The 480,024-nt window shown below is 38.3% G+C and overlaps 15 protein-coding genes across 20 annotated transcripts; 8 read left to right on the top strand and 7 right to left on the bottom strand.

Annotated features, from left to right (window-relative positions):
- The first annotated feature begins 15,164 nt into the window (after positions 1–15,164).
- PPRC1 (PPARG related coactivator 1) lies at positions 15,165–35,863 on the top strand. Its single transcript, XM_070946280.1, has 14 exons — positions 15,165–15,272; positions 19,586–19,726; positions 20,594–20,746; positions 21,663–21,764; positions 22,171–25,006; positions 25,388–25,441; positions 25,970–26,024; positions 27,830–27,897; positions 29,348–30,203; positions 32,578–32,721; positions 34,276–34,342; positions 34,741–34,862; positions 35,056–35,207; positions 35,474–35,863. The coding sequence occupies exons 1-14, from the start codon at positions 15,165–15,167 to the stop codon at positions 35,575–35,577; spliced, it is 4,962 nt and encodes a 1,653-aa protein (XP_070802381.1). The 3' UTR covers positions 35,578–35,863.
- Positions 35,864–44,734: 8,871 nt separating this feature from the next.
- Positions 44,735–117,314, top strand: LCOR (ligand dependent nuclear receptor corepressor). The gene is made up of 9 exons (XM_070946279.1): positions 44,735–44,833; positions 69,442–69,507; positions 69,915–69,994; positions 72,359–72,491; positions 79,561–79,848; positions 84,850–84,943; positions 88,344–89,287; positions 90,089–90,161; positions 110,195–117,314. Exons 1-9 carry the CDS (start codon positions 44,737–44,739, stop codon positions 114,873–114,875), a joined length of 6,456 nt encoding a protein of 2,151 aa, XP_070802380.1. The 5' UTR covers positions 44,735–44,736; the 3' UTR covers positions 114,876–117,314.
- Positions 117,315–128,473: 11,159 nt separating this feature from the next.
- On the bottom strand, positions 128,474–273,277 carry SLIT1 (slit guidance ligand 1). Its single transcript, XM_070946262.1, has 37 exons — positions 273,093–273,277; positions 241,892–241,963; positions 241,558–241,629; positions 239,570–239,641; positions 174,322–174,393; positions 171,803–171,874; positions 170,013–170,084; positions 168,657–168,820; positions 166,716–166,863; positions 164,995–165,066; positions 164,371–164,442; positions 163,599–163,670; positions 162,506–162,649; positions 161,682–161,845; positions 161,140–161,163; positions 159,569–159,713; positions 158,166–158,240; positions 157,449–157,592; positions 157,186–157,329; positions 155,753–155,919; positions 153,439–153,571; positions 152,088–152,156; positions 150,997–151,068; positions 149,784–149,855; positions 142,634–142,705; positions 141,414–141,577; positions 140,652–140,776; positions 139,436–139,533; positions 134,631–134,767; positions 133,671–133,764; positions 133,332–133,469; positions 132,426–132,663; positions 132,183–132,313; positions 131,741–131,895; positions 130,899–131,187; positions 129,328–129,539; positions 128,474–128,712 (listed from the first exon to the last, which is right to left on the bottom strand). Exons 1-37 carry the CDS (start codon positions 273,275–273,277, stop codon positions 128,474–128,476), a joined length of 4,590 nt encoding a protein of 1,529 aa, XP_070802363.1.
- Positions 273,278–290,985: 17,708 nt separating this feature from the next.
- ARHGAP19 (Rho GTPase activating protein 19) lies at positions 290,986–310,913 on the bottom strand. The gene is made up of 12 exons (XM_070945679.1): positions 310,837–310,913; positions 305,364–305,629; positions 299,338–299,418; positions 298,317–298,526; positions 297,335–297,561; positions 297,084–297,170; positions 294,983–295,048; positions 293,803–293,994; positions 293,140–293,235; positions 292,379–292,489; positions 291,290–291,358; positions 290,986–291,006 (listed from the first exon to the last, which is right to left on the bottom strand). Exons 1-12 carry the CDS (start codon positions 310,911–310,913, stop codon positions 290,986–290,988), a joined length of 1,503 nt encoding a protein of 500 aa, XP_070801780.1.
- A 6,356-nt stretch (positions 310,914–317,269) lies between these two features.
- Positions 317,270–341,327, bottom strand: RRP12 (ribosomal RNA processing 12 homolog). 3 transcript variants are annotated; one of them, XM_070945042.1, is made up of 34 exons: positions 341,156–341,327; positions 339,488–339,714; positions 337,080–337,163; positions 336,547–336,623; positions 335,819–335,924; positions 335,341–335,457; positions 335,062–335,200; positions 334,323–334,450; positions 333,894–333,992; positions 333,719–333,810; positions 333,518–333,629; positions 333,214–333,314; positions 332,985–333,099; positions 332,261–332,403; positions 330,181–330,302; positions 329,523–329,587; positions 329,221–329,383; positions 328,857–329,011; positions 328,613–328,680; positions 328,066–328,159; positions 326,550–326,708; positions 326,346–326,426; positions 325,054–325,159; positions 323,331–323,438; positions 322,774–322,931; positions 322,348–322,439; positions 321,022–321,177; positions 320,697–320,869; positions 320,458–320,559; positions 319,559–319,608; positions 319,005–319,083; positions 318,430–318,497; positions 317,775–317,857; positions 317,270–317,549 (listed from the first exon to the last, which is right to left on the bottom strand). In XM_070945042.1, the coding sequence occupies exons 1-34, from the start codon at positions 341,292–341,294 to the stop codon at positions 317,447–317,449; spliced, it is 3,864 nt and encodes a 1,287-aa protein (XP_070801143.1). In that variant the 5' UTR covers positions 341,295–341,327; the 3' UTR covers positions 317,270–317,446. The 3 variants fall into 3 exon arrangements, with proteins under 3 accessions (XP_070801143.1, XP_070801144.1, XP_070801146.1); XM_070945043.1 differs by having other exon boundaries at positions 329,523–329,581; XM_070945045.1 differs by lacking the exons at positions 317,270–317,549; positions 317,775–317,857; positions 318,430–318,497; positions 319,005–319,083 and adding an exon at positions 319,095–319,165.
- Positions 341,328–346,253: 4,926 nt separating this feature from the next.
- PGAM1 (phosphoglycerate mutase 1) lies at positions 346,254–350,806 on the top strand. Its single transcript, XM_070944838.1, has 4 exons — positions 346,254–346,486; positions 348,399–348,673; positions 349,618–349,798; positions 349,959–350,806. Exons 1-4 carry the CDS (start codon positions 346,345–346,347, stop codon positions 350,126–350,128), a joined length of 768 nt encoding a protein of 255 aa, XP_070800939.1. The 5' UTR covers positions 346,254–346,344; the 3' UTR covers positions 350,129–350,806.
- A 502-nt stretch (positions 350,807–351,308) lies between these two features.
- On the bottom strand, positions 351,309–357,380 carry EXOSC1 (exosome component 1). Of its 2 annotated transcripts, XM_070945460.1 has the most exons (8): positions 357,128–357,380; positions 355,519–355,634; positions 354,847–354,921; positions 354,221–354,309; positions 353,716–353,749; positions 352,886–352,936; positions 352,716–352,800; positions 351,309–352,013 (listed from the first exon to the last, which is right to left on the bottom strand). In XM_070945460.1, exons 1-8 carry the CDS (start codon positions 357,378–357,380, stop codon positions 351,907–351,909), a joined length of 810 nt encoding a protein of 269 aa, XP_070801561.1. In that variant the 3' UTR covers positions 351,309–351,906. The 2 variants fall into 2 exon arrangements, with proteins under 2 accessions (XP_070801561.1, XP_070801562.1); XM_070945461.1 differs by lacking the exon at positions 354,847–354,921 and having other exon boundaries at positions 357,128–357,235.
- Positions 357,381–357,449: 69 nt separating this feature from the next.
- On the top strand, positions 357,450–366,508 carry ZDHHC16 (zinc finger DHHC-type palmitoyltransferase 16). 2 transcript variants are annotated; one of them, XM_070946397.1, is made up of 11 exons: positions 357,450–357,520; positions 360,109–360,361; positions 360,688–360,882; positions 361,406–361,497; positions 363,278–363,306; positions 363,611–363,744; positions 363,880–363,927; positions 364,403–364,488; positions 364,657–364,780; positions 365,413–365,483; positions 366,056–366,508. In XM_070946397.1, the coding sequence occupies exons 2-11, from the start codon at positions 360,125–360,127 to the stop codon at positions 366,168–366,170; spliced, it is 1,131 nt and encodes a 376-aa protein (XP_070802498.1). In that variant the 5' UTR covers positions 357,450–357,520; positions 360,109–360,124; the 3' UTR covers positions 366,171–366,508. The 2 variants fall into 2 exon arrangements, with proteins under 2 accessions (XP_070802498.1, XP_070802499.1); XM_070946398.1 differs by lacking the exon at positions 363,880–363,927.
- A 593-nt stretch (positions 366,509–367,101) lies between these two features.
- Positions 367,102–397,744, bottom strand: MMS19 (MMS19 homolog, cytosolic iron-sulfur assembly component). Of its 2 annotated transcripts, XM_070946395.1 has the most exons (31): positions 397,651–397,744; positions 394,231–394,279; positions 390,623–390,723; positions 387,962–388,047; positions 387,507–387,581; positions 386,231–386,300; positions 386,018–386,146; positions 385,283–385,344; positions 385,012–385,098; positions 384,020–384,094; positions 383,790–383,867; positions 383,376–383,514; positions 382,920–383,074; positions 382,627–382,705; positions 381,791–381,916; positions 380,062–380,143; positions 379,153–379,250; positions 378,831–378,956; positions 377,966–378,121; positions 377,532–377,631; positions 377,258–377,360; positions 376,880–376,957; positions 376,499–376,625; positions 370,594–370,694; positions 370,455–370,511; positions 370,179–370,365; positions 369,758–369,840; positions 369,477–369,641; positions 369,322–369,381; positions 369,107–369,207; positions 367,102–368,630 (listed from the first exon to the last, which is right to left on the bottom strand). In XM_070946395.1, exons 1-31 carry the CDS (start codon positions 397,742–397,744, stop codon positions 368,603–368,605), a joined length of 3,057 nt encoding a protein of 1,018 aa, XP_070802496.1. In that variant the 3' UTR covers positions 367,102–368,602. The 2 variants fall into 2 exon arrangements, with proteins under 2 accessions (XP_070802496.1, XP_070802497.1); XM_070946396.1 differs by lacking the exons at positions 385,012–385,098; positions 385,283–385,344; positions 386,018–386,146; ... (4 more) ...; positions 394,231–394,279; positions 397,651–397,744 and adding an exon at positions 384,536–384,543.
- Positions 397,745–400,012: 2,268 nt separating this feature from the next.
- Positions 400,013–423,755, top strand: UBTD1 (ubiquitin domain containing 1). Its single transcript, XM_070945535.1, has 3 exons — positions 400,013–400,359; positions 420,054–420,281; positions 422,675–423,755. Exons 1-3 carry the CDS (start codon positions 400,290–400,292, stop codon positions 423,058–423,060), a joined length of 684 nt encoding a protein of 227 aa, XP_070801636.1. The 5' UTR covers positions 400,013–400,289; the 3' UTR covers positions 423,061–423,755.
- A 1,721-nt stretch (positions 423,756–425,476) lies between these two features.
- ANKRD2 (ankyrin repeat domain 2) lies at positions 425,477–433,295 on the top strand. The gene is made up of 9 exons (XM_070945536.1): positions 425,477–425,554; positions 426,191–426,298; positions 428,187–428,324; positions 428,752–428,859; positions 430,032–430,130; positions 430,406–430,504; positions 431,838–431,936; positions 432,774–432,872; positions 433,091–433,295. The coding sequence occupies exons 1-9, from the start codon at positions 425,477–425,479 to the stop codon at positions 433,187–433,189; spliced, it is 927 nt and encodes a 308-aa protein (XP_070801637.1). The 3' UTR covers positions 433,190–433,295.
- A 2,522-nt stretch (positions 433,296–435,817) lies between these two features.
- Positions 435,818–443,721, top strand: HOGA1 (4-hydroxy-2-oxoglutarate aldolase 1). Its single transcript, XM_070945765.1, has 7 exons — positions 435,818–436,064; positions 437,951–438,079; positions 438,229–438,356; positions 439,696–439,830; positions 441,572–441,668; positions 441,907–442,040; positions 443,095–443,721. Exons 1-7 carry the CDS (start codon positions 435,818–435,820, stop codon positions 443,242–443,244), a joined length of 1,020 nt encoding a protein of 339 aa, XP_070801866.1. The 3' UTR covers positions 443,245–443,721.
- A 4,446-nt stretch (positions 443,722–448,167) lies between these two features.
- Positions 448,168–452,161, bottom strand: MORN4 (MORN repeat containing 4). Its single transcript, XM_070945984.1, has 4 exons — positions 452,095–452,161; positions 449,052–449,166; positions 448,536–448,645; positions 448,168–448,316 (listed from the first exon to the last, which is right to left on the bottom strand). Exons 1-4 carry the CDS (start codon positions 452,159–452,161, stop codon positions 448,168–448,170), a joined length of 441 nt encoding a protein of 146 aa, XP_070802085.1.
- Positions 452,162–462,222: 10,061 nt separating this feature from the next.
- On the top strand, positions 462,223–473,253 carry PI4K2A (phosphatidylinositol 4-kinase type 2 alpha). The gene is made up of 9 exons (XM_070945764.1): positions 462,223–462,723; positions 468,005–468,205; positions 469,115–469,246; positions 469,332–469,485; positions 469,854–469,915; positions 470,725–470,824; positions 471,040–471,173; positions 471,275–471,334; positions 471,441–473,253. The coding sequence occupies exons 1-9, from the start codon at positions 462,223–462,225 to the stop codon at positions 471,600–471,602; spliced, it is 1,506 nt and encodes a 501-aa protein (XP_070801865.1). The 3' UTR covers positions 471,603–473,253.
- Positions 473,254–475,065: 1,812 nt separating this feature from the next.
- AVPI1 (arginine vasopressin induced 1) lies at positions 475,066–478,749 on the bottom strand. The gene is made up of 3 exons (XM_070945562.1): positions 478,586–478,749; positions 476,585–476,945; positions 475,066–475,466 (listed from the first exon to the last, which is right to left on the bottom strand). Exons 2-3 carry the CDS (start codon positions 476,905–476,907, stop codon positions 475,235–475,237), a joined length of 555 nt encoding a protein of 184 aa, XP_070801663.1. The 5' UTR covers positions 476,908–476,945; positions 478,586–478,749; the 3' UTR covers positions 475,066–475,234.
- Between the last annotated feature and the right edge of the window lie 1,275 nt (positions 478,750–480,024).

Genomic DNA, 480,024 nt, shown 5'->3' with positions numbered 1-480,024 from the left:
TAATGAAGGAGAAACGTACATTTTATATTGTAATTAAAGAATAAATGTTTTCTATTATTATTCACCAAAGTTTTGCCAATACACCTCTTTTCAGATTAATAACTCCCTGGATTATGGAAATCATGAGAAGGAATATGTATCATATTTCAAGAAAAGGATTGGTCAATATAAAAAACTCATTTGTTTTAAAAAAATATACCCAACTCTTTAGGCTTTTGTATAAGAGGGGAAAAAATGAGTGCTTTGATATAATATGCCTATTTGACCAATCTTTTACCTTTACTTTTTTAAAAAAAAATCCGGAGACTTGATAAACTAGAATTGAAGTTAGAATTACATTATTCTTTTAAGAATTAGACTGCAGTATAGGATAATTTTATTTATTTTTTCTTTCTTTTAGAGTATTTTGTCTACTGTATGCCTCTTTTGTCTTGGATATGCTATTCGTTATCAAATGTATTTTTAAATGGCTGACCAGAGCAGATTCTTACATGGATACAATACAGTAATTCCAGAGCTAGTCAAGCACCTCCTCCATCCCCTTAAGAATGAATGACCTAATAGGCTAATATATTGTGGGAATAATGGCTAAAGTAAAGCATACTTAAGATAACCTGGAAATTTCTTTCATAGTCTTGAAGCTTATCTCTAACCTGGAAACTGTCTTCTGCATCTCAGTTAGAAAAACCATTCTACATGGTTGTAACCCTATAGAAAATGCACAGAGGCAAAGATGATGTCATTAGCTAAGGTCTCATAGTGCCTACCTCTGGTGAAGAAACCAGTTGGGAATTTTCCAGCAGTTTTAGCAAAGGACAAAGAAATCACAGAGGAGATGTCATGGGAGGAGTTGCTGTAATAAAAACATAAAAAGGAGGCCCTATAGGGAACACAAGGTTCCTGCTGACTGGAGCCAGATCCTTCAGCAGGAATTGGTGGTATGAAAGAGATTTCCAAGCATGAGCTCATTTTGGCAAACCAGATAGAAAGTACTGCTTTACTGTTAAAATCTAGTTTTAAGTTAACAGAATGAAAAAGGGAAAGCTAGAAAATACTCTTAACTTCTCAGAAGAAATTGCACATAACTTCAAAATTGCTTTAGTATATTATTGTTCGGCCAAGTAATAAACATTGACGCCATTCTCCTTTACAAGATACAATGCTATTTATATTCATTATATACATTAATAGTGGAAAAATTACCCTCATTATATGGTGCATTTCTATAATGAATTTACCCAGCAGAAAGTACTTAGAGAATATGTAAGTTGAATTGGAAATACAAGAAAAAATGCTACCTCAAGAATACTTTAAAACAAAATATATTCTTTATATATAAAATTGTATTATTAAAAGCAGGGCTGCTCAGATATAAAAGGAGAGGAAAAATAGGAAAACAATGGAAATTAATTCTCTTTCATACACACAGTTCCCAATGAAATAATGTCCAAATTATCTGCTTGTGTAGACTCCTGCTTCAGACTATACACAATATTTATAAAGATGAAGGAAGAATGACACTTGCGTTTTGATTAGATGTTAAGAAGCCTCACACTGAGAGCAAAGTCACATGTTTTATACAAATTCAAGATTATAAAAACCAACTTCTTAGCAGAATTAAGTCAACATAGCTATAAAAAAAATGATACAAGATAAAATAGTTTACAAAAGACACACTGGAGAAAGTAAAACAGTGTTTCCAAAGATACAACTTATTTAAGCTATAGGGAAAGAAGCTACCTTTAAGTGAGCTACATTTCACTGGCTAATCTGATCCAGCTGATTGACTGATTATGTGTTGTTGTCAACTCTGACTGATCACAAAAGATATTCTCCAGGACAATCTGTCCATAATTTGGAGAATGCAAACAGCATGGCTGGGACAACAGGAAAAAATGTGGTTATCATCAAGCTGCTTGCATATAGTCATTCAAATAGACAACAAAATAGGAAAAGAATGGAAATTAATAATGGGATTATTGCCTGTTTTTGGATGGCAGATTTTCAAGAATAGGATAATTGTAATTGGTAGACTTCAGATGATGAAATGCATCATTTGGTTTAAAGGGGAGAGGATTGAACAGAAAATTTTAGTTTTAGCTCCATTCTGAATTCAAATCAGAGCAGAATATACAGTCTGGGATTTTTGAGCATGGATTTTCCTGTGAAAATGTAATGTTTTAGATTTTTCTTTATAGTCTAATAAGAACATGGTCTACTGAAAAACTATTTTGATGAATTTCCTGGGTATCTCCAGCTTGTAGGAAATTAGCACCCACCCCTTTCCTGGAAGAGTGAAATATTTTAGGAAATATGAAAAAGGCAGAATATTATATTTCCCTGGATAAGAAATGGAGAAGCATATTTTACAGACAAAGCAGCTCCCACCTTCCTGCCCCCACCCTTTGTCAATGGACCAGTAAGGCTTGGGCCAGTCTATTCTACATAACAAAGATCTACCTCTTTCAGGCAGAGCCATAGTAGGAATTGCCAAAGATCCAACAAAGATAGGATTAGCCCTCTACACAATAGCAGCAGAAACTCACCACATGTGACCTGGGAAGCACATGTGCCCATCAGCCAGCAAGGCTAGCTAAAACCCCCACCCCCTGGGAGTCTGACAACCAATCAGAGTACTCTTTCTGGGCCCCAGGAAGTTCAAAGCCAGAGAGAGGATAAAAACCCATGGACTCACTGTATCCCTCCCCTTTTTTCTGTTCAGGAACTCAAGCCATGTGATCCTGTCCACCATTAAACCATCTTTCCAAGCAGTCTCTATGTCTCCAGTGTCTTTTTCCCCACTTGGAGCAGAACCTAGAAGGATGTTTCTTCCAACAAGCTCATAGGTGATACTATAGCAAACTGTAGAATAACACATGTCTTTGTTCTCTTTGCATTCCTACAAGGAGGAATAAGTGGAAAGCAATGCTGCTGATCTACATCAAAAAGGTCTGGGTGTGTCATAGATCTTGGCAGCCTTGATTAGATTTGAAGTAATCAGGAGGTCAGCACAAGTCTATCAACATACACTCATAGCTTAGCCTCTGATGCATTGCACAACACACAGTTGTTTAGCTCTTGGAAGAGCTTTCTGCTAAATTATTTTCCCCTTTTCAGATACATTTTTCAAAGGCTTCTTTAAACCAAGAAAAAGAGCTTTGAAAAACTGGCATCTGGAAAGAAAGGATAGGGAAATCTACAGTTGCTGAGTTCTCAATTCTAATATACTTTAAAAACAATTCATACCTGAAATGTGCTAGTTTCAGTTTTCTAAAGTGACGCTTTGTTCAGTATTGATGGCTGTAAAGAGCCATAGGTTCAAGTTTGAAGATAGGTTATATTGGCAGTCAATTTAGAATTTAATCCAGAGACATTCTTCATTTCCCTTATATTTATTTAATATTAAATGTATATTCCATCTTTCTGTTGTATAAACACTCAACAGCTTAGAACAATTTAAAATACATAATATAAAACATAGTAAAACAGTACATACAGTTAAAATCATTAAAATAATGTGGATCCGTATCTGTGCTTAGCCTATTTCAACGCAGGGATCTAAGAATACTTCTTATTTTTTATGAGAGCATTATTATACTAGAGTTTGTATTGACTTCTCCCAATACATTTCTCAGATAGAGGATTTATTTATCCAAAGACATGTGCAGGATTTATTCATCCAGAGATGACAGGGATTTCTGTTCCTTTCAAAGGCTTGTCAGTTTCTTTACAGATGTTTTTTTTTTTTTTTTTTTTAAAAGCTGTTGTCCTTTAGTTAAACATGCTAAAATTCAGCTGTTTGCCCAATCTTGGAAATTGTAGGCTCTAGTCTGGGCTGAAGAAATCCGGATAACCACTAGATGGCAGCAAAAAGATGCTCTAATTTGTAACTATCCCCAGAGTGACCACATTTTTAGAACTCAGATCTGACTGTTCTTACCAGGAGTTCTGCAGATGCTGGATAAGCAGCTAACTTCTGTGTTGAGAGCTGTCTGGACTTTTGACTTCTGTGGCATGGAATTCCACAGGAGTTCTGATAATAGCTGTAATATCAAGAGGAGGGAAGCTAAGCGTTAAAATGTTTGCAAACATTCCATTGAATGCATGCCACCCGACTTTGAAGTAAAAATAATTTAAAATAAACAAATTAATAAATAGAAAATGATGTACCCACATAAACATTACTTGGTCTTTCTGCTAACTAGGTTTGGGTAATGCGGATGCTTGTCTATACCTCATACAGATTCAGAAGGCAAAATAAAAGGAATTGTTTGAACTCTGAGAGTTGTAGTTTCATGCTTTGGAGGGATGTTAGACATGTAAGATTGGGGAAGAGATTAAAAACCCCACTGAGAGGACCATAAACTGGCTGCAGTTTTGTAATCATCCAGACGACTGAATGATTCCAATAAAAGAATGAAAGAAATTGGTGTATCCCAAAAGAGTGACAACTCTAATTTTTTCTTGTAAACGGAGTTTGTATTTTCCAGGTTGGTTAATGTGCTAGAGAACAGATAACTATATTTCTCTATAAAATAATGCTCTTTTATTTTTCATGTACAGTAGTAGAAAAACTAGTAATTTACTCACAAAAATGACCACTGTAATAATCCTTCAGTTATTTATATTAGGGTTAAATTATGCTGACTTTACTTTTCTTTTTCCACACAATGTCTAAATTAAAATTACATGAAAAGGAGTAGGCAATGGAAACAATGGTGACATTCCTCAATTCTGAAGCTATTGTCCAGCTTCTCTCATCAGGCTAACCTGGAACCAATTAAATGGTGAACAAGAATCCAGAAATTTCCAATAATAGGCTTTATGGTAGAAAAGTTGTCAGGCCCAAAACCAAGAATAACACATGTTGACTCTTCCAAGCTGTTTTCTTTTTTGTTTCATACCTGTAACAAAATCTTTCCAGACTGACTACGAACTGTACCTACAATATACTGTGAACTATAAATAGTTCTCGACTTACGAGTATAACCGAGCTCAAAATTTCTGTTGCTAAATGAGATAGTCATTACATGAATTTTGCCCCATTTTATCACCTTTCTTGCCACAGTTGTTAAGTGAATTGCTGCAGTTGTTAAGTTAATAGCACACCTGTTAAGTGAATCTAGCTTCCTCATTGACTTTACTTGTCACAAGATTGCAAAAAGTGATCCCATGACCCTGGGACACTGCAACCGTCATAAATATGAGTCAGTTGCCAAGAGTCTGATCATGTGACCATGGCGATGGTACAACAGTCAAGTGAAAACTGGTCATAAGTCAATTTTTTTCAGTACTGTTGTAACTTTGAATGGTCACTAAATGAACTATTGTTAAGTCGAGGACTTCTTGTATTAGGGAAGAGCAGACTTTACTCTCTTTCTTTTACACATAGTATCTGGACCAAGTTGCCTCTCTGGAATGCACCATGTCCCTCCTGGGAATCTGCCTTCTGACTACATTCCATCACCTATGCCAATATAAAAAGTTTCAATAATTTAATGTGTACCAACTGTAAGTTCTACTGTTGAAATTCTTCCACTATTTTTTTTCTCTTTAAAATAATTTTATTGAACACTACAATCAAAAGGATAAATGCTAATAGAAACTAAACAGAAAAAATGTAAAAGCAAAAACTAAATGTAGAAAAGCAAAAATAGTATAGAGAAAAATAGAAAAGAAAAATATAGTAAAAAAAGGGAAGAAATATATAAAGAAATAATTTTCCCCTTTGTACAGTTAACAATTTTAATAACTTATCACCTTCTCTTAAAATACATCAAATGATCTGTTCTTCCCATATTTCATCTCTTATCTATAAACAAAAGAAAGCCTCATCATTCTATCCTGGTCAGCAAAAGTCCTTTAAGAGTTACCAGACATAGCAAACTATATATTTTAATTTTGATCAAGTAAACCAATTTTATATTCCTTAACTTTACTTTTAATAAACTTGGTCTTTAATCTTTGAATTCTTTTTATTTTTTCTTTGTCTCTTCTTGCAAAATCCTTTAAAAGTTTAACAGATCTCTTTCGTAAATCCAGCAGAGGAATGTTAACTTATTTGATTTTATCCCACCTTTATTACTTTATAAGTAACTCAAGGGAATGAATATACAGTACATGGTACTCCTTCCTCCTATTTTCTCCACAGTAACAGCCCATTGAGGTACGTTGAGCTGAGAGAGAATGACTGGCCTATAGTCACCCAGTCAGCTTTCAAGGCTAAGGCAGGAGTAGAAAACTCAGTCTCCTGTTTTCTACTTCTAGGACAACACCTTAACCTTTCTAGGAGAACACCTGTTCTGACCTAGGCTTCCTGAGTCATTAAAACACAATAGTCCCAAAAACCTCTTTTATTGCAACAGCTGTGAATTCTGATCATTCACAGATGAGTCCCAATTAGTTGTAAAGAGTCCTTCGGGAGAAGTCCTTCAGGATAATCACCCACCTTTATCTCCCTTGACACACTGCCAAAGACCTAATTGGCAAAGCCACATGGAGTCCAGAATCAAAAAGAGCTTCAAGCTTTAAACTGAACAGAATGAACAAATGTTGCTTCCTGCAAAGGCCCACCTGCCTTTGCTTCTCTTTTAAGTCTTATGGGAGGGGCCAATCATCTCCAAACCCTACTCCCAAGTCGTCCCTTTTGTTTTAACTGTTCTTGCCTTCTGGTAGCTCTGCGCATGCACGCACTGGGAACAGGCTCCCCCTGTTCCTCTGCCTTGCTGAGGTCCAACTGGAGGCTCCGGAGGCAGCCGTACCTCCCAGATGGCCCTTTCTCTGCCTCTGATGCAGAGCCCTCGTCTGAGCCTTCCCCAGACTCCAGGACTAGCCCATGTTCCTCCCCAGCCTCCTCACTGTCTGACTGCTGTCAGCTCCGCAGGCTGCTAGCGGTCACAACAATTACAACAAACTGGCCTTCTACTATAAGAAACTAATCCAAGTCATTCTTCTGGTTAGTTATTTGCATGTGCCTTTTAATTATTAAAACATCAATCAAACAAGAGCCCCCTCTGCTTCTGGGAGTTTTATCATCTTTGGCCCTGGATAGAATTGCACTTCCCCACAAAGACCTGGTGCATAATCTGGGGTTCTTCCTGGACTCATAACTCCTGCTCAAAGAGCAAGTGGCAACTGTGGCTAGGAAGGACTTTGCTGAACTTCGTAATGTGGGCCAATTATGCTTTTTCCTAGATAGGGAAATTCTTCTCATGCTTAATCACACCCTGGTCATCTCCTGTCTGGACTATTGTAATCTGCTCTACATGGAATTTACCCTTGAAGAGTATCTGGAAGCTTCAGCTGATACAGAACATGACTGCACAAGCAATTATGGGCACCCCAAGGGCAGTACATGTTAACACCTCTGCTTTGCAATCTGCTTTGGATGCCAGTTTTCTTCTAAATCCAATTCAAAGTGTTGGTTATGATCTTGGCATGGGGCCAGTTTACCTGCAGAACCACCACCTCATTATATCAGGCCATCCCAGCCAATCAGGCGGGAAGGGTATGTTACAAACCTTGCCAGTTAAAGAATTTCAACTGATGGGGTCAAGGAAGTCTTTTCTGCCATCACCTCTGCCCTTTGGAATATTTTACCCCAAGAGATGAGATGAAGCATCTGAAGACCTGGCTCTGCCAACTTGCTTGGAACTCGCAGCCTTGGAGCTGATTAGCACCTTGAAATCACTCCCCATATTTTCAACTTTAATTACTTTATTCCTGTTTTAATTACCTCCTACTGGAATATAATATTTATATGTTTTTTTACGTTTTCATTGTGCATTGTCCAGCATTGCTCCCTTGAGGGAAATGGGTGATCTCCAAATTTGATATATAAATAAATAAAATAAAACCACCTGGTTTCATTTATATATCCAGTATATCTTTTTCCAAGAGTTTATACCCATCCAACTTGATCTGATAGACATATTGCAGATCCCATCAGCCAGAGCAGGGGTTGCCAACCTTTCGGACCTCAGGGACCACTAAATTCATAATTTTAAATCCCACGGACCACTAATATGAATTTTTTAAAAAGATAAATAGTATTTAGTGCAATATAAAAAAGGCAAATAATTTTTCTGTGGACCACATTGGTGACCGCTGAGCCAGAGTATCAACTGGTGGGACTAGAAGACAGAATTTTTCTGCTGTAGCCTCTGCCTTATGGAATATTCTCCCTTGGGGATCAGAATGGCTACAACTCCGTTGGCCATTCGCAAAGCTTTAAAAACTTGGCATTTATATAGAACTGGGGCTCAGAATGTGCTGAGGAACTTGTTATTTGCCTTTGCTATTAATTGATTAATCATCACTGCTGTTATTTGTGCTTATTTATTTGTGGGTGTTCTTTTAATGTTTTAAATTTTTTTTCAATTTTAGAACTATAAGCTGTCCAGTTACTTGGTTGAGTTGTGCAGCTATAGAAACTGAATAAATATATTTTCCATATTGTTTTTGTAGCCTGTTATTTTTAAATCCACATTCAAATCAATTTCAGTCCTGGCTGATATAACTTGCTCCTATTGCTTCTCATCATTTATGCACAGTCTCTAATGGGAAGTATTCTTAAAATTAATTTCTGATTCAATTTTTCAAAAATATCCTTCAATACCTCCAATATTAAGGTATTTTTCTCCACTCTTATGTTAGCAAGTCGAATTTAAGTGTTCTTCTCCCTTAATTGTAATCTGTAGTTCTTTGTAGTTCCATCTAGTGTCCAGTCTTCGAGTCCCATCTTATGTTTTTTTATTAAGAATTCAAAACATCAGTAATTTCCCATAGGAAGGATTCTTATAATTATTTTCAATAACTTATTTCCAATCCATCTGGACACTTCACCCATTTATAACTTTCCAAAATCAATATTCTAATCACCCTTTTGCTGTTTATTCGTCCATAAATAGAATTTTTCTAAATCCTTATTTTTGTACTTAAAACTTCCTTCATTAAGAATTGAAGGAAACTCTTAATGAATACCATAAAACTTGCAATTCCAAAGGTTCTTAATATTTGAAAGCAGTAAAAAAGTAATTCCAAAAGTGATTAAGAAAAGACTCAAGCAAATTTTGTGTCCATATAGGTTGCATTATAACTCTGAGTTTAACCGCTTGACTCACAAAAAATCCAGAAGACCAAAACCAGACCATGGGTTTGGTGAATAAAAATCTATGACAACTGTTGATTACAAATTAAGATTAAAGGTGCTATTCCCTAACCACAATATAACCCATGATCTGGGTTCAAAAATTATAGCCTAACTACAAAGTAATTGTGCAGGTTGGTGTTGACCAACCTTGGTGCTCAATAATATGCTTTTATTAATGACTCAGATGCAGAGGTGGTATTCAGCAAAACTGGTATTCTGACCAGTTCTGGAGAACTGGTAGCGGAAATTTTGAGTAGTTCGGAGAACCGGTAAAAACCACCCGCCCCCATCTATTCTCTGCCTCCCGAGTCCCAGCTGATCAGGAGGAAGTGAGGATTTTGCAATAACCTTCCCCTGGAGTGGGGTGGGAATGGAGATTTTACAGTATCCTTCCCCTGCCATGCCCACCGAGCCATGCCACGCCTACCAAGCCACACCCACAGAACTGGTAGTAAAAAAATTTGAATCCCACCATTGCTCAAATACCTAGATTAATTTTTATTAATTACTCAGGTAGAAGAAAATTTACGTGGGAGGTACAGAGAGCAGTTCCCTTGCCACTCCACCCCCATATATGTACACATTAAGTCCCTATGGATAACTTAGTAATTATTCAAGGTAAATTTCCAGTACAGGTAGGCCTCAATTTACAACCATTTGTTTAGTGACCTTTCAAAGTTACATCAGCACTGAAAAAAAGTGACTCATGACCATTTTTCACACTTACAACTGTTCCAGCAGCTCTCCATGGCCACATGGTCAAAATTCATACGTTTGGCAACTGGCGTGTATTTATGAAGGATGCATTAATTTCTGTAGTAAAACTTTTTTAAAACAGGAAAAATGTATGTGGTTAAATAATCCACATTACATGCTCCAGAATGAATGGAGCTTGTCAAAAATCCACAAAAGCTTTGGATGTATCATCAACAATAGCAATTAGCCAGGGAATAAATAGACTACCAAACACTACTGGACTACCGTAGTGAGGTTTTAATTTCTGGTTTACTTTGGAATAGGTTTTTCTTAATATTTCAGTCATACCATTTTGCTATAGGGTACTCCAATCCTTACGGGGGCTTTGGCATATTCAAAATATCCCTACTATAGTCAGCAGCTAACAGGGCAGGAAGCACAGAAGTGCCCCCTAGAGAACGATCCAGGAAAATATGCATAGCATAGTTTCTCACTTTCTTAAATCTCCTGTTATGGGCATGATGTAATCTAATGAAAGGTCATTATTTTAATTTGTTTTATTTATTCCTCACCTTTATTATTTTGTAGTTAATAACTCAAGATGGCTAACATATCTAATGCTTGTTTCTCCTTTTTTTCCCCATAACAGCAACCGTGTTGCTATTGGGCTGACCCAAAATCACATAGCTGGCTTTCAGGCTTATGGTGGGACTAAAAATCTTTCAACATGTGAAAGAAAACTATTGGTCCACTAATGGGAAAAGATGGCAGGGAGGTGACAGCATGGATAAAGTGGAACTGCTTAATTCATTCTTTGCACCTGTCTTTATGCAAAAGGAAAAAACGGTCCAACCTGTTGGAAGAAATGTCCATCTGGGTTCAGTTCCAAGTGGGAAAGGAGGACACTGGAAACATAGAGACTGCTTGGTTTAATGGTGCACAGGACCACATGGTTTGAGGTCCTGAGCAAAAAGAGTGAGAGAGGGAGCGAGATTTATACCCTGTTGGGGTTTGAACTTGCTTCCTATTCCTGTGGCAAGAAATGTATCCTGATTGGTTGTCAGACTCCCATGGGGCCATGCAAGGGTAACTTTGTAGGTTGTCTTGAGTCCCAGGCTTGGTTGAATCTTGCTGGGTGATATAATCTTCCCAGGTGTCATGTGGTGAGATGGATAGAGGGCTAATCCTATTATGTCCTGAGAGTGAAGGTCTTTTGTGTTTTAGATAAGCTGGCCCTTTCTGTGGCTATTAGCAAAGGTGGGGGGTGCTTTCCAAGAGCATGTTTCTCCTTTTCTCATCCAGGGAGGTATAATATTCTTCCTTTTTAATATTTCCTAGAATATTTCATTCTTTTAGGAGATGGGTGGGTGCTAACTTCTTACAAACCTATAAAAGGTTAAGTGAATCACTAAAGTTAAGTGAATCATGCAGTTCTTAAGCGAATCTGGCTTCTCCCATTGACTTTGCTTGTAGAAAGCCAGCTGGGAAGGTTACAAATGGTGATTACATGATTCCAGGACAGTGCAATTGTCATAAATACAAGCCAGTTGCCGAGTGCTCAAGTTTTGATCACGTGACTATGGAGATGCTGCAATGGTTGTAAGTGAAAAATGGTCAAAAGTGACTTTTTCCAGTGCCATTGTAACTTAGAATGGTCACTAAATAAATGGTTGTTAAGTTGGACACTATCTGCAATATGCTTTCCATTCACGGTCTCTTCAAATTTTTAAATTTCAAATTTTCAATTTGAAACTTCATAAGAGATTCATGTTAAAACTTCAGACTTTGATGCCTTTACTAATCAATTTTATGATGGAAATGAACAGCCCATAATCATCATGCTGTTCTACTAGTTTCATCCTTGGAATGTGATTCCTAGAAAGACAAATTTTGTTCTGTCTGACAGAATCAAAGTACTGCAACATTTTACACCATTTCTCCTTCTCCTTTTCTGATTGCATATGCTTTTGAAGAAGTGGCTTATTTTTCATGGACATTTGCAAGTTCTTTTTACTGTCAAGAATTTGAAAATGACCTTATCCAAGGCCTGGACTGCTTTTGCCTCACTCCCCCAAGTCTCCTCTTACCTCTTATCACAACTCAGTCTGGCAACATTCCCAGTTACCAAGCCCGTCTTGGTTTACTCACCTCCAATATTCTCCAGTCTAGGACATACAAAATTAGAAGTTCTGGAAATGAGTTTTGAAGGGAGAGATGGAGGCTTCTTGCTGAGGGCCAAGTGCAGGTTGCCCCTGTGCTCAACCTGGGAAGTGCTGCTAATCTGTTGCTACAAAAACTTCAGAGATTACATTCACACAACATGGTAAACCAAACTATAATTTGTCTGCACAGGGATCCCCAATACTTCTGAATCACTGAGCAAAAGTGGAATTTTGAGAACATTCCTTACTTATTCATGGAACATGCTACAAAGAGCTTTTTGTTGTTGTTGTTCAGTTGTGTCTAATTCTTGGAGACTGCCTGGACAAGTTCCTGCACCTTTCTTGGCAAGATTGGCAAAGGAACCTGGTTTAGCTCAACAGACAGAAGCACTGTAATTTAACACCAGCTGTCTGCAATTAAAGTAAGATCGAATCTCGCCAGGCTCAAGGTTGACTCAGCCTTCCATCCTTTCTAAGGTAGGTAAATTGAGGACTCAGTTTGTGGGGGCAATAAGCTGACTTTGTATAAATATACAAAAGTATGAAGGCTATTGCTTAACGCACTGTAAGCCGCCCTGAGTCTCCGGAGAAGGGCGGCATATAAATCAAATTAAAAAAAAAAAAAAGATTTCAGAAATGCCTTGCCATTGCCTCCTTTCTAGGCCTGAGAGTGAATGGTTCAAGGCCACCCAGCTGACTTTGTGCCTAAAGCAGGATTAGAATTCTCAAGATTCCAGGTTTGTAGCCCCACACCTTAACTGCTGCCCTAAACTGGCTCTCTTACCACAAAAAACGTAGGCTGTTACAAAAGCTTCATTACCAGAGGGCAAACTTGGAAGCTTATCCCTTTGACCACTGCAGTTCTACCAGCTCAGCTTATCATGGTCTTTGGGTGAGGAAGAAGAGTATTTCATTTATTATTTATTTATTTATTTATTTATTTATTTATTTATTTATTTGCTATACCGCCTTTCTCCCGTAGGACTCAAGGCGGTGTACAGCCAAGAAAAATATAGACAAACAAACATCATAAAATTGCTAATTAAAATTACTTAGTTTGGCCAATTAAATAAAACCCAGAATTAGATAACATTTTAAAAAATCATTCACATGTTGGAACATCAGGGTCTTGAGGGCACGGCAGAAAGCACGGAGATCAGGGATATCTGTATCTCCGGGGGCAGTTCATTCCAAAGGGTTGGAGCCCTCATAGAGAAGGCCCTCCCCCTGGGAGTCGCCAGTCGGCATAATTTGACTGACGGTACCGAGTAGTCCCTCCCTGTGAGAATGAACTGGTCGGTGGGAGGCTATTGATGGCAAAAGACGGTCTCGTAGGTACCCAGGTCCTAAGCCATGGAGCGCTTTAAAGGTGATGACTAACACCTTGAATCGCACCTGGAAGACCACCGGGAGCCAGTGCAGCTCGCGCAGGAGAGGTGTTACATGGGCACAACGAGCTGCGCCTATAATATGACTCCTGACTATATTTTCTCAGCATTACTAATGTTTAGATGTCTCCGATATCTGTGTGGGATTTCTGGAAATAAGAGACTTCACTTATAATTGCAGTCTTTGCCTTGCAGCATGCTTATTTTATTTTTTATTGCTATTAAAAGAAACAAAAAAAATATAACGGAGGAATAGAACTTAATACATGCCAGTGGAGACACTTAAAAGCATATCGTACTCCTTTTTCATCATGATCAGGAGACAGGTGGTTTAGTATGTTGTGCAAATGACGTTCACTATGGTTTTGTCAGCAAACTGTGATTAAGCAGAACATGATTTAGCATGGATCTTGTAGCATTTGTTGCTGTTTGAAATCCGAGGCATAACAAACCAGAGTAGCACAAACTGCTGCCTAATGTAATCCTGGCATTGAAACAAGCAAGCGGTTGGTGGCAGGGTGAACTCAAAATGCGCAATGCTAAACAAAGCACCTTGATGTCTGGTGTTCCGCCGACCTACCGCTGCATCCTTCCTGGCAAAGTTACAAGGAAGCTGCAATCACCACCACGCTGTCGCCGCGCAGAAGCTGCCCTCATGGAAGCCAAGCGCCCACGAAACGAAGCGGGAGGGTGTTAACTTCCGGCTGCTAACCGCGGGAAAATCGGGCTACAAAGAGGTGGCGACGATGTTGTCAGCTACTCTTTGAATTGGATGGTGGGATGTCCACGGCTGAGACGAAGCTGAAACATCAGACGGTGCAAAATGGCTTCCATTTTAAGCAAAGCTGAACTACAATCGCTTTGCGGTCTTCGTTTTATTACTAGAGGCCGCCTGCAGCGTTTTGAGCAAAAGGCGATAAGATTTTAAAGCACGGTAGATACGTTACAGAATGTAGCTAGGAACCTATTAAAGGCGAGATGATTTTAAAGTACGGTAGATAAGTTACGGAATGCAGCTGCAAACCTATTAACAGCTACATCTGTGTCAAAATCAGGAACAAACCAATGAGCTGTGCCCCATCAAATTTAAATGAACGAGTGGGTAATTTAACGTGTTAAGTAATATGCTACGCACGTTACTCGGAACTGTCTCTTATAGGATCGCTGCTGACTCCTGCAAAGGCTGCATCCTTCATTCTTAAATTTGTACCCGTTACTGATAACTTAGGTTAAGAGAATTGCAGAAAAATGTGTGTCCGTTCTGCTGGCATTCAAAGATCCTCATCTCTCCTAATCAAAGGGTAGTTTTAATCCAGCAAATTGAGTATATTTAGTAAACTATAGCCCGCAATTATTTTCCGGAAAAGTTGTGTGCCAACTAGAGGAATATTAAATATCAAATCTAAATTATAATCTACCATTTACGTTTCTTCAAATGTCGCCCTTTTTTTTCTCTCTTTTTATGCATCACTACACCAAATAGGTCAAACTCTACCAATATTAAAAAGTGTTGCTTTTGTATTGCTTTTGTACTGTATTTCATTCACTTGAAATGAATTTACCGTTTAGCACAGTCTAGACTCGAGATTGAACAAGAAAAAAATGCCCACGACATTTAGGAGAATATTTCCCAGCATGCTTTGTTCCACAAAAAAAAAAAAAAAAAAAAACCCTCGCCCGCTCTGCTTTCAGTTGCGTTGCTTCCTGGGAAATATAGTTCTACAGTGCCGGCCGGGCTTCTGAAGCTGTTTGTGAGGAGGTGCCAAGATGGCGGCCCTGTGGGGCGGCGGTGCGGGACATGCTGGGGCTGGGGGAACCCTCCCCATGCGAGGCGCCTCGGAGCCTTTGGTGGGCAATAGCTTTTCTTCTACGCAGGTACCGGCCGGTCTGGCTCCTCGGAACTGAGCTGGAGAGTTTCATTTAGCCGCGTCGCCTAACGCTAGATGGACACGTGGAAGCGGTGTGTCTGGCATAGGGAGGTGGCACTGGCAGCGGCAGCGGGAACGCGGGCTGCGGGGGCTTTGGAATGGAGGCAGGCACCGGGAAGAATGTGCGGTAGAAAAGCCTCTCAGGGAGAGGAGCTTGTGAGAAACTCAAAGCGATGCTTTGGCTGCACGATCCTAGTTGGTGGCCATTTCGCTTGAGCTTCCATACAGTTGGTAATGGTGGACTGGCGGGCTGGAATGGGCGGACGATGTGCGGCAAAATTAGCGTAGTGGAGCAAATGCCCAGGATGAAGTAGCTGCAGTTCAGGAATTTGGGGGCTTTCTGAAGACCATCTCCCCCCCCCACCCCCGTGATGCAGGAACAATGAAAGTCGAGAGTTTTTAAGGCAAAGGCAAATCCTGGAATCGCTAGGTGTGGCAAGGCGTCCTGACCCCGTGAATTTTTGGCGTAGACTCACACTTACTTTATTTGAGTTGTGGAGCATTTTGGCCTTGGTCGGGATCCTTTGGAAAATGTGCAAATAGAAAAGCTGTTTGTAAGATTAGAGTGCTTCTTAATCGAGTCGTGCGTTTCCCCTCATTGTTTTGAATTACTTATCAAAATGGTACTCTTTGCGGCTTTAATTTTTCCATCGACTTTTAAAACTTTCGTTTGCTTTGTCCCCTTCCCCCAACGTGCCAAAAAAAAAAAAAAAAAACCTTAAAAGAATTTAAGGAAGTGGGGGAGACCAGGGTATACCTAATAGGCTGATGGGGGAGCACCAACTAGAAAGTATTCTCTTATGTAAAAATGAATTCCAGTGCTTTCCCCTGCTCTGTTCTCCCTTCTGGGTGTGTTCATATCCTCCCACTTGCTGATCCTGTTCAGCCCCATTTGATGATGCTCTCTCTCAGCAGTTCTTTTTTAATTCTTGTGTGTAAAAATCATTTTGTGTGTGTCTACTTTTACCTATTCTTGCTTCTCCTGTTCTCTGAGTCTGATTTTAGCATAATCCTGAATGCCTTGTCCCCTTTAAATAAAAATAATAATTTGCAGCAAATCATTTCACTTTAGAAAGCAGTTTTAAGAGAAGCCATTTATGGGAACTTACTATACTATTGTACTAGAATGACAAATAGAAATAATGAGCTGTTCACTTGAAAAGTCTGCTGAAACGCCTACTCTTTCATGCTTTTTCCTGCTACACATTATCTTCCACTGAGTGCAATAGGAGATTGTGCCACAGCCATAAGAGAAAAAAAAACATTTTGTGTTGCTGTGCTAAATAATAGTTAAATTTAAATGCTAAGTCTTTTGTAGTTAAAGTAAGATGTAACTCATTCCCTTACTATACAAAATATTGAGGCTGTTTGATTCACATTCTTAATAAGATTGGAGCTATATTTTAGTTTTGCTTTGAATCAACTTTTTTTGCTCAAGACTTTATCTTTGGAAGTTAAAATTTTCTATGCAAGTCTTAATATGTTTTGCACAATGGTAAGGACACTTAAAAAAATTCTAGCCAAGCACAATCATCTGTTTTCTGCCTGACATCTTCCCAATTCTGTAGGGTCTAATCAGGAGACAAGAGAAAGTGGAGAGGAGGGCAGAGAATTAATTACAATAAAAAAGACTTGGAAGTGGGAAAAGAAACCCAGAAAAATGTGTGCTTTAAAACAAAGCATATATATTGTGTTATGCAGCATGAAGATGGGCGATTTAAAGCTTTAAACAAGCTCTTCACGAGTTTTATTTGAATATGTTTAAAACTGTATTTTCCCTCATCACATAATTTAAACATTCTTTTCCTAAACACATTGTAAACCATATTATCACTATATAAATTTGTTTAATAAAAACATTTAGTAATATGTAATATATAGAGTGTTATATAGAAACTTAAAATTGTCTCTTTGGACCTTTTTGGGCTTGTTGATTGTGGCATGATGAGTAACATAGTAAAGTGCCCACAAGTATTGCTTCTCCTATTTGTTTGCTTGGGGCAGCCGTCCCCTAACATAGTGCCTTTTAGAGATATTGGTCTTCCTTTATTGGGTCACAGACTAATAACTAATCAAGCATGAGCTTTGGAAGTTAGAGAACTGGAAACTTTGGGTACACCCACAAATCTGGATGCCAAAGATGTGAAATGATAACCCTTTAATTTTTGTGTCTAAGATTACATTGGTAATCAGCTGAGAAAGCAAACTGAATGACTTGTCTCGTGGTAGTTTTATTTATAATTTCTGAAATTTCACTTCAGTCATCATTAGAGAGTGCTTTAACTAATTTCATTAGTTTGTGGCAAAGAATCTGAAGTGTCACCTTGTAAGAGTTGAAAGAAATTATTTTGAGTAATTTCACATTCAGTTGACAGAATTAAAAGGAATATTAAACTTTTGTACTAGTGGATATTTTCAGAGAAAGATATGTAGTGAGCATATTAATTCCAACTTTAGGTAAATTCATTGATAAACAGTATCAAGGCTTCTTCAGTTTCTCTATTTTCCACACTGCATTATTTTCATGCCAGAAGTGTAACTACAGTACTTTTTTTACTTCATAACAAAATAGTGATGTTCAGATAGTGTTCTTTAAGAACACATCTCTTATTCTAGAGATGACCACTGTCTTTGAGGGATGAAGGAAGAGTGGGAAATTGTTTTTAGTTCTATCAGCATGGATGTTCAATATGCAGCTCCAATAAAGGAGAATATTTGTAGCTCAGAGATGAAATGAGGGGTCCTTGGTGCTCTCTGAGCTTGGTTGTTTTCTTGCAGATGTTTCATTACGTAAATTAGGTAACATTAGTATAATAGCAATGCGATAGCATTGGTGATATTACATAGTTTGGGTAATGAAATATCTGCAAAAAAACAACCAAGCTCAGACAGCATCAAAGACCCCTCAAAGTGCATCTCTACAAATGTGGCTGAGCATACTCAGTAATGAAAAACATTGGGGGATGTACAGTGATGTTTAAAAGTTTGTGAATCCCTTTGAATTTTCAACATTTCTGCATAAATATAACCGAAAACAAGTCCTAAAATTAGATAGAGGGAACTCAATTAAATGGCCAAAACATTGTTTATTTGTTTATTTATGGAAAAGAATGATCTAAGGCCACATATGTATTTGTGGCAAATATCTGGAACCCCCCCCCCCCCAGGTAGCAATGACTGCAATAAAACATTTCCAGTAGCTGTTGATCCTTGATTTAAGGCAAGATCCTTGCAGGGTCTTTCTGTGCAACCTTGATGTTTCCTCTCACGATTTTAGCCCTCTGAAGCCAGTCAAAACTCAATGTGAACATGTTTTCTCTGTTATGGTTTTTAAAAAGTGATTTATTATTACATTTGCCTTCTGCTGCACCTGACTTCCTAGTGTCAGCATGCCAGTATTTAACTGTAAATTCATCTTCAGAATTACAGGAGTAGATGTTGACAACTGCATTAAAATTGATGCTGTTTAAACATTTGTATGTATATTTTTCAAAGCTTGGTTCTTGTTTGGAAACCTTCATGCTAATTGGGATAACTGGGAGCTGTTCTATCTCATCTAGAATGCAGCAGGATGAGAGAGACTATTACAGGTTAATCAACAGAAGAGTATGGGAAGAGACGCAATCATGTCTTGGTCCTCCCAACTTTCTGCAATTAAAACATCCTGCTTATCTGATTAAAAACTTCAATGAGCTTCTTCAGTGAGTAGTTTGTTTCGCATTGTGCTTGATTACATAGATGCAGGATTGTAGATAGTCTTGGTTGAAAAGATTTGCAGTAATTACACATATGGGTCTGATAAACTAGGAGAAAACCATATTTGCAGAATAGTAGATTTGGGTCTCAGAAATATAAGTTTTTATTTTAAATGCCCAGCCTCTAAATCTAAGCTTTTGGGCAGCTTGAAAACAAAACAATACTGTAGTCCAAAACATCAAGTATTTTGGTAATAATGAAAATCAAAGCATTAAGCTAAGAAAACATGGCAGCTAATGATGGATGAAACTTGTAAAGTTCTCAAATTCTAGAAATTGAGACATGTACACTACAAGAACATATTTGGCAGTTGCAAGAAATTGTTTGCCTTTTCTCTATTGCTGTTAAGCATTATTAGCATTCAGTTCCTCATTTAACCTGGGTACTAGAGGGAATTATTCTGTGCCCTAGAAGATAATACTTAATTCACATTCAGCTACTTTCATTCTTCTCATCTGATTTATTTTTACTGTCCCTCCCTTCCCCTGTATTTTCTCCTTCCAGTGTTTACTGGCAGAGGATTTGCACTTGGCATCTTTGGAAGCAGAAACCATCCTTGAAGCTGGGGAATTCCTGGAAACAATGCAGGACTACTTAGACTCTTCTGTCATTTCCATCATTGAAGATTTCAGCAGTTTGACTGAGGTGTGTGTGCTTAGAGATGACTGGCTTCTGCATTGCTTTGTGCATGGTAACATGAACTAAGGTGGACTGCTTAGCCCTAAATGAAGAAAACAAACATTGTAGCTTTTCTTCTTGCCTTAAATATAGTGAAAGTGCAATTCTCTGCTTTCATTACATTGTATGCTTTTGTGGACAATAAATGGAGTGGGGGGTTTCTGTGATGAAGTAGATGATCTACTTCAGCCTAATAAGTGGTTTTATCTTGAACAGATAATAGTTTTATATTGAATTCCTCATATTTATGAGAGGGCATGGTTTTAAAAATGAAAAAAGCTCAGAAGTTGGACTCTTGACACTTTTCTTGTGCCAGAATCCTGAGATTAAGATGCTGAATGCTCAGAATTCAGCTCACATTTTCCTGGAATGAAAGTCAAAGTTGCTATTTTTCTGATGCTCTCAATTTGCTCTTAGTAAATTATTAATATAAAACGGGGGGCCTGAAGAAGCAGAATAATAGTTTTAAAAGTGTTAGTTTTTGATATCACACTTCAATTTTTGTATTTGTGGAACAGGTTAGAATAGATGTAGGTACATTTCAGGCTTTTATGTTCCAGTCATTGATTGTGTGGTGTGAAAAAGTCTTGGAATTTGACTTCAGAGTCCACGTATCTGATTTCTTTACTATGTAAATTTTAATCAGCTTTACCTATCAGATGTAGTAGACAGCAAGGATTATCAATCTTCCATCCTCCTGGTTCAATCAGATGGGTACAGTCAACACATATGAAGAGGACTAGGTCAGGGCAGGGTGATTTATTGGAAGCGCTCATATTATTGGAGTTGAACAGTGGATAACATTTCTACTGTGGTTTGTTCTTCTAATAACAGGTAAAAAGCCACATGGATGCAGAGAATGAACTTTCCCTGTTGACTGCAATAACAGATATTCTTGATAGCACGGATGATGAGACACTGTCTCCCTTTGATCCTATTCCTGAATCTGAATTGCTAACATCACCCAGAGAGATTGAAAATTCTTCGGTATGATGATATTTAATTAAATGTTATGCCATCCTAACAGTTATTTTATTTCATCTCTGGACGGTTAATTAAAAATAGTTATTTTTCTTAATATATCCTATAGTTCTTCAATTAAGATTGTATAAGTCTATAATATTTAAAAGCAATTCAAACCAAATAAAAACAAGTTTGATCTAATCTAATATAGCATTAACTTTGCCCTTGTAAATATTTGGAATTATTGCTTTACCTATTCTACTCACCTCTTGCTATAGGCTGCTCAGAGCCTCCTTGAACCACAAGATAGGCAGCAAATAAATTTGATAATACCTGATTCATATTGAATTAATTTGCATGTTTTTTCTCTGAGTGGAGTATAAATGATCCTCATGTTCTTTCTTTGGCCTGAAATATGTCCTGCGTCATTTTTTTTTTGTTTGGATTCAACTTTATGGTTTACTAACTCAGTGCTTTCATCCAGTTAGTAATGCGTGAGGAATTGCTTTCTATTCTCAATTAGCAGCTTTTGGCAAAATCTCAACTGCAGGGTAATACTTCCCAACATTGTTTAAAATTATAGAGGCATCTCCATTTGTCAGAGATGTCTGCAGTTTAATTTTTTCTTTAAATTGGCATCCAGATTCATCAAATTTAACATACTGTACTGAGAACTCTGCAGGGTAAGAGTGCCCTCTATTGCTCAAATGTATCTATTTAATATTGTTATGGTGTTTACAAAATACACAGGAGATGTTAAAGGACTACCTTGCAGATTATTAAAGATAAGGAAAATGTTTAATGTGCCTTTGAGTTATTATTTTTGATATTTCCTAGTGTTAGCATCACAGACAAGCATGATGTTTCTTGTATTTTGATGTAATGAAGATGGGTCATTACTGTAATTTGTGTTATTTCCAAACTGTTTTTTTCCCATCAGTTTCAGAAATTTCTTAGTTTTTCTGTGACACCCGATGAGCAAGATTTACACAATATTGAGGATTTCCAGGAGCCTGGACTGTGCACCATTATGTCAAAGAAGGTGATATATTTTGTGAAAACTAAGACATAGGTGGCTCTAATTGCTTCTGCCACCTTTAATTTCTGCCCAGAAAAAAAGCCCTGATTATGATTTGTTGTATGCTCTCTTTTGCATGTATCCTGATGGATTAAAAGCTATACTAATACTTCCAGTTTGGGTAGAAAAGGGTTGCCCAAGTGTAATCTTTATGCTACATATCCCCATGTTTTAACTGGCATGCAAACTAGTAGAATGATAGGAGTGAGTATACTCTGTTTCAGGCTTTGTGGGCTGTTTCATAGATATAGTTTAAGCACCCTTAAAATTGCAGGGTTGTCAGAAATACCTTCTTCTCAACAGTATTTTGGTTACTTTCAGTTGTTTTTACTTTGTTGCATAATCTCTGATTTGATTCATCTTTCCCTAGGTTGAAGCCAGTACTACCGGCATTCCCTTCTCATTATCTTCAACTTGTGCCAAACTTTCGGCTTTTTCAAACAACGCGAGTAACAAAGCATTCTGGGGGGAACAGAAGCTCTTCAAGACTAAAGAACAAGAATCACCTGTACTACAGAGCAGTGATGGAGAGGAAGAAGAAGTTACACGAGGGTGCAAGGAGAGTCTCATGGCAGCTGTGAAGGAGATGGAACCTGAGAGAGACCTTGATGAATGCAATGATCCCTATATCATTGCCGCAGAAAATATTTCCCTTGATGAGCTGGTGAGATCAGTGCACTCTTACTGCCAGCCCATCCTCACTGTATGCCTGAGTTCTGATAATCAGTCCCTTGCTGAAAAGAATCTCACAGGCCCACTTGTCTTAGAAATAATGCCTGATGCTGGAGAGCTCCTGGAGACCAAGCTCTCACCTACAATGGATAGCAATTGCACAACTGGCCTTATGAATACTGAAGCAGAACTTTTGTCCCCTGCCCTGGGAAAAGAATTGCCTGAATACATGATGAGTTACGCAAGTGTGGACCGAGAGATTGACTCATGCGAACAAGATGGGAAGGTAGCTAATGCTGCCCTTCCAAACTTAAAAGATGATCATCCACAGATAGAGAAGGACACTCAGAAATCAACAGGTAATCAAAAGAATACATCTAAGCCTGCCTCAGTGCCTCCAAAAAATGCCAAGCTCTTTGCCTCAAAGAAGGGTCAGGTATCTACAAATATTAAGAAAAAGAAGAGAAAGAAATCCAGAGAGGAAATGAAGTATCACAAAACCATAAACTGCCAACAAATATCTGCCTGTCCTCGAATGCAGACCAGGATTGATGCAAGGAAATCTGTTTCAGATTCTAGTTTTCGAAAAAAAGAACCAGAGAAAACTAGAGGGAAAGAATTGATCCTAAATCAAGTATCTCAGACAAAGGAAACATTTGAACCTCAAGTAGAAAGGTCAAAGTGTGCGAGAGAGAAAGGGTCCAAAAATCTGCTTCTGTCAAGCTTAGTAAGTGCCACGGATTTGCCCTATGCAGAGGAGCCTACACAAAATCTAGGGAATTCAGACCTTGTGCCTGTTGTCCAGAAGGATGTCCCAGGAGAACCCCACGAAAAAAGCCAGTTCCTCCTACCAATGATTGGGATATCTAGCTCAGAAACTTCCCAAATGCTCCCTGGTTGCACTACAGAACTTACAGAGCAGCTGACCAAGGATACACCTTGCTCTGAAAATAAAGAAGTCATCTGTCCTCCAAGGGAAGCTAAACCTCGGCCTCTCAGCTTGAGTGAATACAGGAAACGCCGGCAGCAGCGCCAATGTAATAATGACAGTATCCAAAACACCAGAGAGAACCGGAGTGCCAGCAAGTGGCCCAGCGTTCCCAAGCTCCCTACAAAGTTGGCTGACCTTCCTTGCCTGCAAGCTCCTCTGCTATCCACCAAAGCCGCAGCACCTAAACCTGCAAAGGAGCCTGAAAAACCTGCTGACTCCACTACTCTTGCCCCCGATGACAAAGCAAGTGCCATGACCCTTTCCATGCCTTCTTCCTCTACAACTCTGAAACAAAGAGATCCTCCATCTTCACAGCTTCCTTCACCTACCCCTATTCCTGTTGTGCCTACTAGTAAAGTATGTGCTTTTTCTCACGTTGGGCCACACGTGCCTCCACCATTGCCCATACCTCATGTGCCACCAGCCCCAGAGGCTTTCCTACCAGCTCCTCCTAATCACTACAATTTGGGCTCATCCCAACCAGTAGGATCTTCATGGTCTCACTTTGCTCTTCTACCAGCTAATTACCAAAGCTTGCCACCACCACCACCTGCTACTGAAGCTTGTTCTCCTCTCTTCCATACAGTTCCCCCCTTACTCCCTCCAACGTGGCCTCCCCCACCTGTTCCTTTGCCTTTTGTTCCAGCCCTGCCTTATGGCTCTGTTGAGTGGGCTCCACTGCCACAGTCTTCCTACTGGTCTGGAATACCTGTGCCACCTCCAATGTTGCCCGTCCCATATGGAGATCAAGGAGGTCTCAGGCAAAGTCCTCAGGTTGGCACTTTACATGTCTCATCTCTTTCTGATGGATTTCCTAGCCAGCAAAGTACGGCTTTAACACCAGAGTCCTGTATTGGATTTCAAAATGTGGTCAGTGAAAGTCAAGGCCCAACTGTCCAGACATACCAAGTAGAAGCTCCTTCAGCAGAAAAGTTAGGTCCCAGAAAAATATCTGACCCAAGGAGACAAACACAGCTCTCTACGTTTCAATCCCAAACTGAAGGAACTTCAAGCAGTTCTCAGTCATTGGAGAAACTGCCTTTGTTGACATCAACTGATAAGCCTTCAAAAGAAACAGCATTGACTCAGCACGGATGCAAAAGTTCTGCCCTGCAGTCCTTAGAGTTGCCTCTTCCTGTGCCTCCTTCCCATCAAATACTGGGAGAACCTGCTGATAAACTGAAGTTTTCAAAAGAAGACTTTCAGCTTGTAGAGAAGAACCCTGAACTCTCTGACTCTGGAGAAGCTACCAATGTTCCTGTGGCTCAGAACAACACGAAGCCCCCAGCAGAAGAACATTCTTCCCTTTCAGTTTCCTTGGCACCTGGAAAACAAAAGGAGCCAGCTGAAATCCTGTCAGATATCATAGAACATGTCCTAGTTGCTCCCAGTCCTTCAACATTATCAGGGCTCCAGAAAGTACAGAAAAATGGCAATCTTTCCAAGAAAACATCATCACCTATGTGGAAAAACCAGCCTTTCATCAGCTCTGCACAGCATAAACACGATAAAGATCTTGTTCACTCATTTATAAATGAGATTGGTGAGTATTTGTTATTGAAGATGACTTTACTGAACATGGCTAAGGATAGTTGGCAATAATACATGGGGTTAAAACTTAAGTCACAAATCATTCCATTTGAACACTTTGATACGTTATGCTTTCTTTCAAATGTGAAAGCAATATTCTTCTATTCCCTCTTTGTCCAGGATTTGGTAATATTTTTTTTTAAACTGCTGCTTATATAAAGTTCAGTATTGTGTTTCGATACCCATGTACACATACTGACCCATTTCTGACCTGATTGGGAAAGAGGGACAGTGAGCAGAATCTGTGTATGACTTGAGCCAATGAAACTTCTTGTATGCGAAATTACAGAGTACCAACAAGTGTGTAAAATTAATATTTTTTCCCCTCCCTTAGGAATTGAGGCCTCTGACCTATCTAGCCTGCTAGAGCAATTTGAAAAGACTGAAGGTGAGGATTAAACAGGACAAGTTGACCAAGACTAAGTTTGGTGCCATTAAAATGTTTTGCCTAAAGTTATCCAAAGGACAAGGAATACCTTCCAACTTCAAAGGATTTTTCATTAATTTGTGGCTGAGTTTCAGAATAGTACTGAGGTTTGATTTATTTAACCCTAGATTATTAAGTGAGAGTTGCTTGGGTTTGTACCACATGCTAAGCAAGCCATAAACTGATTTACAAACCACAATATGTTGACACATTGTTCAGGATGCAGAATTATACTTTTTTCTGCTTTCCTCTTCAGACACCTCCCTGGTTTTCTTGTTCCAACAATATTTTTGTTTTATCTTTTCAAAGTGTTTTGTCTCATGATGAATTTGAAGCATTTTTAAATAATTAAAGCTTAGATGTATAACAGATCTGTTCCTACATTATTAGACTACCATCGTCTTGACTAAGCACCGTGTTTTAGAATCAGATTTTGCCTTAATGGCTATTGCTATAATATATTTGACATTTGTTGACACTGTTTTTCAGCCAAAACGGAAGTATCTCCTGTGTTAAAGAAAAATAAATCTACAGGGAATAATGGGTAAGCATAAGCCTGATCCTGAGCCTGGTCTTCATCCTGTTTCTTAGTACTGGTAGTCCTCAACTTAAACCACAATTGGGATCAGAATTCTGTTGTTAAGCAAGGTGGTTGTTAAATGAGTCATAGCCAGTATTACAATAAAAGTAGTCCTCGACTTAACAGTTCATTTAGTGACTGTTCAAAGTTACAATGGCACTGAAAAAAGTGATTTATGACAATTTTTCACAGTTATGACCATTGCAGCATCCCCATGGTCACATGATTTATATTTGTATGCTTGACAACTGACTCATATTTATGACAGTTGCAGTGTCCTGTGATCATGCAATCTCCTTTTTGAATTTAACAAGCGGAGTAATGGGGAAACCAGATTCACTTAACAACCATGTTACTAATTTAACAACTGCAGTGATTCGCTTAACAAATGTGGCAAGAAAAGTCATAAAATGAAAAGGGCAATACTCACTTAACAAATTTCTCACTTAGCAACATAAATTTTGGACTCAATGATGGTCCTAAGTCAAGGACTACTTGTATTTTTGCCACAGTTTTGTGGCAAAAGAGTTTTCATCATGTCTTGAAGGGCCAACTAAAGCCAATTGAAGCCCTTCAAAACATCCTAAGTAAACCAAAAGATCCAGCAGCCCTAAAAGAAAAAACAAGTCATCTACAAGATACAGTGTAATGACTGCAACAGCCACTATTTAGGACAAACAGGCAGAAGACTGGCAGAATGCATCCATGGACACAATTTAGCAGTCATAAGACATGATGAAAACTTTTTAATGTCACAACATATGGACAAACTTCACTATAGTTTCCACTAGACCAAGCCAAGTCCAAAAATGCTAGGGAATTTCTAGAAATCTGGCACTCAGACAAACTAACCATCAATAACACATAAGCAATATCTACATAGTATGCTAGAGATATAGAGTATAAAGAGATAATCAACAAGTCAAAACGGGAACAAAAAAGCAAAATACCTCCCCACCAGCAATCAGCACCCAGATGAGCATAGATTAACATCAGAGCAACGATCAAGTAAACAATACCTCAATCAAGGACCTGCCAAACAAGTCAACAATAAACAGACCAACCAAAGAACCTCTAAGACCACGCCCACCAACATGGACAGGGCAAGCCACTAGATCCGTGATGGCGAACTAATGGCATGTGTGCCACAAGTGGCACGCAGCGCCCTTTTCTGGCCGTCACCCCACATGCATGCGCCTCCCGCTAGCCAGCTGGTCTTCAGGTCTCTGCCGGGCAGGGCACATGTGCAGGGGCCACATGTGCATTGCATTTTGTGCATGCTTTGGACACTCGGTTTGGGAAAGGTTAGCCATCACTGCACTAGAACATAAACTTAGAGCAAACCCCACTCCTTACTAGTGGGGTTACCTAGTTTGGGTAATGAAATGTCTGTAAGTATACAACCAAGGTAAAACACCAAAGACCCCTCATTTCAACCCTGAACTATTATTCTTTATTGTCTGTCAATATATGTTGCTTGCTAAGCACCCAAATTTTGATCACGTGACTATGGGGATGCTATGGTGGTGTAGCTTTTTGTAACTTCAAATAGTCACTAAATGAATGGTTGTAATTCATGGACTACCTGTAATATTTTGTTAGGAAACAGACAAAACATATTAGTCAAAGCAAGAGCATCTTGACTTAAATGTCCTCTTATGCCATTAAGAAGCACTAGCACCCTTTGGTTTGGTGCTTTATATGCTAGGTAGGAAACTATGGAGAATATTGTTGAGAGGTCTGTAGTGGAACCTTTTTTTCTCTTTCAGGTCTGAGATACAATGGGAAAAGAAAATGGTGGACCGGCTTCATGCACCAGAGCTCATTAATGTTGCAGGTACAATTTCTCTGTGGAATTCAGAATATTTCTGAAATGGAAAAGCCAAGAAATCTCTTTCCCAGGATTTAGTCTTTTTGTCAGTAAGAGAATGTTAAAGATTTGTGATGTTTGACATTTTCTTTGGCATAACAAACTTCCTTTAGCACCTGCGTATAGTTGTAAGCCCGCTGAGCAGTTGCTGAAGTACACGGGTGGGACTTACTTTGAAGAGTTTATCCAAAGAAAGCCTGTTCTGTTGTGACTGTGGAGGGAGATAAGATAAAGATATAAAATGTAGGTATTCAGATGGGTTTTGAGAATACTACACAGGTGTAGAAATTACCATATTTTTCAGACTATAAGACACACTTCCTCCGCACACACATTAATCTTATACAACGAATGTTGCCAAAGCCCTGCCTACCAGCTGTCCCCCACCCTTTGGCCATTTTCAGCCTCAGCACATCACATTTTCGACATCCACATGCTCCATTTAGACCCATTCCAGGCTGCGGGGATCGTCATAGCATATCGCCACCGATCACCGCCTCCGCGCATCGTGTTTCTGCCTCCGCACGGCCCATTTTAGACTGTTCCAGGCTGTGGGGATCACCACAGCACATCGCCGCCTCTGCGCATTGCGTTTTTGGCCTCTGTGTGTCACATTTTCAACCTCAGCACGTCCTGTTTTAGAACCATTCCAGACAGCGGGAATCGCCACAGCACATTGCTGCTGATCGCTGTCTCTGACCGTCACGTTTTCAGCCTCCGCACATCGTGTTTTCGGCCTCCGTATGCCCCATTTTTGGCCTCAGCATGTTGCATTTTCGGCCGGTTCCAGGCGGTTCCCCACCACCAATCCTTGCTGCCTAGAACTGGCTGAAAATGTGACACGTGGAGGCCAGAAATGGGGTGTGCAGAGGCTGAAAATGTGATGCATGGAGGTGTTGATTGGCATTGATGTGCTGCAGCGATCCCGGCAGCCTGAAACGGGTCTAAAATGGCGTTTGCGGAGGCAAAAAAATGGGACGCGCGGTGGCGGTGATGGGCTGTGGTGATCCCCACAGCCTGGAACAGCTGATTGTTGATATTCCGGGAGGCCAATCCAACTGCCAATCAGCTGCTCATGCTGAATTAGGCTGCAATAATGTGCTGAAGCTGACCAGGCTGTTTGCTGTTTGCTGTAAGGATGCTAGCCAGATGGATGCTGGTAGGCAGAGGCAGATTTTTTTCCCCTTGTTTTCCTCCCCCAAAACAAATGTGCATCTTATACTCCAGAGCGTCTTAAACTCTGAAAAATGCACTATAAATACTTTTATACTGCTTTCCATAGTAGAGGAGGGTGGCTTGCTGGGGATGGCATGAGTCTTTACTAAGCAGTTCTAGTGGAAATAATCACTAAATCTGCTCAGCTCGTGGTTTTATGTTTTAACTGATGCTCTATTTCCTTCTTTCCATTTTTATGCAGGTTTGACTCCACCAGCCACTCCACCCCATCAGCTGTGGAAACCTTTGGTACCTGTCTCATTGCTGGGACAGGATGGGTCTCCAAAAGATACCAAGATTTTGAAGTCCCTAAACAAATCACACTGGAAAGCTGTAACCCCTGTCCATGTAGGTTCTGGTGAGCATGACTACTGTCAATTAACTGTTGCACAGCCAAAGGGAGGTGCCAGGTGGAATGTCAAACAAAACTTGGATATCACCATAAAACCTATTAAGACCTTAACAAGACAAGTACTAGGTCAGACCTCTGCTGATATAAAGAGGCCCCCTGCTACTGTTAGACTGAAGCCTGTAGTTCTTACTTGCCAGAATCCTAGAGAAATTACCAACCATATTAATTCCAACAAGGGCCAAACCAAAGATTCCAGGACTGTTACGGCTGACTTGAAACCCACTACCTTAAATTCAACATTGTTGGAAACCAGTCTTATACATCCATGCAAAGAAGCATTGGACCACCGGACTACTATTCCAAGGTCCATGACTAAGAGCAATGATGATCCATGCTCTGTACTGCTGTCACCAGCTGCATCCCCTTGCCAAGATTCAGGAGAATCAACATTACAGCAACTTCAGGAGATACAGCAGAAACCGCTTGCTTCGAAACGCTCCTTAAGATGCTACCGGAGCAGACAGAGGTCAGTTAGTCCGAAAAGCCAAAGGGGGAGAAGCCGACGAAACCATGCTAGCCGGTCCTTCAGTTCAAGCTCTGATGGTGACAGTGATACTTCATCATCATCTTCATCGTCGTCTTCGTCATCATCATCTTCTTCGTCACAATCACGTTCTCGGTCTCCACCATCCAAACACTGGCGAAGGTGAGTAATACTTTCTTTTCCGCCTTACATAGATTCAGTATTTCAAGAATTAGGTGTAATTTTTGCCGAAATAATTGCTTTATATCATGAAATGCCATGCTCAAGAAGGGATTCTATTTGAACAAAATAAATGTAAAAAAATGTTGGTTGTGAATGGTTGGCACAAATACAATCTCTGACAGATGTCTATGAAGATTCTCAATCATCCAGGTCATAATTGTCCCAAAGGTGCTTTTCAAAAGTGTAGCTGCTTTTTGAAAAGCACCTTTGGGGGAATTTCTGATAGACTCCGCTTATGACATTTAAAGGATGTCATAAATTCTTTACAGCTTTTGATAACTGGTTGCTGTTTTAGGAATGGCTATATGTAGTATGTATATTTTAGGAATGACTGTATGTATGTATATGTTCTCCTATTGAATAACTACTCATGGTGATTTTTCTCTCAGCAATTTAACTTAATTCCTCCTCCTGGAGATAATGCGTAAACTGTTCAGTTTGTTTCTAGCTTTCTTTTGTCCTTATTTTAATTGTCTAAATTTTGTTTTCTCCTGAAAACCACAATTACGTTTGATATTCTCTTTCATTGCCTTTATTTATTTATTTATTTATTTGTTTGTTTGTTTGTTTGTTTGTTTGTTTGTTTGTTTGTCTGAAGGGTTTCCTACTTTACTAAATAATATGCTGAACCATATACTGTTATTTGCAAACATCAACAACTGGTTCAGCGCAGTATGTTAAGTTACAAACTAAGTGAATTATATTGTGATGAGTTAATATGTGATCCCTCTATTATAGCATGAGAAAATAGTGGGAAAATGTTCCAGTATGGGCAGCTTGTAGATCAATCTTATCAGACTTGCTAATTTTTTTTAAAAATTTGATTTATATGCCGCCCTTCTCCGGAGACTCAGGGCGGCTTACAATGCGTTAAGCAATAGCCTTCATACTTTTGTATATTTATACAAAGTCAGCCTATTGCCCCCACAAACTGGGTCCTCATTTTACCTACCTTAGAAAGGATGGAAGGCTGAGTCAACCTTGAGCCTGGTGAGATTCGAACTTACAGTAATTGCAGACAGCTGGTGTTAATCACAATGCTTTTAGTCTGCTGAGACACCAGGCCCTTCTGAATTATCACTTTTTTCCTATAAGTGGAATATAATTTATTAATAATAAATGCAAAGGTCTTGACTTACCCAATATATATCAAGCAAATAAATTCATCCTTTCTACTTAAAAAGCTTGATTTCCCAATTTGCAATAGAATATAGTGCCTGACCATATGCGGCACTTAACAGTATTTCATCTACTTTAAGAATAAAATAGTTTAAAGCTGCTGCACATATGTTTGAAGTGCTGTTAGCAATGTGTTTATTTCTTGCAACATAATCTGTTTTTGTACAGAGTCACACTATTTGTTCATTTAGCTCTGTAGTGTTTAAACTAACTAGTGATTGAGGTCTTTAGCATCATCTACTACAGGGCTGTCAAACTCCTGGCCTGTGGGCCGGATAGGTCACATTCTGGCCACACCCATGCCTAGTTAAGCGAAGGGGGGAAAAGTTACGATATGTCACATGACACCGCCGTGACGAGGTGAGTGTGACACCCCTGACCTGCTATTAATCTTTTTAACTGTAGATTCCTGGAATGGAACTCGGGATCTTCTAAATACAAACCAGAGGCCTAACTCCTGAGCTATGATTACTTTTTAGAACTTGATTAAAAGATTTAAATATTTGGACAGACAATCATTCTCAGCAAATACTGGCATATATCTTAATCTGTCCTATAGCAAATGTTCTTCCTAACCTAATAATTTTTTGGGTTTTTTTGAAAAAGATTGAATGCTCACACAAACATACAAGTTACAATCAACCCCAAAAAACCAACGGTAGTTAGATACTAGATACTGATCTCATACATGATCATGTTCGGGTCACAAATCAAACCAAACCTTTATTGTCAATGCACAACATGTACAATGAGATTGAATGAGCCTCCCTTGGTGCAGCTCCCCCTGAAACACAGAATATATCTCAATAACTCAATAAATAAAAGAAAAAGAAATCCCTAAATCCAAATAAGTAACAACTAGCACACATTCCCATATACATATATGTATATAAAATTATATTATACTGGTATGAACATGCAGCATGTTGCGCTGGCCCTGCAAGTCTATCATATTAAACCTAATTGTGGTGTTTTCTTGTGTTCAGAAGTCTAGATGACGGCCCACGGATAAAAGCTATTTTTCAGCCTGTTGTTTGGCTGGCTATGCTTCTATATCTCCTGCCCGATGGTAGGAGAATAAAGAAGTGCTGACCAGGGTGTGAATCATCCCTGAGGATTTTCCTTCTTCTCCTAGATGTCGCTCACGGAATTCCAGCTCTTCTTCCACTAAATGGAGCCATTCAAGGGGCAGGTCCCACTCTCCCTCCAATTCCTCTTACAGATCAAGATCATCTTCCAGGTCCCTTTCTCCACACAGAAGGAGTAGTTGCAGGAAAAGGTGAGAAAATGGAATTGTTCTTTCTCTCCTTGATTCCTAGGTTTTTGAGGTATTGAAATGTCTTAGCAAAGTTTCTGTTTTTGGAACATCCTTGATATTTTATAGCTCTTTACCTCCAAATCCAAACCCAAATTAGCATTTGGGGATGAAATGATATTCAGTGAGTCAAACAGAGTGGTCTAGAATCTATAGTACATTATAATTACAAGCTGAAGTAGTGTCTAAAAAATCAGGTCACATTACACACAATTTCTCGGTTGGATTACTGCAATGCCCTCTACATGGGGCTGCCCTTGGGGTGCACCCAGAGGCTCCAGCTGGTCCAGAATGCGGCCGCGCGGGTTGTTATGGGAGCTTCCTGCTACTTCCGTGTAACACCTCTCCTGCGCGAGCTGCACTGGCTGCCGGTGGCCCTCCGGATTCGCTTCAAGGTGCTAGTACTTACCTATAAAGCCCTTCATGGCATGGGCCCGGGGTACTTGCAGGACCATCTCCTACCGGCCTCCCACTGCCCAGTGCGCTCACATAGGACTGCCTTCTCCGGGTGCCATCGGCCAGACAATGTCGATTGGCGGCCCCCAGGGTGAGGGCGTTCTCTGCGGCCGCACCAACCCTCTGGAATGGGTTACCCACTGGGGTCCGGACAGCCCCTGACCTCCGCACTTTCCGCGCCGAGCTGAAGACATGGCTTTTTCAGCAAATTCCCTGATCTGTCACGAGGTTTTTTTAATTGTCTGGGGTTTTTAATTGACTAATTTTAGCACTTGGATTGTTGTGTTGTTTTTATTTTGTGAGCCGCCCCAAGTCCTACGGGAGAAGGGCAGCATATAAATTTGAAAAATAAAATAAGTAAATAAAATAAATAAATTTGGATTTTCTTCTCTTTTGGGACTTTTTGAGGGTATTTTCCCCCATTGATTTATAAGGTTTCAAAGCATGCCTGGAGAAAATTTGGCTTTTCATATGAAGTTGAACTGCAATTCTTAGCGTTTGTTAGCATTTGCCATGCTAATTAATTCTGATTGTCCAGCAATGTCTGGAAACATAAATTTCTCACTTCTGCTTGAAATATTTGGCAAAATATAACCCCATGAACATTATATAAAGATTATATCTAATGCAAAGTAATAAGTTGTTTTTAAACACTGAGATTTTTTGCTATGATATTTCTTCCCATAAATACTTTTTTTCATACTAAATTGTTTTTTTTCCTCAAAGAACCCAGAATACTGTGTTTAACCTCAAATCTTGCAATAGGAAAATCTGATTTCTTTTCTCTATGAGCAGTCCTTGTAGTATCAATTTTTTCATCTTAGATACCTAGAATCATTGCTCAGACTCTTTCTTGCAAGTTACCTGGGGCCTGTGTTTGTCTTATTTGTGTTCAAAGACCAAATGGAGATATTCTACCTTGATCGCATTTCCTAAGCAAAGAATCAAGATGTTCTTTTCTGTTTACCACCATTTTATTTTTCCATAGGATAGGAAGGGTTATTAATGAACACTGAACAAAACCGTAATTTTGTATTTTTGGTACTCTTTTTTTTTTTTTAGCTACAATTCCAGCAGTTCCTATGAACGTTACCAAAGGCAGAAAAACAAATATAAAGAACGTGCAATCGTGAGTATATGTATTGTACAATAATATTGTGGGAAGAATACAACCTCCATGTAAGGCTGTTTTTTAGAGTTACTTTTTTTTTTTAAAGTCAGTTATATAAAAAAAATTTCCATAGAAAAGAATTGCAGGATAGAAAGCTTTACAGAAACATTTCTATATATCAGACATGGATTGAGAAGAATCCATATTGCTTGCTAAATCCAATAGTATTATCCAACTACAATTCACTTTTAATAATTGAGATTCAGTCATAACTTCTGTTCCATTGTGATCCGCACCCTAGGAAGGTTTAGTTCAGATCATGGTTTACTAAGAAAGTGGGTTGAATTGGCTGGCAAGAGAAAAGTGTCCAAATAATAGAGCTGTGAGTGAATATTGGCCCTGAATTGTGTGCATAGGAGGAACGCCGCGTTGTCTTCATTGGTAAGATCCACAACAGGATGACCCGATCAGAGTTGCGACATCGTTTCTCAGTTTTTGGGGACATTGAAGACTGCACACTGCACTTCCGGGAGCATGGGTAAGGGGTAGCTCTGACTTTCCTTTGCGCAAGTGTCAACCTACTGGGTAATATTGAGCTAATGGAAAAAGGGAGAGAAAGGAATGGGGTATTCAGAAAAAGCAGCAATTCTTCTCTTTTCTTCCCTGCTTATCCTGCATTATGTATATCATGACTGCCGTGTCTTTTAATACATAACTGTCCTGCTTGGTAGGGATAACTTTGGCTTTGTGACTTATCGATACTCTGAAGATGCCTTTGCTGCTATAGAAGGTGGACATGCACTGCTTCGTCCTGATGAACAGCCCTTTGATCTGGGCTTTGGAGGACGTCGACAGTTCTGTAAAAGAAGTTACACTGACTTAGGTGAGTCCGTGATGGAGGCTAATTAGTTGAAACGTTGGGCATTCAAATGATACATTTTAGTGCAGAAGATTGGAACAAAAATCTGAAATACACCAGGAAAGTGCTCCCAATTGAAAACATAGAAAGTTTGGCCTTAAGTGTTGGAGTTAACATGATGTGCAAACCCAATCATTATGAACGAAAGTCTCTGTGGAGCAAGGAACTAACATTTCTAATGTGCATATCTGGTTGTTAATTCTGATGAATTATTGTTCTTGTGGTTTCAGATTCCAGCCAAGATGACTTTCAACCTGCCCATCTGAAGAATAAATATGATTCTCTTGACTTTGACACCTTATTGAAGCAGGCTCAGCGAAGTCTGCGGAGGTAGCGGTAGTTCTCTTGGGCTCAGTTGCCCAGTAGGCATCTGCCTACACCAGCCTTACCTCAGATTAGTTGCAGGGGCAAACAGCCCCCTTCTAGGCCAACTCCATGTCTAGCATGATTTTTTTAATGAAATATAAAACATAAAAAATTTTATTCTGGGTTTTTCCTAACAGCTATTTAAGGGAAGGACCTTTGTTTAACAAGTGGGATAGGAATGGAAATATATTGACAATTTCTAGTCCACTTAATTGCTATGCAGATAATAAAATTACAATTATAGACTTAACAAATCTATGGCTATTTCTCACTCTATCACTACAAGAGTTAATTTTAATAATTGTTTCTCAGTTTATCAGAACCCCCACTCCAAAAGACAGCAGACAATGGGTGCCAATGGCCAATACACAGGAGGTGGGATGCGGGGGAGATGGCGGGCAACAATGGAGGAATTACAAACTGCCTTCATTATTTAAAGGATTGTAGGCTTTACATGGGAATAAAACGCTGCAGAGAACATTTTGTATTTATTGGATAGCTTAGTTGCTTTGTTCTCTTACTACGAATCCCTGCTTTCTTACCTTTCAGTTTATTCTGTCTTTCATCTCTATGAATCTCTATTCATAGATCCAGCCCACGGGGTGCTTAGATCTGGGCCGCCCTGGAAACAGCGAAGGACTGACCATGGTGCCTCTGCCAGTGAAAATGGCAGGCCACCACAGGCGCCCCCTGATATGAGTGACGTCAAGCTAGCCATGCCCACCCAGCCCCCCAAGGTCAAAAACAATCCTGAGGTGGCCCTCAATTAAATTGAGGATACTCCTGCTCTATAGCAAACAATGAAATTTTTCCTTTTACCTTGATTAACAAATTCTACAAACAAATTACGGTTAAAGATGTGGATAAAGATGTGAACTCAACGTTATTCCCATTTTATGCAAAAAATAATTGAATATTCTAGTTTTCCTAGTGATTTGCAAAAACAAGGAATTATTCATGCCACTGAACTCTTATCCTGAGCATCTTAACCTGGTTGACTGTGCTGTCTGAAACCTCATTTGGTTTTGCTGGCTGAAAGTTCCAATGAAACTATGCCATAAGAAATAAAGATTTGCTAGTTTCGCTTAATTCTGACACATAAAGTAGATTCTATCCAGTAAAACATTGTTCCATGGTTCAAAGTTAGGATGGCTGGAAATAGTTATTTACAATCTGTCCTCACAATTACAACCATTGTACCACCCCCACAGTCATGCAATTGCAATTTCGGTGCTTGGCAACTGGTTCACTTTTACAATTGGTTGCAGCATCCTGTGGTCACATGATCCCAATTTGATAACATTCCCAGCCAGTTTCTTGGGGGGGATATCAACTGGGGAGGCTAGATACACTTAGTGACCCTATGAGTCAATTATCATTATTAAATGATTGTAAAATTGGGTCTATTCATGTGATGACTACTTGCAACAGAAATTCTAATCTCATGGTCCAAAAATTGAGGACTATTTATATGAAGCAGTGCTTGCCTATGACCCTTATTCCATCCACTAGAACTCAAACCAGGGCTCAACATGTCTGGGCACTGATTTCCATTAATGGGCGTGTACTATCCTATGCATTCCATCCTAAAATCATCTACAAAACAGATTTGAAAACGTTAAAGAAAATGTGTTGTCTGCTAGAAGTAATAATTGAACATTAGGATTTGTGCAGGGTGGGGGATAACAGCAAAGGACAGAACAGCAACTCACAACCTGATAATTTACTCAGAACCTGTTTTGCCTTAGCTATTTGTACAGTAAAAGCTCGGGCAAAGTGATGATAGTTCTACTTGGATACTCACAGCAGGTTTTCAGAGATGCTGTTTCTATGGGAGATATTCTACCTTGATGCATGAGAACAAATAGCAGTGTTGCTGTTTGCCACTTGATGGCATTAGGCATAAATCAAAAAACACTGAAGCAAGAAAAAATGATTTATTATTTACTATTACTACTACTACTACTCCCACCACTACCATGGAAAGACAATATTCTCAACTAATGAAAGTCTACCTACCTCTTCTTTGGCTATGTATATGGAATTGCCCACCGCTTTGTTTTGAAGTGACTGCTTGCAAGGCTTGGATTTTATAGTATGAATAGAATATGGTTTCATATTATAATATTTATACCACAATATTTTATTGCATTTTTCCAGTAAGAGAAATACAGAATTGAAGCATGTTATACCTAGCATAATTTCAGGATTATAGTGGAGCAGCATAGACGTACAATCCCAAACATAGACATAAAGCTACAGTATGCAACTACATCTCTAATGACTTCAACAGCAGATGTTTATAGGAGTACTATTTAATTGATCGAAACAGATGATAAGCCAAAAGTTCAATCATGGCATGTCAGTTCAGAGCAATTCGGATCCTGGATTGCTTTGAGAAACTTTCTTGTGATAATTGCCTTTGTTACCTAGAAAATATATAAATGTCTAGAAATTCATGATGCCATTTAGTACCTGAATGTAGAAATAAAAAATCCTCAGTCTTCAGCAAATGCATTCCTGTTCGGTACATCCACTCCCAAGTTAGTCATTATTCAATATTTCATTATTCTTCACACCATTTTCTATGTTGTCATTCTTTTGACCAGGTGCCAGGGTTTGGGGCCTATAAATCGACTCCTTCATCTCCCCTCTTTGCCAAGTTTTCCATGTCCCCTCGTGGCACTTGTCAGTCCACTCTGATAGTGTCAGTGTGAGGCTGCTGCTTTTTTACTACATTTCACTGTGTGCTTCGAGAATGCAGCTCACTGCATGTGTGGGTTGATGACAGGATTTCACTGTGATGCATGCTTTTCCTATATAACTAAATTACATGAATAATAGAAAAGAATTGGACACTTTAATGTATGCGAAGCAGTTCTTTTAGCCAGTTCCATAAATGAAATCAACAGCTAATGAAGCTCTTTGCATAATCCATCTCCTTCGGTTGCTGGATAACTGGAACTTTTGTACTAGATTTTAATGTGTTACTGCTGAGACCCAGATATGGACAGGCTTGAGATAAATGAACAAAGGAGTAAATAGGAATATCTTATACAACCCATCAGATCAACATTGCCTTCAAATAGTCTAGAATCATGGGTATCAAACTTGATCACATCACGTGATGTATCATCATGTTTTTTGCCTTTGCGGAAACAGGGTGGGTATGGCCTGCACATCCGGCCTGCAGGCTGCCAGTTTGACAGGCCTGGGATGGAAGTGCAACTTGGCCCTATAGAAGAGGCCATTTCTTAGACTTTCTCTAATACCATGACATTCTTTTTATTTATACATTTTTACCCATTGCAGCATAGTTTTATAAAATACTGGTTCTTTTTGGCTATATTATTCTGGTAGTTCAACCCTGAGCTCTGAGAATCTTCTCCACAGAAACAGTTTCTTTTGAACACGCAAGAAGCCACAAGTAGTGGCCATTACTAAAATTAAAATCTGCAGTACTACAATATGCAGCATACTTTTTAGTTTGCCTTTCCTGTAGCCTAAAATTCTCTTCATCCACTAGCTTCTCATTATGTTTTAATGTTGGGTTCTTACCAAATCTGAGTCTGGAAGCTAAGCAGCAGAGCTCCAAATTTCTTTTCCAATTGGTAGGGAAAGCTGAGTAACAAAGTTGAGCAAAGATGGGTGGAGACTGGGAGAAAAGAAGTTTACATATTTTAAAATTTTTAATTTGGACTAAATTAAGTGGTTCATATTAGTGTTTCTATTCACAGAATGAGATGAAATAGATAAGTGAATGGCATTCAAGTCCATATCAATCTTTTGAGTTTTGTTTCACTTTCTTGATGTGCGGCCATAACAATCCTAAGAAAATAAGGCTGTATTAAGTGCTTAAAGTTTCTGTAATCTTCCTCAATCTAATCCATTTAGCTTTGAGTTCTTTTTTGCTGTTATCTACTTATATATTTGCCACACCAAACTTTCTTTGTATAGAAGGCACAGATAGGCAAGGAATAGAATTTCCTGTTTAAAAATTAAAAATAAACTCTTGCCACAGAACTCAAATTTCTTGGTTACCAATTGTGGCGTTTTCACAAGGGGATTTAGAATTGCTAATGAGTTTATGCCAACTTTCGTTCTCTTTTCAGGATAATAGTTGGTGTGAACTTTGTCACTTCCAAAGGTCCAAGGAGTTGCTTAAAAATTCTAGTATGTATGAAGGGAGTGACAAACAGCAGTTAATGAGTAATATAGCTACGGCTGGAAAGGTTCAAGTAGCCCTGTACAGAATTTGCAAGTGGAGATAGAAACAAATGGATTGTGTTGAGGTTTATACTTTGTTCAGTTCAAAGCTATATGACAGACATGAATAGAAACATTTTAAGCATACAGTGGCGCTTGGAAGTTTGGAACACTTTTGAATTGTCAATATTTTTGTTTAATATAACTTAAAACAATGTTTTCCACAGAACTTCATATAATTAGATATGAGTACAGATGTTATGCTTGTTTATATATTGAGGGAAAAGATCCAAATAGTATTTCTGGTCTATATTTCACGTGTGTACAGAATTCTTAGAGTCAAGAAGTTATTTTCTGGGGTGGGGGGAAGGGTCTTCAATGTTGAAGTAACATGAACTGCTAGGGTCAGTTCTTCACTGCCAAAAGGTTATGCTTTGGATGGATCCTTTGAGTAACAAAACTTCAGTTACTTTTCTATATATGTTGAGGCATATGGTAGAGGTTTTAATTTGAAATCAGTAAAGATATATGTAAGGGATTATCTTTCACTAGCATGCAGGTATCTAAAACATTCAAAGATGAAGATAGACTTTGTTCAACCACTGTCAACTGAAATAATCTAATCTGAAATTTCAGTTTTTTCATCAGACAGAAAATCATTAGATGCAAATGCTGAGCTGTTTTGGCTAGTAGTTACATTTGAATGCTACTATAAAATGGCTGGTTTGGGAGTATGCTTTGTCACAAGATTTGTGTATTATGAAATACATAACAGTGGTGGGTTGCTCCCGGTTCTGTCTGGTTCTATAGAAACCAGTAGTAAAACCGTCAGGAGGCTCTGCCAGCTGCCACGACGTCATGGGTGATCTGCGCATGCGCAGAAGCTTCTACACATGCGCACACGCTCCCACTGCGAACTGGTAGTAAAGGTAAGTAGAACCCACCCCTGATACATAATTCAAGTATTATGAAAAACAATCTACTGAAATTATGTGACAGGTGACTTCATATTCTATCTAGAAGATATTCCAGAGATTTCAAATAGGTATAAGTGATGTCTAATCATCAATATGACATGGCACCCCTACTGACCCATAGTTATTTTTACAATTATCCACATTTCTAGGAAACTAGATCCAATATTCAAAAGGTAGCCATGCAGTGTCCTGAGGTTACATGATCACCTTTTGCAACCTTCTGACAAGCAAAGTTGATGGGAAAGCCACATTCACTGAACAACTCCATTACTAACGTAACTCCTACAGTGATTCATTTAGCAACTGTGGCAAGAAAAGTTGTAAATTGGAGCAAAACTCACTTAACAAATTTCTCATTTAAAGACATAAATTTTGGGCTTAATTGTGGTCTTAAGGTGAGGACTACCTGTAGCTTGTTCTTAGTTTTGATGCTCATTGGAATGATGTGATTTGATTGCTAATTTAACTACTTAAAAAAAACCCAGAATTCTTTTGGGTATTATTCAACAGCCCATTCATATTTTGTGAGAATTTCTCTTTTTCTTTCATTCCATTTGTTTCTTATTGCTTCAATAAAGTTCATAATGAATAACAAAGAGAAAATTAAAGGAGGCATACACCAAATGAAAACTTTGAAAGAAAATGTCCAGTTTTTCTACTACATTTCTGAAGATAATATGTGAGTTCTTCATGGCCTTTGTACTTCATATGGATTATGCACCAGTCTGAGTTCTGCTCAAAATTCAGTATTTTCAGCCAAAGTCCCCTAATGTGCAGTGTCGTGTTCCCTACCCAATCATAAACAATTTTCTGTATATCCATGAGTGAAATTAATGATTTCATTCAACTTATGATCAAGCAATTGTTACATAAAAAATTTCACATCTCACCCTTATGGGTGGCCTGTATCTTCAATGCTTGGGTCCTCTATCAGAATTTGCACGAGGACAGAAATGTGTTTATTATTAGGCTGAGGAAAGGATAAATATTTCTACATTTTATGCATATATCTAACTAAAGGAAGATATACACACAACCACAAAGTACCAGTGAATGGCCTGAAAGCACAAATAAATTCTGGTACCAATTCTGGTTTTAAGTTGACTACCTATTAAACAAAAGTTATCAATTTTGGGGCAATGATAAAATATAATTTTGGCAAGCTACTTGACCAGCTTAGCATCCTCATTATAATTATCCAATATAATTTTCCTAGCCTTGGGCAGGATCTTAAATGGAAACAATGTTTCTTTTCAGAAATGTATGTATTTATTAAATTTGTATACTGCCAGAAGCACAAGACTTGGTGGCTCATGAGACAAAGAAATACAATAAAAAATACAAAATAGCCAATTTGAACTAGTGATTTTTTTTTTTAATTTGATTTATATGCCGCCCTTCTCCGGAGACTCAGGGCGGCTTACAATACGCTAAGCAATAGCCTTCATACTTTTGTATATTTATACAAAGTCAGCTTATTGCCCCCACAAACTGGGTCCTCATTTAACCTCCCTTAGAAAGGATGGAAGGCTGAGTCAACCTTGAGCCTGGTAAGATTCGAACCTGCAGAAATTGCAGGCAGCTGTGTTAATAACAGTGCATTAAACCACTGTTCTACCAAGGCTCTTTAAGGTACCAGAAACCAGGCTATAAATTCTAGTCTCATTTTAGGTATGAAAGTCAGCTAGATGACTGAGCCAGTCATTCTCTCTTAGCCCAACTTACCCGACAGAATTGTAATGGGAAAAATAGGAGGAGGAAGGAGCATTAGTATCTTTGCTACTTTGAGTTATTCATACAAATACTAAAAACGGGAAAAATATTTAAAAATAATAAAGCAACTTAGAAATAAGGCAAACAAAGCCCAGCACAATACAGGGTGAGCTCCGGCAATCTTCTGGAAACAGTGTATAGTCTTCAACTTTTTCTGGAAAACAGACAAGCTGGGGACAAATGAACCTCCAACGAAGTCATTCCAGAGGACAGGCCCATTACCAAAAAATAGTGCCCCTCATGATCTGGAATTGGGGACAATTCCAGCAGGATCTAAACCATCAGGCCAATTCTAATGGTGAGATTCAGGAAGCCAAGTGCTAAGCCATAAAGAGTTTTATAGTTTAAGACCAGCTTTTAAAACTGCATTCAGGAGCTAATAAGCAGCCATTGCAGGGCTAGAGAACAGGTATATGTGCCCAACAGTCCATATCCAAGAATACCCTGTTTCATTGCATTGTGCACCAACTGAAGTTTCCTTTAAAGGCAGCCTCATACAGCGAGTTGCAATAATCTAACTGGTTACAGATAAGGGCATGAACCACTGTAGTCCGGTCCTCTTGTCCGAAAATAAATCTGTCAAGATTTATTGAAGAAGCTTATACAGAAATTGCTGCATCATACTACATGGTTTCAGAATTATGTAGTGACAGATGAGACAGGCTCTTTTCATGACACTGTGCCAAATATGACCAATATCTGTGAGATCTGTTAGGAGACAAAGTATTAATTGTGCTGAAAGTATATGGCAGAAGATGTTACTCATCAGTTTGTTCCTTCATATGATAAGTGGGTGAAATAATACATCTGTTGTCTTTGGCCAGGGTAAAGTTAGCAGTCTATAAATGTTCAATGTGACAGAGGAGTTTAGATTACCTAGAAAATAAATGATAAGAAATGAACTAAAGCAACATTCGTGAAGGAATATGGTTGTTCGCCAATTAAAGATGAATAAACCCTTGCCTAATGTAACCTACAGTAAAAGGACACAGTAATTTTTTTTTACAAAAGCTGAAAGATTTTAGAATATTTCTAATATTTTCATTGTAATGATATAGTTGGTGGTTCAATTTTCTTTTGTTACAATGAATCCAGGGAGTTTCTTAATAGCTGTAAACCTCCATATTATTTTGAACTAATTATCTTTTAGTATTTGAGGCAGAGCACATTTAATGGGAGAAAGATGCAGCAGAAAATGTAGCTTTGAGTTGGAATCGAGTTGCTGCCTTACTTGCCTTCTGGCAGATTTTTCCTGTGTAATCATTTTTTCTTCTTCGGCCAGTTTTTTAGTATATAAATATTGTACTATTATAGAAATAATGTACATTTCCAATTGTTTTTCATTCAAAATGCCATGAAATATGGCAATGCAGTGAAATATCTGTTTTCTGGATAGGAGAAGAACAGATTTTGGGATACCTTACAAATATATAGAAGTTGTGGTGGAATATTCAAAATGTGGTTTCTTCAACATAGATTTTCTGAAGAAGCATTCTTCATAATATAATTATATCAAGTTTGAATACAGAACATTCAGGTTCAGGAAGTCATTCTATATATCCTTAATACTTGTGGGAAGAAATGTGAAGAAATGAAAGGCAATGTTGCAGAGCCTCATGAAATTGTACCAACCATACCTAAAGATGATCGCATAGGGTTTAAATATTTTTAACGTATATTAGAAATACGTTTTGTTATTTAAAAGATTGAAAAAGAATGCCTCTTATTTTCATGTCAAATTTAACTCTTTTCTCTTGCAGTTGAACTTAATTTTGTTTATTTGGAAGGACTTCCGCGTCCAATGGCCTGCAGGCTAGTTGGTGGCACCCCTTGGATTTAGAAAGTCGCATTTGTGTAGATTTTACATCCATTTATCGCACGAGTTCGCTCCTAATTTAAACTCTCCTATTAGTGGGCCGAGCCTGGCCGGAACGCATCTCTGGCCGAATTCGGCGGACCTCCCAAGCGGGAGACGCGACGGGAGGAGGGAAGAGATTCCCCACCTGCCAACAACAGAGGCTTTTATCCCAGCTATGATTGCCATGTAACCAAAGCCCGCCCCGGTCGTAGGCAGTTGCGCCCCGCCCCCGCGCGGCTCGTGCGCGTTGACGCGCGCCTGACGCAGATGGCAGAGGCGTGCCGGCGGTGACTTGGGGCCCCTCCCCCAGAAGATGGCGAGTCCGTGCGGGCGGCAGAAGTGCTCCATCGAGAGGCGCGGCTTCCGCCACCAGCTCGACTCGTGGCGACACCGGCTGCTGCGCTGTGTGGGTGAGGGACCGAGGGGGGAGCGAGGAGACTCTCTGGGAGGAGGGGAAGCTGACCGCTGTTTGACCCCCCCTCCCCCTTTCCCTTCCCTTGCAGCGAGGGGACAGCGCGCCGCACCCTCCCCCCCCCACTCACTCCCACCTGCTCAACCGCTCGCCGGCTGGCCCTGCACGCGCCCGCCCGCACGCGCGGATCGGTCGCTTCTCGCGCGCTCTCTACCCCTCCCCCATTTGCGCCTCACGGAGCAACCGCGGCCTAGGCTCCGCCCCGCCCACTCCGGCCTGGCCTCCCGCCCCTTTGGGGGAGAGGAAGAGGGCCCTTTGTTTGGGGGAAGGGGTTAGGCCGGTCTGTATCCGCCGGAACGGGTGAAGGAAGGAAGTGTTTAGATTAGCCCTCGCCGAGCGAGGCACATCCATGATGAGAAGCTGAGCGACTTGGAGAAAGTTGCCCTTGGTGGGGGATGATCGTGGAGACGAATCGTTCCGGGTGACCACGCCCCTCTCATATTCCCCAGATTTTAACGAGCAGATCGCCATGGCCACCCCTTTTTTCCTCATCCCGCTTTGCTCCTGGCTTTCCCCTGTTGACAGCCGAATTATAATCCGTAACTAAGGAGTAGCCTTTTCTTAGCACTAGTTTAGACACAAGCGCCAACTTATTTTGGGGTGGTAGGGTCGAAAGATAATGGTCCTTAACTCATATTTTGAATATCTAAATTATATTTTGGTCAAAAATATATCCTGCGGCTTAAACTATTTTTAAAGGAAATACTGATTTGAATGTTGGTACTGTACATGGTTTTTTCTTCTTGAAAAGGTAGCTGTTATTGCAATCATAATTAGCTGCTAGAGATAAAACAAAGATGAAGGTGAAGGATGCACTAATTTAGGAAACAAGGCTTACTATCTGATTGAATTTCAAAATGCATCAACGATATAGGCACCTTTCAGTAATTAACAATGCATCCAATCCTGTACAAGTCTGTTCAGCACTAAGCCAGGCTGAGTTCAGTGAGTCTTTTTCCAAGGTAAATTAGTACAGGATTATATCCTAAACATCTTTTTAAATTCATGCTGCATATATTCTCTTGATTTTCTTGAAGAGTAAGGTATTTTTCTTCAGGTTAAGACAATATAGTACTTCAGGTTAAGACAATATAGTATTGTTATTAACTCAGTACTTAACTTGGAAGTTCTAAGTTTACAATGTAATCTTTTGCATGCTTATTGGAAGTACACTCACTGTTTTAGAGACATTATTGCCAAGTAAGTGTATCTTAGAATTCAAGCATACCGGTATAATTGTTTAATGTGCAGGAGTAGTAGAAACTAAGATCTTGTTTCTTAAATAGCAAAGGAAACATGCGGGAATATGTTTACTGTGATCCTAAAAATATTTACTGCTGTTTTACTTTAGCACAAGCATAATTCAGTTTAATAATCATGATCTTTATTATGATTCAGTTGTGATGTGCTTATTTATTCTGAACCGTGTACTTACTTTTTTTTTTTTTACAACATATTGATATTTGAATTCAAAACATGAAATAATTTCTTTTTGTTCCACTAGTATATTGCTCAGTAAACTATTTTGGTTAATTGTAACAAAAATAGCCCATGATTTATAAGAATATATTATCAGTTTTAAGCATCTGACTATGGTTATGTCATAAAAGTAATTTAGAGTTAATATTTTTTAAAAATGTAAATATATATTATATATATTATATATATTAGTGCTGTTTTTAAAAAAACCTGAAGAATGTAATGTATTAAACACATTTCTTTTAAGGAGACTCTTGTGCATAGAGTTTATACAGATTAGTCTCTGACTACTAGGATCTTACTAGGAGATTAATCATTTTGCTGCTATATCACTTGATTTAACACTCATATATTCTCTCATTACATCTGTTTTCACAAATTCTTTAGTGTTCCTCATTGTGATGTTCTCCAGATGTACTGAATATAGATCTTATCTTCAGCCTATATTGCCCTTGTTTTGTAATCCAACATATTTGTAGGGCAAATAGTTGAAAGGTTTCTTGGGTTGAATTGTACTTTCAGTTTTAGAGGGCTTGGGGCTTAAACTGATTTTCTGGATGTATTGATAATGGTCTCTTGTTCAAATAGAACTATTAAAGTTAGTTGTAGGCTCAAAGGAAGGACAGCTATAAAGCAGTTTGGGTAATTTTACCAGTCAATTTCTGAGCAGATGGTAACATCTAGCTGACCTTATTTAGGCTCAGAAGCTGACCACCAGGGATTTCCAGACTGTAGGCTAGACTTGGAAATCAAAACACTATCCCAGAAGGCATTGGCAGCTCCATATTGCTGCCACGAAAATTACATGGATGGTATCCATGAAGTCTCCAGAAGCTGAACTTGACTTGGAGATTATTTTTTATTTTAGCAACCTAATGTATTCTGGGGAAAAATATTATCTATGCTAAATGCTTCACTCCTTTTCCTCTTGCCTTCTTTGCAGCCCCAGTTTCCATTTGGGTGTACTTTCCCCCTCTTGTGTAAACAAAAGATATGAAGGAAATGACTAAACTGTGAAGGTTAATCACCTAGTCATCCAGATTATTTTTGGAGGTAAAGTACAAAAACATTTTAGACAGTCCAAAGTATAATTATGTTAGTGATATTTTATCTTGATAGTATTGTACCTAATAGTTTGAACTTCACATTGATCCATTTTATGAGGTGTTGTTTACTTCATGTACCAACTCTCATAAAATTACTAGAATATATTAAGGTATTTTCTGATCCTTATTTCATAGAAGTGAAACAATTGTGTATATAATTTCATTTTCATTTATGAGAAAGGAAAGCCTGATAGTATAGAATATTATCTGTTCTGTTTGCATAGTTGATCTTAGGTAGCAGAACTGAAAAAGAAATCTTGTTATTTCAGAGGCTAGGTTCCATACAATTTGTCTACATGTTGTACAAGTCAGGTAATCTAGCCTTTTTAAGGTAACAAGTAGGGAAAATAGAAGGAAGATGGCATCTTTAAATTGGAGTGATATAAAATCATTAAAATAAGATGATGAATCTTGTGTTCTTAAGCATTCTGAAATATATAAAGGCATACCTACATATTTTAAACATTACTTGTATGCTTTGATTTGGGATACAGAAATAGCTCTTAAATATGATATTACTTGCTTAGAAATGAGTTATTCTACTTGTATCAAGATACATTTGGAGTAAAAGCTATTTGCTGTTTAGAAACTAGAAATAAGTATTATGATTTCCTTAATATTTGCCTGTATGTCAGGACTACAAATAGAAATGAGGATTTGCAAATAAAAAACAAGGTATCAGAATCTATCTTTTATAATATAATAAAAGGAATATGATTGGTACCAAACATATGATTGTATGTTACTGTTTTTGATTTGCATGTTGCATACTAACTGACTTCACCTGATCAGGTGAAATAACTATTGCAATGGAATAACTCTTTCAGTTTTTTTCCTTAATTTTAAAATGTTGGCATGGATATTATAGCAAATGAGAAAATAATGATTTAGTTTCAGATAAAATATGCCATTTATACATATTGGAATGCAGGGAATAAATTTACTTAAAGTTTTTTATGAATTTTCATAACTTTTTCATGGAAAAAAATTCCATTATAGTTAATATACTAACTAGCTATTCTACCAGGAGAATTGTAGAATTTATTTGAGATACTTTCTAGGGTAAAGATTATATTTAGAAATATTTTCTAAATATTTCTAATGGATATTTTCACTCAGTCATTTGGCACTTAGTGGCCATCTCTTTCTGAATCCTTAATAAATACCCATTATTGTACATTTAATACTTAATTTTTCTGATTATCCTGTTTGCAGATATTGGAGCTCATCTTGAGCTTTTTTTCATCTCTTGCAGCTCTACTGTTTGAACATGTAGTCATTTTGTGTCAGGTGAAGAAAAAATGCCTGATATTGTATATATTTTTTTAATGTACATATAGCAGCTTACCAGATTTGAGTTTCAGACTTTGAAACCACAAGCTAAAAATCTATAATTGTGATAATGTATCTTGTTATATAGATTAAATTTATAATCTCAGAAACATAATTGAATTTGTAACTGAATATTTTAGTCTTTTGCTTATAAGTATAATTTTATCATATTTATAGGTAATGTAGCAGAAGTTGAAAGAGCTGGCACTATCTGATTTGGAAAAGAATACTGATGAAACAAATCCTGTCTTCAGAGAAAAGTATTCAGTTATACAGGACAGATGAAGTTCAGGAAAGGCCTCTGGCAAAAGAGTGACAATGAGATTAATGTTAAGCGCCCTATGTTCCTTTGCCAGGCATCTGGTAGTACTGTGTTGGTGAACGCACAACTAGGAAGGTACATAAAAATGTCAAAGTTATTGTTGTGAATTGTTTAGCTAGCAAATCTCTGAAAGTCATAAAAATTGAATAAAGGAAACAGTGCAGCAAAATCTCAAATTGAGCATAAATTTATGTTTACATTAGACTTCCTCAAGATTGTATACATTGATAAAAGTATTTGCCAAAAGAGTATTATCCAAGGTTGTATCTCCATGATTATTTATCAAAAGTGAGACGTTAGTTCTTAGTCAAATAATTAGATTAGGAAAATTGTAATTTTTGCAGAAATTGTTCCAGCTATCTAAGAATGAAAGTCATTTCCTCCTTTACGTCTGGTAAGCAATTTTATAAACCTTGTGGTAAAACTATTAAAGATTTGATTATAAAAGACTGTGTTGTGCTGATCTACTTCGTAATTTAAAAAATTCTATTGTAGCCTGTTCTAATGGGAGACGTGTCTTAGTGAAAAAAAGTATAAGAAGTCTTTTTTACTGGGAATAATTTATAGAAAAACACTATATGGTAAATCTAAGACCTCAGGAGAGACATTCCAGAGAGTTAACTGTGGACTTTAGAAACCTTAAATGTGTCTTATAACTGAGAAGTGAATGACTTAACTAAAAAAAGCTATATTCTGAGATTTTTTAATACTAAAGAAATAGCTTACAGGAAGCTAAAAAGTAAAAGTGGTATTGCTGTTGATGCATATTTATTAACCAAGAATTTCTCAGTATGTAAGATATGTGACAGCTGATAACCTATTCTTTCTCAAATGTAAAACAATTATGTTTACATAATTGTTATCTTCAGTAACGGTTATTTTCATGAACTCCTATTTGCAGAGTTCCCTTATTTCTTAACATCAAACTTGCAAGTATATTCATGGTTTTATAAAGCAGTGAATAATGTTAAAGCAATTTAAAGTTTATAAAATGTGCAGTTGTATGTTTTAAGCACCCAGGGACATTTACTGTAGTTAAGGAAACAACATATATATAAAAATAAATTGCCATTTCATCAAATGTAAAGTGACCAATGTATTTAAAAGTGTCTTTGTCTTTAGTATACGCAAACATGGTAATTGGGAAAAGGGTTGGGTTCCATCATGCATGTATTTCAAAGGAAAAAGCTACAGCGTGTACATGAATGTGCCTTTTATAAGTCATGCACACATTCTGCTAAACATAATAAAGTATATCATAAAGTTACTCTTAGATTAAAGATGGTTCTGAATAAATAGCTTGCTTGAATATTTTAATGTCATGCAGGATTTTCTATAGATAATGAAAGAAAATCCTGTCTTACAAATCCCTCTACTAAAAATAGACAATATTGCCTTTCTTCCCCCCCCCCCTTTGTATGGTTAGATGTTTCTTTGTTTAAACAAATATTCTGTCAGATGGTATGCAGTAATACAATATCTTTTAAGCCTTGAAGTTGGCCCATGTTATATCAAGTAGTTTTAGCATTTCTATCTATGTGGTCAGTATGAATCAATTCCTTCTTGATGGCATATAATCAATATGTTGTCAGAACTCAGTATTTATATTCTAAAATTTTACCTTGCGGTATATTGTTACTTATGTGGATTTTATCAGTTTTTTCTGAGGAAATTTGTGTGTGTTTGTGTATATATATATATATGATCATAACATTCTTAACATATCATTAAGATAAATCAGGAAAACCCCGAACACAGATAAGAAAATTTAATGCTGAAGGTTTGAATTCCAATCCTTCTAAATTGTATAATATAAGGTTATTTGTGAGGGGAAGGGGCCATGTGTGGTATAAGCAAACTGTAAAGATCCCAGACAAAATTGCAAACTAATAATTCTCAATAGATTCTGAATAAAAATGGATTTACAAAATGATAGAGAATAAGTATCAGAAGTAATTGGTCTGTTGATCAAGAAACATTTATTTTTGAGACTGAGTACAGGTGTTGAAGCTTGCTATCTGTTGCACATTATTTTCCCAGTTTGTTTTTAATAGTGTGCAGAAAACCATATGAAGAGAAATACATAAAGCCATCTATGCTATAGTGCTGAATTGTCTTTTGTGATGAGATGAACCATATGTGTTAACTAGAATAATATCTAAAACTCTGCCATTGATTCAAATCCATATAATTGCATTGTACTGTTTGTTTGAAACCAAGGTAGCCAGAGGGTATTTTCTGCCAAAACAGGCAAAGAGGAATTTTTCATAATTTTTCAGTTAGATTTTGTTAGAAAATCAAGTGAACCGCCAGTCTTATTTTGGAAGTATTTATGGTTGATGTTCCCATTAAAACAGTTGTTTAGTCTGACAAAAAAGGCTAAAATATGTTATTCTTTTGTAAATTCTGGGCCTAACTTTTTACACTTGATGGAAATAAAATCAGTGTAGAAAAAAATTGTCTTTACCATATAGTTGGAAATCTAGGTAGAAAACTAAATACCTTAATAGGAATGTGCATCTTTTGCTTCCTAAGCACGCTTATTGCATGCTTTCCTTTCTGAGAGGAAATGCAGTTTCCCCCCTTTAAAGGTTCAGTAACTATGGTACAAGGACCATGTGTATGAAAGTGAATGAAGGTTTCTATAGAAAGTGTCCATAGTTAATTTTACTCAGTGTAGCGAGGCGAGAGTGATTTTATTGTGGCTCAGAAATGAAACATTTCTAGTCCTTACGTTTTCTTATCTCTCACTGCTCTTCTGTATTGGGATTTTTTGGGAGCATTTTCACTGTCTGTTGAACTCTGCATATCAGTGTCATGTTTGTGAAATATGCATTTTCCTTCACGTCTTCCAAAATCCATTTGTAATTTTGTTCTTGCTAATGTTTGTAGCCATACCCAAGGAGTGCCATCTGTGAATTTAACTAACATGCTGTTTACCCTTTTTTCCAGATCCAGTTTCTGATCCTACTTCCACATTTGGGAGTATGCAAGGGACAAAAACACCTCTTTGCGTAGCTTGACTGGATGCCCCAAGACTAGGATGTTAGTATGTTTAAACTATTTTTGTTTCTATATTGTCTTGCCAATGTATGCACATTGGTTGTTTGGCTAGAATAGCGTTGTGAATGCAAAAGAAAGTTAGCTTCTGTAAATTTGGCCAACATGTCCAAATTGTCTGGCAAAAGCTGGGCTCCTAATTAATCTATAGATGATAGGTTTTTGGAAGCATAAATTAAGGTCTATTCTCTTTGTCAGGAAAGCTAAGAAAATTTGTTTTAAATAATTTAAAATGGACCTGGAAATCTCATTTTAAACAGGTTTCAAAAAAATGTGTACTACTAATAATATATAATGTGGCTTGCACTAGATTATCTTTAACTAGTTTCAGATAAATTGGTAAATTGAACTAGTATTGTCCTTCAGTTACTGATCAAATAGTTATCAAAATAATGAGATTGTATTTTCCATTTTGATTTTATTTTAAAATGAGATACCATGTTGAGTAGGTAGATTGCTTGAAAAATTTCTTATATTATATATTGTTATATATCCATATACAGGTAGTCCTCCACTTATGACCAGAATTGAGCCCAAAATTTATCTTGCTAAGTGAGACATTTGTTAAGTGAGTTGTGCCTCATTTAATGACTTTTCTTGCCATAGTTGTTAAGAGAATCATTGTAGCTGTTAAGTTAGTAACCAGGCTGTTAAGTGAATCTGGCTTCCACATTGACTTTGCTTGTTAGAAGGTTGCAAAAGGGGATCACATGACCCCAAAACACTGCAACTGTCATAAATACGAACCGGTTGCCAAATATCTGAATTTTGATCATATGACTACGGGGATGCTGCAATGGTTATAAGTGTGAAAAACAAAAATCAATTTTTTACTAGTTGATAATACTAAAAACAAAAGAAAATAGTGGGAAAGTAAGGGAGGGAGAAGGGAAGGGAAAAGTGTAAGGCAGAGGGAAAAAGAAAGAAAAGCCATTGACTTTCAACTTCCTTTGATGCAATAGAATAAGATAATAGTATTAAACCTCAACTTTTTACTTTTACAAAGTAATATAAATTGCCCATTTATATAATAGCAAACCTATTTAATCAAAACCCAAAATCAAAGTTTCTTTCTTTTTCTTTCTTTCTTTCTTTTTTTTGCACCTCAAGCAAAAAGTCCAGAAGCGGTTTCCAAGTAGAAACAAAAGTAATTATGTTTTTTTCTTTAATCAAAGCAGTCAGTTTAGTCATCTCTGCTACCTCCGTCAACTTTTGGTCATAAGTCATTTTTTTCAGTGTGGTTGTAACTTTGAACGGTCACTAAACGAACTGTTGTATGTAGACAACTATCTGTATATTCTGTAATAAGGATTGATTGAGAAACCTAACAATTGGATAGGCATTTTAAATCAGTCCAATGTTTGATAGCAAATCTTTTTTCATATTTTAAATATTTGGCATCTACTTAATTGCTAAGCAATTTGGAAAAAAAAATAGATTCTTCAATGCTTTCATAGAGAATTTCATCTTAACTACAGATAGTCCTTGACATAAAACAGTTCATTTAGTGACTGTTCAAAGTTACAACCACACTGAAAAAAGTGAGTTATGACCATTTTTCACACTTATGACCATTGCAGAATCTGCATGGTCACGTGATCAAAATCCGGATGCTTGGCAACTGATTCACATTTATGACAGTTATAGTGTCCTAGGCTCATGTGATCACCTTTTGCAACCTTCTGACAAACAAAGTCAATGGGGAAGCCAAATTCATTTAACAAATGTGGCAAGGAAAGTTGTAAAATGGGGCAAAACTCATTTAACAAAATTGTCACTTAGCAACATACATTTTGGGCTCAATGGTGGTCGTAAATCGAGGAAGGTGTAAAGTGAAAATTACTCTATAGAAAAGCTGCAGTAATTTGGATGGCACTAAATAGAAACAGAAGAAGGTAGGAATTACAAGGAGGGCAAAAACTATTCTCTATTGCATTTTGCCCCGGATGAACTAGCTTAAACTTTGAGATGTGACTGATGCAGTTTTCACAACTTTGACATATCTCGTGTCTTAGCCAACATTGGTACTTTTTTTTTCTGAAGATGCCACAGATTACTACAGGACTTCGTTGAATTTGTTTTTGATGGCAGGTGGGGACTACTTTTTGTTTCTGTTCCTTGATGTGGTTATTCAAATATACAGGCTGAAGCTTTTTAAAAGTGTTTTCAAATGTTCAGCATTAAAGATCCTTTGTATTTTGTAAGTGTCCTGTAGGTTAGAGCAAATATATAATTATACTGTAAAAATGGCAAATGAATAAAGAGATAAATTCAAGATAAAAATGAAAATATGGGGGAAAATAGAGAACAAAACGGGTTCCCAATCCCCAGTCCGAGGACCAGTACTGGTCTGCAGCCTGTTAGGAACCAGGTTGCGCCAGTGAGCAAAGCTTCATCTGCACATGTGCGGGATCTAGGTAGTGCACAAAAAATATACAACTCCCCGCTCCCCCGCCTCCGGTTCGTGGAATTTTTTTTCCCATGGAACAGTTGCTGCTGCCCAAAATGTTGGGGGCCGCTGTTCTAGAAGACTTGAAAATAAACTCTTCCATGTGTTGCTCTATTAGTATGTAATGGTAAGCTTCTCAGTAGGAAGAGTTAAATGAGCCCCTGAAAATTTCTTTCATAATTTGTTTATCATGATACGTAAACTTACTTCCCTTTTCTTTTCTCTTCTTAAGAAGTCAGGAATCAAAAGCCGAGAACAAATGATTCCAACTCATTCTTATTGGCAGTGCATCAACCCAGAGATCCTGGTTTGTGTATCATACCATTGAAGAGTTTTTGAGGCTTAGATGCTTCTGCTGGCGTTTAATGCCAAGCACGAGCAATCAAGCACTATGAATTAGTGCAATATTTATTGCTAGAAAGCCAACATTTCTAGAATTCTGAATTATGGTAAATAAATTATGGTAATAAATGCACTGTGATAAGCATGCCTTCTGATTTCTGAGTGCCAAATACAGTTTTTAAACTTTAGAAACCTCTTTCTTTGATATAAATCCCAATGTGTAACTTGTAATGAATATGAGTTTTTTGAGGTATTATATTTGCTGACATAGTGTATTCTGTCCCTGATACTCTGCATATCTGTTTTAACAAAGAAGAGCTAACATGCCTAAGTAAGATCATAAAAGAAGAGCCAATTACTTCATAAAATTTGATTGAGGCATGAAGCAAGGTAAGATCTGTAGTTGTCAGCCCTAAAGAGCAGATCAGACTAATGTCATATAAGTCTAAAATTATTTTTATTGAAATGGTATTGTTACAGAATATTGCAGATAGTAATATCTTTCCCCCTTCTCACGTTATCTTTGTGAAAATTAAAGAGGGGCCTGTCTGAGACATTTTCTCGTTAGCTTTTGGAATAGATTTAAGTGATGCTTCTGTGACCGTTGTCTTGGTAACTGATCTTTCCATTGTCCTTCAAGGACATTTATGCCCTCTCTAGTAGCAGTGTTTGGACATAAGACTTTTGAAAAATTAAACCACCTGTAATATTCAGATGTCCCAAATGATCACAAAGTTATCACAAAAAAGGGGATCAACCTATTCTCCAAAGCACCTGAAGGCAGGACAAGAAATAATGGATGGAAACTTATTAAGGAGAGATCCAACCTAGAATTAAGGAGAAATTTCTTGAGAATGAAAACAATTAGTGGAACAAATGCTTGTCTTCAGAAATTGTGGGTGCTCCATCACTAGAGATTGACCATCATTTGTCTGAATGGTATAGGATGACCTGCTTGAGTAGGGGGTTGGAATAGAAGACCTTCGAGGTACCTTCTAACTTTGTTATTCTGATATTCTTTTATCAGTGTCACAGTTTGTCCCAAATGGAGAAGAATGAACCCAAGATTTTTATATACCAATGTCAAGATGATTTATCATGCTTTTAAATACATACAGGCACATACACAGAGATGATTATTTTGCTTTTGGGTTGTAGAACCAAATCAGACAGCTATAGAGGTGCAGATGACAAACCCAATAATTCCTCTGTAGAACTGTATCAGCAGCTCCTTGGGCAGTTTGAGCTTTCTGAGTTGGCGCAGAACCTAGAAATTTCTACTTTGATACTGTGTTGTCTAGTATTGTGAGAGGTGGAAGTATGGAAGGGTTTCTCCTAAAGTCCACCATTTCTACGGTTTTGAGTGTGTTCGGTTCCAGATTGTTCCGCTCGCACCATGAGGCTAGTTGTTCAACCTCCCGTCTGTATGCGGATTTGTCATTGTCTCAAATGAGACCGATCACTGTTGTGTCATCTGCAAACTTCAGTAGTTTAACAGATGGATCGTTAGAGATGCAGTCATTGGTATACAGAGAGAAGAGAAGTGGGGAGAGCACACAGCCTTGGGAGGCCCCTGTGCTAATTGTACAGGTATCTGATGTGACTCTGCTTAGCTTCACCTGCTGCTTCCTGTTTGTTAGGAAGCTTATGATCCACTTATGATTACAAGTGTGTTCAGGTACCTGTAGCTGGTTTAGCTTAGTTAGAAGAGTGTCTGAAATGATGGTATTGAATGCTGAACTAAAGTCTACAAAGAGGACCCTTACGTAGGTCTTTAGAGATTCAAGATGTTGTAGGATGTAGTGCAGAGCCATATTAACAGCATTATCTGTTGATCTATTTGCTTGGTATGCAAATTGTAAGGGGTCTAACAGCGGATCCGTGATGGTTTTCAAGTGGGACAGCACTAGCCTTTCAAAGGTTTCATGACTACAGATGTTAGAGCAACTGGTCTGTAGTCATTCAGTTCCTTGATGGTGGGCTTCTTCGGCACTGGGATGATAGTAGAGCGTTTGAAGCAAGAAGGAACATAGCACATCTCTAGCGATTTATTGAAGATACGGATGAAGTAAAAATAAGGGAGAAAAAAAATATTTACTGCATCTCCCTATCCCAGGATTGCAAGCAATTATGAATACGTATGTGAATACATATAACAAATATACATATACCAAATTCCCCACATTGTTTTAAAATTGCTTGAACTCTAAACAGTATATGATCACATAGGGCACAGATGTCAAACTTGTGGCGTCACATTGCCATGACATTTCACGATGTTTTTTTCCTTTGTGGAGCTGAGGAATTTGTGGCCTGTGCATAATGCATCTGGCCTGCGGACTACCAATTTGACACCCCTGACACAAAGCATACAGTAAAGTTCCTTTATCCTGTGGAGAAACTTCCACAACTGCAAATAATTCTAAAACTAGTAGAAGCTGAAAGCTGTGTATAATACACTATCAGAAAACGTTGGAAATACAGCAGTGTAAAGTCAAGATTACTAACGCAAATGAAACAACAATTTAGGGAGAAGAATTAAACAGTTGACTTTCATTTATACATCTTTAGAAAAAGTAATTACAAAAGTAGCTTGATGTATGTTTTCTGAAGCCACTTCTAATTTCCTGAGAGAATCCTGTGAAATATTTTTTTTAGACTTTGAGGAATTATACAATATAAGTTAGAAACTGGAGGATATGGTGGTAATTTTTTTTTATTTGAAAAACAGAAACTTAAATTGACCTGAATTCTTGACCATGGATAGATCTATATCTGAATATTTTTATTTCTGCTCCTGGAAATGAGAAGTGTGACTAATGCACGCAATCATATCCAGAGGGTGTGACTGGCTAGTTAAGCTATTTTGCAAATACTATTAGAGGAACTATTTTGCATCATGCTCCACATTGGATTTTTGGAAACCGGTAATATATTTCTCAATAGGAAACATGTACCTCCAGGGAGTCATATTAGATCCTGGGTTATTAGATCATGCTACCACTTTTCTTTAATTGGAATTGTAGCATGACTTAGAGCAGGGGTCGGCAACCTTAAACACTCAAAGAGCCATTTGGACTCGTTTCCCAGAGGAAAAAAAAAACACCGGAGCCACATAACCTGTGTGGGCATGGCCAACTTGATGTCACTCACTCTCACCCAGTCACATGACCCCCCCCCAGCCACGCCTACCCAGCCACAAAACCATTGTCTCTCCCTCTCCCTATCTCCCCCTCTCTCCCCCCATGTCTCTCTTCCTCTGTATCTCTCTCTCTCTCTCTCCCCCTCTCTCTGTATTTGTGTGTATCTCTCTCCCCCACCTCCCTTCGGGCAACTGTCCTCCCCCCCCCTCCTCTTGTGATGCCCAAAGCGGCTGCTCACTTAGGAGGGTCTTAACAGGACACAGCTTCTTTACTGCACTAATGCTCCAGCCATCGCCTTGCCATTTCATCCCCCGCCCCCAGCAGCTCTTCAGCGGAGTGCGAACTTCAGCCCGAAGCAGCAGGAAGCGAAGGCTGCCTTACATGCAAATGTGGTATGAAGGCACGTACAGAGAAGCTTCGCTCCTGCACTCTCCTCCTCCTCCCACTCTCATGACGTCCTGGCCGGCTGTGGCTGAGCCGGGAGCATGTGCACACGTGGGGAGATCCTCCTTACGCGAGCTGCTGCCTGCCCCACAGGCACCTTTACTGAGCTTCGGGGCTTGCTTGAGGAGGATCTCCCCGCTCGTGCGCACGCTCCTGGCTCAGCCACAGCCAGGGCATCACGAGAGTGGGAGGAGGAGATCTGACGATGGCCTAATCATTAGTGCAGGAGAGAAGCTGCATCCTGCTAAGACCCTCCTAAGCGAATGGCCGCCCACCCCACATGCACCTTTGTTGCGCTTTGGTGCTTGCTTGAGGAGGGTCTCCCTGCACGTGTGCACGCTCCGGCTCAGGGGGAGGAGAGTGTAGGAGCAAAGCTATCCTGTACCTGCCTTTCTGCCACATTTGCACATAAGGCAGCCTTCGCTTCCTGCTGCTTTGGGATGGAGTCCAAAAAAGAAATAAGAGGGGCGAAGGACGGGGCCAATCAGCGATGGGACAGGGAGCCGCAACAAAGTGTCCAAAGAGCCGCATGCAGCTCCAGAGCCACGGGTTGCCGACCCCTGACTTAGAGGAATATTAGGAAAATCAGAGGTTCAGTTAATGATGTAGCTTACAGTACAGAAACCAGACTTCAAACTTAAAAGGTCAACTGAAATTAGTATTTCTATATGTGGAATAAGTAACAAATTATCAATAAAATAATATTTTGGCTTGGATATAGATTTTGACTCTCAGAAGTATCAAATTATCTTGTAAAGGTACTTTAACAAAAATTATTCAAAAGAACATTTGTTAAGATCAGATTTACTTAAGAATTATTTCTTCTAGCTATACTAGCTGTTTGGCTCTCAGTATTTTAACCATTTTGGATTACTCTGCTTTTTTTCTTTAGCTGAAATTGCTAACCATCTTTTACTGAAAATATATTTGAGTAAAGACTCTGAGCTTCACTTTGTCACATCCTTCCATGCAAAACTCCTAATTTCCTTTCTTCCAGTTGTCAGCTAGAGATCATTGGATTTATTTATTTATTAAACTTGCATACCACCCTTCTCCCCAGTGTTGACTGTAGGCAGCTTACAAATATACAATTAAAAATAACGCTGTAAAATATTGAAACAATGAAGTTCTTAAATTTAAAATATGGTTAAAATAAAAATGGAGAGGGAGGGAACCAAACGTGCACAGGGAGAACAGGGGATGTTATCTACTCCATTGGCTCCCTCCAAAATGTCACATCCCCATTGGGGCCTAGACTAGTTGGCACAGCCACAAGTGGGGTGGCTAGTCCCATTAAGGTAAACCGGTTCGGTCCCATGCCATGAAGGGCTTTAAATGTGATAATAACTAACACCTTGAATTGGACTTGGAAGGAAACTACTGTACTAGCCAGTGCAACTCACAGTACAGTAGTGTAATATAGGCCGCCCTAGAGGCCCTAAGACTGCCTGAACAGCTGTATTCTACACCAGCTGAAGCTTCAGATACTCTTCAAGAGTAGCCCCATGTAGAGCACATTGCAGTAGTCCAGGCATGAGATGACTAGGGCTTGAGTGATTGAGGGCAGAGTTCTCAGCTCTTTCTTTCTTTACACCTTTCCTTCAGGAATCAAGGTGAGAGGAGGTCCTCAATTTAAATCATTTTGAGTGATGGATTCCATTTACTACTAACTTTTAGAGCAAAGGTTGTATTAAATGTGTTTATTTTCACTAGTTTTCCAATTTTTTTGTTTGCTGAATAGACAGAGAAGAGTTTATTCCATACCTTTGGGAATGATGGGATAAATGGCCAAGGAGACAGTGGGGGTTATAATGCATGACATTTTTCTCAGATGTCCTTATTTTGCCTGCAGGATGGGTCACACAATAGTTTTGATTTTTTTGAACCTTGTTCAGGTCAGTGGTTTTTTTTTGTGTGTGTGTTAAGTTTTCCTATTCAGGAAATGCAACCCAAGTTTTTTCAGTCCAGGGGTTCCCAACCCTCAGGCCACGGATTGGTACTGGATTGGTACTGGTCTGTGGCTTGTTAGGAAAAGGACCGCACAGGTAAAGGTGAGTGGCAGGTGAGTAAGTGAAACCAAAACCAACCCACCCACCACAATCCGTGGAAAAATTGTCTTCCTTGAAACTGGTCCTTGGTGCCAAAAAGGTTGGGGACCCCTGTTTTAGTTCATGAGCCGCTTCACAAACAATATTGTGTTTGTATGATTTCTTTGTACCTGCTAAAGTTATTCTATGTTTTTGGTTTTTAATTTGCACATATCTTTTCTATCCATGTGAATGTCAGCAAAATAGTTATAAATGACAAATTGGGAGCAGACACTATGGAAGTATGGAAAAAGGAAAAAAATTGCTGTAGTATTGTCAAGAAGTTAAAGAATTTTTTTTATGTATGTAATATTTCTGTGGAAAATTGGTAAATCTATTTCTGGGATCATGGTCTGAGGCTTTTTTTGCATGTTGAATAAAACAATTTGCTGACCAGAAGCATGTGCTATTTAAAGCATGTTCTGTGAGGGAAAAGCATTTACACTTAGTTGGCTAATCAGTTAAAGTGAAAAGGTGTGTTGCTTTTCCTGTCCAAATCATCTAGAAGATGAAGACATAGTCTGTCAGGGCAATTAACACCTCACTTGAAGGTGAAGGCACTGATTATCTGGGATGCAAATTTGTTTCATCCATATCAATTAAATTCTGTGAATAGGAAGAATGGTTTTAGAAAGCTGCATTTTTTCAGCCTTGGACCCTAATCCCAAAATTGTAGAATTGTATTCTCAGTGCTGTTCGTAAAGGTAAAGGTAAAGGTTCCCCTCGCACATATGTGCTAGTTGTTCCCGACTCTAGGGGGAGGTGCTCATCTTTGTTTCAAAGCCGAAGAGCCAGCGCTGTCCGAAGACATCTCCATGGTCCTGTGGATGGCATGACTAAACCACAAAGGCACACGGAACGCTGTTACCTTCCCACCAAAGGTGGTCCCTATTTTTTTACTTGCATTTTTTTACGTGCTTTCGAACTGCTAGGTTAGCAGAAGCTGGGACAAGTAACAGGATCTCACCCCATTACGCCGCACTAGGGATTCGAACCACTGAACTGTCAACCTTTCGATCGACAAGCTCAACATCTTAGCCACTGAGCCACCATGTCCCTTCATAAGTTTTACCAAAAAATATGCTTGGTCTCTTTTTGAGCACTTCTCTATGGAATATTAGAAGTTTCAGAGATTAATGTTTTTAAATCCTCCTGGAAGATACCCCAGAGAAAAGTAAAATCAAGCATACTCTTTCCTCCCCATTTAATTTTCTCTCTTCCACCATAAGGAGATGGTGGAAGGGATAAATAGACTTAACTATATGTACTATGTTCCCAAATAATATTCAAACAAAAAATGAGGCAACAGTAAAAACTAGTTACAAAAATTTTTGTAACTACAGAAAATTGAGCAAACATTTCATTATTATTCTTTACAAACACCATTCTTTAAGGGTTTTTTTGCATTCTTTTTATTTATTTTTTAATAATAAAAAAAGTTAAAGTTGTGTGTCCTATTTACCACTCAAGTTTTCTGGCTTCTCTAATTTATTAGAAATCTTCAAATTTCCAAATCTATTTTAGCAACAATAAATGTTGGGAGTATTTTTTAATTTTATTTGTAACTTTGTTTGTACAATTTGTAATTGTAATTGTACTTGTTCAATATAAAATAAATGTGTAATTGAACTGTGTACACTTGGAACATGTGGGCATGAACTTCCCTGTCTAGATAAAATACATAACGATGCACGTTCATAATATATGGTCCTGATGCTGACTGCAGATACTTAGATATTAGAGGTTTTGATTGTAACTCTTTGCAGGAGCTTTGATTTGAGATTTTATACCATTTTACAGTCATATTACACTGCTTAATTGCATTTACAAATACTGTACAAGAAGTGAAAGCCAGTTTGGTGTAGTGCTTAAGACATCAGACCAGAAACTGAGAGACTGTGTGTTCTAGTTCCGCCTAGGCATGAACCCAGCTAGGTGACCTTGGGCTAGTCACTTTTTCTCAGCCTTAGGAAGGAGGCAGTGGCAAACCACCTTTGAAAAATCTTCCCTAGAAAACTGCAGGGACTCTCTCAGGCAATCTCTTAGAATGGAATGGGACACAATTGAATGAAAGAATAAAATTGGACAAGAAATAATGCTTAAGTACATTATAGCACAAATGCTAAAGTTGGAAATGCAATCAGGCACCTACTACCATAAGTGGTGGACATGCGGTAAAGCAAGAAAATAATGGGAGAAAATATATAACTGGTTGGAAATTGTAACTGAGCAAAATATTGAATTTAAACCAGAAACATGTCTTTTAGGTATACTATCGGAAAGTTATGATAAAGCAGCTATATATTTAGTGTTGCATATATTGACGGCAGCAAGAATTATATATGCTAAATATTGGAAAAACGTGAACACCCCATCAGATGAGGATATAATTAGGAAAATTTGGGATTGTGCTGAAATGGATAAACTAACTTTAAAAATTAAAGATAAAGAAGACTCAATATTATCGGACATGGAATAAATTTTATGAATGGATAGAGACGAGGTAGAAATGAGAGAAAGTAAGAGTATGAATGTTAATAATTGTTAGTATGGAATATAAAGATGTATAAAACTAACTATAGTAAGGAATAAAAATGTAAATAAGCTAATGTAAGAAGAAATTTAGTTTTAAGTTTTTTTTGGTTATACTATCATTACTGGTATCTTATCATTAATTTGTGTGTTAAGATTTACTATTAATTTTTCTTTGTTTTCACACTATTTGTAAATGTCCTGACAAGGCACTGTTTTTCAAAAAAAAAAAAAAAAAAAGTACATTATAGCACAACCCTATATCAGCCTGCAAAAGCCTGCATTTTAATTATAATACTTCGTCTACTAATAAGTAACTAATTTTCGGTGTTTCAAAGCATTATTAGTATGTCAGGTAAAGTATAAGGATTGAAGATTCTATTTGTACAAAGCTTCCTTGCCTTGAGACAGATTTTTTTCCTCAACTCACCCTCTTTTCTTACCTTTGTATTGTATTGCTAGAGTACAAAATGTTATTTTAAGCAAATTAATAAAATAGTCACTTGTGACAAATAAGAAACATAGGAGGGAGATTTTTTTTAATCAATTAAGATTTGTTTGTTTTCCTTATCGTGATGCTTATGCCAGTACTACTTGTGAATAGTCGTCATTAAGCAATTAACTGATGTTTCAGATTTAATTCTGACCATAGTGCTTTCAATCTATTACCATCCTGCTTTTTGTATCAATGTAATTCATCTGGTTTTATAAAACTTCAAAAAAAAAATTATGCCATCCAAATCACAGAGTTTAGATAGTTTACAATATAAAACAACACAACTGTCCAGATTTAATGATTGTGGTGATAGAAAATCAACCAGAAAATCAACATATAATTATTCAAAATTATTATAGTCCAATGTAATGTTTTTAAACTTATTATTTGTGTGCATGTACGTGTGCGTATAATGCAGATGCTAACAACATCTGAAAGGTGTTTTAAGGGAAATGGGTTGAACGAAGGAACGTTGTCTTTTCCTCCTCCTCCATTTAAACAGAAACAATTTAAACATTCTTAAAATGAATGAAGGGGACAGGTATAGATAGATCTATCGGGCATAATTTGTAACAGCATCTCCTCCAATCAACTTAGTTCCATGAATTTGATGAAAAGAATAGTCTTTATCTCTTTCCAAAACAAAAAACAAGAGACAGAGAGAGAACTATTTTGATTTTAGGGAAGTGTATATTTTGTATACACCTATATATTCTGTATAAGTTACGAAGAGTCGGACATGACTAAATGGTTAAAAACAACAACATACTCTGTAGTATTGTGGTACCTATAGGAAAACCTATTTCAGAGTATTTCCCTTGGGAATTGACATAGTTACAAGCAGTGTCTCCAGAAAGGACATATTAGATGCAGAAACTCTGATTGGAGAAAAGACCTGAACCATAAAGGCCTTTATATACTGGAGCTAATAGTAATAATTTTGGATCTTGCCTATTGGTAACTAGTTGAATTCTGGATAATAAGAGTTATTCTGCTGAACTGGCTATGACTTGTAGCTGAATTTTGAACTAGAAGTACTTTGCAGGATGTTGCCCATTATCTCCAGTTTCTGTCTATCATGCTTCCAACTCTGTTTGTATTGTATGCTGAGATAATCTAAGAATGCAAACCTTTCTTGATTACTCACGGCAAGTAAAAAATGGAGTTAAAAAAATCCCTTAGATTTTCAAGTTAAAGAAAAGAGCAGCAGTTACCATATTTTTCGGATTATAAATTGCACCGGTGTATAAGACGCACCAAGATTTTGAAGAGATAAGCAAGAAAAAAGTTTTTGCCCTCCCCGGCCCCCAGGAGCACTCTGCAGGCCTCCCAAAGCCCCTGCATGCCCTGTTTTTACGAAAAACGGGACATGCGGGGCGGGGCTTCGGGAGGCCAAAAATGGCTGTATTTGGTGTATAAGACCCACCAACATTTCCACCCTCTTTTAGGCGGGGGGGGGAAGTGTATCTTATACTCCAAAAAGTATGGTAATCGTAATACCCATAATATTCTTGTGGACTGTAACTGGAATTTGAAAGATTGTTTTAACTAAAAGTGGCAATATATCTAGATAATCTGTTGTAAAGTTTCTGATATATTTCAACCAGTGGTGGGATTCAGCCAGTTCACACCATTTGGGAGAACCGGTTGTTTCTGAGCAGTTTGGCACACTGGTTGTTGGAAGAAATCATTAGGGCAGAGAACCGGTTATTAAATTACCTGAATCCCACCACTGATTTCAACTGTAAAATTAATCTGATCTTAAATTAAATCCATTAGAGATACATAGGGATTTCCAATATTCTGAGAAATCACCATTGTCATTATATCCTTGTTTCAATGAGCTCAGGACCACAAACATTATTATAAGAATTCTCTAGGACATCTGCCTCCAACCTTTTGGGCACCAGGAAATGGTTCCATGGAGAGAGTTTTTCTGTGGACTGGTGGGGGCGTGGTTTCATGTGCTGCCTGCATCCTGCGGATGGGACTTCACTTGTTTATATGGCCCAGTTTCTGGTATGTCACGGAACAGTGCAGGTCCACAGACCAGCAGTTGGGGACCCCTGCTCTAGGAAGTATTGTAAAATAATTCTTTATTGTTGCCTAATTCAGTTTGAATGAGCTCTCTCCTTCATTGTTCTGCAGTATAAGTGAAGAATTTAAAAAGTCTTATCCTTTATGCAATTTTATACAATTGTAGAGATCCTATGGATGAGGAGTTACTTTGCTTTGTTTCTGCTTCCTATCTTGAGAGATCAGTGAGCAAATCATTTGAAGCCTGTCCTCCCAGAAATTAAGTTTTCTTAATGCATTGTTTTTTTTTTCTTCCTCCCCAATTGTTCATCTTCCTGTTTTTATCAGGTATATCAGGTTATTGAGAAGGGCAATGGATGATACATTCACTGAAAATAATGAGATTAATCCAAATTTCTTTCCCTGGTTGGTATCCAGTTTTGAATGTGTTCTAAGCTTTTCTAGTTTCAGTGGTTTGTATCTTCAAACAAAAAAATAATTTCCACACAAAAGATAAGGAAACTGAGGCAAACAGGAAGAAAGAATAATTAGAGAATGTGTTATACAAAGACTGTGATATTTATCCCTGGTTGGTCTGAACAACTGAATCTTCTCTGTAATTTAAATTAACATGATAGTGGCAAGATATTTTGGCCAGTCAGCAACTGATGCTACCAAGGCTTCCTGAAAGCATAGGATAGGTTCATCTCAGAAAGCTACTCTAACCTTACATTCACTGACTTTCTCTCAGTTCAGGGAATAGCCAGCCATTATGGTATAGCTATAGAAAGAGTCTTCATACTGGCTTTGCCTGAACTGGGCCATTTGCGCTTCACCATATGAAATTCCAAAGAGAATAAATTCAAGGTAATAAAGCATTAAGAGAAGTAAAAACATGTAAATATATACATATTACAATAAGATTTTCATATTTAATTTAAGATAACCCAATTTAAAAAAGGTTTGTTGGAAGTGCTCTCAGAAATAATAACCAAAATAATACATGCTAACTTTTTAAGTATGAATCTAAGTACATGAGTGTCTTAAGAATACAGTTTTGTTTTGCAATGATCTCTTATACTGGTTTATGATTGTAATAAATACTTGATTTGATTTGATTGGCATTAATCCTTGAATTTTTAAAAATATCTCAGTGAGTCTTCTGCAGTAAATTATCTTTCTCTTGCAGTGGAACTTTTTTACTGAAAAGGTCAAGTATTGTTATTTGTGGTAGGTTTTTTTTTTTAATAGAAGGATTACATAACTGTATTTCCTTGAAATCACCACCACCACCAAGTACAGAAAATCCAAATTCATTGTGAAGTGGAAATAATAAAATGAAAATTTCTGGAGACTTTGAATACTGTTCTATTCAGAAGTGGAAATGATCGAACATTCATGGGAATGAATAAAAGAGTCAAACAAAGGCAGCCATATTGTTTCCTCTTGAAATCAATAGGAATATATTACATCTCAATGCAAATGAGTAAACTATTATCAGTGGATAAAATCGTATTTCCTTTAGTTCCTAAAACAGTGATAGAGAAGTCTTAGTAAATATTAGCAATTTCTCATTATCTAAACTCCTTCCAGTTTAATTGTTCCATGCACCCTTGTTTACTTTGACTCTTTCTATATTAAACATAGCAAAACATATTATTTGATAAATTTGTTGCTATTTCTGATGTATTGGATTGGGCTGTATAATTAAATCTAATAAATTATAATAGTGCTAGGTGTTTAAAATATTTTTAAAATATGTTCAATCCTTGCTTGTTTGGCATTTTCTGTGACAAGTATTACATATAAGCTTTTCTGCTGTTGCTATGCAACTGTTAAATCTAATATTTAATATTAATATACACCAAGCGTCATTACCATTGGTAGAACAGTGAACAAAGCAAGCAAGATTGTATACTTTATATAATCCATTTCATAGACACTGTGAATGCTTATTTAGTTGCATAAAAATTCTGTCTGATAGGAATTAATGACCATTATTTAAAAGATTTCTTTTTTAGAGACCATCCTGTATAAGTTAAAATGTGCAAGTTTTTAACATTTCACATTTTAGTTGCATTTACCTGCATATTTTAATAGGAAATCTTTAAAGTGTTGTAAGATTTCTTAAATTTTATTTCTTTCTCAGTAGTCTAAATTTTGTCAGCGTTTAGCTTTCTAAAAACATTTTTTTAAAATGTACTTATTTATACTAATATGTAATATACAAAGCATCCATGTTTCTGGACTATTTCTATTGTGAATTAGAAATGTGTCAATTTTACTTAAAAGATAGAGCTCTTTTAAAATTAATTAAAGCAAGGCTAAGACACCATCTGCATCCAAAAATTTGGGTTTATTATCTGTGTATGTGTAAGTGTTCTTTTCAATTCCTTATTTTTCTATTGTTTAATTTGTGCTTTATTTCCCCTATACTTTTGCCATTTCTTTGTAATTTTGTCATTACATTATAGATTAAAATGTGATTATGTTGTCAAGTTTATTCCAGCACAGTTCTTTGACTATTTTAGTAAATACTTTTAAGATGTTATGATGCTGTCCATTCAATCATGCTTGATTCTTGAAGATTTTATGGACTAGCTGTCTCCAATATTTTAGTTATTTTATAATTGATATTTTATGCGCTGGCTGGTGTTGGCTTTAATGGTGTCTAGGCACCATGTTTTCTGAGTGGCCTCCTTTTACTGCTGACAATTCCAAGCATAACTGCCTTTTCCAGTGGGTTTGATTGCTTGATATAGCTAAAATAAGTAAGGTGGAATTTTGTGGTTTTGCCTTCCAACTATACACGTGGAGTTATGTGCTCTTGTACTTTCGGGATCTACTTAATTATTATGCCTCAAAAATTGCACTATGACTCTTGATAATATTTATTAAATGAGCATTGGACTTCTTCTGCATACCAGAAGTAATTTTCTCTTCCAGAGTGAAATAGTCCATCACTCACTATGTAATATGGATAAAGAAATAATTTATTCCTTGAATTATTTTATATTGAAAATGTGAAATCTCTACTGTTCAGTTCAGATATTGTACAGCAAAAGTCTTTATGTGCAATATCTTTGCATATAAATAGTAAATAGATTACCTCAGTAGAATTTGTGCTTGTTACAATGCAGTATATTTTCTAAAGCCCTTATATTCTGAGAAGCTGATAAATAGGTATGCTGTTTCTTTAGCTGCAAGCCAAAAGTACACTGTAATTATATTCACAAATATGGCACTAATTTGGGGGGAGGGGGAGGTGTAATATTTGAAATAGGAACTCTGGGCATTGTAAAAAAAACATAAATACCTTAGTAATAATTAAGCATCTACAGAGTAAACACATTCCATATTTGGCTTCATATTAACCTCAGTGGCTTTCCTTTTCAAATAATTTATAAATCTTAAAAGTAGACTATGGGAGATACATTTTTGAATTCATAATCTGAAGTGAGTACTTATTTTTAATGTTGGAATCATTTAATTGAATTATATTTAAATAGAACATTTTCAATTTTTAAACTGTTTTGGTTCATTTTCACTATGCGGCATTTATATAATTATATCTGCGTGCATGTTTTAACTGATTTTGATAGGATTGACCAAGAAATATAGACTACATAATAAAAGCACATTCAGATTATTCTAATAACAGATAAATGTAGAATTGTCAATATTCTGGCATTGAGATATATAATTTGAGGAAATTAAACGTTCTTTCTTTAATTTTAGGATTTGAAAGTATTCTAGAAGGGCTGTTTGGAGCTGAATTATTAAAAGATCTGAATTTGTTTAAAGGTATTATATATGGAGTATATTTATATATATATATATTGCCTTGATCTGCATCTTTAATGACAAACTCAACCTCTGCTCTGTCTCTAGAAAATGTATGTTACCTTGGTGATTTGTGCTTTTTTTCCCTCCCCCAGGCAGTGCTCACAGTTAGTTTCATATTGGCTAAAATTACTAATGAGCATAACTGGCAGTGGTTTTGGTGTTGCTTAGGAAAATTAGCTTTGTGTGTAGGCGAAAATTATACTTTTGTAACATTGTGGAAATGAAAAGCATGTTAGCATTCAAACTAGCATTGCTCATATAGCATCAAGCGTCTTATAAAACGGGTAGGGAATTAGGAATGAATTTTAACCATTCAAAAGTTGCATCTTTATAGATGTGAAATAACTTTTTCTTCTTATTCACAGACTTTGAACCTGAAGGTGTCTCTGATTGGTCTTTTGATGAAAATTGTCTTTTCTGCTGTTTGAGAAGAGAAAAAGTGAAGGTAACAATGCAATAAAGATAAACTTTGGCAAAGACTAGGGATTTCATTTAGCTTTGTTTTTGGCAAAACATAATCAGAAGGTGGTTCTGCTGGTCCTTATTCACCTCTTCAAAGCAGGAGAATATTGAACAAAGTAAGCAATATTGACTGGGTGAAGTGTTTTCTCAAAGTGGTTTTTTTTTTCTATTTGCTTTCATTTTTAAAATTATCTGTAGTGATACAAGACAACTGTATTCTTACTGTGCCTGAGAACGCAGATGACACTAAATGTTTTGTGGCTACTAGCTGTGAGGTGCAATATGTAAAGTACGGATGAAGCATGCAGCTCTCACTGCAATTGTTATACAAAGAGTTCTACCTGTGCTTGCACTCTGTGGAGATTCTTTTTCCATGGTGGTACCTTTTAACCGTATATGCCATGCAGTTATTTCATGGCTTAAAGAGAAGGCTGCATCTATTGGTCTCCCCCAATAGATGCACCCTTTTTGTTTTCTGTCCTACAATATTAAAATTCTCTGTTCTAGTATTTCCTTAGATAAGAAAATAGTAACCACTAGTAGCTACTTAAAGCCAGACTGCCTAATACATATAAAATTATAATTCTGCTCTTTGTTTTCTTGATGTATTGTTCGGTGTACTATCTTTTCATTTTATTCTCATTATCTTTATATATTATACTCTTATAAGTAAGCTATGAGATACTACATTTATTGGAGTGATTGTTGCATTTCTGGTATATTTCATTCATACAATGTAAATGCCTTTATTGTTTTTTTTAAATCATAATTACAGTAGGGAGTAGAGCTATAAAGGTCAACAAGAATTTCATGGGAAATGATGCAAGAAATGTCAGTAAAACTGATTTTAAGTGTAAGAATTGGTTAGATTTTGACACTATTATTCTGTTATTTGTATTTTTTATGTATTTTAAATTTGTTGCTTCAGAGTAATTGATACTGAATATGGGAGATACTTAGCACATCTGCAGATTTGAACCAGCATTGTCTTCTTATTTTTGATGTGGCTACATCACTACAATATCTAGTATCCCTTTCCATTGAATAAGATTGCTAGAACATATTTCAATAATATGTCAAGGACTATTAGTATTGATCTTACTGAAATCACTGAGATTTGTTCATTTGATCACTAGATATATATATTATCTTAGCTCCAAAATTAGGATATGTTTTGTATTTTTTTAATTTATGCTAAATAGCATAATGTATATGACCCACTTCAATATATAATTCCACAGTCTTTTTTTGTGATTTTTTTAAACTTTGTTAAAAATATTTGCAGCCATAACATGTTGCACTGGGATAAGAGCTAATAAGTAGATTTTTCAAAAATACACTATATAGGAGGAATAGGGGCTGTATTAATAGAAAAGCAGCTAATTTTGTTTGAATCTATGTGAAACAGTAAAAAAAACCCTAATAGGGAATATAGTTACATGCAAAATTTTTGTCCATCCCAGATCAAATGAATGTTTCAGTGAATTCTGAGTAAAAAGAAGCTGATAGAATCTTTATATGGCTAAAAACTGAAACTACATCTTTTTGTAAATCTGAATGCACATTTGCTATTCATGTCCATCTGTTTACAGATTCAGAATAAGAATATAGCAAAAGTGGATTAGGGTTAGGATCCCTAGACTTGAATATTATTGAAAATGTATGCAGAGATGTGAGATGAGCAATATATTCAGGAAGATGTAATTATTGTTGAGCTAGATGAGTTCTATAAGGAAATATGGAGAAAAATAAGAGGAAGAATAGATTGACTTAGCTGGCTACAGAAATCCTTGTAAAGATCTGCCAAAGCAAAATACGGACTGAAAGGTTTTCCAAATTTTGGTATCAATCTTATTCACTGCTTCATTACTTCATCATCTACACTATGTAGGATAGGATAGGATAGGATAGGATAGGATAGGATAGGATAGGATAGGATAGGATAGGATAGGATAGGATAGGGAATAGCATAGCATAGCATAGCATAGCATAGCATAGCATAGCATAGCATAGCATAGCATAGCATAGCATAGCATAGCATAGCATAGCTTAGCTTAGCTTAGCTTAGCTTAGCATAGATGATGTTATGATCTGGTCTGCATTCTGCCTTAGTGTCACAGGTTGTCCATCCTAAATTTTAGAGATAGTTTTAGAACACCTTCATCTAGAAATGATTTTAGTAAGTTGATAGAAGTTGTGTAGTAACACAGCAACTCACACAGTGAAACTGGTATGTATACTTGCATAATAAATACTTGATTATGTGAATAGTATTGCAGTTGTTTTATTAAATTTAACAATGAGAAGCAGTATTTTGTTTTTATTCTTTTGTTAAATGTTTTCACAGGAACATTTCGTCAGTCTGGATGATCCAGCATTGGAAGTTGGGCATCACGCTCTGCTTAAACAAGAGCAAACAAAGATCACTTGGTTTGAGAGGCAAGCGGAAGAATTCCTCCATGAAGTCTTTTATCGAAAAGGTTGGACTTAATAAAAAAAAATATTTAATGTATTGGTTCAATATATTAATTTTTAATATTTATTTTGCAATAGTAAAATATTTGCCTCCTCTCCTCTGCTTATCAATTGCCAATGCTTTCCCAATAGTCTCCCTGGTCCCCAATTTTTTCATTCTCTTTCTTTCCTTTCCGCATCTTTCTTTCCTCACCTTCCTGCACTAATGATCCAGTGTAGCATATTTCATTGGCCTGCACATTCCCCGATCTTCCAAGTGCCTTCCTTTTCCTCTGCTCTCTCATCTATCTCTTAATGTTAGTGTGGTGACATATCCCTGTCCCTCATCTTCCCATTGACTTCCTTTTTATCTGTCCTCTCAGCTTCTGTGATGTCCTAGTATGGCGCATTCCATCAATTCTTTTGGATAAAATTTTGATCACAGAGATTTAATCTCTGAATACATTGGTAGTTCCCAATCATGTTTCGGTCTGTCTCAATCTTCAATGCTGCCCTTCATCTTATCCTTCACAATGTCTTAGGGGAACACATAATTTTTTGAACCAAAGTACTGCAGTAGTTTTGCTTTTTTTTTTTTGTCCTTCAAATTACTTCCTTTCTGTTTTATTTATGAGAAAGCATACATAGATAACCCACAGAATATTGGCAACACTTGAATATATTTATTGAACTTCTGTTCATTTTTCCACATTGCCCAGTTCGTTAATTAAAAGCAAGGGATAAGCAGCCATTTGGGAGCAGGAAGAAAGAAATGGATAAAGTTTCTGTTTTCTGTTTGAATGTCGAATTAGTGTGTGGAGGAGATATGAAAATGTGCATATATTTTTATGGTCTCTTGAATATGTGTGAGTTGCCGAAATTTCCCAATCTACCCTATCTAGAATGAAGAGAAAGTTGAGTATTGTTTATGTCTATCTTCCACTATCACTGACCTAAGTTATTTCCATCACTGACATTCTTTTCTTATTTATGACCCTTATTTATTATGGCATGCTTTCCTCCCTCATCCATCCAAAATGCCTTGTATTGTTTTTATTGATAGTGTTATGTGAGGTTTTAGCATTCAGATTCACAAATTAATACCATGTTTCCCTGAAACTAAGACCTCTCCAGATAATAAGCCCGATCGGGCTTTTCAGCACATGAGTTAAAATAAACCCCCAAATAAGCCCCCCACCAACTACTTATACACATGCGCAGCTGGTCCCACCGCTGCCCTGACGTGTCCTGCCGCTGCCTTGTGGAGCAGGACACTGCAAGGCTTGTGCCATTGCATGCATGAACAGCAGCACCTCCGTAAGCTTCATCATACCTTGGGAGTGCAGGCAGGACCGCCGCAAGCTTCATAACGGCACAGCTGGCGTCCTGCCGCTCGCAACTACGCCAGTATGTCAGACCTTGCAGCAGTCCTGCCGCTGCCTTGTGGAGCAGGACTCTGCAAGGCTTGTGCCATTGCATGCACGAACAGCAGCACCGCCGTGAGCTTCATCATACATTGGGAGTGCAGGCAGCACCGCCGCAAGTTTCATAACGGCACAGCTGGCGTCCTGCTGCTCGCAACTACGCCAGTATGTCAAACCTTGCGGCAGTGATGACGTTCGTGCGTGCAGTGGCACAAGCCTTGCAGAATCCTGTTCCACGAGGCAGTGCCGGCTGCGCAATAAGTCTCACAAAGACTCAATTCTGACAGGTGGGGTGGGGGAGAAGCGAGACCCATGGAGTGAGACGTGGTTCCCCTTACCGTATCTCTCTCCCCCCCCCTTGCCAGGCATGGCAGGGCTCCTGCCCCTTGCTTAGCCACCCGCCCCTTTAGGGATGCAATTTCGGGGTGGCAAGTGGGGCGGGCGAGAAGTGGGATGCACGTCTTACCTTTCAAGCTCAGTCGCGTTCCTCGCCGTTGTGTCCAGGGAAACGTAAAAAAAAAAACTTCTCGCAAGTTCAATAAAGCTTTTTTTTACAATCTTTCTAGCTCCGTGGCATTCCTCGCCATTGTGTCCAGGAAAACACATTATAAAATTATACTCAGGAGTTCAAGAAGTTTGATTTAAATTGCGAGGGTTTTTTTTACGTGTTTCACTGGACACAATGGCAAGGAACACAACGGAGCTTGAAAGGTAAGATGCGCATCCCGCTTCTTGCCTGCCCCACTTGCTACCCCCAAATTGCATTCCTAAAGGGGGCGGATGGCTAAGCAAGGGGATGGAGCCCTGCCATGCCCGACGAGGGGGGGGAAAGAAGAGATGGCAAGGGGAGCCATGTCTTGCTCCATGCATCTCGCTTCTCCCCTGCCCCACCTGTCAGAAATGAGTCTTTGTAAGACTCATTGCGCCGCCGCCGCCGCTGCCTCATGGAGCAGGACTCTAAGGCTTCTGTTGCACGCATGAATGGCAGCATTGCTGCGAGGTTCGACATACCAGCGCAGCCGCAAGCGGCAGAACGCCAGCTATGCCGTTATGAAGCTTGCGGCGGTGCTGCCTGCACTCCCAAAATAATAAGAACACCCCCATCCCCCGATAATAAGGCCAAGCCCTTATTTCAGGGTTCAAAAGAAAATAAGACCCTGTGTTATTTTTGGCGAAACACGGTAAATATTGCACAAACTTATTTTGCTTCACTCATCCAAACACTCCATAGAATTCCTGGTGCAATTTTTTTAACAAAATAGAAATACACTATAAACAGAATATTTGTTTAGGTCTATTTGTGGTGTTACATAGAGCGAGTTTAGTTTAGTAGTTAAGGCACCAGACTAGAATGCAGCAGAGTGCAACTTCTTATTCATGAAAGCCAGCTGGGTAACTTTGGGTCAGTCTCTCTTTCTCGATCCATGGCACCAGGCTTAGACAATTCCATCTCAACCAATGGATCAAGATTCAGTTCTGAAAAAATGTATGCATTTTTCCTACACTTCAGGAAAAAATACTAGGGGAAAAAAGTGATATTTCCTATTTTGCATACCGAAATGCTTAACCTGCTTTGTTTTCTGAAAAAGAAGTAAAGTAATTCTTGGTTAATATCCACTCATGCAGTGACCAATCAGTGTTACAACAGCACTGAACGAAGAGGAGTTATGGGTCCTCATAGTTACAGCTGTTGCAGCATTCCCATGGTCACATGATTGCGATTCAGGTGTTCAGTAAACGGTTTGTAAGTACAACATTACAGCATCCCACTTTCACGTGATTGCCATTTGCAACCTTTACCTCTGTTTTCAACAAGCATAGTCAATGGGGAAACTGTCAGGAGGTTCCAAATGGCAATGTTGTGACTGCGGGATGCTGTGACTGCCTCATTAGAATTGCCTAATGACAGCAACTGGAACTGCTGCAGCTACCATCATAAATTGGCACAGTCACATGACATTGCACCTTATGACTGTGTTGCTTAGTGAGACAGTTTCCGTTCACAATTGCCAAGCAAGGATTACTTGTATTTCCAAGTTCTACTTATTATAATGTGAGAGGTTGAAATATATACTGTATTTAAGACCCACCTTACTTGTTTTCTGATAGACTCCTAGAAGTATTTTCAAGCCTTTAGCAGGATACAGTGAAACCTATTTTTGTTGCAGGTATTGTTGCTGTGTTTTTATCATGTATATATTTTCGTGTTTGTTTATTTAACTGTAATTTTGCTGTACAGAGTTGAAATTCATAAATGTATATAAAAAACAGTAAATAATGAAATACTGAAAATAATGGGATTGTTAAATAATCGATTTGGCAAAGTTGTGACGTAAACTTGTATATCAGGTAGCAGTATTAATGAACGATGCTCTCAAATGTTAATAAGAAAGAAAAATAATTTGTAGGATTGCAAGTACCGGTAGTCCTTGACTAATGAGTATAATGGAGCCCAAAATTTCTGTTGTATATCATGATGGTCATAAGTCGAGGCACTTCGTAAATCACCCAATTTTATGACATTTTTTACAGCAGTCATTAAGTGAATGTGAAATTTGTAAAGAAAACCCATTGTTTGCAATGGGTATTTTATGCTGAAAACTTCAAGTAAACGCCCATTTCTGTCAAAAAGCATTGTAAATTGTGGTCACTTGACCATGGGAGTTGCAAATGGCTATAAAGGTAGCCAATTTGCCAAGCACCCAAAATGCAGTCATGTGCCTGTTGGAACTTTGAATGCAGATCATAAGTACCTTTTGGAGGGCGGCATCATAAGTTTGAATGGCTGCTAAGCGACTGGTTGTAAGCCAAGGACTACCTGTACTAATAACAATAGCTTTTACTTAGCACATTTCAAGTATTCACAGTGTATATATTATGTCGGTTATCTTTATGATAGCTCATTAAGTGGGCAAGTCTGGCTAATTCAATCCAACAGGGTTCAATCCATCAAGCATTTCCAGATTCTTTTTTTTTCAATTAAAATTTTATTAATTTATCAGAATATAAAATATAAAGAAAGTGAAAATATTGAGAGACTAAGGGAGGAAAAAGGAAGAAGAGGAAGAAGAAGAAAAAAGGTGTTGACTTCCGACTCTTTTTAGCACAGCAGAAGAAAAAAACATTCCAGCTTCAACTTATTTATCTTTACACAATAATATATATTAGCCATTTCTATAACAACAAACCTATTGTCAGGGTTCCAAGTAACAACACCCCCAACGAAAAAAAACTCCAAGGCTCAAAGTTCCATTTTATTAGAGATATCATATTGACACACCTGGGAAAACCCAAATCTGAAAGCTTCCAGGTTTTCCCCACTCATAGAAAAGTCCAAGTCCCTGCCCAGCATCCACATGTCCATCATATGGTCGAATCAATGCACCTTCCCAACTGGAGATGCCTCTTAGTCACACCACTCCAGGTGCAGGGCAAGATGTCCTTGATTCTCAGACAAAGGAATCTTACTATGACTATATCTCTTCCCTGCTCCATACAATCCCCCCTCCTAGTTTCCCACAGCACTAAATGTGGCAGGCCTGAAGATCCAATGCAAAGATGGCTTCCAGGTCTGACAATTATCAACAAAACGAAAATCAAAGTTTCATTTTTTTTTTCATCACAAGCACAAAATCCAGAAGCAATTTCCAAATGGAAACAAAATTAGATATGTTCTTTTCTTTGAATAAAGCCATTAATTTAACCATCTTTTTTTTTCTTTCTTTCTTTTTTTTTTTTTTTGGCTATGGGAGATGATATATATTTATGTTTATACTTATTAGTCTTTATAAACAATCATCAATTAGATTAAAATTTTCTACACTGTCTCAGGTTGTTTAACCTTAAAGGAGAAAGACCTTTTTTAACATCAATTGTAAAGCTTTAAACTTCTTTAAACATATTTCTAAAATTAATAAATTCTAATACATATTTTTTTATTTCTTCCTAACATTCATATTTTCAAATTCAATTATATTTTACAAACTTTAGGAATTACTGAAGCATTTTATATATATAAAAAAACATTTTCAGACCCACTTTATGAGCACAAAACTGCATCAAAATTTTCTTTCAATTACATATATCAGACTTGTAAAAATTCATCTTAAGTCCAATTAACTCATTAAATTTAAGTCACTCCCTCCAGCTTATCTTCATATAATAAAATCTTTCTTCTCTGGAATTTCCATCAAATCTCTTTTTTCTCAAGGAGTTCTCAACCTTGTTAATATCCATGAAAAAAATGTCCCAACTTTGCCCTTTTGAATTGAATTGAATTTATTAAATTTTTATACCGCCCTTCTCCCAGAGGGACTCAGGGCGGTGAACAGCCAGGATTAAAATACATACAATATGAAAATTAAAATAATTTAAAACATAATTAAATCCATTTGGCTTCCCCAATTTAAAACCCCTTACCCATAAAACAATTAAAAATTTTAAGCCAGCCCGGCTTGCTGAAAGAAGGTCTTCAGAGCCTGGAGGAAAGTACAGAGGTCCGGGATCAATTATATCCCTGGAGGTAGCTCGTTCCAGAGGGCAGGTGCCCCCACAGAGAAGGCTCTCCCCCTGGGGGTCACCAGTCGACATTGTTTGACCGACGGCACCCTGAGGAGACCCTCTCTGTGGGAGCGTATTGGTCGGTGGGAGGTTGTCGGTGGCAGAAGGTGGTCTCGTAGGTACCCACGCCCTAAGCTGCATTCTGGACCAGTTGGAGCCTCCGGGTGCTCCTCAAGGGGAGCCCCATGTAGAGAGCATTACAGTAGTCCAGGCGGGAAGTAACGAGGGCATGAGTGACAGTGCATAAGGAGTCCCGATCCAGAAAGGGGCGCAACTGACATATCAGGCGAACCTGATAAAAAGCCACCCTGGCCATGGCCGTCATATGCTCTTCTAAAGACAGCTGTGCATCCAGGAGGACGCCCAAGTTACGAGCCCTCTCCGTTTTGAGAGTTATAGATTTGCATGGACAGTATTCCGTGTGCCTTTGGCATATAGCGATGTCTTCAGACAATGCTGATTCCCTTGCCCAAGAAACAAAAGATGAGCACTGTGCCCTAGAGTTGGACATGACTGGACAGGGAAATCTTTACCTTGTTTCAGTTGTGCTGAGAGGGTAGTATCATCATAACAAAGATTGGTATTAGATTTGTATTCCAATTTGCAGTTAAATCCTTTACATTGTTAGATATTTGTGAAATTGCCTCATGATGTGTAGAAGTTTCCAGGTCCTTTTGATTAAACAGTATCTATTGGGACCCCAGAAATGTGCCTTTGTTTCAGTTCTGACCTTGTGGAATGAGATTCCTCCTCAGATCCAGGTGCCCCCCACTCTGTTGTCATTTCAAGGGGTTTTGAAGACCTGGCTCTTCATTCAGACTTTAAGCTAGGGTAATTGGAACCCTTTGCAGAGTTGGCCAGATTTGCCATGTCGTTCATTGTTTTTATCTGGATTGCATATTATTGTTTGTTTTTACTCAGTGAGCCATCTACAATCAATGGATATCAGGCAGTGTCCACATCAAATAAACAATAAAAATATGTCAGTCTTGAGCTGGCATTTTAAAATCATTGAACATGAATCTAAAAATATTTGGATGTAGATTATGAATGTATAATTCAAGTTTACATTTTTTCTGAGTATTACTATTTCAAATTTTATGTCTTTTAGATAGTCCCAGGGTCTCAGACCCCAACATTCCCTTAGTGGCCCGCGAGATCATGCAGCGGATGATCCGACAATTTGCTGCTGAATATACCTCAAAAACTAGCTCTACTCAGGACTCCAGTTCGCCCAATAGCACAAAGAACCAAAGCCTGCTGAAAGCATCTCCGGTTGCCTCATCCACTGCAGGTGCAAGAGCTCAAAATCCCGTGCTCAGCAAACTTCTCATGGCTGACCAGGACTCACCCTTGGACCTCACTGTCAGAAAGTCACAGTTGGACCCTAGTGAACAAGGTATGCATACATTTCTGCCTTGTTTTTTGCAGATAGTTAAAATTTGTTAGTATGAATTGTTAAATGAATAGAAGAATAAATTATGATTGTGAGATTTAGGAAACGTCTGTCCCAGCAGATTGGCCCATTGTACATGACATCTCAAATTCTGCTCTCTTCCCCCAAATCTATGAGTGAGATGGCTATATTGGGAAAGCTATTTCTGCCTTGTCATATTGAATGTTGAAAGCATTGAAGATCTATGTAATGTCAGAGATGAAACCACATTTCAAAATACCAGAACCTCTGCTGAACTTTAGAAATAATGAATTTTTTCATTCCTTATGGTTCTGTAATCCAATATTTTTCTTTTCATGTTGATGCTAGCTAGTTGTATTTATGCAGTAGCTGGCCCCAATCAATATTTGTCTGTAGCTTTGCCTGTAATCCTTTTAAAAGTAAAGCTTCAGTTTTATGACAAATTGGGCATGTAAACAATTTTTATTTATTTTTTTATTTATGAAATTTGTATGGTGCCCAAATTCATAACACCTCTTTGCTGTGAAACAGTTTGGAAGAGTACATATCCTAGGGACCATAGATCCCTGGGGAGATGCTATTCCAGATGGTATGCACTGCAACAGAAAAAGCTCACTTCCTGGATCCTATGATGACATTGTTTAATCAATGGAATCCAATGCATGCAGCATTATCAAATTGAATACAATTGGCAGACACCCAACAGGAGACAGATGATAGACACTATGCTACTGAATAGCTTTATAGATAATAACCAGCACCTTGAATTGTATTCTGAGGCCTACTTGTAACTAGGATAGCTGAGAAAGCAAATGGATTATATGGATTTACTGTGGCATGCCCATAGTTCCCCATTCTATCACATTCTGAACCATCTGCAGCTTCCAATTCGGTTTTCAGTGGCATCTCCCCATAGAGTGCATTGAGGTAGTCCACATGTCAGGTGATCAGAGTTTGAATGACTGTTCAATTGCACCAGTTTCTTGATCCAGAAACTGGTGCAAGTGATGTACAAGATGAATCTGTGTAAACACTTTCCTGATCAGTTATCAACTGCTTTTCCAAGTAGGAGCTCTGAGTCTTAAAAGACTTTTGAATTGCTTGATTAGCAAAGTGCAATGCCATTCAGAACTAAAGATGGAAAGTCTCCTGTTCCACTGATTCAAATACCCACAGTTGCTTGGTCTTGCTAGGACTCAGCCTGAATCTGTTTCTCGCCATCCATACCTCCAAGCCCCTAGGAACCTTGATCTCTTCCACTGGTCTCACACTGATAAGAATGCTAATGAAAACAAGAAAGCAGACAATCACCTTGTCCTCTATTTTTACTTTGGGCAAAATGTGCAAGGTAGTTGAAGCAATGTTGTTCTTTCAGAATATCTAGATTGAGAAAACCCTTGCTTGAAATTTCATAAATAAGAGGTTTCCTACTTACTGTATGGTTTCCTACTCCTAGTCTAGTTAAGGAATACTATTTTTAAAATTCCAGAAATGGTTGAATAAAACACCAGGAACAAGCAGAAATAGCAAGGGTGGAGACATGTGAAGAACAAGCGTTATAATCCCATACTGTGAAGACTGATAAAGATAAAGACAAGTTTTATTTCCTGAGTATTGGGTTAGATTGAGGGCAAGATGCAAGTGAACGTGCATTGAACTTGAGAAAGGATATAATGAAAAGCTTCAGTTTTTAGGCTGAGTTTAGGCTGAAGGTGAGTGACAGAGAAGCGGACTTTGTGTTTGTGTTACAATTTACAGTATATCCACCAAATTCTTAGAAACTCTGAGTAGCTTACAGTAGAAATATAGTAAACTTATAATTGTATGAATTTACTTTTTTAATTAATCTGATGTGACACAGTTTGGAAATAACTTGGCTATACACATTCCCAAATGCTTTCCTGAAGAACTGCATTTTTATAGCTCTCTGAAAATGTTGCAAGGTAATGGTTGCATATCTGGTGATACAGTACTCCAAAGCCATTACTGAGAAGAGATGAACCTCCAGTCCCTGAAGTTGGCCCTCCTGCAATGATGGGACCCTCCTCAAATACTTTTCCTATAAGTGCTTAGTGTTCAGGCCTATTCTACCTGAAGAAACTGGTCACAAAGATATCGAAGTCCTGAGCACAGAGGGCTTTAAAAGTGATAGACAGGACTTTGAATTGCACTAGGCTGCCCTTACCTGAAAGATTCAGTTATTGCAATATGTCCAGGCAATTAAGGGAGCAGTAAACTTTGCCTGTAGAACACCATTAAAATAGAAACTAAGAAGGCAAGCAACTGGCAGCCTTCTTGGCTCCTGTTTTACTGGTTCTACAGGCAAAGTTTAGTACTCCCTTAATTGCCTAGACTGCTGTGTATTGTAATAGCTGAATCTTCCAGGTAAACTTGTAGAGCACATTAGAAGACTACAACTGTGTGGCGAGAAGGATATGAGTGACTGTAAGTAGGGCCACCTGATCCAGGAAAAGTGATAAGAAAGAATGTTAAGAGCAATGTACTGTTGCTTTTCCTTGGTAGAGAAACTCAAGATTTCAATTGACCATCTGGTGATATTAACAAATTATATATTTATATAAATGGGCCTCATTATCCATTGTTTCAGTTCCTGCAGTTACATGAACGGTTTAAAAAAAAACCTTCATTATTCACTAAAAAATATTTCATGTACCTTTAACTTTGACATGTGGTTCTGTTTTCAAGTATTTTTGTATGTTTTTCACATGTACAAAATTGAAGATGGCCTTTTGTGCATGCACAGAGATTGTTTTTCAAGGTTTTGTTATCCATTGTTTTGCTATCTATGGATAGGCTGGAATGAAACCCCTACAAGTAATGAGGTCTTGAAAAGTCATTGCCTACTTAGTAATCACCCACCCCATTTGCAGATGTCAGAGGCAAAGTATGTATTGCTAAGATGATGTGAGTTTCTTTTAACTACCAATTGTTTGAATAATTATTAAATCAGAACACATTGACAGTATAAAAGTTTGTGAGTGTTACTTAGCTATGTAAGAAAAGATCTGCAATAAGCTTCTTCATTAGTGTGCTAAAGATAGTGTGGATGTCACTTAGCATAGCAACAATTTTGATCTGAATTGGTTAGAAAATGAAAAGCTTGAATTTTTACTCTATTTCACAAAGCAAAACTTGCAAACATAATCTTAGATGTGGACATTTATAACTATGGTAATAGAAGTGTGCATTTTGAGTGGATGTAGAGATTCATTACTTAGACAATTATTATTTCCCTCTTATTGCTTCTTTAGAGTTGTTTGTAATAGGGTATTTTTTAACAAAGTTATGCATTTCCTAAAAGTTATTATTCTTAATTTAGCGTTCCCAGGAGATTTTCCATGGAGTTAGTTTAGAGAAGTGTGTTTAACTACTTGGGAAAATCCTAGAAAAAAGAATCAAGCAGTGGATTTGCAGGCACTTAGAAAGGAGCAATGTGATTTCTATAACCATAATTTCAAAGACTATGTTAAACAAATCATAGAGGGGTTTTTTTTTTCTTTTGACAAAGTGACTAAATCCATAGATCAAGAGAATGCTATGGATATAATGTATCTAGACTTCAGTAGGACATTCAGTGAAATTGATCAGAGTCACCTTCTTAATAAAATAGAACAACGTGAGATGGGTGGTCCCACTACTAAATGAATTTGCAATTGATTGAACAACTGTACCTGATGTGTGGCCGTTAATTGATATACATCTAGGTGGAGTAAGGAATGCAATAAGGTACTTCAGGGTTCTATCATGGATCAAGTGCTCTTCAAAATATTTATAAATTACTTAGAAGAGGATTTAGTAGTGATGGCCAGTAAATTTACAGATATCACAAATTTGGGGTCAGCAAAGGATTGCCAATGCCTCAAAAGACAAACTCAGGATTCAAAAGGATCTTGATAGACTTGAACATTGAACCAACAAAATGCAGTTCAGTAGTAAGAAATGTAGGGTTCTAAATTTAGATAGAAAATTTACAAGATAAATGGTACCTGGCTCAGCAGTTGTACCTGTGAGAAAGACCACATATGAACTGCTGCAGCTACCAAGAGTGAATTCAGTCTTGGGCTGTATCAACATAAATTCAATGCCAAAATTTCAGAAAGTAATAGTCTGCTCTATCCTGCATCAGACCACTTTGGAATATTGTATCCAGTTTTGGTTGCCACAATTAAAAAAAAGGATGCTGAGAAACTGGAAAGAGTGCAGAAAAGAACAACATGCTGATGAACAGCTTGGAGGCTAACTCATAAGAATGGTTAAAATAATTGACTATATTTAGCTTGAATAAGAAAAGATGAAGAATAGACATAACAACAGTATTTCTATATTTGTAGGGCTGTCACGGGGGGAAAAATATGGATTTATTCTCCATACTGCCCAAGGGGAGGACAGAAACCAATAAGTGAAACTTTACAGAGATAAGGAGGAATTTCCTGACTATGAGAGCTATTAAGTAATGGAATAACAGCATGGGTGCTCCATCACTGATTTAACAGCCATTTGTCTAAGATGTCCGAGGATTCCTGCCCTTGGCAAGTCAGACTAGAACTTCTCCATGATTCTTTTTAAACCTATGCTTCTATGTAATTTTAATTGAAAATCATATGGGGAAGAAACTCTCAAAATATTTTCCACATCTTTCTAGGATATAGTCTACTGATGTAGACCTTGCACAATTAACATTTTTGGCTAGAAATATTTATACTAATTGAAAAGCTTTTCATCTTTGCTAGCAAAAATATTGGAAGATTTTGCTTTGAGATTTTTTTTGGCTAAACTTAAGAATATGTTATAAACAATATAAATAAAAATACTTATTGATGTGCTAAGATACTGTAATGCGAAGTTCAGGAAGAGTCATTGAATTGAACCTAGATTAACAAGTTAAGACCTTAATAAGTTTTCAAATATGTGTTTGGTTTTCCCATTCTTTCCCATTCTTAAATTACACTCATGTTGTTGCAGACGGAGTGCTTGATCTGTCCACTAAGAAAAGTCCTTGTGCAGGCAACACCTCTTTGAGCCATTCACCTGGCTGCTCTGCTACTCCTGGGAATGGGTAAGAGAAATTCTTAATATTTTTGCTCACACCTAATGTTTGGGGGTATAATTGAAGTCAACTGCTTTTGATAGGCTGAGTTTTTAACTTTTTGGATTATTAATTAATTTAGAAAGTTTCTTATTTCCAATGTTTAACTATAAAATCAAGAGAAATAATCAGTCTTTCTGTTGAATATAGACATAGGGTTTTTCAGCTTTTAAAGTCTAAATTTATATCCAATGATTAACACCCACAGACTTGATGCTAAAGCACTTAGGCCATTATTATGCTTAAAAACCTACCAAGAATTGTGTGAGGCACTACTTGTGTGAACCTGCACTTTGACTTGAAGCTATACAAATTACTTAGGTTCCATTTAAAACCTATGTACATTTATATTATCATAGCAACTTCATAAAGTTTATATTATTGCAGTTACAGCATTCCTAAATACAAGTAGTCCTCAACTTACAACCAAATGACTGTTTGAAGTTACAATGGCACTGAAAAAAGAGACTTATGGCTGATCCTCACACTTATGACTGTTGCAGCATCCCCCAATCACTTGACCAAAATTTAGGCACTTGGCAATGATTGTTGTGTCATAAGGTCACATAATCACCATTTGCGACCTTCCCAGATAGCTTCTAACAAGCAAAATCAATAGCAGAAACCAGATTAATATAACAACTACATGATTTGCTTAAGAACCATGTGATTTATTTAACAACTGCAATTTTGGTTAACAACCATGGCTTTTTTAGGTTGTAAAATCTGACATGGCTCATTTAACAATCGCCTTGCTTAGCAACAGAAATTCTGGTCCTAATTGTGGTCTTAAGGCAAGAACTTCCTATATAGATCATTTATAGAGATACTACTATGTCTACATATGAACTGTGCATAGAGGGCCTGCTACAATTTTTAGAGGATCTTCAGATAAGTTTCCTGCCATCATCTTTGGAGTAGTGGATTCTGCTTTTCACAATTAATATGGCTACTACGAAGTTTTCATGTGAAAAACAGTGATATAGACTGAAAACAGAATGTAGTAACCATCATAATACATTATCTTGGGTACAAAGACAATACATACCTTAGTTTATCTGCCATCGAAAAACTTGTTGAGAGGAAACATGTCACTGAGTTAAATCGCCTGTCATAGGAAGTTTAATTGCTTTTACTGCACACTGCAGAGAAGTGATCCTTGTAGTCGCTTTCAACTCTACAATTCTTTTGAGTCTAAGATGAAGATTAGACCTTTGAGCCTTAGCAGCTATCTACAACCATGTTGTTGATGGTTCTGTCAGTTTGGGTTATTAGGCCTCTAAAAGCTCTGCAGGCTCCTATAACAGACTGCATGAGGTTGGCTGAATAACTTAGCCAGGTCCCATTTTTTTTAATAGACTGAAATGTTAATAGCTGATAGTTTCAGTAATTTAACACAAAGCAATCAAGAATGCTTAATATTAATGAACACAGTGTTTGGACAAGGGTGCCAAAGCAAACTAGTGGGTGAAGAATTGTACAAAATTTGTTAAAGATAGAGGCAAAGAGGAGAAATAAACCATTATTATAACATAGTACTGTCATTGCACTAGTTTCTTACGATTCGTTAGGTCAAGGCAGATTTGTAAATACTTATATTGGGGATGTTTTCAAAATAAAATACTATAAAAGCACTTACTATACTATTCTAACTCTATACTGGGAAAGACTTCTGTTGAAAAAGCTTGTAGAGTCCTGTTGGTTCTGAATTTTTAGCTATGTCTGCTGATATAAATCATTTAGAAGTAAAGAGATACAGAATGGCATTGTAAGGGCTACAGTAGATATAAGAGTAAGGATAGACTACATAAAAATATTTTCTTCAGGATTAGTTTAACCATGTAAATATGTTGTTATAATTAGTTGGACTTCTACATAAAATAGCATTGTTTGCAGCCACTGATTTTAATTGCAAAATGAAGTATTTAAATTGCTCATTACATGGATTCTTTATTTAGCCCCGTGATCTCTAGGCTCCTAAAATCCCAAAGTTTCTTAAAGAGGAATATCTGACTATATCCGTTCATTTTCTGAACAATTTAGCATAAATTTCTGAAATTTATTTTAAACATCACATACCACACGGAAAGTTGAAGATCATCTTCAAAAGATCAGCATATTTTGCTGTGTCTTATGTAAAGAAGTTGGCATTAAGTGATGTCAAACAGTACTGTTTGTCTATGTTTATGTTTGTACTGTTAAGATTAATGCCATTGAACATGGCATTGAACAATTAATGTTCCCTGGACAATGGTTCCCTGTTATCAGACTAGTAGAAATATTCAGCACGTGTTAAATGTCTTATCAGAAATATAAACCACAGGGCTGTTTTGTTCAGAAACAATTTTATCAAAATGAAATGTTAAATTTGGATTCTAATATTGAAAACAGATGCCTAAAGGATTAGAATCCCTAAAAACTTTTTAAATATGTCCTTTGTCCATTCCGTGCTCTCAAGATTTTTCTAGTTGCAGAATGGGAAAACTTGCATTATGATTGTCCTAATGAAAACAACAAAGAGGAATGTGTTAACATATGTTTTGGGGGACTATTGATTAGAATACACTGTAAATAATTTACGGGTTTTTAATAGTCTGATTAAACTGGATAACATTAAAATAGATTAATTCCTAATCTGTTGAATTAGTAAAGTTGGAAGGTGCATAGACTGCTGAGTTCTGTAGTTTTGAAATAGAAACTGTTTCTTCATGACTTGGCATAAAGAAAAAATGAGGTTAATGTTTTTGTAACTCATGATGTCAATTTTTAAAATAAATGAAGTCTGGACATTAGTACTAAATTTGTGAACTCTTCATTATTTTTGTTTTTGTGTTTAATGGGAACAAAATGATTTGAATTCTGCTGAATAGTTTTGATGCTGCAGCAGCAACAAGCATTTATAGTGTGAATCCATATCGTTTTCACTTTTTATAAAAAGTGCAGATGGCTGGTGTGTATGAGTGTGTGTTGAACTTGCTGCAATTGTCACTTGGCTTACTCTTTTATTACTGTACTTGTTTAGTGGTAACGTCACACTAGTAATACAGTCGTGAATAGACTCTGGTGATTATTCCTTTCTAATCTATAATTAAGATGCTATTTTCAGACACTTGCGCGAACTCTTTTCTGCTCCAAGATTTTGTGAACCCAACCAAAGACCAGCTGACAGGTTTCATTTTTCTTTGCCCAAAAAGCTTCTCTTTGTTTTTTGAACATTTTTAAAAACTGACTGCTGAGACTTTAAAAAAATAATAAAACCACAAAAGTGATGTTACCCAAGCAAGGCCTTCTAATAAAGGAGTGGCCCCCTCACCCATTCCTCCCTACCTGTGCAAGTCCTGCTCACATCAGTTTCCTTCCATCCAATTAGGCGACCTGGGAGACCCAGCCAGCACCATGCAGAGGGACTTCGGAGTGGTGATGGGGTACCCCCAAGAAGCTGGCAGGATGGAACGAGGGAAGGGTCTGGCCACTCCACATCTCTCAAAGTTCCATTGGCTCGATCACTGCAGATAAGTGAAGAACTGCTGAGCAGAAACCAGCATGCTACCGCTGCCAGCCATGGGCCATCTGGGTTGCAGAATCACGGACAGCACATGATACTATCCAGGGAGGCTTCTTGGGCAAAACCACACTACGAATTCAACTTTACCCGAATGAAATTCAGGGGAAATGGTGCACTCCACAACATCAGTGACCTTCCTTTTCTTACAGAAAACTCTGCTTTTCAAAAAATGGCACTTCAAACTAAACAGGATGGGAAAAAGGACATGAGCCATTCAACTCCTGTGGATTTAAAGATACCACAAGTTCGAGGCATGGACCTTTCATGGGAATCCCGTTCTGGTGACCAGTATAGCTATAGCTCTTTGGTGATGGGTTCACAAACGGAGAGCGCGCTTAGTAAAAAGTTAAGGGCTATCCTTCCGAAACAAAATAGGAGGAGCTTGCTGGATCCTGGACCAGATTCCTGGGGCTCAGATGCTGAGCAATCTACCTCTGGACAGCCATATTCCACCTCTGATCAGGAAGGTGATCCTGGCTCTAAGCAACCTCGGAAGAAAAGAGGCAGATACAGACAATACAACAGTGAGATATTGGAGGAAGCAATTTCTGTGGTGATGAATGGGAAAATGAGCGTTTCCAAAGCTCAGAGTATTTATGGGATTCCCCACAGCACCCTGGAGTATAAAGTGAAAGAGAGGCTGGGCACTTTGAAAAACCCTCCAAAGAAAAAAATGAAATTAATGCGTTCGGAGGGACAAGATGTCTCTGTAAAGCTTGAGATAGATCCCCAGGGAGAGGCAGCACACAGTGCAAATGAGTCAAAGGATGATTAGGGATGTTGTAGAGTGCCAATTACATAATAAACTGGGTGAGCACTATGGCATTGTTCAACTCCAGCTGTGTGTACCTAACTCCTCTTCAATCACCGGGTGCAGAACACGTTCCATTGCAATTCAGCAGAGACTTGTGAGGGCACAGGGGAAAAGGGTGCTCTGAATGTTGCATATTTGTAAATTTTCTGGCTCAGTATGGCTTAGAGCCTTTTGTGTTTTGTTTTGTTTTGTTTTGTTTTTTGGCCTTTTGCATGTTTCTCTAATATTTTATAGAGAATTGAGTTACCTCACAAAAAATGCAGACATGGAAGTGGACTGCTTGCCTCTTGAGCCTGCATGGACTTTCAGTTATTTTACTGGGTTTGCTTTTTTCATATGGCCTTTTAAATAATAATAATAATAATAATAATCCCTTTCTTGAGCTCTTAATACCAGACTTTGAAAACAAAATTGGATTATTGGATTATACTTAGATTTTCTCTTTTTGTTCCCTTGGATCCATCCAGTTGGTTGGAAAGAATTTTTTAAAATAATAATTGGTCTGTTCGAATTCAGAGATTTGGGGCTGGTTTGTTATTGGATCTAATAGGAGCCATTTTGTTTTAAATTTGGGAGGGTTTTTCTTAATTGTTTGCAATCTGCTTAGTGTTCACCTGGTGAAGCGGGTGGGAATGGGACGGGGAAATCTTTACATACGTACACTACCTGCAAAATGCTTTGGTTAATTTCTTTGGAACACTATTTTCATTGTAATTTTATTCATTCTTTTATAAAGGTGAGGGTTGGACTTGCCTGCTTGAGGATGTAGCCTTATCTCAACAAACTCCTTGTATTCTAGGAGAATCAGGGTACACTGAATGATACACTAGGGTATTCCTCATTTTAACAAGAATATGGTTTTTTGTGACCAATATGCTTTTCGTAGATTTGATCCTGAGTTCACTAGACTGTGTGTTTCCAACAATTAGTTAAAACATACCTTTCTGGGGGTCAGAAATACATATAACAGTTTACTATATTCTTGGGCAAACAAACAAAAACCCTCGTAAATTCACTAATTTCTAAATATTACAACCTCAGTAGTCTGACTAAATAGTTGTATAAATGAAGGATCTATGTTATAATGTTCAGGGAAGAAATTTTTACAAATTTTAATAAAACCTATGATCAGATCATTCTGGTCTGGTTTAGGCTGAGCATCTTATCTAGCTATAACGCTGTCAGGGTTGAACACCCAATGGGTGTTTCCTTTTTAAATACTAAAGTTGCCAGTAACAGGAAATGTTCTTGCATCTCCTGACATTTTGTTTTTGTTTTATCCACTATTGATTTAATAGTGGAGTAGCACACACATAGGTAAATCATCTGAAGCACTCCTAATCCACAATTCAGCCTTTTTAGTTAGCATCTTTTCATTCTTATATTTTAAGCTTTAAGTAAAGCTTTCTGGATCTGCAGCTTCACTGAATTAGACTTAATGGTTCTTCAGGTAGAGAGACAATTTGATCATAGCTGTGCAAAAGATTGATAGGACTCCATTCTACTTTGCACAACCAAAAGAGGCTATGGGATTTGTATGTAAGATGACATTAAGCACTGTTCATGGTTAGTTTTTGTCCTGATGACTGAAAGTGGATGCTATGATTCATAGGAAGATGGCCTAAGTAACCCCAGGGCTGCTGCTTGAATTTGGGGCAATTAATTGTGGGCCTTCTTGATTTGTTGACTGAATACAGTGGATTGCTGGGAAGCAGAGGTTAGGCACACCATTGCTGTCATGTTAAATATGCACTTCTCATTCTTGAGAGAGATTGGGCTTCTAGCCCATATATGCTTTGTACTACTGTTAATGTACTTTTTTTAAATTGCTTAATGTATTTCCATACTCAAAAAGCAGAGTTCCTTAGCTGTCCTAGATGCCATCTCAGTACAGACATCTGTTTAAAGCCCTGTAGTAGTATAGAAACTCTGCAATATAATCCAGTTTCACTGGAGATTGCAATAAAATGCACTGTTTTAAATTTGTGGTTTCATCTGCTATTGAAAGTGTGGGAGAGGGTTTGCTGCAAGCTAGAAGTGTAACACTTGCATAGACTTTAGCTGTCTGAGGTTTAACCTTTTGTGACTGTTTTTATTTAAGTGATGTATGAATTGAGTTCCGTAAAATCTGTTATTGTATTTGGTGTGCTCATTTTGCTTACTTAATATTTTCAATTTGTATCATTAAGTGGATGACAATCGTGCAGCAGAAAAATGGTGTGCCTACCCTTTAATGCTGCAGTTTAGAAGAGAACTAATTGTATGTCATTTCAGACCATAGGTTAAGAACTGTAAATAGATAGTGATAGTTGTGTATTCTTATTGCTTTGGTTAGAAAATGAATTAAACAACCAAACAATTTTCTCAGATTTAAGTCCTGGGACCTGAAGATTGTAAGATTCTTATCTACAAAGCTTTGAAATGTAACACTTATTATCTGTGATCACTTTCTATTCAGGTAAAAAAAAAAACCCAGAAGCTTTGGAACAACCATATTTCCTCAAAAGGTCTCTGTTTTTAAAAAGAAAAGAAAAAGTAGGTTATTTTTAAAGCACTAATTGCATTACTTTGGTAATTGCAATATAAAATAGCCATTATTGTTTTGTGAAGCATGTTTAAAATTAGTTGTCCCTTTTTAAAATTTCAGAAGCCTCTCAAAAATAAACAAAACGCTGCTGAATATTCAAAAGATATAAATATATCTATATTTTATCTTATTGTAGGTTTTGTAAACTTAGTTGTAATATTCAGGTGCACCTTTTTAATGTTAAACTTTTGTTATAAGATTTCATCTTACTTGTTTTTTCCAAGGTGGTTCATCCTGTGGCTGTATCTTGCTTTAGATCCCTAAGTGGTCCATTAAAGTCAGACTGCTCTAATAGGCGCCTTTGGTGTAGCTTTGAGTAGTATTTGGGAGCATTTCGCCTGTAGAAAAAATGGAATCAGTGTTTACCCATTAGCATGTTCAATTTTATGTTGAACAGACATTTGCATGACCAAAATCCCAACTGATCATAGGTTGAAGTGGGAAAATGTGGTTTGCTACTGTCTTCGTAAGAAAATCTTTGTTTCCTCCCATTTCTAATAACTGGACGTCCTTGTAAAATTTTGCAAGAAATGTTTGCCTTGTTTTCCTTGCTGATTTTCATGGCAGGTTAAGGAATAGCCAAGTGCAATGCTTCAGAAGTTAAGTCTGCAGGAGGAAAATTGGGGCATTTTTATCATGTATGTTAAACTTAAAACCAGAATTTTTGTAGAGATATGGCATATCTGTTGATGGTGTTATTTGCACCTGCACAACAGAAACAAACTGTGAACATCATTTATGGCAGCCTCTGCTTTTAGAGACGGTATATGAAGAGTGAGTTCTCCCTTTACTCCTGGCCCAGAAGACTAATGACTATGTGTGTGTGGATTTGAGAGAGAGAGAGAATGTGAGTGTGTGTGTGTGTGTGTGTAAAAAAATGTTTAAAATCAAGTTTTCTATTGTACTGGAATTTAGATGTTGGTTGGTGACCTTTTACTGCAGCAGGTTATACAGATGACTTAAGGCTTAGTGTTGTAGGGGTACAAGTGTGGAGTTAATTATTGTACAGTTCTGTGGAACAAGCCCTGTGTGTAGAAAATGTACCAGTTTTTTACTTGGATCTGTAAAATATAAAAGTTATTTCCTGAAAAATCTGGAGATCTGATGAACAATTACCTCTCTATCAGCTACTTTAGGACCTTATTTCTAGTGCCTCAGGCCTCTTCACCACACTGTAGTTATCAAGAATTCAAGTTATAGGATTTGGGCTATAGTCTTACTTTTAATTATCCAAGTGAAATAATCCCCAAATTGATTAATTAGGAGCATTTAAAGATCCTACACTTGCATCCCTCCAAATGCACCAAGAATATATCAATATTTCTTGCGAATTTCAAGGCTGCTCCCAACTGCCTAACGAAAAGCCCCTAGGTTGTATGTATTCTTAACTATGTTTTGAAATAAATCCGAATAACTTCTAATATTGTTTTAAGAATATGGTATGTCTTTTAAAATGGGGAGAGCAGTATGGGACTGTTTTCTTTGTAATAGTTGATTTTGAATATTGTCAAGTATAGGCAGTTGAGGGAACTTGATTTTAAGTAGATACAATATTTAGTCACAATTTCTAATCCAATACATTTTGGATTAAATGCTTATAAATATTGTGAGTTTTTTAGAGGTGAAAAGAGTTATGGCACATGGGCAGATGGGGAAGCACATTTACCATTCTCTTCTCCTATTCAGAAGCACTTTGCTAGAGCTCTAGAAATTTAAGTCATCTCCTTCAGTCCAAAGGTGAAAAGATTAATGTACTAGACAAGATTGCCTGAAAGATTTAAGCAGCCTTCAAAAGAACAGTTTGTAATGTAAACAATTGAGATAAGACCTCTTTTGCTTTCTTCCTTTTGTTTAAAAAGATTTCTGTTCTCTCTGTTTCTTTCTTTCTTTCTTTCTCTCTCTCTCTCTCTCTCTCTCTCTCTCTCTCTCTCTCTCTCTCTCCCCCTCTCTCTCCCTCCCTCTCCTTTTGATAACTTGAATTTGATGACTGCATATTTTGATACTTGCATTTGGTGTTTTTAATCATTTGTCTACTTATTGTCAGACTTTGTTTAGAAACTCTACCATGCTTCTTCATATTTTACATTTGGTAGAGATAGACATATATTTTCGATCCACACTTACTGTTTTACTTCTCAGTAAATAAACAACAGGTTAATAATTTACATGTCTTTTAACAGTAGAGGATCTCTTTACAGAAGTATTTGTTTAATAGGACAAAATTGCTGAGTAATATGATAGGTGAATAATTGGTAAATTATTTTGTCATTGGTTTCCCAAATTAACTTGTGAAATACAGGTAATTTCTAAGCAGTTTAAGAAATGAAAAGAAATTAATTCAGTAGCTAAGATTCTGGTTCACTTGAGACATGATAATTATTTTCCATCATTCACCCTACCAACAAATTTTAGCTTCTTTCTATCACAAAAGAGGACAATGCAGTAGCAGTATCAATTATTATAACACCTTATATTTGACTACCTGGTAATTGGATATTATCATTATTCTACGAATTCTGATAATTCTTCATAGGAAACAAGTTGATCAGGAATCATCACTAAATCAGAAATCATCTTTGGAGCTAAAAGGAATGGAATTAAAAGAGTTGATTATGCAGCTCTTGGATATAGAACTTTTGGTTATTTTTTAGATAATATATCATAGAATATCTAGCCATGAGTTGAAGTTTAATAAATGAATAGGTTTTTTGCTAAATGTAGAATTATGCAATTATAATTTAAACAGAAGTAATAGATTTACTTCCTTTCATTTGCAGAAGATATTATGTAGGCAGAAGATCCCTACTGAAGATACTATAGTAAGAAAATATTAGCCATTGCATTCTTTCTCTGATGGATAACTGGATTTTGTACCTTTTGTATATCAGTAGCATTCTTGATAGGACAGAAGTATTCTAATTGGATTATGTCCTGAAAGCACTCATATTTTCTTCAAGAAATTACCATCCTGCTCATAACACTCCCATTAATTATTTTTCTAAGATTCCAAGATCTTTCTCTCATATTAGTACAACATATACTAAGAATCCTTGATAAGAAAAAACTAACCGAGGGTAACAAGTTTATAAAAAATAGATAGATTTTTTTCTCCCATTCTGCAGTTATGGGTGTGCCACCTCTGTCTCTAACGTACCTCACATTTGGTGCTACATTTAACAGAATTTCACAGTTTTTATAAAAATATCTATTAATCTTTACAGTCCATTAATATACCTGTCTAATCAGATTTTTAAAAATAACAAAAAGAAAAGCAGGAAATGGACCTTCAGCACTTTTATTATTGCAACTCTAGTCTTAATTTATCTGGTCTTCAAGTCTAAGGTACTGTTAAAAGTTTCAGTCCACAAAAGATTTATTGCTTTTAGGTCAGCTAATTTCTATTGATAATAAATAACTCAGTTATATAATGTTCAGGAAACTTGTAGGCATACATGTCTGATACTTTACATTTCAATAGACTATTTTAAAGACCATTTAGGGCTTTAAAATTTGGGGTCTAAATGTGGGAGGCTAAGTTAAGTTTCCTAAATGAAGAATAATTGTAGAACATTGTGTGGAATTTGGTTTGAGAATATATCACTAGGGAAATGGGTAGGGATTTTTCTCCTTTTTATCTTCAGGGAATGAGCAGTATTTAGAATCTTTGATTGAAATTCAAGCCTTTTTACCATGTAAATTTTAATATAAATTTACTGACATGCTTTTACATCAGAGGACTGAAAATGGATCTTAATGTTTAAGTAGTTGGATGGTATATTTGTTATGCCGTTGAATGGTATATTTCTTAAATGAAGGGAGAATTTTAAAAAAACAAACTAGAGTAGCATACCAGCATTAGTGATCGTAAGGGATTTTATAATATGTTATAGAGAAAATACATTAAAATCTAACCTTGAATTGCTAGTCTGTAATTAGGTGCATCCTACATTTAGTTGTTGGAAAGAGGGTCGGTGGCGGTTGTCGTGTGCCCTAGCCTCAAAGAAAAAAACCTGACAGATGGCAACTTCTCTTGAGTCCCATTTGGGGTAGAGATCTATGGGACTTTGGTTTACAGTAGCTAACTACTGCTTAAACATGTCTAAATATGTTTTGAGTGTTTGCTCATAACTTTCTAACCTCCACTCAATCGTCAAATGTTGGTATTTTATCAGTCCACAGTGTAAGTTTTAAACTAATGTGCTTAGGATTCCAGCTTGTACACACACTGTTTGAAAACCCTCAGGGACAGTTTACACACTACCCTCATTCAATTCAGGTACTTGTACACTATTCTTAAACCTAGCAGTGACTCGTGGGGTTTTTTTTGTTTTTGCTTTTTTTTTTTAATGTGCTAATAGCACATCCTTGATGAATGTCAATTTAAACTCAGTTCAGGTATCCAGGTATAACTCAGCCAAACGGATTTTAAAGCTGCATATTACTCTCCAGCACGCAGTGCCTCAGACACGTAGTGGCATTCTGTATATTCAGTTATTACTACTGAGCAAGATCGCAGGGGGGGGTTCCTGATAATTATGTATTGTAAGAAATTTCTATATATAGTATGTGTATTATGGTATATACATATATATTATATATGTAATCTTAAATATTTAAAAATGCCACTACCAAGCCAGCACAGCTAATGTCAAATACATTCCTACTTGCCTCTGTAAATAGAGCAGGGGCAGCTTCTCAGTCTAGCTGTGGTTTCTCCTTCATCTTAGGTACTTCTAAGCTTGAGCACTGGCCCTTGGATGTCTGACCTCTACATTCTAGTTATGCAATGTCTCTAGGAATTCTGTGCACTGGCCACTGTGATGGAAGCCAATGGGTCAGACAGGCTCGAGTTTATTAGTAAACCTTCTGCCAAAGTTGATGTAATATGGCAAGTGTGTAAATTTTTCAAATAATCAGCAGGAGCACATATATTGTAGAAACGTATGATCATTTCCAAATTGTAGCTCTTTTCAGGTGTTTCATCTCTAGTTGCCGTGCATTGATCATGAATGTATTGGCATTTAACAGCTCTAATAATGGGTCTATTGGTGAACATTAAAGTTAGTGTGAGTAACATATTAGCCTAATTACAACTGCTTGTACTGGCATCAATTTCACTGTAACTATACACTAATGATGCTTCTGTATTATTATTTGATGCTTTTACACTTTATAAAGTTCTCTGCATGTAAAATATGGAAAAATGGCATTTTTACAGACCTCTAAAAGTATAAGTGTCATGGAAAAATAAAGCAGGAACCCCCTTTTTAATCTATGGACCTCATTTCAATATACTGTTTACAGTTTGACAGAATTGTATAAGTTAATATTTCTCTTGTACTGTAGCTTGTATTTATTTACAGATTTTTTGTACTGTGTGATTTGAACTTTTTTTTGTTCCTTGCTATGATCAACATTTTATGTAGTAGAGCACTTATGATCACAAATTAAGGTTTTTGGTTTGATTGCACTACATTTAATTTTTAATGCAGTTCTGATTTTTTGACTGGACTTAATAAGCTGTGTCTTAATATATGTGATAAGTACTTATAAAATTTTAATTCATGTGGTTCTCTCTCTCTCTCTCTCTTTTCATTGTATGTCAAAATGCTGATTCTATTGTGCATGTATAAGGGTTAAACAACCCTCTTGTATTTGGCCATGTCATTTTGGAAACACATTCCCAGCTGTAATATGTATGGTAGTTTTCACTGGATGCTAGACTTTTCAGAACCACTATTCTTCTAATAAATTTTGTTGTGAAAACCTGAACGTTTTATAGCACTGCTTTCTAAAGTGTCTTTTTAAATAATAATAGTAATGCTTTAAATGATGTATTTGTCTAATGGAATATTGAAGTAGATTGATGTGCTTCAATGAGCTGAAGCCACAAATGTATATGAAAAGTCAAACAGATGCCTATGAATGCAAATATCTGCTCTTGCAACAAAATGTTTACATCAGTTTTAGAAACGGGATCTTACATGAATTGACTGAATATAGTTCTTCCCTCAGAGAAGAATTTGGATTATAAATAATATCTGATGAAGAATGTCACCACAAGATTGCCTGTCGTTTTCATTTACAGTATTTTTTTCTGAATATTCTTTCAGTGCAGTAAAATATTAGTATATACTGCAGTACTGTGATCTCTAGATGTAATAAATCTCAGACCTTATGATGCGTCATTATGTACAGAAGGAATTATCACTACATGAAAATAATGGATGAATTTATATCTATCTCTTTGTTATCAGAAATATACCCCTGAAATCAAATGGAATATTTGCTAATCATTGTGCTCAGTATTAGAATTATATTTGCAACAATCTTGTGTTTATATGCAAGACAAGACGAAAGTATAATCTAGTACATTTAAAAATTAAAATTCCTCCTCTTTCTAAACCAACTTTTTAATTCTGTTTTTCTCACAGGGTGATTCACTGTATTCACCCAATAATTTCATATTATTTCTATAATCATATCTGTCTCATTTTGGCATCTTGCATAGTTTTCAAGTTATGTATATATCATTTTTTTATTCTAGCTTTATTTATCTCTGGTATAGAGTTTTTAACAATGTTCAATTCTCGTTTATTTTATGAATAATATAAATTATCTTGTTAAAACAAGTGGGTCTGGGTTCATGTTCATAGGCAGTCAGGAACTATTATTCTCATACAAAATGCTATACCAATAGAAAATCACAAAAATGATTATATTTTCCTATTTTTTTAATGGTAAAAGAGTATGCTCAAGAACATTGGTAGAATGAACCCCCCCCCTTTTTTGGGGGGGGTATCCCATAAAACAGAGATGTAGTCTACATTAGTCAACAAGTGGTTCCTGTTCAAGAAAGGAATGGGTCAAACTGTACAGCAGAAGGCTGGCCTGGACCTTGCATTTTAGGGTGCATGTTGCCAGGTGCCTTTGGCAGAGTTGTCTTGCTTTCTTTTTACCCTAATTAAGCACATGCCACTTACAAGGTACATAATCTGCACTCTATTTAAATGCAACCAGTTTTTCTTTCCACGCCATTTTCTTGGATGCTGGATTCCTATCAGAATTGCTACCTTCTAAATGTCCTACAACTGGTTCACAGGAATCGGGCTGAACCAGCTACCGTAAATAACATGCCTGCCAGATAAAGAATTCACTAGGATTTTTAGAGAATTAAACTACCATTTCTTCTAATATAATATCTAGACCTTAGCATCATTAGTGTGCTACAGAACTTTGCAACTTTAAGTAGATACTTTTTAAGAGGCTTTGAAATTGAATGTTTAATGCAGTAGCAGAGAGTGAGGTATACATCACTGGTCTCTTCCATATCTACATTTAGTATATTTACTACAATACCAATTCTCTTCATACTACCCATCCTTTGCTGAAAATAATAGCTTTTTCAGACTGTTCGGCCTTATTTCTTTAAACAGATCACTACAATATTTAATAGAACTTACTGTTTAAGTGATAAAATAAAGTGGAACGTAGATGTATTTTCTTAAATTTGAATTCTTCATTGAGCTCTAGTGAGCAGAACCATTGATCAAGAATGATTTCACAGTTCATTTTCTATGCTTGGAAGTGGCTATATATAAAGTTTGTATGGTTTGTAAGCAGTCCAGGAGGTGAAAACATATTAACAGAACTCTTTGGAAATGATTTAAGAACTTTTAGGAACCTGGAACATCACACAATCACATTAGGGGATGATATATAGAAAGTTCAGTTTGAATTACGAACTGTCTTACATAACCAAGAATGTTTCTACTTAGTATTTGATGGAAACATGTACCACTTTTCTGTTCAATCTCTTGATTCTGGAACATTCTGGGTAATGAATCTTAACTGAAGTTTTGAGGTCTATTAATTATATTGTGATACTATATGGAGTTTTTGTCTTTTATCAATCTCTACTGCAGAAGAAACATAAATTTAGCAGAAAAATATGCTTACATCTTTGAACAAATTTGTACATCCATTAGAGAAAAGCCAGGATTTCCTAGATGCCCTTTCATAGACTAAAGATTAAAAGAGTAATCCTGTGCTGCTGCAGCATAATCAAAACCTTAATGAACCAGATACAGTCCCCCAATCCCTGGTAGAGATTACTTGTTGAAATAATAATTAGGATGTGTTTGTTTTCCTGCTTGTGTTCAAACATAGAATCAAAAGAACACATATGCAGCAATGACTAAATTAAGAGGATGAAATCTTCAAAACCCTCACCCTTTCTATTATATTTATCAGTCTGTATAGAAACATATTTTTGACCACTCTGTGGATCACTAAATATTGAAGCCACTCCCTCCCACCAAATGAAATAGAGTTTTGGATTACTTTCTTTCCCCAAAGGATTTTCTTTTATTTTTAGTTCCTTTCAGCACAACATTTCTCATGTTCTTTCAGGTGCTGTTAAAACTCTTGATGTTTTTAATTCTGAACACTTTTTACTTAGATACATATTCCCATTGAATTTTAAAAGGATTTATTTTCCTGCTCCATATGAGTTGATAAATAAATTCTAAATAGTAGTACTGTTAGAACCATAATAGGGATAGTAACCATTTTCTTTTATGATTTATATGCTATTGAATGCAATATTAATATTGGTATTAGCTAACCTGTTAGCAAATGTAGTTTCCCTGAAGAGTAAACCCAAATAATGTAACTATTAGAAGTTTTTACACCTCTTGCTTTTTACACAATAGCTCATACCTTTTAAACAGTTTGATGAATTGACAAACTCCAACTGTTATGTCTAACTATTCCAGATATTTTTCTACTAAACGCAGTGCAATTCAACAATAGTTGATGTATATTTCACTGATATATCTCACTATTCTTCATGATTACATATAAGAGAAAGAGGGAAAAAAAGATAGGTAATAGAAGATGTAGTTATTAAACACACAACTTCATTTTCCCTCCTCCCAACTCTAATGTGCTACTTATAGAATCACTCGTTTTTTTGCACTGCATTGCAGTGGGATCTCTGCATATTTCTCCCAACATAATATAGGTGTTAAGTCAAGGCTTCTTCTGAAGGAATTACTCTTCAGTTATGCGCTATCAGTTGAATAAGGAGCGTTGTACTTGTGGTGCCTTCTGGGAGCTTTATTTCAATTATATGCTAAGATGTTATTTTTGAACAAGTGTTAAGTTTAATTACTGCAAATAAATATTATCATTGAATTTAATTAGTAGCAAATGACACTGCTTCTCAAAACAATGCTTACATTGTGCATTTTCTGAAATAATTTAGAAAAATCAAGTATTGGCCCACAGATACCATTGACTCCTTTTTTGTTGTTATTGTTGTTTTAACTTCATAAGTGAATCAGTTGCACTGTTAGCTGTTGTAGTTGATACAGGGGTATTTTAAATGAATACATCAGTCTAGATTAAGTGTTCATATATCAACCCTTCTCAATCTGGTGTCCTCAATACATTTTAAGCTATAATTTTAAGAATTCTAGCTGTGAATTTTGAAAGTGTAATCTCTACACTCTACGTGCAGTTGTATATTTTTATTTGCCTTAGAAATTTATAACTGTCACTCTGGATGGCATATAGTAAAAACAATTAAAGCAGAAATAACCTCCCCAGATACCAAGAAAAAAAGCCATCTTAAAAGACAAACCTGCCAGACCCCTATGGCCTAAGAAAAGAGCTAGGTTTTCAGAACGCTTTTGAATACAGTCAGGTCTGGGGTCAAAGGAGGATAGTGTTCCAGAGGACAGGTCCTGTGATCAAAAGTTTTCCTAGATCCCTTCAGTGTCATTGCTTATAAATGGGATCTGAACCATGTCATCTCTGCCTGACCCTACAAGTCAGGTTGAAACTGTAGAACAGAGTTCCCCAATGTTTCTGGCTTTGCAAACTGGGAGAGGGGATGTTCCATGCGAGCTTCCTAGGAATAACAATAGCCCACAAACCCACAGCCATACTCCACCAGGAATTATTCAGAACCAAAGACAAATTATAGAAGGCTGAAAGAAACAATGTAATCTGCAAACTCATTGTGCCAGTTTATCTACTCTAGTAAAGAGAACTTTGGAAAATGCTTGCTTCCCCGTCTTTACTTGGAGTTGGAGTTTTCTGGAACGCTGACACTATAACCATTGCAACTAATTCTACATGGGACAAACATCACGTCAATTAAAAGCCAGGATCCATGAACACAGACTGGCAGTCAAACGCCACAATCCTAAATCCTTAATCTCTACCCACATCGACACCAAACCACCAGTTCAATTGGAGAAACACAAAAATAATCAGCTATGGTACCACCCATCACGCTCGTGAGTTAATTGAAGCCTGGCATTCCACCAACAGACTCCAATTCCATCAACAGACTTATTGACCTACAACCAGCCTACGAACCCCTTAGAATCCAAATCAACTGCATAGCCAACCAGAGACAGCACCGACCCTCAAACAACCCCGCAGTGTACCTCCCAATGACCCTGACCTGATGTAATCTTATCACGACGCATCTCAAGACCCATCACAAAACTCACTGATGACTCACAGTTGATCCAGCACAAGACTTGACACACCAACACCTGAAGCCTTTATAAACAAAATAACATTGATACTGACATCCCTTAAACTCCGCTGAAGATGTTACCTAACCTGGCAACAAAATATTTAGAAAGAAACCCACAAATGTCACTATATCAAAAAAGTATATAATGTATTATGTGTCTCATAGTGTTTAAAGAGATTCAATTGTCAACTTTATTAAAATTAAAAAAGAACCAAAAGAATTGTGCAGGCAGTAGTTTTTACTGTTACTCTGGAAGTGAAAGTTGGACTTCGAGAAACAAGATAGAAAGAAGATTGATCCTTTGAATTAACTGTTGAACGAAGACTCCTGAAAATACCATAGATTGCCAAGAAAACAAACACCTGGATCATAGAACAAACTGATCCAGAGTTCTCACCTGAAGCACAATTGATCAGGATCAAATTAATCATGTTCTGAACATATGTTGTTAATTATGGGTTCTGTTCTGTCCCCCTTCCTCACACAGGCAAACGTAATACCAAGCACGCCTGCCAATATTTTATTAGGTAAACAGATTAGAATTCTTGGCAGACCAAGGCTTTGGCAGCAAACTGCTGAATGCCTGCCAAGACCAGTTTCACTCCCATAAAGCAGAAGAGGACTTATCTTCAGTCCGTTCCAGGAGCAACAAATTATCCACAAGATAAGAGTTTAGTCAATGTTCAGTCCAAAATATATCCAAGCCGAATTTCAGAGATCACGATGTAACTTTCAGGGTTTAACTTTGTCTGTCACAAAGCCTGAAGAGCAATCCCACCCACTTTTATTCCTGGTGGGGCATGGCTCTGTGACTCAGCTCAATCTCTGGCCCTCCCACACCTCTTCCGTTGCTGCGCATGCTTCTCCCTCCGACGCTGCCTGGGATCAAGCCAGGATTCATCATCCTCACTCCCTATCAATTGGTGCTCCGATATGCCTTCCTCCTGGCACATCCCAGGCTGTTCCTCCTGGCCTTCAGATGGAACCTGAGGCATTGCCAGAAAGGAGGGTCCTGGAGAGAGAGGCCTTGTCAGTTCCTCCCCATCACCTTCTGAGTCCTCTTCCTCTGTTAGGACAGGCTCGGGAGTCGGGGTCACAACAGGTTCATTGCATAGTCACCCAGATGTTCAGACTGGATTTGGTATTTTTATCCACCTATTGACCTGGGATAGGTATATGTTGTTTGATGGTGTTAAAGGTATCATTGCAGGATGGAAGCTAGTCCAAGTAAAACTGCCTTTTGCGATTATTGTTTATTATTTCTGGATTTAATTTCTGGAAAGGTAGAAGGAATGAGAAAAAGAGGACAACCATCAGCAAGGTGGATGGGCTCAATTACAGCAATGAAGGTTGCCTCATTGAAAGACTTGGAGGAGGCTGATCATCCTGGAGAAAATCTATCTATAGCTGCTAAGAGTCTACACCAACTTTTATGGCATGTAATCAATCAAAACGTTAACCAGAATTGCCTTAATATATGTACTTTTGCAGCACACGATGCTTAGTCTCTCTAGGCTTAAATTGTTATCCTGCAATAATGTTGAAGATTTTACAAGCAGGTTTTTTTTTTTTGTTACTTAAAGCTTTTTATGAATTTATCCACTTGTAGACTTACTTATGATTTGTTTATGTAGATGCTATATGCTGTTATGGTTTTATCCATGGAGCTGACTTGTAAGGCAGTGAGTGGTGTTTTACTATCCTAAGGGGAGAAAATAGGAAAGCTCCCAGTGTCCTTGATGAGCATGAAAATTAGCTGGACCATTGTTCAAAGCCCTTGAAAAGGAAGCAGTACGTGGGTTAATGTTTCAGCATGATAAAACTCCTCTAGTTTTAAAGGGATGGACTGAATGATAATGTTTTTCAATTAGCCACAAGAAGGCTGTTAGATGCGTCACAGCTGGTACTTCAAATGTTGTATGGGAAAAGAGGGAGAACAGAACACTCTAGAATGAATGTTTACTCAGGTGCATGTGAATTTAGGTGAGAGAGAATTACCCATCTGCTTGGGTTAGATGCAGAATATACGAAGACTATTTTTTAAAAAAATTAAAAAATCTTAAAACCTCTAACTTACAGGCATGATAAAATAATGATTAGCTGTGTCCATGAAAATAACTTCTTAAGGAAATTCTGAATCTTTACAGTAAACAAAATGTTTAATTCTCTTCCCTTCCAATCCTGGAGAACCATCCCTGTTTACATTTGGCACTGGATAGATGACTATCCCTTTTTCTTATGTGTTCCCTTGTTTCCATAGCATACATAATGAGCTGTAGTGGCACAGCGGTTAGAATGCAGTACTGCAAGCTACTTCTGCTGACTGCCACAGCCTTCCATCCTTCCGAGATCAGTAAAATGAGGACCCAGAATGTTGGGGGCAATATCTGACTCTGTAAACTGCTTAGAGAGGGCTGTAAAGCACTATGAAGTGGTATAGAAGTCTAAGTGCTATTGCTTTACTTAGAAGTCCTTTTCAATTCCACTGTTTGACAAGCAATCCATTTTAGGAATATGAGCCATATGTCAAGCTACAGCCAAGAAATATACTTTTGATACATTGATCAGCCTTCTTAAAAAGTAAAATAAAAATCACAGAATTAATATATGCAGTTCTTTTTTTAATAGTTTTATTAAACATTACAATTTGAAAGACAAAAGCTAATATAAATTAAGAAAAATAAAAGACTAAAAATTAAAAATAGAATGTGAAAAAAAGAATATAATAAAGAAAAAGATATATAAAGAAATAACTTTCCCTTCATCACAATAAGTATATACAATTGTAACTAATCATCTTCTCTTAAAATACAGCAAGTGATTTCTTCCCATATCTCATCTCTTACCTATAAACAAATCCTTCAAAACTCATGGTACAGTCCTAACCAGCAAAAGTCCATTAAGGGTTACCAGAAATAACCACATACCCATTTTAATTTTGATCAAATAAAGCAACTTTATATTTCTTCCCTTTATTTTTAATAATCTTGAACTATAACCTCCTCAAATAATGACCTAAAACTTGATTTTTGTTGCCCCATTAGTTTGAATAGGACGAAGCTGTAATTCCAGCAGGGTGCTGGGGCTGCTTCTGCTAATCAGTCAGACTTCTGAAAGGCATAAGGCAGAAGGGAAAGAAATAAATCTGAGTAGGTATATAAAAATCTAGGGATGGGAGATACAAACTTATAGCTCTGTCTCATTTTTTTATAGATCTATAATTGTGATGCTTAAAATGATTTGAAAGGAACAGAAACACTTAGCCTTGAACTTTTGTTCTTCTGCTGCTTCTTACATACCTGTAAACTTGTAATCTGAAACTGATTTTCCAGTGAAATAAACAAAGATGGAAAGGTTAAATATATTGAATAGTGAAAAACTTTGGTTGGAGTGGGTGATAAAGTGGGCTTTTGTGCGTGTGGATATACAGCAGTTCTGCTATTCTGGTAAGGAACATTTACTTATCTCCTTTCCCTACCTGTAACTGGTATAGAATCATATTGCTAGGTTTTATTAAGCAAGACAAAAAATAAGTACGTACCAAGTGAAAAGGTTTTTGGTGATTCTGTAACCATGAGCCAAATTGACTGTATTTAACCTTAAAGATTCTATTCCAATAAATAAATCCTCCAAAACATCCCAAGTGAAACTTGCTATTGTTTCTAACTTCAGCTATATCTTTGGTTTCCGTCCTAAAATATTTTATCAGAGTATAGATTTTTTGCAGTGCTCTTTATTATCATCTGTGTGCATCTTTCAGATCGAATCAGAAAAAAAAAATGAAGTGTAGATGTAGATATTTGTACTCCCCTTCTAATTGAAAACATAAAATCAATCAGTGGCAGCTCTGTTTTTCCACCCAAGTTTCAACATCCTACTATGTAGACAGTTTCAGAGTACAGCAAATTGTGAAGCGCATTAATTGTAGCACTATGACTGTTGCATGGCAACAGTTCTGTTTGTAGAAATCATAGCTTCACTCTTGATATTCTATCATATGTTCGTCGACAAAAATAGATTATTTATTTATTTATTTATTTATTTATTTATTTATTTATTTATTTATTTATTTATTCGGCGTGTACACCGCCAAATCAATACAGACTCGTGGTTTTTCAAAACAGTAAAAAAAAAGCATCTATAACAGTAAAACATACACAGTAACAATAAATAAATTAAAAACAATTAATTAAAATTACATGAATATTAAACAGATTGTAATACTTTGAGTCAGAGTTGGCTCCTGGCAACTACCTGGACAAATCCCTTGGCAAGATTTCTGAAATGGTTTGCCATTGTTTGCTTCCTAGCACTGATAGAGAGTGACTGGCTCAAAATCAGCAAATTGGCTTTGGGCCTAAATTCATGGTATTTCAGTTACTAGCCTGGTATCTTCCTCACTACAACAAGCTGCTTCAAATAATAAAGTATAATAACATAAATTTAATAAATAAATTCAAGGTAAAGTAAAGATAATTATAACTATTCATGGAACACTTTTTGGAAGAGTTTCCAGAATATTAGAAGTGAGAGAGTGAAGTTTAATTTTAATTTAATTTTACTCTAGATGCGCAGGGCACCACTCAAAAACTAGCTGCTTCTGACTTGACTTTCATTCCCTTAACTTCACAAAAGTGATGTGAAAATAAAAGAATATTTTGAACAAATCCAAATGACTCCTCACAAGAAGCCATATCCCATTCATATACTTTAATTCCATTCTGAGTACTTGCTACATAGCCTCCTTGTTCAGGATGTCTATTCCTTATTATTTTTTTCTTCAAAATTAAAACAATGCAAGTCTGTACCTTCAAATGTGCTGGAGCATGTTAAATCAAGATTTCCTTGGCATACCTTTGCCACTTCAATTTGAAAAAAGGCATCCACTTTTTTGTGAAAACACTGAGACAGTATTTTTGTTATAGTAACACAGGTTTTATTTTTTCTTAAAGGGATTGGTGGAAATTAGGGCTACAAATTATACAGCAAGTTTACATTTATGAAACAATAAAAAGCGTAGCTTGGAGTCCAGAACCACTTCTGTTCTGTCATGGAGCTTTCAAGCTTTTTGTTACCTAAAGAAGTGCCAAAAACATGAGGTTACCGGTAATTCCACTGAAATTGCTCCATGAAGCTAGCCTTAGAATAAATTTACTTAAAATTAAAGTTCAAGATAAGAGTCTAGCATTCTCCAGTGTGCTTGTGATTGAACCCTTATTTACAGTATTTAAATTCTGCCCTAGGATTTTTTTCCCCATGGTTTTTCAGAGTTTTGTATTAATGAGGTCTTGTTGATTGCAGTCACTCAATAGAAATATAAAACTATACCATATATGTGATTCTAAGTACCATTTGTACCTTTATTTGTAAGACTTGTACATAAAAAGGTTGCAAATGAAAAGAACAAAAAATAAAGAACAAATAAACAAGGTAGATAAACTTCTAGCTAGTCATAATTTCTTTATTTTTAAGAATTGTACATAAGAGTTTGTAAAACAAGAAAGCTACAAGTTGTGGGAAATGGTGTGTGCTAAGGAAAATTAATTCTCAAGATTACATACACACACACACACTCAAGTTAAAATAATGATGGAATTTTGTGCTGATTGTATTCTTTGACCTTTGATTCTTTGAGCATACTAAGGTTTCACAATAATAGTTTCTTTGTATCTGTGTATATAGAGGGCACACATTCCATTTTTTACTACACTGATCTACTTTATCAGCTTGTATACTAGCAGGTTTTATTGTTAATCTTATCTTAATTTTCATTAGTTATTCTATGTTTAAGAACACTAAATTATTTTAAGGCACTACGAGGTTCTAATTAGACTGCTCCTTTTTTTTTCTTCCTCCCTTTCTTGTATCTTATACATAACTGTCACATTATTTATCTCATAAATTTACTGTATTAAATTTATTACTTATTATATTACCTTTGAGCTGGACAGATTAGGCTAAATCCCCAAATGGAAAACTTAGTAAATGTAGTTTCTATTACAGGCCAACAAATATAAGGCTTGTACATCCAATTAGATTTTTTTTTATTAGATTCACCACCACAAATGATAGAATTAAAATGTGTATCTGCACCTGAACTTGATAGACTTCATGTTTCTACAAAAGAAAATCCAATACTGTTTATTCAAACTTTCTTCACTTAAGCAGAATACATAATTTTGTTTCTGCTGTTAAACAACTATTGATTCATTGATTTGATTTATTGCAAAACACTCAGAAATTTAATACGACTTTATATCCAAAAGCAAAATAAGTTTTAGGGTATGTAGGGAAGCTGTTATAGTTTATACTTGCCTGCAACTTTCTGAAGCAAAACCGTCCACCTCAAATATACAAATATCTCCATCTGCTCTGGAACATTAATTTACCTTCAAGTCCAAAACACTACACAGACCTATTTATTATTCTGTCTTCTACTGATGAAACAATACTTCACTCAATTTTACACTGTACCTTTCTTCAGTTTCTAAATAACTGCTTAACATTAAAAATGTTACATTTCATTTGTCCTTTTGCTTTCTAGAGCAATATACTATATGTAAATTTGAATAAATATTAAACTAAATAAGTTATGACTGCTGCCTTCTTTAGGCTGATGTATTCCCCACCCACCAAGCTGTTTGGCCACTGAATTATATCAAAGTGAAAAACCTCACCACTTACTTTGAGAGAGGAGACTTGGTCTAATATTCTGGCCAGAAATTTGTGCTCTTCTGAATTCATTAAGTTGTAACACCCATAAGCCATTCTCCCTCCCAACCATAAACCTAGAAATATGCCTCCATGCTACTTTTTTTAAAAAATGGTGAGATTTTAGTTGAAGACTTCTGGAAACTTTGAACACATGAAGGAATTTATATTTTCTTAAGGTGTTAGCCTTTGCTGCACTTAAACCTTGCAGCATGTTTTGAAGAGATTGTTAACCACATGAATGATACATTGTGCTGTATTACCTGTTTGTTCAGAATCAACAGTAATGGAAATAGCTTACCTGGTGTTATATACTTTGTAAATATTATCCAAGCCTGTTTTAAAATTATTAAGTTTTGCTAATTAGATTTCTACCACACCTTTCTTTCAGGAGTTCAAGGTACTATGCATAACATTTAAAAAAGGTAAAGGTTTCCCCTACCAAGTTGTGCTCCTTCCTTCAATTTTTACAGATTGAAAATCACCCTGAAATAGGTTGGCCTGAGAGAGACTGAAGAGTAATTGCTGATCAAAAGCTTTCTAGTAAACATCTGTGGGTGTATTTGATCCTGGATCTTCCTAGTCCAAGCTTTTGTACCAGACTGGGTCTGTTTGTATAGCTTGTCATTGCATACTAATTTGTTCAGGTTGTTTCTCCTACCTCATTAGATTCACTCCTCTTAAGGATTATGTTGTAAATAGGGTCATATTCAGGTAGTAGTAATGCTTGAGTTATATATAAATAGACAGAAACCAGAAAAGAAATCCAGGCATACTGTTAATATTGTTTGGGATTTTGTGTTATCTACTTGCTCAGTTACAGTAGAATATAAATATATGGTCTTTCCAAATAATTCAGTTGTGAAGAGAATTGTGACAATTTTGCTGTGAATTTTGTTCCTGAATTTTGTACTATACTGACTATTTCTCTCTCTCTCTCTCCCTCCCTCCCTCTCTCTTTCTCTCTCTCTCTCTCTCTCTCTCTCTAGTGAGGAGACAGCACAGGCAGTAGCAATAGATTCTCTTGGCCAGCCGAAATCTCCATTGGAAAAAATTATGGTCAGACTCTGCGAATACCACCAGAAACACTTCGTCCGTGTCCTGAATGACATCTGCACTGAAGTACAAACAGGCTATGAAGGCCAGCAGTTATCTGGACCTGAAAACATGGATGTGTCTACTTGTAGTTCAGGGTGTAGCCAATATCATATTGAGAACCAGGAGCATGGAACTTCTTGCTCTGAGTCAAAACTCCCTCTATTGCTGGATGCAGAACAATCAGAGTCCCGTGGTTCTTTGCGAATACTATGCCATGCGCTGAAACATGCTGTAGAACTGAAATCTACAGACAGAAGAGAAAATTGCAGTTCCGTCAGAAGAGATTTCCCTGAGCTTCCAACTATTAGAACAACTTCTATAAGTCCCAGAGATAGTCCCACTCAAGGGTACCTGACTGCCTCCAATACCCATCACTCTATTAAAAATCTGGAAGGGCAGACCTCTGCTACTGAGCAAGAGACGGGGACTAGAAAAGGTGAAGATGACAAAGATCAGATGCAAAGTAGAGGTTTACTGGGAGGCTATGTAGCTGTGAAAGCAACAAATGTAAACAATGAGGAGAATTTAGAAAATAGGATGGGTTCTTTGAAGAACCCTTTCAAAGCTTTCCCAGAGGAAACTCGAGAGACGGCTTTCACCGCTAGCTCTCCACGGAGAGCAGACAAAGAGAATGCCTTGCAGTGCAGCTCCAAAGCCTTTATGCACCAAGATACGGAAATCAATGACCAGGAAACAAGATCAAAGGTGGAGAATCACTATCTGGCTTCAGGGAAAAGCAAGGGAGTCTGCCACATGCATCCTGGTGACAAGACTCACATGGAGAATGCCAAAGACATTTGGCTGCCTATTAATTCCATGCCAGTAGTGCAGCACAAAACCACCAATGGGCACTCCCGAGTCAAGAGTATTTCAGCTTCTACTAAAAGTACACGTAAAAGCAAGAAGTCTTCAGGATTAAGAATAAATGATTATGATAATCAATATGATGTTGTCTATATTAGCCAACCAATTACAGAGTGTCACTATGAGAGCAAAAAGACAATATCAGCAAGAAAGACAGCAAGGAAGAGCACTCGTGGCTATTACTACAACGGTGAATGTTGTGAGCTTCCTACTATTCGCACCTTGGCCAAGACTCCGCATTCACAGGAGAATGGGAACGTCCTGGCTACAAGGCCTGAAGTGCTAACAAGTCCTATCCAGGGCATTTCTCTTCCAAGTGACAGCTACTTGGCTGCAGCTGAACCTGTGGATAGCAATGATGATCAAAGATCTTCCACAGTGGCCCCTACTCAAGAAGATTCCTTCAATGAAATAAGAACTGAGCAATGCTCTTATGAAAGTATCTCTTCTGAGGTCAGTGTCCTCAAGCAGAGAGAAGCTAGTCTTGCTGAACAAGCTACCATGCCTGTTTCTCTATTTCCCCGCCCAGTTTTTCATTCAGATAAAGACAGCTTGTTTGTGTCTTCACTGCAGAGCATGACCGTCTCTTTCCCTCGAGAGGATGAAGGGGACTTGCAAGACAGTACTGACATCGTGGAAGCACATAGCTCTGGCTCAGATTCGTATAACTGTAATAGATCTAAAGAAAATAGTGTCAGTATAACAGACTCTGTTGTACATCCTGTCTCAGAAACTGCTAACGATAAATCAGCTTCTCTGTTCTTGGGAAATGTGACTATCCCAGAACCTCCTATTTTGATAGAGCCAGAATCCCATGTTAGCATGGATCTGCTGATGCCTGAAGTATCAGCCAATAGCATGGACATGTTGCCTCCATTAGATGAGCCTGCTTCTGTTATAGATGTATCACCATCTATAGAACCCCCACTACTTTCCCCTATAGATTTGGCAGAACCCTCAGTAGTACCACCCGCTCTTGATGTTCTGGACCCTTGTATGACCTTTCCTTCAGAGATTCCCTGTATTTCCAACAGTGTATCACCTGCGCAGCTTGTTGCCAGCCCAAGGAGCATGTCTCCTGTAAGTCATCCTATCGGTGGGATGCCTGAACTTCCTACTCATATTGACCGAGAACTTTCAGAGACTCTTTCTGAAGAATCTTCAGTGGTAGCAACTATCAAAATGAATGTGGAGCTCCCCCAGCTGCTTCCCAATTTAGAAGCAGCAAAGCTGCCTCTCAGTTTGGATTGTACTAACACACACGAAACCACTATTGAAAATTCCCAGAATTTGAAAGAAGGACTCTCTGTTGAATGTAAAAATGTGCTGCCCCTTGTGGCTGGCAATGAAGATAAGGGAGAGAAAAATGTAAATGATACAATAAACATCAGTGAGACCACCAAGTCTGATGAGGAACTGGAGGTTAATAGTGAAACTCCAGTAGAGCCCAAAACATCAGAAAAGGACAAGAAAGAGACTCCTTCCAAAACAAACATAGACAAAAAACGAAGGCGGGAGAAAAAACCCCACATTGTTTCGGATCGCTGTCTTCGAAGCCAGCAGTCTCTGGCGCCTACAGAAGACAGTTCTGAACAACCCTGTTCTTCCAATTCTGTTCAGTTTCCTCAGCTACAGATAAAGCTTTCTAAAAGTCCTGGTGCTAAGCGTTTTAAGAGAGAGGTACATCTTGATGGGGCAACTTCTGTGTGTTTGCCTAATGACAGACACCATCAAACACTGCTAAATGATAGTAGCAAATCTACTGAGCAGCAGGCAGATGATGAAAATGACATCACAATAAGGCAGACCTATAAGAAACTAATGGCAAAGGAATCTGTAATAGAGGTAAGCCAGAATGGAGAAGATAACAAAGATAAGCCAGCAGCAATGCTTGAAATTTGCTTAGAAGCCAATTCTGACAAGAGAAGTGTTCATGTTCCAACAGAGATGTCTGATAAAACCGAAAAGCAAGTAGATTTAAAGCCAGAAAGTTTAGAGAATTCTGATGGCCCTATGAATATAATTGAAGTATTGTCCAACCAGCATGAGACAAGTAGCTTCATGTGTCCTGGTAGCAAGCATGCACAGCCAGAGAAGGCAATGAAATGCAAGAAACCAGCCTTACAGTTCTATAACTTGAGGCACACCCCTACTACAGCTCATGTGGTCACTGCCACAAGAAATACATCAGAAAAAGCAATTGTACAAGCAAACTCTGACATCATGGCCACATCAGCAGATCCTGTTGTCATAGACGAACCAAATGCAAGAAATGAAAACTCTATTGATTTTAACAGCATGAAAGTACTTTCTGACAAGCCAAGATTTGTGGAATGGTGTGCTGAGGAAGACAACCAAGAACTCATCACTAACTTTAATACCCAGTATATGAAGATCCAGAAAGGCTGGATTCAGCTGGAGAAGGAGGCTCAGCCAGCTCCAAAGGTCAAGAATAAATCTGACAAGTTGAAAGAGATTTGGAAAAGCAAGAAGAGGACTCGAAAATTTAAAGGATCCACTGAAGTCCAGAAACTGTCCCCTGTTCAGATGCTTTTCATGAAGGGTTTTGATATATCCAATATCTGCAAATGGTTTATGGAGACAACTGAAACCAAATCTCTGGTCATTGTGAAGAAGTTGAACACACGTATCCCAGGAGACATTCCTCTCATGAAGCTTCCACTCCAAAAGGGTTCTTCTAGCGTCTACCCCAGTTCTCTCCAAGCAGAGCGTCTAAAGAAACACTTAAAGAAGTTTGCTGCTATGACCCCAGCAAAAAATACTATAAAGATCCAAAAGCTGTGGACCAGACTTCGAGAGAATGGTGGCCAGACTGAGTCAGAGCAGATTGTCGGTCCAAAGCAGACACCTCCATCTGAAGTCAGCTTGGCACAATGTATTGGACCCAAGAGCATCCAGCCTTCCCCTAGCATGCCGGTGCAGACAAGCTCACGGATCCTGAGGAAATATTCCAACTTGAGAGGCAAACTTCATGGATTCCATAGAGTGGTCAAACAGGAGAGGCATGACTGTGTGGCCAAGCAGCTCTTGGCCGAAAGCAGTTCAAGCAACAAGAGCATGTGCATTAAACCCTTGATGTCCCCCAAGTTGGCCCAGCAAGTGAAAGCCATCCAACTTCCTACTAAATCCACTCCGATTGAAAAAGGAGGAAAGGGAAAAAAAGGGAAAGGAAAGTTACAGGAGGACACCTCCGCTAAAAGCAGCCTTCAGCAAAGCAAAAAAAAGATACCGAATGAGAATATCAGGACACTGGCCATGCGGCAGTTGAGTCCTTCAAGCAAGGAAAGAATCTCTCTCAAGAAAGTCAGTAAAGTGAAGCAAGTGGGAGCTCCAACTACTAGGAAGCAGACAGCGGCAGGAAGAAATAATAAGCACACCTCTCAGAATGAGAAGTCAAAGAAACTTATTGACTCACGACCTGGGAAAAAAAAGTCTCCCACCCACATAGGGAAAGCCAGTACCAGTCAAAAAGCCAGCCTGCTTTCCAAGCAGCAAGGGCTTATGAAGGCTCTAAAGGAGAAAATGGTGCGAGATTCCCCCAGTCAGTCTCTTAAAAAGGCAGGCAGTGAGAAAGCTCTCACCAGATCAGTGAAACGAATTCAGGAGAACAAAACTCAGAGCAAGAGGAAGTTGAGGGCAAAGAAAGAATCTTCACCCAGCAAGCGCAGGCGGCTGGATGCAAAGTAGCAACGTCTTGGGTAGGAAGTGTGTTATAGAAACTCTTCCTCTTTCTTTCAGTAGTTCCACTGCTGAACAGAGAAGGAGGGAGGGGCGCTTGGGTCTGGCTAAAGGCCATCTCCCTCTTGCTTTTTAAGGAGCCTTCGATTTGAGTTGCATCCGGAGGCGAACACCATTTTTCTATATCACGGAGAAAGAAAAGTTGAAAGTTCCTGGAGTTGAACTGGAAGCATGGCAGTTTCAGTTCAAAGTACAGTGCCTTATTTATCATGTTAGGAAACAAATAAATTAGTCTGCTTGATTTGAAGCTAGCAGTTTATGGGTTAATGCACATGCACTTGTACTGTAATGGAAAGAGAACCAACCACCTGTCATGCACATCCCACAGAGTTTGATGGCATGTCTGCTAAGGATCCTACAGAGCGTTCCTTTTGTGCATTGTAGCATACTGACACTGTTTAATTTGTGCAGGGCATTATGAAGCCAAAACCCAAAGTTGTTTCCTCCTCTAATTATATTCTTTACTAGCAGGTTATAATGATGGATTTTATTATTAAGTTATTAATAATTACCTATGTGATGTAACTTTGGGTTTTAGGGTTTGGCTATAAACTAGCCAGGTTTTGTGTAAAAAAAAATATTTTATGTTTTCAGTGATAGTCAGCCATGCTTGGCCTACCCAAGAAACTAGTCCTGTTGGATGAATGGAAAATGTTACCCTAAAATAGAGATTGCTTGCCTCCTTTAACATTTCTGTAAACCTTAAACACCTTAAAGGCTACTTTTTAAAATGCTGCCTCAATTTCTGCTGGAGTAATTCTGAAATGCATTTACCCCAAAATTCCTGGGATTTTTTTGGGGGGGGGGGATCCCTGTTTAAAATACTCCTGAATTCATAGGCATATTATGATGCTAAAATTAAGTATGGATCTCAGAAAAAAATATCTGTAAAGAAAAAGTATTGGAAGGTGCTCCTTGACAGAGAACTTTCATTGCTGAAGATTTTTAAAATTTCTTTACTATGAAGTTTCTGCAAGTTTCTTTTCTATAGACTTCTTCAGATATCTGAAGGCTTTTTAAAAAGTAACAACATGACAATGCTGGTTGTGAATAAAGTAGCAGCTGGAACTTTCTGGTACTTTCACAAATGTATGGGTTGCAACTTAACATGAAGTAAATTTCTTTCTGCCTTCCCCCAAGAAGATGTAGGCTCACCGATTATTCATTAACTTTATATGCAAGTTGCCTGGCTTTACCTTCAAAGTTTAATTTGTGTATTATATAAAGATAAAGGTGTCATCTTTCTTTAAAGAAGTCATTCCTATGAGAATACAATGTACTTAAAATGCAGTAGTCACTTTTCCAGTTCAGACATTTGTTTTGGATCGAATAAGAAGGGAAGCAATGTTTTCTCAAAAGAAAACATCCTGTCTTGTGCTGCTCATTTGGGAAGTAACAGTGACTCCTTTTCCTCTGAGGCTGGAGAAGAAAGGTAAGGACCAGCTTTTTATTTTATTTTTGTAGCTCTCACTAAGCCACAACAAAGGCCTAGATAATTGCTTAGAAACTTGTGCAGACCTCCTCATGTTTGCCATGTTTGACTCCTGAGAGCTTCCTGTGAAGGCCTTCAGATAGTTTGACCTTTCAGAATAGCTTGCCATGGATACCAGATGAGATCAACAAACTCAAACATCTTTATGCATTATTGTATTAACTAGCCTGAACCAGTTTTTCCAAGCGGTGAGGGGTTTATTGAATATAAGATAAACTTTGGGGAGAATGAAGGTGTGAGGAAATTGATTTTTTTTAAAGGATAGAGTACATTAGCATTTCTATTCTTATACCAAAGCTCATTACTGCAGGCAGAAAATTGATAATTACCATACCTATTGTACAGTTCCTAATTGATCAAGGAAATTGAAATTTGGCATCTGAAAATGTAAAGCCCTGTTGCTCGCCCGCTTACTCAAGTCTGTGACTTGAGAGGGTGCCCTAAAGCTACAAGACATATCAGGGTGGACCCATTTTTATATAATATTTTTAAATCATTTGATTTTTAACTTCTCTTTTCATTTAAATCACGATGTATAAAATTAATTGTTGTAAGCATCAGGTTAGTCTTAATATTCTCTGTAAAGATTCATATGAATTTGTCTGGTTGCTATTTTAATTGTAAATATCAAATGTGCTAGACATTCCACCAGGAGTATTAAAAATATTTAAGGAAATGTGTGAGCACATGCATGTGTGTGTGATGGCAAGGGGTTGCAAAAATCTTTTTTTCCCCAACTTTACATGATTACATTCAGATATGCATTCAACTTCCTGCTCCCTCTGCCCAGGGCTGCTTCCTAACAAACTGCTGGGTAGTTGGGGCTTTTTGTGGTACACCACTTTAAGCTAAGTGATTCTGATTTAGATCTCTGCTAATAAAATCTTTCTACAATTTGTGCTGTCCAATTTCTTGTGTGGTCTAGAGTCTAAATGTTCCTTGTGTAAGCATTATGTAACATGCATCAGCTTCAAATCCACCCTGTTTTGCTCTAATCTGCTGCCCATACAATGTTGCATAACTCTGAGAAATCAATTGGTTGCCAGGCCCAGAGTTGCTGATAGTTTTAGTTCAGCTTCTTACTATTTTTTGGAGAAGGCCATACCATCCTACACTTCAGCACTCTTGGCTGCCAACTGGACATGCCTTTTCTTTATATACAATCAAAATATTAGAAGCAAGAGATTAACCAAGCAGTTCAAAATAGTTTAGGTAGTTTTTAAAAAAATATATGCAACTTGGTATAGAGAGCTAACAAGTCTTGAGATAAAAGAAAACAAAGTATTATCTAATTGGAAGACAGTGCTCTGTGCTTCAGTCCCAGTGACACTCAGTTTTATTTATTTATTTATTTTATTAAATTTCTATACCGCCCTTCTCCCGAAGGACTCAGGGCGGTGAACAGCCAGAAGATAAAACACAGAGATACAAAATTTAAAATAGATTAAAACGAATTAAATAATTTGGCTGAATTTTAAAATACCCCATAATTAAACAGATTAAAATTTGTGTTTAAAATTTAAATTTAAAAAGAAGATTTAGGCCAGGCCAGCTTGATGAAATAAAAACGTTTTAAGCGCGCGACGGAAGGTGTGAAGATCCGGGATCCTCCGTATCTCCGGGGGGAGCTCGTTCCAGATCGTAGGTACCCCCACAGAAAAGGCTCTCCCCCTAGGGGCCGCCAGTCGACATTGTTTGGCTGACGGCACCCGGAGGAGCCCCTCTCTATGGGAGCGTACTGGCCAGTGGGAGGCTATTGGTGGTAGCAGGCGGTCCCGTAGATAACCAGGTCCTAAGCCATGGAGCTCTTTAAAGGTAGTAACGAGAACATTGAAGCGCACTCAGAAGACCACCGGGAGCCAGTGCAGCTCACGCAGGAGAGGTGTTACATGGGAGCTCCACGTTGCTCCCATAACCACCCGCGCGGCCGCACTCTGCGCCAGTTGGAGCCTCCGAGCGCACCTCAAGGGGAGCCCCATGTAGAGAGCGTTACAATAATCCAGACGAGTTCTGGCAAAGTTCATACCTGGCAAAGATGTTGAGCCTCTAATATTCAAGTATCTTTTTAAGAGTTCCTTGAGATGTCCTTCAAAACACTTCTTTTTTGACACTCAAGTCTCTTCATTAAAATGACCTTTGAAACTTGGCTTGTGCTATTGCTGGGTCAGGCTTTTCTTTTAGAAACTACAGGACTTAATTATGTGCCTTGCATTCTATTGTGAACATTTTACCTTTCCCCCATCTAATAGATATTAGGTCTGTAAGATGCAGTTTCACGTTCTGATTACCATAGGAAAAATCCCCCAAACCTGTCCTGTTGTTTGGCTTTTATCATATTTGTAACTTATCCTTCTTACTGTGGTCTTTTTCTTTGTCTGTCCATAATTCTTCCAACTGGCATGCTTCCGTTCTCTCTTAGTAATCCTACTCTTAGCCAAACTCTTGATGCTTTGCGGTTGGGCATGCTGTTGCATTCAGTAGTTTCTAGCAATAGCTATATGGAACAGCTTAAACTCATGTAGTTTATGAAGTGAAGAATTGCACCTTCACATCTCTGTGCATAACAGTAACCTCTATAACAATTGGAGCACTCACTTTTCTCTGTTAATGGCTTTTTTTTCCATCTTGTCAAACACATATTCTCAACATGTATATGCTTTTACTTTGAAATAATAATGATGATGATGAACTGGAAAAAATCATAAAATATAAAGACCTGCAAAAAAAAGTAGAACAATTCTAGCAAAAGAAAACATCAATAGTACTAATAATAGTAAGCTCCTTGGGTGCAATTCCAAAACATCCAGAGAGCCATTTGAGGACCATTGACATTCATAAAATCACCAACAATCAGTTGCAAAAGATAGTTGTACAGATAGTCCTTGACTTATAACCACAGTGGCCTGGATCTTTGGCTGTACGCCATTATAGTCATAAATTGAGGTACCATGTGACCAGAATTGATTTTACAACCATTTTTACCAGGTCATTGAGTCACCATGGTTGTTATTTGGCTATTCAGCAAACCACATAGTTGTAAGTGTGAACTCATTTTATCTGATGAGCATTTTTTGCCTGAAGATGGCAAAAGAGTTGCAAAACATGATCATGTGAATATGGGACAGGGCAACTGGTTATAAATGCAAGCCACATGCCAAGTGCCTGAAATGTGATCACATGACTGGAAGAGGTGATGCATCAGTTGTAACTATTAGGATAGAAGTAACATTTTTTTAAAAAATCTGTGATAACTTCAAACAGTTGTTAAGTGACCACTCGTACGTTAAAGACTACCTATATTTGGAACAGCTTACATACTGCAACAGTTCCTTTTAATAAAATTAAACAATATTTGCCTATCTCAGTCTTTGGGAAGAACTGAATAGGTGAACAAAAGGGTTGTTGTTTTTTGCATTTACCCAAGGGACTGCAGAATACTTATTTTAGGATAATCTCAGGAGTTTCAAATTTGCATTGAGAGTAAACTCTTCTCTTCTTTAAAAGCTTGTTTTTTGAGCAGGCTTCCTAAATAATTAAAAATGAATGCAGTCTGAATGATTTTTCTAACATGTATGTAATCATTTGCATAAATAACTCTTTACATTGCTATCAAAAATTTCCAAGTGTGTGTGTATGCATTACATTGAAATGCAATTGAATATATACATATATGTATATGTGTGTGTAGTACAGACACATGGACACGATGCTGTGTTTGCCCAGCATCTGGCTACAGATTAAAATGCTTTCCTAGGTGCAGGATAAATTCTGCCTTTCTCCCTAGGTAGTCACAAAATGGAAGAATAATAATGTAAATATAAATAGTTTTAAATATTTATTTCCTGTATTTTGTGCTGACAAGTCTCAGGAGTTCTGTTGGTTTGCAATATTATAGAAAGGTGGTGGTATTTAAAAAATAATAATAATAAAGGCATGTTTCCTACTGCAAATAGCATTAAACAGAAGAACTGTCAACTGGTCTGGAATTTATGCTGCAAAATCAAATTCCAGATCTTACTGAGATGTAAGCCTGTGCATGGGCTAAATATTTCACACTCGTCATTAAATATTCCTTTATGTTAAAACCAACACCTTTAATACAGAAATCTTGATATTAAGCATTATAAAACCATTATAGACAACATTCTGCATTAGAACAAGTGCTGTGTTATAGTAGACAGGAATTAAAATTCTTAAAACCTTCAGGCTGAATTGAGAATAGCACAGACACAGACTGACCATCTCTGTAAAAGCTACATCAAATGGATTCAAAGCATGATATGATAGGGGTTTTTTTTTCCTCGTTTTTTTTTTCTTCTTCTGTGGAAGTGACTTGAAAATTCAACTTGAGCACAGTTCTTTGAAAACTGCTTGGTCACGTGCACTTTTAGGCACAGCACTTGAAAGCAATAAGAATTCTAGTAATAAAGTTTTTTGTGAAAAAAATGGCATATGAGCGGCCGTATGCCTATGTATGCATGTCTCAGTAAAGCCTGCTTCTCTTCAGTGGTCTTGCCACCTAAAGAAAGAAACATCTTATGTTTCAGTCTTACTCCATGTTTGGGCATCATCACAGGGAATAACTGGCAATCCAGAATAAATGTATTGATTGGGGATATGGACTCAGGGATAGTGAATAAAAGGAGATTTTACTAGAAGTTGGGGAGCGGGGGGGGGTGGCAGGGTGGCAGTGGCACATATGAGGAATGTTTGTTTGCTTTATCATTTGCAGCTGATTCTTGTCAATTCTTATTCTCACTCCAAATCTTGAGCTGCTGCGTTGAGCTAGGTCCTATTTTTTTGGCCTCTTTATTTTTATTTTATTTCTTGGATCATACTTTTATATTCCCTAGTTCCTCTCTCTTAACACTCCTTAGGTCACACTATGCTATTTAAGATATCATTCTCTTTTATTTGATAATTATTTTTATGGGATTGTGTGGATATTCCTAAGCGTGTGATTTTCATGTGCTTTGGGCTGTTGAAAATGCTTGCTCCATTCTTCTTCCTGGAAATCTATTAGTTGCCTGTTTTAAGACATAATCCTATATGTAGCTCCTTTTTGCTAATTCTTGCACCCACTTTCTGCTATCCAGAAATTTAACTCCTGCCTGCATTTGTTGTTAATGTCTTCACTTCTCTTACAAAGTTGCTACAGGAGGTTTAGTATAGGGAGCAGGCTTCTAACCTTCTGCAATCATTTTATTTTCCAATAGCATACCTGAAAACTTGGGGGGGAAAGTTCAATGAGCCCTCATCAATGTCTTGCACTCAACAAGCAAACAAATGCATTTGGCAATTTTATATTCTATGCATTAATTTATATTCCTTCCTCTCACAAAGGTTTTTATTTCTTTATCCAAAGCAGTCCTTTCTATCCCATCTCAAGAATCATGTATGGGGATATCTCCTCCCCATGTTTGACCAGCCTGATATTGTCATCCAAACCCTACATACGATAAGTAGCATTTTTGGAAGGGTTTGATTGTAGATCCTTTTCTTCTCTTCAGGGCACAGGAAAATGCTGTGATGTTAGGAGAAGAATGTGTCTGTTGTGTATTGTTGGTTAAAATGTGTCATTAGATAATGGTTATATACCTCATCTGAAGAACATTTTAAATGTATATAAAAGGTAATTCTCAGTTGCTTTCCAGTAATTCATAAACCTATAACAGCTAGGGCTATTTTACCATTGAAATTGTATCAATTGTGTCAGCTTCATACTTGTGTGTGTCTGTTATTTCTTTGACTAACCAATGGAAAGTGATTTAATCCTTTTATCTTTTTTCTGTGCTGCTTTCTTTTATGCATTGTGACGGACTCTATGTACTCCATGGGTCCTTATTTTATTGCAGCTTATTAAACTTTTTAAAATGTCAGCACTGGTGTGGTGTGATGAAGTTTAATATAAAAATTTTTAAGCCATGGTCCACAATTCACTAGTGTTTTTTTTAGCCGATTGATGGAAGATCAAGCTGATTATCAATTTCAGTGGCTATTTTGAGATACCAGTTGCAGTGAATACACCAGATATTGAATCTTTGAAAAATCAGAAGTGCTTGATAATATTTCTTGTTAATTATAACCCCCAATATATGAAACTAAAGCAGCCCATCTCTCACCTGGCTTCATTTTATTGGTGGAGATTATAGAGACAATTGTAGTAATGAAGAAATAGCTATCAAAATCCTGAGGAAAGCTGAACATAAACAGAGCTTTTGACTCTGCTGCTTGGACATTCTGGAAGTTATAGTAAAAATATTTTGACTATACCAGATCAGGGAAGACTGGTCCAACGCATGCTTATTCAAGACCTGTTTCAATGTCAACTCTTTTTCTTCTGCTTTTTTTTTTTTACTTAAGTATTCTTTCCTATTTGATCCACCACTTCATTAGGCTAATTCTACAATGTGAAACTACAGGTAGACCTCAATTTACGACCACAATTGAGCCCAAAATTTCTGTTGCTACGTGAGACAGTTGTTAAGTGAGCTTTGTCCCATTTTATGACCTTTCTTGTCACATTATTCAGTGAATCATTCCAGTTATTAAGTTAATAACAAGGTCATTAGTGAACCTGGCTTCTCTGCTGACTCTGCTTGTCAGGTGGTCACAAAAAGTGATCACATGACCCCTGCGGGACACTGCAACCATCATAAACATTAGTCAGTTACCAAGTGTCTGAATTTTGATCACACGACCACAACACTTATACGTGTGAAAAAGGGTCATAAGCTACTTTTTCAGTGCTATTGTAACTTTGAACAGTCATTAAATGAATTATTGTAAGTCGAGGACTACCTGTATGTAGATGATATTTTTCTCCCCTGCCTTAGCACTGCTGCCTACATGAGGTGTCTTATATCTCACTGCTCCTATCTCCATGCCAAACATTGGACAAGAGTTAAGAGAGAATTGCTAACTTCTTACAGCTCACTGCTGAGTAAATCACCTATCCCTCTCCCTTCAGAGTTATGGCAATAGTTAAGTCAGAAGGCTAAGTGGTAATAGAAATACTAAGCCAGAAATGGGCTCTCTTACAATTCTCATGCTGGTGTTTCACTTTGGTCTAAAATAAGAACAGAATGTAATAAAATCCTTCAATATTGAATATCCAGTATGCTAATTTTTGCAATTTATGTCCAAATGATGCAAATATTTTTTCTATTGTTTTCAAGTTTCAAAAAGGGCACATTTTTCCTTTTTTTTTCTTTTGTAAGAATAATGTGACAGTTTTCCAAGATCTTTTCAGCTTATGAGATCAAAACCAAGTAGAAAAATAAATGTTGCATAAACTATATTAAAATACTTTTTTTAAAAAAAGAGCAAATATATTGCATGCATAAATGCCAGGCACATTTGCATGGATGCATTGTATACATCAAAGAACAAAAGCAGGATGTATGAAAACCTGCTGCAAAGTTGATTTGTGAAAAGTGCTACAATGATACATGTGTTTATAGTGGATTCAAGTCATTCTTAACTCGTGAAACTGCTCAGATAAGTCCACACATTGTTTTTTTTGGCTACATCTTTAAAAGTGGTTTGCCACTGTCATCTTCCAAAGGTGGAAAAAGATTGGTACAGGTCAGGGGTGGGTTCTACTTACCTTTACTACCGGTTCACAACGGAATATGCAGAAGAAGCTTCTGCACATGGGCAGTTCGTCAATTATGACATGTGGGCGGAGCCTCCAGCCGCTTTTACTACTGGTTCTAAAGAACCGGACAGAACCAGGAGCAACCCACCACTAGTACAGGTGACTTCTAATTGCTACACCTTAATTGCTGGTACCTTAATTGCTGGTACCTTAATTGCTACACCAACTTGGTATGCATACATGCATGCCTACACACATATAATAGAGTCTGTATAATTAGAAGGCAGAGGAATAACAAATTTGATTTTATTGACTGGAATTTTCAGTCTATTGTTTCCTGTTTTGGGTAGAAAGGAGAGACAGATTCTTATTGAAGTAAATATGTGGAATCCACTAATCTATTTTTCTTTGTTTCCTATTAAAAAGCAGCAGGATTGGGTGACAAAGAAGTACTCCTCCATCATATAATGAGGAAAACTCATCATTTTGACATTTTTCTTAGAAAACTGAACACAGCACATTTTACTTGGACAACCATTATAGGAGTTGGAAGATGACACATATTTTGTTACAGACAGAGATGGTTAGTTTCATGTCTCTGATTGAATTAATGTTATCTTCCCATGTGAAAAATCACAAACTACTTTTTTCAAAATCTATAACAAGATTGCTGCTCTAAAGAAGGTATATGTATAAAGGAGTATGTTAGCTTACATAAGCAAGGCAGTTGACATGATTATTCAGGTGTGGCATTGATTAGACTGTTGGGACACCAAAAGTATTGTTTTCAATAATGTTCATACAAAGCTTAGTACAATTTTCAAATGCAGAGGTTAGTGAAACACCATTGCTTCACCAGTTTAAAAAGTCAGTACTAATCTGAATTAAGGAATTGTGCTTTGACAGTCTTATAAGTACCAAATGACATGGGAATCCTTAGAAAAGGAAGAAGACAAAGAATCACATTATTTTTGTTGATTTCAAATAAAGCCATTCCAGACTTTGACTCATATTATGACCAAAGGATGTATTAAATGAAAATTATGAGAGTTGAGGCCCATATTTCTAAGTGTATATATAGAATCGAGGGTGAGTTGGTCATAATCAGCTAAATTTAGGCATGTAAGCATGATCAAATGTCACTTTGTTTATTCAAACATATGTCTTATGTATTGCATTGGCAAACACAGTGTACAAATTCAGACATGATATTCTGTAGATTCTAATGGTTACCATTAGAAATAGGAAGTCGTTAAAAAAGTTAAGAGCCCTAGGTATATATTTTGTGTCATCCTAAAAGTTCAAAAGTTTCATTTTCTCAGTAAGAAAAAGAATACAATTAACTTTTTGCAGGGTTTCTAGAATAAAAATGAAAAATATTAGGAAGCATGGTAGTGATTAAAATGCCTCTGTAAATCTTGTATTTGAATCTGATTTAGATTTCAGCAAGTCTCAACAGCCATAGCAGAATAAACCTCAGTTTTATTCCATTTACCCACGTAGCAAGCAATAGCACAAGTCCCAAAGTAAGCCAGGGAATGTAGGCACAAGCTCATACACAGAGATAACTCTTATGTACCTTGAAAAGGAGTTTCTGCAAGAACTCACTGAGTAATCACTCCCTAGCTTCCTGCATATCCCCACAGGAAGTAGAAGATGGCTTTATTACTGCTATTTCTTTATTACTGCCAGTTTAATGGACACCATGCATATACTTATAGTAATCTATTTCACCCTCGGGAATATCTTACTGAAACTGCTATACAATAAAATCTGATGTTTTAGAAACGGTTACCTTGAGATCGCACGTGTCACATGCTCTCAAGCTAGTGCCAAGGAGTTACCTATCCAGCGGAACCTTTTGTAAAAAAAAAAAAAAGTCATAGGTTTCAAACAACAGACACCTGGCTGAGGTTGTCTTGGAAACAAGAACATTGGTAGAGTTTAAGGCCTCAAAGCTTGCATCAGACTGTGATTGCTTAATAACTGCATTCTTGCAAGGCTGCTGCATGATAATACCTACCATGAGCTTATTTAATATTTGAATAAGCCCTCCAGGTGACTTAAAAGAATGTAACATTACTGTGCTATAAAGGTATCAGGAAATAGTGTCAGCTCCCAAGGTTACTTCCAAGGCATGGGGAGCAGGCTTTTAGATATACGTTGCAGGGGAACAATGGCCAGAAAGGTGCATCCAGTATCTCCATTTCCTACTTCCAAGCATCCAGTTGCATTTGGGTGGCCCCCATGAGAAACAAAGGGGGCCTTTTCTCAATCTAGCAGGGTTATTTTTTATGTCTACTATCTGATGAGGTTTCAAAAGCTGGAAAAGGATAAATATTTTCTATCAGTAGGATCCCTACATGGAAAGACAAGGATGCACCCACAAGGGCAAATGGTGTGATAGCCTGCAGATATACTGGTTAGCTACAATATAAGTGGAATATAGTATGATAAAAAAAGAAGTCACCAATCACGAAAGACAGGATCAGGACGATATGGTGAACTGGGGGTGAACACAGTTGTACAAAATGCTAATGCAACAGAAAACTGGCACTGTGATAGGGTGAGTAGGGACTGCTTTAAAAGTCCAAGCCATCTGCCTTATGACCAGGTAACCATCGGCAAGGTTGTAGCAACTCTCTTGGTTCTGGCATCCTGAGAATAGAAGCAATGGCAAACTGCGCCTCTAGATGCATCAACAATATGAATGGAGAAAAGTTCAATGAGAAAGAATGTCATTTTGCCAACCGATGTGCCAAGAAACAAATCAGCTCAGAAAGCTTTTGGCTTTAGAACCCCCTGAAGTTAGTTACATGACAGAAAATAATCACAATATAATCTGGAACTAGCAGCCCTGATGTCTAATAGACATCCTTGCTTTTCCCAACCAGCAGCAAAATAAATTATGCAAATAAACTGCAAGTGTATTGCTTAATTTGTGTCTGTATGTGCATGAGAGAGAGAGAGAGAGAGGTCAATTTTTGTAAAATTTAGGTCTTCAGTAATACAGAAAATCTCCTTTGTTTTTGTAATTTAAAGCTACTAGTATTGTACATGTCAACTAATTGTAAGAAGTACAAACAGAATTCATTTACTGATAGGAAACCTTGAGCAAATTGTTCCTGCAGTTAAGGTACTCCACAAAAGCCTTCTCTCAAGCAGGGATCTTATTTTATTTTAAATGCCTTGCTCCATCTTATTCCCAGTGGATGCAGCAAAGTCCTAATCTCATTCCTTTCTCATTTACAGAAGGACAAGTCTTCTATTTTATGGGAAGGCCTGCTGCATCCTATTGCAGGGCTGAAAAATAATACAATAAGCTGAATGCAAGAGATACATGCTGTTCATCTTTCTTCCATGAATACTGATTGGTGTGAACAAGGTTATTCTATAGGTGATAGCAATGAACAGTAGAACTGACATCTTCCATCAATGCAAACTTATTTCTTACAATAATCAAGTGATATGTAGTAAAAAATGATTTTATGGTATAGAAGACTGATAAGAGTAAAGAATCAAAGAAATGATTGTGGCAGTTGGAGAATTTGCAACAAGAATTGGATGTAGTCCTTTTCCTCCCTGTCAGCAGACCTGCAGTTTGTAGCCCAGGTTCTTTAGCCTTCATGTAATCACAATCTTATTTAGAAATTAAATTCCATGGAATTGAGTAGGTTTTACTTCTGAATAAGTTAGCATCAAATTGCAACAGTACAGCAATAGTAATGCCAGTGGTTCAGCTGTTCTGTTTTTTTTTAAATTATTAATAAATAAAGGCAGCTTTCAGGTAATGACTACAATGCAATTGCATGTCTAAGCTGTTTTTATTCCTCAGTGTTTTATAACCATTAAGCTGTAGGCAGCAACAATTCCTTCCTCAATTTCTTAAGTATTTTTTTCTTTTCTAGTCTTGTAACAATGTTCCCTTTGCTCCTGGTCACTGTACTGCTTGCAATTTAACCCCATAAACAGAAGATGAAGTTACCATGAGCAGGTACTAAGAATGAGAATAAGAGAAGCTACTCAATAAGAGAAAAAGTAGAATTGGCCAACAGAAGAAAAAAAAATGGTGCAGCTAGGAGATTCCAGTTAAGGTACAAAAGATACAAAATGACTGGTTCCTGAGGCCAGGCATGACCCATGGGCATGGTTCTTAGGACATTACATTGGGCAGCAAAAACAATTGTAGAGATCTTCAATAAGAATCCATGGTGTGCCCAATCAGTGGCCCCAGGTAGAATCCGTGCTGGATATAAATACATCTGTTCAGCTGGATTTGCCAGCAAAAAACAACAACAAACAAACCGCTTTTATCTACACCTTTGTCTCTTCTGTCCTGAATAACCACCATGACCATAATAAAGGAACTGCTCAGTTTCCTGACTGTTCCCAAGGCTTCTGCTAGGGCAGGTCTCACCCTTAGGTCTCTGGCTATGGCCTGCCCTTCACCGGAGACTACATGCAATGGGAACAGCCACATTTGCTAGGTTTTTCCACTTCCTCCACAAAGGATGAGCCATCGCTGCACTCAAAGGTATATTTCTTGCGCTTAAGACGCAGTCCTCCACAGCAGCCTAGTCCTGGGCATGATCCCTGGCAATCCATCCAGGACACTGGGCGTGTTGTCTGGCAAATGGCATAACCTCGCTGGACTTGATGGAAATCTCGCACAGCCTCTCCCCGACACTCTGATTCTGGGGAAAACAGAAAGGTCAGACAAAAGGATGACTTTAAGAATGTCATGATATAATAGACATTTTTATTGTCATAATCATTATCCTCATGAAATGGGGGATTCTAGCGAAGGGCATCTAAAATAATGCTCTGCTATTTGTTGTCATACTTGTTTTTGTTGAGGCTTCCAATAGTTTAGAGAGACTCAGAAAAGCACTATTTACTTATGCCTCTGCTTTCTCCAATGGAAATAGAAGATATAATTTTGTTGTCAGTAAAGAATCATTCTAGATTTTAAACACTGGGAATTGTGGCTGCATTGCTCATGTTCCTTCATTATTCAAGTCACTTATAACTACCATAGTTGGAAGAAACTGCTTACAGGGACCTCCTATGCTGCAGCTGATGTGCCAAGAAGCTTTCCTATCATCTCAGAGAAACAATATTTTCTTGCTAGAATGTTCACTTCCAGGAGGAAGTTGATTCCTGAATAAGGTTTCTATCATTCACAGAGGACTGGGTTAATATGACTTGCCAGCAAAAATGTGAACCTAACTTTTTGCACAGAAGGGAAATTCCCTTAGTGTCATTATTTATTAATGGTCAACACATATGGAAACAGAAATGTTTCTAACCTTGATCACAGAAATCCCCATCAAATCCTGAGTTGCATTCACAATAGGCCTCTCCTGCATCTGAGATCTGGCACTGACCATGAACACACTCCAGGCTCTTGCATGGGTTACGTAGTTCAAGTTCCTGGTTGCATAAGGCTCCTTTGTAACCATCTTGGCACTGGCAACTATAGGAAAGTGCATCAAGAGGCATACAGATTCCATGTTCACACCTGAAGATAAAATGAGACATTAAGCTAGGTAGATAAATAAAGCTAGGTAGATAAATAAAGCTACAATGTCCTACCTGTCAACGAGTACTTCAGCTTCAACCACAACAATACACGAACACACAATAGATACAAACTTAAAGTGAACTGCTCCAAACTCGATTGAAGAAAATATGACTTCAGTAACAGAGTTGCTAATGCCTGGAATGCACTACCAGACTCTGTGGTCTCATCCCAAAACCCCCTAAACTTTAACCTAAAACTGTCTACTGTTGACCTCACCCCATTCCTAAGAGGTCTGTAGAGAGTGTGCATAAGAGCACCAGCGTGCCTACCATCCCTGTCCTAATGTTCCCTTTAATTGTATTCATTTTATGTATTCAATTCATGCTTATACTTATATATATTATCTAATATGTACTCGACAAAATTAAATAAATAAATAAAATAAAATAGATACATGTAATTGCACTTAAGCCAGTATCACTTTTCAACTCTTCCCTACTATCTTGAATCGGAGACAATTAGTAACTTAGGGATCCATGTATGACATAAATCTTTCAGCAATGAAGATACTCTCAATACATGCTTTTTGCTCACAGCATTGTAATGAGATACCTGATTTGCAGGGATGGTTTCATGCAATGGACAGTAATATTTATCTATTTATTTGTATCCCACCTTTATTATTTTTACAAATAGCTCAAGGCAGCAAACCTATTCAACACACCTTCCTCCTATTTTTTTCTCACAGCAACAGCCCTGTGAGGTGAGTTGGGCTGAGACAAAGTGACTGGCCCAAGGTCATCCAGCTGGCTTTCATGGCTAAGGTGGGACTAGAACTCACGGTCTCCTGCTTTCTAGCCTGGTGCTTTAACCACTAGAGCAAACTGGCTCTAACAGGCCCTTGTACACTTCACTTAGTGCCAACCACATTTTCTGACCACCTGATTTTCTTTATAAATTATTCTAATTAAAACAAAATGAAATTAGAAGTTAAAATACCACAAGATAATGGAGCTACCTGTAGCATCTATTCTTTTAAAACTCATAACCAAAATGTTCCAGGTTTTGTTGACTTAACTGGTATGTGATGGCTGAAACAAGCACATTTTCTTTTCTCACACATCAAAGTCCATTATCAAAGGCTCCACTGGGAAGATAGAGCATATCCAGGATTCTTTTTTCTCCTGGATATTTTGTGACTGGCCACATATGTCAGAGCAGCTATGAATAGGCAAGATTCCTATGGCAGATGTCCTGTGAGTGTTCTCATAATTCCACATTTGCTCTCCCCCCCCCCAAAAAAAAAGATTGTATTCCCCAGATCTAGCAGAAAAGAATTTTAACATTTGTACTTACTTGTGTCCCTGGCAAGGGTTAATAATGGGCTGGTCACAATGGGGGCCAGTCCAGCCTGACTCACAGTAACAAATGGGTCCATGAGCAGTGTTGGGTTGGCAAATGCCATGCATGCAATAGAGCTTGCGGCAAGGTTCACAACCAGGAACAACTCCTGGTTTCATCTGAGTCTTAGTAAAGTCTTGTAATTCATTGTTGATGTATAAATTGCGGATACATCCATGGAAGCTGGAACCATTCAAGATTTGCCAAACTCGGAAGGCAGCAGAATTCACATCCACTGGCATGCCTGGTGAGAGAGGGCCATAGGAGCAACATCAGGCAGGGAAGAAAAAAAGAAGATCAGAGTGCTGGTGAGTAAGAACATGACTGATGGAAGGAAATAAACTCTGAAAGTCTCAGCCTCCGCTTTTCCCAAACTGATACACTTTAAACATGCTGGGACTGCAATTTAATCAACTTCATAAATTATTTGGAGCATAGCAAGTTGGAGAAGACTGGCCTAGTATATTGTAGAAAAATGTTAAAGCCAGAGGTATCAATTTAGGGAATACTGAGCCCAGACAATTACACTACTTCGTTCCACCTGCCAGTGGGCCTCTTGTCTCCTTGACTCTCTACATATTGGCCTCTGTTCTGAAAAGGAGAAAGAAAAAATTCCTTCTCTTCCTCCTTCTCCCAATTGATAGTGTATAAATGGTCCAAACTAAGAATTATTAGAACCTCCTAGTCCATATGGTAGCCTCCTTGTAAAAGTGTGGAAGTGTTGGAAAGAACTGATGCTCTCTCTGGTTTCAGCAGGATATTGCTTCCCTGTTCCCCAACAGAGATTGCAGTCCTACCCCCCACATAGAGTGGAGCCTCAGAATTCAGAGTGTGGGCCTTGCCAAAGCTATCCATGGTCATGGGATCACCTCCATCGATAGATAGGTTTACCATCCGCTCAAATGTTACCAGTTCCACTGTATGGAACTGTCCATCATTGATGGTCTCTGCACTGGGAGAAAAGAGAGAGATGGGATGAGAAAGGCTCTTGTAGACATCATTTTCATGACATCTTAACATCTACAATCTTGATCACCCAACATTCATTCAACACTCTCTTTAAAGATCATGCTCTGCTTTCTACATCAACTCTCAACATACGTTGTTGGACCCTGATCTAAACCTTAGCATCTCCCCTTCACCCCCAAAAGTCAGTGTGCAGATTGTAGGATCATGCAGACAAATTTGCTCATATTTCATCAAACTGCCCTTTGTTTGAATGAGAAATCAAAGAGCTACCTATAAAGAGCTGAGCTAGGGTAACTGCCTGGATCATAGCTGACACGCACATGGCCTTGATAAAGTTCCACTGCCATGTGGTCAGTGTCCCCGTTATACAATAGAATCCCATTATCTTCAGCTGTGGAGACCTGCAGACAACAAGGGAGTGGGAAAACAACAGATAGGAAAACCAACATTGTACCAGAAAGTAGATAATGCTTCTTTTTGGAGGGCTGGGGCAGAGACTTAAATCTCTTTTACCTGCAGAGTAATATTGGCAGTGGGCCAATTCTGTAAGTCTGTGAATTGTAGGTATGTGTCCCTATCCACAAAATTGACACTCAGTAGCTTCTCGCATTTGAGCCCTCCAAAGCCAGGAAGGCACTGGCATAAGGCACGATTGCCTAGCTCCACACAGTTGGCACCATTCTGGCACTCCACTCTCTCACAGGGACTGGACTGAAAGGAGCCATGAGATGGGATCTCACAGAGCTGACCACTAGAATGAAGCAAGCATACAACAGGGCACAAGTTAATTGCCAGAATCAGCTATTGAAATTGATACATTTTTGGAAGCAGGATGTGTTCCCTTATCATTCCAATGTTCTAAATGGATCCCTCATTTTCAGCATCTCATAAACCATCATTGGCATCACCCAGGTGTATAAATTCTATTAATATTTTCTCATAATTCAAGTAATCATATATTTTGCATCCCAGGAAATCAGATTTGTTGTTCAACTTGCTGTCTGCTATTTCCTGACTTAATAAAAATATGGTCCAACCATACTGGAAGGAGAATGCTGTGGCATCTATTTTTGGACACTGCTTCTTGAAACAAATTGGATAAGATTTCAAATAAACAGGTAGCATTGTGATCAACCTGTTGTTGAAAGCAATGAAAAATGCTACGGGATCGCCGTCTTGCAAGGGTAATGAAGCCACTCTGGAAACAACTAGTTACTAATAAGTTTGGTCACTACTTTTATGTTTTTGCAAACACTACTCCTTTTGTTACATTTCTTTCTCCTGACTATATTTCAGGCAACTGGGAAAAGGGCCAATCATCCAATAAAGGGCAAACCTCGGTCCTGAGCTTTGCAGAACACTTGGTATTTTTGTAGAAATTATGTGAATTCTGGCAATATCTCCATCTAACATCCTTACCTGAAACCACCAGTACAAAGACAGGAATAACCATTTGGTTCATCAAAACACTTGGCATTGTTCTGGCATTGGTGGTTTAGGCAGTCATTGTAGTCCACACTGCAATTATCTCCCGCATAACCAGGCATACATTCACACCTGGAAGCAGGAACAAGAATGAGATCCAGTCATTGAGAGGGCCTGGCTAGTGCTCAAAAGAACAGCAAGGAAATGGCTGAGGCAATGAATATAACTGTGTTTTTCCTAACTCCACTATACATTATTTGATACACATTCATGTCCTCCACTTGTTTTTAAATCTTTTTCTTCTCCCCAAACTCCACTCTTTCCCTCACTCACTTGGGTCCATCAAGGGAGACTCTACATATGGCATTATGCTGGCAGGGGCTGAGCTCAGGGGAACATACATCCATCGGCTGTTCACAATATGTCCCTGTGGGAAAAATACAGAGATAAGGTAGAAGCATAACAAATAGTGTCTCTCCTTGAATTTGCCTCATTCTGCCCCAAAGAAATGGTACATAGAAAGGAGGAAAGCCCATATTTGACCTCAAGAATCCCTATTTGCATTATAGCATTAGTGAACAAAAACATGCTAAAATATTGCTAAAATGTTTGCCTTTTGGACCTATGAGATGGAAACATTCAGTCATTCAAAAGCTGAAATATCCCTGATCCTTCTTATGTTAGCCAATTCAGGACTTGCATTTTTTTTCAGGATAGCTATGCACAATAAGTAAATTCTGTGACATTAAAATAAACAGATGTTTTTTTTTTCTATTATGCAGAAACCATTCAACTTTTTGAGGTCATGCAAGGAGCTACACATTATACATAAGTATTTTGACTATTAGGCCAGAAAGCCTACTCACTCCTTTCCCTTCCTCTTCCAAATGTCAAATTTAGTAAGATACCAGCCAACAGAAAATATCTCCACTGTCTATAGCAATTCTGAAGAATTAATCATGAGGAGAATGAAGCAGCTTATCTTTTCACTAGCTGTTTTCTGCACTTAAGAAAAGGTAAAAACAAACATTTGCCAAAATAGGATACATTTAACATAATTATCCAATATAATCCTCTCAATTTATAAGAAGGGCTGGATAATAAAATCATATTAGTATGAAGGGATGGATAATAAAATCATATTAGTAGTCTGGATATGGACCTCCCCATTCCCAACACCATATAAGGTTACTTTAGACACTATGACAATTTTGCTCTCTTCAGAAATAAAAGCAGAAGCTCTGTAACCCCTCCTCCCCCACTATAAGCAGTAGCTTACAATTGAAGTCATACCTGTATAGAAGGGTAGGCACAAGCATGTGTGGTTAGAGGACCCATTAACACATGTGCCCCCATTCTTGCAACTGTTGTCGCAACTATTCGTCTTCAGATTACATCTTGGACCTTCAAATCCATCTACACAAGCACATCTATTAATAAGGAAAATAAGAGCTATTTGATACTTTGAAACATTTTCTTTTAGGCTTTTCTAGAATTTATACCCTTATCTAAATTTTAAGAAAGATGAAAAATAGGGATGCTACTTCTTTTTTGAAACTGGGTTCAGTATCTTCATAATTCTCAGTGTTCCATCTTGTTATCCATCTTATGCACCAAGCATTTTGGCCTCCAACTGCAGGAGATAGTTGCACCACTCCAGAAGGCCCTGAACTGAAAACGAGCTAAAGCTGCTTTAAGTACTGGGACAGATGGAATGGCATCCTACTGCGGTCTTCGATGTTAGCACCAAAAAGAAAAAGCAGAGCCTTTGGAAAGAACTAGAGAAAAGCACAAATGTGAGAATCCTGATCCTGAGTTATTTTTCAATTACAATTAAAACTTGGACCACATGTTTTCTGAATAGTTTTTATCCCAGAGCTATAATTGCACTCAACAATGAACTCAAGGGCCACCATCAATGAGCTGTTGGACAGAATAATAATAATAATAATAATAATAATAATAATAATAATAACAACAACAACAACAACAACAACAACAACAACAACAACAACTTTATTTCTATACCGCCCTTCTCCCGAAGGACTCAGGGCGGTGTACAGCTTATTTAAAAACACAAGACAAACATCAATTTAAAATTTAAAATTATTAAATAAATTTGGCTCCATTTAAAACCCCAGAAATTTAAAATACCCCAATTTAAAATTATCATGTCGATAGCCCGGCCTGGCGGAACAACAGGGTCTTCAGTACACAGCGAAATACCCGGAGGTCGGGGATCTTACGTATTTCCGGGGGCAGTTCATTCCACAGGGCTGGGGCTCCCACAGAGAAGGCTCTCCCCCTGGGTGTCGCCAGCCGACATAACTTGGCTGATGGCACCCTGAGGAGACCCTCTCTGTGGGAGCGAACTGGCCGGTGGGAGGCTATTGGTGGCAGAAGTCGCTCTCGAAGGTAGCCGGGTCCTATGCCATGGAGCGCTTTAAAGGTGGTAACCAGCACCTTGAATCGCACCCGGAAGACCACTGGGAGCCAGTGCAGCTCGCGCAGGAGGGGTGTCACATGGGCACAACGAGTTGCGCCCATAACCACCCACGCGGCCGCATTCTGGACCAGTTGGAGCCTCTGAGTGCTCTTCAAGGGGAGCCCCATGTAGAGAGCATTACAATAGTCCAGCCGGGAGGTGACAAGGGCGTGAGTGACCGTGCGCAAGGCATCCCGGTCCAGAAAGGGCTTCAACTGGCGAATCAGGCAAACCTGATAAAAGGCCCCCCTGGCCACGGCCGTCATATGCTCTTCTAAAGACAGCCGTGCATCCAGGAGGACACCCAGATTGCGAGCCCTCTCTGTGGGGGGCAAAGATTCACCCCCAATAGTCAGCGATGGCACCTGCTGACTATATCGGGACGCCGGAAGCCACAGCCACTCAGTCTTGGAGGGGTTGAGTCTGAGTCTGTTCCTTCCCATCCAGACCCGCACAGCCTCCAGGCAGCGAGACATCACATTAAGGGCATAGTTAGGGTGGTCTGGGGTGGAGATGTACCGCTGAGTATCATCAGCGTACAGATGACACTTCACCCCAAAACCATGGATGATCTCACCCAGCGGCTTCACATAAATGTTGAACAGAAGGGGCGAGAGGACCGACCCTTGCAGCACTCCCCATGCGAGGTGCCTCGAGGTCGACCTCTGCCCCCCTGCCAACACAAACTGCGAGCAGTTGGAGAGGAAGGAGAACCACCGCAAAACGGTGCCCCCTATTCCTAACCCCCTCAACCGCTGCAGCATGATACCATGGTCGATGGTATCAAAAGCCGCTGAGAGATCTAATAGGACTAGGACAGAGGAGCAACCCCTGTCCCGAGCCCTCCAGAGATCATCCACCAACGCGACCAATGCCGTTTCTGTGCTGTACCCCTGCCTGAAACCTGACTGGCACGGGTCCAGATAGATAGCTTCATCCAGGTGTCGGGGAAGCTGTCGTGCCACCATGCTCTCAACAACCTTCGCCACAAAACGAAGGTTGGAGACCGGACGGTAGTTGGCTAATTCAGCCGGGTCCAGGGAAGGCTTCTTGAGGAGGGGCCTCACCACCGTCTCTTTCAAGGCGGCAGGAAAGGCACCCTCACTCAAAGAAGCAGTTATAATCCCCGGGAGCCAGCCTCGTGTAACCTCCTGGGAGGCCAGTACCAAGCAGGAGGGACACGGTCCAATAAACACATGGCGGCACTAATCTTACCCAGAACCCTGTCCACATCCTTGGGAGCCACAGGATCAAACTCCTCCCAGATAATATTCTCAAGACCTATCCTCGTCTCCTCCCCTGGACTCATCCAATCGGAGTCCAAGCCATCCCGAATCCGAGCGACTTTATCATGCAGGAATTGCACAAAATCCTCAGCAAGACCCTGCAAGGGATCTTCCCACACTCCCCCCCCGAAGAAGGGAGTGGGTCACCCTAAACAGGGTGGCTGGGCGGTTCTCTGCAGATGCGATAAGAGCGGAAAAATGGTTAGATTTTGCCGCTTTTATCACCATTAGGTAGGTCTTGATATAAGACCTCACCTGTGTCCGGTCGGAATCGGATTGACTAGTCCTCCAAATGCTCTCTGGGGGCCTTTTCCGATGCTTCATCTGTCTCAGCTCCTCAGAGAACCAAGGAGCCAATTGAGATCGGCACTGGGTCAGAGGCCACAAAGGCACGACGCGATCCAAAGCTCCAGCGGCCGCACTCTCCCAGGCGGCCACCAGCTCTTCAGTCGAGTCGTGTGTCAGAGTCTCAGGAAATGGCCCAAGCTCTGTCAGGAACCTTTCGGGATCCATCAGGTGCCTGGGACGGAACCATCTGGTCGGTTCCGTCTCCCTGCGGCGGGGGGAAGCGATAGGAAAATCCAAGCGAAGGAGCGAATGATCTGTCCATGACAAGGGTTTAATGTCTAGTTCCCCTCTACCAAGATCATTCAACCACTGACCAGAGACAAAAATCAAGTCCAGAGTGTGTCCCCCTATGTGAGTGGGGCCTTGAACTAATTGGGTCAGGTCCATGGCCATCATGGAAGCCATGAACTGCCGAGCCACCTCTGACGCCTCACCCACGGATTACTTGGGTCTGTTGTGTGGATGTTTGGATGGTTTAGCGGTGGGGAATTTGTGGAGGGTGGGAGTGTGTTTGGGAATTGTTATGTGTGTTGGACCTGGTCTTTGGATGTTAAGCGAATTTCGTTGTATGGGTATACTGTGTATACACGTACAATGACAATAAAGTTGTTGTTGTTGTTGTTGTTGTTATTATTATCCGAGGTGGCGCAGTGGTTAGAGTGCAGTACTGCAGCTACTTCAGCTGACTGCTAGTTCAACAGATCAGCGGATCAAATCTCACCAGCTCAAGGTTGACTCAGCCTTCCATCCTTCCAAGGTGGGTAAAATGAGGACCCAGATTGTTATGGGGCAATATGCTATTTAGTATACTGTCTTTGGTGTAAGCCACCCAGAGTCCTCGGAGAGTGGGCGGCATAGAAATATGACTAATAAAAATAATAATAATAATAAATTATTATTCAGTTAACTTCCTTAAATCTATTCCAACGCAGGGGAAGTTGTAGATTATTATTTTAACTATTTCTTAAGTTTTCAAAGCAACCTCCGTAGCTGTGTTTGAGGACTATACGTGGTACTTCTTGAGGCAATCCTATTTGAACCACACGTATAATAATGGAAATTCATAGAATACACTAATTTATATATGAGACACCTTCAAACAGATACACATTCATGTAAAGTAGAGGAGAATATTGTAGATGAAGGTTGTGAGATATTGTGAGTTGCATAATATGGTGGCATTTGCATTTCTATTGCATGGACTTTAGAGGAAGAAGCAAAGACAGAAAAAAACTGATGACCTTGCCTAACAAAGGCAGGGAGTTGTCAGCTCTGATGCCCTTGATCAAAACATTCATGTTCCTTCTTGCTATCTTTCTACAAAGGGATAATAACGAGTGGCATGTGTAGGGAAAAATCTTTGTTATTCCCAAGGGACATTATGTGCTGGCTTTTAAAGATGCTATGTTGATATGGTGATATGATGAAAAGCCATTTAGCAGTTTAGCAAATTGAATGTACAGATCGGATAGGGCCCCCATTTTTTCTCTGCTGCATGCAGTTTATTTCAAGCTACTAATTATGGTATGTTTCCCAGAAAGCCACCCACACTGTATTCTGAGGAGGAGAATGGGAGGGTACACATCAAGGTTCAGAGTATCAAAAAACTGAAACAGTTGGTAATCCATTGGGATACATGTATTCCAGTGGCTTTTCTCCCAAATCCCAAGCCATAGTTATAGAAATAAATTGCCTACAGAATCAGACCATGTACCAATAACCTCTCCTGTCCCCTAAGTCATGGAGTGCAAGTATATATGATTAACACTGAATAAACACTTCCCAATACTTTTCAGGGTCTATTTCTGGCTTAAGGGAGAAAATGGAACTGGATTTATTTTAGTTTGACATCTGGCAATTTTGTAATAGGTTTCTGCCAGGGTTCTTGGCAGATAATGTATTGCAGCTAACCAAGATTTTTTTTTTTTCCCATTTTAGGTCAGAGACTCTTTCTGAAATCTTGAACTGCCACCACTCACTTAAAGCTGGCTCCATCTCCTTCTTGAGACAGGCAGGTCCCACCATTCTCACAGGGTCTGTCGGAGCAACCATCAACAGATAGGTCGCAGTATTTGCCCTGAGATAAGGAAATAAAATGAAACAATCACACTTTAAATCTCCAACCTTGGCAACTTTAAGACTTCTGGACTTCAACTCCCATTGCTGGCTGAGGAACTCTGGGAGTTGAAGTCCACAAGTCTTAAAGTTGCCAAGGTTGGAAACCCCTGCTTTAAATGGAAAAGTTCTGCCCAAAACAAGTTCTGAAAACCAATTACTTGCTCACCAACCATCTATGTACAGTGAAACAAGACTAACTTGTTATATATAAAATTTCCTGAATTTTTAAATTATTTTTCTTAACAGAAATAGCTCTCCTCGTTTCTTTCTTCTTCTTTTTTTGTTTTTTTGCTCAATGTCAAAGGAACAATTGGTTGTGTTCACAGAACATGTTTAACTTCACTACTGAACTGACCCATTTTCTGAGTTTGTACAATGCAGGTAGACCTCAATTTATGACCACAATTGAGCCCAACATTTCTGTTGCTAAGCGAGACAGTTATTAAGTGAATGTTGCCCCATTTTACGATCTTTATTGCCACAGTTGTTAAGTGAGTCACTGCAGTTGTTGGTAGCATGGCTGTTAAGTGAATCTGGTTTCCCCATTGACTTTTCTTGTTGAGTCATAAAAGATTATTACATAACCTGGAACACTATAACTGTCATAAATATGAATCAGTTGCCAAGATCTGAATTTTGATCACATGACCACGGGCAAGCTGCAACAGCTGAAGGTGTGGAAAGTGAACATAAATTGCCTTTTTCAGTGCTGTTGTAACTTCGAACAGTCACCAAACAAACTGTTGTAAATCGAGGACAATCTACACTGAAACATAAAATAATCCAGAGTATTGCACAACATTCAAAGCCACAAAAAGGCAAACCTCAGCATTTTGTATGAATGAACTTATGTCTTTCATTAACCTGGTTAAAAGTGTTGTGGGAACACAGCATTTCCCATGTAGAAGTTTACCACCCAGTCTAACATTTTATATATATCTTTTTGAATCCATGTAGGTTTCACTTCTTAAATTTGTCAGCTGTCTGAGGCTTGGCAAGATATGACTTTAAATAGGCAGCAAACCCACTCCCTTTTTTTCCTAGGTGACCCACCCACCTGCCTTTCACCATACTTACCTTATAACCACTGGGACAGACACAGTGATAGGAGCCCAGAGGATCTCTTTGACAACTGCCCCTGTTTTGGCAGGGATTGGAGAGACAGGGGTTACACTTGGCCTGGATGACCGGTAAGGGAGGCCCTACATAGATGGAAAAAGACATTGCATGAATAAGACTAAGGAAATATAGCTGAAATAACTAAAGACACATTTCTTATATCTGACTATAAAGATTGTGTGCTTCCTGATCAGTATCTCTTCAAAGGAATTGCCGTTTTCCCAACAGCTGAAACCATGGGGTCTCTGACAAATTTGTGTATATACCATGTTTCCCTGAAAATAAGGCCCTGTCTTATATTTTTTTTGAACCCTGAAATAAGTTCTTGGCCTAATTGCCATGCGCTCAAAAGCCCGATTGGGCTTATTATCAGGGGATGTCTTATTTTGGGGAAAACAGGGTATATACATTAAAAAGTGGATAATGGCTGAAAAGAACACCCATTCACCTATTCCTAGGCATAATACTGAGTCCTGGTGTTAAAATAGTTTAATTTTCTGCAAAGCAAGCAGGGTCCCCCCCCCCCAATTTCTTTCATAGGAATAGTTTTCACAGGAAAAAGTAAAAGAACTTTTCAAAGAATTCTACATTGGTGTGACATACACTGAAGAAAGGGCTCAGACTCTAGGCCTGTTATGAGATAACATAACTTATGTTATGTTATGTTAGGGATTCTGGAAATTATAATCTCATTATATCTATAAGGCTTCTGTATCTTACCCTGGCATTCAAACTTCTTAGCTGGAGTTGTGAGCAGAAGTTTGCCTTCCATATCCGCAGGACCAGCACAACGGGCAATGCCAGGTTCTTTGTAGCCAGTTTTGACCCAGCTTGAGAGCCAGCGCATGTGGCAATCACAATACAGGGGGTTGGCACCAATTGCTCTGCACAGCGGAAAGAATCATAAAGTCTATATAATTATTCAAAGTACAAGAACCAAGTACAAGTACCTTTTATCTGGTCACTCTGCAGAAATGCCTCTAGATGTCCTAGAACTGATTAATAATCCAATTTTTACTTCCATTTGTTTTTAAATGCAACATTGTTGCATTTCGAATAGTCTCTATTTTCAGCATTTTATTTGATGTCTTAATACTTGATGCTAAATCTGCTACTGTAAATTCCCCAAGTAAAATATTGCATGCTCATTTCACTCATACTCTGACGTTACAGATACTGTGCAATGAATGTAAATTGAGAGTGTGTGTAGAATTTTCTCCTCCTCCAAAGATAGCGCTCATAAATATGTCTAAAAAGATATATACATTCTTAAGGAATAATATCCTAGCCAATTACCAGAAAAAAACCCTATGAACTCAAGATTAAGATCATTGCCAGTTGTATTAACCTTTGTAATTGGGACTATTGTGGTACTTTAAAGTTTTGAGGTATGTTCAACCAACACACTTAAGTGATGTCTTACTGAATAAACACACTTGCTTGGCTTCTCTCAACACACTAAGTTCTAACTTATAAATCACAGTTTGCTAAGTCATGTGTTAACCCGGCCTCAATCTAGAAGTCTTTGTCTTTTATTCTTCTGAACTGCAGCAGAAGACTTCATACACATTCCAATTTCTTGGGAGGAAAGAGGGTTCAAGGGCTAATTTTCCTTGTAAGCACACAATGGAGTATTAAGTTAAGCTGCTAACTGATTATGCCAGATGCCAGAAGGAACTTCAACGCATTTCAGCAAAGCACACTTCTTATCACTACAGAACTAATGAGAACACTGCTACCTACAAAATTTCTGGAAGTACTTTGTCCAGGAAAGTTATTACCTAAGACATGTGCCTAGCATCTTTGCACAGCTGAATGAACAAAAATAAATAAATGGTGCTTTCTTCTTTGTATCTCCAAGCACCATCCTAAAAAAATGCTAAAAAACCCTATTTGGAATAAAAGGAACAAATGCTTACATTAATGATACAGATACTCACAGATGAGATAGGGAGGTAACATCAGCAAAGATCCCTTCAGGGAGCGTGGAGATATCATTTCCATGAAGAGACCTGAATGAAAATACAGACAATTGTTCTTATGCTCAAACAAAAGCTCCAATTATGGAGAGGAAGAAATAGAGCCTAATTTTTCATGTTGTGATTTTCCGTTGTCTACTATCTTTAGAAGGCTACATTTTGTGCAATTAGTCATAGTAAAACTAATGGGATGCTAAGAATTCAGGATTCCTAGACACATAAGCTGTGGTGGTGCAGTGGTTAGAATGCAGTATTGTAGGCTGATTCTGTTCACTTCCAGGAGTTTGATCCTGACCAGCTGAAGGTTGATTCAGCCTTTCATGCTTTTGAGCTCAGTAAAATGAGAACCCATATAGTTGGGGGCAATATGCTGACTCTGTAAACCTCAAAGAAAGACAAAGGAAGGAAGGAAGGAAGGAAGGAAGGAAGGAAGGAAGGAAGGAAGGAAGGAAGGAAGGAAGGAAGGAAGAAGAGGAAGAAGAAGAAAAAGAAAAAAATTAGCTAGACCCAGTTCCCAAAATACTGTTCTGTTCTGTTCTGTTCTGTTCTGTTCTGTTCTGTTCTGTTCTGTTCTGTTCTGTTCTGTTCTGTTCTACAGGCAGGTCAATCCTCCACTGGCTCTCACCCATACCAGAGGAAGACCAACCCTGCCACACCAATGGGTCTCTCAGGTTGAATTATGCTCGCATGGGATCCCCATTCAGCCAGTTCCCACAGGGTCCTGCCTCAGATATCCCAGCTGTGATCAACTCCGCCACTCCAGCTGCCAATTGCTCAGTCCACAGTCCTCCCTCATTCCAATCATAACCTCACCATGTCTCACAGGCCTCCCAATGCTTGCCATTTCTCCTTGGGCATTTGCCTTTTGCTGCTACTCCCACTTCCTGCAAAAGCCCCAACCTACTAACTACTGCACCCCAGCTTCTTTTAACATGCTGTTTGTGATTTTAATCAAGGTGTATGACCAGTTTCTCCTATACCCAATGTCCTTTTAGGAACTGTTCAAGGAGAGAGAAGCCTTTACCTATCCTTTTTTTCTTTCTGTTAATTGTATTTAATTTATAGTTAAAGTTTGCCATGTTGTTTTATAATTTTTAGACACTCCTGAGCTTTGATATCACACTGATTACTTTCCCATGACCCTCAGTCACTTATATTCCAAGAGAGGATTGTGTCTCTGGTATGGAATGGCTTCTAGGTCTACCTGGAAGATGGGCCAACATTATCTTTAATCAAACAATGTTAGCCCATTTTTACCTAGGCTAAGGCAACATTGGAGTTGCTTGCCCATTTGCTGAAATCTGGCGATCACATCCACCATCCATGAATCTCAAAGAAAATAACTATCCAGTGCCAGTTCTTTCCAGGTACTAACAGCCCCCCCCCCAACAACTCTTAAGGTCATAAAGTGTGAAATGTGAAGGGTGTACACAACCCTTGCTGGGAAAATGATCAAGCTAGGTGAAGATGAGATTTATATCCTCCATTCCTCTCCTCTGAATGACACTTTCTGCATTGAATTCAGAGCCTCCAACACTTCCCAAGGCTGCCAAGAATTTTTCTCAAGAATTCGGTCTCATTTTGCACAATAGAAACAGGTTTATAAGATTACTAGCTTAATTGATTCTGCCCTCTTGTCCCTTGGGGAATTCATGTATTGCTTTGTTTTACTGCAATTGGTAATGGAGCTATATCTGTTTATACCACTAGGATGTTAGTACTGACTTTACAGATATGCACACCTAGGCTCCTTATTTGCAGAAAGCACACACATGAATCATTATCCCAAGATGGAAGGAGAATTGTGAGTTTGTGTTACTTACTCTGGTGTGATCCTATCTGACAGCTAATTTCTGGATGTATCCTCAATATGGGAAATTTCTTAAAATGATACCTACTCTGAAAACTCATAATATTGAGTTTCTATTAAGAAGAAATGTAAACTTGGCCTTGAGAATGGAGAAACAATGACTAAACCACCAAGGAACTTTCAGAAAAGATTAATCAGCCCTGAGAAAAAAGGAGAGCATAAATAACCCAACTCTCAAAATAGCTTGATCTTGTTTGTGTAAGATGGGGCACAGAGAAACCGAGAGGCTTTCAAGATTCTGCTATTTTACCCTACAGTATTATATGAATTCCTGGAATCTCTTCTGTGCCCAATTAATTGATCTTGTCTTCTTTAAAGGCCTGGCAATCTTGAAAGCCTTTCTCTCTCATCAGAAAGACAGATGCTTAACAGGGCCCCTGAAAAAAAATTAAGAAGAGTTTATATGGCAAATAACAGCAGATAATATTCCTATGTTGTTGTTTTTTGTTTTGTTTTGTTTGCTGATGCAGAAATACAATTTTACACTTTAGACTTCGGCACAACTAACTTCATAGATGACACTACAATGTGTTAATTTGCATTTCCCGTGTAGTTATTACAGAACCCTTTGTTAGTCAGAATGGGAAAACTCCGCATGGCCAGCTTGATACGGCCAACACACCACCAGCAGCTTGCCACCGCCAATTCACTGCAGGACAACTCCATACGGCCAACTCTCTGTGGGGACAACCACCATGGCTGGCCAGAGGGAGAGCCATTTGGTGGGCAGAGAGCAGAGCGGCAGTGGTGGCTGGAGGCTTCCCATTTTCACACACACACCTTTCATCACCACCACTACCACTACACCAAGATCTGGCCCAAAGAGGCCGGGGACAGGGGTGACAGGCAGTTGGCAGGAAGGTGACGGCAGCTGGGGTGTGTGTGTCCAATTTTCACATACAACCCCTCTTCCCTGACGCTGTGCCTGCAACCATTCTGAACTCCAGGCCAAAGAGACTAGGGACAACAGTGGTGGTGGCCAAGACAGGCAGTGGTGCGTGTGTGTGAAAATGGGTCACCTCCGTTATTGTCCTGCTGTGACTTGACGGCAGTGATTTGGCAGAAGTGACTTGGTGATGGTGAGCTGACAGAATGAGCTGACTGTGCCAAACTGGCTGTGCTGAGTTGTACTAAAGCCCTTTTAGTTGAGACAATTGAAGGACAATTTCTTTTAGGTGTAGTATTCTCAAATTGAAAATAAATAATAATACAGAATTTTTGCCACTCTATATCACATTTTCCTTACATGTTCCTATACTCAGCATAGACTGGCTATAATTCAAAATCCAACTATCCATTAGATGCAGGAAGCAATTTCTCTCCTCTCTCACAAGTATCAACAGTCCCATTTACAGACATGCCACTCTTTTCCTTCTCTCCCTCCTATGCCAGCCTGAATTGCCTCCCTTCCCAGAAAAGTACCTGATTTTCTTGTTGTTTTGGTGAAAGAGGAAGTAGCTGCCTTGCCTCCTCATTGGGTGTGTGACTGTAGCGTCAACTTAAAACCTGATGCCCCACAAGATGGCAGATGCCCCACAAAAGATAATAGCCTCTGTCTATGAAAGAGTTAATCACTTTAGAACAGTCTCTGGGTGAAAATCTGAAGAAAGGATTTATTTACCCTTCTACATATCCAACGTCTGCCAATGTTTCTTATAAAAAGATAATTCCTTGAGAATTGTACACAATTACAGACTTCTGAATTCTGTAACCATTAGCAACCACTATGCAATGCCTCTTATTTCAGATCTGCCGAATCACTCTCGGAAGGCAGGCATTTTCACTAAATTGGACTTAAGAGGAGATTACAGTTTGATCTGAATGGAAGAGGGCCATGGAAATTTAACAGCTGTTTTCCTGTTAAAATTCAGATGACATCCTGATTTTTTTTCAGAAGACCCACTCTAACACCAATCAACTTTTGAAGAAAGAAATTTAAATGCTGTACTCAAGAGCACCCTGAAAAATCTCTTTTGATCCCTAGCGCTACTCAGGCATCCAGAACCCACCCACTCCTTAGCTGTGGAAATTGATGCCTTAGAATCGGCTTCGAGAGCTGTTCTCTTGCAGGTTTTGACAAAGGAAGGGGAGGAATTTTTTTTTTTTTTACCGTTCACCTTATTCTTCCTGACTGAAAGAAACAATGATATTTTCAAGTAAAGATCTGTGGGCCACAAAACCAATATTCCAACAGTGGAGGTATTTCTTGGAGGGAGCAGGCCACCAAGAGTGTGGAGCAACTGCAGAAGGCTCAGACACTTGCTCCATGTCAGATCAGGCGCACATATTTTCTCCCCATTTTTTGGGTCAACTGTGTTTCTAGTTCATATAAAAAGCTGTTACGTGCACTCTCATGCAAGATTAAATATGATATTCCCTGGTCATCTCTGCCACCATGATCTGACTGATGGATACTCCTTTCACAACGCTCTTTTATATCTTCCTCTTCCTCTCAAGGAATAAATATTACAACTTTACCATGATAATAAAGCTGTGGTAGGTGTGGTGAGTGTTCAAAACATTGCATTAGAATCCGAATGAAAGAGTCAAATGTCAAAGACAATGCTTCATCCTGTCATGCCTGCGGCTGGGCAAAGACTGGGCTTAGTAAGTCAGCTAGTTTGTTCCAGCTGCTCCCCTTCCATCCTACACTATGGGATATAGTTTCCCTGGATTTTATTATTGATCTTTGTGCTGTAAAAAAAGTAACACGACCTTTTTGGTGCTAATCTCATCATTCATAATCTAATGGATAACTGGAAAACATAGACATTTACTATTTACTAATAGTTCTCAATTTACAACCAGTCACTTAGCAACAGTTTGAAGTTACAATGGACCCCCTTCCCCCAAAAACTACTTTTGACCTGGTTCCAAAGTTCCAATATTCAAGTTCCCCTTCATGGTCACATGACCATATTTTGGGCACTTGGCAACCAACCTGCATTTATGGCTATTTGCAGTGCCCTGTGAGAAAATAATACCCCATAACAAACAATGAGTTGCACTTGCTTTACGACCATTGCATTCACTTAATCACTGCTCCAAAAAGGGTAATAAAAGCGGGTCTGATGATTATGTGATGGTCTGCTTTACAACCATCACAACTTATGACTGATTATAATTGCACAGTTTAATTATGCTCATAACTCGAGAACTACTTGTATTTACACTACAGAATAATTAAATTACAGGTAGTCCTCAACTTATTGTGACCACAATTGAGCCCAAAATTTCTGTTGCTAAGTGAAATATTTGTTAAGTGAGTTTTGCCCCAGTTTATGACCTTTCTTGCCACCGTTAAGTGAATCACTCCAGTTTTTAAGTTAGTGGCAAAGTTGTTAAATGAATCCAACTTCCCCATTGACTTTGCTTGTCAAAAGATCGCTAAAGGTTATCACATGACACCTGGATACTGCAACCATCATAAAGATGAGTCAATTGCCAAGCATCTGAATTTTCATCATGTGACCATAGGGATGCTCCAAGGGTCATAGGTGTGGAAAAATTTTCAGTGCCATTGTAACTTTGAATGGTCACTAAATGAACTGTTGTAAATCAAGGACTACCTGTACTGCCTCTTGCAGAATATGCCTATTGCTCATTGCATTCCTCCATCAGCATGCCATCTTTTCTACCAGTCAAGCACTGGATTTCAAAGCACAATTTAGAAATGAAGGAACAAGAAATTGAATTATAAGGGTTCACATGAGTGGAGTTTACAGAGATGCAGTACAGTCTGAACTCCAAAAGGAGGGATTGAAGTATAAAAAATGGTATTAGCTAGAGTCTAAGCAGATCACCCATAACCACCCCAGTCCATTCACCTCTCCTGGGCCCCTTAGAGAAGCAATAAAAATGCTAGTAAAGCCATAAATAGGAAGGCAAAGAAACGTTGATCACAAGGAGAATGAATATTTAGAGGCCAGGAAAACTATGGGAAGCAAGGACAAGGGAGATAAGAAAAGAAAGAGAAACACCAGATATTTATTACTATTATAACACATGGTTTCTGTATTCTCAATAAACCTTTGTTTTGCTTTAGTTCGACCTTCATTACTTCGCTATCTCTGACACCATAACTTACAAGTATATTCTAACTTATATAAATCTATATAAGCAAGGGGTTATATAGAAATCAAGGGGTTGCTTTCTCTGCCATTAGGCCATTTCTAGTCTCCAGTAAATCAAAATGAATGGCAATTTATGCTTCTATGGGATGGGTATTCTGGTCTCCATTATTAAATGAACTCATACAAGGGTATTTTTTCCTAGGCAGGTAACACGAGTAAGTAATGGACAATAATGCAAGATAATAGTTGTACATATACCTTACATACAAACATGGACTATATGAAGGAAAGGTCTCTCAGGCAGTGGTGGGATTCAAAAATTTTTACTACCGGTTTGTGGGTGTGGCTTGGTGGACGTGGCAGGGGAAGGATACTGTAAAATCTCCATTCCTTCCCCACTCCAGGGGAAGGATACTGCAAAAATCCCCATTTCCTCCCAATCAGCTGGGACTCAGGAGGCAAAGAATAGATGGGGGTGAGGCCAGTCAGAGGTGGTATTTACCGGTTCTCAGAACTACTCAAAATTTCCGCTACCAGTTCTCCAGAACTTGTCACAATCTCCTGAAAACCACCTGTGCTCTCAGGTCATAGGAAATTAATCAATTTTCTCTTGAGCACCCCACAATAAGGGAAAATAGGACCCAAGGGCACCTCTACTCCCCATGGCCATTTCTTTTGACTCCTCCAAACATTCTGTTTCACCTGACTTTTTTATTTAAAGCATCTTTTAGTTTAAACATAAAACGGAACTTGGCCTGCAGCAAAGTAAAGATCCAGCCTCTAATATTCTCTTTATTTAAGCAATATACAGCTTTATTTGGTAATCTGCCCTCCTGCCCAGTAAAAAACAAAGTTGATTTTGACTGAGGTAGTAGAAAGTATTCGGGAGGCTAGGCTAGGGTAATGATGGAGAGATGCATCATAAATTTGCCTTATAGTAAATGTGTGATTTATGATTGGTCCTTTAAAATGGAAGTCATTTTCTCAACCTGTTCACCCACCCCCAAATTCCCAATGTGCCATATCTTTGCCTGGTTGCTATCCATTAAAACAAAATAATGACCAGGCAAAATTCATTCTCCAGTAAACCACAAACAGGAGATTCCTCAGAGAAATGAATAAGGAAGGACAGGTGATATGAATTGGGTGCAAAAGACAAGATACATACAGCAGCCGTAGTGAATGGAGACCTTCAAAGGCTAGTGAGGGGATACACTGCAGTGCATTGTAGCTGAGGATCCTACATGAAATTGGAGAGAGGCAGAAACAATTTAAACAATCATATGTTGTGTATTTATATCCCATACATTGACTGTATTCCTCTCTGCAGTATTTTGTAAGATGCACTAATAGGTAACTCATAGAAAAATCTTAAATATTTTGAATCAGAATCTCTCTCCTAATCAATCTCATTTTGGACAGGATATAAATCGCAACTATAAAGGAAACCTGCTTTGCACAATAAAAAGCCATATAGCAGATATCTTTATAAGGTCTCTAAATAAATCCATACAACCTTCTTGCCTTGGCACAAGGAAGGCACGCTAAGACTTTCCTGACAACATAACCTTATGCATCTGCCTGCATCTCAGTGACTCCCACAGCGGGTTTAAGGATTCTTTAAGATACTGTGCTTACCCTAATATCCCACTTAGGACACTGTATGCTGGCAATGTAGAGTGCATTAATGGGCATTCAGAAGGTGGCCTGACATGCTTTGTGATAGCAACTTTGTGGCTTCAATTACTTCTGCTAGTTTCCTGTGGGACCAGTCTCTTCGGTCCCTGATCTCTTTATCCTCTCTAAGTCTTCTTTCGGTTGTAAGGGAAACTGGAACTCCAATTTTTGCCGCTTTTTTGTTGTTTGGAAAAATGGGTGGGTGGGCAGGTCCAGCTAGATAGGGAGAAGTCCTGAAACTGACAAGCTCATGCCTCACTTGATACTCCCTTCTGCCAAATAGTGGTCCACAAAACAAACCACATTTGTTTGTTTTTAAAAAATAGGCCACTAGGAAAAGAAAAAATCTGCATGGAGTTATTAGAGCATTATGCATTATAAATGGAATAGGCTTTTCAAATGCTAGATGATGGTGGGCAGGGCTGGAATTATAGCCAAATCACTGGCCTTGGGTCATTTTGTGCTAAACGTGGATAGAAAGCAGCTCAGTTTGGGCCTCTTCCAGGTACCTGGTAAGAATGTGCTACAGAGGCAGCAAAAATATGGATTTCCTGCTAGCTTTAAGGTAGAAGGGGAACATAGCAAAAGAGCTGAGTGGATGTGGCCTTTGCCCAGGTTTTCACCACAGGAACCCAATAATATCTGTCCCTGCAATCTGAAGTAGGATGACTCTTTTAGATTCAGCTCTGTTGGAAAACACTCACAAAGTGGTCAGTTGGCTCATATTGGTGAAGGAATTGTTGCTGAGGAAGCTGATCTTATTGTTGCTCAGGTCTCTGCAAAACAGAAGCATGATACAGGTTCTAATATCACTTTTAACATAATCTTTCTTCCTTCCTCTCATTTCTCAAGCAAAAATCTACAATCCTTTGCAATTGCAGTGCCAGTATACATATATATATACTGATAAATCCGCTTTATGGTTTATCAGCACTTTTATGCAACTTTCTGCATGACGATTGTATGATGCAATCCATTATTCTACCTCAAATTAGCTGTATCCTATTCAAAATGGCTGAATTTTTCTTGTAAGAACCCTGCAACTTTATTTGCTTTAAGAGGGTGTCATATTAAGAAGACTAAATTAAGAAGACTAATAGGAAAATTGAATCTAAAAATGTTTCTTAATATTTTTTTTCCTTAAGATTTTTCCATTTTCTGCTTTAAGCATCATTTTGTATGATGCAAATGTTTCTATTTCTCTTCTCAGATGTTTTCTTATGGAGAGTACAGAAGATAAGAGGAGACTACCTCTCTTGACTATTTCTTGGTCTTCTCTGATCCCCTTCTGTTTCAATATACATAATTCTATGGCATTCTATGCTTTTAATGAAACAGTGCTTTTTGCTAATTACTGAAAAAAAGAATATGAAAAATAAATCACTGGGTTGTACAGGGCAGCCTGGCCTTATGTTTTACTTTTGTTTATAACAATGTGAAGCTTCACTGCATATTAGTTACATCATGACCATCTGCTTCTACTAAGAGCTGCTATAGACCCCCTTATCTTCTGCACCAGCTTTAATTTGTAGCACTACATCAATTAACAAACACTGATGTCTCTTCCTATTTATTCTTTGTCCAATTAGATATGCAGCAAAGGAATCCAGGTCACACCTACTCATCTTGAGTCAGCAAGTTGGAGAAAATGGATCTAGATTATGGTGAAGATCTTAGCAGTTTTCAGAACATCCTAGAGGGTGTTATGATCCTTATATTTAATCTACCATCTCCAGGAAAGACCACTGTAGGTTTCATCAGATGAGTAACTTCTTAGAGCTTCTCGGACACTTACACCAGCTGCAAGTAACGGAAGGTGGAGAGTTGTCCTGGAATAAGGATGAATTGGTTGCCATCCAAATAGCTGCAAGAATAGTAAAAATATGCATCAGATATTACAACTGAACTGCTAAAAGAGCAAAGTTCAAGATCTCCGTGTGCAAAATGTATAATATGAAGGTACAGTTTATCACCTTGTCTTCTTTACTGTTACTGCTATGCAGATGGTTAATTAACATTACAAAGCAACATATTGATAACTGTGGCCCTTTCTGCATACCACAGATTCACTATTTGTGGATGATAAACCATAACAACAAACTTAATACCCCAATAAATACATTTGCCACACAGGAATAATAGTTCAAAATATCCGAAAATATTTTTTAATCTTTCTTCATACAAATGGCAGCAAAATTGCAAATATTGTGTAGCTCAAGAGACTAGGTGCATTAGTCAGTTTGCTGCTCCAAATCCAGAGAGTACAACCTGAGACCCAGCCAGCTCCTAAAAATATGGGTACAACCCAGTGGTGAAATGTAAAATTTGTTACTACTGGTTCTGTGCGCGTAGTTTGGTGGGCGGGTTAATGTGACTGGGTGGGTGTGGCCAACTTTTTTTTTTTTTTACTTTTAAAAGCATTTTTTCTACAACCATAAGAGGTTGCAGAAAAAAATGCTTTTAAAAGCCTCTGACGATCAGGCAACTCAGCTGGGATCGTTACAAGCTTTTAAAAACATTTTTTTCTACAACCTCGAAGAGGTTGTAGAAAAAAATGCTTTTAAAAGCCTCTAACCATCCCAGCTGAGCCGTGCAATCATCAGAGGCTTTTTTAAAAAACTTTTAAAAGAATTTTTTCGGCTGAAGAGGTTGTAGAAAAAATGCTTTTAAAAATAAATAAATAAAAAAAGCCTCTGATGATTGCGCGGCTCAGCTGGGCATGGGGAGGGGGCAGGGATTTTTGCTACCGGTATCCGAACCACCCGCCACCATCGCTACCGGATCGGGTGATCCGGTCTGAACCGGGAGCATTTCACCCCTGGTACAACCCCACTAGCTCTTCCAAAATTTGCTAGTCACGTGTTATTTTTAATGTGATTAAAAAAAACTATTAAATATATGGAAAACAATCATATTAAATGGATTTAATTAATATAATGTCTTCTAAAAGAAATTTGTTTTTGTACTGATTCCACCCATATTTTTGTTCTACTTTTGGGGACTCCAGTCCAGTCCCTAGCACCACCTCAAAACCAAGTGTGGTTGTTAGCCTAAAAAGGCTGTGCTAACCATTTTTCATCCATGGATACAAAGTGTCAGTTCTCATAATGCTCCTTCCAGCAGATATCCTATATATCTATACTCACAGCTCAGTAACATTCTTGGGTATCCCTTTTGGAAGGCTTTTCAGGTGCTTATTGCTGCAGCGAACTACTGTGTCTAGGCAGGTGCACTCCTGGGGGCACTGTGGACGTGGGAAACAGATGGTCTCCTCCTGACCTGCCAAGGAAGAAGCCAAGAAGAATGCAATATGACACTCCAGATATAAACTTTGTCTCAAATCTTTGCAAGAAATTCTGGGTTTTCTATTAGTATGTAGGTCTTCAAGAGTCAGAAATATCAAGAACAATTAGAACTCGGGATGTTAATCAACTGATGTGATTAATTCATTAGAAATAACAATGTAGGTTTTTATGGGAAGTGATGGAAAGGTTCCATTTTGAAACGGTGCCTTTGTATTGATTTACAAGAAGGTTTCAAGGCAGAGGAGTGCACTCAAAAAGCTAACTTACTGTGATTAATTTTTTCTGGGTCATAGCCATCCCTACCAATTCTCCACACAAAGGCTACATTGAAAGCAGCTACTGCATTGGATCAAGGCCAATGACGTACACATGCTTGCCAAATTCACATGATTTATTCGTTTAGTGAATCAGTATTATTGTAAAATATTTTTTGCATCAAGATATTTCACTTACTTAATCTGGATGGTTAAACACCATAGCTAATTAAATTGCTTTGTCTTTAACCAACTTTTCAAGCTTAAAAAAGAATGCTTAAAATCAGTAGACATAACTCTAGGAACCATTAATAATTAGAAATCCATGCATGTTTAGCAAAAATTACGTTTCGGCTAATTTGTGGCTTGAGGATACTAATTGGTTTTCTCTACTTTGGTGCTACCCTTCAATACTTAGTTTCTATATATCTAAATGGCACAGAGTTGTGTATATCATATTAGACTAGTTGGTTATGCCCATGTATTTGTAACTGAGAAAGCCAAGGTCAAAACTGAAATATGGTAATTTCCATCCAAAGAGTAGGAAGAGCACAGAAAACTGTACAATTGTCCCACAAATTGCAGCTCTCAGAATTTCTCCACAAAGTGCCCAAAGGAATTTGAAGTGAATCATTGCATGTAACTCCACTCTATTCCTCACCTCATTTTTCACATGTAGTTTTTTGTGGTTTTCATCATAGCCTTTTATGGTCTCCCCATTTCAGTCATTGCAAAGTGTCAATTGTTTTTGAACCTTTGGAATGACTTGCCCAAGTTAGACCACTAGAGGTCTGGCACATTAAAAGTGAAGGAAAAGCTAATTCAGTTATAATTTCAATGCAAAATTCAAGTTTTCCTAATCTATATGCAGACAAAAATGCAGTTGTCATTATTTGATATTTATAATTTTCCTGTTACTCTGATGTAATTTTCTGAAGAAAACATTCATTCAAAAATAGTTCACTGATTGGGACAGGTTAAAAAATCTGGAAAGAAAGGCAGGAAAAGGCACACAAAAATGTGTATATTGGTAAAAGTTGCATGATATATGCCCGTGATGGCGAACCTATGGCATGCTTCCCACAGGCGACACATGGAGCCATGTCCCCTGGCACGCCAGCTCAGCTCCGGTGCACATGCGTCAGAGTATCTGGAGGCTGGGGACAGCAAAAAAGTCACTTCCTGTCCAACCAGAAGTTGGGAAACGGGCCATTTCGGGCCTCCGAGGGGATGGGGAAGGCCGTCGCCCTCCCCAGATGCATAGAGAGGATCAGGTGAGAAAGAAAAATGGGCCTACCAGTCCATCGTGTGCTAGGAGCGGGAGGAAGGGGGGTTGCATGCACAGGGCGGGGTGCATAGAATTATGGGTGTGGGCACACGTGCACGCGAACCTCCCCCGCCCCTCCTTCCTGGCACACAATGGCAAAAAGGTTAACCATCACTGATATATGCATATTAAAAGAAAACACTTGCAAAAATGAGTAGACTGAGCAATAGATATATATATTATTTAGCTTTGTGCATCAAAATGTGCAAATTGATATATACATGGAACTGAACTATGATTCAAAGTAAAAATCTAAGCAAAATGTGTTGAAATATAGAATGAGACTGTACATAATTTTGCAGTGTCTGTTTATGTGAGTACCCTATGCTATTTTTAGATTTACAACAAAACAATGTTGAATTATTTTCAATTCATTCAGAGAAATGGAATAAAGAAGTCAATTAGAGCTTTGCATCATGTTTAAGCATGATTCTTTATGAATCTGGATTATACTGCTCTTTTAGAAGACACAAAATGATTTGGCGCACATATATAAGAAACCTCACTGTGTAAAGCTTGTATATTTGCTTTGTTGTCCTTGCTATTACCCAAAAACTGAGCGCCCATAAGTTACCTTCCTCACACCTGAAGTCGGGGAAGGCAACATCCTGCAGTGGGATTTGACGCAGAAAATCTGGATTGTGGCAGCGTGGATTCCCAGTCACAATCTTCCTCTTGCGAAGCCAATCACCCAGCCAGGCCAGATGGCAATTGCAATTGAAGGGGTTAGCCAGTAGGTTCCTGGGTTCAAAGGTTATGTAAAGAAGATAAATAATACCACTGTTGATGGAAATTTTAACTTCCCGCAGTTGGAATGAAATTTCCTGACCTCTTTTAAACCCAATCACCTTTCTCATATCTGGTAAACACCTAATTATATATTGATAATATAAACCTACTTTACGTGTTGTCGAGTTGAACTATTAGCCACCTAGTCTAGCATTGTTTATATTTCCCAAACATGGATGTTAAGACAATGTTACACCATCATTTTATAATTACAGCCTGTAGGAATTACCAGCAGCTCTCCAGGAGGATTGGGGAGCTGCTGGTAATTAAGATTGGTCTTCATTGATTACCATGAATTCTTCAAGGTTTCAAGAATAGACCAATTGCAGAGCTTTCAGATTGGCTACCAACCTATATGTTTTTTTAAAAAAAATTAATTTATTCATAAAGGCTTCTAACATAGTTCTCCTCCTGCAATGAGAACACAAGTAACTATACTGGTGTTCTGCCTGTGGACTTCCTGTTGGCTTCTAGTTGGCCATTGTGGGAACAGAATGCTGGGCAACATGCATGATCCAATTCAGCGGAACTGTTCTGTTCTCTTGTCTTTCCCAACCCTACTTAGAGGAGCATCTTTCATTTGGGGAGATCATGAACTGAATCAAGGAGTTCTGAGTTAAGAAATCTTGCACAAGTCTTTCCTCTGAAATATAAACTCATTAAATTGCCTTAGGCAAATTGTGTACTTGTACCTCAGTGCTTCCCCAGTAACTGTAAAGAGCAAGAGCAAGCTTAGAAGATAAGATGAAGTAGTATTTTGACTCAAGCAAATGGTATAAATATTCATTTGTTACCATTTGTGTATTTTTAATAGCTTTACTCCCCATAAAGAGATTTACAAAATTGAGAGATAAAATCAAATATTACCAATATGCAAAATAGTTTCTTAGCAACATCCCATGGTTTGAAACAGTGATAAATGCCTATTTTAGCAACTACAGCATTTCAACCATGGCCCCCAGCTGAAAGTGAAGAGGGCCATTCTCGCAAACGAAAATTTCCTCTTGTCTAGTCATGACTCGAGAGATGTGGCTCTTTGCAAACAGTTCTCTGATAACTATACTAAGTTTAAAATGGGAACACCCCAGAACCTGGATCAGTTCATGATGGAAGCAATTCTGAGACCAGAGAATAGTTTTGAAAGGAAAAATAACATAAAAATCCAAGAGAAAAGACCTGTGTTATATTAAACTAACATTTCCCTTTCTTACAACTCACAGAGTAGAGAGTGACTGCAGTGTATCAAAAGCCCCCGGTGAAATAATGCTGATCTGATTGTCATACAAGGAAAGAAGGCGCACATTGCGCAGCCCAGTGAAACTGTCATTGTGAATACAGTTGATGCGATTGTTCCTCAACATCCTGGGGAGAAAAGAGAAGATGGGAAGAAGCCATTTTGCAGTAAGTTGTCAGCAAGAAGCATCGATATTCTGCAAAATGGTGCTCCTCCCTCCTACTATTCCCAGTTAGGGGTGACTTACAATGTCCGCAGCCCATCCAAGCCCCGGAACATGGAGCTGCGCACTGACTCTAGCTGGTTAGCAGTCAAATGTAACTCGCTCACTGAGGCTGCCCCCTCAAAGGCCCCATCCTCGATCTCTGAGAGTTTGTTGTTGCTCAAATTTCTAGGAAAGCAAGGAACAGGAAGTCAATATAGGAAGGGTTGCATCTTACTTCACAGTCTGCCAGTCTCTGTTACTTCAACGGTAACAAAAGAAGACTAATTCCGATAGATCCAATGGTGGAAGTGTGTTTCATTTAGCAGCTTTCAATTCTCCCCCTAGATTACTTCTGCACTCACTTGAACATCTGTCATAATTTCAGGCCTAATTTTGTAACCTCAAGCAGGTTGCTGAGAGAGTAATCAGAGTCTAGGCATTTTTGCATCTGTTTCCTGAAGAATAACAATAGTTAAAATAGTTATGTATTATTTCCACTATCAGAAGGAATATGCCTCCTAAAATTGGTAGGCAATGTGAGGAGGAGGAGGGTGCTTGTTGTGGATTTCATATATATGCAAGGAGATAGCAGATGGATTCAGCATAGTTCTTTATTTCCATTTATACCAATGCCTGTAGGAACTCTGACAGCTCTTATGCTGCCACATCTTTTTAAAATATTGCTATGCTGTAAAGCCCACTCCAAAATCCTATCTAAGGAGGAATGTGTTCCTAGAAGCTGTCATCCATATAACTCACATTTTCTTTAAGTGTGGAAGTTTCTTGAAGATACCAGTCGCCTCCACCACTGTGATTTCATTGTTATTCAGGCGTCTGCACGGGAAAGAAAGTAAAACAAACATGCAAGCCTGAGAGCAAAGATTTACGCTGCATGAACAATATAATATCCATGCTTTCTTATACAAAAACCGTCCAGAATAAGGAAAAAATGAAGTGAGTGGCACAGTGGAAAGCTTGGGGATTTCCTGAGAAGGACATGAGCATTTGTACAGAGTTTTCCAAAGAGGCTGCATGTGGAATAGGTATTGCATCTCAGATACAGAGTTGGAAGGGACCTTGTAGGTCATCTAGTCCACCCCCTCACCCCCCAAGCAGGCCCTACACCATTTTTGACATACGGCAGTCCAGTCTCTTCTTGAAAGCTTCCAGTGATGAAGCTCCCACAACTTCTGAAGGCAAGCTGTTCCATTGATTGATTGTTCTCACTGTCAGAAAATTTCTCCTTATTTCCAGGTTGAATCTCTTCTTGTTTAGTTTCCATCCATTATTCCTTGTCTGGCCTTCAGGTATTCTGGAAATTAACTTGACCCCCCTCCTCTCTGTGGCAGCCCCTCAAATATTGGAACACTGTTATCGTGTCTCCCCTGCTCCTTCTCGTTACTAGACTAGCCATTCCCAGTTCCTGCATACGTTCATCGTATGTTTTGGCCTCCAGTCCCCTAATCATCTTGGTTGTTCTCTGCACTCTTTCTAGAGTCTCAACATCTTTTTTATAGTGTGGTGACCAAAACTGGATGCAGTAGTCTAGGTGTGGTTTTACTAAGGCTTTATAGAGTGGTATTAGTACCTCACTTAATATTGACTATTAATGCAATTTAGGATTGCATTGGCTTTTTTGGCTGCTGCCGCACACTATTGGCTCATATTTAATTGGTTGTCCACTAAGACTCCAAGATCCCTCTCACAATTACTGCTATTAAGCCTGGTTTCACCCAGTCTATATGTGTACTTTTGGGGTTTTTTGCCTAAGTATAAGACTTTACTTTTCTCTACATTGAATTTCATTTTGTTAGATAGGGCCCAGTGTTCAAGTCTGTCAAGATCCAGATAGATCTTGAGCCTATCACCTAGGGTGTTTGTTATCCCTGCCAGTTTACTATAATCTGCAAATTTGGTAAATGCCCCTTCTATTCCCTCATCTAAGTCGTTTATGAAGATATTGAAGAGTACTGAGCCTAGTACTCTTCTCACTTTATCTTATTAAGGAACAGTGGCAGAACACATCCTAAAAATAATGACACTTCACAACTCATTGTTTGAAGGAGCCACAGGAAAAACAAAGAAGCAAAGAGCACTCCATTTGGATTGTGAAAAGACATGAATGGATGCTCAATGATGGGCAGGGCAAGTTCAGATCTTACAATTCAGCAGTAGCCTGTGGGAGGCGCTCTGGGATCTTTGTCAGCCTCAGATTGGAACACTCCACCACATTAGCTTCACAGCGGCACTTGGCCGGGCAAACCACATCACTATGGCATTCACTGTTCAAATGATAATCCTCTGTACCTGCCAGAAAAATGAAGTGTGAGTTAAGTGTGAGTTAAAGATAGCTGTACTGCTAGGGAACCTTCTTCTAGAAGACAAGAAAATGTCCCTTACTACTCTCTACACTTAGGTATAATCATTGTCACTTCTCTGCACATAACAGTGGAGAGCAGGGATCATCTGCAAAAGCAAAAAAATTTCCTTTCTCTACCCCTGTGCTCTCTATAAAAAGAGTTTGATAGATCAATCTGCAAGAATCTTAAACTAAATTTTCCATTGGTTAGCCTTCCAACTGTACTCTGGCATTTCATATTCAGGAATAAAAGGACTTCCACATAAGTGTTTTATGTCACTTCATCAGATCAGGATCTGGACTGATCTCACGATGCTTGCTTTTAAAAGTTAACTCTAGTTATAATTCTGCTCTGAAAACCAATTTCCCATTGGGATTTCTAGTTCATCTTCTAACTAACGTCAGGCTACCCATTGCTCTCTCCATCTGCCTCAGAAGTGGGGGTTCTGTTTTTGGAGCTGTTGTAGCAACATACAACCAAGGCCACTGTTATTGGGGGAAAGTACCTGGTTGCATAATTACAGTAGTCTGTAACTTACAACCACAATTGAGCCCAAAATTTCTGTTGCTAAGTGAAATATTTGTTAAGTGAATTATGCCTCATTTTGAGAACTTCCTTGCCACACTTGTTAAGCATATCACTGCAGTTGTTAAGTTAGTAACACTGCTGTTAAGGGAATCTGGCTTCCTCATTGACTTTGTTTGTCAGAAGGTCACAAAAGTTGATCACATGACCCCGGGACACTGCAACTGTCATAAATATGAGTTAGTTACCTAACATCTGAATTTTGACCATGGAGATGCTGCAATGGATGTAACTGTGAAAAATGGTTATAAGTCACTTTTTTCAGTACCATTGTAACTTCAAATGGTCACTAAACAAACTGTTGTTTAGGGCTACCTGTATTACCCCACATGTAATCCATTCTAAACCAAGGAAAGACTACGTTTTTAAGGATTGTTTTAAACATGGTTGGGGAAGAGGGAGACAATGTTGTCCCAGGGGGCACATGAACAGTGAAGGCACGTTTTCTAGATCCCATCAGATGATACTGTTTAATAGATGGATCCTGGACTACACCAAGTTTGGACAAACATGCACGAAAGGCAAAAACTAAAGAAGACTGATGATCCTTTAGATAACAAGGCTTATGCCACAAAAGGTTTTACAGGTAGTAACCAGTAGCTTGAGCTACACCTGGAAGTTTTAACATAAGTTATTTAAACATAAGCCATTCAATTGCACTTGGAAGTTTTAACATAAACCATTCATCTTAAAGGGAAATTCTGAAATTTCTGCCCAGCAAAGAAAGGTATATGCATTCAATCAATACATTAATCCCATCATATCCCATTATAATATTTTCCTTTTACCTGGAATGAAGTATTGTTCCTTAGCTGTAAAGAAAGGTGGGCAAAGAGTATTAATGTAACACTTAGTCAACCAATTTACAGTAAACAGATCTATCTCTGTGTTCTAGACATTAAATAAGAGATTAAATTGCAAACTACTTGGTCATTTCAACCAAGCCATTCCTGTTGTTCACTTTCAGAGTGTAAGATGGTTTATGGTTTATATGTATCCTGATTCCTTAGACCTCTGGGCACAAGAAAATTTAAAAATGGGGGGTACAATGCAAAATGCATAAAATGCAAAGGAGGTATTATGTGAAGGAACGAAGGAAGGAAGGAAGGAAGGAAGGAAGGAAGGAAGGAAGGAAGGAAGGAAGGAAGGAAGGAAGAAAGGAAGGAAGGAAGGAAGGGATGGGAGAACATTTCTACATGTTCTTTATAGTCTATTTGTGTGTTGAGACAAAATTTCTTCAAAGATATGCTAGAACATGCAAAGGGCACCCATCATTACTCTCCTGGACCCAAATTCAAAAGGAACCCTATAGCAGGAAAGCAGCTCATACGGGAACAGCGGAATTTCTTGCTCTTGATCTGTCCAATGCGCTTGTTGGCCAAACGCCGGGGACTGGCACAACGAGCACCACTTGTCTCAATAGGATTGGCACGCAAGAAGTCTGCCAGCCACTTCAGGTTGCAGTCGCAAATAAAGGGGTTCTGGGCCAGATGGCTGCAGTAGGAAAGAAAAAGGAACAACTGAGCATAACCATTCAGGAATCTGTGGGCAGCTCAGGTGGTTGATCTGAGAGCCATGTGTGGCTGCTAAGATGGTGCTTCTAGCCAGTGCAAAGCTGAATGCTTTTTCAGTAGCCCCTCTCTTTGGCAGATCTCAAAGATCATGGAGGCATGCCAATGGCTCTGGAACACATCCTCTAGGAGTTTATTTTATTTTATTTATTCATGATTTATGTATTCATTAAGTTTATAACCTGCCTTTCGTCCAGGAGCTCAAGGCAGTATATGGAGCACTTTGTCCTCCATTTCTTTTTCCTCACACCAACTCCATGGGATGGGTTTTGCTGAGAGATGACGCATCATTGCCTAATGAGCTTCTGAGATTGAAGATGGGCATGAATCTGAGTCTGCCCAGTTATAGCCCAATACATTAATCAAAGCACTACATTGGCTCAATGAGTATTGAGTCAGTATCTTCCAATGAGAGCAGGACTTCTTGTTCCTTTTTACATGACATTTCTGTTGTAATCTCCTGGTTCTTTTCCCTCAGACTCTGGCCTGCCTTCCCCTCGGCACTCTATAATTCAAATCTTCTACCATCCTCCTACCACCCCATATCATCACTGGACAAATCTGTACAGAAGCCGGCACTCACAGTGTCTGGATGGCACGCAGGGTGGCAAAAGTGCCTTTGGCCAGGGTCTGGATCTTGTTGTCATAAAGAGAGAGCAGTGAGAGGTTCTGCAGGTCAGCAAAGGCATCTGCCCGAATGCAGTTAATCTTGTTGGCATTCAGTAGCCTGGAGTGATGGAGCAATCATACTATAGTAATGTGTGCACATGCTGTGATAACAGTACTGGATACTAGACAAAATTACTGTATTTGCTCATTATGCAAAGGACCTACCCAGGTGCACCCCACCAAGTTACTAGCAAAGCTCAGGCAAAGAAATAAATTAAACCTGCGTTTTAATCTGAAGTCATCTAATGCATACTTCCAAGTCAATATGAAAATTAGACAAAGTTATTCTTTAACATTTGCACCTTTCAAGCACCCAATAAATTTTATAAATAAATAAATAAATAATATTTGCATCTTTCAAGTGGTATGATTAGCTATATTCACATAAAAATGCACATCTCAGTAGGAATAATGTACCACATTTAATTGAGTCATGGAAACTGCTTGTAAAACTGTAGAAGAAAGAGTAATATATATAAAACAATGAAATGCACAGGATAATCTGTATGACTTTTCACATAGTTGCTTTTAATGGTGAACTGATGCAAAAATGAGATGCCATTCATTTAAGGTTGGAAAAAATGACAAAAATGTATATAGCTATTTATCCAGCCCTAATTCAAGCCAAGTAAAGGGATAGGGAGAAAAGTCCACAGGGAAGATTTATAGGGATAAAAACAAATAACGTTTCCGTCTGGAATAATGCAGATGGAAGGGGAATAAAGATAGGCTAAGAAGAGATGCAAAAGCTGATGTTGGAAATGAAATGAGAGCAACTAGGTGTGAAAATGTGGAAAAAATATAAATGAGTAAGGCAGGCAGTGTGGAAAATAGAGTACAGTATCTTCAGTTTTTAAGCAACTGGGGAGGCTGTTAGTTTCTGAAAATAAATAATAACTATGTCGCTGGAAATGAAGTTCTAGATGACTGTAACAGAGGTATCTAAGGGTCTCCTACTATGCTGATATCCAGATAGCCATTAAGCCATCTTTCTTATTGGTGCTTACAGTAGTTGTAGTGCATAGAGGCCCCCAAATACTCCTTTGGGCAACTCTGTGATCTTGTTCCCATACAAGACTCTGGAAAAGAAATAAAACCAGTCCTTAGATTAGTGATGCCCTATATAGTGTATTGAGAAAGGAGGCTATCATGTATTATTCAATATTAGGCTCACTTTTTAATACACAGTTTCCTTATATCACACACAACAGCAATGTTTTAGCATTTAAAAAGATTAAAATCTGGGTTCCTATAAGTACTGTATCCAATATACCCAAAATATGTAGCTGCTTAAATCAGACAAATAGCTAAAACTCTATAAAGCAACAGTTTTCAAACATTCCACTGCAAACTCCCTGAAGGGAAGAATTGCAATACTGTAGTGTAATTAATCAGCATAATGGCATGAAAACCTCATTCACAGAAATATTTTCTCTCTGAAATTAACTAACTATGAAAATGAATTATGAGGTAACTATTCTACACATTATATTTAGGAGATGAGGCAAATGAATTTATAAGGACAGAGATTTGGTAGTATCTAGAAACTGAAATAGCTATAGAAAATATTGGTCAAAGAAACAGGGAACAAAGACTGGCATCTTCAGGGAGTTCCAGCTTGGAATTTTCAGGATATTGTAAGCATTACTCTGGCTGGCATCAGTTAAGTTGTGCAAGTGGAGTCATGAAAGAAGAACATTCTTTCTCAACATGCAGGCAGGATTTTGCATCCATAACTATAGTAATATATTTCATATGTTTCCCCCACTGACTACTCACAGAGAGTTGAGTGAACGAAGGCCTTGGAAGGCATCAGGTGCAATTTCTGAAATCTGATTGTTGCTGAGGTCTCTAGAACATATAGGACAAAATCAACATTCACAAACACTCAAAAGCCTTGTCACTTTTCTTCCCTGTAAACTCTTCCCCCAAAGAGTCTATTTGCCATTTCAAGCTTAAAAGTCTTGAATTATAGATAACCATAAGTAGATATTTTCTGTGACAATGATGGACAGCAAAGGGACCACTTGATAACGTTGGAAAGCTGAAGAAATATATAACTCTTGGCCTATTCCTCGTTTCTTCCATTCTTTACCCACATAACATAATATAATTTTGCACCACCCTTCTGAGATTCAGAGCTGGATTCATTCTTTCTGTTTAAGGATAGCTAGCCATACCTGTGGATTTCAAATGCCTTGTCTCTGATCTAGGTCTAATTTGCCGTTCAGTTTATCTTTTCCTTGCTGGATAATAGATAGATATCATGAATGAAGAGTTAATTGTATAATGAGCAAAGATTGCACAAAGCCAAAGAAGCATAGACTAAACCCAAAGTGGTGAGAAATGTAATTGATAGAAACTGAATGATTGGATGGAAATCATCTGTATCAAGACACTCACATCCTACGTAGTTTCTTGTACGATGAGAAGGCTCCAGGGGGGATGGACTTGATGCCATTGAGTTCCAGACGTCTGTGTTATAAGCCAAACATTAGAAAGAAAACAACTGGGGTACACCAATAAAAATAGATGAAATACTATATTATTCAATAGGGGCACTTTAGAGAGCAAACAGAATCGTAAGAGAAAGGAGAGTTCTGCCTATCTGTACATGAGTCAAACTAATATGACTTTCAGCTCAGCTTGCAGATTAATAATATTTTTATACAATTAAATTGATATAGTATATATTTTGGAAATCCATGCAGAGTTTTACATTTAGTGAAGTGGTATAATCATATACACACTTTGCTATTCAGCACATTGTACATTCATTTGCAAGCTACTTATGTGGATGTAATCACATGATCACACAGTAAACAATTTCTCAATTATCTCAATCTGCAAATCTACATAATTCATTTTCCTAGTATATTTACTTGGATATAATGCATGAATTAGTTACAAATTATATTTAAGCCTAGATAAAATATTCATGAAATGACTATTTAAAACTTATTACTTAGGGTAGTTCTCATATTTTGTCTGCATAATAGAATTTCAGGGGTGATTTAATAAATGAAGGAAGCACAAGAATAAGTTATTTTTTAAAGAAGTTCATACATTTGAATACATCAATATTCCACTTTCTTCACTTAAACAAACAAAAGTTGGATTCAGACAACCATTCATTTATTCATTCATGCAATTTATATGGCTGTCCATGCCATACAAAACTTAAGATGCTCTACCAAATTAAAACCAAGAAATAACATGTGACAAAATAAAATGAACTAAAACCAATAAGTGATTCAAATAACCAGAACTATTAAAACAAGTTTATAAAGCTGCCTGGCCCAACACTCCCTTGGGGAGAGCTAAGTCTTTGAAAATTTTGCAAGGCAGGCAGGATAGAGAACATCTGGATCTTGGGCGACGATGCTATTTATAGGATAGATGTGGTGACAGAGAAAGCATTATCTTGTGTCCCATCAGTATTTGCAATGGGGAGACATAATCAAAGATAGGTGGTCCTGCTCTATGCTGTGAATGGCTCTATAGCGGACAACTAGCACCTTGAATTGCATTTAGAAGCCAACTGGCAGCCAGTGCCAGTTGTATTCTGGATCAGCTGTAGCTTTCAAGTGCTCTTCAAAGGCAAACCCATGCAGAGCATGTGCCAGTAACCCATGTTAGAGGTTACCTAGTCATCAGTGACTATGAATAGGGTCTTCTAATCCAGATACGGGTACAGAAATAGGTCCCTTCCAATCAACATTCCTTAACTGCTTCTCAAGTGAAAGCTGTAAGTGCAGAAGGACCATCAGATTGCGTTCAAGTCTGATCTGGGCAGTGCAGCCCCCTTTAGAGCCAAAAATTAAAAAAAACCTCCTGGATAAAATTACCGGTTCTGTGGGCATGGCTTGGTAGATGTGACATGGCTTGGTGGGCATGGCAGGGGAAGGATACTGCAAAATCCCCATTCCCCCACTCCTGGGGGAAGGATATTGCAAAATTTCCATTCCCATCCCACTCTGGGGCCAGCCAGAGGTGGTATTTTCCGGTTCTCCGAAGTACTCAAAATTTCTGCTACTGATTCTCCAGAACCTGTCAGAACCTTCTGGATTTCACCCTTACTACTAGGTCACATAATTATTCCCTACCAATATGTTCCTACTCACATCTCTGTCATGGTTTCTGGTAAGTTGGCAGGGATAGCTGTTAGACCTTTACCACGACAATCTACAATGCCATTGCTACAAGTACACATGGCAGGACAGGACCCAGATGAAAAACTGCAGATATGAGTTCTGGTAGCATCATCTTGGCCTGGAGAAAGAAAAGGAGAAAGTTATTGAATTCTCTATACAAGAGGAGCAAAGATGAATGCTTCTGCAGTGCACACAAGAGACGGACTTTTGTATATGCACTTAATCTTTGTGAGCAGATATTATGTTATAATGTGGGGAAAATTTGGCTTGACCTAAGCAAAGAAATTTAATCAATTAACTGACAGTTTTTGAGCAACATCTTTCAACACTGGGTCACAGTATAGACAATAGTTAAATTTGTGTAAACTCTTCAAATGCAAAATAAAAATATAATAGTTGTACCACTTTTAAACCTTTTCCCTCTGCAAGCTGGAGAGAGTATGGACTAGAAATATGTAAATTTCTAAATATAGTAAGTCCATATTTGATTTAAGACTTCAAGAAAACATTGCCTACTGGAACTGATACCTCTCATATTCATTTTGGTCAACCAGAACCAATACTGAGTTCAAACGTTGAGGGACAGCAAGTATACCAACTGTAAAAAGCAAGGAGCAAATATGCCTTTTAACAAGGCTGAGTGTACAATGAGTAAAGAAACTGCAGAGAATGGAAAAAGCAGGTTAGCAATGTGACAGAACAGAGAATGTAACACCTTATATCATTTTATGATCTCCCAGACATAGAAGCTGTATTGGTAGGGATAATCTGAGACTGAAAAAAAGATGGGGAAAAATAAGAAAAGATTTAATACACACACACACACACACACACACACACACACACACACACACACACACACGTCTTTTACAGAAAGAAAAAGTTGAAATTGGAAGTGGTAGTGGAAGTGGTAGGAAGCTAGTAGAAACAATAGAGATGTCTTAAAGAAAAAGGATAGCTAGCGAATGAAGATATTATGCTGTCTCCTGAAGAGATGCAAGTTACAGTGTAATCGAAAATCACTGAAGAGGAAATAGAATAAACATTTCTGTGGAAGAAGGAAGACAGCATGACATGAGACCTATCTGTCTGGTGCAGACACCCAAAGGGAAGAAACCATTCAAAAGCATTAACAATGTGTTAGCTGCAAGAGGTTGCCAGTTAAGTTTTTACCTGAAGCCTTTGCTTAACTCTTTGGAGAATTTAGTAATAATTCTATGCCCTGCTACAGCTTATGACATGCATGCTACTATGTTAACAGAAACAATATTATTGAAGGCAGGAAGATATTTCACCTTGGAATGGTAGAGTAATTAGGTCATAAAACAATTTGCTACATTCGCTCCTTCTTTGAAGGCAGATGCCAGAAGGTAGGGGGAGGGACAAGTAGTTGTGAAGCTCTGATGCATGCTTTAGTTGAATGTCACTTGGATAATTATCTGGCTGAAGGAGTAAATCTTACAGAGAAATAAATGTATTTCTATCCTTGGTATGCCTCAAACAATAATAATATTTTTAAATGGACTGGGTTCACATGAAGATCCTTGTATGCTATATTTGATCAATCCAGAGAACCCATGACAAACAGAATTCTCTTCAAAACCACAGGTAATTGTTGCAGCATGAAACAATTTCTGCTGTTCATTAACTAAAAATAGAAATAGGAATGCTCCCTGAGATCATATTATCGTAAAAGAAAGAGTAGTTATATGTAGAAGGGAAATTGGCAGGCTTAACCATTGACTCTTTGGTACAAATGCTAGCTAGTCTGTATTAAACCTGAAAGCAGACAAGACCCTCCTCCTGATTTTTTGGGGGATCCTAAGAGGGTTTTCTTCCAAAGCTTGGAGGAAAATTCATATTTTTTGCTTCCACAGAGAAAGCTCCTAGCACTTCGCTGATGCCACTGACCTGAGCAGCTGAATTCATTCTTTTGGATTTCTGCAACATTTAGACCACGAAGGGATGGAGGACCAGCACACTGTGTGAAGAGCCCAATAGTAGGTCGCTGGCGGAGCCACTGGGAAAGCCAACCCAAATGACAATCACAGATCAGCTGATTGGAGTGCAAGCGGCTGCAGAGACAAAGTAAAGGTGTGGGAGGAAAGAAAGAAAAAAAAGCACCTTTTGCTTGATACTTCTAATTTACAAAGCCAGTTCTAGAGAATAGGATAAACCTAATGAATTTGACTGATAACTTGGGGACATTTTCTGGAAAGGAGATTCTGATTCTATAGGATTAGGAATGAATCCTGCATTAAGAAGTGGATTGAAATGGTTACCCAGATTTCTGTTTGCCTCTTCAATGATGACATTCACCCACCCACACTGTTCCTGGAAGGCACTCAAAAAAAAGGCCATCTGAGATAGTCAACTAATCCACTAAGCAACCTCAGACTGAGTCATGTCCAGGTTAATTAATTCCATTCAGTCTGTTGTATGGTAAGAATCATAACCCCAATCAATTGTCCAGTTTTGTATATCAAGTCTTCAAAGAAAAAGAATTGCAGAAAAATTAGCCAAAGAAGCAAGTATCTTCATTAGAGATGTTACCGCTAAAGCTGAGCAGCATAGAACATCTCTCTCAAGCATTGATTGGCAACAGTGGCGAAGCCAATGGGGGAGAGGCTACTGATGATAGATGTCTTGCTAGATCTTGTGGGATACTAGATACTTTCTGAAATTGGGTGGGATTCTATGTTTCCCAAAGGGTAATTTTTTTAGTATATGTTGCCTGAACATCCAATAAAGAGATTTCACTGGTTTTGTGATTGACTGAATTAGATGTCCTTGGGCACACAACTAAACTTTTAAAGATCTTCCCATGTTATTATGGTGTCTCACAAGTCAAGCTTTAGTGTCTACCTGGATTTGTACAAGTAGTTTTTATAGCAACAGTAAGAATTGGTTCATGATTTCACCAAGTTTTTGCTTTTGTTTTTTTGCTTTCGGTTCCAGCCAATAGCCCTGAGATTTTCTGGTGTTCTTCTATCCAAGAACTACCAGTATTATCCCTCTTTAGTTTTCCAAAGTACCTTAGTTTGGCTAGAGGTCCACATATAAGACCCAGCATGTTGGGAGTGTTTCATACTGTGAACACATTAATCCTAAAGGTAATCTGCAGAATCTAAAATTGTCAATAAGCATTTCCATCAGAACCTCTTATATTTATTAATTTCTGGTTCCTTATGATATATATGATACCGTCAGTTATCTTCTGCCTCCCCCACCCTGTCATGCCCAGAAGCCATTTCCTTATGTGCTCACAAAGTACGCAGTTTGGGCATATGGTTGAAGCTGGAGATGGGAATGGAGCTGATATTGTTGTTGTTCAAAGTCCTGCAGGAATGAGAAAAAGGAAGAGCATCACTTAATACTTGAAATGCATGCAATGTCTTATTCTATCTATCTATCTATCTATCTATCTATCTATCTATCTATCTATCTATCTATCTATCTATTTCTATCTATCATCTACAGTATTATTTATTATATTTGTATAGTAGTCCATTTCACAAGAAAGTGACTTTAAACCTAATTAAAAACAAATACATTAAAACAGTCACAATTAAAAAAATTGTTTGAAAAATCTCAAGGAAAAAGATTCTACAAGGTGGGCCCCATGGCAGAGAAGGCCCACCTCCTGGGACCCACCAAATGTAATTCCCTGGCAGACAGAACCTACAGCAAGTATTCTCTGCCAGACTAATGGGGAAGGCATAGGTGGTTTGTCAGATATCAAAAGGTCCTGAGTCTGGGGAATTCCATTCCCAATCCAGAAATGGTGTCACAGAGTTCAGGCAAAGAACTGTGCAGCAGGGAGAATGGTATAAGAACTGATCCCTACAGCTCAGCTTAATGAGCAGGGCCTCATCATAACCAATGACATGTACAGTGCTCTGAAAGCCATATGACATCCCACATGACAATTACCACAGCTCCACCCTGCCCCAGGATCTCAGCTGATGCCAGACTCAAAACCTAACTGGATATAGCTCCGGAAATGATACACGCCCAGTCAGCCCCCTCAACAGTAACTAAATTACTCATAAGGGAGGTCTTCTTACAAACCAAATTTGCATTCAGAAGCAGCAGCTAAAAGCCTCTGAAAATCTGCTGACAGGATACCAGGGCTTAGACTGAGGAGCTGACCACAAGACCAGAAAGAAACATCAGTCTCATGATCCCTGGAAATAACCGACTCTCTGACTCTCACCATATTCCCCCATGCAGTGGTGGGATTCAAATTTTTTTACTACTGGTTCTGTGGGCGTGGCTTGGTGGGCGTGGCAGGGGAAGGATACTGTAAAATCTCCATTCCCTCCCCACTCCAGGGGAAGGTTATTGCAAAATCCCCATTTCCTCCCGATCAGCTGGGACTTGGGAGGCAGAGAATAGATGGGGGCGGGGCCAGTCAGAGGTGGTATTTACCGGTTCTCTGAACCACTCAAAATTTCCGCTACTGGTTCTCCAGAACTGGTCAGAACCTGCGGAATACCACCTCTGCCCCCACCCCCATCACCATCACAATACTCTCCCATTCCCCCAACAGCAGTCCCATCCCTGTATCCAAACCTCTCAATTCCCAAACTAGGAAGCAATTGCTGTCCTTATCAGCCACACCTGGGAGGGGAAGCTGGGCACCTTGAGCCATTTTAAACTATCAGATTAAGTGTTAAGTAGAAACACAAATTCCTATTAATCACACATGGGGGATCCCTTCTCAGTTTCATAACCATTTATTTATCTACTAAATGATTCTCCACAAATGGAAGGGAAGTCATGGGTTCTATGAATTCTCTTACAAAATCCTCTTTCAAAGGGGGTGATCACGGACATTGCCCATGAGCTTCTAAATCTGTAGCTCAATCTGGGATGCAAAAGATAAAAACAGCTTTTTCATCTTGGATGAATTTGGAATTCAACTCCAAAATTCTGCAAACAGCATAACTACTACTAATAATTCGGGGATTTGGAATCCACAGATTTAGAAGATCCTGAGATTGGGGAAGACTATGAAGACAACGCTTGTATATTTCCTTAAGAGAGATACTTACAATACTTCCAGCCCACGGAGAGCACGAAAGGCCCCTTCTTCAATGCAACTTATATGGTTCTTGTCCAGCTGCCTGTTTGAAGAAAGACAGGATAAAAGTGCTACCTATTCTAGATGTATTGTACAATATATCAGGATGGAAGATGTTCCATATATCAGCACAGCTTTAGTAGATGAGAAGCGAAGGAACACAAGAAACCTGTGATCAGAAATGAGCATTAGAGAGAACCGATGATGGGAAGGTTTGATTGGGGAGATTATGATTTGGAGTGGAACAGTATCCACAAATATTGCATAATAAGTGGCAGACATTTTTTTTTAACCTATTTATCTTCCTTTGCATAGGCTTATGAAATCATCAACTGCCTCATCTTGTTATGCTGCCTCATTTCAGTGGTAGGTTTCTGGGAGGGGCGAGTAAACAATACGTATGCCAAGAGTACATACTCCCACCACGTCATGAAGGTCACTTGGCTGCCCATTTAAAGCAAGTTAAGTACTGTGTTTCCCCCAAAATAAGACTCTGTTATATTTTTTTGAACCCTGAAATAAGCGCTTGGTCTTATTGCCATGCGCTCATAAGCCCGATTGGGTTTATTATCAGGGGATGTCTTATTTTGGGGGAAACAGGGTATTTATGTTGAGCAGCAGTGATATAAGAAGAGCTGGAGAGGTTACTGAGGATGGCACAGCCATCCTTTCATACTATATGAGAAAGGCAATGATAAGCCACTTCTCTATTTTACCAAGAAAACCACATGAATAGATAATAAAACTGTATTGACAATATAGTATCGGATGATGATTCCCTCCTGTTTGATAGCACTTGACATGTTATTCAAGAAGAACCCGGGATCTTTCAGAGTATTAATTATGGGTGTGTGTTTATGAAGTGGCTAGATTAAACTCTTTGGGATGTCTAGTTGTCACTGTTTCCATGCAGGAAAACAAAATCCGAAGCTGCAAAGAAAAGAAATATAAGATTGGCTTATCTGATCAACTTTAACATAGTTAATTAGTTATATTTGGCACCCCTTATAGATTTCTTTCTGATAAAGAACAAATGACAAGAATTTGGGTTTTGATTTTAGTTAATAGTTGAGATATGAGGTGAGGAGAGTATATGCTGTAAGATGATGAATTATTTACATTGTACTTATTGGGATGAATAGGGAAGTTACCTCTTTTTCTCTTTTTCTTTTCATTCTTATTTTTTTTTAGATTGTACAGTTTTCATTCTTTCTATGTGTAATCTTTAATTAAAAATTAAAAATTGTTTTTAAAAATTTTAGGGGGTCAATCTATATTCTCCAAAACATCTGAAAGCAGGACAAGAAGCAGTGGGTGGAAACTTATCAAAGAGAAAAGCAACCTTGTCACGAGTGTTTTCAGAATTGCTGTAGCTACTTGATCAGTTACAAACAGTATGGATCCAATCAAGCCATCTCCTGTTTGCAATTAACTGCAAGCCTTCCCCGCCCTAGTTAATTGCAGGTTAACTCCCCATATAAGCACGGACCTTTCTGCTTGCTACTTGGGCCTGTTTAGGCCTAGATGCAGAGCCAGTGCTGAAGCACCTGGACCCAGAGCAGAGCTGCAGAAGGGAGGAGAACTCAGATAAGGAGTCCTGACGGCTGCAGCAGAGATAGCAGCAGAAAAGGAGTCGAAGAGCTGTGTAAAGATACTCCCACGGAGCTAGCTGCAACTGTGAGTTGAGATAGCTGGGAACCTTTTGAAGTCTCCAATTTTGGCTTGCCTTTTGCTGAGTTGAAGCACGCAAGCCAACATCTGAACTGTTGCTGCTGGACAGTTTCCCTCCCAGGAGCTTCAAGCCACGTTTGTTGATTGAATTGTTTTTCACAGGTGACTTTTAGCTGTGAAGCCTACGCTGCTGCCCTTCTACCACCTCGATGATGTATCGACACCGAAGCTGTTTAATGTCATGTTAGTTTTTTCTTATGGACTGTTTCGGTATTGTGGAGAGGAATTTAGGGAGATGGCCTGGCTTCATTTAACCAAGATAAGACTTTGTTATTAATGTGCCTTTTTAAAGATATAGTGTTTTTTAAACATTTTGAAGTAAAGTATATTTTTATACAAGACTCCTCTACTAATTTTATGTCAGTCCTAGTGTGTTTGCTTGTGAGCTGGTTCACGGTTCGGGGACAACCCTCAACCCCATCCTGACAAACCTGAAACTAAGGAGAAATTTCCTGCCAGTTAGAACAATTAATCAATGGAACGACTTACTTCCAGAAGTTGTGGATGCTCCAACTCTGAAGGTTTTTAAGAAGAGATTGGACAACCATTTGTCTAAAATGTTATAGGGTTTCCTGCTTGAGTAGAGGGTTAGACTAGAAGACCTCTGAGATCTTTTCAAACTCTGTTATACTGTTATTTGAAAAAAAGATCTCCCTGGGTGGGCACTAAGAGGCAAAAGTGATTTGATGGCACATAATCAATGATAAAATCAACAGCATGATGCAGTGGCACACTATCCTATCTACCATGGTCACTCACAAATTCTTGAGATCAGTGGCTCCACGGAATGCCTTTCTGGGCACAGCCTGAAGAAGGTTCTCACTCAGGTCTCTGCAAAAGATAAATTTGAAAAAAAAGAACTTATCAATTAAGAGGAAGAGGCTGATAAGGCAATAGGAGACAAGGACTGGTGGAGCCCAGGTGCACGGTCACCTTTACTATTGTTACGCACACCAGAATTTATCCATAAGATGCCATAAGTCAACACTGATTTGATGGCACCAAATCAAGAATGAGCTCTGGAAATACAGATTCCACATTGTTGGTTCTTTTCAATAATTGTTACTTTGGGTAACTTTGCAATAGCAAGATGTTTTGTGGCCTATTTCTATAACTAATTTGGTTTTAAGAAGTTCAAGGAACTCTTCTTGCATTTTTTGAAAAATCTTATATGTTTATATTTTAACTTTTTTAAAAAATAAAAAGTATGTATCCTTGGATTTGGGTGAGCCACACTGAAATCCTGATCCACAGATCTAAAATATGTGCTCTGTCCTTTTCTTTCAGCTTGCCTTGTCCACTTTTTCTTAATTTAGTTAGTATTTTTGAAATACTAAATGAATAATTTGCTATTATAGAAAATAATAGCAAAATATATAGAAATATAGAAAAATATGTATGAACAAGAAATATGGCACAAAGTACAGCGGAGCAAACAAAAAAAATCTAAGATAATAAAGTAACATATATGTCACTAAAGACTTATAAAACTGATGATGTTTCAACAGCATTCAAATATCCCCATGGGACTTAAAACTAAATGGTTAACACAACAGAAATCAGTCCGTAAACAATAGTATAAAATCAATACTATAAGTTATACTGATAGTATAACTTGAAACATCCTCAAATCAAGATATTTAGATGGCTCTTATAGAACATTATAGTCCAAGAACAGATTCCAATTACAATTAAATTTTAAATCAGATTTATTTTTCAATTAGGATATTATTTAAGAACACTTTCACAGTTTAGTTAGCCTTTCTTCCAAAGAATGAATCAAAGAATGTTTCCACTAAAAATTACATAGGATCTATTGAAGGGATATATGGTTAAGCACAATTTAATAAGAATATTCAGGTTGTAACAGAATTACAACTTTCCAATTTTTTTCCATTCTACTTTTAAACATTTCCAGTACTGTTGTACTATGCAACATTGCTACACTTGAAAAAAGAAAAATGGTCCAATCTCTAAAACCTTTTCCCCCCAACATTTTTGGGAAAAAGCATTGTTCATTTTAGAAAACAAAACTGGAACATCATACCAAAAATAAAACAATTCTAAGTATAGTTTTCAAAATATTTGACGCTCTTCTGTTCAAATTCCCACTTTGTACCTCTACCCTAAATATTCAAATTCTTCATCCATTTGACATACAATCTTTAACTTTTTCACAATCTGAATCATACTTTACTAATAATTTAAAACTGTGCCTAAGGATATTCAATAGATGTGGAATTCAGTTATATCTTTCAGAGTTCTTTCTTTTGTACAGTAATTCTTTTATTGCTATGTGGCTAGTTTGTTTGAAGTTGGTGAACTGTGTATTTCACAGCATAAATAAAAGCTACCAAGATAAGAATGGTTTATATTAGTGGATTACAATGTATAAAACTCACTCTCTCTCTCTCTCTCTCTCTCTCTCTCTCTCTCTCTCTCTCTCTCACACACACACACACACACACACACACACACACACACACACAAGCATACTACATTGTTCAACAGTTTGCAAATAATTGAATGACAATATGTTGAACTAGATTCCAGCAGGGGGCAGAATAGGCTTTTAATTGACATTGGGCATATTCCCTCCATTCTGTTTAGTGTCTTGTTTCTAAGATCTTTGAGATTGAACATCTGGATTTGACATGTAAACTGGGGAAGTCCTGATTACTGCACATTTTGTGCCAAGTAACCAATCATAAGTGATTCATGCCATAATAGAAACATTTATTTTATAATAGATATGCAATGCTTTGTAAACTAGAGCATTTGTGCTGGTGAAAGCTACCGCTATCAGATCTGGTTTGTAAAAATCCAAGCAACTCTGCCATCTAGTGGGTGTCTGGAATTTTGCAAAACAGATCTGTTAGCCTTAGGAAAGACAGAACTAGTTTCATATCTTGCTGCACAAATTACATTGTGCATTTTCTGCTCATGGAGAGCAAGTATTGCCTTGAAAACACCTGCCTTCATTACCTCAGGACTGCTTTACATAAGGCAGAAATTCTTTTGCCTCCTTCTTCTCCCTAGTTCAGAATGTTGCCTTAGGCAATGATTAGTAGTGCACACACTCTAGTCCGCTATTATGGCAGTATATACTAATTCACGGAGTATTACTATTAAACACCCTGGCGACCAAAACAAAGCTTTCATAGGGATCATTGCTCTCTCAAAAAACCAAGGAGCTTCTGTCAATTCTGTTCCACCAACCTGTGCTTTTCAGTAGCAACACAAACATGAAAGCATGAAAGAATCAAATTCTCTGTAGGGACAATCTTCAAAAGAACTATTTTCCCCACAACTTAAGTATTTTATTCCAATTTCTTGAACTATATAAATTGCTTTATTATAAAAATGGGACATTTATAGATTTAATAGATCCCTGAAGACGTATCAGCTAAGCTCATACACTCCTTCCTATTGAGAATTTTTATTCACTTTTGGATTGTTGCCTCTCTTCTGTCGTTAGTCAAGACCTCTATAAAACTGCCACAGAACTGTGGGATTGCAGGGCTAGGAAGAAAGATGAAGTGTCTGACCTTTAGAGATCTTCTCTTCCAGAGACAGCTTCCTTCAGGATCGTTTTCCTGAAGGAAAGGAAGGGGTTCCTTTGTACAACTTTGATTTCAGTTTCATGGCTTTTCCAAGGAACATTAAGCTGCCACTTTCCCAGACATGAACTGCTCCAATGTTGATGAATAACAGTTTGGAGCAAGAACTCTGTCTGACTTTAGAAGAATAACCTGGCCGCTATTTCCCTCATCCAGCCATCCATTCATGCTGAGTCAGATAAATGGATATCCAAAGACGAGCAGCTTTATTACAGAATAAGAGATCACTACCCAGCAATGAGTGGGAAACTAGCTGAGCATGTGGTTCGACCCGTCTGCCTCACCAAGCATATTCCTGGCAATGCAAATACTGGCCTACACAACTGAATCACATTGAGGCCCTATTCTATTCATCTCCAATTTTATGCTCCTTTATTATTTGTTATTTAACTAAGGATAAGCAAAAAAAAATATTTTTTGGTTTGGATTTTAATATGAACTGACCTAATTTGCATTCCTCAATGCTGTATCTGGGAATTAATTATTTTTTTAATTTTTTCACATTTCTTCAAGTCTTGTGATAAACTTCTGATTCAAAAAATGGCTAAATGTATCCGGGGGGGGGGGGGGGGGGGGCAAAGATTGGATTAATAAAATTCTAAAAATATTACACAAAATCATATATTCTTTCTAATTACATATGATTATGTATCATTATTTTAAAGTTTCAATTTCTAATACTCCCTCTATCCTCCCCTCTATATTTAATTAGAGAATATCACAGTATAAAAATTTAGACAATAGGGTTTATGATTTTGAACACTGTAAAACTGAATTTGAAAACTGAATTATGTACAAATGATAAATATGTAATTGCTAAAATGAATGAATTTCAAAATTTGTTGTTCGAAATTTAAAACAGAACAAATGAAAGAATGTATGATAAAGTGGTCTAACATTTTTGGTTATAATATACATATGGAACAACTGGAAAATGTGATTGAACGGTTAAGAGTTACACTATGTTATAGTCATAAAGATAATTTTTATAAAATTGTCATCAGAGAAATTGTCAAGAATGTTAATAATGGTACCTCAAATTCATATAGGAAATGCAAACAAGAAGGTATATTTGATCATGTTTGGTGGACATGTAAAAAAGCTAGAAAAATTTGGATTCAAATACATACAGTGATTCATGTGATCTATATGACAACTGCAGTGAGATTATTTATGCACAAAAGATGGAACAAGTCAGCACAAAATACAAGGGAGGAATGGTTGGTGAAGATGATGAAACTCACTGAGATTTCCAAATTGATTTCTTTCATTGGAGAAAAGATAATATCTGCATTTATTGCTGACTGGAAATCCTTTACAGATTCACAATCACCGCTTAGCAAATTTTCAAAATTACAACAGACTCCGAAAAACCTACATACAACCCAGGATGCCAAGTTCTGATGTCTCTGCCCTCCTTGGCAGTCATGTAACCACATTTTAGGTGTTGCCAACTGGCCTGCATTTATGGCCACTTGCAGCATCCTGTGGCCATGTGACTGTGATTTATGGCATTTTTGTTAGAAACTGGTATTTACTTCAGGTTTCCGAAAAAACCCACCCCATAGCTTACATTGGGTTTGCTTATCGATCATAGTGTTTGCTTAATTACCATGGTGTTTGTTTAACAATTGTGGAAATCACTTAATGACTGTGGCGTTTGCTTAATGACCACAGCAAAAACATAATAAAAACAGGTATAGTCATGGGGTGAATTGCTTTATGACTTTCACAATTTATGTCTGAAATTGAAAGCCCAGTTATGGTCAAAGACCACTTGTATACACTTTTTTATGGTAAACAAAAAAAAAAATGAATGTATAATTTATGGTTTGAAAAGTTTACACAGGATAGACAGAAAGAGTACGTAGAAAGAAAAGAATCATATTGTAACTTTAGAGAAAGAGATGAAGCGTCACTTAGCTGAGTCACTTAGCTGAGTAGGGCAACTATAGCAATTGAATAAATAAATAAATAAAATGCACATGATAATTATGAAAATACATACAAATATTTATGCAGATTTTTTAAAAAAATCACAAACTGGTGCAAAAATGGGGCAAAATGTGTTTAATAAGATAAATAAATGATAAAGTATTAAAAGGAGTAATCTAGACCTATTTGTAATCTATAAACAGAAGATCAAACTCAATGAGATTTGCAATAAATAAAAGCATGAAATTACACTACAATTTAGTACAACTATTAGGCACAGGTTCCGTGTCCTCATACATACAAGTCATGACTCAGTTTTTGCATTCTCTTTCCCTCCTCTTGTCTCTCCTGACAACTATTCAAAAGAGGAGAAAGGCAGGGGTACTATGATTCCCTGGCTCTGATGAAAAGCATTGATAATCAAGGGGCAGGTGTTTATGAATTGAAGATAATGCAATTCTCCCATCACTTCTTGGGTGACTTGACCTCAGCAGCTTCCATCCAACATAGTACCAAATTTTTCCAGAACTGACATTTGCAGACTCCACTCAATCTTCACAAACCATCAGGATTCTGTCAAACATGTAATAGTGACTGTATCAAGAAATGCCCTATATTATACTTAGCATGTGACCATATGATTTAATGCCTGGAAAGTAAAACTCCACTCTGATGGAATGACCTTGACTTTAAGACCAATCTAACAAAATTTCTAACTTAGTTGTTATCTCATCCCACCACATATTTATGGCACACAGAGAATTGCATAGGAACATGTGTCTGCCTCGGCACCCAATGCCTGTTGTCTTTGTCTCTTACATCATGCCGTATATGTTTTGGACATGTCATCTATAAGACCTATCTGGGATGGGTGTTTTGACTGAAAGCAAGGTCTCCCAATGTGCTGGCCAGCATTCAGCAAGGAACTGAAGCCAAACTATCTGACAACCATAGGGCACAGTTTTCTCAGTGGGGTGCTCGCTCAGACAAGTAAGCCAAGCATTTAATCTCCTGCCCTACGGGCCAGGCTGAGCCTGATGCAATAAGGGGATGCAATGGTATTATGTACCTTTCATTCTCTTGGCTAATCCCAACTTCACACTTTAACCTGATTGAAGCATGTTTGGCTTGCCAGTTCCTTGTGCTGAGAGGATTAGGGCTGGACACAGCAGGATGATAATTGCTTCTTACTGCCTCAGATCAACCATTCTATTTCCAATGCACAATTGCTATCAGTGAAACAATCAACTTGCAGTTGTGGTGTTCCCTTCTCAAATTTTCACTACACTTATGCCATTAGTTATATAAGCAAGCAGGAATCTTGATATACTTTAAAGACTAATAAAATATGAAGTTTAGTTCATCTTTCTCTACCTCAGAATAAAAAAGGACACATATAGGAGTTGGAAAACCAGCCAAGTCATTGAGGAATAATATGTACTAGTAGCCCAGAACAGTAGAAATGATGATCAAAATTATAGGCTAAGGAATAGGAATAGGTTAAGTTTGGCAAAGGATGTAAAACAACAAAAAGTTAACCAAAATATAATAATCATTACAACAGTTGCTCAATTGCTCAATGGTTAGCCTGATAAAAGGCTATCAGGTAACAACAACAATTCACCTATTACTTTGGTTTAATTTGCCCCCCAAAAAACTAAGGTGTGTTCCATGAGTTAGTTATGAAAAGCAAGATGAAAAGGCAAGGCTGGAGCCAGAGGTGATATTCAGCTGGTTCGCACCGGTTCAGGCAAATGTTAGTGGAAATTTGGTGTGGTTTGCCGAACCGGTAGTGATCTCTGGCTGGCCATGTCCCCGAACCAATTGCCCGATCCCCACTCGTTCACCCCGCACACCTGCTCGACACTCACCCTGCCTGCCTGCCTGCCCACCCTGCCTTGCCCAGCCACTACTTGCAGAATCTAGGCGCATATTTCTGCTCACTGCTGCTGGCAAAGGTAAGGCTGAAGGACACAGGCAAGCAGGTAGGCAGGGGACGGAGAGCTGGCGGAGGGGTGATACCAGCGGCGGGTGGACCGATGCGTGTGGGGAAGGAGGGGAGCACACGGGAGATCGCAGCACCAGAGCTCTTCCCGTGTGTTTCCCCAAGCCAGCCTGGCCTGTGAGGGAAGTACGTGGGAGATCGCAGCACCAGACCCCTTCCCATGTGTCTCCTCCAGCCAGCCTGGTCTGCGAGGGAAGCACACGGCAGATCGTGGCACCGGAGCCCTTCCCATGTGTTTCCCCCAGCCGGCCTGGCCTGCGAGGGAAGCACGAGGGAGATCCTACCCTGTTTCCCCCAAAATAAGACATCCCCTGATAATAAGCCCAATCAGGCTTTTCAGCACATGGCAATAAGGCCAAGTGCTTATTTCAGGGTTCAAAAAAATATAAGCCAGGGTCTTATTTGGGGGGAAACATGGTAGCTGCACTTTACTCATGAACAACATTGGCCAGGAGAGGCAGGGAGAAAGGCCAATGGTGCTCACGAGTAAACTGAGGCTCCTAAGGGGGGGGGGTCAAGCTCAAAAGAAACCACCGCCTCCTGCCTCCGTGCATTGAGGAGGCCGAGCAGCAGCAAGAAGCGCACGGGCCTCTTGACACAGGAAGCGGCTGCCAGCAATGCCTTTAGGAGCCGCGAAGCACTCACCACCCCTTAGACACCTGTCAAGCCTCCTCCCACTGTGCTTCTCTTCCTCATCACCAGAAATGCTCCCAAGTGACAAGACATGTGTTATTTTTGGGGAGACTGCGGGATTGCCCCATCTGGTCTTCAGTACCTGGCTAGTCAGCCTCCGGACATCAGATTCCCACCACCCAGCACCAGTTCAGAGTTCAGCCTCTGGACGTCAGTTCCCCCAGCCCACATGGACAGAGAGAGAGAGAGAGGGAGGGTGGGAGGAGGGAAAGAGAGACAGAAACAGAGAGAGACGGAGGAGGGAAAGAGAGAGATGAGAGGGGAGGGAGAGAGAGACAAGGTGCACACATGCACACACACAGAGAAGGAGATGAGAGAGAGATGAGTGAGAGGAATGAGAGAGAGAAAGAGAGAGAGAGAGAGAGGGAGAGATGAGAAACAGAGAGAGAAAGAAATAAAGAGATGAGAGAAAGATAGGGAGAAAGAAAGAGAAAGAGATGAGAGAGGAATGAGAGAAAAAGAGAGAGAGGAGATGAAACAGAGAGAGGGAGAAAGAGAGAGACAGAGAGAAAATAGAAAAATGGCTCTTTGAGTGTTTAAGGTTGCAGACCCCTGAGTTAGGCAAACACCATGGTTGTTAAGTGAACCTTGTAGTCATTAAGTGAACACTGTGATTGTTAAACAAGTCCATTTTCCCCAATGGGCATTTTTAAATGGAAACCAGAAGAAATTGTTGGAAACTGGCAAAAAACATAGAAACCCTCAGTCACATGATTGTATGGGATGTTGCAACTGGTCATAAATGTGTGTGTGTGTGCATGGCTGTCAAAACTTCAAAAACAGATCAAGTAGCTCTGGGGAGGTCAGTCGTAAACTTGCTAAGCAACCGGCCATTAAGCGAGGACCACTTGTATTTGGTTTGCCTTAAGGGTTCAGAGCTGTATGGAATCTGACCCTTTGGGGGATTGCAAAAGGTCTGGATGCAGGAATCCTCGTAGGGGGAACTACAATCGTGACCATCTAGCCACGGCCACCAAGTCACATGACCACCTAGCCACGCCACCCAGTCACATGACCACCAAGCCACTCCCAGTCACATGACCACCAAGCCACGCCCACACAGTCACATGACCACAAAGCAACGCCCACCAAACAAGCCACACCCTTAGAACCGGTAGTAAAAAAAATTGAATACCACCACTGGCTGGAACATGAGCTTGACAGAAATGTGGTAATGGAAGACCTATTTACTTTGACTCTCCAAGACCAGATGAATTTTATCCTAGGAGAATAAATCCTTATATAGAACAACCAAGAAATCCTGGAGCACTGATGAAGTACTAACACACTGGGAAGTCCCTATCTTCAAATGGGGAAAAAGGAAAAACGTGCAAATTCAGTTCATTTTGTCTGAACCTGAAACCTGGGAAGATTCCTGAGAAGATCATAAAAAAATCTTCTATACAAAAAGATCTGTATGCAGTTTGAAAATAATGCAGTGTTTACCAGCAATCTGAATAGATTGGTAAAGAATTAAATTAAAATTAAAATTACTTTATGTTTTGATTGGGTAACTTCCTCAACAGATTATGGAAATGCGATAGACAAAATAAACCTGGAGATCAACTAAGTATCTGATAAACTACCCTTTAACATTTTGGTGAAAATGCTGAAGTATCAATTGGATAGCATGACAATTAAATTGATACGTATTTTTCTTCAAAACTGCATTTAAAACTGTTTATAAATGCTTTCTCATTCAGTTGGAAAAACATATTTGGGCCTTCTATTCTTGATTTGAATGAAGATGCAAAAAGAATATTTATCAAATCTGCACCTTACATGAAGCTGAGTTAATGCCTTAGAAAGAAATAGATTTCAAAGCAATGTTTCTGGCTTACAGACAAAGGCTGCAAGTGATAGAATAAAATGTATTCAATAGCAGGGGTCTCCAACCATGGCAACTTTAAGCCTGGAGGACTTCAACTCCCAGAAGTTAAACTCCTGAGAGTTGAAGTCCGCCAGGCTTAAAGTTCCCAAGGTTGGAGACCCCTATTCCAGGGGTGAAATGCTACTGGTTCAGCCAAACCGGTAGCGATGGTGGCGGGTGGTTCAGAGAACTGGTAGCGACGGCAGTGCGAGGCTCCGCCCACCCGCCCAGTCGTCATTACTTCCTGGTTTTAATCAGGAAGGAACCTGTTTTTTACCCTCTGTGCATGCGCAGAAGGGTTTGCGCATGCACAGAGGGTCCACGCTTGCATGTGATCTGTGCGCATGTGCGAGTAGAGCAAGCACGCGTGGCGCATGCACTTCCGAACCGGTAGGGAAGGTAAGTAGATTTCACCCCTGCCCTGTTCTATAGCATGGAGGATGTCAAAAGTAGTAACATTATCTTTTTCTCAATGGAATAATTCTTGATTGCAAACTAAATATGAATCAGAAGTATAATTGACTCCAAAACAAGGAATGCAATTTTAAGCTGTTTTGAAATCATGGGAGGAAGTGCTTCAGCTTATTTTTGTTAGAACCAGTCTTGAATACGGGCTCCTGTTCTGGCCATCAGACTTCAAGAATTCAGAGAAAGTAAATGATTCGGCTAAAGCAATGAGGATGATCAAGGGACTGGAAACTAAGTACTGAAGAGAGTCTTTAAGAGCTGGGCATGTTAACCTTGAGAACACTGAGGAGAATTACTTTCAAATACTTGAAAGGCTGTCACACAGAAATAGCTCCAGTGATGCTTGCTATCATTCCAGAGTTAGAGAAATTGAGTAATGGATTTAAGTTACAGGAAAGGGATTGAAATTGTTAGGAAAAGCTTCCTAACAATAAAAGCAGTTCAAGAGTACAATCAAATACTCAGAGGGCTCCCTTTCATTTCACTCACCACATTTGTTGGATTCCTGCACTGAGCAGGGGCTGTACTAGGGGTGGGTTCTACTTACCTTTACTACTGGTTTGCAACGGGATTGCACACGCACACTTTGTTCGCACGTGTGCCTTGCTTCTGCGCATGCACAGAAGCTTCTGCTCATGCACAGTTCGCCGATGACATCTGTGGTGGTGGGCAGGGCCTCCTGCCGGTTTTACTACTGGTTCTTGCGAACCGGTCCGAACCGGGAGCAACCCACCACTGGGTTGTACTCAGAGTCCTGAAGGGGTCTTCTAATTCTATTAACTTATTTCCCTTTTCCATGCTGGGCATGACTTAGCTTATGCTGAGCTATCTTTCCACTTAACTAGATTGGTGCAACCTAGACCCTTTTTATCTATTATAAAATTAAAGAGCCAATCTCCATTTTTTATTCATCTACTCCAAGCCACTGCCCAACAGTGTCTTGTGTGGTGAATATGCCAAAGGCAATGGTTTTTCTACCATTTCTAGTTTGGTTTTCTTTTGCAGCTTTTCTACTTGGTTTTCTACTTTGCTGTTCTTCTGCAGCTTTTTATTAGCCAGTCGAGAAAACATCCCCTCAAGCAGAGCACTGTAGCAGGAAGGGGGAGGATAGTTCTAGAGGTCTGCCAATGTTTTTTTAAGTAAATGTTTCTGTTCCTCAATGGGAAACTAACAAATAAGCAAAAAGGTATTCCTCTGCTTCCTCAGATGAAATAATGGAGGTTTGTTCCAACCTTATTGGAAGCCTGTTGAGAGAAGGTGGGGCCAACCAGGGAGCTGGCAGATCTGAAGGAACTCAGGAAATATTGTGATGGAGAGAACAGAGACTGAGACAAATAACTGAAGTGAAGGATTGCTAGCGATGAGAAAAGAGACATGTTTATGCCTCTCAACACTCCCAAAACTTGCTTCTGTTCATGCTTCCTAATGTTGACCTGACTTTACCACCACAATAATGGATGGTAAAATGCAACTGATTTTCCACATCTTCATGCTCAGCTTTGGATGATACTAGAGTACAGGAATGACATCTAAGACTAATAGGGCTGAGGATGACTTAAGCCCGTCTCTTTCGTGGGAAGGGATGAGATAAAGGCTAAATCATGGAGGCAAGGAGGGAAATTATGTCAAGGCATGAATGAGTAATGCAAGTGGGAATAAGGCTTTTAAAGGCTTTCATATCACAGTATCTTTGTTTGTGTTCCTTTCTGCCAGAAAAGCCTTGGTATATTGGCTGGTTAAAGTACTGTATATATTGCTAGTGTAATGCTAATCTTTTCTTAGAAAATAGATGTTTCCTGGTACTAAGCACATGACTTCCATTCCTATGGGACATTAGGCCTGTTTGAAAGCTGCTAAAGCACCTGCTACCATTCCTCTCAAGTCCCCTCCAAGATCTGCCAGTATCCCACCTCCTGCTCTGGAAAACTCATAACACCCTATAATGCAATGCATTCTCCTGTCACTGTCGGGGACAGGAATGAAGAAATCCCTATGGAGCCAAAATTTTAAGAGGTTTCACAACTCCTCCCATCCAGCTGGTCACCAGCACCACCAAAACAGCAGGCAGCCTTGAAACCTTCCATCTCATCTCTCCCCGCATGATGGACATAGTAATTAGCACAAAAGTCGCCTCTGATTCAGCCCCTGGGACTGATGCTTTCACAGCTGCTGGTTTGGCTCTTGTCTGCTGGAAGCATGCAGACAACAGACAGCAGACAGGTAGAATTAGCCAGAGTAAAAGATGTTTCCTCAAGCGATATTTGTATTGTGTCAAAAGGAAGCATACTTTGCAGCTTTGTTTAATAAAAGCTTTCTGTTGCTGCAGCAAAGGGCCAGGTCCTAAAATTATAATTATAGCTCTGGTTAGGATTAAAATATAAAAAGTAACAGAATCAACATTAATACATTTATGGTAGCAGATTATAAAATAGGTACCACTTCTGGAGAGAAGGACAAGGATGGCACCGTCCACCGTACTGGGCAGGAGGCAATAGACAGTCTCTGGAATTGTCATGGCAACATTTAAAGCCATCTCTGATCAAAAGCCTCTAGGGTTTATAGTATTCTGATCAGTTCTCCAAAAATCCATTTCTCTCTGGCTCCCAAAACAAATTTAAAACTGTCCAATTAGCAGTTAGGCACTTGCAAATTCAAATGTAATTTACTGCAGGAGCAGTGGCTTCCTTCCTCTCCTGCTGTGACCACAAATCTGAAGAGTATTTAGACCCCTGCATGTAAATGAGATGCTTGGGCCAATTCAGTGCCTGGAGAGGGGCATATTATGAAAGGCTCCTTAGTCCGCCATCCATATATATCTTATATGTCCCTGCACATATACAAGCATATGTTCAAATCCAAGAAAGTCGATGGGAGGTATCTGCCTCGCATCTGTTTCATCTTTTAAAAATAAAGGTACAATGGAATTGGTGCATTGACAGATACCTTCCCAGGGAGAAGAAATTGAGCACTAAAGAGCAAAAGAGACACAACATGAACTGACAGCTGGGAGGTGAAGCATGACACATTCCACTATGGAACAACAATGAGTATGAATGAATTAATTTAAGCACTGGAATAAGCTGCAAAGAACTGCATTTGCCATTACTTCTAATCTGCAAAACAAAGTCAGGGGCTTTCTTAGCAAAGCCACATGTAGACAGACACTGAAGAGAAGAGACACTGTTAACAAGAGGAAATTGTCTTTGTTAGAAGGATGATGGGAAAAAACCTTTGAATTTTGTAATTTAGGACAGCAGATTCTGCAAATAAATTGTGGAAAAATGTAACTGTTTTATATCTTAATCTGAAATTATTTTTGATAATAGGATAATCACATGAAGTCCTGGAAAGGTTTTGCCATGGATAAACTAAGAATAACTAAGAATTCCTCTGGAATTTCTACAGCAGGAAATTCACAATTTGCCTTTGGCCATGATTCTAATCAGTTCAGAACTTCTGGGCAGGCAGGATACTGCAAGGAATTATAATGTTATATATTTCCTTATTTCCAGCTTTGATCAAATCTACATATCAAATTACATCTATTTTATATTTTTTATCATTTGAAATGGATGAGCACCACTTTATTATTGGTCAATAAAATCACAGGATAATTATTAACTCTCACTGAATATTGAGAGATGAGACGAAACTGCCTTATTTCCACTAATGTACAGACAGTTGAATTCTGCATCCATTGAAGTTTTTGTCAAGAGGAGCTCCATTTAGGGCAGGGATGTCAAACTCAAAGCCTGGGGTACTTAGATCTGGCCCGCGGGGCTGCCCTGGAAACAGCGAAGGACTGGCCTACGGTGCTTCTGCCAGCAAAAACGGGCTCCTGAGCTCCATTTTTGGCTGCCACAGCCTCCTGCAATCCTCTACTAGAGAAAATGGAGCTTGGGAGGGCCGTGTGCAGCCCTCCCAAGATCCGTTTTCACTGGCAGAAGGTTGCAGGAGGCCATGGCAGCCAAAAACGGAGCTCAGGAGCCCATTTTGCTGGCAGAACACTCATGCCACCACAAGCACCCCCAACATGCTGGCCACACCCACCCCAGCCCCCAGAGGTCAAACACAAACCTGATGTGGCCCTCAATGAAATCGAGTTTGACACCCCTGATTTAGGGCATATTATAGTAATCCACCTTAACTGTCAGTCACAAAGTATATCCTCTCCACATAGGGCTGCAATTAACACCCAGCACTCTCAAACTGAATTTCTGATTTGATAATTTTAGACGCCAGAGCAAAAGGACTAGGATTCCTAAATGGCTTTGTCTTCAAGCTATAGTCTTTCTTTAAAAAGTTCTATCCAAAGTATTAGTGCACTAATAAAATAAAAACTCCTGCAGCTAGCTGGATACTGAATAGCATCAGGTCAGATGTTACACAGCAGCTTCATCTTGCAGCTCTGAGAAGCTGACCAAGTGGTAACTGCTTCCATGAATGCAAGAAAGAACCAATGTCAGTAGCCCCAAGAGGCCACCTTAAGCCCTTGAAACATATGGAATATCATGCATAGGTACCACAATAATATGCAATCCATACTACTCAACCAGGTCTAACTTAATTAGTGCCCATTGCATGTGATGGGAGCCTTCCAGCTGTTCCAGTGTATTGGAGGACAATATTGTCTTGGACCTAGCTTGTCTACTGACTCAGGTGCTGGACAGATGACATTATCCAACTGCCAGTCCAACTGCCTTTGTTATATGTAATAATAACTGGTAGCCATCTTACTTTTGACTAAGGCAGCCAAATGTTTTAGATCTCTTATAAATGCAACCTGGAAATGCATAAAAATATTTTACAGGAATTTTACTTATTTCCTTTATCTTGAATGCATGACTTCTATTCCTCAACATTCAGTTACATTACCCAGGACATGAAATTATAAAAAAAAATAAAAAATCTAAGGATAAAAAAGAGTGCCTTTGGTGAAGGAAATCAATAGTGCATCCAGGCTTGCATTATAGATGAAGAGCTTCAAGAACGCTCCATACACTAAGGATATCTTTCAGTGGGTTGTTTTTTTCCTGTGCATTTATAAGATTTCAACAGGGATTTTCAGATGTTCACAGTTTGCAAAGTATATGTGATATAGGATAAGTTGCCACCAAATCCATGATGCTAAACTTGTGGATGTGACTATCATAAGATTTTTCCGGGCTGTGAATACACTGGAATTTTTATAAATTTGATTTGTCTTTTCAAAGTTGAAAATTAAAATAATAATTTAGAAACAAATGTTTGACTGATAAAAGTTTAAACTAGAAAGAACAGGAACAGCGCCATTTGCTGCTTTTTTTGAGTGGGCATTCTTGCACCCATAATACTTTTAATACAATCTTCAAATTTTCCATTTACTTTATGAGTAGCTTGCAAAAGAGGAGACAATATGTTTTCTCTTAAGAAAAGATTTAGATTCTATTTATGATCAGATAAAAGTATAAATCACTGATCTTTTTCTCCTGGACAATTTTAACTGTTTCTTGGGGACATTCTGCCACATATCACAATATTGTGTCTAGGAATTCTGGGAGTTGCAATTTCAACATACCTGAATGATGGCAAATTGGAGAAGGCTGCACTACAAGTTGCTGAACCCAATTCTCACTGAACAGAGCCAATAGACTAAATAGACTAAAAGTCCTACCAAAAAGTCTGAGTTGATCTGTTTCTTTAAAAAGGGAGAAAAGGAGAGGAAAGCCTACAATCTTGGCACAGAACTTCCAACAACAAAAGTGCAATACATTTAGTAAGTTTTTTTGTTAATATATGAATTGTGCAAATGAAAGGTATTGTCAAAGAACAGTGATTTGCTCCTGTTTCAAACAGTCTTATTCATGACGATGAATGCAACAGAGGAGATGCTGTACTACTTTTCCCAAAAAGGGTCCTTTCCAGACTGTTAATTTCATACAAATATTTTATTCAGGTAGCTTATTAAGAAAATGCATATAGGAAACAAATTACCAGGAATTTCATTGATTATATTGAGACTGATTGAATGATTTTACAAGATTTCAAAAAATATCACAGGCCATTGATTTTCTTGGTAGTTCAGAATGAACCACTTATCTTGTCGGCTTGAAAGAAAACTGAAATATTGTAATGTTTGAGTGAGTGAACTTTTGAAATCGGACTGATTTCATATTAATATCAGAAACAAGCATATCTCTAAAGTTGAATCACATTTATGATTTGCTTACAAATGTTACGTTGTTTAGTTATGAGGTTAACTTTAATCCATAAACATTGTAGAAATTACATACATAGATATAGGATGAGACTGACAAGGCAATAGTACTTGAGCAACAGATCTTGGAAAACTAGTTAATTATAATTTGAGAATGAATGAGCAGTCTGACATGACTGCAAAGAAGGTAAATGCAATTTTAGGTTGTATCATTAGAATGGTAACTAACAAATGACAGGCAGTCACTATTTCATTCCATTTTGTTTTGACCAGACCCTGTTCAAGTATTATGTCCAATGATCTAGAAGAACTGGAACAATTCTTTGCTAAATAAATTTGCTAAATAAACAGGAGAGCAAACAAATAGTATTAGAAAGTTGGGCTGTTAGCGCTACTAAACAGATTGGAGGAGATGGATATGTTTAACTTTGAGAAAAGACAACCAAGGGGAGGATATAATAGTGTTTTACAAATATTAGAAACTATATCTTATTCCAGAGTCCAAGACATACAATAATGAATTAAATCACAAGAGGACAGATTCCAATTCAATGTTATATAAAAAAAAAAACCTTCCTCACAGTAGGAGCTGCTTAGAACCAATTGCTAAGAGTGGTGATATGGTTTTTTCATTGGATGTGGATGCTAAATAGCCCTCTGTCTCAGTCGGCTTTCATTTGGATCTCAGGACTATGCAGGGAATTGGACTCAATGCTGTAAATGGTCCTTTCCAAAACTTCAATTCTTGACTCCGTGTAATAAAGATACACAACAGACTTAATGTAAGGTGGCTCGCTAGCATCAAAATAAAAGATCCATATATATAATAAGACAGTAGTAAAATGTGGCAACTTTTACTGAGAGAGAAAGATGTAGAACATTGCTTTTAATGAAATGACTGATTTAGTCATGGAATTGTTCAAGTCAACATCATTTTGTTAAAGCTAAAGGGGTTATTACCAATGTTATATCATAAATAATTCAAGAAACAACATGAAAAGCCTATGTATTTTTCATTTACAAACTCCCTAAGTGAATATATCCCTGAGAAACTGGATTGAGATCAGCTTCTGTATTCTAGCAAGAGCCCATTAGGGAGGCCAAAGTTGCTCTGTTTTTATTTCTGTATGCTTATGTGAACACCAAGGTCAGGGAATGAATGTGGACTGATGATTGGTTGTAGCCTGGTATTAAGTCAGGCAGTTGCAGAATATAGATGAGTGAGAAATAAATATTAGTCTGGCCAGAAACATTAAGTAATAAATGTCTGGAGAAGATATGGTGGGTAGGTGCAACCTCTGGCCACCCTTCAAGGATGCAGCCAAGGAAATCAATAGCAATATGGTAGTTCTTCCAATTTAAACATCCTGTTCTTGAATGCCAGATCAATTGCTGACAAAACATATATTATCCCAGAATGAATCTTGTTTTATAGAGCTGAAGTAACATACTGTCATGAAAAATGGGATAATAAAAAAAAAACTTCCACCACCCTCTGCTGGGTTTTCATGATGCAGCTGACTAAGATCAGAGTAACTTTAAAAATTCCATCCTGCTGATTAAGTACTCCATCTGACAGATCCGAATACAGTAGATGTTGTTAAAGTGACTAGGATGGTGCTGAGGTTCTGCTCACATCAATTTCTAACAAATTTTCTTAGCTACCTAAGATGATTTTAGCTGATTTTCCAAAACATGGAAATTAGAATGTGGAAGAACTTGACTCTGTTATCATGGACAGATCACTTTTGACAGAAAGCTGACATTTGAAACCATGAGCCAGTGAAAATGATCTGTCCCAGATACCTAAGGGATCCAGATAAATCTGTTACATGTGTGAAGGAAATTTTGCACATTGTCCTCAGTGATATTGTCAGTAATCTGGCTGATCTGTGAAATATGAAGAGAAAGTGGCAGATTATGAGTTCCCATCTGTGAAGTTTTTTTGAGAAGAGTCAACTCTCAAGGATGTTTCATTGCTTTTCCTATACATTGCAGAGGATTTGGTCTAGATTATCTTTGTGATCCCTTCCAACTCCATGTGGCTAGAAATATTCTTAGTTGGACACTCAATGGACACTTAGTTGGACACTCAATGATAGAATAACATTTTAAATGGTGAGCAATGCAGGCTGCAATAAAGTGTTTCTTCCTCTTTCTTCCTTTCCATTTCTTGCTCCCTTCACTGTATTTCTTAAGGCAGGTTCTGCCTCTACAAATGCACCTCCACCTACCTTACTTTTTTGTAGAATACCTGTTGAAACCACTTTCTGAAATCCTTTTGTTGTCTTCCATTCAATTGTGTCCAATTTTTAGAGGCTGTCTGGACAAGTCCTTGCAATTTTATTGGCAAGGATTTTTAGCAGTGGTTTGCCATTGCCTCCTTCCTAGGGCTGAGATAAAGTGACTGGCCCAAAGTCATTCAACTGGCTTTGTGCCCAAGGCAAGACTAGAACTACCGGTCACCTTGTTTCTAGCCTGACTCTCTAACCCCTACCCCAAAATGTCTAACCTGCAATATTTTTACCGAAGAGCCACAAGAGTGAGTGTATGACTTTCTGTATGCAAGACATGCATTTGATCTTTGGGCCCACAAAAATTCAGGGCTGCCTATACCAGGCTCCTCATTGCCAATAATCACAGCCATCTATTACAAGGCAGCTGCTGCCACTGCCAATTATGTGCTGGGTAAATCAATGGGTGGTAATTGCACTATTAAGGTCTCATTACAACCCTGACTCTGCAGCCCTGGCAGCTTGCATTGGGCTGTGACAATTTGGCTCCCAGCACCAAGCATTGACAGCTGCTGACTCAACTGAGCTTTTTTACCCATTAGAGATACAAATTGGGGGAAAAAATCAGATGAAAGCAGTGAGAGCCATCCAGGATTTGTAGACTGCATACCACACATTATGCCAATGATGAAGATATACTTGGGATGAGTTTTTAGAAAGGATAACATCATCATTATGGAATGGCTACATAAGATTTTCACTCTGAGCTGTGCTTGTTACAGAAAAAAGTGGGTGGGTAATTCCCAAAGCTGTTGTGCTTTCTGCCTCTGATTGGTGTTGCTGCTAATTAACTAATTATCCCTTCCTCTAAATATCTTAGGAACTGCTATTTAACTGTTCTGAATCAGCTTAGATAGTATGGTCTCTCTTGCACTATTTGAAAATGGCTAACTTCCTACACATCTTTCAGCCGCTTTGTTCTAGGTGTAAAAACCACATTCAGAAGAGCTTAAGATAAGAAGGTGGTACTGTATAAATGTAAGAATCCTGTCATTTAAAGTTACAAGTAGGGATATCATTTTGCTCTCCAAGGTAGGGGAAAAAAAATCCCTGCAGTGAATTTGAGGAACAAAAAAAAAGGTCTACGGATAAAAAAACCCTCACTTTGTTTCTGCTATGAGAGGTTTCTGTAAGCAAAGATTACGTATATACATACACATATATGGGTTTTTAAAAGGTATCACCCACTTAGCATAACTTCTTTATTGCTTTACAACTTTCTCCTCATTTCTACCACATTTTTCTGCATATGTAGATCAAGCTATGTCCTTATCTCACTGCTCAAAATTAAATAATATTGCACACTGTTACTATTGGCAGAACCAAGAGAAATGCAGCATATGGCATTACTCAAGTAAAAATAGAAAGGTTTGGTATTTGATTTATTCTTTGTCCAGTTAAATTGTGTTTACACATTGCATTAAACCATAATGTGGTTTGTTTAGCTTGCCTCAATATGCTGTACAAAATAGCCTATCAATATTAGTAACAATTTAGAATATTGATATTACAAGCATAAAATTGACTTTTTCATACAAAACTAACATTAAAAAGATGTTAAATTTATATTTACCAACAAAGAAAGAAATGGAGACTAGTATAGATCTATTTCAACCTATTTACCTCTCATCATCTAGCCATATCCTGTGATTCGAACCCAGGTTCAAATCATTTTTTTAAATAAAAAAAACAATTAAAAAGGAGAAACTGCTGCAGATTATTTCAAAATGTTTGTTAAAGAATGTAGGTTTCAGTCTTGAGCTGATTGCTTCATATTGAAGTCTGTATTATAAATTGCTTTACATACATTTATTTACAGGTTAAAGGAAAAAGATAAAATCATATTTAACAAAAATTAAAATGGTTTTTTTCTAATAAATTATTTAATAAATACCTTTTCCAAATAAATTTAATGAAGTAAATTACATTTTTGTGTTGTGATTATACTGTAATTTTTTTCCCTTGGTAACTGCAGTTTACTAAGATTTTAACAGCTACCTTGGACAGAAGGTTATAGCTTGATCTTCTCACTATTGTATACCCAGCTCAAGTTCGATTTATATGGAACCATGAAGTTTCTGAAAATGTTTGTGCCTGCAATTTAACCAACCCTCTCTCACGAATTAAAAGATATTATTTTAAAATCCATGCCTTGAAGGTGTTACAACTGAGGAATCATTTCAAATAAATTGCCTCCCTGGACTTCCACTGGTGGCAGTGGAAGTACTACAAAGCAGTTGTGCCATGGCAGGAAAGCAGGGATCAAAATGTTGGAGAGTGTCAGAGGCCTTGCAGAAGAGAGATAAGACCTCATGCCTGGTCAGACTTTTTCTCTTTGATGCACAATGTTCCTGCTTTAACTCAATAAAGATAGAATTCATATGACATAATTTCTTTGGATGATTTCTTAGAAATGTTAGAGACAATTTTTAATTTACTTTGGATTTCCCCAAAGTTTAATGGGTGCATTTCAACCCTCTAAGTCATGAGTGATTATTAAAAGTATGCCATCTCACTGGTTGAATATATACTGTAGGACATTTCAAATGTGCCTCTTTTCTCTCTTTCTTTTAATTTGGCTTAATAAGTTCTTGCCCTTATTCAAATATAAAGTAAGACTCTCGGCTATGGATCATATGAGATATCTTTGAAGCGCCTGGCCATCCCCCAACAGTGATGAGGAGATAATAAGCTGATCTGCTGCAAGGATAGACTCTAAGAGGCATTCTGTCACAAGAAGATCCAAAAATCATTCTATGCCTGCTATAAGTTATATAATAATTACACTTCTCTATTCAGCTAATGGGATATCTATCACCAGCTGATGCCCTCAATCCATGCCCTATCAGCATGGGATTCCTTCTTCTTTCTAGACATTTCTCCAAAGTGAAAATGAGGGGAAAAAACACTCTCTTTCTCTTTCAAGTTGTTACTTATTTCTACCGAGGGCTGTGCTGCCAAGGACACTGCATGATGATGTGCTTAGAGTTTCTATTATTTCCTGCTGTGATTTTACTTCACTAATAAGTGTGAACTAGATATTCTCACCTACCCAGGTCTGAGAAAGGAAAAGATGAAGCAGAGAAAACTCAGAACCAAGTTCCAATTGTATAAAGTTACAATTCAGGTACACGCCTCAATCACTGACTTTGAAATAGTCTAGTCAGTGTGTTACGATATACCGTATTTGTATTAAAATACTAATTTATTCTGTATTTTGAAGGTGATGAAAAGTCAAATAAAAAAAACTAATGAGATTTCAGCAAAAAATGTATACAGATGTATTAGTTTAAATATAAACACTGGGAATGTGATAGACTAGATAGGATTGTTAGAAGACACTGGTTATAAGAACCATCATACAATTATAAAATACTTTATATTATATATAAAAATTATATTTTGTCATAAATAAATTGGACACAACGGAGATTTCTGAGAAGAAAAATAGTTGTTAGGACTGGTTTTGATTCTCATCTTTGGATTGGTTAATGGAAGGATAAATAATATCACCTCATTGGACCAGGCATTCCTCTTGCTAATCAATAGATCACATAGAAGAAAATTATACTGAAATTTCTAACAATATGATGAAGTGCTGGTGAACCTTTTTGGCACCGAGTGCCGAAACAGGAGCGCGTGCGCATGGGGGAGCATAGGAAACTGGAAGAGCAGCTCCCTGATGCACACGTGCGGGAGCGCCGGAAACCGGAAGAGCAGTTCCCCTGCACACATGTGCATCCTGGGAAGCTGAGCTTCTGGTTTCTGGTGTGCGCATGCGCACTAGTTACCTGGTCTTCCAGTTTCTGGCACGCATGTGTGTGCGAAGACTAGCTGGCCAGCATGCGCGGCGGAACCCGGAAGAGCAACGGGCAATGGCTGGCATGCCTGAAGAGATGGCTTTGCACTTTTGGCACGCATGCCATAGGTTCGCCATCACGGAGTTAGATTATTGACGATTTATGTATTTGGTCCCTTGCAAGTTACACTTTCTCATAATCACTACGCAGAAAATGCTGTGCAGTAAGACTCAGCAAGATATTTGTCAAATAAATATAATGCCCTTATATATTCAACAGCACTATGTGTTGAGTATCATTGTTAAATATCCAGTATAATTATTTCTTTCAAATTAAAGGTCAGTGTTAATCATTATACAGTCAGATAACTCAGGATTGACTTTGGGCCAGCCACTTTCATCCCAACACAGCTCATATCACCTTTAAAGCGCTCCATGGCTTAGGACCTGGGTACCTACGAGACCGTCTTTTGCCACCAATAGCCTCCCACCGACCAGTTCGTTCTCACAGGGAGGGACTACTCAGGGTACCATCAGTCAAATTATGCTGACTGGCAACTCCCAGGGAGAGGGCCTTCTCTGTGAGGGCTCCAACCCTTTGGAATGAACTGCCCCCTGAGATACGAAATATCCCTGATCTCCGTGCTTTCCGCCGTGCCCTCAAAACCCTGATGTTCCAACAGGCGGGGCTAAACATATGAACATGTGAATGTTTTTAAAATGTTATCTAATTTTAGGTTCTGTTTAATTGGGCCAAACTATGTTATAATAACAATTTTAATTAGCAATTTTATGATGTTTGTGTATCTATATTTTTTCTTGACTGTACACTGCCTTGAGTCCTACGGGAGAAAGGCGGTATAGAAATATAATTAATAAATAAATAAATAAATAAATAAATAAATAAATAAATAAATAAATAAATAAATAAAATATAAATTTAATTTTGTTTTTTATAGTATTTTAATGTTTATATTGTATGTTTTTTAATTTTGGCTGTTCACCGCCCCGAGTCCTTCGGGAGAGGGGGCGGTATAGAAATTTAATAAATAAATAAATAAATAAATAAATAAAATAGCATTGTTTGGAAAATAGGAGGAGAGAGACATATTATGTATGTTTGTTACCTTGAGTTACTTGTACAGGTAAGATTAAAAATCAATCTCTCAATCAGTCAATCAAATAAATAATACTCTGCCTTGCTTAAAGCTCTACAATTTTAAACTGGGGGGTATCATGAGTTACCCCAAAGCCCAAGTAGCACACTTCAACTACAACATGACAATGCCAAAATATTACCAAAATATTGTTTTTATCAATACAGAAAGTTGCAGCCTTCCATAATGCTTTTCTCATATTTTCCTCTGATTAAGCCACTATAATTATTGCATAAATGACCCTATGATTGGTATACATTTCAGCCATCTCATATTGAATAAGGAAAGACAGCATATAAGGAAGGGTCTATGACGACTCGACACCGCTAGCTCAACGCAGCCAGCAGGGGGCGGCCTTCACGCCACTGCTGTCTCCTTGATGCCAACTCGCTGCCGCCATCTCTTTGCAGGACATCGCAACACCGTAAATTCGCTGTGGGGACAACTCGCTGAGGGTGCTGGATGGAGAGCCGGCCGGCTGGCCAGGAGGCCAGCCAGTGAGCTGTCAGAGGAGGGTGGCGATGGCGAGTCTGCACCGGATGGGAAGCGAGTCGGGTGGGTGTCAAAATGGGAAGCCCCTGCCACCCTGCAAATAAGGACAGCTTTGGGAAGCAATGGGGTGGAGATACAACAATTCACCGTTTGCAAAAACATACACCAGCAGAAATGACACTAGGATTGTCAGTGGTAACAAGGAAGAAACATTTGTTCAGTCTGAATACCCTGAGAAAGGAAAAGAAAATGGGCTTTCCCCCCACCCCTCTCACTTTTCTTTTCTTTTCTTGACATTTACAGTATATTCCTTTCCCATTGATCTACCTCCACCAAGATGACCATAAATGATAGGATTTGTAGGTTTGGCTTGCAAAAGCTAATATTAAATGCACCAAACCAACATGCTTTCAGATTCTTACATGACAAGAAAATATATTATGAAGTTGCTGTGTGTTTGTTTGACATTTCCAAAGTACCAGTTTGGAAGACATCTGAAATGTGAATGAAGATAGGGGACAAAAGAAGATACTGTTCTATGGAAACTACCTTCTGTTTTGTTTTGTTTTTCCTGGTTTTTGGAGCTCTGAGAGGTGGTTTTGAAGTGACGGTCTGTAGTTGCTTTCATAATACAATCTATATATCTGCTTATTTTATTTTATTTATTTTATGCATTTACATTCTTTTTCTGAAAGGGGGCCCCTCTGTTTCAGTAGACTCTCAAAGGTCTCCATGGCACAAAAAAGGTTATGAAGCCCTGCTTTAGTGTTTTTGCCACAAAACCGCACTCTTCCAAATACATCTTAGTGGAACATGACTAGCTTCCCAGATAAAGACCAGGACCCCCACTTTGTCTCCCTGCTGAACTTGGCAGCACTTGGCAATTGAACAAGAGTTGGCACTGCCTTTTTGCCAAGCATACAGCAATTGGCAAGACCAGCATCTTTTCTTTGAGTCTGACACCACAGTCTCCTGACATTGACTAGCTGGCAATAGTTCAGATCTTGGTATTAGCATGTCCTATTAGTTCCCAGTCACAGCCAGGCAGCTGCCTCCTCAAACCTTTAGTCACATAATGATTGAAACATTTCTGGATAATTCCTCCCCCACTGTGAGACATACATCATTTTGCTGCACTAAAATAATCACAAAACCCATTTGCCTTTATTACAAAAAGTAGCCCATAAAGCTTTCTTCCTCCTATTTTGTTTCTCAAGTGGCCCTGAACAGCGCAATAAAAGAAATACAGGACAAAATAATCTCAAATGCACAATAGCCTTCTTTAAGCTGCCTTCTACAAACTGCCCCTCCCCAGATGTTTGAAACTGCAACTTTGTGAATTTCCATGCATTATGGAAAAATTCTGTGACTTACAGACTCAACATTCCACAGAAAACCAGGAAAACCAGAAAAAAAGCAGGAAGAATGGCAAAAAACCATAATGTTAATCTCCAATGTTTTGCCCTTTCTATATAAAAAGTGGTTGCAATAGGGCTACTCTACTAGAGAGCCCCTTTGTGTCATTAGGTGCCTGATTTTCCAAGTTGTAAGACTATAGAATTATTCCGTATGTGATGAGCTACTAAAAAATCTAATCTGAGACCTAGTATAGCATTGGATATTCATGGAACCTGTTGCCTTCAAATACTGTACATTGTTGATTCCTCAAGGACTTCTGAGGCTCACTACAGGACTTATTCTACTGTGTTATTTAATGTTATTATTGTAATTTTAAAATTATTTCTCATACTACATTAGCTAAGGCAAGCTATCCAATGAATGTTTCTGGCCATAAAGTAGCAAGGAATTTTTTTTTTACTTGATGAGCAATCTTTATTCATTTTTCATACAGGGTACAAGGGGGCCATCTGTGGTTCATTTATTCTCCATGCTGGCTAAAACTCTGGTCAGAAACCCTGACTTAGTGTGTTAGGAAATATATTCTGTTGACTGCCTGAGTTGGAATCCTGATATCAAGTTCAAAACAGTAATGCATTTATATATTGATGTATGTAGGAGAACAAAATACATCTAAGAGTCTCTACTAACCAAGCTGGTACCATTTTTGTTAGCTGATGGCTAAGAATTCAAAACAAAGGCCACCGCATGGTAAATATTATTCAATACTATAATCTATGTTTGTCACTAGGAAAAGATAGCATATCTATTAATGAGCTGCTGCTTACAATGTGTAGCCATACATTTAAGTTTTACTGATTTCAACAGAATACTGAGTTATCTAAGATTTCACAATGCTGAAATTTGAGTTGAGAGCACCAGTTTGGTATAGTGATTAGAGGCACCAGACTAGAAACTGGGAGACCATGAGTTCTAGTCCCGCCTTAAGCACAAAGCCAACTGCATGACATTAGTTATCCTTGCTCAGCCCTAGGAAGTAGGCAATGGCAGACGATTGCCATTGGATTTGGATTTACTTCCAAAATCCTGCCAAGAAAATGTAGGAACTTGTCCAGCCATTCACTAGGAATCAACACAACTTGAAGGCATGGGGGGGGGGGGGAATGAATTCGTTCTTTTGCTTTCATAACTTTACACCAAGAAATGCACATAAGAAAGGCTTTTCTATAAAGCTCATGCACACCATCTCAGTCAGTTAGCATCATATAACTAGAGCAGAAGTGGGGAATGTGTGACTCTCCATATATCATATCAGCCACAGTCCACATTGCCAGTGATCAGGAATGATTGGAGTTTTAGTGTTATAATGTTCACTAAAACAAACTATATAAATAAGGGCTACTGTTTTGTATTGATTTGCAGAATCCAATATTGTCAACACGTATTAGCAGCGGCTACCTATGGGTTCAGGCAGCTTTTCTATGCTGGGGGAGGGCGAGGGCGAACTAGATCATTACTGTGTGTGCAGTTTATGCTCTTGTCACTGAGCTATGGCTGTCTGCAACAGTGTTAGTGACTAGCATTTTTTTTTTTTTTGAGGAATGCCCATACACTACTTCAAATGTGTGTGCATATAACCCTTTGGAATTAGCATTTTAAAAAACATTCAGAGCTCCGTGCTGCCTTCAAAATGTATATTCTTCTTCATGAACTGTCTTTTTGTAGCTCACTGAGTCTAGGGTGGTAGAGATGCTGTTAGTGTTGAGTTTTTATATACTTCAGTGCACAAGAGATGTTATATATATTTAAATATTTAGGATCTCTTGTATTATTTAAGAATGATAAGATTTGCACATAGATATTCAAGAACTAAACTACATAAGGTGGTTTAGATTCTGCGGTTCGTCTCTACAGAATAGGACTTTCAGCACATGAAATTGGTTCTTCTGCAGAAACAGGCTCAGCATGAACATGCACTAAAACAAGTCTAGCTCTTTTCTCTTATGCATTCAACTAATTTTTCCAAGTCCTTCCTTTCGAAAATGTCACCATAAATCAGGGCCACTCAGTGGTGGGATTCAGCCAGTTCGCACCACTTCGGGAGAACCAGTTGTTAAGTTTCTGAGCTGTTTGGTAAACTGGTTGTTGGAAGAAATTATTAGGGCAGAGAACCGGTTGTTAAATTGCTTGAATCCCACCACTGGGGCCACTACACCATTCATAGAAATTGTAGTATCTGATCTATCTATAAGCTGACAATTTCAGATGGATTTTGGAATATTTCAGGAATATTTTCTAGAAAGCTGAAAAGATAGGTGTTTTTATGAGCATGAATCTATTCTTGGCCTTTCTGTTTTCACCCTGTAGGTAGAACTAGTGGGCTACAGTTTGAGTATCATTATATATATCAAACCATAGTTCATGTAGTATGATATATATGATAATGTTCAAATAGTTTCAATTACAGGCTTGAATACTCAGTTGCTTGATTGAGTCATGCAATAGCCAGTCACTTAATGGAACTAGTAATATTTAACTTTTATAGAAGTTGAAATATTTAGTAAAAATGTGGGCAAAAACAACACATGTGAAGCTTCAAGCCTTAAAGCAGAGGTAAGACACTCTACCTTTCCATTGACCCCTAATCAATTAAAGCAAGCACATATGAACTGACCCACGATCAGTGAAATGCCTACTGCATTGTGAGGAGAACAGAGAATGTTTTTTAAATTGGATGACTTGAAATGCTGAGAACAAGGACTAAAAATCATTGCCAGGCCCCAGGTTGATACAGAACCTGCAGCAATGAAGATCTCTCGTAGTCACTCCACACAAAGAGAAGAAGAAAAGATATGCAGCCAAAGACTTTAAAGTCCAGCTGGGTATATTGAAGATCACATTCTTGTCACTTTCACTCCTGGCTTCAGAAACTGCTGAGATTTTAAAGCTGTAAGACTTTTCGCAATCTGCTTCATTGAAAACAAGTTTCCCACTGAGACTGCTTCAAGATTTACTAACTGGAAAAAAGATTATAGTACAGAATTTATAACAACTGTGTTGCTTTCATTCTAGAGCACAGTTGATCTTCATTAGGATAGAAAATCTTCAATTTCTTTCTAAAATTCCATTTCTAAAAGAGGGGCGGGCTGTCCATTTTCCAGACTACTTGAGTAATGTTTAGATGTCTGCTAATCTTTTTTCAACCATTCATGACCTGATTTTTAATCAAATAATGTACATGTCATGTCATGACAAAAGCCCTGAAATTCAGGAGCTGAAGGCACAAGGCAAGAATTTGTCTCTAACATGGAAACACAACTGTAGTTTTTAAACCCACTAAAAATCTTTGATTTCACATCCTTTAATCTTCTTCGTAGCTTTCTCAGAAATAAGTCACCTCAGTTCTACAATATTTTTGATGCCATGGGAATGCAAAAATCTAGAGCTACTTTCCTACTAGCTTAGAATTTTTGTATAAAAATCCTTTTATCTCATCTGAGACATGGGTTTGGGGTACATATGTTCAAATCAGACTGTCAAAACCATGATGAGTAACCCAACATCCATTGGTCTAATGTGGCTCAGCCAATGCCACTTATAAGGCTTCAAGTAAGCCTCCTCCACTCATCGGCACTTGCAACCAATAACTCTGCTTTGGTTACCTAATGAGAAATGACCCAAGAGAATATTATCAAGATATTTGAGTTAGCAGCATCTAAAATGCAGTGTCCTTCCTTATCGACTTGAATTGCTTATGCCCACATCCAGTCTGAGGAGGCTGGGCAGAATTTATCCTAGTTCTTGTGTCAGATTCATTCTACCCTCCACCTCCCTACAACCTATCCATAAAACATAATCATCCTACAGATCCTTACGGCTGATATTTGTGAATCTCTGAATCTATATATAGAAGCCTGCTTTTTTGTTTAAATTCTTAGAGCTTTATCCTCATCCACATCCTGTTTATCCTTATAACATCCTTCTGAAATAAATTCATCATACAGTTGATAATCCCCAAAAGGTATTCGAGAGAATTTCTTGATTTAATGGGAATTTGAATCCAGCCAATTATGATATTTGATTCTAACAAAGGGAGATTTCAATTGAGATTACCCTACATTCAGATCTCATTGAACACATCTATTTTCCACAACTGTTCTCCTCCATCTGACTGGGGAAAAGAGCCTATCCCAAAATGTCTACAACTGAAGCAATTAAGACAGATGGTAGCATCACTCACAATAGTCACTCAGGAGGGACAAGGGTGGTACTTCTCGGTTATAGTCTCTAGGACAGATGCTTTGCTCTTGCTGCTCCTGATATGTAAAAGAGAAGCTATAAGCATGTTAACAGAAGTGTTACTGCAGGTCCCAGAAGGTTCAGCCTGAGGTTTGGATAATTAGGATTGTTGTTTCAAGGAGGTTATGCAAGCATCACTTCAAATGTCAGAAATTGCATTTCATTTCATACCACAAACCATAATATATAAATGACAGAGATTTCTTATTGTCATTAACAGATAGTAGGTTAGAAGGCAACTTTTTAAAAGGAATATCTATGGTATAATTAGTTTAGGTGGAAGCAAAAGGATTTTAACTGATTTTATGAGTCACTTGCAATTTCACTGTAATGAAGTAAAAACTAATAAAACATACTACAAAATAAAATTACATGTATAAATATTTTTAAAATTATGTGACATGTGTGGCACACGATATAAACAACTAATTCTTCTTTTCCAATTGTCTTCATTTTTGAATGCTAAAATATGGCACTCAATGGTTTGGTATGCTCTAATTATAAATGTGAAAAGAGAAGGCTTATTTGGGCCCTTCACCTCTGGCCTTCACCATTGCTCTTCACCTGTCAGCCTAGGGGCAGCCTATGATTTCATCACACATGACAAACTATTGTCTGGTAACTTATCAATAATTTACAGGCAGAAATAAAAACTTTAACTACTGTCTGGGATTGCTGTCCAGAGGAGAATTTTTAAAAATTATCTGTGGAATGAATTTGGGAAGGTGAGCAAGTTCAACCCTAGGGAGAAATATTCAACAACATGCCACCAAGTAAATGTCCACAATTCCATTTTGAACATGAACACAATACTGAGGCAATACAGCTTCTGAAGAGTCATCAGTGTGAGCAATAATGGGAACAGTTTTTCAGATAGTCAGATTTGTAGTAGCACCAGAAAGACAAAAGAGTTCCTTGGTCTATGAGTCTTATTAGCATGTTTTATTTAGTTGCAAATAGTTGCATGAAGTTTAATGTTAAGATACTATATATAGTCATACAATTTTTTAAAAAATAGGCATGCTTGAATAATTTCAATGCTCTTTTTATAGGGATAACACAATACAAGAAATAACAACAAAGACAATACATTTATATATGCTATGTCATTCATTAACCAACCAATGCTTTTTAAAATTCACATGATAGCATAAAACTAGAAAACAAAGGCATTTAATTTATCCCCTTACCTTCAAATAATTACATGGATTTTGGCTGCATTAAGTAGAATACTCTATTACTATGCTTCCATTTAGACAGCTGTCCTTTCTTAATATGATACAAACCTTAATTTCTCTTTTACATTTCATTAATCAGTCACCCACTATTGCTACAATAGGAGAGATTCTCTAGAGAAAAAAACAGGATTGAATTAGTTTATTGTTGAAGTCCATCTGGGGCATGAAAGCAAATTGCTATATATTATATGAAAGAACACCTGGCATGCTTTTGAGAGAATACCAAATATAAGCAGATTGGTTTTACTTGAAATAATGCTTTTGTGTGCTACTATAAGGGAAGCCATTCTCTTTTGGATGCTAGTATAGCCGATTTCTTGATATACAACAATAGATGCTAACAGTCAGGTGTGGCAAAAAGCCCTCTGCCTAGCCATTTTAAATATGCTATAAGAGATCACACTCCAACAGCCATGGTGTGAAAAAACCCTACCATTAGATAAAGAATGAGTTTCCTTTTGTAGCTTGAATTCTTTCCCAATGAAGAGTTTACCATCAGGGTGCCACATTTTACTCATTGGGTTAAATTTGCTTGAAGGAAAATACTCAAAACAATTTGCAACTTTTTTCCAACTTCACAAAATGACCAAAATGACCAAACACGAAATCACCTAATATCTCTGTGAGAAATCCCATGAAAACATTGAATGCTATTATTCTATGAGAATAGAATGCTACTATTCAAAACAAAGGCTATAATAGAACTCATTCAAGTCATGAACCCTTACATTTTTCATATCTTCTTAATATTGCTGTGTTTATACTTATATACAGTTAAACTGACAGACTGGATCCATGATCATGCTATAACCATGTTATAAGAACTTCCATAAATATCTTAGGTATTCATATTCTGGGGGGGAAATGGTTGCAATTTTCAGAGGAAGATAGCTTAAATTTGTACTTTGTCAAGACCTTATTGGTGAGTGCACACATGTGCATCCAAGGCTGATAACAATTCATCACAGCCTACTTGATGTTCAGAGGTCATAGACATACGGTTCTAAGACAAAGATTGCCACAAGCTAATGTCGACTTTGAAAGAAAGCAAGACTGATAGTTAGCATTCTCTCCCAATATCTGTAATCATCTGCAGGATGAGAGAGTTGTAAGCAGACTGGTAGCAAAAGAGGTTTCATGCCAGAAAGAGAATGCTAATAATGACAGACTGCTCCTGTCACCAAAGCCTATGCCCTTTAACTGGGGTAGGTGGCCAGGGACAGTTTATTCTAACAAAGATTTACAGTACAAAAGGCACATAATAAAGTTGCATGCTCCAGTTCCTGTGACCTTCTTGCACACAGAGTAAGGGCTAATTCCTCTTAGAGTGAAAAGACTAGGTTTTCCATATAAATTTCTTATACCGGGCAAGAAAACAGGGGTATTTGTTAATGGAAACCTAAAGAAAATGCCTATCATCAAATACAAAAGCTACCAGTGGAGAGAGAGACTGTGAAGAAGTGTGTGTACACTCACACAAAAATATGCAGTGATACTAATATGTAGGCACTAGTCCTGGCCAACTCTATCATTAGGTAGGGAAAGAACTTAGCACACTAACAATAGTCCTCAACTTACTACTGTTTGTTTGGTGACCATTCGAAGTTACAACAGCCTGAAAAAAATTACTTATCACCATTTTTCACCCTTTCGACCTTTGCAGCATCCCTATGATCACGTGATCAAAATTCAGCCCCTTGGCAACGGACTCATATTTATGACGGTTGCAGTGTTCTGGGGTCATGTGATCACTTTTTGCAACCTTCTGACAAGCACAATCAGTGGGGAAACCAGATTCACTTAACAGCCATGTTACTAACTTAACAAGTGCAGAGATTCGCTTAACAACTGTGGCAAGAAAGGTCGTAAAATGGGGGAAAATTCACTTAACGAATGTCTTACTTAGGTATAGAAATTTTGGGGACAATTGTGGTCATAATTTGAGGACTACTACAATTTTTAACCTAGCAGCCTTAATCTGCAAACTGCATCTCTTTTTAAATTTTATTCATTTATTATCTATTTATTTATTGTGAAATTTATTTGCTGCTATCCAATGACTATGGGCAGTTTATGGCTTTCCCTCCCAGAATCTTAATACCTGGATACTTACAGAATTTTTTACAACACAGTTACAGCACAACAGTGGAATTTATTTGTCATCTCACTTCATTCCTGCTAGTCTAGCAGCCGTGCACAAGCCACCCAACACCACAGTGCCCTGCTTATAAATCTCTCAGAAACATCTGTTAGGCACTTCTGAAAATGAAGAAGATGATTTCTTGTCCTATAGGCAAGAGAAGAAACAATGGATGGAAACTAATCAAAGAGAGAAACAACCTAGAACTAAGGAGAAACTTCCTAATAGTGAAGACAATTACAGTCGAACAGCTTGACCTTCGTTGTGGGTGCTTCATCACTGAAGGTTTTTAAGAAGAGACTGGACGGCCGGTCTCCCACTTGAGCAAGGGGTTGGAATGGAAGATCTCCAAGGTCCCTTCCAGCTCTATTCTGGTTGATTGATTGGTGGTTTGGTCCGTAACTAGTTTTCCAGTAGGGCTATTTTGAAAAGAGTTTGAAGGGTGATGCAATAATGCCCTAGTGTGACTTTTACTTTTATTGAAGCTACCATGCCCTTTGCAATTACAATGAGATAGCCGGAGGACATTCTCTGGACTGGAAGTCTGATTTAGCCTAAGCACATTTAAGTTAAATTTGAGCTACTTCATATCTTCTCCTCTATCATCAACAGTTTGGCCATGAACTCTCAAGAATATCTGACATTTACATTTGTGTTATTCTGACACTTAAGAACGATGTGCTAGGAATCAAGTTTGTTGTTATTTAACGTATCAAGAGGAGAACAAACAGAAGAGGAATTCATCCATAAATATTTGAGAAATATCTGGAAGATCAGTACAAAGTCATTGACCATATTTCACTAGTATATGAACCTAAAATTTAGATTAAGTTTAATAAATTTAATAAGCAGAGAGAAATTGCAGTTCTTCTCTTTAGCTGTCCATGTACTCATTTAACCTCCTAATTTATGTGAACAGTTTTTTTTTTCATTTCTTCTTATTCAGAATGTATTGTTTTTCTATGCTGTTGATTAACACTGAGTATTATGAACTTAATCCTTACATGCTGATCTGTTGAGTGGCATGCTAGGAAAAACACAAAAACAAAAACAGCTAATATAAGTTGTTTAAGCAAAGATAGTTAATATAAATTGTGGACTCAAAAGAAGATTATAGACATTTGAAGATGGGCATATTATTACTATATTTTATTGTAATACATCTAGCTTTCATAAATGTCTATGAAATGTCCCATCTGCAGGATGGGAAAGAAAGAATTTATTGAACTGGAGATTTGTTTCATGTCCAAGTCTTGTATTAGTTACAGATTGCATGATTTACTATTTTTACAAAATAGGTGAGATCTTCATCCATCAGACTTTCACCAGTAGCTACTAAGTAAATTCTATATCTGTTACACAATATAATTTGAAAGCTAATAGATAGTTAAAAATATATTGTAAAACTGAGTAGGAGTGAAGTCTTACCCCTATCTGGTTACTTTCTTAGCATGTAAACAGACCCATTTATCCGCCTAGTGAAAACCTATACTTTTCATTGGAGAAAAAAAAGATTTACATACAGAGCTATCAGGAACAGAAAAGGATACAGAAAAGACAACTTAATCATCAATCAAGCTTTCATTGTCCAGTTCCTTATAAGAGAAACCCTACAATATTATCTGTATCAGTAAAGCTATCTCTCTATAGAACAAAATAGAGAACTTGCAAATCTATTAAAAGGCTAAGGAAAGCATATATATAACAGCTTTAAGGATCTTTAAATCAAAGTTTAAGTGCATTATCTATGATGTTCTATGTGGAATCTCTACTCTTCATTGAATCCAGATATCCCCAGACTAGACCTTTAGGACAGGGCTGATAGAGAAGCTTGCCTATGGTTAAGAATAGGATGACTAATTTTTATGAAGACCACACATCCTGCAGCCACAAGTGCAATGTAAATGCAGGCAAGACGTCTAGACCCCACAACTAAGACTCAGGGGAGGGCTAATGTTTGCTTTATCTCAAATTAGTGACCCAGGCTGCTGTGGAATGTCAAGGGTCAGCACCTGTGGAAAAGGAGAGAAAAATGCTCTACAGGAGACTGGCAATCTATCCTGCACATCAGTCTTCTCCCCAGTCCCTGAATCCCTGCTCTTGAATTCTGCACTATTTATTTTTTTCATTATTTGTGGAAGGAAATGAGAGAAGGAAGAAACATGAATCCAAGCAATAAGGAGGCAGCTCAGAGACAGAATGTCTGGAAAAGGCCAACAGGTGGGCCTCCCTCAGTCTCGCTGACACTAAAACTGAGAAAGAATATATCATCAAAATGATCCATTTTAATGTACTTTCTTTAACTAGGTTTTCTTCCCCTTACTCACCCATGAACATAGGATCTCCATACTGCACCTTATTCAATACAAAATATACTAAAAGCAATTTTATTTAAAGCAGGAACCTACATTTGGGATCCTGGTAGTTCCACAGATAATTGGTTTGGAGAACTTGAATTACTAGTATATACCTCTTTCCTTTACGTGCATCACACATGCCACTACTCAGTTCTTCCTTGCCAATTCCTCCTCACCAATAGAAGTTAATGTGACTTTATATTTCCATATAATGCAGAATTAAGCAAGTATTTATTCTATTCAGTAATGGGTCATACTTAGGTCTTGTTTTGTTCTGCCCTGTCCTCAGTGAGAAATCTATGTAAACCTACGATCTTTCTCATCTTCAATCCAATAAACCCTGAGAAACAGATACTTTTTAATTTTGAGATGTTCTCATCACCACCTGTTATAAACAAAGTCTCCTTAGCCTTGATGGTCTCATTCTTGGCAGGACTGCTTAGTTTTGAATTGTGATGGTTCCACTCTTGGCAAAGCAACGAAGTGTTCCAAGATAAGGTCGACCTTTTCTCTTTGTCCTTGTTAAAATCCAGTGAGATGAGCCAATTGAAAAGCAGGTGTGCTTAATTAGGGTTCAGGGCTTATATAAGTTAATTTAAAAATCTCATAGAATGGAACTTCAGTGCTGACCTACCTGAGTGCTGATGCATAGTTGCTGACTTTGAAAGAATGTAACTATCACCAACTTTCTGGGGTTCCTAGCTAGCAGAAAGGGTATAAAGTTTTACTTTCTCGTCATGTTGTAATCTTGAATGCTTTTACTTGCTGTCTTGAATTGATATTTCTTAATATATTGGGTAATGTTATAGTTTCCATATTCCTGTATATTCTTTGATTTCTGTCTCTGATTCTTTGATTTGATTTTTAAATACTGGCTTGGAATAAAAGTCCCCTGTTCATATTGATGGGGTCATTGCTCCCAAATCGAAAAGAACTTGTAGAATCTGTGACCCAACCCTGCTGGGCTGGGAACAGAGAAACGTGCTGGTAACTTCCAACTCTTGGCCTGAAAAAAGATTGTGCGTCTCTATTTTAAAGGAAAGAAGTATGTATCTAGCCATCCGATCTCCAAGAATGAGAGGGAAGGTAGCAACTCTGATGGCTCAAAATCAAATAGGAAGGCACTGATAATATGCAACCAAATTCAAATAACAATCCAGGTCCCTAGAAAGAAACCCAGTGCCCAAAACTTTCAGCTAAACTTGGGTATTCCCTTAATTATTGCCCTGTCTGATCAAAATTTTAAATTAAATTAAAATTTTAAATTATATTTTGTGACATTCACCTAAAATTTTGTCACATTCACTACTCTTAATTATATCTTAGGCACTAACATTCTTCTTAGAAATAAGAATAATGAAAAACATATATGCCAGATTTTATCTTTTCTATGTAGGTTATGAGGTGCCTTGAGTTATGAAAGTCCAACCCTAAATGAATATTTACAATGACAGTGGCCACTACTAGTCTGAGCTTATAAAAATCTGATTGATTTCAGGAATAGGAAAAAGAAAGACTTCTTCCTCATTATGGTAGTTGGTTAACAAGAGTCTTTTTACCCAACTGGGTATTCTTACTATGGTAGGTATATAACATCATGGCTTTTCTGAGAGTTGAACCTTATCGTACCAGAGGATACCAGAGTCAGTCAAGAGCCTACTCAAAGCTAATATGGTATATGCATTTGATCTGTGCCATCTGGAGGAAGCTGAGCACTTAAAAAATAAATCAATACAGAACAGCAACTAGAATATGGTTAATGAAAGGAATTTGTAACTTGGTAAGCAGTAAGGCAACCATTTGTAGCAAGGAAACAAAGGACAGAAAGGCAAAGCAAAAGGAAGTCTCATGGAAATACAGAATCATGCGAACAGCTTATCAATAAACAATATTCTCAAACTGATACTCCGTAGAGTACAACTTTTTTTTATCTTAGATGTATATGAAGCAAAAAATAATTTCCTGTAGACACTACTCTTCTTTGTACCAAAATCAGTTATTGACCTCTGTAGAGAGGCAAAACTGGAACTGATTAACTGTTTTAAATCTCCATATTAAATGGTCAGTGTCTGCACTTACACCTGCTCCACTTACATTAACATGCAGCCATTAAGCAAATGGCTAAACAAACATGCTGCAGAAAATCATGTGCATAGTAATGAGCTACGAAAGCACCAAATTCCACTAGACTGTGTGGGAGCTGGAATGTCTCAGGGCTCCACATTCAAGGATAAGAATTTAGGAAGACCATGTCCACACAATCCACAGTGAGAGAGAAGGTAGTTTGGTCTGTAAATCTAAAATGAGTGTGTTTATCTTATTAGTACCAAATCCTTAAATCAGACAATGCACTATATAATATGTATTGCAATGGAATAAACATCTAAATATACTCGCATCCTTTATTCATCCACCGACAAATCTAATTTCAAGAATATTGTATATGCATTTGATCTGTGCCATCTGGAGGAAGATTTGGAGGAGAAAAAAAATGGCATGTGGATGATTACAGTCAGAAAAACCAGCAAGGTTGACGTATATTCTTCCTTCTCATACAGCCACTGGAACCAATTTCATAGCTCTTGAACTTGTATTTCAAAGACAGTGAAGTGAAGGGGGGGAGGGATTGCTTCCATTTGTCTTGAATGAGTGGTTCCCCTCATACAGGGAGCCACACAATAGCAATGGACTGACACCTCTACAGGAGGCAGAAAGCACCATTCCTTTGATGGAGGATGAACTCCCAACCCCTACCCCACTCCTGCCACCATCTGTTCCAAAGAAAGGACTTAGAGGCAGAGGAAAGGATTTGTCCTTCCAAACCAGGAAAGCCATGGTGGTGGAGAAAGGAACTGACAACTGCCAGGGATGATTTAAATGTTTTTCAGGATGCAGAAGACCAAGGAAATGGATTCCCAAGAAGGCATCAGCCATGGGCCTGAAGCATCTCTGCAAAGTACTACGTTGTTACGAAGATGTCAGGTGGATCACCAAACTGGCATCGGTCCTATGTTGTTCGGCAGCCTACACTCCCACTCTTTTTCTACACACACACACCACAGGGAAGGAGGAGCAGCTGACAAATGACAGAGGAGGACCCAGGACGCCCAGGCAGTTCTGCAGCTTTTATTGTGGCTGACCTAAAACCAAATACCCAGGCCCTTGTCTCCCTAGCGACACCTGAAGGGCCATGTTTCCTAGCAACCTGGAACAATAGCCCCTGGGAAAAACACATGCAGCTGGGTCCTGAACTGGCTCAGAATCCCTGCTGGCAAATAATGGGATCCTGAGGGCCTGGCACTGTCCTGTGCTGAATAAACCAGGAGCAGTTCCCTAACCGATCTTTAGGCTCTTCCTAGGAATGTTATTCCATAAGTCTTCAGTTCCTCCTCCCTTCCCAATTCAGCTCCAGTTGGAAAAGCTAATCCCCTCTTGAGGGGCCTAGAGAGTCAAATATGTTCTTTCATTTATCTAGCAGCCAAATGCCAGGTCTCTGCGGGCTGAATGAACTTATTGCTGGGTAAACCATACAATGCACTTGCAGCACTGTGTCTTAGCAATTGCAGGCAGAGAGCCAGGATTTCTAATTCCCTAAATTTGGAAAGGGAAAACAATGAGTTAATACTATTTCTGATTAAGGGGCTGGAGAAGGAGTCAGGTGAGGCATCAGGCCTTCTATTTCTTGCACTTAATGTACCTTTGAGAAAAGCTAGCAGAGCAAACCACTGCACACACTCAGCAACTTTGTAAATATTTTCCTTTTCATAAAATCCCAGCTGTAACATAGGTAGAAATGGGGGAGGGGGGGGAATGGCATTTGTTACCAACCTGGACTCTCACCATTCTCTGTCTTCTTACAGTCGAAGAAGCAAAAGCACTTACAACAGAATTATAGTGAAGGGAAAATCTATTTAAGCAAGGGGGAACAATACTTAGAAATATCCTTGAGCTTAGTGAGGGAAGGATAGACTCTTGTTTGCCAAATTACTATACTGAAGCCTTTTGTAAACATCACTTGGACATTTCAGCTGTAACAAACACCATACTATTCCCTTTTAAATAATATAGAAAGCACAAAGAAGAAATAAAATAATAAACAAAATAAAGGAAAGGAACAATAAAAAAGGAAAGGAAACACAACTAAAGGTAGTATTCATGGGAATGTGTACCCCCATCACTCTATCCTTACAAAATTAATTTTGCTTCCACTATAATTTATTTGCCTTTTGTTCTTTAAACTTATCACCTTTCCTTTTTTTTTTGAAGATTTTAACAACTCCATCCAACTATGGCTTACTCAGTCTTCCTCTTAGTCCATTTGTTCCTTTTTCATATATTGGTTTTTGCAATGTTATCCTTAATCATTTTTACTTATTCATTATCAAATACTCAACATTCTTCTTTCATACTGGTCTCTGACTTTTGTTGCAAAATCGAATCAGGGTTGGTCACCAGAAGAGGTTTAACTCTTCCGAGCTTTTAGATTCATGCTGGAGCCCATCTTCCGGGAATGTCTGCCTCTGGAATATATGCTTTGAGTTACTCTGTAAGTCGTATTTATGTGGTACCTTCCTATTGGTTGATTGGTATGACTGACTTTTGTATTCAATCCACATTCATTAATAATTCATTCAGCATCCTGTTTTTTTTTATACCCTAAAGGTTTGTCTTACTTAACTATAGTAATTGGGACCAACAACTCTGTCCCTCAACAAAGCTGTCATAAAGTATGACATCATGTGACCGGACCTATTTACAACAGCAGTTGCAACAGTTTCAGTTGCTATTGTTAGGCAGTTGCAGCGTCCTGTGGTCATGTGATCACAATTTGTGACCTTCTACCGGTTTCTCCATTGACTGCCTGTTGGAAGCTGGCAGTGAATTTAGAAAATGGTTATAATGTGCCTGCAGGATGCTGTGACCATAATTGCAAGCTGAGCAATTTGCCAAGCACTCAAACTGCGATCATGTGACCCGAGAGATGCTGCAAGCAACAACCAACCTCAGAGTGCATCAAGAACTCTGCATATTGTTGTTTTAAGTAATAGATTTTGTCACCATAATCATTATTTAGTTATTTGTCAAGATCCGCAGAAGCTTCCAGTCTCTCTTAGCATTATTTATTTTCCCATTAGCATTTGGTTGAATTGTATTGATATAGTAACATAAAATTTAGAATGGTATATTCTTCAGGATTTGGCGAAGAAACTAGTTGTCACTAGTGGCAGACACTTTCTCCCATATAAAATAACAGCTCCATTTTTTGGCACAGCAGAGTAAGAAAAATATTAAACTCTCTTTCCAACTTTCTGTTCATCATCTGTGACTTCTATTTTAAGTTTATGGAAAAGACTTGAGAATGAAATATTAAAAATAGACATAATTTATATAAACGATGTCAGATTTGAGCCAGACATAATCAGCTAAAGTGAACCTACAATGTTCATGCAAATGCCATATTCCTAAATGAACCATAAACTGAAATACTTTCAATTCTATACAGCAGGGGTCCCCAAACTCCAGACTGCAACTCGGTACCAAGCCGTGGCTTGTTGGGAACCAGGCTGTGCAAACAGCGGGTGAGTCCATGAGCGCATGACGCTCCATTTGGGAAAGCGGTGGGTGCATGCACAAAACCATCCCCTCTCCCCACCACCACTGCTGCGGTTTACGGAGCCAGAAAGGTTGGGAACGGCTGCTAGACAGTGTGTTTCTTTTCTAAATGAACAGAATTCAATATACATTTCACTCCATATAATATAGTTGAACAAGTATCCCATACAAGAAATTTATAAAACCTATTCCCAGACAACTTATTTATTTATTTATTTATTTATTGGTTCGATTTATATGCCGCCCTTCTCCAGAGACTCAGGGCAGCTTACAATTTGTTAAGCAATAGCCTTCATACTTTTGTATATACCTACTTAGTAGGGCTTTCGCCCTTACCCCCTAAGCGGTGTTCTTTTTTATACAAAGTCAGCTTATTGCCCCCACAATCCGGGTCCTCATTTTACCTACCTCGGAAGGATGGAAGGCTGAGTCAACCTTGAGCCTGGTGAGATTTGAACTTGCAGTAACTGCAGGCAGCTGGCAGCTAAGTGCTACTTAACAGCACTTTAGTCCGCTGTACCACCAAGGCTCTTGATTTTCTATTGTGGACTTTTAATACACCTGGGTGTACTAAGTTGGAAAAGCCTGTTTTCCAGTACAAGGGAAGAAATTTGAAAAATTATAAATACTCCTGGAATTAGGATGAAAGATGCCATAGCAGAATTGGAGTTTACTCCTTATTATAAAAGTGAAATATTATTCTCGTCTCTCAATTTTTTCTCGATCAGATGCTGAAGTAGATAAGTAGTAGATGAGAAAGAAATATCCTGCAAACTTTCTTTAGTGTTATTTCCTACCACCCGGTCACAGTCAGTGACCGGGACATCTTTAATTGCAAATAGTTCCCTTGGGCACAGTAAAAATTAATCCAGCTTTCCTTGTCTTTAGGAAAAACGTGTGTAAAATGAGATTGGAGCCTCCAAGGGATTTGGGTTGGAGCAGAAGGCAAACATTGAGAAATGTTAATCCAAAACCTGTTTAATTGCTCAATAGGACAGTTTAGACAAAGGTCATGTCAGGTTAGGTACCTAACAGCAGGTAAGTTTGGAATTGTAATTAGTTTAACAGACAAGATATATGAGTCTTATTTTTCCAAAACAGATGAATTTAGGATGTTATTAAAGATAGGATGAGTGTTTATGCCTGCATACATATAGTATACAGGGTATACCAAAAGTCAGGTCCCATAGCCTATCACAGTATGTTTTATTAATTATTTTTTAGAGATAAGTTTACTGTACTTAGGAATGTTCAAGGGTCATGATCAAACTAACAAGGAAAAGCCAGTTCAAACATTTAATGCAATTTATAAGATAATTTGTTTATGGGCCTTGACTTTTGGTAAAATGTATATATCTTATTAAGCAGAATTGATAAAAAAAGCAATAACTTTCTCATGTAATCTTTTTTTTCAGTTTCTTGTAATCTCATTATATTAGCACAAGGTATTTGAAATCACACCTTAAGGATCAAAACAAACCAAGACCTTTACAAGAAGCAAAAGCTGATGCAGCATATCTAATAGCTGTGTGCATCTCATCTGATGCCACTCAGGAAGACCATGCCTGAGTATCAGAAGAGGCAAGGCTCAACCATTGCCAATTCATTCGGCATCCCTCTAATCATCCATACCCATCCCATATCAAAGTGAACATATATTCCTAAAGTAAGATAGTCACATCAGAGTATTTATAACCAGCAATCAAGGAACTTACATTTAAAGAATTCCCAAAAGAATGATTTATGGATCATTCATCCATGGACTTATGGATGATGTCTGACAAAAGTGGGATGGGGGAAGTGCAACCATTCCTGTGCTCCTTGACCTCTCAGCATCCTTCAATACATCAATCATGGTATTCTTTTGGGCTGGCCACAGGCTAGGCAGCACAGTTTTACACTGATCCAACCTCTTTCTCTAAGACCAGTCCCAACTGATGTTGATAGGGACTGAGAGATCCAGCACCTAGCCACTCATCTGCAGCATTACACAGGGCTCAGTATTCTCTCCACTCCTAGGAGTCTCTGGAGGCTGGGGACAGCAAAAAACGTCACTTCCTGTCCAACTGAAAATTGAAAAACAGGCTGCTTCAGGCCTCCGGAGGGGCTCTGAGGGGGTGAGAAAGGCTGTTTTCACCCTCCCCAGATGCATAGAGAGGATCTGGAGCCAGGTGAGAAAGAAAAACAGGCCTACAGGGCCATCGCATGCTAGGAGCAGGGAGGAGGGGGAGTCGCGCACGCATGCGTGGGGCGGGGTGCATAGAATTATGGGAGTGGGCACGTGCATGCGTGAACCTCCCCTGCCCCCCCTTCCTGGCACGCGATGGCAAAAAGGTTAGCCATCACTGTCCTAGACTCATGACTCCTGCTCAAAGAGCAGGTGATAGGTGTGACAGGGAGAGTTTTGCACAGCTTTTGTTCATGCAACAGCTGTGAATTTTCCTGGATCTGGACTCCCTGCACTTAGTCATTCAAGCCCTAGTCATCTCTCATCTGGACTACTGCAATGCACTCTACATGGGGCTACTCCTAAAATCCATTAGGATGTTTCAGCTGATATAAAGTACAGCAGCGTGAGCAGTCTTTGGGGCCCCTAGAATGGCCTATGTTACACCTCTGCTCTGTGAATTGCACTGGCTGCTGGTCTGCTTCTGAGTGCAGTTCAAGGTGTTGGTTATGACCTTTAAAGCTCTGGGTCCAGGCTACCTGATAAAGCATCTTGTCCCACTAGGTCACTCATGCTGACAGAGAGGGCCTTCTTCAGATCCCATCAGTTAAAGGACTCCAGCTGTCAGGATCCCTCTCTGCTGTAGCACCCACCTTTGGAACACCCTACAACTCCCCGAATAAGATCTGCCCCCACCCTCCTATCCTTCCCAAGAGCCTGAAGAGCTGGCTCTGCCAATTGCCCTAGGGATCCAGTGGGGGAGTCCCACACTACTGGTGGCTACTACTGGTAGATTGATAGTAAACTCCACCTCCCCTCCCTCATTCCCTGCTTCCCTTCACCCATCTTTTAATCTCATATTACTACATTTTCATTGTTTATTTTATTGTTTCGTTATTTTGCTACTGTTATGTTTACACTTCTTTTCATTTCTCTGCTTTTACTGTTTTAAGCCACCTGGAGTAGCCCCACAGCAAGATAGCCGATAGATAGATAGATAGATAGATAGATAGATAGATAGATAGATAGATAGATAGATAGATGGAAAGATGGATGGATGGATGGATCGATCGATCGATGGATCGATGGATGGATGGTGTTCTGCCCCAGCTACGGGTCCCAAGAAGTATAGCATACACACACAGCTCCAAAAACTCCGTTTAATACAAACAGACCCCTTTCAAAATGCAGTCTTTAACCACAAATGTCCGTATCAGCCTGCTATTAATTACAGAGATTAAACAAAGTCTGACAAGGGTTGACAATCAGCCCAGAAACCAAGTTGTAACAAAAAAACTCACTCTCAAAATGCTCTGCGTAGGACCAAACGTTGTTTCCAGCAACGTTTGCTATCTATGTGCGAATTAAATAGGCTAAGGGAGTGGCCAATTAACTCCAAGCCTTAATCTTGAGGAGACCTCCTTCTAAGTAGCCACTCCTGCCTTTTGGCAGCCCTGCATGCTCGAGCATTGAGAAGAGGCTCCTCCACGTCACTCTCTTCACTTAAAGGAGCCTCTGGAGGTTCTGAAGGCCCTGGCTGAGTCTCTGCCTCTGGCACCACATCCTCTTTAGCCTCCTCGCTGTCCGACTCGAGCGCCGGCTGCAGAGGCTGCTGGCGCGACACCACACCAGCCTCCTTGTCATTGGGATCAGCCACAATCCGTGCAGGCCGCTGACGGGCCATAACAGATGGATGGATGGACAAATAAAACTGCCATTGACTTCAACAAGTCTAAATCACTAAAAATTCATGTAATATATTTGTGTATTGCCTATGTATGAAAGAAAATCTTTTGGGAAAGGAAGAAATACAAGGAAGGTTGGAACCAAGTCCATATAAAATACTACAGTGGGCAGCCTGCCAGCTTGGTGACAAGGAGCAATGACAATGGAAAAGGCAGACATGTTATGATTCCCATCTAAAGAGAAGAAAAGCATCTTCCACAAAATAATAATAACTTTTGGGGAACTTTGATGACAACAATATTTACAGATAGATATATGGAGAGGCAGCAGAATTAAATCCAAATCCTACAAAGAATAACATCTAGCTTCACATCCACAAGATGAAGATTTAATATGGCTTGGCAATTTAGCCATTGTCTTAGCATGCTGTGTGAACCAATTCAGATGCCATCATATTTCTTGGAAGCGTTTTATTACCACACATTATGTGAATATCCTGGATACATAGCCAATAAAAATCTAAACTATCTCTAATATTTTCTGACATTCAGCTAATTAACATATTTCACAAGAAGACACAGTGTTCTTATTAAGCATAAACTAAATCTATTATTTTATATATATATATTAAAAGACCTTATATTCAATTCTATCCAGCTCTCACTTTCTGGGGCTCAAATTAGCTATATAACCATTTGCGATGAGCTCATGTCTAAACAGATACATTCTGCCAGTAAATTTATCTTTATCTATCATTTCCAAACAGTATGGAAGCATGTCAGCAACAAGATATACAGAAAAAGACAAAATGTAAACAAAAGGGAATTTAAATAGGAGTTGTTATTCAGGCAATTACAGAACAAAAGGAGTCATATGTTTTGTTCAGCAGAGAAATCCAGCAAAAAGAAACCAATGGACTGGAAGAAAACCAAAATAAGGCAAATGTCCCCAGTAAATGCAATTACATTACTCTGCTATAGGGCAATCTGTCAACTCCAGAGGCTTCATATCAGTGGTGAAATCCAAATTTTATTACTACCAGTTCTGTGGGTGTGGCTTGGTGGGCATGGTGTGGCTTGGTGGGCGTGGCAGCGGAAGGATACTGGAAAATCCCCATTCCTTCCCCACTCCTGGGGGAAGGATATTGCAAAATCTCCATTCCCACCCCACTCTGGGGTCAGCCAGAGGGGGTATTTGCTGGTTCTCCGAACTACTCAAAATTTTCGTTACCAGTTCTCTAGAACCTGTCAGAACCTGCTGGATTTCATCCCTGCTTCATATCTCTAGTCACTTTCAATAACCCCAATTTAAGGTAATTTTTTTTTTATTGAAAAAGTTTTCAAATACAAATTTTTCCCCCTTTTTTTTCCCCCTCTCCCTCCCCCTCCCTAACCCCCCCCTCCCCACCCCACCCATCCCCCCCTGTGACTTCTTCATAAAAAAAAAAAACCTAATTCATAACAGATTACTTACTCCCTCCTCTAGATATTGACCTTTACTTACTAAAAATATTATTAATATTATAACATCCCCCTTTATCCATACATTTCAGAAAAGAGAAAAGAAAGGAAAAAAAGGAAAAAAAAAGACATTATACTATGACATTATAAAATAACTTCTCCACTTTAAAACTATACAATAAGTCCTACTTTAACATTTAATCTTCTATGTATATTACTATAACATTTCAAAGCAGCCTTCCCCATAAAATCTAGTTTAACATTTATTCCACTCTGTCCATTTCCTCCACTCCCCTAAATATATCACTTAAAAATCCCTTTTCTTAGACTAATCAATCTACTAACTAGCTTATTCACCCACTATCATGCAAAATTACCATACACAACATTTCTTAATATCTTTGATTCACTGCCCACACTACTTAAAAATATATGTCTATATTTTCCATTATATCTAAATAAAAAAAAAGAAAAGACAATGACTTTAAATTTATAATCCATATAGTATCTTCTTTAAGGTCTTTCCACTGGATTGGTAGAACCAACATCCATAATCGGGTAACATAGCTTACTGGTGCAACAGTTTATTCAGGATCTTCAATCATATCTGCCCCCATCAGTAGTAAATATCTTCTTATATGTATAAAAGTAAAAACAACCACCCGAGTGACATTATAATTATTCCATATGGTAATAATTGTGGGTTTCATCAGGATTATTAATTCCCATCATCGTAGTGGGTAACAACCCGATCTTCTGCATGCCCCAGCATAATTCTCTTGCCTTGTAATTCAAAATAATATAATATGTTTATCAACACACAAAAAAAAAAAATTCCAAAATGGATAATTCAAATCCATCAGTTTAAGGCTCATTTCACGTCCCCAAATTACGGCCATGCAGAAATCTGCCACAATCTTCAGGATGATATTAACCAATACGTCGCCTCTTCTGTATTTACACATAATCATTCATATTTTAAAGTCACTGGCTTCACTGTTGCCTGATTTAGAAATTTCTATTTTTATGCCACCTATTTCTTTTTTTTCTTTTCTTTTTGTGGGTTTGGTTTCCATCCTGGTTTCTTTTCTACAAATTGTGTATCATCTGGTCAGATTTTGTTCTGCTTTGTAGATTGGTCTTGTTGGTTTTGTTTTTGTATCTCATATTTCTTTTTTATCCCTTGTATTTCCCCTAATTGGTTTCCATGCTTATCCTTGCCTTGATAAGTCATCACATTAAGGTTAGATGCCCCTTCTCTCAGATTTGTAGATAGTCCAGCTGGGGTATCCAATGAATCCAAAGGCAATTCATCTGGTACAGTCTCTATATTTCGATATTTTACTTTTATTTCCGGCTCCTTCTGCTTATCCTGTATTATACCTGAAGATGTTAAGTTCATTTTCAACCTATTTTGATAAAATTCTTCCGCTCTTTCAACAGTATTTAACTGATATCTTTCTCCTTGATATCTAAATATAATACCAACTGGGGCGTCCCACCTGAATGAGATATTTCTCTTTTTTAACTCATTCACCAGAAAACCAAATTTCTTCCTTTCCATCAATATCTTAGGTGGGAGTTCCTTGTAAATCCAAATCTTTCTTCCATGCAATTGCAAATTAGAATTGAAGGAATTTTGCACGATATTATTCCTAATTTCTTTATCTGTAAAATAAATCACCACATCTCTAGGCAAATGCCTTTGCTTGGCAGTCCAGGAGTTGATTCGATAAACTCTGTCAATCCTACAAAACACTTCGTCAGGTTGAACCTTTAGAATCCCAGCTAGAAATTCAGAAGATATTTTCCTTAAATCATCTCTATTATTTTCCTGCAAACCTCTTAATCTTATCGCATATTCTGTAAAATTATATTGTACCATTAAAATCTCTTTTTCAATCTTCTGTTGCAGATTTTCTGCATTACCATACTTTTGATCAGCATCCATTTTAGGTTTTTCTTCTAAGCTATTATCCTGAATGTTTATCAAGTCATTTTCAATTTTTTGAATTCTATTGTCCAATTTATCTTGAGTTTCTTCCATTTTAGACTCTAGTACATTAGTATTTGTGTCCAACTGTATCATAAATTCTCTAAAACCATTAGCCATTTTTGAGAGTTTTTTCTCCAAAAAATCAAACTTAGATTTCACCAATTCTTTAATTTCCTGCTTAAATTTTTCAAATTGCTGATTCACAATCTCCTCCCTTCTTTCAATCTCTTGTATAAAAAATTCTGTTATATTAAAATCAGGTTTCTCAGACTGAAGAGTTAAGACTTGTTCCTTTAAGTTGTTGGTGGGGGAATCCCCCCCCTTCTTGTTTATCTGACTTTATAAATCTCAGTGCCATGTTTCCACCCAGGCAGGCTTTGTTAAAAAGAAGCAAGAAAGACTTCTTTCCAATCAACAACAATATCAGGTCTCCAAGGGAAAGAAAAAGAGAAAAAGACACAGGAGCGAAGTTTTGTCTACAAATGTAGCCAGTGGTATTTATTCCGCTACATTGTAGTAATAAAAAACGGAAGGACTTTCCCTTTCAGCCTCTCCTCCAGCCGACGCCATTTTAAAAGGCTTTTTTTCCTCTTTCTTTTCCTCCTCTCTCTTAAGTAATTTCTTTTAAAAAATCAGTAAAATACTTGCGGTTCAGTATTACAGGTCCAGCTCACATTTTCTTTGAGTAGTCTGTTAAATTTGCAGGCTTGCTTTTGACGCCTGGCTCTGCATCAGCAGAGGTCTCCCAAAGCCCAGAGCAGCGGCTGGGGATACGGGGCATCTCATCCGCTCCGTCCCAAAAGTAAAGGAAAAACTTTTGGGACTCCGCAGAGAGTTCTACCCACCCCTGCCGGCTCTATCTCCGTTTCCTCATGGAAACGGGGTTTTTTCGAGCCGCCATTCCGTTGTGAAGGCGGCTCTGACAGGCGATGGAAGCTGACGATCCCAAAGGAACGTCTGGCAGCGACAAGCAGCAAACCAGAAGTCCCAAGGTAATATTTTTTAACCTTTTTCTTTTCCACAAATCAAATTATCCTAAACTGGCCTGCTTGGTGAACAGTTGATAAGGTTATTTACTTTTGATAATTACTTTGAGTTATTCTTATTATATTGATTGAACTAAACTGCATTAGGAAGATGGTGTTTTCTTTCTGCTAATAGCGTCTAAGTCCTAAAATGGGCAATTCCCTGTGCATCCTTCTATAAAATTAAGTTTATCATTTGGCTAGTTTCTTGTTTATAATGAGAATGTTAATTTTGGAATACAAACTATTCTTAAGGAGAGAGTGGTAGGCTTTTCTCCTTTTGTTCCATGCAAAAATATATTACTTTATTAACTTTTCATTGTTTTAAATACAGTGTTCATTTAAGAGAAATGTTATAATTCTAAATGTGCACAAATTTCCTGCCAGTTTAGCCAACAGAAGCAGTATTTAAATAATTCACTAAATTGACACTTGAAGAGTTGCAGTTTGCAACATTGATCCAGGTGCACAGAAATAATTTAAGCCACGACTGTAGGCCAAGCATCAAGGGAAAAAATTATGTTTTGCTATATTGCTAGAATAGAAAGGAGTTTGGTGCTGGAACATAGGCAAATGTTTCTTATTTGCTGAGATGGATTGTGATACAAAAACTTCTTATTACTTTAAGGCCCTGAGCTCTAACAACATCCTGTTTAAATCAGAAATGATTTGAATATCTTCTCTAGACCGAGTCTGTCTAAAGACTAAATCAAGGGATCCTTTTTCTGGCAGTTTCAGAGCCTTTGAGAAGCACCAAAGAGGCACCAGTTTAACAATGTCGTTATGAAGTAAATATCCTGTTTTTCTTCAAGAAATTTAATCTGACACATAAATATTATTCTATTTTATTCTTCCAGTTGCCCTGTTAAAAAACCGGCCAGAGCGTGCTTCCTAACAAACAGTGCAAGTTTCACGGCAAACCGAAGTAAGGGTTTTTCCTGCTCTGCTGATTTATGCCAGGAGAAAATGGTATCACCATGAAATTTGCATGCCTATTAAAAGGATTCCTGTTCTGCCTTTAGTGTATTTTTTTCAACCCACTGTTGATACATGACTTCTTTCCACCCACAACTAGACAGCTAGAAACCTCGATCACGTTTTCATTCAGATTTTGGCCCAATTGAGGACCCAGTTTGTGGGGGCAATAAGCTGACTTTGTATAAATATACAAAAGTATGAAGGCTATTGCTTAACGCATTGTAAGCCGCCCTGAGTCTCCGGAGAGGGGCGGCATATAAATCAAATAAAAAAAAAAAGAGAGAGAACACATTGGTTCTCATCAAGAATCCCTTAGTATGAATGATTAAATTCTTACATTCTTTATTAATAATTGAACTACTCAGTTAATGATTAGGATACTTAACACACCACACATTTCTCCTTTTACTTACTAGATCCACCTTCTAAAACAGATTGCTTGATTTGCACATGGCAACAAACAATGGTTATTTGTAACATTATTTGTTGTGTAAGACATAGTTAGATGTTTTGTGTGTGGCACTAGGTCATCTAGGTACCCATAACATGTTGCAGATGACATCTTAGTCTGGGCTTGAATTTTGGTGTAAAGTTACATCAAAAGGATGTAACTTTAAAAGATAAAATAAATGACAATCATTCTCAATAGTTAGAAAGTCTATTCAAAATGAATATATTTGCAAATTCTAAATGCAGAATAAGAAGCTAATTTCAAACACAAATATGGAAATGAGTAATAATAAAGCTTGTACCTTGGAAAAGATGGGAACTACATGAATCAAATATTGCATGTCTTACTGGCATCCAATTTTAATGTACAGTTTATTTTAATTCCCCACTCTATATTGACAATTTTACTTTTCAGATGTGACCCACCATATCTAGTCATTAAAAGGGCTGATGAGCATGACAAAAAGGTAGTATTTCTAATTCATAGAGGGAACTGGCTAAAACAGAAAAATGTTGTTCACCATCTTAACAGGAGAACTAAGTGGCTATAGAAACAATTTCATACACAGGAACATGATATAATCAATAACGTTGGTATTTCTCTGCTCTCAGAGCTTCAGGGACGCTCTGTATGTGGTGTGTATTTATCTTCCTGATAGCTTCAAGATATCTCTAGATATCCTTGCGATGCAACACTGAGTGCCAGAAGCTGGATAGTTTCTAAAGCTAATGCGCTCTATGTAGTCAACTAAAATATGAAAATCTGTGAGATCAATTCCTGGCAGAAGGTTTAAACTTCATAGAATAATTTCTGACTAGAGAACTACTCGTATCTAAGGAGTCCTGCTAAAGCTGAAACTGGTGATGCAGTGCCTCCTAGTGGTCAATGTAAGTGATTATAGAGAAGTAGGGTTATTTATTACACGTCGTCTGACATTATCTCAATTCTGTATTTATACCAGGAAACTTCTAAGGAAGCACTTCCCTAATCTGAATGTTGCCTGAAGAGGAGAAAGCTTTTGTATTGAACTTGTGATACTGGAACCTAATATTGTACTGGTTATAATGGTATAATGGCATGGAACATTCATAAACAATCTCCTTACTTAAAAACAAAGCATTATATTTGCATTCAGACGGTGAACTAAATGATTATTTTCTCAATTTGTTTGGAATTAAATAATGTTACAATGATAAGAATAGGAAACAGAGAGTGTAGAGAGACAGTTAATCCAAAGTGGCTGCAGAGAGGCTTCAGTGTGCACTCTACACTACTGTGAGTTACGCACTGTGTCTCAAAGAGCAAGAAAAGCACCCTGGGAAAGTGCAACTGTCATAAATACATGCCAGTTGCCAAGCACCTGAAATTTTGGTCATATGACGGGCTATTGCAATGGTTGTAAGTGTGAAAACTGGTCACAAGTCACTTTTTTCAATGCCATTGTAACTTTGAATGGTCACTAAACGAATGGTTGTAAGTTGAGGACTACCTGTAATATAGAATGAAAATTGTGCTTTGCATCTAATCACAGCACAGACTTCCCCGGCTGTGGTCCCAACTTAGGCATGAAAATTGGCTGGATGATTTTGGGTCGGTCACTCTTTCTCATCCACCTCATAGGGTGTTATGGGAAAATAGAAGGAGAAAAGAGTATTAAGTATTTTACCCACCTTGAGATATTTGCTATGTTAGGTTATGTTAATATTTTAACTTTGTCCTGAGTGAAATAGACTTAAGTTGTCCTTAAGGACAATTTAAATAATGTACTAACATTAAATAATGTTTTCCTCCTAAGGCAAAAGCATCCAATAACAGCTATAAGGAGAATAAAAGTACAAAATTTGTTCCACTTTTCAACCCATTACAAAGTCAAGGACACATCAAAGGGATCAGAGTGTTGCATTACAGGCTGAAGTGAGCAAATACTCTCAAATCCCATGGCTTTTTTTTTTAGCACTAACGGACAAATAACTAAAAGCAAAGTAGTGGAATTTTGTTTATATATATATATGACTACCGTAGCAAAATTACTATATGCTCAAAAATGGAAAGGTTCAACAGTACCCACAATAAAGGAATGGTTGGTGAAAATGATGGAACTTGCAGTAATGGTTAAATTAACTTTGTTTACTTTATGTGTGTGTGTGTGTGTGTATAAAGTGAACTTTTTTGTATTCATAAGAATAATTACAAATTGTTATCATAAGGATAATTTTGTACTTGTATTTGCTATTAAGGAAAATAGAAGCTTCTTTCTTTCTGCATGTCTTTTTTTCCTTATCTCTTTCTCTCTTTGTTCTCTTTGTTCTCTTTATTTTGTATTAGTTTGTTATGTTATTAGTTTGTTATGTTGATCAAGGCAGGCCAGAATGAACACAGCACCCCATCTCAGTCTTGTCATAGGTTATCCTCCACTTGATTTAGGACCAAATGGATGTAGGATGAAAATGGCCCTATGGATGATTGCTGGAAAACTATAGGCCTCAATCATATGCTTTTGCTTTCATTCACTACATATTAAAATAATATTTTCCTGTGATTATAAGAGGCTATTATGCAACCAAGAAAAAGTTGCAGCTTTTTTTAAATGAGAGACCGATTGGGACAACGTATGCACCCACCTTTGCTCTGAGGACTTTTTCGGTGTACTTAAGGCAGTGTCATTTTGCAGTGAGTCAGAATAGGAGCAGTACAAACCTTGACAATGGGACAACAAATATTAGGCTGGTATAGATTTCACGGACTCAAAGAATCTGAAATAGTTAAAATGTGTATATTGAGCACAGAGTAGAGAGTGCTTTTACTCAGCAGTGAGAAAAAGTCCTTAGTTTCCCACTGCATGGCATTTTCCCTTGGAGAGTGAAGTCAACCTCAAGTAATAAAATACATTTATTTTATTTATTTATTTATTTATTGTAATTTATTGTTTCAAACAGAAACAAAAACAGGAATAATATAAAAATACAATGACAGGGAGGATAGGCACATTAGTGCGCTTATGCACGCCCACTCTACGGACCTCTTAAGTATGGAGTGAGGTCCACGGAAGTCAATTTGTGACTAAAACTGTGAAAATTTGTAGCTGAGACAACTGAATCAGATAGAGTAATCCAGACTTTGACAACTCTATTACAAAAAATCATATTTTTTACAGTCAAGTTTAGAACAATTTATATTGAGTTTAAAACAGTTGTTCATGCGCGTATTATTGCGATTAAAACAGAAAAAGTCATTTACAGGTAAAACATTACTAGGTGCAATTTTGTATGCAATACCTAAGTCTGACCACAAGTGACGCAGTTCCAAGTTATCCAAACCAAGACTTTCGAGCCTAGTAGCATAAGGAATTAAAGTACAGAAGAATGCAAGACTTTTCTTGTAAAGTACTTCTGAACCTGCTTGATTGTACTTATGTCAAGGAAGCAGCAGGTGAAGCTAAGCAGAATCGCATCAGATACCTATACAATTAGCACAGGGGCCTTCCAAGGCTGTGTGCTCTCCCCACTTCTCTTCTCTCTGTATACCAATGACTGCATCTCTAACGATCCATCTGTTAAACTACTGAAGTTCACAGATGACACAACAGTGATCGGTCTCATTCGAGACAATGATGAATCCGCATACAGACGGGAGGTTGAACAACTAGCCTCATGGTGTGACCGGAACAATCTGGAACTGAACACACTCAAAACCATAGAAATGGTGATAGGAGAAACCCTTCCATACTTCCATCTCTCACAATACTAGACATTATTTTATTTATTAATTTATTTATTAATTTAATTTGTATACCGCCCTTCTCCCAGAAGGGACAGCACAGTATCAACAGTAGAGACCTTCAAATTTCTAGGTTCTACCATATCACAAGATCTAAAATGAATAGCTAACATCAAAAACATCATCAAAAAAGCACAACAAAGAATGTTCTTTCTGTGCCAATTCAGAAAGCTCAAACTGCCCAAGGAGCTGCTGATACAGTTCTACAGAGGAATTATTGAGTCTGTCATCTGCACCTCTATAACTGTCTGGTTTGGCTCTGCAACCCAACAAGACAAACACAGACTTCAGAGGATAATTAGAACTGCAGAAAAAACAACTGCTACCAACGTGCCTTCCATTGAGGACCGGTATACTGCATGAGTCAAAAAGAGGGCTGTGAAAATATTTACAGACCCCTCACATCCTGGACATAAACTGTTTCAACTCCTATCCTCAAAACGATGCTATAGAGCAGTGCACACCAGAACAACTAGACACAAGAACAGTGTTTTCCTGAATGCCATCACTCTGCTAAACAAATAATTCCCTCAATACTGTCAAACTATTTACTAAGTCTGCACTACTATTAATCTTCTCATCGATCCCACCACCCATCTCCTTCCACTTATGACTGTATGACTGTAATTTTGTTACTTGTATCCTTACGATTTATATTGATATTGTTTCCTGATTGCTTATTTGTACCCTATGACTATCATTAAGTGTTGTACCTTATGATTCTTGATAAACGTATCTTTTCTTTTATGTACACTGAAAGCAAGTGCACCGACAAATTCCTTGTGTGTCCAATCACACTTGGCCAATAAAGAATTCTATTCTATTCTATTCTATTCTATTCTATTCTATTCTATTCTATTCTATTCTATTCTATTCTATTCTATTCTATGGTAGGGATTCCAAACAGTTGAACAGTACTCTTAAGATTGGTCTACTGTAAGTTTTATAAGCCCAAGTTAGCAATACAATGTTTCCAGAAAAGAAGCTTCGTAGAATTAAGTTTACAACCTCTTAGTGCTTTTTTAGCAATGCTGTTACAGTGAACTTTGGAGTATAGATCGTCAGAGATAAATACACCTAGGTACTTAACAAAGTGAGGGTCTAAGAAATACAAGATTATTAATGTATTGTAGATCATGTAGGTCATGATCTACAATTGGGATGGCATGCATTTTTATGGTATGGTAGAAATAAGATACATCCATACTTTCATAGACATTATATAAGGAATGCATTGCTATTGGTATGGGAGAAGGTCAGAGATAAATATTATCTGAAAATACCAATATGGTTATCAACAATGGAAGCTGTGATACACCCAAATGTTTTTAATGTTGGAAATATTGTTAGATATAAAGACTTACTAACAGATAAGGGGGATTTGAAAAGGAAACGAGAGCTGGAAGAACAGGGGATTGAGATGGATTGGTATATGTACATGCAGACACAAACAAGATATGAAAAAGATGCTAAACTATATGGTTTTCACTTAGAAAAAACAGAGTTGGATGGTATACTCATGGGAACAGTGGATAAATTAATTAAAAAGATATATAATTTTTTATTAAGCATCAAACTGGAGGAAGAGCAGGTAAAGGAAACAATAATAGCCTGGGCAAAGAATTTTGGACATTCAATAGATCTAGATAAATGGCAACAGTTATGGGAAAAGAATTATAAATTAATAATGTCCACTGCATATAAGGAAAATCAATATAAAATGTTTTATAGATGGCATATGCCCTCTCAGAAACTGGCAAAAATGTTTAAAGATAAGTCAGCTAAATGTTGGAAATGTCACCAGTTACCAGGTTCTTATTGCCATATGTGGAGAAGCAAAAAATTATTGGAATACAATTAAGATATGACTGGAAGAAATGATACAACAACGTATTGATTTAAAACCAGAACTGTTCCTATTGGGTATCCTACCAGAAAAAATTACAAAGAAAATATCTATTTGATTATACATGTAATAATAGCTGCAAGGATTGTTTATGCACAATACTGGAAAGCAGAGAGAATACCTTTGGAAGAAGAACTAATTAAAAAAAATTAGATTATGCAGAAATGAATAGATTTGACTTTGATGATTAAAGAAAGAAGATTCAGAATACTTTAAGATATGGAATCAATTTTACTATTGGTTAGAAAAGAGATATAAATAAGTAAATTAATAATTATATATAAAAATGCCATAATCAGAATATTTTGTTAGTGATGAATTGTTGTAATTGATTCGATGAGAACAAAGACAGAAGAAATAACAAAAAGAAGAACGATTGAAGACAACACCGAGATGTCACATGGAAGGAATGACTGATGTATTAAATGTTTGTTTGTTTTAAAAAATAAAACAAATTAAAAAAAACCCAACAAAGTGAGGGTCATCTGCTAGATCAATACCACCCAGCTTATACTTGACATTCTGATTACGTTTACCAATATGTAAGACAGAGCATTTATTAATCGAAATTTGAAGTTGACAAATGGATATCCATTCAGACACATAGTCGAGATCACTTTGCAAAATAACAGAATTATCTGTAGTATTAAATAATTTTACGTCATTGGCAAAAAGGACGCAATTGCTTTTAAGTTGATCACATAGATCGTTGATATAGAGCAAGAAAAGTGTGGGATCTAAAACGCTCCTTGTGGAACATCACTGTTAACTGATGCAGGATTAGACAGCGAGTTCCCCATTTTGACTTTCTGAAGTCTATTAGACAAGGAAGCAGCAATCCACTTGTGCAAAGGTCCAGAAATGCCATAAGAATTTGCATTTTTAAAAAAATACATTCGCATTAAAAAAAAAACCAGGAATAATATAGAATCCTCATCATGGCTGAAGATGCATGCAATCACAAACACGTAGAAAGAAAGAAAGCAATTATTTATACTTTAATTTAATGCTAGATGCTATGAAAAAAGGAACATTTGCTCTCCCTCTCACTACAGTCCCCTGCCATATGTTTTCTTAGATAATAACAAAGGTCACTGCCCATGTGGGTCATGAAGCTATACTTCTAGCAAGGGAAGAATGATGAAAATGTATTTAGCTCATGATTACCAAAGCAAAGGTGACCTTGACAACTGAACAGTTCTTCATTTTCACAGTGAGACTGGTCCTCTTGCAAATGCGAGATGCAGGAAAGGAGCAGGAAAGACCTGGCCTTTTGTTCATCTGTCCAAGGCTGACAATTTAATTGAACCCCATTTGAAATAAGGTCAGAAGGGTTGGGTCTTCTCCAGCAAACTATCAGACAAGCACCATTTCCTGGCTCTGAACGTTCATTAATGGGAAGAGGGATTTAAGGACATGTATTTCTCCATCCCAATATAATTGTCTTTCGATTATTCCCATCCAGGGAATGTACACAACACTGCATATGATCTACAATAGTGCAGAGATGTGCAACCTTTGGGGAAGCTGAATGCCACATTTGGCCTTTCAGTGGCATACCAGGAGCCCACTTCAAAAATCGATTTAATTTGATTTAATATTAACTCAAATTAAATTACATTAAATAGAATATGATTACTTCCAGTTTATTTAATAATCTGCCATTGCCACATTAAAAATAACATGCTTATGGCAATTTTTGGAGGAGCTCTGGAAACTGCATATACCATAAGACCTCTGAGTGTGCGCCCATTATAGAGACAAATTGTAGCATGGGACAACAGAGAGGTCTGTCTTGAGTAGCTGAGAAGCTGACCAGGTGATGTTCAGCAAATCAGAGCTTCCCACATTCCATGCAGATCAACTAAGAAGCTAAAAAGGAATAGAGTTCTTTACTATTTTGAATGCCTTAAAAATGTATATACATAAGAATATCTATACCACATATACATACACCATGAAAATACTGTAACTTAGGAATGCTGCAGCAGTTAGAAGCACACAACTATGTCTCTTAATTGCTTACATGAAGAGAAACAAAAATGGTCATAGTGCTTTGAAACACAACTTTATTTAGCAAAGCAATATATTTTGAGGAAAAAACTGTTTATCCACAAACTCCCTCAACAAAGTAGATGATCTGAAATGTACATTATTATTCATGATCTATATATTTTTGTCTTGACCACTAGTCCATTTTTCCTTTAGTCCTTTTATAAAATAGTTTTCCTGACAGAAATAAATTCCTTACTTTTCTCCTTCACCTGTCTGCAACAAAAAGTCATACAGCAGAACGAAATAGACATCAATTAATGGGAGTTCTCTCTCTATGTCTTGCATTGATACTCAAAGCATCACTGAGACTATATAATGAATATCAAACAAGTTACAAACCAGGTTGTCATGGTTACATCTATGGAAAGTAATGTCACAGAGATGCTAGGAATCCCTTCCCACCCATCTGAGAGGTTTCTTGGCAGAAACTGTTAACAGTTAAACCAGTATCTGCTTGTCCTTTGAACTGACTTGAGAAGTTTCCAAGTCAGCTTTGCAAAGGGTTAAATAAAGTCTAATAAAAGGCACAGTGACAGCTAGTTGTTCGAATGACACAACATTTAACTGCCCTCACAGTGTTTTACACACAGCCAAGTTAAGGGTGACAGTGATTTGGCTGCAATTCCTCTTTGTGCTCAAACTGGACTTTGCCGTATTCCATTCCATCATGAAAATGGCAAAGTACAATGACAGAATGTCAATATTTCATTATGTTGACTATTCTTTCTTTCCTTATTTGTTTGCTTGTTTGTTCGTTTATTTGCCTCCCAACTCAGAGTTCGAGGTGATTCTGGTCAGAATTGGATATTAAGGCTTATGTACTCCATTAAAAAAAGGGCCGGAGGAGAAGCAGATAACTGTGCTACTCTCAAATCTGGAAAGTTAAAAAAAGCCAGTTCTAGGTTTTGAGCTCAACAATGCCCCTCATGTATACTGTATGATTCCATTATTGCAACATATTTTCCATCAATTGTGTATTATAATTTTTGTGTTGTTATTACTATTATTAGTAGAAGCAGTAATAATTTGCCTGTTTTAGTAGTTTCCCTATCTCTTCTTGGCAAATATTATAATGCAGACATATTATATTCTTTTATATCGTATTACTGATGAAGCTGCAATATAGCTGCAATTACTTCATCAAAATCATGGCTAACTTCATCCTATTTACTACTGTCAACACAAGTAAATGGTTCATCCCCACCCGGTTATAAGAATATGTCTCATAGATAATTTCCATATTAGAAACAAAACCTTTCAAACTCTTCAGTAAAAATGTGAAAAATATTCATGGCTTCAAACAATATAAAGACAAACAATTGTTGGAGTCTGGGCAGCATCAATTAATTGTTTAATTATCTATTGAGCCATATCCACAGAAAAAGGAAGTTTTTAATAATGACTACTTCTGTTACAAAATAAACGACAAAGGCGACACTGTAAAATGTCTTACGCTCACATATCTCGTCCACATTCTAGAAGCTTTGCCTATCTTTCTTATTTTAGGTTGATTGATTACATGCTGTCAAGTTGGTGTCAACTCTTAGTGACCACATAGACTTATTATAGGACAGCAATGCAAAGAAAAATGAGAATGTGCTTAAAAAGTAACTCTGTGCTTGTTCAAAAGCAGACTAAGTCCTTAACAAAAGTGCCTATAAATAGAATTTCCTGCCTGCAGAACTTGTTTCTATTTCATTAATTTGTTAATGCAGATAAATATAATAACCAAAAAGTACACAAAAATATTTAGGATAAACTGAGAAAAAAATTATTTGCATGCTAATTGACACCATGGATTACTTGCTAGTTTAGGATGCCTCACCCCTTCCTCTGCTTTGAAATGAAATAGAAATAAATTGGCTATAACAATATTTTCATTAGAGTACAAAATGACACTAAGACAGCCTAGGAAAACTCATCCAGGCAACTCAAGTTAGTCTGCTGTTCTATAAGTTCCTTAAAGTTAGATGTTTATACAATATTATTTTTATTTGACAGCCTCTTATCAAATTAAAATTTTAATTCAAGTTAAAGCTAAATAAAAGGGAGTAGAAAATCCACAAAACATTTGATATAACTGCTAACACCACAAATAATTGAAACATCAACCTATTTTTCAGAATTCCAGACAGGAGAGGTATCTTGGATCTATAGCAATTTTTGTGTGATGTTTCTTTCTGATCTAATTTCTGTGTCTTATTATAAATAAATTGAACATAAAGACCATTGAAATTTACAGTTGTTCTATAGCAATAAATAATAAAATTGCCTATCATGCTAAACCTCAGTGGCTCCATGCTGCTCATTTTCAAAATGAAATGGGTAACCTATAAACAAACAAAATACTGTGCTTCAATGCATTGAAAAGAAATTTAAGGTATGCAAAATTCCATGACATTTAAAAATACAATGCAGTACAAGAAATAATGCATGCATGTCCTTAGCTCATATAGCCATTTGCATTCCCCTAAGTTTTAGGTTCAGAGCAAACATATGCACCATTACAACAAATAGAAGACAGAAAAATCCACTTAAATACAATACAATCCTCTGTAGCTTTGATTTATATTTTGTATTCTCCAAAAATCCTTGAAGACATAATGCAGTTTAGAAACATATAAGACAATGTAACATATAATCTAGTTTGAAAGATGTATTCTAACATGAAAAGAAAGCTGAAAGCCACCTAGATCCAGCTAGAACAGAGAGGAGGACTTGGACACATAGATTTGTGTGGAAGGGCTTAATCCATTCACAACATGTACATGTACTGATCCCTCATAAATCTAGAAACGGCTATGGTTTTATTTATGAGAGGGATACTGTCCAACAACAGTGGGCAACTGTCTAAAAACTTGAAGGAGGAAAGTCATTGGCCAATGGCAGTGAGCCAGATCAAGTAATCAGCTACCTTGGCAACGGCTGCCTCAGAAACCATGCTTTTTAGAGAGTTAGCACAGACCTACCCTTGCTCTTGTCCTTTTATATTATTCCTTACAAAACAGAGGAAACCATCTCCTTGGTACTTCCTTTCATTCTCATTCCTAAGATCTTCCATCTAGATGAGAAGCAAGTCCTGGACTGCAGTGGGAAACAGATTGCACATCTCTCCCCCATCCCCCATCCCCCAGTTGTCCCTGAGATTGAAGCCCCTATTACCAAGCCAAATTGGCATTCCATAGGAATCAACTTGGTTTCTTAAAAGAGGGAAATGGGTTTCTTAAAAGGGAAAATGGGGGAGAGCAAATCTCTCCTTGATAGCTTGGTTTTCTTTCTTCAGCTCTGCCCTTCCTTGGTGGGAGAATGCCACCCACTGGTTGAGACTGCTGGATTCCTTCATTATTAGACTACCCAAAAATGTATGATAAAGAAAACTGGGCTTTCTGCCTCTTTCCACTACAAAAACTGGCTTGTGTAGATAAACTATAAAATTACCATATTATGTTGGACTACCAATTTATTCTTTCTTAGCTTTGAATGGGCTTTAGACACTAGTAGACAATTTGTCACATATTCACAGTGTTCAGAACTGTACCATTCAGGTATGCAAGGCACAAAAAAGTCCCTAATACATTTTAATTTGTATTAGCTCATAATTTGAAAAAAAAATTGGAGGGGGAGGTGAGCTTTATATCTATTTGGAATTGTGAGATCCTCCCATGGCTACTGTCCCACAAAAATATCACCAGGATGGACAAACCCAGTCATAACCATTTCTTAGAAGGCAAACTAGTCAGGCTGTGTCCTATTATTCCCTCTACTCCTCCTACTCCATATGATTTCTATTACCTTAGCCAAAGTTTTTCTATTTTTCTGGAAAGATGACCACACTTAGACTCAAAGGCCTGGGGTGCAGCATATTTATTTCCCAAGAATGTCTCTGTTACCATTATGAGCTTCAGAGGTAATATCAGAACTAAATATTATGCACTTGTAAAATATTTGTCTTTAATAATTACATTTGTAAAAATCAGGAAAATATTTATGGGCACTTTGACACCATAAATGCTATGTAAACAACTTTGATATTCAATTTTTATAAACATTTTCAGATAATAAAAATGTATTGAAAATAAAATGTATCAATAGTCACTTCTGATTTCAATAAACTTTTTTTCTGATAAAACTTAAATATGGCCTTGGAAACATTATAAACATGTCATTGGGCAAGTTACAAATCATTTAAAGCATCAATTTTACTTATAAAAACTCCTATCCCATCCTAAGGTACAAATAATACTCTTTATTCAAGTATATATTGTGGAAAATAAAACATAGCACAGAAGAGATGATGAAATGGGAAGGAAGAAAGGAAACAGGAAAAAATGAAATTATTTTATCAGCTGGATTCAAATGATGTGCTGATTCAAACTAGGGCTACTGTATTATACAAACATGAAAATCCAGTCAACAACGTAGCATTTTAACTCAAACTGGACACAAAATTGTTTGGAGTTAAATTTGGGTTACCACATCTGGCCTGTAGAAATCTGGACAACCATAAAATAGCAGCAAAGAAAGAGACTCTCCATACCTTTTTTTCTGTGGTGATAGAGATTTCTGTAGCCTAACTATGGTGATCCTAGTTTACTTGAGATACTTCTGCCTGCCTTCACTGAAATGCAAACCAAAAGCAACCCTGAAGACTAGGACTTCTCTAAGGACACCATATCTAGTGGATTTATTTTTGATCCCCTTCCCTCAGATGCATAGGAATTCATTTTCAACCTGTTTCTCCCATTACAGACCATGTACCCCACTAAATTGTTGTGAGGAAAGGAATGTATAAAGTTCCCTGAGTTCTTTGATAAAGGATGCAAATCCAACAAAAAATGAGTCAAAAAGAACCTGGAAACTAAGTGCTATCTCTCTGTGATGCTTCAGACCACAATGAGCTCACTGTGGAATTTTCAGTTTTTCATTAACATGTTAAGGAAATGCAGCTGAGATCCGCTGATGATTTGCTGGTGTATCCCCAGATAAGTCAATTACCTAACAGACTAGTCTGGCATGCTATACAAACACAGCCACTGCAGGCAGCCACTCTTGAAATTCTCAAAAATCCAAAGCTGATGTATAGCTGATGTCACCTTTTTGCATCCACTTCAGGTTCAATACTACTTAAAATTTCTACTTGTGCTCTTACCTTCATTAACTGGAAAAGCATGCACTCACTAATTATGTAAGAAGGTTTTCTGATTCAAAAGCTTTTCCAGAAGCTCTTTTCACATCCTTCCAATATGTGATAATGAGCCTCAGCAGGTGCTCCCCTCTCACATGATGTTATGTTTTGCTAATAGTTAACAATCATAGAAGGAAACATATTATCTAACTTATTGCTACATTTGCATTTAGAAAAGCTATACAGAAACACAATAATTATTAAGATGCTTTATCAACAAATTGAAGTTTAAATATTTTAGGACAAGCAATTTGGGATACAAATGTAAAAGGGATTTTTTTTTTTACATTTGTACATTTTGCCTTTAATTTATTTACAGTTTTTTTAAAGGGTATAATCCCCTTATCTTTTCTAACTCCTGACAATTAAAAATGAAAACAAATAATTATATATCTGCTTAATGAGAAACATAAAATATTTAAATTAGCATTTAATTCTGTAAGATAGAAATCCAGTTCTCATTCATGAATTTCTCATCTGAAACAATTTGGAAAATACTTCACATGAATGTACACAAAGAGTCATACATGTATACTATGCTATTAAAATGTATCAATATCAATTTAGCAAGAGGTATAATTGTAATATCCTTTCAACCCAGGTACATCTGTGCAGCATGTGAAGTTATTCCTTTCTTTGTACTTTTCACTACTTGAGTATCTGGATCTGGATATGCAATGGAGCTCCTTTGTAGCTAGCACTCTGCCTGTCCCAATTGTCATACTTACTCTATGCCTAACTTGGAGACCAACCAGACTGCACCAAAAATTCCTGTAGAAGTACAGCCAACTGAACAATCAACACTATGAGTAGCTGATTACCAATCAAGTTTCATATCTCAGCTATTATCCTAAAATGTCATTTGGTAGAATTCAGCACATCTAGTACCAGTATTTACATATGAACTATAATATGTTCACCTTAGCATATACAATGCATAAGTTCTGATATACACAATATAGAAAATAGCTTTTGACTTCCTTAAAACATAGAAGGATCTTAGGAGCACAGGGAAGCAAAAACATTGGTTTGTATTGATCTGGTACCCATGATATTAAGGTAGTACAACATCTATAGGTAAAGACTGAACAAATTTTATCTGTTTCTTATTGAACAACTACAAAACAAAGTCACCCCCAAGGATTTACGCTGCATTAGTATACTTCACGGGTATCAAACTCATGGCGTCACGTTGCTGTCACGTGATGTTTCATGAAATTTTCCCCTTCACGGAGCTAGGGTGGGCATGGCCTCTGCATGATGTATCTGGGTCATGGGCCGCCAGTTCAGAGGTTGTATTCAGCAAGTTCTGACCAGTTTTGGAGAACCGGTAGCAGAAATTTTGGGTAGTTCGGAGAATCAGTAAATACCACCTCTGACTGGCCCCATCCCCATCTATTCTCTGCCTCCTGAGTTCCAGCTGATCGGGAGGAAATGGGGATTTTGCAGTAACTTTCCTCTGGAGTGGGGAGGGAATGGAGATTTTATACTATCCTTCCCCTACTACACCCAAGCCATGCCCACCAAACCATGCCACACCCACCAAGCCACGCCCACAGAACCGGTAGTAAAAAAATTTGAATCCCACCACTGTGCCTGTTTGACACCCCTGGTATACTTGCTTGCATGATTCATCTGAGTCATGGTACTGACGCCTATTTCCAGCACTTTAAATGCTTTTAAATGCCTGAATGAATGGCAGCACCAATTCACAATCATTTTTCAGGAGAACAAGTTGCAAAATATTACATAACAAGCAATGAACAAAATGCAGTACATTACTTACAGTCGTGACAATGCTTGGTTATTCTGGAAGAGGAGCTCTGGCAAAGTGTGTAGCTGGTTCCTATTTAGCCGTCTAGAGAAATGGAGGGTGGAGAAAGAAATCATCATAAGCATTCTTAGATACATTTAGAAGCAGGTGGACTTCCTCAGCCTAGGGATATTATAGTGCTGACTACTATATGTGGCAATTCAATTATTTTTGTCAGTTTTCTGCAAGATATCTTCAAAATGTTATGGCTAGAATGGAATAATGCTTCCCTGCTCTTAAAAAATAATTTTCCTAGTCCATATTTATTAATCTCTCTATGCAAATGGACATAGATATGTGCAGTAAAACATGAACATTAGGCAAGGATTACCAACACAAACCCTGTAAAATGTCTACAATGAAATATTCTAGTTTACCAGTGACGCAGTATAACCTTCAACATATCCCATGCCATCAAAGCTACTGGTAGTGGTACAGCAACAGAAACAGACCGTAAAGTGGGTGTGTGGGATCTCTCACAATTCTTTGAGCTCTAAGCACATAGGGCTTATAAGCAGTATCCTGAATGACAGGAAACGAGCTTCCTATAATCTTCTTGGCTGTCTGTACCACTCTCTGGACTTTCTCTCTGAGGCACTGCAGCCACCAAACCAAACAGTGATGCAGTTTGTTAAAACGGTCTCAATCGTGCCTCTATAAAAAGTGGCCAGGACAGAAGCAGAAAGATGTGCTCTCCTCATCCAATGCAGGAAATGCAGACACTGGTTTGCATGCTTCACTACGGATGATGTGTGGAGAAAGCAGTTCAGATCGTTAGTTACCATATCTGCTCCCCCAGATACTTAATACTGTTAACCACCTCTATAGCTGCATCCTTGATACTGAGTGAAGTATGACCATGCCAACTGTTTCTTAAATCTACAATGATCTCCTTTGTTTTATTAACATTTAGAACCAGGTTACTTTTATTGCATCAGTCCACCAGAGCCTTCACCTCTTCCCTATAAGTATCTTCATTGTCCTCCCGGATAAGACCCACCACTGAATAGCAAAGAATATTAAAGATGCAAGAGCAAATAAGGTACTCAGTCATAGAATAGCACCATGGAGGCAGATTTTTTTTCTAGAGCAGGAGTGTCAAACTCGCAGCTGGCCATGCCCGCCCCTGGTTTAGCAAAGGGGGGAAAAGTCGCGATATGTCACATGATGACAATGTCACGGCGTGAGTTTGACACCCCTGTTCTAGAGGATGGGGATGGTGGTGGAAGAGTACAGACATAGGGGAAAAGGCTAATGTGACACAGAAAATACACCCAGAAGTAAACAGAAAGCTTTCATTGTGTGTGGCACTTTATAGATGGCATATCTCTATTACAAGAAATGCCAACTTAAATGGTGACAGGTTCTAAGGATATTGGACATTAGTCAACATTGCACTGGGAATGTTTTATCTTTCTGAGCGTGGCAGAGTTGGGTAACTGTTTAAGAAGAGAAGCAGCAAGTGTTTAAGTGGTGTTTTTTACAGTTGCTATGAAGAAAACATGCAGATGTTGCTGAGACAGGTCTGTGCACTGTTCCTGATTCGATGCTTCTTGCTGAAAATTATTTTGGACCTGAAAAGAATGGCAAACAGATTGAGAAGCATCTGGGTATAAATGCCAGCCAAGCTGTTCAAGATGAGTGTAAAATCACATAGATCTTGCACCATCTGCTCATATGAGCAGGAGGGTGGGGGCAGAGAGAAATTATTCTTGATCTAGGTAATGGAATCGATTGCCTTTGACCATAAGGTGTGTTCTTCCTATCCCTGCTTAATTCCACTTCTAATCTATCAAGGAACAGGAAGTCCAAAGGGAACCCAAACTCATGCTTGTGAATGCATGGTTTAGTTGAGAAGAAAAACTGGAGGTATCTATTAGGAAATTGCATCTCTTTTTCATTCTCTGGCATTTTCCCCACCACCAGCTTTCATACCACATCCAGAGCCCTGAGACACTCACAGTCGCTCTAGTTCTTTCATGTCGTCAAACGCTCCTCGTTCCACCATGTTGATCTGGTTTTCCATCAGCTGCCTATAAGAATGAAACAAGAATCAGAACTTGGATATCTAAAGGGGCAAACAGGAGGACAAAGGGCACACTTATTACCCTAGTAAGTGGAAGTCATGTTTCTTGACTTTGTATAGGAGCATGCATCTTCCTTGAGACAGGGACCCATCCTCTTATGGGACTAGATCCATTGTCAACTAAAGGGAACACCTGGCATAAAATTGGAGTGATATTGAGACAGAGAAGGGAGCAAGGTGATTATGTTTTATTATGAAAAATCACTCACAGAACTCTCAGCTGCTTCAGCCCAGCAAAGTCATGTTTACTGATCCGAGTGATATTGTTTCCATTCAGTTCCCTGTGAAAAAGAAGGAAACATCAACAATGAAGAGATATGCAAGTCCACAATCCCCAGCACACGCTCCCCACCTGATGTTTTCAAAATGTTTTGGCTACAGATTTGTTGAAGGTTAGCTATAGAAACTGGAGGCACCAAGCTGGGGAAAACTATTATATAGCAGTTCATCCATAAAGCATAAAGTCATTCCAGTTTTTGTATAGATTATTTATTGAGCTAGTTCATAAACTAAAGGTTCTTCCTGGACTATGACATTTTTGGAAGCAGCCTACTCTCCTGTTTCTTCATTAAATTGTTTATCTCATTCTCTTGCCAGTCAGTGCTCTGTATTAGTCCCTTATGAAATGCATTTCATAATCAAGAGGTATTTTTAAAATGAGCACCTTTCAGAATTCCTGTTCTATCAAGACTGCTACCACCATACAGGTTCAAATTATTGTAATTAAGAAATTAGTAAAAAGTGGAAGGATTTGTAAAGTTCACCAAGGGAGAGCAGAAAAACAAAGAATTTAGGTCTGCATGTATCAGAGGCATTAGATGGAAACTGAAATTAATAAAAAATAAAATTTGAATATATACATATTTACGTGTGCTATTCAGAATGTAGCAGTGATAGATATTTTTGTACATGCTTGAATTTGAGATGATTAAGACTCACAAGAGAATGGAAAGGAATATGATAGAGGGAACCCATTGGAAAGAATGTCTATACCAGCATTTCCCAACCAGGGGCTGTCCACATGTGTTGGATTTCAGCTCTTTTGGCAATACTTGCTAGTATTAGAGCTGAAGTCCAATGACTAGAAAAGGCACAATTTTGTTAATTATTTGAATTCCTGAAGGAAGTGTGCAAAATGATTTTATATTCTGAGAGGAACAGAAATTTGCACAAGAAAAACTGCACTACTAATAGTTTCTGATTTCAAAGTCAACTAACCCACCTACAGATTGGCTAATAATGCAGCAATTGCTTTTCTACTCTTTAAAAGTTCAGATGCAAACTAGTAACAGGTGTGCAACTTCTCTCAACACTGCATAGCAGTGATAGGAAGCCTGTTAAATGTTGCTTCACATCAATACTAGGAATGGATCATATCTCCTAACTCTTTGAGAAATTGGGCTATATTTGCTGTGAATGATAATAGCAAGTTAAAGGCAATTAGTTAGCAAAAGAAAGGAGGACAGCCACTCATTTAATGACATTTAAAAAAAAACAGCAAAGCCCCTGGATAAAATTGTAAGGCAGGAAAAACTGCCAAAGTAATTTTATCCTCAGCCGGATACAATCATAATAATAGTGATTCTCTCTTTACTGGCATGTTGTGAAGAGAAATTTAAGCCCTGCCAACAAGTTCAGAACCTCTAGAGAATGAGAATTGACAAGGACCTTTGAGAGAACGTCATCAGAGTTCTGTAAAGACAACTGCTGGAAAGAGTTTGTCACAGCTGCTAACACTGGTTCAACATTTATGCACCTCAGCAGGTGTTGGCAAACTGCACTCATCAGACAGAGGAGGAGGAGGAGCAGCAGCAGCAGCCGCTGCCAGCCGCCAGCTCAGGCTCATGATGTGTTTCTGGGGTATAACCCAGTCAGCTTCAAGAAAATGACTTCCACAGCAAATTGCCATTTATATTGCTTGTGGTATCTGGAGACCATCTTAGAGATTGGCCTATTGTCTTGGGTACCAGTGTGAAGCAAAAGCACTGTCACTCAAATGCCCCAGTGCCACAGGAATTTACATATTCAATTATGGAAGTACAATCATTGGGCTCTGGGCTTTATACTTTGAGGAAACTCTAGGGCTCAAGAGTTTTGATTGCTTTGGTGTTGTTACTTGGAACCCTGACATAATCAATGTTAGAAGGAGATCAATAAATTCCTAATATAGTGGAACCATTGTGAAGGCTTGACGCATACACACATCCACCGCTTGCTCATTTCAATATAGTAACTAGAGTGCATCTCTCTGAAAAGCACTTGGTAGTGACCCTGCCAAGTAAATGCAGTGGTATTCCTGATTTTTAGCATGATAGTGGAGAGAGAATCCAGCTCCAAGAGTGAATGTTTTGCTTGCTGCTTTTTTGTGTACTTTAAAATGAACAGCTTTGAGTGTTGGCTGCATTGACCAAGGTTTTCCTGGTTCCATGAGGTGCTAGCAACTATAATCATATCTAGAGAGTCACCCTGGGTGTTGCGTGGAATAAATGAAAGAAAATTGCTCTCCCAATCAGAGGCATCTGCTGGGAGTGGGGAAGCAGGGGAAGGGGAAGTAAAAAAAGGGCAAGATATTGGCTATGACAGAGTGATGAAGACCCTCCCCGCCTTTAAAATTGTGTTTCCTGAAACATATTAAAAGAGTGGGCCTTTGATTGTGCCCTTACTTCCATTACTTTAGCCAGAAGAGAATGATCAAATGGGTTTTACCACAACTATATATGCAGACTAGATATCAATTAAGGGTATACATAATATATGTTACTGCTCCCAACCGCTATATGATAGATTGACTTGAAAAGTGTAATCAGTCAAAATCCCAAGTAACCTAAAGGTAAATTGATGAGACTATACCCCGCCATACTTTCTAACTCTTTTCAACTTCAAATTTTGGGCACTTTTCAAATGAATCACTGAAGTGTTCCTAATTATACCTCTGGGATCAGTAGGCTACCCAGTGACATTCTGAATCCCAGCATTTTGCACGGCAGTACAGTAACTGTCCTTTTATTTTTAAAAATTAAAATATTTTTTTAAAAAATTAAAATCAAGTAGAGCAATGAACTGGGGATACCAAGGGAAGTGTTGCTGATAGACTAGCATCCATGAAACCACATTGGGGGCCAAAGTCCCTCTGCATAAATCTGTAGGAATATGGATATTTTGATTTAATCCAAATGATTAACATTTTCCCTTTTTTTGCTCATACCCTTTCCCACAGTATATGTCTATAATTTGTGCTATGCCATAGGAAAGCTACTGCCTCCGTGTTCAGAAGAATGAGGGACAATGATAAGCAAGAATGGAAATAACAGCTGGTGAAAAATCATTTGCAGTGAATCTACTTGACTCTACAGTAGTCCTTCCACTTCCAAGTCTCCATCCATTCTCCAGGTATTAATTATTGTCTGCCAAAACTAATCTTCTACCAAAACCAGGCTTAAATAGTATCTTTGTTCCTTGTCTCCTTGTGACATAATGTGATTTGTGAACCTAGCTATTATGGCTTGCATTTGGGAATTTGCATTATGTGTGAACCAAGTTACTATGGTTTCTTCATCAAGCTATTGCTTAAAAAATATGGATTGATATGTACATTTCACATTATTTCCTCTCTGATATTGGAACATGCTATCTTACAGACTCAGGCTTGTAATCAATTTGCCCTAAAGTTAACAAAGACAGAATGGTGATAAGAAACACTGTTCTTAATAATACTGGCCTATATGGGAGATAAATTTTAAGTAGCAAAAAACATCCTAGATAAAAATAGCAATTTTTTTACAGATATCTGGACTTTGAAAATCATCAGCATCTTAATGACTGGAAAAATATTCACCCATTCTGTCTATATATGATGAAAGACAAAGGCAATTTTCACCCAAAAAACTTAACTTGTTAAGCTATAGAGCTAGAAACTTCATTTATATAACACATGTCAGAAAGAGACTAGCAGATCCAGGGGAGGAATCAAGAGGGAATTAGCCTGGAATCTCTACATAGTCACAAGAGGGCAAAGTCCGACCCCTCTTGAATGCTATTGAACCTTATCTAGTTTGGCTCAGATGCAAATCAGTAGTCTGAGAAGACTCCTGTGTTATAGGCATGAACAATAAAATAGCTAATTGAATTTTTCATGAGTGAATCTCATTGTTTACTTCCGACAATACACTAAGCTTGTTTAGTGTTAAACAAGCTTAGTGTATTGCAGTATTTTGTAGGGTTTTTTAAATAGCTTAATATATTGTATGAACCAAGTTCATTTGGTAGTCTGTGGTTCAATATATTATGCAAACTCAGAAAAATTGGTTAACTCAATAAACATATTAAGCATGCTGTATGAATACAGTCAATAACAAGAATCAAAATTACTCAGGATACCATGTTAACTCTAATCCTAACCTTATCTGTCTGACTGGATTCTCTACAAAGGACAACTGGCTAGTTGTAATGGAGGTCCAGTATGCAATAGAAATTTGCCCCATGACTTCTATGAGTTCTATCCAAGGCAAATCTCATACTGATTTTTTTTTAATGTAGTATTATTCTTAGCCCAAAGCCTTGATGATATGGCTGTAACAGTGATGTGTGAAAAATCTATAGTGATATTCTTGATACTGCTCAAGAAAATAAAGTAACAATAGCCATTTTGGGAAAGTTATCCTTTCTGTGCTGCTAGGATCATTCCCACCTATTCATTCTGCAGAGAAGCCTGGTTATTTCTGATGGAAGCTCAAGTTCCATTTCCGGCTTATTTCAATCAGATATAATAATAAAGCCCATTTGCTGTTTAACATTATTTAGGTATTTTAAATATACCGTAGATGGAGAAATCAACTACACACAGAGCAAAACATCAATTAAATAAATGAGAAGGTTACAGGTGTGTCTTTAAAAAGTAAAATAAATTACACAGGACACAAGTGGATGTGTTCTTTCAGAATAAAATCATACTAATCATACCTCACTAGTTAAAACTGTCACATCCCCAAATTGTTCCTGCACCCAGCAATGTTTAATTAAATAAAAAACAAAAATATATTCTTGGAAGAGTGCAAGCTGTAAATAATACTATGCTAATGAGAATCAGACATGCATGTATGAGACTGTGAAAAATCTGTCACATGCAAGAGGTTTTGGTGTTTCACATCAGGAATTCACTTTCCCCATTTGACTGCAAAGAATCCCTAAATATAATACCTAACTATTTCTCTACATTGTGAAAAAACTACCTTTTCTAACTGTGAGTGACAACAGGTCAGCAAATGCTAATCAGTAACCACTGAGTAATACTGCACATAGTTCCAATATGTGGCAAATCCCAGAAAGGTGGCCTACTATAAGGAGTCAGATGAAGTGTGAAAAAGGAAATGACAACCACTCCAATATTTTTTATCAAGAAACAAATGTACACAAACAGTAATAATGGAAGATGATTCCCCAAGTAGAAAGGTATCCATTGAACTATTAGAGGAGAGCAGTGGGTTTGAATAATACTGGTGCTTTCCCTGTGGCTGGATTAAAGCCAATAGGATACCTAGATATTGATGTGCTCAGAAATGTATTGCTATTGGTATATGGTTATGTTAGAATCTTGCTCCAAGGAGAATGTAATAATGTCAGATTATGAAATGTCAAGACCTAATGCTACTGTTCTAGGAATCCACAAATTGAAATGTATTGGAATGGGAATGTGAGGAATATCTTCCATTATGGGCAACATAAAATATAACATAAAACATAAAAATATAAGAAGATGAAAGTGGCCTCTGTTGTTAAAAGGTTATCAGTGTTAGTACATCAGATTCTCTATATTCTGCAAGCCATGACACTTATAAGCCCTAATTGGTTACACAAATAGAACTTGTACTGATTGCTGCACAGACAATAAACTCCTTGCAGAATTACAGCTTGAAGAAAACAAAATCATCAGACTAACAAGAAACAAAACAAAGTGAAATGGTTGCCTGCTGTCATGTTGAAAATAGCTGAAGAAAAGCAGAAAGCAACAGACAGGAGAAAAAAATTACCCAAGCAAATACTGAGTTTCAGAAAAGACCAAGAAGATATGAAGAGTTATATTTAAATAGGCAGTGCAAGGAAATTAAGGATAATAATCAAATAGAACAAAAAAAAAAAAATAGCAAGCATTAAGAAAATTAACAAAAATAAAAAATAAAAATAATTTACCCAGAAGTAAGCATGATTAAAGATGAGACAAATCTACGGGAGTAAGAAAATATAAAGGAGAATATATATGTATATATATTATGACTTAGTCACTAACCTAGAACCAGACATTCTGCAAAGTGAAGAGAAATGTCTTCAAAAGTATTACTAATAATAAAGCTGCAGAACTTGACATGCCAGGCAAAACTTTTTAAAATCTTATACAATGAGGCAGTAACAATACTACATGGATATGGAAACAAAACACAAGCCTAGAGACTTTTATATTCCAGGACGAAACAAGGCAGTGCTACAGAATATCCAAAATACCGAATAATTGTACTTATTTCACATACTGGTAGGATAATGCTCAAGATTTTTCAATCCAGATTTCAACATTACATACAACAGAAGCATCGAAGAAATAAGGGCCCTCAAGATTGCATTGTGTTGTGGCCCGCCAGCGGCCTGTGCAGATTGTTGCTGATCCTGATGACAAGGAGGCTGGTATGGTGCTGCACCAGCAGCCTGTGCAGCCAGCATTCGAGTTGGACAGCGAGGAGGCTGAAGAAGATGTGGTGCCAGAGGCAGGGATTCAGTCAGAGCCTTCAGAACCTCTAGAGGCTCCTTTAAGTGAAGAGGATGAAGAGAAGGAGCCTCTTCTCAATGCACGGGCACGCAGAGCTGCCAAAAGGCAGGAGTGGTTCCTCAGGAGGAGGTCTCCTCGAGAGTAAGGCTTGGGGCTAATTGGCCACTCCCTTAGCCTATTTAAGAAAGAACCAGCTTTGATTTAAGGAAAATATCTTCTGAAATTCTGGCTGGGATTTTAAAGGTTCAACCTGAGGAAGTGTTTTGTAGGATTGACAGAGTTTATAGAATAAACTCCTGGATTGCAAAGCAAAGGCAATTGCCTAGAGATGTGGTGATCTATTTTACAGATAAAGAAATTAGGAATAATATTGTGCAAAATTCCTTTAATTCTAATTTGCAATTGTATGGAAGAAAGATTTGGATCTACAAAGAGCTCCCACCCAAGATGTTAACGGAAAGGAAGAAATTTGGTTTTCTGGTGACTGAGTTAAAAAAAAGAGATATTCCATTTAGGTGGGATGCCCCAGTTGGTATAATATTGAGATATCAAGGAGAAAGATACCAACTAAATACTGTTGAAAGAGCGGAAGAATTTTATCAAAAAATTTTGAAAATGAACTTAACATCTTTAGGCATAATACAGGATAAGCAGAAGGAGTTGGAAATAAATGGGAAAACATCGAATTACAGAAGTTGTGGTAGACAAATTGCCTTTGGATTCTTTAGATACCCCAGCTGGATTATCTACAAATATGAGAGAAGCGGCATCTGACTTCAACGTGATGATTCATCAAGTCAAAGACAAGTATGGAAATCAATTAGCTGATATACATTTGGCAAAGAAGAAATATGAGATACAAAAGCAAAATCAACAAGACCAACTTATAAAGCAGAATGAAAACCGATCAGTTGATATACAACTTGTAGAAAGGAAACCAGGATGGAAATTAAACCCACAAAAAGAAAAGAAAAAAAGAAATAGGTCTCACAAAAATAGAAATTTCTAAATCAAGCAACAGTGAAGCCAGTGATTAAAAAAAAAATGAATATGCGAAAAGATAGTGGAGGCGAAGTATTGGTTAATATTATCTTGAGGACAGTGACAGACCTCTGCAATGCCGTAATTTTGGGATGTGAAAAGAGCCTTAAATTGTTGGATTTGAATTATCTACTTTGGATTTCTTTCTTGTATCGATAAATATATTATAACTATCCTGAGCTACAAGGCAAGAGAGTTACGCTGGGGCATGCAGAAGATCTGGTTGTTACCCACTAGGATGATGGGAATTATTAATCCTGATGAAAGCCACAGTTACAACTATATGGAATACAATCATAATGTCACTCGGGTGGTTGTTTTTACTGTTATATATATATGAGGATATTTACTACTGATGGGGGCAGATGATGATTGAAGATTTTGAACAAACTGTTGCATCAGGAAGCTATGCTACCCTATTATGGATGATGGACCCAACAATCCAGTGGAAAGACATCAAAGAAGATATTATATGGATTATAAATTTAAAGTTATTGTCTTTTTTTATATATAACGGAATATATACATATATATATATATATTTTAGCAGAGTGGGCAGTGGATTAAAGATATTAAGAATTGTTGTGCATGGCAATTTTGTAGGAAAGTGGGTGGAAATAGGTTAGTTTACTGATTGATTAGTTTAAGAAAAGGGATGTTTAAGTGATATATTTAGGGGAGTGGAGGAATAGAGTTGAATAAATGTTAAATTAGGATTTATGGGGAAGGCTGCTTTGAAATGTTATATTAATATACACAAAAGATTAAATGTTAAAGTAGGATTTATATAGTTTTAAAGTGGAAGGTTGTTTTGAAATGTTGTGATAATATACAGATATAAGTTTGGGGGAGGAGAAAAAGGGCAGATTATTACTAAATTGGGAGTTATAATAATATTATGCTAAATTAGAAGTTATCATACAATGTTATAGTAGAATGTTTTTTTTTTGAAATGTATGGTAAAAGGGGGAATTAACAATATTAATAATATTATTAGCAAGTAAGGGTCAGTATTTAGAGGAGGGAGTAAGGGGATGGTAAAATATTATATAATCTGTTATGAATTAGGTTTTTGTTGTGAAGAAGTCACAGGGGGGGATGGGTGGTGAGGGGGGGTTAGGGAGGAGGGGGGAGAAAAATGGGGGGGAAATTTGTATTTGAAAACTTTTTCAATAAAAAAAAAAAGAAAGAAAGAACCAGCTTGCAACAAGCTGCAGGAAACAACTTTAGTTCGCTAATCATCGCGTTGGGATTTCTCTGCAACCTTGCTTCTGGGCTTTCTGCCAACTCCAGTAAGACTCTGACTATCTTATCTGTGGAATTCTGGCAGGCTGTTAAGAATGCTTATTAACAGTCGGCATTTGCTAAAACTGCGTTATTTGAGTAAACTAAGTTTTGTTCAGAGTTTGTGTGTGCTGTGTTCTTTGGGATCCCTAGCTGGGGCAGAACAGATTGCTAACATCCAACAGAAATGGAAAAGAACATTTTAAAAAGACATATTTTACTGCATTAATTATACAATCGCTTTTAATGTCTGGACCATAAAAAATTAGAAAAATAGGGATAATGTGCCACTTGTAAATATTGTAAATTATGTGTGATGACAAGAGGCAAGAGTTTAAACAGAATATGGAGTAACTAAAGGTTCAGAATAGGGAATGTTATATTATCGCCTTATTTATTTGATAAATTAAAAGCAAACTATTAGAGAAAAATGCCAAACTAGGAAAAATAGATACTGGAATTAAAATTGTTGAAAGAAATATCAACAGCCTCAGATATATATATATATTTTTTTAATAAAAAAGTTTTTATTTTCTGATCAAACAGGTATACAATATAAACAATCATTCAAACTATCATCAAGAAAAAGAAAAAAAAATCAGTCTTTGGTAAACTCAATCTTCAACCCCTCCTCACCGCCCCCCACCCCCGACTTCCCAGAACAAAAACAGGGCATAGATTTCACCAAACATTCACTAAAATAAACTAGCTAACTGCAAGATTTAATAACTCCCAAGACCCCTTAACTCCCCTTTTACAATTTCATCAACCTCAACAGCCTCAGATATATTGATGATATCATTTTGGTAGAAATGAGGAAGACTTAAGAAGTTTCTTGCTGAGGTGAAAAAGTGCAAAAATTGTCTGCTGCTCAATTTTTTTAAAAAGAACTAAGGTTATGTCAATAGACAATTTCAACCCAATGCAAACAGTGAAGAAGAAGTTGTGGTGGTCAACAGACTTTATCTCAAAAAAGGCTCAAAAACTGTACCAGGATAGTGCCTGTGTCTGTGCCATGAAACGGACGTTGCTTACCTGAACGTCCCTTTTATGCTCGCTGCGAAGACATTCCTACGTCTGGGTTATCTTCACTCTGATTCGTTCCACTAAGTGCCAATCATTCCCTCTGAAGCTGGTCATGCCATCCCTTCCAGCTTTCCATCAGTCTTGTTCGCGAAGGTGATTATCATAGACAAGAGTGGCTTGTATAATGGCTTGAATGTTGTAGGGACACCAGCTGCAGAGGGAAACAAGAAAGAACCCCCCCCCAAGGCCAGGACAAGGCGAGATCACAGGCGGGACGGAATGTCTTTGCAGCAAGCATAAAAGGGACGTTCAGGTAAGCAACATCTGTTTTCCTGACTCGCTCAGACATTCCTACGTCTGGGATATACCCAAGCTCAAGTACTCGGGGCGGGGATCGAAGCCCCTTCCTGGCCCTGGGTAAAATTACTGATTGTAAGACACGTCTGCTGAAAGTGGCATCAGCAGAAGCATAAACATCTAAACGGTAATGTCTAACAAATGAAGAAATCGAAGACCGCAAGTGGCCGCACGACAAATGTCATCAATAGATGCCTCAGTGGCCCAGGCTGCCGAAGTAGCGGCACTACGTGTAGAATGAGGCAGGATTCGTCCTGGAACAGGGTCACCCCGTAATTTGTAAGCCTTAGAAATACTGGCTTTAAGCCATTTGCCCACAGTCACAGAAGAAACCTTCTGTCCTAGAGAAGAAGGCAGGAAGGACACTAACAATGCCTCAGTCTTCCTAAAGGAGGCAGTAATACTAATATAGCGCTTCAAGGTCCTACGCACGTCCAACGTGTGTCAAAGTTTTTCTGAAGGGGGATGGGGATCCGGGCAGAAATTTGGAAACACGATGTCCTGCGCTCGATGGAAATGAGTGTTAATTTTGGGGATAAATGCCGGGTCCAATCAGAGAACCACACGGTCCTGATAAAACACATAAAGGTCACTTCTAATAGAAAGAGCCGCAATCTCAGAGACCCTACGAGCAGATGTAATTGCCAACAAGAAGGCCATTTTTAAGGTGAGGTAACGTAGAATAACCGTACGGAGAGGTTCAAATGGAGCCGATGTCAATGTCTGCAGGACAAGTATCAGGTCCCATGTGGGATACCTATGTATTGTAGGAGGTAGGAGGTTCGACGCACCTTGCAGAAAGGATTTGATCCGAGGATCATGAGACAAGGACTGCTGGTTGTCTCCAACGAGAACCGTAGCCAATGCGGCAACCTGTCTTCTGAGCGTTGAAGGAGCTAGACTGTCAGCGAAGCCCGAATGGAGAAATTGAAGGACATCTGGAACCGAAGCCGAAGTTGGATCTACATGATGAAGAGCACACCACTTGGCAAAGGCCTTCCAAGACTCATTGTATATGTGGACAGTCGATGGCCGTCTGGCTGCTTGGATGATAGAGATAACTTCACTTGACAGGTGACTCTTAGTCAGCCGTATCCTTTCAAGCACCAGACAGTCAATCGAAGCCATTCCGGCTCTGGATGTTGTACAGCACCCTCTGATTGGGTGGAATTCGCCACAGTTTCTCGACGGATAGGGACAGATCGGCGAACCACGCCCACTGAGGCCAATGTGGTGCCACCAGCAGGAGATCCGCTTGCTCCCTGATCACCTTCCGAATCAGGTTCGGAATGATCAGTATCGGAGGGAAGGCGTAGAGGAGCCCCCGAGGCCACGGGGATTGAAGAGCGTCGTGCCCTTCTGCACTCAGCATTGGAAAGTGGGAAAAGAACCTCGACAGCTGTGTGTTGCGTGGAGTTGCAAAAAGATCCAGTACTGGGTTCCCGAACCGACGAGACAGCTCTCGAAACAGACGAGGATCCAATCTCCACTCCGAGTGATCCAACAGGCCCCGGCTGAGCAAATCCGCCTCGTGGTTGATTTTTCCAGAAATATGCTCCGCCTTCAATGAGAGAACATGACACTCGGCCCACGACATCAACCTTTCCGTCTCCTCCATCAGCAACAAGGAACGCGTGCCCCCTTGACAGTTGACATGGGTCTTCGTGGCCATGTTATCAGGAACGTGTTTGTGCAGCACTAGTTGATGAAAATGAACCAACGCCAGTCGTACTGCCCGTAACTCCAACCAGTTGATGCTGTGAAGTTTTTCCACGGGAGACCAAGTGCCCTATGCAAGGTGGGATTGTAGATGGGCCCCCCAGCCGTACAGACTGGCATCCATCGTCAAGACGACCCGCTCCGGTTCCAGGAAGAGAGAACCCTGCTGAAGAGCCAGAGAGAGCCACCAACGGAGAGAGAGACGTACTCGTGCCGGCACTTTGACCTTGGAGAGAGACTCCCCTCGCCCCTGTCATTGGAACAGGAGAAGGAACCACTGAAGATGTCGTAAATGGTAACGCACCCACGGAACTACTGCAATGCATGAGATGAGCTTCCCCAGAAGCTGGGAAAGCAGGAGCAAGGGCAATTTCTTGTGCGTCAACACCTGAGTCACCAGGTCCCGAATGCTGGACTGACGGTCGGGAGACAAGGAGACCAGGCCTTGAGCAGAGTCTATTACCGCTCTGAGATGTAAAATTCTCATCGTGGGACATAGGTGGCTTTTGTTGAGATTCAGGGTGAAGCCGTGGCGTTGCAGAGACCGAATCACAAGTTGTCTGTCCATGTCTGCCTGAGAGAGCGAGGACTAAAGAATCAAAATATCATCTAGATAGCAAACCAGACGGACTGGCACCTCCCGGAGCGATGCAGCTAGAGCCGCTAAGATCTTTGTAAAGGTTCGTGGCACCGACGAGAGCCCAAACGGCATCGCTTTGTATTGGAAGTGGTTGGTGGCAAAAGCGAATCTCAGAAAACGTCTGTGTGCTGGATGTATGGGCACATGAAGATAAGCTTCCTTCAAATCGATCGATTGCATGAAGTCTCCTTGGTGGATGCATCCCAGGAGAGATTTGAGGGAATGCATCTTGAAGCGGTGATACAATACATGCCTGTTCAGTTGCTTCAAGTTCAGAATTCCTCTCCAACTCCCGGAACTTTTCGGAACAAGAAACAAGGTTGAATAAAACCCAGTCCCCGCTTGACCATCCGGAACTGGCTCTATGGCCTCTATTTGAAGAAGATGTTGTATTTCTAGAGTCAAGAGCTGTCGCTTGGCTGGTTGGGAGGGCCAAGGACACTGGAGGAAATGGTTCGGGGGAGTGGAGGTGAACTCTAAGAGCAGGCCGCTGGTAACTGTGTGAAGGATCCATGCATCCGAGGTGGTAGTCTCCCACTATGGTAGAAGGCTTGCAGCTTGCCTCCAATGGGAGTCAGGAGCCACGAGTCACTTGCCTCGATGGGAATAGCGGGCAGAAGAACCTCTGAACGGACGGCAGAAACTGGATTGACGTCTGCCATGGTCCCGAGAGGAAGCCCGGACGGAAGCAGGCTGGTAGGAGAACGGCGTGGAGTGATGATATAAGGAACCGCTGGTTCCCTGGTCAGGACGAAAGGACTGCCTCAGGTAAGGGGAGTATCGTCTATCTGGACGTCGAAATGCAGAAGGTAAGACCTTTTTCTTATCCCCGTTTACTACTAATACAGAGTAGCACGATGACCAGGGCAGATCTGGAAGCAGGTCTAAATGGACAGCGTCCAAAGCCTGCAGACTTTCTCTGTGCCCTAGAGAACCAAAGCCCAGGGCGTGAATGTCAAACCGCGCCAATCCACAAGAAAATGGCAGGCGGGTAGTGGCGGCAAAATGGCGGCTCGGGAACCTCCGCAGAATGACAGCAGCAGCCAAGCGCTGGATGCAGAGCCAAAGAGGAGATGGCGACAATCAGGAAACTGGTCAGGCGAAAATGCTGAAGGCAGGGAACCGCAGCCTCCGCCAGGCGCGCCCCTGAAGGAAGAGTATGCCAGCCGGCAGGGACACCAATGCCGCTAATGAGACGGTGAGGGCAAGCGGCAAATTAGACAACGGCAGGGCCGAAAATGCGGAGGCGGGATACCGCAGCCTCCGCAAGGCACTTCCCTGTAACTAGAATATGCCAGCCGGCAGGAATTCAAATTGCCGCTAGTAATTGCTGACGGGCGATCGAAAAAACCTAAACAGCCGAAGCTGCGATCGCAAATGAGGCAAAATGGCGGCAAAATGTAACCGCCTCAAACGTGGCAAAGCAAACAGCGTGGAGCGGCGTCCGGAGCCCCGAATCGCCTACTCACGCGTCAAGCCACTGGGAGATGAAATCCCACGTCGCGCAGCCCCACGTCCAAAATTAGAGATCAGAAATTGCTCAAGTAGAGAAAATGTACTAGAGAAAGGCACTCGAGTCTGAAACCTTTCACTGAGTGAAAAAGACTGATGGAAAGCTGGAAGGGACGGCGTGACCAGCTTCAGAGGGAATGATTGGCACTCAGTGGAACAAATCAGAGTGAAGATAACCCAGACGTAGGAATGTCTGAGCAGCGAGTCAGGAAAACAGAGAGTTCTGCTAGTTGGGGAAAAGGCTATGAGACAGATCTAGACAAACTAGCAAAGTGGAGAGCCATAAACTTACTAAGTGGTTCATACTGTCAGTGCTGTATCTCCCAGATATGCCTGTGAAAGCTGACAATCAGAAAGGCTGAATGAGACAACTCTATTCCTTTGAAATGTGGTGGAGAAAATTGTTATGATTATCTAGGACTCCAGGAAAAAACAAATTATTCAATACTAGAAGTAAAACCAGGCTGCTCACTAGAAACACTGATCATTATGAAAGTAAAGCTTAAATATTTCAGACACATAATGCAAAAGCCAGAGTTACTAGCGAAATCAATGACTTAGAAAAATCGAAGGCAATCAGAAGAAGCTGATGGGGGATAAGATGTCTGGATACAGTATTATCATTGTTAACACACACAGGAGGAATTCAAAGAAACAATTGCTGAGAGACAGTGATTGAACAACTGAAGAATGAGATCCTATATGGAGAACAACAGGTTGCGGAATATTTCTTTTTGTGAATCATGATTTCTTGTCAAAAGCATCACATATACTGATTAAATCTTGTTGATTAGTGAATTCTAATACTATGATGTGAAATATCCATAACTGGATATCATATCATGCTATTAGAATTCACTAATCAACGTTTGTTGATTAACTGGATATATATAACTGGATATTTCCATTTTTTCCCCTCTATCTCTTTTTAAATGATGTATGTCAGAGGTGTGGGTTCAACATGAGAGCTATATGAGTTTTAGTTTGCAGCCTTGAGTTATTTCTAAAAATAACAAAGATGGGAAATAAATAAATAAATAAATAAATAAATACCAAAGAAAGATCAATTCCCCAATCTGAATTCTATCTTAATCACTTCTCTTATTTCGTTTGTCCTAAGAGAAAATACATGCCCAATTTCCTCCTAAGTAATATCTAGTTCTGACATTACAAGCACACTAAGAAGTTCAAACCAGTGATCTGTCATAGTTATGGTACATTACTTTGGATAGATTTTGCAACTTTCAATTTCAGGCTTAAAAGCTAAGAATCTGGTAGGGTCAGTTTATCCCAATTTTTACAAAACCTGATGTACTGAGTGATGTGAACAATTATTAGAAATCACCTGACATTCCAATCTGATCTTCATGCTGAAATTCATCCAGGACTCCCCGTTAGACATTCCTTCTAGGCTAGGAATTTGGCTACTGGAGGTGAATGATGGGAACCATAGTCCCAAGACAAGTGGAGGTATTCATATTGTCTACCCTTACTCTTGATATTCAGAATCCAATTTTGTACTTTTTCAACTTGGAGCTGTCCATAAGATTCTTGTGAACCAAAAAACAATGCTGCTAAATCACATCTAATTCCAAGTACCTAAATATTCTGGACAAGGTTAGTAGAGGTATTTCTTCTCTACAATAAAATCAGCATAACCCTTCCTACCCTTCTTCTCTCCTTACACACATATGTGCACACATACACTCATCCAGCTGTACAAGGCAAGGAATGCACACTAAAAGAGTTAGGTGTTGTTTTAAAATGCAACACCCTTTCTTTCTCCTAAGCTCTTTCGTGTTTTTCCTTAACAAGTCCAGAGAGTACACAAAAGGTGTTAACAAAAGCTATTGTTCCCTTCTGCATCACCAGGAAAACTCAATCCAGTCAAAGAGATTAAATAAGAGTATATCAGAATGGGTTGTCTTCTCGATCTCATCATTAGGGAGTAACTGAAAATGCCTGAACAAATATTAAGCATAAGATAAAAGGGTTTTTTTCCAAGAGCAGAATCTGTGAAGCATTATAAAGTGCATCCATCTTGTTTATTTATTTATATCCCACATTTTTTCCAAGTGGTTAAAGGCAGTGTCAGGACTGGATTACCAGCCAGCTCATACGCTAAACACAGATCAAGATTGGTGCCCCTTGGCCTTTCCATGGCTTAACTGAAAATACATTAAGACTTAATAAGTGCTGAAAACTAGAACTGAGTGTGGCAGTGAAAGATTCAAGGGCATGATAGCTGGGAGGGAAAACCTCTGTGTTACCCTACCTCTGTTGATGCCCCTTTTTTGCTTAATGGTTAATCAGGATGGATATGAGGATCTCCCCTCATTTTACCATAGCAGCAACTCTATGAAGCCATTTGGATCAAGAAGGAATGTCTAATACCTTAGCCTTTACATATATAATGATGCCAATGAACACGATGCATCATTTGAAATTAGATTTTAGTTTGGGAAATTAATAGCAGTTCTACTCTGTCCTTGTGGCTTTGTTCTGTTCATAGAATATGAAGTCCTGTGGGGAGAAGCTTTGTATGATACTTGTATGTTTTCTCCAATATAGCAATTATCCCATTCCTTAACCCTTGGGCCTTGCAGATTTATGTAAAAGATCTGATCTGGAATCTGACTTTCTCCCTCTTCTGTCTCAGAGACACAAGAAAAGTTCCAGTAGCTCTTCCTTCAAAACAGAACAGCCACTTTTCCAGCATTAGAATGTCATCAATTCTTGCTGTAAGGTACAACAGGATCTCAGTTGTATCTTCTCTTTAAAATATACAGTATATTGTTCACCTCAGGAAATTTTGTGGAGAATAGTAAATTCCACTTCTGTTGCTCTCCACTCGCAAAGCTTAGAATTAATTTTCACTTCTTCATCTGTTAAATGAAACTTGACTTCTTTCTGACTGCCTGAAAAAAGGTGCTTTTCAACTTTAAATTTAAATGATTCAGGTTTAATCAGGCTTCTGATACAATGGCTAAAAGAGCTAATCTTCTGAAGTGCTGAAAAAAAAAAGAATTAACTAAATATAATGGAGATCATTTTGCTGTCCAGAAAGAGACTCTGTGTCAAGACATCTGAAAATATATTTGCCTTCTTACTTATGTGCACTACTTCTATTTACTGCCTCTTACAGAACCTAATGTAACTGTTCTCTTTTTTTGACACATACCGGTAATTGTGTGCCTTTTCCTTTCCCTGCTACCAATTCCTCTTTGATCAAACAAATGCCAGCATAACGTTTGTTCATTATCCACATTGGCAGCTGTAATATTTTTCTCTGCCACTGCTAAATGAGCTGGGGATCTGCCCCTTGTTATAGGCAGAGGCTGGTTTCTTTCTCTGGCTTTACAACCCCCTCCCTACTTCAGCCCCTCAAATACCACCAGGGGAAGGCACCGCAGAAGGAATGGGGTGGGTCTGCCTTAGGTCTGCCTCGGATACTCTAGGCAGGTTTGCCTACCACTCCTGCACATACCATTTGAGCCTCCCAAGTGAAAATAGTATGAAAAAAATATATATACTAAAGATACTAAATAATTGAATTTCTCAGGGAGGAAGGAGGCAGATCCAGCCATGAGTGTAGCAAGGTCCTGTAGGGCAGCCTACACGCAACTGATGCTAGACAACTGTTCTCTTGGGAGGTGGAGGAAGGGACTGAAACTGACAAATTATAACTAAATTATGAAATAAGCAACAAAGATTCCTGATTGAGTAGTTTTAAATTACTTGAAGATGAGATGGGAGGATGCAAATATAATAACTAATTAAATACATTAAAAAAAACCTGTGTTTCATTCAACCCCACAACAACCTCCATGTGAGGATAGAATAACTGGGAAGAAGTCACTCAATGGCTGCTGTGACTAAGGATGGACTACAACTGGGTGTCCCTTTTTCAGTTCAACACCTTAAAAACCATGCCACATTAAGCAGAATGACACAAATGTATCGCCTCTCCTTCTCAAAAAAAAAAAGTGACACTGGCCATTCAGAGTATTGTTAAAACAGTGTTTCCAAATATGTCCCTTCTTCTCCTCCCGCCCTTCCAATGGAGTCCTGTCTTCATTCATGTTGACAGCTGGAGAAAAACTGGTGGAGATGACTGGGTATGCAAGGAACTCAGGAAATAGTAGTAACGAAGAGGGCCTATGGTGGGAGAGCAAGCAGAGGTGGAAGCAAGTTAGAGACAAGAGGTGAGGGTGAGCCAAGCCTTCCATACGCCCCAAACACATCGCTGGTCATGTTCACAATAGACACTGTAGGATTTTATGTACCCTAAAGCAGTGGTGGAGTAGTGAGATCTTATGGAGATCTCTGTTTTTTACACTGTGACACACAGGTTCTTTGATAAATCACAAGTGAGGACGTCGGCAGGATGCTTTTATTTAAACCAAATACCGTTCTCTAGGTTACGGGATATATCAGTTCAAGGTCAGGTCTTTTGAAGACTTGAAGAGACCAGGGGGACAATGTTCCTTGTACTCTCTTGCCCCGGCACACATGCAGAGGATTTTCATTCCACTGCATCTCAAGTTAATGTATTTTTTCTTCTCTGTCTGTCTGCCTGCCTCTCTTGGTGTCTTTGGCAGATTGTCTTTTTTTTTTTTTTTAATTTGATTTATATGCCGCCCTTCTCCGGAGACTTAGGGCGGCTTACAATGTGCTCAGCAATAGCCTTTTAAAGTAAATACGGGCATAACTTGTTTTAGTTTAATATATTTCTGTTATTGCATTGGTTTAACATATTTTTCTATCTGAATCTTTCAAATACTGAAATATAAATTGGTTAAGGTCTCTTCATATGTGTTGCCCAGGGAAACAATGTTCTGTTCAGCTTTTCAGTTCAACAACAAAGAACCTTAAGATGTTACAGTGCTGTTTGTCACTCTACCAGAATCAGGTTCCTATTAATCTGCCACTGACTTTCTATATGTTTTGTCTGAGTCAACATTACAAAGTTTCCTAACTTTGTCTGCAAGGCCACAATAACCTACAGCTATTAAAACCAACAATGAAATCTTTATCAAGAGAATTTCCATCTCATAGTAGAAAAAGTTCATAGTAGAAAAAGAAAAACCAAAGTGTAACACAAAGGGAAAAACAAGCTATATAGCAGCAGGAGTAATCAGCAGATGAGAACGAAGGGAAATGGATCTGATCCCGATTTGGGAGAACAAGGAACATAAGGCCATTCTGGTTATTACTTTTAGTATGGGAGCTATGCGCCTTCTCAGTTTAACACATGCATTGAATTGCCTTTAGTGGCCAATAAGAAACTCATCACTTTGGGAGGATATATATTAAGTTGAAGGAAGATGCAGTTATGCTATAATTCAATGGGCTGCAGTCAAGTCTTCCTTCCAACTTTTGAAGTAAACTCAGTCAATGCACAGTTGGTGCTCTTCAAGAAAGTATACAAGACCTACAGGCATAGTGAAGAAATTGTTGTGATGTTCTGCAACTTAGCATTTACACTGCAAGCATCAGCTGGAATCTATTCCTCTTAAAGCTCAAAATCATTAGAGAAATATCTCTTCCTAAGATGTGTTGCTTTCCTTCCCTGCAGAAGAATCATGACTGCTGGGCCTGAAAATCACAGGACCCGATCTTTGTGGGGAGAGCAGCAAATTATATGCAAGAGCTTATTTGAATAAAGGAAAGGTTCAATTGAGCCACAGGTATAATAACATAGATTTGATTATAAATACAAGGTTTCTTATTAATGAAAAAAGGCATTCTGAAAGAAGACCATGGCAAATCCTTTCTATTGCACTGCCAAGAAAATTGAATGTCTATAGTCATCAGAAGTTATCTCAACTCTACTGCTTTTTTACCTTCGGTCATTCCAACCATAACATGAAATTATACATACAAATGCACAACACACAGATTATGACACTCCATTCAAAGCTAATATCTCTGAATCTGATCTACCATCAACTGGTTTGATTAACACTACTTTAACAGTCCTTCATAATACAGAGACAATTCTCACTCTTAAAAAAGACACAATTCAAACTAAAGGAAGAATCTTACCCACTTTCTACTCTTGGATCAAAAGCATTTTATTTATGATGAACTGGAGTATAAAAAGCATATTTTAAAAGGGCAAAGGCTTTTCAAAAAGCACTGAAGCATCATAAGCAAAGTGCAAAGTAGCAATTACTGGTGACACTAGGTCTAAAAATTCCAAGCACAAAAGAAGTAAGAAAAAGGCCACTGTACCAGGTTCATGACCTGTCTAACACAGCACTATTGCCATTATAGCCAATCAGAAGCCTACAGAAGAACTGTAGTATAGTCGTCCCTCCCATTTATGTTCCCCAGCACCTGGTGTTCAGACAGTGTGGTTGTATTTGCACACACGTTGAATCACAGTGCCACACTTTCACTTAGAATGGTGGGCAAATCCAGCCTATGTTGGATCATTGTGTCATATGAACTCTGAGAATTGGATAAACTAAGCAAGCTTTAGTTAGGTTAACCATGAGTAGCTCTGTAATAAGAACACAGCCACTGTCTTTGATATTAGAAATTATATATAGATACTATGATTAACAACAGCCTGATCCACTCACCTGATTTCTTTTTCTAATTAAAATATCAGTGGCATCTGCATTTTCTTCCTATTGTTCTTTGAGCTCTCGGTTATCATATGTTGTTGATTTCCTAATTATATTCCATCCATACGTGGGCAGTTCTTCTTCCATAGGTATGGTCCATTTAGAAACTATCCATGTCTAGTCATCATTACCAGACTGCTTAAATGTTCTCTGCCAACCTTCTAAGACTAAGAAGCAGCCAAATAGGTCATAGTCTATTGTCAAATTTCTATCAAACTTGTCTATCTTAAAGGTTTGTTGTGAAGCTAAAATTCTGTTCTGATTTCCTGGAGATATAAACATATAGTTTTCCTCAAACTATCTGCACATTTCAGAAGCCACTATAATAGATTAAAAGCAAGCGTATATAAGGCATAATAAACACAAGGCAATAAGAATTTGTAGGAAATCTATTGTATTTTATTGAAAAATGTTCTCTGAAGGCAAATTCTGCAGCCTTACTGCCTATTAGTGTTTTTTTTTTTTCCATCCCTGGGGCAATCCATCCTGGTTAACAACCTCAGCTCCATCAATACAAACACTGCAGAGTTTTTAAACTAATATTTTTTCAGCACACAATTCCATGGAGAGGCGAACTCAGTGTTTCCATGGCAATATACTGACAGCATCTGCTTGGGAAGTAGCTGAAGGGAGAAATTGGAATAGAATTGCAAATTCCCCACCACCCAGGCAAGGATCTGAAGGAAATGAAATGAAACATGACTGCCATTGTGATCTATCACAAGCCTATAATGCTACTTCCATAAGGAATCTTGTCTTGTGCCAAAACAGTGAACTCTCCAGTAGCAACTTAACTCTCATATTAGCTAAATGTATCTGAAACTTTCAAAATAGATATATGCATATTCCATCTAGAATTATTAGCTCGTTTGTCCCTTACAACATCTGGCTATTAAAAAGGAATAAAGTGGCTTCACTACTTCCCATTTATTCCAAAATAAGATCTGATGTATATCCGTATTTTCCCAAAGCACATATGGCAACAATTTTTCTAGGCAAAAGGTTTTGAGTGATTTGCCTAGTACCACACTTCAAAAAGTAGTAAGTGATTACACTCATCTATTTAACAATTTCCCAACTGGATAATAATGGGTGAAAATCTCTGGGGGATGGGGGTGGGCTTACCCAAGCCTTTCAGGAACCACATATGTAGCTCTTGACATTGAAAGGATGCACTTCTGCCTACTGACTAAAAAGAAACACTAAAGTTTCTCTCAGAATTATTCTGTGATGAATGAATTATGTGATTCATTCTGGGATACAAAATTATGTACAATTTATTTAGTTGCAATTTAAATTTCTAAAACCATCCAATTCAGCAGTGGTTGTACCCTATTTCCCCAAAAATAAGACATCCCCTGATAATAAACCCAATAGGGCTTTTGAGCGCATGCGCTAAAATAAGCCTCCCCCAAAAAATATTTAAATGCAAAGCTGGAAATCAGGTAAGATAGCAAGAGGAGCCCCATCTTGCTCCATGCACCCCAAAATAATAAGACCTCCCTGAAAATAAGGCCAAGCGTTTATTTTGGGATTCAAAAAAATATAAGGCAGGGTCTTATTTTTGAGGAAACATGGTAGTAACACCCAAACAAAACTGCAATACAATAAAGCAGAAAAGGAAAGGATTCTTGTAACAGGAGGAGCAAAATCATAAACCACCTCAGCATAATTTAGTCTAGGTGGAGACATATTCCAATTTATGGGTGTGTTGAGACCCATTAAAAGAAAATCAGGGTTAAAGAGAGATCTTAGGAGAGTCAACAGAAAGAGCTTCTATTATTTTAAGAGCAATCTGGAACATCAGCACAGTCTAGGTAAGGCCTGTCAAACTGGTGGCCCGCAAGCCAGATGCGTCACACACAGGCCACGCCCACCCTGGCTTCACAAGGGCAAAAAACATTGCAACACGTCACAATATACACATCACATGTGATGTGATTGAGTTTGATACCCAAGGTTTAGATGTTCCTTTGGAGAAAACATATGACTTCTGCAGGGCTGAAATACATACTATATAGGTAGTCTTATCTGTATTTCTGTTGTAATTGCTATATAGCTCATTTAATAATTCTACTGTGTTGACTAAGCCACAGAGACAATATACTATGAACTTGGTGTTTTTTTTAAAAAAAAGGCATAAAGGGCATTGAAACTGCAAAGCACGCTCATGTGAAGATAGTGCAATGGAGTCTAGAAGTGCTATGGTTCAACCCAGCCACAAATTGAGCATTTATTAACAACAGATCCAGTGGTGGGTTTCATATTTTTGTACTACTGGTTCTGTGGGCTTGGCTTGTTTGGTGGGCATGGCTTGGTGGTCATGTGAATGAGTGGGCATGGACAACTTGATGTCAGTCACAGCCACGGCCACTCAGTCACATGACCACCCAACCTAGCCACACCCAAAGAAAAAGGTAGGAAATTTTTTTGAATTTCTACCTATCTACTTATTTTCTGCCCAGGCCATAATCTATCAAAGACCTCCTCCTGCATGCCACCCTGCACTCCCTTCATCAGTCATACACGTCACCCCATTTCCCCTCCTTCAGTGGCCTCAGCCCTACTCCCGTTTCCTCCCCCCACCCGCACCTCTTTCTCCAGGCTCCTTACCTTCCTCCCGTGGTGGCTGATCTGGACTCCGGAAGGCAAGCTGACCTCCAGTAGTTTTTGGTGGCCTCCAGCCAGCTGCCACTGCCAGGAAACAGCTCTCAAAGAGGCAGTGGCTGGCCGCAGGCCGTCAAAACCTACCAAAAAAGCTGCTGCCATCAGCACTCTGTTCTTCACGCTGGCTGCGTATGTGTATCCCATTGTCTGCTGCGTTGTGCTCGGACTGACCCAGCAGGCAATGGGATATGAGTTGCCGTTTTTCGGCAACTTTCGGTAGCTTTCGATGGCCTGCGGCCAGCCACCACAGCCACTTAGTGGCTCTCAAAGGGAGGCTTTTGCTTTTTCAATGTGACTGCGAGAAGCCTCCCAGCCACTTTGAGAGCCATTGGGCAGGTGGGCGGGGCAAGTGAGCGGCAACCAGGCTACCGGTTCAGGGGCGTGGCCATCCAGCAGTCGCTAACGATTCGGTGACCCAGGCCAAATTACCACTACCGATTCACCTGAACCGGTGCGAGCCAGTAGAAACCCACCACTGAACAGATCCCAACTCCCCACCATCCTGCTCCTGCCTTCCACATCTTTTAATTGAGCCACACTGTTTGATTTTTTTTGTGTTAACTTATTTATGTTTTTAGTTTATATAATTTTTATCTTTTACAATTGTAAACCGCCCAGAGTTACCTTGAGGTAAGATGGGCAGCCAATAAATTTTACAAATAAATAAATAATTGGAAGGTCAGGATGGTTAACTGGAGCTATCTTATTCTTTCCTAGAAGGATAGGTTCACAATAGCAGTTGGTAAAATGTAAAGGAACAGATGCATCCATAGGGAAGAGGTCAAAAAAGTCAAGATGACAGCCATAAGCATGAGATCAAAGCCCCACCCTTTTTTCTTGTTGGCTGCATGCTTGTGGTTCTCATCCTGAGGTTTCTTTGTTTTTTACCTCTATCACAGCAAACAATTATCTGGACATGACCAAACTGGATTTCAGTAGGGTCTTCTCTTTCTTTAAGGGATTGTGACATAAAAGTGTTCCTTTCACCTTGAGTATACCGATTTTGGTATTCTCTCCCCCACATCCCCAAAAAATATTTTTCCACATATTTGATACCTACTTGGTTTATAATGACATATTTTGTTCTTTGTTCTATATGTTACTTGAAAACTAACTTTTAATTTCTTAAAGAGAAACATGTAATTTACAATTATAAAAAAATATTTGGACCTTCACATACTGGAACACGCAAATTTCCCATGAAGAACTACAGCAGGGTTATAGAAAACTTTTTTGAATTTGAAACATTGGAGCTTGGAAGATTTGTTTCAAGTTTAAAGCGGTTGTTCAAAAGATTAAATGTAGTCCAGGATTACTGAGTCCTTCGGGAGTAGGGTGGTATACAAATCAAATAAACAAATCAAATAAACTAAACTTTAAGTTCAAGGTACTGTGCTTTAAAACTGAAAGGAGCAACTCACTTGCAACTGAAAACATTTTAGATTCAAAACATTTTGCACATCCTTAATCTACAGAATAGAATGGTCTTAAGAAAAATCAAGAAAAGATATCACTTAAATAATCTGAATCAGGTTCTTCCATGTCATAAAAATAAGTGAGGTGTGAAAAGTTTCTTATTTTGAAAAGAAAGACTATCATTAGAACACCATGGCAATACAGCTGATATAGTTCCTGTAACTCAGAAACTTTATAAAAAAGAGATGCAATTGGCTATTCTGGAAGAAGCTATGGCTCAATTGATATGCTTATCTTAACAATAAGGTAGGGCGCACTATAGCAAGGCTTCTCCCCATATCTATCTAGCACTGTGTAAAGAAAAGGAAATGCACAGGCTGAATGTGACTGAAATGGCTGCTTCCCATCCCAGCACTGCTTTGCTGGTGACACTGCAATGAAAAATCACCATGCCGGTTGGCCTGATTGCTTCCTTTTCAGCCTTACCAAAGCAGCATGGGAAACAGCCACAATGCAAGAGCTCCTACCCATTCAGAGTTGGACCTGTGAGGTCACCCAACTCTTTCATACAAGAGATGTTGTTGTCTTTGCAACAAATGCTTGTCTTCGGGTTGATTGTCAGCTGACCATATGTCATCTGCTTAAGGCCAGCGACATGATGTTGGCTGTATTTCTACCTAGAATTTATACATTGATTCCCCCACTTCCCGGGTTCTTATAGTAGTAACTGCTGCCTTGACTTTATTAGCGTTTATTTCAGATGCATTCATATGATTTTGTTTTAACAGTTACATTTTTATTTTAGTATCTTGCAGAATGCCATTAAGAATAGCGAGTGGTATCTAGCAATCTGTCTGCAATGTTAGTTGCTCACCAAATGCTCTCTCGGTGCCTTTCTTTAGAAAGAACTATCCATGAACTGTTCCAGCTTGGTATTTATTTCTGAAGCTAGGACACCAGGGGACCTATTTGTTAAAGAAAGAGGCCCATATATTTGGTGAAAGGCAGTCAAAAAAGCATCGGAACAGCTCTTGCTCTATCTCCTAACATATTGCCTCCCCCAGATTTGCCAAAGAAAAACAAAGCTCACATCTATAAACAAAGTTTACTTGGCTAGCTAACTTCCTTAGTGATACTAAAGGAAACAAGAATAGCATCTGCTCAAAGAACCACAGAACTGTGGTACCCTGAAATACAGGAAAAGTGTGAAGCAGGGGCAGGGGGAAGATATTAAATTTTGGAAAGTCTTTGGAAAAGGTTCAGTGCACATTTTAGAGCAAAATGCAGTTACCTTAAGGATATTATGTACTCCTTTTATTGTATCATCTCAGCTTATGAGAATGCAGTGCTGGTCTACCTTTAGGCATGAAAACCTGATTTTTGGAAATAATAAAAACTTTTTTTTTAGTTACTGTATTATTGCTTTCTATTATTAGAGAGGGAATGGGAGCCAGTATGGTCTAGTAGTTAAGGCATCAAGCTAGAAACTGGAAGACTGTGAGCACTAGTCGTGCCTTAAGCATAAAAGCCAGCTGGATGTCTTTGGGCTAATCACTCTGTCTCAGCACACAATGTCAGGCTTGGTGACAAGCCAATCAGTCAACTCCTGGGGCAACCAATGGATGAACACATGGTTGATTTCATACCTTCCTGCAAAAAAATGTGAACCCTGCACTCGTAGGAAAAACACTAAGAAGAAGAAGAAGAAGAAAATACTAGAGAGGGAAAGAGATACTTGTAGAATTTACTGCTAAAGGTTTCACACTAATTTAACCTGAGCTGGATACTCTGTACTTGGCTTCAAAATGCTTATCATTTGCTGTTTGCTTCACATAAAATATCTCAAGTTAGTCCTACTTGCAGCTTACCCTAACCCTAACCTTGCCGCAGGGTTAGAAAGATACGTTGGATCAATTCAGGTATTACACAAACGTGCTATCATTTAGAATTCAAATCACTGTTTTGAACATCAAACATGCAGAAAGAGTAAGAACGTTTTTTTCTGTTTTTACAATGATTGCCTCATAAATTCCTGACTCACTCTTGTCTCCATAGAGCAGCATACAAATATCATTTAGGTATGATTTGCTTATTTGGATATCTTATCAAATTCTATTAGTACATTATTTCTTCTTGTGCCTTGGTAGACAATTAAAAATAAATGGTTTTCAGTTTGAACATCTAATAGAAGAAAAGACTAGAAAAGAAGACATCCAATAAAAGGCAGAAGACTAGTAGAATGCATCCATGAACACCAGCTAACAGTCAAAAGACACAATGAAAACTCCTTAGTCTCACAATAGATAAGCAGACTCAACCTTAATTTAACTGGAAAATGGTGAGCATCCTAGACCAAGCTAAATAAATAAATAAAAATGCTGGGGAATTCCTGGAAGTTTGGTATTCAGACAAATCAGCCAACAATTGACATACAGAAATAAACTGTATTTGCATTCAATTCAAAACAGACAATATAAACGCTCAGAAAAAAAAAAAAACTGGAACACATCCCATCCGATAGCCAATACCCAGATAAGCAGGGATTAACGTCAAGCAAACAATCAGGTGGAAAATAAAACCCTAATCAAGAAACTACCGAGGAGAAAACCACACCCCCACTAAAACAGGCAGGGCAAGTACTCTATATAAACAGAGAGTAAACACCACACTCACTCGCACTGATGATGTTATCTACTTCAGTAATGAAATGTCTCCAAGCATACAACCAAGTTGGGAGAGCATCAAGGATTCCATAGTTTGGACATCATTTTAAACATTGATTTTCATTAAGCATAAAGTCTGAATTGAGGCATTATTTTATTCTTAGCAAGGCATTAAGCATCAGAGCAAAACCAATTTCCATAGCACATTTTCTGATATATATGAACATCTGTATTCTTCCCAAGTACTATATGAATTTATATAGAAGTTATAACTTTCCAAGCAAGCATTTGCAGATACAACCAGCATCAATTACTGCAGCCAGGAAACTGTCACTATCATCCCAAGAATTGCTTCTGGCTATATGTATGATCACCAAATTCATAATTTACATCAGCCATCCCATTTCCATATATAAAATGTGAAACAGCCCTAACAGAATTAGCAGTCTAGCAACCTGACTCCTTCTTATATTTGCTTTTGCTTAAAATAATAAAGTAAAACATATCTGTACAGATAGCTGTGTATCACTCCATGAACTGCACTGTGCTAAAGGTTCTTTGGAAGTCTAAAAATAAAGAGTGCAGCATAATAAACAGCTATAATAGATTATTTTCCTCTCACATATTTTGATTGTTGGACCAACAGAATTAGTACCCATGGTTAACTAAACGAGTGCTTGGACTTTAATTGGTCAGATGATGGGAGCATTTTAAAACCTGTACAGTACTTTCTATATTAGTAGGAATAGATATAGGAGTAGGAGTAATTTTTCCTGAAAACAATTCCCCTTTAAACAAGAAGATCTATATAACATATGCTATCAATCCCTGTATGTCTCAGGATACAGAGGAGGAGGAGGAGGAGGAGGATTGTGTTCATATTATCCATAAATTCAGAAAGGAGTCCTGAAACCATTGCATTCCTCCTCTGCCAGTTTTGACGTGAGCAAGCAAGAGTTGCAAGAAATGACAGCATTGCAACTATAAGTAACAAACTAGATGCCTCTTGTCAGCACAGCATGGTACCCATTCTTGGAATTATGCCATTTAAGAGCAGAATCTTGTATGTGAGGATCCCGCACATGCCAGGTGATGGGCAGATTCCATTCATCTATGCTCCCCAAGCAGCTCCTTATGGCTCAGGCATAATAATGACTTCAGTGAGGGCAATTAAGGTGCCAAAGAAGGAAATGCCATTAAAGAAGACATCACGCAGGGCTGCTAGGAGAGTTCACCAAGACTGCTTTGTTGTGCACAGAGGTGTCCATGGGCGTATGACCTAATTAGGCTTAATCTGAGAACATTAATTGGTTTGTAGGAGGAACAACAATAGGAGGGGTGGGTCGCCCTGTACATGATCCTCCAGATGCACAACAGGCCAGGCATCCTCAAAGCCTAGAATATGGCTACTTCCAGCCCATAGCAGCTGTAAGTCCTGGTAGGGGAGGCTGTAACTGTCACTGGACTGTCTCATTTCAGTCTCCAGAAGGATGGATTATACCCCCACATCTGGCTTTGATGAGCACAGAGGGAACAAAGCTCAAGCTAGGAAGTAAGCAGCTAAAGGGAGGAAAGTCACCTGCTTGCTGTGAAAGTCCACCCTTAGTCACTTTCCAAAGTATAAATCTCACCAGAATGCCGCAATGCTACCATATCAAATGAAATGTTCATTGCGCTGCTGTTTGTATCATTCACGTCAGGTGTAACCGTTGCTCTGCCCAGCAAGGGGAGTCCCTCCCCTTTGCATCTGCTTCACTTTTTGCTCATACAAACCTTGCCTTGGAATATTTTAAGCCCATTTTCATTCTCTACTAGGTTACCTTATGCTTAAATCTATAAAAGTATATCCATTGCACCAAGCAGCATACCATCTATCTGGCTTCAGGACACGCAGAGGGTGGGGGAGCAGGAGACTTTGGAAGAGTGGTGGATTGAAGCTTTGAGACCCAGGGATGGATGCAGAACTGGCAGGAAGTGAAGAACAGACAACATGGAGCTTGGGGGGGTCTGAAAGGGGTATCAGTTCTTTCTACCAGACTTTAATCATTAACCATCCATAGAGTTTCAACTAGTTCTCAAACAGAAACCACAAGAAGTATGAGAGGCAATATTCTGCACAGTAGCAGTGACTCCACCTTGCCCACTTGTCCTCCTCCCCTGCCTAAACTGCACAATCCAGCGTTGCACTTTCTAATGAATTATTTAATATGCCTTCCACCTTTACTTCCCTTTGCGCCCCCTCCAAAGTAGCGGTCACCTTCAAGCTGCAGAAACATAGGGGTCATTCTAATCAGCAGAGCAAATGAGGCTGCTATGAATGAGCCTTAATAGTTCTATCATCACTAACTTATTCTGAAGAATTTCACAAGCAACAGAGATCAAAGATGCCCACCTGATTTCTCCTTTATTTGCTAATACTTCAGGCAACTAGTAAGAAGCCGAAATGGGTTCATTGAGCCACAGAATTAGTTATCTCCCCAATTAGTTTCCTCTTGCTTTCCTACAGCCCTAGTTAAACTGCTGAAAGGAGGGGGAAAGGAGCTAACTGGGACTGTGTGGAGGGTAGTGCCCTTAAGCCTTGCAGGCTCATTAGGAAGGAGAAGCGCCCGTCCCACAACAACCATTTAGTTTTGAGCCCCTGCGTATTTGCTGCAGTCTCCATACAACCCAGATACATTCTAGCCATACGTTTGCCTGCCGAAGAGGTTTGCAACCAACTCAGAAAGGATATTTACAAAAGGGCAGAGAACGGTAGGATGACGGCAGCCAGTTCCAGCCATGTAAACGCCGGCTTCAAATCCTCCTCCTCCTCTCCCATTTCCACAAAATCTCCCCATTCCCACCCTCCTTCCAAAGCAGGTTATCTCTGCAGCTCCGTTTTCCCCAGCCTGGTGCCCTTTGGGTGCATTGGGTGAAAAGCTCCATTTATCCCCATTGGAGCTCCACACATCTGAGGTAGCGCCAGACAACAGTTTTCGTGGAAAGCTCTGGGAAATAACCAGCCCCAGCCGGCCCCCAGAAGGTTCACACCCGCCTTGCGAACGCACAACCTAGCACACACACACACACGCCCCCTCCTACACACAAACACACGCAAAATATCCCCGAACAACCAAGCTGGAGGGACAAGAAAGTTGCCTAGCGGGGGATCTCTGCGCTATTCGCCGCGGAGGGAAACGCGATCCCGAGTCTGCGCCCAGCGGGAGCCGCTGCTCCTCAGCCGACCCGACCCGCTGCCCCGCGGCTGCCGAAGGGGAGGGCGGGAGGCTCCTGCTTCGTGCAGACCCGGAGGTTTGAGAGGGGGGCATAGCCGCACGGGAGCGCGCCACGGCTGCCTAACAAAGGCAAACCGAGGGATTGTTCCCGAAGCCTCAGAGGAACGCTCGGAATCGGACGCTTGCCCGAGTCTGGCTCAACTTCCACCCCGCATTCCGACTTCCCCAGAGGGACCTTTGTCTCGGCCGCCTCCGGGACCGTGAGAGCGCGTCCCGGAGCGAGGCGTCCTAAGCGTCCGAGTGCGGCTGGGCTCCTTTGTCAGGGGCGGGAGGGGAAGCGCGACGACCAGCGTTTGAGGAGATCCCGCGGGCGCCGGCGAAACGCGCCAACCACACGCCTCCCAAGTGGCCCTTCGGGGCCCCGAAAAGCCGCAAGCATTCCCAGTGCGGCGGCGCGTCCCCTCAGTCCGGCGACACTTACAGCCTCTCTGCGCTCCTCGGGATGTTCTTAGGAATAGCGCGGAGCCCCAGCCCGTGACAGTCTACCGTGGTGCCGCTGCAGGCGCACGGTGTGGGGCAAGCGCTCGCCCGGACGCGGCAAACGGCCGCCCAGGCCAAGAGGCGCAGCCACACGCCGCCGGACCCCGCTCGCCGCTTCGGAGCCATGCCGCCTGCCTGGGCAAGCCTGCTAACGAGGAGCTGCCCCGCACATTATCTCGCAGCGGCGCGTTGGGCTGGCGCGGCGTGGAGCAGCTCGTTGTGTCTGACGCAAGCGAAGAATGCCAGGTTCTGTCGCGCCTTTGCGCGTCCGGAACGCGGAACTCGGGGCACGGGCGAACGGGTTCTCCCTTCCCCTCTCTCTCGCTCAAATACACGCACACACACACACGCAGGCACACACACACACAGAAGGAGCACTCATCCATCAATCCCAGATGGCAGGAGCAGCCTTGGCTCCACCTCTCCCACCCCCTCCTTAGCTCACTCTCTGCACTCGCCTCGGGCGCAGAGATGCAACCCCCCACCCACCCACAACAAACAGTGAGGAGAACGGGACCAGGAAAAGGGATGCGCAGAGTAAAACTCTTGCAGACGGCAAACATAAGGCAGACCTGTACAGGAGTGAGCGCTGATGCAGGCATCCACATAGCCACACAGAATCACCACAGTACCAGCTTCCTTCCAGAGGAGACATAATATCCTGAGCAGTGATGGTATGATTTTGGTAACTTCTTTTGTCTACCTATATTTTCTCTGCATCAACATTTTTTTTCTCTCCCTCCCCCACTCTTGTGTATTTTCCCCCGTTTTGAAAAAAACCCCACCCATTTTAAATATTTTTTAAAAAGAAATACATCGCAGACCAGCATTTGGCAGAGTAGCAGTGGAAGTCTTGGAAAAGATATTCAAATGCTGTGATGTGTTAAACCTATAAAAAAAAATCAGAATCATGGAGGCAATTTTTTCCCTATGATGCTTCATGGAAGTGAAAGTTGAAGAAGCCAGATAAGAAGAGAATTGAAAGTTCTAAACTTTGGTGTTGGAGAAGACTCTTAAAAATACCATGGATAGCACCAAAACAACCAAATAAATTATAAATCAAATCAATTGAGTTTTCACACAGGCACAAATGACCAGGTTTAAATTATGTAAAGATTTGCCTTCCTTATGAAATCCATAATGCTGGGAGAGGTAGAAGATAGGAGAAGATGTAGAGATGGTGCACAGACAACCAGCATCAAGATGAATGTATAGGTAGTCCTTGAATTACAACAGTTCACTTAGTGACTGTTTGAAGTTACAATGGCACTGAAAAAGTGATTTATGACCATTTTTCAGACTTATGACCATTGCAGTATCCGTGTGGTTATATGATTTACATTCGGATGCTTGACAACTGACTCACATTTATGACGGTTGCAGTGTCCTAGGGTCATGTGATCACCTTTTGCAACCTTCTGACAAGCAAAGTCAATGGGAAAGTCACTTTACAACCATGTTACTAATTTAACAACTGCAGTGATTCACTTAACAAGTGTGGCAAGAAAAGTCATAAAATGGGACAAAACTTGCTTAACAAATTTCTCACTTAGCAACATAAATTTTGGGCTCAATTGTTTGGGTCATAAATTGAGGACTACCTGTAGTTGATTTCAGAAGCAATAGATGCACCATTGGAGGACCTGAAGTGGACAGATCATCCTAGAGATCATCCTATCAATGTGGCCACTAAGAATTAACATTAACTTGATGTCAGTGTCAGTCAATCAAATGTGATTTCATAATGAACCTATTATTCAAACTAAACATGGCTATGCTTATATGAACAAGTACCAAGAAATATGTGGATAGCCCCAAACTATTAAGGACAAGTAGTCATTTGGAAGTATTATATGATTGTTTGTCTTTTTATATATATTGTATCTGACATACAACTTACTTTTATCTTGATGCCTTTATATCAGACATATTGTTTGACTGGAACAATTCCAATTATTTGGTATTAAATAATATTATTTAATGAATAAAATTAAATAGTCAGTCCTGTTTGGATTTGTATTTCTTAAATTATGGGCAATAATACCTGTAAAATTTGAACATGGTTCAAGCAGAAAAAATGGATCAGCCTAAGTGATTGTTTGCACTGCAATACATTCCTGCTTGTTTCATACCAAAGTAATTCATTTCAACAAAAACTTTCTTTAAAATTATCGCATTTGCCCTATCAGTTCATATGCAACATTAAGTTATATACTATTTTAGAAAAGACCTTAATATCTGGGTCTTCAAGATGAAGTTAGAATTACCGGTAATGCATTTTCTTGTAAAACAGAATGGTGCAGTATTGTTTTCATTGGAGACTACTAATGATGATTAAATAAATAGATCTGAGTAACAGATGAAAGTTATGTTCTGTGCTTCTTCATATCACACCCAAGAACATAAAATTATTAGATTGTTGCTCCAATATAAGAAAGAGATATCCTTAGAAGAAAAATACCTTCAATTACCCCCTACAACTGTTACTTTCTTTCTAGGGTTCAGAAATGTCAACCTCAAAAATTCCCAAAGGGTGTGTTGAAAGAGAGGGGTTCAGGATCTGAAAGATTCAAAACCCCATAGGTTTCCTTCTCTAAAGCCTAAAAGTAAATAAAGTAAGTGCAATAAATTATCTTATTTATAAATAAAATAAAATAAATAAATAAATAATAAATTTATTTCTATAACTCCCTTCTCCCAAAGGACTCAGGGCGGTGTACAGTCTATTAAAAACACAAGACAACATCAATTAAAATAATTTAAAATTATTAAATGAATTTGGCTCAGTTTAAAACCCCAAGAATTTAAAACCCAATTTAAAATTGTTATGTTGATAGCCCAGCCTGGCGGAACAACAGGGTCTTGAGTGCACAACGAAATACCCGGAGGTCGGAGATCTTACGTATTTCCGGGGGCAGTTCATTCCACAGGGCTGGGGCTCCCACAGAGAAGGCCCTCCCCCTGGGTGTCGCCAGCCGACATAGCTTAGCCGATGGCACCCTGAGGAGACCCTCTCTGTGGGAGTGAACTGGCCGGTGGGAGACTATTGGTGGCAGAAGTCGGTCTCGAAGGTACCCGGGTCCCATGCCATGGAGCGCTTTAAAGGTGGTAACCAACACCTTGAATCGCACCTGGAAGACCACTGGGAGCCAGTGCAGCTCGCGCAGGAGGGGTGTCAGGTGTGCACAATGGGTTGCGCCCATAACCACCCGCGCGGCCGCATTCTGGACCAGCTGGAGCCTCCGAGTGCTCTTCAAGGGGAGCCCCATGTAGAGAGCATTACAATAGTCCAGCCGGGAGGTGACAAGGGCGTGCGTGACCGTGCACAAGGCGTCCCGATCCAGAAAGGGCTGCAACTGGCGAATCAGGTGAACCTGATAAAAGGTTATGTGTTTGTTTGTTTATTTCATCCATCCATCACTTTACTATAGTCCCCATTTCACTTAGTGACTCCCAATGCAGAATCATTGGGAACAAAAACCTTTTTTTTTAAAGAAAAAGCTCAAAAAAACCCCCTGAAAGTACAGGCATCTTTCTTTCCTCATTACTCATCTCACTGTAGCTGATATAGTCCTGGATGAGCCAGTTCTTTCCCCAATTATGAGATGGATTGGGTGAGAGAAGTAGAACTGTCCAGTTGCAACCAGAAGTCAAGAATGGTAAAAACCCTTAAAGACATTACATGATTACAGAGGATAAAAGTTTGGTCCTGAATATTGTCCATGCAGTTTTAGTGACAACAATTAGGATGAATTCTTTTGGGTCAGGACTATAATCTGAGCCCCTTATAAAAATGAACTGATGTTTTGTACAGAGATTATTGGGATTTTTAATTGTCTTGGGCTAAATTATTTAATTTGGTTTTAAATTGTTTCTAACTTTTGTATTTCTGTGTTTTATTCTGTGCCTGTTCACCGCCCTGAGTCCTTCGGGAGTAGGGCGGTATACAAATTTAATAAAACATAAACAAACAAACATAAACAAACAGATGAATCCTATGTTTTTAATATGTGAAAACTACACAAGTATTATTATACCCTTGCTGTGATTACACAAGTCTGGAAGTTGTGAATTTACAAAGAACAATTTATATGGACATATACCTTACCCCACCCTGCAACCCCAATGGATTTATTTTTGGCAGGATTTCCATGACACATGAAACCCCAGAGGGCTCTGGACCATTTCAGAACTACTATGTCAGATTCAGGAAACAAAGAGGCCAAATTGTCATAGCATCTTTCTTCCATAAAATTGATGATGATGTACACAGCTTTTCACTCTAATCTTGTGATTCAGACGTTAATCACACTTGTCACTCACACTGCATAGGTTCAGTAGGTGCAAGCTGCAATCATTTTTATCCTGAAGGCAACATAGAAAGTGACAGTATGAAGAAATGCAGCGGGCAATTTTGGCAGCCACTAGTCGAAAGTTAGGCTATTAATCAGTAAAAGAACTCTGTGCAAGACTTCCTTGTGGGAGACATTCCAGCAGAAGAAGAAGCAACATATAGAGGAGAAAGAAACAAGAAAACAATGAAGTTTGAAAAACCTCAAAACTAAATGATGAACTCAAAATGGATCCAACTTCAAAACATTTTTTTATTGTGGAGAATAAAGAGCACAATGGTTTTTTATTGTGAAAAATAAAGAGGAATAAAATAACCTTGGGTGGATACTTTTGGGGTGCTGGTTTTTAGGTGTTGGACATCCATCCTCGCTCTGTTTTACTTCTCAATGGCCTTTGATACCATTGACCATGGTATCCTTCTGGACCAGCTCCAGGAATTGTGCAGGTTTCCTCTTGTCTTCAGAGTTGTTACCAGTCGGCAATTGAGGAGGAGAATGCCTCAGGATTCAGTGCTTTTTCCATTCCTTTTTAAGATCAACATGAAGCCACTGGGTAACTTTATTTGTCACTATGAGTGAGGTATGATCAATATGCTGATGATACCCAATTATACAACCTCTGCTCCTAGCAAATTAAACACACTGTTGATGTTCTATCCAGGTGCTTGGAGGCTGTTGGGATCTGGATTGCGAACAACAGGCTTCAGTTGAAGCTTGTAATACTGGGGGCTCTGGGTTTGGAGAGCTTCTAATTCTAGAACTGCACTATCTCTTGTACTGAATAGATTGCACTGCTCCGAGCAACCCTGTAAGCAACTTGAAGGTCCTCTTAGACTTGTGACTCCTGATCAAAAAGTATGTGGCAGTAATGGCTAAGAGGGTTTTTGCATAGCTTTGTGTTGTGCAACAATTGCACCCATTCCTGGATCAGAAGGCTCTGGTCATGGTTACTCATGGGCAATTATGTGTGCTCGTAGAATGACACACTTTACACATCTCCTCTGCAACCTGCATTGGTTGCTAGTTTGCTTTTCGGGCCAATTCAAGGTGCCAGTTTTTATCATTAAAGGTTTCATGGTATGGGCTGGGATATTTGAGGCTGGATTCTAGTGCAAAAGTACCTGTTAGTTTGAATAAAAATTCTGTACAATATATTTCAGGTTTACTAATTTTTGAAATGTTTACATATTGTAAAAATGGGAGATGAAGCAATATGTTTAAAACATACATTTGGTTTAGATGCATTATGTTAAAGAATTGATTTAGTTCTATAGTAATATTATATGGCTCCTTTTTCTCTTCAATTTTAGTTCATTTTAACCATTATCTTAATTTATTTTGATTATATTATCATTCAGGTCAAATTAAAAATTCTCTGTTAAATTTAGTGATTAACCTCTGCATCTTTTTTAGAATGAACTGATTACCATGATATTAAAATTAGTTCTTTTGGACAAAAACACATGTATTTTTAATCTCGAGACTGTACAGTCTGAAAAAGGAGATGTAATATAGGTTTTGCTAAGCCTCATCATTTATTTATTATTTCCAGATTCTTTCATCAAGTCTGTTCATTTTGCTGGTCATATAAGATACCAGATTTTGAGCAAAATATACTGATATGTATTCTGAAAGGATAATGAATTTAGAGCAAAAAAACCCCCATAATTAAATATTGATAGATTTGCTGCCAGAAATCACATCTTTAAAAAAAGATATTTGCCCAAGCTTCATGTATTGGTACTAAATATATTAATAACTGTAGGTGGGTGAAGATTGCGCAAATAGAAGTTCTATGCTTCATTTAAGACAACATGTAATGTTTTTTTTGTCAAAGCTATCTTCTAATGAGTACTTAAATGAATTTCCATTCAACAATAGTTAATCTACTGTTAAATAAAAGTTTCCCATCTACAAATTCGAATTATTTTATTTAATCTAACCTTAGAAGCAAAATCCATGCTGTAATCTCTTGTAGAGATATCATGGTTTGCTGGGTAGTTATCATTGCAGAAATATATCACCATGTGATTTATACCATGTCCCCAAGGATAGACAGAAAGCCAAGTTCTTATAATCCAACATAAATTAGTCAGCTATATCTCAGACACAAGCAAGATACCAAAACCCATTTTCAATTGTTTTCTTCAGTAATGCCAAGTTTCTGGGCACACAAAGAAAAGTGAAAAGAAAGAATCAAAGTCAACTTTGGTGGTACTAGCCTGAATTTTTAAATGGTAATCAGCCCAAGCATCTGTATTTTAGGAATCTGTTAGGGTGTGTGTAAAAAGTATTTGTTGCTTGTGCAACGAGCAGAGCAGAAACACACAGGGAAGGAGATAAACGTGCAGCTCGTGTGAGAAGAAAACTTTATATACAAAATAAGAAGCAGTTTCGGTGTAAGTAAAACAGTCCAAGGCCATAAACAGTAATATCAGTCCAGTAAGTATCTTCCCTTACCAAAGCAAACTCTCGGTATACAGTACCATATACCAATCCAGTCTAACACCAATCAGCAGAAAGACGCAGGAAGCTACAGCAACAGGATCAATCAAGAACAAGGAATGCTTCTCTGCGCTGCTTATTTATGCACTGTAGCCTAATTGCAGGGTTCAGCAAACCCTGATTACGTGGCTCAGTTGTTTCTTAAAGAAACAGATATATTGCCTGACCAACAAGTTAGGAGTAAGATACAAGCTGAACCTAACAGAATCCATCAAAATGGAGACAATATTTTTAGGATCTTTTAAGGGGGAGGGAAACAAAAATAAGATGTGATATGTGAATCAGCAGTAATAATTAGCAAATAGGCAAAACACTGCAGATGAGGCAGAAGGCCACCATCAGTCTTGTGTGGGCTTTAAACCACTGTTGCTCCATCTGTATATTTGCAATGTTCTAATCATGGATTTCTGCAAATAAACACACATCCAATTAAAACAATTGCTTAAACTGTACAGTACTCTGCAGTGTTGTGTGCTGAAAAGTTGTATATATATATTCAAGAATTAAAAGCACATTTTCACAATTGATGGCTCAAACTCTAGTGATAAAACTAGCTGTATAACTAAGGGAATCAAGCAGGTAGCAGATGCTGGATGATATGCAGTGGCAATAAGGTAGTGAAACAGAGAACTGTGGGTACCAGAGAACCTATATATAGGAGGACGCTATCCTGTAACTAGTATTGAAGTAATACTGATACAGCTGCTGATCCATTCAGCATTTGAAGTGGAGCAGTAGACACCAATCTGTTTTCATCTTGGTTGCTAAATATAACTCACGGGTTTTGAAAGCTTCAGATACTAAATCATATTAGAATAAGATTGGATGCTTTTATGGACTAGATCTTGGAAGCCTGCAGACTTGTTGAGGAAGTTGATGAGAAGGTTTCTTAGGATCATAAAATCATTTCACCTTGAAGACAAGACAATAAACTGGGTCAAAGGGCCTTAAATCAGAAATCAGTTCAATTTGCCAAATATGGGAAAGAAAGTGTGTGTGGCAGGGGTGAGCACTGTTATGATCCTTTCCGAAGTTTCAGTATTATGCTGTGGCAAAGTGTATGACTTTATTGAATTCTGGAATCTTCAAGGAGATACAAATCCCAAGGTCCACAATAAAGTTCTATAGCATTCTACTCCAGACATATTAAGCTATAATTCCCATCAGTCCTCAATCAAGGTGATTTGATACAATAGGGGTTATAGTTGGATACTTCTAAAGGCATTAAGAAGGGGAAAGTCACATGAGAGGAACAAAACAATTATCATCTGGTGTATAAATATAAATATGAGTTAGCAGTTTAATCAGAATTGAAAGGATAAAAGAGAATAATATATGGCAATTATACAAAAGTAGTACATGGAGAAAATCTGTTTTTAGTTAACAATTTGTGTTTTGTTCATAAAGTCTTAACTTCAGCTACGATACTTCCAGTTGCCTTTGGAAAAAATGTGGTACTGATTGCCAGACTTCAGAAGTAAATATGGCCTGACAACTTTGTAAAAATAGTTCAGGAGCAGGAGATGGAGAAATTGAAAGATTTATTCACTTTCTCACCTGTAAAAAAGACTCAATGATTGTTACCCAGGATAATCCATTCACTGATGTAATGATTTGAAATTGTCAAAGAATGATTTTTTTTATTTTTTTTTTAATTTGATTTATATGCTGCCCTTCTCCGAAGACTCAGGGCGGCTTACAATGTGCTCAGCAATAGCCTTCATCCTTTTGTATATTTATACAAAGTCAGCTTATTGCCCCCACAAACTGGGTCCTCATTTCACCTACCTTAGAAAGGATGGAAGGCTGAGTCAACCTTGAGCCTTGGTGAGATTCGAACCCTGCAGTAATTGCAGGCAGCTGGTCTTAAACAGCTTAATAACAGGGTGCCTTAAACCCTTTGTTCTAGTAGGTACTTCTAAATTTTGTTCTACTTTTACATTTTTGCATATTAGAAAGAATGTGTTTGCATACATATCATTCTTTGCCAGAGCTAAGACCAACAGGCTTCTTGTGGTGAGCTGGTATCTTTTGTTCTTACATATAGCTGCAGTTATTAAACCAATGGTCAATTAATTTGAATTAATTAGTGCAAGTTCAAAATATAATTTCATATAGTTCTCATAATATTGAACAAGCTATGCCAAAGAAATGAAATTTTACCGTAGAAGTAATTAAGATAAGCTGTTATTTTCATTGAAATATTTCAAAGTATCAATGGATGGAGATGTACAGTAATAGTAATTTCAACTGAGCAACCAGTAAAAAACAAGGCAGTCTATCTCCATACACATTTGCTCAACTAGCATGAATTTTCCTCAATTCCTAAGGGACAAAAAAAGAAACAGACTTCGGAAGAAAAAGTGTGTGAAAAATGGATGTCCTAGGCTTTTCATGACTGATACTGCAGTGAGTCTCCAGGAGGAAAAAATATTTGGATACTAAGTAATATAATTATCACAACAAAGCTACATCTGGAAGTCTTTACTTTGGCCCCTAGGACCACCTACCAAAATTCTTGAATCAAAGTCTTTAAATTATATCACTTTCTGAACATACATTTCTGATTTATGCTGTTTGGGCTGTCAAAATTCTACTTTCCATGGAAATCATCTCAATTCCTGCAAACTGGAGAATGTAATTTCCACCTTTTCTGTTGCATACCCTTGAACATGCATATTCCCCTCTGAGCCCCATTACAATAATAATATTGATATGTCTTTTGTCTCTGGCATGCAAATGGAGCATGCAGATGGAGGACAGAAAAAAGGATTTCTAAATGTGATCACATCCCTGGTGAAGAAATGCACCCAAAATGCCTTCCTTCTCCAACTTGTGAGATGGTGGACAGGGTACTTATCCATACATGTTAGCATACATGTTTTACCAAATGATCAATTACTGTATTAGTTGAAGAGTATCTTTCTTTTTTCTTTCTTTATTTGATTTGTATACTGCCCTACTCCCAAAGGACTCAGGGCGGTGAACAGCCAAACAGTAAAATACATAAATACAAAATTTAAAAACAGGATAAAATCAAATTAAACAATTTGGCCCAGGCAAATTAAAACACCCCAATCATTTAAAAAACAGATTAAAATTTGCATATTAAAAAGAAAAGAGGGAAAAGATTAGGCCAGGCCCGCCTGGTGGAATAAAAAGGTCTTCAAAGCGCGGTGGAAGGTGTGCAGATCCGGGATCCTCCGTATCTCCGGGGGGAGCTCATTCCAGATAGTAGGTGCCCCCACAGAGAAGGCTCCCCCCCTAGGGGCTGCCAGTCAACATTGGCTGACGGCACCCGGAGGAGCCCCTCTCTATGAGAGCGTACCAGCCGGTGGGAGGCTATTTGTGGTAGTAGGCGGTCCCGTAGTCAACCAGGTCCTAAGCCATACAGAGCTCTAAAGGTGGTAACCAAAACCTTGAAGCGCACCTGGAAGACCACTGGGAACCAGTGCAGCTCGCACAGGAGAGGTGTTACATGGGAACGCCATGTCGCTCCCATTACCACCCGCGCGGCCACACTCTGCGCCAGTTGGAGTCTCCGGGTGCTCCTCAAGGGGAGCCCCATGTAGAGAGCGTTACAATAGTCCAGGCGGGAAGTGATGAGGGCATGAGTGACCGTGCGTAAGGAGTCCCAATCCAGAAAGGGATGCAACTGGCGAATCAGGCGAACCTGATGAAAAATCCTCCTGGTCACGGCCGTCAAATGCTCTTCTAAAGACAGCCGTGAATCCAGGAGGACGCCCAAGTTGCGAACTCTCTCCATGGGGGCCAATGATTCGCCCCCAATAGTCAGTGATGGCACCAACTGACTATATCGGGATGTCAGAAACCACAGCCACTCGGTCTTGGACGGGTTGAGCCTGAGCCTATTCCTCCCCATCCAGGTCTGCACGGCCTCCAGGCACTGGGACATCACCTCAAGGGCATCGTTGGGGTGATCTGGGGTGGAGATGTACAGCTGGGTGTCATCAGCGTACTGGTGGTACTTCACCCCGAAATCACAGATGATCTCGCCCAGCGGCTTCACATAAATGTTGAACAGGAGGGGCGAGGGGACCGACCCTTGAGATACCCTTGAGTATCTCAACAAAGTCTTGCTTGAAGCAATACTGTAGTAATGCCTTCCTGACCATGGGGAATCGGAATGAAATGCTCCCGGTTCGGACCGGATCGCCTGATCCGGTAGCGATGGTGGCAGTGGTTCAGAGAACTGGTAGCAAAAATCCCTGTGCCCCCCCCCCCCCATGCCCAGCTGAGCCACACAATCATCAGAGGCTGTTTTTTAAACTTTTAAAAGCATTTTTTCTACAACCTCTTCGGCTGAAAAAATGCTTTTAAAAGTTTAAAAAAAAGCCTCTGATGATCGCACGGCTCAGCTGGGATTGTCAGAGCCTTTTAAAAGCATTTTTTCTACAACTTCTTTGGCTGAAGAGGTTGTAGAAAAAATGCTTTTAAAAGAAAAGAAAAAAAGTTGGCCACGCCCACCCAGTCACATTATCCCCACCACCACCAAGCCACGCCCACAGAACCAGTAGTAACAAATTTTACATTTCACCACTGATGGGGATGCTTCTATAATATGCTTTGGTACTACAGGGCCCTCATCTTGAAGAATACATTGAAGTTGGCGATTGGAGAAGCTGAGCATTTCCAGTTATGCAATAGTGCACTTTCATGTTTATGTGCCTTAGTCTTCACCTGGAATTCTATGGCAGAGCACATAGCCTGAAGAGCAGAGATTCCACCATCATTTTTTGTATATGCCCAGCTTGTGATGGATGTATATGTATCACAGCTTCTGTTGTACCTTACCTCATATTTCAATAACAGCAATTATCTCTTCCCATCTCCAGATTTTAGACACTTACATTTACACTTACATTATTTTATTTATCCTTTATTTCCTATATTATTAACATTATTCCTAAGCTCTTCAAATGCTTGGACCAAATTTTCTTGTCCAAATTATATTTTGTTTTATTCCTCCTCAATTTCTTTTTGATACTGAAACAGGTGATAATTATAGCCAAAGTTTTTTATTTTTATTTTTAGAGGATGAGCTGAAGGGATCAAAAAAATGTTTATTGAACAAGAAGCTTGGAAACTGCAGAGCAATTTGTGAGCAATGAACTATTTCTTTGTCTTCTATAAGAAAAAGATGGCTAATTCTGTGTATAGCAGGGGTTATGTTTACTTGTTTGCAAAACTGTAAGAGCTGTCCTGAATGCTGTCCAGATTGTTTCAGACATTCCTTGTAAAGAGAAAAAGAATTGTGATAATTGAACCAGAAATGAATTGTCTGAAAGTATTAGTCAAGAACAGCTTGACTTGCTCAATTTGCTACGTATTTATATGCCCACCATTTTTAGCTTGTTTGTGTATTTAATGTTAATGCATACACCTCCTCCCTCTATGAGTTTCAGATTTTAAAATGTACAATATAGAACATATCTACTACAATGTAGAGCCACTTTTGTCATAGCTTCTGGCATATTTAATGTCACCTGACCAGAGGTTCTCATGGGTTATTTTGATAATTAATTGAGGCCGGCTTTCGGAATGTATCAGAGAAACATTTCTTTTTAAACTTAAATATATCAATTTGTTCTTTAGAATAAGAAAAATGATTTTTACCACATAGTAAAATAATTTTACCACACAAATATTTGTTTGCAGGTGTACCAATTTGAGATTATTGTTTAAAGTTCTATGATTCCTACACAGACTGAAAGATACGCTACTGAGCCTACCCCCAAGGCACTCTAGCCACAGTATGCACAAAAATAGGTCAGGTTACGTCTAGACATTTGACAAATTTGTGAACATTTGGTTATTCTTCTTTATAGCATTTATCATATTAACAATTCTTTCTTTCATTCTCCTTATTTTGTGAAAATCATTAACCTTTGCCGAAAAGCTAGGATAATTTACTGCTTACTAGGCTAACTTTCCATTGCTATTGCCAAGTATTCCTCAGATAATTCTCCAGTGTCAAGCACTGCAGTTTTACTACAATAAACACATCCTAGTTAAAGAGTATTTAGATTCCCAAGGGCTTCTCCTGACTGCCTTAGCTTCTAGAATAGCCAAAAAGATTTCTAAAGATGTGCACTAGGAAGAACTACTCACTGCTATTCTTCATTCCATTTAACTTTCTTTTGCATAGACCATCAAATTCTTCTTTTAGTTAAAGAAGTGGTGGAAATACAATAGCTCCATCTTTCTTAATTCAAGGAAGTGCCAAGAAGTTGTCTTTTTATATTTAGAATGAAGTAAGTTCTGATCCTGATTTGCCACTTACTAGTTTCAGTATATAGCCTGTGACAATGTTGATTTGTGGAATAGCTTTTATTTCGGTAAAGGATTTGGGCCTATTCACAGTTTATAAAAATGAATAACTGAAGACAGTAAAGTTCTTAAATCTCAGGACTCACCCAGTAAAGGGACAGATTGGGCCTTACCAAAACCAGAATATGTTAATATTTCTTGCAGTAATTTTTCAAAAGACAGTAGTCACTTCCCCTCTCACAATTTCTCTTTGCTTGCCAAGTGCATGAAAACAGCAGACTGGGCATATAAGCACATGGTTTAAAACAAGGATGGACAACTAACTCCCTCTTGTGGTTCCAAGGATAATCTTATTATAGTTTTATATTTGGAATCAGCAAATGGCCCATTTTGGGTAATTCAAACTGCTTTATAGACAGTCTAAACATCAAGTAAAACAGTATACAGAATGGTGGCATGCATGGTAAAGTAATCAGAATTCAGATCGCAAAAGATAGTTTTGGAGAAGTCATCTTTTTTTTTCTAGGAAAAGGAAGACATTTGACCTACAATCATTTCCTATCCCCAAAAGAATATATCTTCCTAAGAAAAACAAGTCAACTCTGCAAAAGAAATCAAATATTTCCTTACCTCAAAACCCTATAGCTACGATTAAGCTAAGGAGTCAAACTTTTCAACAATATTTATTTGCTTAACTAACAGCCATTTATTTAAGTGGTTATTTCACTAATAACCATTTATTTTCAGTTCCTTAAAACTTATATCATCTCCTCTTCCCTATCACTGATCTCATCCTATAAATCATCCACTTCTTTGCACTTAATGTCCTTATACCAGCTCCTGAGTCTTTTGCTTTTTAATTTTCTTTCACTTCTTTGCCTTTGTTCACTCTTCATTTTTTCATTTGACAGCATATTTTACAAATTGTTAAAGGAAGCCTTGCTTCTATTCACCTTTTGCAAAATGTACATTAAAATGCCATCATAAAATACTATTTCACCTCAATAAATCATCAAATAATGATACAACATGGGCTCTTCATTTAGTAATAAAATATTATTTAACAGTAAAGTTGTGAATATATCATTTCTTTCTAAAACATAAGCAAAAGTATTTCTCCACAGAACCCATAAACTGATTTTAAAAAACCAAGAGCAGTGGACATGTTAATTAATTAGATGTGCAATTTTGTTTAAGCTTTTGGGTTTGTTTTATATCTCTTAAAATTAAAGCAGTTATTTCAAAGTTGCTGGCCAGCCTCATTACTTTATGTCTGCCCTGTACTGTCATTGCCATGGTTAAATTTCAGGCTGGGATTTACATGAATAATGAAGAAAGGAAATTATTACCCCTCTGCTTTTACATATATACTGTTCCAGATCCACATCAGAAACATGCATGTGAACAAAAACATATCTGAAGCACTGCAAGTAACATTCTGCCTGGAAAAGGTGAATGATTTTTGGCACACCTTTCTCTATTGCTTTGAATTTTATGACCCCCCAAAGGGGTCTTGCCTTCTCTTTCATGCTTTATTTACTCAAAAGTTCTTTTTTTTTTCTCCAGACATTGGAAAAAAAGCATTTCAGGTATTTCATGACACTTTGAAAAGCTTCTTGCTGGTCAAACTAGCCAGAAATCCTTCATGAATTCCTTCTTAAAATGTCTTTTTCTTCTGGAATGGTATCCTGAGCATTCTAATTACAATTAGACATTGATGGAGTCTATGTTATTCTCTTCCTCTCACTTCACCATTTGTATAAAAAATAAATTTATTTTATTAGATCAGGATAATACAATGAAAAATTTAAGAAGAGACATATTTCTGAGGCATATGCACAGCACCTTTTTTCCCTGAGCCAATTAACAAATAGAAAAAGTCAACCCAATTTTTTAACCTAAAATTGATTAAATCAGATTTTTTAAACATAGTTCTGAAACCGAATTGAGACAGCACTCTCAAGAACATGAATGCAATCTATAGTACAATTTGACACACATTTATCCATAAATAAGGTAATATACAATCCAATAGTTATTCTCAGATGCTCTCTGAGTGGCACTGATGTTACCTAGTTAGGTAATTAAATATCTCCAAACAAACAATCAAGCTCACAGAGCACCAAGAATTCCATCGTCCAGCCCCAAGTTATAGATATTATCTTCCATTGGAATATATCTTTCCCGAAACTTGAACATTCTTTACACTGGAAAAACAATGACTTTTAATACTTAGAAATTTTCTGTTTGGAATTCAGTTCGAGACGCAATCTTTTAAAACTCAATCTAAATATGTTATAAACCTCCCAGACACACATTTGGTGCTACAAACCAGAATTGAAGGAACAAAAATGGAGAAATTTGTTAACAAGGATCCAACACCAAGAATTATTTAATGTAGAAATTTCACATTAACAGATAGGACAACATTAAAAAAGTATTATTTACAATATTACATTGCATTGGTAAGTGAAACTTCTCCATAGCACAGATGAAGTTTAGAATAAAATGTAACAGTTCTTGGAGGCAATTATTCTAGATTTGTTCTAGAATTGCCAACTCTAAGTTCAAAGATCTGAATTACTAATGAGCTTAATATATTTAAGCATTTAGGCAATGCTTTTTGGGGCAGTCTCAAATAGTGAATTCCTTGCGTGTGATAGAGCAATTCACATATCACACTAACTAATAAACTGCACATTCACTTTCTCCTCCTGCACAGCATGCTTAATTATTTCATGGCTTGTACAGGACTACACTTTACAATTATATCTGAACTATTGAGGTACAGTTTGCATTTTTCCCTCCAAAAGAGTTTGCAATTCTGATATGAAGGGGAAGATACCAACTAGACTTTGCCAGTTTGAATGGCAGTTAAAAAAATGGTTTGCCACAATGTAATCACTTATTTGGAAAGAATGCATAAAAAGGATTATAGTTAAGTATAAGAACACAATACCAAATAATGGCTTGGTATTACATAAAATATGACAGTGATTTGTCCATGGTACACAAGAAAGCTTCGCTTTCAAGATTTGAATGGGATTTTGGACATCTTCCTGTCAGATTCTTCTCAGTGTAGTAAAACATGACCAAATCAAGGTAAGAATGAGAACTTAAAGAGAGTTTCTTTCTACTGTTTTCCCTACCTCAGTTGTTTTTGCATACTCTCAGCCTAACCTATGACTTCACAATGTTAGCAACCATTTTATTGCTTGGCTCAAAATATTGACAAGTAGATTTGTGGGTATTTGCAGCCTGCTAGAGAACACCTTGTATATATCAGATTTAGAAGCCTACTCCTTTAAAAGAGGAGGAAAATATCAGTCCTTATATTTAAGGAACCCAAATAGCCTCCTAATCCTTAAAAAAATCAAACCAGGCTTTGTTCCATATTACTTCAGTTTTTTTGAAAATATAGTCTGAAATTTAAAAACAAAATAAAACCTCAACATGAAACAAAAGACAACATATAGACTTTTCTTTGGGGTGATGGTGGTAATGAAACTCATGTTACAAATCTTTCAGACAGCAATGTGTTTTCTGGAAAGATGGCAAAAATGTTCACCTAGCTCAGTGCTGATTTCTGATTCTTCAAGAGAAGGAAGAAACTTAGCAGTTTCAACCAGTATTGCTTAGCAATATTGCTGTAGTCTTTTTTTTTTTTTACTCAAACAGCAGCACTGCTGTATCAGTGCATCCTCTTCCCACATGTGTTTGTCTGTTATTGACAAAAGAAAAAGGAAACATTTCTTTTAGTAATTTGACAGCCTTCCCGCCTTCCCAATGAGCAAGTCAGCTGCCTTCCACATTAACAAGCTCTTCTGCCTTTTAGTATTCTTCCAGTAGATTGTTAGTCATTAAACTGTCAGCTCCTTGGCCCTGCCTGAAAAATGTGAGTCAGAGCCTGGATTACAAACAATGGAAATGTAATGGTGGTGCTGGGGAGCTTCATCCAAAATGTTTTCGCAGCACTGAGGAGAAAATAAGAATGGCATTCTCAGGAGAAGTACATTTAGCAATGGAATCACTAGTCCTGTGAAAGGAGAAAGATGTAACTGATTCCGAACACTAAGTAGAATTTTAATAAAGAAGCCTGCTACATTTTGTTAGTGAGACACTTTCTGGAGATTGTGCATAGCACAATTTCTCCACACTCTTGATCTAAAAATGTGTCAAGATTAGCTCAGGGATTGAAAAATTGGTGTGAGAGTGGCCCCAGCAACCTGTGGGAGATAGTTAAATGTAATACTCCTCTTCCAATTTTAGTCATAATCATAGAACTGCCATTTCCAAAGATCATAAGAGGAGCGTAGCTTCAAACAAGAATTAACTGTGATGGATGCTAATGGGAACTGCCAGGTTAAAAAAAAGACACAGTCTTGCTAAAAACAAAACTTCACCAGTAAACATGAGCATAGACAGAGGATGCAAACCAAGTCTCAAACAGTTGTCAAAATAGTAAACAGTTGGGAACAAAAATAATACTAAATAATAACCTCTTCGAAGACAGGCTACACTGCAAATATCATCCAGTGCATCAACAAAGGGACAGACAGAAATGTCCTTATAAAAGGGAAAGTCTTGTTATTCTGGAAGGCACATAGCTGTAAACTCCAGTAAGTGAAGTTAGATATATACTGTACACCATCAGCTCAAGTGGAATACTCTTGAAGTTCCATGAAATCAAGTATTTTTAGAGGCATCCTAAATCAGAAGAAAAAAAAATTAATCATCTGTCCCATGGTTCAAGAGACCACAGACACACATAATAAAAACACCCTGATGAGTTAGCTTTTACTTCCTATTGTAAATTGGGGGTAGGGGGTGGGCACAAATGCAATCATATACATTTAACTTTTAGTTGTATGATAGAAGTTCATAGAGATCGTGGCAAAGAACATGCAATTACAAGAGATCAATCTATCCAGGACACTTGTTATAAATATGAATATGCATACAGCTCCTTTACATATATTAAAACTCTCACCTCTTTCCTGTGTTCAAGAGATTTCAGCTTAGCTCTTATCGCATTAATTGCTGGAGAAGAAGCTGGTGTCTGCAATTAAATAAGATGCAAACTGAGACTCTTTGAACTTCACTATGACCTTTAAAACTAAAACAGTTTTAGAGTCTCCTCAATTATCCTAATTTAAATTAACTCATTTAATCAATTTATTAGTTCCCTTAGTTGTCAAAGCAGTTCTAAGCTTTTGACATTAATTTAGCTGTTACATTGGTTAACACAACAAATTGTGGTCATATCAATCCCACAAGCATCTGAGAAATTAAATCCTCTGAGGAAACGTAATCAAGTTTATTCTACCGTAGCATCCCCCAAACTTGCATCTTGAGGTTGCAAGATGCAAATTGTGCTCATGTGATGTCTCACTTAATGATCGCAGAGATTTATTTAACAACTGTAGTGAAAATGAGATCGTAAGTATGCTGCATTCATGTGAAATCACATTGTATCACTTAGCAATGGAATTGCCAATCCCGGTTATGGTCATTAAGTGAGGATTACTGGTATTCTTTCCTTTCCGCTACATTTCCTTCTCCAGTATTGGCTGAGCACAATCTGGATATGGAAGCTATTTTATGGGTGCACTTCCAGCTCCAGTATAACGGAAGTACAGGATTAATTGGTGTATAATTTATTTATGCAAACAAGAGTCCTAAAAAAATACGGTAGCCCTGATTCTAGACTCTCATTCTCAAGACAAATTGGGGAAACAGAATAATGTAGATACACATTGGAAATGTTAGTAAGATCATATGCCATATAGAGAAATCCTCATCTAGAACTGCCTCATTTAGCAGCCAATCAATTGCAACTGTGATGAAAAAGTAACTTTGTAACTAATTGTCACAGTTATAACTTTCACAGGTTTTTAAAACAAGAAAAGCTGAGGTAAGATCATGAGCACAGCTGCTGTTTTGCTTAGTGACTGAGTTGCCAATCTCAATTGTTGGTCACTAAATGAGGACTTCCTATAGTTTTTTTAAACAAATTTCCCCTTGCCAAATAAATTCCGTTGGTTAATATAGGAGAGACCCTTCTTCCAGCAAACCTTACCATGCTGATATTCTCCTTGCTGCCATGCTTTGAATCCTTAGTGCTTACAGATTCTGTAACAGTATCATTTTTCTTTTTGTCCAAAATCACTTGACTTCCCAATACTTTACGCTGCATTTGGAAAAGAAAATTATTCTGAACTGTGATAGGGAGCAGGAAAGTAATGGAACAATATTTATTCCTGGAAATTTCCAGCATAATGAGAGATACGTTTCTCTGGGTGAAAAGCCAGGGAGTTTTTCCCTGTACTTTCCCTATATTTTCTGCAGAGATGTTTCGATTCTGGATCCCACATTTGACCAAGCAATATATTTCCTTTCTGCAAGAAGTCTTATACTGTCTCTCTTACACCATTGCAAGCTTATTAAAATGAAATCCTATTATTTCTGAGGAAGATGTAGAAGACGTGGGAAAAGACATAATAAAATGAGATGGAAGAAAATATTTTCAACTTTCATAAGTGCCCTTAATGGAGCAGCATCTAAGGCAGATGTGTCCAACCTGTGCCCCACAAGCTGTGCATACAACCTTGGAGACCTTGCAATACGATCCCACAAGATCGTAAAATGTTAAAGGAAGTTTGTTCTTTATATACATTAACATATTATATATATGTGGCCCAATACAATTCCTCTTCACTCAATATGGCCCAAGCAAGCCCCAAAATGTTGGACACCCATTATCTAAGGTATCTAAGACACATTTCATGCAATGCCTTCCTTTACATCAGAAAATTTTGGTGACAGTAGAATGGATTTTACCTTGATTAGGCCGCTGAAGGAACGAGTTCGGGCACGTTTCTGAATCTGTGTGGACATAGCTGTCTGAGGAGTAAGGGCTTCAGGATGCTTTTGAAACTAGGAGAAGAAAACTTAAGAGCTCAGTTCATTCCATGATGTTGTCCAGTTGTCCAGTGTCTACGCCAAAGCCCAGTTCTACTTTCCACTCATGCCTTTTTGCCCCAACACCTACTTTTACAAAGATTCCCATGCTTTAATCTCTCTCATTGAGACAAGGATATCTAAAGATTGCTTTCTCCCACTCATGGTTATCTACCTAACTTGAGCCTGAAATATTCCTTTTGAAATCTGCTGCCAAGAGGACCAAGATAAATAACTGCCAAATGGCTCACTGGATGGATGTAAAAGTTGCTGTGAAATGCCTTTCTTGGGAGGCTCATCCTATATGATCAATTTGATATTAGGTGATGCCTTCGGGTCTTTTAATAAAGCTGTGATCTTCGTTATTTGGAACCACGGTACAATATAGCCTATTATTACTGTAAAACTGCTTTGATGGCTCTCTTTCTTTCCTGGGACCTTTTCCGTTGCATTTTCTCTTTCATGATATGGTGCTTTAACATCATCTTTATTTTGTGAGGTGAGCCATAATCTAAATATCAATATCAAAAATAATAATCATACCTGCTGAATAAGCTTCTTTTTCTTGGCAGAGTCTGGCATATTATGAACATGGCAGAAAAGCTCTTTCAGTGCTTCTTCTGTATGGTGCTGTGTGTCTTCCAAATGGGCAGAAGGATCTAAGAGCCCTCGTTTCTTGAATTTGAGAAGCTGAATGTCTTTGAAATTTTGGGGCATTGGCAAATCCAGGTCATCCTTTAGAAATTCAAACAGACCATTAAGCTGTTGGTTCTAACTCGCTTGATTCTCTAAAGCTGGTTATTATTCCAGTGAAAGTCTTCCATGAGAATATTTCCAATTTGAACCTTAGATCCAGTAATAGAACAATATCTGCCTGTCCCATGTGGGGCCTGATCTTCCCTTCTCCTCTGTTCAAATATTGTGCATTGTAACCGAACTGTCTAAAATGGACTTATTATTTTGTTGACAGTTGAATAAAAAGATATGCATTTTTCCCAGCCCACGGATAGAGAATACTCCAAAATCCCCAGAATGGTTTTCAGCAGATGCCATCCCTCACCCACTCCATAATTCCAGCATCCTATCATAGAGTCGCCATTGGTTATTTAGGCCATCAAGGTCTAATTACTTCCCAATGAGGAATCCAAATGCATATATTTATTAGATTTATATCTTGTCTTTATTTTGTACAATTCCAGGCACTGTACATAATGCTCCCTCCTTCTATTTTCTCATGACTCTATGAGATTGGTTAGGATTGGTGCAGGATTTATGACTGATCCAAAATCACCCAGCCAGCCTCCATGACTAGATAATACAATATATGCCATCCTGGTTTTAGTGAAGCCCCTTAATCATTACACTAAATTGGCTCAAACCTATAAAGACTGTCTAGGCTGTCATACATACATGATTGATGGATGTCATGTGTATATTGTATCTCTCATATTTAATCTAGCACCAAATGCAGATAGAAGGTCACCCATTAAAAAATGTCATCCATCATATCATAATTTGTAAGCGTATATAATAAACTAAATGCTTAATCTAAAATTTAATTCTGCCATTCCTTTTTTTAATGCAAACATGGATCTCCACAAGATTCCATCTTCAATATTTCCTATTAGTTTTCATTAAGAAGCCCGTTTCAGATTGCAGTTTGCTGTCCAGGCTATGCCTAAATTCTATCCTTCCTTCTGTAAAAGATGGCACAACTTCTTACCTTTGAGGCATGAGTTCTGGAGTCCAAATAATGTATCCTGGCATATTCCCGGATATATACTGGAGCCTTACAGTGAAAATGGGAAGGAAAAGTAGAAAGATGAATCAAAATGCTCTTGATACTCAAGAGACACACATAGGTTTACAGGAACTGATCAGGAATTTCCAGGGATCCTTCTTCTGGTTACCTTTTCCTTGAAAGAGGTATCAGAGATGGTTCCAATTAGTTCTTCACAAAGAGAAGATCAGTTTTGACATAATTCCAGTATGGAATTCAAGTTAGGGATTCTCTGACCCATAGGTCACATACAATGCATGAGCCTTTGGAGCTCATCTGAAACCTTCTCTCCTTCACTTTATTTCCGCTAGTATAGCAATTGGGTTTAGAAAAAAAGTGGCCTTTCTTTCTAACTGCAAATCAGAACTTAATTTTTTATAAGCAGAAATGTTATGTGAGGTTACCAATTTTAAGAAATGGTTGGCAGTTAAATTAATATCTTCTTCATCCTTCACGCTGCCATATCTGATTGCTCCCATTAGCTTTAGAAATAGTTATTTTCCTCAATATAAAACTTTTCCAAAGTGAGGGGAAAATGAGAATTGAAGGTGATTTTGATGACTATATGTGGGAAATTGCACATGAAAGATGATATACACACCTATGACAATTTACATTTTCCACTCATAAAGTAATACTTTCTATCCATAAAGTAGGGATGCCAAAATCCCTTTGCAGCAAATATAACTACAGATGAATCTGGAAACCGTTGCCCATCCTTACTTCATGCATAGAAAACTAATGTTTTTCTTTATTAAATTTCTATTGAAAGTTTTACAAAGAACATTAAAACTAACACAAACTACATGTAGTCCTTGACTTATGACTACAATTCGGATCAGAACTTTTATTGCTAGCAATCTATCATTAGCTGAGTCATGCCTGATTTTATGAACTTTTTGCCACAGTTATTAAGTGAATCATGCCTAATCAGACTCTTCCACCAATTTTGTTTGTCCAAAGTCTCCTAGGAAGATCATAAATGACAATTATGTGACCCCAGGATGCCACAGCTATTGTAAATGTATGGTGATTGCCAAACCCCTGAATTTTGATCAGTTGACTGTAGGGATGCTGCAACAATTGTTAAGTGCAAGGACTGGTTGTAAGTCCCTTTCAACACCATCATAACTTCAAATGGTCTTAAATGGTTGTAAGTCAAGGACTATCTGTAATAAAGAGTAAACATAGTAAAGAAAGAAAACAGGAAAAAAAGAATAGAAAGAAATAGAAAACAGTTTCCAATCTTTTTTGTAGCAATCCTTTTTATAGCAAACTTTCACTCTTTTCTATTCAGTTTTTTTTTAATCATCAAAACCTCAAGTCATAAGTGCATTTTTCATTTTAGGTAAAAAGTCTATAAGTCAGCCATAAATGTCCATGCCAAAGCACAGTGTCCATAGTTCAATTTTTCTAATCAAATAGCTTAATTTAGCTATCACTTCAAGTTCAGTTATCTTACCCATTATTGCTCTCTTGTGGGTAATGTCAAACTTCTACTTTTGAGCATATAATACTAGAAAGTAAATTTCTTGAAGAGTTCAGATCTGTGTTGAACTCTCAGATATATTGTATACTATCAGATGCTGACTTTGATAAAAGAATGTTCATTTCTTAAGAAACTTTAGCCTAACTAAAGACATCATACATTATGCATACATAATCCCAAAGAAAACAGAAAAGTCTTTAAAGGTCTAATAACCAAATCAATAACTGATAAGAAAAAGATGTAACAGAACTGCTTAGTAAATACAGAGTTTAGGTTCATCAAAACCCTTAATAACATTAAATATCACCTACATGTAGGTGTACATGTAGAAAATATTTTTAAAAAACTTCCACATGTGAAAGATAATTTTGTAAAAATAGGTAAATGCCAGCGAGCCCAGCAACAGAAATAAGTAACACCTCCAAAGCAGCACTTCTAAAAAAGCAGAGCATCTCATAGTTCGTTCATAGCACACACTTTCCCCCAATGTGTAATGTCCTCAGACAATAGGGCAACAGAGTTGGAGATTAGTTCCTCTCTCTTATGTGATCTTACTTTGAAGAGTTTTTGTGAGTGCTTGATCATGAAAGCCATTCCATTATTCAGTTTGTTAATGTTTTCTTGCAGATCGCTGGCAGTCACCTAGCAACAGATGCAGAATGAGAACAGGTTAAGTGAGTTGTAAAATCACAGAGGCAAGCGTATTTTAATAGGTGAACTACAGCACTCAAACTATTGAGCAATTCCATCCTTCCTAGCTTGCCCCACGCTCCCCTTTTTACTGTTATATGAAACAGAATACTTACATTTCGGGGCCACAAAATATGAGGTGAAAACATAAGAGCAAGGTTATGTGCTGACATCTTGTTCCTGTCCTGTTTCTTGGCTGTTTGATAGAGCAGATCCAGTAGCAATTTGAGCAGATTGCGATTGGCAGCTGGTAAGATCAAGAAGAGCAATTGCAGTGCTTCAATCTGACGCTGTTTATCTGGATTGTTGGTCTTGTTGCCCTTGTCATCAAACTGCATCAGGTCTATTAACCAGGAATCAAGAAAATATATGTTAAGCATGGCTGGCTAAAAGAAATCTCAGTAGCATCAGTAATTCTATCCAAATAAAACTATTTATTTTCAACTTGTGATTACTCTTTTAAGAATCCTCAAAACTTCATATTTAAATATCCTTGCCATTGGTTTGAACAGGGAAATATCGAGGTCTCCAAACTTTTTAAAGCAGATTATTATTATTAGCATATGGCATTGTTACAATGGCCAGAAAACCACAGTGATATTGCAGAGTAGTAGTTTGGCTCGCAAAAGTACCAATCTTGTTATAGGAGAAGCTTGCACAATTCCCAAGGTATGTCACAGGAGGCTTTGTGCCAGAGAGAAAAACAAGTGGCTCTTCTTGCAGTGTTACTCAAGGCCCTTCCTGTAACTGCCCCGCAAATGGGTGCTGCAAACTGGAAGGTTCACAGCCATCAAGAATCTGACTGCCTGCATAGAACACCAGCCTGTCTCACTACTGAAGAGGTACCTATCTATCTACTTGCATAGGACATGCTTTCGAACTGTGAGATGGACAGAAGCTGAGGTGAGTGACAGGAGCTCTGCTGCCACACAGTGCTTGGAGCTGAGACCATTTCCAGCATCATTAAGCCTCTGACCATTGTGCCTCCAATGACCAGATGAATTAGAAAGATGGATATTTTGAAAGATGGATCTCTTTCAAAAGTGCCTGCAGGAAAGAATATATAACTGATAAAATCGCCTAGTTAATGTTGATTACCTGAAATTTTAAGATGTGCATGGAAGTGTTTGTGAGTCAGCAAAGGCTCTGGTAATTCTCCCAGGAACATCTTCAACAAAGTGGCCACATCATTGGAATGAAATTCGCCTGAATCCAGGTCAATTTCTGTTCCACTATTCAAAGCTTCTTTCAGGTTCTGTTGCCTAGTACTGTTTCCAGGCACTCGGAACAAGCCTTCTGTCCGCAAATCTGCACCGTGATAGGAGAGGTATTAAACATATGCCAAATACAGTAACTGCTACCATTCTTAATTTTGAATCTAGATTTAATTTTGAATCTAGATCTTGAGCTAGATTCTAGATCAAGTGATTGTCCGGATTTTTGCAGTCTAAGATATGATGGCCCTTTTCACATGTTTCTTCTTCTTCTTAAATCTCTTCAGAGCCCTAATAGAAGAGTCAATGACTTGCACAAAATCAAATAGAAACAATCTGGTTATCTTTTGTGGGTTCAAGATTACCAAGGACAGAGGGCAATAGGAACTATTGAATGCAATGAAAGGAATTTTTTAAAGTCTAGTTCAAGACTTGATTTACAAAACAAGAGTGTGTTTCTTGAGTGCAAACATTTGGGTGGAGTTTACTTGAATTCTATTATTCCAATGGCACTTGAAAGAAGCAGTCCTGAAAATTATGAAAAGTTGTTTTAAAATATTTACGCCTTCCAACTTGTTATTAGCCAACACAGAATCATAGTTTACCTTTTATATACTTTTGTCATATCTCATTTATATACATTTTTGTGGCTGAGCTGATATGTTCTCATGTTATATCACAGAATGGTCATTTAAATTTATTTTCAGATTGTGTTCTTTTCTAGTGATGACTATTAGTTTACCAGAACAAAAGAAACATAAAATAAAAACTATTTTCAGAAGGAGAGAAGAAAATGTTCAGATCTAGAAGCATATGTAGAAAGTTTTTATAAATCAAATTTTTGCCTCAGATTATTCCACAATTGCTAATTTAAGAAATATAGAAAGAGCTCCAAAATTACTTACTCTTATGCAAATACTCAACGAGTTGAGATATTTGAGCAATGCCTTCTTCAGTCAGTGGTGCTCCAAATACCACCCCTTTCTCTATAAATTCAAAAAAGCAACAAGGACATGATCAAAGAGAATATTAACTGTTTTATTGAAACTCAGATTGGTTTATTCACTATCTCAAAATGTCAGAAGTAAAACCTGGACCAGAATATATGTTCATTCAGTATCCATTTTCAAAAAAATAAATAAAACCTTACTCTTATTATTAGTGCAAAAGTCATCAGGTTGGAAAAGAGATACTGTTTGTTTTCTATAAAGGAAGCTATGTCACAAAATAGATATTTTTAATCTATATTTATGCCTGGGTCTTGTTCATACTGTAGTATTCACATTGTGTAGTTTATGAAGGAATATCAGCAACATATTTTTTTCTAATTAAGATAAACATCTACTGTGTTTCCCCGAAACTAACACCTCTCCGGATAATAAGTCCAATTGGGCTTTTCAACGCATGAGTTAAAATAAGCCCTCCCACCAACTACTTATATGCATGTGCAGCCGGCCATTTCCTCTGGTTGCTTGCCACACAAACAACACAAAACCCCTTCTCGCGAGTTCAATGAAGTTTTTTTTTTTTACAACGTGTTTCCCTGGACACAAAGGCGAGGAATGCAACGAAGCTGGAAAGGTAAGAGGCGCATCCCGCTTCTCGACCGCCCCACTTGCCACCCCCAAATTGCATCCTTAAAGGGGACGGGTGGCTAAGCAAGGGGCAGGAGCCCTGCCATGCCTGGCGAGGGGGTGGGGGAAGAAACAGCAAGGGGAGCCATGTCTTGCTCCACGCATCTCACTTCTCCCCTGCCCCACCTGTCAGAAATGAATCTTTGTGAGACTCATTGCATCACTGCCGCCTCGTGGAGCAGGACTCTGCAAGGCTTGTGCCATTGCATGCACGAATGGCAGCCCTGCCGCAAGGTTTGACATACTGGCGCAGCCGCGAGCGGCAGGATGTCAGCTATGCCAGTATGATGAAGCTTGCGGTGGTGCTGCAGTTCGTGCGTGCAATGGCACAACAAGCCTTGCAGAGTCCTGCTCCACAAGGTAGTGACGGCGGCAGGACACGTTAGGGCAGCGGCAGGACATGTCAGGGCAGCGGCAGGACGTCAGGGCAGCGGCGGCCAGCCACTCGGCCAGCGCGAAGAACAGGGAGGGGAGGCGGCAGCAACGACGGGACATCCAGTCCCACGCTCGACGTCGCCTCCACCCACCCACCCCAATAATAAGGCCAAGCCCTTATTTCGGGGTTCAAAAGAAAATAAGACCCTGTCTTATTTTCAGGGAAAAACGGTATCTAATCTAACATTCAGAAATACCAAATACCTAAGATTCGGTATTTCTGTGTACTGATATATATAGAACATTAGTTCACAGCACCCGGGATTCATAGAAACACTGCATCTGTATATAAGAGATGCTTTCCCGTTCTAGGTCAACTTTCAGTATTTTAACTAATTGAAATTGTAGTATACTTGAAAAAACTGGTATCTTGCTTACTTTTGGTCAGGTCTTGATTCTTAGTCATCTGCTAAAAGCATCATAGCTAGGAATAATACTTTGGTTACCCAGGTATGAATTGTAATCTATATCATTCTCACCACCTCCACCACCCTAGCTTCTATCCCAGAGCAGTAACTATATTGAATTCTACTGTATAGTGCAATATTAATGCAATATCAGGGGTTTTCAATTCAATTGTATAGAATGTGAAGGATGTGTGTTTTTGTTTTATTTTTGATGTATAATGTACACTGAAGATGGCATTTAATTTCGTTGTATGGGGTGCAATGACAATAAAGTAAACTAACTAACTTCCTTGACTAGATTATTTGAAATGGTCCACAAGGTTTATCACCCCAACAGCTTCTGCATGTTCAGAGACAGAGTCAAGATTAGGTCGATCCATTAGACCAAAATCTTAAGGATTAGATCATATGTAATATTTTGAAACTGATGAAGAAGAAAAGAGTATCCTGATATATATAGTGTAATAGAAAATGCTCTGGCAATCTCATATAAGTTCCCTGCATCCAACCAATTTATTATTTTGAACAAGAACAATCTTAAAATAATATCTGTAGAAACCAACATTCACCACATAAGGGTATGTGCTGATACCACAGAAAAGCAAAACAACTTGTCATAATATTTTGCTACTATATTTAATGTACCACAACAGTGCTTTGTAGCTCTGGTTACAAAACACATATTCTTCTTACTTAAACCAATGAATATTATAGGAATAATTTGCTGCTATTAAACAAAACTAAATCTAATCAATTTCTTGGCTGTATTGTGAAGTACTGAAATTATAGGAAGCAAGGCAATTTAAAAAGATGATGATGTTTAAGCTTTTTATTTTAGTTTTTATTGTTTTTTTTCTATAAAACATAGAAAATGATGTGTTTTGGCAAAGATTGCTATTGGTACCAAAGAAGCATAGCACTAGCACTTAGATTTATATGCAGCTTCATTGTGCTTTACAACCCTCTCTAAGCTGTTTACAGAGACAGCATATTGCTCCCAACAACCTGAGTCCTGGGTACCAACTTCAGAAGAATGGAAAGCTGACTCAGAATCAAACTCCTGGCAGTCAGCAGAACTAGCCTGCAATACTGCACTCTAACTGTCTATGGAGATTCTCAGTCATCCAGGTCATGGTTGTCCCAAAGATGCTTCAGCTTCTTGGATGAGAAGCTAAATGTCTTCAAACAAAAACCAGAAAGTCCAGTTGCCTCTTGAAAAAACACCTTTGGGACTGCATTCTAACCACTGCGTCACCATGGCTCTTGTATGTATGTCCAATGATTATGTAAATAAACATAAACAAGCATGTACATGCGGATGATATGACTCTCCTACAGTTGTTAAGAGAATTATGAAGTTATTTTGAGCTTTCAAGATATGCGTGTATGTGTGTAAATATGATAGAATCTACCTTGATTAAAAAACTATTTCAAATGTTAGCACACTGAACTATATAATAAAAGTAAGTATAATCATTATTATATACTTCAAAGATCCTGGGAGAATCACATTGTTGAAATATAAATATATGTCAAGCTGCTAAGTACAATAAATACTTGAGCTAGCTTGACAAATGATTTCTCATTCAATTCTTCTTTGCCATATTACGTACTTTCACTCTTATCTCACTTATTTTTTTATCTTTAGTACATACTAGCCGTGATTCTATTATATGTTACTATTCACAATAACTTATAGTTACAAATGTATTTCAGGTGCACGCTCCTTAGAGCTCTGGGTGCTCTTTGAGCTTGATTATTTGCTTGCACTTATTTCATTACCAGACTAGCCAATATCTTCAGTGTTAGAAGGGTATGGATTTGTTCTCTGTTTATGTACAATAACGTGCCCTGTTGGGCATGTTGGGGTTTTTTGTTGAGCTATTTTCCATCCATCTGTGCAGTTTATTCATTTCAACCTTCAGCTAACATATATTCTCTTCTTTTCAGCACTCTTTTCCTAAATATTCCATTTACTTCTGCCTTTAAGTCGTTTCATTATCCCCAAATACTTCACATTTTGTATCCATGCTAGTTCCAGTAGTTGTTACTGAGATATATTCCAGCCTACCATTTTGTATCATGAAAATAAATTTGTACTGCCATCTTCCAATCAACTGTAACTTCTGATGACTTCATAGACATATGTAATTTCCTTAGCATCAATATGGAATGGTTGGCACTTTTCTGGGATGTTTTTCAACTTCACAGCCAGTTTTCACCTTCTGATTATCTAACCCTGCCTGAACTACTTGGCTTGGATTCTAGACAAGGTTGAGCAGGTGCTGCCGCCTGCTGCTGAAACTACATACACACATACTCCAGTTGAGTTCAACTCCTGATAAAAATGTTTTTTGAAATAAAACATAGCAATTACAAGCTCTTTAATCAGAAAACTTCCTCTTTCAATCACTTCTGGAACATTAGAAGGAAAGGAACAAATCTTAATTCTCAGGAAAGTCTATTCTACAAGCCCAGAACAACAATGAACAAACTGCAGTTCCAGGCCTCCATTTCCCATTTCTTCAAGAAAGTGAGGCATGATCAAAGCTTATCCAAGGCAGAACATACAGGCAGGCTGATAAAAATAGCAGTAACTAGTCCTGTAGGTACTAATAAAGCACTTTATGACTTGGTGTCTGTCAAAATCAGTACTCTGAATTAGACCCGAAAACCTGTCAATAACCAGATGTGGGTAAGAAACACAGGCATAATATAATACTGGTAATATTACCAGTAACTAGGCCACTGCATTTTCTACTACTTATTGGATGGTTTTTAATAGCATTCCCATGTAAAGTAGTTTAGTCCAAGAAATTACTGTTACAATATAAAACTAAATTAAGATTTTTCTAGTTAGTATTTGTAGGCATATTGTGACTATTCAAAAATCACTTAAGCAATCTAAAATGTCATTTCTTAAATGTGACTGTCATTATATTATGAGAGAGAACAGAATGGAACTTCTAATTACACTGCAAGAAGAGATTGATGCATATTTGAATTCAGTTTGGAAAGAAGTCTAATTAGATTACAATGTGATTCCATAAACATAGCAAACCATAAGGCAGGATAAGAATGCAGAACTCGTTTTCTAAATCATCAGAAACATTTCTCTAAGATACTATATGAAAAAGAAGATATAAGAAACAGTACAAGAAGTTAGCAATTAGAAGTCAGCTTCAAAGCTATAGAATGCTACTTTGTCCAAGATTCAAAAATGTTTTACAACTCAGTCTGAGATCTGGACATTTTTCCAAACCTAGTAATTCAGGAAACATCCCAGATTCTTAAGCAGCCCGATGGGATAGCAGGTAGAATGAATATACCTACCTATGATAGAAAGTATTGCTTTCTATGAAAGCTGTTGGGTTGTAATTTTGTCCGTCTAGCCCTGTGATGGTGAACCTCTGGCACATGTGTCAGAAGTGGCATGCAAAGCCATCTCTCCGGGCACGCCAGCCATCGCCTGTTGCTGTTCTGGGTTCCGGTGTGCCAATGCGCGCCGGCCAGCTGGTCTTCATGCATTCCAGAAACCGGAAGACCAAGTGAATGACGCACATGCACACACTGGAAACCGGAAGGTCAGCTTCCCGGTGCACTCATGCATGCCAGGGAACTGCTCTTCCTGTTTCCAGTGCTCCCCCAACCGCACTCCCATTTCAACACTCAGTGCCGAAAAGGTTCGCCAACACTGATCTAGCCTATTATCTTCTTTGAACTTTTATATATTTAAAATAGTTGTTGTATTACTGAACTAGAGATCTCCTGTTCTAAGAATATAAGAAACAGGATAGCTTTTCTCCTAGAAGCACCTTCAATATTGACTATTTTTTCCCAATTGTGCCATTTGATATTAAAAAGAAATATTACCATTCTTTAATTTCTATAGTGAAAACTAAGGATTGGTTGTATTGATAGATACCTTTGTAACACTGCTTTCCTAATTTTTAATTTGGAAGCTTATTAATAAAGTTGTGGGTTTTGCTGTAACAGAAGAGCCAGTTTTAGGTCAAAGTAGCAGCCGTATGAATACTTGGGGAAATACTATTTCATCAATTTCTTTGACTGTGGTGGCCCACGAGGTTAGGATGCTGGGCTGATGATTGGTGTTCGAGGCCCAGTTGCTGCCGCAGGATGGGGTGAGCTCCCGTCACATGTTTCAGCTCTTGCCAACTCAGCAGTTTAAAAACAGGTAACCATGAGTAGATAAATGGGTACCACATTGGTGGGCAATTTAACAGGGATGTGAAAGGAGTGCCCAACTGGGCATCCCTTAGGCAACTGTGATGTCCCCATTCAATCCTTTCAGTCTGGAAGCATTTCAGCCCTCCTGATACAACTCTAGTAATAGTATCCATTTCTTTGGAAACACTGCCAATAGAGAAGTGAGTCCATGATATCATATTATCATTGAAAGCCAATAGAAAGCACTAGCAAACACATCATATTTACCTTTGCGTTTAAGAGACATCAAGGAACGGAAAAAACCTGAGGAAATGCTAGGCCCACCAGGCAACTGGGGCTCTTCCTCACCCATCAGTTGAGCAAGTTCTGCTCCAGGCAAGTCAATCAATCGGGTAATGTTGCTGACCACAAGTTCTGTGAATGCTTCAGGCTTCTCATGTTTCAGCTTCTCCACAAAGAAGTCTGGATTAAAGATGATTTGATGCCGCTGAAGGGAAGACTCATTGCAGATAACAAAACTGCAAATGGCATCACTGGGGAAGACAGTCAAGCATTACTTTGAGAGAGACATGCGTATACAATATAGCAATAATCTTTAGCCATGCAGGCAATCAAACTAAAATGGGTTACTTTAAATTGTAGAGATAATGTTTTAATATAATCTACATGTCTTTTAAGGATACCATTCCACCCATTTCTGCAATATGCAACATATCAGAATACTAATCATGCTGGTTGCATAAGAGAGAAACTACAGTGATTTGCATGTTATACTGCCCAAAGAAATACACATTCTCTGTTCAAGCTAAACAACAAACTGCAATTGATCCATCTTGGGCAATTATAGGTCATATAAGTCAACTGACATAGAGAAAATTAAATTTAAGAGTTATTCTTTAAAAAGGCATTCATTCAGCTTTTAACAATTTTTTTATGATATAAGCATAGAAACATTTTTAACAAGAATAATGTTCTAAAACAGTACAAACATTTGGAAATTATTCAGAACAGAGTTAGCGTGGAAGTTACTATACATCCAAAGTACAGTATATCATCCTGTGGACAGCAAATGACATTTTCTGCTCTTACTGGGCGTAATATTAGGGAAGCATATAGTAGAAATATAATTCAGTTCTTTTCTTAGAGGAAAATTATGTATGATTTATTAGGTTACATGCTGTATAAAAATTAAAAGATTTCTGAAATATACAATGCATAAAGAAAAAGCTGTCGATTGAATTTACCCCTTTTTTGAGAATTCCAATAGTTCAACATAGTGGAATATTTTTATCAAAATTATTCAGAACTACCCTAGATAGACAATATTTGCCACTGTGGAAAATCGCAATAGATAACCTTTTGCAGTCCCAGCCTGGGATTGAAGTGGCTAATTAAATCTGAAATCATCCAAGCAATGAAGTTGTCAAAATCACTCCAAAAACAGTAAGCCACAGAAAAGAACAGTTCTCTTCATCCCTGAACAAGTAAGCTGCCAAGAATAATCTAATTCTAGCACTGCTTCATAAGAAACCCTGCTGTTTGATATGTTTAAGAAGCTGAAAACAAGATGGAGCCCTTCAGTTCAAGCAGCTGGGGATGAATGTTGATTGACCTTATACTTTTCTCCATTGCACTGTTTTAACATATGCTAGTCAGACAGGACAATGTAAATATGACTTATAAGCTAATCATAGACCCAACATGTCCTTCTAAGGAAGACTAATGTGATGTTAATGTCTTGCCCCAATAAAACTGCTAAGTCTGCATAACATCTGTGTCACCTATTCAAACTCTCATTCCCCATGTTCTAGAATTTCCTAACCAATTTTCAAGTTAATAGCTAGTATATGTCTGCCTATTTGAGGACTTTCAATTCTTAATTTCCAGGAAATCTTAAAGCAACCGTTTCTGAAATAATAGAAAAGACAAATCTCTTACACAAGTGCTGAAAGTTTCTGGCGCGGCATTGGGAAGCAGAGATGTAATGAGAAGAACTCATTCCTTGTTTTCAGAAATAGAACTGCCTGCTCCAACGCATCCTATGCAAATTCCACACACAATAAACAAGACAAAGACTCATTTGTTGGCCTTCTTCTAACAAATAATCAACTTTCATTAGCGTCAGAGCAGAACTCAGATCAACCAACTTTACGGAATACTAGAGAGTAGACCGCATCCTTGAAGAGGTTATCATTTCAATTGTCCAATTTATTTGGGAGAATCTAGTATTAAGCTCTTAAAGCTTAACCCAAGATTTATTAATGCTTAATGCTTAACCCAAGATTTCTATATATTGCCTTGGTTTTATCTTCTCTTTTAAAATCTTATTTCATTACTTCCTCATTTGATATCTAGTTTATGAAGCCAAATCTTATAAGGTTTTCCTTTAAAAATATTTCCTTATTATTTCTCATTTTTCTTGATGTATAAAAAGAGGTGTAAGTTTTCACCTCTTTTTCACCTCTTATATGTTTTCAGCCTAATTAATCTTCAGAGTTTTTTGTTGTTTGAAAATGTCAATCACGTATAATAAACTGGATTATGGTGCATTGCCGTCTGCTTTTATAATCTCATTCCTGTTTTATGGTGAATAATTTCACAATATGAGCAGCCCCTAACTCTCTACTAAATTCCGTGCTAAACATTACTAGGCTTTGTAATTTTGAAAGGTCACTTTATCAGCAACACTCCCTCGCACAAAAATATGCTTGGTTATTACTAACACTAATGAAAGTCAGAACTCTTTTCCAACAATTCAGTCACACACTATCTAAAGGTAAGAAAGAATGAGAGTTGCCCATTCCTATTTGCATACTAAAAAGAAAGAAATGGGAAGCAGAAGAAAGATAAACAACTCTATATTTGCTTTCATAGACATGTTTGACTAAAGAATTAGCAAGCTAAGGATTTCCTCAAGTTATCAAGAAGATGGCCTTCGAGTAAAATCCTCAAGGATATACAGTAGAATCCTATCAGATAGAGAAAGGAAACCAACTTCAAGGACAAATGAACAAAAACCAGATTAGATTGGCTTCATAACTAGATGTCTTTTAATAATTTATAGAACAAGCTATAACCAACCATTCTCTTTAACAGAGAGCAATGTTGAGGAGGTGGCAACCTTTGTTCTGGTTTTATGGAGCATTTTCCATTGGTGCATTCAAAGGGAGCCTAGGTATCAGATGACATCAACTCGTTCCCACTACCTTACAATTTATAATTTTATAGAAATTAAATATAATTTTATTTTGTAGAACTGTTTAAAATGTATATAACTTTCTTCTGAAAGAATGCAAAATGTGTTTTAAAAAGTAGCCCACAAACACCTGAAATGTTCTATATAGGGCTGGTTTAACTGCCTGGCCCCAGAACCTGAGAGAATATCTAGGTTTTTAATGCCTTATGAAGGGTTGGGGCCATCCGGATCTCTGATGGGATGCTGTTCCATAGAGCAAACGTTGACAGAGAAGGCACAATTCCCAAGTCCCAGAAGATGACATTTCCTAATAGAAGAGACCTGGAACATGCCAATCCTGCCAGTTCTGATAAGCTGAGCAGAAATGATAGGTGACAGATGGTCCTGCAAATATTGTGACCCAATGCCATGTAAAGCTTTATAGACGACAGCCAGCACCTTGAAATGCACAAAAAACTCCACTGGGAGCCAGTGCAGCTTGCAAACAGACGTTATATGTATGTATAAAAAATATCCAAAAATGCCTAGAACTGCTGTATTTTGAACCAGCTGCAGCTTCCAAATGCTCTTTAAGGGCAATCCTACACTACATTAATCCATCTGAGAATTAATGTTGCTAGTTTCTGGGCAAGATCTGTTTAATTTGTATATATTTTAATCTTGTATTTTATATTTTAAATTTTATGTCATATAGTATCCTTATTTTAATTGTGATGCTTCTGACACAAACAACAAACAATAGGCTGATAATAAAGTCAAGACAGTCATAAGAATATGTCTTTTAAAAATGGCTACGGCACTAGTTTTTATGCCATGGTTAATGAAATAACTAAATATAGGCGAACTCATACCTTTTTATTTTCTGTTTTATCATTTTAATTGAGGGATTCTCAAGCTACACAAATAAAACTTATCTAAATATGTTTCTTATAATAGCACTATTTTGACTTTTGAAGTACAATTAACATCTTTATACCTGCATTTTGCACTTGCTCTGCTAGAACTATAATCCTACCTGACCTACCCCACCAACAGGCCATGGTGGCGCAGTGTTTAGAATGCAGTATTGCAAGCTAATTCTGCCAACTGCCAGAGTTCAATTCTCACCAGCTCAAGGCTGATTCAGCCTTCCATCCTTTCAAGGTAGGTAAAATGACAATTCAAATTGTTGAGGGCAATATACACACTCTGTAAACTGCTTAAAAGGAGCTGTAAATCACTATGAAATGGTAAATAAGTCTAAGTGCTAATGATATTGCTATCTTGAACCCCTCAGAATCTTTCTCTCCATATCCCCAATCTAGTGATCACCCAAAATTATCTGAAACCCTAGCAATTTTCCTTTTCTGACCTATTCATATATGATTCTTATTATACTCAAGCACCACATTGGCTGAGGTTAAGATCATGTAGCATATTTTGAGGGTAACTGGCTGGGAAAGGGTGATCAAGACAATAGAAGAAAAATATTTCCACCTTCTTCCCTGCCCCCTTTGATATAGCAAGTTTGTGTCTCAAAATAATGAACCTATTCTCAGGGAAGCAGCATAATTATAAAACAGAACTTTATAAGTAATAATTCAACTGCCACACAGGAAATTGTTTTATTAAAAAAAAAATGCATTGGCAAATCATCTAATTCCTTTCCTTGAGAAAAACTAGCTAACATTGCACATTTTATCAATCCATCAAATTATGATTTACCCATTTATCTCTGGGTTCTGGATTTCTATGACACAAGTAAAGACAAACTAACACATCATCTGGGTTCATCCTGTATAATAGGGTAGCTTGCATTGTAGTGGATTGTGCAACCACTGCAACAGCCCAGCTTATTGGGGAGAATAAAGCCATACAGTACTCTAATGAAAGAGGGGTGTAATTGTTGAACATACTGAATCATAAAGTTGGCTCATGCAACACACTGAGCCATAAACTACATTTTACCTAGAGTTGTATTGGTACCACCGCAGTCATTGACTAGCAATTCTCTGATTAAAGAATATTTTAACCTTATCTGAAGACCCCAGGGATCACCTAGCGCTTCTTGCACACAACTCATTTACTTTATTACTGAAATATATGTCTATGGAGATTCTCAGTCATCCAGATCATAGTGGAATCCCAAAGGTGCTTTTTGAAGAGGTAACTGGACTTTCTGGCTTTTCTTTGAAGTCGTTTCGTTTCTCATCCAAGAAACTTCTTTGGAGCTGAAGTAGCTTCTTGGAGGAGAAGCAAAACGTCTTCAAAGAAAAACCAGAAAGTCCAGTTGCCTCTTCAAAAAGCACCTTTGCGATTACTGAAATATAGTGACTTATGGCAGGGACCAAGTAGAAAATGTACTGCTGCTTTAATTCACCACTAAAACAACCGCGCAGGACACGTCTATTCGTCCATTCGGAACCCGACTCTCAACATCCTTTCCAGCTGCCCTACCGTGCTCCTACAACAAACACTACCAAACAGCTTTCTCGTCAATCTTCAGCGCCCCCGGCCCTTTCCCGGACGCCGCCTTAATCTGCGATGGGCGCTCTCTTGTCGTACCTATAGGTTTGCCCAGCTGCACTTTTCCTCCCAGTCGATTCCGTCGCCATTTCATATCTGCCGCTTTGCTTTCCCATAGGCCGTTCAATCGCAAGAGTCAATTGGCTATTTCCAGAGCAGCTTGTTGGCCCCCACCTTTTCTTCATGCACCCATTGGTCTGTTCGAACGTGGCAACCGTTTAACGATTTGTCGCGGACTAATAGGAAAACCGATAAGAAAGGAGAGGTAAGGAACTGCATTGCGCTAAGTTTCCTGGGATTTGTAGTTTTGAGGTGACTTTGGAATCGATAGAGGTGGCTGTTGCATTTTTTAATGAGGTGGACATCTGCGATGACAGGACTCACGTGAAAGTTTTATATGCTGAATTTAGGTCCCTAGAAATATTTGGGACATAGGAGCACCCTATGCCCAAAGTTAGGATATAGGATTTGTATTGCCCACAAACCATTACAAAAGTTATGGAGCAATGTCTAGTTAAAATTAAGGATTGTTCTATCCCTTTTAATATTTCAGAAGTTACTTAAGACTGAATAAATTAACTTAATTGATTTTTTTGGGCTTTTGTTATTTTACTTGCATAATTTTGTCTATTGATTACTATATATTTTACTGTATGAAATTATTGATTTCTTAACTTTTACCATGAATTTTACTATTCACCTGCAATGAGCCTTTATTGATCTGGCAATGGAAACACAATGAATAAATAATTTATGCAAAGCAATTGACAATTTTATATGAAATGGAAATGAAGTAACAAGAATATAAATCAACTGCCTGGTTGGTTAATTCAGTGCTTTAAATTTAAAATAGTACAGATCATATTTCAATCTGCAGAAACTACATAAAGAATGAAAGACCTGCAGATCATCCAGCTGAAAGTTTAAAACAAAGTAAACAACGTGGCAGAAGAATTATGCAGATTAGGTAACTTTTTAATGTACCATATTGAACATTGTTTTGATAAGAATACAGTATGGCAAAAATTATGACATTCTGGGTAAATAAACTGAAAACTAGAAGTATGGCTTCTGTTTTAATAAACACATGAGTTTTATGGTATGGTGTTTGAATAATTAGAAATTTAACCTTTTTAGAAATTTTAAAGGAACAAGAAAAATTGAAAGGTGAAAATGAAAATGGCAGAAGATACAGAACAATTAAAACTAGTACCACATGTTTTCTGAATAGTTTTTATCCCAGAACTATAATTGCACTCAACAATGAACTAAAGGGCCACCATCAGTGAGCTGTTGTGTGGATGTTTGGGTGGTTTAGGGGTGGAGAATTGCAGTGGGTGGGAGTGTGTTTGGGGATTGTTATGTGTGTTGGACCTGATCTTTGGGTGTTAAGTAAATTTCGTTGTATGGGTATACTGTGTATATATGTACAATGACAATAAAGTTATTATTATTATTAAAATGTAGAAAAATTAAATATGTGCAGTTTAACACTTTTTCTTTATAAAATGCATTAATTTATAAAATATATTATTTATTATTTGGTTGCTTTATAAAAGTATAGTTAGTATATAAAATTGAAAAGCATATTTTGTTCAGGCAATTATTTAAAATGGAATTACAAACTGTTGAATCCCAAGAATGTAACATCTCATGTTTATCTGCTTTGTAGGAATGTGGGCCAAAAACAAAACAAAATCATCAACTCTGTAGTAAAATAAAGAAAATTATGGAAAATTATGGTGGAAAAATTCTAGATTTTTCCACCAATACATCAAACATATCTACAGAAAGCACTACTTTTCAGAATAAAGCTGAACATGTTTTGCATTGATTTGCCCAGCTTATCATCAGCAGCTTCTATTTTGATAGTTTTCAGGGACTCTGTAAACTGAAGCTTTGTTTCAGTACCATATTTGCCTTTTACGAAATTATTTCTAGACCATTGTTCACATCTTAAACATTTACATTATTTCAAAATAATATCTTAGGAAATTTTCATAACCTTTAATTTTTCAGAGAAAAAAATGAAAATATTTCAAGAAAAAAATATAGGTTGTTTCCACAGGCCTTTAGTGAGAGCAGAAGTAAATCTCAGTGAGAAATAAATTTTAAACTAGGCAGCAATTTAGCACCATATTCACATTATTTCATTTTGCATCTTTTTTTAAAACTGCTTAAGAAAACCATTGAACATTCCATTTGAAAATCATTTTTAACTGACAGTACAAGAAGTGATTTTGAGAAATCAAACTTCCATGGGCATGTCTGCCCGCTTAGCAGATGGTAATTCCATACTGATAAATTGTTTTTGAGTTTTTGGTATGTTAATTAATGACAAGCATTTCTTTCTGGCTTTTGGGGGAAGGGTATCTTAAATTAGCCAGAATAGATTTATTAAATTCCTGTACTTCAATGTTTCAGATAACCTTTTTTTCTGCTGCAAAAATTAACACTGGAGTTAGGTAACCAACATAAATAAATTCCTACCTATCTATCTCCCTCCAACTATACTGATACCTCAATTTTCCTAATATATATTTTAAGAATCAATAAAGACTATTCAATCCTAGTCTGTAAAAGAAATATTTCAGGTGTCAAATTGCTTCCTGAATGTAGCACTTAGATTTTCAGAAACAGGAGTGATAAAGCTGGACTCCAGAGCATGATTAAGAATTAATTACTGGCTTAATTTAAGCTTCTGGCCATAAAATCTAGTCCACTTGTAGATCACTTTCAAGCTTCAGAGGTGTGGATTCTGGCTGGTTTATCAGATGCCCCTATGGATTGAAATGACAAAGGGTAGGCAATGCTAAAACAGAAAATAATTCTGATATTCTGCAAATGTAACCTTTGAAAACTGGATGTACAAACCCCAGACATATTTAGAGTATCCCTTATAGCAGGAGTCCTCAATGCCCAATCCATGTACCAGCAGCGGTCGGTAGTATGCCAGAAACCAGACCACACAAACAAGTGAAGCCCCATCCGTGGGATGCAGGCAGCACACAAAACCACACCCCCTCCGGTCCATAGAAAAGTCTCTCTCCATGGAACTGGGCCCTGGTGCCGCTGCCTTATAGCATACTGTAATAGAGCTTTTAATGTCCTTCCCTCAACAATCTAAAGGAAGAGAGAAAATTGCCCCAAAACAGTGCACTGGATTAATTGTTAACGGAATGGTCCATGTGCACTTAGTAAGGCTTATGTTACTTTATTTGAATGTTTTAATTGTATTTATTTATGCAATAATGCAGGCCACCCTGGTCACTCTGGATTGCAAATTACAAAGCAAAATATGAATAATAGTACCAAAATCAAACCATTACATTACTGTATATGAGGAGTATCCTCATATACAGCTAAGAGTTTGAGCTAAACACATGTTGGAACAGTATAACTGTAATTACATTGGAAAATGTAAGTTGGGAGTGGGCTGTCCAGAGTTGTGTTGTCTATTGCAAGCATGAACTGGAGTATTGTTCAGTAACTATGGTATAATAAAGTTGAACCTGAATATTTTAACATACCTGTCAGGCAGGTTCACATACCATTAAAATGACTGCTATCTGTAGAATTCTTTCTACACTAAATGTATTTCTAAGACAGAATGGAGAACCTGTGGTCTTCTATGTGCTCATTTATTCAATTGTGGCATTACAATGCCTAACAAGCATGACTAATAGTGAGGGATTGTAAGAGTTATAGTAGTAATATGTGGAGGCTACTAATTACCATTTTTGTCCCAAGCAATTGAAATACATCCAAAAAAGGATGTATGTTAAGTGCCACTTATTAAATTAGATGCCCTGCAAAGACATTTCTTTGGAAAGACAAGAAAAATGTACAATGCATTCACCAAAATCTTATTAGAAAGGGTCCAATAGTACAAAGTTTGCAAAGCCTTGCAGAACATAAAATCTAAAAATCAGCTGAAAAAATTGCCCCTTCCTTAGTCACCCTATTATTTCTGAACTTTCTTGTAAACTTCCCTAAAATTAGTCACAATGGAAAGAGATGGCTTAGAAGTCCAGATAGGAACAGGAATGGCACGAGCTTCGAGTGTCTAGTTTTTAAAAGCACATAAGCAGATCTAGTAAATACCTTACATGAGGGATGGAATAGAGAATGCTTACAAGTTTTAATTACAGTGTTTTATTCATATGCAGGATTCACATTTATCAAATAATTTTCTCTATAGGGAAATGGAAACATCTAGGCTCTATTCCAGCAAGTTTTTGCTTTAAACAAAATTGGAAGCAGCTTCTGTTTGGAGTATAGTCAGATTCAATTAAGAAAATAAAAAGCTTGATTGCTTCCAAGCTTAATTAAGAAAAACACAAGCAGATGGATAAATGTGCAGATTTTACTCTTATGGGGGAAGCAAAGTGCTGCCGCCCAAAACTTCTGATAATTCAAAATTGCAAAATATATACCCTTGCATTCTAACTTTTGTTTCCTTGAAAACAATTGAGGAAGATCTAAAGAACATAATCTACATAGCATTTTCATGAACGGAACACTTTATTATGATAACTTCTCAAAACAGCAAGACACATTATATTTCAGTCAGCCCTTAATGTTTCATCAACTTTTGCCAAGTTTCTTTGTTCCATAAATGGGAATAATTATTTAGTCAAAGTCTAAAGAGGCAAGTGTAAATTTTAGAAGATGTGAACGGTCTGCAGAGTTCCATTCCTATTCTTGTTTGGATGGTGGCATCAATACCAGCAGTGATACTCATCAGCAATCCAGTATTCATTCTGTATCACTCCAAAAATCTGTAATTTCTGAATGTTAAAATATTGTAGCTTTATCATTTTTTAAATTAGTTCCACCTCTTAAAAAATCTTTTCAATGTTTGTGATCTCAGTAGAAAGACATTTCTTCTGTATATATAGATCTTAGTATCAAGGAATTAGAGGAACAGAAAAAATAATTTCCAGTCATTATGTCCTTGTTACTTTACTTTTTCTGATAACAGGCAACTTCTTTGCTATTCCACCTTTCATTGGCCTTCTCCCTATGAAATCAGTGCCAACTAACTCAATCTGAAAATAACAAGTGCACAGCTGCCATGCAAGCTGTTATTCAGTTTTATATTAAGCCTTTTAACCAAAGGGATGTACTCCAACGAAAAATATCCTCTCAAAGGTAAGGTTTCCATAGCAAGCAGAGAGTGAATCAGAAGCAGCTGTTCAAATAATTCCAAGCACGCTCAAACAACAGCTGAAATCCTATATGTGGAGGTATCTTTTAACCTCTTTATTGTTCCCACAAACTAGAGGGTTATTGTAAATCTGCCCCTTTTATGCATTATAGTTTTGATCCAGAACCATCATTTCTCTGTAGTTCAACACAGAAGAAACATATAGGCTCAACACAGATGCCTATACCTTTCTCTGTGGCTAACAGCTATCTGTGGACATATATGTATCTGAGACTAACAAGAGATTTTGGGGAAAAAATTATGAGTGAAAGGGTTAAATTTCTCTCCTTGATACCTCAGTTGTGTAGCATAGCCACTAGGAGGAGGTAAATTAGCTCATGCATCTTCAATACTACCCAAAACAATGTCCAGCATAGTCCTATATCCAAGGTGTGCTTTTCTCAGGAAAAATAAGGTTCTACATCCAATGTACCATTAGTCTCTGGTTGAGAGAATTTCTAAACTTTGATTCTTGTCTCTTGCAATAGTGCAACCAAGATATGCTGTGGTCCATTACTAGCATATTTCTATTCTAGGTCTCGTGTCTACAAGAAGGCATCTTAGATCAGTGAAATAGCTGGAAGAGTTTAAGCCTGCCAGTGAACAGCTTCAGTCATCTCAATGTCTTTAAATGAAAATGGAAAATCAATGATGGAATTTTACATAGAACAAAATTATTGCCACTGATGACTGTTTTCATATTTGGGAGGCAGGGTTTTTCTTGCATACAGCAAGTCAAAAAATGTGTGCAAAACCTAAATCACACATTTGGTTGTAAAAGTTAGCTTTTCCACATGACAGTACTTATTCTCAGATCTGGGGCTATGATCAGTGTTTTCTAATTAGTCTAGTCTAGTCTGACAGTAGCAATAAAAGTACCATTTTATTCAGAAGCTAAGATCACAACTCTAATTTGTCCTTGGAAATAATAATTATTTTATTTTTATTACCTTTACCTCTGTTCTTACCTACTACCAAATAAATCTAAATTCTTGGAGAATCTGTAGTAGTTGCCAAATAAAAATAGCAAGTTGCTTCAAACAGAGAAAGGAAAAAAAGGTTTCACAGGACCAGTGCCTATATTATACTGAAGAAACAGAATTTATTATATTATGTATTGCTCAAGTGTTCATTAGGAAGCAATAATCAATCTCTTACCCAAAGTTCTAGTTTTGCTCACACTGCTCATAGCTGTGGAAGAAATTAGAGTAACAACTGGCATGAAAACCCCTATTACAAGGATCCATAAATAACGAACGGGAGGATGTATACATTTTTTACTATTCTTTCCGCTGAAAACAATAGGTATTGCCAATATGCAGGAATAATGAGCAAACTCATTAGAAATAACTCTGACTGTGGAATAGCAGCAACAAGACCCACAGTTCAATGACCTAAAGGGACTGATTTCCAGATAACTTCTGCGTGGTCTTTTCTCCTTCAGGTATGGGTCTGCTTTTTGAAGAGTCTCTTGCCTGCTTGGGCACCACGCTGAGCCCCCTTCATCAGATTCGTGTACTGTCCTTGAAGTTTGGCTTTTTTCCTACCAGAGAGAATAGATGATAATCAGTACTGAGGCTAATCACTATTGCCTACATTTAGGCAGGTAAATGTTTAACGGAGTAAAAAAGGAATTTATATATTTGAAGATAAAATATATGGATTATAGTGAACAATACTTTTTGAGTTTGGATTTTTCTATACTTGGACGTTATCACTGGCTGCTGGGTTTCTAGCAACCTTTTTCATGCTTCTTCACCATTCTTACCTCCTGTTTAGTTTTGCTCTGTTCAGTGGGATGTATGCATAAGGATCTAGCCCACCCTTTTTCTTGATGTCACCTTTGCCTTTCTATAAGAAACAATAGAATTTATGCTCAGTGATAGGCAATCTAGCAAAGTACATGGTAACAGCCCTAAATCTCCTAATCCATTCCTCCACTAGTTTTCCAAAAGACTTGATATTTCAGTTATTGATATGTCAGTTATTCAGAACTATCGATACCAAATCTGATCTGGCTTGGGCCTATTTTTTCCCCACCATCCCCTTTCCCCCCTCCCCCCAGTATCTTTTTAGATTGCTAAAAAGATATGAGAGCTTTGAGGAATTGTTGAAGAAGAAACTTTGGAAGTTGCTTCAACAACGTAGAGGAGTAGGTGGGAAAGAGTATGAAGGAAAAGTCATAAACGAGCATCTCAGACCTCAATTCCTAAAGTGGAATTCCCTACACCTGTTTTAAATTATGCCTAAAGAATATGCCCCTAAATAAAGATATAGATTTTTCTGTTACAAAAAAGGTGAAGTTATCCTAAACCCATGCTTCAATTGACAAGATTATAACACATGATTCTACAATAGGAAAGCAAGCAATTTCCTATACCTATGTCAGATTTGGGCCCCAATCAATCACCTTATGATCTTACCTTTGCTTTGTATTCTGCCCCAGGTGCTGCCTTCTTGCTAACAGGCCGATGAATTCCTTTGCCCCCCGCTATAAAGAATAAACAAACAGGAGCAGGATAACTAAACCCTCAAGTACAAGTTAGATTAGGATTCTTACAAAGAATTTCAGGCTTGAAAAAGGAGAACCACCTTGTTCACTCCTTGGAATTTATTTATTTTTTATTAAAATTTTATGCCACCTTCTCACTAAGGTGACTGTAGGTGGCTCACAGTCATATAATTAAAATATGATATAAAACCTTAGAACAATAAATAAAAACTATACACTTAAGAATCAATTAAAAATCAATATCCTGAGAGAATAATCAGTACCTTTTACTTAAGATTTGGCTCAATTCATCAAGATTAGAATGGAAGCAGAGGGAGGCGACACTGAGGTTCTTTCAACTGATTATCATATAGATATGTACACACAACTGATTTTAGTCAAGGCCTTATTTCTAGGTAACTATTTTACCCGTCCCCCATGTCAAAGTACACTAGAATCCATGCAGTGGTGGCTCACTCCATAACAGCCCCCAAGGAACATCCTAACCTTTGTATTGTGGCTGTGTATCAGCAGGAAGCCCTTCATCATCTGCCTCTTCCCGAAATCGACGTTTCCGAGCCTTCTTCTGCAAGAGAGAGGACATGCATCAAAGCAGCACTTGGTAAGATCCACCATCTTCTTTATAGATTTCTGTGCCTTCTTCTTTCCTGCATTATTTAATGGCAACAGGTAATCTATCATGATAAGTCAAATGTAATTGTCTCCAAATGTCTGAGATCCAGCCATTACAACCCTAAGGGGCAAAGTAGAGACACACAACTTGCGAACCCACAGTTGCATTCAGTCCTGACATCTACCAAAGTTGTTGCCAAAATTACCAGGAATGTAACATAAGGGGGAAAAAAATATGTGACTACAATAATCATTTCAATGTCATTTAATTTTAATAAAATCAAATTTAGTACTTTGAGTTGGTTCAGATGGTCTCCAACATGCCACTCAACCTCAACTCTTAAACAAAGTATATAGTATTGGTATAAACGCTTCTTAATATTTAAAGAGAATGCCAATAATTCTTGTTCCTCCCCTTCTTCACTTACATTCTTGATTCCAACTTCCTGCATTAAATCTGCTGAGTCCTCATTCAGCCCTGTGGTAGACAGCATAACAGAGATCAGAGACAGCACAAAATATGTACCATAGTTTTTTAAGCCAAATCCTTTTCATAAAACTTATGGATAGAAAAAAGAGTAGAAGAATGGCTGGAAGCAACCTTGGATGTCTTCTAGTCAAATCTCCTGCTCAAGGCAGGAGCCTTATATCATCTTAGTCAAATGATTGTCCGATCTATTTTTGAAAACGTCCAGTGATGGAGCACCCACAACCCCCAGGAACACTCATTAACTGCTTTCACTGTCAGAAAAAAAATCCTTATTTCTAAGTTGGATCTCTCTTTTAACAATCTTCCACAAATTACTTCTTGTCCTGCTCCTAGAAAATAACTGAATCCTCTCTTCTTTGTGACAGCCCCTCAAGTACTGGAAGACAGCTATCTTGTGTCCGCTAATCTTTCTCTTCGATAGGCTAGACATACTGTATTTGGCTCCCTCAACCATTTGTCATACAATTTAGTCATACTCCAGACCCTTTATCATCTTTGTTGCTTTTCTCTGCACACTGTCCAGTATTTTTTTAACGCCTGCATTAAAAATAATCTCAATTCTGTACTGAGAAGCTATGGAGTTCTATATCCCTTAAGCTCCAAGGTATTACATTAAAGATATTCTAGATACATACTCAATAAAAATTATTTTTTTTAAAAAAAATAAAAAATAAAGATATTCTAGATATATAAATCTAAAATGCTTCCTTGTATAGCTCATTCTGTTTAAATAGCTTTGGTTATTTCTGTAATCAACTGATAATGGAAACTAGAATTGTGGAATGATCACTGGATAGTTATTTGATGTAAATTTAATCAACTGCTGAATATTTGTACCTGCAGGTTCTTCTTCCTCTTCGCATATGATTAAGCGACCATCAGCTGATAAGTTGAAATCATGTTTAACTTTTCCAGTTTGGGCAGTGCCTGGCCTGGTAGCTACATGATAGAACAGCACAAGAAACTTATGAAAAAATATGTCTGATTCTGGAGATACTGATCTCTCATCTTCCCCATCAAACTGAAGTAGTAAATACTATGAACTTAGAATGGACCATCTTAAAAATTCATCTTACCTAAAACCCTGTGTGCCACATTTGGATCCAAGAAGTTGAGAGGTTCATCACTTTCTCCTTCCTTAAGCCAAGCTTGGTTTTGTTGCCTTAACACTTTCCTGGTCGCTCTTCCTTTTTGTTTGTCTGTCTCATCTTCTAGATCAGAATCTGAGTCTGCCAAAATATCCTCAATGCTACAATCAAGGGCATAGAAATAATACAGGCTCATTAATGGAGAGTCTATAGATCATTTCAGGTTCCAAAGCACTTGGAATCAGTCTTAAAAATATTCTTAATCTCCCTTCTAGTATGACATGAAGATTCTGAGCATGCACCTCATTCATACCTGTCGCCCTTAGGTGGTGCTAATGTTCCTTCTTCTGCAGAGGTGGCTGCAGCCCTTTTCACAGCTTGTCGCTTGCGGTTCCTTGATTCTGCCTTACGGATATTAAGCAGTACTTTGCGATATGATTCAGGAAGCAGAGCCTGCAAGGGCTCGAACCTAGGGTGGGAAAATAATAATCTAAAATCATGGAAATCAATTTATTTCATAAACTTCACCCTCAATCATGGAATTTAGTCAAATATCCAAACTTGGATAGTTTCATGTAAGAGCTGTTAAATTGTCAGCCAAATTCAATAATCTTTCAAGTGTGCAAATAGTGGTCAAAAAGAGACTGAAAGCAAATTGATTTCAAAAAAACAGGTTAAAAATACCAATTAAAAGCAGGCTTCCACAAACATGGTTGGTACTCTTTCCCTTAACTCTCTGAACATGAAGGGAGACGAAGTGACTGAGATAAAAGAACACTTGTGGTTCTATTTGTCTGAATATCATAATTGAATTATAAAACAAGCAATAAATTAATCGCATGCACTGGATCTTTGTAAATACATTTGGCATAAATTCTAAGAATGTGGATAATCTAATTTTACAGTACTTTATCTTTTCTCTTGAATTATAAATTGTATTTAGGAAACGTTTACCAAAGAATTTATTCATAAAGGTTCATCCATATCTTATAAATGATATAATCTGCAAATCTAGAATTTATAAAGGAAAATCCAGCTTCAAAGGACATACCGTACTTGACGAATTACAAATCTCATTATACTGACTGATCCTACTGTTTGCGTTAAAACACCTGAGTTTTTAAAAATCTATCTGATCTTTGCTAGAAAAAAGGTGAGACTTTGATAACGCCTAGCAGCAACTCTTCAGTAATATTTCAGGTTCCAGATTAATTCCTAAGTGTGTTCAGCGCTGGAGAAATCAGGAGATTTCAGGGTCAGCCTGGTCATCTATAAGTGTTATTTCCTCTCTCTCTGCATGCAGTGATGAGAATGGAAAGGACCACAGAGAGTTATTATCTTATCTGGGATTAGACTAAAAAGTACTTTCAGGGGAAGAAGCTAGACAAAAATGACCAGATCCCCCTGAAATACCTGCAAACCTCGGTGCCTCATTTTCCATTGCAAACTTTTATTTGTGTATATATGCGTTTATTTATACACATACACATACTCCTGCATCTAAAATGGGCTGCCTCAAGTCCAGCCAATCAAGATAGCAAGGCTCTGGGTGAGCTATATTTCTAGAATGTAATGAGATGGATTTTTTTATCTCTCTGATCACAATATTAGCCCCTTCCTCTTTAAATTCAGCACTAACCCAAATTTCCGGATCAATTTGGAAAGGAGATTTCGCAGCTTCATACGGAAGTGGCGCCTCATGTCTTCTGTCAATCCTCCAATGGCTTCTAACTGTAGAAAAACACAAACTTTTAAAATTTGGCCACTCTGTACATGTCACCTCCCCATAAGCCATTCCTGTCAATCCCCGCTGACATACATTGATACCTTGGACTGGTATCTTGCTACTTCCCAATTGCAATAGGAAAGAAAGAATACCACAAAGAGCTGGACAAAAGATGAATTAATGGACTTCAACAGACAACAAGGAACTGAAGAGTGCCTTATGGCAGGACAGGTTCTAAGGATTCAAATGCATTTCCATATTCTTCTTTTTTAATTATGTAAACTAGGGCCAACTTCATTCCTAAGATACTGATCCCTCAGTGTGCTTCCCCATTCTCACCATAGTCTCCAAGTGCCGACCCAGCAATGTTGTGTCCAAGAGTAGCACTGTCACTTTAAGGAATCCCAGAGCTGATTTGACAACATCCCGAGTCCGCGAGCCTACCATGAGGCAAACATGTTTCACCAGCTGCTCCAGAGCATCTGACCCAATATGTTCTGCAATAAAATGGATTATATTAGAAATATAAACTTCAATTCATCAGATTCTCTTCAGGTCTTAGGAAAACGAAAGAATCCTTCCAGTTGCTACCAGACACAAGTAATTCTGCAGCTAAGTAGTAACCTACTATGACTCATAGTGCCAACAACAGGTACTGTGTTGGGAAACTTCAGATTTACAGTTCTTTATTCAAGACAGTCAGTATATCAGAAACACCATCTTAGATATATCTATACAAATGTTCAACCCAGCTCAGTTTAAAAGCAGCCCCAAAAAATTTAATTAGTTTTTTTTTTTATCTTAAAGCAATTGCCAGTATAAGGAAGAGATTCTGCTTTGAACTGTTGCTGGTATAAACTCTTACTTAATCCAATTGACAGCCTCTATTTTCTCACCTTTGAACTCATAGAGTAGACGGGTAAGAGCAAGCACAGTGCAGCTGATCATAGTGACAGAACCAGTTAAGCCAGCATAGATCAGGAGGAGATAACGCTGCATTCCCTCTGAAAGGACACATGCAAGAATTTGTATTGTAATTATATATCAGGTACTCAAGAACACAATTTATAACAAGACTAATGGAAAGCCTCACAAGAACACCAATAATTGAACAGAAATTTGTACAAGAAAAAAAAAAACTGTGGAGATAATGTTAAAACCTCAAAGCAAGTTATCTTGGGATATCAGCTTTCACCCACCTCTAAATGATAACGGTCATAGCTCAATTGAACTTTGTCATATTTTAATAATAAAAATGAAACCCTGAGGAGCCATTAAGGTGGATGGATCATGATCTGACCTAATGAAAGACAGCATTCTAAGATGAGAACACAGGTATTAACAACAGACAGGCAACAAAGGGAAAATGATGGGAAACATTGAATATCTGAAGCTGAGTTGATGAGTGCAGACTTTTAGTCATGGTTATATAATCTCAGACACAGAATTTGATGCCCTTTAGGAAGTGAGGAAAATCTAAGAAATGAAGAGATAGTGCCAATGGAGACTGGAGTTGCGGAAAAGGGACGAAATACTTCTTAGGTTGGAATTCAGGCCTCTACAGAGATTGGTTTGTTCCATAACTCAGTTTCTTTTTTCTTTTCTTTTTTTAAGCAAGTAGGAAATTCTTAGACTGATTCACTCCAAGAGAAAAAAAGGACTTGCTATTGGTGGACCTTTTCATCTGGCACATCCCTATTTTGGCTTTCAATTTTCTATACATGCAAGTATGGGGCTATGATAGCTAAACAACATTGTGCATGATAACCAGAGACACCTGGATTTATTCATTTGCAAAAATTAATCAACATTTTAGAATTCTGCAATCCGATGCGTAAATAGGAACATTAAATGTATTCAAAGATTATACTGGACCAGACTTATTTTAAGCAGGGCTTGTTGAAGGAATTATAATTAGCATGATTCACACACACGATTAAAAGAAACGCTGCATTATGGTTTAATGAGGAACATTTTACTATATAGGTAGTCCTTGACTTACAACCACAATTGAGCCCAAAATTTCCGCTGTTAAGCAAGACAGTTACGCCATTTTATGACCTTTCTTGCCACAGTTTTTAAATGAATCACTGCAATTGTTAAGCTAGTAACACGGTTGTTAAGTGAATCTGACATCCCCATTGACTTTGCTTGTCAGGTGGTCACAAAAGGTGATCACATGATCCTGGGACACTGCAACCATCCTAAATACCATGCCAGTTGCCAAGCATCGGATTTTGATCACATGACTCTGGGGATGCTGCAACTGTCATAAGTGTGAAAAACAGTCAAAAGTCACCTTTTTCAGTGCTGTTGTAACTTTGAAGGTCACTAAACAAATGGTTGGAAGTCGAGGACTACCTGTACAGGCTAGCAATAGGAAGAAGTTCAGTGGTAATCATGGAAAAAAATGAAGTACTCAAGATGAAAAGGGATGCAATGTTATCTAAATGAGAAAGGAGACAGAGAAGACAAAGTGTCAGGGTTCCAAATAAAATCCCCAACGAACGATGACTCGTTGTGGGTGTTACTTGGAACCCTGACACCAAGCTTGGCAATGAAAGACAAAGAGAACCAACCTTTTCATGCAAAGCCCCACATAAAGAAACTGGGACTCACCATTTGGAGTGAGACCAAAGCGCATAAAAGTGTGACCAATTTCTACCAGCAGATTGTAAGCATTTTTGCGGGCACCCACAGAAACTTCTTTGGTGCAGAGGATCACCTGGAGAGAGCAAAGATATGGTCAACAGTCTGATCACTTACCTGTTGCTTCCACCCTAATTTTAATTATCTGCATTAGTTATAATTCAGATAACTAATTATATATAGTTAAATTCAGATAATTTAATTATATATTAAAAAGAGAGGGGAGAAAAACTAAGAGACTAGAATTCCAACCATTATTCTAAAGCTTACAGTTACAATAATAGTAACAAAACTAAGCTAATTTAGAAATTTCCTACTGCAGTAATTATTTTTCAAGAAAGATTGAACTAGATGGCTAAAGTTTTTTCAGTAGAGTAAGCAATTTCCTTAACTTTGAGGAATGTATAATTCCTTTCTAATATCGACTAATTAATAAGAAAATATTTTAAATTATTGCTGAAGTGTTATTTAAACTTAAACACAGATCCATTAACTCCTTAGCAACGTTTATTGCAAAATAAGCAGACTGAACACTGAATGAAGTTACTCTTCCAACTGTAAAGGAGGAAGTTGCTATTTTTAATTTGCATAACCCCTGCAAATGGTAGTAGTAACACATTCCAGGATACTCTGATGCTAACTCCATTACAAGAGTGCTGAACAGAAATACAACCCTGCTTAGGGAAAGACCTAAAGTTTGCAAAAAAGAGAAAACAATGTAGAAGCAAAAGTGATATGGTCTCTTTTCCTTCTTTTACAAGTTTGCTAAGAGCTTTACAAGCTTTCATCCAAGTTTATATTACACTTTTTGATTTGTTACTGATGTTTTATGTCTTATGTCTAAGCATATTACTCATGTTGTACAGCTATATTTTTATTATCCTTTCCATCTTCTTTACTACCCCTTTTGCACTGGAGACAAATTCCTTGTTTGTCTAATTACACTTGGCCAAGTAGTCTATTCTATTTGGTTTAAATAGTTTAAATAGTTTTATAGTTTTACAATATTTTCAGAGATCTTTTACTGTGAACTTGTTGCATTTCAAATTTGAGGTTGTTTTAAACTTATTCAAATATCATGGCCAAAGATCAGGGATGGTTTTATAATGAAAAGCTGATTTGACATTTTATAAATGAATAAAATAATGAATACTTCATTCCATGCACTTAATTTTTCTCCATCTTCTGACAACATAGTTCTACGCTCAAATTTCCAGTTTCTTCAGGGCTGTGCTAGCCTCTCTTTTCCTGTGTTCTCTCACCTCTGGCACCAGAGCTGTGACAAAATCTTCATGTTCCACTGTCAGCTGTTTGATAACATGGAAGAGGCACTTCAGCCGGGGCTAAGAACAAAAAAAAAAAAAAGTGATATGGAAATATACACAGCATTCCCAGCCATCACTCTTTTGATACCCATCACAGTTTGCATCTTATCTACTTTGGTTGGTAAAAAGATTTTTCCTTACTCTCTTGGCAGGTGAAGTTGCACTGGTTAGGGAGTCCAACAGAGCACTCTTCAGTTCCTCCAAATGACTTTGCACAAAATTATGACACGCAGGTTGGTCAGAGGCACACACTTCCTCTAGCACCCGATAAATCTTTTTCTGTATTCTATGATCTTTGTTCTAGGATAATCAGATCAAATAGATTATTCAAAATATATAATGTGCATATATAAAAAGCACAGAGACTCAACCCTCATAACCTTGAAAGGGAGACACTATATCCTGATGACCCCACACCCCAGTGGTATTTTGGGCACCACTTCTAAAGACCATCTGGAAAGTGCAGTTGGTTCATAATCAGTGATCTGCTTATTGACTGGTGCTTGTTACTTTGAGAATATTATACCTATTTTGTAAGGCTGCAGAGTAGCAACTAGGTTTCTGGGTGCAAACTGCTACTTTTGGATTATAAAGGCCTACATGACCTTTATAAAGGTCTCCACCCAGACTCAACTACCTGAGACAAGCCCTGAGAGAAACTGCAAGTGGTGCCTCATTTTCATGAGGTAAGAGGGGTTAAGACCCCAAAATGTAACTGTTCAATTATCTTACCCCTATCCTCCTTGTAGAAGGGACAGGGGCTTCTTTGGCAATGGTCTTCTGAAAACTGGTCTGTCAGTTTTCTTGTCAGAAGCACTTACAGAGCTAATTGTAGAGGGCTTTTGGATTGAAAGGATTTGCTGGTGATAACACTGTTGCCCAGGGGGTGCCCAATTGCCAAAAATAATGTAATCTTTATCTTGGTGGACCTTTGAATTTGGGGCATTTTAATGCTTTTAATTTATTTAGCTTGTATTTTATTGTTTGGGGTGAGTGAAGTGTTCTGAAGCAATTATTTTGGATATATAAATTGTTCAATATCAAGACCTTCTTATAAGGTCTCTGGAGTCTTGAAAGATTTAGCAGAATACAAGACAAATAAATTCAAGAAATACCTACAATCAAATAAGTGGCCATTGCTATACTGTCTTGGCCTGGCCTAAACTATGTGGAAAAAGCTTATAAATGACCAATTTCAAGTGGCTGAGAGGATGTTTAAATAAAAATGTAAACAGATATGGATCTTTCCCACAAAATCAACAGAATTCAAATAATGTCTTTCCTATCAGTACAAAAAATTAAAAATAAACGGCTCCCTCAGTTAATGAAACATATTTTCACTAGCCCCATGAAATAAGGATTACATGTAGTCATGCCCCTTGGTTTTTTAATTGTAAAGGGCAGCAGTGGAGCTTATTTAAGAATTTTCATTAGATCAACAAAACTCTAAATAATAGGATTGTGACTATTAACGTGGGTAAATTCACACCACTTTGTTTGTACTTGCTGAACAAAGTTTTAATTGCAAGCTTCTTCAAAAAAATGAATGTGTTATCTAGAATTCTTCCTTCAATTTGATAGCCTCATTGATCAAAAGCAGCAGGGTCACAGTGTGAAGTGTCACAACATAGAACCCAACAGCTGAACAGTAACTCACTTGCAGGGAGGAGTGGATGCTGCCATACAGAGCATGCAGAGATGATTCATCAGCATAGGGAGCCATAGCCACCACTAAATCTAAAATGGAAAGCCTGCAGCAAGGAAGACAGAGTTAAAAGAACACAAACCTAATAATCATTATGAATTTGAACTCTTTCAGAATAGAAGACTAACTCTTCTTCTTATAAAGGCATAAAGCTACCAGGTCTAGACTAGAATTAGCAATGAAAAGACTATGTAGCTCACCCTGAAATTTATTTTATCCCTTGTTTCCTTCTCACCTTATCCAATGGAATGGGACAAAATCCCCCAAATTTTTACAGAAGACAACAGGATCAAAAATAAAAGATTTTGGAAATGTTTCACAGACCAATATAGGTAACTCTGATATATGTCCTATCTTCTGGAGCAAATATAAGGTAGATGCTGAGCATATCCACTTGAAGCACAGATGAAAACACCACAAGATAAAGCCTATCTCTCTGGTAATTTTACACCTAGGCAGGATGGGAGGCACACAAATCTAATAAATAAATAAACCTTACCTAGTGAATTCTGAACTATCAGAACTGGTCAGTTTCTCACAAGCTTTCTCCAGGAAGGAATTCACCAGCTGCAGTGAAAGATAAAAGAAAAAAAATCTATATAGAGGGATCTTTTTCCAATACCAGCAGTACACACCACCATAAATTCCAAAATCAATTTAGCTTCAGGTGTCTTCCTGTTTTAGTATTCTAGCAAGTGGTGAATTTGGAGACCGATATTTTTTCCCCAAAGATTGCTGCTTACCCTTGCTTCAGTAATTGTCAAGTAAGACCGGATGGTGTCCAGCAAAGAGCGCCGGTGCACTGAGCTCTCACTATCATCACCCTCTTGGCTGTATACATTGAACATGATGGGCAGAAAGTTCTTTGCAAAGCGTCCAACCTCAGCACGTTCAGCCTCTGCAAATGGAAGCAGAGAAATGGAACGAAGAAAGTGTTATTGTGAGTGCAAGGATTTTCAGCCAGTTTAACAAGGACTCTTGTCAGGCCTTTCCACCCCAGACAAACTTTGGGAAGATTACATCATAATCCTTTATTCCTAAGTCTAGGAACAAAATGGAAATGAGGTGAAGATGTTGCCAATATGGCAATTAACAAGTCATATTTACCTGTTTGGCAGCCCTTATTAATTAGCCTGCGCAAAGCTTGGCACACTATCTGCCGCAGTTCAGAACAGTCATTAATGGCCGTGCCTAGAGTGCGAGCCAGTCCTTTGAATGAGAGTACCACATCTGTAGCATGGTTGCAGAAACTAGGCAGCAAGGTCCAGATCTGAAAGACAAAAAAGGCAAGGTCAACATCTTTTACCTTCACTGATATTTCCTATGTCAAAATCATAATATGCTTTATACTAGCTATCCAACCCCCCACCCCCCAAAAAACCAACCAACCCAAAAACAAAAGTCCTCACTTGCCACTGGAGTGTATTGTAGATCTTAGCTTCTAACTCCTGACCTGCCTGGGCAAGCTCTGTGGTTGCAAAAAGAGAGAGATCTATTTGTAATTGTGTTTTAATAGGCACAGGGATAGGAATGAGGAACAGATGGCTCTCCAAAAGCTACTGAACTGTATCTGCCAGTTGCTTCATTGTTCATGACTATAATAGCTGTATTGCTGGTCGCTAATTCCGCAACACACCTCCATCCTTGCATGACAGTTAATCTGGAAAAATAACTTGACACTGTTGGGTCTGCAAAGTATCAGAAATATACATACCACTGCAATATCACAGAGGATCAGGAAATTATCACAAGAAATTTAACATGTATTTGTTTACATTTGGTCAGTAATCAATAAATTGTTTATGGAATACCTTCCAAAACTTTTCATAATGTAGAGAAGAGAAAAAAATGCAATTAACCTATTTTAAATCTCAATTTTTATAAAATTATATATACCAAGTAGTCCAAATTGTAATCTCCTAGAAAAAAAAAAATCACCTTTATGAAACTAAGTTTTATTTTTGGAAACCTCCATTGTAAAGATGATGGATTCTCCAGGTTTATTTTGTCATATGATTTTTGATGTCCAAAACTTGGAAGAAATATGGCTTGTCCTACTTGGATTACCTTTGTTTTTTAAAGAAGCAGCAAGTGGCAGGAAATGACTGGAGAAAAAGGCAAGTGGTGCACTTTGGATGTGGTCTCGGAGCACAGGAAGGAGCCAACTGTGAGGAAAATCCAGTGTCTCCCTGTAGATAATATAATGGTACAAAATTAAGAGGAGATGGGAAATACCACCAGTGAATATATTTGATTTGGGTGCCAATATGCTTTCCTCAAGGCTTTCTGTTTCTAGCCACAAAAATGTCACAGAACCATAGAATACAAAGGGACAATTTAGCGTGCTTGTCAGACGGTTTCCTAGTTTCTCTTGAACATACAGATAATCCTCAATTTATGACCAAAATTGGGAGGAGAATAGTCGTCATTGATGAAGAGGCTGTTAAGCAAAATGCCCACATGATCACTTCATTCAATGACTGCAATCTTGGCACTCCTGGTTGTGGTCATTAAGCAATCTCCTGGCTTGTTAAGCCAATGAAGTGAAAGGACTATCTGCCAGGACGAAATCTCAGCTCAGTGTGGACCTGAGATCCTCCCCACACATACCCTCTCAGGCAGGGAGGCAGAGCAAGGAAAGGACAAGGAGATAGGGAGAGATGCATTTTGGGTTCCATGCATGCTTGGGTTTCAGATATCCAAAGTGGATCTGAGATTTCAGATTTATGATTGTAAGTTGCCCAGAGTTACCTTGAGGTAAGATGGGGGGACCTATGAATTTTATAAATAAATAAATACAAAATCCAAGCACATGCATAGCTTTGAATTCTTCTCTTCCCACCTCTGCAGAGAACTCCTCAAAGGAGGGGAGAGAGGGATTTTGACCTCTGTGGCTGCTTGAATTTTGGCAACTGAAGTTCACACTTGCCAAGAACTTGTGCTTCTTCTCCCTCTGCCAATGCAAATTTCAGCTGCTGATATTCAAACAGGCATGGGTCAGTAGGGAGCTCTTTCAAATCTACACTGTCATATACTCAAACCACAAGACGACTCCTTCTCAATCCAATGACCCCTCAAATACCTCTAGTGATTGACACCCTGCTCTATTAAGCTTAAATTAATAATACTAAAATTAAGTTGTGGAGCATGAAACATGGCAAGTGACCTGCGTGCTAACAGGTCCATTCCACCTATCTTGGCTTTATTTGACGGTAGGATTTCAAAAATTCCACATAAAGCATAAGAGATGCTTATTCTGAGAGTCACATTTTTTGTCCCAGTTAGATGCCCAGTGATACCAAGGTAACTATATAAAAATAAACTGATAAAGGAATAAGCTACAGTTTATAGCCACAGCTAAGTGTAAAAGACATGTTTAGCACGTAAAAGTCCTACCATGTATGTCTGATAAAACTCCTCCCTGAAATTCTTGAAAATTGCTGCCAATCCATGCCAATAATATTAAACTACTATAGATGGATCAGAAATCTGAGTCTAGAAAGGATAACATTTGATATTCCTTATAAAAATTAGTATTCACAGAATATACAGATGAAAGAGAAGCTCAGTTAAGAAAACCAAAACAACCATGCAAAAAAACCTTTACAAATAAATTTATTTGTAAATTATTTATTATTTAATAATTTACAAATAAATACACTTATTTGTATTTCTTATTTGTCCCTTCAACCTATGTACTTATTTCAATGCATATTTCTCTTTTTCACTGCTAAGTCTTTAAAAGCAACTAAAAGCACAATCAAAACTTACAAACCAGATAAGAATGATAGCTAAAATAATTCGAAAGGGATTTTTTTTTCTTTGCTGAATTCATTAATTTTGATTTTTGATTAAGTAATTGGCAGGTTCTGGTTTATGTCTAAACTAATCAGCAGATGCTGTCTTAATGCCTTGTGCAACTGCAAAGAAAACCCTCTGTGAATAAGGGTAAATGGGGGCATTGCTTTGAAGAACCAAGTGGCTTTCAGAATCTTTGCAAAATCAATGGAATTACAAGTCATATTGCTCCTTCTTCTATAATTTGAAAGCTAGGGGTAATTCTGAAATTAGTTCAGAAGACAGAACGATAATTCAGAAACATCACATGCACTGGCCTTGCAAATACGAAGATGGAAACTGTACTCACTCTGTGCCATCAATATCTAGGGGAACAGCCTCCAGCACCACCTCAGGGCCCATAGTGGCCACTGCAGCTCCCAGAGTCTGATCAAGCAACACAGCATGGGGAAAGTGTGAGGAACTTCGCAGATCAGCTAGCGACTGTAGACACTGCAGCAAAAGGGAAATAAGAAAAGATCACATAGGAAAGAGCACCACAATTTTTAATATCCTCTAAGCATAACTGGCAACTAATGGGTTTTGGAGTCTCTTAGCTGAATTTCACCAGTACAACTCCCAAAGATAAATCATTTTTTTCTTTTGAAAAAAGAAGCACAGTTTGGAACATGTTTAACAAAATTAAGATCAAAAGATTAACAAGGGAAGTCCAAAGCCTGTTTATTCATAAATTGTCTTGTTTGTTGGAGTCTTCTCCCCTGGAAAACATGAATTGTGCCTGGCTCTGGAGGCACTCACTTCTTTCAGCTGTGTGCCTGCAGAAATTCCAACTGCAGCGCCTTCATATCCAGCGGGGAAAAATCATTCTAAAAAATCTCTCCCTGTACTGGCTCAAATCACTAGCCTTCCTATACTAACTCACATTTTGTCTCCTTATCTAGGTTCTTAAATCCAGATAACAACAACCAATAACCTGAAGGCTTTACTCTCTACAGATTCTTAATCTGGATACTTGGGAATGTCTTGCTTGCTTCATGTGCCATAAATGTTAATGACCTACAGCATTCCTTTACCTTTTGCATTATAGGATGACACTGCTGCCCACATGCTTCAAAGAAAACCCTCAGCACTTGCAGCACCGAGGCCCAAGCTGCGTGGTACTGGTATGTCAGACCTTCTTCCACTGCTCTGAAAAAAACATCCATTGGCAAATAAAAAAAAAAAAAGAATCTCAACATTCTGTGTAATAAACCATAAATAGGAGGTTTAAACTCCTGCAGCCAACCAAGCTATTTCCTGTACCTGAACATCTTGCAAATGTGAGCAGCGGATCCAGAGGGAGTTGCAGATGAAACAAGTCCTAGTTCTTTCACATGAGGGGCCACACATTCATTGAGCAAAACCTGAATCGTACAAATTCACATTTGCATCAGCCCACATTCTCTCAAGATCAAGAGCACATAAGCCAGCAATGACAATGCAGGAAATGCTTCATCACAAAACTGCACATGGAAATGCCCCACAATTCTTACGTTAACCAAAGTTACTGAAATATAGTTCCTGCCAGCTTAGCACTCTACATCTAGAAGTAACAGCAATGTAATACCATTAAGGTCTGGGCAGCAGCATCCACCACCTGGCTGTGGGGAGACAGGAAACAGTTCATAGCTATGCTGAAGAGACGAGGAAGATGAGCCCAGCACAGATCCCACTGCAGCCTAAAATCAAAAGAAAGGTTATATCTGACTATCTGAACAGCATTTCCCAATCTCCACATAAATCTGCCCCATTACTATCTCATCCTTACTTTGCTAGGTTAACATGTGCACGTTCCATGACAGCCAGCCAGGCCAACAGAGGCTGCAAGTCATTCTCATTGGGTACATAGTCATAAAGAGCCTGGTGGTGCAGAACAACAGAAAGTGTTACTCAAACATCCAAGGCTGGCTGTGCATCCTTCACTCAATCACTGCACTACTTACCATGATAATCTGGGCATTAAGTTCAGCTGACAGACACATTGGAGATGACTGGGCAGCAAAGAGGCCATGAAAAGCTTTCATAGCACATGCTGTCACTATCTGGGCAGTGACGGAGAGAAGAAAAATGAGTAACAATTAAACTTAATAGAAAAATCATTGCTCTTCCTTTTTCTCTTTTCCCATCCCTGTAACTAGAAAATCAAGTATAATGCAACCCATCCATTTCCGACAAGAGAGGCATTTGGGTTTGCAACTAGGCTAAGCCAAAGTATTAAGGGGAGTAGATAGAGATAGTCCATCTTTGTTGTTCACTCCCACTGAAGCTCTCTGGTCCTCCAACTGGCTTACGCAGTTGTGAGTCTTTTGACTATACTGCATTCAAAAGACAAGGCAGCACAAAGTCCACCTAAAAAGAGGACAAATACTTACTACATGGCTGAGGGTCATAACTCGAAGCAAGGTTTCACAGCAAGATTTGACAGCTGGAGCAGGAAAACAGGGCAATAAATCACGCAGCAGAGTCAGCATATGCAAAGTTGTTGTGGCTTCCTTAGCACCTGAGGAGCCAAGCAAATATTAGTCCTACTATTCTTGCAACACACAACATATTTTCTATTGCTCCTTGCAAAGTTTGCATTCCATTCTTCAAGCTAATTTTACAAACATCTTGAGATTGTGCAAAATTGTGGAATAAATATATAATATTAAAATCCTGTATTAAACAAAATCACATAAGAATTTTTTTAGGAACAAGTGTTATATTTACTTGAAAAGTTTGAATTAAAATGATCCTTCCTCGGAAAAGGATGATTAGATATAAATTAAAATGGGAAAATATTTCTAGGAAAAACAAGTTGGCCTTTCAGCAAATTTGCTTTAGAACATAAAAAGAGGAATTGACTAGTTTCAAATCACTTATCCAGGAGTTCTGCATGGGTTGCAGAGTTGTCCTACTGCAGAATACCTGCAATTCTCCTGCCTCTTGCCCTTTCAACCAGTTTCTGAATCATAGCCACAGCTCTACTGCTAAAGAGTTGCTATTTTTATTTTTGTTTTTGAAACCAGAATACATAGTTTCAGGAGGAATTCAGAGGAACAATATGTAGGGATCACAATTAGGGCCAAACAAAGATAAATGGAACAGCTTCTTATCACATGAATTAGATACCTCCAGATTTCTCAATTTCTTGAACACAGAACTTAGCAGTAGAAATTGCAGCTGGGTGATATAAAGGAGCTCCATCTCCAAATAGGAACTCACTACCCCTGAGGATAGAGCAAACACCATGCTGAGCAGCCTTGCGGACCTGAAGGAGACAAGAAAAATAGGAGAGGCTGCAAGCAAGGCTAAAATGTTTGCCCAGCTTCAAGCCATATTATATTGGACATTTAACAATCAGACTTTTAAAATTGTGAACCATGAACCATATAAAATATATGAACTCACCTTGGGCTTGACATGGACAGTGAAGCTAAGAAGACCATGGAAAACTTGCATTGTCACAGGGTAATTCCATGTTATCAAGTTTTGTCTTCGTAGCAATGTAGCTAGGCAAGAGAGGATCTGATAAAAAGATAAAGGATAGAAATGAGGGATTGTCCTATGAATACTAGATATCAAGAAGCATCTTTCCTGACATATCTGTAAAACACTTAAGCCAGGAGTTCAGTTTTAAATTTAATGTACCCGACAACAGGTATCAAGCAAAATCATGTTCTTTTAAATCCAATAATAGGCTTAATTCAATCCAGCATTTCTTCACATACTTGTTACAGTACAATTCAAAATGCTGAGCAAAGGGCTTCTAACAGATTTGTTCTCTCTTAAAATATATAGAACATTCCAGGAAACATTCTATTATTAACAAGAGCATCCCATACGTAATATTTAGATAATGCACAGTTGGCCTCTTTGATGTACTTACCCATCGTAGAGCCAAAGTAGAGTCTCCGCAAGCTTGTGAGCCCAGAATTCCCATAAAAGCCTTGGAAGTATCAGAAAACTTTTTGATCAGCACAGGGCTGGGTACCCTGGGGAAGATTCAGAAAATGAGAGGCATCAATAAGAGGAATGAGTAACATGCATTCCACTGCCTTTTGCATTCAGTGATTTCATTCTTAGGCAACTAAACTCACTTTTGGCACTCCACATTTCTACATCTGCAATCCCACTTATAAGATGCACAGGCAATGACAACACAGACTACCTTCTTGTAAGGCATAAGTAGTACGCCCGTTGTTAATATAAAACAAGGACACATACAGAGACAGCATACAGTGCACTTTTAATCATCCCTCATCCATCTACATGAATAAATTCAAGGAGGAAGCAAACTGGACACAAGTTACAGTGATAAGGGAGCATAGTAGAAGAAATGACTAATAGTTTCAAAATGTTTTACATAAAAAAGAATATATGTCTAAGATATTTCCTTTAAGTAAGTTTAAAAAGGATTATCTATCACTGACTCTTTGCAAGATCTAGAATCTAATTTGTAGTAGGATCTTTGTCCAAGAAACCAACTTTGTTGCACAGAGTTGCAGAACAGAATTTTATACTGTCCTCCTTGATTCCTTTTAATTTCTTCTCTGAATTATACTAAAGTGCATCCGCAAATTCATCAAAAATGCTTGTTGTGTTCCTAGAACTCACCGCTTCAACACTAAACTTAACAGATAAGCAACAGCAGCCAAGGATTCAGGAGATTCCACAGCTTCCAGAGTAGTCATCTAAGGAGACATAACATAGCTCAGGAAAGCAGAGAAAGGGTGGATGCATGTGACTTTATCCTGAAAGAAACTGATCTCTACATTAGCCTATCTATACACTGTTCTTTGATACTTGCTGGTTCTCCATGCCTCTCCTTGCCCCATCCAGCAGACAAAAGCATGGAGATGTTTGCTCTCCAGCTTCAGATCAGTAATCAGATCACTTGACATTTATAGTGTCCAATGAAAATCTCTGAGTTCAAAATGTGAAAGGAAGGGTACTTTAAAAAAAAATAAGCTGACTACAGAATATACACAGGAGCAAAATGAAAACTTGTATCATAAGGAGGGAATATGTGGCTTTTCAGATATTTTTAGATTCTCATTATTCTGTTTTTAGTAAACATATTGCTTTTTATATTTCAGTGTTCTGGAATTGCCAGGCTATCATTTGGATATATTTCCTTTGATACTTACCAATACACCAAAATACTCTGTCTCACTTTCGGTACCACCCTGTGTTCGGATTACCTCTGTGACTGCAGCCAATACTGCACATATCTATAAGAAATCCAAATTAAGGAGTCAAAAACTCTATTCACCCAATTAAAACTCCTTGTAAAATACTTCTCAGTTTATACACAAAACCTGCTGATCCTTTCACTAAGCTCATCCAACTGCTGTGAACAAAGCAGCATTTATTACTCAGTGTATCAAAGATGAGACACTAAAGAAAATCCAAGCCTTGGGTATCTTCTATTCCTTTCTTCCATGGTAATAGAAGAATAGTGGAAAATGTCCAGCTATTACTTAATAAACATTTATTTCTGTAATTTGTATTCAAAAATGTATGCTCTTCCAAGAATATTCTTGAACTCAATTTCTCAGATTTCAGTGCACCACTACAGATTTCTCATATCATTGCATTACTTACCCGTTTCCCCAAAAATAAGACCTCCCCGGATAATAAGCCCAATCAGGCTTTTGAATGCATGTGCTAAAATACTCCCACCCTGAAAATAGGCCCTCCCCGAAAATATTTAAACACATGTACAACTGGTCCCCGCCATTTCCTCTGGTTAGGGTTAGGGAGGCAGATCTGGAAATCAGGTAAGATGGCAAGAGGGGCCCCGTTTTGTTCCACGTACCCCAAAATAATAGACCCCTCAAAAATAAGGCCAAGGCTTATTTCAGGTTTCAAAAAAATATAAGACAGGGTCTTATTTTCAGGAAAACACGGTACTTATTGATAAAAGAATTACAAAATCAATTAGGATTATCCCTCCAGATTTCTAGGGTTTTTTTTAGAATAGAATAGAATTCTTTATTGGCCAAGTGTGATTGGACACACAAGGAATTTGTCTTCGTTTGTTTACTCTCAGTGTACGTAAGGAGAATAAAATATGTTCATCAAGAATAAAAAGATACAACACTTATAATAGTCAAGGTTACTAATAAACTACCAAATCGTACTAGGAAACAAATAAAAACAATATAAATTGAAAGATACAAACAACATGGTTATAGTAATAAATGGGGAGAGATAAATACTAGTAAGGAAGAGAATAATATAACAGTCTTAGTGAATTATTTGACAGTGTTGTGGGAATTAGTTGTTAAGCAGAGTGATGGCATTCGGGAAAAAACTGTCCTTGTGTCTAGTTATTCTGGTGTGCAGTGCCCTATAGCGTCGTTCTGAGGGTAGAAGTTGAAACAACTTATGTCCAGGATGTGAGGGGTCTATAGACATTTTCACAGCCTTCATTTTGACTCGTGCAGTATACAGATCCTCAATGGATGGCAGGTTGGTAGCAATTGCTTTTTCTGCAGTTCTAATTATCTGTTGAAATCTGTGTTTGTCTTGTTTGGTTGCAGAGCCAAACAGACAGTTATGGAGGTGCAGATGACAGACTCAATAATTTCTCTGTAGAACTGGATCAGCAGTTCTTTGGGCAGTTTGAGGTTTCTGAGTTTTGAGTGTAATTAGTACAAGAAAAATTGTTCTGGTTGCACCACAAGGCTAGTTATTCAACCTCCCATCTGTATGCAGGTATTTTAACAGAGTGATCTTTTGAGATGCAGTCATTGGTGTATAGAGAAAAGAATAGTGGAGAGAGCACTCAGCCGGGGGGCGGGGGGGCGGGCTCCTGTGCTAACTGTGCAGGTATCTGATGTGATTTTGCCTAGCTTCACCTGTTGCTTCCTGCCTGTTAGGAAGCTTATGATCCATTTACAAGTGTAGTCAGGTACAGCTAGCTGATTTAGCTTAGTTAGAATATTTGAAATGATGGTATTGCATGCTGAGCTGAAGTCTACAAAAAGGACCCTTGCATACGTCTTTGGAGATTCAAGATGTTGTAGGATGTAGTGCAGAGTCATATTAACAGCATCATCTGTCAATCTATTTGCTTGGTAGGCAAATTGCAAGGGGTCTAACAGCAGATCCGTGACTGTTCTCAGGTGGCCGAGCACTAGTCTTTCAAAGGTCTTCATAACTACAGATGTTAGGGCCATACAGTTAGTGGCTGGAGAGATGAAGTCACTGGCATAATCTATATAGATATATGGATTGTGATCTTCCCTATAATTTTTATTATCTAATCAAGTATTTGAATTTTAAAACTCATACTCTGTATATTTTGTTCAGAATATTTACATAGTCAGAATGTCTACTCTGCACAAAATTAGGCTGTTGAGGTATTGAGAATCTAAGCTTTTATCAAGCATTAAGAACTCCTCTTGCTCTTTGCTAGTATTTTACGCCCCTATTATACATTCTATGTTCTTTGCAGAAATGTAATCAAGTTAGCCTTTTGCGGAAAAATAATGAAAATCTTGTTAATCACAACATTTGTTGGTTTTTGTAAGAATTGGCAGCCACATACCTCCTTATGGGCAGCAGAATTGGATTCCCAAAGACGCTGTACTGCGCTGAAGGTGAGATTAGTACAGTCAGTTAAGCCACTCAGGAAAGTTGCAGATGATTTGTGAGTCTTAGCAGATTCACTGTTATCTTCCACCATAAAAGACTTTGCATTCTCTCTAGGCACAGGTCCTGATGACTGCAGTTCATTATGTAGTTTCAGGGCATCCACAGTCAGGTTACTGTTTTCTGTGAGAAAGGCAAACACTGAGCTAACTCTTGAAGCATCACTATCAGATAATCTATGCAAAGAAATTCATAAATAATAAGCCAAGCTGCCTAAAGGGATACAAAATAGAAATTTACACATGGCTTTTCAAAACCATACCCTAACATAAGATTAAATAGTATATTTGTATGTATTTGAATAGGAATGCAGCAATTAACAAGAACCAGCACTTTGGGCCAGTCACTCTCTCAGCCCAACTCACATCACAGAGTTGTGGGGAAAATAGGAGGAGGGAGAAGTACTGGGATGTATACTGCCTTGAGTTATTTATAAAAATGAAGGCGAAATAAAATAAATACAACAAAATAATTTTCCACTTTTATTAAGAGAGCTGAATAGATTGGGGGAATGACATTGAGAAGGATGTGTGATCTATTGAAGATTTTGATAGATCACACTCTTGATCTCAGCAGTTGATAAAATCTTTCATGATACTCTCATTAAAAAAATGGTTAAAATATGAGGTAGATGAAAAACTATTAAATGGATTCAAAACTGGCTAAATGACTACATAATTTTATTAATGACATGAATGGTTTGAGGATACATTTTTATCAGATTTGTACATAAAGACAAGATTCAAAAAGATCTAGGTTGGACAGTGGACTGAAACAGGACAAAGTTTTACAGGGAAAAATATAAAGTCACACTTATGGGGAAAAAATAAAGGGCAAAAGTATAGGATGAGGGTTTAAGTATCTATGGAAGAATTTGGGTATTTACAAGCCCAAGCAGATCCATACTGAACAGGGTTTGATATGGCAGTAAAACTGCTAGAGACACACACTTTTGGGGGACCTATTTGTAAGAATAGAAAGTCCAGATCAAAGGCTGTACCATCCCATCTATTTTGCCTTGGTTTGGTCAGACTTAGAATACTGAGTCCAGTTCTGAGCCCTGTAGTCTAAATAAGACTGAAAAGAAAATTCAGGGCAGATCTTAAGGGGGGGGGGATCTTAAACAGCAATAGTTCTCAACTACAGTGGAACAGATTTCCTCAAAAAGTGGTATATTCCCCTTCATGGGAGATCTTCAAACAGATGGTACAGCCATTTGTCTAAAACACTTGTCCAACCTTGGAAACTTTTAGCGGATCCTTGAGTCAACAGACCACTGGTGTACATGATCTCCTAGACTAGGTACTTTCTAACGCTATGATTCTATGATGAAGTTATTGTAGCTTCAAGATGTAGGTGTTTCATCAGCAAACAGACATGGCTGATCTATTTTTACTCAAAATTCATAGAACATTCCTGCGTGGAATAGTAATTCCTCATTAACGCTCAAGGAGCTGCAGTTGCCGCTGATCAGCATTTAAAACTGAAAAGACTCGGCCACCGCAACTGAATTAAAGCCATCGCCTCCGTAGCTCTTGCGGCGGCGGCTTTTTCCTTTACATACCTGACCGGGGAGCGAGTAAACGACCACGGGCGGCCTGGCGGTAACGTCGTCCCTCCGGATTGCTATCGCTGCTGTGCCCTTTGCGCCAACGCTTAAGTTTGCCGGCTGTACCGGACCGCAACTTGCCCGAACGACCCATATCGCTCGGTTCTCGCCACGGCTCGCCAAAGCAAAAGACCCAAACCACGTGCCGCGTCTACTTTCACTCTATTTTAAGTAATTCCGGTTATCCACTTCCGTACCGAACACCAACTTCCGATTCTTCCATTTTGCAAGCTACTTAAAAAAGCAGAAGGCAAAGCCGTGAGCTCCGACCACTTTATTCTTTTCCGACTTGGATTATTATTCCTTCTGGTCCTGCACACACCCTTCTAACCGTGGCCTGTACGTTCATGTGAATCAGAGGTCTTCAAACGTGGCAGCTTTAAGACTTGTGGACTTCAACTCCCAGCTATGCTGGCTGGAGAATTCTGGGAGTTGAAGTCCACAAGTCTTAAAGCTGCCACGTTTGAAGACCTCTGATGTAAATCAATGTTTTTCAAAGTTAGCAATTTTAAGATTGTGGACTTCAACTCCCAGAATTCTCCAGCCAGCATTGTTGCTGAGGAATTCTGGAAGTTGAAGTCCACACATCTTAAAGTAATTTAAGAGATTCTGGGAGATGAAGTCCATCCACACAGATGTAAATAAAACAGGCAGAGAAAGAAGCTTATTTTTTCTCAATTTTTTTGAAATCTTAACACAGAATTCTGAAGTTTTCTGATTGATTCCACATCTACGTTGGCTGTTCGGAATAGAATTTGTCTTAAGAACACAACCAAGGTAGCATTGCTAATATGCAGATGTGAAGTTCTGAGGGATATGCAAGGTTGTAATAATTGTCTGGAAAGGTGATTGAAGGGAGGGGGGGAACCAAAATTTTTCTCCCAAATGGTTTTTTGGGGAAACTTAAAGGGACACAGTACTGTATTTAAAGTCAGGCAAATAATTTATTTTGATATTCAAGAGAATCCCCAAAACACTTCTCTCTGATGGTAATATTAATAATAACCTTTAATACCATCAAACAACATCATCTGCCTATCCCAGGTCCTTGGGAAAGACTAGATAAGTGAATAAAAATGTCAAATCCAGTCTAAACATCTGGCTGACTAAGCATAATAAAAACAATAACTGAGTTCCATTACCCATTATGAATATATAAGACGATCATCTTGACTCTAATAGGACTAACCCTATTTTTCTGAGTGGTGGATATAATCATTTTTTAAAAAAAACAACAAAAAGTCCTATTTCTGTGCCATTTAAATTTAAATTTAAATTTAACGCATTGTAAGCCGCCCTGAGTCTCCGGAGAAGGGCGGCATATAAATCAAATTAAAAAAAAATAAATAAAAAAAATAAAAAATGCTTGCCATTGCCTGCAGACAGTGATAATACTAAAAAGTTAATGATGCTGTCACATGAACCTTGATTCCTAGTAACTACATTGAAATATATATGCAGAGGAGGTCATCGGTGCAGTGATCTGAATTATTTATTAATTTGTTCAATTTCTATGGCCACCTACTTTAGTCAGTGACTCTGGGTGGCTTATAATTAAAATATTAAACAACATTTTAAACAATAAAAACAGTATAGCCAACAAAAAAAAAAAAACACATTAAAAACATCCAATTCAGCATACACAAGATCAAGATATTTGGCCAGTTAGCAATTTAGCCAGGATATAGGGCCCTTGATACATTCAGCAGTCCAGTCTTGGGACCATAGCCAGGGTTTTAGGGCCTTATGAAAGATTACATTTACATTTACATTTTATTAGATTTCTATACCGCCCTACTCCCGAAGGACTCAGGGCGGTGCACAGCCAAACAATAAAAACACATACAATACAAAATTTAAAAATAGAATAAAATCAAATTAAATAATTTTGGCCCCGACAAATTTAAAACCCCAAACTTTTAAAACCAATTTAAAATTGAATATATAAATACTAAAAGATATTTAAAATTTTAAAGATTAGTAGGGTTGGGCCCATTCTGATCTCCTGAGAATGTTCCATAGAGCAGGGGCCACTCAGAAAAAGCTCACCTAAACCTCCCAGTCAACATTCTTTGGCTGATGAGATCTGCAGCATGCCCATTCTGCTTGACCTAGTTCAGGGGTCTGGAACCTTAAACACTCAAAGAGCCATTTGGACCTGTTTCCCACAGAAAAGGAAACACTGGGAGTCACAAAACCTGGGTGGGCGTGGCCAACTCAATGTCACTCCCACCCAGACACATGACACCCCCCAGCCATACCTACCTGGGTTTTGTGGCCCCCAGTTTTTTTTTTCTGTGGGAAATTGATCTCTCTCTCTCTCTCTCTCTCTCTCTCTTCTCTCTCTCTCTTGGTCTCTCCCTCCCACCCTCCGTCTTATTTTTCTCTTTTTCCTCTCCGTCCCTCTCGCTCCCTCCCTTTCTTTTCTTTCTTTCCTTTCTTTCTCTCCCTTCTCTCTTTCCCTCTTTTCCTTCTCATTCTCTCCCTCCAGCTCTCTCATTTCTGTGTCTTTCTCCCTCTCTCTCTCGCCCTTCTCTCTCTCGTTTCTCTCCTTTTCCTCTCTCATTCTCTCCCTCCATCATTTTCTCATTTATCTCTTTTCCTTTTCTCTCTCTCATCTCTTTCCCTCCCTCTCTCTCTTCCCCCCTCCCTCCCTCCCGCTCTCTTCCCCCCCTCTTTCTCTCTCTCTCTCTTTCCTGTGTGTGTGTGTGTGTGTGTGTGTGTGTTTGTGTGTGTTCCCTCTTGAACCATTTCCAAAAACAGGCGAGGGTTGGGTTTGTTGTTTCTGATATTCTTTCTTCTTCTTTGGATGCTTTCTACCATATGATTTAAATCAAGAGTCATTTCAGGTTCCCAGATAAATGAAGTTCTTTGGTCCCCCTGCTGTGGCTCCCTACTGGCTGGCTCGCCCTGCTCCTTGCCCTCCCCTTCCAGTCACTCCTCTTGTGGCCTGAGAAGGTAAGGGCAATGGCAGGGATGAAGACTCGCTCCATATTCCAGAGCGGGAGGGAAGCACCCTTGTACTTGCCTCTCATCTTGCGGGCACTTATTCCAGCACTTCTTGGTGCTGCGCGCACCTTGGTTGCTCGGGGAGACGCACGACTTTCTCTCTGCCCCGAGACACTGGCCCGGCCCGGCTGTGGCCGATGCTCTGCGTCGTAATGGGTTCCAGGAGGAGGAGGGGATGCCGTCTCCCCAATTGTGAAGCACGCTAAATTTAAGTGTGCTGTGCAAGGCTCTGCGAGAACAGTGAGCAGGCCATGAGGCTGCAAGAGCAGTGGCGGCAGCCGCAGCCAGGCCAGACCAGACTTCAACTTGCTCTTGCCACCTCCATAGCCTGCTTGCTGCTCTCGCACCACCTTGAACAACACAAATTTAGCTCACTTCACAATGGGGGAGAAAGCATCCCCTTCTGGAGCCCATTACGATGTGGAGCATCGGCTGCAGCCAGACAGGGCTAGTGTCTCGAGGTGGAGAGAACGTCTCCCCAAGCGATCGAGGTGTGAGCAGCATCAAGAAGCGCCGGAAGAAGCGCCCGCAAGATAAGAGGCAAGTACAGGGATGCTTCCCTCCCGCTCTGGAATATGGAGCGAGTCTTCATCCCTGCCGTCACCCTTACCTTCTCAGGCGAGTAGTTACTGGGAGGGGAGGGTGAAGGGTGGGGCCAGCCAGCCAGCAGGGAGCCACAGCAGGGGGACGAAAGAACCGCATGTGGCTCAGGAGCCGCACATTGCCAACACCCAACCTAGTTGGACAGGTAGAGACTCTTGAAAAAAGGCAATCCTGAGGTACCCCAGTTCCAAGCCATGTAGAAATTTATACGTAACAACCAGCACCTTGAATGGAACCTAGCAACACAATGCTAACCTGTACAGCTTATGCAGGAGTGGTGTTTTGTGTCCTATATATCTGGCACTTTTTACAGGTAGTCCTCAATTTACGACCACAATTGGGCCCAAAATATGTTTGCTAAGCTTGGCAGTTGTTAAGTGAGTTCTACTTGGCACAATTGGTAAGTGAATTACTGCAGTTAAGTTAGTAATATGATTGTTAAGTGAATCCGGCTTCCCCATTGACTTTGCTTGTCAGAAGGTCACAAAAGGGGATCATATGACCTGGAACACTGCAAAAGTTTTAGTCACACGACCATGGGTATGCTGCAGCAGATGAAAGTGTGAAAAATGGTCATAAGTTACATTTTCAATGCCTAGTTTAAATGGTCATTAAACAATCGTAAGTCAAGGGTATCTGTACTATTTACCAACTGCATTCTGCACCAGTTGGTCTTCAGGGCAGTCCCATGTAGAACGTGTTACAGAAGTCCAATCGCTGATTATATTTGATTATGCAGAAAGTGATTTGGATAATTTTCCTATTTGAATTTGCAAAAGAGGCTTCTTGATAAGGCTTTAAAGAAGCTTGCGAGGAGGGACAAATTAAAAATAAAAAGAAATCAAGTTTCAGGGTATGAGGATACTACAGACCAAAATTGTTAGACATAAAAGGAAGGAATATAAACTTGGTTTATTTGATCAAAGTTAAAATATTTCTGTTGTCTCTTATAACCTTTGATGGCTATTTTTTTTTTTTTGCAACATATGGATTTTATGTAGCTGACATTCACCAGTCTATAGGATGCTCTGTTGCTCCGATCTTTTATTATTTCTGCCTGTGTGGTACATTCCGATCCCTTAGGAAATTTTCAGAGCAAAATGAGACAATCGCGGCTCATCAGCTGACGCCACGCCATTTTTTACATGCGCTTCATGAGCAATGAATGAGAGGGACGGATGATACGCGGCTATACCTCCTAAACGCATTTTATAGTCTTAACGACAATAATGCAAATAGCTCTTTCTGTGCCTGGCCCACAAGCACTGCATCGAGAGTAAATTTAACGAAGTACCTTCTTCCCCTCCCTTATTAAGTGGGAGTCACCCAAATTAACCCGCAATCTGGGTAGCCTACAATCTGCGCGAGTCTACAGATTGGAAGATTGCGGGGACGCCTGCGTCCTACAGACAGAGGAGGCTCCACTTTCGGCACATGCGCACTAGCCGGTAAAGAGTCTCCTTGGTTGCGGGAGTGAGAGGAAGGTTGATTTTCTTGCGTCTCGCTCCGGTTCAGTCTCTTCCATTCAGAGCATGGCGGCTGCCTACAGGCTCGTCTTGGTTCGGCACGGGGAGAGCGCCTGGAACCTAGAGAATCGGTTCAGTGGCTGGTACGATGCGGATTTGAGCCCAGCCGGGCAGGAAGAAGCGCGGCGCGGCGGCGAAGCGCTGAAAGGTGAAGATGCGGGAGGAAAGCGGGCAGGATGGAGGGAGCGACGGGCACGTTGATGTTCGGCTATCCGGGCCGCCTCTGCTCATTTTTCACTCCGAGAAAATTGGGACGGGAGGGGGGGGGAACTAACGGAGGAACTGATTATCCTGAAATGGGGTGGGTGGATAATTGTGGATTGTTTTATAAAGGTCATAAATGCAACTTTTAATAACGGGAGATGGAGAATTATTTTAACTTCAACCATCTGATGTGGATTTTTAAAAAACATTCCTCTCCGCGGGGTCCAAGCTTTTGCCTTGGAAGGTAATTCATATTCCCACCAGTGTGTCCCCAGTGTCATTGAATTAGATGGAAATTGGGTTTGGGTTCTTTTGCGTAAAATTGGCCTTCGAAAGCAAAGATGCTCCCTTATCCCACGCTAAGAGTGGCGAATGGGAGACCGAAGTAGTTTAAAAGATGGGCTTTTAGTTAAAATGGTCCCGGGGCGCCCGCAGGTTCTGCTGCGACCGCCGGAATTTGCTTAAGAGGACAAAAGACCGTGATTTTTGCCTGGGCACGTGCGATCAGCCTCGTCCCTCTCGGCGGAGGAACGCGAGAGATGGCCTTCCTGCCGGAGGCGAAAGGGAGGAGTCTCCCACTAGCCGGATCCCGGTCCTTTTCCCCTTTCGGAGTTCAGTCATTCCGGCAAGCCCTTTGCCAAGCATCGAGCCCTTTGGTGATTTCGCTATGGCTACCTGACATTCAACGCCAGGATAACAGAAGAAACTGTTCTGATTGTTTAAAAAAATGCCCTATTCTGCATTAAAAAAAGGGACGTTTTAATTTAAGTAGGTGACTTTTTTTTTTAAAGAGTTCCTCTCCCTCCCAAGCTGTGCATGTTTGGCAGTCTCCTTGAGTTACGTTATTTTTCCATCTGCCCGTGAGGACACGATATCTTACTTATTTGCAAGGAAAGCATCCACCAGTGAGACTGTAAAGATGCATTGGCAATTGGGTGATAATTTGTTAAGGAAATGTAGTAGAAGCTGAGTCATTCAGTACTGCAACAGAGAAAGGAGAAGTTTGTTCTCAATGCAGGAAGTCGGGTGGTGAGGGGCAGGAAACATTTAAAACTTGTACCTCTGCAGATTCAAGAAACAGCCTAATCCCGCTCTTTAGTTTACTTACTTTAAAGCCTGAAAGAGAGCCCAAGTCCTCAGAGGATGAAGACAACTTTGCATTATCCACAGCTGTGCAATCTCCAAAGTTTCATCTGATTTCGCTCCAGCCAATTGTAAAATCTGTAGAAAGTTTTTGTTAATGCATTAAAGTTGTGAATATTAAAATTATATTTTTAATTTGTTAATGGACTTGAGAGCCCATCTGAATAGAATGTAAACTGTAAGTTTGATCTTTTTCTAGGAATACTATTTAAAGCAAGATTATTTGAAATCAGTGTTATAGTATCCAAGGAATAAAAAGTTCATTCAACAGTTCTAATATTGTTGATGTGTGCATGTTGTACTGTATAAATAAGTTATTTTTTAAAATTACACCTTTCATTTTAGGAGATTCTGACAAGTATTATTCGTGCTTGTATGTTTTCATTGATTCTTCTGTGTTGCACAACTGTTGCTTTCTCCACCATGGCATTAGTTTGCATTATTGCACTATCAAATTTTTGTGCACTTTAGAGCAATAGGAAACAAGGGAGCACAAGATGATTATGAAGATCTGATAAATACTGTTAAAACCGCCTCTCTCCCAAGATATTTAGTTATAGCACATTAGCATCCTCTTTTGTTGTGAGATTTTTTATTTTCTTTTATCTTTTGCAAAATTATTTAATTTTCATACAGGGAAATGGATTAACTGTATGTCAGCAATAATTGTGGTAAAGATAATGAGTTACAGTATTCTTTCTGGGCTCTTCCAGATGCTAAATATGAGTTTGACATCTGCTTCACATCTGTGCAGAAGAGGGCCATTCGGACCCTCTGGACTGTGCTGGATATTCTTGACCAAATGTGGTTACCAGTAGTGAGGACCTGGCGTCTTAATGAAAGGCATTATGGTGGTCTAACAGGCCTTAACAAGGCTGAGACAGCTGCTAAACATGGTGAAGCCCAGGTCAAGATATGGAGGCGTTCCTTTGACATCCCTCCACCTCCAATGGAGCCTGATCACCCTTTCTATAGCACCATTAGCAAGGTAAGATGAAGTACTAATTATTAATCTGATGGAAATGGCTGTTTCTTTGAGGCTATTTTAAAGTAATTGTCATGCTGGGATTAGGATATAATTACTGTGTAATTTCATTTGCTTTTTGCTTTGTTGATTTCTGACTCAAACAATAGTTCCATTGTAGTTCACTTTTATCTCGTTTGACCTCTATTCATACAATATTCTCACTGGCCCACTGTTTTGGGCAGCCATATGCGATATGATTACATTGCTGTGGTTTTTTTTTTGAGCAGAATTTTAGAATACAGATTGCTTTCATGCAATTAATAATTGACATTGGTCTCTCATGAATGTTTGTATTCTATGGATGGGAACAGTCAAGGCTATTCTTAAATTGGCAGAATTTTCCACCTATGCAATATTTGTTAATGGATTAAGAAATAGCTAGAGCATTGGCCTCACATGCCGTTTTAAACTGTAGTAGGTTTTTATGTACTGTGGTAATATAATTAATGTAGGATACTATTTTAAATATTTAAAGACTAGTTCACCATAGTAGAGTTAAACTGTGAATAGAGCTACTAAAGAGGCAACCAATCCAGATAAGTTTAGGTATGAATCCAATAATGAGTGAATGATACTGAAGGCAGTTTTTCAGTGCTTGAAGATGGTAAAAAGTTAAGGCGTCATTTAATGTTTTAAAACTTCATTAGAGACCTTAAAATTATTCATTGCCTAACATATGGCTGGCAATAGCACAGATCTAAAAATGTCATTGAGCAGGAATTACAAAAAAATTACAGTAGCCTATACAAGCACTTAAGTACCTAACATGTGTCAAGCAAACAGGTAGCTTCAGGCACAATTTTTCTAAAGCATTTTTTGAAATGAAGTACAGCAATCTTTAGCAAGTCTTGAGAAGACATAAATCAATCTCTGTGATTAAGTTGCCGCTGCCTTTCCTTCTCTAGGATCGCCGCTATGCTGACCTTACTGAAGATCAGCTACCTACATGTGAGAGTTTGAAAGATACTATTGCCCGGGCACTGCCTTTCTGGAATGAAGAAATTGTTCCTCAGATCAAGGAAGGCAAGCGAGTGCTCATTGCAGCCCATGGTAACAGTCTCCGAGGCATTGTGAAACATCTAGAAGGTGAGTATTCTGTTTGTAACTTGGGAACAAAAACTGATTAAGCCTGACTCAGTCTAAAAAGTTAGTTGAACCAAAGTTCTTTGGTAATTGGTCCTGAATGGGATAATACAATCAAGCTTTTTACCTTTTCATATATTTTCATGTATGTTATTCTTTGCAGGAATGTCTGAGGCAGCAATCATGGAACTCAATCTGCCCACTGGAATACCAATAGTCTATGAGCTGGACAAAAATTTGAAGCCTATCAAGCCAATGCAATTCCTGGGAGATGAGGAGACTGTCCGCAAAGCTATGGAAGCTGTGGCAGCTCAGGGCAAAGTTAAGAAATGAGGGCAGGCAAAGTAATCAGTAGTATAACCCCTTTCCCCTTCCTAGCACATGCCTCAAGGGACAGGGCTGAAGAGCCAGAGATGGTGAAGTTTATGAGAGCCATGGCTTATCCTTTAACATTCACATTTCTCCAGCAGGATCTGGCTAGATATTTTAGAGGTGTGGACCATAGATCAGCAGGGTTACTGACAGAAACAAATTCCAAAGCAATGAAATTCAGTGCTGCTGAAATGAAGGAGAGACCAAGGTTTTCTCAAGGGAATCTTTGCTGTCTTTATGTGAGAACTCCAGTTAGTCAAGTATTGCTTCATTTGGTTTTGCCTTTCAGGACAGTTGCAAGGACCATTTTTTAATTACGTTTTTTTAAAAATTTTTGCATAAGCAACACACCATTTCATTTAAGCTAGATGAAAAGCCAATTCTTATTTCATTGCCTTCTGAATGTAGGAAGGAAGGGTGAGACTAGAAGGACTAGCTCCCACTCTGGAATTTCCACCTGTGATCCAATAACTTTGTGTAGTGCCAGTAAACCCTGATACTGTGTATCATCACGTTGCTTTTCTACCCCATAGTCTGTGTGGTTGTCTCTGCCTTATGGATGGCAGATTTACACTAGAGCTAATTTCACTGTACAATGGCTGAATTTGCCCTAGTCTCAGTAAAATAAAGGAATTATGTGCAATAGCTGCTGTGTCTGTATTACTTGTAAAAGTGGCTTATTAATATAGTATTAAGAAATATGTAACTATTCCAGTGAACTATTCACCTGGGTTGCCAATTTTAAGTGAAACAAATCTCGTGCATGTGTGTGAGATACTCAAACCAGGATGCATGATTATACATGTCAGAGGCCACACTCCCAAAAAACAAGACCAGAATAAATATGGGGGGGGATTCATTTGTGTGGTTCCTCAAAAGCCACTCCAAGGCTGTACACACTTTGACTGAAAAATATTGTGCATCGCAGGTGATGTCAAAAATAAGAAAATATGTACAGGAAATACAAGGACATGGTTAGGTGGAAGAAAACATTTTTGATGTGGGATTTTATTGAAAAAAAAAATCATGGTCAAGAATATGTGTTTTGTATTCACTCCAGGAAACAATTCCAAAGTTTGAGCACTGGAAGGATGCTGAATTTGAGACTGCATATCTCGCTATCATATATACTGTCAAAAGATGCAGAGTTGCATAACTTTATATGCCAGAGACTGACTGAGTGCCACTGTATAGATTGCCTCAGTAGTTTGGCAGGAAAGTCTACTTCTCCCCAAAATATTAAATTAAATCTAAGCCAAAATATAATTTTAACATTTTTTTCATCAAGTTCCTAGTTTTTATCCCATCTTTTGTTGCGACACTGAGACAATTTGAGATTCAAAAGGGCTTTCAATTAAAGTATATTTGAAGAGAAATGGATATTGATTTAGGCTTACTTCCTGGACAGGCCAATGACTTGTAATTTATAAGGGAAAAATGCAGGCAGCCAAACAGTCTTTGTGGATTGTTTTCTTGTTGTCCTTTTGCTTTGCTAAAGCAGAGTTTAGCTGTTTCAGTTGAAGGCAGAAATCAGAGTAGGAAGTTTTCTGAATTACAAAACAATAAAATTAGGTTACAAAATTGAAAGTAAAAAGTTGTAATCATGATGTCCTTCACTAAAAAGCTCTGCTGCATTCTTGAAGTTGCTTTCTTTTCTTTTCTTTCAAGTTCCTCTGGTTCTTCTCCTAGGATTAATCTTTTCTGCTACCAGTCATATGTTTTGGTGTATGCATTTTTCACTATGTCTGCAGAAATTGAGGCTGAACCCGGGCTACTTTGCGGAGTTCCTTGCCATGTGTACTGGGACACTGCATTTCACACCAGCTGATTGGCACCATCTGTAAACCTGAAATTAAAAAAAAAGTCAATATTTATATAGATATACCCTCTTGAGGAAAAAAGAAAGTCATTTGCTTTGAAAATTACCCTGCAATTTCTGATGTTGTCACAACCTATCTTTAAATTCAGTACAGGTAGTCCTTGATTTACAACAATTCATTTAGTGACTGTTCAAAGTTACACCGGCACTGAAAAAAATGATTTATGAACATTTTTCACCATTGCAGCATCCCTATGATCAGATACATGATTTACATTCGGATGCCTGACAACTGACTCAGATTTAAGATGGTTGCAGCATCCCGGAGTCATGTGATCCTCTTGCGCCCTTCTGACGAGCAAAGTCAATGGGGAAACCAAATTCACTTAAACAACTGTTACTAATTTAAGAACTGTAGTGATTCACTTAACAAATATGGCCAGAAAAGTCGTAAAATGGAGCAAACTCACTTAATAAATTCTCACTTAACATAACTTTTGGGCTCAATTGTGGTCGTAAGTTGAAGACTATCTGTAATTCCAGTTCAAAATTACTCTCCCATGATGCATAGCTTTCATCTTAATACTGAAAAACAGCTATTTATGTGGACTGGATATAATTCTAAATTTTCCCATTTAGACATAGTGACATGGCATGTCTGATATTTCCTACAAAATCACATTTAAGCTACAGTTTTTTTCAGTTTATTCAGAAGATAATTGTTCTTACCTGCTTCACTATGAGCCACCACTACCCCCAGTTCATTTTCTGCTGTGGTCAGCAAATAATTTGATTGTGCATCTCCTAAAGAGATCTAATCCCACAGGTTAAGGGAAAATGTCTGGAAATCTCCACAAAAAATCAGAAAAGCAAGCATAAAGATAACAGAAAAAGGATACAACTTTGGCCAAAACAATATCTCCTGGGCGGAAACTCTTGTAAACCTCTATCTGTCAACACATAAAGTAGGAAGAAAGAGAAAGCAAATGTCAAAATGCGAGGACAATTTCAAGGGACAAATGTCTCTGGCAAATAGAGCAATGAAGCTTGGATAGAGAAGTTTGAAATAATTATGACATTTTAAAAAAAATTCTGAAGTAAGATACAGGTGGCCCTCACTTAACCACAATAATTGAGACTGGAATTTCCATCGCTAAGCAAAGCAAAGCACAATGTCATGTGACCACACTCTAGCAATGGAATTCCCAGAAGTCTCCAGTTATTGTCATTAAGCAAATTATTGTGGGTGGTTAAGCCAGGACCTCATGTGATCCAGGCTTCCTGCCAGCTTCCCCATTGACTTTGCTTAGGGGAAACCAGCAGGGATGGTTGCAAATCAAGATAAATGGTCTGAAATCCAGGCCATTTGCCAAGTGACCAGATCATGACTATGTAAGCAGGGTGGGGTGGGGTGGGGTGGGGTGGGGGGGCTGAAACAGATGGAATTTTGAGGACTGGTCATAAAGTATTGCTTGTTCAATGCCACTATAAATTTAGATGGTTGCTGAATGAGTGGTTGTTAACCACTTATATTCTTACCCTAGGAATCAAATCACTACCCCAGATATGCAACTGCATTAATTTTTGTTCCTAGCAAGTTTTAGCCATTGTCTGAAAACTATACCAATACATGTGGAATAAAATGATTGAACATCTCTGTATGTTTATACACATTAATGTAAAAAAAAAAGTGCTTCATTTGATATAACCAAATATAAAACCATCTGACCTTGTCTTTTTCTGTAGCTCGGATATCTTCTCTCCTATAATGGAAGAGAAGATGAAATAATAATTTTGCCATTTTCTTCTGTTACCTCTTCAACTAATCTTACAGAACAAGTGACTTTATCTCCCCTTCCCATGTATCCTACTCCCTCCTTTTCCAACTTTTAGTTATAGTGGAGTGTTTATATTTGTACTGTATATAGGCTTTGTAATATTTTATCTTCTAATATTGTAAACCACCCAGAGTTACCCTTGTGGTAAGGTGAGCACCAATAAATTTAATAAATAAATAAGTAAAAAAACATATTTGGTGTAATAATGTAATTTAGAAAGAAGAATTAGCTAATTATATGAAAAGATTATAATCAGCAGAGCTTTAGAACCAACAATATTTCCAATTCTCATTATCACTCAAACATCAATAATGAGAATGAGATGGAGTATTAACACACTGTAGTTGGCTTATTCTAATGCCACCTTCAAAAGATGCCTACAAGTTTTCTTCATACCGTATTGTTCCACGGAATGGGGATTTTAATGGTGTAGAACCAACATACAAAATATGCACCTTGGCAAAACGAGAATTAATACTGCAAACCTGAAGAGGAAAAGAGGAAGAGAGAAAGCAACTTTTAGTAACAATCTGTTCTCTCTTATAACTTCAGGATTATAATTGATAATACTTCAGAGTTCTACATAGTGAAAATAACCAAACTAATCTCCAAGCTGGGATATATATATTTCTCTTTCTGCAACATCACAGTGGGCCTGCTAAATATTGAATGCAGGGATTAAACAACTAAAAAACATGTAAAAAATAAATGCAGACACAACACTGGCAATATATTATGATTATAATTGGGATCTAGGTTTCACATACTCACTTTATTGTAGGGGAAGTGATCCCATATTTAATTCAGAGAGAGATTAGACAAAAACTTAATTTGCTTCATTCATCACACTATTAGCAAATCTAACATGAGGTTCCAAAGATGAATGATCTGCACGGAAAAAATCCAACTCTTCACTTATGAGTAAATATAGCATTCTATCTATTTGTATTACCTTTTATTTTGACACTAATACCTGGATTAAAAATAACAATGAAATTATTAGGTAGATCTGCTGAGGCTACCTTGCAGGTCACTGTGGCTCCCACATCAGGCAGTAGCTGAGATTCCACATCTCTCATCACAGTGATTACTGGGAGCTGTAGGAAGGGTGCAAAACCAGCATGATTCAACCAGGCATTGAGTATTGAGCTACCACCAAGAGATAGGTTGAAGTCCAACCCTTTCTGGATTGCCAGTATGTCAAGTCATTCAAGGCACGGAATCCTTATCATTATCCCTCCCACTTATCCATAGCACATACTGCTACATGCAGTCCTTGTTTAATGATGTTTCATAAATTATAATGGACTTGGAAAGGGTGCTTTACAACCCATAAAATACTTCTGGCTATTGTAAAATGTTGCATTCCCGCCCCCCCACCCCCCCAGTCATATTACTTCATTTTGTACACTTGGCAACAGGATCAAATTTACAACTGGTTGCAGTGCCCTGCACTCATGTGATCACAATTTGCAATGTAAATTTTTCTGGTTTCCAATATCTTTTGTTGTTTCTGGATTCAGACTTATAACCGCATGATTCATTTAACAAACATGTGATTTGGACTTACAATTACATGATTAGCTTAATGACTGCTGTAATAAAATCAGGTCCACTGACATGGGTGCACGACTTACAACTGAAATCCCAGACACAACTGAGAAGTTAAGAATGCAGAAATACTTGATTCTCACCATGCCATTCTCACTTTTCTTTATGAAACAACCAGCCAAAGAGGCAAAGATGGAACCATGGCGTGTGTAGGTACCGTTCCCAGGGGTTCCTTCCTCTAAACTGCAGAGTCGCTCTCCTGTGAAATAGAACACAAGCCAAAACATCTTATTTTCCTACTGCCACATCTTCTCATGTTCTTAATCAGGAGTGTCAAACTTGCAGCCCATGGGCCACCCGTTTTAGTGAAGGAAAAAGTCATGATACGTCACGTCACGTGACGATATGAGTTTGACACCTATTCTAAATACTCATGTCTGATTACTCTCACTAGAACTTCCTCTGTAACACGTGCATGAGTTTATGTGCAACAAAAATAGATACCATAGATAGAATAAATGAGTAAAGAAAAACATAAAAACACAAGAAAAAACCAACTGGATCAGGCCAACCATTAATCCAACAGTTTGTTTCTCACCATGACCAAGGAGAAATCTCTGAAGTGTTTTCAAACCGATGGTATTATACCTATAGGCACGTAATCCCTAATCGGGAGGTGACAATACATCTCAAGACTGAAAGCCTTTGACTGATGTCATCCATGAATTTATCTAATCCCATTAAAACATCCAAATAAATTATTTTTGTCACATCCAGTAATTAATTCCACAAAATAATTTCGCAGTATGTAGAAAAATGCTTTATTTTGTCAGTTCTAAAGAGTTAATATCTTCACTGAGTTATCCACTGTGATTCCAAAATTAGTGTCAACTGGGATTTCTTTCTTGTATATGTACAGTTATGGTATTTTGCCTAAAAGTGATTTAAATTGAATCACACTTGATTAGATATTCACCAATTTTAAACAGATTCTTCTGGAGGTTTTCATAATCAGTTTTGGTTTCAACTATTCTAAGTATTTTAGTATCACCTGTAAACTTGGGCAGCTCCGTACTTATGTTTAAGATTATTAATGGTTAAGCTTAAAAGCACTGGTCCTCGCATGGGATCTTGGAGAATTCACTTCTTACTTCCCTTCACAGAAAAATATTCCAATTTATTTCTAATTTTTTAAGTAATTTGCAATCCTGTAGGAATAGGTCCTCTTATTCCATGGCTGCTAATTTTATTCAAAAGCCGTTGAAGAACTATAAAGGTTTTTTGAAAATCCAAGTACGCAAACTGCTCTGGTTGAAAGCTTTTCTGAAGCATCTATCTAAACCACTGGAAGGCTGCTAGATTAGATGGCGAGGACCGATAAAATGCATAATATTCTGCCTAGATTAGAACCGTGAAATGTTATTTTGCTAGACAAGATCGAATGACCATTTGTTGGGGAAAATAGAGGAATCCTCTATTGAACAGAAGGTTGGTCTGGATGATCTATCTGTATCAGATCCCTTCCAGTTACATTCGTAGATATATTCTATGAACTAATGATCACGGCCATCCGTGTCCTACAAACCAACTCACAGAGTCCCCAAATTCAGCCTCTTCTCGCTTTGGGGCTGAATCGAATGCCAGACATTTTACCCACAAGGCTCTCTGGAGCTGAGCCCAGGAAATTAGCGCTCAAGCCAGGAACGGTCCCTCTTAGAGCGGCTCCCATCCCGCCCTCTCCCGGTCACCCACCAGGAACACAGTAGCGTGCAGAAGCCATGCCGGGCGACGGAAAGGACTTCGCGCTAGGCCGCCTCTTCCCCGCGAGTGGCTGGAATTTCCATTGGGCGATTCCACGCTCACATGACTTCCTCCAAGCACGCGTTCTTCTGAATAGCAGCCCACGACCGAACCTTGGATGTTGCAGCAGAGTAATTGTAACTAGGAGGCCGGCGGAAAAGAATGGCCCTTGGAGCGCTTTGAATGACGGGAAGTGTAGTTTCATTTAGCTTAGCCAACGTGTAGTCGCGCATGTGCGAATAAGGATAAGGAGGAGGAAAAAAAAAATGATGCCGGGAAGGCTGCAATTGTCGAGGAGAGGTCTATAGAGCGGGGTTGATTGAGCCCCAAAAATGGCAGCTCCAGGTAAGCGTGAAAGAGTTGGAAGGAAACCGATTTTACAGTGATGTTGATGTTGATAAACGGCGTTTTTCTGCGTCTTTGGGTTCCCCCGGCTGGCTCCTCCAGAAGTTCCTGCATTGCTGTTTAGGGCTTAGCCTTCTTGCTCAAGTCTCTGATCGTCCCCTTCCTCTTGGCGTTGATGTTGCTTGTTGCTGTGAAACGAAGCGGGGATGAAGTCTCCTTCATTGGCCGAAGAATTGCCTAGCCTCCTCTTTGAAATGCATGCGGGCAAGACCTCTTCAGGATGCTTTTGTTTTCTCGCGTCTTGAAAGGACGATTGGCAGAAGCAGACGTGCTTCTATTTTTTTAAGCCTTGGCCTTCTCCAAAGATTCCGATGAAGAGATGCGACAATTCCTTTCTTTCTCCTTCCCCATCTGAGATTTTTATTGCCAAAGTCATATGTGTGCCTAAGTAGCTGAGCTTTGCACAGAGGCGGAGTTACAGCCCGAGCACACCTTGCTCAACTTCCAAGTGTTACAACCTTTAGAAAGCGGTCCATTGGCTCTGCTTCGCGGGTTCCGTTACGTCGTGGGTGTCTTGGTGTAAATTTGATTGGCAAAAGACAATGACGGGAAGACAAAATACTTAAGTGTGTTAGTAAATATTCAGTATATGCTTACATTATTTTTTTCTGTAGCCTACTCGTGCTTAATGAATTAATGTAAGCATTTTGTCCTGCAAGAATTACCAGGGTCTTCTGATCTTCCCTCTAAATTTCCTACCCCAAGAAAACTACCGGTAATTGAGATCTTTTCTTTGTGAATATTATACAGCGATTATACAACGATCTGACAACATTGCTTTTTAGTGCATAATATTTTGGAAAACAAGAACTGTGCTACAATATTACACTTCCCACAGCTGCCAAATGAAGTGGATTCAGGTAATTCTTGACTCATTGTGAAATATTTTTATGTGAGAAACATATCCCTGCTTAATCTGTGCAGTCATAATCTGTGTAGTCGTATTGTCTCTTTACAAAGGGTGGGTCCTCTTTTAATACTTGGAGGAGGGCATTATTGTATTTAAAATTGATAGTGGAAGGCCAGAGAATTTGAGGCAATGATGGAATGCAAGCAGACTGGTTTAGATTTTTCAAGATAGTAGATCTTTATTGTTTATAATTTTCAGGTTGATTTTGCAAAGCTTTCCACATAATTTGTTTGGTTGTTTCTGAAACTTAACAGGAAGCCACACTCCTGCATTTGGTGAATTATCATCAAACTTCTGAATGAGGTTCCTCAATACCAAAGAAAGAATTCCACTCCATATGCAGGGATAACATTAAGAATAAATAACATGCTTTCTATTGACTATAGCACAACTCTTATTTGAAATAAAATGGGAGAAGAGAGATATTAAGATTTTGTTGGCATAAAACCAGTAACAGTTGCTGCAGTTTTAGAAAGAAACATGTAGGTCTAATTTTACATTGGCTAAAATTTAATTTGATCTGCCATAGCATCACCTTACCAGGATGCTTTTGGCTCCCACAGAGGACTTCCCAGGGTCATTCTCACTTAATATTAATTGGCCAAGATCAGTTTTCTCCAGAGCTGATCCAGCTCAAGTTCCTTCTTGTTTTTTGATTAGCAGCTGCTTGATGCTGGAGTTTTACAAACAGGTAAAAGTCATATTTTAAACATTTGGACTTCCTTGCTGGCCATAGACTAATCTAAGTGGGATGATTGGCTCAAGTGAGGCAGAGATGCCAAGGAAGAGATTAGTTTTGAGAGGGATTAGTGATTATGGAATACATTGTTATTTAGAAAAGAGAGAGATAAAAGCATGAATGAGGAATGAAAGCAATGATGTTTTAGAAAAAAATCAAGCTATATTACTTGTCCTTAAATCTAGAAGTGTTCTATATAGTGTATCCTATTCAAGAGTATTGGGCTAAATTCTAGTTATTCCTTAGCAGTTTAAATGATGTTCGTGTTGGCTAGAGATTATGGAGAACGGATGTCCAATATCTCAGAGAGGTGCCTAATCCTGGATTACAATTCCAGACCATGCCAGTTTCATCAGCTCTAATATCCTCACTATTTGATATATTTTTGGTTCCTTCCGAGTTAGTCCTTTTTCTCCCTTTATTATGGTTCTCTGCAGTTATGCAGGGGAAAAAGAAACCCAAACATAATCATAAAAGATGTGCTCTTCGGGCAATTGTAGAGCAAGCTCTGAGCACCTCCTGCATTTTGAATACAATATGCATGTGGTCACACAAGGTATCTTGCTGTTCAGCCTAGGAAAGTAAGCAGAAGCATCAGCAAAGTCACAACCTTTATTACTGTGTTATTATCCTCATTGGTATTATGGAATAGGGCATAACTCTTCCATTAATGATGCACTGGATACATCCAAAGTGAGTGATTCCTCAGCCACAATGCTAACCATGGCTGCAAAGATTTCTCCACCTACTCACAGTGGGGCATTACCTAACAAGATGATGATGGAGCAGTGCCAGAGCAGTGCTCTGAATGTCTGGTGCAAACATTTTCCTCACCAAGCCCTGTCAAATACTTTCTGACACTTCCTCCTTTCTTCCCAGGTTTTGAGCTGCAGGGATGAGGAGTCGCCGGCGGATGTATTCCGCTGTCATGCGTCTCTTCCTGAAGTGTTTGCGGATAGGTCAGCGGCGCCGGTTCTGGCTGACCCAGCAAGTGGAACAACTGTGGCTATATGGACATCTCTGTTTGCGCTCTTTGTTTTACAACTCTTTTGCTGATAGCGACACAGCTCTTGATGCCCTCTTTGAGCCTATATACTGGCTGGTAGATCATGTCACTCGTTGGTTTGGAGTGGTGAGTACTTAGAAAAACAAAACAAAATTGGGAGCTTAAGGAGAGATATTTTCTGTATTAATAAAGTTACAGCTCCAGTTTTCAAGCTACATACATAGGTATTTCAAATTGCTAAGTAAAGCGAGGAGATTAAAAAAAGAACTGAAGTTGCAGGACGACGTAGCATTAGGACTTCATAGAATCTGTTAACTATTATCTATTTTGGCTTCCCAGAAAACAAGAAGGGCTTAATAAGGGAATGTATCTGCCACACACCCTTTCTCTTCCAAAGGGCTGACTTGGAATATAGTGTCTTGCTAGCTCTAATTCCTTTATCCCTTCAACAGGTGTTTGTGGGTCTGGTGATAACATTGACGACTTCTGTGGTGGGCATAGTGTACATTTGCCTCCTTCCCATGATTCTCCAGACCTATCCCATTCCCTGGATCTTCTGGCATGTTATCTATGGGCATTGGAACCTTGTCATGATTGTTTTCCATTACTACATGGCTATCACTACTCAGCCTGGTTATCCACCACAGGTAGGACTGAGGCTTTAATATTTATATTTGGACTTCTTTTAGTGTTTAATATTTCTTTACATTCATAAGCAGGGCTGCTCAGCGTGGTTTCCAGCCTTTTTTCTGTCTTCCTGGGTTCACACAATTTACTGAACTATCTTCCAGTCAACCACATTTCAGCCTTATGTGTTCTGCAAACCATATGGTTAATTTATGATTCAGTGTGTTGTGTAAATCCAGAACATTGGGCTCAGTTAACTATGGATAAATATGCTGTGGAAACCCGACCACTAGTCGTTTTATTATGAAATATCATGGACCAAAACCAGCTGGAGTTGTTCACATGCTGTGAACAACCCCCCCCCCCCCCCCCCAGTATGCCAGAGTTCAGAAGCACTGCCCCAGAGAGCTTCTGATCATTATCTTTGGTAAGAATGAAAAGGCAACATCTTTGCTACTCAAACAATACTTACAATTGATTTTAGCCAAGTCTGAGAAGCAATGTTCCACCATCCTCAAAAACTGCTGCTTTTTCCTTCTACAGCACCCAAAGAATGATCTTGCTGCTGTGTCAATATGCAGGAAATGTATTGCCCCCAAACCTGCCCGGACCCACCACTGTAGCATTTGCAACAGGTGAGCCATCATCGTGTCAAACCTATATTTCATTTCTTTCATTCTTCCCTGCCGTCTGTGCTTTTTTGGGGGTGGGTCATCCTTGTTATTTGAAAACCTTTGAAAAGCTCTAGTCTTGGCCTCTTTTGTTGCAAGGCGTACAGTGACCACATATGAGGTTCTGCAAGTTTCATTTCTTGCTGTTTCCTCTCATATTATGAAAATTATTAATTAGGTTTGTGTCTGCAAATCTGTGAACATGAAATATTAGGCATACAACTCTTGCCTAGCAGAAGTTCTTAAGAATCTGTTAGTCTTCATTCTGATTGCTAGTTTTCCTTCAGTATATTCCTGCTTGTTATATTTTAATCAACTGCTCAAATCATTGACTTAGAATAATATGTGAGCACCAATGCATGCATTTATATGGTGCAAAGTTTCTCTGAGGTAGAAGTGAAGTGTTAATGGTGGCATTTTTTAATCTCATAATTTCCTCAACAGTAGGACTGACTGGTTATAAACTGTGGGCTTTTGTTTTGTTGTGCATGAGTACAAGTCTAATTTTAGAAGAGAGTATTTGTATCTCAGAGTTGGACTGTGGAGTCCTGAGTGCTCACTGAGCTTGGGTGTTTCTTGCAGACATTTCATTATCCAGCTAGGTAACATCATCAGCACAGTCTAATGTTCCCTATATTGTGTTTCAGCTGCATTATAAAAATTTAGGGTAATTTTTTTTCCAAAGTGAAATTTGTACTGACACATAAAACAGGGTTGTTTGTAAGAAGAGAAAAAAATTACACAAACCTGATAGGTTCCTAGGTATTGATCTTGTATAAATTCTGTTACCGCTGGGATTACAAATAGAGCTATAAATCTAAAACTACTTCTCTTCCTTTTGGTGAATTTGAATTTTTTGTACTCTTCAGCAATTAAAAAATATTTAATTTTATCACCTAAAGCAATAAAGGCCAAACATTTGCTTTCAGTTTTTAGAAATGAGAAGTTAGCCTTTTCAAACAACTAACACTGTACGTTTTATTTGTGATTATGCATCTTTAGAGTACACACAGTCTTATCTTTGGGCACAGAAACTTAACATTAGCTTCTGTAATATTAATATTAATATTAATAATTATGAAGTAATCAATAAAATCAATACACTTTGTTATTAATCATAATATGCCAGCTGCACTGATTTCCAGTTTGCTTCTGGATGCAATTTAGGGTGCTGGTTGTTAACTATAAAGCATGCATGGCATAGGGCTGGGTTACTTGAACGACTGGCTGTGTCCTATCACTGCTGCCTGGTTAGTTCAATCCTGCAGTTTCTCAAATTTCTTTGAGATCGTTTCTCGGGACCTGAGAAGGATGACTTTTCGATAGCAGCAACTGCACTCTGGAAGAGGTTCCCCCTGAGATTTGGATGACCCCAATTCTGCTGGGGTCTTTAGAAGAGCCATGAAGATCTGGTTCTTTACCCAGGCAGAATGAGACCTCTGACCATCACACCTGTCATTTTTTTATCTTTCTTTCATTTTCTTGATTTTATTATAATTTCCTTGATTGTTACAAGCTAATCAAAGTTATTGAGATTAGGGTAGCACACAAGCTTAATTATTATTCCCAAGACTGGGAAATAATGTTCATAGTCCATTAAGTCTCTACTAAAGGGTAAAAAGCAACTCAGCCTCTGGTTTATTTTGTTTTTCACCTCTATGGCTGAACTGTTCCTTTGTTAATAGTTATGCTGCATATCAACAACCCTTTTGTGATTAAAATTAATGCTGTTTCCCTCCCACAGGTGTGTGTTGAAGATGGACCATCACTGCCGTATCCTTTTGCAGGTCTGTAATAGGACTAAGGGTAAAGGATCAGGTTCAGGTGGATTGTTTGTTGAAGAAATCTTAAGTGATTCTGTTCCCAAAACAGAATGGAATCTCTTGAAAATAATTGTCCAAAGCAAGTGATTTATCAGGAAAAGGTTTGACGCCTTCTCTTTTTAATACAAGTGGTTCACATTGAAGGTCCAAAAGAATGCTGTGTGAGCAACGTTCGTAGGTTGGGCTGGGCTGTTGTAAATGGGAAAAGGTTGGCTTTCTCCCTGGAGTTAAAGATCTTTAACCTGAAGAGACAGCATGGCTTAACAACTGTGTGGGACACTACAACCATCGCTATTTCTTCTCCTTCATGCTTTTCATGACCATGGGCTGCATCTACAGCAGTATCAGTGGCTGGGACATGTTCTGGGAAGCTTATGCTGCCATTGAGGTGAGCACAGGAGGCAGACTGTTTTCTTTAGGGGAAAGGCCTTGAAACTTGCAGAAGTGCTGCCCTATGCAGCAGGGGTGCATATAGGCCAAGAATTAAATGAGGGTAACTGGTGGCCTTTTTTCCATCCGATAGAAAATGAAACTACTTGACAAGGAGAAACTGCACGTGACAGCCAATCAGGTGGTGTATCTGCTCATCAGCTGTTCAAGTCAAGGACAGGACAGGGCATATAATGGGAGTTTACCATTTTAGTTCCATTCTGATTCTACAGAAGTGATTGTCACAACAATTCACTTTTAATTTCCTGGGCAGACACTCCTTCCATTCTTCCTCATAAGGGAGCTATGGAACACCATTCAACTGGCATTTTGTCCCTATACATGGAGGGAATATTTCCCAAACCAGATGTTTTGTCTGCTTTTGAAAGACAAATGCTAATCGGGAGTAAGGAAAATGCGTCCTGGGTCCCAGTGCTCTGCCCATCTCTCTCATGACCATAGTCTTTGTGTCTTAAACATGTATCAGGCTTGCTTGTTGTGCTTTCCATTTCATTTGTTCGTCCTAGAAAGCCCTTGGCAACTTCTGGCTTGGGCCACTGCTTTCTCTTTCCTGCATTCTTACTTCCAATTGTGGCAACATTTGCTCTTACTTGCAGACTTACTCTCAGACACCACCACCCACCTTTTCCTTCCGCCAGCGAGCTTTCCACAAGAGCATTGTGTACGCCTGGGTCCTCTGCAGGTAACTGATCTAGTTCTTTGGTGAAAAGTATTGGGAGGGAAAAAAGCTACTTCAAGAAACTTTCAGAGTGCTTCCAAGTCAATCTTGGAGTTTGCATGATGCTCTACCACTCATTTTTACAAGTATCCTCTCAGAACAGTTTGACATCCTTGTTTTTTAAACTTTCAGTTCAGTAGCATTGGCATTGGGTGCCCTCATGCTCTGGCACTCAGCCCTCATTACCCGTGGCGAGACCAGCATCGAACGACATATCAATCGCAAAGAAAAAAAGAGGCTACAGAAAAAGAGCAAGGTAAGGGAAGAGGCTGAATTTCCAAAAGGGAGAAAGAAAAAGGGGGACAGACCCACTCAGCTGCTGACCAAAAGTTCTTTCTAGCATGCCTTTTAAAACCTACAAATCTTTTAGATTTGCCTGTTTAACTTTTCTGTCTTTTAGGAAGGCATTTTTTACACTGCAGTTCATCATAGCTTTAAATTTTATGCTACTTTATTTGGGTTATTTTAATACGTTTAGAATTCTATAGATGCATTATCATCATCTAGTAAAGGGTTTAACTGATTTTTTCCTCCTATAAGGTCTGTGTATCACAGATAAATTATAGGCCTTTCTTTACTAGCAATTTAGAATTTATCAAGTAAAGCTCAGATACAGGGAATTTTGAGGACAAAAAAATTATTTCAAGAGCATTTTCTTTTACTATGGTTGACACTTCTAGTACAAAAATTCAATGCCAATTACCATGAGCTTTCTTTATTGTACATTTTAAAGATGTCTTGTACGCAGTTTTGTTGTTAAATATCTGAAGTCCTTGCCAATCACACTGAAATACATATACACCTTTTCTCCTCTATAGAGGAAGAATACTTGAGTTAGAATCAAAATAACTGAATTTGCATTTCATTCCCTTTTTCTCTTGGCTCTAGATATTTCGAAATCCATACAGCTTTGGTCCATTGGGCAACTGGAAGGTTTTCCTGGGTGTCGAAAGACAGAGGTAACAGATGTGCATATACTACATATATTAGAATAGCATTCCAATTGAGGAAACAAATTATCATAACTGGAATTACTTAGACTCATAATATAGTCATATTCTAAGTATCTGCAATTAGAAAATGCTAACGGAAGCAATATTAAAAAAGACTTCCATGTCTTCCTGCGTTATAGCTAGTTCTTGATTTACAACCACAATTGGGACTAAAATTTTGGTCAAAAGTCAAGGTGCCACATTACCAGACTTAATTTTATGACTTTTTATGATGGTCAAGCAAGTCACCACGTTCCTTAAGCAAACCATGTGGTCATTAAATGTGAACCCATTTTATCTATTTTTGCCGGAAAATGGGGGAAAAGTGTTGGATGCCGCAACCCAGTATAAATGTGAGCTGGTTGCCAAGCAACCAAAATGTGGTCATGTGACCATAGGGGTGGGATGGCAACCATAACTTCAATGGGTCATAAGTAACTTTTGAATATATTATAACTTCAAACGGTCATTAAGTGACCACTCATAAATTGAGGACTACTTGTACACATTTCTTACTGAAGCCTTGCTTTTTTTTCCAGACACTGGATCACTCGAGTTCTACTACCTTCCCCACATCCCCCTTATGGATCTGGCTTGAGTTGGGAAACTCCTCCGTATGTTGCTCAACAGAAGACCCCTCTTTTGGCAATTTGATTGGATGAAGAACAAAGTGTCCCAGCCGATGGAAGACTTGAAACCACAGGCTTCTTTCATTGGGAAGCATAACAGAAGACACAGTCCCTAAACTGGCAGGCTAACATCACAGTGGCATATCTGCAATGAATTGCTCATCCCACAGGAGAATGGAGAACCTCCAGCTGCAATCGGGGATCTATTGCCTGTCTCTGTTTTGTTTTGCACATAGTCCAATGGGGCTGGAGCAAAGTATTGTCGATTTTGAGAAGAGGCAACTAGTTCTTTCCCTAACTCAAGGAATGTGGCATATTAGGTCTTGTTGCTCTTCCTGTAAGGACAGATTTTTTACCATAAAAATAAATATATATAAACAATCATCTCCTCTTTAGTGGGAAAAGGAGCAGTGAAAAGATTTGAATACAAACTGTTGATTCATAACTAACAGGAGTAGACTATTTTTCTTTTTAAAAAATAGTAATTCTTTACTTTTAATACTGATTTGTGATTCAATGGTTATTTCAAGCAACAAATAGCATTGATACTAAGCAACATGTCCATTACCAATCTCTATCCAGGCTATATTCAACAAGTTGTTTTTCCAGTCAATGGGACAAATTAATGTTTCAACAGCTACAATTTAGCTGCAGCTCTAGAACATGTATGGTATGTTTTTATAACACACTTAACAAGGTTATTTAAAGAGACAGGAGTCTAGCGTTATCCCTTCCCCAACAGGCAGAAATCTGTACTGGGTATGACCTAGTTAAACCTTCACCGATATAGTAAAGTAATAATCAGAACATGGCACAATTGGCTAGTATCCCAACTCTTTTTGTAGCGAAAATTACACCCCCCGTTAGCCAGAATGGCCTTGCGTTTCTCCAGCTATTTATCATTAATGCACCGGATAAGCTGTCATGCACAGTATTGAAACCAAATAGTCAAGCACTTAAGCCTGGAGCCCCCAGTTTATTAATTATTCTATGTTCAATGAACAGAACATCCAAAATTTATTTTATGTAAAAAAAAAAAGTTGAAATGGTATGGTCTTTTAAACAGAACTTTTCAGCAGTCCTTCCCAGCTTTATATTTCAACAACTTTTACTCTTGTGAAGTGCAGCTTTTTCCTAATATTCACAGTAGTATACACTATCATGATCACTGTGCAGTGATCTATTCTTATCCACTTTGTTGCAATTCTGCTATATTCATTAATGAGATGTCCTTCGACATTATTAAATGAAGGAAACCTTCTGTTTCTTTATAGTGTCTTTTACAGCAAATGAGTATCCCACTGTTAAGGCTTTTCAAAATTAGATTGAATAGGAAATGCTTCATAAAAATCTAGGTAGAATACTATATTCATACTTTATAAAAACAGCACTAATAAAGAATATAAGAAAGGAATTAGATATTGCCAATTTTACATCTAAACAACAGTTTCATCCTGATGTTCTAAACACTAAACTAGCTTGGAGCTGTTCAAATCAGCACACTGTCCTTACCATCCTCTCTTGCTTCATTTCAATTATTTCAGGAAATTTTTATTAAGATAAATGGGAGACTAGTTTACAGCAAAGAACCAGCCTTCACCATTTTTATTTCCAATATCATTTTGCAGCTCCGAAGGTATTCTTAGAGAAAATTATGAGTAGTTTCAGCCCAGCACTTTTGTTTCTCGAAGTATCCAACTTACCCCGTCCCTCAAAGATAAGCAGGGACAGAAAGTGGCAACCTATTGTTGGTAAATTGGTGTTTTATAGAATTCCACATTCCTGTTGTCAACCATATTATAACATATTCTCAGCACTCTAAATGAGCCTTATGCTTTCACCAATTTATATTTTCTCAAACATAGCTACCCAAGATAGCTAAACAACTAAGTAACCCTTTCCATAGTTCTTGCCATTTGTATTTAGAATTCTGAACTTTATAATTATCCCAAATTGTAATAATTTATTTTGTTTATGACTACATGTGTTTCATGTATGCAAAATTACTATAAATGAAAATTGTTTGAATTCCTCTAGTAGATAGCTATGGTTTATAGTGGTTAATTTTTATACCACTAAATGACGAATATAAGAATGTAGCATTCCAGCAACATGATGAAGAATAGCAGAACTGAACTTGCTATGCTCAGTTCGATGTCTTTCTCTTAAGAGGCATCTTCTCCAGAAGCTTTCAACAAATGGGTTATTTATCTAACCCCATATATTGCACGCAGGAGATTCTGCTACCTCTGTGCTGTACTGCACTGCAGTAAAAAGTGAGGCTTGAGGGTTGTATCCATTGTGATTAGGATTCCAGCAGCCTATAGAAAAGGCAGTCCACCCCTAAAAAGGAAGGAAACCTCTCCATTTTTGTCCAAAGCTTTGCTGAACTGCAAGAAAAGTGGTTCAAGGCCAACAGCACAAAAGATTGTCAGTCAGGATTCACAGAGTGATGTTTCACCTGCCTGGGGTCCCAAGCAGAAACCTGTAAAAAATAGATGACAGATTTAGATGAGAAAAAGAAAGGATACACACTGCAAACCATGCTTCCCAAAGCTTACTATCAAAGAGCCTGTAGTACAGTGGACTAAAGCACTGTTATTAACAACTGCTGCTTGCAATTACTGCAAGTTCAAATCTCACCAGGCTCAAGGTTGACTCAGCGTTCCATCCTTTCAAAGGTAGGTGAAATGAGGACCCAGATTGTGGGGGCAATAAGCTGACTTTGTATAAATATACAAAAGTATGAAGGCTATTGCTTAACGCATTGTAAGCCGCCCTGAGTCTCTGGAGAAGGGCGGCATATAAATTAAAGCAAAAAAAAAAAAAAGTCAAATTATTCATTTAAGCATTGTATGACTAGTTTCATTACAGAGGCTTTTTAAACAGCTAATATCAAGGAGACCTAGTTGATCAGGGCTGCTATTAAAAATGAAAGAAACAGTACTATGTAAACCTTACCATTCTCCTCGTGCTATGACAGCTTCTTTACGTACAAGGCGCTTCTTGTCATCCAAAGGCTTGGCCAATGCTCGAATGACTCGTGGCTTGAATGGGATCACCTGTCATGAATTGGAAAGCACCACTTTAATGAGGACTCAACTAAAGCCCCACTTATAAACAAATGAGGGAGATGAACTGCCAAATTACCAGCCACATTTGCTTTCACCACTTACCACTGGGGTAGGTAAGGAGGCAAGTGCATGGAGGCACTGAAGTGCAGCAATACGGATTGCCTGCAACGCATAAAAGGCAGGAAATTAACTTTCTAAGCTTCTTCCAGATAGAAAAGGAGAGAATAATCTTAGAAAGGAAATACTACTCTCCTCACCATGGCAGAATTGTCTGTTAGGTTAAGAAACTTGCCCACAAGTGTGTCGATGTGGAGATGCATAACATGAGGTGCATCAAGTAGCAATGGCTGTATGCAACGTAAAGTTGAAAGCTGCACCACATGGTCAGAACATGACAGAGATTCTAGCAACAGAGGCAGCAACTGTGGGGATGGGGAAAGAAGAAAAGGAAAGGGTCACATTTCCTTTACTATTATACATTTGGATTTAAGGAACCTCCAACAGGTAAAGAGAACCTTGGCCATTATTTCATACTCACTGTAGGCAGCTCTGTCACTAGCACTGGCTTGGGCAAGTGATTTAATATGTGAGACAGGCCTTTCAGGTAATTTGGTTTCACATCTAGGAGGAAAAAGGCAATCCAGTTAAGATTTTTCTAGAAAAATATCATCGCAACATCCATTTGCAAGAGATTCCGACAGCCACAGACCGAGGCCCATAGTGAAAACACTTGTTGGCAGTAAAGAGAAAGCCATGTCATTCTTCTATGTCTCAATTTTTTCTCTAATCATGGAGCTGGACAATTAAGGCTGCAAATTCTCCTGTCTGCCCCTCAAGCAATAATAGAAAGCCCAAACCTTGCAAGAAATAAAGCAGGAAAGAGCATAACGTTCCTTTTCTCCTGTGCAGAGAATATACTGCCCAGGAAATGCTTTTTAATGAAATATGAGATTTCTTACCAGGAGTGGATGTGTGGAAACTTTGCACCAACTGTGGCACACAATCTGTGAAGAAACGCTGGCGGAACATGAGACGCACCTCAGCATGACAGCTCTTGCCCAATACATCAGTAGAATCGGCCATGAGCAAGGCAAAGCCATCGCCCACTGCAGAGCCAAGAATGGAGTCCCCCAAAAGTTGGAGTAGCTGTAGAGCAAACAACGGGAGGACATGTTTAAGGAAGAGGTCAAAGTATTAGGCCTTTATGAGAATCCCAGCTTTTCTCTGGAGCTCACCTTGTCAGTCAGCTGTTTGATTAATGGGTGGTAGCGAAGCAACAACGCTTTACTCACCTGCAAGGACAAAAAGATACAATAAACTCTGAAACTAGAATGGAGGAAGGATGAGTGTGCATACAGCATTATGCAAACTTACCCACAACAGCAGAGTAAGGGCCTGGCGTTGATAGGGATCTTCATTCAAGCCTTGTTCCAACGTTTTTATGGCCATTTCCAAGAGCTGATCTAAGTGTGACCCTGAAAACAGTAGAAACATAGTGAGCAACTGTTACACCTATTTTCTAATAGTTAAACTAAGTAATATGTTGCAATATTTTCAGGATCAGACTCAATAAATTTAGCAAGAGTTAAAGATTTAAATATATCTTCTTTTATTCACATTAGGCATTCTATATTCACTGAATATTCACAGATAGAAGCAAGGAAGTGGGTGCATACAGCTCCTTATATATACAATGGGTGGAGCTAGATATGGGAATGGTGAATTATGAATACATTAAGAAGTGAAGAATAAGTTAACCCCTGATACCCCGTTCATATACTATTTACACATTAGAGAATAAGGCATTTACATCTGACAAATCCCCCTCTAAATGCCGATTCGTTATGCAACACCAATTACATTCAGATTCAGGACAGTACAAAACATATAACCTAGAAGTTAAATATTTATGCTGTTTAGAAGGTAAAGGTTTTGTCAATATGTCAGCTAATTGTTCTGAAGTTTCACAATGTACTGCTTTTATAAATCCATCCTGAGATAATTGTCTCACATGTTTAAATTTTATATCTATGTGTCTGGACCTTTGTCCAATGGCGTCAGATCTAGATATTTCAATAGCTGCCTTATTGTCTTCATGCATAACAAAAGGCAAAGCAGGTTTTTTCCAGACATCTGAAATCAAATCATTAAACCATACAAGGTTATTTGCAGCTTTAGATAAACAAACATATTCCGCTTCAGTCGTTGAAGTGGCCACTAATTCTTGTTTACCAGTGTACCAGTAAACTGGACAGTCATTTAAGAGAAATATATAACCAGATGTACTCTTTCTACATGAGATGTCTCCAGCCCAGTCCGCATCTGCGTAACATGTGAGCTTTGGTTCTTTACTATCTTTGGGTTCCAACATTAAACAAAAGTCTAATGTATTTTTCAGATATCTTAATATTCTTTTAACAGCTTCCCAGTGGTACATTGTTGGCTTGCTGACATGTCTGGATAATAAATTGAGAGGTAAAGCGATATCTGGTCTTGTCCAGTTAGATATATAAAGAAGTGAACCTATGACTGATCTATAAAATGTATTATCTTTGAATTCAGGGGATGATTCATCAGCATTTCTTAGAAAATCAGTCTGCATAGGAGTATCACAAGGTTTGGCATCACTCAGATTGCATTTGTTCAAGAGGTCTATGATCTTATCTCTCTGAGTAAGTTTGAATCCTCTTTTAGTCTTATTAATTTGAACACCAAGATATTTGTTTACTTTGCCTAAAGATTTCAATGAGAAATGTTCACTTAGCTTAGTCACAAAAGCTTCTCTTCTCTCTTTATGTTTTCCTATGTATAAAATGTCATCCACATAGATCAATACAAATTCTATGTAATCATCATCCTTTTTAACAAAGAAACAGTTATCAGCAGTGGTGGCATTAAAGTCCATGGTTTTGAGTACTTTTACTAAACAATCATACCATCGTTTACCAGATTGTTTTAACCCGTATAAACTCTTGTTTAACAACCAAGTCTCATTCTTGTTTGTGTATTGACTGTGAGGTGCTCTTACATATATTTCCTTATCTAGTTTTGCGTGTAGATACGCAGTCTGTATGTCATATTGGAATACATCTAGATTAAGTGCTGATGCTACCACTAGAGCTGTTTTGACACTTTCAGTTCTTACTGTGGGGGAATACGTGTCAGTATAGTCCTCCGGATATTTCTGTGCATAACCTTGTGCAACTAGTCTAGCTTTGTATAGGGTATTGCCTCCCTCTAAGTTCTTAATTTTATATATCCACCTGGTACCAATAATTGTTTTATCCTTTGGTGCAACTGCAGGTGTAAATACATTTAATCCTTGTAATTGCTAGGCATCTGATTTCTGGTGTTTCTAATTATTTTTTCAGGTTTACTATTGTTATCATGCAAATATCTTGCTTCCTTTTTTGTTAGTGTGTCTGTCTTTATTTTGTGTTGGCTATTTATCCATGTTTTGGTTTTGTTTTTATATTTGTTGATATCTTGCTTTTCTATAGTCCCTTTCTCTTGAGATTTTGTATCTTTGTCTTTACTTGGAAATATTTCATTAAGATGTATTTTAGACCAGTTGGCCTGTTCATGGAATACAGCTGTTCTGGAGACTATAAATTTGTTATTATTATCAATGAATCTGTACCCTTTAGTGCCTGTCTCATATCCCATAAATCTGAGTCTCCTGGACACGTTCTCTCCCTTTCTTCTTAATTGCTTAGGTATGTGTACGTCTGCAGTGACTCCGAATATGTGCATGTGTGCCAATTTTGGTTTCCTATTATACATCACTTCATATGGTGTCTTATTTACAATGCTGGACCAGGTTCTATTCTGTGTGTAATTGGAATAATGTAGGGCTTCTGACCAGAATTGTTTGCTTAAGCCAGCATCTTCCAATGTGCATCTAATCATGGTTTGTAATGTTGAGTTCTTTCTCTCTGCAATCCCGTTCTGGAACGCAGAAAAAGGGCTAGACGTGTAATGTAACATTCCTCTGTCCTTTAACCATTGGGAGAATTCCTTGGACATGAATTCACATCCCCTATCTGTCATGATTTGTTTTATTTTGATATTGTGTTGTGTTTCTATGCGTTTATAAAATTCTTTAAATTTTTGAAAGGTTTCATCTTTGTGTTTTAATGTATAAACAAATCCATAGCGGCTATAATCGTCTACTATGGTCAAGAAGTAACGTTTTCTATAAGTGATTGATGGAGTTAGTGGACCAACTAAGTCCATGTGTACCAAATCAAAAATTTTGTTGGTTGATCTAGTAGATTTTCTTGGCCTGGGGCTAGTTTTTAGTTTTGTGGATTTACATACTGAGCATTCCAAATAGTTTTCACAATTTTTTATTTTAACACCTTCTGCGTGTTCAGTCATTTTTTGTACTACAGGAAAACTGGCATGTCCTAACTTCCTATGTAAGATGTGAGCACACTCATCATGAATTGGCTTACCTATTTTTGGTTTTTTTTCATTGTGTGCATCTTTGTGATCATGAGATATTTTACATTCATCATTGTCACTGTTGCTAATGTTTTCATCATCTACTTCAATACAATCTTCCATATTTGAGTCAATGTTATGCAACCATTTTTCTTTTGTTATCAGATAAGGTAGGCCTCCTTTAATCATCACAGTGCCTATATCTATTTTATTTTTCTCCAGAGTCGCCTTTCCTTTAGAAAAAACAATGTTAATATCAGAATCTCTACTTAGTTTTATGGCACTTAGTATGTTATGAGGTATTTCAGGTATTAGCAATACCCCCTCTATTTTTCCTAGACCAGGTAAGGTTACATTCCCTCTACCTAATACTTGAACCTTTTCTTGGTTAGCTACCTTTATTACAAATTTATCTTCTACAAATGAAGACAATATATTTTTGTTATTAGTGGTGTGATTAGTTGCTCCAGAATCAATAAGCCAATTATTGTTCTCGTTCTGCTGTATGTTAATGTTGTCTTGTTTATTTAGTCCATTCAGTGAACCAGATTTTCTATCCTTTGAATTATCTCTGCCCCCTCTATTCTCTTTGTAATTTGGTGGGCTTCTATATCTATGTCTATCCATGGAAGACTGTCTATAATTGTATTTGTTTCTATATTCAGACCTATGTCTTTCTTTTGAAGTTTTAGGACAATCTCTTCTATTGTGTTCCCTGGATCCACAGTTATGACATTTAAATGTTTCATTATATTTTTCTTGGAAAGCTACTTTCCTATATGGTTTGTGTTCTATGTGTTTGTTAGAACGATCCCTTCTTGAATTGTCTTCTGCTATTAATTTATTGGATAGACTTTCTATGGATAAGTATCCTAGATTGATTGTGTCTAAATGTGACATATAATTGTCCCATGATGGATCAAGTGAGTTGATAATAACACTTTTCATTGTTTGGTCTGAAATCACCTCCCCTCTTAAATGCAGTTCAGCTCTTATTTTGTTTAAAGATATTAAGTGCTCACTTATGGAAACCCCTGGTTTTATCCTAGATGAAAAGAAATCTTTAGACATCCTTGTGGTGGTAGCTACACTGTCACTGTGAAACAAATTGAACATGCATTGAATAATTTCTGAAACAGTCAGATTTTGCTTAATGCTGTGATACATTGCAGGAGATACACTAGATATTAATAAGAAAAATGCTCTATGATGTAAACAGTCTATTTTTAGAGTCCAAGGTCTTTTTGGGGGACTAGTGATAAAAAATAGTAAGTTTTCCTTCATAAAGACAACCTGGAGCTGCTGATACCATTCTTGTAAATTAATGCCATCTATCCTTAGCTTTGGGAAGTCACTGGGTAAATTTCCGACATTATTAGGTCCATTACTTACGACCTGAGGCAGTCCGTGGTCTCGTAAATGTAGAAAGTCACAAAACGGCGTGGGGATGCTCGCAACGAGCCTGCATGGTCTTCTCGTCAGTTCATGTCTTCCCGGAGCGTCTGCGTAGTCTTGCGCATGCGGGTTGTCCATTTCTTCCCTGGAGTCGTCGTGAGAGGTTCTCCTCGTTGCGGCTCGCTCGCTCTGCTCCTCCTCAGACGAATCGGTCTCTGGCTCGATCTTGGGAGTCCTGGCGATGGCGGCTGCTCTTCCTCTTCTTTTGAGTGCGTTGGTGCTTGCTTCGGTCTGTGGCGTGGGATGGTATCGGCAGGGCTCTCTGGGTTCGGGCGTCGGCGCTCTCGTAGTCAGAATGGGAGCGGGCAGGTCTTGAGTCATTGGCTTGCTCGTTCGCTTCTTCGTTAGTTTTTTAGTAATTCTTAGTTTTGGCCCAAATGCAGCAAAAAGCATTTTCATTGCTGATTTTATTTGATCGTTTGTTGAATCACCTTCACTTTCTGATTCTGATTCTTCTGAGGTGTTTGAATCTTCTTTTTCGTTTTCGTTGTCTGATAATGTTTTTCGTGCCAGAAATTTTGAATTGAGTCTTCTGATTGGCTCTGCTTCGCTCACCCTGGAGGTCTGTTGAAACCAAGATGGCTGCCATTCAAAATTTCGCGCGGGATCACCGTTTTTCTTCTTCACAATAATTTTTTCTGCAGTCATATCACTCACTATTTTTGGGTCTTTTGATTTTTCATTAGTGATGTGCATCTCTCTCGCTGCTCCGCTGTTCTTCAGCATGTCTTGGAGTTTCGCGATGAGGCTTTCATCATTCTTCTGACTCTTCAATAGTTTTAATATCTCTGACCTGAGTTCGTTATTCTCTATTTCGATTTCCTCCTGATAATCATTTTCATCTATTATTTCTTCGTCTTCAGTGGTGTATTCTTCGGATTCTCTCGAAATCGCGTTTGTGGATTCGTTGATTATTTCTTGTTCTGTTTCCATTTCTTTGCTGTATGCCCTGGTGTTGGGCCTATCTTTCTTAGACATTTTTAAGTATTTATTGAGTCAATTAACCATCCTCTGCTACCAGCTTGTTGCAATATTTTCAGGATCAGACTCAATAAATTTAGCAAGAGTTAAAGATTTAAATATATCTTCTTTTATTCACATTAGGCATTCTATATTCACTGAATATTCACAGATAGAAGCAAGGAAGTGGGTGCATACAGCTTCTTATATATACAATGGGTGGAGCTAGATATGGGAGTGGTGAATTATGAATACATTAAGAAGTGAAGAATAAGTTAACCCCTGATACCCCGTTCATATACTATTTACACATTAGAGAATAAGGCATTTACATCTGACATAATATGTAGCACAATCCAGTTTTAGAGTTTCAGTAGCATGAGAGTATTACCCTGATTCTAAGGCTTTCATTTATTACCTTCTGGGTATTTGTTAATCAGTCCTGCAAAGCATTTGGCAGCAGCAGTAGCAGTGAATGGGCAGTCACAGGAACAGCTAAGAGCTAGAAGCTCATGCAACAACCGATCCTGCTGAGGAATTGCCACCTGCAAGGAAAACAGACACTGCAGAAGAAGAAAGGTAACAGAAAACTTCCCACAAGGCTTCTCACCTTGGCATCACATAGTGCTGATCTATTCTCAAGTAAATTTCCAAATGTTCCTGACCTACAATGTCCACAATCCTCACCACCAGCAATGTTGATTAGAATGATGGAAGTTGATGTGTGGATGTTTGAAAGACTATAAATTATCCCATCCCATTCTCTAAAACACCACTGAAAATTCTCCCCAGGACTCACTGTTCTTGGCAGTGAACATACGAAGGCCATAAGGAGAGCAACCAGTCTTCTTGGGGCTGCTGTTGGACATGGCCCATCCTGTAGAAAAGACATCATTTTTACTATGCAGGCTATCCAGAACTATCTAGGAATGCTTTTCCATACAGAGAGCCATTTTTGGTATAGTGCTTAAGGTGCTAGACTAGAAACCAGGAGATCATGAGTTCTAGTCCTTCCTTAGGCACAGAAGCTGGTTGGGTGATTCTGAGACTGTCATTCACTCTCAGCTCAACTTACTTCAGGGAATTGGTGATATGGGGAAAATAGAAGGAGGAAGTCCTAAGTACACCACCTTGAATTGCATCAAATAAATAGCTGGCAGAGATTAAGCTCAAATACCTGAAAGGGATGAAAAGGGCTGGGATAGTTGTTTCCAGGCAAGAAGGAAAGTTCTCCATCCAGGAAGAGAGGTACCACTTTGGACACACTCTGGGAAGCCAACCTGCCATAATATAACAATTGACACTATATTAACGCACAGAAATGTCAGGAGAAAGAGATTACCAACACCTTTCCTAATATTGGATTTATGTCAGACAGAAACCCAGTCTTATCCAAATGAAATATTAAATTGTATAGCATCAGAAACCACAGGAAGGGACCTGTTACTCACTCTGGGCTTAAGTGCATGCAGGCCGCACTGATGACTAACACCATGGATGATAAAGCTTCTTCTGTTAGCAGAACTTTGTCAAGTGTTGTTTGAGAATTTTCTGAAAGTGGTAATAGAAATTGAGATGTTTGTTCTTATTAGTTCTTTTCAGGGGTCCTTCCAATGTATTGCCTGTTAATGGCTGTTTCACAGAGAAGAAATTATAACAGAAGAAGCAGCTCTGAACAGATGAAGGAGGAATAAAAGCCAGCCCAACACATGAATTTAAACACACAAAACTTTATCTCTCTTCTTGCTCAGAACTCAGAAGTACAAAGAAAATTATTTTATTAGTCAATATAGGATTGGAAAAAAGAACAATCCAACCTTAACTGCAGGTACTGCTAAAATTTAGTTGAGAGGGTGTAAAAGAGTGAGTATTTCTGCCATCCTACCTTCCAAAGCAGCTTGCACTGCTAAGCCTAGCAAGCAGGGCACCACCACCTGATGGAAATACCAGTATGTCTGAGCATTTTGCTGGCACTGAAGGGCGACTTGTTGCAAGCTGTGGCACACAGATACCACTGAATTATTACTTGCTGGCATTTTGCCTGCAAAAACAAGAGGAATTTTAAAACCCACAACTCATAGTATTAAAAAAAGAACTTGTACTTATTGATAATTCACATATTTGAAAAATGATCATTACATTGTCTGTGATTGAATTATCACCCTGTGGCATAATGATTAGAAGTGCATCATTTGCAAAGCGGTTCCACATGCAATCATTTTGCTCCTCTCCACTGCAAGTGAGCAATCAAACCAGAAAGCCTATAATTTCTATAAAATGAATCTGCCCAAAACAGATTTTAAATCTGTACTGACCTCAAAACCAAACTTTCAAAACAGATTTGTTTTATTTCATACTTCCAATGTTATACTACCATTTGGAGACGGTGCACACAGTCTTAAAAATGATTTCTCAGCTTAATAAATGAGATAGTAATCTCTTCAAAGACACTACACCATGACAATAATAGGCTACAACAAATACCCTGACAGCACATCTCCCTCAGTACATGATTTCATTAATTAGTCCAAGCTTTAAAGTCCTGCTATATGTAATTATAGAACAATGATTTACTGTCTGTAGTAGAAGACATTAAAAATTTAGAGTTCAGTGCTGTTCCTGTGGAAAGATTCCACTATACCTTTCCATCTTTCAGATCACCATTGTGATCTGGGTCTTTCTAATACAATCTCAAACATCAGATAGCGTTCCCCTTCTCAAAATTCCAGTACTGTCATTTAAAACATTACCTTTTTGAATCTGCTGAAGATGTTGCAAGAGGATAGGAACAGTTTGCCTTACAATACTAGGATGGGTGGATACTGCTGCCAGAGCTTGTAGATGTTTCTGATGGGCTGAAGTGCTGTCCTGAAGTTCTGAAACATATCAATCATATAATTAGTTTGGTTACTACCAAACTTTCTCAGGATAGAATAGCAATCTTTCATATGCAGGTTAAGTTTATTTACAATAAATCTATTTACAATGCATTTATGACTACTGAGAAATTCAGACAGGGAATTAGTACTTCTGTGCAACTATTAAGAAAGGTATCCACTGGAAAGATTCTACCTGACTCCAGTCCTTTTGAAAGCTTCTGAACCAAACACTTGCTGAAGATTTCTGGGTAGACAGGAGCAAGGGTGCCAGCAGCATCCATAGCTGCCAAACTAAGAAGATATAGAAAAAGTAAGAATGAACTGCCATAATGAAACACACAGATCATTCTGTGGGGATCAAATTTTTGAAACTGCAATACCATATATTCTATATGTGAGGTTTTATAAATGTTAGTTTATAAACACATTTGATACCAAATGCCTAGATTTTGCTAAATTCCATCCAGAAGTGTTAGGCTAAAATCTGGTAGTAGAGGATAGGGATTCTCACTAGACGTATTATCAAATAATCTGACAGGCTTTGAACTGTGGTTAAATGGTAGCTTGAGCAATTGAAAACTTAACTGAATTAACTGGTACTTCTATGGAAAAATTATCAACACTACTGGTCCAATTCCATAAAATATTAATCTGGAAATGCTAATCTAGGTGAAAGTAGGTCTGTGGTTAGACCTTTACTTTTTTAAAAAAAACTTTATTTTAGTATGATATGAGATCTAGGACTTCACGCTGAGCCATAACATAGCTTATTTCTTTGAGCATTATCTTGTTATGTGAACCCAGCCTAGAGTATTACAAATTTATATCAAAAGGATGGCAGTACAAACCAAACATGAGGAATCAAATGGGATCACAACAGCAGTATTAGAAATGCCCTTTTCTATTAATTAACATGTAAAAATCTTAGTTCAAGATATGGAAATCTGAAATTGAAGAATTTACTGTTATGCATTAATTGGTGGAATTCTTTTTACTATTTGCAAGCAAATTACTAATGAAATACCCAATATTACAAAAAGGAAAAATGCTTTTTCAGAAATTCTCAATGGTTTGTTTGTTTGATCAGGAGGATTGTTCTGACCTGATTTGGGAATCCTTTTCATTCAGGATGAACTGTGCAAATTGATCTGCAAGCTTTTCCACATCTGCAAGATCCAGGAGCTCTAAAACGGAAAAAAATTGCTATATTATATCCTACTTCTTGTGAAGTAATCACAGCATATACAAAGTCATTAAAATGATCAATTTGCTGGAAGCTCAGCTGTTAAGGCTAGGAAACATGCTAACCAGCATACCAGACACATATATACCCACTAGCATCTAAAAATGCACTCCATCTTTTAGCCAAGTGGCTAAAAGATTGGGTAAACTTAAATAATGAAAGACTATTATTACTAGAAGGGCACAACTTGCAATTAGGCTGACACACCTCTCCTTGGTATGGCAGAAAAACAGCACACAAATATCTCCAGAGGTATTATGTGAGGAACACGTTACTTAAACATTTGGGAAAAAATTAAACTGCAACACTGTAGGAAAGTACCAGTCTGGCTCTCTCCAATGGAGGCAATAATATATTTAAATCTTATAATTGGGGAAAAATTGTATGTTACAAGGATATTTTAGATGAAAGGGGTGATCTTAAATCCAGACAACAGTTGCAGAAGCAGGGGTTGGACTTATCTTGGTGGCTGTATTTGCAGATCCAAGCAAGGCATGCAAAAGATGTTAAATTATGGGGTGTAAACAAAGAACAAACAGCATTGGACAAAATTTAATGGGGATGGATGAAAAATTGATTAATATATATATATATAATTGTTTACTGAACTATAAAATGGAGGAAGAGATAGTTAAAGAAACAATTATTTCCTGGGCAAAGAATTTCGGATACAACATAAAATTAGAAAAATGGTTAAAAGTTTGGGAGAGAAACTACAAATTGACGATGGCCACATCCTATAAAGAAAACCTTTACAAATTGTTTTATAGGTGACACTTGCCGCCATCAAGATTGGCCAAAATGTATAAGAACTCCTCCGCCAATTATTGGAAATGCAACCAGACTCCAGGAATATACTACCACATGTGGTGGACTTTTAAGAAAGCAAGGAGTTACTGGGAGAAAATTCATAAATGGCAAGAAATGATAACTGAGCAACATATTGAGTTCAAACCAGAAACATGCCTCTTAGGTATATTGTCGGAAAGTTATGACAAAGCAACCATTTACTTAGTGTTACATATATTGACAGCAGCTAGAATTACATATGCTAAATATTGAAAAAATGTGAACACCCCATCGGACGATGACATAATTAGGAAAATTTGGGATTGTACTGAAATGGACAGATTAAAGATTAAAGATAAAGAAGACTCGAAATATTACAGGACATGGAATAAATTTTATGAATGGATAAAGACAAGAGGTAGAAATGAGAGGGAAGTTTATGAATGTCAGTACAACAAAGATGTATAAAACTATGGATATAATATGGAAAAATTTGTAAATAAGTTAATGCAAGTAGAAACTTAGTTGAAGTTTTCTTTTCTTTTTGGTTGTATTGCTGTAATTACTGTTAACATAGTACAGTTATAGTTATTAGCATGTATGTTAAGATTTACCATTGATCTCTCTCTGGCTCTGCTTTATTTGCATTATTATCCTGACATGACACTGTCTTTCCAATAAAATAAAATAAAACATTAAAAAATATATAAAAAAATAAAAATGCACTCAAGAGAAAAAAGTATATGATCTTTCCTCTACCTCCAAGGAATGCCATTTCAAACCAAAGAATAACACATACCTTGACGAGATGCTAGAAATGTCAGAATCTGGATCCCAACCAATTGGAGTTGAATATTGGGCTCAGCTAAGACAGAGAATACTATAGAACACAGAGCATCTTTGCAAGAAAGCAGTGGACTTTTGTCTGTAAAGGAGGCAGAAAGAGGGAGGATAATTTCATTATCTAATGAAATAATCTTGAGTATATCAGATATTCAAAACTAGAAACAACAAGGTTTATGCTAGCATTGCTACTATAATAATATCCTTCAGTGTTGAACCAGTGGTCTGTGAAGGTTGCAGAAAAATTATAATTTTAAAGGAGTGAAAACCATCTAAAGCTCTAGGTGATACAATACCACCTTACCTACAAATTCCTGGAAGAATAAAAAATGAGCTCCAGAAAGGAGGAAGTATCTTGAGAAAGATAACAGAATTTGAAACTTATGCAGAATCAAGAACCTGAGACTAAAATGAGGAAATATGCAGCTTTGGCAAAACTGATTACATATATTTATAAGAAAAGTTTGGCTAAATTCAAGCAGGAATGGTTCCTTTATGCATGATAAATCACACCAAGGCAGTCTTAGAAATTTAGAATTAGGTTTGTAAGAAAAAGAGTTTTCCAGAATTTACCTCAACTATTACAAAGGATAAAAATTTCCCTGTCTCTCCGCTTTCCCTCTCAGACTATTGCTCTGGCCCTATGGATGAAAATCATTTATCTCTGCAGAACACACCTCTGGGTAACACAGAAGCACATTAATATAAGGAAGCTGTTAAGAACAGTCTTGTTAGCAAAACACTTAAGTAAAAGAAAATTCTGTCCTAGAAGGTAACTAAGCAGCAACTCACCTTCCTCCTCAGGATCCCACATTTGCCGTAACTCCAAGAAACCAAGCAACACCTCCAAGACTGTCCTGTGCTGACTACTCTACAAGAGATCAAGAGGACACAGGATGGATTGGAGAAACTTCCCTAGATAGAGGAAAAGATAAAATATGCAGACTTTTGCTCTAAATTGGAGTCCAACCGAATTATAAGCCTAGGGCATATGACAGAACTGCCACAAACTATATTGAGTCTGGAGTTACATGACTTTTTAACCCTGCTTCAATAGAATGTTTTCTGCCCCAATTTCTTCTCACCTGCTCATGCTTGGTATACTGTTCCAACAGCAAAGGAAGTACACTACTTGTGATCTGGTAATAAGCCCGCAAAGAAGCTCCTGCAGCTGCCTGCAAGAGCTTAGCGCTTGGCCACACCAGTTTCATGTCAGGTTCACATAGATGGTGTCTGCAATCTAAAATAAACAAGATTGCTTAACAGTAATAGCATGCCTTACAAAGCAGCACCAATATTGCATTTATTCCACTAGAGTAATGATTGCCAACAGCATTAAAGTTTAATTTAAAAAATTGTTCTCTGCATCTTATTTCCTGATACCTTCTCCTTGAGTGCTAGAGCAAAATCATGACTGTAACATTAAAATGAACTATCTTTTCCTCAAGGTGTTTACTTCTTTTAACAGCACGTCAAGGAAAAACAACAGAATACCTATCATAGGACCAAAAAAACCAACGTAAGAGCTCTTCAGGGCTTACCTTGCAGAACTCCTCTAAGAAAGAAATCCAGAAGATCCTCATCATCAGCTCCGAGCACCAAACGGGACAGACATGCTGACAGAGCTCGCAAAGCAGACAAGCATTCTGCTTCTATCTTCTCACTTGCTGTCTGGAACACCTATTAAAAAGGTGGAGTCAGATCTTCTTGTTTTTGCTATGGTGGGTATATTTAGCTAGTATTACAGACATCTTTAAAAAGCAAGCTTAATCTATTTCTTAATCTATTTCTTCCATTTATCTCTATAGCTTCTTTAAACTATTCACTGTAAAACTGTATAAAGTCAGGTGCGGTAGAACCTCAGAAAGGCAGAGTGGGAAAATTCAGAATGCACGGATCCCCAAAAATTCAGTCTATTTCCCCACCCACCCAAAAAATACACTACTTCCTCTTACTTCAGTGCGCAAGGATGACCAAAGGCTAGGGAGGAATTCTTTCAATTCTTTATGCCCATAGATCTTGCATGCAGCAATCTGTAAGGAGATATACAGAAATAATTAGCTGTGTGTCTTAATTGCCAAATAACAAGCAGCCCCACTGCCAATACATTGTACCATTTGGGCATAAAGTAAAACTAATTCCCATGGCTCAGGCAAATTTAATTATCACTACTGAGTGCTCTCACCAGGGTTTGCAGGGAATCCAGTTTGGCACTTTGTACATCTGAGTCTATTTTCTCAATGAGCAATGGAAGTAGGAACTGTAGGAGGAAAAAGTAATAAAAAGCACATTTTGGATGGGAAAAATTTCCTCTCTCTCTCTCTCTCTCTCTCTCTCTCTCACACACACACACACACACACACACACACACACACACACACACACACACCTTCTAGAAGAACACAATGTTAAACCACTTTTGTATCATGCCAAGAAAACCACATGGATGCATCCAGGGAAGTTACCAGAAGTTAGGATTGAAGTTGAATGTACTAGGATCAATTTCCCTTACTATTAACAAATCAGAAATCTTTCCCAAATATCAGTGTTGATGGATTTATTTTCAACCTCTTATGGCAGGATATGATCTGAATGATATAATCTATATATTATAGATTGATCCCAATCTATAATTGAGGGCCTTTTTCTGTGCGTAAAGTAATATGTAAACACTGAGAAGCTTCTTGCCTAATTTGGGCACCTGTGAGCAATGTATAAAAGGGCAGATCTCTTAGACAATGGTAGAGACTCTTGGATGTTGAAGGTGCTGTATTTCTATTCTGTGAATCCAAGTATATAGAAGTTGAAGGAAGAAGCTGAAGCTGAAGCTCAAGTAGGACAAAACTAATTGGTGTAAAAGGCTGCTGTATTAGGAAAGAAACAGCCTCACTAATGTGCTGGAATCCCAAAAGGCTCAGAAGAGAGTAATTTTCTCTTTCTTCCTTTGTCTCTAGTGTAAAAACAAGCCCAATAAACAAAAAGCTGTCTACTAGAGTCAGCATATCAAAATTGTAATAAGGAACACCTGTATGAATCAAGGGGAGACAACAATTACAATTAATTTGAAAAGCACTGTAACAATACGTTTAACTATAAGTGAAAAACAGTGTCGTGAAAATTCATGTCCCTTTTCATGTTAACCAATACTGCACCAATTGCTGAATAAAACTGTCGTACTTCAGCAAAAACAGGGGTAGAGGTCAGCACTGCCCGCAGACTGAAAATCAGGTCTTCTCTCTGGATTCCATGAGGATCATTGGAGGGCTAGAACAAAATCAAAGATTGAAAACATTATGAAAGTCACCTTGTTCAGTCACCCACCCTGGGTATGCTGAATAAACCTCTTCAGAAAAAATATCCTTCATAACAGATATTGTTATTTCAGCACCCATATTTCAGTTTGAGAACTAGTTATAAGACAAACTTGTCATCTGAACAATTCACTCACAGGAGTAAAGTCAATAGGGAAGTAGCAGGAAGTCACCTCAAACAGCTCTTCTGCAAAAGGCCCTGAAAATTATAAACATAATAGTATGGCATCTGAGTATACATAGTTACAATTTCGTATTAAGCCATTGCAAATTACAGAGGCTCAAATTCTAGACAGGATCTATATTTGAAATTCACCTAGTGACATAACTGTTATCATCCACAACTCGGGAGATTTGTCTTAGAGTTTAACACAAGACAATCTACAACTTTGATTCAATGTTTTTTACTTTAAGTGTATTTTAGCTATTTTCCATGTTCAATATCCCTCCTTACTAGAATAAATTCTCATAACTAAGAGGGTAGAACTACAGATTTCTAAAATCTTCCAATCTGGATATAACTCTTGTCAGATAGTTCCAGAACATTCTGTTTCCATTTGGACTAGGCCATTCCAGAGGGTTGATTGACAATTTTCACAAACAAATAATCCAAACTGGAAGTTGCTTGAGATATTTTGAGGGGTAAACTGGTTGAAATACCCTCATTTCATTTTGAACACCCCAAAACAGCTTCTGGTTTGAAGGACATGCTTCTGGAAACCAGTGATCCTGTTCACCTCCAATGAGATGATCTGGAAAGAAACTGAATATGGAGTTCTCCGATCAGTTCATTCCTGGATCATTTTGCACTTGCTATAATGGTAATGCAAGCTTTTCCTTGGATGATTAACTTCACTTTGAGGCGAATTTACCTAGTGCATAGCCCTTTACAATGATGTCTCGAACAATCTGGAAAGCTATTAACAGGTTGCGTGGGTCTTTCTCTCCATCCATCACCTGAATAAAGCCCAAGGTGAAATCAGCACCTAAACTTTTTAGCTCTGTGGAAAAAAAGCAGCAAATAAGATCCCACAGTTTTCAAGTTGGACATCTGATTCAATTACTTCCAAAAATACTCTTCTTACCTGCCTCTCGGTTGCTCATGAAATTAGTGATGATACTATAGACAGTATGACGATTTAACTGTAGCATAGACTAAAAGAAAAGAAAAGAAAAGCATGGCTATTAAAATAATTATTATTCACATATTCTTAAAATCATATTTCTTCTAAGGTAAATTTATTTATACTTTATCTATTGGCACAGAGGACAATTCAGATTAATTAAATGTAAATTAAAGCTTATGCCTACAATCTGTATTAATGCGGAGATGGTCAAAACTTTTCTTCATTCCATTTTTTGTCTCATGTTTAGTCCCAGTGCAGCTCTATATACTTTGCTGCCTCTTGCGAACCCCAAGATATTTTAGTTCCAATATAAGTGTAATGCACATAAGAATTTCCATTCACACATTTCAGGTAGTTCTCAACTTACAATTCATTCAGCGACCATTCAAAGTTACAATGTCACTGAAAGAAGTCATTTATGTGTGACGTTTTTCACACTTACAACCTAATTAAAATTTGGTTGCTTGGCAATTGGATATTGCAGTGGAGATTTATCATGGCTGCAATGTCCCAGGTTCATGTGATCACCTTTTGCGACCTTCTGACAAGCAAAGTTAATAGGGAAGCCAGATACACTTAACAACCATGTTACTAACTTAACAACCACAGTGATTCACTTAACAATTGTGGCAAGAAAGATCATAAAATGGGGCAAAATTCACTTAACAACTGTCTCTCTTAGCAACAGAAATTTTGGGCTCAATTGTGGCCATATCTGTATATACAAGAGTAAGACCTATAATACTAATAGTTTTAGATTTAATCTCAAAGGTCAGTTATCCAGCCTCACTTTGTCCCTGTTTTAATTATGCTATCACATAAGGACATCATTCAAAAAATAGAATGTAAAGAAAGAAGCAACTAAGAAAGTTTATAGAGAAAACTGATTTGAAATGACATTTAATGTAGAATCTACCATAATAAGTCAAGACATTTAATGTAGTATCTATATATACCACGTTGACCAGACCACGGAGACCATTCTTTCTATAATAATAGTATCAGTGAATCAGAACATGATTTCAACTTGTGAAGTATAGGATTATAAAGATTCTTTAGCAGAATGTGACATATTTAGACTCTGACACCAAACCAAAGGAAAGGCCCTAGCTACGTATTAATGTTGAGTCACTGCAGGCATAAGATGCTATACAGTATAACCAGTGCAATAATAATGACTGTTGGAAGGAATGTTGAATCATATATACAGAATGTAAAGGATTTCCATGCTCACCTGAACGTGAACTTCCTGGAAGATAGCTTTGAGAACAGACACTGCCAGTCCTGGAGCTAACACTACACATTTGCTCTAAAAAGGAAAAAAAAAATTCTGATAAATGTCCATCTGCATTAAGAGATGGCTATCTGCAGTAGCTTCCCTGAACAGAATCAGAACCTCAGCAAAGTAGATTTAATTCAAATCATGGTTAAGTCATTCATCTCTGTTAGGAAGATTCTGCTATTTATTTTTATAGAAAAGGTGTACATTTTTTTACTTATAATTTTACAAAGATAAAAAAACTAATATAAACTAAGAAAAATAGAAAAAAATCAAGAGAAAAAGAAAATACAGGGGGGGGGGGAAGATACAGAAACACACGAAACACACCAAAAGATTGCCACTGTCATTTAGATCCTGGAAATTTTACAAAATGAACTATGTATGTATCATTGATAGTAAATTCTCACCAGAGCGTTCAGTCCCTGCAGCACAGAAGGAATGACAAGGTGATTGTCTTTTAGACGGTTCTCGTAGAACAAGACAAGGTGGTTCACTGGAATAAAAAACATTAATATTACTATAATTAGCAATAAAAACATTATTAGTCACTGTGCTATATTAGTAAGCAAGTTTTCAAATCACACATTAGGAATTAAATGTAACAAACTGATATCTTGGTCAGGCTTGGAACTACAGAACAAAAATGGGTAATAAAGAAGTATCACAGATTTCTTGGGTAGTCCCACATTCATCGAAACATTTGGTTGATGATAAATAAGAGTTTCTATAACAAGGAAAAATTTCCAGAAGGCAAACTGCACATAATCAACCACTTATCACAAAGCACGCTTCTCAGTGCTTCTCAGTGCAGAATCACAGTTCCAATCATTTGTTCTTAGCATGGCAAACACTGAGAGGAATGTTCTCTCGAGACAGCTGTAAGCCACATTAAGAAGTGGAGGCCCTGAGAAAATACTCAGTGATGAGCACTGTCAGGGATGATGTCAATTTATGGATAGTATTACATGTTCACAAATTAAATCAAAAATGCCAAAATTCATAATGGATTCTCAATCCAGGAACAGCCAAACAATTCAATCAATCCCTCTTCTTTTTGTGTTACTACTGGTACAGTTCGCTTCCCTGTTAAATTTACAAATTATTCACCTCTCTTTTTTACTAGGAGCATGCAGTGCTTTAGATTTCCAAACACCAAGTACAATCAATTTGCAGGTGTTGTTTAGTGTATTCCAGCTAATTTGTAGACTAAACAACTTTCACGCCTTCTTCCACTTTTTTCAGCTCTATGATGTCTTCCCAGGCAAGCAGGTGTCACTCTTACTTTTTTTCTCCACTTTTGCTGCGAATAAAATATCTCCAAAAATATTTTCCAATAATTTTCCGAAGTCCTTCAAATCAAGGTGGCAATAAAAGTATAATCCAATATTTTAAAACAATTTAAATTGCTAAAAACTAGCCAATCCAGTCTATCCTTTATCTTTAAGGTTGTTTCTGTCTGCAGTTTCTTTTCTTTCTTTTCCAAATCTGACAGTAGCTCCAGGTTTTAGTCGCCGCTATTTACCTCAATTGAGTCCCACTTTCCAAAGGGGGTGTTTTTTGGGGGGAAATTTCACAGCAAATGTCAGAAAGTTCTTACTCAGACTGAGCACACTGTTACAGGATCTTTCCTTTCTTTTCTTCCGTTTCAGTTGTCATGGCTTCAGTTCAGCCATAATGGCCATCTTCTCTTCCCCCAGTTAAAGGGGCTTTCTTCAGGTCAAACGAGGAGACTGCACTCTCCTCGCGACTACCGAAGCATCCCCTCTGTCTTCATCACCCCTACAGGGAATTTTCAGCCCCGCAGAGCCTCCTGGCTAGAATAATTCGGCGGGACTTTGTGGAGCTACCGCTTGTCTGTACTGCTTCACCACAATGTCGGCTGCCTTCTTGCAAGTGCACAAACTATTACAGCAATACAATTTTTTCAGGGATTGTGCAGCGGCCTATCGTAACTATCTCACAATAGTACTCTGCTCTCAATCCAAAGTGGATTTGCCTTCAAATCCAAGAAGTTGCATAGTCTACTCTTTGGCTGAACATATGAGATATTGTTTAATATTAAGATGCTTCTCGTCGTCTCCAAATAAACATAATTGTCACATATGCACTAGTTAATAGTGGCACAGTACATATAAATGCCTTCAGGCACTCAAAACTGCCACAAAGGTAAATCACATTGCAGTTTAAATATTTGTAAAGATGAGGAAGTAACACATAAAATTAAAACATTATAAATTTTACTTACACACACACACACACACACACACACACACACACACACACACACACACAAAATCTGGTAGTCCTCAATTTATGACCATTTGTTCTGTGACCATTCAAAATTACGACAGTGTTAAAAAATTGGACTTACAACCCATGACCAAAGTTATAGCCATACATGGCCAGGTGATCAAAATATGGCCATGTAGCAGCCAGTCTGCATTTATGATCAGAGGGATGTTTCAACTCCCTCCACCTGCCTATCTCTACTCCTTGTTCTTTTGTCCCCCTGTGCTTTGCAGCCCTTGCTGCCCTTTGCTATTTTCTTATGCCTACTGCTGACTAAGCAGGCCAGGCTGGAACTTTTTCAAAGTAGCAGCTCGCCAGAGAATGCATGCAGTCTAGTCCAAATTGTGTGTGGCTTTCTTGTGAAATTTTGAAGCCTTCCAAATCCTTGTGAGGATACGTGCTATTTGGACAGGTCTGTGCACTATTTGGAAAATGGCATGAGAGACCTTGCAAAGATGTGGGAAGCAGCTTTGTGCAAACCCAGGATGAAGACAGTGAAAGTCAGCTGGTGTGGCAGAATGCAGGACAATGAGAGTGGCTAGGCTGGGATTTCCTGTTTGAGGGCTATCTGTATCACAAAATGTAAAATAGTTGTATATGTGATCATACAGTCCAGTTTTGCCTCACAAGGATGCAAATATCAAAGGCTACCAAGTCATTGAATTATATTTGCCTACACATATGCTCCTGATCACTGAATAATACTGAATAAAAACTGAGGGCAGTTTTGGGCCTGGTAAGGAGATTTAGCTCACTGTGAGAATTATGTTTTGTCCCACCTTCCTGCTCTTGGAGGAGGGGATAACACTGTAGGAGGACCTCAGAGAGTACTTGAATGCCCTGTGCCCGCACTTGAGAATCTTCATTCTTCAGAGGAGTTCTGCATTAGAAAGAAAAAATAAGAGTTAAACGTTTAAGAACCATGCAAGTAAAGAGAAAAATATTGTATTACCAGGAAGGAGTTGGAGTGAGATTTCTCTTACTTGCTCAATCACAATTTAAATTATATTGCATCAGAAAATTGCTCTGATAAATTATCGTTAATATATGCATATATTTTTCTGAACCTCCAACTGCCATTCTTTTTTTATTCTTTTCAGACAAGAAATGTTCTTTGAGATGTCCTTACTACATTCTTTGACTAATTCAGAGTATTTCTGGGGCCTATCCAAAAGTATGGAGGGGGGGGGTAGCTCAGTGATTAAGACACTGGGCTTGTCAGCTGGAAAGCCAGCAGCCTAGGTTTGAGACCCAGGCGCCACACAACAGGGTGAGCTCCCGTCCTCGTCCCAGGTCCTGCCAACCTAGCAGTTCGAAAGCATGCAAATGCGAGTAGATAAATAGGTACCACTACTAAGCAGGTATATACAAAATTATGAAGGCTATTGCTTAATGCATTGTAAGCCGCCTTGAGTCTCCGGAGAAGGACGGCATATAAATCGAACCAATTAAAAAATAAAGAAAAAAAGAAAAAAGAAAATGCTGGCTCAGATGTGTATCCATTAAAAAAGAACAAAATAACATTTTTTTCTTAAAGCATTTATTTCCTGCTTCCTTTTATACTCAGCTGTACATCTCCACCCCAGACCACCCCAACGATGTCCTTGATATGATGTCTCGCTGCCTGGAGGCCGTGCGGGTCTGGATGGGGAGGAACAGGCTCAGATTCAACCCTTCCAAGACTGAGTGGCTGTGGCTTCCGGCATCCCGATGTAGTCAGCAGGTGCCATCGCTGACTATTGGGGGTGAATCTTTGCCCCCCACAGAGAGGGCTCGCAATCTGGGTGTCCTCCTGGACGCACGGCTGTCTTTTGAAGAGCATATGGCCGTGGCCAGGGGGGCCTTTTATCAGGTTCGCCTGATCCGCCAGTTGCAGCCCTTTCTGGACCGGGACGCCTTGCGCACGGTCACTCATACCCTTGTCACCTCCCGGCTGGACTATTCTAATGCTCTCTACATGGGGCTCCCCTTGAAGAGCACTCGGAGGCTCCAGCTGGTCCAGAATGCGGCCGCACGGGTGGTTATGGGCGCAACTCATTGTGCCCACCTGACACCCCTCCTGCACGAGCTGCATTGGCTCCCAGTGGTCTTCCAGGTGCAATTCAAGGTGTTGGTCACTACCTTTAAAGCGCTCCATGGCATAGGACCTGGGTACCTTCGAGACCGACTTCTGCCACCAATAGCCTCTCACCGGCCAGTTCGCTACCGCAGAGAGGGTCTCCTCAGGGTGCCATCGGCCAAGTTATGTCGGCTGGCGACACCCAGGGGGAGGGCCTTCTCTGTGGGAGCCCCAGTCCTGTGGAATGAACTGCCCCTGGAAGTGCGTAAGATCTCTGACCTCCGGGCATTTCGCTGTGCACTCAAGACCCTGTTGTTCCGCCAGGCCAGGCTATCAACATAATAATTTTAAATTGGGTGTGTTAAATTTCTGGGGTTTTAAATTGAGCCGAATTATTTAATAATTTTAAATTATTTTAATTGATGTTTGTTTTGTGTTTTTAATAGGCTGTACACTGCCCTGAGTCCTTGGGGAGAAGGGCGGTATAGAAGCAAAATTATTCTATTCTATTCTATTCTTTATCTGAAAATTCTAACTTTAACCTTAGGCTCTGAGGGAATAATGCTATAATAATCCTTTCTCTCTTTAACATTAGCTCAGAAACAACTATCTCAATTTCCTTCTCCTGTTTTGTCTCAGATTTAAAGAACTTACATTTTCTGCTCCCAGAATAGAGATTTCTATGTGTCAAAAATTTATGACAAATAGCTGTGTTAAACAGGATTTTAAAATATTTTTTGTATAGTCAGAATCCAGCCCAACCTCAATCTGGGAGTTTTGGAAGTTTGATAATTATATATCCTTCTTCCCCCTGAGAAATTACATTAATTAGCATGATCAAATTATGTGCCATTATATTGTTTTCCTTACATTCTCTCTCTACAGGTTTTTTTGTATGCTAAGTTTAGACAAGAACAGTCATTTTATGCATATTTGTTATAAAAGTAATCCTATGAAGTTAGGGAGTAATTATTTTTAGGTACGTGGAGCAGAGTAGAAGACAGGTTTTCAGACTGATATGCAATGAATTACACTTTGTATAATTTCCAAAAAATTCCACGTGCCTCATAATAGCAATCACAGGTGACAGTATGAAAAAAGTAAAGGATATGCCACTAAATATATCTCTGTGTTTCATTCAGTAATGAAGAAATATCTATATGATCCTGCCTTTTTCAAATAATGCAGAAAGCACAAAAAACATTTCTATTAATGAAAAGAACAGGGTATCACAAAAAGCAAACTTCCCCAATCTTTTTGGCTTTGCAGACCAGGGGCAGGAGAAGAGGGGATGGCTTCCCACGTACATGGGGAAGCGCAAGCAGCTTCATTTGCACGAGCGGCAGGCACATACACACACTGCTCGCACAATAGGGAATGTGCACACATGCACGCTCGCCACTTCTATGGCCCGGTTCTGAAAGGCTTAAGGCCCAGTAATGGGCCACAGCCTGGGGGTTGGGGACCTCTGATGTGAGATAAATCTTAAAATCCAGAAGCTAGCCATTCAATAAGAATAACTTTATGAAATATATTTATCATTAACAGTTCTCATAAAGAAAAATGTATTTTACATAGACTAAACACACTATATCTGAGTGATTTGGCCAAACCATTCCAGCAGGTCATGATCAAGTCATTTAGTGTGATCTGGCTTTTGGTTGCAACAAATGTAGAGAGATCTTAAGAGGCACACTCAGTATGACATATGTGTCAGTCCATCAGCCAAATCTTCCACTTGAATTCAATTGCAGAATACCCACCTAAACTCATCTAATCTTCCATCTTCCTTCCCACCCCCACATCCACTTGTCCTTTATTCTACCTCAAAATCACAATCCTTTTAATTCTACTCAAACTAGTTCTTTACTACAGAATGTATATGTACAAAGAGATTATTAGATCTAATCTCGTTGTGCATATTACATGAATTAAATCTTGTGAAGATTTATGTGCCCTTCATATTTCCTTACTTTGGTTAGCATAGTATACACTAGTGGTAAAAAGATTGCAGAAGAAACTGAAAGGAAAAATTACAATATGAAGTTAAAAATAAATTTAATGATTTAAATACAAAAGGAAATGGGCAATGTTGACTTTTTTGTTATGTTATCCTTAGAGCTTTTGTTATGTTATCCTTAGAGCTACTTCTGATTCAAACATACCTTCAAACATTCAGTAATTTCATTTAATCAGACTAATGTCTTAAAATTTTAATAAAATTTTGATATTCTTCTTTATGTTTCTCCGTTGCTCCAATATAGTACACAGACATGCTGGACAAGATGTAACTATTTGGAACAGAGATTGTCGCAATGATCTACTTACCCCAAGATTTCCACAACATCTAAGATGGAGCATGTTCCAGTCTTCACTCCTAAGAAAAAAAGGAATTGAAATTGTTAATTTCTAGTTCAATTTTTACACAGGGAAAAAATGAGAATATACAGTATGTACTTTAAATCCCAATGTTAACTTGTCACAGTGCTTCAATTAACAATTAAGACAATATGTCTCATGAAGCATAGTCTGTCTTACTGGTCCAAATATCATGATATGTTTAATTGCGACATGCAAAAAGACAGGCAGGTTATATTCTCTCTCTACTGCATAAATATTCCACTTAATTAACTAAGATGGGCTTAGATTTTGCACCCAACTAACTCAATCTTGCTTTCAGTTAACCTAACTTGTATTATATCTGCAAGCTACCTATTAGGGCAGGGGTGTCAAACTTGCAGCCCGCAGGCTGGATGCATCACACACTGGCCACGCCCACCTCATTATAGCAAAGGGAAAAAAGTCACGATACATCACGTGACGACGCGACAACATGAGACACCCCTGTACTAGGGAATCAAAGACTTGCTGGTGTTATATGTTATTGACATTCAAAGATGAGTCAGGTGACTGTGGGAGACAAAAAATGGATCATTCTAGTTGTGGGAATATAGCATTATACCATGACAAGTTGAACATTTACACTATGCTAAGAATGTAGGTTTTTCCTAAAAGAGGCACCTTCCTATACTTTTAGCTTCTTTTCTGTGCTGAGCATAAAGAAGAGGCAAAGAATCTCATATCTCTGTTCTAGGTCTAGCACCTTGCCTGTACAATTCCTGATCAGGACCCAGATTGTTGGGGGCAATATGCTGACTCTGTAAACTACCGAGAGAGGACTGTGAAGCACTGTGAAGCAGTATATAAGTCTAGGTGCTATGCTATTTAGGATCACACCAGTGCTTAACACAAGACTAATTCTTAATTTTTTGCCATAATGCATTGTCTCAGGTAAAAGCAATCACTTTAATGTATTTTATATCATTTGACACTAGAAAGGATCCGGGGTTATCTCCAAAATGCTTTCAAGCCATCAAGATTAACTATTGTATATTGCTAAACATACTGTCAAGTTCAGCAGCAAAAAAAAAACTGTCTTTGCAGAAATCATTTGACACTAACAAGAACCAAATGGAGGACTATGTTGGTATATAGTACTGTATATATTCCCACCTATCTTTAATGTGACCTGATTGTAAGAATAAGCTACACAGTTGGCATTTTCAGCCTACATGTATGATCTGAGAAATCATGCATAGTCTGAGAAACCATGCACACCTGTTAAGACTTTAACAAACCAATTAGGTACTTATATTGCCTCTTTAAAAACATATTAAAAAAGGGTTACAGAAGCCATCATGATAGTGAACAGAAACATCAGCAACTCTTATAGTGGACAAAGTTCACTAAATTTCTTCAGCTTTTCATCTAGAATGAAAAAGTATTATAATATTAACACTAACCCTAGCACTTTTCTTAAATGTGACATTTTCATGACAATATATTTTGTTGTATATGTACAAAAAAAGGCATCTAAAGAAAAAAAAAATACATTTTCTAATTAGCCAAGTTCAAAACAGTTCCTCTAATAAATATCCTTAACTCTTTAATTCCCAAAAGATCATACATCCAAATGTTATTATTGTGTTTCTACAATATTAGTAATAATAGAAGGACTTGGCTTTCAGCTCCTCATGAAATAGGGAGTTAAGTCACAGCACCATTATTTTAGAATTAGACTTGAAAATTCACTATGAACCCTATTTTGTAATGATTATGCAGGTTTGCATTTCAGGCAAAAGGAATATTGGAACTTATGCCTGCAGTATAATTATTTTTACATTCAATATATACTTGTTATCTTTGTGGCATGACTTGTTTACAGTATATTTGAGTATATTACATTTTCAAATGTAAAATCAGAAAAAATATATATTGATACCAAAAATGTCAGAGTATCCACAATCTTTATTGAACAACTGCATTATCTTACTAGCAGTGGGGAAACTTGTACATGGAAAAAAGTAAACAAGTTTATAAATAACATTTATTGTCTAATTACAATAGGAAAATAAATATTGTATGGAATTTTTTCAAAATCTATTCCAGCATTGAATTCATTAACTAGTTAATAGGCTGCTAAATAGTTCGTTGTAATTTTTGCATTTTACCCATTTTATTAATACAAAGTTTACTATGAAAAGAACAAGGTTTGATTCTAAAGCATGTCTCTTTGAAAAATACAATTGCTAGTTTCCAACAGCACTTTTCAGCCCTGTTGTTATTTATTGGTAATGAGCACCAAAACCCATGATAAAATCTCACAATCAATTGATCCTTTTCCTAAGTAAAGTGAGAAAAAGTTCCAATTCAGATTGGAAAACAAAATCCAATGTATTAAACCAAAACAAGCATATATTTTTCATAGTTTCTAAACACAGTTGACATTAAGAAAACTCTTCCTGAATTGGGATGCTAATTATCCTTCGATGCAGTCTCTTTAGTAAATAAAAAGTGAGATCAAATAACTGCTTGCAAAATGAAAAAAAAAACCAAGTTAAGGTTAGAATATCATAGTACCTCTATAACTTGATCTAGGCTGCAACCAATACCCATAAAATGACTGGTTGCTATAAATGACTCTGTAGCTAGGAAAACTATTCTTCCAGTCTTACCTAAACAAAAAAGTACACCATGGAACGCATCTGTCCACTTGGCCAAATGCTAAAAAGAATCCTTCATGCAATCTCTTTTCCGTTATGTATTTCAGAGGATGCTACACCTCATGAAAATGAAACCATTTTTTCCTAACGAACAGCTTTATAATAATATGTCAACAATATTTACATGAGTCTTTGTTATCCTTTTTTTTCAAACCACATCCCCCCAGTTCATATATAGTTCCAAAGAAAACCAAGTGGGGGAAAGGTTATTTGAACGAAAAACTCTTATTCGGTTGTTTTTTTTTCCTTTACCAAAAACAACACGTGCCATACCCTGCAAGACTCATTGCTCCACCTGATGAACGAACACCTTGCTTGTGCCCAACTTCAACCCATTATAATTGCTGGAGTCCCATACAGAGGCGGATAAAACGCCTTTACTAGAGATGGGAGAAAGCCACTCTATAAACCCCAGGATTAATTTATTCTTAAGGATACCATTGAATTACACTACTGAGCATAATTTCCCAAGAAGGCTCTTCACCCACACACCTAACTTCAGCATTTCTCCTTTTCTCCTGATGTAAGCCTGATCGTCTTGCCTTCCTCTCCATTTTATTCACCATTTATTTCAAAGCCCCGAGTAGTCCTTCTTGCCCTACAAACCTCGTTTTCTGCATGCAGTGCAGAAACACGCGAGTTCATTTCCATGCCATTTCTATTCACACCCATTCCCTGACCATACCTTCACCCGCCTGCCTGGCCGCGTTTTCCCATTCCCAGTCCTGTAACAGGGAGGCAGGTTTTCCTATGGCAACGTGAGCCCCTCCGGCCGCCATGATAACCTGAGAGGAAAAAAAGGGGGAGGGCAAGAAGCAGCAACCGCGCGTGCGCGTCTCCCTATCACGTGTACGGAGGTAAACTTATATCACGTTAAAAGAACTCCCTCCAGCGATTGGCAAAAATAGCGGCGCGAGTTTCTAGGCGGATCTGCCGGCCAAGGTTGTGCCAACGAAGCTGAAGGGCAGAGTAGGCGTTAAGGTTAAGGTTATGGAGGGTAAGAAGCTTATCCTCTTGCTTAAGTATGCAAATAATGTGCAAACCATAGATATTTTATTTCCTACGATACTGATTTTGGAACAAGTTGGGAAGCTGTGTAGAAAAATCAAAAGTCATTTCAGAATACCCAGACGACCCGTGTCTCTCTGTTCGCTTGTCAATCTAAAATATAAACAAGAAATATGCTATATGATTTTGTTGTTAGAAGTGGTTGTACAGGGCTAAGAAATAATGACTATTTTTTTTCATGTTGAATAGCTCAAAATGTAAGACAAGCCTGTGTTTTAATCAAAACTGGGAAATAGACAAAATTGCTTTTGATAGTCCCCCAAAACTTGGATCACTGACCCAGCTCAAACAACATTTGGCTATTCTTGAAGAACTTGCCAACCACATTTTGGCATCATGTACCCAGCCCATTGGTTTCGGTGTATCATGCAAACTAATAAAAGTGATTTGAGTAAGCCATGATTCGTCAGCATCTGCTAACATTGGATCAACTTTGGCCTCTAAAGCTCAGTAGGGATAGCTTTGTTCTTGGGAATTCACCAGGAAATCTGGGGGCTGTAAACTAATTAGAGAAGCTGAAAAAAATATCCCCAAAGAACAAATTAATTCCATACTATTAAGACTTACGCATGACACACTCCCCCCGCTTCCCCCTCAAAATAATGCTTGGTCATTTGTAGATGGGGATTGCTGAACATTTTAAAAAGGGCAAGAAAAAGAAAGCACCGTCTTTGAATTGTGCTTGATTCCTGGTGATTTCATGAATATATTCATGCAGTTGTCTTGGGTGCAATACCCAAGAGTGGCTCCGATGAGTGTCTTCTACCAGAATATTTTTACAATTTTATTCTCAGTTAATTGCTTAAATTGAACGTATGCATATGTATGTTTTGTTTTGGAAACAAAAAACAATGGGCAAAAATTCATTCTGAAATTCAGGAGACACAATGCAAATTGGTAGAACCAATAGTATTGAATTAGATGGACCTAAGCTTCCATGGGCACTGTTTGCTGTTCATTGTAAACATAGGAAGATAACCAACTACAGAGTTAAATATCTCATAAAACATTTTTCTTTTTAAAAAAAAGATTTGAAAGATGAAAGAACTGTGGCATCGATTAGATCACCGTTTGCCAACTTTCACAACTAAGATGTGTGGACTTCAACTTCTAGAATTCCCCAGCCAATGGAAAGTCCACACATTTTAAAGTTATAAAGGTTGGGAAACAGTTACCAGACAAAATTCCATGCATAAAAGGAACAGATACAAAGGAGACAGTTGGAGCCCTTTCACTATCATGTATGGTTTCTTATGTGAATTATGTATTTATACATTATTAGCTGAACCATAAGTGAACTTGCACAGTGATGGGATTTTCTTAGCAACTGTATGGAAGTGGTTTGCTGTTGTTTTCTCTCAGGCCGTTGACCTACCAACCTGGAATTCTCCAATAATCTCCCAGCCAAGCGCTAACCAGACTGGGTTTGGTTTAGCTTCCCAATTCAAACAAATCAGCCAGCTGCTGCCCCCTGCTGAAAATTGAATTGTTTATTCAAAGCAATGTTATTGATTTGCACAAGACACATTGAGTAGCCATATAGGCTGACTGTAACATTATTGTATAAGTTAAAATGAAGCTGGTGATTCGGTGCGTCTCGTAGTTTCGGGAAATCACGTTTCCAATGAGTATTTTGGCATTTGGGAGGGGGAAATGCCTATTTCACCTTAACTCGTCTGTATTCTCATTCGGGGGTAAAAAAAAAAAAGTCCTCTAAGAGGAGTTTGGAAGGATGCCGTTGATAACTAGTCACCCTGCTTTGGAGCTAAGCCTCCACCGTTGCCATCCTTTCTCGCCCGTTCCTTCGCCGCTGGAATTAAGGCCAGGGTCACGGACTATCCGCTTCCTGGCGGAGAGGAGGCGGGGCGGGGCTTGAGCTCCGGCCGCCGAGTCACATGCTCACCTGGAGTGGGAGGAGCCCAGAAGTGTCTCCCAGGGCCGCGGGACTCATCCCGGCTCAGAGCTCCAGGTCTCTATGGGGTGGCGGTTGTAGCGCTGTAACGACCGATCCCCGGGCCTGCCTGGTGCGGATCTCGCTTCGGCACTACGGAGCCTCCTTGCGGGCTTCCTTTTTTCCCCCTTTTTTGCAAGGAAAACCCGAGGATCTGAAGCGCGGAGGAGAAAACCCCCAACCGCGTCTCTCAAAGTTTGTGCGTCCGTAGGGCGAACTGGGATCTTGCCTCATGCGGAGCGAGAGAGCCCTGAGCCGGGCTCAGGCACGTAGGTCCTTTGAAGTTGCACCCTGGGACTTCGGTCATGGGCAGCTGCGTGGGAAGACAGCGCAGAGAGGGGCCGATCACCCCGGGAAACCCGCGCAAGCGAGCAGGTGAGCTCCCCAACTAAACCGTCCAGGCGACCGCGGGAAGGGTAGCTCAGACTCTGCAAATACTGAGAGCCGGTCTCCGTACAGCCCCTCTCCTTAAGGCCTAAAGGGGGAACCACGATCCTTGCTCTAAGCGGGCACCCAGCGCGACCCGTCCCAAGCCTGCGAAAGGGTGCCTCCGCCCTCTTTTCCTGCCCAGGTGTGTGGCTCTGATGAGCGTGCAATGAAGCGGGCATATCTCTCCCTATACGGTCCCTCTTGCTGGAAATAGAGAAGTTATCCTCCCGGGTTATAGAGTTCTGTAGATTTATTTCGTTACTCCGTTATTCCCCATTATGAGTGCAAAGCTTTTGGAGCAATCCCAGTTTTAACAGATCCCTTGAATTCCTTGTCTAGGAATTTGGGATGATTTGGAAACTTGCCTACTCACTTTATGTAAGAGCCAGTCCAGCCCGTCTCACCAGGTTGAAGTGGAAACTGCTGTGCCTCCTCTTCTCACTAATGCAGACATGCTAGCTGGGTTAAGGACTGATTTGGGGCTAGCAGGGTTTCAGCACACATGCTCGATCAAAATGTACTCCTTAGAGACAAATCACAATGATTTGTGGTTTCATCCTGCCAGAAACACAGATTTGGCTTTGCTGTCTGATTTTTATGCACCCCAGAATATGGGAACCCTCAAAACACATATTAGAGAACTACTGTATTTGCTACACTAAAGGAGTATGGCCTTCACCAATATTTGGATCAGAAATCCTTGTCTGTTTCCATGTTCAAAGTTCCTGTGTAAATTCTTGCAAGTTGGGACACAGAATCAGTGCTGCTTGAATGCATGCATGTGATCCTTTGTGATGTAAAGCCATGTGCATAAGACCTGCCCTGATTCTTTAGTCCATGTCAGTCGATAGCATTATTATTCCCTTTCTAGACTGCTAAGATTTGCCTCACTCTGCTGTAGTTGCATTAGTTGGATCGATAGCAGAAGCAGTTCTAACCTAACAATCTCATCAGCAGTATTTGACACTCCAAACATTGTGGTACATAAATACTGATAAAGGATTTTTGAGGATGGAGGAGTCCTGACTTCAGCAAAAGAGATGCCTCAATAATTAAATAATCAGAGGAGGATGGAAAATTTAGTTTCCGTGCTTCACTGTTCAAGATTAAAATTTGTTTTTAAAGCTGCAGATTAATCTCCCCATATGCTTTTAAACAGCAGATAAAAAAGGGGGGAATGACCAATTAACCCTTGGTATTTTCTGCTTCAGGGAACTCTATTGTGAGAAGGATTATTTTTGGGTTTCAAACCAGGAGATTTACAGCTGCTATTCTGCTTTCATTAAACAGCTTGTCCTAAGATGCCCCTCCAAGATAGAGTAAGACCTCAGACTTTGTTGAGAGTTGCGGGGAGACTGATACCATTGGTCACATACAGTATTGTACTCTGATTCCTGCTATTTTTGCCTCTCTTTTTTAACAAAACTGATCTTGTAAAACAGAAGAACCAGTCTCTGGAGGGCTAAGGCTTGTTTGTAGCTACTTGGAACAGAGTGAAAAGAATAATGATACAGACTGTCACAAACATATGTGGAGTTATGCTAACAGGGAGTACGAAAAATGATGAAAGTGATTGTGCATAAGAAAAATACATATAAGAGAATGATTGTTTAAAAAATGAGAATGTAAAAATATTGTATAATTGTATAGAGAAAAAAGATACCATAATTGAGGATGTAGTCAAAGAGAACAGGGAACAGTTATTCTTTAAAAAGGCAGAGAAAATGCAGAACAGTTTTGATGGAGAAAAGAAATGAACTAACAGCCTCAAGCAGAGTGAATAGAACTAAAAATAGATCTGATATTGTGATTTGGGATGAAATTAAAGTGACCAAAAGCTTAGAGGAGTATGAAAGATTGTGATTTATCAAACAGTAGAATTGAAACAAATGCTATAAACAGTATCTAAGAAAAAAAATCATATTGATCATATTGAAAAATAAGTCTGTCAGTGTAGATAGTGTAACGAGAAATACTAATTTATAGATGTGATTTAAATATTGAGTGATTACATGACTTGTGTAAATTGTGTGTGAAATTGCATCTTTGCCAGACAATTAAAAGAATATGTTGTTCCTATATACAGAGGGAAAGATAGCATGAGTAAATGCAGAAGCTACAGTTTTGTGGGGAAATACTTAGCATAATTTTGACTGAAAGGGTATAGCCAAAAATCTAGGCTTGCTTTATGTTGGACAAGAGCTATGTAGATCAGAATTTGTAGTTCCACAAGTCATTGAGATGTATATGAATGTGAAAAATAAACTATATTGCATGTTGACATGCAATGTAGATTTTTTTTGCAGAAAATTTTTGGGTGAATAGGAAGTTGGATTGCTGAAAATGATATGAATGGTTGGTTTGTTTGTTTGTTTGTTTGTTTGTTTATTTATTTATTTATTTATTTATTTATTTATTTATTTAATTTTTTATACCGCCCTTCTCCCGAAGGACTCAGGGCGGTGAACAGTCAAAATAACATATATATAAAAATGTGAAATAGAAGCTATTTAAAATAATTAAGCCAATTTGGCTCATCAGTTAAGTTAAGATCTTCAGAATAAAATTTAGACAATTAGAAAAAAATTATGCCAGCCCGGCTTGGTGAAACAGAAAGGTCTTAAGTGGACGATGGAAAGTACGAAGATCTGGGATCATTCGTATCCCTGGGAGTATCCTGTTCCAAAGGGTAGGTGCCCCCACAGAGAAGGCTCTCCCCCTGGGAATCACCAGTCGACATTGCTTTAGTGACGGTACCCTGAGAAGGCCCACTGATGGCAGTAAAGCATGTGTGATAAATGGAATGCATTTATCTATTCAGCATTGAGCAGGAAATATTACAAATGTGTGTGATATTTCCTTGGTTGTTTAATGTAGAGATGGTTAAATGTTTAAGGAATGCTTGTGGTAACATTAAGACTTATCTGGATTGGGTGTGAAATGGTGTATACTTTTAGGCAGACAGTGTTATGAAAACCTGAGTGATTCACACTGTATGATGTAAAAGGGAGTATGGAACTGAAAATTGATGTACCAAAGACCAAAGTAGCTTTTCTTGACAAGGAAAATGGAATGAACAATTGCAAGTTATACCCAAATAGTGAACAATTAGAGCAAGTAAATTGTATCTTGATAGAATATTAAGTAAGCAAACCCACATGAAGAAATGTTATAATGCATGCAAATGCTGGTAGAATAGTACTAGATATTATGTGAATTGTTAGAAAGAATGAATGTTGTTGAATGAAGTGAAAATTGTTATGTATAAGAGCATGCTTCTATCTACTTTGTTATATGCTTGTGAGACTTAGCTACATTAGAAGAAACATAAAAATAAATTGAATGCCCTGAGAATGGGGTATTTAAGAAATGTGTGTGGTCACATAAGAGATAAGATCAAGAATGAATGAGTGCTGAACGGGTGTAGGAACACAAAATGGTGATCAGTACAAAACTATTGGAGATAATGAAGATTAAATTGCAACATATCAGAAAAGAATGAATGGGCCAAGAGGAAAGGGAAACTGAGCAATTCATAGTTGGATCGAGTTGATGTGATCCTCAAAAAAGAGAAGTGAGATGTTTAAAAAGCAGATGGCACAACAATGTATGAAGCAATGTACAGGCATTTCAGAAGCAAAAATATAACGATAGGAAGATGTGGAGAAATGTATTGAATAATGATAGCATAAAACTAGATTTAACTATATTCCCCCCTTTTTTTCTATTTACTCCATGCCATAAATTTCTTTGGTTTACTGTTGTCTCTTGATTATTGTACATGCTATAATATTGCTTACTGTAAAGAAGAACAATGTAGTATCAATGGTATTTCTTTTAAAATTCTTGTGTGGAAGACTAAGATTTCCTTACTTTTTTTGGAAGATCTGAGAGTGCACTTTAAAATGAGAAGTAAACTTCTTGGCATAGTTTGCAAATCTTGGGCAAGAACATCTAATTTTCTTCACAGGGATCACTGAAATATCTATCACTAATAGCTAGATTGTGAGAAATAGGAAAGTCTGTAGCTTGGTCATGGATGTAGGCTTTCAGTGTACAAGATCCCAAGGTATTTTTAATGCAGATTTTTCAAGATTCAAAGTCTGACAAGTTGCTATTGTATAGTTAATATTGAACTTAGATGGTTCCAATAATCTTTGGGTTTTTTGTATTCCTTAATATATTTCCTTCCAATGTTAAGAATTTTTACTGTTAATTAGACAGTATCTAATGATTTTCTGATACAAGAAGGAAGTATTGTGAGAAGTTACACTTTTCCAGAAGAAAAACGTATTATTATTGGCCTGAAGAATTAATCCTTTTGTGCATTAATTTTATCAGCATTTCAACTTATTTGCTTTAAACTGCAACACTAGCATTATTGAACCTAATAAGTTGAGTCTTAATGTGAGGTCAAAAGTTAAGATTGTGATGCTAAATAATACACTTGCTGACATAGAAAGCTGAGTAACTTTGACTTCTTATAGGATGGCACTCCAAGTATGTATTGCTGGTATTTTGCAAATATGAGATTAGATGAATATCAAATACATATCACAAATACATCCCCAGTAATGTTTTAAAAAGTATTAGCTAGAAACTACTAAGTAAAATGACATTTTTGGACTAAGAAAAAGATATTTAAAATACGGTGGAGTATGGTTTATAGTGAAATTTCAGAGAGTGGCAGGATAGTTTTTCCCCCTTTTTTCCAGTAAGTATGAAATAAAATAGTCTAATTATTTAAGAACATTGAAGTTCTATGGAATTTAGAGCTAAGGCATTTTTACACTCTAATTATCCAAGTGTCAAAGGCTATTATTCTGCTTTCCGGTCCTAAATTATGGGTCCATTGTTGTTAGAAAATCATGTGCTCCACCCCAGAGATGACTGCATTGGTGTTATGGGTGGAATGATAATTCAGTCTCCATCCAATAGCATTGTTTGGGCCCAAACTATTTTGACAATGCTCCTGCAAATTCTGAATCCATTGGCTATAATAAATTGGAATAAATAAAAAACCATTCTTGTGTCTACATAGATGGATAAACAATGTGCAAATGGTTAACATATGGATTTGATGTACTGATAGGTTTGTGAAATTCCTTGAGTGGGAATTCTGGATTTCATAGATCTGTTGGTGAGTCAGCTGCATCTGTTACTAATTTACATATCATGAACCATAAACTCATATTAAGTTCTAGAATGCTACAAGCAAAGCATACATACATACCTAGTCTAAAAGTAGTTTGTTATCTAGTTTGGGTGCTATACGATATGATTGATGTGTTTATTCTCTTTGAACAGTGTGATTCTGGAGTACACCCTGTTTAAACAAGAAACTGGCCCCACCAAAGGACTGTGGAACTGACTCATGCCTTTGCTTTGCTCATATAGCTACTGATAGCAATTGCATGTCTCTTGCTTCCAGTAATAATTACTATTTTGTAGGAGGCAAAAATGAGAAACAGGAAGTAGGAGGGGTGAGTAAGTGGGTAAAGAGAAACCCTTGTAAGCTATATTTTTCCAAAAAGGAGGCTGATTACCTCTCATCAGATGCTTGTAAATATAATGTAGGTGGGGAGGGAGGCATTTCTTAACTAAGATTTCTCATTCTCCCATATTATTCTCCCATATTAGAATATTGTTCTCGTCTGGTAGAAATAAAAGCAGCAACATCAACTTAAGTAGATCCTTCCAATGTTGGTAATGTTTAATGCCTTAATATTTCAGAAATTATGCCCTGTATTTGATTTCCAGAAAGTAGTCACAGACAGCAACATAAAGTAAGCAGTATGTAACAACATTAGCCAATTTGGAAGCTAAGGGAACATTTGTCTTTGTTGGTACTTGACTGGTGATTATCTGGGAATATCAGAGAGGTTGGCCAGACTGAGTAGTTTAAAAATACCATTAATAGAGTTAAGCTCAATTTAGATGGATCTTTTACCTTTTCAAAAAATAGTCAGTGCAGCAATTTACAAATATAAAAACATAAAGACAATGGCAAATCATTAAAACGCAGTTGCAAAACGCCGAAAATAACAATAAAGATAAAAACAACTGAGCCAGAATCAATAACTAACATAAATAACAATAGAGTCAAATGCTTATTTGAAAGTAAATGTCTTCAGTTCCTGGTAGAAGATGCCCTAATCTCTAGGGGCAGGAAACCTATGCATAATTGATCTGGACATCCTGTCCAAGAATTGTAGTTTCAGCATTAGATTTATTTTTGCAGGCATACAGGCAATATGAGTAGTGCCAGTTGGGATAAGTGGTCTTGTATGCCTATAGCTTACTGTTGCTTAAATTGAGTAAAATATACCTTACTGGGTTTTATTAGCCATATCATGAATATAAACTCATGCTGTCTTGCCCACATGGAGTTTTCATTGGCCTTAATATAAAGACATTTAAATTGCAACACGTGCAACAAATTTCCTTGTGTACCAGTGATGTTGTTTCTTCAGCTTCTCAGATCCTTTCTTTTACCCTGTTTTCTGGCTCCTACATTCTCCCTCCTAACTCTGATATTCCCTCTCCTGGTGTAAAGCTTCTGTCTCAACCATACAGGTCCAGTGAGTTAGGAAGTTAGAACCTTTTCACACTCGGATCCCCATCTTGTGAAGAAACATTCACAAGGCTGTTAATATATTTAAAAATGTGCAATAGTTATAACCTTTGATGTAAAAGCACATTAAACTGGAAAAACACATAATTGGTTTTGAAAATTGTCATCTTTAAATATTCCATATCTTCCAGTTTAAAAAGCACGCACTATGACTAGTCAAAGAACTCTGAATAAAATAAATCAGGAAGACATAGGAATAGTGGGCCTGGATTAAATTTGTAAAATGACAGTTGGGAAAAGTAGAAATTTTCAGTTTCTCCTTTCACCTTTATTTTTTATTATTTCAGTCTAGGCACTAGACAGGCTATATCAATACTGTATTGGTAACAAAATTATATGGATATGCATATCAATTAGCAATTCATGTCAATTTTTGAAAGTAATTTGTATTCAATTTCTAAAATATCTTATTTGACAGTTGCAGTAACGTTACTGAAGTTTCCTCTCCTGGTTTCTTTTTATGCACATGTATACTTTTTTGTATGCGTGCTTTGGCTAATTTTGTATGCATGCTTTGGCTAATCCTGATTTTACTCTGATGTTAGAGTAGAAATAGGTTTCGTGGCATAGTAAGACTGGTCTTTGTCTCCTTTTTGCATGCCATATAAACCTCATTAGGCTGGATTTACTTCTTCATAAGCCAATGTCTTAGAAGTACTGATAAGAATCTACTTCTTCTCACCTATAACAGTCATCAATTAATTCCCAATCCCCAGCTCCCAGGCCTGTTGTTTGTTTTGCTCAGAAGGTATTACCCAGCTGTCTTCCCATATGGGATCCAAGGTAGCAGTCTCACCTGGGGCCCTAAATTTAGATTGTGCTGCTTGAAGGCATGGTTCACAAATTCAGTAGAGAAGAATTTATGTTCATAGTTTAGCAACTAAAAGGATCAGTGTATCTTATTCCAGTGTCCAGTGAAGAACTTTTTAATGCAGTGCTCTTATTTTGCCATATTCTTGGTCTTTTTGCAGAATAGAATTACCTATAATTGTTACTCCAAACTGTCAGAAGCAAATTAAGATGAGTGTTGTGCATCTTCGATAGTCATGTAAAAAAATTTGTTTCAATTGCAGCTGGTCATGTCATCATTCAGCCGAGCTGAGAAATAACACTGATCAAAATTTTCTGTTCTACTGTATGAAATGGTAGAATAGGAGTTCCATCCTAGATGGCAAAATATGATGACATTGGCTCCTATCTCTTCTGTACTGAATTAACCATGTGGTTTTCTCCATAGTTAGAGCCAAGCATCATAAGAGAAGCAATGGTAGCAAGGCTTAGGTTGATGAAGCTTTTTCAGCAGAGTATTTTCATTCTCGTGCTGCTTAATGCTAAATCTGTTTGGCAGTGTTGTGGCTGGTCTGCTCCAGTTTTACTCAGTTAAGCCTAAAGATAATTGGAGCTGAAGAGAAGAAATATTCCGTATGACATAGTACAGCACAGAGTAGATTGTCACGCAGGTAGTCTTGACAGTTCCCAACACCGTAGAGCTACCATCATTTAATGGACAGGGTAGTTCTTGGATAAATCATCAATCATTTACAGCTTCAAGAAGTGCTCTTTCAACAAAAAAAGGCTGATCTGTCTATTTTCTTGCAGAATGTCTCTTTTATGCAAAGTAATTTGTCTTCCATGGATTCCTACAGGGCAGGAGGAAGGAGAAAGTGGGCACAGCTGTGTGCAAAGGACATGTCTGGGCAAGAAGCTGTGGAATAGAATTTATATAGCACACACAGCATCTTGTTTCAAGCAAGACAAGTAAAATGTAGTATACATTCTCCCTTTCCATACCGAAGAGGTTGCATTTATATTATAGTATGACTGATGATTCCTCCAGATGCCTCTCTAGATGTTAGTTCAGAGGAGGATAAACTAGGAGAGGAGTTGGTCAGGGGCTTTGAGCATCCAACCGAGAGTGATTTGGCTGAAGCATAGCTGCAGCAGGACAGCCTTGAGGTTTCAGGTGAAGAAAGCATTAAGCTGCAGCCAGTTAGTAATGATGATGAGGAACTGCCTTCTGCACCTATTTATTTTATTTATTTATTTTATTCAATTTGTATACCGCCCTTCTCCTAATCTGAGAACTTGCAGGGCAAAGAAAAGGCAGGAGCAGTGAAGGTCAGCCTGATTATTCAGGAGGAGGCAGCTTTGTCCCTTTTGATGAGCTGCACCAGAAGCTATTTAACATAGCAGACAGATGCAGATGATACTGGGAATAATGTGTACATTTCCTAGCTGAACATTGTGATTCAATTCTCGCCTTGGATAGTGATTTGTGAACTCTGGACTTTTCTTGCCTCATGCACCCTCTTGTATTGTGGATTTAATTTTGGTAACTTTCAAGTACCTTGTGGACTAGCTTTGGTCTGCTTTTGGCTGAACTTGATTGGGACAGTTCTGGGTTTTTAGTAAAGGGAATTGCTGGGGAATTTTAATAAACCCACTAGCCCACCTTTACATGTGGGTGTGAGTGAATGGGACAGCACAATGACTTCTCTTTAGTTCTGTACAGGCAGGCCTTGATTTATGACCACAATTGAGCCCAACATTTCTGTTACTAAGTGAGACATTTCTTAAGTGAGTTTTGTTCCATTTTACATCCTTTCTTGCCACAGTTGTTAAGTGAATCACTACGGTTGTTAAATTAGTAATACAGTTATTAAATGACTCTGGCTCCTCCATTGACTTTGTTTGTCAGATGGTTGCAAAAAGGGATCACATGATGCCAGACACACTGCAACCGTTATAAATATGAACCAGTTGCCAAACACCTGAATTTTGATCACATGACCTTGGGAATGCTGCCATGGCCATAAGTGTGACAAACTGTCATAAGTCACTTTTTTCCCCAGTGCCGTTGTAACGTCCAATGGTCACTGAATGAACTGTTGTAAGTTGACTACCTGTATATAGTATCACAATTACCTTTTTAATATTTATGAATATTTGTTGCTATACTTATGTAATCGGTTTCCTGATGAAGGGCAATTGTTATGGTTTGCTAATCTTAAAACAAAAATATCTTTGGGATTTGGAACTCTTGAATACATAACCCTTCTGTTGGTTACGTATATCACATGAGAAGTGGTCCAAGTTCCTAAATTGCACTTTTGTGGTCATATTTTGCAGGGAAACCTGCTTAGGGAACTTGAATGGACAGTTTGTGAATGTATATGCCTCCCCTTTCCCTGTTCTTTGGGTGGAAAAATTGCTCTGTTTCCTCTTTACGTGTTTGTCCTTCTACTGGCTTTGACTGATATATTCATGAGCTCCAAATATGCAAACCAACATTTATGCACATTTTATAAATTCAACTTCATATGCATTTTTACCAAATCAGTGTTGTAAGAACATAATAAAAGCTATATTTAATGAGAAGAAAAGCCTCTCTGGTGCAGTACAAGTAGACCTCAACTTACAACAGTTCATTTAGTGACTGTTTAAAGTTACAATGGCGATGAAAAAAGTGATTTATGACCTTTTTTCACACTAATGACCATTGCAGCATCTCCATGGTCATGTGATCAAAATTCAGACACTTGGCCACCGACTCATATTTATGACGATTGCAGTGTTCCAGGGTCATGTGAACTTTCCTTTTGTGAACTTTTCACAAGCCAAGACTATGGGAAAACCAGATTCACTAAACAACCATGTTACTAACTTAGCACAGTGATTCACTAACAGCCGTGGCAAGAAAAATCATAAAATGCGGCAAAACTCTCTTAACAAATGTCTCACTTAACAATAGAAAGTTTGGGCTCAGTTGTGGTCATCAGTTGAGGACTACCTGTATTTTGTTTTTGAATCTATGACACGTAGAGGAAGTCTAGAAGCAAGATTTAAAGGTGGTGGGTTCATATCAACTGGTTCTCTGTTTGTGAAATTCAGTCTGTGTACGGTAGTTCAAAGAATAAAAATGTTTTCAACATAATTTTTTAAAAAATTATCTAATGCCCCACTTAGGTCCATGAGTTTAAGATTGCCTCATTTGTATCTATCTCCTAGATTCATACCCCACCTCATTTTATATGTTTTAAAATTAGGATGGAGGATGATTCAGAGTAAAGGGTGAGCTAATCTTAAACCTTAATCTTGATTGCTATTAATGTTATGTATGCACTGAAAATGTTTTAGAAGATAAGATAAAAAGGGGAACAACATCCCAGTGCTTAGGTTAAAAAGTTTGCCCACCAGTTGAGCATTTAGAGTGCATCCTGGTTAGAAGATGCTGTGGAACGAGTGTATCAGTTTGCATTCTGGGAAATGGGTGTTTGTAATTAGCCTTGGCTAACATCAAAATATCCTGTGGGAGAGACCATAACATCCTTTCAACTTTCCAGATATGTCTAGATCCAAAATGGTTAGGGAGCTCTGCTCTGCTCTATCCTGTAAGTGAAGAAATGGAGATTGGATAGACTCAGGAAAGGTACTCCACAGATGTCATTACTATAGTCCCCTTATGTGTTTTCTTTTCTGCAGATTCTATTGTTGACAACAATAGGTACAAATTTATTTAAATAATTATTATGTGAAATTACAGCATTTCAAGATACCATAGACACTTATTTCTTCTCCCTTAATTCTCTCTTATTACCTTTTAGTCTTGGTTTTCCTTCACCAGGGAGTCCTTTAAAAGTGTCTCTTATGCCAGTAATCTTTATTGCACCTTTTATTTTGCTTGCATGTTACCTTTATGAAGCAATTCCAAATATCCAATTCAATGGCTGCTCTAACAATACACAATCAAATTGTTTAATTCTTTGAAAACCTCACAAAGTACACCTTATCAAGTAACAAGCTACTGTAATTCTTCTTGTTCCAAAAAAGCATCTGAAGTATTTTTGTAATGTTATGGTTAAACCAGTCTAGCAACTTGAAATGAAACCTGTCTTCTTTTCACACACATATGAAAATTTTGCTTGCGTAGGTTGTGTTTCCTTATTCTTTGGAAATTAGATATTTAATATTACCGGTAGATATTTATCCTATTTTAAAAATATTTTTATTCTATAAATTCCATGATTTTATGTTTTACATTTATTCTGTTAAATTCTATGCGATTCTTGGTATTTAATCTATACAAATGTTAGCTTTTATTCCCTTGCTGCAGCTTTTGTTTTACATTTCTCAAACTCTGAGTGCTGTAAGACAGAGATCTCCAAACTTGGCAACTTTAAGCCAGGCGGAGTTCAACTCCCAGAATTCCCCAGCCAGCTTTTCCAAGCTTAAAGTTGCCAAGGTTGGAGACCCTGCTGTAAGAGATGCCGTTATTTGTTTTTGCACTACGGTACATATATCACTATAATCAATGTACCCAGAGGTGGGATTCAGCCGGTTCAGACCGATTTGGGCGAACCGGATGTTAATTTTACATCCGGTTCGGCGAACTGGTAGTTCCAGCAACCAGCTGGCCCCGCCCCACTCTGCCCCTCCTCTCCCAGGAGTCCCCACATGGCCCATTTTGGATCCAAGGTAAGGGCAGGAGGTACGTGGAGCCCAGGGAGGTGGAAAATGGGCCTCCCAGAGGCCCATAGAGCACAAAAATGGGCCTATTTCCAGCCTCCAGAAAGCGTCCGGAGCCCGGAAAAGTGGAAAACAGGTCCTCCACAGCCCATTTTTGCTCCCAGCAGGCTGCAGGGAGGCCTACTAGGTCCAAAATGGGGTGAGGGGGGAAGGTGCCCCCCTGTGGCCCGGTTTTGCTCCAAGGGGGGGGTGCAGGAGGCTGAGTGCTTCCTGTTACACCCCCTGGCCATGCCCAGCATGGCCACGCCCATCCAGCCAGTCATTAGGGCAGAGAACCAGTTGTTAATTTATTTAAATCCCACCACTGCATGTACCATATACTCAACCATTTTCATGCATCGTTGCGCCGACATTCCTCACTCTTGGGTTATCGGGAATGTAAGTGCACACGTCTCTTCTGTGCATGCACAGAGCCTTCTGCACATGCACAGATGGTCAAAAATGGGACATAATGATGTCCCTGCGGGTGGGCGGAGCCTCCCGCTGCTGGTATTACCGGTTCACAGAAGCTGGATAGATCCGGCTGGATTTCACCGCTGGCCTTGAGGTATTGGCCTATTCTTTTTTGTAGCGCTCTAAATATTTTATATATAGCATCCAAACAAATTATGCTGTGGCTATATACCCTTATATCACACTTGCATTAAACTATCTATCATCTATCTATCTATCTATCTATCTATCTATCTATCTATCTATCTATCTATCTATCACGTTACATGAATCCAGTCATTGTGATTTGTAAGGAAGCATGACTGTTTTCTGGAAGGGCAGTTGAACTATATAACATAATGTAGGAATGATATTTAGGCCTTCCTGAAATTTACACTGAAAAAGCAGGCTTGTCTACATAGGGTAAGGTAAAGGTAAATGTTCCCCTGCACATGCGTGTTAGTTGTTTCCAGCTCTAGGGGCGGTGCTCATCTCCGTTTCTAAGCCAAAGAGCCAGCGCTGTCCAAAGATGTCTCCGTGGTCATGTGGCCAGCATGACTAAACACCAAAGCCGCACGGAGCGCTGTTACCTTCCCACCAAGTGGTCCCTATTTTTCTACTTGCATTTTTTTACGTGCTTTTGAACTGCTAGGTTGGCAGAAGCTTGGACAAGTAACAGGAGCTCACTCTGTTATGCGGCACTAGGGATTCAAACCGCTGAACTGCCGACCTTCTGATCGACAAGCTCAGCATCTTAGCCACTGAGCCACCACATCCCTTAACTACATAGGGTAGACACCAGTGGTGGGTTGCTAACAGTATGTGAATTATGTGATTATTAAATGAATCTGGCTTCCCCCACTAACTTTGCTTCTCAGAAGCTGAATGGGAAGTTTGCAAATGGCAATCACATGACCCTGGCATATTGCAACTGTAAATATCTACTATTGGCCAAGCATCCAAATTGTGATCGCATGACTGTAGGGATGCTGTGACAGTCGTAAGCGTGAGCACTGGTTGTAAATCATTTTTTTCAGTGCTGTTGTAATTTCCAATGGTCACTAAACAAATGGTTGTTAAGTCAATGACTGACTGTATTTTTTCCAAAGGCTTGTCAAGGTTGGTTCTTCTTTTATCACATTCGATTCAATCAGAAGGTCAAAACATATGGCCTAACTTAGCTAATTGTAGCATTTTGAGGGCGGGCATTGTGTGATGCATAAAGAATAGATTGCTACAGGGTGAAAAGGTTGGAAAAACTGTCATAACGGACTAGCTTCAGTGGCAATATCAATGAACATTGTAGCCCAGACCTTGTTTTTTTAGGATAAATAGTTTACTAATACGTTGACACCTTTTTTCTACTTCCTATTCATAAGTTTACAAGTTGAAATTTGTCATACAGTAAAAGGATTGTAAGCAGGGTGGATTTGATTTAAATCGAGTTGATTTAAATCACAATTTAAATCATGATTTAAATCACTAGTAAAAAGGCTTGATTTAAATCAACTCGATTTAAATCATAATTTTTAAAGAGCAACTGTCATCTCTGCTACTCCTTTGACCCACTGATAGTCCCAGTGTTGCAGAATATACAGCCTCATGCTATATAACTAAGCTCCATTTCATGCTGAATAAACTAAATTATTTATGTATCTTAAACAGAAAACTATCTTACGATAGATTTTTACCCCAAAAGTTTTTTATTAAAATAAATTCGATAAAAATCAAGAAAATCCGATTTAAATAAAAAAAATCTGATTTTTTTGATTTTTTTTTTTAAATCATTGATTTTTATCCACTCTGATTGTAAGTGCTTTTACAGGTAATCCTTGACTTACGACTACAATTGAGCCCAAAATTTATGTTGCTAAGTGAGATATTAAGTGAATATTAAGTGAATTTTGCCTCATTTTACATCCTTTTCTCACCACAGTTATTAAGTGAATCACTGCAGTGGTTAAGTTAGCAACATAGTTGTTAAGTGAATCCCCATTGAATTTGCTTGTCGCAAAAGGGGATCTCATGATCCTAGGACACTGCAGCCAGCATAAATATGAATCAGTTGCCAAGCATCTAAATTTTGATCATGTGACCATGGGATGCCTCAATGGTCATGTGAACAATGGTCATAAGTCATTTTTTTTTGTGCCATTGTAATTTTGAATGGTCACTAAATGAACTGTTGTAAATTGAGGACTTCCTGTAGTTGCTTCTGCCCCAGATCTGAGAATCTAGTCCTGAAAGGGGGAGGTAGCATTCCAGTAAAAATACTTGATTCTGCTTAGCGACTTAGCTCATAATGGCTGCACGTTTTTGGAAGTTCGAATTCTGTACATCTGGAAGTCACTGGGCTGGGGAGCTAGCTAGAGTATGCAGCTATGGCAAGAAAACATGTCCATATAATTTCTTTTTCCAGGATCTTGAAGTGGTAGAGAGAATAATCTGAGTTCTCCCTGTTTGTCAGGCAGGCACACTTTGGCATTGAAGCTTAGCAAATTGGGAGTTAGAATTTGGAATTTAATTAGTTTTAGTTGCTTACTGACATTCCCATCTCTTGATACAGAAGTTTCACCTAAAATTGTTACTTAACTGACTTTAAACTGGCCTGGGTGTTTTTTGCCATTAGTTCAGGATTTATTTTTTATTTATAGGTCAGCTTTAATACTAGGCAGTAAATAATACCCTATTCAGGGCAGTATTTCTTCTCTCCCTGCCAGGGCAGGCATAAAACCCACAAGAGCTACACAGTCATTATCCATAATGAAATTATCACTTTGGAGGCTTAGGGAAAAGCAGACTGAGCTTGAGCCTGAGATTATTATTATTATTATTATTATTTTTGCCATTACAGTTTGTCTTGAGAATATGCTTTCCCTCAATTTACCATCCTGTTTAGATTTAATCTGCAACACAGGCTTCTTATACAGCTGGCTTGAAATTCAGACTCCTTGCGTAGGCAGTTTAGATAGGATCAGTTGAGGAATCTGACTTTTTCTTGCGTTCTTTCCAGAGAGAGAATATGCCTGCACTATAGGGAAAACCCCACCCTATCTTGAAGGAGATAATCTTGCTGGGCAAAAGACTGAATGATGATGGAGTAGGAATATGTTTATTTTTTGTCTGGAGTTTAATAATTACAGAATTTGGCATCCACAGATCTTCTGCTTTCATTTTAAAATAATGCTTTTCTAGCTGCCATAGCTGGAACAAAAGCTGAAATACAAGGCCAATGATGTCCTAGATGATTGCATGAAATCCAGCTAATGGAGCAAGAAGAGCTTTCTGGCCATCCTTTATGTACACTATGTCTTAGGTTCTTTCTTCCCAATCCTCAAAACTATTGTTAATACTGTAGCCTTTTTCAAAACAAGGAATGGAAAAGTTGAATGATTTCCTTAATTCATTTGTGTCACTGACTTTGGATCACCTTGCTGCAGGAATATGCACGTTCATGTTTTTGATCTGTGAGTGCCAAAGAGGTTGTTGCTATCAGATAGTGTTGATTCTCTGATACAATTGAGTGGGTGTAATCTCTTTTGAAGGAGATGGTGCCTTGAGAGCCAGTGAGGACCTCTCCTGTGAAATGTAGTGCCTGATAAGAGCACAAGGGGATCAATTCTGCTATGTACTGTCCTTTATGGAAGCGAGTGGGTAACAGGATGGGCAGGGTAAGGAGGTACCCTTATTAGAAGTGCAGGTTAATGTCTGTTCTGATGAGTTCTATGCAACAGTTGCTGTCTTTGAATTTTGCTCTCTGATAGTCTTGCCCCAAGCCCTTTTTTGTGCATGTACATCCAGGTCAGAAAAGCTAACTGGTCCCAGGAGCTTAGTGGTCAGCACTACACCCTAATTCCCTGAGTCAGGTTGATGACTCTGTTTTGTGGTGATGAAGTGCAGTTATTTGTCCAACATCATGTGATTTTACTGGCCTGATGTTTGTAAGCAAAGCTTTTAACTATAGACTGTTTGGGATTTGTGGATATTGTAAAGGAGGGAGAACATAGTTTTCTCATGGCTTCCATGAAACAGAAGCTACTGCTAATTATTTATATCCTTGCAGAATTTCGACTGACTGCAGTTAGTGGGGGTTGATCAGATCAGAATTAATCAGATCAGATCAGATCAGTGTCTTCCTGCACTATCTCTTTAACATTTGATCCTGTCTTAGAGGTTGAGCATTGCAAAATGATAAAAAGTACAGTAAAGTACTTGGCAAGTAGGATTGTGTTGATGACAGCTGGGGATTTTGGTGGTGATGCTTTAGAGTGAACCAAGCCATTGCTCCATAATTTAATATTTTCTACATGCCTCCCCCTTACTGGCTAAATGACATGGATAATAAGCACATGACTTGGAAACTCATCAGGTTTGTTTCTTTGTTTTTTGTGAATCTATTATCAAACATGCCAAGGCCCAATTTTCATTGGAGCTACACTTCAAGGAACCTTAACTGTTTCTGTTCCAGCTCAGCTGGGCTCCATAGAGTGTCAGACATTTGATCCTAGTGCCTCTTTTTTTCACCACCTTCTGTAGATAATAGGTATGTTTGTTTGGAAACAAATGCAGGCAATAGGCAGCCTTTGGTTTTCCCCTCTGTTTGCAGCTGGCTGTCATTGCATCCCTGGTCTCCTTAGCTAGCAATCTTCAGAGCAATTACTGTACCGGGGCCCCTCCCCCACTGCAGCAGCCATGGAAGAACAAGAGCCCTGTGTGAGAGGACGAGGAGGAGACCGAGGTCAAGGAAGACGTGCATCACATGCCCTATTCTTTAATCCATTCAGTTAGCCTCTCTCTTATCACAGGGACAGCAGCCTGTGGAATCCAGCAAGGAGTTGGGATGGCGGGAGAGAAGGGATGGCAAGCAAAGGCAGTGGCAGAACCCCTCTCCCCACTGTAGCAACTCTGTTGTACCCATGATGCTCCTTTAATTAAGTTTACCAATTGTAAATTACAGCCAAGTTGCCGGAGCAATCCCTGACACCCTTCTCTACCCATTTTTACCTGGTTCCTCATAAACTAGACTTCTCCAGTCTAATGCCCTCCATATATGTTAGGCTAAACTTGAAATTTTTGTGTACTGGTTAAATCATCAGGCTAGAAACCAGGAGACTGTGAGTTCTAATTCTGACGCTGAGTGACCTTGGGCCAGTTACTTTCTCTCAGCCTTGGTGACGAGGCAATGGCAAACCACTTGTGAAAAGCCTTTCCTAGAAAACTGCAGGGACATGTCCGGGTAGTCTGTAAAAATTGCATGATCGAACAGGGCGGGGAAAAACACCCTTGAAACATCCACTGGCTAGAAATTCTGTCAGCTAAAATCTTAAAGGTTTGGGAAATTATCACCTAAAAGGAAATTGCCGCTAAAGTGGAATTGTTCTGAAAGAGCCACTTTGGAACTATTTTGATAAAAAATAATTAATTTTAAAAGATTTAATTCAAAATTAATTTTAATTTTAAAAGAAAATTTTAAAAATGCCAGACTAGGGTTGACTTAAGGAGTATCTTTATGACTTGTCCTGAGTGATACCATCACATGATTTGGCTTTTTAAAGCTCTGTCTTTCAGTATTCTATACATAGCAGTGAATTTTTTATCCCTTTCTCAGTAATTGTATTTTTCATACCTGAACTGTTAGTTTTCAGCATCTAGTTCTCTCTTGCCGAGAAAGGAATGTGAGTAGCACCTTCTTTTTTTAACACACAGCATTCTGTTTTTAAATCCTGTTGACCCTGGCATTTATTTTTTACTTCAGTCTCAGCAATCTCTATCTCTGAAATAGGATATTTATTTGTTGCTTTTGACCAGGATTTGGTGTAATATTAAAAGAATTCTCATTCCTGAAAATATTAATTATCTCTCTCTCTCTCCCCCCCCCCCCCTCTCTCTCTTTCTCTCACTCACACACACACACACATCATTACATGATTGCACTGCAATAAATAACTGATTCTACTTATGAGCTCCTGGGGGTTTTTTGTCTGCCTATAGCTAATAGATTTCAGTGTTCTGGTGTTTTGCTTTGTTTTCTAAAAAAAAAAATGATGCTATAACTCTAAAGTGTGTCCACATCTGTCTTAACTATTTTGTTCATATCCATGTGTGCATTATTCAGTCTTTCTTGAGCTAAACATTTTATGTAGTCTTACTTAAATTAGTGTCTTTTAGATGGGTTAGATTACAATATCCAGATTGCCTCCCCCCCAGTCTGTTTGGATGATCTAGATTGGAGGCTATTATGTCTTATTTAAATGTCACTGACTTTGTTCTTATCACAGCTCTCCTTTTTAACAGAATCTTACAGAAAATTTAGTCCTGTTTTCTCCAACTTGATGTCTTTCACATGTGTTGGATTTTAACTACCGTAAGCCCCATAATATTGGATGAGAATTATGGGAGAAAAAAAATCCAGCAGACATGGAAAGTACAGGCTAGGAGAAGGCTGATTTAATTTTTCCTTTACAGTGTTTTTGGTAACGTCAGATGCTATAATTGCTACAAAATTGATGTATGCTGCATTCATTGCTTTAAGCAACAAAGGCAAATATTGTCATCCTTAATGCTTCTCAGTTCAGTGATGATCTCATCTTTCTCAGAATGTGTAGCATTCTGTTTTCTATTAGTTGTTCCTCTATTAAACCGTTCAGCAGTTTTTGGTTGACGCAGCTAAGAAAGAAAAAAGCAGAAATAGTTTTTAAGCAGAATTTTAAAAATGTAAGATGAAGTCTGTAAGATTTATATAGAGATGGGAGTTGAAGAAAATTGGTATGTTCAGATCAAAACATGGGAAGTCTTAAAAAATATTAAGGCTTTCCTTGTTCATAAAAGGAGTGTGTGATTACATATACATGAAAAATCTCAGTCAGGGTTTAATTAATCCTATCTCTGATAAAGTAGTGATAAATTAACTAGGAAAAGCTATCACAAGCTCAAGGAGTAGTGCAACTTGCCAGCATTTGATGTAAAAAGATGAAGCAGTGGTTGTAAGAAGATGTAGTTAGAGGTTTTGAAGTTTCCTGCTTTTAAAATGTCCCCTATCTCTTTGCAGGTCGTAATGAACCTCTAAAAAAGGATCGCCCCAAATGGAAAAGTGATTACCCAATGACAGATGGGCAACTAAGAAGCAAGCGGGATGAATTTTGGGATACAGCCCCTGCCTTTGAGGGACGCAAGGAGATTTGGGATGCACTCAAAGCTGCTGCCTATGCTGTGGAGGCAAATGATCATGGGCTAGCACAAGCCATTATTGATGGTGCTGGAGTTACCTTGCCTCATGGTATGTCCCTCAGTGCATAATAGAAATGGTGTGCTAACTTGTTAGAACTTGAAGGATGTTGCACCTCAGATCAACTCTCTTTCATTCTACTAAAATAAAAAAAAAAGCTTGCATTTACAACCATAACATGTCTATGGAGCAAATCCATGCTCTTAACTGTGGTTATAGGAGTAAGCAGAATTGGCTTTCTCTTTGCTATAAGTTGTGTATAGTGAGTGGGAGGTCCAGCTCCCAGCCCCTGATTTTCAGGGTGCCATAGAGTTCAGTGCTGTCTCCATATCTACATGAAACCACTGGGTGAGATCATCCGCCATCACAGGATGAGGTATCGCCAGTATGCTGATGATAGCCAGTTAAATATCTCCGTCCTGGGTAAAGCGAGTGATGCAATGGATGTTCTTTTGTGATGCCTGGAGACTGTGTGAGCCTGGATGGGGAACGACAGAATCCAACTTAACCTGGTAAGCAGGAGTGGCTGTGAGTGGGCCTCTCTGTATCCAGGATCCTTATCATCTTTGGTCCTGGAGAGGATTGCACTACCACAGGCGAACCTGATACATAGTCTGCAGATTCTCCAGAACTCACAGCTCCTGTTCCAAAAGCAGGTGGCAGCCATGACTAGGAGAGTCTTTGATCAACTTTGTGTTGTATACCAGTTGCACCCTTTCCTGGATAGGGAGGTTCTCATGACCTGGCTATTTCCCATTTGGATTGTTGCAATGCGCTCTACCTGGGGCAACCCTTAAAAAGTATCTGGAAGCTTCAGCTGGTGCAGAATGTGGCCACATGAGCAATTTTGGGTGTCCAAAGAAGGGCTTTGCTCTGAAAACATCACCGCATGTCAGTTTGCTTCTGGGTCCAATTCAAGGTGTTGGTTATGACCGATAAAGCCCTGCACAGCATGGGGCCAGGCTATCTATGGAATGGGCTTTGTTTCCTTATATCATCCATCCCACCCAGTCAGGCAAAGCAGGTATGACAGTTAAAGAACTTTGGTGAGGTCCAGTAAAAGAGCCTTCTATGCCATTGCCCACACCCTCTGGAATATCCACCACCCAGAGGTACGGCAGGTCCCCACTTCCCTGGCCTTCCAAAAAAGAATCAAAACATGGTTCTATAGCCTTGAATGGGAAGCCCAAAGAAGCATGTAGCTATGGGGCTGGCAATACCCTGAAAGTCCTCCCTGTGCCTTTTAATTAATTTTAACAGTATTTTATCATCCTTACCTCTTTCTACATTTTTAAAATTTTATTTATTGTTCTTATGTTTTAATATTTGATGTACACTGCCCAGAGTCCCTCTCTGAAGGAAATGGGCAGTTCAAAAGTGTGAAAAATAATCAAACAAACCAACCAACCAAACAAAAAATAAATAGGCTTGCTGATACAAAATTGTTAATTTTGAGAGTTTAGAGATATTTTGCTTCTTTTATAATTCTCTGCATCACAATTACTCCTGATACAAGGATAATAGTTCACTGGTACTAGGACCTGAGTACATAGGTACATTTTTATTTGTCACATCAGCTTCAACAGCAAAGACAACTGTTAAGTTTCAGTCTATCTTCATTGGACAGTCATTGTTTGACTGACTTCTGCAGAATGTTAGAGTAGCTTTTTTCATTTTTTCCCCATTTCCTTTCACATACAGAATTCCCAAGGATGGGTATATCTTTTTTTTTTTTTTTTTTAAATTTGATTTATATGCCCCCCTTCTCCGGAGACTCAGGGCGGCTTACAGTGCGTTAAGCAATAGCCTTCATACTTTTGTATATTTATACAAAGTCAGCTTATTGCCCCCACAAACTGGGTCCTCATTTAACCTACCTTAGAAAGGATGGAAGGCTGAGTCAACCTTGAGCCTTGGAGAGATTCGAACCAGCAGTAAATTGCAGGCAGCTGTGTTAATAACAGGGTGCTTTAAACCACTGTAGTACCAAGGCTCTTGGGTGATGAGGCAGATCTTTCATTCGTAATGGAGAAGTTTCATCAATGGTCCATGAGGCTGGTCTTTTTGTACTTGCTTCTAAAACAAGAGGTGATATTTCAAGCTAGAGATTGGTCAACCTCATATATACCATAGAATAGCAACTTTAAATGAAAGTGGACTTTGTGTCCACAGATGGCTGGTGGGCTGCACATCTAATTTCAAGATTTAGGAGATTTTAGGACTTTGTGATAAAACTGGAACATACTATAGAACTGGAAGATTGACACAGGAGTCCATGGTTATGTTTGAACAGCATCCGGAAAGAAGCCAAGTTATAGAGAGGAAAACTAAAAGCTTACACTTGAAAGTTTTATTTTAGAATTAAGATGTTCTCAAAATAATTTTGTGATTTCTTTTTCCTTAAGCTTCTCACGCCCTCTAATGGTATATTCATTCCTCTACAGGCTCACTTACTGAGTGCTATGATGAATTGGGTAACCGATACCAACTTCCTGTGTATTGCCTGGCACCACCTATTAACTTGATTATGGAGTGGAGTGAAGAGGAGGGTGCAGAACCTCCAGAGCCGGCACCCAATACCCGCCGTGAATTCCCACTGAAAGTGCGCCTCTCGTCTGGCAAGGATCTACGTCTGAATGCCAGCATGACAGACACAATTGGACAACTTAAGAAGCAACTCTACGCCCAGGAAGGACTGGAGCCTTCATGGCAACGTTGGTTTTTTTCTGGCAAGTTGCTGACAGATAGGACCCGCCTGCAAGAGACTAAAATCCAGAAAGACTTTGTAATTCAAGTAATTGTCAATCAGCCCTCTGCACTAAGGAACTGAGCTAGAGATAGTTGGTGTGACTCCCAGTTTGACCCAGAGACTGAGCAGAAGCCTGTGTGAGCAGGTGTCTGTCCTATGCATCTAGAGAAACAGATAGTGCACTTAAAAGCAGACTGGCAAAATCAAAGCCAAAGCCTTTGAAGAGTTGCACATGCTGTCTCACTGCAGGGCACAGTCAGCAAGCTGAGCAGTAGTACGGATGTGCAATGTTCAAAGTGGTCTCTGTTTCTCCCAATGGTTTGCTTCTCATTACTATCTGGGCTAGATTTTTACCTTCCCCAAACTCCAAAGAATTAGTTACCTCACCCATTTCTAGGCTCGGCTGGCACCGAAAAAATGCCTCCTTTCTTTCCCTTCAATTCTAGTCCAGTTGGAATTGCCCACATTGGGACTGTAAGCCTGAAATGATGGGTTGTGGGTCTAGTCCTTTTCAGGGACTCAGTGTAGCTCCCATTTGAGTACTGAAAAGCTTTTAGAGAAAGCATGAGACCAAAGTGTCTCTCACATGAGAGACTAATGCCTTAGGCCCAAAATAAATAAATCAATGGCCAGGGCTAATTCTTTCATATCTAGACTGTTGCTTATACTGAGGTTGGCATCAAGGATGACTGTACTACAAATCAGCTCATCCTAGTTCTACGGACAACCCCTCATCCAGATAAGGTGTGGTATGTGGAGACTGGATTGTGTTTATGGGTCCCAGTGTAATTTATCAATAAAATCTTTTTCCAACTATCCATGTGCCTGTTTCAGTGAAGATTTAATTACATTTTTTCAAGTCAGAATTAATAATGTATGTTAATGACTCATTTTGTGTTCAGTACACATATTTACATTGCTCATCTGCTAAGTACAAATAAGGAGGGGATAACAAAGAGTGAACTCTGAATTACAAATCAACTTGTTCATTTTTCAGAGGTCAAATTAGCTGATTGATGAACAATCAAACATGTACCAACTTATATGATGCTACCCGGCATTCTTAATATGGCAATTTTACATAGACTATACCTCCTGGACCCTAGAAACTCACATTAGTTGTTAATATTTGGATGTGACAAAACTGTACAGACATTTTGCACTTTTGCAAAACTTGTGGCCATGAACTGTCATCAACATAATTAGTAGCAGAGTTGCTTTGCTTCTGTTTCATATTGATGTTAAAAGTTACATTTTCAACATTTTAAACTTCTTTTTAAAAAAATACCTCGAATGCAAGATTACAAGTTATAAAGAATTTAAGGGATGATAAATTCATTCTCTGGAACTGAAAGAGTTACCACATGTTTAATCCACTTATAAAAATACACAGTATATGCAGGTCTTGTTTTTATCATGCACATAGGAATTAGGAAATATAGGCTGATTGTGGTTAGAACCATTATTTTGTCTCAGGAAACGGGGATAGTAGGAAAAAGGATGCTAAGCAAATTCAAACCTTATTGTAAAATGAGCCAAAATATGTTTGGTCAATCAGTCTGTTCTCTTCCCAGTAGCTCATTCTGTCCTGCATCCCTATGTAAGCAAATGTCTATTGTTGGAAAGAAAGTTATCCAAATAAATTCTGAATGATTATTAGGGAAAGGATTTACATTTTGTGTATGCAGGAACATCCCATTAGTTGAGCAACATTGCTGTCATAATTTAAAGGAGGGGAGGAGCACAGAGACTCTGTCCACTATAAATAGTTCTCATCTCAGTTCTTCCTAATGTCATCTCATCTGCCCCTGTTTCACCCATTATTATTCATAGTATCCCATGCTCACTATTCCAGGCTTTGTGACTAAGTTAGATGCCTGGCAGGTTGGCAAACCTTTCTGGCAAATCCCATGGGCTGGTATGTAGCACTTTCCCATAGCAGGTAGCATTTTAAAATAAATAGAGAGCTTCCTAATTTGGTACTCTTCAGATGTGTTGGATTATAAATCTACTGTTATCAACTGGTGTGCTCAGGTATGTAACCCAACACATCTGGAGGGCACCAAGTTAGGATCACTTCTATGATTATATATTAGATAATTCTACCAAGCATCATAATAATTCATAAGTAGTTACGGAGAACTCTGTCCAGACATGGAGCCATAAACTCCACCCATAATCTAACTAGGGAAGCCCAACCACCTATGGGACTAAAGGAATTCTGCCAAAATCTTGTATCCCTCAGTAGTTCAGGGAATTCTGTGTTTACTTCCTGATTGGCTAGAGATATGTGACTATTAAAGGATCACTAGATATATGATTTATGAAGAGAGTTTGACAGACTGAGCTCATGACAAAGGCACCCGGGGGCAGGACTGGTCTTAATACCAGTGACTGCAAGAGGAGATGTCAGAAAGTACATAGTATAAAAGATTGGGAAGTTGAGTCAGGATCTGAGGACTAGGTGAGAATATTCAGATTTCCAGGACAAATAAAGATGGATATGGACAATAAGATAAAATGGGCAACGGAGCTGATTGAAAAGAAGCTGAAATTGGAAGATGAACAGCAGCAAGTGAGTATCTAAAGCCAAATAAGGCTGGTTACTTGGGTCTTGAAGATGCAAAAGATGGGACTTGGAAGTTTACTGGAATATTAATCTATGGGTGGAAGATGTTGGCATAAGTCAAGCAAAATATTCTTGATAGCCACAGCTGTTTTATCAGAGAGTTTTGTTAATTGGTTCAGGAAGCAGATTTAGAGGGGAAGCCATGTTTTGACCTCCAGTTTTAATTTTATGATTAAAAAAGGGGGAATGAAATATGTTGCTGTTTTATCAGAGTATAGTATATCAAGGTCACCCAAAAAACCAAAATAATCCCAAACTCTACTTATTAAGAGAGAAAGCCTCATTCTTGTATTGGATCTGGATATCTTGGTGGTAAAAATTAGGTTTCAAAATAACTATCAGGTTACCCTGGAGCATCAAGAGATTATCGTTTATTGACTTTTTATATTTTTCTTAATTGATATTACTTGTTAGCTTAGCTTTCTATTTATAAACTTTAATAAAATTATTTAGAAGAAAAAATTTAGATGAATCTAATAAAATCCTCAAAAGTAGAATGCACCATAAATTAGAAAAGAAAAGAAAAAAAAGCAGAGAGCAGATGCCTCAGGCTTGGACACTTTCTCTATTTTTTTAACCCAGAAAAAACGCTCCTCCGCAATGCTACCAGAAGGGGTCCAGTTGGATAATCCACATCTGGAGAAGGGGAAAAAACATGGACCTGTTAACAAGGATATTGCAAGTCTTAAGGTGAGTGGGACTCTTATATCCTATTTTACCTATTCTACCAACAAAATCCACACCCAGAACATATTTCATTGGGTAAAATGTTCTCTATTTATTAGTCACTAGCTTTTCACCACTCCAGGAGTGGTAACATAACTTAGTTGAACACAAATTTGTTTCATTTGCATATGAAATTATTTTGTTTATTTCTGAACTACATGCTAGTATCTCAGAATGGATGCACAAATGGATGTCTTTAATAAAATAGCAGAATACTTCATTTGATTACCCATTTATTTAAGGAATATAAATTCTATATTTGTGCTGAATCCATTAAATATCCAGGTATGTCTATACCAAAGGACATAACTTGATTCATAACCTGTAATATAAATACAAGAGAGGTTTCTTCAGATATTGATAGATGGGAGTCATTAATCCTTACACTTTGGGGAAAAGTGAATGCTCTCAAAATGAATATTATTCCCAAATTAATTTATATTCTGAGAGGAATTCCAGTTCATATTTCTGGAAAACATTTTCAGAAAATACTGTTTCTTTAGAAAATTACTGTGAGATTGTTAGATTCCAAGAATATCCTCACAGAAAATGCAATTACTAATTAATAAGAGAGGGATTGGTTTTCTGAATCTGGAGTTATATTGTCATGCTTGCCTATTGTCAGATATTAAGTACTGAAAGCCAATATAGATGGTGTTAATTTTTCATTTGGACAATTTATATGCAAAAACTCTAGTAAACCTGGAAACAATTAAGTCAGTTAAAAATGGAATGGAATATTTAATCAAAAACGATTTGATCCTTTTCCAGTGCTATATTGGGAAACTCAACTTTAAAAATTAGGAAAAGGATGATGATATGGAAAAATTGAATGGAAATATGATCATTGACTTTGGATCAACTTAACATACTCTGTGTTAAGAGAGAAATATCCTGTACCAGTGTAACTCAATAGCAATATTTATAGTTACAACACTAGTTAACAAGGTTGGATCAGCAGCATTTTCAGCTTCTGAAACCCCTAAGTTACTTGTTAAATCCTTTAGAATTAAAAATCTATTGTTAGTTTCTAGACATTTGTTATAAAAATATCAATTTGCTATGAAGATGCTAAAAAATTGGAGGAATAAAGAATTAAAGATTGCTATATTTATGTATTTATTTATTTTTATTTGTTATATTTAAGAACCACCCATCTCTCTCACTAAAAGACTTTGGGCAGTCTCATAAAATAAAATAATAAAATATTAAAAGCATAAAAACAGTGTATAATATTTAAAAGAGGTAAGAGTTGTTAAAATTAATTAAAAGACAGGGGGAGGGCTTCAGGGCGCTAATCAGCCTCATGCCTTCATGCTTTTTTGTGCGTCCCAAGCAGGGGTGGGTTCTACTTACCTTTACTACCAGTTCGCAATGGGATCGCACGCAGGCGTCTTGCTTCTGCACATGTGCAGAAGCTTCTGCACATGCACAGATCGCCGATGATGACATCCGGGGCGGTGGACGGGGCCTCCCACCAGTTTTACTACCAGTTCTTGAGAACTGGTCCAAACCGGGAAAAACCCACCACTGGTCCCAAGCAAGGGGATAGAGCCATGCTTTTATGCCTTTCCTGAAGGCCAGGAGAATGGTGGCCCACCTCACTTTTGGGGCAGAATGTTTCACAGGATGGGGGTAATGGCAAGAAGGCTCTCTTCCTGGATCGTACCTGTTGGAATTCTTTGGTTGACAGGATCCGCAACATACCTTCCCCTGCCTGACCGGGAAGGAAAGGCTGATGTAACAGGCCAAAGACTTTTCCGTGATATTACTTAGCAAATCAGACAACTAATAGATCCTAGACAATTTTTGAAAATTGTAAGTTTTTTTGTATATGTTTCTCTTCCTATAGGGACAAGAAAGGGTGCGGAAGAGTTCTGTGGACTTAAGAAAGGAGATCCTTGAAGTTGGTGGCACCGAATACCTCTTCAAACTACACAAAAAAGAAAAAAAGAAGGAGGAGAAACCAGAGCCTGAACCAGAGGAAATTGTAGGAGAAGAGAAAAAGAAAATACTGGAGAAAAAGGGAGAAAGATCAATATTTATTCTGAGTAGATCTTGAGAAGCAGAGCAAAATGGCAGAGAACAATCTTCTACAAATTGGCTGTTGAGAAAGAGAGAGAATTATCAAATTTATTTGCCGAGGTTTGAGGCGATACAAAGATATGAATTTCAGCTCCCAGAATTCAAGAGCCAACATGATTATTATTGAGAATTTTAGTATCTTCCAAGTGCCAGTTTGGGGCAGTGGTTAAAGCATCAGGCTAGAATCTAGGAGACTGAGTGTTTTTTTAAAAATCCAGTGCATAATGTCATGGTGGGATTCATATTTATCTTTTCCTGTCAAATACTTTTCATATAACTTTTTATATAAAAGTTAAAATATTGTCATCCTTCTTTTAAAAAAATGCTTACAGACGGGGCCTGTGGCAGCGGAGGATTTTTTGAAAGCTGCTGTGCAGGGCAGGATACAAGTAGTGGAGAAGTTCCTGGTAGATGGAGGCTCCCCAAACACCTGCGATGAAGTAAGACCACGGAAGTGTATTTTCCTCAGGACTATTTTTCACATTCCATAAAGATACATATTCAAATATTTATTGATTGAGCTCTATGCTTGGCATAGGGTGTTCTTTGCTGCTTCTGTTACTCCAAGTAGAATCCAATATGTAAACTTCTCATCGAGGGGATTTTTTTTTTTGGACACAATCTGTTTTTAAATTGATACAAACTCCAATGGGAGAAAAGGCTCTTGTTCGCTAATAAAAGTAATGTTAAAATTGGAATAAGTTACCCCAAATTTGTTATTTTCTTTCTTTTGAAAAAAAAAAATATCCAAAAATATGCATAAAAGAGAGGAGCAGATGAGTAGCTTGTAGACTGCTCCTGGATTTAACATCTTTGATTTCAAGTACAGGTAATCCTCGGCATACGACCACAATTGAACCCAAAATTTATGTTGCTAAGCAAGACAGTTGTTAAGTGAATGTTGGCCCATTTTGTTAAGTTAGTAACATAGTTGTTAAGTGAATCTAGCTTCTCCAAGACTTTGCTTGTCAGAAAGTTGCAAAAGGTGATCATATGACTCTGGAACACTGCAACTGTCATAAGTATAAATCAGTTGCCAAGTGTCTAAATTTTGATTATCCGGCCATGGGGATACTGCAATGGTCATAAGGGTGAAAAATGGTCATAAGTCACTTTTTTCAGCCATTGTAAATTCAAATGGTCACTAAATGAACTGTTATAAATTGAGGATTATCTGTATGCTTGCTCATGTCCACTTCAAGAGTAAAAATGTTTGGAAAATGGAAGTGGAAAATAGAAATAGACCACTGATGAATGTTACCTAGTTTGGGTAATGAAATGTCCGCAAGAAAACAAGCAAGCTCAAAGAGCACCAAGGACTCCTCATTTCAACCTTGAAACATTTTCCTTTATTAATAGAAACGTCATTCCAATAGCACATCTGCTCTTTTCAATATATTCCTACAAAAATAGGGAGGGGGTAAAATTTGGTTTAAAACAGCATATGGAGGAGTCACGCATATTGATTTGTTATGAGCAACTATGGAAAATCTGGTATTGGCAAGGATTTTTAAAAAGGAAAGGGCCCATGAATGTTAGAAAATCACCTTTGGACATGGCCTTTTCTCTTTTTAGCCTACCATTTACAGAAGACTAATTCTGCCCTTCTTAGTTCCACAGGACAGCTTTGCACCGTTCCTCCCTGGAAGGACACACAGAAATCGTACAGAAGCTTTTGGACCAAGGTGCCACTATTGACTTCAGAGATCGCGTAAGATACTTCTCTGTGTCTCTTGAGATTGCCACCCTTTTTCTGCATGGGCTATTTATGCATTATTGCCACCAAATTCCTCTAAAGCACAATGGAAATATACAATATATGGAATATTCTGGGTACAATATTGTGCTCAGATCTATTTGTTTGTTTGTTTTGGGCTGAGAGTTATAATTATTTGGACTCAAAAAGGGGACCCCAAAGAATACTGGAGATAGCCTTGGAAGGAGACTGGAACAGTTGTCTCCTGACGTCATGGTTTTTGTTGACAGTTGGATTGCACAGCTATGCACTGGGCCTGTCGTGGTGGACACCTGACTGTTGTGAAGCTCTTGCAGGAAAATGGGGCTAATCTAAAGTTGAAGGACAAGGTGAGTTGAGAGCTGATTCAAAGAAAGAGATCAGTGTCACACAGGAAATTTGAAAAAAACTTTAAGGAAATAGGAAGATTCTAATATTAAGGCAAAGTACACAACTAGTACTTCTCTCAAAGCCTTAGGTGATCCAGTAGATTGTCTCCAAAACCCAACTATAATATTTCATGTGACAAAAGAAGAAACTTATCAAATATATGACTGCAATTAATGAAATTAAATTAGTTCTGTCTAGGATGCCCACTTTCCAAATACACTAGTCTCATCCAAGTACATTAATCACAAGTGAAGATACAAATCTTCATCTCCCTACTTTCAAGATTCAGGAATATAACTGGGCTTTCTAGAAGAATTGAAAAATAAGGTTTTCTGAATCTACTGTAAGTATTTTATTTGGGATGTACTTACATCTAAATCTCTAGTTTTATTGTTGGTTATACAGTCAGCCACATGTTAAGACTGGATTTGGCATTTTTATCCACCTATTGAGTCCTTCACAAGAACCTAAGATAGATATTATCTGATGGCATCAAAAAAACCGTTTGAGGATGTAAGCTGTTCCAAGTAAAGTTGCCCTTTGACTGATGGGGATTTTGTTAATGCCAGTGATGTTCAAGTGGTGCCCAGATGTTTTGGGATTGCACCGAGGTGCTTATTACTATTGATACTATTTTTGCTTTCTCTTGCAACAATTATTCTACTTTTATTTGCAGGATCTTGTATTTTGTGATTTTCTCCAGATCTTACTCTTCTAATTCTGCTGTGCAAATTCTGCCACGTCCACTATACAGATTTTTTTGTCTTCCTTATTGACAATTGTTAAGTCTGGAATGTTATGTGGCAGGTGCTTGTCTTTTTGAATTCTAACGTCCCAGAGCACTTTATTAACTTTCTATACTACCTTTTTAAAATATAGAAATAACTCAAAGTGATGAACAGCCTCCTTCCTTATTCCTCCCCCCAGCAACCTTTTGAGATTAGTTGGGCTAAGAGCGCAACTGACTCAAAGTCACTCAGCTACTTTTCATGTCTAAAAGAGGTCCAGAACTCACAATCTCCTGATTTCTAAGCCAGCATCTTAAATATAAGGCCTGCCTTCTCTTACCCTCATTGCAGTAGGTTGGGTTGAGAGAATGACTGACCCGCCTGATTTCCATGGCTGGAAAAAAAAAACCCAAGTCACCTTGTTTTTAATTTCAACATTCATTATGACACCAAATAGACTCACTTAAATTAACTACCTTTCAAGAAAAAAATAGGTAACAAGGAATCATATTTATCCTTCTCTGCTTTTCCTTTTTACATTACTTTATTGTCTGTTTGAACTCAGCTTCTTAGTACTCCTTTACATGTGGCCACTCGCACTGGTGTCGCAGACGTTGTGGAGCATCTGATAAACAATGGTGTGGATGTCAATTCCCGTGACCGTGTAAGAAATACCTTTTTCTGACTGCTTGTTTTCTTAACATGTAACTTGCATCTTAATCCACTTTTTAAGGTAAATGACCACAATTATATATATGCAAAGGATTTTGTAAGAATCATACTACCCAGATTTTTTTGTACAAGTGAAATATAAATGTAATATGAAGTTCATGCAAATATTTGCACTCAAACTCACAAATGAAACAAAATGAACAGAAAACTAAGCTTGAGAAAGATGTGCTATGGTTTTAGGATTTAAACATCTTCCTTTTGAAGTTTAATTTCAAATTCTCAATCTTAATATGCTTCTTTTTCTTGTCAAGGTAGTCAAGGAATTCTCTATTGTAACTTTTCATATCGTCTTAGATATTTTCAACCTACAAAACACAAAATGAAATACTCTATTTCTACTTTCTGATTCCTAGTGCTAATAATATTCACCTATAATAATAGCAAACCTGCAATTTTATCTATCACAGATAGACATTATTCAGCTGACAGTATTTGCCTATTTCTTGTTATAGCTGACTCAGAAAGCTATATTCAGTGGATCCAGGCTAATTTTTAATGCATTTTTAAAAATCTAGTTGTTTATTTGCTTCTATTTCACCTGTTTGGGTACGATAAGCAAATTTATTTTGACTACCAAACTTACATATAGATCTAATTCCCATATAACACAGTTGTTGTGCAGTTTGTTTATTTTTGACCATGTAATTTATGAATTTTACTACAGTTGACTAGCATTATCCATGAATAAGTCATTAAGTTATTCAACAAACTGATTAAAAATATTAGCATTATATGTGAATTGTGTGGTATTGTCATCTCTCTACTGCAGGAGGGAGACAGTGCCCTGCACGATGCTGTACGCCTCAATCGCTACAAGATAATTAAGATGTTGATTTTGCATGGGGCAGATATGTTGGCCAAAAATTTGGTAAGTTTTTACTCACTGTGGCCTATACAGTGGGTAACATCTGCAAATAAATCAATAGTAACAAAAATAATAGCAAAAGAAATGTGGTTTCTTTTTCAGATGCTGTCGACTAATATTTAATAAACCAACAAATGCATACCCATGTTTTGAAGTAATGGAATGTTTTCATGTCAGTTTGGAGTTTGCCAAACTTTCTTATCTCTGTTTCTCCTACACAGGCTGGCAAAACTCCTGCAGATCTGGTGCAGTTATGGCAGGCAGATACACGGGAAGTGCTGGAAAAGAAAGAGCCAAACACAACAGAAATGCCAACATGAACCGTAGTTGGATGAACAAAGCAGACACCTGCAATTCGAAGCAAGAATGGTTTGAGATTAAACAAATGAGGTCACAAAACCCCAATAAAGATGCAATCAAAGCAAAACAAAGCCAAAAAACAGTGAAAAAACAGCTATTTCTAATGTTTTGTTTAGTCAATCATAATGCTATTTTATCTTTGGCAATTGCATGATGAGATTAAATTCAATAGCTGAGAACTTTCCATTTTTCTCAAACAGGCATTGTGAAATTTCTGCTTGTCACACAGTTGTTAAAAGTCTGATAAACAACCGCAATTCTGATATCCACTGAGTCAAATTGCACTAAGCTATTGATAATTCCCACAAGTTTCAAACAGCTGCATGATAATTAGTCAGATATGACACAGTTTCAAATGTGATTTCTGTGGGACTGCTTGCAGGTGCAGCTAATAAGGACATGAATATCTTCTAAAACTGACCAAGTAGTGAATAGCAAGAGAGACTCACAGCTTGAGAAACAACAGCCTTTCTGAGTACAGAGCAAAAAAAAAAAAAACATTCCACAAAGGAAGTGTAAAACATCATGTAAAAACACAACCCTATAGTCAATTTAGATACAGAACACTAAAGTTGAAAAGACACAAACATAGGCTAGAAGGTGAACAAAAAGACAACATTACATTTAAAACAGAGTACAAAAAAATGTAATATGGATCCAGCCATCTGTTAAAATTATCTACCAATGACAGCAATGCACACCCTAAATATTAATTTAATTCATGTGCAGAGGGTGTCTATGCATACATTAACAGTACTGCAAAGTCTGACAACCTGGAGAACCTATCACATTCTTTCTAGAGTGTGAACCCAAGTATCAATTGGATGGCTGCCATGCGCTTGTCTGCTGGTTTTACTTTCCAAGTTGCATATTCACTTAAGAACAATTCACTTGAGGACATAGGACAACCTTTGCTTCTTTGGCAGAAATGTGGTTTCAATATTGCAGGGCAGACAAGGCCAAATTGGGTTAATAAATGGAGATCAGATCTGTTGTTCAGCATGCAAAATAACAGTCACTATTTTTTGCCCATTAAAAGCACTAACACCCTTGGATAATTGCATTGCTTAAATTTGGATGGTGTCGATAAGGAGGGAAAGTACTGGTACAGCTAAGGCATACTTAAGCATGTCTCTCTGAAGGGCTAAGGGCATGCTGAAGACCGTATCATGAAATGCCCCCCAAAGATGGCCAGGACCAGAGGTGGATTTCAGCAGGTTCTGACCAGTTCTGGAGAACCGGTAGCAGAAATTTTGAGTAGTTCGGAGAACCGGTAGTAAAAATTCTGACTGGCCCTGCCCCCATCTATTCTCTGCCTCCCAGGTCCTAGCTGATTGGGAGGAAATGGAGATTTTGCAGTAACCTTCCCCTATATTGGGGAGGGAATGGAGATTTTACAGTATCCTTCCCCTGCCATGCCCTCCAAGCCATGCCAACCAAGCCATGCCACGCCCATCAAGCCACACCCACAAAACTAGTAGTAAAAAAAATTGAAACCCACCACTGGCCAGGACATATTTGTGGCATGGTTAAGTGAAGAATGGGGAAAAACCTGTAATCCCCAAGAGCAACCTCAAACTTTATAAAATACGTTAGGGTTTGTCACTGCTCATCTAGTGTGAGGTGGCTGGCTGGTGGGGAATTTTAATGACTGAATTGATCTGAAACAGCCAACAGATGCCAGATGCTTATTAATGAATTTATAGGTAGTATCAGACTGGAACAGCTATAAATCCCATAAATAAACAAGCTCAAGGGATGGGCAGATGTTTCTACTTTGTAGTGAGAAAAGGCCATAAAAGCCTAATTTATATCAAAGCAAATAAACCCATTCTCCCAGCAACCTCTTTGCTTAACTATGGATTATTGAATAAGCCACATTTGTCTAAGCCAATTTAGCTAAGCAAAATCAAATAACCCATATCATTATATAGCGCAATTGCCATTTTGCTCTGTCTTTTTGCCTGCCAAGGTCTTTTATGCTGGTGGTGGTGACCTCTCAAGAAAGGCTCTTTCTTGTTTTGTTTTTCACCCTAACCTCTGGCTTTCCCCTCTTCTTCCTCTTCTCCACAACCGCCTTTCTTGTTCATGGATTGTAGCAAAGTCAACCCTTAAAGACTTCCTTTTGAACACCGCTTAGAATAGCACCAAGTGAAGCGGTTTATAAATTCATAAATAGATAAGGAAAGCCTAGACTCAGAGGGAGTTTGGCCTACTTTCGTATAGGAACAGGCCCAGCCTGAAAGTTGTAAAAGAAACGAAGGGAAGGAAAAGCAGCGCTTGCTTTCTGCTTTCAGGTCTCCTAAAGCAGGGGTCTCCAACCCTGGCAACTTTAAGACTTGTAGACTTCAACTCCCAGAATTCCTCAGGCAGCAAAGCTGGCTGAGGAATTCTGGGAGTTGAAGTCCACAAGTCTTAAAGTTGCCAAGGTTGGAGAACTCTGTCCTAAAGGGAGTTCAGCCAGCTGTCTCTGAGCTGGTGTGGTCTGACTTCCCGCCCCGCGGGCGGTTCGGGGGACCTTTTCCCCCGCCTTCTTCAAGGGATCCGGGGGCCGGAGCGGCAGAGCATTCGCAGCAGGCAACAGCGGGATGGCCAGGGCGACCCTAGCCCCGCGCTTTCTGTGCCCCTTTTGGCCGCGGACCCCTTGCGCGAGCCCCGCGCGGGTGGCTGCGGGAGGTGTTCTCCGAAGGTTCTTGGCTGCAGCGGCACCTGCTCGCCGCCTAGACCTGCGGGGTATCTATCCGCCCCTCGTCACCCCTTTCACGTCTCAAGGCCGTGTAGATTACGCCTGGTTGCAGGAGAATCTGCGCCTCTACGCCGAAATTCCCTTCCGAGGTAATGTTTGGACTCTTGAGGGGAGAAGGAGACGCGGGGGGGAGGCGAGAGCCACCTGGGGCGATCCTGGCTTGGGTGCCACTCTGCCTTACTTTACTTGGCCAAGTTCTGTGGAATTCGTTACTTATCTAGCTTTTGTGGCTGAATGTGTTCTATGAATCCTGCGGAAAGAGGAGAAAAAGTCGTAGAGTTTCCAGTATGCTTGCTTTTGCCTGTCTAAAAGCAACCAACCACCTTGCATTTCTTTTCCTTTTTGTACAGCTAATGATGTGTCTATGAACAGAGTTTACTACCACATTAAGCCTCTGGGTCACTCACTGTATATAAAAGGTTGTGTGACCTGAGACATTGTGGTTATGAGCCCAACTAGTTATGGTTTATTCAGTAAATTCAAATTCTAGTTTAGTAAAGCATGATATATTAACTTGTTCATAAATAGTGAACTCAGGCCATCTGGACAGACATCTGTTAAAAGCACATTTCTGGCATGGAAAATGTTCAGTTTTGGGCAAGAAACCAACATGTTTCACTGTGGAGAAAGTGCCACCAGTAAATTGTAACAGGAAGGCATACACCCGTTATGGCTGAATATTATCCAGAATTTTTTGTTGTTGTTCAGTTGCTAAATTGTGTCCAACTCTTCGCAACACCATGGACTCCAAGGGTCTAATGTCTTCCACTGCCTCTTGGAGTTTATCCAAATTCATGGTCATTTCATCGATGACATTATTAACCATCTCATCCTTACCCTTCTCCTTTTGCTCCACTTTTTCTAGTGTTATTACTTTAAGAAAGATTAGGTAAAAAAGAAACTAACTCTTCTTACGTTATTAGTGCTTTCAAAAGTATAGAAAGGAGAAGCACAGCCAAATTATTTTGTCTTCAAGGACAAGCATAGTTGCCCACCCAGACTTTGGACCTAGCCTACTGTAAATGGAAAACGGAGGAACATGCACTGGATAGCAAATTTTTCCTATCCCTGGGTAATGTTCTACTAACATTAACTAGCAGATGACCATATTATATCAATAACAGCTTGTGTGCTTCTTTTTTTATTTTTATTTTATTGATTTTCTATTCAATACATTTCTTAGTGCTTAATAAACATCGTGTTGTCTGGGCATTTAATTTGCTTAACAATACAAATTACATTCTTAATCTCCACCCCTTTTTTCCAACCATTGGTAAAATAAATTCTATGTTTGATAATATTCTACATCCTCTTTCTGTTTAATTTTCAATGCCAATCTATCCATTTCTGCACAATCAAGTTGTAAACCATCTTTTACATTTGGGCCTTCAGGCTTGCCACATCTTCTTCTGTGGGGCTTTCTCTATTGTTTATTCATCTTATAGTTCCATAATGTTAATTATTTGATTCATTAATGACAGTATGTTGCTTTGGAGAATTTTAGTTTAAAAATATAGTAATCCTCGACTTACAAGCACAATTGAGCCCAAAATTTCTGCTGTTAAGCAAGACAGTTAAGTGAGCTTTGCCCTACTTTATGACCTTTCTTGCCACAGTTGTTGTGAGTGATTGCAGTTGTTAAGTGAATCTAGCTTCTCCATTGACTGTCCTTGTCAGAAGGTCACAAAAGGTGATCATATGACCCCAGGATATTGCAACTGTCATAAATGCATGCCAGTTGCCAAGCGTCTGAATTTTGATCACAAAACCGTGGAGATGCTGCAACGGTTGTAAGGATGAAAAATGGCCATAAATCATTTTTTTCAGTAATGATGTAACTTCAAATGGTCACTAAACGAATGGCTGTAGGTCGAGGACTACCTGTATGCATACTTAAAATAAAACCATAGTAGTGGGATATTTTGCTTGATGGAAACATAAATAGCTACTCAGTGTTATCTTCTTATTTCTCTAGGTTTTGTAGTACATGGTTCCAATGGGGAAGCTCCCTATTTGACACAGGAGGAATGCCTGGAAATAGTGATGCGGGTGAACCAAGCTGTGCCTAAGGAAAAGCTTCTGCTGGTTGGGTCAGGATGTGAATGTGAGCAATAAAAAGGTAGACTAGAGGAGTTGGCCTCTAGCTGACCATACCTTATATAAGGATTCTATATCTGGTGCCTTATTTGGCCCTCAAGAAGCTCCTAGTATCTCAAGAGCTGTCCTTTGAGTCACCTATATTTCTTCCCTTAGCAACTCACTGCACCATTGAGAAAACAAAACAAATGGCTGACAAGGGTGCTGATGCTGCTCTTGTGGTGACTCCTTGCTACTTCCGTGGAAGCATGACCAGTGCTGCCTTGATCCATCATTACACCCAGGTAAAGAAGTGGGTCACGATATTCTCTGGTTTATATTTATTAGAGATGACTGAAGTGGTCTCAAAGGTATCACATTACACCTTGAGCCAAAAAAGTAAAGCTGACATTATGGCTTAGTATTGTATATAAACCAGATCAGATGATTGGTACTAAATAAAGTTTTTGAAGGTGTGGTAAGACGATGCTAGGAACAGTGATGGAAAGGTTATGTATTCCTTCCTTATGATTTAATAAATTTAATAAATAAATAAATAAATAAATAAATGAAGTTCAAACAACATTCCAACATGTTGTTTGAACTTCAAGGTGTTTTAGAATTCAAACACAATAGAAATTCAGCTATTTAAAAAACTTAATTCAGGTGAAATTTCTTACATTATTTAGTGGCTGATTACAGATAGAAGTACTTTGTCTTGAATTCTTTTACTTGAAGACTGAGAATTGAACAGAAAGTGAATAATGGGAATTTGCATCCTCCATTCTTTTTCATTATAGAGTTGTGATTAACTTCTCATTATTCATTCTCAAGACACAGAATTTCACAAGTAGTTGAAAAAGCCTTTCTATATCTGTGTCCTCCACATTTGTTGGAATTGCTGCATATAAGATTTGGCCATGTTGGCTGGGAATACTGGGAACTATAATTCCAACATATTTGAAAGATGCCATTTTAGAACAGGCTGAGTTAAACAATTGGTGGATCACAAGGTATTCTTGAAGCCATGCTAATTGCCATAGAAGGACTACAATTCTGAAGTGTGCTGTGGTGAAAGAATGGATGTATCACAATTCACCAAAATATTATATTCTGATTATCCACATTCTACTGAGGAAATGCATGTTACAGTTCAGTTGTCCAGATTCTAAATACTAAAGTGCAATAATAAGCTGAATAAAATTCAAGACAGATGCAATTGCAATATCCATGCAGCATAGGTACATAATTTGTGACCCCAAGAATGTATGTTTCTCTGAAAGCCTCAGACATCCTCCAGAAGTTGGCATCAAAGTATAGTGTTTATTTTGACAGCTGAGATAAATACTATTAATTAGTTAATTTAATTTAATTATATTTAGTCAATTAAATTCAATGTAGCTTTTATTTTGGCCCTGCCAACTGTTTAAATACAGCCCTTAGCATACCAACTAAAGACTTTAGGATGGTAACCTTGTCTTTGAAAAGAACCATCCTGGCTCTGCAATAATTGGAGATTGCCTTGTATTGCCTAGACATAGGTGAGGGGACCTTGCTGAAGATTGATATTGAAAAAGCAGGTTGTAGTTCACTGGTAGATTGTTTCCCTGTATGCCCACATGCTTTACTACTTTATGTTCCCAGGTTGCTGATGCATCTCCAATCCCTGTGATACTGTACAGTGTTCCAGCCAACACAGGCTTGGAACTGCCCAATGAGGCAGTGGTCAGCCTCGCACAACATCCTAACATAGTGGGGATCAAGGACAGTGATGGCAATGTGAGTGAAATATGACAACCAGGTGGTGCTCTAATGTGATCCCCTTAGGGGATTCTTCTTCACCAAGAAGCAATACTTCTTAGTGTTATGAGAATTTACATGTTGGGCATCTTTTGATGTTAAGGAATGAAAGCTGTTGTACACATTTTCTCTTAAGAGACCTGAAGATCTGTGAATTGTTCTTTCCTCCTATGAAGAATTAATGTTTAAATTCTCGAAGAAAATACTTTAAAAACATTTTTAGCACAGCCAGATGGCAGTTTCCCATATATTTGATTATCACTTGAACATTAAACTAAGAGTAGAACAACAAAGCAGGTACTTTGTTAAAGTTCACATTACTGTTTTATAGAGGGCACTATACCATATCTAGATTGTGAAGATTCAAGTTCAGATCTCTGTTTCACCAAAAAGCTCACTGGGTGATAACAGACAAAGTTTATTTTACTTACGGGTAAGAATAAACATGGTAATCCCCAGGCTGATTTGTAAAAATCGGGACTCCTTACGCACAGTCACTCAGGCACTCGTCACTTCCCGCCTGGACTACTGCAATGCTCTCTACATGGGGCTCCCCTTGAGGAGCACCCGGAGGCTCCAACTGGTGCAGAATGCGGCCGCGCGGGGGATTATGGGAGCAAGGGGGTGCTCCCATGTGACGCCTCTCCTGCGTGAGCTGTATTGGCTTCCGGTGGTCTTCCGGATGCACTTCAAGATGTTGGTTACCACCTTTAAAGCGCTCCATGGCATAGGCCTGGGTATTTGCGGGACCGCCTTCTGCCACCGATAGCCTCCCATCGGCCAGTACGCTCCCACAGAGAGAGACTCCTCAGGATGCCATCAGCCAGGCAGTCTCGGCTGGCGACCCCCAGGGGGAGGGCCTTCTCTGTGGCAGCACCTGCCCTCTGGAACGATTTGCCCCCGGAGATACGCATGATACCAGATCTCCAGGCTTTTCGCCGTGCCCTAAAAACTTTTCTTTTCCACCAAGCAGGGCTGGCGTAACCCCCCCCCCTTTTGAGATGTTCGATTTTTAATTGTCTATGGGTTTTAGTTGGGATGTTTTAAATTTTGGGCCAAAGTTGTGTAATTCTTTTAACAAATTTTAAATTTTGTATTGGGATGTTTTTTATTTTGGCTGTGCACCGCCCTGAGTCCAGCAGGAGAAGGGTGGTATACAAATAAAATAAATAAAATAAAATAAAATAAAATAAAATAAAAAAATAAAATAAAATAAAATAAAATAAAATAAAATAAAATAAAATAAAATAAAATAAAATAAAATAAAATAAAATAAAATAAAATAATGAAATGAAATGAAATGAAATGAAATGAAATGAAATGAAATGAAATGAAATGAAATGAATAATAAATAATACAAAGTGGAAAAATAGGAAACTTTAAAAAGATAACAAACCTTCTTAGAGTAGCCTTCTCCAGATGTTTTGCCTCTAATTCCCATTACCATTTTGGATATGCAGACTGGAGCTGCTGGGATTTTTTAGGACAAAACATCTGGAGAGATCCACATTGTAAAAGGTTTCTTTAGCAAAAACAAGTGACATGAACAGACAATTTTAAAATGTTCATTAAGGTGCCTTGTATTTATGACTTCCTTGGCATGTGTACTTATGAGTGCAGTATCATCATGAGCGCCCTGTGTTTTTGCTAATGGCACATTTTGGCATTTCGGTGATTAGTGCTATCTCCTGCTATATCAAACCAATCTATCTTTTACCAGATTACACGCCTGGGGCTGCTTGTCCACAAGACACAGAATGAAGACTTCCAGGTACTGGCAGGATCAGCTGGTTTTTTGCTAGCCAGCTATATTGTAGGTAGGTTGTAGGATAAATGTTTCAAGATATGGGGAAGTAATACAGAATAGGAAAGCAGCTATTGTAATATTTTTAAAAATATTTAATAGTTTTATGATAATGTACCCGATTGCTAAGAAGCAGTTATTAAGTTAGTATGCTCTAGAATATGCAAGAAAGGCTGTTGGGGTGGATGAAGTATATATGGGAAGATGAATAGTTTATAAGCTATTTCTGTTGACTCTGAGCTCTGCTGTAGGTGCTACAGGAGGAGTCTGTGCCCTTGCCAATGTACTAGGCAGTCCTGTCTGTCAGCTTGATGATCTTTGCCGTGGTGGAAACTGGAATGAAGCCCGTGAACTACAGCACCGATTGATTGAGCCAAATATTGCAGTAAGAGCCCTTAAATCTGGGGGAATGTAAACATTCAAAAGTGGAACTATCCTTGTTGGCAAGTTTTGGGAAAGAAGGTTAGAATAATTTTAAAAACCCAATATTTTTGTGGCATTCTCGCAGCCAGGAATCAGCCTGATGTCCAATCCTATCCACTTGTCAAAGTAACCTACTTTGAACTGGAGGCTGCGTGCCCCATACTGTCACATACAATGATAAAGCAATTCTGCTAAATCATTGTCTACTGATCTCCTGCTTTCATTCCAATAATTCGAATTTACCACATTTAAAATTTCTATTATGCTTTTTTTTAAAAAACACCACCACACATTTAGAAGAAAAGATCACAACATTTGAAAAGCCTGTGTTTCATTGACATGGTGTGTTTCCAAAATGAGTCTCTCTCCGCCCCTCCAAATTATTACAATTACGAATTTTGAAATACTACTTTCAGATTAATTTTAGGCACAATATTAAAAAAAATAGCCAGGACTTTTAATTTAAAATCCTGGCTATTTTAATTTTAATGAACCTTTACTAATTTTCCTAGTCTTTCTGTTTTTCATAGTTCAGTGCTAAAATATTCTGGCTGTGTCTAAGGTATTAAAATAAATTTGTGATATCTCTTGTTAAAAGATATTGGACAGAAACATTGGGAATCAACCTTGCATCTGTCAGTTAACATAGAGGAAAATGTAAATTTAAACCATTGGCCTGAATTAGTAGTAGATTTATATTAACTCCAGATCTTATGTTACCTACTGTAAGTAAAAAAATAAACATTTCCCCCAAAAATAATAATCTACATAGTTTCAAGGAGACTATATTGACTCAAAATGCTGAAATGATACAGATATGAATTCCTTACTTAGGTTTAGGAAAAATTGCAGAGAAATAATTGTCATTACCAATCCTTAGATAGTACACGTCTTCAATCTGTGCCACTTTCTGTTATCAAAGTGGTGCTTGCATGAAAAGAAATTTGTAAACAGTTATTCTGCAATATTAGTCTGATATTAGCCTTTAGAATTTTATATTGTTTGTGTTCCAACAGGTCACCCGGAAATTTGGAGTCCCAGGTCTCAAGCAGGCGATGGAGTGGTTTGGCTATAAAGGAGGCTTTTGCCGTGCCCCTTTGCTCCCATTAACTGAGATACAATTAATGGAACTACGCCATAATTTCACCTCCAATGGCTGGCTCTGAAAGACAGAGGAGTTCTAGCAATGCCTGGAATCTTGCTGCAGCCAATTACTATCTAATTGGGAAAGGCTCACATGTCTTGCAATTTACTTAAACGCATGCAGCTCATTCAACTCATAATGTACTTATTGGAGCATTGCTATAGCAACAAAACAATGGAGTAAAATCTTCAGAATGGAGCTTTAGATGAGAAAATGCTGTATCTGCATCTCATGATTGATTAGAAGGCCAACATTCCTTTGCCACTTAAAATTTCTCGATTCTACATAGCACACCTATGTCTAGGATATGGTCTTATCTATCTTCTATTCTTTTCCGCATTTTCCTATACCCTGACTAGTTCTGGAATCATAGAATGGTGAAAGGCTAATTCTCTGGGTTTGGAAATCAGATGTGCGTAATTTTAATGTCCTGTGTAAAAGATGACATTTCATTCATTTTTATGATTTACTAGGTCAAAATACCATTTGCACTGCTACCTCATGCACAGTAAATTGAGTTTGTTGAATAGTTGTGTGATTCACTGAAAAATTGAACATTCTTGAGATGGTATAAGAATGTGCAATTAGTGAATGTGCCATCAGGTCATTTTTGATTTTTAGTGACTACATAAATTTTCTCCATTACAATCTATCCCTAACTGCTATCTACAGTATATATTTATAGTATTCACTAAAGCTAGATCAGTAAAATATAAGCGTTTTTTAAAAAATATTTCATAACATTGCTGCATAGGTCTGAGTCTTGCTCATAGTCCTCAAGGGCAGAAGTGTTATAGTATGGTATATAAATACATCCTTCAAGATAATTATGCTTCTATTATTGTCCTTTTTCTGCTGTCTAATAATGGTGCATTATATTTGGAAAAAGAAATGGAGAATCGTTCAATAGTTTTTCTGATGACTATATTTTTAGCTAAAGCATATACACACTAAGGCTAATTGATGGCACAACTTCTTGCAGTACACCCAGATCCAAAATGACTAGAAGTGGATAATTGTGCCTTTATACTCACAGCCCCAACCAGTGGTGGGCTGCAACTGGTTTAACAACCAGTTCTGTGAGTGCGTGCTTTGTGTGCTTGCACACTTAACATGTACGCAGCATTCAAAATACAGCAATTTGAAGCTCAGCTGCTTATCTTCTAAAGCAGCCCCGGTCAGTAGAACAGCGGAGGCATGGAAATCAGTTGTGCCGCGCAAATCAGCTGAGCCAGAAAGAAAGAAATATAGGATAGGATAGGGCGGGGACAGATGGGCAGGGCCAGCTGATGGTCAGAACTACCTGTTTGCTAGAACCAGTCCAAACTGGAAGCAGTCCACCACTGGCCCCAACCCCAATAACTATATGACTGCAGATTAGTGAGACTGGAGCATCAGATTTAATCAAGCTGTTTCATAAAATATTTTATACAATTCCAGCAGCACGCATGGAAACAAAATTGTTATGAAAAATCTCTTCTTTAAGTGGAAATAGTTGGGGGAGAAATTGAAGTTGTAAATAAGAAAATGCATTGCTTCCTTACAGGTACTTAAGTTTAGTTGAACCAGTTAGTGGAAGCTAACTAATTGTGTCAAAATTTTCTTTAAAAAACATAGACATGAAAAAAGTAAAGGACTTAACATTTTGCCAGCATTGTAGGTAGTTACAAATACAAAGACCAGCATCAGATGAAGGTTGCTCAAGGGAGCAGTTTTGAGAGTTGTAGGTCAAAGGAACAAAGGAAAAACGGAAAGGAATAGAATAACATCGGAAAATATTGGAGTAGCTTATCATTATCTATAACTCATTGGCTGCATTCAACACATTCTGCTAAGCTATGATTTAATCTTAATTGGATAAATTACAGCAGCTGAATTCAGACATTTGCTCAGGCACAAGCAAACAAAATGGCATCTTGTCTAAGTGTTGTTTGAACCTACCATTTAAAGCAAATTCATATATTCAAAGATGGTCCATTAAAGATGTTGGAAGTACACCTTTTAAAATAACTAGACAACCCATCAATGTTTGGGTCAATGTTTCAGATATGTTTCTTATTAAACTGAACTGAATGACCACAGGAGGAAAAAAGCAGTGGGAGCAGAAGCAACTTCCATCTTCCTGTGGGCTTTCTTATTGGCTTTTTTTTTTTTGTAGGAAGCTGGCAGGGAGTATTAATGATCACATGACTGCACCAGTTGCCACAACTTCCCCAAATTTCAATCCATGGGAGTCATGGGTTCCAGATTTTGTACACATTCTATAAGTTAGCCCATCTGAGGTATCTTGATTCAAAAATTGTTGCCCTATAATGTACCATTTCATCCAATTGAACATTACAATCAAAAATAAGAGTTATAGTAGTATATAAATGTCTATCATTACCTACATATGCAAAATATTGTCTTTTTTTAAAAAAACAGCAAAGTTTATATTCCAACATTGCAGTGGTTAGATAATGATTTGTCCTGTTTTTATATTCAGCCTAAACAGATATTCTCATTGCAATGGTGGGGAAGCTTTTCAGATTAGTTCCCATTGAATCTTTCAAGGAATGAATGAGTGAGTGATGGAAATAGTGAGTGGAGCCTGTATAGTAATGCTGAAAAGTTTGTGAACCCTTTTACATTTTCTATATGATCTCGCCCCATGAGTTCTAAAACTAGATAAAGAACCCAATTAAACAAATGAATAAAATATATTTTACTGTATGTAACAAAATACATTGGTTTAAAGAAAATTATCAAAACCTACATACAGGTAGTCCTCAATTTACAACAGTATGTTTAGTGTCTGTTCAAAGTTACAACAGCACTGAAAAAAGTGACAAGATCATTTTTCACATTTATGACCATTGCAGCATCCCCATAGTCATGTGATCAAAATTCAGATGCTTGGCACTACTGTATATTAGGCCAGAATAAACACAAGATCCATTCTGGATCTGCATAATTGAATAAGGTTAATCCACTTGCCTCAGTACTGGAGAAAAATAATACACCAAAGTTGAGCTTCAGCAACTCTTTATTTGGCCAAGGCCCTTAGATGGGCAAAGACACAAAGGCACGAGGGTAGCATTGACACACAGACATTCAGTGTGGAGATAGGCTGGTTACAAGGGCTCCAGCATGGCACTTAGGAACACACATTACGTGGGTCAATGCTTGACTTAAGAACACCCCCCTGTTTTAAACAATCCCATGTTTAATTTTAGTGCACAGAAACATAAAATGGTTGACAGATAATAAAGTTATTCTTTATTGACCCATTTTAACTCAATTGTTACCCCACTGAGGGATTTGCTATCAACTCTAAAAAATTTAACTTCTATTCCACCAGCCTGGTATTTTCATTTAGCCTGCATCTCTAGCAAGGAACCAGTTAACCCTTCCATATCATTGCCCATCTATCTGTACTATACTGTATATTAAGAATGCCCTGCAATCTCCACATTTATAAGTTATTATAAGCTGTTGTGCTAGGTTCCAGTGTTATGTAATGCATTTTCTACAATGGTATTTCTCAACCTTGGCACCTTTCTGACAACTTCTGGGAGTTGAAGTCCACATATCGTAAAGTTGCCAAGATAGAGAAACACTGTTCTATAAAGATATACAGTATGGCAATATCTGGGAACAGCTGTCTCTTTAGCTTTACAGCATTGTATAAAAGATGCTGTTGCTTATTTTGGATACACATAGGGCTATGCATGCCATTATTCTATGATATTATAATATATTTGACTAGTGATCAGCATCCTGAGATTCATTTTTATTTTAAAGCAAATGTCTAGCCATTAAGGCAGCAAAGTCAGGCTTGAAACATTAATGGAATGTGTGGTAAAATTTCAGAAGCCAAAAGAGGGAAGTGTGGGTGGAGACTAGGAGTATTTGTGTGCAAAGAACTTCCAGTTTTGAAGTAGGAAGGAATTTGCAAAACTTTGCCTTGTCCTATGCCTAGCAGAGGCAAGGCTTTAAAAAGTAATGATATTCCCTTTTTAACATTTGTAAAACGATACAACTGTATGTATATGGCACTATGGTAGATGAAAACCATGTAACATCTCTGGAGCTTAGTGAATCTCTTCCTACTATGGCCCTTAGTTAAGTGACCTGCATCTCATGTAAGGAAGGGATAATTGTGAAATGCTGTCTGTCACACAAGAAGCTCACAGTGAAAACGGCCTTAGCAAATTGTGTAAAACACAAGGCTAGAATAACGAGTGGAAAGAGATCCTGGATCTATTCTGGAGCCTAAAGCATAAAGTGTAGCAGAACTCAGACATTCTTATTATGCTGATCTGCAAAATTGTTAAAAGTCACATTCAGAAAGTCTAGAATTCTTAATGCCACTCAATATGTTAATTCTTTGCTTTTTGTATTTATTCATCTATATTTATTCATTTAATTTTTATAAAGAAAGGAAGACTGAGCAGTGAGGAATCAATTAGAGGTTTAGGGACATATAAGAAGATAGAAAAGTAAGCTAAATGCAAGTTCGTTAATCCTCCTTTGACCACTGGAAACCAACTCAACTGATCATATAACGACAACATTCCAGCTGTGTTAGGTTTGTGGCAAGAAAGATGGATTGTATATTAACGAGCCCCAGTAATTGGGATACCCATTGTGCCCAACTCAGTTGTGGGGTTATAAAATTAGCAATCTGTCTAATGGAGAATGCTTTTGACAAAGGAATTGCTATGTTCTTGGATGTGATACTGACAGGAGACATAGGCTTCATAGCTGAGTTTTGGCACCAGTTCACATTATAGGGGCCAAGCTGCTTAAGGAAATGATAAAGGCAAGCAGGGTTCAGTTATAATAGTTTGCATCCTAGAGATGGTATTTGCCTCTGTGAATCTTGTACTCCACACTCTTACCAACCTCTGGGTTAGGCTGCCAGTCATAAGAAAGCCCTGTGTTATGGTAAAATTTATACCCCTTATGCTGTCAAGCTGTGTGCCATCTTGGAGGCACTCTGTGCACGTTGGACCACTGTCTGGCACTTTTCCCGTCGCAAGAGTTTGTTGTTTTCAAAAAAGCCTTCATTACGGGGTATCCCATGAGAGCCATCAGGAAAAGTCAAAAGTCCTGTGGGAGAAAATAGAGCATCATTGTTCAGTAGGAAAGTTGATTTGTGCATGCAGTGCTGTGAAATATGACTGCATATATCTCAGAGGATGGTATTTTTGAACGAACTCTCACTTATGCCCTGTTCCATGTTGCATCAGAGTTCCCTAAATAGATTTAATCCAAGATTATTAGCTTTGCTGCTTAGTTACACCCACAGGACGTATCCTTATCACTCACCAAAACCATCAACCCGTCCACCCTTGAATTCTCCCTCGAAGATCATGTTGTCATAGCGTGTGAAGACTCCAACACCGTTGAATTTTCCCTGCACAAATTCCCCTTCATATCTGCAACAATAACAGGAGTGTGTCTGATTGGACACTGCTATTTCTTTTGCAATCACTATAATAAAGTTCTTAAAACATCAGTACTAAATGAAAGGAAAAGGGCCATAGAAGTATTAATGGAATATCTTAAAACGTTCAATGGTCATTCTACAGCCTACCAATGATCTACACTGAAAAAGTATATGACAACAAATATGGGATATTTTTGTTGCACACTTGTATTAAAAGAAAATTCATGCACGCAAAAAGAAGCAACACAGTCACTCTATAAAATTCTTTATCATACCATGGGCAATATGTACTACATATTTATTCTTATTTTCTGAAAATGACTCAGATCATACATGCGGATCCTCTCTTTGAACTAGCTAGCATAGTGCTACTGAACTCATAATCCAGTACTCACCTGGAACCGTCTGCAAAATTGAGCACTCCATATCCATTGAAGAGACCATTTTCAAAATGTCCTATGTAAATGCTGCCATCAGCAAAAGTCAATTGTCCAATACCATGTCGACGTCCTAATAGAAGAAAATGAGCAGCATTACTTTTCTATCAATCACTGTAATGACATCTTACTTTATATTAGTTTCAAAATGAAAAGAAACAATAACAAGAGTCCATGCCAGATAATCTGGTAGGCAAATCAAGAATGGAAAGAACCTCTTGTTTGTTCCTTTTACCAATCATTATTTATAAAATGTGTGGGCTGCATTATTCCATGCATTATATCATGCCCAGGTTCACAGCACTCTTTTAAAAAAGATATGTAGGTGGATCTCAAGGAACAGGATTAGTTTTCTAGATTTGACTGCGTAGCCGCTGTTACTACCATAAAAGGCTCTCATATACAATACTGATTCAAATGTATATCTGTAAAGAACAATTTTTTTCCAGCTGGGCCCTATGTTGAAACTGGCTGGAAATGAAGTGGACTTAAGAAATTGCTGTCCAGTTTTCAATCCATTTTTCAGATTTGATAATGATGTTGGCCAGGTATTCTGGTTACTATGGTCCCGACTGGTATAAAAACAAGCATTAATTGCTTTCTTTTCTCGAGGTAGGTCTTTGAGAGCATGTGATTTTCATTGATAGATCTTTGGTATGTCACATAAAACACTCAGTTGACTCTTATAATTTGGTAAGCTAGAAATAAAATGAAATTTGATAAATAATACATAAATAATGAATTATTTATTAATAAATAATAATAATAATCTTTCTATCTGATGTACTTTTTCAGGGCAGATGGTGGGGAGAAAACACCTTCCTTTCTGTCATTTGGAGTAGAAAGAGTAACTGGCAGAACTCTTGTGAATTACAATTGAGTTTTTAAAAATGAAAGAAACGCTTTCCCCAATTGCTTTCATCACTTCTGCAGTAAACTTAAAAGCAAAAAAAAAAGAAGAAAAAAGTCCAGCATATCACCGATGTACTGAAAAAGAGGTGAAAAAGTTTAGTGACCAGCTGTTGTTTGTCCTTCACATTTTTGGTGTGTCTATTGTAGATGCATATACATAGGAATGAACTATGGTGATGGAGAAGACTCCTGCGAGTCCCTTGGACTGCAAGGCGATCAAACCGGTCAGTCCTAGAAGAGATCAACCCTGACTGCTCTTTAAAAGGCCAGATCCTGAAGATGAAACTTAAATACTTTGGCCACCTAATGAGAAGGAAGGACTCACTGGAGAAGAGCCTAATGCTGGGAAAGATTGAGGGCAAAAGAAGAATGGGACGACACAGAATGAGGTGGCTGGCTGGAATTACTGAAACAGTAGGCATGAACTTAAATGGACTCCAAAGGGTGGTAGAGGACAGGAAGGCCTGGAGGAACATTGTCCATGGGGTTGCGATGGTTTGGACATGAATTTGCAACTAACAACAACAACATACATAGGAATGAGTGAACGGGTGCTTTAGAGCACCAATTATCAAAGATAGCAATGTGCATAAACTATTGTACCTCTCAAAGTACTGGACGTTTCAGTATTTAGTTCCTCGCCCCCCCCCCACCAGAGACAGATGTCCCAAAATAAGTGTGGAGAGCAGTGATCAGTGCTAGATGGGAGAAGGTATGCCAGTAGCTCTATACATTGGACATAACGAATAATAGATATCGCATACATAAAATAAAAGTGCAACAGAGAACTATATAGTTGGTCATTACCAATGTGGACAACACTGAATAGGTTTATTTACCTCAGTCCTTTCTTTCCAGGCTTTACTCTTCATATAGTCATAAGGTGAGAGTAAAAGTTACACCAAATCATAATTCCTAAAGTTGCTCCACTTTTGAAGAGCCATTCTAGGATTTTGTTTCTGTGCTGGCAGTAGGAAAAGGCTAACCTTTATTAACTGTCCTATTTCTTGTCAGATAACACAAGTGACTGGAGAACATTAGTTTAACTCAAAACAATAATCCTATTGCTGCCTAGATTTACATATTGTATGATTTGCAAATCCCACATGATCCTATTAAGTACATTGATGTACTCCGGCCCATCATTAGTAACCAATAGTAAACTGTATGGGATCATGAAGGGGGTCATCTCCATCTCCTAATAAAGGTATCTGGGTGAGGAGGGCAGAGACCATATTACTCTTAGACATCTTTTCAAAGAAAACCTATTTGCAAAACTAGATTTAGAACCTCTTCTCTCACCAGGATGAAGCTTATGTTCTTTGTTGCTTATCCTAATAGAGCCATTCTTTGCAATAGTCAACATAGCTTCTTGTAGAAGCTACTGCAAAGTTGAAATAAAGAGTTTATAGCCATCCTTTTCTAAAAGCTATGCAAGCATCTTCTTTGTTAAATGGGATTAAACATTTCTAGTCATCTGTAGTTCCTTATTATTGCAAGCTCCTTTTATGAAAGAAATCAGGGGTATCCTGGCAAGAGCATGGATTCCTTTCATCAGCTATAACTATCCTAGCAATTGTTTTTAAGTATAGCATAATTCTCCAATTTTAGAAATGCAGTATGAACACAAGGTACATATTTCTTGTTTCTGAGAAAAGAAGTAGTATAAATACTATTTATTGGATGACTATTAGCATTGTAATTGTCGGTTCCAATTGCTTTGTTTTCAATCCAATTTTCTGTTTACAGATATGTACAGATTTGAAGTACCTTTCCTATATACTTGTGCATCTAATATATGTTTAAAATAAATAATAAGCTCTTTCTTTTTGCTCTGTTGAGACAAATATTGAGAGTGTTCCCCTTCTTTTACACTGACTCTTTACTTGTTCTATGGTCATTTTCATAACTTCATCTTAATAGAGTTCCTGATTTAACCAATTTCAAAACAATTTATTCTATTTCATAATGACAATAGAAAAAATCCCCTGGCTTAATTCTCCATAGTAATAAAAATAGTATGTATCTTTCCCAAGTAGGGTCGTACAAGTAAAACTGATGGTACTGCACCTATGAAAAATTCACTTACCTTCCTTCCATTCCCCACAGTATTCCTCTCCACTGGAGTAAGTGAATGAGCCCTTAGTCAAGGTCATGATACTAACTTTCAGGAAGACAGGATAGCAGCTGCAACAGAAAGTTCAGGAAAATGAAAGCAGCATAAGACAAGAATGAAAGGGGAGAAGAAACATTTACAAAGCTGTGGGATCCTCGGTGCTCTCTGGGCTTCATAGTTTTCTTGTAGATGTTTTATTACCAAACTAGGTAACTTCATCAGTGCTAGGAGGGAATGGAGTTTACATTTACAAAACTGTGGCACTACGAATGGAAAAGGTAGACAATGGGTATTGTCAAGAGAAAGGGTGGGGCACATTGTTTCTTACTACAGCAGACTTAGCTTGCCCTATTTTGAAATAAGCAAGTAATTACCATATAAAAGGGCCTCTTGTAAATCCATTGTCCAAAGTAATCTAACTATATCACGAAAATCAGAGCAACCATATTTTATTAGGTTTCATACGAAATATCATCTGCACACCATGTGTGAGCTTAATAGTAAGCTAAACACAATTTCTGGTGCTACACAGACATCACAAAATCATAATATTCATTTCATGCATGATATTAGCAAATATCACAATATATTTTAGAAAGTATTGCAATTATGTAGTTAGTACATTCATGGCTTGGAATGCCTAATTAGCCTAAGGACAATATAGGAAGTAATTTAATCCCAAACCAAGAAAGAGCTATGTATTTTCTCATTAAATTATTAGCTAACTGTGTATTAATACTATTAATATTTTTATGGTATTGAAGACTAAGAATTTTAATGACCAAATTGACAGCATATGTTATATGGATACATCTAACGGACACATTGTTTTGATGACTGGCTCATTACTTTCAAATGTTCTTCTGACAAAATAAGAATGGGTTAGTGAAATACTAAAATAATGTATTTAGGGTTGAAACAAAATATAGCACTGGAGAGTGCTGCTGTCCAGATTCCAGCTAGTCAGATATCACCCTACGGTTCAGCTTATTCTAATGTATATTCCTTAAAATGGCATATGAAAATTCTCTTTGAAACATTAACAAAACGCCAGGCAATCTTTGTATTTTCATATTGATGTCACTTAAGAGCTTTTAAAACAGGGGTGTCAAACTCATGTCGTCACGGCGTCATCACGTGGCATATTGGGACTTTCCCCCCCTTCACTAAACTGGACATGGCCGTGGCCAGAGGGTGACACATCTGGCCATGGGTTGGGAGTTTGACAGCCCTGTTCTAAAACAATATAGTGATTTATGATGTGAGAATTACTTCTAAAATACTAATAGTAGCATACTGCAGATAGTGGCCTCAAATCAGACAGTTCCCCTCAGAGTGATAAAAGTAAATTTTAATCCCGTCTTTCCTTACCTCCCCTTTTCTGCACACATAACTTTATTATTATTTTTTTTTTACTGCGAGCACACCGGCCACATTAAAAATGAAATTCTGTTGCCTGCCCTCAAGAGAAAGTGTATATCTACCCAAACACATATATAACACAAATATACACATGCTATATACATAGATAAATATATACCTGCACCACACATATACATTACACCATACATATATATTAATCACTGTCCATTTTGAATATGTAGCGGAAAACCTGAGAGTTCAGGAGGTTGATGCTATATGGAACAAAATTATTATTGAATGTAGATGTTTTGCTTTGTACACCATGAAGCCTCCTCCCAGAAGGTAACAAGGAAAACAGGTCATGAAGAGGGTGTGTAGTGCCCCAGACAATCCTGCGGAATCTGCTCAAGCATCACTTATGTGCTATACCATGATATGGTATAATATACCATGATACCTTAAATTAAAAGAATATGAATGGACAATGCCACCCATTGCATTTCAGAGTTTGTCATAATGAATGAAAACCACTGTTTCCATTAATATTCTGCAATTTTATTCATATGAACTTCAATGCAGTATTGAACTAGATCACTTCCAGTTCAACCATTCCCCTATATCCTAAACATATAAGAATAAACCTCTTAAACATAGATTGTGATAGGCTACTTTTATAGGATCCTCCCTCAAATGGTATTGATATAGTAGTAGAATTCTCACATCACAGACTGACTTTCATTCTACAGGTATTTCCCAATGCCAGTTGTATATAGAGCAACTTCGTACTTTCACTAGAAAGCATATCCAATCCTTACACAACAAATTTAAGTCTTATATCTTACAATTTATTAGTTTTATTTCATTGGACTAGATTTAAATGTAGCTTGAGCAAAAGGGCTCCACTTATGAAACATTCATGACTGCAATTTATCTGGAATAACTGTGGACACAACCTGGGTGGTCTCTATCAAAAAAAGAGTGCAGCTGGATCAATTCAAAGATGCAGACCACCCTTCCACAGCAGGTAATCAGATGGAAGTAATTTGAATTGAATACTAATAGCAGTGAAGTGTTAGAGTTATTGCCTTTCTTTCAAACAGTTGGAACATTTACATGGTTTATTGAATTGTATCAACTGTGGAATAGATTCTAACAGTCTCATGTCTCTGAAATTCTATCAGCTTCTCTGACTTCACAAGGCTTCTGTAGTTCTGAGTTGCTTTGTCCATCACAGCTTCAATAGCCTGAGTTGGGTATTGTTCCATCTGTTATATTCCTATGTATTAAATGCTGAAAGTCACTAAAGACTAGGAAAGAAAAAGTGGACATAAGGAAACTGATTCCTTACTGATAATTGTTGCTGCTATAGGAATTACTTAAGGTTGGCATGATGAGAACCATCCTTTCCTTTGTAAGAAATGAATGGCTATGTGATTGCTTCTGGAGAGAAAAGAAAAGCCAAAGACTGCTGGAACATTAAACATTACAAAAAACATTAATGTTTTCTGAAGTGACAATAGTTAGATTTACATATTTAAAAAAGCTATTACTACTTATGCTTTATTTCATCCTGCATGCCCAAGTTGTCTTTATTGTTAATTCTTCAGGGGCAATGTTCGGAGATACATCAACTACAAAGATAATTATATTTTTCAGGTATTCATCTATCCAGTACAGGGAAATGCACTAATATTCTGCCTACATTTCTGTTGCTTTACTCTATATGTTCTGGCTGTAATCCTTTGAGGAAGAACAAGTCACAAATGATTGGTAAGCAGTAACAGTATATGGGAAAAATGCTCACTTCTCAGTCTCGGCGGTGGCCATATTCCTCAAACGTCTCCTATTAGTGGATTATCTATTCAGCATACTAGTGCTATACACTTATCCTGAATCCTCTGTTAGAGTCATTCTCATACACCACTGGATAAGCTGTTAAATATGGACATCATTTCTCATACTGGTTTATAGTACACAAAGACAGTAATTCCAAGTGTAAAACCAAGGGGTTCCAGAGCAATAATCACATGTACAATGAGCAACCACAAAAGATGTTATGTTCTATTTTCTTGATAACATATCCAATTCATTTTAAATTTCTTTTTGATTTGTAGGGGTCAATTTAGAAAAAAATATATCCTTTTTTGTCCATAGCTAATAAAGCCAAGATTATAAAAATAGGAGTGCTTACTTATTATATTAAATGGGAAAACTAGCAGCATAATAACTGCAAAGTGAACCAAGATTTCAAAACTAATCTCAGATTCAAGCTACACAATACTGTACACAAACCAATCCATCTCACAGGAGAAAGTATAAAGGAATGTTCCATAACTTGATTTTCTCCAGATGTGTTGGATGACAACTTCCATATTCATCCAGTCAGTGTATCTATGCTGGCTGAAGAAAGTAAGACTGAACATTCAATATATCTGGAATATGCTAGGTTGGATAAGGCTAGTACAAAGGAGCAAAATACATTGTGTCAGTCTTTTCTCAAATGCCAGTCAGAATCACATTTTTAAAAACTTGCTGCTGTGAAAAAACACATTTGCTTTCCTCTGAAGAAAAAAAATTGTAATGAATGATTAAAGCTGGCTAAAGGGCTAGACAGAAAGAATCAGAGACCTGCTTGTCCTTTCAGGGATCTTACAGTACAATGACTGCTGCTTCCCTGGAAATAATTACAGCTGTTTAACGGAGCAGAGCAACTGCAGTTGCTCAGCAGCAAACCATGCGGGTAGCAGTTTCCCAATTTCTGGGGACATTTCCATACACATCAGCAGAATCTGATTCAATGAACAAAAAGCCAGCAATCAAAGATACTCCTATAGTATACTACTATACTCCTCTGTTTTAGTTTTTCCTAAACCACAATCTTTCAGGCAATGTTAACAGTCCTGAGTCATCACTTACCCCCAGGCAGCATCCCTCAGTAGTGGAATCAAAACTGCTCACTGCAAAGTCTCTTTTGACAGCTCCGCGACCGAACCCAGCATCCTTAAATCATGCCCTGCAGCCCGGAACCACGCCCATCTAGTAGACTACAACGGCTCTGCGCCCCGCTTTATGGGTCGCTGCTGCTGCTGCTGCTATCTCTGCTGCTTTCCACTCAGCCTTTCTTCGCGTTGCAGTTTCCTACCCCCAAAGCCTTCCTATCCGCCCGGATTCCACGCAGTATTCCCGACCACGTCATTCCTATGCTTTTATCTATTCATTGCACCAACAATGACCGCGCCCCTCACCTGGATGCAAGCTTTGTAACAGCTGCCACCAGCCGCACGCCCCTTTGCTCTCCCCCATGGGCTATCGCCTCCCTCCCTCCCTCCGCTATGCCAGGCTTCCCCCCATCCATCTCTCAGGGCACTCGCCCACTAGGAATTATCCGCTCACGCTGTTGGTGGTTTCCTAGACAACCGGTAGTAACGCGCCCCTCTATTGCCCAGCCTTCCGGTTAATTCTCCCTTCCCTCCATGGCCTTCTTTGTGAAGGGCAAGGAAATTTTCACGGAACGGCCATATTTCTGAGGGAGCAAAAAGACAAGGCTTTCCTCTCCACAGAAGCGAGAGGCTGCCATACTGAGGCTCTCCAGAGCTCCCTTCATCTGCGGGAAGAGATACCTGCTGCGGCTCCCAAGAGACAAAATTCGGGAAAGGATGCTAAAGCAAATAGGCAGTGCCCTTGAAGAAGAAGATCAAAGAGGGGCTTTTATGAAACAATAAAACTGTTTTCAAGTGCTTGGCTTTTGTTTTTGTTTTGTTCAGTAAGAAATGCAGTGAATGTTTCTTTATGGCTACTGGATAATTTCGGGTGGCTGAATTTCGTTGAATGATATTTATGCATAGAAGTTTTCTTTAAACTGGCTGTTAAAATCTTAGCTCCTCCTCCCAAAAAGTGATAGTAATCCACAACAAGGAAATGAGTATTTCATTTCAACTACACATATGTTTGAAGCAATTCCATTAATACTAATAGCTACAATTTATAAGAGCCTTGGTACTACAGTGGTTTAAAGCACCCTGTTATTAACACAGCTGCCTGCTATTTACTGCTGGTTCGAATCTCTCCAAGGCTCAAGGTTGACTCAGCCTTCCATCCTTTCTAAGGTAGGTTAAATGAGGACCCAGTTTGTGGGGGCAATAAGCTGACTTTGTATAAATATACAAAAGTATGAAGACTATTGCTTAACGCACTGTAAGCCGCCCTGAGTCTCCGGAGAAGGGCGGCATATAAATCAAAATTAAAAAAAATTAAAAAAAAAAAGCTTGTATAATGCCCTGAGTCTTAGGCTTCTGGGCAGTTTCAAAATCCCTTCATGTGTTAAGGGATTTAGACAAAGCCAATTTAAAAAAAAAGGTCACCAATTTCAAGGAACCTGGAGGATATAAGTCGTGCATTGAATATGACCCTTTTTATTGCCAGAAACATTCAAACTAACTGAAAATAGACAAAACAAAAAGATGTTCTGACTTATTTTAATTTATGACATGACAGTTGGTGACAACAGCCACTTGAACAAAATAAAATGAAATGATGTTAGAGGAGTTATACTAAACAACTGTGACTCACTTGGTCATCTTTTCAGAGATATTTCCTTACCCTCAAGGCCTTTAACAATGAACGAGCTTCTAATATACTGCCTTCATTGGAAAAGGGAGGGAACGAGATATCCAGAGATGTATCTGCCATGAAAATAACCATGGTGAACTCTATGTAGCATAATCAAACAAGAAGAATTTTTTATGACATTTTGTATTATGTCATAAAATGTTTTATGATAATTTTTATGTTTCAAAGTATTTATAGAATTTGTCAAATTTCATTTCTGTGGGAGTCACATATTTTGGATTTTGGACATGTTCTGTAAGTTAGCCCATTTGGGTTTGGGCTACATCCAAACATGAGAGTGTATAGATTATGACTGGAAAACCTATGGTGTTTTAGCATAGAGGCTAGACAAATATCAGAAGACTTCTGCTTTACTGACTTAGACTTGTGCTTTGACTGTACCTTTGGAGAACATGGGATGGAGGTGGTGTGACCATTCTGGTCTTCCTGGGCCTCTCTGGCTATTCAATACCATTGCCCACAGTCACCTTCTGGACTGGCTTTGAGGCTTAGGAATGAGAGGCACTGTGTTGTAGTGGTTCTCCTTCTTCTTCCATGGCCTGTTCCATTCAGTGTTGGTAGAAGTTGAAAAGTTAAGCAATGTGGGGTCCCAGTGCTTGAGCTTTCACCACTCCCTTTTAACAGCTACATGAAGCTGCTAGGTCTTTTGGCATTTGTTGGTATGGAATTTAGTATCATCAGTATGCTAACAATACCTAATTATATATCTCTGGATGGGGAGGAACTTTCAACTCAATCCTGGCAAGATGAGTGGCTATGGGTTCCCCTCCAGGCCTAAATGATACTTCATCTTTGACTCTGGATGGAATGGCACTCCACCAAAACTGAGCTGGAAGGGACTTTTGTACAGATTTGTCTAGTTGCCAATTGTTCCCTTTCCTCACCTTGCTCATGGTCACTCGTGCCTTGGTCACTGCCTGTTTGGATTATTACAATGTACTTTAAATGAATCTTTCCCCAAAGTCCACCAGGAAACTTCAACTGGTTCAGAATGCAGAGCATGCACAGTAATTGGGTCCCTAGGTTTTCTCATGTAACACCTCTGTTGTGTGAACTGGTGGTCATCACAATTAGCCCAGGTCCATGTTATCTGTGGGACTGCTTTTCCCTAACATTTACTCATAGCAATAGCAATATCACTTAGACTTATATACTGTTTCATTGTGCTTTACAGCCCTCTCTAAGTAGTTTACAGAATCAGCATATTGCCCCTAACAATCTGGGTCCTCATTTTACCGACCTGAGAAGGATGGAAGGCCGAGTCAACCTTGAGCCTGGTGACATTTGAACTGCCAAATTGCAGGCAGCTGGCAGGCAGCAGAAGTAGCTTGCAGTACTGCACTCTAACCACTATACCACCATGACTCATCCTATTAGGTCAGATAGTGTGGCACGCTCCTAATTCTTCCTCTAAAATATTGCCATCTGATGAGAAAGCGTGATTGACCATATAACAGAAAAACAGAATTTAAATAAGAGAAGTAACATTATTTATAATAATAAATAATAATTAGCCTCAAAAGCATTATTTTCCTATTCTCTAAAAACTTTTGGAAATAAATTACTCTTGATTAATGTAAATCATGTAAAATAATCTGAAAACATGGACATGTCAATTCTCATTCTTAATTCCAAATAAGTCATGAATATATTAAAAAGGTACTATAAGATTCCTGCAGGTCAAGCTACACGTTCATTAAAAACACCAATAACTGCAATATTTCTTTTTCTCTTTCTTACTTATGTGTCCTACATAAGGTATCCTAACTGATATTTTAGTAAGGGTTGGTTAAAACAGTTTATAATATAAACTGATCTGGCAGTTTACATTTTTCTCCACTGTGAAAATGTTATTTTTTTGTATTATATGAGATCACTCAAATTCTTATTCTATGATAGCTAAGTGAAATTTAATTGGATAGTAATCATTTGTTTAACTATGCTTTAGTAAATAAATCATATTAAACTGGGTTTATACAATGCATTGAAGCATAAACTACAGTTTTAAAACTAGAGTATGCTAATGCAAAAGCAAACAAATGAAATGATTCCCTATGTATTGCTTGAATCAAGACATTCTAATGAACAGATAAATGGAAGAATCTAGTTTTAAAAATGTAAACTTGAGTACTACAATAGTAGTTCAATTTTTTTTTTCATTTCATTGAATAATGAAATAATGGACCAATATCTGATATCCAGCGGTGAAATGCACTTACCTTTGCTACCGGTTTGGAAATGTGACGTGTGTACTCTCGCTACGCTTGTGCGCGCCCCTTCTGCGCATGCGCAGAAATGGGATGTAATGACATCCTGGTGGGTGGGCAGAGCCTCCTGCCGCCAGCCCTACTGGTTTGTGCGAGCCGGATAGATCCGGCTGGATTTCACCGCTGCTGATATCCCTATGATTCTTCTAGAAAGATTTCAGACATGACACAGCTAGCATGCATTGGTATAAATATGATAGTGAATTGCATTGATATTAACAGTTTTGGTGACATACAAGCACTTGAGAAATACAATTGTTTTGCTAGAAGACGCTTTCATTATATTCAATATATTATACAATCCTTGTGCTAAGTAATTCTGAATGAAAAGAATGAAATAAAACATGTAATAATGTCCAATAGCTGATGATTTCTGAGAAGCACACTAAGGCTGTTAAGGAAGTGGGAAGGGGGTTAAATTTTCAATAGTTTAAGCAAAACATTCTCCCTTCCCCCCTCATTAAATAGGAACTGTCACTTTGAAGAGGGAAAGTACAGTGTTTGCAACGCAGCGTTGGCGGTGGGGCGAGGAGGGCAGGAATTGCCAAGTGTGCATGCCGTGCTGAAACTAGTTGAAATGGAGTTGGGGATGTAGGAGTTGCGATTGTTCTCCAACATTTTTATCTCAGAACAACCACAAAATTTCTCAACATTAGAATAACTGAAACAAAACAACCAGGGAAGCAGATAATTAAAACAGATGAGTTCTAACAGGATTTATTTACTAGATTTTTATTCTGCCTTTAAACTTTATAAGTAATTCAGGGTAGTAAGCATACATAATACTCCTTCCTATTATCCCAACAACAACAACAATCCTAGTTGGGTCCAAAAGTCACCTAGACGACTTTCATGTCTTAAAGCGGAACTAGAATTCACAGTGCCTTGGTTTCTTCAGCACTAAACCACTCGCTCTTGGGTAGGAGGAAGACAAATCAAGAAAGCTGTCCAGTGACTCCACCATTCAGTGACAGTGTTGTCTGGTTCCCATGATGAAAGTGAATGGGGGTGTGTAGAAAATTCTGAGAAACGAACAAGATCATAAATATCCAGAGAGTACAGGCAGCCATTTCCTAAGAAAAGGGAGTCTTTAGAGACTTATTATTGAGATTAAAGGCTATGGGATAATTTGTTATTTCCCGCTACAAGTTTTAAGTCCCTTAAAATCCACGCAGTCCGCCCAGTACAATTGCAGTGCCAGCCTTTCTGCAGCCCGGGCAGTTGGTTATATAATTTTTTTGAAAGGATTTACAATAAGATCGTATGACATTCCAAAGCGGTTGTTATACGTACGGGATGTATACCGTACATTGACATAGCGAAAAGAATTGTGTGTAGCACATTGACAAATGGTCTTTGCAATCGGCGCAGAATACGTAGGTGTGATTTAGCAACGGAGCCTAGATGACATAGAATGTCTTCAGCATAATCAGGAGGCGATACAGTATACAGTAAGATGTACATGTAATACAGAATGCGGGCGGCGCTCTGCTCAAGAAACGGAATTGTGGCATTAGGGGCCTAGGTGAAAAAAAAAAAAAAAAGCACGGATTGAAAAGTAAGGAATGGATCTATATTCATGCTCCATTCAAAAGGCATGACTTAGCTAGGAAGGGGGAGGCGGAACTCTACATAACGAAGGGGCGTGCACTGGGCGGGACAAGCTTTGCGAATGGACGATGGGCTCTCTAATAGGCGTGGCTTCCGGGCACCCTGTAAACAGGGGGCGTGGCCGCACTGTGATTCGCTGATGCTACTCTGGCGGAAACGGCAGTGGCCGCGGGCCGGCGTCAGGTGATCCGAACTGAGCGGCGTTGAGTCTGAGACCGCGGGGCCGTGGTTTATGCGTGCAAGCGCCCATCCGGGGTTAGATCAGCGCCTCGGACCGGCTCGGCCTATGGATGAAACGAGCCCGCTGGTATCTCCAGAGCGCGGTCCGGCCCCGGGGTATGGGCTGCCTGGGGGTGCCGTGCGCTCCCCGCCCTGCCCCGCTGCCCCTACTACTCCCGCTGGACCGTGTCCCTGTCCTTCCCCACCGGGATCCCCCGCAGGTGGCCGCGACCGGGAGCGCCAGCCACTGTTGGATCGGGCTGGTGGGTCGGAGCGTGGAGCCACGCGGGGGACTGTAGCAACAGCCGGGGCGACCCAGACTCAGCCTCAAGTGGGGGTCGGAGTAGGGATCGCCGCGGGTCGAGGTGAACGGGAGCACCGGAATGAATTTCCCGATGACCCAGAATTCGCCGAGGTGGTGCGACTGGCAGAGCTGGCGAGCGAACGCGGAATCTACCCTGAGCGCATCTACCAAGGTTCTAGCGGCAGCTATTTCGTCAAGGATCCGCAGGGGGTGAGAGATCGGGGCTCGGGAAAAGTATTCAGATCACGGGACAAGGGGAAAAAGAACAGGACGGGGTTGGTTGAAATTTTAAAATAACTGGAGGGCTGGAGAGAGGATGCAAGGGTTGCGGGATATTTGTAGTTGCTACTTTTCTCAGCCCCTCCCCAATGCCGTATTGACTTTTGCTCACTTTTTTCTTCTAAGCTAGGTCTTCAGAATGAGATATAATACTGGAATTGCTTCTTCTGATGCATAAAAAAAATGACACACCATATGCCTTTGTCGTTATGGAAGATTTTATTGAATTAATGAGACCATATTGAGGAACATAGATAATGATGTTTAGTGAAACAACGTTGTTGCATAGCGACATAGTTTCTGTTTGGCCCAGAAATTTTGTGAATTATGCTGAGGTATCAATGAATTTACAATCAATAATATTAAATGTTTGGTGATGTAAATTTTTGGTTATCAGGGTGAAATGTCTTTTGAACAGTTCTGAGCCCTATGTTAACAATTTAGAAATTATATTTACCATTGATATATACTTTCTCCCTCATCTTTAAAAGTTTAGTTTACCTTATCATAGTGTTGACAATTCCTAGTTTTTATTGCATAAACACCACCGTAGTTCCTATCACCTTTATTCAATATATATTACACACATTTTATAATGTAATAAAACAATTAACTTACGGGAAAGGATATTTTGATGCTAATGTATATTTTTGGTTGACATGATCAATTAAGAGTTGGAAGGAACCTTGGGGGCCTTTTAATCCAACCCCTTGCTGAGGCAGGAAAACCATTTCAGACAAATACCATTTGTATACCATTTCAGACAAATGGTTGGCCAGTGTCTTCTTAAAAACTTCCAGTGTTGGAGCATTCACAACTTCTGGAGGCAAGTCATTCCACTGATTAATTGTTCTAACTGTCAGGAAATTTCTCCTTAGTTCTAGGTTGCTTCTCTCCTTGATTAATTTCCACCCATTGCTTCTTGTCCTACCCTCAGGTGCTTTGGAGAATAGCTTGACTCCCTCTTCTTTGTGGCAACCCCTGAGATATTGGAACACTGCTATTATGTCACCCCTAGTCCTTCTTTTCATCAGACTAGACATACCCAGTTCCAGCAACCGTTCTTTATTTTTTTTTAGCCTCCAGTCCCCTAATCATCTTTGTTGCTCTTCTTTGCACTCTTTCTAGAGTCTCAACAAATGTTTTACATTGTGGCAATCAAAGCTGGATGCAGTATTCCGAGTGTGGTCTTATCGAGGCATTATAAAGTGGTATTATTTAATTTCTTATACTTAAGTCTTTATGTTGGATCAGAAGTGGAAGCTTTCTAATAGTCCTGTAGTGCAGTCTTATTCAAGTAATACTGCTGCTAGCTTTTGGTTCTATTTTACAAGTTACACATGAAGATGATCAATTTGAATGTTAGTCAGTCAGTAGGAATACAGTCCAGATACATTCCTTTGAATTATTTTAGATTCTTATAAATCTGATGGCTGCCTTATAGCAAAACATTGCTGTGGAGGAAAATAACTGCTAGCCCTGAGAACAACCCCTTCTTTCCTAAGTTTTCTGATCTTTTGAACAAAGCAAATCAAATCTTCAAAATTTGATTTGGGTTAATTCTGCATACAGTATTGAAAATAATCTCTGCCCTTCATACTTTGGGCAATACAGAGTACATTTGGAAAAGAAAGCTGAAAGAATCAGACAAATTTGATTTGTAGAAAAACTTTTATGAATTGCTCATTGTTCTCCTTTTCAGCTTTAAACTGAAGCAGGTTACCATTTGCCCTTTGCTTTCCAAACAACTTTTGCCATTGTTTACTCAACCAGCTTTCAAAAACCAATGCAGCTTATTCTTGTTTTTTTCCCCATTGGTCATTGATGGCAATTAGACTACAATCTTTTTTTTCCCTTTTGAAACCCAGCTTTTTAGAAAAGGGGTTAAAATTCTATGACACATTGATCCTTTTGTAGCTATTTTAGAGTGTAAGCTTGTTTGGAGGCAGGCAGCTGGACAATGATACATAGTTCTATCAAAAGCATTGGAGAAGACAATAAGCATATTTTTTGTTATTTTTACTGCTATGAGAGTTCTTGGCAGGAGGATAATTCCCCAAGGTGTCACTGGAATTGGCATCACTCAAAGTTTAAAATCGATTTGGGTAAAGATTACATGAAGAGAAGATTTGTCTCCATTTGTGCTTCTGTATTTGCAACTGAAAGAGGTTTTAAATTCTCTTGCTCTCCAATTCTCAGGTTGAAGCTTGCATAGGGTAGTTTTTTTAGTTTAGAATATCTTTGAGGCTTTGGTGGTGGTTGCTGCTTCTGTTTGCATTACTGTTTCTCCACCTTTAGGAAACTGGACGTTTCAGTCTATGGTTCAGTTTTACATGCTGTATCATAATGTATTGAAATAAGAGGAACAATTTATCACATGGAGAATGGGATGACGAGTTTCCCCATGTTTGTATAGAGCTGACTGTGTTTGTAGCCTGATGATTCTCCTTGTGACCTATTATATCTAACTAAATTAATTTGGCTCCTTTATTCTGCATTCCCAACATGCATGAAATCATATAGCATTACAAATCTTTCCATTGCTAGGAATCCAGGCTCTTCTTTTCTGCTTAATTTCCTTTCTTGTTGGATTTGTGAGATGCAGCTGAGATGAATCAAACTTTTGTGTTGATTCACTATATATCACTATAAAAGAATTAAGTCTTGGAATTTAGGACTTGGTATCTGGGTTATCTGCTCCCAGTTAGCCTTGCAAGATTAGGTCAGTGAAAACTGTAAGATTTTGCTGTGGAATTTGGTTATGTTTGCTGCATGTGTGGGGCTACAGCTATGTTGTTGTATTTATTTACTTATTTATTAGTTGTGTGTTCTATCTTTCCCCCCCAAATATTAGAATGTCATATCTATTATTCTCTTTTCCTCTTTTATCTTCACAATGAAAAGTCTGTGTGTTTAGTTGGATTGACTTAATTATTGCCCCAAAGGGGCAATAATTTCTATTGCAAAGATTTCTATGTTTGAATGTTTTTAATCCTAAACTATTATTATATTTTTGTCCCACCTTATATATATTTTACTCAAGGCAGTGAACATGCCTAATACTCCTGCCTCCTATTTCCCCATAACAAAAAAAATCTGTGCAGTGGGTTGTGCTGAGAAAGTAAGACTGGCCTAAAGTCATCCAGCTGGCTTTCATGCCTAAGGAGGATCTAGAATTCAGAGTCTTCTAGTTTCTAGGCCACAACTTTAACCTCTACACCAAACTGGTTCTCCCATCTGGCTTAGGGCAACTTCCAAATCTGGTGCCCTCAAATATGCTGGACTACAGCTACCATAATCTCCACAGAATGATCAGTAAATTATGCTGACTGGAAGAAATGGGACTTGTACAGCAGTTCAGTATATCTGATCATTGCTAAATTGGGAAAGATTGATTTAGGAATATGCTTTTCTACTTGATTAGAAGAAGTGATTTAGCTAGTACAGTATCTAACACTGAAGTGACAATATGGAAAGTTTTGTTTTATCAGAAATGCTTCTGCTAATAAGTTGTATTTCAGAGGCAGTCAGATCAGATAGTGCAAGGAAAGGACTAATTTTGGTAAATATTTTCAGAATATTCCACCTGAGTATGCTGAATCTTCAATGTATGGTTTCAATATATGGTTCTTGGCAACCTATTTGAATTAAGTTTCTATGTAAAAATATTCCTTAAAGAGATTTTGTGATAGTAATGATGTTCTCAACTTCAATTTTTTGCTCTCGTTTTGATAAAAACATTGATTTTATCTGATGGACAAAATGTGTTGTGCTAACATTTATTATTACTAGTATATATAAGTCAGGTAAATCAGACAGCCTATCCTTTATTTTCTCCCCTGCATTTTATTTGTAAATTGTTTCTACTGTTTCACAGAAATGGGAATAAAAAGGCTGAAGGTAGAGCTTCAGGCTTAAAGCCTTAATCACTATGCTATATCCAAGGTTTAGCAAAATTATCTGTGCATTTTTCAGGGGTTCAACAAATCATGAGACCCAGTGAACTTTTTATAAAACAGAAGTCTTTTGTGAAAATAAAATCAGTTGCTATTTAAGTCTAGATTCCCCCTTCCCCTGGCAAGCACACTCAAGACTGCTTCTTTTTATATTAGCATTCTAGAAGACTTCATAAATTTGGGAAGAGACATGAGAGGAGGGATGACTAAATTGGTTTTATCCTGATCTATGTTCATCTACTGGAGTTACTGGTCTACTACTTCACAGAGTTAAAGAGCAGGAGGGAGTGGAAATCCCTTGACTAAAGATTGCTTTGTTGTTTTTAATACCTTGCTTCTTTTGTAGTAAATAGGAAAGCAGGCAGGCTGTCGCCCCATATTCACTAAAAAAAAAATCAGATGTAGTTTTAGTTTGTGTTGTATTCTCACATCTCAGATCTGTAATCTTCCTATGTGCAGTTGCATTCCCTGGATCACATGGGAAAGTCAGATTATCCAAACTTCTTTCTCGTTGAAATACACTGAAATAGAAAATGAAATACACTGCCCTTTTAAAACAAAAGCAGAAGTTGGAAACCAAGGCTGAGTGAAACAAGGGATCCTCCAATTCTGGAGCAGAATATATTGACCAGAATTTTGAAATATCAGCCAGGAGTCTAGGAAGAATATATTGTTTCTGTAAAAAGAGCTATCTTTGAAAGATAGATTTAAAAATCATTAGTTAGGAATATGTATTGCACAAGATTGTTTTAAATCTGGTTATGTGTGTTTATGCTTGCTTTTTGTTTTTTCCTCTGGTGACTATTTTCTCTATACAGCCTCTCAACGTTTTAGACAATTTTTTATGTCACAGTTGTTTAGTAGATGAGATCAATACTGTCTTGTGATGTGCTCAGAGCCCTATATTATTATCCTGTGTATTTTTCTATGGGAGGTTCTTTTCAGATTTTTTTCCCTTTATTATGGTGACTGTGTCTTTTACTGGAGTCACGGTTTTCAACAGCCTGTGCTTTAATCTTGTGATTTTATTTATGCTTAAACCATACTCAACATCACATGTTATTTAACCTCCATATTCTACTTAAAGCCTTTGCCTCTTAAAAAACCCTTATCTCCTACAAAGAAAGAGGGAAAGAGGAATTAAATTCCTTAGTCACATATCTTGGAGCTACAGGGTTATCACCAAGCTGGGATGATTAATTGCCTTTGCTTTATCCAGCCTATATTAGCAATATCCACTCTTCTGTCCCTTTCAGAAAATCATTGGTGTGTTCAAACCGAAGAATGAAGAACCCTATGGGCATCTGAACCCAAAGTGGACAAAATGGCTGCAAAAACTTTGCTGTCCCTGCTGTTTTGGAAGAGATTGTTTAGTTCTCAACCAAGGATATCTGTCTGAAGCTGGTGCAAGCCTTGTTGACCAAAAGCTGGAATTGAACATTGTACCTCGCACAATGGTGAGCCCATTCATAGGAGAGACATAATCAAATGGGATTAAACTGTGGATCATGAGGCTTGGAATAGGACCATATTTCCCTACATGCCAGGTACAGAAAACCCCAGGGGCTTTTGGATTGCATTCAACTTCAGCTCCTACTTTGCTTGCCTATTGGCCCTGTGACTCAGACTTATGGAAGTTGCATTTTGAAAATACCTGAAAGATTGATTTCCCATTACTGCATTTGAGATCACCAGTACGTCACATCTTCCAACAATGACATTCTTCCTCTCGCTCTCCTTTTACATTTCATGTCACTTATTCCTAGCCCAGTGAATATTTATGAATCTCCATTATATTTGGTTAGAAACAACGGGTACTTTTAAAAAAGTACCTGTTCTTTTAAAAAAAGGCACTGCAGACAGGAAATAATTGGTAGTAATGCGAGAATAATTGTAGTTACGTTTTTTTAAAAAAGAAAAATAGATTTGATCTTACTTTGAGAGTAAGGCACATGTAACAATTGGGAAAGTAGGGCTTGAGTCCTTGCCTGAAATCTCAAACAGGCCACTCCTTAGTTCACACAAAATAAATTGAGGGAGGGGAGAAGCACGTTCAGACTTTTAAGATTTAGGCTCATATGGCATTGGTTTCTTGATCTGGTCTATCTTTCAGAGCTGGCATATGTTTTATAGTATGCACACTTGACACCAATCTCTAATTTCTCATTATTCTCCATTATTGTTATGATTTGTTTTTCAAGCCATTTAAATTCTACGTTCAGTCAGATGATTAGAACTTGTTCTAGACAGACAGGCCTGGATATGCTTAGATTTATGCAGTTATGACTTTATTCTGTAAATGGGGATGGCTGGATTGCTAGTATAGACGAGACAGAAACTGATTATGAACTTATAATTTCTTCAAGGTGGTGTACTTGGCCAGTGAAACATTTAACTACAGCGCCATTGACAGAGTGAAGTCCCGGGGCAAGCGTCTGGCCTTGGAAAAAGTGCCAAAGGTTGGGCAGAGGTTTCATCGAATTGGTCTTCCACCAAAGGTAGGGGATATTGATAAAGAGTAAGGCATTCAATATAGTTCTTTGGTATGTTGCTCTTGTTAAGATATTTGCTTCTTCTTCTCAGGTGGGTTCATTCCAGCTTTTTGTGGAAGGCTATAAGGATGCAGATTACTGGTTGCGGCGCTTTGAGTCTGAGCCTCTTCCAGAAAAGAGTAACCATCAATTGTTGCTACAGTTTGAGAGATTGGTGGTGCTGGACTATATTATACGCAATACTGGTAGGTTCTGCCTTTTCCTTGCTCTTGACATGGAATGCTGATTGAGGTTATTCATATTGAAAATGCTTGTTTAGCTTCTCCAGTATGCCTACTTAATTTTTTGTCAAATCAAGGCATTGTTCCATATGTCTCAATATTGCTGAAATGAATTAGCGACAGCTTCCCAGAATTTCAAACAGGACTCTTTTCCAGCCATTTCTGAAGGTCATAAGGTTTGGCTGGAAAGTATAGGACCTCCTTCCTACTTCATATTCCAGTCATGCCATATTCCAGTAATTTTTTCCTCCCATAATATTGGGATGTGAGGTTTGTTATGTGTGGTGAGATACTTCTCTGTTTTCCATCTGTGCATTTCGATTTCTTTATAGATAGGGGTAATGACAACTGGCTGATCAAGTGTGATTGCCCCCTGGACAGTACAAGTATGCAGGTGAGTAGGGCCCAGTGGGGCTCTGACAACTCCATATGAGTATATGATACAGAAAATAAGGGGCTCTCAGAGACTTGCATATAATGTCCTGCATGGAACAGATCTAGGGAAGTGGCTCAAACACTAGAGATCCAGATTAATCATATATACTAGAGGTGTACATATGATAAAAATACTTAGATATGTCATGTGAACTGTATAGAAATATTAGAGTTAGCTTAAAGTATATGGAATAGATGTAGAGATCTAGGATTTGCTAGACCCTTCTTAGGCAATTTCTTTGTGGCATCTTGGTTTTATAGGGGGCAACATATGAAAGTGCATTAATAATGTCTGTAACACCATGGAGTCCAAACATAGCAGTGCCTGGTTTCCTTTTGCACCTTTGCAGAGGGGATGTAAAACAGAGGTAGGTTAAACTATGTTGACATGGTTTAAGAGCTATGGCGGTGCAGTGGTTAGAATGCAGTACTGCAGGCTACTTCTGCTGACTGCCAGTAGTTTGGCAGTTCAATTTTCACCAGCTCAAGATTGACTGAACCATCCATCCTTCTGAGGTCAGTAAAATGTGGACCCAGATTGTTGGGGACAATATGCCGACTCTGTAAATTGCTTAGAGAGGGCTTAGAGAGTACTGTGAAGCGATATATAAGTCTTAAGTGCTATTGCTATTGCTATGGTCAGCATTCCATTGGGTTGGCTTTGGGGCAATGAGTCTTCTGGAATTATACATTATCTCTTCAACTAATGGGCAATGATTGCTGGGATTTGTATCATTTCCTGATGCAACATTTTCCGTTTCCTTGTAGGACTCAGAATGGGTTGTAGTCAAGGAGCCTATAATTAAACTGGCAGCCATTGACAATGGTTTGGCTTTCCCTCTTAAGCATCCAGACTCTTGGAGAGCATGTAAGTACTCCAAATAAGAGAAGCCATATGAGTTCATTGTATTTTTTTTCTCAGTATGGATGTTTGTGAAGGGCTAATTTCTTGATGTTCCTTTAATAAATCCAGGGTGTTAAGTCCTGAAGTATTTCCTTTGTATTTGAATTTATGCTACCCTTATTGCTAAGTCTGGCTTTACGAGCCTAATATTTGCCTTCTGTTTGTTCTTTCTTCACAAGATCCTTTCTATTGGGCATGGCTGCCACAGGCGAAAGTGCCATTTTCTCAAGAGATCAAGGATCTTATCCTGCCAAAGATTTCAGACCCTAATTTTGTCAAGGATCTAGAAGAAGATCTCTATGAACTCTTCAAGGTAACCACAAGAACAAGTTAATATCGGAATATTAGGTACCCTTAGGAGCAGTGATGTAGATGTCATACCCATCCTAATTAGATATACTATTTATTTTATAGAAAGATCCAGGTTTTGACCGAGGCCAATTTCATAAGCAGATTGCAGTAATGCGTGGTCAGGTATGTACTTCGTCCCACTGGAGAGATGGAACCTGTGTTGGGCATTGGGCAATTTTTACCATTTATACATTAGTTTAGTATTCAGTTGTCTTTCTTCTATTCCTAGATCCTAAACTTGATGCAAGCCCTGAAGGATGGGAAGAGCCCTCTTAACTTGGTCCAGATGCCTCCTGTTATTGTAGAGACTGCTCGCTCCCATCAACGCTCTGCCAGTGAATCATATACACAAAGCTTCCAGAGCCGCAGGCCCTTCTTTACCTGGTGGTAGCAGTTGCCTCTATTCTCAGTGAAGAACTTTAGAGGGGGCATCATTTGAGAGCAAGCAATCAACCCTCCAGACTGAGGTTGTCTGCTGTAGATGGTCGGGAATTTAAGCAGGGTCAGTCTCAACTCTGCACGTTCCCTGTGAGAAACAAGGGATGTTCATTGGTCTGATTGCCTTCTCTTTGGGCTGGACAGGTCCTATCATCAGCCCAAGCATGACAGCATTTCCTAGCGGGAGCCTGCATGCCATGCCCTTTTGTTTCAAGATATCCTTCTAATGTTCATTTGGATGGACATCTCATAAGGTCTCCTACAAGGAAGGGCTGATGGTGAGGGGATAATCCAAATTGGATGGAAGCACTTCACTGTCTATAACTGCCAGCCTTGTTGTTCCTTCCTTCCTTGTTGCACATTTGTTATTCCTGTTGAAAGCAGGTTTTCCTGCCCCACTGGATTTGCTGTTTCTCTTGTCCTATGGAGAAGCTCCTAGGGTGTATGCCTTGGAGCTGTTCAATAGGAAATGTGGCTATAATCAGAATTTAATCTGATATAAAGTAATTTATTGAGGATTGGGCCAAAGCCAATTGTAACAGCTTCAATTCCACTTAGGATAAATAATAGGGCAGACGGATTCTGCAAGACAACCATAGAGCAAAAATTAACTAGTGTGCTTCCCATTCCTCATATGTGGCTAGGACCAAGGGCCTCAAATACTAGTTTTTAATTTGGTTTTAAATTATCCATCCCATGCTCATACATTCATGCTCCACATAGTCCTAGAGCAAGCGAATAAGAGGTTATATACCTACCACTATTACCTTGGTTAGCATTTTAGACACATTTCTAGTATTCCCAAGAGTAAGCAATAGCTGTCTCTCATCTCTAGAAATGCTGGCTGATTTAGGAGATAAGAGAGGCTATTCCAGAGGCAATGTGTGCATTGTCCTACAGAGTGGGAGTTCTATTGGGCTGGTTTGAGCATTGACAATCTGTAGCGGGAGGGAAGTGGGGAGGGAAATTCTCTGTGGGATGCTGACATGGGGAGATATCTTCTACAGGGCTGTAGAGAATTGTAAGAGGAAGGTAGAATTTCTACCATATCAAGATGATGTTCTATGTACAGTGGATTTGCTGCTTCTCATAGGCTACTGTACTAAACCTCTGGCAACAAGAACTTATTTGAAATTTTATATATAAGTTTCCCAGTTGGCTACTTGGCTGCTTCCCAGACCTACAAGAAGAGACCTTTTACTAATTCCAGCTTCCTGCCTCTTAATAAAATCCTGATACGCTGAATGTAGGACCTCTTTTTCTCTGGAGACAGCTTCCTGCATTTTGCTAGAGGTGGCAGGCAGAAGCTGGCACTTGGAAATACTTTACATTTTTGCCAGTCCGAACTGAAATGTATTGTTCTTATGCACTATAGAAATGTATGTAATATATTTAAATCAATGCAAGTCTCTTCATAACAGATCTGCTGTTACAGAGTCAAGTCTCTTGTGTGTGTTTGTCTTCTGGAGTTAATAAGAACTGGATCTTCCCCCTTCACTAGCCTCACACCATGCAATAGAGCTGCAACTGTGCCTTGACATAATGATTGACTTTTATTTACCATACAGATTATTTTAGACTACAATACCTGCATTATCAGAAAGTCCCTCCTTATTGTTCTTGTTTTATTTGTAAAGTATGATTGCAGGACCTGGTTTATGTTGGAGCTGCTACAACATGGATAAATTATTCCTGTATTTTAATCATTTATCGTTGCTTCCCGATTAGAACTGATACTTAATTATTACATGTTCTATTCTGATAGCATTGCATGTGTGTAGTGACTGAAAATCAATTTTTCAAATTCAGTATTAAATATGGAGTGGATTTACAGGATTATATTCCAGAGTTGTAGGGAAACCATTACATTTAGGCTTAGGGTGATACAAAATTGTATATTGTCTCCTGGAAACTGTGGTGCCTTATTTTTTCCTATGCTGCTGTTTAATTTGGCCTTGACACACTTCCAAATGTTGATTATTTAGTAATGTTCAGAAAAGGTTGCAGAGGTAAAGTAAGTAGTAATGTAACTTTTTACCCATTGGAAGTCAGACCTGCCTATCAGTGCTTGAATGGCAATATGACATAATTGTTCCTTGGCAGTTGTCAATCAGATCCATGAAGTGAAAAAACAGTTAAGTGTATCATGCTGTCCTGCAGCTGCTTATAACTGGTTCATATATTACTCTAGGCCAGCACTTCTCAGACTTGAGCAAATTATCCAAAATTGGGTAAATGTAGTTTTTCTTTGGGTAATGACATAAACCTATTACCTAATCACAACAGAGACATTTAAATTGACAAAGTATTTACCTACTTTGGATAAAAAGGATTCTCCGATAAACAGTTTTGGGTAATGAAAGAAAAAAAATTGGCAGGGCACTGCTCTAGGCTAAAATATGGTTGGATCCTTAGTAGTTCAAACAGGCTACAGAAACTGAATTATCTTTTTATGTGCCAGGTTGATAATAATCTGGGTTAATATATTGAGTGAAACTAATTACATACAAGGCCAAATGATTCCCTAAGACTTAGTTGGAGAAGGTAATAATTTATCAAAGTTGTGTTCTGCCTGACTCCCAATGAGTCTAAATGGCTAACAATTAAAAAACTTACAGTACAATTGATAAAAGATGGCAAGATTGACAGACAAGATTGAATGAAGCAATGGGGTCTCTCTTGCCAAAGACCTTATTTTTATATATCTTATACATATTATGAGCATATGAATATAGATGTGGATTTAATAGACTTTCTGTGGTGCTTTTTTTGCAATTGTAGAGAAAAGGTACTTGCCTTTAGAATATTTGTGTGCATTTGTGGCAGTGGGAAAGCATTTAGTTCTATCTGCAATGAATTAGCAAATATGTTCAGAACTTGCCGTACTCACTAAAACCTTTTATTTAAATAAACCTTGCCAGTTCGATGTTGTTTAAGGCAAAGGTAAGCAGCCTGCAGTTCTAAAATTGACGTAGTGCTTGGTGTATTTTCATATGGCATACTGCAGCAAATGATTCCAGACCTTTGGTAGGGCAGGTTCTTTCTCTGGCACTCTGCTGAACAAAAACTGATGAAGCTGGTGATGTGAGGGAATGTGGCCTCCTACATCATGATATCACAAAGCTGTTATGCTAAGGCTTATATGTTTTCATAGGCTAGACAAAATATACTTAATCACACAATGCATAATGACCAAATTGGTTTCTCTGAAACAATTTGTTAAAGCAGATCAGATGGAAGATAAATATAGAAGTAGTTATTAACTGAGTGTTTATATACACTACCTCTGAACAGCGGTAAGTTTGCATACGTGGAATAATGAGGAAAATAATTTCTTCTGGATTCTGATTGTAAATTTCCCAAAGATCTCTTAGGAGAAAGAAGTTCTGGACTAGAGAGACATTTGGACTCTTACATTCAGAGACGTCTTTAGACAAGAAGCTTTATTAAATATAAACCATAAATAGTCAAAATACGTAGTGTTTGTGCTTTGACATAAACTAATCAAGTCTAAATTAGCAAACCAAAGTGCTTGACAGCAAAAGAATTTTTCGATTTTTTTCTGCTGTTACCTGCAATCATTTGTCAGACATTCTCCCTTTGAGGCTTCTCCAGGCTAGTCTGATTACACTCGGCCACAACCATTGGCATAAGATCACAATCATTTTTCATTGTGTACGTAGCCACACTCATCTCTTTTTCTTTCTTCCTATATTGGGAAGCAATGTAGTGGCCACTTCCATCTGCTGTCTCTATCTCTTTCTTCCTACTGTCACCATCAGCAGCAGCAGCAGCAGATGTATTACAATCTTCAATCCTGTGGGTCAATAAAAGTCTCATTAAGAATTGCCTTATACTCCCTTTTTCTTAGAAGCAGACAATCAAGATAAGGAATAGGGAGCAAAGCATTGTGATGCTGGTTTGCTAATGTAACAAAAAATTATACAGCTGCTCTTCAACTCAATATCCTCTTGCTATGTTAGCAGAAAAATACTTATATTATTCTCCAGATGTTTTAGACATCCATAATTTGCCATGGATCATGGTGGTTAGAACTGATGGAAAATAAAATCCAAATAATCTCACAATGTCAGTTTACTGTTGATTTCAGCATGTTGTTTAGCCATGATGGATATATTCTGTGCTTTAACAACCCCTAACAATAGGAAGGGAGAAGAAAGAATTTGCCCAGGGTTGCCTATAGCAAGACCAGATGGCAACAAAATGAGAAAATTAAATGTTTCTTGTGATGTTATGATGCAAGCTCTGCCCCTTACATAATTGCATATCACTTCCAAAAGGTAGAGGTTATCTTGAAATATCATGATGCATTTTATCATTTCATCTTCTCTCCCACTGCAGTTTCCTATAACTTTGTCTCTTCTGATCTGCAATATTCTAAATTATTCAACTACCTATTCGGCTATATGAGCTAAAATCTATTTTCCCTTTCTGAAAGCTCTATAAAAATCAATTCTACATCAATTTGGTTATATTGTAATATCTATGAATATAATTTAACATGCTTCAAGATTGGACACCTATTTAAAGAAACTCTTCCCAATACATGCTTTTATTACTGTTTAATAACTATACAATACCAATTGTATTGGAAATATATTCCAGTTGAATGGTTCACAGTTCACAATTAAATAGTGCAGCAGCTAACTAAGGTTTTACTTTCTAAATACATGCCAGAAAAACATTTTCAATTAAAAAAACCCAAGCTAAATAAATCCTTACCTTCCTTCCTAAAGAAAGATATACAGTACATTAATCAACTGTGAATAGGAATAAAAATATGTTCATACTCTTAGTTGAAAGTAACTGAAGATGTTTCTGGGGGAGGGAATAGAGCCTACAAATTCTGCTTCTAGTACCAACAATCTTAAGTAAAATTAAAAAGCGGTGTAAGAGCAAATTTCAAAATCATACCGTAAGTGACTGAAGTGCTGTAGCTCTAGCAGCCTGGTACTGCTGCCCTTTCCAGATAGAGGCCTCCCATTGGCTTGCAGCTTCAGTTTCCTCTGCCTTCTGTGGAGCTGTTGTAAGGCCCGAGTAATGCATTGGCTTTCTGCACGCTCCCAAATTAGCTGGGCTCGTTCTTCTGCTTGCATATCCCCACTGCTACGGAAGAGGCGACGTAACTGCAGTAACCCCACCCCCTGGAAAATATTGGCAGATGCTCTCTTTCTAGTACATGATTTAGCGATTTGATTCTGTGGCAAGTCACAGATAATAGAGGCTGGAGTTCCCATGGTGCTAGGATCTCTCCATATTGTAGTTAATGGTGGTTCTGTAGAAAAGATGAAACCAGGAAGAAGCAGATTAGTTAACTGGTCCTGACAGCCGTTCCTCTTTCCTATCATAACCTGGGTCTAAGTGGACACATGCATAGATGTTTAATAGCCTTAATCTGAGGTACCAATATTTTGGGATCACAGGTCAGAACTAAGTTTCCTTATAACATAGTTCATCCTAATTCCTCCCAGAAGATGACTCCTCAGAACAGAGAGGAATCATTTAAGTCATTACGTCTTAACTCTGCTCTGTGCAAGAATCCAAATTAAAATATCTATGGCAGACTCCTTTCTCTACCATTGTGGTTATTCAGGTATGCAATATTTCAAGAATGTTTATTCAGAGCTTTTCATTGCCTAAGACTTAAGGCACTGACATTCAGATATTGCAGCTTAATGTGAAAACTGTATGGTAATTCATATATAGTAGTAGATAGAATATGTATTGTCAAGTCAGGACTTGCACATTTACTCAATTAGCAGGAAATATGAGCTCTAGGTTATTCCACCTAAACTGGTATGAGTACCAGGGTGGATCCATTTGGGGTGGGAAGTTTTCTCAGTCAACCACAGGACAATTTTTCCCCAGTCAGCCTTTCAGGTTCTGACATGCCTTGTGTTTGACAAAGCCTAGTAACAATAGCTACAATTTCCTATGAAAACCCTACCTATCCAAATGCCCCAAAAAGTAGGTAAGAAAAGTGAGCAACACACACCATGGACCAGCAACAATTTGAACTGGGGTTGTATTGGCTAAACTGGCAGATTATGTCAATGAGCCACCTCGATTAATCCACCAATCTGGCTGAAAGGCGGGGGGGGGGGGGGAGGAGTGAGAGGGCTAATACTAATGTCTCAGGGGAGTGGGGGGTCCTTGGTGCTTTCTGAGTTTGCCTGTTTTCTCATAGGCGTTTCATTACCCTAACTAGGTAACATCATCAGTGCTAGTAAGTTCCCTTACTAGCACTGATAATGTTACCTAGTTAGGGTAATGAAACGTCTGCGAGAAAACAGGCAAACTCAGAAAGCACCAAGGACCCCTCGTTTCATCCCTGAGCTACAAATATTCTCCTTTATTGGTACTAATGTCTCACTTCTCAGGAGGGTAAAAGCGCCTCCTTTTACAACACAATACCGAACACTTATTTATACTACAATATCGGAGTTTGAGGACGCTCGTATTTAGAAGGGTCCTGAATTCCAAAGAGAGAGAGAGAGGTTTGAAATATACACTAACGGGTAGGCTCTCAGTCGAATGAGCCATTAACTGAATGCTCTCCGATATTCGCAACTGTCGGCTACCATTAATATTATATAAGAAGTCCTCCCTGCGAGTCATTAAATACACGGAGTAATATAGGGCAAGTCCCTCGTTTCAGAGAAGCCCACCCCACCCCACCCAATCACTTTGGATTCTTTGAAGATACGCAGCAGCAGGATGCCGCCTAACTAAAATGAATTTCAGCAGACAAAGGGGATTTGTCTGAATTATTGCTAGAAAATCTTCGGACGGCTTTTGAGCGGCCATAAGGAATCACCTCTCCCCCCTCCCTTCCCCATCCCATCCCGTCCAGAATTTTAGAACGGCGATCGAGGCTGAAGCCGAGACCCTCAAGCTCTGCAGACACTCACGGACCTGGCGTCTGCCGTCCTGCTGGGGGTCGCCGGCCCCTCAAAGGCTCTCGAAGATCCGCCAGAGTTGCCCGAGCTCAGGGAAGCTTTACCTTCCCTTCTCAAACCGACCTCCGGCCATTCATACTCGGCTCCTAAGAAGATGCGTTTGAGAAATGACAATAAACATCTCAGCCAATCCCCTTCCGCTGCTCTCTTCTCCAAATGCCGAAGAGAATGCTGTAAACTAGCCAATCAGTTGAGGACGAGGGCGGGACGGCGAGGTCTCGTTTGGGAACACGTGGCAGGCAGGATTATTGACGTCAGAAGGGAGTGTTTAGCCTGCAGGGCAAAAGGACGTCGTTGTCTAGAAGTTTGCTTTCGGCGGGGCGCGTGGTTTTGTGTTCAGCTCCTGCACAGACATTCATATGCGGGCCACCATCCAATATAAATAGACGGCCTGTAACTGTATAGTGTCACAGTCGATTTTTATTTATTTATTCATTTATTAAATTTATATGCCGCCCATCCCGCTATGGAAAGCAACTTTGGTTAGTTTACCATTTTTCTCCCCCACCGCTTCTCGGCTTCCTTGCAGTTGCTGTCCATTGGCTTGTGTTAAAGCCCTTCTGCTATTTTCACACAACAAGGTTACCAGCAATAGTTTATATGCTGAAGTCTGGCTAAAGCAGCACCATGATAGCTTGATTCTTCCCATACCTACAGAAGAAAATATTTGTAGCTCAGGGTTGAACTGTGGGGTCCTTCGTGCTCTCCTAGTTTGGTAATTTCCTTACGGACGTTTCATTACCCAATTAGGTAATGTTATCAGTGGTAATAGGGAGTGGGATTTGGTCTTATTTTTATGTACTAGTGGCGTGTCCTGTTAGTGTTGGTGGGAGTAATCTTTTGGTTCCTTCATTAGGCTGTTTACCATTAGCTTGTTTTTCTGCATTTGTAATTCCTTCATTGGGGTATTGTTTACTTCCTGACTGTTGGTCTGGTGTTAATTTTGATGTTAATCTCTGTTTTTATGGGTGTTGTTTGCTGGTTGGGAGGTGTTTTGATGTTTTTGTTTCTTTTTTGGCTTTTTGATTGTCTCTTTTGAGTAGTATGTACATTGTTTATCTCTATGTGCCTGTTGATGATTGATTTGTCTGAATGACAGGCTTCCAGGCGTTCCCTAGCATTTTTGTGCTATTTGACTTGATACATGTTTTATATACCCATATATACACGTGGAAAATACCAAAAGTAAGTGACTTATCTTGACAGTAAAACCTGAAAGCTCCAGTTAGGGACAGATAGTCATAGAGAAAATCTATCTATATACCGATAGTCACTAAGAGTCAGCAGAGATTTGATGGTACATATTCAGTCATGACCTATAATACACATGCAGCACATAGAATTTTTTTTGTTTGCAAGAGCATATAAAAACCAAAATTAAGTTAGAATGACACA

Source organism: Pituophis catenifer, unplaced genomic scaffold (assembly GCF_029215685.1).
Source record: "Pituophis catenifer annectens isolate HBS135680 unplaced genomic scaffold, rPitCat1.0.hap2 SCAF_6, whole genome shotgun sequence".
Taxonomy (NCBI): domain Eukaryota; kingdom Metazoa; phylum Chordata; class Lepidosauria; order Squamata; family Colubridae; genus Pituophis; species Pituophis catenifer.
The sequence above is the reverse complement of the archived record's forward strand: the minus strand, read 5'-3'. Positions and strand labels throughout refer to the sequence as shown.

What these genes read in the sequence shown, in the direction of transcription:
- PPRC1 (XM_070946280.1), top strand. Translation starts at nt 15,165, where the DNA reads ATGGCGGCCCTGTGGGGCGGCGGTGCGGGACATGCTGGGGCTGGGGGA. An exon ending in CCATCCAAACACTGGCGAAG is followed by an intron (nt 30,204 to 32,577) that starts GTGAGTAATACT and finishes TTCTTCTCCTAG; the next exon opens with ATGTCGCTCACGGAATTCCA. An exon ending in AAGAAGTTACACTGACTTAG is followed by an intron (nt 35,208 to 35,473) that starts GTGAGTCCGTGA and finishes TTGTGGTTTCAG; the next exon opens with ATTCCAGCCAAGATGACTTT.
- LCOR (XM_070946279.1), top strand. Translation starts at nt 44,737, where the DNA reads ATGGCGAGTCCGTGCGGGCGGCAGAAGTGCTCCATCGAGAGGCGCGGC. An exon ending in AGATCTGAATTTGTTTAAAG is followed by an intron (nt 69,508 to 69,914) that starts GTATTATATATG and finishes TCTTATTCACAG; the next exon opens with ACTTTGAACCTGAAGGTGTC. An exon ending in TGTATTCTAGGAGAATCAGG is followed by an intron (nt 90,162 to 110,194) that starts GTACACTGAATG and finishes CTCTCTCTCTAG; the next exon opens with TGAGGAGACAGCACAGGCAG.
- SLIT1 (XM_070946262.1), bottom strand. Translation starts at nt 273,277, where the DNA reads ATGGCTCCGAAGCGGCGAGCGGGGTCCGGCGGCGTGTGGCTGCGCCTC. An exon ending in GCCACTGATCTCAAGAATTT is followed by an intron (nt 171,875 to 174,321) that starts GTGAGTGACCAT and finishes TTCTTCAAACAG; the next exon opens with GCAGCTGGACAAGAACCATA. An exon ending in CCCAAGAATGTTACTGAGCT is followed by an intron (nt 152,157 to 153,438) that starts GTGAGTATAGAT and finishes CTATTCTTGCAG; the next exon opens with CTATTTGGATGGCAACCAAT.
- ARHGAP19 (XM_070945679.1), bottom strand. Translation starts at nt 310,913, where the DNA reads ATGGGAAAGCAAAGCGGCAGATATGAAATGGCGACGGAATCGACTGGG. An exon ending in ATATTTTGTGGCCCCGAAAT is followed by an intron (nt 297,171 to 297,334) that starts GTAAGTATTCTG and finishes ATCTGTTGCTAG; the next exon opens with GTGACTGCCAGCGATCTGCA. An exon ending in AAAAGAAGCTTATTCAGCAG is followed by an intron (nt 293,236 to 293,802) that starts GTATGATTATTA and finishes TTCTTCTCCTAG; the next exon opens with TTTCAAAAGCATCCTGAAGC.
- RRP12 (XM_070945042.1), bottom strand. Translation starts at nt 341,294, where the DNA reads ATGGGTCGTTCGGGCAAGTTGCGGTCCGGTACAGCCGGCAAACTTAAG. An exon ending in CTAGATATTGATGGCACAGA is followed by an intron (nt 330,303 to 332,260) that starts GTGAGTACAGTT and finishes TATTATCTACAG; the next exon opens with GGAGACACTGGATTTTCCTC. An exon ending in GTCGGCACTTGGAGACTATG is followed by an intron (nt 322,440 to 322,773) that starts GTGAGAATGGGG and finishes GTTTTTCTACAG; the next exon opens with TTAGAAGCCATTGGAGGATT.
- PGAM1 (XM_070944838.1), top strand. Translation starts at nt 346,345, where the DNA reads ATGGCGGCTGCCTACAGGCTCGTCTTGGTTCGGCACGGGGAGAGCGCC. An exon ending in TCTATAGCACCATTAGCAAG is followed by an intron (nt 348,674 to 349,617) that starts GTAAGATGAAGT and finishes TTCCTTCTCTAG; the next exon opens with GATCGCCGCTATGCTGACCT. An exon ending in CATTGTGAAACATCTAGAAG is followed by an intron (nt 349,799 to 349,958) that starts GTGAGTATTCTG and finishes TATTCTTTGCAG; the next exon opens with GAATGTCTGAGGCAGCAATC.
- EXOSC1 (XM_070945460.1), bottom strand. Translation starts at nt 357,380, where the DNA reads ATGAAACTACACTTCCCGTCATTCAAAGCGCTCCAAGGGCCATTCTTT. An exon ending in TGCACGCTACTGTGTTCCTG is followed by an intron (nt 355,635 to 357,127) that starts GTGGGTGACCGG and finishes TCTATTTCACAG; the next exon opens with GAGAGCGACTCTGCAGTTTA. An exon ending in CCATTCCGTGGAACAATACG is followed by an intron (nt 353,750 to 354,220) that starts GTATGAAGAAAA and finishes CTTCCATTATAG; the next exon opens with GAGAGAAGATATCCGAGCTA.
- ZDHHC16 (XM_070946397.1), top strand. Translation starts at nt 360,125, where the DNA reads ATGAGGAGTCGCCGGCGGATGTATTCCGCTGTCATGCGTCTCTTCCTG. An exon ending in CACTGTAGCATTTGCAACAG is followed by an intron (nt 361,498 to 363,277) that starts GTGAGCCATCAT and finishes TCCCTCCCACAG; the next exon opens with GTGTGTGTTGAAGATGGACC. An exon ending in TACGCCTGGGTCCTCTGCAG is followed by an intron (nt 364,489 to 364,656) that starts GTAACTGATCTA and finishes TTAAACTTTCAG; the next exon opens with TTCAGTAGCATTGGCATTGG.
- MMS19 (XM_070946395.1), bottom strand. Translation starts at nt 397,744, where the DNA reads ATGGCGGCCGGAGGGGCTCACGTTGCCATAGGAAAACCTGCCTCCCTG. An exon ending in TCTTAGAGGAGTTCTGCAAG is followed by an intron (nt 383,075 to 383,375) that starts GTAAGCCCTGAA and finishes TGTTTATTTTAG; the next exon opens with ATTGCAGACACCATCTATGT. An exon ending in GTCATAGCACGAGGAGAATG is followed by an intron (nt 368,631 to 369,106) that starts GTAAGGTTTACA and finishes TATTTTTTACAG; the next exon opens with GTTTCTGCTTGGGACCCCAG.
- UBTD1 (XM_070945535.1), top strand. Translation starts at nt 400,290, where the DNA reads ATGGGCAGCTGCGTGGGAAGACAGCGCAGAGAGGGGCCGATCACCCCG. An exon ending in AAACCCGCGCAAGCGAGCAG is followed by an intron (nt 400,360 to 420,053) that starts GTGAGCTCCCCA and finishes ATCTCTTTGCAG; the next exon opens with GTCGTAATGAACCTCTAAAA. An exon ending in TGGAGTTACCTTGCCTCATG is followed by an intron (nt 420,282 to 422,674) that starts GTATGTCCCTCA and finishes ATTCCTCTACAG; the next exon opens with GCTCACTTACTGAGTGCTAT.
- ANKRD2 (XM_070945536.1), top strand. Translation starts at nt 425,477, where the DNA reads ATGGATATGGACAATAAGATAAAATGGGCAACGGAGCTGATTGAAAAG. An exon ending in TGGAAGATGAACAGCAGCAA is followed by an intron (nt 425,555 to 426,190) that starts GTGAGTATCTAA and finishes TTTTTAACCCAG; the next exon opens with AAAAAACGCTCCTCCGCAAT. An exon ending in ATATGTTGGCCAAAAATTTG is followed by an intron (nt 432,873 to 433,090) that starts GTAAGTTTTTAC and finishes TCTCCTACACAG; the next exon opens with GCTGGCAAAACTCCTGCAGA.
- HOGA1 (XM_070945765.1), top strand. Translation starts at nt 435,818, where the DNA reads ATGGCCAGGGCGACCCTAGCCCCGCGCTTTCTGTGCCCCTTTTGGCCG. An exon ending in TGATCCATCATTACACCCAG is followed by an intron (nt 438,357 to 439,695) that starts GTAAAGAAGTGG and finishes TTATGTTCCCAG; the next exon opens with GTTGCTGATGCATCTCCAAT. An exon ending in TGATTGAGCCAAATATTGCA is followed by an intron (nt 442,041 to 443,094) that starts GTAAGAGCCCTT and finishes GTGTTCCAACAG; the next exon opens with GTCACCCGGAAATTTGGAGT.
- MORN4 (XM_070945984.1), bottom strand. Translation starts at nt 452,161, where the DNA reads ATGACCTTGACTAAGGGCTCATTCACTTACTCCAGTGGAGAGGAATAC. An exon ending in AATTTTGCAGACGGTTCCAG is followed by an intron (nt 448,646 to 449,051) that starts GTGAGTACTGGA and finishes TTATTGTTGCAG; the next exon opens with ATATGAAGGGGAATTTGTGC. An exon ending in TGGACGGGTTGATGGTTTTG is followed by an intron (nt 448,317 to 448,535) that starts GTGAGTGATAAG and finishes TTTCTCCCACAG; the next exon opens with GACTTTTGACTTTTCCTGAT.
- PI4K2A (XM_070945764.1), top strand. Translation starts at nt 462,223, where the DNA reads ATGCGTGCAAGCGCCCATCCGGGGTTAGATCAGCGCCTCGGACCGGCT. An exon ending in CTATATTATACGCAATACTG is followed by an intron (nt 469,486 to 469,853) that starts GTAGGTTCTGCC and finishes ATTTCTTTATAG; the next exon opens with ATAGGGGTAATGACAACTGG. An exon ending in TTGCAGTAATGCGTGGTCAG is followed by an intron (nt 471,335 to 471,440) that starts GTATGTACTTCG and finishes TTCTATTCCTAG; the next exon opens with ATCCTAAACTTGATGCAAGC.
- AVPI1 (XM_070945562.1), bottom strand. Translation starts at nt 476,907, where the DNA reads ATGGGAACTCCAGCCTCTATTATCTGTGACTTGCCACAGAATCAAATC. An exon ending in CAGCACTTCAGTCACTTACG is followed by an intron (nt 475,467 to 476,584) that starts GTATGATTTTGA and finishes ATTGACCCACAG; the next exon opens with GATTGAAGATTGTAATACAT.